The sequence below is a fragment of the Artibeus jamaicensis genome, unplaced genomic scaffold (genome assembly GCF_021234435.1).
Source record: "Artibeus jamaicensis isolate MK-2021 breed Jamaican fruit bat unplaced genomic scaffold, CSHL_Jam_final contig_233, whole genome shotgun sequence".
NCBI classification, from domain to species: domain Eukaryota; kingdom Metazoa; phylum Chordata; class Mammalia; order Chiroptera; family Phyllostomidae; genus Artibeus; species Artibeus jamaicensis.
In genome coordinates, this window is record NW_026521486.1 from 42,250,762 (window position 1) to 42,827,477 (window position 576,716).

At 38.2% G+C, this 576,716-nt stretch overlaps 1 protein-coding gene across 2 annotated transcripts; it reads left to right on the plus strand.

Moving 5' to 3' along the window:
* The first annotated feature begins 45,544 nt into the window (after positions 1–45,544).
* Positions 45,545–373,668, plus strand: PDZRN4 (PDZ domain containing ring finger 4). Of its 2 annotated transcripts, XM_053661858.1 has the most exons (10): positions 45,545–46,174; positions 48,442–48,528; positions 50,150–50,248; positions 318,680–318,936; positions 322,018–322,120; positions 354,691–354,789; positions 357,104–357,166; positions 364,299–364,400; positions 368,369–368,485; positions 371,965–373,668. In XM_053661858.1, the coding sequence occupies exons 1-10, from the start codon at positions 45,545–45,547 to the stop codon at positions 373,489–373,491; spliced, it is 3,084 nt and encodes a 1,027-aa protein (XP_053517833.1). In that variant the 3' UTR covers positions 373,492–373,668. The 2 variants fall into 2 exon arrangements, with proteins under 2 accessions (XP_053517833.1, XP_036990917.1); XM_037135022.2 differs by lacking the exons at positions 45,545–46,174; positions 48,442–48,528; positions 50,150–50,248 and adding an exon at positions 255,174–255,298.
* The last annotated feature ends 203,048 nt before the right edge of the window (positions 373,669–576,716 follow it).

The following is a 576,716-nucleotide window of genomic DNA, read 5'->3' on the forward strand; positions in this document are numbered from 1 at the left end:
GATGCAGACCTAAAATGATTTCTAAGTAAAATAGAGTTTGACCTGGCTAATCCAAGAGAAAAATGTGGAGACTAGACAGAGGGAAGAAAGGAGATGGGAGACAGAATGGTAATATTTACTTCCATTCAATATACATCCTCTCTTACAAGCCTTTATTTCTTATAGATAAGTTTATTTATCCAGTGGTGAACACTATACTGTTGTCTATTCTTATGCCTTTCTTCCGGGAACTGTCTTTTCTGAATCCATATGTTTCTGTTGGGACTGTCAATTATGATGTTCCACCCAATCCAGAGATATGGGTAAGACTATTTAACCAGCAGTTCAGTAGTCCCCAGGATATAGTGATTATTATTGGTGCAGGCAAGTAACTTGGCCAATCAGAGTCTTTCTAAAAATATAATAGAGAAGATTTTAGTTCCCTATGAACTATGAGACATAAAAATACAAGTTGGAGGCTGCCAGAATTCCTCTTTTTGTCCACATAGAAAGAGGCTGGCTAAGATTTAAGCTCACAAAATAAACTCTGTAACATTGTTCAAGTCCCTTGTTCTAATTCTGCTTAGACTTGTCATTTACATGAGTAAGTATCTTTTCTTTTCTTTGTCTTAGACTTGTCATTTACATGAGTAAGTATCTTTTCTTTTCTTTGTTTTATTCCAAATGTGGTTAATTCTTGTTGAGTTTGTTGCAGTGCAAAATATTTGATTAATTTAACCTTTATTTGAACTTTTCTCAACTAGTTCCTCAAATACCTACATTTACAGTTGAAATATTTAGAGAGGTTAAATAAATTATCCCAATTTACATCTAGAAAATGTCATAGCTGAATTAAGATCCACATAATCTGATCAGGGTTTACTTGAACATAATGCCAATGCTATTAAAAGGCTGGACCTCGTGGGCCTGGCATTCAAGAGGATTCCACTCTTTTCCCTTTTTCTTTGATTTTCACTTTCATTCAGTCTATTGTTTATTTTAATTAATTTTTTAAATTTATTTTCACTCTAAGGTATCTTTCATAGAAGTCTATGTGGTTCGGTTTGTCCCATCAGCAGGAAAAATTCATCTTCAGCAAATATGAGAACAATGTTACATATATAAGTTGATTAATTTAATTTTTGTACTGACAAAGAATAAGTAAAATTCTTATTCTTATGACATGATTGATTTATATGTCTGACATCATGCAGTTTTTGTAGACTGGTCACATTTCTGGAATTTTTTTCTAAGATATTCTGGGGAGATGTTGAAATTGTTAGGCACCAAAAGATTTTCATGTGCCAAACATGCCTCTTTCTTCTGTCACTAAAATCAACTTTTTGTTCTCTATTCGACCTATGAGCTCTCCATTCCAATGCCATGGTCACTAAGTCTTTGCATACATAAAACGAAACTTTATTTTCCTAGTCCTCTCTTGTTCTTCCTCCTTGGTCCTACTTTTCTATTCATTGCTACCAGACTTACGTGGAATTTAATTTTCTGCCTGCTTACTTACTCGACCATATATGAAAAAATTATACTCATCAGGGCTTTCTACTCTGCTTAGCATGAATATGCAAAATTATGACATGATTCATAATAAGCTATGCCAGGAAGCCTTAAAAAGCTATGCCAGGAAGACAGACATGTTAATAAAATTCTATAGAGAAGCCATTCGTTTTATAATATGGTTACATAAAACTTACAGAGGGAGCCCAGATAGAGGAGCAAATAACACAGACAAGGGCGGCAAAGGCATAGCTGGAGAGGGAGCAGTAAGTCAGATGGAGGCACGCCAGACAGACGAAGCAACAGGGATGAAGTCATGAGTCATAAAGGAACTTAATTTAGGGCACAAAGACATTTTTAGAATGTCTGCCCTGATTATAAAAAAGACTTTATCAGCATCACCATGCCTTGAAACTTTTCATCTGTAGTAGTTGGTTCCCCTGTGGCCGTATTTGTATCCTATGTCTGTAACTAAACTCTCCTGATTATGGTTCATTAGACCAGAGTGCTTTCTGATCCAGTTTGAATGAATCAGCATTTCTTCCATAGAAGTTGGCATAAAAGAGAGATATAAAAAGAGATGTCAAGCTATTGTAGCTATAGCTTATGAGTTTCTCTAGTGCACTTGGTTCATGGGAAGAAGAGGCAGAGAAGGCTGTGAAACCGAGAAGAGAACAATGGGTAAGACTGGAATGGACAGTCCTGATTCATTCATATATATATATATATATATATATATATATATATATATACATATATATGAATACACACACATACATATCAAAATGCATTACAGCATTGAAGACCCAGTCCAGCAGAGTCCACCTGTTGTGACTGACAATGAGAATCAATGCACAGGTGACAACAACCCTGTGTGGAAAAAGGGAACAGGCACGACTACTCTCCTAAGGGGAGAGTGCCTATGGTGCCTTGGCCACTCCCTCAAGAGGGGAGCACCCCGACCCTTGCCTAGACAGGCTTTTATTGCTTTCCTGGGGTCTTACATCAGAGAAAGATTTATTATCTATCACATAGAATATTATTGTCTACATTCTAGGTACAATCAAGGAAATAAAAATAACATGCAAAGGGGAATGACGATGAGCTGATTAGCTCTGTCCTTGGGAGATCTCATACAGGCTTTGGAAGTTACCTTGAAGACAGACAATACACATTTGTTGTTTTAGACCAGGGTGATGGATTTCTAGCAAGAGCAAGCCATAACAGTCTGTAAGCATTTTCTAGGCCTGATTCCCACAGGAAAACTCGGTTTGAAGGTCTTGCTCCTGCCCATCACTTCGCTTCTGTAGGTTTTCCATACAGAGCTGAGTCACATTTGCCAGGCCAAGACAAACCGGTCCCCTACATTACAGAATTAGGATATGGAGGGCATTGTGAATCTCTACGGAGCAAAAAGGGTAAGAAAATAAAATACTGGCCCTGTTCTTATGAAACCAGTAGTCTATGAGAAAAATAGACGATAAACAAAAATATTATATAATGATTAAGGTTACAAAACAATGAATCAGGCATTATATTTAAAAATGTCTGGGCCCTGGCTGGTGTAGTTCAGTGGATTGAGTACCAGCCTGTGAACAAAAGGGTCACCAGTTCAATTCCCAGCTGGGGCATATGCCTGAGTTGCAGGCCACTTCACCCGTAGGGGATGTGGGAGAGGTAACCAACCACTCATTGATATTTCTCTCCCTCTCTTTCTCCCTCCCTTACCTTCTCTAAAAATAAAAATTAAAAAAAATCTTTTAAAGAATGTCTGGGAGAGTAATTTAGATTGGGGGTTTGAAGAAGAAAGTGCCATAAAACTAAGGAAGTAATATAAAGCTAAGATCTTGATGACTAGAAAAACTAGTAAAAATATGCAGAGAATCTTTCTGAGCTTAGAGTATAGGTCAGAGAAAATTTAGCATGTCAATTTACAGAAAAAATACCAGAGTTGTTGCAGCTTAGTGAGTGAAGTGGAGAATAGTAAGAGGTAAGGTGGAGAAGAAACTGGGGTTTGGTAAGGTAGGACCTTTACGCCAGGTTAAGGATTTGAGATTTTATTTTAAATCATAGACCATTAAATTATAATAAGTAGGCCAGCGATATGCTCTGTTTAGAAATAACTTTAACTTGCAAAATAGATTTTTATAAATAAAGAAGAAACAAGGAAACCAGGTCACAGATAGCCTAAAATAGCTCCAATTAGAGAGGATGAAAACTCTTACCACCATGCCAGTAATAATATAGATGTAAGAAATGGGACATTTGGAGACAAAGGCTTGCTAATAGATTAGACATAGAAGGTGAAATAAAAGGAAAAAGCAAGAATAATTCCTAGGTTTTTGGCTTAAGCAATTAAGTAGAGGAAGATGCAATTTTCTGAGATGGGTATGATTGTGAGCAAAACAAGTTTGGGGTTGAGTGGGATGAATCAATAATTCTGTTCTGACTATTCAGAATTTGAGATGCCTCTTGAACATCCAGGTAGATAAGTTAAGTGGGCAGTTATATAGATATTTCAGTCTACAATCCAGGAGAGCAGTCTGGACTAAAGATATAAATTCGGTGTTAATCATCACATACGTAGTATTTAAAGTCTTGAGTTGGAATATATACCCAGATAAAAAAGCACAAATAGAAGAAATATCTCCAGCCCATTAGAGGTTAGGATGAAGAGAAAAGTTAGCAAAGAAAATGAGAAAGAACACCAATGTGGTAGAAGGAAAATGCTGGAGTGTGGTATTTCAGACGCCAAGAGAAGTAGTAATATCAAGAATGAGAGAGTATTTAACTAAATTAAATAATTTGGGAAGTTGGGTAACAGGAGGACACAAGTTTAACCACTGGGTGTGGAAATGTGGAGGACTCATATATTGACAATGTCAGTATTAGGGTAGAGACAGAGATAGACAGAGATAGAGAGATAGAGACCCTCCTAAAGCTAGTTGAAGAGAAAACAGAAAATGAGTTAGTGGAGGAATTAAATTGGAACAAATCTTCCAAGACTGTCATAAAGGAGACCAGAAATAGGCTAGAAAGAGGAGCTGAAAGAGTAAGTGCTTACAGCATGGGGGTGTACTGATGAGAATGAACCAGCTGAACAGTAACAACAGTGAAACCGATGATGCAGGAGTACGAAGAGAGAGTTGTAGGAGTGAGGTTCTTGAGACACTGTCAGGGAGTGGGACAGGGAATAAGTGAAGAAATGACCACTGATTAAGTGGGAGCACATTGTTCATTTAGCAGCAGCAGCAGCAGCACAGGGTGCTGGTTTCAACACCAAATAAGTGGTGGACTCAGGGATAAAAAAGGAATGCCAGTTTATGCCCAATTCTATAGTCTCCTTGAGGGCATTACCTAAGAGTAAGAAAAAGGTGGAGTGTTGAAGCTTGAGGAAAGGGACGTAGTTTGAAATAATTGTTTTAAAGAGTTGGAGAGCAAACATTCTACAACAGTGTGTAGGACTCTTGACTAAAGTTGGGTCCTCACTTTAGAGATTTGTGGTCATGAATATAAGGTGAGTCCAGTTGGTTCCATTGTGTTCTTCCCCCAGCAAAATTTATTTGCTTAAGTATTGGTAGGGGAAGAGCTGACATTTACCAGGTTTAGAAAAAGAATTGAAGGAAGGAGAGAGATGCATGATAGTTAAGGTTCTGGCGAGAAAGCGATTTTAATTATTGGCCATTAAAGTTAAGCTGTATAACCATAGCAATGAGAATTAGAGTGTTACAGCTGATATTTTTAAAAAACAGTAAAGAGCTCTGGCTGGCGTAGCTCAATGGATTCAGCACAGGGGAATGAACCAAAGAATCTCCAGTTGAATTTTTAGTCAGGGTGCATGGTTGAGTTGTGGGCCAGGCCCCCAGCAGGGGGCACGCAAGAGGCAACAACATGTTGATGTTTCTCTCCCTCTTTTTCTCCTTCCTTTCCATGAACTCTGAAAATAAATAAATAAAATTATTTTTTAAAAAGCAGTAAAGAAATAAACATCTCAATGAGGGCAAAGGAGTCCTGGAGTACAACTAGAATAAGTAAGCTAAGTGGGTGGAAGGTAGTGGTTAGAGTCTCAGGATTAAAGTAGATATTGACAGCGTTTCAGTTTTTAATGGTTATAAATGTCAAAGTAAGACTATGGGTGTTGGTGAGGTGAGGTGAATGAGAAAATATACATAAGGACAAAGAGTGAACAAGCTATGGTATCAGAAAGCTCATGTAAGCAGTTGCTGAGTAAGCAAGACTGTGCCCAAGGAAATCTGGTGAAGAAAAAAGGGAGCAACTACTAAAGTCTTCATGAATGAAAGGGGTGTGGCCCAGGGACTGGCAGATCAAACTCAGGAGGGTGGCAGCTGATAAAGTCTGTTGGCATAAACTTCAAAGAGCTTGGTATATTTGAATGAGAAGGACAGAGACAGCTTGGTGAACGAGAGAGACACATACTTTCCCTTTTTCTGAAGCCCTGGGGTATATGGAAGGAAAACAAACAAAAATACTCTCTAGTCCTGAGCTTTGCTAGAAGTGCAGCATCAGCAGGAGATGGCTAGATTTTATTTATGACAAGAAAGTGAAAGTTCAGAAAATAAATTATTGAAAAGGAGATTTGGCTGCTAATCTACTTTATATTACAAAGGGTCCAACAGAAGAAATTCAGAAGGTGGAGATCAGTGACAGATTGGGTCATATTGGCCTTTGTGGCATTACTTGGGAATCCATTTAAGGGACATATTTTCAGTTAAAGACTAGCCCACATACACATACATACCTGAAAGCAGTTTTGCCAAACAACACTTCCTTATTTGGCATGTGTGAGGCAGTCTGGCCAGTTGTAATTATTTATATACAAAGAAAAGGCCATTTTGAACATACTTCATCACTTTTGCCAGTGATTAAACACCTGTAAACTACCCAGTGTTTGAAAAAACTGGATTGACTTCTGCTTTTCCTTCAGGTGTCAGAAGTTTTCCTGTCCTCTCCTAAGTAGCCTGCTGTTAAGAGCCTCTTCTATCCTTTTTACTTTTCTTTGTGATGTGGATGACCTGATTATTCTGATGATCTCTCTAGTTGATATTGACCACCTCCTCCCCAACATGTGAACTTTAGGAGGGCAGGGGCCTGTCTGTTTTGTCTGTCTTTTCACCATCAGCAGAGTGCTTAGTGCACAGCATACTCTAGTGAATGGATGAATTATTGAGGATGCCAATTTTAGATGTTCTAGACTAGAAAGCATGAAGATCATGGATCATAGAAATGTACACTTGAAACTTCTATAATCTTATGAATTGATGTCACCTTAATAAATTTAATAAAAAGGAAATGTAAAAAAAGACAAGTCCCATAAGTTTTATAGATTGATACACAGAGAGAGACTGTCCAGAAGGTACCCAGCCATGTAATATGAAAAATAGAGGCATCTATTAAAGAAGATACAAGATGCAAGAAACATTGTACAGAGGACGATGACACCTCAGCCTGCTTCAAAGTAGGCACCTGGGGACTTCACACAGTTCTCCCAGTCACCATCAGCTGCCCTGTCCCTTTTTCATGAATTTCAGTGGCAGTCTGAAATCTCTTCCCTTTCAAAGGTGATTTTAGTTTGGGGAAAAGCCAGAACTCACAGCATGCCTAATCTAGGCTGTTGGGTGGCTGAGTCACCTGGGTGATTTGATGTTTCAACAAAAAGCTCTGCATGAGACGTGATGCATAAGCAGGTGTGTTGTGATGAAGCTGCCAATCACTACTTGCCCATAGCTGTGGCCTTCTAAATCTCTGAATACTTTCCATATATTCAAGTCTAACACAAAATTTGTTGTAGATTTATTGTTCTACTCGCTCAGTCATTTTGAATGCAATTGCCACACAGTACACATGCTCACTCAATGGCTTCTACAGCCCCCACTGACTACCTTGTACAGTGATGTCATCATTTTTGCTGCATGCTCATTCCAGTCCACTCTCCTTGGCTGCCAAGTTACATTGATGTTGTGCAAACCATTCTCATTATATTAACAATGGCTGGACTTTTTCCAGACAGACCTTGTAGAAGGTCTCTAGCACTAAGTTTAGACTTCAACTAGGCTCATTAAATGAATATCTTCTAAAAGTTGCCTAAGAAGATTTTCTTTATCCTTTTGCTTAATCTCTATATCAAACAGTGAAATGGAGAACAAAACTCAGCTAGGTATTCTCCATTTGTCTCTCCAGATTTTCTCTCTTCCCCTTTTCACTCTGTTCTGTGACCCTTTGTTGATGTTGATTGCATAGCCCCCAGGCTTCCACTGCATCTGGTCCATAAAGGCACAAACTGAGAGACCCAGAAGTGGGAGGAGTGGGTGTTTATATGTTTAACCCTATCTCTCATGAATACGAGTTGTATTGGCTGTGTTTCTCCCTGGGGAGCTTGCTCAGGTTTCTGTGGCTGCTCCTTCCTTTTGCTCCTTGCGGCCTACGTGTGATAACAGTCCTCTCCCCATTCCCAGCACAACCCCTGGTTTCAGTCTCTAAACTTTGCCCACGTCTTTCTAAATAGTTTCTTCATTAAACTTTCAGCAATCACCTCACCTGAGAGCACCATTGGTTTCCTGCCTGGACCCTTATTAAAACAGAAATGTTTATTTTTATTTAAAATATTACACTATAATCCTATGTGCCTCTGGGTTTGAAAGTCATGCCAATGGCATTTCGGAACAAGTCCACAGATGCCTGTGAAATACATTCTCCCCTTTCCACCTCCAAACTCACAGAATTAAGAGGGTGTTTTGTATCTTCAGGTAAACATCCCATTATCTCCACACCAGTGTTATTCCTTCAAAAGAGAAACACTTGTCAACCACCTACTATGTGCCAGGATATGTTAGGCACAAAATCAAATAAGTCACAATGCCTGCTGTCAAGGAACTTTTCTGTGGAACTCCTAAACTATGCTTGGTATTCAAGCAAAATAAAGTTTGAGGGCAGCATAAGGAAGTATAAAACTGCCCGATGCAAAAGCCCAGGAAAGAACAATTAAATATATCAATATTAAAATATCTCAATTGGATAATTAGAAGATATTTAGTGTTTTGACAGATATAAAGTAAAAATCCTAGTCCTTGCAAATAACTTAGCTGTTATTTGACATAGAATTTTAAAATTCAAGAAGAATATATGTACATATATTTTTATTCAATAAACTAAAGAGTAAAACACAGATAGACTTATGTAGCAGAAAGCAATTACTTATATAATCTGAGATCATTATTTTGGGGGATTAGGTAACTGTTTTCAGTATCACATTCAAATATGAAATACCTATGCTTCAAATTTAAGATCTGTTGCACACAGATTTTTTACTAGGGCTCATTAAGTTTACCTGTGTTGTGGTACACATCATTTTGACATAAAATAATTCATTATAATAAACTTTTTCATCCTGCTGGTCCAGTGATTTTTAACCTTTTTCATCTCAGGGCATAAAAACTCATTTCTACAATTCTGTGGCACACCAAAATAAATACATTTTTTGCCAATCTGAAATGAATTTAGATTCATTCATACCATACAGCTATTGTTGTGTTGGCTATTGTCATTTTTTAAAAATTTGACAGCCTAAGGGAAAAGAGGTCAGTGCCCCTGACTAAATAGGCAGGTATGTCATATTTTAAAAATTATTGTGGCACATGGGTTGAAAATTGCTGTGCTAATCATAGGGATATGGAGTATGGTTCTTGAACAGGGTTTTCATACATCAGAGTATTTTTGGAAGTTCCCAAAATGAACCTTATATCCAAGCCTTGGCAACTAGTTTACTTTTATCATGAGAGGAAAAGTAGTTTGAGAATTTACTGTTCTTTAACACATGCTAAAAGCTTTCCCCAAGTTCCTTTTTTTGGTAAAGTAGTCCTTTGCTATTTGTTCATAAATCATTAAATATACATAAATAAAAGGGTAAAATCAAAAAGGTACCCACATCATGAAAACTAGGTAATATTTAATATCATAATAAAGAAAAGCCCTTAAAACATCACATTGAAATAAGTGATATTAGATTTATTAAGTTTATGTTAAAATATCACAAACCCCTTACTTTCCTCATTTTTTCCCTGGAAGTTAAAAATGTGGCAGCTGAAATAGAATAAGAAGCTTGAAACTGATTGCATCTCATAGTGGCTAAAACATTTGGCCCATGTTGTGGGTGCATCGTGTCCCCCAAAACATATGTTGAAGCCTTAACACCAGGTGCCTGTGAATGTGACCTTATTTATATATCCAGGGTTTTCTCAGTTGTAATTAAGTAGGATGAGGTCAACCTGGATTCAGTTGAGCCCTAAATCCAGTAACTAGTTACTTTATAAGAAAAGAGAAATTTGGTCACACACACCCCACCATAGGGAAGGGTCTTGTGCTGATGATGGAGGGAGAGAAAGGAGCGATGCAGTTACAACCTGAGGACTGAGGATCGCTCCCACGACAGGCAAGGGCCATGCTGTCCTGGGACCTCAGAGAGACCTGGCCCTGCTGACCCTTTTATATTGGACTTGGCCTCCTGAACTGTGAGAGAATAAATTTCTGTTCTTTTAAGCCACCCACTTGTGGTACTTTGCTATGGCAGCTCTCCTGCATGGCCAGATCTTCTTCACCAAGCATAAAAATGGCCAAATGCATACATTAATTTAAAACAAGAAAGCAAAATATATGTATCCTCTATAATATATGTAATATTGTGGGAAAAGCATAAATGCAACATGAGATCATGCGTGGAAGATGCCAGAGGAGCTACACTGAGGAATTCTGAGAGTTCCAGGACAGAACATTTATTTTCATTCAGCAGTGATTTATAGCCAGCTCTACAATTATAAGAAACATACAATGCATCTTAAAATTTTATTGTTTAAAAATGTGAAAAAGAGAAGAACGTCTTATAGTATTTATTATATTCTAGGCCCAGTAACAGACATTTATTTTTTCAGTATGAAATCTAATCCTTGTAATGACTCTGAGAGAGAAACGATAGCACCTTCCTTTTCCAAATAAGGAAATGATAAAGAAGCTGCTGGAGTTATGTGAGTTATAAGTGAGTTGCCTAAGATTACACAGTAACAAGCAGGAGAGCTAAAACTTGACCCTACATCTCAGGGCAGAACCAAGTTTTTATGGGTCCTAAAGGTTATACAACATTCAGGAGTAGGCATCATTGAAGCAAAAGAGAAAAAAGTTATGAATACAAAACACTGGGCTTGTGAGAGCGAGGGGCCCAGAAGCCTAAGCTTCACCAGGTCAGCTCTTACCTGGCTGTGTCTGACTCGGGGCATTTCCTGCCAGGCATTGGACAAGTAGTACAAGCTGGTTATAGAAAACTTATAAATAAAATTAACTGTTTTTAAAGCACTCCAAATTTGGCCACCCGAAGTCCTTTACTATTAACTACAAATATTTCTATATTCACAGATCTTATATATATATATACATATATATATGCTTTTTTTAATATTAAATTTTATTTAGTTACTTTTCAAGTATACATATTTTTTATCTATTTCTCTTCCACTGCTAGGATTATACCCCAAGAATCCTAAAACATCAATTTCAAAGAACCTATGCACCACAATGTTCATAGCAGCACAATTTACAATAGCCAAGAGTTGGAAGCAACCTAGGTGCCCATCAGTAAATGAATGGATCAAAAAATTGTGGTACATATACACAATGGAATTCTATGCAGCAGAGAGAAAGAAGGAGCTACTACCTTTTGCAACAACATGGATGGATCTGGAAAGCATTATGCTGAGTGAAATAGGCCAGGCATTGAAGGACAAATACCATATATATATATATATATATATATATATATGCTTTTTATAGCCAGCTATTTTTCTGCTTAATATATTTTTGACATTTAAAATGTAAGCCAGATCACAACATGCTTCTGTTCATAACCATCTAATGACTTCCATATTATTTGTATCAGTTTCATTTGCATGTAAGTTCTTAATTAAAAACAAAATACTGCTAGGAAGCTTATAACTGGTAACAGGGACCCCTCGTCACACCATCATCCAGTCTCACACCCTAAATGCAGCTCTTATAAGTTCCTTAGCTATCTGTCCTTGCATTTCCTCTGAAGTTTAATATATATATATATATATATATATATATATATATATATATATATATACAGGTGACAACTGCGTACTCCGTTTAAGGTATCTATTTAAGATATCTATTAACCTTTTCATGGAAAACATATGAAATTAATATTGTTATGTTCCCTTTCCCAATTGTATCTCCTTCCATTTTCCTAACTTTTTTGGTTAACTCCACATTCAGAATTTACCTCATTAGGGTAACATGTTAATGTTATTCATTGTGGAGCCAAGAGATACATCTTTTCTTTTTTATGCAACATTACCTTTTCCTTTGGGGTTAATAACAGGTTTTGTTTGTCTGTTATTTATTATTTCCTCATTGACCAATCTTCAAAATTTCTCAAACAGAACTCTACAACTTTCTACATGCAACACCTGTTAAATATTCTTTCAATCCCAGTTTTGTTGTTGTTGTTGTTTTAAATAAAGATATTTCTTCTGGAGTCCCAAATATACTGCTGTCCCCTAGGCCTGAAACACAGCTCTCGCTCTGAGATCTCCCTGGGTTTCTCTCAAATGCTGATTCTACCATTTGATCTCAACACCTAACACCCAGTAGTTCTCTTTGCGCACCCCCTCATCCAGGTGGGATGCATCCTACAGGAGCTTCCAAAGACTGTACAGATACATGGGAGGCAAATTATTTGAGAACAAATTCTTCGAGAAGACATGTCTGGAAATGTCTTCATCACACCTCCATATGTATGTGTAGAATTCTAGCCAAGAAATATTTTTTCTTCAGATTTTAAAGGCATCATTATATGGTCTTTAAGCTTCCAGTGTTGGTGAATTGTCCAATGCCATGCTGATTTCCAATCTTACCTTAGCGACCAGTTTTTATTCCCTCTCTGGAAGCTTTTGGGGCCACTGCATTTCCCCTCATTTCCTGAAATCCCTGACGGTACCTCCGGTGTCACTGTTTCTCATTCACTGCACTTTTGGTCATCTTTTCAGACTCATGTTGGTCTATTCTAGAAAAATTTTAAATATTACTTCATTCACACACATCTCACTTCTCTGTTTTCTCTTTCTGGAAATCATTTTTTATTTTATTAAAGCTGTAAAATCTCCTGATCTGATATGTGATTGTATTATCCTTTCTGTCCCATTTTTTGTTCTTTCTGAGTGATTTTCTCTGCTGTATTTTCTAACACTTTATCGATGTCTTACATATGTTCTCATATTTTAACAAGGCTCTTGCTCGTGTCTGTACATCTTCTTCCTCCTCTCATGTCACCTTTTTAGGCATCATACTATTGTTACAGGTAGCAAAATATTCTCTAATTTTTTTGAGGATATTATTTACGGTGGGTATTTTTCTGCTCCCTGCACTGTTTCTATGTCTTCTAATATTCTCTTTTTCTGCTTGTTTTATCCTCTGTATTTCTTATGAAAATCTCTTCAAAATAGTGTGGAAATGTTTGTCTATCCATTCCAAATATTTAAGCCGAGGGCACTAAAAAGCTAATGGAAAGTTCTGTGTGTGTGGGTAAAACTTAAAAACTGGTAGGTTTCTCAGAGAGTGGTTGGGTGGTGACCAGGCTATTTCAACGGGAAACCACTGTATGTTGAGGATGTAAGGGGGGAAGCAGGTGTAGCAGTGTGTATGCTCAACTGTGCTTGTCTTAAAACCTTGCCCATATTTGTTGACTTCTACTCAATTTTCCTGTTTCAGTACAAGACCCGAGCTTCCCAATTAAGTACAGTGAATGGATTTCAGATTGACCATAGTTATTGATTTTTTAAGCCCTTGAAATGGCCAGATGGAGCCTGGGTGGAGCCATGGTGGTACAATCACATTTCCCTTTAGACTCAACAGCTTTGGTTTACACCAGTTGCCCCTAATTAAATAGTACACCCTTTTACTCTTAAATGTGTTCTGAGTTGGATGATAAATTATATGGTCATCCATCTGTCATCTGTAACAGCAGCAAGCAGCCTTGCTCGGGAACTCTTAAGGGCCCCCTTTAGTCCCTTCAGCAAGCAGGCATGACGAGCAAATTCAGCACCAGCTGATTTGCTGGGTTGCATCTCATTTCCTTGATGTGTGTTTCAGCAGCCAGCTGCAGAGTGTCCCAGCAACCATCATAGATGACAGCCTCATGGAGCTGATGAAGGAGTGTGAGTTCTGTTGACCAAAGAGGCTCCTGGCAGGGATTGGGGAACCGGGGTGCCAGGCAGAGATTCCTAGCAGACACAGTTCCAGGAGGTAGTCAGGCTTTTTATGTTCACTTAATGGTTACTTTATTTGTAGTTTATGTACTTGTATGCATGTACAATATTTATGCACTCTGACTTTGAAGTCCTTTTCGAACTAACTGCAGGGAGATTTTTCTAGCAATGCATATATCTTCTACAAATTGGAGATTCATCATTTTGTTTCAATAATTTGCATAAAAAGGTAAATTAGAAATCAACTTTATCAAAATATTAGAAATAACATCACACTTGGAAATGAAAGAAAAAGAAACCATATTATTATTATTTTTAAGAGTATATTTTATTTTTTAAATATTTTATTATTTGTGCTATTACAGTTATCGCAATTTTTTTCACCTTCCTCCCTCCACCCAGCCCACAGGCAATCCCCACAGAGTTATCCACGTCCATGGGTCACGCACATATGTTCTTTGGCTAATCCCTTCCCCTGCTTTCAGTCAATCCCCTGCTCCCTCCCCTCTTACAGCTGTCAGTCTGTTCCTTGTTTCTATGCCTCCAGTTCTCTTTTTTCCATTAGTTTATTTTGTTTGTTAGATTCCACTTATAAGTGAGGTCATATGGTATTTATTCTTTACTGACTGGCTTATTTCACTTATCCATAGTGTCTGCAAAAGGTAAAAATGACTTCTTTTTTTACTGTTGTGTAGTATTCTACTGTGTAAGTGTGCCCCCACTTTTTTATCAGCTCATCTACTGGTGGGTGTTTAGGCTGTTTCCAGATCTTGGCTATTGTAAATAGCATTGTTATGAAAATAGGGCATATATATATTTTTTGTTGGTGTTTTGGAATTCTTAGCATATGTTTCCAGAACTGAAATTACTGGTTCAAAAGAGAGTTCCATGTTTAATTTTTTGAGGAAATTCCATACTGCTTTCACAGTGGCTGCACCAGTCTGCATTCCCTCCTACAGTGCACTAGGGCTCCCTTTTCTCCACAACCTCATCAGCACATGATTTTTGTTGACATATTGATAGTAGTCATTCTGGAAAGTGTGAGATAATAACTCATTGTAGTTTTAGTTTGCATCTCTCTGATGATTAGCGATGTTCAGCATTTTTTCATAGTGTATGGGTCATCTGTATGTCCTCTTTGGAGAATTGTCTATTCAGTTCCTTTGCCCATTTTTTTAAATTGGATTATTTGTCTTCCTGGAATTGAGTTGTATTAGTTCTTCATATATTTTGAAGATTAAACCTTAATCAGATGTATCACTGATGAAAATGTTTCCTCATACAGTGGCTTTCCTTCTCATCTTGCTGATGGTTTCTTCAGCTGTGAAGAAGCTTTGTAATTTGATACAGTCCCATTTGTTTATCTTCTCCTCTCTTTCTAATGCTCTAGGAGATATATGAACAAAAATATTGCTACATGAGATATCTGAGATTTTACTGCCTGTGTTTTCTTCCAGGATTTTTATGGTTTGTCTTACATTTAACTCTTTTACCATTTTGAGTTTATTTTTATGTATGGTATAAGTTGGTGGTCTAGTTTCCTTTTTTGTTCTTTTTTTTTTTTTTTGCTTGTTCCAGTCCTGTTTTCCCCATGCCATTTATTGAAGAGGCTGTCTTTTTAAAGATTTCATTTACTTATTTTTAGAGAGAAGTGAAGGGAGGAGAATGAGAGGGAGAGAGACACTGACTGGTTACCTCTTGCTCGTGCCCCAGCCAGGACTGAACCCACACCCAGTCACGTGCTGTGACTGGGAATCCAACTGGCGACCCTTCACTTTGCAGAGGTTGCCCAACCGGTTGAGCCACAGCGGCCAGAGTGGAAGGTGTATTATTTAATTATCATTTCAACTTCTAATTTTTGAATAGTTGCCAAATTATGGTTTTATTCTAGCAGAAAAAAGTCATCTCTTCTGATAATGGCAGATTATGTCATTTGAATCAGCCAATTAAGGAGGTTGAAAAAATATTTTTTAACTTTAAAATATTTTGAAAATTTGTTTTAAAAGCCTCAAAGAATACTCTAATGAATTAACCTTTCCCCAATACTACATTTTAATCAGGAATGTCATAGGGCCATTTTAATAAAAATTGATACAAAAAAGAATAATAATATTCAGAATGGCAACATTTTTATATTGCAAACTAAGATACTTTCTGTAAAATTTTTATATAAAGTTAATATTTAATATTTCCCTAAGACTTATAATTAATAAATATAAATAAACATGTTGAATGTTTCATCAGAATTATGTATAGATACTTTCCAACTACCCTATAGGCCTCATATATATGTTTATTTTATATTTGTAGTATGACATATTAAAAAATATAAGAAACACTTCCTGAAGTTGCTGTGGTTCAATTTTTCTATATAACAAACCCCAACTTTCCCTTTATTTTTATCCCTACATTTTACACTGCTTCCTATAATCTCCATTTATGGACCTTTGCATGGTTCTGGGTGTTTGCAAATCAGTTTGCTTGTCATCAGCCTTTGTATCAACTTTCTTCTCTCTGGCAATAATTTCATCCTCTTTTAGTTCTAAAATATCTTGATATCTTTATATCAGCATTTCACCATAGCATTTTCTCTGTACTATATGTTTGTACATTTTATTACTTTATTCTAATTTTAGTAGTGCCTTTTGTGGGAAAGAACAAATGTGAAAACATATTCATTTGTGTGATGCTAGGTTTTATAGCCAAGACCCACTTTTAAGTGTCTAACTTTATATATAAAAAATACGGTAGCACTTGAGAGCACTGTCAGGAACTATATAGCTTATTTGCCATTCTAGCTCTTTTATTCACTGGGTGATTCTAGGAAAGTTGTTTTCTATTTCTATATCTGTCTCCTCATCTGTAAGTAGTAGTTCTCATATCTTAAAGATGTCATGATAATTAAATATCATAATGCTTATAACATACCCAGCACAGTGTTTGATAGCATAATAGGTACCTACTAAGTGCAGGAATGCTAGTAGACTTGCACAGCTTCAGTATTATGTCTTACACCAGATTAATTGTTATTTGCCTTATGTTATTTTAGGTACTTTGTATTAAAATGTTTAGTCACCTGGTTAATGCATCTGGCAACTTAAAAACACAAAACTAACTTTGTGATCAAAATCTCAAATAGCCTATAGAATTATTTTTTTGTTAAGCAAAATGCTGCTTTCTTTCCATCCATAAGCTTGAAGGTCCATGAAAGAAAATATGGAAAGATAACAAAATAATATATGAAAAATAATATGAGCAAAAAACGTAAGGGCATCTTGGCTGGTGTAGCTCAGTGTATTGAGTGCAGGCCTGGGAACCAAAGTCTCACTGGTTTAATCCCCAGTTAGGGCACATTAAATGGGAATTCTCAGGGTTGCAAGCTAGGTCCCCAGGAGGGGGCATGTGAGAGGCAAACACACATTAATGTTTCTCTCCCTTTCTTTCTCCTAACTGCCTCTCTTTCTAAAAATAAATAAATAAAATCTTTTAAAAAAACTTGAGTGTAACCATGAGAGAGTATACCAAATAATTGGTAGGTGATTCTCAAATTTTAATATGCCTTTGTTCCTCTTACAGTATGCTTATAAAAATAATATATTTTCCCAGAACTAATGCCAATAGACAATGACTCAGTAGTTCTGTATGAAGACCCAGGAATGCATGTATTTAAGAGCCTTATTTGGAAAACAGGTGGCTAATGAACTGTATTTTGAGATACACCCATCTTTCAATGATAAGACATGAAAATTGAGCACAAAATTCCCTAGCCTTTTATTCTGTGAAGATGCAGGGGTGTCCAACCTTTCAGTGTCTCTGAGCCACACTGCAAGAAGAAGAGTTGTCTTCAGTTGTCTTGGGCCGCACATCAAATATATTGCAACATGTAATCACAAAAATATCTCATCATGTTTTTAAGTAAAGTTATGATTTTGTGTTGGGCCGCATGCACAGCCATCCTGGGCTCCATGCAGCCCACAGGCTGCAGTTTCAACACCCCTGTTTGTATTCCCAGTTGTGAATGAGAGACCAGAGCCCCCAGAATAAATACTGAAAGATAAAGATCTGTAAAACAAGCCCATAGTAGCCCAAGATAAATTTAACACAATTGTCTATAACAACTCTTTAAATTAACATCACAACCTCATAAAATCATTGGGAAAATCTGAAGTCATTAAAAAGAAACACCTTAAGAGCTAATAAAACAAAACCCTTACATAGGCTATTTACAAGAGACTCATTTCAGATAGAAAGACACATACAGACTGAAAGTAAAGGGATAGAAAGAGATTTTATGAAAATGAAATTTTTTAAAAAGCTGGGGTAATAATGTTTATACCAGGCAGGCAAAATAGACTTTAAAACAAAGGCTATAACAAAAGACAAAGAAAGACCCAGCAATTGCACTTCTGGGAATTTATCTGAAGAAACCCAAAACACTGAATCAAACAGACATACATGAGGTTTGTCCATTAGGTATCCAGCCACATAATATGAAAAATAGAGACGTTTATTGAAGAAGATACAAGATACAAAAAAACATTGTACATAGAATAATGGCTCCTCAGTCCCGTTCAAAGCAGGCACCTCGGGACCTCACACAGTTCTCCCAATTGCCATCAGCTGCCCTGTTGTATTTTCTTGAATCTCATCGATGGTCTGAAATCTCTTTCCTTTCAAAGGTGATTTTAGTTTTGGAAAAAGCCAGAAGTCACAGGGCACCAAATCTGGGCTGAGTCACCTGGGTGATGTGATATTTTTCCAAAAAACTCTGCATAAGACATAATTATGAGCAGATGTGTTTTTGTTTTGGAGTTGCCAGTCACCAGTTGCCCATAGTTGTGGCCTTCTGAATCATCTGAATAGTTTCTGCAGAGGAATGTTTAAGCTTAAAGCAAAATTTGATACAGATTCGTTGCTCTACTTGCTCAGTCATTCTGGATGCAATGGCTACACAGTGTACATGCTCACTCAATGGCATCTACTGCCCCCACTGACTAGTACAGTGAAGTCATCACTGTTCGCTCATGCACATTCCAGTCCACTGTCCTTGGCCGCCAGGTTACATTAAAACATTCCTATTATGTTAACAATGATTAGACTTTTTTTCAGACAGACCTCATATATCCATATGTTTATTTCAGAATTATTTACAACAGCCAAGATATGAAAGCAACGTGTTTATCAATAGATAATTAGATAAATATGTCAAGCATACGTGCAATGGAATATGACTCAGCCATTGAAAAGAATGAAATACTGTCATCTTCAACAACATGGATGGACTCAGAGGGTATTGTGACGAGTGAAATAAATAAGACAAAGAAAGACAAATTCCAGATGATTTTACTTACACGTAGCATCTAAAAAAACAACATAAAAGAAACAAGCAGAACAGACTCAAAGATACAGAGAACATTTTGAAGACTTGGATGAGAGGGTTTGGGGGAATGGGTGAAAAAAAGTGAAGGGATTAAGAAGTGCCAATTGGTGAGGATGTAAAGTATAGTGTAGGGAGAATAGTCAATAATATTTAACTATTAACTATGTATGAAACCAAGTAGGTACTAGAAATATTGGGGGGAACACTTTGTAAATTATATGATTACCTAGCCACTATGCTGTACATCTGAAAATACAAAATACTATTACGTGTAAACCATAATTGAAAAATTAGAGGCAATAAAAATTTTTTTAAATGTTAAGTAAAATGGCACTTTCTACTTTCAGTTTGTGCCAGTAACTAATCTAAAAGCCTATATGAGTTCATCTTCACACTGACCCTAAAAATATAGGTGTTTTTAATAGTCTACAGTTGGGGAAACTGAGGCACAGGAAAGGTATGTCATTAGCTCGAGGACACACAGCTAGTAAGTGGCAAATGCAGGCACTCTGTCTCCAGAGAGATGGCCATGATTGTTATAGTTAGCTTCCTGAAAAGAAAAAGATAAATTAACACAAATTTTAATATTTATTTTTGGCAATTATGTGGTTTCATGGATTTTACTGAAACTAAAGCTTTGTTTAATTTAAAATACATTTATTTTGTCTTGTTTCCAATGTCTTTTGCAATATTTCAAGTTAGCATTTCAGAGTGTGTGATGAAAACCAAAAAGTGAGTACATAGAACCCAGGTTTGCAGGGGTAATGAGGACTGTTTGGCTGCTTATATATGTATTATATACAGAAAAAATGTATGATAACCTAAGGACTTTTAAGATTGATAAAATGCTCTGTTCTGACAAATTGGTTAGCCTCCCCTTGTACTACTTAACGGTATGAAAGAAGACCAGAATCTGTACTGTTAATCTATGTGATGCTGAACAGCCAGTTTACAGTACTCAGGATGAGCACTCAACTTTTTCATTGGAGAAAAAATAATTATTTTTGAAGCTGTTTTTCTCCAGTATGATATACCAAAAGTCACCAAATCAATAATCTTTGCAAAGGTCATTTTTGTTTTTGAAATAATGTGATTGCTATCTGCTTCCAGAATGTTTAAATAACAAGCAAACTCTCTCTTTTCTTTTTCCACTATACAACTTTTCCAAAGATAGATGATGCTTTTTAATTCAACGGATCTGCACATTCTGGCCTTTGTTTTCTCTTCTCATACAGTCCAATAATTAACTAATTGTTGATCCAGTATTATGTCCTATCTCACTCAAACTGCCTTGATCATCATTAACTTCTTACTTACTACTCTTAGTGCCGAAGATGAAAAATTTCCCTGCATCTTTCAAAGTCGATCATTGTATTTTACATATGACTTTGCACTTGGTTCTTCGTTTATGCTTCTAAATCCAGTTGCTCAAGTTTGTGTATGTTAATAATTTCAATTATCATGTGAGTGCTAATTGCAACAAAATGATGACTACATAAACATTTTTTATTGTTTTAAACTTTTGTGCCCTAAACAATTAGGGCACACTGTTGCCTTTTTATGTTCTTACTTAGCTACTAAGCTTTTCTGTGCTCATTTAGGAAGTCAGCTTTAGAGACTAGAAGGACTACTGAAATGCTTTCTCTTCCTACATTTTCTTCAAATTTATCTCCTATGCAATGTTATTTGCTGATAGTTTCTATTCACTTAATTCTCTTTATCCTTAGATATCCTATGGCATTTTATTTTTAGCAATCAAGCTTTTGCTTTTAGGAAAAAAATGCTCATTTTCTTTACCCAATTATATTGTAAATACATAAAGAGTGGAGATTCTATCCTCTACTATTATATCCTCAGTGCCCTTCACTGGGCACTGGGTAGGTATTCATTAAATACTCATTGAAAACTTTTAAATCATATTGGTGGGCCTTTCTCCATGCTTTGGATTCAACTCCAACATTATTTAATACCCATTTTTTAAAAAATACAAACTAAGACTTTTTAATCTGGTTACTGGCCTTTAATTATGCTAACAGCCACTATTAAGTTGCATTGCTGATCCAAAGAAAATACTGACTGTTGGTTATTTTCTGACTTGTGATTGATGAAACGTTATTGAGTAACATTAGGTCATATTCTTTGTCAGAATGCGCCTTGGTATTTGGCAGCTACACCATCAATTAGTGATACTGCTGATAACCTCTATTTTATATAGCAAGTAATTTGGTTTTCCATATGAGCTGGGAGAAGGAGAGAAAGAAATGACAGTTGCTCCTTGCCACAAGTCATCTGTAGTAACAATAATAGATTTAACCAATACTCTTTAAAGCTTTTATGAAAATCTCTGAAAATCTTTATATTGTTTAAGAGACATATGTAGGCATGCACACATGGCCACCTTATTAGGATTTCTGGTCTACCCATTATATATTAATTTATTTTTGTTGTCCAGTTTTAATCTAGCTATTTGATGCCTCACTCCTGACCTAAATGTTTGGATCAGAGTCAAAGAGTCCACACCTCCATATCTAGGCTCCAGGGTCCTTCACAATGTCAAGCTCCAAAGTTGGCTCACTTAGCTTAGTTTTCCTCTTTTCTGAAGTGCATTTCATTGAAGCAAACTCAGATCTCAGTGCTTCTACTCTACATTCTGAAAAATGGAGAAAAGCATGTATTTAATATCTACTATGTGTGAAGCAATATGGTGGGAATTTCTCATGAATATATATGTGAGACATAAGTAAACACTGAATAATTTAGACCAAAATAATGCATAGTTTGTAGATGCCATTAAGTTTTTAATATTCAATCTTTTGTTCTCTTCCAAGTGTAATTTCCAACTACTGCTGTACTGTTAACACAGATACAATTTTCCTTCTATACAATTCTGAAATAATAATTGACATTGATATTCTAGAGCACATATTAAATAATAACTGTTATTATTTAATAACTGTGCACTACTGCCAGGGTCATACTCTGTAATTTTCACTAATATTACACTGGTATAGAATTACTTAAAAAGTCTAAGAGGGAAAACTACTTTTCAGTGTTCCAAGTAACTTGTAATTTACAGTCAATCAAAAAGAAAAGTCACCCAGTTCAGAATTAGGTTATCAAAATTATCTGCATTAATGGCATAAGGTCAGTTTCCCTTTTTTCCCTAAAAAAAGAATTTTAGAGATTTTTCACTTATCCAATGTCTCTTTCATATTTACCAAGACTATCAGTTGATATGGGGAAATATAAATTTAATATGAATTTCTAAAGAGTAGAAAAGAATGCATTCCAAGCTCCACAAACAATTAACATATATAAAAGTAAGCCAAAACAGAAAGGATTTTGTGTTTTGTTTTGTTTATTTTTAAAATATTTTTATTGTTGTTCAAGTAAGTTGTCTCTGTCTGCCCCCACCCACTCCCCCCTCCTAGCCATCTCCACCTTCCATCTTTGATCCTACCCACCTTTGGCTTTGTCCATGTCTCCTTTATACATTTTCCTTGACCATCCTTCCCCCTCCCCACCCCCCTTCCCCCACCCACCTCTCCTCTGGTTACTGTCAGTTTGCTCTTAATTTCAGTGTCTCTGGTTCTATTTTGCTTGCTTGTTTGTTTTGTTGATTAGGTTCCACTTATAGGTGAGGTCATATGGTATTTGTCTTTCACCGCCTGGCTTATTTCACTTAGCATAAGAAGAACTTTGAGTAAGTAGTAAACTCCAAAAGTTTTTCTCTAAGGAATCATTATTTTCAAAATGATTAAACTGATAAGAAAATAAATGATTAGTGCCTTAAAGTCAGATTTACAAAATCTAAGATGCTGCTATAATTGATCTAATGCTTTCTACATACAAGTTAACATATGAAGGGAGATTCCCAGAAACTGAAATTATCTTCTGGATGGACAGGCCTCTTGTAATACAGGCTTCACCCACTAGGTGAGTGTTCTAAGTGCCAGCTGACATTATGGTGAGAGGCTTCATTCAGCTTCAGCGAATTTTTTTTGAAGACTCTCTTCAATGCATTTGCCCATTTCATGGTGGGTGATCTACCAAAGCACCTGCCCACACTATGCTGAGTACAGCAATTTTTGACCAAAAACAGAATGACCCCCATGCCCCACCCTCTTTATTCACTTGACCTTGCCCCAAATGATTTTTTGGTTTCCCCAAATGAAGTCTTCAAAGAGAAATGTTTTGCTCATGTGAAAGAGGTAAAACAAAAAGGGTAGAAGCACTAAAAGGCATTAAAAGTGATGAGTTCAAAAACCATTTTCAACAGTGGAAAAAAGTCTCAATAAGTGTATCACATCAAATGGAGAGTACTTTAAAGTGACTGAAGTTTAAACATGTAAAAATAAGTACACAATTTTTATAAGTAAATGCTGGGTTTTGGGGGGTTCCCCCCTTGTATTTTAAAGATAAAGTTAGGCATTATTCCCACTAATTTTTGTGTTTTAATGCACAGTATCAAATTAATAAATATTCTAAAACACACCAACTATATTAAAACACACACCTGTCAGTAGCTGCCTCTGGCCATGGCTATAGATCCATGTGTATTTTTATTGGTAATCTAGGCATACATCCAAAGCATTTTGAGGTATATTTAGGCATAATATAAATACAGTTTACAAAGAGTAATGAGGATAAAATGCAATGGAAATAATGCCATTTTATGAATTTGGTGGGGGGAGTGCAGTTTTCTGAATTACATCTGTGTTCAAATTATTGATTATAGTTGTTCTAATAGTTAGTTGTGAGTGACAGTGAAAATCACAGCCCAGCAGTAAATTTAAGAATGACGTGGACACTTTTTTCTGCATTTACTTCCAAGTGAATCCCTTATATAAGTACACTCATCTCTTGCTTAACAGTTTTAATTTATTTCTAAAAATTTTTCTGCTAGGTGAAAAAGATATTAAATGAAAAAAGATTTACATTAAACCTAATAGGAAAAAAATATCAGCCACATCATCCCTTCCAAGATACTCAGTTTTTCAATATGTCAGATGTATTATCTCATACCTGTTCCAGCCTCAACCCTCTTCAAGAGATTATGACATACTATCTCATACTTCTGGCTGTCATCAATAAAGCAGCAAATAACAAGTGCTGGCAAGGATGTGGAAAAAGGGGACCCTTTTGCACTGTTGGTGGGAATGCAGACTGGTGCAGCCACTGCGAAAGCAGTATGGAGATATCTATCTCAAAAAAATTAAAAATGAACCTGCCTTTTGACCTTGAGATCCAACTTCTGGGAATATATCTGAAGAAACCAAAAACACCAGTTTGAAAAAACATAAGCATCCCTATGTTCATTGCAACATTATTTACAGTCGCCAAGATATGGTCTAGGCATCCATCAATAGGTGAGTGGATAAAACAAGTATGGGGCATTTACACAATGGAATAGTACTCAGCCAACAAGAGAAAAGTTTTCCCCTTTGCTACAGTATGGATGAACCTGGAGAACATTATGCTGTGTGAAATAAGCCAGTAAGAGAAAGCCAAATACATATGATTTAACTCATACATGGACTCTAATGACCAAACTGAACTAACAAGCAAAATGAAGACAGACTCAGAGAGAGTGCAAAAATGCACCAAGTGCACTATTTATATTTCTAAGCTAAATGGCTGGCAAAAATACTGTGATCAAATTGCACAAATGTTTGTAAAGTATCAGTGTGTTATATAAGGATTTGAACATAGAAATACCCTTCCAACAGGGACAATGGGGTGTGTGGTTGTCCTCATGTAATTTATGCTCTAGAATATTTTCTGTAAAAGCCCTATAGATAGTAAATATTTTAAAGCCTGGGTGCCAGACAGTCTCTGTTGCCAGTGTAGTGTGAAATCATCATAAACAATACATAAGCAAATGAGCTGTGCTTTCTTCCAATAAAAATGTACTTATAAACTTGGTGGCAAGTCAGATTTGGCCATAGGCCACAACTTCATAACCTTCCTCTAGAGAACCAGAATTTCAGCTCTGTTATGACCTTCACATTAGCTTGGGTTATTCTAGTGACTCTTGCTCTTTTAACATCAATAGGTGCAGAACTGAAAGAACACAGAAGTTTATTCAACCTCATCTGCTACATACATGCTGTAGATTAACTCTTGAGTGTGAAACTATCCTGCTTAATGTTATTTTTGAATTTCAGAAATCATGCTATTGTAGGTGTGATTCAAGAATTGTTTGCATACCGAGAAGTCTGTAGGGAGAATATTGAAAGCTTTACTTCACTAAGAACCAGATAAGTTTAGGTCCATAAAGGAGTATCTTTTATTTTAAATGTTAACAGAGAATACCTATAATGTTTTTTAATTGAGGAAGTATATAGGAAGGAAAAGGTGACATGCAGAATTTTGAAATTGTGCATATATGACTTATTTAGAGATGTTTGTGAAGTTAATTTAAAACATAATAAAAAATGAAATTTTAAAATAGAGAAACTGACCATGAGAGAAATTTTAAAATAGAGAAATTTTAAAATAGAGTAAACTGACCATAAGTATGATCAGTTACAATATGCAAAAAAAGACACAAAACTTAGATCACAAGGATAGAGAAAAAGGTTAGTGCTAGATTTGGGGAACAAAGCAAAGGAACACATTTCCGAATAGATGATAGTATTTTGTTTTTATTATCATCAGTTATAGAAATTTAAGCGCAATTTAATGCCAACACAGAAAGAGTGTGCGGTTGACAAATGCACATTAAAATAATCTATTTGAGAAAAAGGACATAGTGAAATGCCCCCTTAGAAGGTTCTCTGTTCTACATCCATTTTGGATAGACAGGGTCACTAGATCAGGTTCTAAATTCAAGCGGAACTCGGTGAACTGTAATATACACAGAACAACTAAATTTGGGAGATGTAAGTAAGAGTCAGTGGCCAAAGGGCTACACAGTTCGGGAGATGCTGAGTCAACCAAGAAACAGACTATACTACGAAAACCTTTCTAGTGGATTATTTTTCTGAACGCTAAGGAATTTAGAGTAGGTTTACCCCCAACGGCATAAAAAAATATACTTTAACAGGACTATTTAACTGTTTTTTTCTTGGATAATTTTTTGTGGCTTAACTCAACAAATGTTTATTCCTTCCTCATGTAAAGATGCATACTGATGTGTGCTCCCAGGGGTGACTCAAGGATCCAGGTGGTTTGCATTTGGGGACCCTTCTCTTCATCCTGTGGCCTCCACAGTCATCACCAGTGGCCTGGAATCTGGTATTTGCCACGTCTCTTTAGGAACCCGGGTTAGAGGCTCACGCAGTGCTCCTGACTCCAGCTCTCACACATCTCTCATCTCCCATACATCCTTCCTCATGCTCAGCAGAGCCCTCTGCAGAGGGACCACTTAGTTTGGCACCAGGAGCACCAGAAAGAGTCTGAGTTATGACTGTAGACCACACAGGACGCAGCATTAGGTGAGGGACTGAACACAGGAGGGGAAGTGTTGTTTGACAGTCTATATAAGGAGAAGTCAGACTTTTCACCCCCCAAGAGAAGAGAGGTATTTTCTCTGGAAAGATAGCTAAGGTCTCTGTTCCAGATTCAGCAACAAAACGCATGGATGTGGATGTCACCTGGAGATGAGTTGCCAGGTAGAAAACAAGAGGGAAATGAAAGTCTGCTTACTGAAGAGTGAGATATCCCGGCCCCCCCTTCTCCTGATCTTTTCTTCATTTGCTCTCCGTCTTCAGATAGTGAATCTCAGGGCCACATGTCTTCTCAAGTTTAAGTTTTTAAATGGCATTTGTGCTTTCTCTCTTCACTCTCATGGTTTTTAAGAAGTGGTTTGTCAAGAGAACACAGGTGAAAACATCCTTACCTCACTGTTGGGGACTGCTCGGGGTGGTTTTGGAGATTGGAGCCCCATGAGAGCAAGCTCTGGAAGGGGCTGCAGGCAGCGGGCATAACTCGATTCTAACACCCAGAGTCCCGTGGGAATCAGGCCTGAAACGTACTCTTTTGTCTTCTTTTTTCTCTTTCTCATTTTTTTATTTAATTATTTTTCAAGTACAGTTTTCTGTCTTTTATTCCCATCCCAACCCACCCCCCACCCGTGTTCCTCACCTCCCTCCCATTTCCACCCCCCTTAGCTATTGTCCATGTGTCCTTTATACTAGTTCCTCTAAATCCCTCCCCTTTTTCCTCTGAAATTTCCTCCCTTCTTCCCTCTGGTCACTGTCCCCCTGTTCTCTATTTCGGTGTCTTTGTTTTTATTTTGCTTGCTTATTTGTTTTGTTGTTTAGCTTCCTGTTAAAGGTGAGATCATATGGTATTTGTCTTTCAACACCTGGCTTATTTCACTCAGCATAATGCTTTCCAGTTCCATCCATGCTGTTGCAAAGGGTAGGAGCTCTTTCTTTCTGCTGCTGAATTCCGTTGTGCATATGTACCATAATTTTTTGATCCATTCATTTACTGACGGGCACCTAGGTTGCTTCTACCTCTTGGCTATTGTAAATTGTGCTGCTATGAACATTGGGGTGCATAGGTTCTTTTGGATTGGTGTTTCAGGGTTCTCAGCATATAATCCTAGTAGTGGAATTGCTGGGTCAAAAGGCATACTCATTTTTAGTTTTCTTAGAAAATTCCATACTGTTTTCCATAGTGGTTGTACCAGTCTGCAATCCTACCAACAGTGAACTAGGGTCCCCTTTTCCCCACAACCTCTCCAACACTTGTTGTTTGTTGCTTTGTTTATGGTGGCCATTCTGACTGGTGTAAAGTGGTATCTCATTGTGCTTTTAATTTGCATCTCTCTGATAGCTAGTGATACTGAGCATCTTTTCATGTATCTCTGGATCCTCTGTATGTTCTCCTTGGAGAAGTGTCTGTTCAAGTCCTTTGCTCACTTTTTAATTGGGCTGCTTGTCTTAGAATGGAGTTGTGTAAGTTCTTTGTATATTTTGAAGATTAAACCTTTGTCTGAGGTATCATTGGCAAATATGTTTTCCCATACAGTCGGTTGTCTTTTTATTTTAATACTGTTTTCTTTAGCCATGCAGAAGCTTTTTATTTTGATGAGATCCCATTTGTTTATTCTCTCCTTTATATTTCTTGCTCTAGGGGACATATCAGTAAAATCATTGCTGTGTGAAATATCTGAGATTTCCCTGCCATTGTTCTCCTCTAGGACTTTAATGGTGTCACAGCTTGGATAATTTTTTATAATTCATGTAGACATCAAAAACACTAAAAAAATAGTTTTAGAAAGTACATATCTACAATTTACTAGTAAAATTAGATCTTTGGATACTTAGATGCCAAAGTTCATTAGAGAACAGCCTGCTTTGGCATACAGATGAGAATAAAATTTTTCAGAAAAACAAGAGTTAACTTTCCCTTAGCAATTTTCTGAATATTATCAAATAAAATAGAATTGCTTATAGCTAGCAAAGGGATGTTGATTTGAAATTAAGTAATATGTACATGTATTTTGTTATGATTCATATTTTATTGAACACTATTTTTATTTTCAGATTATGCATAATAATTTAATATAAGCTATTTCCTCGCAACCTTCCTATGAGTGCTGTTAACATTATCAGCAGCTGTTCTAGAGACATGTGTCTATCAGAGTTCCTCCTGGTTGTAAGAGGCGATTCAGTAAGTGTGCAGAGAACAAGGTGTTGATAGTAGTGGCTATCAGATTAATGGAAGACAGTTAAAATTAGAGGTTAAAAAAGACATTATTGGAGGTTCTGTGAAAGATGAGAGACTATGGAAAAGATAGAATTCCATCCTCCTTCTCTGCTCCATCCCACTCTGCTTCACTGTCTTCTACCTTCTGTTCCCAGTTGTCTACATCACTGAGTGTGTGAATGGTAGGAATGATGTCAAATAAGGGGAGGCACCAGAGCTGAAGAATAATGTACAGAACAAGAGGAAGCATCAATTTTGTAAGATACACTGATGACCTAAATTCTGCTTACACATCTCTGTTATTTGAAAGTAGATGGGAAACCAATTTCCCTATTCAACCTTTGCTTATGAATTTCCTTCTATCATTCAACAAATATTCGTGGAGAGTTTACCATGTGCCAGATACTGTTTTTGACATAAGGGTTACAAGAGTGAACAAAACTGGACAAAAATCTCTACCTACACGTGGGCTTCTATAGAGTGTGTTGAATAAGGAAATTGGACATCTTATGAAACAAAAGATTTCTTAAAGGTCAAGATTGTTATAGGTCAGAAAACAAAATTTCGTTAAGTGGAAAACTATGCTTCCTAATAAAGTAGAATTTCTACACAAAGAGTCTAAGAGTGATTGGTAAAAATATTACAGCTATCTTATTTCTGAATTAAGCCCAGTGATCCAACTTAATGTTCTGGTTGAAATATTCTATCTTTTCGGGTTGACTTAACTTTTCTCCATAACACTGATGTTAGCGAGAGGCCTGGATGTTTCTAGTCTTTCATGCCTGAAGTAGAGGTTTGTTTTTTTAAAAATATTATGGTAGGGTAAAGGGGTTTTAATAGTCCCGTTTTCATTTATATTAAAACAAGTTTGGAAAAAAAATAGAGTCCATGGGTAACATAGTGTATAATAAAAAGTACAACTAATTTTTGTATAATTTCAACCTTGAGAAGATATTTAAGAAGAAAAAAGTCAAAAATTCTGATGCCAGGCTTTTCAAAACTAAGAAGGATAAAAACTGGTTTAAATGTGGGGGCAGGAGGATTAATCCTAAAATTACTTGATGCAGATTCAAATTCTAGCCTTCAACTTTGAACAGTTCATTTCAAGGTCTGAGACTCAGGTTTTTCTTCTGTGCAACAGTGATAATAATACCCATCTTCCTCCCAGAGTTGATGTTAAACGTAATAATGGGTGTGAATGTGTTTTATACAGACCAAAGTCCTGTATAAATTAGAAGAATCACGTTTTTAATCTCTATAATACTGTTGAGAATAATGTGGTGACATCAATTTTAATGTATTCATTTTAACAGTCAGATATTAAATGTATTTGTTCCTTACGCTTATTCACTTATCTACTTTTTATTTCCAATGTGCCTCCTGTTCAGAGAGAAGAAAAAAGTAGTAATAGAAAAATGAGATCAACATAATGTTTGATTTTAAGACATATTTATTGATTTTAACTCCCTTTTCTATTTGGCTTTTAATAAGACTTGTAGTAGCATTTTCTCTGACTTGTAGGAAGATATCTTCTGTCTCTAGGTCATGTGGTAACAATGATACTCTTCCCAGGCCTTAAGGATGCTTGGCGTAGCTTTGGTGTAAGCCGATTTTATTCTAGTGTAATGATATTTAAACTTTATTTCAAAATCCTAGTTCCAAGAATCAAAGCAAATGATCTGGAAATCTTCCAATATGCTATTTTCTCCTCATTTTTTCCTTTGTGCTTATAGCTAGCTTCCTCTTTATACTTCATGCTTCATGTTTCCATCCTGTTAATTGTGTTAGATGAACAAAAAGGGACTTTTTTAATTCCTGAAGATATAATTTCGGAATTAATATAACTAAATAGCTTTCTTGGATCATAGGAAAATCAACCATTTATTACAGAAAGCCACTAAACAAAAAAATCCTAATGTAGCTGAAAAGTCCCCTGTGGACACTCGAAGAATATTTAACAACCTACAACTTAAACAATTTGGCCATTCTCCTGAAGTTTCACCTTAGTAATATTTACTTTAGTGCTTAATTATAATGGTGGTTCCAATATTCAGTTACTCAAAACATTGTTTTTGTTAGCAGTTTAATGTCTTGTAAAAGTAAGATTGATTAAATTAGTTGCAGAACGTCATTAGGTTTTACTTTGTTGTCTATTTCCTGTGTCTTTTTTTAAGAAAACAGTGATAAGCTTTTATATGTCTGGAATGTGTTGTTAACTCAACAAAATTGTGAGGTAGAAATGTCAGCCTTGCAGGAAGCCCTAACTTTCCTAATGAAACTCAGCCCCATCCTACGGTGTCCGCACTGTTTTGGTCAGAAAATCCAATCAGGCCAACCTTCTGAGTTTGAATCCTGGCTCCAAGCCAACTGATTGAGTCATCTTGTCCATCTGTAAGGTGGGATTAAAAGTAAAGCCTTCTCTTTGCTGTTGCCATAAGGATGAAATGATTTAGTAAGTGCAAAGCACTTAGGAAAAGCCTGACACAGCGTGTTGTTATCATAGTAAGTGCTAGGGCTTTCAAACTCAGGCAACAAGAACCTGCTCTGCATGGCTCACTAGCTGCCCTTCCCCAACCCCAGAAGCAGGTATTCTCCACTTTCCCGAGTTTCCCTCTATTTTATCCTGCCAGAGTTTTGTCAGGCGATGACTAACACGACGGAATTTCCCAGGGATGAAAATCACTGAGGATAAACCAACTTGGGGAGAAGGAAGCCTGAAGAGATCAAGAAACACAGGTTCAAATCAAAGGTTGCCATTTACGAGGTCTATGATTTAAGGTCAACTACTGAACCTCTTTCACCTATAGTGCCTTCATTTGAAAAATTAAGATATCAGTGGAATTGTTAATACCTATCGGGAATATTGTGAACTCCGTCAATGAAGCTGAACCACTCCGAGGCACCTAACACATTTATTACAGGGATCAGAACCTGTGTAATTATGGATCCGGTTAGACAGTCTCAGTGTGTAGTTGCTGTTTCTGAAGTGGTGCCTGATGTCGGCAAGGGACAGCAGCAAGGAAGGGGAGGTGGATGTGAGGTGGGGGGAGCAAGGACTAACTGGAGCCTGTGGAGACAAGTTGGAGTTTATGAGGACACTGTCTCAGACACTCACTGGCCCCAGATTAGGAGAAGCTGCAGAAGGATCAGTTGATCTGTGCAGGCAAGGTGAACTAGTAGATCCAAGTAGATCCAGAACACGAGCGTGAGCCGCACAGTCTCTGACCCTATGACCAAACTTCCCAGCATAAACACAGCGTTGCATGACTTCTGCCTTCCAAGGCTTGCACATATTATATTCCATGCCTATCCTAATCCAAATTAGGCAGGAAAGGGAATTATCAAAACATCAATCCAATTTAGCTAAATCGACCCACAGCAAAGCCACACAGAGGTGTAATGATGTGAAAGCCGTATACACTCCATCTTAGACACACATGAAATACAGCTCCTTTCTGTTCTGTAACAGAGCTCTCCCTGCTCCTGGGCCTGGACCCCACAGTGCTGAAGGAAGAAAGGATATAAGCTTAACCATGAAAAGGAGCTTCCTTTGATTTAAACTATCTTATTGGGATAAAATAAATCTTTTAGGTAAATGCTCAGTGGTGAAGAGTTTCTTCACCAACCCGTTCCCACACAAGACTTGTCCCCTCCACCTCTTCTGGCTAAAATGTGCCTCCATATGGTATTGAGTTTATAAGACCATGAGAAGATAGAGTAAGGTGTAGGCCTCAGATCCTTAGCTATCCATAACATTCTTCTGGTACCTGCTACTGAAGTCTGAATCTGTGGCATTGAAGCCTAATTTAAGGCCTGAGAGGGTGACAAGATCATTCTGGTTTTCCTGGGGCTGTCACAGTTTTAAAAATGAAAGTGTCCTGTTCTGGGGCCACCTCAGTCTCAGGCGAACCTAATTGATTGGTCACCCTGGGGCCTGATATTCCTCCCATTTCTAACTTTGACCTTGTTCAGCACTTTTCAGTGCTAACAAATATGAGAAACTGAAATCATATGGATTATCCAGATGGGCCTTGTATGGCTATTGGCAAGAATAAGTTCCCCTGAGGCTGTTAGACTGTAGGACTTCATTTTTTGTTGGCTATTGGACAGAATCTATCCTCAGATCCTTGCCTCATGAGTCTCCCCAATGTAGCAGTTTGCTTTATCAAAGCCAGAGAGAGAGGAGTCTGTTGGTAAAGCAGAAGTTATTATCTTAGGTAACCTAATCATGTAAATGACAACCCATCACTCTTAACACATTCTGTTGCTTTAAAGCAATTGGTGAAGCCAGCCAAGACTCAGGGAGGGGCATGAATAGCCACCCCTTCGATGTCTTCTTTTTCCTACATCATCACATCCTCCATCTCTAATGGATCACACTAATCAACCTGTAAACATGCTCTGACCTATATAATTTTGAAGCAAATCCTATGAATCCCCTATCCTTCCAATTACCACCCAATTTATCATTTAAAATTTTATCATTAGCACATTTACATCTTGTTGAAGAAATTTTAGCTTACTCCAATATAATGAATGTTTATCTAAGACTTTTATTTTTTATTTTTTATGTGTAGCGTACCTATTTTTCACCTTTAGAGCACTGTCACACTTAACACATTGTATTGGGTTGGCCAAAAAGTTCAATTGTTGTTTTTTTTGTAAGATGGCTCTAGTAGCACTTAGTTTTCTTTAACTTAATTCAAAACAATTTTGTTAGATTGTATGGTGACAGCTGTCATATTAGCATGCATTTAACAAAGCTTTGAATGAATGAAAAGCTACTGATGAATTTTTGTAGCCATTTTAATATTGAAGATGGAAGAAAATATAAAATATTTTGGCATATCATGCTTTCTTATTTCAAGAAAGGTAAAAACACAACTGAGCGCAAAAAAAGATATCTGCAGTGTATTGAGAAGGTGTTGTAACTGATTTAATGTGTCAAAAGCGGTATGAGAAGTTTTGTGCTGGAGATTTCTTGCTGGTCGATGCTCTGAGTTCAGATAAACCACTTGAAGTTGATAGTGATCAAATCAAGACATTCATTGAGAACAATCAATGTTATACCATGTGTAAGATAGCCAACATACTCAAAATATCCAAACCAATAAAGTTATTGGTGAAAGCGAAAAGTGTATCTTGTATTTTAAACAAAAAACTAAATGGATTTTTGGCCCCCCAATATATCCTATGAGATAGCAGTCATGATATATTTCCATATTATTATCAAATTAACCCATAACGATTTAAGAACAAAAGATGATCCTTTCACATTGTGCTATAGTATAACCTTTGCCATAAATCATGTAGATTGATAGATTCTTTTTTTATTCTGTGGCCTTAATAAATCTATGAATAAAAATTAACATTTTAAACTGATTTTTATATCCTCAAAGATTTATGCAGAGCAGGAAATGTGAAATCCAGTCAACCTCATGAAGGAAAATGCAGACACATGATAGACAGATAGACCTTCACACACCCCCACACGGGTATCCAGACATCTGTAGTCTCTCCATCATAAATTAGCCTTTGCTAATTTATTAGACAAAGAGTGTTCTCTTTTGCTTCTGTATTTAGCATGTATTTAACTTAATGAAATTAACCTTTTGTTTATTTATTTTTTTAAAAAGATTTTATCTATTTATTTGTAGAGAGAGAGGAAGGGAAGAGTAAGAGGGGGAGTGAAATATCAACTTGTGGTTGCCTGTAGTGCACCCCCTACTGGGGACATAGACTACAACCCAGGCATGTGCCCCGACTGGGAATTCAACCAGCTATGCTTTGGTTCACAGGCTCTCTCACTCAATCCATTGAGCTTCACCGGCTAAGGCTGTTTGTTTATTTCTTAGTTATGTGTGTTTCTTTCCTGTAAATGCTTTTTGCTCATATATCTGTTAGGTTTTTAATGTTTTGCTTAGAGATATAACTTGCATGTTTATTGCTTACTTTTGCTTTTATTTTATTGTTAATATCAAGAAGTTTTGAAGGTAACATAGCCAAACCCACTGATATTTTCTTCAGATTGATTTTCAAAAATTGTAATATTTAATTTTAAATTTTAATTTTTAATACATATGGGACTTATCTGCACAAATGGAGACTGATCAAAACTGAAATAGATTTTGTTTCCAACTATGTAGGTAATTTTCCTAATGTCATTTACTAAATCATCTACTTCCTTCTGAATTTCTGTGCTGAATGCTGACACTAGATAGGTTAAGAAGTCTTGGGTCTTGGTTAACTCCTGTAGTGTTTGTGTGGAAGCCAGTTCTCTACCCTGCTAATCCTACCCCTTTTATTCTCTACCCAAAGCCCTCCAGGTTCTGCCCTGTATCTTGGAAGCTTATGGTATCTCCACATACCAAATGGATGTTCTGTGTGTCCATGGTAATTTCACCATACTACCCCATAGTAGAAAAATTAACTGAGAAATATACTTTTTATAATCTTTGTTCACCAATATAAGTATGCACACAAAGTTTATTCTACCCTTTACTATTTAGGACCTCTCTCTGACATTGAAAAAATAAGACTCACAAACAGTTGTAGAAACCATCTCATTTCAGCAAATGTTTTAGCAGGCTTAGTAGAAGTCAAAGTTAGGTAGAGAGTCAATTTGTTTTTCTTGCTTTTAAGTGTAGATTAAATGAATACATTTAATATTTAAATGTCCCCATAATGTGAACCTACTAAAAGTAGGTATAATAAATGCAGTCATCTTCAGGAAATATGCTTTGTTGATAAGCAAGTTTGCGAATTGAATTAAAACTACTATGACATAATTAAAAGAGAAATTTTAAATGGCTGTTCATGAAGTAATACCTGATTGTAGTTTTTCCTTTATTTCCCTTCCCTTCATTTATTCTCTCTCACTCTCTATTTCTTCTTCTTTTCTTTTTCTCTTTTGTTTTTTTAGGCATTAAAAACAGAGAATTGAATGAATTATAATCCTCAGTTCATGATGCACCATCATCATTAGTCTGTGCAATTTATTTTCTTGCTTTGTTTTTTCATGTTAATGCTCATTTCCCACTGCCATTCCCTTTCTTTTATAGTCACCTACTCTAATGCATTTAATATGTGTCCTTGGATATGTATGTATCCTTGAAAAATGTGGATTTTTGCCTTATGAATATATCTGTTTTTAATTTACAAAAATGGAATTCTGCTGCAGATTTCCTTATGGTTATTTTTAACTCAATGTTGTGACTTTCAATGCAGCTGTTTGCTGTGTGTGTATGTCGATCTTTGCTTTTGACCACTGCATAGCTTATAGGCTATTTCTACTCTATGTTTTCATTTCTTTTCCTAGAGATGCATAGCTCAGTTTCCCATAATTCCCTGGGCCCCAGACAAAGCTTCGGCAAACCTCCAGAATCAACCTGTGGAAGAGACTCCCAGGAGAGGTTTGCTGGGTCATAGGGGTACACATTCTTGACGTCACTAAGTGCTGCCAGATTGTTCTCCAGATTTGTTGGCTTATATTTCTTAAGTATTTTGGCAAGATTCACATTTAGTGGAAAATCTGGTGTTGTGCCAACATTTGGGGGCAGGTTGAATTTTGTAACTCTGTGCAAAGTCAAAAAAAGAAATCTAATGTTTATAGTACTTCTATATGCAACTCTCTTTTGGAATATTTAACTGAAAAAAAACATTTTAGAGAAATGGCACATGTAATATTTAGTTTTATTCATATTTATTAATATAGGTGATATATTAGAGAAATAATTTTAATCAAATTATATTTCATACCATTTGAAAAGGGATGATATATTATATAACATGACTTATAGGGTAAGCAAACATTTTATTATTATTGCATACATTTTACATTTTAAAATGTCCTAACATAAATTAGGTTCGCCCAGAGAAAATAACAAGAGCAGCCATTTATTAAATACCACTTATGTGTCAAAGATATGAGCACCATTTTATTGTTTTTCACACAATCACTGTGTAATAGTCATTCTTTAGCTCACTTTATAGGTAATGGAATTAATATTCAGGAAGTTTAATTCATTTCCCACAAGGTTGCACAGGCACTGTATAAAGGAGCAAGGGTTTAATTCCAGGACTACATTAATCACAATGTCTACATCTTCACTGTGGACTTCAAAAAGAGATGGCAGGGTAGGCAACATAAGGACAACTTGGCTTAGTGGTTAGGAACAGTCTCTGAACTCTGTTCTTAATGTCCAAGTATGAACCCCAGTATTGCCACTTTAGAACTCAAACGCTTTAAGCCAGTCACTCAAACTCTTTGTGCTTCAGTTTCCTGGTCTGGAAAAAATAGATGATGACAATAATAGTACCTGCCTCCCACAGTTATTTTTGTAAGTAATTAAAATATATTTTGTAATTTTTATTATTGTTTATTCTATTACAGTTGACCCAGTTTTTCCCCCTTTGCCTTCCTCCACCCACAGTCAATCCCCACACCATTGTTCATGTCCATGGGTCATTCACAAATGTTCTTCGACTTGTCCCTTCCCCTTTTTTCTTTCCGCCAGTTCTCCCTCCCCCCTCCTCTCTGGTATCTGTCAGTATCTTCCATGTTTCCATGTCTCTGGTTCTATTTTGCTTGCCAGTTTATTTTGGTCATTAGATTCCCTTTATAAGTGAGATCATTATGGTATTTGTCTTTCACCAACTGGCTTACTTCACTGAGTGTAATAATCTTCTAGTTCCAACCATGCTGTTGCAAAAGGTAAGAATTCCTTCTTTCTTTCTGCTGTGTAGTATTCCATTGTGTAAATATACCATGATTTTTTAATCTACTCATCTACTTTTAAAGTTTAGGGTAGTTTCTGAAACATAGTGAGAAGTTAGTTAATTATTATTACCTATTCTTTTTCCAGAGGAGACGGATTGCTCTTTCATTCCAATATTTGTTTCTATCAGAACCCTGTTCATCAAGGGGAAGCTGATCTCATCCCCAGCTCCACGTGTGGGGTCTGTTCAGTCTGAATCAATCAGCATAACTCCATGACCCTAATTAACAATTCTAGAATGCTCTATGTGCAACTTTGACCAGTGAGACTCAAAGAAATTTGGGGGTAGGGACTGGCCCTTTGCTTGCTTTTCTTAGAACCTTCTGCCTGACCACTTGACATGTATGAGGAAGCACAGAACACTGGAAGTTAGTAGCACCCATCCTAAGTCATTAGGGGAATCAAACTCGGGAAGAGCCAGGGTCATAAAGAGACTGAACCTGACTCATTGAGGGCACTCTGGAGCCAATGGAGGAACCAGAGCCTACTCTAGCTCTAGACTCCAACCTACTGTTTAGGCATGAGTTGAATTTTTGGTGCAGAGAGTAACTGAGTCAAAGCTGTATTCGTGTGTCTCTCTGAACAGACCATGAATAAATGTCCCTTTTCCTCGCTCTGGGATTTTTAATGAATAGGAGAATTAATTACTTCATTTTTCAGAGGAAAATCAGGTTAAGTTGGAGTGGTAAATACTCAAAAAGTTTTCCTAGGAAAGTTTGAAAATATGAGAAAAATTCTTAGAAATAGAATTATACAGGAAGGCATTGTGAAAAACCCTGAAAATAGGGTTAAAAAGATAAGCAAGTATGATTTGAAAAAATTGAAAGAGAAAATAAAGAGTCAGAAAGAGCTGGGGGAAGACAGTTAACCCGAAGGGATTGTAATTTGAATGGTGATTTGGACCTGATGGGACTGAGCAGTGTGGAGCTAGGAGGTGGGCAAGAAGGACATGAATGGAACTAATCAGCCCCTCTATTACAATCAGAAGTTTGGTGTGCAGTTGTGGGATGACTCTGCAAGTGAATACTGTAATCATAACCTTGACTATGAACCAAAATTGCACATAATTTAAGCTGTCATGTTTATTTAACATTAGATAAACATTTACCAAATACTGCTCTGTGCATACAAAGTTTTGTTAAAAAAAAGAGTTCTTCATAAAAAGGTACAATTTAAGCATAGGACATATCAAATAAAGGTAAATGATATAACAAAACTGGTGAACAAGATTTGCAACATAAATGAAAGATTGTTTTAGTGGTTTCAGTAATCTAGATGGAAGAATTCAGAAGGAGGAAAGTGGTTTCCCTAACTCATGTTCAAAGTTACATGGAATGGCACACTCCTCTCTCATGTAACAAGGCATGCATGTCTATTTAATGGATGTGGTGAGACATATACAAAGCAAACACTCTTATTTCTTCTCTTTTCAAAACAAGAGAGTGATGACTGATAGTCTATCTCTTAGGATCCTCTTACAAAGAATAATGCAATGCTCTTCTTTACTCAACTTTCAAAGATAGACAATCCTAAACAGAATTTAACAGGATGATAACTTTAAAAATCACTATTCTAACTAAATATGTGAAGGACTCATGTATCAATTACTAAAAGACAAATATTACTCTAGATAAGTGTGAAGAGTAAATTACATGAAGGAATAACTATGGTCAATAAACATTAAACAAACTTAATGGTAAATGAAGAAGTACAATGAAAGTAATATAATGAGTGTTGGGGATTTTTTGGAGGGCAGGCATCCAGTGTCATGGCACACGTATACTCATACACTGCTTTCTATGTGTAGTTTGATAAAATATGTCTGGGGTGCAATAATGAGGACAAATACCTATATAATACTAACTGTGCTTCAAGGTCCTATATTATGGTTATTAACTTAATTACACAATAAGCCAATGAGGTAGGTAGAATTATTATTCTCATTTTACAAATAAGAAATTACGTCAGGAGAAGGTTAACTGAATTGGTCAGGACTATTTAGCCAGTTGGTGGCAACAGTGAGATTTGCTTTACATTAATAAACATAGAATACCCTGAGTTTGGGAGCTTAGAGTTCTAACTTGTCTTACATATTGTGCTAAAATATATGATCATTTTGTCTATGATCATAAGTGGTCACTAAAGTTTTCTAAACCAAAGATATTTTATTTTATTCTTTAAACACTTCAAAATTTTTTTTCTGGAGGTGAGAGGAGAAAGATGCCAATTATTTTATTTTACAAATGGGACTCTCCTGAGATTCAGTCATTGGTGACCAAAGCCACGGTGTGGTGGAACAAGTAACGGCAGAAACATCTATTCCCTTCTTAGACCTCATAGTAGTAAACAGAGGTTTCATCTAGAATTTCCAATTCCTCTTGTCTTTAAAATGTTTATTATTGTCTAATAAATCACTAACAAGTAATATTAACTATTTATAGGTTTACTTTGGGTTGTGAAAAGTGAGCAGCCTGTCTTCAGAAACCCACAGGAGTGTTACTGATGGTAAATCCGATTAGTGGCACTTTTTCTAGTTTTGTCTTCAGACCCTGGTTACAACATTAGTTTTAGGCTCTGCTCTCAACACTACTGCTAATAGCAGAAACCAAAAATATGATATTTGGCAAAATACTCTATTGGTTTTCACTAAGCAACACATTCACTTAATGAACTTACCATATCTCAAAATTTTATGAAAATTGCTGGAATTTTGGAGAAAAATCTAAAAGATATTAAGTCACAGAAAATCTTCATTGAAGAAACAAACATAAAATAAAGTTTCAAGCAAAACATATAGTGATTTATTAAACCAGGATTTAATGAACTGAGACCATTGATTTTTTTCTTATAGAAAGCTCCCAGCTATTTGAGACCAGTTGTGTGAGACAAAATCATCTAAAAATATAACCACATCGGTGTTACACAGAACAATGAATAACATCAACATTTTCACTGACATCGATTACTCAAAGACCTCTAATAAATATGACCGCAGAAGTTCCCTCCTTAGAGAAAGGGGGAAAGTGGAAGCTTCTACACAATGGAATCAAATAGACACAGTGCTAACTTCCATTCACATATCACGTTTTATAGCGCATTTTATCAATAAAATGACTCCATGGTAGATGTGAAAAAACAAAAGCTATTAAAGCCATTACAGTGTGCTGCAGAGTGAGAGTTCGTTAATGAGGCAGGCGTTGGTTTCTTCCCAGATTTTGCCAGTTTCTGTCTGTCTGAACGTGGACATCTGTGGGAGTAACAGTACCTCCCACAGATGGTCGCTGGGAGACGGGGTGCTGCGGCGCCTGCAGAGCGTGCCGCTGTGCCTGTCACCCAGTAAATAGTTACTATGTATCGGTTCTCACAGCCGTTTCTGGTACCTTCCCTCTTTCTCAGTGACTGTGACGCATAAAGATATAGCACAAAATCAAGGTTAATTAAATACAGGAAATTAATTTTCTTGTATAAACTGTTTCTCACATTTCTTAAATAGGATAATAATATTACCCTAAGTAATATCTCAGTGGCTTTAGGAATCAGTCCATAATTGAATTGAAAGTTGCCACAATTTGTAATTTAAAATCTCAGTTTAAGCCCTGGCTGGCGGAGCTCAGTGGATTGAGCGCAGGCCTGTGAACCAGAAGATCAGGTTTGATTCCCAGTCAGGGCACATGCCTTGGTTACAGGCCAGTTCCGAGCAGGGGACGCAGGAAAGGCAACCATACGTTGGTATTTCTCTCCCACTCTCCTTCTGTTCTAAAGATAAATAAATAAAATCTTTTAACAAACGATCTCAGTTTAACTTGCTTTCCTTCAAATTCTCTCTGCTCTACCTGATAATTCATCCTCACAGAGACTGCACAATTACTGTCATTCACTGTGTTTTGCTGTACATAACAGTTTTGTTGGATTCATTTTATTTCTCTTAAAAATGGCATTCTGCACTGTCATGATGCCCCTTGAAAATTGTCACTTTACCAATGACACCTTAAAAGCAAAGAAAGAGAAGATGACTTCTAATGTACTACCAGCACAGACAAGAATCACAATGGCTGGCATTGCTCTGTGGTCTCTGGGTTTGACCAATTCTGTATTTTTTTAGAGTAAAATGCTTATCCTAAAGTGTGTCTTCACTGACATAATATGTTATTAGCCTATCAATTTTGGATTTTAAAAAGTTCTCAATTAACCTTTTTATTATCTTAGGCTTTATGAACACATTTTTATGCTACTATGTGCAATTCTGATTATGATGCAAAAATATAAAGAACAAAAATAAATGTTAATGTCAATTAAATAAATAAATATATTCCACAGCAACTATTTTGACTTCAAGTAGCTGGATATTGTTAACTCATCTACCAGGATAATCTTATATAGATAGTTACAACTTAAATTCAGGGCACTTTGGAGAAATGCATATGATTATAAACTGTAATAGTAATTCAGGATACATGACCAAGGAATCAGGGAAAAGAAAATATAAATGATGAAATTTTAAGTTCTTAAAATGGAAGATTTAAAAATTCCTGCTTTGTTTAATGTACCAAATTAGGTTATCCAAACATACATGAACTAAAGAAGTAATTAATTTAAATGTTCCTTTGAAAATTTTTTTAAGCTTCCTGACTTTATGATTCTCAATCAGATGCATGAGATGACATAAAAAATATCACAAATAAGTTGATTTAAGGTATTATCTATTCATGGGGTGGAAAAAATGATCTCTATCTCCTTTTCACCTCTCCATTCATCATTTCTGAGTCTTGGAATATAGTATTTCAGTTTTAGGTCTTTTAGCATTTCACTTAACAATCAGTAACTCTCAGATTCCCTATTTATCCTTGGAGTGGGGATGACTCAGAGCTGAGTTGGAACCTTGCCTCTTCTCACTGAAAACACTCACAGGCACACCCCACTTTCATTACTGCTCTAGAAATTGGCCCCAAGAATATAGCAAGCTAATTATTTATACGTTTTCATGAATGTATGACCCCTGAAAGTGGATTGGAGCAAAAACTAGTTCCTACACTGAAAATACCTAACCAAACACTGATTACTTTAACATATTTGGAGTTCAGCCATGGTCCTTGGTTTGGAGATGAAAGAAGTATATTTATCATCTTCCCATTGTATCTCAGGTTCAGTATAAATGGAAGATTATGAGAAAGGCGGTAGGCCTGGTCTTGGCCATGAACAGCAGGCCAGCTAGAAGCTGGCCCCACTGGACAAGAAGAAAGACAGTGTCTCGCCTTTCAGCTCTTTCCCCAAAGTGGCCTTTGAGCTTGCAATTTCCACTAACCAGGAATTCTTAGTAGATAATTATGATCAGTGAAGACATAAGGATGTGCCCAAGCTAATGACGCAAGAGGATAATTTTTCTCATTTGCCAAAAGGTATTAAAGTGTTACTGGATTTGTTTTACTGAAATATTTGTGTGTATTTTAAACTTATTTCAAGTACTTTCTTTGTTTACCTAGTTACTTCAATGTAATTGGGCTCCAGATTCCTAACTCAGCCAAGCTTTTCTGAAACATTACAATTGTCCTAATATATAGAATAATCTATTATAGTCTAGGAAATGAAATCAGACTACTTAGCTCAACTGATGTCACAGATTTATTATGCTGTGATGTCTTCATATGGGAAGAGCCCATGAGCTTCACTGAGGTATGTCCATTTCCTTAGTGTTCAGCTCTGACAATGTTTTTGTCCTGGTACTTAACTCTCTTGGAAGTACTCACATGTGTATTTTCTCATGCAAACTTGCATTTTGCATTTAGCAAAAGATTTTCCTAAGCTTCCTTCTGGCCTACTTCATTACTTGGCTTCACTTCACATGTTCTCATTTTTGAATTTGTTATTCTCTGTGGACATCCATCTTCTCTTCAACAGTCAAAATGTTGTACATCCTGGAATTACTCATACCATAACCTGCTCATGACCCTACTTCTGCTACAGGAATTGCACGGGTGGACCAAACTCATCATATAACCATTGCTGTATTTTTTTTTCCTTTTCAAGTAACTTCAAGTCTCATTTTCCTAATATCTCAATTGAACATTTTCAGATATCATGTCTTCTCTCTCTTTAAAAAGAAAAAGTTCTCACTGCCATTGTGTTTATTGTGTTTATGGTCAAACCCTAGCTCTAAAGTCACAGCTATCATAGGTTTTTCTATGTATAACAACAACAAAAAAGATGAAATAGAACCCTCTGGCCCAGATAATTTGAATAAATTCTATAACCTTTTTTATATGCTCTAGATAATTTACAAGAATATATACATGCTGTTAGTGTTAAATGATTTCTTACTGATTTGGAAATGTATTATTTGTTTCCTTGGGAAAAGGCCAAAGGAAAGGGGGAAGTTTAGAGCATTACGACAAATGCTATTTTGTCACATATCTATAGGAATACAACATGGAATATAGCATCTTATTTTGAAACAACTTTAAAAGCACATCAAAAATCTGGCAAGCCCCTCCTGAATCCCCACCACTATTGAACTGCTCTGATAAAACCTCATCTTTCAAACAGAAAGAAGGCTCCCTCTGAAGGTTCTTGTTAGCCTCTATTATTAGCCATTGCTAATTCTTCCCTCGGCTCCACGGATAAAGACTGGATCCTTGTTCATGTGTTTCAAACATAGCTTCTAGTCCTATACGAGAGTACACAGCTCTCTGGGAGCAACCCTTAGCTGTCAGTGAGGAATCATCAATGATTAATTTAGGGAGCCCATCCTAAGCATGTGGAAGTAGCTTCAGGATAAAGCAGGAAGTGGTGTGTGTCCAGGTGTTAGTGTTGCTTGGCATTCCCAGGTTTCAGAAGATGGTGGAGGAAGCTGGCTGGGGAAGGAGGGTTTGTAGGCACCCCTTGCTGCATATTTTCAGTAAGGCCTGACACGCTACACAGTTGGAAGGCTCAAATTGAGGGGGAAAGCAGTTGGGGCCTAAACTGTATATTCAGAGTAAATAGATGGAAGCAACTATTAAGATTTTATTTGTTGTTTCACTGATTTTTTAAAAATAATCCCTCCCTTTAATTCTCCTTTCCAGGTGCCCAAATGATTGCATTCCCTTCCCAATGGTAAATGCCTGTGGAAGTAGAAGATTGGGTGGTGGGGTGACTGAACCTGGAGTCAGACTGCTCAGTAACAGAATCCCAGCCTCCTCCCACGGTAGGAGGCCTTGAACGGCGGTTCAACTTCGCCCTAACAGAGACGTTTCCTAGGGCGAGCGAGCACCTGGCCTTTTCCCCATCGTTGCTGTCAGTCATCATCCCTGCTCGCTGTGCTCACCTGATTTTTGGACCGCAATTTAAGAAGGTCGGTTCTGTAGATAGCTCATAATGGTTTTCCTAAGGTGGCAGACACATTGAGCTGGTGATTTTGTAATTGGCTGATTTGAAAGAACAAGGGTGCGTCCAATTAAAACACATTTATTGAAGAGCGACTTGATGCGGAGCGGTGAGGATTCAATGGAAAACCTCCTGGACAAAGATTCTGCTTTCCTGGAGTTTATGTTCAGGTGGGATTAAAAGTTACTTCTCAACATCTGCGCTGAGCAGATGGGTAACGGGACCCAGCTCAGCACGAAGACTGCTTGAAGTTCACTTAAGCAGCACGGTTTTCTTAAGGGTTTTTGTAAACTGGCCTCAGTTCCCCGAGGACAAAATTTGAAAGAATATAAATTGCACAGCAGCGAATCGGGGGAGGCGTCACTTGAGGTGGCGTCTATTAGAGTCAATACGGCGGAACCAAGGGACTTAGCTGGAGCCTGAAAACTTCCAGCCAAACTCAGACTGCAACCCCCCACCCTTCACCTCCGCCCCTTGCAGCAGTCAGGGCCGCCAAAGGAGCGCTGTCCAAGGGGTATTCCTGGGAGACCAGGGGGATCGGAGAAAGTGGACTCCGCCTTCTCTTCTCCGTTCTCATCCCGGCCATGGGCTTTGCCCTGGAGCGCTTCGCCGAAGCCGTGGACCCGGATTTCGAGTGCAAGCTGTGCGGCCAGGTGCTGGAGGAGCCCCTTTGCACGCCTTGCGGGCACGTCTTCTGCGCCGGCTGCCTGCTGCCCTGGGCAGCGCGGTGGCGCCTGTGCCCGCTGCAGTGCCAGCCCTTGGCGCCCGGCGAGCTGTACCGGGTGCTGCCTCTGCGCAGCCTCATCCACAAGCTGCGCATCCGGTGTGACTACTGCGCCCGCGGTTGCGGCCGTTCGATCCCGCTGCACGAGCTGGAGGCTCACGTCGAACGCTGCGATTTCGGCCCTTCCCGCAGCGGCCTCTGGGGCTACGTTGTGGGGCCGGGCGGCCGCGGTGGCAAGGACGTGCCAGCGCGGGGGGGCTGCGGCACTGCGCCCAGGGCCGCCCGGGACGGGAGCGCGCGCGGGGGGCTGCCGAGCGGCCGCTGCGGGAGCGGGCGGGGGCCGGGGCCTCGAGTACTCGCCTGGAGGCGGCGCGAGAAGGCGCTGCAGGGCGAGGTGCCGCTCACTGCCCGCAGGTACCAGGAGAAGTTCACCCAGTACATGGCTCACGTCCGCAACTTCGCCAGGGACCTGAACGGTGGCCACGGCCGGGTAAGCGCAGAGGGGTAGGGCACTAGGGAAACGGTCCACTGGGGTGGAAAGAGGAACGGTTCTATCTGTACTTTAGGATTCCGGTGGACGGTGATAGTCCCTTCCTTGTCATGCAGGAGAAAGCACCCACCCGTCCTGATCTTTCTGTGCTATCATTCATCTTTCGAATGTTTTGGGAATGCGGTTAACAAGGATTCCTTCCTCTCCGCTTATATTAGGATCATCCAGAGTTAACCAGTTCCTATTCCAACTTTTCCACGAAGAAGGATGAATTAAGGAAACGCAGTTTCTCACTCAGAAACTTGCTGCCCGTCTTTCGATCTCCTACCTATGTTTTGTACTTGGCCCATACCTGAAGGCAGAAAAAGATAAGCCAGGAAGCCGGGACCTCTGCGACCTTGCCTCCCCTCTTCCCTGCACCAGCATCCCGGCGGCCTGGTCAGAGGCAAGCCTTTGGCTCTGAATGACTTAGTTTCCCCTGTGAGACAGCCCATGTCAGCCACCTTCTTTTACTCAGTACAGGGATTATCGGAGATGTGGGGAACTAAAGTTAAAAGATTAAGAGATGAGATTCTTTTTTTGGCTGCAGAGTTATTTTCATAGTCCTTACCTGCCCTCGCGTTTCATTATTGGTGAAGTGTGCGTGTGTGACTTGGGGAACCAAGTCTGGCAGCAGCCACAGCCATCTGCGGTCAGGGGACCCCCGGCGCAGAGGCTGTTTCCCTTCTTTGTCGAAGCTGCTGGCCCCGAACAGTGAACAGTGCTTGTGGTCTGCCCACTTTCAGACCGAATAAACAAGCCTCTTTGCAGCACCCCTCGTGAAGAGGCTTGTTTATAATACTGTTACTTCTCTTCTGGAGGACTTCTGCACAGTGTTTGACATTGTTGGTCGCTGCCATGGTGAGCAGGGATTTAGCAGAACTTGCACTCCATTCAAGGAGCTGTTTTCATTCTTCAGCGTCCTGGGGAGGAGCAACCCAGAACCATTCCCATTTGAGACTGCTGCCAGCTCAGGCATGGGATTAAGATGCTTCTGGCCTTGAAAAGTGAAATGTGAGGGGCTAAAATGTTCCTACTGATACACGGAAGCATACTGCTCGTTAAAAGCCTGGATGCTATGATTCTCTCTCCATCCCTCTTTTATCCAGGTAAACTTATAAAATGAGAAGAGCCAAGAGAGAAGCACAGAAATAACGCTCTGTAGTGCCAGTTCAGGTTTCCAGTTCTTAGGGAAGCAATGGCTGATGGAAAAGAGCCACGGCTAGAATTATATGAGAGAAGTCATTCAACAAGTCAAGCTATTGTTCTGAGAAGTGAGGAAAAACTGCCCGCCCGTGATTTGCAGACTTAATGATTGGAAAGCTTCTCTGTGCTCCTCAGAAATGTTTTCACACGACCAGTAGGGGCCGCTGTGTGCACTGCTGGGGAAAAGCTCCTGGGAAAAAGGTGGTGATGATGGTAGCGGTGGTAATGATGCTCCTGAGATTTTTATCATTCAGAAGTAATTACCAAATATATAATAACCTAGGATAGCCAATAATATCCATAGTGTGAAACAAAACCCGTCTGTTCTGGCACTATTCATCTTGTTTTAAAATTGGGTCTTTACTAATAAACAGGTTGTAGGTAAATGCCTAGGTGTTTAACTCCGATTTGGCCGTTGGAAGAGAAATACTACTTTACCTGGCAAAAATCCTGTTTTTAAAAAATCCTTCAAGAGTTATGCAAAACCAGATAAGAATATTTACAATTAGGATGACTGTAACTGGTCAGATCCTGCATTACAATAGTAACCCAAATAGTCCAGTTGAATGGAATTTATAAATAGTTCATTATTTCTTAAGGCTTTCTGTAGTGAAATTGTTACATAAAATAATTCTCAGATTCTTTCACAATTTATTTTACTCCTCTGTAATAAGGGGAAAGAATAAGAATAGCTACAGAGCTAAACCAGAAATCTGTTTTAAATTACAGTGAAGTCAGAATTAGATGATGAACACATTAGTATAAAAGTTGCATGTGTAAAAATGTAATACCATTCAGTAGAAAACAGTTATTTTTCTCACATGCATGGTGGTTCCCTTCAAATACATAACTTTCAAAGTTAGGTTAGGAAGAAAGTAACCTTCTCTCAAATTCAACCATTCTTAATTTTAAGGATTTCCTCTTTTCAAATGTTGACTTATTTGCAGGAAAAAAACATTACTCTAGCATTTATTTTCTAAACTATCTTTACTTAATTTGTTATTTTATTCCCTCTCTTCCAGGATGGAGAATATAAGCCATTCACCATTGTATTAGAGAGAGAAAATGACACTCTGGGATTTAATATTATAGGAGGTCGACCCAATCAGGTAACCCACCTGTTAATGCATAGCTCACTCTTTGCTTATAAAATAATAGAAAACTTACCTTTCATTTGTAGATTTTGAGTAAGAAAAACCTATTTCACAATAATGTGTATGGGCAATTTCTATTTACTGATATAGGGCAATTGTGTTGCCTGCTGTACCTCCTATTTATTATGTTAGATTGGTCAGTTTTCAGATACTTACACAGGCCAGGCTGTATATAATATATGTTGAATGAATAAAGGAAGAGTTAAAATAAGTTTTGAAATAAAGAGCTTTTGTTTTCACAAGTACCTAGGAAATGCCATGTTGAAGGACAAGAGTAAATCTGAAATATTTTTGGCTCCCCAAATCAAATCTTTTATTTAATCAAATGAATAATACTTTCTACATTGAAGCCAATTGTTTTCAAAATGCATGGGTTATAAATTACACTGTACAATGTAGTTGCAAAGTTCTGTTATATCCTTTAAATGCTGCATCAACTTAATCTTCACCATAACTAGAAAAAAGTGGTGAAGTCTTTTTAAAAAATTGTGTTCTTTCATTTTCCCAGTAAACTGCCATGAAATTTTTGCATCCTGTATTGCAGATGTTGTCTTGGAGTGGCTGGCCATATGCTCTGTTTAGGTCAGGATGGCAATGACATATTTCCTCTGTGTTTGCTATTTCAAAAACCTAGCAACTAATGACTGCTTGGCTTCTGTTTCTAGAACAGCCTCCACTTATTAGGGGAAATATGGATGTCTTTTTCATCATATCATTTTTGTCTCATTTTTCCCTAAGGAATAGTGTTATAAATGCCTGTTAGGTGTTTGACATTTAGATGACATTGGCCATTTTTTAGAGCCTCTTAAAATGCATGTTAAGGAAGGCTAATTAAGGAGAAATAATTTTATTTAAATTGCTATGAGCTACAATGACATTTAAAATTACACAACATATTATTATAGGATACTGAGCATTTTTTCTGAATAAGTTTTTTAATGTAATTGATTTCCTGAGACTGGCTAAAATGTCTACTTGTACCATATTGGCTATGCATTTGAGGTTTAACTAATCATCGGGCTCATTACACCTGGAAATGTGCAAAGATTAGCTCTGGTAGGTTCTCTTGCGATTTAGAGTTGATCTTTTGGAGTCTCACACTTGAGCAAGCTCCCAGTCTTCCCTGTGACGGGGAACAGAGCTCTGTTTCCAAATCTGTCACATCATGAGGCTAGGTTACATTTTCAAAACTATGACCACATCTCAAACCAATTATATAGTGAGGCTGGATATCCTTTTTGTTTTCTTTAACTTATAACCCTTTTTCATTGCACCTCTTTAGAAGTGAGACATTTTGTAAAGCATACATGCCCTTCCCCCATAGCTTCTTATGTATATGCAGAAACATAAATAGGTGATCTGGTCAGAGATGCTGCACTTGTTCTTTAAAGCTGCCATCTTGATTAATGACTGGTATTAAGTTAAAATTCAATGTCAAATCCTCAAGTGAAAAAGATGGTTTCATGTTAAAGAGGACTGACTGTGTGACATTTACTAAATTGTCCTTGATCCAACGTAAAATTTTGTTTACATCTTTCTTCCTGCTAATGGTTATGTTTCTTAACAAAATAACCAGGAAGAAATATCAACAGAAGGAATTTATGTTTCAAAAATTTTGGAAAATGGACCTGCAGACAGAGCAGATGGCCTGGAGATTCATGACAAAATCGTTGAGGTAAGACAATACTAAACCACAAAGATGACTCATGGAAGAAACATTTGGACATTTAAATTTCTAAACTTATTGATTTATCTGGGTGTGGAACTTATTAGCATGCATATCTAGCTAGAGTATAAGTATGTATCTCACCTATATCAATGATTAGATATTTGAATAAGATAATAATAATTCATCCAAAGTTTCTAAGTATATGAATGAATATCTCTGTTTTAATAATTGCCTTTCTTCATTAACTGTGAAGGTAGTTGTGTGATAATGAAGGGGTTAATATTTATAACATTTCAAAAAAATAATAAATCTCTTCTGAAGGACATTTTTGATAAGGAAACATTACTATTTTTAAACTTGATATTGGAGTTTGAAGCTATTCAGAACATTTCTTTTACTATTTTTTAGTTTAATATGGTTGTCTTCCTCATGTCTTTTTTACATGACTTAAAGGAAGCAGCTCTTTTTCTTCCTGTTGTAAAAACCTGGTGAGAACTCTTCATTTTTCTGTAGGGTGCATTGTAGCTGTATTGTTGTATTGGGGTTGGCAAAGTTAATACTTTCAAGTTGGTGAAATTTGGGCTATCACAATAGAATTTGGAGTCACTGCCATTCACATCAGTGTTTTAAAATTTTAACTGGCTGAGATAGTGTTATTTAGTGCTACCGTAAGTGATTAGGGTATTTGTGTCAGTGGAGTTATCTCCAATGTATTAGAAAGTTGTAAGGTGTGTTTGACGCCACTGTACTTTTGGGAAAATGCTATTCATTCTAGATTACATAATCAGTAGTGTTATCTTTCTGAATGTTTCTTTAAACTGTCTTGATGTTTTTTCTTTATTAAACTCTGAACAAAGTTTTAGATTTTCACTCATTATTTGTTTATTTTTAAAAAGTTGAATGTTGAATCATTTGACCTAGGATTGGGGTAAACAGTATAGAAGAGAGAATAATTTTTTGTTTTGGAAGAAGAGGACTTATAACATGTATAAATTAGCTGAATAGGCACTTTGAGGAAGAGAAAAGAGAAAAAATTGGCTGAAATGCTGTGTTTTTTATCTGCAGAAGCCTCTTGTGGCACAATTCTCCCCTTCCAGTTGTGTAGCCAAGAATAGACAGGCCTGCTTTCACAGGCTCTGTCCAGGTTCTCTGCACAGTTTGCCCGAAGGCACATTTATATCACAGTCTAAAGTTAGAATTTTTCTATTTCTACTTGTCTTTGTGCAGTATAACTAAAAGGGCCACATAGCAAACAAGCTGTCTTTTTTTTCTGCCTTTTCTCTAAAGCCTTTTGGTTTTTCCATTTAACTGCATTTAAATTTCCATTTCACTGCCTTTGATACTATTAGAAGGGCTGTTGGAACTGAATACAATTAGTACACACACACACACACACACAGCAGAAACACATACTAGGGATTTAGAAAATAATTTATTTAGCTAGGTAACAATGTTATATATGCTTTATTAATGTTGCATTAAAAAGAGGAGGGATAATTTGTCTTTTATACTGTGATATACTACTTTTGTTAAAAATTTATTGGTTTTATTCATGTAAGGAGGTAATGTTATAAAGAATATGGTTGATAAATGAAGTGCATCCAAATATCTATCTAATGCTATTACTAATATATGTCCAAATAAGCTTATTCAAATCATATAAGATAATGATCAAGAATAACAACCATAAAAACCTAAATTATGATTTATGACTAGCTGTTATACTAGTATTATTTCACCTTGATGTGCATATATTAGCAGATAAATGAGAGCTTGAAATTTGCTTCATTGGTAGAACTTATCAATGTATATTTTCTGCCAGGGCACACTGGTAATATGCATATTTTTGTTAGGGTTCTATAATAGATTCATGTGACCACATTTGCAATTAGGAAATAAGTTAGATGATATGTATATTTCTGAAATGTTGTCTGTTAAATAGCATGAAATATTTTGGAAGGAAGGTTATTAGAATTAAATCTTACATATTTAGTCATTCAGTGATGCCATTAGCTTTTTTTTTTAAGAATTTTTATTTATTTATTTTCAGAGAGAGGAGAAGGGAGGGAGAAAGAAAGGGAGAGAAACATTGATGTGTGAGGGAAACATCAATCCATTGTGCCTCTCACATGGCCCCAACTGGGCACCTGGCTCGCAACCCAGGCATGTGCTCTGATGGGGACTTGAACCAGTGACCTTTTGGTTTACAGGCCAGTAGCCGCACTCAATCCACTGAGCCACACCAGCCAGGGCACAGTCAGCTTTTAAAAATAGATATTTGTGTGACGTTATTTGATTCATGTATTTAAACAAGTAGCGTATGGGTGTAAAAGATCTATATATACCAATTAAAGTTAGAAATATTTAATGCTTGCCAGTTATTGTAGCTCATCTGCTGCTGGGGTGCCCGTTAACTTTACACATTTTATAGTAATAGGAGGCTTATAAGAAATGTATTAATTAACTTAAAATACACAGAAGAAGAAAGAGCTTTAAAATAATTTTCCCATTTTTTTATACTCAATGATTTGTTTACTGAACTCCATTGCATTTAAAACCATGCTGATTTAAACCTGGTGCAACAAATGAATTTGTTAGCAGTATAAAGTGCACCAGTAGTTCATACATTATAAAAGGACTCATAGACCTACGTGCTACAGTCTGACACATTACCAAGTGCTTTGAATTCAGCGATATATGACTGAAATAAAGAAACTGTTAGGCAGCTTATTTTTTTATTACAATCAAGATGTGCTAAAATTTTGGCAAGTGAATTGCTCACAGCACACATTACCACAGGGTCTGATCAAATAAAATATTTTCTTAAATCATTCAGTTGAAGGAGAAAATAGATATGCTATTAAAGATTTGGTTCTATTCATTAAAGAGATTTTACTAATCCTCCTAAAAACACTAGATGTAATTTTGCCAAAGTTTAACAGGAGCCAGCAGCTCCCCAGTGGTATTGGAAACATGTTGCTTCCCACTGAAACTGATCAAATAAATGCAAGACTTATGACAGGAAAAGTCATAGTCATGAGGTATTCTATGTCGTATTTCTCACGTAATACAAGGCAAATTCAGTCTTGGAGTCAGTTCCATTAGAAACCATGTTTATCCCTTTCCGGGTATTTAAACAGCTGCATTCATTAACATAGCTATGTGTGTACGTTCAGGGAAGACATCAGTGGTGATATGTAAGTTATGCCATCAGGTGCTTAAGTACCACTGGAGACTGAACAGGCAGAAGATATTTTTCAAGGCTTTTTGAGACATCTCAGAAGTTTACATAGAGCAGGCATTCACCCGAGTATACATCCAAATAAAAGCTGGTTTTTTTACCCCTTCCAGACTCAAAAGAACCATAGAAGATGCTCAATACTATCAGAGGCCTAGGCACAGTTCTCTAAGAGGTGGATGCCACTACTCTGGTTACCATCATGTTAGACGCCTGAGGGCAGGGAGTTGAGAATCAAGGTTCAGTGCTGCAGTCAGCAACTCTTCCTCTGTTATCATCTCTGTGATGCTGATAGCAGACCCTGCAATCAGGACCCCAGAGTGGGAAAGTGAGGAGGAGAGTGGATAGTCATTTACGGGCCTTGGTTCACACATTCTTCTCCTTACCCTTCCCCCAGGTCCCCGCCAAGACTGTGTGGCAGGCGAGTCCCCACTTCTCTCAGTCTCTGGAGACCAGGGAGTGAGGGTGGGGTCTGTGCAGTTTATGAGAAGAATAGTTTGGGGCAGAAAGCAGACTTTTTATTAGTATATATATTAAAATCCCTTCTGCTTATTTAGTTTGAAATCATGGTGAAATGTAGGACACAAGGCCTTTTCATTTATTTTAGAAATAGATCCCACATTGAACAATGTCAGGGCAGCACTTTCTAGAAAGTGCTGAGTTAGTCAGTGCCAGGAAGGACTTTACAAATGTAATGTCTCAACAAGAATTTCTTAACTATTTCAGACTGCTACACTTTTTTTTTCTGGAACCTTCTACCTTCCACCTTTTATGCCATTACTCTCTGCACTGCTATAGTAAGAATCTTTGCTGGTTATCACATTTATTTGCCTAAGGCTCTGCACAGTTCCATCACAGCTGTTTTAATGCCGGAAATTTAAATGCAGATCGGAGCTGAACATTCAGGAACGCTGTTGAAGCAGATATACAATGTGCTGTGTCTTTATGTGCCCGATGGCACAGTGGCCCTTATTGCCTCACAGAGCAGCCCTACTCATTTGTGTATGTGTGAAAAGCACTTATAAGTTTTGTAGATCACTTGTAAGGCTGGTGGGCCATTTGTTTTTTGACAAATTGCTATTAATTCAAACGCATCACTGAACTCTTCAAAAATTACTTTACATTTTAAAAGTGTATTTTAAGTGTTTAAAAGCATTGACTGATTGAAAGAATTAAGAAAGAACTAAAAGCAATGGTGTTAATGCAAGTAAAGAATCACATTGTAATGAGGTGTGTAGTCATGGTTAAATGTTACTTTCATTGAATGTAGTTTTAACATCATGATATAGGTATCATTATATAAATGCATATTTAATGTCCTTTGAAAATGACTGTGGTGGAGTAGGAGAAGCATGAATACTGAAATTGAGGAAATCTGGCTGGAATTCATCTCCTGACTCTTGAAACTGTGTAGCCTCAGTTTCTGTGCCCCAGCTGTGCCTCGGTTTCTATGGCGTTCATGGTTACTGTGTACACAAAGTGCCTGCACAGGGCAGGCTCTCGGACCCACCACTGGGAGCCTGCTGTGTCTCCTTCAGCTGATGCAAGTAGCTTGTTCTCCAGGTGCGCCGAGACCATAGAGGGCTGGGTATTTTCCTACCTTGGAGAATCCAGGTCACTCTCTCCCAGCTTTCAGTGATTCCCATTTCCAGACACCACGGTTTGGATGAGCAACTATAGGAAGCTTTAAGTTGTTCAATTTTCACATATTCATATGTACAGTCGGATGCAAAAAGGGATATGGGAGAAAACTTTATAATTATATACTCGTGGTGTAATTTTGTTACTCAACAAGTTTTTACTAGTTTCCTGGAGGTGCCAGATGGCATACTGTGTGCTAGGAAGGAGCACTAGGACCCATTGTGCACCCTCATGTGCCTCATCCAGAAGACGTCCGGTTTTTGCCTGCACAAGGCAAAGCAGGCTATTGTATGAAGCTGCTTCTTCAGTTGCTTCAAACATGAGTGGGCATCACCATGTTGCCTTAGTGAAGTGACACCACAGGTTTCATCCAGTTTTCCTGTTCTCCAAGTAGTAGTTCAACTCTTTTTGAGAAATCATGACAGTGGTTAATTTGTAAAACAGAATCTGTGGGTATAAGACAGCATCATAGTTTCCAAAAGGGGCACAGACTTTGAACTTGGGTCTTGGCCTTGAGTATGTAGCGAGTTATCTTGCCAAGTTTTCTCAATTTCTCTTATTTTCAGGGTTTTTCGTTTGTTTGTTTTGTCTGTAACTACATGGGCAACAATAGCTCATTCCTGGATTATCTAACTTGATAAACATAGTGTTCTGCCAGTCCACTGAGTGTCCATTGTTCATAAATACAGTTTTATTTTAGCTTACAAGAGAGGCTGGAAAGGTGTTCACACCATTGAGTTTTATTGTGTTAAGCACTGTTTTATCTACTTTAAATTTATGGGAGATGAACTTAAGTTTGGGGGGCATTTTTCTTGAGTGCTAACTAAGCTTCTGAGAAAGGCAACAGGGCCACACATCTGATTGTGCAGTTCACAGTCTGCACGTGGTGTTCCTGTCAGGGCTCTGACTGTAGTTCCTGCTCTCCACACTGTTCCGTGCTACAGAACCACATCGGAGTACTGATAACTTTATTTTATTTATGCCACATTTTGCTTAGGTAGAGTTGACATACAGCATTATATTAGTTTCAGGTATACAACATAATGATTTGGTGTTTGTATATATTTTGAAATTATGAAATCACCACAGTAAGTCTATTTTTATAGAATTTATTTTCCCATGATTAGAAGTTTTAAGATCTACTCTTAGCAACTTTCAAATACACAATACAGTGTTACTAACTATAGTCACCATGCTGTACATCATACTCACAATTTTTTATGCTGGAAGTTTGCACCCTTTGACCCCCTTCTCTTATTTCTCCCACATGAACAACTCTGCCTCTGCCAACCACCTATGTGTTCTCTGTATCTAGGAGCTTGTTTTTATTGTTTATTTGTTTTATGTTGTTTGATTCCCCATGTAAGTGAGAAATACAGTATTTTCTTTCTTGTCAGACTTGTTTCATTTAACATAATGCCCTCAAAGTCCATTCATGTTGTTCCATATGCCAAAATTTCATTCTATTTTTGTGGCTGAATAATATTGCATTGTGTACATATAAGACATTTTTTTTGTTTGGTTATCTGTCGATGCACATTTGGGTTATTTCCATGTCTTGGCTATTATAAATAATGCAGCAGTGAACAGAAGGGTGCATATATCTTTTTGAGTTAGTATTTTTGTTTTCTTTGGATAAATAATGAGAAGTGGAATTGATAGATAGTATGATAGTTCTATTTTTAATTTTTAGAGGAACCTCCATATGGTTTTCCATAGTGATGGTACCAGTTCATATTCTCACCAAGAATTCACGGGTGTTCCCTTCTCTCCACATCCTCTCCAGCATTTGTTATCTCTTGACTTTTTTGATAATTGCCATTCTAACAGGTATGAAAAGATATCTCACTGTGGTTTTGATTTGCATTTCCCTGATAGTGATTTTGAGCTTTTCACCTGTTTGCCATCTTTTTTGGAAAAAAATATATTCAGATCCTCTGCCCATTTCTTAATTGTATAGTCAGCTTTTTTTGCTATTGAGTTGTATGATTTCTTTCTATTTTGAGTGTTAGCTGCTAATCAGATATATGGCTTGAAAATGTTTTCTACCTATAAATTTTGTTGATGGTTTCCTTTCTGTGCAGAAGCTTTTGGTCTAATGTGGTCCTGCTTGTACTGTGTTACTTTGGGATAAAATGTTCTGCACATAGCTATTAAGTCCATCTGGACTAATTTGTTGGTTAAGGTTAATGTTTCCTTACTGATTTTCTGTCTGGATGATCTATCCATTCATGCAAGTGGAATACTAAGTCCCCTATCATTATTTTATTGCTACCTATTTCTCCTTTTATGTCTGTGAATATTTGCTTTATATATTTAGGTGCACTTATGTTGGATGCAGAGATATTTACAAATGTTATATCCTCTTGTAATATCCACTTGTTATATCCACTTTATGTTCTTTGAGTAGAGAATTTAGTGTTTTTACTTTCAAAGTAATTAATGATAAGTATGCATGTACCTATTATCATTTTTTAAAAATTGTTTTCTGTCTGTTTTGTAATTTGCTTCTTCTACTCTCTTCCATTGTGGTTTGATGACTTTATTTAATGCTATGTTTAGATTCCTTTCTCATTATCTTTTGTGTATCTACTATAGATTTTGCCTTGTGTTACCATGAGGCTTATATACAACATACCAAATTTAAATTGTTGTTTTAAATTTATAACAATTTAAGTCTGAACATATTCTAAAGCTCTACATTTTTACTCTCCCCCACACCATGATTTGTTTTTGATGTCACATTTTACATCTTATGTTTTTATTCCTTAACTAATTATTGTAGGTACAATTATTTGTACTACATTTGCCTTTAGACCTTCATACTAGCTTTATAAGTGATTATCCTTTACTATATATTTATCTTACCAGTGAGATTTATACTTTTATACATTTCCTTATTACTTTTATCTGTTTCCTTATTACTTTTCCACTCAAAGAAGCCCCTCAAACATTTCTTGTATGGCTGATATAGTGGCAATGAACTCTTGTCTGCAAAACTCTATTTCTCCAATTCTGAGTGATCATTTTGCCAGGTGGAGTATTCCTGGTTGGAAGGTTTTTTTTTTCCTTTCAACATATTGGATACACCATGCCACTCCCTATGGGCTGCAAAGTTCTTGCTAAAAAATCCACCCATGGTCTTATTGAGATCCCCTAATCTATAAAGAGTTGTTTTTCTCTGTTTGCTTTTGAAAGTCTCTCCTTGTCTTTAACTTTAAAAAATATATATTTTATTGATTATGCCATTACAATTGTCCCATTCCCCCCTTTCATTCCCCTCCACCCTGCACACCTCCTCCCCCCACATTCCCCCTTTAGTTCATGTCCATGTGTCATAAGTTTTTTAGTTTCTACATTTCCCACACTGCTCTTGCCCTTCCCCTGTCTATTTTCTCCCCACTGTCTATGCTACTTATTCTCTATACCTTTTCCCCCTCTTTCCTCCTCCTACTCCCCTTTTGCTAACCCTCCATGTGATCTCCATTTCTGTGGTTCTGTTCCTGTTCTAGTTGTTTGCTTAGTTTGCTTTTGTTTTAGGTGTGGTTGTTAATAACTGTGAGTTTGCTATCCTTTCACTGTTCATATTTTTTATCTTCTTTTTCTTAGATAAGTCCCTTTAACATTTCATATAATAAGGGCTTGATGATGATGAACTCTTTGAATTTGATCTTTTCTGAGAAGCACTTTATCTGCCCTTCCATTCTAAATGAAAGCTTTGCTGGATAGAGCAATCTTGGATGTAGGTCCTTGTCTTTCATGACTTGGGATTCTTCTTTCCACCCCCCTCTTGCCTGTAAACTCTATTTTGAGAAATTAGCTGACAGTCTTATGGGAACTCCTTTATAAGTGACTGTCCCCCTATCTCTTGCTGCTTCTAGAATTCTCTCCTTCATTTTCATCTTGGCTAAAGTAATGATGATGTGCCTTGGTGTGTTCCTCCTTGGGTTCACCTTCTTTGGGACTCTCTGAGTGTCCTGGACTTCCTGAAAGGAAGTATTTCCTTTGCCAGATTGGGGAAGTTCTCTTTTATTATTTGTTCAAATAAGTTTTCCACTTGTTGCTCTTCCTCTTCCCCTTCTGATACCCCTATAATTTGGATATTGGAATGTTTCAAGATGTCCTGGAGGTTCCTAAGCCCCTCCTCATTTTTTTGAATTCCTGTTTCTTCATTCTTTTTTCTTTCTTTCTTTCTTTCTTTCTTTCTTTCTTTCTTTCTTTCTTTCTCTCTCTCTCTCTCTTTCTTTCTTTCTTTCTTTCTTTCTTTCTTTCTTTCTTTCTTTCTTTCTTTCTTTCTTTCTTTCTTTCTCTCTTTCCCTCTCTCTTTCTTTCTTTCTCTTTCTTTCTTTCTTTCTTTCTTTCTTTCTTTCTTTCTTTCTCTCTCTCTCTTTCTTTCTTTCTCTCTCTCTCTTTCTCTCTCTCTCTTTCTCCCTTCCTTCCTTCCTTCCTTCCTTCCTTCCTTCCTTCCTTCCTTTCTTCCTTCCTTCCTTTCTTTCTTTCTTCCTTCCTTCCTTCCTTCCTTCCTTCCTTCCTTCCTTCCTTCCTTCCTTTCTTTCTTTCTTTCTTTCTTTCTTCCTTTCTTCCTTTCTTTCTTCCTTCCTTCCTTCCTTCCTTCCTTCCTTCCTTCCTTCCTTTCTTCCTTCCTTCCTTCCTTTCTTTCTTCCTTCCTTCCTTCCTTCCTTCCTTCCTTCCTTCCTTCCTTCCTTCCTTCCTTTCTTTCTTTCTTTCTTTCTTTCTTTCTTTCTTTCTTTCTTTCTTTCTTTCTTTCTTTCTTTCCACTCCATTGATTTGAGTCCCAGTTGTTTTTTTTTTTCCCATCACTATTGGATCCCTGTGCATTTTCTTTCATTTCACTTAGTGTAGCCTTTATTTTTTCATCTAATTCGCAACCAAAATCAACCAGATCTGTGAGCATCCTGATCACCAGTGTTTTGAACTGTGCATCTGATAGGTTAGCTATCTCTTGGTGACTTAAAAGTATTGGCTCTGGGGCTTTGATTTGTTCTTCTGTTTGAGCCATAATTTTTTGGTATGATTGCACCTGGTACGTATGAGGGGCAAAGCCTCAGGTGTTCATCAGGACAGGGCACCCAAGTAACTGGGTTGTGATGCTGTATGTGGGGGCAGGGTCAGAGAGGGAGTAATGGCACTTGCTCTACTCTCTCTCAGATTTTGGTCCCCTCTGCCACTGTCCACAAACAAATTGGGCCCTCCTAGTGCTGGTTCCAGTTTGGGTGGGCTTGTGTACATTCTAGGACCCTGTGGGTCTCTCCAACAAACTCTCCTGTGAGGCTTGGAGTCTTTCCTGGCACTTCAACCCCTGCAAGTTTTTTCAATTGGTGCTTTTAGTCTTTATTTCCCAGCTCTGGGGTCCTGGGTTGCATGGTGTGTCTCGCTGCCCATTTTTGCTTGGTTTATCCACACACAAATGTGTGTCCACAGTCAGCCAACCACCTTGCCTCACTGGGTCTGCTCCTTTCCTCCCCATACCCAGGTCTACCAACCACACTTTTTCCTGCCTCAGTCCCTCTCTGCGGGCCGACAAATCTTCCCCTCTTACTGGTCTGGATGAATGGTTCATTGTTGTTGGACTTTGGTACAGTTCAATTTTCTGTCTGTTCTGGTTGTGTTTTTGTTTCTAAATCTTTGTTGTCCTTAAATTTGGTTGTGTGAAGAGGCACAGTATTTCCACCTACACCTTCATTTTAGCTGGAAGTCTTTAACTTTTGACATTGTGATTATAATTTGTCTTGGCGTTGGTCTCTTTGGTGCCATCTTTTTTGAAATTTTCTGGGATTCATGGATCTGGATGTTTATTTCCTTCCATAGGTTAGGAAAAAATTCACCATTGTTTCTTCAAATAGACTTCCCGCTATTTTCTCTTTTCCTTTTGGGACTTTTATAATGCAAATCTTAGTTTGCATGATATTTTCCCATAAGTCCCCTAATATCGTCACTTATTTTTCTTTTTTTTTTTTTTTTTGCTATTGTGATTTGCTGAGTTCTTCTGCCATATCTGTGAGTTAACTAGTCCTTTCCTGTGTTTCATGTAATCTGCTCTTGAAACCCCTGGAGTATTTTTTCAGTTCAGTTTATTATATTCTTCAGCTTTGCCAATTTGTTTGTTGTGATTTCTGTTTGTTGTCTTCTCATATTTTCTCTTTGTTGAAGTTTTCACTGTGGGCATCCATTCTTCTCCCAAGTTTGGTGAACATCCTTATGATCATTACTTTGAACTCTATCAAGTAAATTACTTATCTCCAATTTTTTAATTCAAATTTTTAAAATTGATTTTGAAGAGAGAGGAAGGAAGAGAGAGACAGAGAGAGAGAAATAGTAACTTGTTATTCCATTTATTTGTACATTCATTGGCTGATTTTTGAATGTGTCCTGACCAGGGATTGAAACCACAATCTTGCTCTAAGCATCTGAGCTACATAGCCAGGATATGTCTCTATTTCACTGTGGTTTTTTTAAAAGAATATTATCTTGCCTTTTTTGGTAACACAGTTATTTATTTATTTATTTGCTTGTTTGTTTAACTTTCTGTGTTTGTTTGTATGCTCTAGATGAAATGGCCCCTTTGCCAGTCTTGAAGGGTTGGCTTTAGTGTATGAGACGAAATTTGTCCTTCAGCCCTGCCCAAGCTCTTGGTTGTCTCTGAAACATTTGTGACTGTCCAAGCAGCCTATTTTATTTTTAATAAAGGGTGTGCCAAGACCTTCGAGTATCCCAAAGGCTGGGGTGGAATCTCAGTATCTCAGTCAGTGCCTAGGTTCAGGCTGATGGGAAGCCAGATCCTCAGGTAGCAGCATTTAAGGTATGCAAACATGTGCAGTCCTGTGGGACAGCATGTGTAAGTCCCACTGACCACCAGAGCCAGGCAATGGAGAGGTTTTCCCTGGTAGCAGTTGTGAACTCCCGGTGAGTGTCTAAATTCCCTTTTGGGAGACACTGCGGAGCTACAGTGGGGCAGAGGGAGAGCACAGAGAATGAATCTCTGGCCTGTGTTCCCTGAGAGCACTTCCTCCCCTTCTATTTCTAAAATTTAATCTTTATTGTATTTTTTTCATTACCATCTGTCCCCTTATCCCCCCACCCCCCAGCAATCAACAAACTGTTGTCCATGTCCATGAGTCATTTTTCCTTTCTGCTCAATTCTTCCACCCACCAACCTCCCCATCCTTAGCTGCCACACTGCTTAGCATCTACGAGTCTTCCCCATTTTGCTTGTTAGTTCAGTTTGTTCATTAGATTCTACAATTAGTGTAGAATTATATGGTATTTGTCTTTCTCTGACTAGTTTATTTCCCATAGCATGATGTTCCCCAGGTCCATCCACCCTGTCACAAAGGGTAAAGTTTTCTTCCTTTTTACAGCTGAGCAGTATTCTGTTGTGTAAGTGTCCCATGGTTGTTTTACCTGCACATCTACTGGTGGACACTCGGGCTCCCTTAGCCTCTAGAGGTATCCCAAACCTGAAGCCTGCCCCAAAGACTGAACCTTCAGGACCAGCAAGCGGTGCCTCTTTCAGAGAAAGGCTGGGGTCTGTTTCAGGTGGCCCTCTGTGTCGTAGTGCCCTGAAGATGGCAGCCTGCCTGCAACTGTCACTCCAATTGTTATAATCCCATGGGACTCAGGCACACAAGTCCTCTGGCCACCAGGAACAGCAGCCACCAAAACTAAGGCACCACATGTAAAAACTGGGGCACCAACACATGTGTGCTCCAGTCTGAGAGATGCTGTGCTCTGGAGCACTCAGAGAGAGAGCCAGAAGATGGTGCCTACCCTCCAACATCTCAGGAAATGTTTACCATCAGCCCTTAGATGTGTATTTATGGGAATTAGAAGCCTTTCCCTCAAGCAGTAGCTAGAATCATAAGCTAATAGGCCTCCGTCTCAGGAAGACTGAACTCCTGGGTATGTTGCCTCTTCTCTGCCCCGGGCATGATGGCTGTTTAGAATCTCTTTCTCCATGGATTACAGTTTTTTGGAACCTGGAGCAGAAGCCCCTCAGTCCATTGAAACCAGGCAATGGAGAGGAGTCCTTTGGCAGTAGCCAAAAAAGTCAGGACACCAGGCAAGGGAATAAGCTCCTTTCTGGAAGATACCGGAGAGCTGGAGTGAGGCCAAGGGAGAGTGCTAAGATTGTGTCCCAAGGCCCCTGTTCCCTGACAGCCTTTTCGGAGGCACCTAGAAGTGTTTGGAACCAGATGGCTCCTGGCCTCCCTGAGGCTGAAACTCCTGGACAAGCAGCCAGGCTTCTGTCTCAGAAAAACTACAGTGTGTTTCAGTTTGCTCTCTAGGCAGTACCCTGAGGGTGGTTGTCCACTAAGAACTATTTCTTGGATTACTGCAGTCCCGGGGGACCTGGGAACACAAGCCTGCCTGGCCTCCAGAGCCGAGCAACAAGGGGCGTATCCTGCATAGCAGCTCCAAAAATCGAGTCACCAGATGTAAAATCCGGGCACCAGATGTGTGTAAACATTCCCCTCCAGAAGATACTGGTGCTTTGGAGTGAGGCGGAGGAAGAATGCAAAGATGTCCCTCTGGGGGAAAAGAAGAAAGAAAAAGTGTTTTAAAAGAATAAAGGAAAAGAAAAGGAAAAAGAGAAAGATGGGGTTCAGCGGCTTCTGCAGGCAGAGAGAGAGAGAGTGCAGAGGACGGCACCCACTTGCTGAAGCATAAAGATGGCACCGCCAGAAATGAAACAGGCCCCGCCTACCCACTCTAGTGAGGCAGAGAAAGAGCAGGAGGATGGCACCATCAGCCTCCTCCCCTGGATGGAGGCCCTGCCACTCAGGCCAACACTTTCAAATTAGCAAGTGTGTCTCTTTCTTTCACTTAAAGTCTGGGCACGTTTCATAGGGCTGCTTCTGTGTGAGGACCTGGGTGGGCAAGTCTGCACCTGGGGCCTTTAGGAGCCATTTCTCAGTTTGCAGAGCCCTTTCCGGTTCATGAGTGTGATCCATGTCAATCTTCAAAGCCAGACGTTGTAGGGGCTGGTCTCTCAGGAAGCTGCCGAAGGTAAAGAACAAACCCTTCACAGCTCAGGGAGAAGGTCTGGGATTTGAGTTTTTGATGGTGAGTCCCTGTGCCAGGGATGGGGTTTTTGGCCAAAAATGTTTTCTTGGCTTTTCCTATCCATTTCTCTGTGCTTCCCCTTTTGTCCTTTTGTTTTCCTGAAGGGGTCACTCCACCATTTTTAGTATTTGGGTTTTTTTTTTTTCAGAGGAAACTATTTCATATTAAGTGTAGATTTGGTTTGTCTGTAATAGGAGATAAGTTTAGGATTTTTCTACGTTGTCATCTTGAAGTAGACTCTCCCTATTAACATTGTTGAGATTTATTTTAAAATGAGCTCCAGGGCTGATGTTCAGGAAAATTTCAAAATAGGCGGTGTCTCATCTTACTATCTCTTGTCCTGTTTTTTTGCTTCAATCATCATAGCCATGTGGCATCTTCTTTCTCATTTTCTTATTTCTCTGCAGCATTTGTTTTTAGGAAAGGATGTCTTTAAGGCCACGTACAGAAAGACATTTGAATGATAAGTTTGCTGCACTCCGGGTTCTCTGAACTTCAGCCGGAGACAGTGCCCTGACGATTCCCAAGCTTTTGTCATGTTCCCCTCCAACAGCACAGTTGCTTCTGGAGCACTTTGCCTTCACCCCGTCTCAGGCATTTGCAACCGGACTTGCCTCTTACTGTCACGGTTGTCTGTTATTTATTTATTTATCTCTCTATTTATTTATTTATTTTGCTCAAGATCCTTCACTAACATTACGTTGTCAACAGGATAACCTTCAAAGCCTTTGCTGTTCTTTTTTTTTTTTTTCCAATTTTCCCTTTCAAACTCTGGCCTGTGGTAACATGAAACTCCTCCCCTTCCTTATCTTCATGCCCCTCTGCCTTTGTTCCTTCTCGTCTCTTTACCTTGTGCTCTGACCCTACTCTCACGCCCACACCTGTTCTCGAACTGGCAAGTTTCTGAGTATCCTCAAAAATCCTCCACTCCCTGATGCCCGTCAGATCCACCACGGGGAATTATTCTCTCACCTGTGTTGCCAGTAGATTTTTATACCTCTCACTTTCACTGTATTTTTCATATGCTGTGCTGTGTATTTATTCTATGATGTTCTTCTTCCCCCACAAATGTATAGGTTTGTTAAACAAGGTTTAGAATTACATTGAACTTAATAGCTCCAGCACCCTTCCTGCTCTTAGACATTGTGTCTGGCAAACTACAGGCGTTCTGTTAATTTTCTCTGATGGAGTAAGTGAATGCATAGACCTTGAGCTCAGAATTTTAGGTATTATGGTGTAAATGAAAGAGTTTTTGAGGCGCCAAGGGGGCAGTCCTTGAAGCCCATCCCTGTTACATCCTATTTCTTCACTTTGCACCTTTATCACAAGGATAAACTTACTGTTTTCATTTTCAAAATCTGTACAGTCTCGTGATAATAGGTTGAAGCAATTGTACATCTCTACACTGTTTCTTCTAGCCTGTAAATAAGAAATCATATCTATGATACAATGTTTCAAATTATGTTTATGCAAATTCTCCAATTGGATCTGAAGACGTGTGTGTTCGCCTTCACCCTGATACATATATTTTTTTTGCTATTGAACTTGAACACTTGTAAAGCTGACTGAAATCACATGCTGGCCTGCACAGCAGATTTGTAGAAAAATGGCACTGAACCGAACATGGAATTGAACGAGAGCATGATCAACCACAGAGGAGCGGAAGAGATAAAAGATGTTTTCACTGGTTCCAAGTTTTGTAAGTGGTTTGGTGAAGAGACAGAGTTAGAAGCCTCCTAGGGCAGCAAGGAGTGGTCGGGGAAACTCTTTGAAGTTCTCATGATGAGAGCTGCTTGGAATAATTAACAATAGCCCCAGCTGAGGGACTTTCTGAGAAGTTTAAGGAAAAAACTCATGAAGCTTGTTGCTTGAAGTTCTTTATGGCAAGTTTAAGAAAGTTGTCCTTTGGTAGAATACATGCTATTATATTTCTAATAGGTTATAATGGGATACTACATACAGGAATAGAAACTTCTGTATTATTTTCTAAAATGTTGTTCTTTTTACTTCCTGTGAAAGTATCACAAAGCTGGAAAGGGCAGCTGAGATGTGGGTGGATTTGGTGCCTGATCATTATAACCCTGTGGATTATTGTGGTCACATTGCAGTCCAGTGGCTCTATGGACAGTGCCTTTCAGTTTCCCTCTTTTTCACAGTTAATAGTGTTCTTGAGAAGAAGCTTATCACCCTGACCAGTGTGACTCAGCTGGTTGACCATCATCCCACAAAGCTAAAGGTCACCAGGCTGATTACAGGTCAGGGCCCAGGCCTGGGCTGCAGACCGGTCCCCAGTGGGGGTGGGGTGTGCAAGAGGCAACTCATCGTTGATGTTTCTTTCCCTCTCTCCTTCACTTCCCCTGTCTCTAAAAATGAATAAATAAAATCTTTCTTAAAAAAAAGGAACTTATCACTCCTTTTATAATCAGCATCTCAGGTGATTCAATAACATCTTCAAATTAAAAAATGCCCCAAAGAATACACATCAATAAAACCATTATATGGTTTAACAATTTCATATTGCTATAAATGTATAGAATAAGTTTTCAACTCATAAGATTAAATAAGTAATTGACTGTGCTGTTTACTTTATACAGAAATAGTTTTTTATAATATAATTAGTATAAAACCCAGCACTGAATAGCTAAAAAAACATATTACATTAAAATAAAGTTTAATATATTTTATGTAAAATTAGGTAATCTGATATTTTACCCACAAAGCACATTTAAGTAAAGGAAAAATGAATTTAATTTATGTTTCTATGAATCTGGCTTATTTTTGTTTCTTATATAAGTAACACCACACACTATTTGTCTTTCTCTGGATTATTTCATTTAGTAGTATAATACTCTTAAGGTTCACCCGTGTTGTCCCAAGTGACAGGATTTTCTTTTTCACAGCTAGTTAATATTCCATTGTATATATGTACCACATCTTCCTATCCAATCATTTATTGATGGACACTTAGATCGTTTCCATATTTTGGCTATAGGAATAGTGATGCAGTGAACACGGGAGTTCAGATATCCCATCAATTTCCTGTTTTTCATTTCTTTGGATACATACCCAGCAGTGGGTTGCTGGATCACATGGTAGTTTGGTTTTTAATTTTTTGAGGAACATCCATATTGTTTTCCACGGTGGCTGTACCCATTTACAGTCCCACGAAGAGTGCACAAGGGTCTCCTTTTCTCCACATCCTCGCCAACATTTTTTCTCTCTTATTTTTTTTGGTACCAGTCACTCTAATAGGTATAAGATGATATCTCATCATGGTTTGGAGTTGCATTTCCCTGATGACTAACGATGTTGAGAGTCCTTGCATCTATGCCCTCAACTATCACCTGATACTACCTATTGTTGTTGAGTTATTAAAAATAGACAATGCATGAGCAGTTAGAGTCAGATTTAGATGAAGTTCTGGAAGGCATTTTATGTTTGGATAAGGAGTTAGGTTTTTATAGTATAGGCAATGAGGGATCAGGCATCATTTCTGAGCAGGGGAATGACATGGGCAATGCAATGATTAAAAAAAATAATCAAAAGCAAGATGTATAAATAGGTCAAAAAAATGAAGGAACTTGAGATAGGGAGATTAGCAGCTGAGCACCACAGCTGTCCACATGCACAGTAAGAAGGGCCTGTGACAAACACAATAGAAAACTGCCAGAAGGCAGTGACACCTCTGTTACTTCATCCATCACACGTGTCCCGAATATTTCCCCTTGTCTTCTCTTTCAAAATATACTCACCTTAAATCAAGAGCAGTGCTTGCTGCTTATGTTTAAGTTAATTGTTACAGAAGAGTCACAAATCCTAAGTGTCTAGTGCAATGAATGATCATAAAGTCACCCACGTAGCCAACCTTCAGATCAAGAACAGATCATTACAAGCACCCAGGAGTCTCCCATGTTCTTCTATCCATCAGTTACTTCCGTCAAGTTTTACCTATATTTAAATTTTTGTTTAAATAGAATTCACGTAGTAAGTTTTCTTTAGAATATGGCTTCTTTTATTTAACATTTTATTGGTAAAAATTTACTAATGTCAGTGCATCTGACTGTAGTTTGTCCATTCTTATAGCTGTGTGACTATATGACTATATCACATTGTAGTTGTTAATTTTACCCTAAGTGCCACGACTGAGTCACATTTGTAAACAGTAGTGCTCTGAAAATTCCGGTCCGCATCGTTTGGTGAATACATGCAGGCATTCCTGGCTCTCTGTCTTTCTGTGTCTCTTTCTCTCTGTCTCTCTCTTACCCATAGCAGTACATTCGTGTGTTGTAGAGTCAGAAGATGTGTGCATTTGTGCATGTTCAGCTTCAGTGATGACTGCCAAACAGCTTTGTTAAATAGTGATAGCAGTTTACATCCTCACCAGCAGTGTCAGAGTTTCAATTGCTCCACATACTTGCAAAGACCTGGTAGCATCTGTTTTTGAAAATTTAAGTCTAGTCAAGTGGTGTATGCACGATTCCATGATGTCCAGTGAAGTTCAACAAGTTATGTGTTTACTGGCTGTTTCAATACCCCTTTGGGAAGTATCTGTTTATGCCGTGGTGAACACAGCAATCCTACAGTCCCTTTTCTGCACTGCCTGACACACAGTGGCACTCAGTGGTTGGACAAATGAATATCTACAAAGTTATAAAAATAAGGCAAAAATAACATTGCTCTTAAAACTGTGCTTTTACTATAAAATAATATTGAGTGTCAACTGTAATTTAAAAATAAAATTAAACAACTTTATATGTGAGATATGCAATAAATATGTAATAAATGGATGAAGAAAGCTTTCTTAAGTTTCTTTTAAACCTATTATCTATCACAAACTGATTACACTCTTCCTGTCTTACTCAGTGTTTTTCTCTAGAAGAAGCAATGTTGTATTTCTTTTGATGTTAGCACACTTGATCATCTTGGCATACAATTTTTAATGATACTGTTTTTGTAGGGCTAGTCTTATGCTGTGTATGTATCCCTTCCCAATTCTTTGTTACAGCATCAAAAAGATTAATATGATCCCCAAACAAATACTTTTGGCCTAGATATACTGTTACAAACCCTTTCACCTTACTGAATGTGTGGGCGTCATTTCTTCAGAAGCATAATTCTTCCCAACAGATAAGAATGATCAAAGAAAAATTCTCCTATTTTGTCTTACCTGAGCTTTTACTTAGAAGAGATTTCTTTTTGTATGCCAGAACTTTATAATGCATATCTCCTTTTAGAAAGGCATAATTCTTCTTTGGTCCACATCAGAAACCCAGTAATGTCAGATCCTACTGGTTCAGAATTAGGTCACTGAAGCATACTAAGGCAGCTCTAAGATAAAAGTAAGTTCCCAGGCATACACATGTTGAGATAGTGCCTTAGAGCTAAAAGAATTGCTTGGCTGATGATTGTTACATAAGCAAATGATTGAAAAATGATTTCCAAATAAAAGTAAAAATAAATGCTGAATACTCTAGCAATGTTTTACATAATTAAATATTTTATAATGTAGAAGCATGTGTTATTGAATAAATTATTGAACTGTAATTTGTATACATGTGTCAGATACAAAGAAAACTCATAAAATGTATTTCAACATATATATAAATTATGTACCAAATGGCTATTTACTTTCATCATAATAATGTGAACAATGATTATTTTAAAGGCCAATAATAGGTCTAATATTTATGGCCTCCTTATTGGGTAAACCCTATGCTAAAAGCTATATAAAATATAGTGGTGCAACTAAAGGATACCGTGAATAATAACTTAAACTCGATAAGGTTCAGTTTGATCATAATAACTTATTTATGCCCAAGGAGGAAATGTGGGTTGGTTTATTTGGAGCAGCAATAACCATGGACAGACATATAATGGAGACCTATGGAGGTGATGATGCCAGCTCTTTAAGCCAGGAAGTAAAGTCCAAGTTAATTATAGTATCAGCCCAATTTACTGCTTACAAAAAAATCAAGGAAACACAGTGATCATTATGTCTTTCTTGTAGCATTTAGAGTTTGTAATAACTTTATTGTTAAGAGATTACAAAATATTGTGGAGCAAGTTTAGACAGGTTTGTTCTTTTAAAAAATATTATTAAATGTATTGGGGTTACATTGGTTAGTAAAATCATATGGGTTTCAAGTGTACGATTCTATAATTCATCATCTGTATATTGTACTGTGTGTTCACCTCTCAAAGTCAAATCTCCACCACCATTTAGCCCCCATTTACACTCTTTTACCTGCCCCCACCCCTTTTTTCTCTGGTAATCACCATACTGTTGTTTGTGTTTATACGTTTTTTGTTTCATTTTGCTTAATTCCTTCACCTGTTTTACCCAGTCCCAGGCTGTCAGTCTGTTCTCTGTATCTATGAGTCTGTTTCTACATTGTTTGTGCATTTTTTTCTTTAGATTCCTCCTACAGGTGAAACCATATTGTATTGCCTTTCTCTGACTGCCTGATTTAGCATAATGCCCTCTAGATCCAATCATGTTTTAGCAAAGGTGAGGGTTCTTTCTTTTTACCACTGAGTAATGTTCCATTGAGTGAATATACCACAGCTTTTTATCCACTCGGCTACCGGTGGGAAGTTGGGTTGCTTTTAATTCTTGGCTGTTGTAAATAGCTCTGCAATGAACATAAGGTGGATATATACTTTTCTCTCAGTGTTTCAGGTTTCTTCAGCTATATTCCCAGAAGTGGGATTTCTGGGTCGGTCATAAGGCAGTTTCATGTTTAGCTCTTTGAGGAAACTCCATACTGTTTTCCACAGTGACTGCACCAGTCTGCATTCCCACCAACAGTGTATGAGGATTCCCTTTTCTCCACATCCTCAACAACACTTGTTGTTTGTTGATTTGTCTATGATGGCCATTCTGAGAGGAGTGAGGTGATAACTCGTGGTTTTAATTTGCATTTCTCTGATCATTAGTGACACTGAACATCCTTTCATGTCTACTGGCCATCTGTATGTCCTTTTGGAGAAGTCTCTATTCAAGTCTTTTGCCCATTTTTTAATTGGATTGTTTGGGGTTTTTGGTGTTGAGTTCTTTATAAATTTTGGATATTAACTATTATCAGTTGTATCATTGGCAAATACATTCTCCCATTATTACTGGCATAAAAGCAGACAAAGATCAATGGAGCACAATAGAGAGCCCAGAAATAAACCCACACCTTTATGGTAAACTAATATTTGACAAATGAGGCAAGGACATACGATGAGGTAAAGCTGGTCTATTCAGTAAATGGTATTGGGAAAACTGGGCAGATAAATGCAAAGAAATAAATCTAGACCGCTTCTTTACACCACACACAAGAATAAACTCAAAATGAATTAAAGACATAAAAGTCCTAGAGAAAATATAGGCAGTAATATCTCAGACATTTCTTGTAGCATTATTTTATCTGATTGTATCTCCTCAAGCAAAGAAAACAAAAGAAAAATAAACAAATGGGACTACATCAAACTAAAAAGTTTTACACAGCAAAGGAAACCATCCACAAAATGAAAAGATAGCTTCATTCTTAGTTCTGAATGTTCTACCTTTTGCCAATTTTAAGCTCTATGAAAATTATTCTGGAGTCCACTATCTTCTATTCCAATTGTCTCCTCCAGGGTCCAGTTGTTAAATCCAAGGGTTTATAGTATACTAGAAATGTCTAACCTGCTAAAAACAGAGAGCTTTAAGTGCAAGGTACAATAAGTAGTTGGCTATTTGGTTGAAGGGAAAATTTTCAATCCAATTCCAGGTATAACTTGAAGAGAGTCTTCTGCTTTGAGAATATGATCTCCAAAGTTTAATATTCCTGACGGTTTTCCATATGATATTTTTAGCTAAAGAATTCTCCACCCCAATCTATGTAGTCTTGTGACTTTTTGCTAAGAGGTTAGCACTGCAGGTGTCAGTAATATTTGTTGGCATCATGTTAGGAATTTAGCATGTAATCTTTGTCACTTATTTAACCAGTAACAGCTGACCAAACTTCACCTTTTTGAATGATCACAACCTGTGTTTGCTTATCATCTTTTACCATCTTCATATTCATTTTCGATATGGATGTGGCTTTGTAATATAAACAACTTAGAAGGATATATAAAATTTTTTGTTTAATAAAAGCCTGGATCTCATAGCTGTAGGAAACATGCTCTACAAGCCTTTTTACTCTGAAAAAAAAATCTGTAGCAAGAGGCCATTTTTAAGGAAAGAAAGTGAAGATGGTTAATTTTTACAAATATTTTGTTCTTGTTATTTGTGGGTTTTAACATTAAAAAAAAAGATTTTCCAGACAGTTTTCATGTACAGGGTAATGAATTTTTCTACCTTCATTTTCTCATGCTCTGGGAGTTTAGAGTGTGCAGGGGGACTTTCTCGAGGTTAGGAAGGCATGTAAATCCAGTGCTTTCTACGTGTACAAGTGTCCACACCTACATGCATGTGTGCATGCATTTCCTCTCCCTTTGCCAAATCAGAAAGTGATGTATCAGCACTTCGATTTAAATGAGGATAGTTTTTTTTAATCCTTATTTTGGAAAGAGCTCTTGGGAAACGAATGTGTAGTTAAATTAGCAAACCATGGGAAGTGGTTTATTTTAGGTGAAAATGAGCTTAAAAATCAACAGTTACTTTGTTAGCTTTCTAAGAAAAAAGTTTTAGGTGTTGTGTGAGGAAATAATGGGAATGAGGTGAGAGTGGCTCTTATTTGGGGGATTGAGGATGTCGTCTTTGAGGAGTGATATTTATAACTTGAAACATGTGTTAGTCAAAGATTTTGGGACAGAATGTTATAAACAGACAGATGATGATGTGCAAAAGCTCTGAGGTGGGAAAAATCAGAGTATTTCCAGAACTGAAAGAAGGCTGGTAGAAGAAATGTGTGCAGAGGGGTCGAGCATTTCGAAGGAGCTCATTCATGCAACATCCCACAGGCAGACTGACATGCACTCCGGTTGCCCTGGGCAACCTTGTTGGTCTGGCAAAATGATTAATAATGGCCCTACTGCTATCACAAGTGCTCCAATTTGATGTTAAATTACATGATCACCCAATTTACAAATTGGGTTTTTTTAATCCTAAGAAAAAATAGGAACCCATTAAAATATTTAAACAGTGAAGTGAGGTCAAATTAGCATTTTAAGAAAACTACTGTGGCTGAAAAGCTGTGGGTAGACTTGAGGAATCGGGATGAATGTAGGGAGACCATTTTGTCATCAGACAGTTGTTCAGATTCCAGATGGCAGGCTGGATCTGGGGCTCAGCAGTGGGGACAAAGAAAATTCATGAACTCAACTTGTATTTCAGGAGTAGACTTAGGATGGCCATAAACAACAGACATCTCTATTGGTCTAACCAAATAGCACTGCCTTTTTTCATTTCAGTAAAAATTCATGGAGGCATGCGACACCAACATTAAAATTACATATTAAGTAACTTTCTGTTTACATATGAGATGTTCTGTCTTATCAGCATCCTGTCTCCTGACAACCTGTAGCAAGCTTTTGGGGATTTTTTTAAACATCCCCCGACCCCCCACCCACACCTACTATTTTCTCTCCCTCTCCCCCCTCCCCCAAAAAATCAATAAAAAAATAATAAAATAAGAAACATGTATTTTCTAATAAGAAACTGCAAAAAAAAAACACATTTTTTTATTGTTGTTCAAGTACAGTTTTCTGCCTCCCCCCCCTCCCCACCTCTTGTAGCAAGCTTTTGGAAAGCATTGCTGTCGATAGTTGATCTAGGAAAGCAGCATACAGCATTGATTTGGAGTCTGGTTCGGGTGGAATTTCAGCTTTGCCACCAGCGGTTACAGTGTGGGGCAGTCGCTGGCCTTCTTTGGGTCCCCATCTCTAAAATGAGCACGGTAACAGTGCTCCCTCATAAGGCTGTTATCCAGATTAAATGACTTTGTGTTTGTAAAAAGCTTGAATAAGTTCCTGGTACATAGTAAATTTTGTTAAATAATTAAACATAGGTTACTGTGTGATTTATAGTTTGATAAGAGGGTTAGTGGGATAATTATTGGTCTAAATAACTTATATGACATTGATTATGAATATTATCTATTAGTAACTGATTAGTCCCTTAAATATAAACCATAAATAGTCATCACGACTTGAACTTAATTAGAATTTTAGCTGGAAACAATAGGGAAAGAAATGGTTACATTTTTAAAAGAAAAAATGTTTATAGGCTTAATAATGTTGTAGAATAAATTTCATCAGGTTATTTAGAACATAGTTTTCTACTTCAACCTAAAATTAGATCTATATTTAGAGAATATTAGAGAAAGCCATTATACATGATTTTTTTTTACAAATTCTTTAATGGTAGAGATTAGAAATCAGGGCTTAGAAAAATTAAGTGACTTGCCTGCTTGAGAGAAAAAGAATGTCTGGAGAGCTTTAAATGTTTAAGGGAGAATTTTATAGTTAATAAAGTCTAATCTTCTCACTTTCTAGATAGTTCTCAGTACTTTAAAAAGCCATGAGATGTATTTGTGAAATGGCAGGTGTATGTGCTTCTCCAAGATGAAAAAACAGCCTTAAAACGCAGCCTTGAAATGGCAGGTGTATGTGCTTCTCCAAGATGAAAAAACAGTCAGCTGGTTGAAAACACAGCTGACTGTGATATGGAGAATGATGGCCCTGCTCCCCTGACCAAAATATTTCCCTTCACACTTACTACCTGGTTCGAATTTCCACCAGTTGCAATGCATTTCAAGTCTTGAGGACTTCTTACTGGTAAGGAATCCCTTAGTAAAATGAAACTGCATATTGGGCTGTCCCAGTCTAAGATTGTATTATCTAAGGACTTGGAGAAGTTTCTAAAATTATGGTATAGAAATTACTATGTAAGATTCCTGAGGAACTTGTGAAAAATGCAGATTCCAGACCAACCCCAAACCTACCACCTAAATAACCTCTGAACTACAGACTCCTCAAGTATTTCACTCTTCTATGTTTAGCTATCTTAAGATGCCCTAGATCTGTGTCATAAACTCAAGTTGAACATCTGTATCCTAAAGTTTGAGAACCACTCAGGCCCGTGGTTAATTCATGAAAATTAGTGAAAGGATATCTCTGAGGGTACAAAGGACAAACATTGCCTGCTTGATTGTGCTGTTTGCATATTTTCTGAATATCACATTGATTGCCACCAGTGGTATATAGAAAGTCTGTAATAAACAAAAACTACACAGTCTTATTTCTACCCTTAGAATAGTAAAACAAGTTATATTGCCAGTTTTATTTGCATGCTGGCTTCTAGTCTGAGGGCCATCAGGCTGATAGTCACTGGAGTCTCAACAGATTGTTACAATGATAATACAAATATGGTAGGGAAGTTTTGACAGCTACTTAATATATTCATTTGAAGTAGAACTTGCATGTGTTTCACTATAGGCAAAGGCTGTCTAGAGTGATCCTTATGCTCTAGATTTTATTTTGTCCAATGTTCTCCCACAGTGCTTTGTCTACAGCTTGTCTCCTTGGACCAAGTTTCATAACATTCTAAGCCTCTGTATTTTTTGTGTTACTAAATTTAGCACCATGCTCTGCTACATTTCATGTTGTTTTAAGGTTTTAATTTGATAATTTATACGAAAGCATTTTGTAATTGTAAAGTACTGTAGAAATGTAAATTCCCATTTCTGGTTTGGGACCTGAAAATCCCTGATACCCCTGTGGTCCTGTCTCATTCATTCCTCTAGTTTTTCTGTCTCAGCGCTGTGGGCTCAATTATACTAGTCAACAAACATATCAAGATAATGCTGACCTCATAAAATGAGTCTGGAAGTGTTCCCTCTTCTTCTGTTCCTTGGAAGAGTTTGAAAAGGGTTGGTATTAACTCTTCTTTGAATGTTCAGTAGAATTCATCAGTGAAACCGTCTGGTGCTGGACTTTTGTTTGTCGGGAGGGTTTTGATTACTGATCTAATCTCCTTGCCAGTAATCAGTCTGTTCAGACTTTCCATTTCTTCATGATTCAGTCTCGGTAGATTTTATGTTTCTAAGAATGTATCCATTTCTTCTAGATTGTCAATTTTGTCGGTGTAACAAATTTCATTATTTTAAATGAAATTCCATTTCTGGTGTTAATTGGTAAGACCCATTTCTATGGGCAAACACAGATTAATTAGGTATGAATAATAATTATTAAGCATCTAGCATACTGCAAAGCATTATTCGGGATATTACATGAGAAATTAAAATTTGGTTCCTGATGCTGTTATAGATTTTTTAAAGAGAAAATGAGAAGAAATACAAACAACCATAATACAAGATACTATTTAATCAATGCCATTGATAGGATAGAAAGTGCTGGTGATGGGGCTGGTTTTTGCAGGAAAAAGTAGAAGATGCAACTTAAAGGACTCATGGACGATTCCGACTAGACCACGAAAGATGGATTTTATAAGCTTGTTCTCAGAAAGAGGTTTGCATGAGTGCATGGTAGAAATCATCTTCTAAGTGCTTTATAGCTGCAAAATTCTGAGATTTGAAACTGGAAAAAACCTTGAGTATATTTTTATGTATTATATTTTATTGTTAAAAACACATGAATTCCACTAGATCTGGAAACTTGCGTAGTCAGGTCATTAAATTTTTGTCCTACCTTTCTTTGGATTTTTCTATTGGGAATAATTGAGTCATTATTCTGGGCCTGTTGGTCTCGTCTGTTTAATATATAATTCATCTCAGAGCACAGAACCAGATATTTGTCATCCATTTTATTTTGTTTGTTTTTTTAATATGAAATCATCAAGTATTAATTCTTTTAAAAAATCAATGAGTGTGTGAGCTGCCTTCATCATATTCATGCTAAATGTTTGCCCAGTAGAGCCCTATTTATACAGAAATTCATGTTTGTTTGTCTCATGATGAAATCAACTCCCCAACACCGTAACCTTCCCCTGATAAATGGGCTGATTTCGGTGTCTTCGCTGTGTGATGAATGATCCTTTCCGTCTCTTGTCTCATACACATGGGCAGGACCCATAGTCTCAAAGCTGGTTTAAGCAGCAGATGACGCAAAGGTGTTACTCAAAGCTGGCACTGCGCCCAACTTACAGTTTAGACTCAAGTAGCTCCTGCAGTAGAGGTCGTTCACCCAATCAGAGCAATCCGACTAATCACCTCTGTCTTTCTTTAAAGTGCACACAGAATTCACAAAGCCTCTCAGGCAGGGCTGGCGTCATGGGCATGCACCTGTGCCGCCACACCTGGAAGGGCCTCGCGGTTGTTTTAATACTTAATAATTTTGGAACAAGGAGCCCTACATCGTTATCTAAGGCTTTTATCCCTTACTATGGTGGCATCTCAAAGCAGGATGACAGTACCAAACAATGTGTCATCTTTTAACATGAGAAGAAGAATAGCAGATTTCAGGGGATCCAATCAGTTGGAACACCAAATTTTCCCTAGTACGTTTTAATGAAAAGAAAGCACTTAACATTTGAAAGATACAGCTTCTCTGAAAAGCGGTTCAGCTAGTACTGCAGACAGCCTGAAGGGATTATTCTCTGTGTAAACAGTCCATTTGCTCAGCTCTACCTCAGTGTCCCCTCTTTAGTAGTTTTGTTTGCTTCTCTGTAATGATGAGCAGACACTGTCTATCTGAGGTATTCTTAGTGTGGCTGCCAATAACAGACAATGTCACATATTGAGCCCATCTCCCAGTTTGCAGGTTTCCTCTCTGTGCCACCAGGACCTTTCTAAATCCCATCCACAACCTCTGTGAGGAAATAATGGAGACACCACCTTGTTCACATAAACTTCCCACAGAGCACTGCTTTCCCAGTCCAGATGGAAAAGGACTTGGACAAATCAAATAGCAAAGAGCCAAAACACCTTGAAAATTAACTCATTCCCCAAATAAAAATTTTAGATAGGGGCAATTTTTTTAAAGAGTTGCTGCCATATTTTTCTACCATACGGTTTAGTTCTCTGGCATAATAAACTGTTGAAAGGATTAAGTCAATTGTAGAAGAAGCAATCTTACTTTTGTCTGAATTGTAGGGATAATTAAAGTAGAAGCCTATTTTCCATTTGCATGTTGTATGAATCTGTGGGATTCTCCTAGCTCATTGCTTCATTTGACTTGCACTTCAACAGACACCTTTCCCCTTGGCCAGGGGAGGGCAGGATACATTAGATGAGACACTTAAAGGGAAATATGTCCTAAGAGAATTAAAAAATGTCAAAGGCTGCAGAACAGGTGTACTGTTTCAGATCAGATCTGATCACTGTTAAAGGTGAAAAGTTCACTCTGTAGTATAAATCTGCATTCAGGTGCATTTGTTTAAGAATATTTTAAAGCACTAGGAAACTGTTTACAATGTAATGATCTAATAATAGGCTTGGAAGAACTGACCCACTCTCTGCACAGAGTGTTGTGTTCTTTCAGTAATGGTAGCTGGAAGCAGAAAGTGACTGGTGAAACAGGACTCTCAATTCATCTGTATCTACTAAAATGAAAGAATGTAAAGCAAATTTACAGTTGCCATTAACTATAGCTAATTTCCAGCAAACACAGGTTAGAGTATATTCAAATACTTCCCATCCACTGCTCTTTACACATTTTAATTTAATTCTATCCCTTTACGACAAGTTCAAATATTTGGCTAAAAGTGAATAAACCTTAAATTAACTGCAGAAATAGGTCTAATATCTTAAGCAGGTGTCTAGGAATAATAACATTATTCTGATGAGCGAAATAAATGCTGCTTCGCTCAGCATACGTTTGCAGGGGCTGCTTTGTCTACAGAGATACAGCCCCTGTCTTGCAGGAGTCAAGGACATCAGAGAATTACAGCCCTGAGTCCTAAATGCTCAGTGGGAAGCTCAAAGAGGATATAAGCCCACCCCATTTCTAGCTGGAGAAGGTGGAAAGAAACCAGGAAAACAACTAGCAAAAGTTCCTGGAGGATGTGACCTCTGACCTCCATTTCATTGAGTGAGGTAGGAGCTCAGTAAGGTTGGAGGTGGGGAGTGGCCCACCTTCTCCTTCTCAGTAAGGAGAAGAGAACTGGATAGTCTCAAAGCTCAGATCGTATATATAGGTTGGAAAACTAGGTTTACCATTGTTCTTATGGAAAAGGATACAAAAATTAATAATAGAAATGATACAAGAATAAACTGTGTTTCACCTACTCACAACTGTAAACCTACTTTTGCCCTGCCCTGTATTTCAAATACTATCTTTTTGTGTATATTTTACTATTAAGGCAGTGATCAAGGAGAAGGTATGACCCCATGATATGCTCTAGAAGTTGGAACTTGGCTTTCTTGGCAGTAGGAGTAAGCATAACCTCTTTGCTAATCAGCAATAACTTTGTCAATGTCCTTGATAATCTGAATTTTCAGTGACACAAATGCTTAAAAGAAATTGGATTATATGTTAGGTGAGGTGTTAAATATGCTCACTGACAAACCTGAACTTGCCTTCAGGGACAAAGTTTTCTGTTAGATAAGACTTCATGCTTCATGAGTGTACTATTTGAAAAGTACCCTTGACATGATATTAAGAAATTAGCTGTCAGTTATTTCCTGTTTATGTAGAAAAGAGGATATTTTTCTTTAAGGAATATTTTACAATTGTGTCATGATTTCCAAAAATTTTATTAGGCATTCCATATATTTTAGCATATTTTTAGGAACTGTAGCTTTCTACTAATGAAACCAGAAAAATCAGCATTCAGGCAGCCTGTCACTACCAGAACCAGTAAGTGGAAACAAGGTTTGAATTTTTCTGGGCACTTTAGTCAGACCTTTCGCTATTTGATAAGATGCTCGCTATTTGATAAGATGGCTGGCATGTACCCTCAAAAACCGTCATTCCATTTTATCCCGAGCTGGTGTTTTATAAGGAGAAAAAAGAGTAAATAACGGGTTTGGGGAAAAAGTTAATGGGATAAGAGTTGAGTTCTAGAGGTGACTTTCCTGGTATTTCTTTATCTGCTGATCAACAATTCTTTATCTGTGTCAAGGAGCCCCCTCCCTGGAGCACAATTGCTCCACTCAGGTACCATCTCCAGCTTCTACTCCATCCATACCATCTCCATTGCTTGCAGACCCCATGGGGCACAAGGTTGAATTGCTTGCTGACCTTCTGAAGTCTTATAGGTCATGCATTCCAGTTCCTGAAATCACAGCTTTCCACAGGCATTAATCACTTAAGCCCATCAACTAAGGCGAAAATCTCTAACTCTTGACTTTCCCTAATACTGCTACAGTATATAACCTACAACATTGGAAAATTTTCAGAAGCTTTCCTATATCAATTTGACCTAGAGGCCTTGTCTGACTCTGATGTGAAACGGAGGATAAACCAGTGTGACTGCTTTGCATAAAGGGGACAAATGCAGAGTAGAATCCCAGAGGACAGGACTAGCTGGGAGGGGTGTGCTGCATGGAGGAGTATGCTAAAGAAGATCTTAGAATCCAAGCTCCAGAGTGTGCAAGGATGTTAATATTTTCTTCCTTTGTGAAATCTATATTACTTTTCTAGGGCTGCCATAGCAAAGTACTACTGACTGGGTGGCTGAAGCAGCAGAAATGTATTTTCTTACAGTTCTGGAAGCTAGAAGTCCAATATCAAGGTGTTGGCAGAGTTGGATTTTTTTGAGGGTCTTTCTTCTTGGTCTTTAAGTGACCGTCGTCATTTTGTGTCTTCACATGGTTTTTCTTCTGTGTCTATTTGTGTTTTTATCTCCTCTTCTTAGGACACCAGTCACGTGGAAGAAGGGCTCACCCTAATAACCTCATTTAACCTCAGTTATCTCTTTAAAGAGCCTACCTCCAGCACATTCACATTCTGACTTACTGTGGCCCAGGGCTCCATATGGATTTGAGGGGGACACAATTTAGCCCATTGTAGAATTCTTAATACATCTGAGCTATCATAGGACTTGGTAAGCTTTTTTGAAAAATAAATGTTCAAGAGAATAAATAAATAGCCAGAGAGAACCTGATGCCAAAAACTGTCTTGGATTGCATGTAAAACTAGTCTATGGAAGGAAATAGATGGTTCTTCGGCATACAATGTTATAGTCCCCAGAGGTAAGAGAATGGAATGCAGAGCAAGGAATGGGGTATACCAAGCAGTTCAGGGGAAAAAGGGACACTGGGGAGCAGAATGTGAAATTTTCTTCAAAATGTTGTGTGTTGTATGCTGTTATATATACATTACAAAATGAAGACCTTTCTGTGGCCAGTTCACTAACTTCATGGCTTTGCTCAGCTATTAGGTCCTTGCTGCGCCCTTGCCTGCCTGCCTCTTTAAATGCACCCCAGACACCCCCTGCCTCTCCCTATCTACTGTTTCTCCCCACAGCATAGCATCTTCTAACGCACTGCATAATGTACTTACCTACTTAGTTTCCATCTATTCCCTCCTAAATCAAAAGTGCTTTGAGGGTTTTTGGGTTTTGTTTTTGTTTTTGCTTGGTTTTGGTTTTTGTTGTTGTTGTTGTTGTTGTCGTTGTGTGTGTGTGTGTGTGTGTGTGTGTGTGTGTGTGTGTGTGTTGTCCACTGCTAAGAACTCCAGAGCCTGGAACTGGGACTGAGACTGATACCTAGTGACTGTACAATAAATTTAGTTGAAGTAACAATGAATTGTGGGGGCACATGGCTTTTAGTAGATTCCCAAAAGGGCCCATGACCTTCAACAAAACAAAGATAAAGAAACTCTGGCTTAAAGTTTTAACTCATAAAGTAAAGCATAGACCCTCCTGATTTGAAATGTTGCTTTAATGTATAAAACTGTGCAGGTCATAAAAAATTTGTCTGTGGCTTAAATATTGGCTGTGAGATTCCAGTTTGAACCTATAGCTTAAGATATTACTCTTGCTAGACATATTAGTGTTTTAATAATGTTGAGGTTGGAAAAGCTTTTAATATCCAAAGAAAATACCAAATCAGTAGTGGCTGAATTCCATGCCATGCACTGTGACTACAGAGAACAGAGCCCTGCCCTCCCTCACCCCTGTTCTCCCAGCCCTCACTCCCTTGTGGTGGAATCATCTCCTGCCTTTCAGATCACAGCGTTTACTCTCTGCATGCCTGTCTGTAGCATTCTTTCTCCTTCCCATGTCAGTCAAACCAGCCTTCTCTGACCATTTTGTATTTGCTATTTTACTGTTTTATACACAAGTAGTTTGCCTGTTTGTATCATGCAGGTATACTATATCCCAATCATAGGCACATTTCGCTTTTTAAAAATCAAGTTTACTGGAGTGACATGAGTTAATAAAATCATATAGGTTCAAGTTTACAATTCTATGATACATCATCTGTGTATTGTGTTGAGAGTTTACAACCCAAAGTCAAATCTCCTTCCATCACCATATATTTTACCCCCCCCTTACCCTTTGCTGTCCTCCCAACCCCCTGCCCTCTGGTATCCACCTGTGTTTGTGTCTATGTTTGTTTGCTTTTCCTGTTTGTTTCTTTGTTGCTTCAGTGTTATGACCCACATGTGAGTGAAATCATATGGTTATTTTCTCTGTCTTACTTTATTTAGCATGATATTCTCAAGATCCATCCATGCTGCCACCAATGGCAATAAAGCATCTTAGTTAGATAACCTTTCTCATCCAGATTTGTGGACTCAAAACCAGTAGACAATCCATACATTTAGAATGATAGCTATTAGTTACACTGTCGTATTGTCTTTCACAAATGGTAAATAAAATAAGCAAAATGATGGATTGAAAAGGCATTAGTGAGAAATTTTGAATATGATATAATTCTGATTTAGCTTGAGCTTTGTTCTGTTTATCTCAGACCAAAGAACTAGGACCCTTAGTGATTTTGAATAACCCCATTACTTCTCCTCGTTTTGTCAGGGCCAATATAGTTTTCACAAGTAACCTATTCAATTGCAAACCCAGATGTCAGAGTCATCAGGGTCTGTAGTATGAACATGGATGTGATACAAATGATGCGGGCTGTTTATGAACTAAATTCTACTTCTCTTCTATGTGAAATGTGATCATGAGAAACAAACTGGCCAAGAATACAGATTGAAGGGAAAAGCAAAAATCACATCTTAAATAAACAATAATGGTCTTAAGCAAACAAAAGCTACACACACATACATATCTACAACATATATGTATATCATATCACATATACATCACAAGGTTGATTCTGTGTATGATTATACACTAAAATATAATAACTTTCAGAGAAGATATTTACTAGTACTACTTAGGTAACCAATTAATCTATGAAAGAAAAGGTCTTTAATACTATCAGTGATATAAATAAAATGATATGAGAAAAGACAGTCATTTAGATAGAACTGATGTGGAGCCAGAAAGACTGAATTCTATACCTACTTATTACCAATAGTTACAATCAACCATCTTCAGAATCTGCCAGAGTCCAGCGAAGATGTTTTCAAGTGTTTCTCTGATCAGATGAACAGTGGCAGCCATTCATCAGCACATCACCATTTATGTCATCGTAATTATCTTAAATCACAGAAAGGAAATTCATTAGGGTTTCTTGAGGCTGAAGGTTAACTTTAATTAAGTTTGGGGTATAAGTCAGAATTACCAACTACAGAATAATTTTTGTACTATGCTGAGAATTTGTGAGTATTGAAGAAAGTTCACAACAGCATTATTATTATATGAATAGCCTATTTAACTTGGATATAATAGGTAAAAAACAAAAAAACCTCAGAAAACCTGAAACAAAAACCCGGCTCCAGTCTTGAATTTTGAAAGACCTTTTCCCAGAAAAGAGAGTGTGCAGCTGGTCAGAGTGTTAGTTGGGGTAAAAAAAATCCCGGGAGAATTTTGTCATCTTCCTAAATAAAAAGACCACCTTGTTCAGGATACTCAAGGGGCCATGACTCTCTGATTTTTGTGAATTAGACAACTGTAATGCCATTGGCAAGAGTAAACGTGAGTTTTGATAAAGAGAAAACAACGTCTGGGTTGAGCATCCTTCGAGTACCTCAAGGTAACAGTGTTTCTTTACACTTTACAGAACTACTTCTGTTAAAGTCAACACATGCAATGAAGTACGGTGCCTTTTTAATGTCTTCACTTTTGTGTGTGTGAAAAATGGGTTCTTTTCATCAGATAATGTAAGAATTTAAAAATTCATCAGATAATAAATATACTTTAAAAATTAGACAGAAGGAGCATTGTGCTGCATGCAGTATGAGCCTGGATGGGATTTACCACTCCAGTTCTTGAAGCACTGTAAACAGTTTGGTTTGATAGTCTTCTTCTAACCAATAAAATACTCCCCCTCCCGAACTGGAAGTCACCCCACTACCTCAGTCAAGTCCTGCATCAGGCAGTGCTTTGTAACCCCCGTGCCACGACTCATCCACCGTTTATCCTGATGAAACTGTCGGATGAACTGTGTGCCTGATCAACCCACCGAAGCACTGCGCAGCGTGAGAACCTGAAGGTTATCGCTGTGACGGGCACTTGGAAATTTGTTCAGTGGAATAATGAGCAGTTCATTATGACAAAGAAAACATGAAGCACCAAAGAAGATTTTTCAAAAGTTCATAACCAAAATTGTCAGATTCAACATCAGAAAGAGAATTCCTGGTGTGTTATTCTTTCTATTACTTCTGTTTTCTTATTTCAAAGGAAGTATTTTTTTTTTGCCTTGCTCCTTCTTTTATTTTCAAGTTAAAAAACTTTAAATTACAGTTGATGTAAATTATTATATTAGTTTCAGGTGCATGACATAATTATTAGACATTTATATAATTTATGGGGTGATCACCCTGATAAATCTCGTACCCACCCCCATACACAGTTGTTACAATATTATTGACTATATTCCTCATGCTGTACTTTAACATCCCTGTGACTGTTTTGTAACTGTCTATTTGTACTTCTTAATCCCTTCAGCTCTTTCCTCCAGCTCCCCAACTGAGATGCTTTTTTAAGTGTGAGGAGCCTGTTAAGATTGTACACTATATTAAGATCAAAAGAACTACCCTCTATTCTCTCAGACTGTGTCCTCTTCCATGACTTATATGCTAGCTGCTATATTAAAGCACAGGAATAGATGCAGCTCTGGTGTCTAGTTTCACATTATTCTTTAAAAGAAACCCAGGACCACAAGCATATATTGGAATTTCCATTTTTAACCCTTTTTCCGCTGGACGTCAGAAGCCTTGGAAACTGTCAGAGCTTGAGACCTGAGAGCCTTCCCATGGCATTAATGACCTTTCTCTTACCCAGGGTCTTAGTCAAGGTCAGTGACACTCTCTGCACTTCCCACTAGGAGGATAGCCTCTTTCTTTAGGCTGGAAGCTCAGGCATGATCCAACTTGACCTCTTTTTTAAAAATATGTATGTGTGTATATATGTATACATTTGAATTTATTAGGGTGACATCGGTTCATAAAACCAGTTTCAAGTGTACACCACCTGCACACTCCACCATGTGCACCCATCACCCAATGTCTCTTTCCATCCCCATTTCCCCACCTTTGCCCACCTCCACTTACCTCACCACCCTTTCCCCCTGGCTATCACCACACAGTTGTCTGTGTCTGTGTGTACTCTATATACTTTTTATTGTTGTTGTTGTCGTTGTTGTTTAATCCCTTCACTGTTTTTTATTCAGTCCCTCAACCCTTTCCCTCTGATGGCTGTCAGTCTGTTCCATGCATCTTCCATTTGTTTCTATTTTGTCACTTAGCCTATTTTGTTTATTAGATTATACACATAAGTGGGATCAAATGACATTTCTCGCTCTATGACTGGTCTATTTCAGTTAGCATTATAATCTCCAGATGCATTAATGCTGTCACAAAAGTTAAGATTTCCTTATTTTTTATGACCGAGTAGTATACTATCATGTAAATGTACTACAGCTTTTTTATCCACTTATCTACTAATGGATACCTGGGTTGCTTCCATATCTTGGCTACTGTGACTACTGGTGCTATGGACATTGGAATGCATGTATTCTTTCAAATTAGCGTTTTGGGTTCCTTTAGGTATATTCCCAGAAGTGCAATCCCTTGTTCAAAAGGCAGTTCAATTGTAGTCCCAGCAACAGTGCACCAGGGTTCCCTTTTTTTCACATCCCTGTCAGAACTTGTTGTTTGTTTTTATTGATGATAACCATTATTACTGGTGTGAGGTGATATTTCATTGTGCTTAAAATTTGCATCTCTCTGATGATTAGTTACATTGGGCATCTTTTCATATGTGTACTGGCCATCTGTATGTTCTCTTTGGAGAAGTGTCTATTCAGGTCCTCTGCCCATTTTTTAATTGGATGGTTTGTCTCCTTGGTTTTGAGTTGTAAATGTTCTTTATGTACTTTGGAAGTTAACACCTTATCAGATGTGTCATTGGCAAATATGTTCTGCCATTTAGTGTGTTCTCTTTTGTTTTGTTAATGGTTTCTTTTGCTGTGCAAAAGGCTTTTGGTTTGGCGTAGTCCTGTGTGTTTAATTTTCGTTTGTTTCCTTGCTGACACAGATTATTGGGAAAAAATATCACTATAGGAAATGTCTGAGATTTTACTGCCTATGTCTTCTTCTAGGATTTTTGTGGCTTTGCAACTTACATTTAAGTCTCTAATATAGTTTGAGTTTATTATGCTTGTGTATGGTGTAAGTTGGTGGTCTGGTTTCATTTTTTCATATGTATCTGTCCAATTTTCCCAACACCATTTATTGAAGTGACTATCTTTACCCCATTCATTATATGTTCTTACCTCCTTTGTCAAATATTAATTGACCATAGAAGCATGGGTTTATTTCTGGACTCTATTTTGTTCCATTGATCTATATGCCTATTCTTATACCAATACCATGCTATTTTAATTACAATGGCTTTGCAATGTAATTTGATATCAGGCAACGTGATTCCTCCAACTTTGTTCTTCTTTCTCAAGATTGCTGAGACTATTCAGGGTCTTTTGTGGTTCCATAAAATTTTGTGAAATATTTGTTCTAGATCTGTGAGATATGACATTGGTATTTTAATAGGAATTATCTTGACACTAGTTCACTCTGCATAGTATGGACCAACAACATTTTTTAAGGTATAATAACTTTGGTTCCACATAAAGTTGGTGCTCTTTGTGATTTTTCCCAAGTCTACAAGTGGTTCTTGGCGGAAATCATTTTGTTTTTATTGCTATGTCAGGGGTTCCCTGCAACTCAACACTGATTTACGTTTAAAATGATCCCTGTTCCCCTAGAGGCCCCAAATCACAGACCTGACAGTATTTTTGAACATAGTAGACACTTTTCCTAAAAGAGCACTGTGTCAGCTCAGTGAGGAGGCCCCTGCTTTAAGCTGACCAGGTGAAGTATGTATGCTCATCCAGTTCTGGGTAAGGGATAGTAGGTCCCATGTACAAGTAGGGTGCTTTTGGTCATGTAAGCCCGAGGACTCTTATGTATCCACATAAATGTTTTCAGTTGCAGACTTTTTAACCCTGCCTGCCTTTTGAAACCCTTTCTCATCACTGGATTGTGTCCAGGCAATAAAATTGAAATCCTACAGTGTGTTCTAAAAGAATTATTTGTAATTTCTGGGTTACTGCTTTCCTAGATTATTTTTACTCCTGCTTCCCTCCATTGCCATGTAGCCAAAAACTGAGTTTCTCATTCGATGGTCAGTTATAAATGTAGGCTGTTATGAATAAGGATGGCATATTATAATAATAGAGTGAAATAAATAATGTCCTATTTGGCTATTCTTAGAAATTGTAGATTCCAAGTAAATATGTATTTCATTTATATTAGTAGACTTGGAAACTATATCCTTTTCAAAGTGGTGGGTTATTTAAGTAGTGCTTTTGATTACTTTAGACATTTTTTAGAAAAATAGATTTTTGTCTTTCATTTTTAACTCTTCTACCTGGTTTTATTTGTAATAGTCACATCCATATAGTTCTTTTATTTTTAACACACGGCTAATTTTTTTTTTTACCCAGGAAACAGGAAAATCTGTATTTCAACCACATTAAAAAGTAACAATATACTCTTTGTTTTGTCTTCGAGTTGTCTAATTCTTCCAGGATAAGATTAATTTAAAGTAATTTCTATCACATCCCCTGTGGTTAATGGAATAGTGCATGTTGTGTGTCTGTGCATGTGTTTTCAAAAAGAAGTATCAAGGAGATATAGACCAGAAATCCACTTATGAGCTCACATTGCTTCCATTAGTTGCACATTCATCTTAAATGAGAAACACGGGTGAGGGCTAAGCAGATAGAGTTTGGAGCTGACTTGGACTTGGTAAGCCCTTGAGAAACTACACTGCTTTATTATCATGAATGGGTGTTGTAAATTTCTCAGTTGTTTTTTTCACAGTTTTTATCAAGGAAAAATATATGGATGTTAAAATTGTCTTTGTCATCATTTTAAAAAACCCATTTGTTGGCATTCGCATTGTCTAACTTCCCAATGATATTAATCATTGCAGAAAGGATTGGACTTGCTGTTATAAATCTAAATACAATAGCAAAAACAAAACAAAACTGCAAGATATAATAACTAACTTGCTGATCTATTTAATTTGGCTCCTCTGATGATCCTACCCATAACTTTGCTACATGATTATCAGCAGTTCTCACACTTGCTGAGTTGTGATTTCTGTGTTTTTTAGTTGCGGTTGCTAGATTAACTCTTGAACTGTGATTAGTTCTATACCAAACATTAATGATTCCGTAAAAGCAAATGGAAAAGTCTTAATATGGAAGTTATTCTGAAAAAGACAGCATAATTGTATAGAAACATTTTCAAAATACTTTAGTACCTTTTATAACTAAGTTAAGGTTTTTTAATGTAAAAACTCATGATGTATTATTTAAAGATGTATTTACATTTTCTTTATTTATTAGCATAAGCATAAACATTTGCACTGTTTCTAAGAGGTGGCTGTTTTTAGAAAACAAGAAGTTACGGAATGCTATCTGTAGCAGCAAAGCCATGTAGATTACAAATCTATCGGGTAACTGCATGTTAAGAAACATATTAAAATTTACATTTTTAAGTTCTGATGAAGTACTGTCTTCATATACTACTGATAAATATTTACTTTTATACTAAAGCAGGTACAAATTGATGCCTATGTAGTCTCACCTCCCCTATTGCATAAGATGGTAAACAGAGTACATTATTGTACACTTCTTAATTCACTATGCCCTAAATGTACAGGGTGAAAAACACCCCTATTCTGTTTTCCTATATACTATTCCTGAATGTGTAAGGAGGGGGGGGGGTTTCATCATTTGTGTTACCCAGGCCTAGAAGTTAACAACACATTGTACAGTTTACTTAGCTTCTAGGCAAAGCTGCTTCTATCCTTGCATGTTTGACACATGAGGAGATGAATAGCAAAGAAATATATTTTCAGATCTATCAGAGAACCCTTCTAGGATTGGCCTGGATTAAGGACCCACATTGGCCTTATGAAGAATGTTTATTTCAGTGAATTTACTGCTCTTTGATTAATAGAATCCTCAAGAAGCCAAATAAGTAAAGAAGTTTCTTGACAATATATCTTGCCTTTTTTTCTTTTAAAATTTCCAAATTATAGGCCATCTATATTTTATGTAATTAAACAAATATTTTATTTTAATTTATAATTTATATTAGTATATAATATACTAATATTATATACTAATTATATACTATTGATTAGTATAATTAATTAGTATACTATAACTAATAATTAATTAGTATACTATTAATTAATATGCTTTTATTCTTAGGATGACTAATCCTGACACTATATTTTACAAAGTTATTTTGGCAAGTAGTGAGACCTGTGATTTCCTTTACTTTCAAAAGATGTATAATTTTGCTGAATTCATATAGTTGGAATGATCATGTACAGGCTGAATATGAGCAGCCAGAATTAGGACAGAACCTCAAAAACTATGGGCACAAAAACCATCCTAGAAAAGCTGACATATACCATTGACAGCTTTAAAACAGAAAACTCCAGGTCCTAGTAGTATGGGTGGGTATCATTTTGAAGAGGGACTTTCAGAATTGCAATGTAGATGACATTAAATTTCCATTTTATCTAACAAATGCATGCATCTTACAGGAAAGAATTTGTTCAGTGGAGGTTTCTGGGTGTCTGGGAGGGGTCAGTCAGACGTAACTGCGCAAGAAGTCTCTGAGGTTCACCTTTACATGCATCCGTGTCTTGTATGAGATGGTAATGACATTCACAGAAACCAGAATGGACAATGTTTTCTTTTCTAGGTTGCTCTTTAGTTGCTATATAAATGTGTTCTTCAAAAGTTGATTGGATCACAGCTGTATTTTCTAGCTCATTGAATATCCTGAAATTGGAGATGGTTATTTAACCCTATGACAGATGGAGACAGCCTGTCTCAGCCTTCAAAAATGAAATGTGAATGAGCACGAGAGAGTAAATATGAGACTAATTGAAGTGGACTGAGAGACTGCGGAAAGATGCATTCCGGGCACCCCCCAGACCCCAGCTTTGAAGCCAGCCACCAGTCTGTGTAAACGACTCTGCTAACCGACACTGGAAGGGGTTAGAAGGTTACCTAAACACACAGTCCTTTATAAGTCTATTAGAAACACCTTTCAGGGCATTAGCATTCCTGAATATGTCTGGACTGTCTTATCAATTAGAAAGTATAACTAAGGATTACTGGCTTTAAGATGGTCACTTTAATGTTATATTGTTCTGCTATAAACTTTTAGTGCAGTAGAATCAAATATTAATTCGGTGATGTAGCAACAAAGGTGACATTTCAAACCCTACCACCCTCTCACTTGACTGATTAATATGTCATTTTATTCCTTTTGCAACAATATTTACATTCTAAAAAAATAAAGAAAAGGCAAAATAATGAAATAAAGTTAAAAACAATGTGGCTTTAAAGTCCAGCTTTATAAATGACAGCATTTCATAAAAATATTAAACCAGTGAAGAAGAAAAACAATTATGTTAACCAGGGCCACAAATTCAAAATATGTGGAAGGGCCAGGAAAATTCTGCATGGGAAGTAGTTTCATTTGTACTCACTGTGACGTATGAATGGTGAGGACTGTATAAAATTGAACACACATGTTACTTTACCAGCATATGGGCCCAGAAGTTCTAGGCTTTGTTTTTTTTAAAAAAAAAAGGTAGAAATCTAAATTTGCATGTAAAATATATTGTTTCTAAGTGTTGGTTCAAGAATTGTTTAAATTTTCTATGGGCCAAACCACAGAAACTGTGCAATTTCAAGGGCCACTGGGCCCACCAGTTTGTAACCTCTGATGAGATGTATAAATATGAACAAAATTAAAGCTTTGTGGATAGTATAAAGTGCAAACATATTTGTTTAATCGTGTAGAAAATAACCAGGCATCAGAGGTGCAGAATTTCATTTTCAATTGTATAATGTTCACTTTCTCATTACTCAATTTTTAAAAGTCAAATGAAAGCTATGTTACATATATTCAGCTATGGAATCTAATAACTTAGCCATTTCAAGAGTCAATACTAATGCTATAGAAAAAAATCTCTGAATTAATTTGAAATATTTCTTCACAATCCAGTTATCCCACATTTATTTAGTATTCAGATTAAACAACATTGAAGAAGTTCCTGAAATTTATTCCTAACCAAAGTAGTTTGCAACCCAGGGATGAGAAGAACTAGCTTTAATACAGCACAGATAAAAGCAGATGTACAAATGTCATGAGAAAGAGAAATACTCATCTCCTTTGTGCCTTCATACTACAAAGAAAGGAAAGATTGATTCTTTGCAGAGATCAAAGATCAAGGAAAGCATCCTGAAGGAAGTGGCATTTCAGATGTGTCTGAGAGAGTGAGACATTGCAGAATTGGGGAGGAGGATCCAAATTCCTGAACTGAGCAATGGTAAATGGCCATAAGGCTGGAGCACAGGAGGGACCGGAGTGGAGGTGGGGCGGGAGGTAAACTTGGGACAATATTACAGAGAGGAGAGCCTTGGCTAATCTAATGGCATGGTTTGGGATTTTACTCTATAGAAATGATCAATCTAAGGATTTTTAATAGGTATGGTGTCTGTTTTAGAGGCTAGTGCTGGTGCATTGTAAAACATGGGTTAGAGATAAAGGAAAAAGGAACAAAAAGAGAAAGATCAGTCAGGAGGTTATTTCAATAGTGTAGACAACTGAAAATGAGGATTGAGGTGGTATGGGAGTAGAATGATTTTCAAGATGCTGGATTTGAGTGCCATAATCCATGACAGTACATGGATTGTGCTTTCTTTCTTGCTAATACTGTGAGTGAAATAATTTGACCCAGGTCTCAGTCTATTTTTCCTTCTCACGCTATCAGCTCAACATTCTCTTTGAACTTCAGCATAACCAATAGAATAAAAAGGAAATGATAAAACAATGGGTATTTGGATTTTTGTACATAGTTGAAAACTATTTCTATTTTCAGCTTATGGGCATAGTTTCTTTTATAAATGAGATTTATTGAATGGAAGAACAGAAAAGACAGATGTTTTTTTCTGTTTTTATTAAGTTCTGTGAAGGTGAAGGACTGATAACATTTCAAATGAATGTTTTATAAGTTAAAATAAGTGATAACATAGATTACAGAAACAAAGATAAGAAGGGTGAGAATTCCTGAAACTAATGTGTATTCTTCAAAAAATGAAATATGACCATGAATATGCACTTGGGTGATTATCATCTTCTGCTTATCACACCCTCTTGGTGGTGGTGGCCCCTCGTAGGCATTTCTCAGAAAAAAATAAAAATCAACCCCTTTCAAATGAATAGAGTGTAGGATCCAGAGACAAATGGCAAAAGGAAAGAATTACTCATAATACTTCAAAAAGAAATTTATTCCCTATTTTTTCTCTACGAAATGTAAATATAAAACATTTGGTAAAATGAAGGTCATGAAAGACATATTTACAGCAAATATCTTTAAGGATCATATTCTCATTTGGCCATGTTAATTGTTATAGATGTTCTAGTAAATGTACCAACTAAATTGTTCCATAATTTTATTACTATTACTAGCATGTGTTGCTTTGAGACGTGTGGTAAAATAATTTAATTTAATGCTTCAGGGAGCACAACGGTGATGTGCCCTGTCTCCCAATTGTAAATAGTGTAATGACATCGGGAAATTAGATGCTTTCCTTATCTACTGTGTTCAGCTCATGTACCAAAAATTAACCAAGCCCCTTCTAGGTAAAAAGTGCCACATGCTACTGGGTTATGAAGGTGACAGAAACACTGAATGAGCTCTTTTCAAAAATTTTTTTATGCATTGAAAAATCATGTTAGCTTCTCTTAACAACTTATCTGACAATTTACTGGGAAGTAGGTGTACTGGTGAAATTAGAATAATGAAAAGGAAGAGTTATGTAACTATTTGTAAGACTATTAGAGGCATTTTAAAGGAAACAAATCTTAAAAATAAGCAAAAGCCATAAAAGGATTGAACTTACAAGTTTCCAGAGGAAAGATATCTGATAGTGTTTTAACCCTCGATACATCGAGTGTAGGAATGATTTTCCTCTTCTACAGAATTCTAATGTGTACATTTGGGGAAAGACACCCATTGCACACTGGGCAAGACAGACCAGTCGTGGAAGTAGGTGGCAGTTCATATTGCTGAAAATGTGGCAAATTGTCTTACTCATTTCCCATTCTGTCCCTGCTTGCTGCTTTGAAAATCTGTCATTCTGTTACTCTTATAGTTGAATTCAAAGTAATTGTAAGCATCTCCTAAATTTCTAGCTAATGGTCGACAGAAAGATTTCTGTGGGTGATCATATCTAAATATTTGTTCTCATTATTCTCGTCAACTACGTAATCAAGACGGGATTCTCAGATGTGCATTCACGGATCACGCAAGGCACTTTCTTAGACTACAGGGTATGTAATAACAGTAGTTCGTCAGCACCATCCTGAAAATTAAAAGCTAAACACTCTTCCTCTGGCCAGTGCGGCTCGGTTGGTTGGCCCATTCCCCCATAAACTGAAAGGTTGCGGGTTTGATTCCTGGTCAGGGCACATACCTAAGTCTCAGGTTTGGTCCCCACTCCGGGTGCAAGAGGCAATCGATTGATGTTTCTCTCTCATGTCAGTGTTTTTCTCCCTCCCTGTCTCTCGCTCTAAAATCAATAAGCATGTCCTTGGGCGAGGATAAAAAAGTCTTTAGTAGATTTATTACTTTGAAAATTTCTTTGCACATGATTTCTTACATTCAGTGGGGTTCCAGGAATCCTCAAAATTCTTACTATTTTTTTAAAGTTCTGCGCTGCATCTCTAATATCTCTTATACTTCTTCTTTTTTTTTTTTTTTGCTTCAGTTAGAAAATCTGTTAGATAAAACCTCTGCTGGAAAACATTAATTTCCACAAAATATCCTTGAGGTTGGAGAGCGGCTGTCACTTGCTCTCGCGGTCTCTACTGCTGCGGAGCAATGCACTTGGCTAGGCCGCAGTGCCCATCCCCCCAGTGCCCAGCCCTGCGCACTCAGTGTTGACCTTGTCTAGGGACCAATAGGTTCCGCAGAGAGTCTGTGTGTTAATGCATTCCTGGCTCCTCATTTCCCCCTAACTGCGGTGCTTGTTCTAAATGCTTTTGTCATGTCTGATTCTAAATACCATTCTGTTCAGTATTTTCTCCTATTGTTCAGGCTTCTGTTACATTACTTTTGACTCACATATATTTGAGTCAAAAACACTTTGAATAGCAAGGGAAGAAGAGTTTCTCCTGTATCCTTCCATCCCTTTGCTTTACCTATAGAATGATTTTGCTGCCTCCCACGGAGTACGCATGGAGTGGAACGCATGATGATGTGGGGAGACACTGTCAAAGTCAGACTTTTATAGGAAACGCTTTCAATTTTAACCATTCGAACAGATATGACTTCTTAGATGTTTTTGTAATTATTAACATCTGGGTCAACTTGGTTTATGGTTCTGGTACTACAGTGAATAACTACAAATTTAAAAATTAATAAGTTCAGTCTTTGGTAAATGAAGGAAAAATGTAAGTCTTGAAATATTTTAAGTTTATTACATCTTGTAAGTTGTACCAAATAATTACAAAGCAATGAGATGAAAAGTTAAAAATATGAGTTAATTTAAAGTCTTCTGACTTAGTCCACAATTAAAGCTGAATAGATTTATTGAAGGTATTTACAATTGCACTCAATATTATTTTTCAGGCTTCAGTTTGGAAGGATCTTCTTAATAGGGTTTTAGAATTAGTAAGTTTTAGTTTATGTGTGGGGTAGTGTTGCCTTATATTTAATTCACAGCGGTACAATAGAATATATTCCTATTTATTATATATGATATGCAGGATTTCACTGGTAGAGAATATATCTTTACAGCTTAAAAAATGAAAAGCATCTATTTTTATTTTGTAATCTTAGCTGAAATATTCACTCAAACATCACCACTACCTTCTCATATTCCCTATTTCACCTTTTTATAATTTCTGTCTCCTTTTAGATGATCTCAGCCATACCCACGGCTGGAGAAGCCTTTATGGCTCCTAACATTTTATATATGTTCTAATCTCTAACCCATATCCCATCCACTTCCCCAGTATCTCCAATTGGACATCTAATAGACATCAGACTGCTCATGACTCAAAACAAACTTCAGATGTCTAACTCTGGCCCCCCAGCCATCTCGGTAAATGGTAATTTTGTTCTTCTGGTTACTGAGGTCAAACCCAGGAGTCCCCTGTGTCTCATTTTCATGCATCCTACATGAAATTCTGTCTCACCACCCCTATGAAGCCACGATCTCTCTCCTCTGGAGCATTGCAGTAGCCTTGAACTGGTCTCTCCTTCCTCTTCTGCCCCACTCTGTTGTATTGTCTACACTGCAGCCAGAGTGGTCCACCCGGGGTCGGGGGGCCATGATGCTCCTCTGCTCAAAGTGAGTCCTGTATCACTCAGTAAAATCCAAGCTTCTTTCATGGCCATAGCTCTATCTGGCCCGCTTTCTGACATCATCTCCCACCCCTCTCCCCATCCCTTACTCTGCCCTTCCCCAAGCAGTGCCCTTCCTGTTCCTTCACCTAACCAAGCCACCTCTCATCTCAGAGCTGTGTGGGTGTCTCCCTGGAAGTCCTGTCCCTTGACGTACCCTTGACATGATTCTCACTTCAGTTGGTCTCTGATCAATGTCCCCGTATCAGAGAAGTTTTCCTGGGTCATCCCATACAAAACAGCATCCCTGCTTCACACCTCAGGTACCTTCCAGCTTCATCACAGCACTTTACTGTATTTCAAAGCATCCTCACCACCATACTAGTTATAAACATATCAGTGTATCACACCTCCCCACATTAAAGGAGAAGGTTTCTGAGCACAGGGACTTGGCCTGTTTTGTTTGCTGCTGTCTCCAGGACCCAGCTACTGATACTTCCTATTGGGCATTTAATACAAGTTTGTTGAATAAATAAAGGGAAAAATCATTATTTTGTCAACAAACATTTTGACTATATGCCGGGTACTATTTCAATTGTTGGGAACTTGAGTAGGAATAAAACATGGGCGCTGCTTTCAAGTGGGAAACATAGACATGCAAAAAATTACTTATAATGGGATGTGACCACTGATATAGTGGAAGCCTTGTAAGAAGTCTGTGCACCCTGAAATATTTATGCATGACATGATATCTAGGATTGGTTTCAAAATGGTATGGAGGGGAAGGGTGTGATTAATATATGGGACAAGGTGTTCACAGTCATTAAAGCTGGGTGATAGGCACAGAGGGATTAATATATTCTCTATACTTCTAAAAATTTTGACATTCTCCATAACAAAACATTTGTTTTAAATCCTAGAGTAATATAGTGGATGAAACAGTCATTTCTCCTATGCAGACAGGGAATCTTTATAGAGGAAATAACATTTAGGCTGGCTCCTATAATAGCCAAGGCAAGGACTCAATAATTAAAGTGATGAGTCAAGAGGGAGCTGCACCCCCCCTGCCACCATCTGTCCTACAAACGAAAAGAAGAATGCAAGGACTTGATGTTTTTAAGGTGTGGCTCAAGTCACACACAATAATGTGGTAATTTAGAGGGATAACTTGGGGGATAAGAGTTAAGGACCTTGTTTGCAATATGAAGAGATATGGAATTATTCTACAGGGAGTCAAATGCTAGCTGAGGTTTTAATACTTCAAAACTCAGGGTGATGTCTCGAATAGCATGCATGTGGACCAGCGATTGATAGGCAGGACACATTTTACCAACCGAAGAGATTGCTCTAATAGAATATCTTCTAGGCAATTTGCTTTGAGGGTTATTTGTTGGTTTCATCGCAACGCTTTATAGAAGCTCTATCTGCAGAGGAATTTTTAAAAATAATAACTGTTTTGTCATACTGTACATGTCAAAGTTTTTAAAGATTATACAATTGACAGTCTATTTCAAAATGCACTGTAGATTAAAGAGCTGTGATTACATAATAGTTAAGTTTTTGCAAAAAGATTATGCTGCGTGGGTACATGTGGATTAAAGTACATCTAATTCTGATGTTCTTGAGGAAATCCTTTATACTCTTCATGATATGGGTTCTTTCATTTTTCAAAGGACGTTTTCATCTCAGATGTTTGGGGAATGTTGTCTTGCTACACTTTATGACATCATGACTCTGTCTAAGCTTTTCAGTTTGCTTGTGTGTGCTTGTCTGAAAGGGCAGATCGGGGAACAAGATGCGGGCATTCTGATGAAGTCAGCTTCCAGAGGTTAGAATCACAACTGATTTCACTCTGGCACTTGACTCTGTTCTCATTTCCTTTATCTGCTAATACATCTCATTCAGTGGGGGTTGGAAGGCAGCAAGTTTCACTTCATCCCTATTAGTCTTCATTCTCTAGGACCTTGGCATAATTGGTCCTATTATACCATCGAATGTGAAATATAAGGAAGATAGTGATGTCTAAAGTGATTGAGAAGCTAAAAGCATTGCTTTGCATAGAGAGCTTACACAATTTTCCCCTTTTCCCCTGAAACATAGGTAAATAATTCTATATTGAGTCTTTAGCTAGAATATTATGTTCATTTTGTTTTTAGTTCTCCAGGAATTAATGTGTCCTTTGTTTCTTTCTATTTTTTTAATTAAACAAACATATTAAAATCTAAAATACCCAATGTTCTATGCAAAGTTCTATGAGGAATATAATGCTGGTGAAACCCTACCCTCAAAGAATTCAAAATTTACTAAACAGATAATAGGTACCAAAAAATTATGGTCCCAGGTAGAATATGATTAAGTAAGAATGTTTTTGGAGGACATAGGAGTGATGTATCACGTCTGGCTGAGAGCTCTAGAAAGATGTTAATTGTATTGCCTAATCCCAGTGTGGTATGTGGACTGGCAGAATCAGCATTCTGTGAGAACTCTTTAAATGTGCAAATTCTCCAGGCCCAGCTACACACACTGAATCAAGCACAAGTTTTGGAAGTATAGCCTTGCAATAGGTGTAGTACATTTTTATGCAAGCTGATTTTTATGCATGCTACTGCACATCACTGACCATTACAGTTACTCAATAACAGTAGATGGTTGATTTTGGGGAGAGGGAGTGGGGATTCCTTTGAAATGTTTCACGTAATGAGCTCAAGTCCCTACTGTGTGTGCGGTAAATTCATTGAGCATACCGTTTGCTGCACTGCTGTCTTGGGCTTGGCATTGTTTATGACCAATTTGGGGAACGTGACGAATCTCTAACATGTTGATTGTTAGGTGTCTCTTGGCATGGTAGTCTTGGGTAGATGATAGAAAGTAAATTGATATAAATGTTTTACAAGGCAGTCCACGTATTTTCTATCCTTTTTAAAAATTACATATTTAAAAACGGTTTAAACATTTTTTAAAGGAAACCAAATAGCCTTTGTGTTTAGGGTAGCCTATTTAAAATACTGATATCAAAAAAAATGTTTTTGAATATCTAGTCTCAAACTAAGACCTTATAAGATTCAGGTGTATATTAAAATGATTAGGACATTTGTACAGGCATTTCCACTATTGAAAACACTGGCGTTCGTCTGTGTCCTTGGAGGTTTGTAGATGTGAAACTTACCAGCTTGTTGTTTTAGGCAGTCTGGGTGAAGCAGGAAATGACCCGGGGGCAGCAGGCTGCTGTGAATTGAAATGATGCGGGTTCTTGCAGGTTTACTTCACCAACTCGTTAAGATGTTTCAAATGATGTTGGCCAGAGGGCCTGCATGTATTGGGTTTTGTTTTCTGTCTTGCTTCAGTAAATAATAATTGGTGAAAATTAGGGATATGCTCCAGGAGGCATTTTGCCAAGTACTTTTAGAGTCAGATAAGACAAAGCCCAAAGTGCTGGATATAATTTACAAGCCTAAATCATATATCAGTGAGATTTTCTATGAGAGAATCGAACATTTCTTGGTTAACTTCAGTCTCATTATGCATATGCATGATAGTTTTATAAATTGCACATGATATGCTGAAAATAGGGCCTTAATGCAATGACAAGAAAAGTAATATTAAATTATTTGGAAGGAGAAAGTTTATTTAATATTCAATAGCAAAATCAAGTAAGTTGGTGTGTAATATATAGTAATAGCTGAGATTTTTACCCTCCTTCTCAGGAAATCCAGTGTGAAATTGTGATTTCAGAATAGCAGTAATTAATCATTATGGTAGACTGTCAGAAAAGAGTTCAGGTCACTTATGTTAATGATTGCAGTATGAAGTTTTTAACATTTACTGAGCCCCAACATATTTCATGTATAACAATTAACCAGAACTGCAAACATCTGGAAAGCAGTCTTCTTGAATTCTTAGAAGTTGTATAAATTAATATATACATTATAAAATATTAAAATTATAAAATGATAATTTCAAAAGTATATTTTAATAAAATATTTTTAAATTTTTTATCTTAATTGTTGTTCAAGTACAGTTTCTGTCTCTTACTCCCATCCCAGTCCACCCACCCAGCCCTCCCTTCTCCCTCCCATTTCCATCCCCCTGTAGTTGCTGTCCATGTGTCTTTTATACTTGTTCCTATAAACCCTTCCCCTTTTCCCCTGAAATTCCCTCACCTCTCTCTTCTGGACACTGTCAGCCTGTTCTCTATTTCAGTGTCTCGGTTATATTTTGCTTGTTTGTTTGTTTTGTTGTTTAGGTTCCTGTTAAAGGTGAGATCGTATGATATTTGTCTTTTACCACGTGGCTTATTTTGCTTAGCATGTTTTCCAGTTCCACCCATGCTGTTGCAAAGGGTAGAAGCGTCTTCCTACTTTCTCCTGCATAGTATTCTATTGTGTAAAAGTACCATAGTTTTTTGATCCATTCATTTACTGATGGGCACCTAGGTTAATAAAATATTTTTCATTAAAAATATATGTCATTGGAAGATACCTTAATGTAAATAATTGCATTATGAAACTACATTTTTAAATTGAATTTAAACACAGATAATTGACTTAGCATAAGGTGATTTTCCCCCGGAGCAGTTTATGTAATGTTGCTAATAACTGCAACATGGATCGAATAGCAATCTTTGCCTGGTAATAACCAGAAAGCATTTAGATACTATAGTTGTATAAACCACATATTGCACTTAGGCATGTTAGTGGGCATGTCTGATTCCCCTATATTTATTTTCAAATGCTTTAAGTAAGAATTTTTTATTATTAACAAACAAAAGTGACCATATAATCCAGGTTATACATGCATGCATGCATACACACACAAAATCATTTCCAAAAAAGGATAATTATGTAGTAAGACTCAATGCCTGGACATGCAGTTAAAAGTGGAAAAAATGCTGGGAAATATGTTCTACACAAGTACACCTATATTGTTAGTACAGTGAATACTAGACACATTGCATGAGGAAGTACTTTGTTACCCATCAGGAAAAATTTCTACATTGAGGGTGAATTATAACAATTGTATATAACATGTCAAAAGAAGTTGTTTTGGGGAAAATAAACTTGCAATTGTGACCTTTCACACCCACTGAATGCCCCTGGCAGTATAGCAGTATAGTACTATAAAACCTGCGGTCTGGCTTGTTACTGAATTGTGGGGATTTGGATGAAGCAGGGAGCGGAATGAATAGCCTTGAGGCTGGAGAGAAGTCAGTGGAAGGGTGATGGGAACAATCATCGTGCCCCGAACACATCATCCCCTTGCTAAACCAGGTTGCTCTTACCCTTAATTATTTAAGAAGCATAGCAATGCACCATCCAAGTGTTTTTTGAAGATGACTTAACTGAAGTAAGTAGTACGTAGCCTTCCTGTGCTCTTAAGACTTCTCACTTTTTGACATGTATGGTATTCTGCACTAAACTAAGAATAGCACAAAATAGTAAGGAAGTAAAGAGGAAGCAGAGATGTAGTATCTGGATTTGATAACTGAACCCTTGTCTTTGTTTATAGAAAAGGTGTGTTTGGGTGTGCATGTGTGTGTTTAAGCATTCTGGGGAATTAATCCAATTTCCCCACAATTTACTGGTTATTTCACCATTATCTTATTTTCTTTTCATATCAATGTATGAAAAGTCCTCACTCAGGACTCCCTCTTCATTTACCTGAGCTACTCAGACATGTCTTGTGTGGTCAGATTATAATCTAGATCAACAAATCCTTAAACAAAATTGTCAAATTTAGGAAACAAAGTAATTATAAACATGTTATACTTAAAATAAGCATTGCAGTACAACTACTTTGGAAACCTTGGGCAATGTCTTATAAAATTATACTTACTTTTTACTATATGACCAGTAATTCCACCCTGTTATTTTCTAGAAAGAAATTAAAGCAAAAATACATGTGTTCTTTTCATGATAGCAAAAGTCTTGAAGTAAATACAATGCCCATCAACAGATAAATAGTTAAGCAAATCTGGGTATGTCCAAACAATGAAATACTACTCGGCAATAAAAAAGTGAGTCACTGATATAGGCAAATCATAAACACTATCCTGAGTGAAAGAAGGCAGATATAGAAGTTTCATTTATATAGAACCCTTAAGCAAAACGATCAATAAAAACAGAAGGCAGGTCAGTGATTGTTGGGGGCTGGGGAAAGGGCCGGAAGGATTTACTACAAAGAAGCATGAAGGGACTGTTGGAGATGCTGGACATGTTTCAGACCTTGGTTGTGGAGGTGGTCACAGGGGTGTATATATTTGACAGACTCACAAAACTGTATACTCAACAGTGGTGTATTTATTTTATGTACATTTTACCTCAAAAAAATTTTTTGAAAGAAAAAATGGAATGAGTATGTAAGAACAAATTAGTATTTGGTTCAAGTTATGTTATAATATAAAATTGTAGGAAATATCCCTAGGAGAATGAGACCTTAATTTGTTTTTAATTAAAAGCATATTGAATTGAAATAAAAATTGTGGGCACCAGCATTTTCTTCTACACTGCCAGAAAGATCAGATGCAACAAGAGTTTACTATTTAGCACAGTGCAGACATAGTACCAAGTACTCTACAAGTCTGATATTATTTACACCTTTCCTAGCTTCCATGAGATAAATTGTGAAAAGATGGTAAAAAACAAAGCTTATGGAGATTAAGTGCTCAAAGGTCACATGACTAGTGAGTGACAGGACCAGGATTTAAGTTAGACTGACTGAAAACTATACACCCTTAGGAGCTATACTCAACTAGACCTTTATGAACCCCAGTTTCTCACATGAGCACATAATATACACATGATGCGCTATAGACATGTACACTTGAAACCTATATAATTTTATTTACCAATGTCACCCCAATAAATTTGATTCAAAAAAGAGAAAAAATATTAATAAAATATTTCGAATGAGGAAAAAAGGATTTATTTCTAGCACATTTTAAGGCCCTGTTATCCCACAGACAAATTTTGATAATCTTTTATAAATAATACAGGGGGCAAAAATAGGTTTACAGTTTTGAGTATGTGAAACACAGAGTTTATTCTTGTATTATTATTTATTGATTGTGTTATTTTTCATGGAAATAACTGTAAACCTACTTTTGCCCCCTCCCTGTATGAAGGGAAATATTTAAAATGGCTTTTTGATTTAAACAATTCGTAAGAGGGGCAGTAAAAAAGAATACTTGAATACCTTTTTTTTTTACTCTGAGACTGTGTCTTCACTTGAATATTTAGCACATAGATATGGAATACCTAAAATGTGCTATGAGAACCCAGAGTAACATATTGATCTCCCTACACACACGTGCTTACTTGTTTTGTATTTCCTACCTTCCTGAAGTAAGGCAGATGAGAGCTAAATCTCCTAGGGCTTTATAGGCCACACTAAGTCATTATACTTTTCTCCCAGGAGCATATTTAGATCTGCAACTGAAAACCATCACTTTGGCTACATTTGGAGAATAGGTTGGTCAGGGGTGGTGGAGGAAGTGAATGTAAGTAGACTGTTGAAGAGGCATAAGCCAGGTGAGGAATCCTGATAGCCTAGGCTGGGTCAAAGGTGGTGGAGAGAAGTGGGTAGATGCAAAAAAAAAATTCAGAAGGCAAAAAACAATGGAATCCAGTGTTAGAATAGGAGAGGAAAAGGAGAGGAATTAGTCAGAAATGAGTTTATGGTTTATTTAACTGGACGAATGCTCATGCCATTACCTGAAATAGACAGAGGACAGATCTGGTAGAAGAATTTAGAAGATTGTTATAAAAGTGTTAAGTCAAAGCAGCTTTGAGACCCACAAGAGAATAGTCAAGTAGATAGTTGGTATGGAATTCTGGAGACACTAGGCCCAGCAATATAAATGTGTAAGCCAACTGCACAGAGAAGGTAACTGGAGCATTGCTTGTGAATGACCTTAAAGGGAATAAACCTTGTATTCCCTGAAATAGACCCTACAGTAGACTTATAATGAGAAGAGAGTTCCTAGTAAATATTTAATGACCAGATGAAAGAGAAAGAAACTTTGGAGACAAAGAAAATAGGACCAGAGAGAAAGAAGTTAAAACAGGGAAGTATGGTATCATGGGACTTAGTAAGTGATTTGCCAGGAGATTGATTTTTTTCTATTGTATTTCATTTGCTGTTTTTTTTTTAATGGATTTCACTCTTGCTCCAATTGGAGGAAGCATTCTCAAGTGGAAAGCAATTGTGGCTCATTTGTTTACTCATTTTATTTGTCTTCCTGTGACTTGGACCCAGCTTGTAAAGAGGCTGTCTATAGCTTAAAAACTTTCTAGATTTATAAATTTAACAGTCATATTATTCAGCATATATGATGTACCCATACATAGCAACGTGTTTTAGGTACATTGGGTTATTTAATCATTTTAACAAGCTATGGGCCTTTTATAGAGAATGACAGAACTTGAATGGCTTGCACGTGACCACACAGCAGGTGACAAAACCTAGATTCGAGCATGATGAACAGTGACTGGAAACTGAGGGTTACTCCGTAAACACGTGTCTTAATGTGAAGCTGGTGGAGACGATACTAGGCAGTTGGCATCTTCTGAAACTCAAGTTGCTATGTATTGTAGAGTAAATCTTACTTGCTACTTTGCTACCCCTACTGCTATGCACTGGAAAACGTTTATATCCTGCTGACCTTTCAGCCTTTGCTCCCTATAGTCTCAATGTTTTTATTCTGATAAATGGAGAAAAAGAGAGGGAAAAAAAGAAAAAATCATATATATTAGTAATGAAATGTCTTTTTTTGCATGTGATTCAGAGTGGGAGTCATTGGTTATGTAGGTCTTCTTTGTATAGATTAGCTATGAGGACTCTTTCATACCCAAGTAAAGGAAAAAAGCAGGGATTTTTATAATAAATACTACTTTAAACCACAAACTGTTTGATAAAAATAGAAATACTACTCTTTAAGTACCAAAAACATGAAACTGTATTTAATTCACCCATTCCATAACATTTTTGGAATACATATTATTGGCTTAGACAATATTCTTTTTTATCATTTTTTTAAGATTTCATTTATTTTTAGAGAGGGAAACATCAATGTGTGGTTGCCTCTCACACACCCCCAACCAGGGATCTGACCCACAACCCAGGCATGGGCCCTGACTGGAAATTGAACCTGTAACCCTTTGGTTCACAACCTGGCACTCAATCCACTGAGCCACACCAGTGAGGGCTGCTTAGACACTCTTCTAATGTCTGGGAATGCAGGAAGGACCAAACCAAGTTCCTGTGTTTATGGAGCTCATATTCTAGTAGGAGAAATGGATAATAAATAAATAAACCAAGAAGTATATAATCAGGCAGGCTGTGATATAAGCTGTCATGAAAAAGGAGGGTAAGGAAGAAAGAGAATGATGGGGGTGGTGACCAGTTGATGTTATCAGATGTTGACAATGCTGGCATTGAAGACTACAGACATTGGTTCATTTTTTGGCTCCCATGTTGGTAAAGACATTAACAGGCACACACAGAGAAAGCATACTTATTCACTGCAGGTTGAAGCATCAGTGTTTTAATTTTTCAATTACAGTTTATATCCAGTATTCTGATATACAGCAAAGTGGTCGGAAAATTATGTGCTTTACAAAGTTTTTAAAACCATTGCATATGTTTAGAAATTAAGCTACATTTAAATACAAACATTAAAGAGACCGGAGGCAAATACCAAAATAATAATGATGGCTATCACTAGCTGATTTGTATTTTAATTTTTATGCTGTAAGCACTTAAAATAGTTCTACAATGAATAATATTATAGGAAAAATAATATTTAAGTACTTCTCTATTCAACCTATTAAAGTGAAAAGACAGTACAGGAAGAGAAAAAAGGAGAAAATAAAAGGAGAATAGAAGCAAAAACACACTCAGTCAAAAATAGATATAAAGAAATATCTTTGCATTCAGAAAAAGATGCAGGAAGGAGAGACATGTCTATACATCTGCTCACACAATATGTCCATATTATAGTCCTTAAAAACAGCCACTGAAGATTATAATCTGCATTTTAATAGAACAAGCATATGGAGAAATGCCGGTACTAGAAAATTGTTATGTCTGTTAGATGGAATTAGACTGAGGTTTGGATCTGCTCTTTATAGTGGAACTAAACCAGTAAGTAAAACCTGGGCCAGTCTCCTTCTTTGGTTCTCGGATGGTCTGTTTGTAAAGTCCAAATGTATATATGAACACAGAGTTCAAGAGACAGCAGAGACAAGTCTAAAAATTATTTGTGTGAAGAAATAAAAATAAAAATTGTAAAAAAGAGGATTTATTGGCCGGACTGATTATATCTTGTAATTATTTTGCAAACAAATTTAAGTCTAGTAAGCTACTTTTTTTTAACTAATCAGCTTAGTCTTAGCTATCTTTCTTGATATCTTTATCAATACCTATTTCACTTACTAGGATTATAAATTCTATTACTATTTATTTTGCAAGTAAATCTACAGAAATTGAAGTGTCAGTTATATAAGCCTTTTTCATCTATATTTCTGATAAGGTTCAGAAATAACTGACCTTGAAGAAATAGTTTAAACTTGTATTAGGTTATTTTCCACTTTATTTTAGTATACAGCTTGTACACCGTTTTCTTCAGAATATCTGAGAAAAATCTTTAAAATTGTTTTCAAATTTATTGATGAAAGTGAATCAAATGAATTTTCTATCAAAAATTACTGAATGCAATTAAATATGCATTTAAAAGTAAGATCTTTTGGACAGCCTTTTTTCCTATCATTTGGCCAACTCTTTGGAAAGCTTTTTAGAAAGATTTACTCATCTTATTCTGTTTTGACTTAAATGAGTAGGAATGATAGTACCCCATACACTTTACTTTCTAGCAGAACTTTGGTATAATTTCCAGGACGACAGCGGAGATGGGGGTGTGTGTGTCCATTTTGGTACAATTTCTATGACAAATTTAGTCTGGATTCTCTTTTAAACAAAGGCTGTAAGAAGTGTCATATCCTGGGTGGTCTCTGATTAAACAAGCTGGTGCCTTTGAGTAGAAGCATCACAGTTTATTTTATTTTCAAAATAAGATAAACTCAAGCCTTAAGGAAACTCAGCTTGCAGCAGACCCAAGCTATGATTCCAACTGTGCATGAATTCAAGTAAAATTATGTTTCCATTTTTTACATAATTATGTAGCCAGTGTTATCTGATGTAATTATTGGTAATAAACACATTTCTTTACACTAAACAATTGCTATATAATATATTATCAGCAAACAGTGTATTAGTGCCATCAAAATTTAATTGAGGGCTTATTATAGCCACTATGAGGCTAGGTTGTTACATTAAACAGGAAGTACAGTGAATCTTACACAAATTTGTGTACAGCTGGTGTCAGAACTTGGTTCTTCAATAATCTGCATTTCCTTTGTTTCACTCACAGTGAATCTTTAGTATTTTTTACACTTTTCCATCAGACATATTTCTAATGACAGACAATATAAGGAGCTCCAAACTCCAGGATTCTGCTGATTTGCTAAAAATAACTCCCTGCAATCAAGATATTTTTATAATCTTGGGGATTTTTTTCTTAAACTCCTGGATACAAGTCTTCTTTTTCATTACAAAAAACAACATATTTCTATTAACTGAGTAAAACTAATGACCCAGAAAGATTAATTATCCTTATTTTGTTGCTGCATGAATTCACTGGGGCATGTCCTGGTTTGAGAGGTAAAGAACTCTCTCCCTCAAACTCAATAGGGACATACAAAAATGTCTGGAGGGTCTGGAACTCTCTAGAATTTCTCAGGCTAATTAATATAGATTTTTATCACAAACTAATTTAATTTTTTTTAATGTATTGAGTATGCTTGTGAAGAAAGTAAATTCCAGTGCTTAGTGAGGAACAGTTACAGCTTTCTTTAGAAAACAGCTAAGGGCAAATGGACAAATCCCATTCCCCATGGATTGTTGAAAATCTAATAGCTTCTGATAAATGAATTATGCTATATCAGAAGTCACTGGCTTAGTCAGGATTTAAAAATTACAAGAATCAGATCCCTTTCTTCTGCAAAAGCAGTCAAAGTAGTTATATTTTCTTTTTATTGTTTTGTAATCTTCTGAATTTTAGCAAACTTAACAGTTTATAATGAAGTGTATTGTGGAAAATGAGAAACATACTCTTTTACTAGCAGATGCAGGACAAAGAACATGGGAATGAGAACGGTGAGCAAGGCTGGTAGGGCGGAGTGTTAAAGAAGGGGCAGACTTTGGGGCGGAAGATGGACCTAGCGCCTCCTCATTGAAATCCGGACCTTCATCCTGTGCTGACAGCCATCTTCCCCCATCTCCATCCTCTCATTGCCTCATCCCAGATTCCATGGGCACTACTTTGAGTCTCCCAGATGCTTGATCCACTCCCCTAAATTAGTGTCTGCTCCTACATCAGGACCCTGGAACTCCTTTTCTACTTTCCAGTGGCACTGACGATACAGTGCTATAAATTGTAACAACCAGGACAGTTTTGCCTGCTGAAGGATTATCACCACACTGTGTTGAATGGTATAGTCTTGAGCTAAGCAGTCACCCATACGTGCCCAAAACAACTTGCAGCTCTTAGTCTGGTAATGTGCCAGGATACATTTGGTTCCTCTTAAGAAGATTCTGTTGAGTGTCTGTATGATATGCAGTGCCTTTGGGTTGGGTATGAGAAATAAGTAAGACAAGATTTATGATCTTTAGGGATTTTTAAGTTAGTGAGAGAAATGGCTAAAACACACAAACAATTTCAATACATTATGACATGTACCATTCCTACAGTAATATTTAAGCAATAACATTACCATGTCTAAGAAGCACTGGCTAGGATGCATGGAAATAAAGTGTGGAGTAGTGGTTACCAAGGGGTGGAGAAAAGATGTTGATCAAAGGGTGCAAACTCCCAGCTATAAAATGAATAAGTTTTGGGAATTTAATGCATAGCATGGTGACTATAATTAACGATACTATATTCCATACTTGGAAGTTGTTTGAAAAAGAATAGATCTTACATGTTACTACCACACACACAAAACACGGTAATTAACGTGAGGGTGGAGGTGTTAACTAACCTAATATGGCAGCTATTACACAGTATATACATGTATCAAATCACCACATTGTGCCCTTTAAACTTACATATGTTATATGTCAGTGATCTCTCAATAAAGCTAGAAAACAGATAAGAAGTGCTGTCTGGAAGAGACTGAAGATGCAGCTTCCCCTGAGGAAGGGACATTTGAGATGGTCTTGAAAGTCATGTCACCTTCTGAAAGGATGAAATTGCTGCTGGTTCATAACCAGCCTGGAGGAAAACCACAGGAGTAATCATGGGCAGAAGACACACTGGGGGAAATTCGTTTATAGACTAAATACTATTTGTTTAGATCTAAAACAAAGTGAATTTGGAAAAATATGAGCAGTGATAGCAGAGATTACCTTTCACACCAACTCCAATCAGTTGATAGTAGCTGCTCAAATCGTTTTGCCGAAGATTATCAGGCTTCTTTCAGACACAGTGGCAGGAAGGTCCCGATAATTATCGATTCCTGCCTTGGGTTTTCTAATTTGGAGGAATGGCATTCATTTTGTGGGTGATCAATCCCTGGCTTAGAGTGAAATTACCTACCTTAGACAAAGCCTTTCTGACATACGCTAGTTTATTTAGTAATTATACCTCATTTTAGATTGATTCTAGGTGAAACTGGTTAGATGAATGTAGATCACTCAAGTAAGGTAAAAGGTCTGTATTTTAAGAATTAAATTGAAGGCAAAGATTAAAGATTAATAAATAAATCAATTGAGTTGCTATTTGAGCCTAATGTTTGCATTGGGGATAAAAAGCACAATTTCATATTAACATTCTTAGCCACATAGTATATACTATAATATTTAGTTAAAATATACATAGTATTAGAAGATGAGTTCATGCTCCCAATGATAAACTATGAAGGACTGTAGTCATTTTCATTTATTGGGTAAAGGAATCATGAAAATGACTAATTTATTCACTTTAATAATTCTTCAAAATTATTACTAGATTCTATAGTGACTCCCAAGGGTAAAAAAAAAGTCTGTGTGTGAGTTTGTGTGTGTGTCTTTACACACATTTGCATATCAAGTGAATTATTCAACCATACTGATTTTAAAGATGAAGGGATTAAGAACTACATATTAGGTTTTATAAAAACATATTAATATAGCATCTTTAGAGTATTATATGTAATATTTATTTAAAGAAAATTGAAATAGAATTCATCAATTAGGTGCTAATAAAATGATGAAAATAGCAATCATATTAATTTTGTGCCTAGATTAAACTTAAAAAGAATGATTAGTTTCTATTATGCAATAAAAATATTTACAAATTTAATCTCATATTTTAAAATACAGAAAAAAGAGTCTTTCTTTCCCTCTGTATTGGTAATACTGGTATTGGTAATTAACATTTATGTTGGTATCATCAATTTATAAACATGCTTTTACATGTGTGATCAAGGACTGCTTCTAACAACACATCAAGCTTTGGCCAAAGAAACTAATTGCTTCTATAATCCCATACCTTTGACCCAGGCTCTTAATCCTTTTAAGTCTCAGAACTATTTGAAAATATAGAAATATAGTTAAGCATTTGTTCATACTTACAGATATCCTTATTTAGGGGAAGGAAAAGATTCGAATCTATCATTTTCTGGCACTATCACTAAACAAGGATGTTGGTATAATGAATGCATTATTTTTGTATGATAACTAAATAATGAATAATGAAAGGATTTTATCAGCAGGACTAATAATGATATCTAATGGTAAAGATCAGTGACGCTAGCCTTGTGAAAGTACACCCCAAACTGATCATATACAGTTTACAAGAAGACTGTCATCACTGATTTTAAAATCATCATGAATTAAGCATCATAACAATAGTAATTAAGACCAGTCTTTTATTAGCTATTAGTTATAATTCTTGGTAACTTGCTTATCACCACTAAAATATATTCTTTTTCCATTTTCTTGTTATCTACATAGTGGTTTGTAGTGGTTCAAAAAATCCATTAGAGGGCAATATAATATTACTTTGAAGCCGAGAAAAAGTGCCTGTGGAAGGAGGCAGGATTCTGCCTCTGTGAGAGTGTTGGAAATAGGCTTCTTAATAACAAAGTACATTATGTAATGTTGGTCTTCTTTCATTAGTGCTTTATTTTTCTGAACTACAAGTCCTCTTGTAAAGCTGAATTTTAAGCTTTAAAAAAATTACAGTTATAAAAGAAAATAAACTACTCTATTCTTGCATTCATTATTTTAATTTGGTAGATATAAGTAGATAGCACAATATATGTCTTCAAGTTCTATTTTAAAAGATTGTTTGATACAATATAATGTCAATACTCCTTAAAATGAATAAATAACTCATTTGAAATTTTAAAAATTTAGGGAATATATATGAAGAAATTATGGACTTTTTTTAAAAGTTGATTATTTATATTAAAAGATCTATTTTACATATATGATTTATAAATAAAGGCAAAATGTACTCAATCATCAACCCAATTTATATTCGTAGATGAGATTTCATCTTATATAACTGCAGTTTATATAATTGAATATATCCTTAACTTCTGCTTAATTTAAATGTAATTTCACATCAATATGATTTTACTTTAAGAAATGGTTCTATGGGACACCAGAGCACTGTGGGGACCTATTTCAAATCCTATCTTCAATGCCATGGATTAGATTAAACACTGTGTTATATCAAAAAATAAAAATAAAAAAAGAACATTTAAGGAAACACTAAGAGTTAAAGAACTATACTAGGACTCCAGTTTTCTTTTAAAACTAGAATGGGTCCAGTCTGGATTCCTCTTAGCATGGGGACAGCTGCTGGCAGGGTCAAGGATGAGACTCTGAGTGGCGCAGGCAGCCAGACTGCTGAGGGTCTGAGCTCCGGAGAAGGAGGGTGGCAATTAACTGCTCAGTTAGGTTACTCTGTTTGGGACTTGGCCTAGACCAATGCCTCTCCAGCTTTTGGCCATATCCTTGTACCCCTTGTACTATTGTGCTCTTCATGGATTCACCTTTCTAACTTAAATCAGTGTATTGTAAAGGGCACCATTACCATACATTGAAATCCAAAATGGTGCCCCATAAATACAAGGGAACAATAAAAACAAATAAAGGGAACATATTTTCAATGAAATTAAACAATAAAAAACTATAATGGATCTACTGCCTATAAAAATGCATAGAAATAAATTATTCAATTCAAAACCCTTTATTATCACTTCATAATAAAGGGGTTTGTTTGCTTTGGCCCACCATTGCTTAGTTTATGATTTAAGATGAGCTTTTGAAATCAGTAAGATAATTCCTTATTTTATTCCTTTGTGTTGATATCAACTGGAACTTAGAATTTCATTTCACCTGTGCACCTCACTGGACATTGTAAGCCAGGTCACAATTTACATTTTTAATTATGGACATTGGTTCTTTAAGCAGTGGGAGGCAGGGTATGAAGCAGGAAGCTAGGTCTCAGGTTACTCTTTGTCTCAGGTGAGATACACACCTCAGAAAAAGATATTTCAGAGGCTGGGAAATTACACAGTCTTTCTCTCTACCCCTACTCCTATCCACTCTGCAAACAGTAGTTCTTTGCCCAAGGTGGAAAGGCCCCTGAAAGGGAAGGCACTGTGGCTAACCTATTACTCCTTTGTTCTCTGCCTAGTCCATGACCCAATAAATGACAAAGGTCTACATACCACCAATATCTTGCCATGTGTGAATCAGCCACAGTTAATGCTATCAGTCTAGATCCAAGGGAAGTTTACTCCAGCCTCCTCATCAATTTCACAGGACAATTATTCATCTTTGTACAATCAAAAATATTTTGTTGGCATACTTGCTTCAAATTGGGGGAACACTGAGCCAGAAAATGTAGAGAATATTAGAAATTTATGAGTCAGAAAAGAATGAAAGTACAGCTACCAGCTGGTCCCTGTAGCGTTTCTGCTTTCTAGATCCAATTCACTCTTAAGCTTAGACTGAACTGATCTTTTCACAGTGGTACTTGGGTAAATATACGGAAATTGGCTTGTTTGTTTATCTGTTGGAAAAGAAAAGTTTCTCGTTTGAAAGTAGTAAAATGCTTTGGGGGAATGTATCCAAATCTTGTATCATTCATAAATGATGTTTTCTTTTCATTATAATTCATCAGTTAGGAATTTAAGAATGGTTTTTAATATAATACCATAAAGCAGAGTGCTCTTTCCAATGTATTCTCAAATTTTGTATTACATAGTATGAGAATTCTATTAGTCTGTCTCTCCATCTGTCCATCCGCAGTTATACAACCAGCCCACCATCTCAGTGCCTCGAAGCATTGTCTGCTCGTGGAACTTCTCAGCTCAGGTGCCAAACAAGCTATTAATTAAAAATAATTCAGTGCTGGTCTATGAACTCTGAGAAGCAAAACTGTCTAGCCTTTGGTTGTCATCTTATGTGGATAACGGAAAAACTGCTTATGACTTTCAGCATATAATGAAGCAGAAATTTAGCTGTAGTCGGATTTGATAAGGATGGCAAATACTTGGCACGCATAATTCATTTGCACCCCGCTGTGCTTATGGCAAGCATTGCTAATTGATCATTCCTACTGAACCTGATCAGAATCCATCTCTAGACAGCCATTACCAACCAATTGGAACGGGCATGTTACTGGAAACCTTGATGCCACTGTTGTATTTGGAGAATGAAAAAGGAAAAGGAAAAGGTAGGGATATGGGACAGAAGGAAGAGAAGACAATACTAAGGTTTCACAGTAAATCAGAAGTTAGAAGCACATTTCCTATGTGCTGCTGATAATCAGAGTTCAACCAAAGGGAAGGGAAAGGGGTTGGTATGAAAGTTACTCTGATAATCACCACAGAAAAAGAATCTTAAACAAAGCAGCCAGTCACCAAGGCTATATCGTTGCTACCATGGTGACCTGGGGGACAGCCAAAGCCCTCTCCTCTGGACTATTCCAACTTTATTAAATTCAGCAAACATTTTAAGTGATATTATGTATAATACACATAGATTCCTATTATTCTAGGTTCTATGATAGGTACGAAAGAGGAATTTTTACAAATTTAACCCACAGCATGTGCTAGGCACCACACCAGGTCATTAACATGTATATTTTTTTAAATCCTCAAATATCCCAGGCCCTACATTAGTGTTGTGTTAACTTGACAGATGGGGGGGGGGGACTTAGGGGAAATTAAGGCAGTTTCCAGGCGTGGCCCAAACTCACACAAAACTCAGTGTTTTTTTTACATTGTGTTGCCTCACATGGCTAATAAGATAGTTGCACTTGTTTTTATGCAGCAGTGAAGAAAAAGTAGGTTTACACTTGTGAGTATGAGAAACAGAGTTTATTCTTGTATTATTATCTATTGATTACCGTATTATTATCATTATACAAACAGCTGTGAACTGACTTTTTCTCACTCATACATCTCTGGATTCGCTGAAACAACCAGGGAAGCAAAAGAGCAGGGGTAATTTTTCTCCTGTTCATATGGACAAAACATAGAGTCTGCAAAGGACAAAGAGTTTTTAAAAAATATAGGAGACTAAATGGTAATGAAAAAATACAATAAAGATTAAATAAAAATAAAATTAAAAATATTAAATACCTATTCTTGACTACTTAGTTTGGTCTCACTACTTGTAGTCTTGAATTACTTTCAGGTATGAAAAGCTTTGACTGTTTTTTCTTCAAAAATAGTTACCTATTAAACTTTATTGTAAACAGAGTTTTAGATGCTTAAACAGAGCCAATGCATTTGACAACATTGTAATTGCCACTTAAACACATCATTCTTTTCCAACATAGTGTGAAGAGTTTGACTCAAGACAAATAAAATCTCCATATTTTTAGCAATGTCAATATTATTTTAATGAAGCCACTCTACAAAAATACCAGAGACTGTGGTATTTTTTTAAAATTTAAATTAAACTGGCAAAATGAATATAAGAAGAGCATGATAAATGAATCATCGAAGGGTAAAAACATGGAAAACTGCATGATTGAAACTAAGGCATTCCACTTTGCACCCTGCCTTATAAGTTATCAAATGGATAAATATCATTCTGTATGGGAAGCCTCTGTCATTAATTTTTCACTTAAAATGAATTGTCTGCTTCCCCCAGCTGCTTGCCTTGAGCTTGAAGAGTGAAAACAAGGATATTTGGTTTAGCCTAGAGCAACATAAAAAGAAATGGAATAAAATCTCCTCCAGATCTCTGTCTAGCTAGTGGCCTGCGGCAAACCGAGTTGGGGTTATGATGGTTCTAAAGCTAGGACCAGTATTACTCCTGCCCATGAAAATGGAAAGCAACTATAAAAGTGATTGACATGTCCTATAAAGGAGACTTTCACTGTCAATCATCTACATATGATTCATTAATCATTCTATAAGCATTTGACAGCTGACTGACAGTAACAAATTCTCCCCAGAGAATGCTGTATAGAAACTTAAGAGCAGGTTATTAATGTTGATATTATTTAGGTCAGATGTTATGCATCATACAGGAAGCAGATAGCTTCTTGCCCCCCAGCATAATTGATTCCAGCAGAAATTTTACCCCAATGAGCATTACACAGCCTCTGATGCATTCCTAATTACGGAGGGCTAATTGATTTTATGAAAACCTTCTAACAAAAGAAGAAAAAAGAAAGAAGATAGAAAACACCTCTAAATTAAACAGATGATTCAAAATAGACATTTTCTAAGAAAATGTCTTTTCAATTTATTTCAGCAATTGGAGAGTCTTACTGTCATGAAACAGACATCCTACCTGGCACGGGTCAGTTCCTCTGGGCTGGGGCCCATTGTGCCAGGGCCTGGGCCTCCCCTGTTAAGCAGCCAGCCGTTCTCTGCGTCACACTGTTTTCTCCAGAGGAGTCCAAATAAAGATGCACAGTCAAACTTTACACAGAGCACAACACAGGGAGATAAAAGATGTAATAATAAAGAATTGTTTTTGCATGGGCCCACAGGGAGAAGTTTTCAGTCAACGTTAGGTTCTGAACTCTGGTAAGCACCCTGCTATACAGGGACACAAACACACGTGCAAACACATGTGTCACATTGCTGTAATCTCTCAAAAGTGAAGTACCCTATACCCTCTTTTCTCCCCTTTCTCTCTGCTTTGTTTGTAATAACGTCTCATGAACAGCATTGTAGAGTGGAAAGAGTTGGGTATCATACAGACCTAGATTGAGTTCAGGTTTCAAGGTTTGCTAATTCCATAGCTATGGTTGAGTCAGTTATTTATCTTTAAAGTAGTGATAATTATTTCCCCACTCCCAAGGTTCTTATAAATTACATTAGCTCATAGATGTAAGAGTGCCTTCTGCTAGTAACGTGAATCCAGGTTTATTTGTGGATTGTGTAGTAACTATTGTTTTTGTGTACTTGTATGTGTTTAGAATTAGATTTTCAATGATAGAACCTGGCTATAATTTCAGTGGTTTATAGAAATTTAGACTCTATAAGTTTTATGGCTGGAAGACATTGAAGAGAATCTAATTATTTTTTTTTATTTAATTATTTTTTAACTACAGTATTCTGTATTTTACTCCCATCCCAGCCCACCCCCCGTGCTCCCCACCTCCCTCCCATTTCCACCCCTCTTAGTTGTTGTCCATGTGTCCTTTATACTAGTTCCTGTAAATCTTTCCCCTTTTTCCCCTGAAATTCTCTCCCCTCTCCCCTCAAGGAAAACTAAGTCACAAAACACTGAAATGGCTTGCCTAAAGAAAGATTTACTTATTTATATTCAATTTCTAAAAGAATTTTGTTCTAAAAATTTCAACTCTCTCAAAATTACTGATTATTTTCAATGAAGATACAAGGTTAGAATCTTATTTGATTTTATCTTGCCATCACCACAGTTTAAGAATTCATCATTCTAAACTGATTAACCTCATAATAAATGTATTCACTTCTGTAGTAATTCTTTCTTGATGTTTTATATCCTGATAGGATAGAATAGAGATTCATCCAATTGGAAATAGTGATAACAGATTTTATATGAAAATCTCATTCATTCTTTTACATTATTCAGGCAGTCAGAAATCTCACAATACTTGTTGCATGGGTACCGTAATGAGAGGATAAGAACTCACTATCTGCAGTGGGGAAGTAATGTTTTGAATGAGAAGGGCTCTTTCCTAAAGTGTGTTTTTTTATCTATCTTTAAATTGAGTGACAACAACTTTGTGTTTAAGAATAAAATAATACAGTAAAATTGATCATTAAAAGGTGAAAATCTTGTTCATTATTACAGGTTGAAATTACTATTATAATTTGAGAAACCTTAAATACCAAGTCTTTATAGCATCACATGTGGTTTTTTAAGACTACAGTAATTCTTTTTGGCTTCCAAAATTTGCTTTAATATCATTTTCCTCTTGTGTTTTATATTATTTATACCTCTAGGTATAAGGCATATCCTCATCTCCTCAAATTAAGATAATGCTGCCATTTGTTCTTGAGTGGCTATGGTTAGAGATTTTTCAGAAGAGACTCATTTAATCAGTTTACCCCACCACCTCCTCCCATCAACAAGCAGAAATTAGAGACAAGATACATTGAATACCTTCCAAGTCCATTGTTTTATGAATAGCTAATTCTCATTATACTTAGCCCATCTCCTATAGGTAAACAAATGGCTTTATTAAATCGCAGCTGCAGATAGCATATTTAAGTATCCATGACATTGTTTTAAAGATATCTTTTACATAAATGTGTTTTTTAATCACTCTTTTTTTTGTTCTCTATAATTGTTTTCTTCCCAAACTCAATTCTTTTTTTTTCAGTCTATTTCGTTTTAAACCTTTTGTATCTTGCCAATTAAAATGCTAGCCTCTTGGCTCTAACTTCCTTTCCCTTGTCTCCAGCAAGCATCTGTTTTTCCACATTCTTGTATATTTAACTCAAAATGCCAATCAGTGATGATTGATCACATTTTCAGACAACAGCCCAGACCCCGATTCTGCACTGCACATGCATTTGCCATTTTGATTAATGAACATGAATCAGGGGTGACAATTCACATTCGCAAGTGGATGGAAAGAATTATTAGAAATGCAGCGTGTTAGTAAGCTAAAGCTTTCCTTCATTCTGTTACAATTGCACCGAAAACAAATACATGCCTCTCAGAGAACCTTGTGGTTATCATTAGGGAATATCTGAAATAGGAAAATAAAACACGTGCTGCCTAGGCCTGTTTTTATTATTTGATCTCAAAAAAGCTCTCTATATTTCAATATGGTATAAGCACCAAGTGATCTTGAAACATTATTTCTGTGTCCGGATAAGCCTCTATTATATAGAAATTCTCAAAAATGTGACTTCTTTATCTACCCAATAATGAGTTCATAATTCTTTTGGTGTGAAAGAGAATGGTAAGCAGACACTTAAACTTGCTTTCTCAAATAAACAATAAAAATCACATTTCAAATAAACATTTGAAATAAAAAAATCACATTTCAAATAAACATTTGAAATAAAAAAATCACATTTCAAAAATCACATTTCAAATAAAATCACAATCTCAAATAAACAATAAAAATTTTAAAGTTTTATTCATGGAATTATTTACTTCTTTTCTCCTCTGCCAACATTGAATTTAGAAACACATTTATAGTAAATAACTATTTTAAAGTCAAGGCATTGTATATGGCAAAAAAATCTAAAATTATCTGGTGAAAATACTATGAAAATTTTTGTTTCCTTTGACCATGAAAATTTCTAACCTAATTGGAACTTTCCAGTATGGAGTTTCATAAAATATTCCTAAGTGGCATCCATGTAAAATGTGATTCACAGGCCATATGTATCGATTCTAATAGTGACCTGCTCAACATATTAATTTTAAAGCATCATAACTATAATGGCCCATTCATTGTATTAAATGAGCATTAAATCTTTACAACTACTTAAAACTATTTTCAAGGGTCACAAATCCAATTGCCCCACATATATATATACACCTACACCAGCAGTTATTCCATCTCCTGAGAAGGCAAAACACTGGAATGTTCAGTAAGTGTAACTCAATCTTCTGGTAACAACTGGATATGCTTCTAAAGCATGAGTATCAATACCACCAGAACAAGTTTTACAAACTTCGTCACCATTTGGAAAGTTCTAAAAACATTGGCCATACTTGGTTTAAGTTTCTATCCTTATTTTGTCATACCGTAGTCACTTAGGAAATCCTTTCTTTTCATTCTCCTTTGTGGCAGAATTGTCCCTTGAAGGCGTCTGGAATGAACGTGGGAAGAGTCGGTTAAATTATCCCACATGTGAGACAATAGCAAACTTGGTGTTGCTGAGTTCGTCTTAATGTTCAGAAGTTACATTAAAGTCTTCCTACTAAAAACTTGGGAGGAAATTAACCTCTGCAACAAATGCGAACTACAGAATTCGGGAGCTCCTGAAAGCCCCCTTTCTTGGTATCTTGCTTGAACTTTTCTGGGACTTATTTACTAATCTTTTCAGGTTAAATTTAATCACTAATAGGCATAGAAAGTGCTTAATGTTTATTTGAATTAATTTTATTCATGCAAAAATATATATTTAACAGGCAATGTGTTAAATAATGCAGACCAAGATAAAAAAACTTGGTTTCTTTAGGGTGGGGCCAAAGTAGGTTTACAATTGTTTGTATGGGAAATAATAGAATAACTAATAAATAATAACACCAGGATAAGCTGTGTTTTGTGTACTTGCAACTGTAAACCTACTTTGCCCCCCCCCCCCGTATAATAATGGAAGTATGCATGAGACAGTTTTATCAAGAGGAAGAATGGTCGATTGGTGGCAGGGGGAGGTGTCATGAAAGCCATTATTAACTAAACACCGAAAATACAGTTCCCTTGACATATAAAGAAGGAAAGAGTATTATGAAAAAAGGAAAGAAAAGAAAGTCAGAACAGAGAAGAATAAAATAGTGTGAAGTAGTAGAAAACTACAATGGCTTTAACTGCAGATTAAACATAGAGCCTAAATCAGAGACAGAGGAAATGAAAAGGGAAATTAGTAAGGAACTTCATAGATTAGACATTATTCTAAAAGTGATGCAGAAGTGAATAAATATATTCTACTGAAGAAAAAGTATGTATAACCAGAAGGAGTAATTTTGGGGAATTTTTGAGTACCTAAAAATAATGGAAGGAATTTTTGAATACCTAAAAATAATGGAAGGAATCACGTTTTTAATTGATAAAATATTTTTTAGTTCCATCAGCAAAAACTATGGTTGATTTTAAGACCTGTCATATTGTACTGGAAAACCACCAAATGCATGCAATTTATCATTAAATTTACCCTCACTGCAACAGATGCCAAAGAACTAGTTCAGCAATTATGCCTTAATGTCATCCCATTATCATTTATCATTTTTCTCAATGCATCAAGCCCTAAAGTATAAATCCACAAAGGCAAGCTTGGTCAGCAGCCTTAGAAATATGGCGTTCACTGTGCTTTCTCTTCCTTTTGTCATAAAAGGGGTCTTGCCTTTTTATATGTAGGACATGGCATTTAAAGTTAAGTTCATATAACATTTTAAGTGAGTACATTTTTTTTTCCATTTTGAACTGGGATGACTATATCACCAGTAAGTGGTAGAATAAATTATAACCACGTCAAAAGTAGGTCATCTTAATGAGTGTGGGTAAAGCTGGTATTTTCCTTTAGGAAGTACCAGTTTTGTTTTTTTCATAGAACTGTAATATATTTTTAAATAACTGCTCTGCATATTGTGTAGTTAAAATTATTGACTTTATAATTTCTTTAATGCCAAACATTATTTAAACTAGTCAACCCTTTAAAAATTAAATTGGCGTGGGATCGAGGTACAGGTTAAATTGAAATATGTTGATTTGATATCTATAAATGGAAAACCTTTAAAGTGCCAAGGTTGTTTGTGTTGGCTAATACTTTCAAGCTGAAACTGGAAAGACAAAAAGATAGACCTGAGTTAGTAAATGATCTGAATTGGAGAATACTTTGGAAGCAAATATGGTGCCGTGCCCTCCCAGCGCAGTAGAGGTGACCCTTTAACTGCCACCTCAAGTCTGTATGACATTGCCAGGATCTCTGCCTATTGGCTACCCATAGCATGGAAACTTTCCTTTTTACTACAGTAGGTCCCTAGACTGACAGGGAATTGTCATAGATGAAAATATTCTGAATTCAGCCAACTATTTGCAAATCACTGAGTTCTTATGGACAGGAAAAGTTGGCTGCTCTACACTTAAGTAAACTCACAACCAGAGGTGAATGGGTCAGTGTCATCTTGGAGAGCTGAAGTATCCATGTAACTTGGAAGATTTGTAGGTTAGTGCTTTAATCTAAGAGGCTCAACATTTGATTGTATGCCTAAGCCTGAGGACCTTGACTGATCTAGAATCAAAGTGACATTACAGGCAACTCTGCGAGAGTGGATGTGCTTAATGACGTTTATACCAAAGAATTGTGTAGCTTATTTACTCATTTTATTCAAGTCTCCTCTAAATTTTAGAAGTCTCTCCATATTTTAAATAGGCGATGTCTGATCACCTTGTACAAATTTGCATTCTCCGCCATCATAAGTCTCTACCTGCTCTATTTTCTTTATAGTACTTATTATCACTTGTATGTTGTATATTTATCAGTTTACTGGAAATATATCTCCACTACAATGTATGTCCCAACATCTTTTAATTTTCAATGTCAAAAGTTCCACCATTCAGCTTTCCCCCATTAAATGGTCTGTTCGCCAATAGCATGACCTTTGCAGTAGATTGAACAAGAAACTCAGAAAAGCTCATGAAATGACATGGTAGAGAGGCAGGAAGTAGATTCCCTCTGACACACAGCCTTACCTGTTAAGTGGTAGGGTCTGTTCCTGATGTTTTGCGCTATTTTATTTATCTCTACTAAAATTGTATGAGGGTATGTTGTAGATATAAAAAGAGAATCTATGAGATTGTTTATTATATATGTTTATAAATATCAAATAGGTGAAGGAGATGGAATTCAAATTCAGCTCTGACTGTCCACAGGACTAAGAGAGAGCGTGTTACTATCTGAAGTTTGCAACAAGGGCCACAGGGATATGTGTAAAAGAGCTTTTGTTGTAAGAAAAATGAGCTTTATTGAGCCTAAGGAAATCATTTAGAGTAAAGGTAAGGCATTATGTGAAGAAAAAGGTGATTCGGAGGGATGTGAGAAAAGTGAAGACTGTGAGTGAGAGAACTTGGGAGTCTCTGGGTTGGGTGCAGGAGCCAGGTTGGGGAAGCTCCAGATTTGTATAGTCCCATGCTGGTGGATGTGGTTGACTAGCAGCAGTTGCATAGTTACTAAGGGAAAGGGTGAATGGTGTAATAAACCTGGAGTATTTTCAAAGGGGACGATTATCAGCCCCAAACAGGTAAAAAGTAGTTCTTGGAGGGAAAAAACAAAAACCGAAAAAAAACCCACCAACATCAGATGTTACAATGGTTTGTGGCCCTCTGAAGGACCATGGTATGTAAACATATGAAACAGTACATCTGTGGTATTATGGTTTCATAGGGAAAGTGGTGGGGGTGGGGGTGGGGGTGATGATGAAAAAGGGAGAGAAATAAACCTAATACAACAGAGTAAGAGAGTACATGCCATAAGAGAAAACAGTTTATACAGAGTAGGCTATTCTCTAGTGTTTTAAGAACTCTCCTTAGTATATTATAGTGGCTTTAGAAGTATATTCTGTCCTCAGATAGACCAGGGTATTATTTTATGTTTAATATGTGCCATTGACTCTTCTAACTGTTTTCCATGTATTGATTAAAACCTTGCAATAAATTTCTGAGAGGTTATTTGAATAAAATTTGCCCAAGGTCACACAGCTCTCAGTGTTAGGGTCAACATCACTATGAGCTTGATTTTATTGATTGGGAAAATTGGGATAACACAGTAGTAATGACTGTTTTGTAGGTTGCTGTGAGAATTACATGGGAAAATATATGTAAAACGGGTATCGCAGTGCCGGGGCAGAGGTGTTGGTTACTTACTGATACTATACACTTGAGGTTCCTACTCTACATTTGTATGTATGACCAGACTCAGCAGCATTTGCTATTCTCAGAGATCCCTTTCTACTTTAGTTAATACTAAGAATGCATCAGTATTGTTGTGATACAGGCACTATACTCATGTAAGGTGCAGACAATGGGGAAAACAGGGTGTGAGCCTCTGGGGATTGCTGTATTGTACTCCCAGATTTTCTCTCTATATAAACCGACCCTTATATTAAAAAATTAACTTCTATCAACAAATTGAGTATTTTCTCTTAACTTGCAATATTTAAAAATTCAACTTCATAAATCCAGCTGAACAATGGAAATGTCAGAAAATCCCAATTATGAGACAGAGAGAGCATAGGAATTCCAGCGGTTCCACAGCTACGCCAGCAGATGGCAGAGTGCCCAAGCATCAGAATGCAAGCCTAAAACCCTGTTTTTCCACCACATGAAGCCTTTTCCTTTTTCAGAGAGTTTTGGTTAATTAACAATACCAAAAATATATAATTCTCTTGCCTCTAGATATAGGGCCAGTACTGAAAATAAAGTAGGCCTGAGTATAGGGTGGATACCTTAGCTCAGAGGCACAGTGCGGGTAAATTCCCCACTGCAGGGAGGAGGCAGCTTTGATTCTGTGCATTGTGAGCTCAGGTGCTTATTCACAGTCCAGGTATGGTGTCCACAAACAGATGGCCAGCCTTCTTGTCCTAGCTGCTTCTCCACCTCCTGCTCACTGTGGCGATTGCTCACCTGGTCCAGGTGGGTGCATCGTCGACTTGGTGGACTAGAGTAGCTGGACTAATCAGTGCTCCCCAGCTGTGTGGACGCTAATCTAGACTCACTGCTGGAATGGAAATGCAACCTCCAGCTGAAATAAGGTTGGGAAATGGCTCTTGTTGCAGTGACTGAGGATAGTCCGCTGCTCTTTGGTGCGTAGGAAACGCGGTGTTTGATAGAGGAAATCGATTTCTCTTTGGTAGATTAGCAGCCACAGAGAGAATTCACACACAGAGGTTTGTGTGGATAAAGATGATTTTTTTTCCTTATGTCCAGGAGAGAGGAAGATAATTTATGTGACCAAGTGAAAGGTAATGTAGAATAAAAGGGATATTAGTTAGACATTTTCGTCCTCAGCAAAGAATTTAAAGCTAATGGCCTCCATCTGATCCCAAAGCCAATTATGCTAATAGCACTCTTAGACGTAAAAGCTGTGGCCATAAGTCAGCACAGGCCGTTGGCACCTAATATGTTTGCCTGGACACTTGGGTGATTCTTTTCCTCCTGTTCCCCAGATGTACTCAAAGTCACGCTCATTTTTACCCTTTGATATATGCATCACCTGTGAGGTAAAAGGATGGATAGACTGCAGGCTCCTTATAAAGCCGTGACTGGGTATGTCCTCCAAGCTGAGTCTTATGGTACATTCAAAAGTTATGGAAGAAAAAAGAGATACAATGTACGGTGAAAAGTTGTCATCTTTCTATCCAGCATGATGTTTTTCACCAATTTCCAATTTCTTTTTTGCAGAAGGTTAATTGTAGAGATGGGTTAGTGTACAGGCACTAGTTAATCTCAGTCATCTGTTGAATAAAAAGGTTTATTGACTTTATAAAAGGTTAGTTTGTGTGCCAATTACACTGAAAGAGCACAACTCAACAGAGTGCAATGGAAAGCATATTTTTCCTCCCATTGTCCCTGAAACTCTGCTAGACAGGACTGTTATTTCCATGAAATGTCAAAGCAGTCCCATAGCTTCAGCGACTTGTAATTACTAAAAAGGTCTCATAATAATCAAAACTCCCCACTTCACTCAAAGTTAAACCTTCTCCAGTGGTTCCCTTAAAACTCCTCTTACTCATCTAGAAGTAAGGGGACAATGGGAAAATGCTGCTCTCACCAAAGAATTCCTATCCCAAACTGTCCATTTCTTGACTCCTCTAATTTCTAAGTGTCTTCAAAGGACAGATTGAGTTAAGGATCTCAGTGCATGTTTGCTTTTGGGTATCATTTTCTCGAGTCCTGCCCGGTGAGCTAGCATTCACACAGGTCATTGGGGTCATGGCTCTGAACTCAGCCTTTGCACCTGCAGCCAACTGTGGAGGGAGAACAGGACCCATTTAAATATTCTGTCATATTGGTAACCCTGGAGGATTTGTGAGATGTTAAAAATAAGACAGTATAGGACTTCCGCCAAGATGGAGAAGTAGGTGGAGGTTCCACCTCACCTCTGTGCACAACCAAATCTAAGAACAACTATTTTTAACAGCAGTCACAACCAAGCCACACGGAAAATCGACAATACGGAGTCCAAAGGACAACTAGAAACTCGGCTGGACCGGTACGAGGAGTGAGGCCAGCAGCGGAGCAGGTTAGCAAGAAAAAATTCCCGGGGCGGTGCGCGCAGGCAACCGAGGGCGCTGATCGCCAGAGAGCTGGCTGCCGGAGCGCACAGGGAAGAGGCGCGGTGGGTCGGTCGGTCGCGCGCATTTACGTGCAGAGAAACCAGTGAGAAGGGAAACCCGCGAGGTGCAGCAGGCTCACAAAATTAGGATCGGATAAGCAAGCCCGAGGCGTTTGAGTGACTGGATGCACTGGGCTAGCAGAGAGGAACGCCATCGCTCCCTCTCTGACCCCGCCCCCACACACAGCGTCACAAACCAGCGACCTGGGTCGCCCCATCCTGGTAAACAACTAAGGCTTCGCTCCGCTCACTTAACAGCACGAATAGACCAAAAAATGGCTCTAGGACAACTTAGAGCCCCAGAACCAATAGACCTAAGTGATGAAGAAATAGCCAGTCTTTCAGATGCACAGTTCAAAACACTGGTTATAAAGATCCTTACAGAACTGGTGGATTTTAGTCACAAATTAGAGAAACATATGGAAGCTAAATTAATTGAAATGAATGCTGATACAAAAGATACCAATAGTAATGGAAAGAAAATTGGGATTCAAATCAAGGGAGAGGACCAGACGGAAGAAAAAAAATGTTCAAACAGAAAGGAATGAAGAAATAAGAATTCAGAAAAATGAGGAGAAGCTTAGGAACCTCCAGGACATCTTTAAACGTTCCAACATCCGAATTATAGGGGTACCAGAAGGGGGAAAGGCACAACCACCAGTTGAAAAATTATTTGAACAAATAATAAAGGAGAATTTCCCCAAGATGGCAAAGGAAATAGACTTCCGAGAAATCCAGGAAGCTCAGAGAGTCCCAAAGAAGTTGGACCCAAGAAGGAACACACCAAGGCACATCATCATTACATTAGCCAAGATTAAAATGAAGCAGAGAATCCTAGAAGCAGCAAGAGCTAAGGGGACAGTCACCTACAAAGGAGTTCCCATCAGACTGTCAGCTGATTTCTCAAAAGAGACCTTACAGGCAAGAAGGGGCTGGACAGAGGTATTCCAAGTCATGAAAACCAAAGATCTACAACCAAGATTGCTCTACCCAGCAAAACTTTCATTTAGAATGGAAGGACAGATAAAGTGCTTCTCAGATAAGACCAAATTCAAGGAGTTCATCATCACCAAGCCCTTACTATATGAAATGTTAAAGGGACTTACCTAAGAAAAAGAAGATAAAAAAGATGAACAGTGAAAGGACAGCAAACTCACAGTTATTAAGAACCACACCTAAAACAAAAGCAAACTAAGAGGATAGCTAGATCAGGAGCAGAACCATAGAAATGAAGATCTCATGGAGGGTTAGCAACAGGGGGAGTGGGAGGAGGGGAAGGGGGAGAGAAGGTACAGAAAATAAGTAGTATAGACAGTAGATAGAAAATAGATAGGGGGGAGGGTAAGAATAGTAGGGGAAATACAGAATCTAAAGAATTTGAGACACATGTTCATGAACTAAAGGGGGAAATGGTGGGGGAGGGGTATGCAGGGTGGAGGGGAAGGGAGGGGGGAATAGAGCAAATGTAATGGCATAATCAATAAAAAAAAAAGGAAAAAAAAATAAGACAGTATAATAGGAAAATAACAATGCACTAAGATTCCTGTTCAGCGAATCTCCAAGGGCTGTGGGAAATCAGTCACATGTGGGGCTTGGGTACATGTTTTTCAAGAGTTTGAGCCAATAAAGTTTGAGAACCACTTCTCTTGCCACACTTTGAGCAAATCAAGCATTCTTGATGTGAGCCATCTCATTTTTTAAGAAAGTTGAACTACAGGGACTTTTAAGAGGGCTCTCTTCAGCTCCAAATTATTTAAGAATAACAAAATCAAACAAAAAAAGGAAATATAATTTTCAGAATATTATGTCTAATTATCTTAGCTTTGATTGTATTCATGCAAAGCAGGCCATTATTAAAATCTCCAAAGCTGAAACACCTTGGCACAATTTAGGAACCAAAATGAAAAGCAGCAGATCTTCACTGGATAAAAAATTATGGCTGTGGTGATTAAAGATAAGGGTGAATTCCCAGTGATAGGTAGGAATGACTAGTGTTGAATCCATTAGTTTCTATTTGGGTTTCTCTAGAGAAAGCTAGTGTGTGTGTGTGTGTGTGTGTGTGTGTGTGTGTGTGTGTGTGTGTGTGTGTGTGTAAGACTCCGTGTCCTCAGCTGAAACTATTAACTGACCCTGTGTTCGGTTTGTGGGAAATGTAAATTTTTAAAACTGAAAATGTGGAAATAAAACATAGTACCATTTATATATGAACACCTGCTTTTGATGGCAGAAAAGGTGATTTATTCAAATAAAGTAATAGAGTTTAAGATAATTGAAATAGTATAATATTTATGATAGAATAAAAGCAACTATAATGATTAATACTACTGAATATACTGATTCATTTAAAGGCCCCCTGTAAAGCACATACAAAGATTTCTTTAAAATTCAGACTTCTTTCTCCATCACTCTGAAGGACTATCCTATTTAGTAGAAAACAACATAAATTCTGACAGATTATAAGATACATTCTAAATAAAGATGTTGATAGCTTAGAAGGTCCCATTTCTCCTTTACAGGTAATTTTTGTCTGGTGGACTCTCACTGCAAACTTCAGCTGTCATAGGAGAATTGCCCCGCCTAACTCCACCCTCTTATGGATGGTCTCTTAAATAAAAATTCTCAGCTTATCCCTGACCTGGTCTGCATGAAAACCTGGGCACAAATTATAAGATCTGTGAGGGGGTTTATGTGGAGCGGTTAATCCCATTTCATTAAATAAAGGCAGGCTCTGTTTCAATAAAGTTCCTGAGTCTCACACTGCTCCCAGAGGCCCAGGCGTCTGACTGACGTGTGCATGGTGTGTCCACAACAGGCAGGCAGAGTAAATGGCTGGGTGTTCACGAGAAGCCTTTGTCCTGGGCACTGCTGTTTGCAGTGAGAGAGCACTATGAGAGCACGGACTTTTGCCACAGCAGTTTAGGTGTCCCTTGTGGTAAATGAGTCAGATGACATGATGAGACTGCCCCTCACACACCTGTGCACAAGCCAACAGCCATTTACATTTTCAATTGTGTGACATATTATTTCATATTGCTAATTTAATATTTTACCTTCTTTTAGTAGTCTCTATGTTATCTAGGTTTGGAAGTAATGTCTCTTTTTACAGATAAATAAATTCTCACTTAGACATAAAAACATATTGAAGGTAGCTTTGGTGGTCTTCTCACTCCGCTGTAGCTAGCCTCTGCAGGGGACCCCAGGCAACAATGCCTTTCGAAGTTTTTTTTTAATTTTTCTATTGTTGTTCAAGTACAGTTGTCTCCATTGTGATATGCAGAAATAGGTCATTGCATTCAAACCTTACTTAATCGTTTAATTAAATATAAACATTATTTGAATCACTCAATCATTGTATACACACATATGTATACATAAAATAAAATAGCACTTTTAAATTTCAAAAGGCCACTAGGAATAATAGGAGGACAGTGGCTCTGCTAGAGGCATAAGCTGGAGCAGAGCATTTGATTTATAAGCTCGGATTTCTAATTGGTAATTAAACTGATGAGAGTGAAGATCTTTTTTAGCTCAAAACTGTACCAATTCTTGATGTCTAAAAGACACTTGCCCTTATTAAAAGTATCAGTTACCCCAAATTAACTCTTAGGTATTAGATTTAAACTATTTTTTGGTACATGGAATAAAAAAAGGGAAATGACTACACTTATTTGCAGAGATCCAAACAGCACTTGGCTATGCAGCCTACCTAAGGAGAAAATAACTTGAAAAACTGAAAACTGCGAACGAAGTCTGAGTTAATGGAGAATCTCCATCCCTCTCAAAAGACCTTCTTCCCAGATTGTTTCAGCAAGAGGCACTTCAGCCTCTGAGGCAAGAAAAGAGAAAGAAACCATAAAATAATAGCCAACTCTGACAGGACCTCTCCTTCATTAATTAGACTTCCTGTTATTTACTTAAAACCTACATTTCCTACAGAAGCCTTCCTGTTTAAGACCACCCCGGTGAATTTGGGTAGAAAATTATCTCTCGGGGCTTTGGTCAAAGTTTCTCCCTTAAGTAGCATTGACATTTCTGCAAATCCCCTACACATATTATGAGAGAAAGAAGTGGCTTTTTATTTGAAATGCTAGTTGTGACTTAGGATTATTGGTGAAGCCCCTTTGTTTGGGCTTTATTGAAGCATGTCAACAGCTGTCAGCAATAATACTTGCTCCGCCTGCTGCCAGGTGATGTATTGATATGTGTACAACAATATGTTATAAATTGAAATAAAATATGCATTTTTTCATAATTTATCAGCATTATGATGGCACAAAAAAGGCAGTCTTATGAATAATACAGAGCTGTGCAGCGGGCATTATGTACTGTAGGTAATAAACGCAGCCTCTCCCCCAGACTGCCAGGAGAGCCGTAAAGCAGAATGCATTAGTTCAGCCCTCTGATAATAAATCATTTAGTGTGTCAGTGGGCTCTGGCTCACTTTTACTCCTGAGGTCTGAGAGAATCGTGTGCCATACGGCCCTGGCCGGTTTCTGAAGTGTTTAGCCAGGCTCTGATTCTCCTGGGGAATATTTTGAGTGAGCACTATGGTTAGATAACAAGTGGCAATATTTCTCAGGTATCGATATTGTGATGCCTCCTGTTGTTTTATAGCCTGGAGTGGCTGATTTTGTCCTAATTGGAACTGTAGTTCTTCTTTGTGTCTCTATTTGCAAGATGGTGCAGTGTTTCTTTCAAAAATAAAAGTTCTATAACACTGTGTAAACTGCTCTAAGCAATATCACCCCGCCCCTTAGTTATCTTTGTGTGGGTGAGAAATCAATAAGACCTCACTATTCTTATTTATCCTCTTAAAAATACAGATATCCTATAGGAACCTTTTTCTGGGAGCTCTAATAGCCACCACTTCACCGTTACTTCATGTGTTTTGCAAGATGACAACCCAGCCTAGTTGATAGCAAACCTGAACTGATCATATACAATTTAAAAAACTGTGTCTACATAAACTTTGTCAGCATCTCTGAGGCCTCTGTGTATATTAATTCCTCCTAGAATAACAGCAGGGGTAATGGTTGGTACATATATATAAAAAAGACCCAATTTAAAACCATTCTTTTGGCTGAAAATATATACCTTTTTTTCAAATATGTTATAATTTTCCTTTATGGTAACAAAGATCTGAAAGATGTTATAAAAAACACTAGGTGGCTATTGACAGCTGTTCTGAAGGAGTTGAGACATATTTCATTTTGCCATGATTTTCTTATGTTACAATGGTGCAAACTAATTCTGAGAAGTACTTTAGCCTTTTTAATGCATAACATTGCTTACCAAGCCTCTGTTGTCCTGACCTATGTATCCAGACATGAAGTTCGTGCTGATCTCTGAACAGTTAAGAAAACAGTGATTTGATGCATCCACAGAGAATACCATTCACTTGAGTGTAATAGTATGGTTTGTAACTTTTACATAGTCAAACTAATTAGAGTCATACAACTATAATAATAGTGTATTTTAATCCCCAGGTATCAAATCAGTGTGGGAAGGGTCATGCTTTTCATACAAAAGATGCGGAACTAGTCCTGAAGAATATTTGGATTGAAACAGGTAGGAAATAATAGTGTAGGCCCACCACTCCTTCATGTCCCTGAAATATAAATGCAGGGACCATTAGCAACAGCACACCAGCTGGGCAGCAAAAAGATGGCCAATTTCTAAGGAAACCAGAATTTATGTAATGCAGGGCCTTTTAAAACACATCAACTTGACTTCATTTGGAAGAAAATATGTAACTGGTACAGCTCGCAAGGCACGGCATGGCTCTGTCACATTTCAAATGGCTGGTATGGCCTCTGTTCTGCACCAGCGGGTCCTCAAAGCTGGTTCTCACAGAAGAGATTGCTGCAGTCCAATACAGGGATTAGAAAAGCGTGCAGCACTGGGGTGACAGCAGTTTTGAAGACAGATGCCTTCTCTCTTCTCCAGATTGGAGATAGTGATGAAAAAAGCTGTGCAAAGTCCTTTTCCATCAACTTACCTCTTCCTTTTGCTTTGTGAGTGTATCCTAGAGAAGAAAGTGGAATTCTGACTGCATAATGAAAGCTGGATTTCCAGGGATTTTTATAAAAGAGTTGAAAATTTTCACACCAAACAAGGCATACCTTCCGATACTTAGCTTAAGAGTATCTGCTTAGTTGTAGAAAGCCACCGTGGTGCATAGGAAATGCTGGTGATGGGCCTTTTCTTTGGTTGCATGTATAGCTAGAGATTTATTTGATGTTTGAGATCCATTGTGCTTTGGAATAGAATCCCGTTAGCATCCTTACCATAAGCTCAGATGAAAGATGATTTAAGTGCTGTTCTTGGCTAACATGCATTGCTTTTACTTATGGAAGACTTTTTTAATAAAAGAATTTCAAAGCAAAATATCAAATATGCTTTAGTAGGGAACTTTGTGTATCACTGAGTGAAGGCTTTTCTTAAAGTGCTTTTATCCAAAGACACATTTTGTTTAGAAAATAAAATTCTGAAGCTGGTTGCTCTGTGTCATGACTCTTTAAAATGAAAGTGAATACGTCACTGATTTACCACATTTTCTATAAAATTCCTCTTGTCGTTTTATTTAGGGAAATGTAAAAGAAACAAAGTCTCTTCCCATTTATATGAAAAAAATCTCTTTAAAAAAGCAAACGTGTTTATACAAATATGTTCTATAGCATACATACATTCTGACATATGTAGTAACAATCTAACTTGGGGGAAAGATCTAGAAAAATATAAAATCCAGTTTGACATTACTTAATGTACTTCAATGAAATAATAATGTGAAGTAGATTATGATTAAAATTGTGAGGGATAATTTCATATATGTACCCTAATCCCAGGAGAATAGATATTTAAAACCTTTCAAAGAAAAAAAAATATGTCATTCTTCACAGTCTTAACAGGAATTCATTACTTTTCCTGGGTTTAGCAAGGGTACCTCCTCTCTTACATTCAAACTTTTTTATGTTCATTTCTAAAAATATATAATTTTCTGACTTTAAATAATGATTCCCTTATTTATTTTTCATTTTTATGTTTATATCTCTCTAAATTGGACAAAGCATGAATTTCAATAAGAGAATAAAAGCTTTTTTAGATAAATGAGATATATTTTGTTTGTTTTGAAGTTTCTTTTCTTCTTTTTTTAACAGCTAAAATTAAACTTGGACAATGGAAATTCTTTATAGAATTTACAAAATATTTCCATATATCCAAATATTGATATCCATTGGCTTATAAATGTTTTCATATAGTTCTAATATAAAGAAAGACATTAATTTTTTTTATTTGGTTACTAGAAACATTACAAAAGTATCTAGAAATAAACCTAACCAAGGAGGTAAAAGACCTATAGTCAGAAAACTACACAACACTGAAGAAAGAAATTAAGGAAGACACTAACAAATGGAAGTATGTACCATGCTCCTGGATTGGAAGAATTAACATCATCAAAATAGCCATACTACCCAAAGCAATTTACAGATTCAATGTAATCCCTATTAAAGCACCAATGACACATTTCACAGATATAGAACAAACATTTCATAAATTTATATGAAACCATAAACAACCCCAAATAGCTGCAGCAATCTTGAGAAAAAGAACAAAGCAGGAGGGATCACAATACCTGATATCAAACTGTGTTACAAGGCCACTGTAATCAAAACAGCCTGGTACTGGCATAAAAACAGGCACATAGACCAATGGAACAGAACAGACAGCCCAGAAATAAACCCAAGTCTCTACAGTCAATTAATATTTGACAAAGGGGGAAGAAGCATAACATGGAGTAAAAACAGCCTCTTCCACAAATGGTATTGGGAGATCTGGACAGCTACATGCAAAAAAATGAAACTCGAGCACCAACTTACACCATACACCAAAATAAATTCAAGGTGGATAAGAGACTTAAATATAAATTGTAACACCATAAAAGTCTTAGAGGAACACATTGGCAGGAAAATCTCAGATATTCCATGCAGCAACATCTTCACTAAAATGTCCCCTAAAGCAACTGACATAAAGGAAAAATAAACAAATGGGGGCCTCGTCAAATTAAAAAACTTCTGCATGGCTAAATGAAAAGAGAACCAACTATTTGGGAAAACATATTTGGCAAAGATACCTCGGACAAAGGTTTGATCTCCAATATATATATATATGGAACTCACACAACTCTACTCCAGGAAGACAAAAAAAAAAAAACCAATTAAAAATAGGCAAAAGACTTGAACAGACACTTCTCCAAGGAGGACATATGGAGGGCCCAAAAACATTTGAAAAGATGCTCAGCATCACTAGCCACCAGAGAGATGCAAATTAAAACCACAATGAGACACCACCTCACACCAGTCAGAATGGCCGTCATAAACAAATCAACAAACAAGTGTTGGAGAGGATGTGGAGAAAAGGGAACCCAGTGCACTGTTGGTGGGAATGCAGACTGGTGCAGCCACTGTGGAAAACAGTATGGAATTTCCTCAGAAAACTGAAAATGGAACTGCCTTTTGACCCAGCAATTCCACTGCTGGAATTGTACCCTGAGAGCCCTGAAACACCAATTCAGAAGAACCTATGCACCCCAATGTTCATAGCAGCACAATTTACAACAGCCAAGTGCTAGAAGCAACCTAAATGTCCATCAGTAAATGAGTGGATCAAGAAACTATGGTACATTTACACAGTGGAATTCTATGCAGCAGAAAGAAGAAGCTTGTACCCTTTGGGACAGCATGGATGAAATTGGAGAGCATTATGCTAAGTGAAATAAGCCAGGTGGTGAGGGACAAATACCATATGATCTCACCTTCAACTGGAACATAATCAACAAAAGAAAAAAGCAAGCAAAATATAACCAGAGACATTGACATTAAGAACAATCTAACAATAGCCAGAGGGGAGCGGGGAGAGGACAGTGGGGAGAAGGGTTTTCAGGAACTACTATAAAGGACACATTGCCAAAACCAAGGGGGAGGGTGGAAGCAAGGGAGGGAGGTGGGTTTGGCTGGGATAGGGGAAGGAGTAGGGGGGAGAAAATGTAGACAACTGTAATTAAACAGCAATAAAGTAATTTTTTAAAAAGAAAGAAACATTACAGACATTAAAACTGTTAATATTTTCTGATATTAGTGATCAGCAATACTGTAATTTATTCTAATAAAAATACTTTTAAAGTATAAGCTCTAAGTAAAAGAAACCAAGAAAGCCATACCTTGCCTTATCTTTGCTTTGATGAAGGACTTTGTGAACATGGCAGCATTTCTTGGATGTAGGTGGAACTGTTTAACCCTCAATTTTCTCATTCATCTGCTATGTAAACTTGTATGTATTACTTAAATTCTCTGAATCTCAATCTAATCATCTGTAAATTAAAAATAATAGTCTCAGAGTTTCTGTAAGATTTGAAAGTGCTCAATAAATATTTTTCTTTATTTATCACATAATTTAAAATATAATTTATCCTGATTCTGAAAAGCCAAAAGTAAACTCTAAATGCAGCAAGTGCTCAATATACTGTAGTTATGTAATGTGCATGGGTATTGAAAGCAGAATTACATGAATCTCGGTTTGTATGAACAAGGGTTGTGAGAGAAATACAAAGATAGACAACTTTGAGTACATCATGAGGAATATCTATGGCAGGGCAGTAATACTGCAGTTACTTCTTCTTCATGGATTCCCCCTCCCCCTTATGTGAAACCTGGTACGTTAGATGCAGCCTCACTAAGTGTATCATCACAGAAACCTTGAGCCCTAACATGAGAGAAAGCTGGGATCAGATCAGGACAGGCAGAAATCTGCTGGCATTGGGGAAACAGGGAAGTGGCTCTGCATCCACCTAGGTGGTGTTTCACAGTCTTCAGCATTTGTAAATTAATTAATCAGCAGACAGAAAAGCAGACATTAAAGCATGAGTATCGAGGGTCAGAGAAAAAAGTGGGTCAGGCATAACGGTTCTTAGACAAGGAAGAGATGTTGTTCATAGTTGCAACTATGCAGTGATGAATTTCAGTAACAAAGAGACAGAGGAAAAGGGCAGAACAACAGATTTCAGGAACTAGCTCTGAAGAACTATTCATTTCCACAATGATGCTCAAGAATTCTCACCCAAGGGCAAAAAGCAGTTCCAGAGTTTGACCTTCCTAGGGATCATGTGCGCAAAAAGTGAGTTTCGTGTTGCAGGAGATCACGTGTGTGCAGGGGGACAGACCAGGAGAACAGCAGAGGTACTGGGGTCAGGGAAAGAGGCAATAAATAGCCTAGTGAAAGGTGTTCACTTACAACATTTTACTGCTTTTCTGAACCTGTCATTTGGGATTTTTCCCTCATTTTATTGTGACATTTCAGGATGCTTTCTGATGATGTTTACTTCCTTCTGCTACTACTTTGGTAGAATTAGTGCTTCAAAACCCACATGGCCCAGAAATTTATTTTTAAGTATACATGCTAGGACCTTTGATATCATTGGAAGCATGAGACTAAGTTTCAGTTTTTAAAGTGACTTTGTAAGTATGATGTCAAGCTGTTACCTTTACCCTTAATGAATCTGGAGGAGAATGTGGCACATTGAGCACATTTTAACAGGGTTCAGTGACCACTGAAAATATATCCTAGAGAGGTGTACATCAGACGACTTTGAGTAATATATTAGGCCCTATATTTGATAAGAGCAGCTCAGAGTTATCGTTTTAAAAAAAACCTCCTCCAGATCTCTGTGACTGAATCCAGTGAATGTTTATTCCTTGCTCATGAAAAGTCCATTGTGAATGCTCCTGGTCAGGCAGCTTTGCTGGGTGGCTCCTTTTGGAGGTAGGCTCGGGACTCTGGACTTGCTGCGTTCTGTGGCTCCATGGCCCTCTTGGAGTCCTATCCTTCCAGAGGCTTAGTCGGGGCAGAGTGAAGGTGAGTGGAGATGGGGGAGCCAGTGGGAAATGAAGTTTCCTCAGACTGTTTTATGGCCAGCCCTGGAAAAACCATTCAGAACTTTCACCCACATTCCATCCACCAGCAGTTAGTCATGAGGTCCCGCCTCGTTGTAAAATGTCCTGTTGCTGTCGAGAAAAATCACTGGTTGGGGTACAGGTACTAGTGTAAAGTACTGGCAAACCTTAAACTTTATCAGGTTTAACCACCTCCACGCAAGGGACCAGGCTGTGGTTTTTCCCCTTTCCCATCTCCTGCATTTTCTCCCCTTCTGTCTGTTTTTGCTCTCAGGGAGTCAAAAGGTATCACCCACAATGCCTATGAAGCCAGTGGCCACACCCACTCTTCTCTGCAACTATTTAGAGTAAAGGCCTTGGCATGGTGCCAGCACTGGGGGGATCTCCTTAAAAATTTTAACTGCTCCCTTCCACTTTTGAAAAGTAAACTCACCATTAATGCATATCCCAAGTATATAGTAGTGGCAGAAATAACTCATCCTGGCAAAAGGAAATCACCCTGGAAATTACCAGAGGATGTGACATGGATTATTTAGTGTAATGGCTGAAGGTGTTTTCAGTAAAATGCGGTCTGTGCTGTGTTCCCTGATCCCATTTGTCCTCTTAAAATTAATTTCTGTAGTGTTTCACAGTTACCTGTTTAATTATTCATTCTGGATGTCATGAAGAATGATACAATACTGCAAACTAAAGCCAATAAAACAAGTTTCTAATGCTAAGTATTGAAGCTAGAAAATATGACTGTTACAAATAAGCAAGGACCTGTCTCCCTTTTCATAATTATTCAACAAAAGACAGGTCATGCAATAAACAACAGTATTGCCTGGATTAATTTGAAGATGGTTGTATAAATATGCTCAGAGTTTCATTTTTTTCCCACTACCATTTGTTTGTATCACAATAGTATGCATTTCCTGGACAAAATATGCACCTTAATCTTTCATGCCATTGAAACGTCCACTTCTCTCTGCAGTGGAGTGTTATGGAGGGACCTGGGCTTTTGGAGTCAGACAAACCTGCGTACGAGTTCTGGCTTTATCACACTTGATGTGCAGGGAATTTGCCATCTCTCAAGCTGTTTCCCATTTATAAAATATACTTTGCAAAGTTGTGTGTATTGAACTGTATAATATTAGACAAAACCTAAATTTAACATACTGAATTGACCTTCTGTTAAACTGATTAATTTCTTATAATTTTATATGAATTACAAATAACAAGATTGATTTCAAAGGATAAAAATTTAATAATAGTGTGATAATTGTTATGACTTTAAGAAGATTATTAAATTCTATAAAAGAATTAATGCACTTTAACTATTGAACATTGAAAACTGTTATATTAAAATTATGAATACCAGATGGGGTGATTTTGAAATTAAATCTCTTTATTAACTTAAATAGTGTCTCTTTTCAAATATGAGCTCAAGGAAGCATATACACTTTGCCAGAGGAAATAGTCAGAAATTAAGGCAGGTCTCTTAGAGGAAAGAGACAGAGAAACACAGATCAACTCAGGAAGTTGAATATTCTTAACATAAGTTCTAAAATGAAAGAAATGAAAAATGGAAGAAAGGGCATAATCAAAGAAATCATAGAAGAAAATTTTCTACAATCATATGGAGACACAAATTCTTTTCAAAGAGCCTAAATTCCTCCAGAAAGGCAAGAATAGCCACCAAAAAGAATTATAAGAATAAGAATTATAGTAGCATCTGATTTTTCGTTAGTAATACTGCAAAGACAATGGACCAATCCCTTCAAATTTTGAGGGGTAGTGACTTTCAAATTAGAATTTCATACCCAAATTCCTTAAGCTGTGAGGTCAAAATAAAGGTAATTGCAAAAATGCAAGAACTCACAAAGTTTACTTTTTATTCACCATTTTGAGGAAGGTACTTCAAGGTGTGCTCCAGCAAAACAGTCATGAAAACCAAGAAGGTGGGAAATCTGGGATATAAGAAACCTTGGAACCAATCTATTGATTTCAAATACCAAAGAAATCCCATATTATAATCCATAAATCAAAAATAGTCCTACATTCATACAGAAAGCATAGAACACAGAAGTGGAGAGTATAAATGGATTCAATATGAAAATAAAAAAAGTGAAAAGCTAGAAGCTATTATCTGTGAAGATGTTTTATTTTCTCAACACAAGAAGGCTTAAGAAAGCCAGAAAAAAGCAAAAGAATAAGTAAACAGAACTGTACTACCTATGTACCACTCAAAAACAAAACCTAAAACTCCATAAGAAAAATGGCCCAAAATACATGTACAATAAAACTAAATATAGTATGCTTTTGAGTGGGTGATATAAGGAAAAAATTGATCATAATAGTTGAGTGTTTGAATCTTAAATAGCAGGCAGATAATAACATTGGACTAAAATAAAAAAGAAAGAGAAATAAGAAGGAGAAAATGAAATCCTAAATCCAGGAGATGACATATCCCAGTGGCCTGCCTCTGGCCCCGCCTTACCCTCCACCCCAGCAAAGTCCGTAGTGATGCCTTTGACTGTTCTTGTGACTTTTCACCCACCAATGTACAAGCTAAATCCTCTTCTCTGAAGCCTATTTTAAACTGGTTCTCAACCCTTAAAATTTGGGGCAGACAGAAAGATCATTCTAGCTGCCCTAAAAGTGCTAGGATATTGAAAAAATATGGTCTGTTAAAATATAGACTGTTTACCTAGTGGTCATTGGTGGGACATATGAACTATTCCTCTTTGGTGGAGAGGAGAGAATCCTTCCTTTCTCTCATTCTCAAGCTAACCTCAGTGGAAAACTCTGTAACTTGTGCCCTAAGCCATGTCTGTGGGATACCCAGATAGTCATTTAGTAGGAATAAAATAATACAAAAGGTTTTGACAAAATTTGCTATCAGTTAGGTTAAAAAGAAAAGTGTAGTATTTAATTATAGACAACATTTAAGAGACACAGGAATCAAGTATGGGGAGCAAACTCCAAAAATCCTTGAAGCAATTTACAGCAGCCTGGAGAATCGCCCACTCTAGATTTAATGCCATAATGAGATGGTGACATTTTTGCAGTCTCCTAAAGTGGGTTGTCAGTTTTTCAACATCTTTTCCAGACTCTGTTCCTGGTCTGCCTTACAAAGTGGAGAAGCCAATGCATAATTTCTAGTTCAAATATATTTTTAACTTTAATGATCACTTTTAAGTTGTAGAAATGAAGGAAAATAAAAGGTCCAATACCCCCAACCCCAGAGAAAAATGCAATTAACAGGTATGAGTTCAAAAAAGATTTATAAAAATGAATTTGAAGATTGTGCCAGTGACAGTTTAGAGCTTGAGGATTTCATTTGTGTCTTTATAAACTTTCCTATTTGCACAGTGTCCATTCTTTCCTTGTTTTCTTAGCTAAGAATATGCTGGTTGAATAATCCCAAGTTAATAAATGTGAAGATTTAATAATGTCATAGCTGCATCGCCACTCAAGTTTATTTATGTTTTAATTTGGTATTTGCATAGTCTTCATATCCCATGGTACTAGTACACATTTCTAAGCTTAATTTTATCCATTGCCATATGATTTTTTTTAATGAGGATATGCTTTTTGTTATAGATTCCCTCACAAATTACTTGATGAAAATGTGAGTGACAATATGGTTAAATGGCATTAAAATGAGCCAAACTATTGAATTAGGCTTATACAGTGTCTCCTAGAAAAAAACATAAATGTGTCAGGTTACAATGAACATTTGAATTTCTGTTATTTATTGCTTAAAGAGATAAAATTTGGGGAAAAATATTTTTTCTTTGAGAAGGCAATCTATACCTCTCTGTCCTTTGAACCGGTTTCATGGAACCCAGTTCTCTGAGGAACAGTTCCTCATTTCTGTTGAACCCTAAGTCCTCCAGTTTGCTGGTGATCATGCACCCCTCCCCCACCCCGTGGCCCAGTCCTATTGTTCTGCTGCAGGGTTTTTGGGGGGTTTTTTGGCAACTTCTAAATAGCACCCTCTCCAAGACTAGTGCCAGGTGCTCTGTGCATCCTTCAGTAAAAGCAAGCAGGAGTGACCTTGGGTTCTTGGAGGAATCTTCATTTTATATAACATTCTAAGACAAATGGCTCTTGAAAAAGTAAATTAAGTAGCGAGTTATCTTCTCTAGCTGCTTTAACCGTAAATAGCATTAATCAAAAACATTCTCTGAAATGTTCTTGTACTTGGTTTTACAGTAAAAGTTGAGAGAGAGAGAGAGAGAGAGAGAGAGAGAGATGAAAATTTTCAGCAGTTAAAAAGCCTTAATCTAGACATTCATTTTTCAAGCTTCCTCTTGAACTTCAGATTTTCCTCCTCCTTTGTAATCAAATCATCAAGATTTGTTCAATCTCAGAATACCCCTATTAGACACAAATTTAACTTCTGAAGTTATTATAATTATTGATTCTAACTTCAGATCCTAATTGATTCTAGATATTTTCTTTCCCAGAATTTATTTCTTTTATAACTCTCAGATATTTTAGGCTTAGATGGTATCCTTACAGTCTTAACAGTGAATTATGCTTCATTATTCAGTGCAGACTGGTTCTTAGGGAGTATAACTTCCAGAGTATACATTCAGGTAGTAAAATTATTTAATTTAATCTTTTGGGAAACAACTGTAAATAATCCTTCTGTGCTTTTACATTTTCAAATTGAAGTTGTTTTCAAAGCATATTTCACAGCATATTTGAGTTTCATGATAACAGACTCAGCAAATTCAGCCACAAAAGCCATTTAAGTATATTTATATATTGAGATCTTGTGCAATTTATATTTTCATCTCTATAAAGCAAGAATAATATTTTATAGATAATGATATTTTATGAGCAAAAGTATTTTTCAAAAATAGGTTTATGTCACCATACCCTATTAAAAATAGACTTAATGCATATATTTTATTTAATTTTTAATCTAACTTGCCCTCTAAATAACCTCTGCCAGTATTAAAGGTAAGGCATATTTAACTTCTATGTTTATTTATTTGTATCATATTTTATACATTATATTATTTTATGTAAACATTACTAATATATTCTAAAAAGAAAAATATTAACAATAATAGCAATGCACATTACTTTTGCATTGTTCTTTTAACTACTGTTTTAACATAGATTTTCTTTTATCTTCTTAAAATCTTTTGAAATAAGTAGATTTATAATCATGTATAAATTCATGTTTCATTTTAAGAAACTAAGATACTATAGCAATAAATGATATGCTAACATCACAAAACCTGATAAACTCAGTACTAGAATTTTCTAAATCAGTTTAATAATGTTTCAAGTACAGATAGTCAATAGAGAGGATTAAAATAACTAACACTTTTATTTAGAGACAAATGTGTTATAGTTTTATGTGAAACAGTTCGATAAACTCTCTGGCACACCCAGAAATGCCCCCAATTAAAATCGAACATATACTAGAAATATTTCATAATATGTAGGTTTTATTTTTTCCCTTGTGATCATTATCTCTTCTTTGAGAAATGGCCTCTAATAAAGATATTCATTTGCCCCAGGATATGTGTATACATTAAGGAAATAAAAACCTCAAGAGCTCCCCCTTCCCTATTAAATCTGTAAGATATTTGTCAAATACCCTGGCGGACTTTCACGTACTGGTCAGCCATACACAGAGATCATTATGAAAACTTCCTGTTGTTTTGCTGCATAACTTTGTGATCCTTCAGAGTGATTATATTTTCTAAGACTTCCTTGTGCTTTACTGAAAGCTTCAGGGAAAATAAATACATCTTCCTAGACCCAGAACTTGAAGTGACAGTGGACTCAAGAGATCAAGGTTATGGAAACACAAGGTCAGTCTTGTGGCTTCTGTTTTATCTGCAGCAGGAAAGCTGCCAAGGTGAAAAGAGCTGTTATTTTTAAAATATTGAATTATCTGGATGAGGAATTTCTTATCGGGATAGATGATTTTTGTTTCCAATTCTAAATATTGACCTTATTTTTGATATTATCTCTGTCCTTTGACAGTTATTAGCTTAGAGATGATTGCTGGATTACTGGGAAATATCTCCCACAGTCACACTCCCAGGAGGTTTCTGGGGATGTGTAGCAGCTGTTTTCAAAGGGGTTAAAAAAAAGAGGTTGAAAAGATGAGGAAGGAAACAGGGACAGACTTTATACCCGTTAGAATACTGTCTTGCCTTCCAGGTGCCCACTTTCAGGATGTGTGTGTGTGTGTGTGCGCGCGCGTGTGTGTGTTGAAATATATTTAGCTTTCTCAAATCTTTGGTATTTGTGGGGCACCCTTTGTCTTCTGTACAACAGGGGAATATCAGTATTTGTGCCATGATGAGGACTGCTTCTTTGTTTTAGATATTATAAAAGAAAAATCTGATCATATTCAGGCTCCACAATCTTCATATAATTCTTAAACAAAAGTGAAATGACATCATTGGGGCTCTGCCTCATCAGGTACATAATCAGGAAGTTTTAAATATCTCCATTAATTCAAGGGCTTTTTGCAGTCACTCATTCTACAGACCATAACCCGGATAAAAGATAATGCTGAATATCATAGCTGTGCTGTAAATGATGGCTACCAAGTTTTTTCTTCTTTTTTGCTGCAACAAAGAGAAAACAAGGTGAAATAGTTGTTAACAGAATTTAGGTATCAATAGTCTTAATATCAAAATGTGGATGGAAAGAGGCTGAGATTTGTTTTGAAGTCTCACAAATCAAGGTTTCAAATAAAACCTTGATAATTATTAGCCATGTTATATATATTGGGCAAGTTATTTAACCTCCACAAAACTCACATGGCTCATCTTTAAAAGGGGCCGTTTTCAAATTTGTTGATATCGTGATTTGAACTAATGGATGAATATACATGCATAAACCTTAATTCAGGATATTTTCACTGACCTCAAAATAATATTTCTTTGAAGTTTCTTATATAATCTTAAATATCCACGTGTATTTTGTGTTCCTTATATTACTATATATTGTAATATTAAAATAATATCTTCACACTCAACCACATTTTAAAGTAAAATTGTTTACTTCAAAAGATACTCAGTACTCATTGTGTGGCTTCTTATATCTTTTGCTCACCAAGGTACATCCAAGGGAAAGGGTGTGCACCCCAGTCTTCAAAGCACAACATTAGAGGGTATTCTGAGGATGATTTGTGTATAGAGATTTTTTAACAGAGGTAAGGATACTGTTGAGAGCTATGTAACCTCTGCATAACTCCTATGGACACCTAAATTTTCCAGTAGTAGTGAGTTTTTATGTGGTCCGTTTTATAATCTGAAAAGAATTCAATTTGTTTCACTCCTGCTAACTTTTGCAAAACCATGAATTATAGAAAAAGTTACTCTACAAAGTTAAAATTTTTGTGTGTATTCAGTGAGGTATTGTGGCCTTGCAGGACTATTTTCTGACTACAATATTATTATAACTCTTAGTTTATCAGTGGCTCATTTTACCCTCCTGCCCCATCCATCATGGATGCCATCCTGACCTCGAGTGTAGTGGGCCTGAGTGAACCTTCCTGTGTATCCTAATGGGAAAGTCAGATGTTCAGAATTTTAGTCCTGGCCTAATTTAATTAGGAGCCTTGGCTTATTTATGTGGATCAGTACACTATGTATACAATTTTGTTGGTGGAAAATTTCAAAGCTACAAGTTCATGACACTGGCCTAGCACAGCTAGTCAAAGAGCCATGAAACACATGACCTGAGGCATTATCCACAGCGGCCCAGAGCTCAGGGCAGGAGAAAGGTGTCTTCGGGGAGACCCGGGTGGCAGTCACAATTACTGCTCCAAGTCTTCTATTTTCATAATGTTGTCCATGGCCAGTAAATCAATAAAACCACCGGTCAGACCATACCCTCGGCGGAATATGATGCGGCATAATTACAAAGGAGATTTTTAGGGAAAACTCCCTTGAGCCCTTTGTGCCAAGTGCCTGAGAGGGCTTCCCTGCTGGCCCGTGACCTGATCCTAGTCAGGCATGATCTCATGCCTCTGGGCTTCCTAGAGTTCTCTTTATCCATGAACTATGTTTCAAAATTCTTACATCTTTATATAAGACCAAAGGCTGTGTAATCCAGTTACTTAAAAAAATGCTGCTTGTAAATAAAAATAGTGAATCTTCTGGAAAGCTCACACTTAGGTTTCAACAAGATGCAATCTAGTTGATCTCTGGATATATTATGCTTTATTTAAATGTTAGTCTAACCATGCCTAGTTTGCCTATATCTTGCTTTCTTGAAAACCATTTGAATACCCGAAGATGACTGCAGAACTGCAGCACGTGTGTAGGGCAGCGCACATCCTCGGAAGGCAGGTTCTGTTCGAGGGTGTGCTTTTGCTTTTCCAGATCATCCCTCATAGGATCAGAGTCCTGGGTGAGGTAGGTGGCAGCTTCTTCATTGTCACTCTGTGCAGCAGTAATGGGAGGATGGGTGAGGCAATGCTGTCACAAACATGAAAGTGTCTGACCTCATGTTCTCTCATCAGCTTTTAGAATTTATTTGGGCTTCATTTTACTACCTACCATCTATGAATAAGATATAAACTCTCTGCTCAAAATTCTTATGCTCCATATAAGGACATATAAAGACATTGTTAAGAGAGTAGAGATATATGCAGTAGTTTTCCCTTGAAAGATTGGGACATACTTCACATGCAAAAAAAATGAACAGTTTTATTTTAAGAAGTTGCTGAGTAGAGGAAACAGGGAAAGGATGTCAGTGGCATAGTCCTGAGACATGAAAGAGTGTGCTCTTTCCACATGTTTGAGTGTCTGGTGTTTCAAATACATGATATTCTGTCATCTTTCACCAGTGTTGCATAAGAATTGCCTCAAGAGAAGTTGAGTGACTTACGCGAAGTCATTCAGATAATGTGTCATACTAATTTCAATTAATTCATTCTTTTCTTTACTCAAAAATATGTATGGATATTAAAATAATAAAAATAAACTTTGATTAAATGTTTACTTTAAAGCAGTGTTTCTCAAACTTTTTTTTGTATGATCACTCCACGTAAGGATGCTTTTTAGACTTTTTTTTTACCTAATAGTCCTCTCCCCAGGAAATGTTAATACCTTAGACATCTCGTGTAGCTCTCTCTCTTACACAGCAGCTCTTTGGAGGGCCACGATCATTGTAATAATAGCTAATTTTTTTCACCCTCTTTCCAAGGACCAAGTTTTGCCCCCTGAGTGATAGCCACCCCATTGAAAAAGCATGCCTAAGAGATACTCTGCTAAATTCTAATGATGTAACAATGAATAGCATATGGCCCTTTTCCTTAGTCACTGCAATGAGTAATTACTAGATGAGAGGTACAAGCAAACTGGGAATTTCAGGAGAAAGTAGCACGTGCAACAACATAAGAATGGACGAGGTGCAATGTTAGTGCAAAGAGGCTGTCTCTGACGTGGCTATGCACAGTTAGGGCTTATGAACTCCCTTCATCATCAGGCTTGCTGTGCAAAGATGTGACTAGCAGGTGGAAAGGAAGGCAAAGAACATTGGAGAGAGACAAGGCCCACCTACTGAAAGGCAAAGGGGTTGAAACAACATGGCCAGTTTGGGGGTTTGCAAAAAAATACTTAAAAGAAGAGGAGAGTGCTGGAGAAGTGTCAGGACCATGTCCAAAACTGGGACACTAAACTCTGTGGTATAGAAGAGGCATGATTAGTTTTGTATCTTCGAAAGTTCACTCGGATGCTGCACTTTCTGTTTAAGGTGGCTGAGAACAGCCAATAAGTTTCTCTCTGCTCTCTCCTGCTAACATCCTTCTGAAATCCATCATTTGGAAATCTGGAAGGATGCTATCAGTAAACCAGAAAGGGGCGAACACTTTGGAAGACTTGGGAAGATGAATTAGAGCACTTGAACAGTGTCTGGCATACAATAAGCACTAATGTTAGCAATTATTTAATGGGTACAGTTAAGAGGCTAAAAGGTTAAGCAAGACCTGAGGAGATTCTTACCTGAGGCAGGAATATTGAGAAGGGGGGCAATTTTTTAAAGTTGTTTTTTCATATTGTACTATAGCAGCTTCACACAGTCCAGAACTCATCTATATTGTCCTTCATACCACATTTCTTCCATGCCAGCCTTTCCATAATGTCTCAGAAATCCACTCTTCGTTACCTATGAAAATATCTGGTTGACATAAGCACAAAGTATTGACAGGTTATAGTGTGTCAAACATTGGGATAATTGTTTTACAGACAATTGTCCATACAGCATTTCTATGAGGTTATTGCTGGTACCATGCTCACTTTCCATAAGGAAATAAACCCTAAGACTTAGACAAGACTAAGACAATTTTCTCAAGTACCTACAGTTACTAAGCAGTTAAATTTGAGATCATGACTTCATACCCCAGCACTTAAACATCTGCTATTCTGCTTCATATATCATTTTTTTCTGATAACATTCTTGTCTTAGTCTGTTCCAGCTGTAGTAGTAAAATACCATAGACAGGGAAGCTTATAAACAACTGAAATTTATTTCCCACAGTTCTGGAGACTAGGAAGTCCAAGGTCAAGGCCCCAGCAGATCTGGTGTCTGGTGAGAGACCACCTCCGGGATGACCCATCTTTTGCTGTAACCTCATGTGGCAAAAGGGGGTCAGGAGCTCTCTCTCAGGCCTCATTTATAAGGACATGAATCCCATTCATAAGGGCTCTGTCCTCATGGCCTCATCGCCTCTGAAAGGCCCCACCTCCTAATACCATTAGCCTGGGAGCTGGGATTTCAACACAGGAATTTTAAGGGGACACAACCATTCAGAATAGAAGAATCCATATGACAGTTCTTTTAAAAAAATCTTTCTAATTGAATATTGACAATATTTCTAAATTCTTTTAAATTATTCACATCATTATTTCAGTTTACCTTTCACTAAGCTAGAATCAAAGAATACTCCTGGCCCATGTGTAGAGTATGTGTTTAGAATGAATTGAAAAGTTAAGGCGTTAATATCTCCTGTCTCTATGCACCAGACCCTGTGCCAGGCCTTTCTTCTCCCTTCAGTCTCGTCCTCATTTGAGGTAGCACTGGGGCATCAAACATGAGACGAGGAACCTCAGAGATAGGATTTCCAATGCTCTCTGCTTGTATAGTGCAGTATTCCAATGGGCAAAAGAAAAATGCTTGCCTTTAGCACTCACAGTTCAAAAGAATGCATCATTTGTAAGTTGATAAATAAAGGAAATCTCAGGAAGCCACAGCAAACACGAATTCCCGAGACAATCTTAAATTCCAAACTAAAATCTAAAAATGAGTCCCGATGCGGACACCAGCCCGCAGTGTCCACATCATTATGGATGGAATGAGACATACACATGGACTACCGAGTCCGGTGGAGGAAAAGGGACAGCATGGCTTTTCTCTCAAGGGGAGCAAAAGCCAGGGCCCTTGCTGTGACCAGCCTTTATTGGGTTTCTTGGCACATTACAAGATGGTCCTCATTTACTATACAGGGGTTGCTGTAGGTGGTTACCTTTTACAGAAAACAAAGGAGCCAATGCTGCTAATCACATCACAGAAGAGGGATATTTGCAAATGAAAAGGCAAAAGTGGTTGAACTGGTTACACTCATCCTTAGAAGGTTTAGCAAGGATTTTAGGAAGTTACTTTGCAGTAAATATTTGCTGCAGATCTGGGTGAGGGAGTTTTTAGCAAAAAACTAAAGCGGCCTAAGCACATTACAGGCCTGATTCCCCACAGGAGAATCTATCCATGGGTGTGGGTCCTTTGCATCTTTGAGTGGGGGCTGGGCCCACGCCACGCAGAACGTCTCCTACAGAGTCCCATGTTGTCAACTCATATAACTTTATAAATGGGAGAAAGCATATGTTTGTGCAATGTCAAATAGCAATTAATCCAGTAATATAGTTATATGTGATTTAAGCCTTTCACATGGATGTTTATGATCTAAAAACGGCATATGGTTATATTTTCATCTTTAAGTGACAAGTATTCCAGAAATTATCTTCAAAAAGAGTTCACCTAGTGAAAGTAGATTCACATTCTCTTCCTTTTTACACTTGACACAATATTCTGCAAATAGAGAACATGATTCATTATCTTCTCCCTAAAAATCTTGTTATACAAAATCTGATATATCACACCCATAGGTATGTTTATAATTAAGTATTCCAGAGTATTTTATGATCCCATGTCAATTTGTTTTTAAAAAGTTTGTATTTCTATTTAAAACTATACCTAAAAATAAAATCCAGATACATTAAAGGTATACATTAAAATGCAACATCTCCCTTAAATGCAATACTGGAAGAAAATAAAGGATATGCTATTTTGATGTTCTATATTATTTGAGTAGAGAAGGCCTCCTTAAGCACCAATAGTCTAACACTAAAATGAAAAAAGTAACTATAAGCAAAATTAAAGTTAAAAATATGACTGAAAACATTATTTGGTTAGTATTCCTAATATGGTTAATGTCCCTAATATAGTTAATGCCCCTAATATGCAAAGAGCTGATACAAATAAATAAGGGAAAGTTAAACAATCCTATAGAAAAATGAACCAAGACTAGGATTGGGTAATAATGAATAATGGTAAACATGTTTTTTTTTAAATATATATCTCATACTAATATTCTAATAAATGTCAATTATCAGTTATCAGCATGAAAAAATGAGAAAACTGACCATATCCAACAATATGTGTGTGTGTGTGTGTGTGTATGCTTGAAGACTTATTAAAATTTGAATTTCATAAATGTTTGCCTATGGGTTAAAAATAATACAGCGATGGACTTTACATGTTAGCAATAGCTAGAATTTTTAAAGAGCACATCATGCTCAGCCTCATCCTCCTTGTCCTCACCTTGTGACTGGCCACATGAGAGGGCTCTCTATTCAGGCACTCTTCGCCCTCCCAGGTTTGCAAAGAGGATTTAGCCTGGATCATAGTTCCATTTGCAACCACTGTCCTCCGGACGTAAGTACCTTACAAGTGCATTGATGGCTCCATTATCGCAGCTTGACCATGCCATGCTTTCTACATTTGCTAAGTAATCAGTGTCAATTTTTGCTCTTGAAGACGAAGGGCAAAATATTTAAGATAAAAAAGAAAGCTTTATGAAAAGGCAAAGTCTACCTCTTCCTACACTATTCTATTTCTGAATCATTACCATGTTTTCATGTTTTATTCATGAGACAAATTCTTACAAATATTCTATCACTTTCTTTAGTGACTTTACCTTGGAAACCATTTATATTTGGGGCAAGTGGTTCTAACAAACATAAAAGTGTATTTTGCATGTTCACGAAACTTGTGTAGGATTATGGGAAATACACAGTTCTAACACCAAATCTCATGAGCATACAACTATTCTACTACCAACTTCCTCTGATCTGGAATGTAAATTAAGTCCCCTGCTAATAATATATTTCCTTCAGCACACATAACAACTATTAAAAAATGTTTTTTGTACATCTGCAAAGTTTCTTATTGCACTGAATCATCAAAAATAGATGAAAGCAATGAATGGTATGAATATCTTTGTTAACAATTAGAACCCTATATGATTTTGCTCAAAAACTAACACTCGACTGTCACATCATTGCATAGCTTAATTTGATTTTCATAAATCTTTTAAAAATCACATCAGCCAAAAACTATGTATTCTGAGCCTGCTGTAATATGCTATAGGCAGAGAGATTTATTTTAAAAAGAGGAAGGCAACACTTATTGTTATGTGGGAAAGTTTCATCTTCATCTATGGAAAGTAGTTAGCAATACACAAGCCATTATAATAGTTCACAAGGGGTGGCACTGTTGGGTGGTGGAATTTTCAGGATATAAGGATATCTTTTGGTTTCAGCAAGTTCAAGTGGCCTGAATATCTGTAATTTAAAAGGTGCACAAGGTGATTTTGATACGTCTCTTGGGTTGAGAACTACTTCATTCAAGCCTGGGAAAACTGAAATATTAGGTATCATTGTGAAGGAACTAAAATGATATATTAAGCCTTTAGAACTTCAGCAACTTGACTTCCCAATTTACTGACTAGTCTTTAGAACATAAGTTATCCTAAAAAAATGTCAAAATTCAATGATCCTCAGGAAGTATATACACCAATATTTGGATTTAATAATATGAATTAATCATTTCTTGATTTGTTTTATTTATTATATATGGTATTAGTGACCTATAAAAACAAATAAATATGTATCAGGCATAAGAGTATACTCATTTGAGAAAGACTCAAAAGGTATGGAGTGGACTTTAAAATATAATATATTAGAAAATGATTATGTTCATTACAAAGGAAAGTTAATACAATTCCTTTTAAACATAGTACACACTAAATAGAAGATTAGCATATTGTATTTAAAGATGACATTCATCACCACTGATTTGGCATCGTGCTTTTTTATAGATACCAGCCAGTTGGGGATGCTCCTGATGCAGTACCCAGATTTCCCTCAGTCAGCAGTAGGTCCTTTTTCCTACCATGTTCATGCACAAAAAAACTGAAATAGTACTACCTTATACACGTTTTTACAGTGCATTCAGTTTTGTTCAGTTTCTCCATGAACATGACGTTTTACTTGTTCTTTTTAAGCCTTTTGAGTATTTTCACATCTGTGCACAGTCTTTCCTTTATGATAAATACTTTTATGGAAACACACACACACACATTTTACATTTCTCTGTAGTCAAAAAGCACTTCTAGAAGTATTCCATTGAATGTAGAGTTTGGCAAAGGTTGGCTTTATTCTTCTAACAAATTTAGGTCTTGTAACATCTTTATCTGCCTGCCTGTACCTACTCTACCCATAAGGTTAGGTAAGTAGACTCCTTTTCTTCTTCCTCTCTGTTCTGTTCCTGGACAGTTTCCTACACTACTGGCCCCTATGTCCATTCTTGCCAAATCACATTGCTTTCCTCAGTGTTAGGCCCAGAAATTCCGACTGTCTGCTGAGCATCTCCAACTGGCTGACCCATAGGCTAAATAAACTCAGGCTATTAAAAATGAAACTGACTGCTTGTTTCCAGACTTTTCTTTCTTCTACTACTACTCATCCATGTGGATCAGACCCCTATTCATACTCACCCCCAAATCAGAAATATAAAAACTATCCTATTGATTAAAAATCTAAAATTTTTAAATGTCTTGTATCTCCCATCTCATATTCAATATTAACTTCTAAACTTCTTTGAACTTTATTCTTTTCTCACCATTCCCACTGTGATACTGCATTAGTTCCCCCATCAGCAGCCTCTATTATAAAAGACTCAAAATTCTCCTTTCTATCTCCAATTTCCCACCATAAGGACCCCACTATTGCCAGAGCCATCATTATAAAATGCAAACATGCTTTTGTGATTCTCTTGCTTACATTCCTTGTTGCTTTAGGCAGTGTTCAAACTCATGAGTTGGTTTTACTCATAGTTCCTTCCTTTCTGTAGCGAAGTCTTACTATTGGCAGAACCTATGGGGCTTCCCGGCCCTGCCTGTGCCATTGCTCATTCTGTTCCCTATGCTGAGAGGCGCCTTCTTTTTTACTCCCCTATTTATCCTTATTTATTAGAAAAAAATTCCTTTGAGGCTACTTATGACTTCTTGTTCCAAAAATTACTGTCTATTCTCTAAAATCTAAAGGCCTCACAATCAGGAAAATTATAATACAGATTAAAATATAGCATTAGCCCTACAATTTAAGGATGCAGAATAGCTGTGGTAACATAGTCAAGAAATAATTCTTTCTTGAGCAGTCACAGGCTTCACCAAATAAGAGACATTTTAAATGAGTCTTGAATGTTGACTGGTAATATCCTACATAGAAAGAAGGAAGAAGGCATTCCACGTATGAGGAAAGATTTAGACATCACAAAGAATGTGGAACATTTAGGGAAGCCTGGAAAGTTTGTGTAGCTGAAAAGCTCTGCTTTGTAAAGTTTTATATGTGGGTTAATTGGCCTTTGTCTGATTTTATTGTATTTTAAGATTATTTTTGTTTATGTTATCCCCATTCAGATTCTCTGAATATTGAGATATCCAGACCCTTCACTGTGTCTTTTTTACATTTTATCTAAATTTCCTGTGGTACTACTCCAGCCTGAGTCTTCAAAAAGAAATGAAGTGCTTCTTGGGAAATTTTTAAAGTTTAGATATTTATTAAAAATAATTGAACAGTGACTTTAAGTGATTAAGAATAGCAGCTCATGCAGACAGAGGTTATGTGGGAGGAACTATGACTCTCAGTGATCTCGCTTGCTTGGTATGAAGTGGTGTGCACCAAACCAACGCTGCAGTCCTGAGCATCCAGGGGAATTCACCTGCATGCAACTTTATACTCCTTTCTAAATTCTTCTCTGTTATATTATCCACATTTTCAATCTAAAAGCATATGAAGCCAAACCTACAGGAAACAAGTGAGCATGTATTTTATTGTGAAGTGACATTCTCTGAACTCTATGTGTCCTTCTTTTCGTGCATGCCAACTCATAACAATGAAACCCTCTTCTGCCGACCAGGATGTGACATTCAGTTTAGTTTATTCTTACTACTGCCATGGTCATGAGAGTGAAAAAGCCAAATGACATTTGATTTTTTCCACTCTTGTTTATTACATTTGATCCACACCACTGGCATTTGACCTTTGAATTAAATGAAGATGTATATGAAAGGTGTGAGAGCAAATGAATACTATAATCCCTTTGTTTGAAGTAAAATATACATACTGAAATACAGACAAAAGTCTGTATTGTTTGTTATCATTATCATTTGATTTCTCATCTTGGTCAATAAAGAACCATAATTCTTGTGCTTTTCTTTAATAAGTTGTAAATGAGATTTTGATGTGAATAAGCTAGTAACACTGGGAAAATTAGGGATCATCTGATGAAAGGATTTATAACAGCATTATGCAAGAGTTATAAAATGCAGTAATTATTCTGGAACCATGTAAACTACTATTTAGGAAGATTGTCCTTATACTAATTCATTATACTCATTTATGGTGCATTGCAAGTTATTTTTCTTTTGCTGTTGTTCATGTTTTTCGGGTTGGGAAGGTAGAAAAGTCCTGCTCAGGACTTAAATTTGCAACCCAACATAAATCAAAGCTCCATTCTCCAGGCTGAAAGCTCCTGCCCCCACCTTCACTCCCAGTGACCCTGTGAACGTAATCTTTTCAGAGTGAACCTTGAGCCTGGCCTAGACAGCATGTGACTTATGAAGTGAGGTAGGGTGAGGTGTCCAGGGAGAGAGGCAAATCCTTCAGAAATGAGTCTCAAAATAACGTATTTTTTTCTTGGAACCCTAAAAGGTAGAAAATGTAACCCATTCTCCTTCTTTTCATTGGAGAGCTGTTTACTCAGATTGGAACGCTTTCTCTTTCTTCCACTCTTCATGCCTAGTGATCAGAGCCCACTATTACACTGTTTCTGTTTTTCATTTGTTGAACCCTTTGGTTTAAAGGACAAGTCAATATAAATACATAATCTTGGGTAAGAGTGAGGTGCATATTAAAATCAAGAATAAGGAGCAAGGAGTAAAGAATCTGCCTTTTTCTTCTGAACTGTTCAAATGGTGCTTTGAATGTATACATAGTTGTCACTGTAAGGAAATAATCTAGAAAACATCTCTCATAAGAAGTTTGAGGCATCTATGATTGCTAGAGGAAAAAGTAAAAAATAAAAACTATAGTCCAAGACAGTGAATTCCCTCCCAGAGTAGCTGATACCTAAATAGTATTTATTTTAACTTATGACAGTGATACAAATGTCCATTTGAAGAGTATTCCAACTACGTGGCCTCAGTGAAAGTGACTGAGTCACAAGATCACCTGCGTTTGTATGGCTTATGAGATCTCTAATATGCTGCCTTTAATTAGTACTTTTAAACAATTTAACGCAGTTGGTTTCTATAAGAGATTGAAGTCTTATTCCACAAGGCATTTAGGCATTCAGGTTTGGTAGTGTCATTTTAAACTCAAACACCTTGGTCATTCATTAAGATTTATTCATTGTCTAACCTTTGCCCAAAACAATGGGCTCTAACTGACCTTCCTTAGGGCCTTTTGTTGAATGCGCTGTCTGACCCGAGCATCTAGGGGCCAAAGCAGAAACGGTAACCATCTTACCATGGTGAAAAGCTTTAAATCATCCAACACCCAATATCATGTATTCAAATTTGGGGGGCTGGAGGATAGAACAGGGGAAGGGGAGCTCTCCTTTTGAGAAGCAAAAGCAAAGCAGAAAAAAAGAAACAAAAACTTCTGAGGGTTTATACACGTTTTACCTAGTTGGCCAATAACATATTGCCCTAGGATTTTCAGTGTGACACTTTTGTATAGCTATAAACAGGGTCTCAGAGAGGGCTTCACCATTTTCCAAATTCACACATGGGTAGAACTAAACACATTGACATCAGAAATACTGACTCACTAACAGAGTGAATTTCAACCATGTTTTCTGTCTTCAGCCACTGGTAGATATGAATCTGGGAAAAGATAGAAATAGATGAGTGCAAGGTGTTTTTGCAGGTTTGTGGGTTGAAAAATTCTGCAGGTCATTTTGATATTCCCCAATTGAGGCAGCTACCGTATAGCCCTTCACCCTTCTATTTGCCCTGTGCCTTAAAAACAGCAAGTCATTTATTTGTTAATGTATAGTTTGTGAAATTGCTTATTTAATAAATACGTATTGAATATCACATTACAAAACAATCTAAAAAGTTAATACAGCTGCAAGAAAGCTGTTGTGTTGTTTCTATGGCTTATTATTACCTGGCTTTGGGTACCACGAGCAGTTTTGAAAGCGCAATCAAAATGAGCTGCAGTTTAGATATTTTCCCTATAGGCATTTGTGTAATTACCTGCATATGCTTCCATTTTCAACCTTTTAACTATGACTACTCCATCCAAAATGATTTTCCTATTACAATAAACATTAAATTTCAAAATTAAGTCAACATTTAATAACCATCTTTATGATTAGGAAGGATGCAAGTTTATTATAGAAACAAGGAAATAAAAATTGCCCATGATACCAGCACCCAAAGAGAAATAAAAATTAACATTTTGACATCCTCATTGTGCTGCTGCAGGTGCTGGGTTCCAAGGGAGGGGCAATCCAGGGGGCCACATAACTCCACGGCGTTGTCTCAGTCTTTCATTTAGCATCCTCACCAGCCGAGATTTGTGTCCAGCTTTACTTTCTGTAGTTAGTATAATAAAAACAGCAGAGGTATTGGTTATGTTTTCTCAGACTGCACACCTAGATTCTGGTGATTTCTTCCATCACCTCCCCTCTGGCTTCCCCTTGAGAATTACAATTATAATCAGAAAAGCAAAGCAAAACAAAAACCAGAAACGGAAAACAGGAAACCTCTGATTGGGCAGTCTCATTCTGACTCCATCACTCAGAAAAGAAGGATGCTGTGTAGATTATTACCACTCTGAGGTAATATCATATGTCAGAGACGTCAATATTCACTATTTAATAATTTGTCAAGTAATTTGTGAGGGTTAAGAATGAAAAATGCATGTAAAGTTTTTTGCACAGCGTTTCTTGAAAGATATGAAGCAACTTCTTCATGCCAGAACCTGGTTAATGCCCTATCGTTTATGTTACATAATTAACGTCTCAAAACAACTATGACATAGAACAAGCATATACATTTTTACATGTAATTGAATGCCCTGGGGGTCTTCATGTTCTGTGAGTGCAAATGAGATTACAGACATATTTATGCCTGAATTTAGACACTCCTTCCAGCACCCCCACTCACAGAGATTCTCAACCTCCCTTCAAAATCTTCCTGGTTGTTCCAAGAGTCTGCAGAGGGATGTTAGAAGGTTAATTCACATTCCACTGCTCCAGTTGCCTTTTATTCTTTCTGGAAACCTACAGACCCCTGCAGTGGGGGCTATACTAATGAATACTCTGGATGCCCACACTGCCTGGAGGATGGCTTGCAGAGAGAAAAGAACAAGAGAACAAAGAGAGAATGAGGGCCGTGAGGACCCGTGATCTACTCTCCCTCTGTGATGAGCTGTGTCACTCAGGGCCCCGTCCGTGGTGTTGGTGGCCAGTCTCACAGCCTCACATGCATACAGGACCTCATCATTCAGGGCGAACCACGTGCTCAAGAGCCTCTCAACACCAGCCGCTGCCCCTCCTCAGTGCCCACATCTGCTGCCTCTCCACAACACCTCGATACAAATTTCATTCCCCTTCCTCCCAAAGAAAAAGCCCACAAGCATTCTTACCCTCCCACGAATAATTAGCCTACCAATTCCAGGTAAAGTGCAAATTCTTGGGGGGGGGTTGTTTTGTTTTTTATCTCTTGAGATAGGACACGTTGGTTACTTCAGAGGAGGAAACTGAGGCTGAAAATAATTATTAAATATCTGTAAAGGTGAAAACAACGTACTCATCTTACCTGCAACCCTATGGATCATTTGCAGAAGTGCATAGTCTGTCCCCTGCTTTTTAACCTTATGTTGCCCTACCCTTTCCTACAAAAACTGCCGCTCTGTCTATGATGCTAGGCACAGGCTGGCCAGAGCTGTTGTTCCCAGCAGCTGGCAGCTGTGCAGCCTACCCTTACTGTGCATCTGCATGTCCTACAGCATTTATTCTGCCTCTGGGGCCTGCGGCCACCCTGCTCTCTCACCTGCTGTGCAGCTGCCATCTGAGTGCCGCTGCTGGCCATCTTCAACACAGTGCCACCTGGAGCCGAAGTACAGAAAACACAATTTCAGCCATGCCCATGTACCTGGTAGTCAATGGAGCTCTCGCCATACCATTTCACACCTCCCGGGGCTCCAAGGGGATTCTGAGGATCCCCAGCCCGGTGTGCATGCTACCAGTTTCCTTAAATGTGTCCCTAGAACAGAATCAGGTACAGTGTTGATACCATATTGTCATTTCATCTCCCGTGGTATATGCTGACTAAATAGGTCTTATATTTTCATTCCCTCTTTCCATAAATATTCAGATTTCTTGCTTCTGAGGACTCAGTATGGTTATCAGTTTTATGTCTAAAATATTCAGAAAAGCTTTTATTTGTTATCCATGCTATTGTGGCAATGGAGGGTATCAAGCAAAAAGGCCACTCACACTGCCTTGAGCTGTCTCCTTATCATGCCTGCTCTGCGTGCAGTGACCAATCACTGGGCACCTGATCAGAAGGGAATGATGCTTATTTCCAGCTGACCTCAGGCTGCCCTGCATTCAGAGACAAGCGATGTCAACAGAGAGATAGTTGACTCAGTACAGTTTTTAGAGACGGAAAGTGTGAAAATTGCATTGAGTTAAGTGGGAAGTGACAGCACAAACGAGAAATCCCATCTTTCCTTTAGAATGACAATCTGTGAATTAAAATTCATTAGACTAGCTGAGTGAAGTTCATTAGAATGAGTAGTCTTATAACTATAGAAGTGTTTAGAGATCGTACCACAAAATAACAATTTTTATCTCTAGGTGATTCAATTATATATATTTGTTTTCTTCTTGTTGCTTGTATTTTCTAGCCTTTCTTATATATATATATAATATATAATATACCTTGTATACCTTTATACCTTCTAAAATATACACTTATATATCTTCTAATATATATATCTTCTATAATAAAAGATAATTATATATGAAAATGTTTGCAAGTTAAATAGTCATACCCTCAAAGCATTTATGTGTAAAAATTTTTCTTCACTTTGCAGCATGAGTTTCTAAAATTTTTCTCGTATACTAGAAAATACAATATGAAAACAACAAAACAACCCCCATGCACCTTTTCAAAGTACAGCGCCTGCTGTGTACGTCACAAATGCTGGACTACACAGATAAGCAGCACATTTTCCCCAGCATCTGAGTTACCCATCTTCTCTCTTACTGGACCATGTCAGGCATCAGAGAACCAGGTGCCCGGACCACATTGCCTTAACAGCTCAGAAACACTTCTACTGAGTTTTGATTTTGTGCTGTTTTCTCTGCTTCTGACCTGAGAATCATTTTCACATTATCTCCACATTCAATTTTATACTATAATTTAAAATATCGTCCAGATTCATTGTTCTTCACACACAGACCTACACAGAATTTCCTTTTGTGACATTGTTCCCAGGGAACAGTTTATATCTACAGAGAGAGTTTGTGTACTATGGCAGGATTAAAACTAGGTAATCCAAACTCCCCCACCTCAGTTCCTAGAAATGAAAGTCAAGTTTGCTCTTCACTTAGGACTCTCATACATATGTCTAACTAGTAGCATCAACTCCTTTGCTCTCTTCACCTGTTTGCTAGTGGTTTTTTGTGGATGGAATATAATATCTTAATTACTATATTTAAAATAAATAAACCATCTCATATTTTCTTAGAAGATAAATACATGACATGATAGTGACCACATGTAGAAATATAACACATTAACCTTTAATTTTCTTGGATAGAGATGGTGGTCATCACAGAATATTTAAGCATTATTATTATGTTAAAATTCAAATAATTACACTGGGATTTTTGGTTGAAAACTTACAATTGTATCTTTATGTGGTTGGGTATGCTTATAAACTAATGGAACTGCCTCTTCATCTTACACCAGTATCTGAATTTATATATTTAAAATGGGTTGTTCATAACACCCCTCAGGGACCAGCCCACCACTGCTGCCATTTGCCAAAGATTTCTGTAACCAGACTTTGAAGATTGCCTATTGGGCAGTTTAAATACTATAGATGTACTCCAAAATATATCTGCTGAAACTCATTTTATACGGTAAATGAATTTATGAAATGTCATATAAAATTCATTTTGGAAAGCTTGACTCCACCAAAGTCTTTAGAAACATCCTTATTGAAAGCAATCCCAACTCTGATCATTTTCTTTTTCCTTTTTTTATAAATATTGGGGGGGGAGGTTATTCTTTATATCTTGAAAAGAGTTATCTACTGCACTGCGAGGATAATGAGAGACATGGCAGAGGGCAAATGAGGCCAATCCTTAAAGAAATATGTTTCCCCATTCCACTCTGACTGGAGATGAGGGTGACTAGATTAGTAGCCACATTACTTTGCTTTGGGACTTTCTGGATCTTATCTAAATATTCCATTTCTTTTGAGCCCAGCAGGAGAACACACTCTACTCTACACTGTGGTTTGCATCTCTGTTACAGCCTCAAACTGACAGGATGCCTATGTTGGGACAATCTTCTAGGGATAGAGTATGCCTTAAGGAAACACCAAAATAAAATAATTCCTCATTGTTACTGGAATGAAAGATCAAAGTTGATTTTGAAAATATAAATATTTTAGCTTAGTATCATATGAAAACATTGACCTCATTCAGGAAATTTACATAAGACCTTTAGTTCAGTTTGATAAAGGCATCTAAAAAATCATATGATAAAGGAACAATAAAATTGAATAAAATGTAAGGTAATGAAGCTATTGAAATTGAATACTCCTAAGGTAAACAGAAGATGAAAAAGTAATATTTTTTGCTAGATGAATAGATAGGTATTCTTATTGTACTGTTCAGGCAAAATAAAAGAAAGAAATAAACATAACCAAGCTATGGAATAAAAAGATTAAGATAAATTTTCATACAAATTGAAATGATAATATACCCTATTTTTTTACTTTTAAAAGTATATGTTATTGATTACACTATTATAGCTGTCCCATTTTGTTCTCCCTTTTATTCTTCTCCACCCTGTACCTTCCTCCCACCAGCCTTCCCCCCCTTAGTTCATGCCCATGGAGAAGCCAAAGAACTTATATGTTCTTTGGCAAGTTCTTTGGCTTTTCCATTTGCTATATATTCTTAGTGTCCCCCTGTCTATTTTGTACCTATCATTTATGCTTCTTATTCCCTGTACCTTTCCCCCATTCTCCCCCAACCCCCTCCCTGCTGATAACCCTCCATGTGATCTCCATTTCCATGATTCTGTTCCTGTTCTAGTTATTTGCTTAGTTCGTTTTTGTTTTTGTGTTTTAGGTTCAGTTGTTGATAGTTGTGAGTTTGTAGTCATTGTACTGTTCATATTTTTGATCATCATCTTTTTCTTAGATAAGTCCCTTTAACAAAATGATAGTATACTTTAAATCAGTCACAAAATCATTTGTTTTTCAAAAAGTGTATCATTAATGCAATAACAAATGCCATAGTTCACACATTTACATTTCTCTCTTCTTGAAATGAGTTATAAAATATCTACTAAACATTATGCATATTTTTATGGTGGTACACATTAGTTTTATTTTGTTAGTATTTTATACTGATACACATTACTTTCATTTTATTAATAAATCTGGCTATAAAAATTTCTCATAAAAATTTGATTTATGTTAATTTTCTAAAAATTTAAAGACAATACACTAAATGGCAAGTTAACCCAAGTTAGAATATTATAACATATAATTAATCTCAAACAGAAAGCATGGTATAAAAACATGATCCATAAATTTAGCTTTGTGGGTCTTAAAAATACTTCTTAGTTTTATTTCTTTTAAATTCTGGGTATTAAGCTATTATAGACATTCATATTCTTGTAACTGAACTTCCCTGAATTGTATTTATAAGCATATACTTTCAGTAATACAGGAAAAAAATTTTTTTCACAGGTAATGTTTTTCATGTGTCACATTACACCATAACATAGAAAGATTGTTTGAATAAAAGCATTCTCTAAATACAAGTGATTTAATTTTTCCTTTTTGTATTACTCTGCATGGGATTTTGCAAGCACCACAAGGCTTTAAATAATTATTTAATCATGATAATATCTAAATCTCACTTTACATATATATTTTATAAAAAATATCTGTGCAAATTTGTACGTGAAACAGTTTCTGAAAATTTGGCCCTATTTTGATTGAAGTCAGGAGAGAGATTACTGTTTTATCAATAGTTGTGTAGCTTGTCCAGTGTTGAAACAATTGGACATTCTAGTGCTTTCTGTGAAATGTAATGAAAGAGCAGAAATTTTAAAAATTATATCAAGAACACATTTCACTGAGAAACATTCCATCCATTAACCACATTTTTCATTTGTGATTTTGGAAAGATACTATTATTTTTTCATTGCAGACACAGATTACTGTAATCTAGATGCCAATTTTCACAGATGCATCCATCAAGAATAACTGGGTTTAGGGCCCTGGCTGGTGTAGCTCAGTGGATTGAGCGCAGGCCTGCGAACCAGACAATCGTGGTTTGATTCCCAGTCAGGGCACATAACCAGGGTTGCAGGCTGGTTCCCTGCAGGCCAGTTCCCAGCAGGGGACGCATGAAAGGCAACCATACATTGATGTTTCTCTCCCTCTCTCCTTCCCTTCCCAAGATAAATAAATAAAATTTTAAAAAAAAGAATAACTGGTTTTAGAGGAACCATTTGGTAAATACTCCTATACATCCAAGTAGTTACCTTCAGGTCTGTGCTTCTCAATATAGTAGCTTCTAACCACTGATGGCTATTAGACTAATTAAAATAGTGCAAGTGCTGAGATTTATGGGATTTCTAAGATACCTAATTCCTTTTTATATTGATTACATGTTGATATAAGAATGTTTTGAACAGACACTTCTCCAAGGAGGACATACAGAAGATCCAGAGACACATGAAAAGATGCTCAATATTGCTAGCTATCAGAGAGATGCAAATTAAAACCACAATGAGATACCACTTTACACCAGTCAGAATGGCCATCATAAACAAAGCAACAAACAACAAATGTTGGAGAGGTTGTGGGGAAAAGGGGACCCTAGTTCACTGTTGGTGGGATTGCAGACTGGTACAACCATTATGGAAAACAGTATGGAATTTTCTCAGAAAACTAAAAATGGATCTGCCTTTTGACCCAGCAATTCCACTGCTGGGATTATATCCTAAGAACCCTAAAACACCAATTGCAAAGAACCTATGCACCCCAGTGTTCACAGCAGCACAATTTACAATAGCCAAGAGGTGGAAGCAACCTTGGTGCCCATCAGTAAATGAATGGATAAAAAAATTATGCTACATATACACAGATGGAATCCTATGCAGCAGAAAGAAAGAAGGAGCTCCTACCCTTTGCAACAGCTTGGATGGAACTGGAAAGCATTATGCTGAGTGAAATAAGCCAGGCATTGAAAGACAAATACCATATGATCTCACCTTTAACAGGAAGCTAAACAACAAAACAAACAAGCTAGCAAAATATAACCAAAGACACTGAAATAGAGAACAGGGGGACAGTGACCAGAGGGGAGAGGGGAGAGAATTTCAGGGGAAAAAGGGGAAGGATTTATAGGAACTAGTATAAAGGACACATGGACAACAACTAAGGGGGGTGGAAATGGGAGGGAGGTGGGAAGCACGGGGGGTGGCTGGGATGGGAGTAAAAGACAGAATACTGTATTTGAAAAATAATTAAATTTAAAAATAATGAAAAAAAGAATGTTTTGGATTAAATAAAATATATTATTAGAGTTAGTTCCACTTCATCTTTACTTTTTATAAGGTAGAAACTAGAAAATTTACCATTTGAAATGATGTATGTGGCTGTCATCCGTGCTCATGTGATTTGTATTGGACAGTGCCGATCTAGATGCCTCTAGTGTATCTATTTTATAAGCTAATATAGGAGAGCAAATATCTTTTCTTCAAGTGAGGACCAGCTATGGAGGTATTTAAATGCACTGCTTTATTAATATTTGTGAAATGATATTTAAAGCATTAGGGCATGATCATTATTTGTATTTCTCTGCTATGTAGCAATATTAGAAATAAATATTCCAGTGCTTGGGGTTTTATTTATATGCCATATTATTATGTGATGATTCACTGGCCCTTGAATTCATACTTAAGAATATTAGAAAACCTTATGTTAGAAATTTCTCATTGAAATGAACATTTCTCTGAAAGCCATTTGCGCGTTTAGCATAATGTAGCTTGGAGATTTTTCTAAAAATAGAACGAACCAAAATTAGTTTGTATGCATCAATGATTACAATATCTTCATGCATACTATTTTAACTAAATTCTCAGAAACAGTATAATCATTGATATTACAAACTTTTAACAATGAGTCTCTGGAGAAATAAGCTGAGATGGGTTCTACCATGGAGGAGGAGACCAGGACTCCGTAGTTCATAAGATCTCTCATCATCAGGGAGAAAGTTGACTGCTTTGGTAAGCCAGACAGGATGGAGGCCCATGCTAGAGAAATAGCTCAGTTCACCTGGTGAACAGCACTCGAGACCCCCAAGTGAGGGTTTCTGCCAAAGACTATTTGCAAGAGAGTCTAACTATAGATCTGCCTCATTCGATTGTTAATTTTGGAGTTTAGATATTGTGAATACAAAAAGTAAAAGTCATCCCCAAAAAAGACATTTTAGCAAATGTTTTTTATTCATAATATGGGGGCTAGAATACCGTAAGAAATAAGCAGGTTTTAAGTGTATGTGTCTTAGAGAAACTAAATATAATAAATGTCAAAGAAGTTGCACAGACTTTCTAGCATAATTCCATTTGGAATGCCTTTGACTTTTTAGTTTCATGGGTGGGTGTTCTACAGTAGTAACTTTCAAAGTTTTTGGACTATGACCAGCAGTCATGCATTTACATCGCAACATACGCACAGTTTACCTAACCATATTCACCATTATTCCAGCTGATGGATTTTGATATTTTCTGTCTAGTCTATTCAATTTCATTTTCTGGTTACGCTCTGCTAAATTGACCTCGCTACCACAGCTCGCAACCATTAATTTAAAATACTTCTCAATTTGAACAAAAAAAACCCCTGTTCTATGTAGATGTCAGGTAATAGGAGTCACAAGTTCAGGCTTGAAGATTGAACAGCAAAGGATTAAAAAGCAGTAGAGAGTTTGGGATCAGTATACCCCATCCACTGCAAGGGCAAAGGGCTGAGAAGGCTTTGAGATGAAACACCTGTGACCAGGGTCAAGTGTAATTCCGATGCAGTTATCTTCTACCCAGTGTATTTTTTTCTGTGAAACCGAACAGCCCTAACTAGACACACCAGAGCAGGTACTATCCCTCCCTCTTTAGAGTCAGAAAATGAGGGTGGAAAGAATTTGTCACAAATGCAGACTATATTTGAAAAAAAATTTAAAGACAATAATATATCACTTGCTAAAATGAATGACCTTCTATAATATACAACTTAGGATATCCAGGTACTAATAAAATACACGGACAAATTAAATTTTAATTAAATTCTGATTATAAGGAGGAAAATGAAAACAAACAAGATTGAATGATGTATTTTTGGTCCTGACTGTCTGAACTGAATTATTTCTCTCCCTATCTTTTTAATCAGTTTCTCTCCAAGGGAACATGGTCATTTATAATTTCTATTTCTCTTGAAGGTACAACCCACATTAATTTAATGTTCCCTGCTCTCCTTCTATGAAGGAGAAGACCATTTTTCTTTCTAATTTTAGTACATGTTTTACTTTGCTAAATTGGGGTGTGAGGTACATCATTGCCATTGCATTGTCCAGGCCGTTCGTAAATTTCCGTCTTTTCCGAGCATCAGAATTTGTAAATTTCCTTCCCTCAGCTTGTAGCGATTGGAAGAAAGCTGCCTAAGTCCACCGTCAGGCTCATTGCTTACGGGACTTTTCTTTTGTAATTAATCCATGGTGCTAAATAAAACACAGGCCTTTCTCTGCACTTGTTGGCTAAACCTTTTCCCTCTGTACCTGAACCGTAGCATGTTTTTTGAAATTTAGAGGGCAACCTTGAACACCATTAGAGTATGCAACTTGATTTCTTCTGCTTTAATTTTGGTGAAATGGTTGTAGCTGTGAACATCAATCAAATTGCAAAGCATGTTCAGTTTGAATGAAACCTTTGAGTAGCCTTTATCTGACAAGGAGTATACAGTCCGGGTCAGTTCTGAGCAAGTCCCCCGAACGGATGGGTAAGGCCAGGGGCTTATGGTTGAAATGGCCACTCTCTCTGTTAGCCCCCTGTTGGTAGAGAGCTCAAAATCACTTCAGTAACTATAACCTCTCCAGTGGTATCATCTTTAAAAGTGATAATAATATGGTATGTAAATAGGATATAAAATAATGTTATACTGTTCTATGTTGGTATATATGTGTATGTGAATATAAATGTGAATATTATATGCCTATATATATATGAGATCCCTTACACATATATATACACACATATATACATATATATTGCAGTTATTCATTCAGATATATTTAAGTTTACTCAAATAATGAAAATGCATTTATTTTCTGTCTGTGCTGAGGCATGTTTCCATGATATTACAAAACTATACTAAATGAGACAAATACGAAAAAAATGGTTAAGTCTAACTAGAAAGCCAAGCTGTACTTAATCTACCTTAGAGGACAGGAAGAAGATTTATCCAACTTTATTAACTATGCATTTAAAAAAGACAGTGGAAAATATAAAAGCAAATTCTAATTTCCAATTATAAAGATGGTTGTTTTTAACCTTTTGTCCAAGCCATTGGTATTGTACAAAATGCAAAAAATTTGTGTGTTCTTTGGCATTTGATGGTGGTGTACTCATTGGAATATGTTCAGAAAAAAATACATATTTTAATATATACAACTTATATAGCTACAGATTTGGGAAGTTTCTTATAAAACAGTTCAACTTTGTTTAAAAGATTATTTGTCAAAATTCTTCCTATATGTGCATGAATCTTCTTTAAGAAGATGTGTTTAAGGTGTTTCTAAGAGCCCACCAGCACAGAGAATGGTGTCGCTGGCATTGATAAGACTTACAATATCCACCGAGCAGTGTTCTTTCCAGGACAGGAGAAAATGTATCTGGAGACTGGAAGCAGGCACATCTGATGAGCCTTATGAGACCCAGCACGACAGGAGACCATCCTGAGGAGCATTCAGGCAGAGCCAGGTGGATTTCATTTTGTGGCTGGAAGTGAAGCTTTTCTGATTTGTTACCTTATTTAGCCAGAAGGTGACAACTTGAAGACTACAGTACGCCAGGCAGCAGCTTTTACACAGAGGTCACTGATGGATTTTGAATCTTGAGCAAATCAGGACACAGTAAAACAGAATGGGAACCAACGTGATGAACTTGAGATGATTGTCTTCCTTTTAGATACTTGCTCCTCAACTCCATTTCAGCTTTAAAGTTTTTCCTCTACTGCAAATTCTTGATAACATCATCTGCTAGTTATTTGGTTGTACAAGTTGATATTCATTCATTTGGAGGTCATTGACAATGGGAACCTCCTTTGAATCAATCCTAGTCACTTATATTTTGAAACTTATTCTCCCAAGTAGCTGGGATTATATTTAATAGAGGAATGTGTTCCCATTGTGTTCTTCCATGGCTAAAGCCAACTTTATTTTTTTTAAGATTGTATTTATTTATTTTTAGAGGGAGGGAAAGGGAGAGAGAGAGACAGGGAGAGAAACCTCGATGTTAGAGAGAAACATTGATCAGTTGCCTCTCGTATGTGTCCCAGCCAGGAACCAAACCTACAACCCAAGTATATACCCTGCCCAGGAATCGAACCTTTGACCTTTCACTTTGCAGGATGATGCCCAACCAACTGAGGCACACTTATCAGGTCTCTAAGCCAACTCTAATATCCTACTTATTGTATGTGAATACTTGATATATGCTAATATATCACAGAAACACATTTTTCTACATTAAGTTTTTTACAAAGTTGATCAAAAAGCATACAGTTGTCAGAGACGGTTTTTACAAATCCTGTGGTTAGTAGTGTAATTTCCTTCTGCTGAGATAATTATGTCACTTCTAATCAATTTCCTAATCATGTTTTTAAAAGTCAGCACATTGCTCAGAGCAATACATATTTCTGTTGTCACTTTTGGGTGACTGTGTAGTAATGTAGTATTGAAGTGCATTTTTCTTTAATACAGTCCTAGAATAACGCTAAAATAATGACTACTAAGAACAATCAGAATTAGATTTTAATTGCTGATTAAATAACTTTTCTAATTTCTTTAAGTAAGAGCTGTTTCATCTAGCATTGCTTATATAAATTCAACCCCATTAAACAGATGGAAAAACAATTCCAATGAAATCACCAGGTAAGAAGAGTACTTTTGTGGATTAAATTATCTCTCAAGTCAAACACTGTTTTTATTCCAGGGGCTCAGACCTGACTTCTAAAGATGAACCCATAATTCTCCCATATAATCTTTTATTCCTGATACTCTTGATAACAACTGGCTAAGGCTGAACTTTGATTATAGCAAGTTTAGATTTTTGTCATAAAGAGATCTAATGTCCTTTTTCAGGTTTCCTCAGGAGATAAGCTAGACCATGAAAAAAGCTATTGTTATGGGATTTTCAGTAATAATGATTAATTTAGAATTATTATATATTGTTTAAAGAACTATTTTCATTTTCTGCATCTAAGCTAGCCTAATGAGTGTTACTCAGGATGACAAAGTACAAAGAATTATCTGATAAAATCTGGATAAGTTGAACCATTGATAACACAGTGTTGCAGAACTCAAAAGTTACCATTGATCAGAGGTTCCCATTACAAGGGAAGAAAAGTTATCTTGATATTCCCTGTTGCTAAAATACCATTCTGGGTTTTAGTCTTTTCAGTTCTTAATCCTCACCACCTGGATGTGACCAAAGTCTTGAGTAATCAGCTTCACCTCTCTGTACCTCAGTCACCTCATCTGTAAGGTATAGATATGCAAATTAGGTTAAATCATATAAAATTGCAGTCTGTAGGTCAAAAACAGTTTCAAAGTAGTAAAAAAAATTCTATAGTTTTCCTTAATAATACCTATTTCATAAGATTGATGAGAAAATTAAAAGAGCTAATGTATGTAAGCTCTTAGCACAATACAAATATGCTAGAGTAAGATTCTGTAAATTTAAGGTGTTGCTCTCATTACTAGAATTTAAAAAGCCAAGAACTATATGGTCAATAGGTGAGTGAAAAAATGTGTTCAAAATAATACCACCCAGTAGCCCAAAATAATTTATAATAAATTCAATTATTTGCTTATATTTGTTATAATCAAAGTATTTGCATTTTTGGAAAGAAATTGTTTTTGCAGAGTGTGTACCCAGATGACCTGGTGTGCATTCAGTGGGAGAATCTTGAAGAAATCACTCCCCAAATATTTTTGCTACTGCATTTAAGCCATATCACAAAAAGGTTTTCAGTATCCAGCTTTAAATTATAGTACATTGTGCAATTTTAATGTAGGTATTTTCTTTATTACCATTGAGACAAAAAACAAGTGAGAGAGAGAATTACTGAGTTGAATTCAAACCCAAAATACCTAAAAACTGAAGAGGCTCACCCTGACCAGTGTGGACCAGTTGGTTGGATGTTTCCCACAAAATGAGAAGTTGCCAGTTTGATTCTTGGTCAGGGTACATACATGCCTGGGTTGCAGATTTGGCCCTGGTTGGGGCACATGCTGAAGGTAGCCAATTGGTGTTTCTCTCCTCTTTCTCCCTCCCTTCCCCTCTGTCTGAAAATAATTAAATAAAATCTTTAAAATTTTTTTAAAAAATGAGTAGGCTTTAGGAAAGACCAAATAACATTGCAAATTTCAAATTACTCCCACTAATTTGTAAAATACATGTAATCAATGAACCAATCAGAATGAGAATAGGGTATATTTAGACTCTGAGAACTTGAATTTGATGGTTGTGAAAAGCAGGGAAACAGCAGGTATGTTTGGACCATATTCAATTTATTTGTTTATAAAGATTTTTTTTCATAATTTTAGAATGTTAAATATTCTTAATTATTTCCTATACTTTATTAGTATTATATGACCATTTACAGAAGAGCATTCCTAAGTACAAATATATAAATAAATCACATAAACTCAGAAACAATTACACCTTCCCAATGTTTGTGGACTTGACAAGCTAAAACTATTGGATCTGAGAAATAGGAGTAAAGAGCTTGAAAGAGAAGCCAAAATGGAATTCAAGCAACTGTGAAGGGATTGGCGTATATATTTCTTAGATACAAAAGGAGGAAAAAAGAGATCTCTGGGTGTATAAGTAAGCTTGTAAATCTGGTTATAAGGAACTTGCCATCTTGGTGACTTCAATTTTTACAGTAGAATATTAAGTGGGACCATTAGTGAAGAGTGAGTAGGAGTTGGGATAAGAAAGGAGAGAGGATAGTATATGAAATAGCCATCTCAAATATTGGAAACTGAGCATAATTGGAAAACATGGAAAACTGCTGAGTACTTTTAAGAGCCCAGTTAAGATGTATGGTTATGAAGTTAAACTAAAAACAGTATGCCTGGTCGAATATATATATTTTTTCTCTAGCTACATTCAACTATGCAGGAAGCAGCATTAAGAGAACAGATGGCTATGTTCATCTGGAATTTGAGTTTTGCAAGGAACGTACAATGGAAGAGGAGAGAAACAATGTAGTAGTGGTCATAATTATAATGATAGACTTTCTTGCTTGTAAGTTGCAGATGTGGAAACAGGAAGAAGATGAAGGAAGATGAAAACTCAGTGGGTCCAGTGTCCTGTGGACCATAATGTTATAATTGGAATGCTGTTTGAATAAGAAAGGAGAATAGGAGAGTGTGATCCCAGGGTGGAATGTTTGCATCTTAGATCTGTCTGTAGGTGGTGCGGATTCTGAAGACAATGAAGTCTTTGCTGTGATCAGGAGAAAGGGTGCTTGATCATCTGAGATAAGAAGCTTAACAACTTGAGGGGTTACTAAATTGGAAAAATCATCTAATTAATAATGACATGACATTATCAAGACTGACTAGAGTTTGTATGACAAGGAGGACAGGGTCCAGAGCCAAAATCATTTGTGAATTGAGGGAAGTGACCAAGAAATGAGTAACAATAGCTCCAAAGAGGTAGGAATGGCAGAATGTCAGGTTTTACAAAAGGAAGATAAAGAAGTCATCTGGAAGTGGAAATGGAGGGTGGGGAACCAAGAAGGACAATGAAATAGTAGTAGTAGTAGTAGTAGTAGTAGTAGTAGTAACAGCAGTTGTTATTATTGAAATAGCGATTGAGAAGTTACTGTGAGCCAAGCTCCTGTTGCAAATGCTTTATGTTGATTCACCCATTTAATCATTACAGTCACCCTTTGAGAAGTAAGAGGTACTAACAATATCCCTGTTTTAGTAAACAGAGGCAACAAAAATTTGGGTAACTCTGACAAAGTCACATAACTTGGCCAGAGTTTGAATCCTGACTACTGGGCTTTAAAGCCTGTATCTCTAAACCATTTCATGACTGCTTTAGTCTCTACCTAGAAATTAAGAGAATCAATACTTCTGTAAAAGAATGTATTCATTGGGTTTCAGGTTGTGTGAGGACCTTTTGGGATCCGTGGGCTAAGTCTCTGAGAGAGGAAAGTGTGGGGCTCAGGGACTCATGCCACAGGCAGGCACAGAGAGACAGAGCAGATCTTGGTGAACCCTTCTTTTTCAGCAGCCACAGGCTCTATCCTGTTACAGGAAAATAATGCAACCAGACACTGAGGGATTCTGGAGTACGAGATTTATTAACGTGCACAGGCCCAGAGGAGTCAATATCCAAATTCTGAGCCCAGAACAAAGGATTCTCGGGGTTTATATAGTCTACAGGGTCTTCCTGTCTATGTGGCAAAGTGGGATACAGAAGCGGAATGTGGAAGTTAGTTCTAGCTATAGGGCTCCCTATACCTACGTGGCAGAAGCAGGGTACAAAGGCCAAATGCGGAAATTAGTTCTGACTGCGGGTGTGCTAGCCCTAGGCCTTGTGAATATCCTGCCGTTTGCTTTTCCCAGACAGACTTATTGCTCTCCCAGGGCGCTTGGGGTTTGGGTGAACAAAGGTTTTCCAAAGCTTCCCGCATCAATCCAGCACAGCAGCTTCTCACTGCCCCTCACTGCTGCCACCCCACCATGAACCCAGGTAGGACCCCATCTGGCCATCTGCTTTGTCAGAGGAGCAGACTGCTTGTTCTGTGACTGGGTAGAGAGCCTTGTGCTCAGTGGCCTGACAGCAAATCCTGCCCCTTGGTTCTCAGACTGTGGCTTATTGTTTACATGCTGGATCCTGGGTTCCAGGCTCCAACTCCGTCTGTTGTACAGTCTTCAGCCAGTCCAGATCTTAGACCCTATCTTACTCTGCCTTCACTCCATTCCTCCACGGGAAATCCCCAGTATGGCTAGCAATTCAACAAAAGGGGTGGGGGGAATATATATATGTATATATATATTTATATTTTTATATTTATCTATATATAAATATATATATATCTTGTTATATACATACATATATATAAAAAACCTTGTTATTCTTTATGCCTAAAGCATTCCACCAGAAAAATCTCTGCAGCTCACATTGACTAGAATGTACACTGTTTCCAAGTCCTATTAAAGAGCACATGTCTGTGAAGAAATACATGAAGGAAAGGACATCATGATTTGTGTAGTTGATCATATTTTGCTTTGCTTTTATCTGAGTATCAGGTTTCCCAGAGAATCTGTATTGGGTCAACCAGGGTGTGCTTTTCATCCCTAGTTATCTTTGTGTGAGGCACCAACAGACTGAGCATTTGGACAATTAACCATTCCATAACCCCTGTATGAAGTGAAATTTGCCTCTTTCTACTTCCACCGGCTTTCACATTGCATTGCTGACAGGAACCCCTATTACTAGCAGAGTATCTACCACTCTTTCGGTAGTTTTTTGTTATTGTTTTTACTTATACACACCTCTTGGGCAAACGCCATCCTTTTCCTTGAAGACCCCATTAAACCTTTGCCTCTTAATTAGCATTTGAATCTCTGTGAGTCTTTACCTAGCATCTCACCCACCTCAGTCTTCAGAATGGAATCTTTCACAAGCCCTCTTACTACTTACTGTCTTTGTATTATCCTCACATGTTTTTGATATTTTTTGTTTGTTTGTTTGTTTGTTTGGCTTTGTTCACTCTTGAATACCAAGAGTCTGTCTTTGGTAGCACACTAAAGGTAAGGAAGCTTTAGAAAATAGTCAGCGAAAGCTGAAAAAAAAAGAAGAAAGAAATAGAGGAAGAAAGAACTGAGCCAAATTGATGACTGTTGTCCTAAATGCAGATGGCACTGATTAGTCTGCTGAGATCCTTCCCTGAAATAAGCTCAGCACCGTCACCTTCTTATCTCCGGATCAGCCTTCCTGCCAGCAGTGATGGCTGGAACAATGCAGATGCGCTCCAGTGGAGGCTTCTCTCAGAACCCAGCCCTTATCATGCCTTTGACTGGCAAAGACTGTCACTCATGCTGTCACTCACTGTGGGTGCACAATGGATCACTCCTGCCTTGCACGTCATAGATAACTGGCCTACCGGGGGCTGGATTTAATTCCTTGGTTAAAGAAGAGGAGAAGAGATAAATCATTGATTATAGAATATCTGATTTTCCTTTAATTCACTAGTCACTGAGACTGTAACCTTGTGTTCTAGATCAGTTAAATTTGTCAGCATTCCAAATAGAAACTGCCATTGAATAAGATTGCTTTCAAACTTCCATATACTTAAAAGTCGGTATGTGTGACTCTTTGACACAGATATAGACTCTTTCACAGAGACATAGACTCTGTGTCTATGTGACAACCTTCACTTTGAAAAACAGCAAAGTGATTTTGATGTGCTTTGGAATTTTTAGCATCATATTTTAAAATAAAATGAGCATTAATGATCTGGAAAGAGCATTCTTGAAAAATAATTGGTTAGGTAAAAATGAAGATATTAAATATAATGGTATTTGCAAAGACACTGAAATAGAGAACAAGTGGGCAGCGACCAGAGGGGAGAGGGAAGGGAATTTAAGGGGAAAAAGGGGGAGGGATTTTGAGGAACAAGTATGAAAGACACAGGGATGAGGACTGGGGGGGGATGGGAGGGAGGAGGGAGACCGGGCGGGGGGGTGGGGTGGGATGGGAGAAATAGATTTAAAAAAATGTACTTGAAAAGTAACTAAATAAAATTTAATTAAAAATAAATAAATAAATATAATGGTATTTGGTGTGAAAGTGTACTCTTCATACAGTATCTGAAAGGGTGACAGCAGAAGATTCATTTGCACATCTAAAGTAGCTTTGTATGTTGACAATGAAAGTGTTCCAGCCAGACCGTCACTATACTCAGTGTCTGTTCACTGCCATGCTATGTTATGTGTGTCACAAACATTGTGCTCTTTATATTAAAATAATCTGATGAAAGGAGCAATAATTCTTAGCTAAGTTAATTATTGAGTTTTGAAAACTAATTAATGATGTTTGACTTGATTTGTTTGGCTGTTGAAGGAGGGTATTGAAGATTTTAAGATATGCAAACATGCAGTGTACAACAAAATGTATTTATAATGTTTGCCCAGGATATGAGTTATTTCACTGGGTTATAACACTGAGAAAAAAGAGACTAATATTGTTTTATGAATCTTTTTGTTTCTTTCAATGGTGGGAAAATAGCCATAATGTTCAGAAAAACACATGGAGTCGGTATGTCCACTATGTCGGAGACTTATGAATTGTCCCGGAGCAGCAAGCTAGGGGTGTGACTCGATACCCTAACTGAACCCCTGTGCTAGCTTTACCCAAGGAATCTCATTTCTGATATATGTTTATATTATTACTCTTCTGTTTATTTTTAGGTAATATTAACTAAAAAAGGGTAGTGCATGGCTTATTAAAATGTTAACTAAAATAAAAAGAGTCTTTCAGAAATAGCACTTTGCCCTATAAAACAACTACTTTTAGAATAAGGCATATAAAAAATTATTCCTTTAGGGAGAATCATAGCTTTAAGAATTATAATCTTCATGCAAGCTAAGGAGGTATTCCTCCTCATTTAACAATTCTCATTCTTTGCCTATGTAAATATATAATAGACTGCCCTTATCATTTAACAAATATGGCCAGTAATATGCCAAATTATATAAAGTATCCCTAGAATAACGTATGTGTCTGCTAAGTGCTGGTTCATCTTGGCATGTGAAAAACAGAGAAGAAAGAGGCAGGAAGCAGAGTTGATAGATTGAAGCTTTGGAAAAGGAGCAATGACAGTGCTCCTTTACGGTCACTGTTCTTGTACTGACCGTAATATAACATGGCCAGTTCAGGGATTGAGTCAGATATTACGCCCACCCTCTCAACCCAATCAGGGGCCAGCTTTGGGGAAAGACTAGCATGGCACTCCTTTCCAGCAGACAAGGAAGTCTTCTCTGTACAGGAAGTATCAGCTAAAAGGGGAAGATTAACATGATGGTCATGTTACTAATGTGTTCTGAACATTATTTATTTTTATATATGCATACCAGACTCTGGGAGAATTTGAGAATTTGTAAGTTTCTGTTTATTCTTTCAAGTTTCTCAACCTGTACCAAAGTAGGAGTTGTTTAGATCAGAGCCATGTCCCTCAAAAAAGAATGGCAATATCACCCTAGTACCAAATACAGGGTGTGGCAAAAGTAAGTTTACAGTTGTAAGTATGCAAAACACAGTTTATTCTTGTATTATTATTTATTAATTATTGTATTATTTTCCATATGAACAACTGTAAACCTATGTTTGCCTCACCCTGTAGTATGAGGCCTCCAACTTTGCCCTCCATAATCAGTGACTTGTGGATTTAACAATGGCACATAGCATTCAGAACTCCAAGAGTGGACAGGCTAGAGGAGAAATGAAGACTTTGATTTTATATAGAAAATGGATTCTTGAGAAGAAGCTCAGAGGAGTTTCAGAGCCTGTTCAGGTATCATGCAATAATTATCATCATCTCAGTTCTTATAGTTTCTGCTGTTCTTTGTTTGAGCCATGCCTTTGTTCTCATGAAGACTTACCAGATGACCTTAACCCCAGGGTTCAGTTTCCCTGGTCCCCTGCCAGGAAGAGAATGAAGTCGTTTCTTGGAATCCAACAGGGTTAAACCACCTTTGACCCAGTCCTTTCCTGGAACAGACCACACCAAGACTACAAAGGATGCTGGGCTACCAACCTAGATGACTTCCTAAAGGCCTCTACATTCATTCTCTTCCTATGCTCTGTCCTTGTAGTTCCCTGCTAATATGTAAAATTAGAAAATAAACCAAGGGTAGTTGTTATAACCTTATTTTGTTAAAGAATATATCATGTCTAGATATGTGGTTATAATAGCTAATTCAGTTATTTAGAAAAGATTGATTGATACTTATTCTGAATTTTTGTTTTAACAATTTATTTTAATAGTAAAATAAAACCTAGTGGTCCAGCAAATTAGTTATTTTATTCATTCATCTAATATTTATTTAGTCCCAACTATTTCCATTCTCATGAACCTCAAAATTAGTGAGACCCACAGTAATGTATGAAGATTAACATTATGAACTTATTTTAACAGAATGCAAATGTTCTTATGAAACTCTTGTGGCCTTAACTTTCCATTTTGAATAGATTTCAAAGGATTCTTTATAAAGTATATGCAGTAAAAACGCCGCGGTTTTGGTTATCCTGCTTGTGTCGGCATACCCCAGCTCTGGGAGAAGGGGAAAGCATCCATGTCCATGGTTAGATAGCAGCTGTGTTACCAGGTCGGACCCATTCCAGCACCCAAGACCAATCACACGTTCATTGGCAATGGAAATTCGGCACTCTCGCTAGCACTCTGCCTATTCTTGTTGGTTACAGGAGGAACTGTGTAGTTATCACTCACTGCATATCTTAGCAACTTAAAACAACACACACATTACCTCTCACATTTCCGAGGGCTGTGAATCTGGGGGTGGCTTAGCTGGGTGATTCTGGTTCGGTGTCTCTCACAACATTGCGGTCAAGACATAGGCCAAGGCCTCAGTCATGAGGGCTTGACTGGAGCCAGAGAGCCTACTTTCTGTCTCACTCCTACGGCTCTTAGTAGCAGGCTGAAGTTCTTGTTGGCTGTTGGTTGGAGGCCTTAATTCCTTGCCACCTGGGCCTCTGCTTAGGGCTACTCACCACATGCAGGCTGGCTTGTATCAGAGTAAATGACCCAAGAGAGAGTGGACGAACCACTAAGGACTACGATGTTTTTATAAACTCACCACGGAGGTGATATACTATCATTTCTGCCGTATTCTATCATTAACACAGACAACCCTGTTTCTGTGCGGGACAAGATTACGCAGGAGCACAGATACACAAGGCAGAGATCACTGGGGGCCTATACTGGAGGCAAACGTCGAAGTCTTCTGATCCAATTTCCAGCTGTTTTCTAGGGAAGTCTGACCCAATTAGTCCTTTGATTCTAAGGACTGATTCTCAAAAGACAATGAAAAGGTACACAGTTGGAAAAGCGTGCTCAATATTATAGTGTAATTTTATACTTTGAAGTGATAAAACACTGTTTCTTGAATATGGGCTACAGAAAATTCAACCTAACGATAGTTTCTTTGCTTGAGGGGATGCATAAGTACATGAATATCAGTGATTCTTTAAGAGAAAATCAACTCACAATCTTGGTGTGTGGGGGGGGGGGTTTATTTTTGCTTCCAGGAGTATGCTACGTGTAATACTGAAACTGATTTAAAACAAAAGTAGAACCTTGTGGTAAAACTATAGACTAATTATTAGACCTTTGTTAAATCTTGATGAGGTCAGGCTACATGTTTCATACTTCTTTGATTAACAGGTTTAAGAAAAAAATTAGATAAAATGTTTGTGTCACCCCATTTAAAGATTCAAGGATTTCTATAAGACTTACGGTATACAGACCTAAAAATGAATAAAAAATTTTTGGTATGCAACTTAATTATTTCAGTCCTAAAACACCACAACAAATATTGTAAAATAGTGTGTTTCCACTCATTATTAACACAGGAATTTTACATTTCATTGCTTCATCCTAAAGCAGCTTCCCCGAGTTAGAATCTGTACCAGAGATCAAGGAAGCTGATCATATCATCCTGTGGTAGTAGAACAGCAGGCAGAGTTCAATGAGGTTTTTTATCTTAAATCATATTTTCAACTTGACCTCATTAAATTCCCTTCCTTCTGTTTGTCATTGTTAGACTTACTATTTTTCAGATTTCCTCTCATTCTCTTTTACCATTTTAAAAGAGTCCTTTAGAAATATCTCGGGTGGGGAGAGTTCATTATTTCTGACTGGGACTATATATTGAAGGCTCTGCTGCACTAATTTCATCATGCCTCATGACCTTCATTTACAAAAACTCAGGTAGACTTCCTTTTCCTAGTGGCTGATTATGTTTTAGAAAATCATTAAGTGTCAAAAGCTATTTTCCATGCTTATTTATGTTTATTTTCAAATTTATTTTTCAACTGTCTTTTGGAGGGAAGGTACTACAGTCCAACAAATGATAAAAATATCCACTTTTCTGCCGGGACTTTGTTTTGCAGAGCGGAGAGTAGGAAATGAGGAAAGTGTTTTTCTCTGTCATGGGACCTAAATTTCTATTGCAAAGAAGCTGATCTGTTTTTGAATATAATGCCTGTTCCTGTGAATTTTTTAAATATACTTTATTAATTATGCCATTACAGTTGTTCTATTTCCTCCCTTCATTCCCTTCCACCCTGCATACCCACTCCCCCACCATTCCCCCCCTTTAGTTTATGACCATGTGTCTCAAGTTCTTTAGATTCTATATTTCCCATACTATTCTTGCCCTCCCCCTATCTATTTTCTACCTACCCTCTATGCTACTTATTTTCTGTACCTTCTCCCCCCTTCTCCTCCTCTCACTCCCCTGTTGCTAACCCTCCATGTGATCTTCATTTCTATGGTTCACTCCTGATCTAGCTGTCCTCTTGGTTTGCTTTTGTTTTAGGTGTGGTTGTTAATAACTGTGAGTTTGCTGTCCTTTCACTGTTCATCTTTTTTATCTTCTTTTTCTTAGGTAAGTCCCTTTAACATTTCATATAATAAGGGCTTGGTGATGATGAACTCCTTGAATTTGATCTTATCTGAGAAGCACTTTATCTGTCCTTCCATTCTAAATGAAAGCTTTGCTGGATAGAGCAATCTTGGTTGTAGGTCTTTGGATTTCATGACTTGGAATACCTCTTTCCAGCCCCTTCTTGCATGTAAGGTCTCTTTTGAGAAATCTGCTGACAGACGGTCTGATGGGAACTCCTTTGTAGGTGACTGTCCCCTTATCTCTTGCTGCTTCTAGAATTCTCTCCTTCATTTTAATCTTGGCTAATGTAAGTATGATGTGCCTTGGTGTGTTCCTTCTTGGGTCCAACTTCTTTGGGACTCTGAGCTTCCTGGATTTCCTGGAAGTCTATTGCTTTTGCTGGATTGGGGAAGTTCTCCTTTATTATTTGTTCAAATAAGTTTTCCACTCGTGGCTGTTCCTCTTCCCCTTCTGGTACCCCTATAATTCTGATGTTGGAACGTTTAAAGATGTCCTGGAGATTCCTAAGCTTCTCCTCATTTTTTTGAATTCTTGTTTCTTCATCCTTTTCTGTTTGGTCATTTTTTTCCTCTTTCTGGTCCACTCCTTTGATTTGAGTCCCAGTTTCCTTTCCATTACTATTGGTTTCCTGTGCATTTCCATTCATTTCAATTAGTTTAGCCTTCATATGTTCCTCTAATTTATGACTAAAATCAACCAGTTCTGTGAGCATCCTGATCACCAGTGTTTTGAACTGTGCATCTGAAAGTTTGGCTATTTCTTCATCACTTAGATTTATCGGCTCAGGGGCTCTGAGTTGTTCTTGAGCCATGTTTTGGTCTGTTTGTGCCTGTTATGTAAAAGGAGAGGCACCTTAGGTGTTCACCAGGGTGGGGCCACCCAGGTTGCTGGTTTGTGATGCTGTATGTGGGGGCGGGGTCAGAGAGGGACAATGGCTGTTCCCTCTGCTGCTTCCTGCAGCTGGGGCCTATGCCGTCCATCTCACTACCAGCTCCTTCACCAGTTTATCTGCACACAAATGTGTGACTGCGATCAGCCCTCAGTGAGTCCACCACCTTGCGCCCTCAGTGGGTCTGCCCGCTGCTTCTCCACACTTGGGATCCACCCACAACTGCTGGCACACCTGAATTGTACACCCTGGTTGGTCCAGTGGATCTTTCCTGCCTGACCCCACTCTGCTGCTGGCTCTGCCCCTCTTACCGGTTTGGCTGAAGGGTTCCTTGTTGTCAGACTTCCGTATAGTTCAATTTTCTGTGGTTTGGCTGTGTTTTTGTTGCTAAAACTTTGTTGTTTTTAAACTTGGTTGTGCGAGAAGGTGCCGTGCTTCTACCTATGCCTCCATCTTGGCGGAAGTCCCTGTGAATTTTTATAGTAGCTAATCTATTTCTTAACTACATATTGTGTACACAGTATAGATATAAATATATACAGTACTTTAATATTTTGCATACATATCAATATGGGTACAACTTTGATTCAAATATAAAGTAAGCTGTTCTGCATCAAGTACTGCTTTCCAAGCACCCTTGTATAAGGAGGGGCTGACTGAAATGTCATCAGAGCAGCCAGCATTATTGGACACAACCACTGGAAAGACTAAAACAACTCATAGTGAATTTAAAAAGAGAAGGGCAGTTAAACTGGAGATCCCCCAAATCAAGTGGAGACAGTTTGGGCTCCGCAGCATCACCACTGGAATAAATGTTATCCTGCTCTGCTTTTATGAAAGGCTGTTACATTTTTACCAACTTTAATCTGTTTCATTTTTGTGTTTAAAGGATGGGAGTTGCATTAAAATAAAATTCCATTTTGCTTATTATCTCCCCAGCTGTCTGTACACATCATGGGGCTGGCCAGAGAATATTCTCATTATGTGTGTCGAGCGGTTACTGAGTGATTGATGCTGCATTAATGCATGGCACAGACGCATTCCTTTTGTTACTGAATATTAGACAAATTAGTCCTTGCAAATTCATGACCCACCCTCCCCCTCCTAGCTGGTATGTCTTCCTCCCCTCTCTCTCTGTTCCCTACCTGCCCCCTTGCCTTCTGCTGGGCACCTGATTTGAAGAGAATTCAAATTGCTCATAACCTTCAGTGAAAATAAACTGAGGCATTAGGAAGGGGAGTTTGACAAAGAAGAGGCAGAAACAGACACCGGTCTTTCTAGTCCAACAATATACAATGACACCTCGATGCAGTGATGACAAATGAACGCTTTTTTGTCACAGTCCCAAATTAGTTTGCCCTCCCCCACTTTATGCGAGGACCCATTTATCTTCTCATTGCTTTAAATTTACTTTTGTCAGGATAGGGGAAGATGAGTCATAAATTTTTTCTTATTTAGTCAGCTTCTTTATCCATGAAGCAAAATAGGGTGATAGATTTACCTGGGTTTATTCTGCCCAAAGTGTTTGTATTGGAATTCTCCTGAAATGTTTTAAAAGGCAATTTAGATAGTAAAACTGGAAAGTGGATTTCTGAGCATGACCACTGGCCTCCAACTGAATTATGAATCATATTTATGTGTTTGGGTGTGGAAAGGTATGCCAGTGATTACCAAATGTTTAGTGCTAAAAAAATATGTGTCTATACATGTGTATTACTGGAAAAAAATATTCTGTGTGAATTCTAACCATTTTCACATTGAATCTTGAAAATGGCAAATTTCCAGTGGTACAGATGAGGAAACTGAAGCACAGAAGGTTAGGTAACTTGCCTAATGTTTAAAGTAGATATTGAATCTGTGTCCTGAAAAAATGTTGTGTGGACTATATTTGGTTTCTTAATGAAAATGAATTAAAATTTATTTTATTTAGCTATCCTAAGAATTACTTTAAGCAGTTTCTTTAATGTTTTGGATGTTAGTTTCTAATACAGTAAATACCGATCTATAAATATTGTTATATTTATTTGATGAATATTGATATAATCCAGCTAACCAAAATCTAGACAGGGTCCTGAATAATTTTAAGTATATAAATGAAATTGTGCGGTAATGACTGCAATCTAATTATGGAGCATGTGTCCCCCTAAAAGAAGCCCTACCCTAATGGCAGCCACTCCCTATTTCCTTCCAACACCCTCCTACTAACCTGTTTTCAGTCTCTATTGATCTGCTTATTCTGGACATTTCATATAATTGGAATCATAAAATACATACAATGTGTGGTTGTCTGGTGTGGTTTTCTTCACTTGGCACAATACTTTCAAGGTTCATCCATTTTCTTGCGTATGTTAGTACTTCGTTTTTTAAATTGCTGCATAAAATTCCACTGTATGAATAAATCACGTTTAGTTTATTCATTTATCAGTGCATGAACATTTAGGTTGTTCCTGCCATTTGGCTATTATGTATTATGCTACAGTGAATATTTGTGTGCAAGTTTTTGTGTGTCTATATGATTTCATTCTGCTTGGGTATATATACCTAGGAGTTGAATTTCTGGGTTGTAGGTTAAACAAGTCTGTATTTAACCTTTGGAGCAACTGTTAGGCTGCTTCCCATAGCAGCTACGTGACTTTACATTCTAACCAGCAATGTATAAGGGTTCTAACTTCTCCACATTTCTGCCAGCACTTATGATTGTGTGTCTTTTTTGATATAGTGACCTTAGGGGGTGTGAAGTGGTATCTCACTGTAGTTTTGATTCACATTTCCCTAATGACTAATGATGCTGAGCATTTTTTCATATGCTTTATGGCCATTTGTATATGTTCTTTGGGGAAATGTTTATTCAGATCCTTAGCTATTTTAAAGTTAGGTTATTTGTATTTCATTATTGTGATATAAAAGTTCTTTTCATATTTTGGGTTTCTTTTATCAGATATATGCTTTGCAATTATTTTCTCTCATTCTGTGGATTATCTTTCATTTTCTTAATGGTAGGTAGTATTGGAAGCACAGTTTTTAATTTTGCTGTAGCCCAATTATATTTTGCTGCTTGTGTTTAAGTGCCATATTTAAAAACTATTGCCTAGCTCAAGGTCATGAAGATATACTCCTGTATTTTCTTCAGCTCTTATATATGTTTATTGTTAAATTTAATCTGAAACACCCTAAAAAGTACACCTTGTGATTTAGGCCTAATTCTTTTGGGTTTTGCCAATTATATAAGTCAATTCAAAGAATATTTGTGAGTGACTGTTACATTTTCAAGAGATGTAGTCCAGATGCTTTCCAAGATTCTGATAAGTTCTGCACTAAAGGAATTTTGCCTAATAAAGACTAACAAACATTACACAAATAACTAAAATGTAAGGTAAAATATGACCAGGACTAGCTGAAAGGAACTGAGTACATATCTTGGGAATTCAGGGAAGAAAGATTACCTGTGGTTGTGGAGAGTGATATTCATGCTTGATGTGAATTGTGAAATAAAAATCAAAGTAAAGTTTTGGCAGATTCCCCCTGCTTTAACAAGATCAGGAACATCACTGATTAATCCCACTTGCCTTGCAGTTTCCAGAGTAGACAGCATTGCTGACCTTGACCGTTCTGTGTCAAGGAGCAGCAGTTTTCAGAGTGCCTCTGGCAGAGCACTGGGAGTCCCTGAGACCCTTACAGGTGGTCTGCTAGGTCATGACAGTTTTCCTAATAACATTCAGACATCATCTTCCTTTTTCATTGTATTGACATTGTGCTGATTACGCAGAAGCAGTGGTGGCCAAAACTGCCTTAACCTGCGTCAAGGCGGTGGCACCACACTGTGCTGGTCGTCACTGCGTTCTCAATGCCACCGACTTGCAGGAAAAGTAAAACAAACAAATGAAGTAAAAGGCCAGTTTCACTTAAGAATATCCTTGACGAAATAGTTAAAAGTATTAGTTTTATTAGACTTTGACTTCTGGTGATGTCGTCTAGTAGTCTTTGTGATGCAATGGGAAATCCACATAAAGCTCTCTGCGGCGCTCTTAGGTTACCAGGTGGCGCTCGTGATTTACTGATGTAGTTACTGTTACTTCCTGACAGAATGGATAACTGAAGCAATTCGAGAGTGCAGTGTTGATAAATCTGTAATTGCTCTGACTTTGGTGCCTAAACGAGATGGCGCAGGGTGTAACAATGGTTCATAGTTAATCTTGATAAATGCCTGTAGGCAAACTTGACAAAGGGTCCTTAAAGTGCTCAAAATAGATTAAATAAAAAAGATATTCCTAAGGGTTCAAAATAACCTTAGTAATTATAAAATATAATGAATTTAATGCATTTAATTAGAAAAAAAGATACTATATAATGACACAAATAATAGGACTCTAGAACAAATAAAAATATGAGTACATTTCAGTTTAAATTGTGTATTAAATGCCTGGTTTCTTTCTTAATGAGCATTCCCCAAAAGGAAGTTCACACAAAACATAGTTTCCTCCAAAGCATGTAGAAAACAGGAATAAGTTTCTGAAATATAGTCATAGTAACTTAGAACTTTATATGTCTTTTGAATCTATACCCTAGTCGTGTTAGATTTGTTGTTATTATATCTACTTTTTGAGTGTCATTATAACTACATTGTGAATAGTATTATATTTACTTTGTGTGTAAATGTGGGAACTGAGGAATTGAAACCAATTCCACACTGGGTCTGAATTTGTCTGACCTGGAAGCACATGTTCTGTCAGAGTAGAAACAGCAGGGCCACCATCAGCTCCTTTGTCTGCCACGCGCTTGGGAGGGGCCTGTGCATCACAGCCTTACTTCCCTGGGGAGTATCAGAACTGCATTCTGGTTCCAGGCAGGATTCCATATATGACAGAAGTGTGATGTAAAGCAGGTGAGTGGATGCATTTCTTCTAGAGTTTTGGGTCGTGGACAAACGTGGTTATCAGAAGCACGTTAAACTTTTAATAACAACAACAAAATCAGTTGAATATATGGTCTGGGCTCCGGGGAGAAATCTAGGATGGAGATGGAGATTTGAGTCACTACCTTACAGGTGGTACTCACTCAAAGACGTGACATTATACCAGAAATTATGGAGGGAGATTGTTATCAATGTTATCATAACAAAAGAGATGAGGAGTACTGTTTGTTAGGTAGCAGCAGGCCTTGTAAGTAGAACAGCTTTTCCTGTAAAGCCACTGTGATTGAGTGTGTGCAGGGGAGGGGCTGGGTCTACAAACAGGTGGAAAAGTATGAGGAGAATAAGGCCAAGGTCATTAGTTTGGAGAACATCCAGTTTTTGTCTTATTTTTCCAGCTCTATTGACATAAAACATTGTGTAAGCTAAAGGTGTACACCACAATTTGATACATTTATAAAATTAACTGATTCTGGGTATCTAATTTACAGCAAGAGATCATCAAATACTAAACAGGTGGATTGAAGTAGAGGAAGTCTTTTAAAAATTTTCAAAGAAGTAGGGGTAACGAAAGAAAGCTGGGAAACAAATGATATGGAAGCTAAAGAGGAGACTCACATAGAAAAGGGAAGGGGCCATGATGTCTAATAACACTCAGCGGTCGAGTGAAGTCCTGAAAAAGATGCACTGGAGTGAGCAAATGAAACCTACCTGGTGAACTCTGTATTAGCAGATTAAATGGAACAGTGGTGCTGGCTTGTGCGGGTTTGAGGGCACAAAGACAAGGAGCACAAGCTCACTTTTATTTATTTATTTTTTTGTTCTTTAAGGTTTGTTTTAGACTGTAATATGAGATTAGTTTGACATATTACATAAAATAATTAGCAAGTTAAGGTTTATTTCTCCCATCCGAGCCTCCCCCGCCCCTTGCTCCCCACCTCCCTCCCATTTCTACTCCCCTTAGTTCTCGTCCCTGTGTCCTTCCTATTTGTTCCTCCAAATCCCTCCCCCTTTTTCCCCTTAACTTCCCTTCCCTCTCCCCTCTGGTCGCTGTCCCCTTGTTCTCTATTTCAGTGTCTTTGTTTTTTTTTTTTCTGCTTACTTGTTTGTTTTGTTGTTTAGCTTCTTGTTAAAGGTGAGATCATATGGTATTTGTCTTTCAACACCTGGCCTATTTCACTCACGCTCACTTTTAAAAGGCATTGCATGAAAGGAGAGAGCGAGGGCCAGTGTCACCCTGCAAAAGGACAGACTGTCAGGAAAGTGCTTTTGTTGATTTAGACAGGACAGACGCCAGACATCAGAAGCTAACGGTCAGAGCCTGTGGCAAGGGAGTGGTGGCTGATTTATTTGGGTGACTGGCAGCTCCTATTCTGCTCAAGATAAGAGACCTTGGGTCCTTTTTATTTATCATGGCATTTCTGACCCTGATAAACTTATTGTTGTCAATTCTTCTACTTTATATGTTATAGAAATTTTGTTACATGGTTCAAAGAAAAGCAAAAAAAATATGAGAACAAAATATTCTAGAAGCTTCATTATGATCATTCTTTTTTATAAACCATTTTTTATTGTTTTTCTATTACAGTTGTCCCAATTTCCCCTCTTTGTTCTCCTCCACCCATTCCACCACCCACCCTGTTTCCACAGTCTTTGATTAACAGGAAGTCAGCTAACTTATTAACCCAAATTTTTCTATACTTTTCTCTTTATATGAATGAGAAAGTATATGAAAGTGAGTGACTAAGAATTCAATTTAAAACCTACTTCAAAGGCTCAACAGGCAATCAGTGAGCGTTTGTGATGTGCTCCCCCTCCCAGGTGATGACATGCACTAGAGATGATGCAAAGAGTTATATATAGCACACGGTCTTTATTGTCAGGGAGGTTGAAATCCATGGGTATACAACTATACACCTGAAAAGAATTGCTAGCAGTGTGACGGTATAAATGATAAACACCACAACTGAATGATACAAATTAAATGCAATAGGAACATAGAACAGATAGCTAACACTGAGTTGGAGTGTTCAGAGGTAACTGCTGGGACAAGATGGGCTCAAGCCAATTCTTAGATTGGGTACATGTGGAATTAAAGAGAGGGAAAGGCCTTTGAGCTGGAATGGAAGTAGTACTTTCTCATGAATTAAGGACTACTAGTTGGTGATACACCAGGTGCTTTATATATGAATAAGCATAATTAATTAAGTGATTACTGAAGGTGAGGGTGAATACGATTTGTTTCAGGTAAATGAATGTACCACAGATTAGTGGGTAAATAGTTTGGTTAGGATATTAGTTAGCCAGTGTTTTCCCTGGCATCTGAGTTTTCTGCCCATCATTGGGGAATTCTCCCCATATGAGCATTGTTAGAAGGCAGACCTGACTTCTTGCTGTAGAAGGTAAACTGTTCAGAAACTTGTTTCCCAAGCCCCTTGCAACCAAAAATAGGGCAGCTTCCCAGCTCCCTTACAACACACAGGTTTGGCCAAGTAGATGACTTGCCTGGGACTTGGAATCAGGAACTAGTTACCTTTGCAGTAAGGCATCCATTCAGACTATGGGGACACTATATCTATTCACTACAGTAGCACTAGCAGTTCACCTAGCGTCGACAGGAGCAGTGTTGGTGACAGGAGGTGGCAAGCTGTGGTACCCAGTGGTCAGTGGTGAAGGCAGCAGTGTCCTCATCTGAATAGTTGAGTGGCGTGATCTGGGGACAGCTGGCTGGCCTCTCTTCTTTCAGGTCTGTTTTCTAAGCCAGGGTCTTGTGCTTCCCCAACCATTCTGCGAGCAACCCAATAATGCTTCCAAAAATTCCTTTTCTGCTTTAGCTGGTTAGAGTTCTTTTTGTTGCTTGAAACTAAAAATTGTGAAAAGTACAAGAGTTTAGGGTCAGATTATGAGAGCTTTTATTGTCAACTTAAGGAGTTTGAACTTTATAGGAATTATCCCAATATTAAAGAGTTGTGAGGAGTAGGATGACATTAGCTAAGTGATGCTTATTAACCCAATATGTTTAAGTGGTGATTAACATCAGTGTTGTGTAGGATGAATAATGTGAGAAAGAGACTATAGCTAGAAAGATAATATAAGAGAGAAGTGTCATATTAACAAGGGAGTTGGTTTGCAGCAGAAGAGGTTAGATGGGTTGAGTTTGAGTAGATGCAACAAACATCTAATTAGGCAATAACAATATGGGGCTGGACACAGATTAGAAAAGTGAGAGTCAAAACTTTAATAATAGTAAGTGATCTGTGTAAGAGGGATATTGTTCTAAGCAAAGGATTGTTATTTTGTTGAAGAATAATAGAGCATCAGTCTTTTATGTAATATGCCCTGATGTGCCTGAGGGCTAACACAATGGACCCCACACAGGGACCAGTGGTTCATTTTGACAGCGATTCTGTTTTCAGCCTCATTTCACTTGCAGTGTGTATTTGGAGGAAGTAGACCAGCCTTGCTTCACTTGCAATAAGCGTCTCTGGGAAGGAGGTAAATATCCACTGAGAAACAACCAGAGACTACTAAGTAAGCCCCTCCCCCTCCAGTCTCCTACCGCCATTCCAAATACATTTTACCTAGGAGTCTCTTATTTAGAAAATGGGGGGGGGGGACCACATAAACAAATATAGGTTGCACTTATTTTATGGGCTTATAGAATGAAAGGGAATTCATAGAAGAAGGAAAATAATCACCCAAGGAGTATCAGGATTACCAGACCTCCTGAATGCTGAACTCCACCCCCTTGTCGTGATACCCAGAGGCCCCCTTAGAGTGAGGCAGGGCATCATAAATGGCATGAGACACCAGGCTCAGATCCAGTGGTTTCTTTATTTTATGTCTAAAATTATTGCATTACTGAATAAGAGCTTTAACCCCTTTCGATCAGAATATTTGGGTGGTACTTGCTCATAAAAGACACTCTTCCATAGCACTCTGTAAAGAAGTCCAACTATGAAGAGTTCAAGATGTACTCCCTTGTTACTCTAATGCAGTAAATTGAAAACAAGATACATTTCATGTTAGCAGAGGCAAAGCAGAGAGTTGTGGGAAAAGCACCATACCACTCAATCAAAAGTCTTGTTTTGCCACTGTTTGCTTTGAAGATTTTCCTGTCCTCTCTCTGCCTCAGTTTCCTTATCTCATAAATGAAAAGATCGCCAAGGATTCTTGGGGAAAAGATTGAGAAACTGAAGCTATGGTTCAGGAAAATAAAATTGGCTACCAGAGGGAATGAACAGACGATGCTGCAAGACGGAATTGCAGCCTTCAGAGCAGAAGTTGAGAACAGTTGCTACTCTTCTAAAAGGTCATTGCTCCTATTCCCGCAATTGCAATGGTTGGCGATGGCACCCAGACCCTGTTGTCTTGGTATAGTGTGGGCGCTACCCTTTTCCAGTGGTTATCTGTTTACCCTTTTAATATAATTAGGCAGATCAGATTGGTATTTAGTCTTGTTCTGACAACAGCAAATTAGGCTTAACTCTTTAATTACAATGAGAAGGAAATCACCTTTTTGATATCCCTCAATTAGCTCAAGCAGCTGTTAAGTTATAATTAAAATTTCACATGGATCATTTGAGTTCTTGGAATGTTTCCATTTAATAACAAAACATTTGCATATATGCATTCAGTTTTCAACAACCTTTTCAAATGTGTGCATGGTAAACCAAGAATACCGATACAGTATTACACAAAGTCTTTGTAGTCTTGTAGGCAGACAGCTGGGTCCCACAAAATGAAAACTGAACATGGAAGAAGGTGATCAAATAGTATGAGTGCCTCCAGGTTTTCTGGAGCTTGTTCAGAGCATTAAACTTTTGCTTTATTCACGGTTAACCAAACAGGGGGTGGGGAAGCTGTCCCAGAGAGAGAGTGGTTAGTTGGTGCTCAGTGAATGAAAAGCCACATTGCATGCATCCTGTCATGCAATACAGCAGTAACCCCAGCCTTTACAGGTGGATTCTTGACTCCGTAGATTTCCAAAAAATAAAAGGGAGGGGGAAAATTGCATGTGAAAATTCAGATGTCCTCTTTCTTTTGTGTTTATTTTATTCAGAGAATTCAATGAAATAAAATACTATCTTTGAGTTGCTTTGGCCTGTGTCTGTCTAATGTAGGTATGGATTCAAATATGTAACACCAAAATGGAAAATAAAATGTGTATTAAGCACACTTAAAATTTAGGTATTAAAGGTCTTTGAAACACTCTATATTGACTAAATTAAACTGAATGCAAGTGAACATCATAGGAATGGTATTAAGGTTATGTTTGGAAATTTCCAATTATGACTACTGAGAGGTAGAAAACTGATTAAAACAAAAGACCTTAAGACTTAAAACAAAAGACTGCTTTTCTCCCTTTTCTTAGATATAATTTGTACCTTATATTTTAACACTAATAAGATAAAATAATAAAAAATATTGTAGGTTAATTAATAACTATATCAGGATGTGATAGCTTCTAGAATCTATACTGTAGGCCCTATGCTCTTTTTGAGAAGCCAGGGTTCTATTCAGGCTTATTCATTGGATGGCTATTCGTTGAACATCGTATTCTGTGTAGGCTAAGAACCTAATTGAGTCTTCCCAACTATCAATCCATAATGTATATTATTGAATTTCAACAACCAAGATAATTGTATCCGTGGGAACTGAAGAACACATGTAAGAGAAAAGAGATGGAAGAGCCATGTCTGATACCATAATTACACCAGTGTGCACACGTTTGGGGGCCATCGGGTATTATCAGCACAATGTCTGTCTACATTTACTAATTTTATTATGACCTTTTAGTACTGATTTAATCTAGCAGACAGTTGGCTCTGACACCTTCACTGAGACAATTTTATCTTTGAAAAACTAAAGGGAAGAATGAGTAACAGGTGGCATTCTATTCAGAAAAATGCTCCAAACTGATAACTCATTATTCTTTTGTTGGGAAATCTCATTGTTGAATGATTTTAAGATTCATTTCAAATAATTAGGTTTACCAATCTGCAAATCCACAGGTTACCTTAGGGATTCAGGGTTAGATCTAAATTCTCAAGCTGTTTTCATGTCAGGATTCTTTGGAAAATGTTTCTTTAAGGGGTCTTTTTATTTTATGCAGATGAAAAATGGAGCCCTAAAAGGATACATTACGCTATTCTGACTTCCAAATCTAGAAAGATTTACATTAACTTTTCACATATATTCTCTCCCTGCCTCCCTTAAACACATACACACCTTCTACCTGAAGTCTATGCTAGAATACTACTGAGATGTTCAGAGTAGTTGCTGTACATAACACATATAAGAGAAAACTGAGTAAATAGTGCTTGAAGGTAATAGAGCCAGAACTTAAGAGTATGTATGTCTTATTCTAAAACCCATTCTCTTGACCAGTATGATGTTATATTCATTGATTCATTAATTTTACAACTTAGTATCTACTTAGTCTCAGACTTTTCTAGAAGCTAGGAATACAGAGGTGAGCACAATGGACATGATTCTTATCCTTTCGATATGGACAATGTGTAAGTAGTTCTTGTCTTATAAATTGATGGTATGTAGATGAGTGATTTCTGCACAAAGACTTGAGCCCTAAGCATATGCTGAGCTTGGTACCTAATGATGCTGGTGAGGCCTGCGGCAGTCCTGGGAACTTGATGAATTCGGTGAGGTGGTGTGCCGAGTCCAGGCTCTGGTGGGCAGGTTAGCCTTGGCTGACTGTTTGGGTAGTAGCTACAGCTATGCAGCCACAGGATATTTCAGGATCCAGCCGTGAGACACAAGATCAGTTTTCTGAGTGGTGCTTCCCTCAGTTTTCTAGCAGTTGGCAACCCTTCTAGCCCCCCATCCCTCTAAGGGAGAAATACCCCCTCCATTTCCTTGTAAGTGAGGATCAGGCTCATGAAACCCAAGAGGAAAGTTTTAGTGTCTTTCACTCTCACCTACAAACAGTGGAATAGCCCTACACTGGCTCGTGCTGTAGGGCAGTCAGTGGGGAAGAAGGCGAGATGTGAAGCACAGGGGACAAGGAGCATGACTGAAAAAGTTACATTCTGAACAGTGAGAATATCCTGATTTGTGGTAATGCCTCAAAAGGGCCCAATGTTTCTTTGTAGGTTTGATATTTCTCACAAGGATCAAAATCCACAAAGCCACAAAATCATAGCTCTTTGCATACTATTTGTATACCAGCAGCCACGGCCATGTAATTATCCATGCTGAATAGATGAATTATATTCAGCATTGCCAGAACTCACATACAATTTCTTGGCAAAGCAAAAGAGTATTATGATTAAACTCAGTGCTCCAATGTTTAACAAATAGTTTTTCAGTTATTCTTCTTATTAATAACAGCATTGTTAGGCTGCCTAATATTGGGATAAGGTGCCCAACACTGTCCTGGGCAATTCCCATACACTTAATCCTCACACCTACTCAGGAAATGGAAGCCGAGAAGGGCTGATGGTCTTGCTCCAAGTTGCCCAGCTAAGTAAGTGGCAGAGACGAGGCAGATTTGGGTCTGTCTGATTTTAAAGTTGCCTACCTTGAGCTGATCTGAGTCTCAACAGGGCTGTCCTGCCCCAGCTGCTATAGGTCACCCATAGGTGGAACCTGCTTGTATTTAAGGACTTTTGATGTGTTTTATGCTTCACTTTGACCCTAATCACATCCATGGGTTAACCTATTTGATGTAGGTATTTTCATCCTCCAGTTGCTTGAGAGATTTTCATAATTTAAAGTTGTGAGCACATGTCAAAGCTAGGTTATAATTTTGTCTTTTAGGAATAGACACAGTAGAGAACCGTTTTTCCCCACTCTGGGCACCATTACTTAATATTTTTGAAATAACTAAGTCCTTAATTATTTAATTTATTTAAATTATTTAATAATTAAGGTTCTGAGATTGATTTGTCTAAGTTTAGATTAATGAGTTAACTGATGGTAATTTAATGATACTACTTAAGACTTCTATTCCCATGATTGTTAGTATTTATATTTTATTCCTAACTGGGTGATTTATCACCAGTCCTTTAACATCTCTGTGTTTTACATTTCTCCTACAGAACAATGTTCCTGCTGCTTTCTTCAAAGGCATTTTCAATCACCAAATCTCTAAAATGTTTTTTTTAACTTTTTGAAGAAAGAGCCTGGTTAATTGCATTATGGTAGAGAATAGTCTACAGAAGTCTGTTAAGTAGTTGCTTTTTGGTTAGAAATGGGACACTTCTATATTCAAATTCCTGTACTAATATATTTACTAATTTGCTTCTCTCCAGATAACTTTGTAGTTCTCTCTTCTAAAAGACAATGTGATACAAGCAGATTGGCATTAATAAACTAAACCTTTATCAGGTTGGAACTATTTCAAGTTAACACTAACACTTAAAATACAAGGAATGCAGGACTGTGCTTTGCATGATATTTCTCCTAGTTTTATGTGACAATTTTTCTTAATCATTTCTTAGAGGCAGCTGTGAGTTTTGCTCTTCAGAGGAGTACTTGATGATGATTTCTGTAGAGGGTCATTCACACATGCCTGCGCACTGGTACTTTCCAGTTCCGCTGCTTTTTAGCATTCATTGTAAGCATCATTCATGATAGTAATTGCAATACAATATTTGGTTAATACCTATTGTTTTGTGAGTATTTTTTACTCACTACAGAGATGATTAACTCTATGAACATAGAAACTATGTCTTGTACATTTTTATATTCCCCCACAATATGTACCATCAAGCTGAGCATACTACAGTATAATCAATACTTACAGGATTGGATAAATTTATGTCAGAAACATTGTTGATTTATTTTGCTCAAAGCAAAGTATTCATAAATAATCTTTATTCTCATGGTGATGTGTATTTCATAGAGGTGCTAAATCTTACATTTAAAATGCTTTTTTGGGGGCAACATTTAGATACAGGTCTCCATTCTTCATGGTGCATTAGCTATCATGACCTTATAAAAGGACCTACAATATGGTCCCCACTCTCAGAGACTCAGTTTCAGCACATTGGGGGTAAGTCACAGGCATCATTACCTTTAAAAGCACCACAGGTGATACTGAGGTGCAGCCAAAGTTGATAATCCCTAGTTTAGGATGACCACAACCAATTCCACAGAAATTGTCACAGGACATTGCATACAGAGTTAGTTATATGGCTTACTTGGTTTAAAAAATTTAATGAATCATTGACTTGCTTTTTATATTTTTAAAAAAAATTGACTAAAGTCACAATTGTCACATTAGTAGACTACTTGAAAGAAACTTGATTAAAAATTTTTAATCAAGAGTAATTATATAGTACACATTATAGATCATCAAAGACAGGGAGAACACACAGAAGTTGGCATCTGAACTGTGTAATGTCCACTGTCAATTATCTGCCTTATGTGGTACAATGTGTCTACCAAACTCAAGGGATAGAAAACTTAAAAAAAACCCTATGCATTGTCCCAAAGAATTATTTACATACATAAATATATATATATAATTTATATCTACACATATGTATATGTATAATATATACAAACACACATTTATTTATATTAAGGACTTTCAAGTATCTGATACAAGTTTTCTTTGACTCTGATGTGTAGGGTATCTTATTTGGTGTGAATACTTTTCTTTTCCAGTTACATGAGAAATTTGCATGCTAGTTTTCAGTTTGCATGCTCCTGCGCCCTTTGTAATTTTGTCTTTTAAGACGACTCACTCAGTAGAGACAAAAGTGCACAACAAAAGTATATAAATAATCAACTAATTATAGAATTAACTCAGTAACCTGTTTCTGAAATTTAAATGTTATTTCATTTAATTTTAATGGGAATTCATTGGAAATGCTAATGAAATGTATTTGCAAGGTTTGCCACCTTCTCAAATAATGTGGCAAAAGAGCAAAGTTCCTGCACAAACAACACTTTTCATTTTTACTGAAAACATGCAGGAGAGGAGGCTTGTCCGTGAACTGGTATTGAGCTTGCTTGTGATGAGTTATGGATGTTTTAGCAATAAAATTTGGCTTTCTGGAACAAATGGATGTTCAAACCTGATTTTATTAGTGTGGTTGAACATTGTGGAACTAAAACAAGGAAATTCCTGCATATTGGCACAATTTGAGGCCATATGGATCATAAACTTTTCTATTTATACTTCACTGATGGACATAAAGGGCATTATCACAACAGGAAAAATGGGAAGCAAAGAATACACAACTTCAGTCTAGAAACTGTACATCTTGTTAGTGAATGTCAGATGAAGGTGAAGCTTTAAAATAGCAGGCCCCTTGATGTAGTGCCTCTAATGCACAAAGGACAAGATGTGCAGGGTGCGTCATTAGTGCGACAGGGTGGAAAGGGGCGACCGGTTTCTCCTGTGACTCTGGGAAGAGGATGAATCTGGCACAGCTCTGATGTCAGAACCTCCATCACCTTTCTCACAGAGGATGTAGATTTTAATTGTACTCGGGGCTGACTCGTGTCGCACCAGCTCCTACGTGACACTGAGATAGATGAAGCCATTTGTTGGCCTTATCAGAGCCAGCTGTGTGCTTGGCTGTGGCTACAGTAGGCATTTTATCTCATGCATAATCCTCTCATTGAGAGGGGATCACAAGCGTCTGAACCATATGGCAAATAATTTTATTATGATCAAAAAAGGACTCTTGAAGCTAGTTAAACAGAAGAGTCCTTGAAATTCAATCAGAAGTTTTATTTCCATGTCACACCATTATCCTAAGTTAATTGTTAGTACTGCCGCAGTCAAATAGCACCAAGACTCCCCAACCAGGGAAAAATGAGAATACATTTAAAATTACTTTATTTTGCCTGCATTTTGTGGAGAGCATGTGTAGATCTTCTTAATTTTGGAGAATTTACATGGGTCCCTATTACAAAAAAAAAGAATCTGGATTTCTAAGAGGGAAGCCAGCTTCCAATTTAAACAAATGCAAATAAAAACCTGTCCAAACACAAGAAACCCCAGCCCAAATGAGACAAGTTTGAATTTATGTCCTCAATGTTGTTTTCCTAAAAAGCCACATAAGACAGAGACTAATTTTTTTTCTTTATGGGAAGTAAAGTCTCAAAAGAAAGAAAGAAAATCTATTCTTTCACAGGGTAGCCTAATGATCCCGTAAATTTAGCATATAACTTCAAAGGGAAGAAGCGAGCTTGTCTTTTCCACATGGTGGGGTTTCCTGCACATTGTCAAGGAGATGCATGGGTCTCATAGCAAAGGCATGTAATCCACTGCCCTGTGTCCAGGGAAGTGATGGGGAGCAGCTGTTATAGGACAAGATGGGTTCTGGTTAGAAGGGATTGTGCGGCACTGTGGCGAGCGGCTTAGTGGCTGCATTAAACCAGAATTGCTTCTAGCTATCATGTTCCTCGTTAATTGTGACTTTTATTAATCACAAAGGATGTTTCCAAACTCCAGTTCAAACGTTACAGGGTCATAAAACAGCAACTTGCCTAATCTTACCTTGTGTATGATGTGTATATTCTGTTCTTTTATTATGATATTTTCTTTCCAGAGGAGAGTGTATAAGGTTTGGGCCTTGGGGCACCTGTTAGTGATGTAAAGGCATTATCAGCAACTTCCACACCACAGTCGGAGAGCATAAAGCATCACAGGGTCCAAATGGCAGCAGCTGCCTTATCTGGAGACTAGTCTTTTATTTGGTATTTTATTGACAAATAATAAAGCTAGTAATTGGACTGGGAGAGGAATATAGCCACCTAATTTACAGGAACCTTAATTTCCTACCACTAAATGCCTGAAGCAGCTTTTTGTTCTTATCACTCCCTCATGACTAAATCTGGCTGAACTGTTAGAATAGTTTAAATGTATATTTTTCTCTTTATTATTTAAGAACATGTTTGGGAAAATATATACTTATTGTGAAATATGACAGTGATTCCTTAAAAACAAAAGAGGACCATGTGATGCTGATTATAACGCCAGGATACATGTGTTCAGGAAGCTCACCTAAGTCCCTGTCCCTAGTTAAGGGATGTGGAGCAGAGCAGAATGCACTGCAGAAAGGGCCAGCAGAAAAGCAAGCCTGCTGGTAACTGTCAGATGCAGGCGCCCCGCATCAGCGAGGTGCCAACGATGTACATCTTTCTGCCTTCCAACTTCTTCATCAACTTAGCTGTTTAAAAGAGAGGAGGAAAGAAAAAAAGAACATGATTACCTTGGTCGCTTAGCCTACTTGCCTGCTGTTGAAGTAGATGTTATTAGCTCCACATGGCATTTCTGCATGGCCTTTTCAGTCCCTGTCGAGACACAAGGAGGAGCATGGAGACTCGATCGCTCTGTGACAAAGAAAAGGCATTCAGGGCCTTTGGTTTCACCCTGGTGAGATTTGTTAGTAGGAACAGCCAGTGGATTGCCCAGCTAAATGAAATGTATGATCTTGTCTGGGATAATCCTGATGCTTTTGCAACGTGTTGGTGTTATCCCATCAGAAACCGTTTCCACACTGTTGAATGATCACTATCCACTCTATGATTTCTGAGAGCTCTTTGCTAAGTGGCAGAACCTGTCTTCGATGCCCCACTGAACTTCACTAGCAATGAAGGTTGTAGATAAATAATGGAGGCAGAGGGGGTGACAGGGCCTGAGCACTTGGGGCTTGACAGATTACCCCGTGATGGATGGCAATTAGATATGCGTCAGTGTCACTGCATTTATCCAACTAGTACGAGCTCATAAGTCTTTGAAGGTAGATTTATTAAGAGCTTCACTCATGTCTTAAAATTTAGGATTGGGTTTTGAGCTTCTCTAACAGCTTTCTAAATCACCTACCTTTTACTTTTTTAAGTGTGGAATAAAAAAATGTTCACTAAATGGGTTAAGTGTGTGGCTATATATTTTGTTTGTGTTCAAGGCAGTTGCTGATGACAGGTCACCTTGTCACCAGCTGGCCAACAGACCAAATGGACCTTTGGGAAGAGAGAGCACAGGATGTAGTACAGGAATCATAGTGCTAATCAATGGCCAATAATAGACATCCTAATGAAGAGAGGTTATTTCCATTAGAAATCTTGCACACATGCATTCAAAGTAGGCATTGGCTTATCTTTTCAGCAAAAGAGATGCCAGTGGGAAGGGAAATATAAATCCTGAATATTAGGAAGCATTTTTAAGTAGGATCCTGTTTCTAAATAATACAAATGAAGTTTTTCTAGCTCCCTAGGGTGAGTTACATAAATTAGCAATGAACCAGGTGCCTGGGCCCTAAAATCAGAGCGCAGTTAAACCTCATCGGAATTTTACAGCGTATTACTTCTTGACTCTGTTTCACATGTCTTTTGCTTGAAAACTTAGGTTTGTGTTTCTCTTCTCTTAGAGCTCAGTGATATAAGAAATAATAGAGTGTACTGGGAATGGCTAATAACAGGAAAATTGCTATTTCTAAATGTGAGTGAAGCCCACACTGATTTACTGTTATGGACCCACAGTTCCCAGCAAACCATTTTTCAAGGTTATCCTAGATCATGTTAAATCAGATCATCAAGAACTTACTGTCCACATAAGCACATACATCATTTCTGCTATTACAATATATCTTAATTGCATTTTCCACTTAAATAGATATTTCTAAAATAATCTACATGATTGTAGTAATCTCAACCCCTCTGGCCAGAGTGCACCTCACCCTAGAGGAATTCAATTCTTAATTTGATAAGACCACCTTGAATAAATTCATCATTGTAACACAAATTATTTTGTGCCCTCTGAATATTTACTTTTTTTTGGCATAAACAAGTGTATTGTGTGCCAGACAACAAATGTTACAATAAGAGGAGGAACCCAAAATTCTGGAGATTATCAAAAATTTTTCCTTTCCACTTTTGAACCCACATTAGTTTCTCCAGGGGTCTGAAGAAACAAACATGCTTGTCACCGAGGGACACCTTTTACATTCTTCAGATAAGGACTCGGCCCACTTTGGGGTCAAATTATTCTAGTAGCAAAGCTGATCAGAGCAAACAAGGTTTTCGAGGATTCACTCACTCTTGTAAAAGCTGATTATAATTGATGAACGACCAGCTTGCTAGACCCTGACAGGCTGGTTGCCTGGCCTTTGCTCTTTGCCAGTTCAAGCCTTACAAGTGTGAAATAGCCAATTACTGGAATACCTATTGAAAGTAATAGGCCAATGAGCAAATTGCTACTGTGGGACACCGTTGGCAGGATAGATGGAAGGAGGCCAAGATAAAGTTCTGCTCAGAGCAGCTGCTCCCACCACGGATTGCTAACACTATTGGATGGTCAAGAGATGAGAGCCAGGTATTTTCCCATTCAAACTGCCGGTGTCCTGCCTTGTATTGACTTAAAGTTTATGATGCATGATACCATCTTGTTACCCAGGTCCTAATTTTCAGAAATAAATCCTCCTTTTAAAAGGTAGTTAAATAGGTAATAAGGATAGTCACGGCCATAGATTTTGTGCAAAAGCATTAAATACAATTTTTGCAGGGAATGAAAAGTCATATAGTGTGCAGAGTGTTAATACTTGCCAGCCATTTGCTATTGACAGAACAATTTATCTTGATAAAGGACAGTGAAAAATTCCAATCTATTCACTGACATCACATTATCAGCAGTAATATATGACTGCATCTAAATATAAAGTTGAAATCGGATACAGTTGAGAAGTTCCTGGTAATTTTCCTGTAAATATATTGTGTATTGGACAATGAACAAGTGACACATTTACCGTGTAATTAGATAACCTATTTTTATGTGAAATTTTAAGTTTTGCTGTGTTTAATGGAATATGCCATAATGTTTCCTTTTGGAGGTAACCTGTTTCCTTAGTGAGACTTTAGCAATAAAAGGGGTGTTATTGAGTTTGACAAAGAAAGGATAGAGGAAGAAAGGTAAATTGTGAAAACTCGCACAAGACAGCAATTCCTCTGAGCATTTACTATCATAAGAAAATTACCTTAAATTTTAAATTATGTTGTAATTATTATAAGCATATATATACACATATACACACGTATATATCTTTTGTGATGTTAGGAAATTATGAGTTGTTTTGGAAGCGAATGTTCTTTGTAAAGGTTCTAGTAAAGTCTGAATTATCTGAAATGTGCCCAAATGGGTCAGAACACAGTGAGTTCAAGGTGAGGTGACATGGAGCATGAATGGTGTTAGGAAAGGTGATTCCGACCTGTGGGACCTGCAGGGGTTCCATAACCCCTAGGTCTGGGGACATGCAAGTGCAGCTCAGTGAGACTACAAGAGGCAGAAGTGCAGACTTGCACAAATCTCCTCTGTGGTCCTGTGAACAACTCTTTGCCCCTACCTCCTGAGTGCATGTGCTTGTATGAGTCTCAGGCAAGGAAGAATCAAATCCCCCAATTGCTTAAGATCTGAAGCTTGAATTTATTGGTAAAAATGTTGTGTTTGCTACCAGACCTGTGTAAACACCCACTGTGTCTCATCAGTGCATTTTCCTTCTTTCTATTTTTTTTTGTGTGAACACTTTCACAGAAGAAATGAGAATTTGCTGTTATTGACATAAACTGACTTGGGAATAATATGTGTTTCATTTCGGATGATAACTATGGAGAAACAGAAATTTACTATTTTCAAAATATCTCCTGCCTATTTTCAAGAGGGTCTGAGGAACTCACAAACTAAATTCAATCATAATATGAAATCTCTTATTTAGTTATTAAAAGCAAATAAAAACAAAAAGAAAAATCCCAGAGCACATCCAGGAGGCAGAAGGAATGATTGCTGCCAGACCCTTGAGAGAAATGTTTTACCATAATCGGCACCGAGTTTCCCAATCCAGTTTTGAGCTTGCTAGGACAACAGAGGAAATTTGTATGCGTGACAGTGTAGGGAAAATGCAAGGTGTCTCCTATTTCTAGTATTATCTTAGAATAATCTAATATTCACTGTAAGCACTTACGTTACAGCCTTAACTAATAAGCAAGACAGTCAGTTTCCTTTTTTCCCCTCTCTCATCTTTAAAAAATCAAAACAGCCAAAAACACAGCCCTGCTTTCAAAATCCAAGGTGAAGAGGGAACTGAAGAATCAGATCTGTCCTCACTGTTCGACTGCCTTTACTCCTGTCTGCCACCAAGTGTCGCTGTGGAGAACAGGACCTGCACAGTTTTTTGCTGTCTCTCTATCCACAGCTGTGATTATGTTCCTGTTGATCTGGATCCCTGTGCAGGACAAAATGGTTTCCCAGGGGTAGTCAGTCTCACCTCACCCGTATTTCAATCATTTTCTGAGTTTCTACTTCTATTTCAACCACTTCCCCATGCGCAGCAATAGCACTGCCAAGAGGCTTCAGACCCAGGCTATGTCAGAGGGCTAGAACATCAGACCTTTCTCACTGAGTTGTGTGAGGATGAGTATTTGATAAGGGTTAATGAATCACACACACACACAGGTAGAACAGAGGCTGTTAGCTGTTATTATTTTTATTATTCAAATAACTCAATGAGATAACACCTTGAAGTTGAGAGCACAGGCCCAACCCAGCCTTGTCCCTTTCCTTGCCTGTCAGTTTTCCCTAGGAGGCCTTTGACATCTTTCTTGTCTGCAGTTGGTATTATCTCTATCCGTTGAAAAGATTGTAACAATATTAGTCCTTGCAAAGGAAGTTGAGCTCTTCACCTACTCTCCAGGTGCTCTGTACCTTTCATCTCCTCCTTCGTCACTAGCAGTAGAGGTGAGGGTGGGGGTGATGGACTGCCCTTGTCAAGAACATAAAGCCCCCACTGTACTTTTTACTGGGTGTCTTACTGGGACACAGATGCCCACTGGTTTTACATTACATAACTGAGATTTAAATGCAGAACTGATCTCTAATGTAACTTTCCATTTTTTAATTTAAAGAAAACCAGCCAACTATTTTCAAGAGTAAATTGATCTTGCTAAAAAGTACTGCCCAAATTGTATGCACTTGTAAATGAGAACATTTTTTGTAGATATATTATTTTCTTGTAGTTAAACTTAATTATTAATTTGTTATATAACAATGGCACTAAGTGACCTTGTGACTCTGTTTTTGTTATGGTCTATGAAGTAAACCTTGTAGGGAAGGGAAATGACCTTTCTGAATACTATAAGTAGTACCTCATTTTACCTTCACAACCATCAAGAGAAGTAGTACTGTCCTGGTATTTCAGGTGAGAATCCGTATTAAAGAGTTTGTGGTCTGTACCCAGAAATCACATGGCTGGAGTAGCTTGTACAATAGAAAGCAGAATTCAAACATAGGTTGCTGTATAATTTTAATAAGTTGTTTCATATGCAATGAATTTGCTGAATTTTTAGAATAATCAATAAATTTATAGATTCTCCTGGATTTTTCACTCATTTAAACATGTTGTCTACAAATAATTTTTGTTTCTCCATTTCAGTTTCTTTACTTCATATGTATTTTTACTGCACTGGCTAAGGCTTCTATTGGAATGTTGATACATTACAGTTACAAAAAGTATGATGAACATCCCTGTATTATTCTTGATTAAAAAAAAAACTTTCTGCTTTCAACATTTTATTCTAACTTCTGGCCAAGATAGAGGCGAATGTAGATACAATTTGGTGCCTCACACAAACAAAAGAAGCACAACAACAAATTTAAGAACAAAAATAACCAGAACTGCCAGAAAATCTGACTGAATGGAAGTCCAACAAGCAAGGATTTAAAGAAGAAACATTCATTCAGACTGGGTCTGGACCACCAGGGCAGGCAAGGCAGCAGCTGGCAGAGAGAGTGGTCCCACATTTGCATGTGGATAAACCGGGAGGAACGACTAGGAAGTGAGACAGATTGCACAACCCAGGGTTCCAGTGCAGGGAAATAAAGCCTCAAAACCTTTGGTGGTAAAAATCTGTAGGTGTTACAGCAGCATGAGAAACTCCCAGCTTCACAGGAGAGTTCATTGGAGAAACCCACAGGGTTCTAAAATGTACAAACCCACCCACCTGAGAATCAGCACCAAAAGGGCCCAATTTGCTCGTTGGTATCAGGGGAAATGATTGAAAACTGACAGAGAACAGAGCAAGTAGCACTGTTCTCTCTCTGACCCTTCCCTCACAGACAGCACCACAACCCAGTGATGTGGGTTTCCCCATCCTGGCCAATACCTAAGGCTTTGCCTCTTACAATGTAACAGCTGTGACTAGACAAAAAAATATGGCCCAAATGAAAGAACAGATCAGAACTCAAAAATAAAACTAAGTGATGAAGAGATAGCCAACTTATCAGATTCAGAGTTCAAAATGCTGGTAATCAGGATGCTCACAGAAATAGTTAAGTATAGTTGCAAAATGGAGGGAAAAGTGAAGGCTATGCAAATTGAAATGAAGAGAAATATACAGGAAACCAATAGTGAAGAGAAGGAAACTAGAGCTCAAATCAATAGTTTGGATCAGAAGGAAGAGAGAAAACAGATCAGAAGGAAGGAAGAAACATTCAATCAGAATTGAATGAAGAAACAATTTTAAAAAATGAGGAGATGCTTAGGAACCCCTGGGACAGTGTTAAACATTCCAACATCCTAATCATAGGGGTGCCAGAAGGAGAAGAAGAAGAGCAAGAAATGGAAAGCTTATTTGAAAAAATAATGGAGAACTTCCTCAATCTGGTGAAGGAGATACACTTCCAGGAAGTCCAAGAATCTTAGAGAGTCCCAAAGAAGTTGGACCCAAAGAAGCACTCACCAAGGCACATCATACTTACATTACCCAAGAATAAAAATGAGCAGAGGATCTTAAAAGCAGCAAGAGAGAAGGAGACAGTTACCTACAAAGGAGTTCCCATAAGACTCTCAGCTGATTTCTCAAAAGAAACCTTAAAGGCAAGAAGGAGTTGGAAAGAAGTATTCCAAGTCATGAAAGTCAAGGATCTCCATCCAAGAGTACTCTATCCAGCAAAGCTATCATTTAGAATGGAAGGGCAGATAAAGTGCTTCCCAGATAAGGTCAACTTAAAGGAGTTAATCATCACCAAGCCCTTATTATATGAAATGTTAAAGGGACTTATCTAAGAAAAAGAATAAGATCAAAACTATGGACAGTAAGCCCTGGCTGGTGTAGCTCAGTGGATTCAGCACGGGCCTGCGAACCAAAAGATCGCGGTTCGATTCCCTGTCAGAGCACATGCCTGGGTTGCAGTCCAGTTCCCAGCAGGGGATGCACCAGAAGCAACCATACATTGATGTTTCTTTCCTTCTCTCCTTCCTTTCCCTTCTAAAGATAAATAAATAAAATAAAATAAACTATAAACAGTAAAATGAAAACAAACTCACAACTATCAACAACTGAATCTTAAAAAATAAAAAACAAAAACAAACCAAGCAAACAACTAGAACAGGAACAGAACCACAGAAATGGAGATCATGTGGAGGGTAATCAGTGGGGAGGGGGAGAAAAGATAATGGGAGAAAAGGTACAAGAAATACAAAGCATAAATGGTAGGTACAAAACAGACAGGGAGAGGGTTAAGAATAGTATAGGAAATGTAGAACTTACATGGATGACCCATGGACATGAACTAAGAGGTGAGGACTGTGGATAGAAGGGAATGCAAGGAGGAAGAGTATTAAAAGGGGGAATGGGACAACTGTAAGAGCATAATCAATAAAATATATTTTTAAAAATCATTTTAATTCTAAGAATCACATGTGCTACATATTTTTGCATGTGAAGAACTTACATTTGTTCTTTTCAAAAGATTTTTAATATAAATAAATAAATAAATGTTCATATTCATTTAAAAGATTTGTATTATTCACTGAAATTAGCTCATACATGTAGTTTTACAATATTAACTTGCTAATAGGGCATTTTGTGTAAGAAAGAATTCTAATGTTAAACCAAGTTTGCATAACTAAGATAAACACTACTTGTTTGTAATCTATAATTTTCTATATATTTACAGGCTTGCTTTGGTATCAGGTTATTCTGGACTATTTTTCTACTTTCTGTATTAACTTGTTAGTTATGGAGATTATCAAGTTTGGTAAAAGTGCTCCTGTAAAACTGGGGTTGATTTTTGAATAGGTTTTTACCCACTACTCATTCAATTTTTTCATGTTTATAATCTTAGTTTTCTATTATGCTGTTAAGCCAATATCAGTTTAATATTTTTTATTTCATCAAGAATATGTCCACTATTTACAATGTTTATACTGGTCTGGTATTAAAAAAAAATACCTACTTTTTAAATTATACGTAGAAATATCCCCATTTTTCTTTCTACTATTCTATTTTTTCCTTTTTTCCAGTCCAATATTGCCTACAGTTTGTCTACTTTTCTCATCTTTTACATTATCACCATTGTCTTTTATATTATTCTTATTGAATACTTCTAATCTTTCTTTTTCCCATTTCAATAATTTCTACTGTACCTCTATTTTATCTCCTTAATTCATATGTTAAACACATCACTTTCTTTTTTACTACTCTTCATGTATGATCTTCAGACTATACCTTTCCTTTTATATACTCTACATTAGCTGCATCCTATAAGTATCAATATAGAGAATTGTCATTCCTATGACATGTATTTGTTTCATAATTGTCTTTATTACAAGTTTTTAGAAGTATGTTTTTTCTGTGTCATGTTTGTGGATTGTGCCTTTGCCTCTTCCATTGCACTGCATTTTTTAGAAAAACATAGTCTTCTATATATATTGATATTTCTGCAATCATTTAATATACCTATAATTACTTGCATTTTATTGTTTTGAAAGAATGTTTCTATAATTTGAGGGTACAGGTTTTTCCCTCACTTATATACATGTGAGCATAAATATGTGCATATGTGTATTTACTGTACATTTACATTCACATGTACATTCACACACAGTTATACATACACTCATATGCACAGATGGTAAATCAAACTTGTTCATTGTGAAACTCTTCTTTGTAATATGTACACTGCTTGTTTGTTCTCAGTTTCTTAGGACTGTATGATAAAATCTTACAGTATGATTGTGAATTGATGAATTCTTTCTTGTAATTGTCTTAAATGTTTCCTATATGCCCTGTGAAGAGATGTGGTTAAGTGCATAGTGGTCAATATGGTTACCTTTTACTCTTGTACTGTTCTTTTCATTTATGAGTACAATTTCTCTTTGTTTATAACCTTTTACTTCAAAGTTCATTTTGTTCACAATCAATATGGGTGTTATAACTTCTCTTTCAGTTTTTTTAAACTTATATTCCTTTATCCTTTCCTTTTTCGTCAAATGTATCATTAAGTCTTTAAGTGTGTATCTTTTAAACAACGTGTAGCTAGATTTGTATTTATTAGTCCTTTTTATTTTAAAAAACTTTTAAAATTACAGTTGGCTTTCAATATTATTTTACATTAGTTTCGGGTGGACAGCATAGTGGTTAGACATTTATATAACTTACAAAGAGATCGCCCTGATTAGTCTGGTACCTACCTGGCCCTGTACACAGTTATTACAATAGTATTGACTATATTTCCTAGGATATACTTTACATCCCCATGACTGTCTTGTAACTACCAGTTTGTACTTCCAAATTCCTTCACCTTTGTCACCTATCTCCCCAAACCCCTCTCATCTGGCAACAATCAGTTTGTGCTCTGTGTCTATGGTCTGTTTATTTTGTTCTTTGGATTTTAGATATGAGTGATATCATATTCTATTTGTCTTCCTTTGTCTGACTTCACTTAGCATAATACCCTCTGGGTCTATCCATGTCACAAATGATAAGATATTATTTTGGGGGCCAAGTAATATTTTATTGTATATATGTACCATGTCTTCTAAGTGACCATTGATATTTATTTTAAATCAAACTTCAGAATCCCTGTCTTTGCTTACTTACACCATTTTAAGGGTTTGCAGGAACAAGTATAAAGGACACATGGACAAAAACAATGGAGGCTGGAAACAGGAGGGAGGTGGGGAGGGCTGGGGGGTGGGGTGGAACGGGAGTAAAAGGAAGAAAACTGTACTTGAACAACAATTAAATTGAAAAAATTGAACAGTAAAAAAAATTACGTATACATTAAACTACATGTCCAAAGAACTACTCTCAATGCTTTAAACATACTAACTCCTTGAATTAGCAATCCTATGAGCTAGATAATATTTTTATCCTGCTTTTAAAAATGAGGCAATTAAGACACAGAGAAGTTAAGCAACTTGATTGTGATCACACAGGCTCCCAGACCCCATGCTCATATCCACTATGCACTTAAAGGAATGGGGCGAGCAACGGGGAACCAGGGGAAAAAATTGCAAATCCAGGAAATACAACCTCCTGTAGTTTGCTGGAATGGAAGTTTCTTTTATCCATGTCTTTCATTTGTCAAATATTCATTAAAAGCCCACATTCTCACCACAATTGATTCTTCTTAAGGATCTACCCTGCAAAGTAGGCTGAGCCTTCACATGGAGGAGGATGGGGCAACTCTAAATTACATGGCAGAGTTCATGTAGGGAGTGGTCGGCAGTTTCTCTGCTTCCCAGAGGGGTGCTTTTTCCATTACACTATTTGTCAGCACTGTGGAAGTCTGGGTCAAAAGAGGGGGGAATTTAGGTATAAAACACTGTTCATTTTTTATACAGGTGGTATTTTTTTATAACTACTCTTTAATTTATATCTTAATTTATAGCTTTATTGTCATGAGCATGTTAAGAAAAGACTAACATGAAATATTTTTTAAGTTCTCAGTTTGTTTACTAGTAAATGCTTTTATACTGTTATAGTTTATCTTGTTTTTTGTTAGTTGTCATTTCATAAACAAAAAAGATGATTCAGCCCTGGTTGGTGTAGCTCAGTGGATTGAGTGTGGGCCTGTGAACCAAAGGATCATGGTTTGATTCCCAGTCAGGGCACATGTCTGGGTTGCAGACCAGTTCCCAGCAGGGGACACAGGAGAGGCAACTGTACATTGATATTTCTCTCCCTTTCTCCTTCCCTTCCCCTCTAAAGATAAATAAATAAAATCTTTAAAAAAACATGATTCATAACCTTTCTCTCATTGGAATTTTCCCCCAGAAAGAAAGTAAATGAACACAATATAAGTCAATTCCTTTTCAGTGTTGTGATTTTATAATGCTTTGAGTATGATTCACCACATTTCAACTACAGCTGTTCAGTCCCCTGATTCTGCCCTCAGTCCTCAGATGTGTGAGGCCAACGACACAGGATCTTCTGTGCCCTTCTGCTCTTTATGCACCAAATGAGGACTTTTGGCACTTAATTTGGAAATTAGAGAACACTGTTTCTTCGGTTTTTGCCATGTGCATGCTCCAGAAATTTGCCTCCCTTCTGCCAAAGAAATAACTTCAGCAAAGCTGTTCTGTGGGAACAGCTCTGAGGGAAAAGGTAGGGCAAAAAAAGGATCTGAGAAACAGTGTGATATGCTGAGCATTTTAAAGTAGTTAGCTGGTAGAAATAAGCTCTTGTATATTTTCATGGTTAAAGCGCCAACTTAAAATATTTATGACTGTTCAAAATGCATTCCTAAGAGGCAAGTCATATTGAGTTCTTATGGCTAGCAAGGATACATATTCCAGAGAACAGTGAAGTCCAAAATTATTTGGATAAATCCCTTCTCAAAATCAGTTCAGATAATCCCTGCTCTGTAAAGCTTTTTTCTCCTCACGTGGATTAATCACTCTTTTATAAGTGTTTGCTATTACTTTCTACATGTTTATTTCATAGTGCTTATTGCATTGTGTTACTCCTCATGGATTTTAATTTTACCTTGAATATATCAGGATCCTTTGAGCTGATTTCAGCTAGCACAACTCATAGAACACTAATACATACACCAAGATATTACTTGATAAATCTGAAGCATATGGGTAATACATGGAAAAGCCTTTTCATGGAATGAAGTACTCACTTTCTCGTCATAAAAGTGTCTTGTGGGTGGGGGTCTCTTAATAAACAAAGCATTTCATGGGATGGAAGAATCATAATGTCAAGTTGTTAATATCAGTTTCAGAGTGGGAACTGTTTTAAGGGGTATAGATAGCACCTATTTGATGCCAGGCAAGATTTTCAACACTGATCCTACAGCTTAAAAAATATAAAAGGCATTCTAGTGGGGGGAAACAGCCCATGAACTAAATAACTTCTTATAGCAGAAAATGAGAAATGCTATGAAGAAAAACAAAACAAGCTAAGAGAATAGAGAGTTTTGGACAGGGGTTGTATATTGAAAAAGAGAGGTGGGCTGAACAAGGAGATGACATTTAAGCCAAAGAATGAAGGAGACGAGGGACCAGCCATGCAGATGTCTGAGGTAAGGACCTTCCATGCAGAGAAAACAGCCAGTACAAACAACACAGTCATAGCCTCGGCCTATTTGAAAGCTAAGGTGCTAGAACAGAGTGAACAGAGAAAATGAAAAGAAAGTGAGGTCACAGACGTACCCAGGACCAAATTGTGATGGGCTTTGTAGGCCATTGTCAAGACTTCATCTCAACCAGAGTTAAAGCCACTGGAGGTTTCATGTGATCCTGTTGTATAACTGCTTTTCCTTTTGTGTCTCTGGTTGCTCACTTGATAATGGGGTCTAGGAAAGCAAAGGTAGAAGTGGGAGAACATGTGAGAAACTATTGTAATAACACAGGTGAGAAATTACCAAGGGGCAGTGAGTGGAGGTGGTGAGAAAGGTTCAGTTGCTGGATGTGTTTCTGAGACAGAGCCAGGAGGATTTCAGACAGATTGGATGTTGTACTAGAGAGGAAAAACCTTGAGGATACCTATGAAGTTTTTTACCTGAGCTGCTGAACACACAGAGTGAACTTCCATAGGAGGCAGTGTCCAAATTTTGGCATCTCTGAACCACACTGGGAGAAGAGGTGTCTTGGGCCACACATTAAATACACAAACACTAACAAAAACTGATGAGCAAAAAAAAAAAGGGTTTTACTAAACTTACTATTTTGATTGGGCCGCATTCATAGCCATCCTGGGCCGCATGCAGCCCATAGGCCACTGGTTGGACAAAAGGATAGTGTATTATTTCTTCTTCACATACACTAATAATACTTTTCTCTCTGTCTGTGTGGATGAAATCAGGAACACTGATCACTGACTGACCAATTTTTGCATGGCTTGTCAGGGACACTGATTATTCTTGCCATGAACTTGGCTATGGTGGTTGAGGTAGTTTCACATTTGTGGCCATATATGGATGTGGTTGGATTGTGAAATCTCTGGAGATATTTAAAAGTATATGAAAAAATAGAGGAGGAAAAATAAATGTTTGTTCATACTAAGAAGTTTGACTGCTTTTAAAATTCTCAGGTCTAAATGCAGTATCTTGGAAGGATCCACGATTTAACATAAAGAACATTATAAATGAGAAAATTAATACACTCCTATCTGAAGCAACATCTGATTACAGCCAGTGAATCCAAAAGAATGTTCATGAGACTAAAAACACACCTTGTTTTATTATAGAAATCTTTCAATGGCTTTCTTTAGGCTTTTAAATGAAATCAAATAAAGCCCTAATTTGGGACAAAAGATGGCATTTAAATGTAAATAAGTACACCTGTACCTCTACAACAATCCAGAATTTATAAAAGAAAGGGAATTTAGAAAGTATCTAGTTTCACCTCTTAATTTTCCATCTGAGACCCCAGACAGAGCATCCAGGTGACTTGGCCAAGCTCCTGTGGCTGATTAACGGCTACCGGAGGTTGAAACTCAAATCTACTTGTTCCTGGCCCAATGGTCTACATTACCTTGTTTATGTTTTGACTTTAGTCCTTTTTTTTAACTTGCAAAGAATTTAGGGTGCAATGTTCTCAAATCTCCAAACAATGCGGATATAATTTTAGAAATAAAGTGATATGAACCTTAAGTGAGATACTTAACTATCTCCACAATGTCACATGGGTCCAGTGTCCATACACTATGCCCGGGTTATGGACCATGACCTGTAAATTCTCAACATCAAGTCTTCCTTTGCCACTGCCCTTGGTACTGGCCCCCCAGAAGTGAGACACGGCAGACATCACATGGAGGTCTGAGCAGACATCTCCAATTCTGGGCTTTTCTGGATTTAGTTACTTTCTGCAAAATGCTGAGTGTAGTCATCACATTTGTCATTACACTCAAAGATAAATCCAGTCTCCAACTCGTGGGATTTCAACAGCATCCTATGTTTGATAATGTTGAAAATGACTGGTTATTCTTCAAGTAAGATAAATAAATGACTAAAAGCCAATAATTCAACAGTTGATATATCAGCTGTGATGAAAGGATGTAAATCTTAGTTAGATGCATGAGATTAAAACCCTTTTTATAGTTGAGGATAGTGATATTTTTAACAACATTAATTTACAGTGGACAAACTGGGTTTTTAACACTGATAATCCAGCCATTTATTAAACTTTAAGAGCAGTATAATTAAGTATTACTGCCTAGAAGAGTTTCTATGGTATTATTTATAGCTGTGATGAGTGTAAAAAACTTTACTTTTTATGTTCAAATGTTAATTCTTGCCTCATTAAATGCAGACTGGAATAAATACATTGATGATTTTCCTATACCATTTTATTTCCCAAGTTGTTTGGGCTGCTTGTTTGTTGTTGTTTTATTTTGGTTTATCCCCTACTAATAATCCACATGACTTTCCAAGGGGAGAGAAGGAGCCAGAGGTTATTTTCTGAAAGAATTGGCAGCTACATTTTCTAAGCAAAACAGAATTTATACCTAGTAGCCTGGTGCTGGTGAAGAACTTCTGAGAGGAAAAAGAAAAGGAAAAGCTCTCTCGATATTTCCAAGCTGGAGCTCAGATCATACATGTTCTTTAATTGGGCTCAGTAACATGTCATTATTCCATTGGTGTTTGACATAATCTATGTCCTAGTAAGTTCTTTGATAAGAATAATGGAACAGTGGCCTGCGGGAGATAAAAATTTATAATTCCTGTGAAACAAGCAATTTCAGAAGTGAGCAAAACCAAACAACTAGTGCAAACAGCTTAGTAATAGTGTTTATTGTCATTTATTTTTAAATCAAAAAAGAAGATGCCATGAGCAGTCTTATTTTTTCTCATTCTGGGCATAAGTCACAGATGCAGGGAGAAAATAAAATTTCATCATAAACAATAAAACAAACTTTGCAAGTTCTACATCATAGCTAATGTTATGGCCTCTCCCACTGTTAACCTATAGCTGGACATGCTGTTTCAAATGCCCCAGGACTACTGCAACTTCCACCCCTTCAGAGAATCCAAAGGCTGGTTTCTTATTAAAATTCTATACCTACATACTTCACATTTCTTATGCCTCTACCTGTTATGCCACCCTCACTGTTGTAGAAAGTTATTTGGATAATGTCTAGAAGCAAAGCAACCCCCTTCTGAAAAAGGTTGGGGATGGAGGCACTCAGTCAGTACCTGACAGGTGTAAATTTTTTAATGTGCGAGCAGTATATGAAAATACAAATCACCACAGAGAGTCAGCCTAAAGCAGACTGAGAAGCTGTCATAAGCAATTTTCAAAAAGCATGAGTTATTTGGTTCCTTTCCAGAGGGAACAACTTCACAGGCATAAATTTGTGAATGGTACTTGACAATCTTAACAAGTTTGCTCCGTCCAAGTTTAAGGGATGGCCAACATTTGCAATGGATCCACCTGGATTTCTGAGACCAAAGGAGAATCAGCATGACAGCTAGGAAGAGCTTAAGCCATCTTCCTTACTGAAGCACATGTCACAAAATAGATTAAAGAACCTCACAATTTGGGACATTTTGAAACTCTTTATTTGCCAGTGGGTTATCTGTAGACCCTCCTCATACACATCAATTTACCAAGTATCATAATATTAAGGGATACAGTAGTGTTTGAGATAGACACCTCCCCCAATCACTAGTTTATATGCTTTAACATTGTACGATTTTTTTCTTTTTGGCTCTTGGTTCATTGAAAAATCTTTACTAACTAAATAACCTTCTCCCTGGTGTGAGAAGGCTGACTTTAGCAAAGGAGTGCATGATTGGCAAGTCGGTCCTAATTGAATGAGTGTCAAGGTCAAAAACCAACGAGTGATGAAGATGAGGAAGCCCTGGAGTGATGTTTGTTTCAAATCATATTATATCTTTTTTTTAGTAGCACAGGGGTTTAGGGAGAATATGTAAATTGGAAAAGCAAGAAAGTTACAGTATAGCTTGATGCTATAGGTGCTGTAGATGCTAAAATAGAGAAACTTTATTTTGTAGTTCTTAATAAAATTAGGCCACATGAAATGTACGGACACCAGAATTCTTCAGAATTCAACACTTGGGGATGAATAAATCACGAATGTGTCCTGAAGGATTTGCTTTGATGGAGGAGTAAAATAAAGGCTTTGGTTCTTGTAAATCAAGATCTGCCTGTGGCTTCTGCTGATATTCCCCTAGGACAGTGGTTCTCACACTACTTTGATCACAGCCCAGAGAAAGGAGAGGTTATTCCTTGGGACTCAGTATACACATACACACAAGTTAAACAAATATGTTCAAAAGAGACCTACTCGTATCTTCCATGACCCACTTTGATTATCCTATCCTATCCTATCTTACTGTTTTAATATTTGATTTAAAAGGCTCATCACATAACACTAACTTGATGATACAATTTATCGATGATTCACAAAAAAACTATCTGAACTATTGAGCTAGAAGCTTCCTTATTCACAGAATATGCCATGCATGTTTTTCTCATTGGACCTGCATTCACACTATTATTTTTTTCAGAATGCCCTCTTTTTACCTAAATCCCAATTATCCTAAAAGTTACCTAAAGAGAACTAACACCTACTGAATGCCATTAGAAATAGTTGTAAGACTAATGGTACAGGGAACATTGGAAACTTACCCTTCACCAGCCTTTTCTTTCAGGAAGTTTCCAAATGGAACTACTTGTATACTGCAAAACAACATTATTGCAGGTAGCCCAGATCATGGGGGAAAAGTCCTTTATATAAACTTAGTGTTAGCCTAGAGACAGGAATCACAGCCATAAGCTAGTGGTCACTGCATTCTACTATCATAGGCTATATGTGTTTATTCAAACTTCGTTCATTCAGAAAGATTTATTGGGTGCCTGCAATGTCCCAGGCATTATGTGTTTACTGTGATAATACCCTGAGAGCAGTCTCACCAGCACCTGTTACATAACAAGAAAAATTGTTATGAAAAAATAACTTTCTTTTTTCAACATTATAATTGACCTGAGGCTAAATTATTTGTAAGAAACTATAATATTATTTAAAAGGCTCACTTTGATTTTATGGCTGTTAGTAAGGGCTGTGTAACCCAACTAGTTGTAACAAGTGCCTATTTAGAAAACAGCTGTAGGACTCATACTCCTAATTTTTTCAAAGTGAGTTTTCAGAGGGCTTATGGACTCGGGAACGAGTTTGGAACTCATGTGGAAATGGTAGCTTTCCTGGTTATGTATTACTGTATAACAGAATGTGTGTCTTATAATCAAAATCATAACTATTCTAGATATTCATCGCTGCATAAAAAGTTCTCCAAACTCTGTGACTTAATAAAACAACCATTCTAAAATATCTTATGATTTCGTGGGCCAAGAATTCAGGCAAGAGAGAGAAGGGGGTGTACCCAAATCAGAAGCCACAGTCTGTTTATACCCTACTTAGGATGTGGTGTAGCATCACTTTTGCCATATTTTATTTATTAGAAGCAAATCAGTATATCCAGCCCACACTCAGAAAGAGGTAAACTGCACTGCTCCTTTTGAAGGGAAAAGTATCAAAAGTGTTTTGTAACCAACACACTCCAATTTCTGGCTATAAATGTATTCACATCACTCCCACATGTAAAATGCACTTACCTCTCCAGAGGCCCCCCAAAGTCTCACCTGTGGGAGACAGCATCAGCTCCGAGTCCAGAATCTCATTGTCTAAAATTGGGTGTAGTGATGGAGGAGTTTCCTATGCTAGAGATCCAAGCACAAACCTCCTTGAGTACAGTTCCTCTTGATATGTAGACCTATAAAACCAAAGAGGCAAACTCTCTGCTTTGCACACACCCAAGCTACAATGGTATCACAGGTATAAGATAACTGACATACAATTTCCTGCTCCCAAAAATGAGGAAAATGAGAGAAAACATAGAAGAGTCACTAGTCCATCACAGTTCTGAGGTTCACTGATTAAGCCTCAAGGTCTAGGAGTGATTCTCAAAAACTCAGCTCCATTTTCAGGCTCTCAGTCATCCTTCATTTTTTAGGAAAGTTAGCACTCGTTTGCAGCTATATAAGCAGAACCTGGGAGGTCCAAAACTCCATGTTTCATTTCGTGCTATCTCTGTCCCTTGAAGTCCAAGCTGATGATGTGTCCACATATGTAATTTTTTTAAAACTTTGTGAGTCTTCTGTGAATCTCACTAGTGTCTACTCTATTGGACAAAAGCTGCATTCAAAAATGTCTTTGAGGTAAGCCTTTCTCTGCTTTGGGATTCAGCAGTGGATACTAAGGAACAATGCCCTTAGTCTTTCTGGAAGACTTATTGTTTAATTGGAAGATTAAGCACACGTCTAATCTTTTTGGAGACCTTTTGTTTTGCTCAATAGTACCCTGTTGCACCCCCTTGTATCTTTCTGATATCCTAACAGAAGGTCTCACAGGTGTACCCTTTGCTTCATCTTTGGACCAGGTTTTCTTGGCAGTGCCCTGGATTTCATCTTTTCTCAGAAGCCATTTCTTAAGTTTAGCATATGTGCCATGTGGAAATGGGTCTTAAGTTCATCTTTATTCTCTTGCATTTTACTGTAAGCAGCAAGAAGAAACCAGAAAGCAGCTTCAATACTTTGCTTGGAAATGCCATTAACTAGATCACCCAGTTTATTAGGCAGGTAACTGAGTTGCTAAACTGGCCTGCCACCCCATATCCAGAATCCCCTTTCCTCCAATTTCCAATAACATTTACTGAAATTTCCCACAAATCCCCCCCCTGCAGCCCCATCAACGACCGTGAGACAGCTTCTTCCAGGCCCTTTTGGCTCTTACTAACACTCTCCTAAAAGCCCACTACCCGGTCTCCTGGTTTCAGTGCTACCCTCTCATTTGAGTTTTGTTTTGTTTGGGGTTTTTTGTTTGCTTGTTTTTTTCTTTTTATGGCAGCACTCCACTTCCAAGTACCAAAATCTATGTAGTTTTCTATTATTGTGTAACAAATCACCCCTTATGAGATTATTACTGTCACAGAGTTGTCTGGGGCTGTGGTCTTGTTGGAAAGCTATTCTGGGGAAGATCTACTTCCCATCTCACATTTGTAAGGGAGCTAAATAGCTCATTATGTCCATGGCATTTTTTTCCATTTGCCTTTTTATGTGTTATCCTTAAGTAGAGGATCTAGGCCATATTTTCAGAAAATTACAAAACAAATGAAGTAAGTGCACAGTGAGAAAGTCAGGTAGTGAAGAGCGAATTTTATGATCAGTCTTACTATCTGTTATATTTTATGATGAAACATACTAAGTAGATCTCATTACACTATAACACAAATAAAAACTTCCCAAGTACAGATTTTATGGTCATCACTTTTTATTCTCTTGCTCATGTGATAGTTTTAAAATGGCCTATGTAGCTTGGTGGGTATATACATTTAACTAGTAAGCAATAAATGCTTGTTTTAAAGTACTTTTTTTACAAGTTCTACCTTCAAATCTCACTCATATTTAATTTTGTTAATGGAAAGACATTGTGCTAAAATAGCCCTGGCTGGTGTGGCTCAGTAGATTGAGTGCTGGCCTGTGAACCAAAGGGTTGCTGGTTCGATTCCCAGTCAGGGCACGTGCCTGGGTTGCAGGCCAGGTCCCCTGAGTATGGGGGCATGTGAGTGGCAACCACACATTGGTGTTTCTCTCCCTCTTTTTCTCCCTCCCTTCCCCTCTATGTAAAAATAAAATAAATAAAATAATTTTTTAAAAGAAAGCCATTGCACTAAAATACAACGCTAAGAAAATACTAGAATTACTTTATTACCTTCCTTTTTCCTTCACCTTAGATAGAGTTATGATTTGTAAGGGCGCGTTTAGCTTCCTTCCCTACTATATCTCCATCCTATTTTTCAGTTCAAAAGCACACACAACAAAGGATTCTCCCTTTGTTCCATGCTTGTAAATGACTGGCAAAACGAGTATATATTTGAGAGTAATTTCTACTATTATAACAAGCTGGAATCAAAATGGCCAATCGGTAATAAGCCAACCCTTATTAACTTGCACTAGATTATTTTAATTTGGCAGATAAAATAACCAGTTTTCTACTGTTAATTAGAGTTTGGTCTAATAGGATTGACAAACCAAGCTGAGAGAAAAATGTTGTATTTAATTGCTTTTAACATTCAGTATTTCTTTTTTCCAATAGATTTCAATTTTGAGAAAGTTCCAAAGAAATATGAAGAACCCACAATTTGTTTTCCAGGTTACTCTTACTTCTAAAAGTCAGAACAACTCTAGCCAATGGACACTTTTTAAGTTGTATTATTACATTGTGTATCAGTCTCTATGCCTTTATAAAACTTATACTATTATTAGAAAGCAACAATTTATTTTCTAATCCACTTATATTCCTTTTTTACTTCTCTATTCCAAGAATATAAGTTATCTTGTAGTAAAAGATACACAAAGTTGCTACTTATAAAGAAGAGAGGTAATATGGTTATAACAAAAATACAGGCTTTACAGCCACTAGTAAACAAATTAAAATCCTAACTCAGCTGCCTCCTGGCTGGGTGATATTGGGCAAGTTATTAAGCCTTGTCTGCACCTCTGAGATGATGTGGAGAGTAGAGGTTTAAATACAAAATGTTTTTAAAAAAATACCTGATATATAAGATGTGGTCTGCAAATTTTGGTTGTTATTACTATCACTACTCTGAACTCAACAGGACACTAAATTTTAAAATGCACCCACATTGGCAGACCTCTTCTTCCCGTCCAGGTTCCTGAGACCACAAGTCAGGCTGCATGGAGAAAAAGGGGGATAAGCAGTCATGAGACTAGGGTTTTAAACTAGGTTAGGTTTCTGTTTTTAATAACAGAAAGCAGGACTGGAGAACGATGGGATCTGCAGAAGGTGTTATTAAAGGATGGGACAGTGGGACACCGGGGGTGTGATGTCAGTGACTGAAGAGTAATAACTATTTCAACTTTGCATAGGAAACGAATGAGGCAAAAAAAGCTTTGTTGTTTCTTTTCTAAGAAAAATCACAGGTCACCACTTAAAGAAATGAACAGATCAGATCTTAACCAGAAGATGCATAATAATGTCTGTGGCCATTCTGATTTGGAGTAAGAATTATGGTAACTTGCAAATGTCATGAGCTGTAACTTCTGTGTAACTTCCACTGAGTAAACATTTTGTGTTTTTCTCAAATATCGAATGTTATAGTGTTTTAGTTTATATCGAAATTGAAGCATAGTCAACTTCCCAGGGATTAAAAATTCAGAGATATAGATTTTTCTTCTCATTTCTTTCAAACATGGCATAAATAAATTATAATCAAGAAGTATTTATTGCAGAAATTACAAAAGTGCCTGACACCGTAGGTGCTCACTAAGTATGTTTTGGTTGTATGAAAATTGACAATTACTTTGAGGGTCTCCCCTTAGTATACCAATTCAAATTAAATCAGAGTCAAAGAAACCATTCATCTCCACAAATGTATCCATAAAACATTCTCAGCTGTGAAATAAGCACTCGCAAAGACAATATATTTCAGTACTTTTACTTATTTGCATTATTTTTAAGTATATAAGTCATCAGGTCTTAGGCTTAAATATAAAGTGTTTTTTATATGTACTAGAATGTGCAGTTCAGGAATACTGGTATTTTATTTGATCCATTAAAATTGATCGGTTGTTCTTATTACACAAATAACACATGTAGATTGTCAAAAGGAAAAATAACACAAGTAGAGAAAAGGAGAAAGAAAAAATTATCTATATCCACTCAAAGAAAATCACCATTGCCATGTTCTATGCATATATAAATACATAGGCTTACATAAAAGTGATGAAAGAAATTAAAATCCGAATGGTAAACTGTGTCCCTTTATTCTGTTTCTTAATCCCTCCACTTATTTTTCCAGCTTGCTATAATTGTCTTTCTTTCTTTCAGAGCTACACACTTAACTTTTTTTAAGTTACTATGGGCTGCATTTAAAGTTATTCCAGCCCATAATATTATGTGATATTGATGTCAAGAGGAGAAGGGAAAAACAGTGATTCCCTCTTATGTTCCTTTGTGCATTGTTCCATGGACCCATAGGTTTTAAGGTAAAGCTCAAATGCTCCCATTTGGCTAGATGCTACCACTCCCTCCACCCCGTAATGAAGACTCCATAGATCCTGCAAAGGTCACAGTGAAAGGCAAAGGTGGCATGGAAGGGGAGAATTTCCTGGCACTCGGGACAGCTTCATAAGGAAACAGATGTTCTCTTTTAAATTTGAGCTACTGTGCGGCTTTTCTAAAGAGATATCTGAGCAGCCTCCAGTTATGAAGCAGTTATCAAATCACTCAGGTTCTGGTTGCAACACTGAGAGCAATACACAAATGCATTCTCTTTGTTTCTATATCTACTGAATCTGCAATTCTCTCGCAGCTTTCCTCCCTGCTGCACATTTCACTTAAATCTGACAGAAACCATGGATGAATTTTGTAATAGACACTGTTGGTCCTTAAGTCCCAGAAAGGCATTTTGGAGCAGCTAGTATCAGCAAAAATTTTAGTGGGTAGTCAGGGAATGATATAGGAAACACCTAATTGGCCTCCACGTGAAAGAGTCGACTAGTACTCTTCTGATGGGTCTTCAAATTCATCTAAATTGGGATAATTTGTATTAAGTGACTTGCAACATATTCGAAGTACTGTCAAGGGTGCATCTGGGGCAGAGGCAGACTTGAAAAATTAGAACTTCATGGGATTTCTGTTGTTGTTTGTGTGAAAATACACTGCATATGTTCTGTTTTGTTCTGGGACTGCCACATAGCCCTAAGACGTTTCCAGCTTTCAGCTGGAGGGAGAAAGAGGAGGGGAGCGAATAGATTTAACCAGGGGAGGGTAATTCCATAAAACTGCTCCAGTGCATTGCTTACCATTTCTTGCAGTAAAATCTAAAGTAACCTTCACTGAAAAATAATTTCATTAACATCTCTTCTATAAAAGTGCCTCTAGGAACAGATGTTGCTTTGCAAGAAGCATGAAACTTTCTTTTTAAAAAAATGTCCAGGAGGCTAAAATAGTTCTAGAGAAGTATAGCCTACTTGGCCAAAATGAGGCCTCCTCGATTTACCTGCATTTCTATCCTCTGTATTTTTGAGATAGATCTGAACCTGACTGTAATTAGGCTATATTATGGTACCCCTGAGATTCCAGGTTGTATAACAGAATTGGCTTTTACATTATTTAGGATCTAAGCACTTAAAAATTTTTCATAATGACTTAAATGTGTACACTTGAAAGAGGTTGCTAAACGTAATGTGCTCTGTGTGTAGCTAAAACCTGCTCGCTGGCAATCCAAATGTTCTATGTAAATGATAAAAGTTTGTCCTTACAATTTCTGTGAGATTTCTGAGCTTGTTAGATATGTTTAATATACCCATGAAGCAACAAATTCTCACCAACCTGACACTTTTCAGGCCTATATTTCAAAGAAATAAATATACCATTTCCCTCATTCAGGAAACATTTCATGAATGTCTACTGAGAACTAACGGAGGGTATGTGTAATTGAAAATTTCTGGTAGCTCGTTGTAATAACATCAGTTTCTCTAACATCGCCAATAAACATGTTTCCATTGTTTCTTTAGCTTGCCCTGATAATGTGCTGTGTGATAAATTCCATAGTTTTATTATGAATGTGTAACTTATAAAATTCCCTTGCCACATGCATTCACTATCTATTAGTCATCTAGTCAGAAACCTCAGAATCTAGCTCAGTTTCTTTTTTCCAGTGCATCAGAAAGCTGTTCTGGGGAAGAAAATTTGTGTTAAGAGATTTGTAATACATTCAGGGGCACCATCAAGGGTGTATTTTGCGCAGAAGGCAGACTTTAGAAATTAGGACCTCACCGATTATTTTTTTTCTTGCTCAACCTTTTCATGAAATAGATGGTTACCTTCACAGGGTTTCTTGAATCCCACCCCTCTTTGCCATCCCCTCCTTATGGGTTATTCAGTCCAATTCCTTCACTATTGCCAGAATTTCTCCTTTCCAGGATAACCCCCACGCTATTTTCCTTGCTGCCAAATACACTATCTACAAGATGAAGCCCAATGTCCACAGAATATCACATAAATACTTTGCCATCGCGTTCTGATCTTCATCTTAAATCTAATCTTCTACAGTTCTCCCCAAACTACATTCTGGCCATAAGCAAGTTTACGCTCTTCATTTTGCAAACCTTAAGTTTCTCAGGGCCCTTGCACATTCTGTGCCCTCTGTATATAAGACTCTTACTCCTTTCTCCCTCAGATAAAAAAGTCTATCCATCCCTTGAGGTCAGCATACAGATCTTGCACCTGTGTGTGGACCTCTCCCTTACTACAGTCTTGACTTCTTTCCCAACCACGAGACAGGAAATGTTTGAATTTGTTGAGTCTTTCAAAAATTAAAATCACCAGATTTCAGTTATTATGATCAGAAATGAAATGAGTATGATCTCTTTTTTTAAATTTTATTTATTTATCTTTACAGGGGAAGGGAAAGAGAGAGGGAGAGAAATATCAGTGTATGATTGCCTCTTGTGCAACACCTGCTGTGAACTGGCCTGCAACCCAGGCATGTGCCCTGACTGGGAATCAAACTACGATCCTTTGGTTCTTAGGCCAGTGCTCAATCCACTGAGTTACACCAGCCAGGGCTGAGTATGATCTCTTTTGTATAAGAAAGTTACTAAAGGAAAAGTCTTTGAGGTCAGGGTCAGTATCTTATGTATTATCTTCTCCCAACACAGAACTTTGTACAGCGTTTTGTGTATAACAGAAACTAAAATGAAGAGAGTAGTTATGACTATGTCATGGGATTTAGGGAACTTATTATCTTCTACACCAACTTCAACTTATTGTTGAGTGACTCTTATCACTTAATAATTCATGTCAAAATTGTTCCTCTATCAAGAAGTCTAAAAAGGAAAGCCATAGGAAATTTTTTAAATTTAAAATTGATGGCATGGTCTTCTTTCTTTTGCTCATTCATTTGAATCAAGACCAGCTTGGTAGTGACAGGTGGCATACAGCCATCTCACCGTGTGATGAGAGCTCCAGACACTGGCCCACTAAACACTGAGCAACGGCTGCTAGTGAACTTCAGGGTGAATGTTTGGAATAATATCTGCTTTGTATTTTATTTTGTGGTTGGCTTTTTGCCACTATTGTTTTTATTTTTTATCACCTCATTGTATCATGATTCATTTGTAAAGAATAGTTGTAAGCTGAAAAGGCCATGTGTAGTAATAGAATTATATCAATGGCTTTTGAGTCATCTTCTCCCCCAAATAACCAACAGCGTATTTCCAACATAAGGAACATGAAGGATAGGGGAGGAATATTTTGGTTATTTTGAAGAAGTGTCCCAGATGACTCACATGCATCCCTTGTTCCAACATTAAAAACCACTGAAAAAGATACAGTCCATATTTTATAATATCAATAATTTCAGATTCAAAAAGTTCCTGGAAGTCCTCTGCTATAGTAAGTAAATAAATGTACTAGAAATATAAAGCCAGTTATAGTGGGAGGGAGATAACAGGGTGTAGGGAATAAATACATTGACAGACTTCACTGAAAATTTTGCCTTAAACTTTCAATCAGAACAGTAATGAGGTTGTTCTTCTGATAGCAACTGAGAAAAATTCTTTACCAAAGTCCCTGAAATAGAAGGTAAATAAAGTTTAGTCCACACTGGCATATAAAAAATTTGTAACCAGGTATGGTGATGGATGTTAACTAGTCATTATGGTGATCATTTTGCAATACAAGGTGGGGCAAAAGTAGGTTTACAGTTGTGAGTATGGGAAACAATACAATAAATAATAATGCAAGAATAAACTGTTTCCCTGGCTGGTGTAGCTCAGTGGATTGAGCACAGGCCTGCGAACCAAAGGATCACAGTTGGATTCCCAGTCAGGTCATATTCCTGGGTTGCAGACGGGTTCCCTGCAGGCCAGTTCCCAGCAGGGGATGCACGAAAGGCAACCACACATTGATGTTTCTCTCCCTCTCTCCTTCCCCTCTAAAGATAAATAAATAAATAAAATCTTTAAAAAAAAAGAAGAAGAAACTGTTTCCCATACTCACAACTATAAACCTACTTTTGGCCCACCCTGTGTATACAAATATTGAATCATTATGTTGTATACCTGAGACTAACCTAATGTTATATGTCAATGATATCTCAATTTTTTAAATATTAGCATGTAATTCATTCACTCAAAAATTTTATTCATTACTTTTTACGTTGCAGGTACAGTGGCAGTCACTAAAAATGCAACTGCAAACTAAACATAGGCCCCAGAAATGGATAAGTAGAAAGGTCATTTGCAGTAAGCCATACACGTTAAGAAGGGAGTAATCACGGTGTGAGAGATGTGAGTAGCGTGGCATCTGTGGGAGTGTATGAGAAAGATTCCAAAGCCCTCACTTGGGAGCTCAGAGACAAGTTCCCAGAAGACGTCATTTGAAGGAATTACATAAGGTGGCTAGTCCAATCATGATCAACCCTGGCTGCCCGCCCATATCACTTGAGGAGCTTTAAAATGAGTCAGGTGCCTGCAGCCCTCCCCTGAAGCACTGGTTCTGTAAGTCTCAGACATTACTAATTTTTTTCAATATTCTGGTTATCATCTGTTTTTAAAGTTTCCCAAGCTCTGAGTAGATGATTGCTATAGGTAATTGCTAGGTATATGGGGCTTGTTGTAAGTTAGAAAGAGAAAAGCAAACACCATCTCATTTCACTTATATGTGGAATCTATAAATAAGTAAGTAAGTAAATACATAAATAAATAAGTAAAACAGAAACAAACTCATTGCCCTAGTGGGTGTAGTTCAGTTGGTTGGAGAGTCATTCATAAATTGAAAGGTTGCAGTTTCAATTCCGAGTCAGGGCATATGCCTGGGTTGTGGATTCAGTCCTCAGTCAGGGTATATATAGGAGGCAACCAATCATTGTTTCTCTCCCTCTCTCCTCCCTTTTTTCAAAGAAAGAAAGAAGGAAGGAAGGAAGGAAGGAAGGAAGGAAGGAAGGAAGGAAGGAAGGAAGGAAGAAAGAAGAAAAGAAAGAAAAGAAAGAAGGAAGGAAGGAAGAAAGAAAAAAGAAAGAAAGAAAGAAGAAAAAAAAAAAAAAAAGAAAGAGAGAAAGAAAGAAAGAAAGAAAGGAAAAGAAAGAAAAGAAAAAAGAAAGAGAGGAAAGAAAGAAGGATGAGGGAGGGAGGGAGGGAGGGAGGAAGGAAGGGCTACAGAGAACATTGGGAGTGGGGTCAGGGGATAAGTAAAAGAGGGAAAGGCACTAAGATGTACAAATTGCCAATTATAGAAACAGTCACAAGGGTGTGAAGTGCAGCATATGGAATATAGTCAACAGTATTTTAATGACTGTGTACGGTGTCATAGGAATGCTAGAATTACCAGGATGATCACTCTGTAAGTATATAAATGTCCAATCACTATGCTATATATCCGAAACTTATATAATATCGTATGTCAACAGCAATTGAACATTTTTTTAAAAAAAGCTTCCCAATCCAAGTTAATGATTGCTATAGATCAGTGTTAGGTATATCGGGCTCATTGTACTATTCTCTTTACTTTTGTAATGCTTGAAATATTTCAAAATTTAAAAAATGTAGAAGAAAAGGGAAAAAGAAAACCTATGCATGTCGCACTGGGGCTCACTGAAGAAGACTGAGAGGGTATTAAAGGCAGGACAATCTAGGCACCTTGTAGGTACAAATACCAATACATACTCACAGAATAAGGTAACTTCGTGTTTTAAATAAACTTAATTTCTACGCAGAACTTCCTTTTTTGCATGCTGGAAATTTAATATCAGTCTATTAAGGACCCTTTTCTACTTTCTCAAGGTTTGGTAGCATCAATTGAGTGAATGATGCCATCAGTTTTTTGTTTGTTTGTTTTGTTTTATTTTGTTTTTTGATATATAGAAAACAGCAATTGGTTTGGAGAAATGATAAGAACAAGGATAATAAATTAAATGAATTTGAATTCAATGAGTTCCATATTGAACATGTTAAGTTTGGTGTGTTTTTTGGTCACCCTAATAGATATGTCCAGTGGGCCACTGGACGTATAGGTCTGGAGGCCAGGGTGAAAATCTACAGAGATAGAATTTGTCTGATATCAGCATGTACAAAGTCAAATTTAATTTTGTATGCTTCAGAGTAATTTAAATCTGGACTAGCAAGAAACTTGCTTAAGTCATGGTTTATTAAAGCTTCTATGTTATTTTAAATCTTTACCCTATACTACAGTGATCCTAATGGTCATGTTTGGTCAAACCTAATTAGTCCAAAATGATTGGAACTGTGTCATAATTACTTGCTTGAGTTTTGTGATACGTCTCCTCTACACAAGAAAAAAAATGTTGAATGATATATATATTCTTAAAATCTAAGATGAATTAAAATTAATTTTATTTTAGGCCCTTCCCCTTAAGATAATAGAATATCACAAAACTCAGATTGGGCATCTCTGGCATAAAATAGTCACTGGAGAATTTGAATAGAAACATGAAGGTGAGTTGCTATTACATATGAAGAATGCAATCTTTTGCATTCATTCCTGTAAGATTTCTTCTATAAAGCATTGAATGGCTGCAAAATTCAATCCAACTTATGTTCCCTTAGAGTCATGATACATTCTGCAGGAAGACTAAAATGAAAGTATTAGATAAGCCTAATAAAGTATTCCTGTAAGAATACTTACTAAGGGTACTAAAGCTCTTAAATAATAAAATGTCTTTAAGAACAATGTTATATTTATCAAGAAAAAAACTGAGTAAATGAAACTGTTGAAAATTTTTTAAAAATCAAAGCTTACTTGTGGGCAAGAGAGTGGCCCCCTTCAACCTGGCCAAGCCCTATGACGTCCTCGATTTGTTGTTTTGTTATGAAATTGTTGTTTACACTCACCCAGGACTGCTGATCTTAAGCACACCAGCGTATAAACCTTATATTGCCAATCTGCTGAGTGTAAAGTGAAAAGTCAGGAAGAGACCTGTCAACTGGAAAAATCACCATTAAAAATATTTTAGAAAGACCATTTTACTTTGAAAATGTTATTGTATTTTATGCATGTATGTGGCAACGCCTCCCCGCAAAAGAGAAGAAAGAAAATTGCAGCCCAACTCTAAAGTGTGAGTGTTGCAACGACAAGAGTTGTCCAACCTTTAGGTGTCCAAGAAGTGCCTGATTGTGAGCATTGTTCCTCCTAATGAGTTGCGTGTTGTGATGCAGAACTTATATTCCCTGTGGACTCTGTGTCTCAGAACTATTAATTTATCTTTTGTGAACTAACTCTGTCTTTGTTAATGGTACAGGGTTCAGCCATTGGCAAAGTCTTCATCCACTTGCAGAAAATACTGAGCTAAAATATCTCAGTGTCGTTTTAGATTAGTTTGGGTAACAGAGTGGACTCACCCAGCAAGAAAACCCTTCTTTCCTTTGTAAGAAAGCTTCTAAGTTCTGTGATTTAACATGAGCCTGTAGTAAGCAGAGAGTTATATGATGCTGAATTCTGAGCAAAGGGTTCTTTGTGGGAAGGTCTGTCAAACAGCCTAGTTACCATGGCAACCCTGGCTAGATTACCCATCTGGGAAAATACTTGTAGGACCTAACACTCTATCATCTGTCATTCAATAATTTCATGTTCATAATAACTAGGAAATCAATGGCTCTCCTCTGAGACAGTTTGTGGAAAGGGCAGGCTTGCTATTGGCAGCTCAGAGCTTACATTTGCATCTTTTTGTTGTGGTTCTTGTGCCAGGTTAGGAGTGTGAGAAAGAACTTGTTTGTTTGGGCTGGCATAAAGATTAAAGGCAGGTTCGGTTTTGCAATCTAATTACAACTGTAGTGTTTACATGTGCAGAGGAGAAAGAACCAAATGGCATATTAATAAAGCATTTCCTAGACTGTTAGGAAGCAAGGTTCACCTAATATTAACATTTCCCATTTTTAAATGCTGCAAGAAGAGATGAGTCCAAGCTGTCACGTGACTGGCATGAACAAATTTGGTAATGTAAAAGGCATTTTTCTTATCTTAGCTTTCTAATTAAACTCCTTATCACCGTAGAGGCTGTGTTACCTGGATGTTATGTGCAGAATATAAAGTGATCATAGAAAAGTAATTAAAATTCTTAAACATGCAGCCTGTTGACTTTACATACAATTAGTTTTTAGAGTATGAGCCTTGATAATAAGGCGAGTTAGCTAAGGAGAAAAATATACACTTAATAATTACCTTGACAGTATTTATCAACCCTGAAAAAAAGCCAGGAATAATTTCAGTAAACAGATATTGTAAATAAGGAAGCATGATAAACTGAGACCACCAAGTGAATAGAAGAGAAAAATTAAGCATTTGTATTCTATATAGAAAAGGATATTTCACCTTTATGGAAACATTTTCAAGGTACTGATTCACTCATTATGAAAGACTCATTGTTTTTAATTTAGAAGTGGCTTGAAACAGAATGATAAAGATGTTTGTAAATGGTTTTTCTTCTAGCACAGCAGGGTTTTATTTTAAGCAGCTCCCAATGAAGTACTATCACAGAAAGAAGCTGTGTTTCTATAAGTTTACAGATTTCAAGTTTTGTCAAAGTGTAGAAACTGATTAAAACATTCTCTTTTTTCAACATAAGAGATGAAGTTTTGTAAGGAGAAAATGGTCTTTTATCTAAAGGAGTAGTTCTCTGAAGAGCCGTGCTGAACATGAGCATGGAACGTGGACAGGTTATAGGCCCCTCTTCATCTACAACCTGATGTTTACTGAAAACGTCTGAAGTCAGGATTTTATATATTTTTTCCAATAAACAATATGCTATTCTTTTTGAATTTTCAAACCTCTGGTTGAGCAAATTTACTGTTTGTATCTCCCTTTTTCCTCTTTCTTCCTCCTGAACTTCCTTTTCTCCTTCCTTCACCCCCAGGCCCGTGTGTGTGTATGTATGTGTGTGTGTGTGTCTCCATCTTTTCGTTTATCGTTCTTCTTATTACTTTGGGGGCTGAAAGATATTTATTTCTATCATTAATGCTTGCTTGAATGAGAAAATGAAAAATTCTGGTAGCTTTTATTTTTAAAACTTCTGCAAATGTTCCAGACTACTTGGGTACATAATCCAAGTGGTATCAAAGGCAAAATTATTTCTATTATGGAATGAATTTTAGCTCCAAGTAGTTTCACTTTTAAAAGACACTGTTGATTATTTCTCAATGTAACAGCTAAGAAATAAAAAAATTAAAAAAAAAAGAAATATAACAAAAGTTGAAAATGACAAAAGGAAATGTTGTCACCTATCGCCTTCACATAGAGGGAATTACTGTACTCTCATTTTTTAATTTAATTTTAATTTTTAAAATATTTTCATGAGAGAGAGAAAAAGAGAGGAAAAAACACATTGATCTGTTGTTCCACTTATATATGAATTTATCAGTTGTTTCTTGTATGTGCCCTGACCAGGGATGGAACCCACAACCGTGGTATATGGGGGATGGTACTCTAACCCACTGAACTACCCAGCCAGAGCTACCATACTTCTGTCTTATGAAACCAATTTTAAATACCCATTTTTAATGTTAAAATCTATACTGTTTTATTATTCCTTTATTTATTTGTTTAATACATATATTTATTGAGTTTATCAGCTCCCCAGGCACTCAATTGAGTGCAGGACTTACAAAAAGACAAGACTTATCTTTAAGTACTTTTAGTCCATTGGGAAAAGAGATAAGTAAACAGAGGGATTCAGTGGGAGGTTTTCCCTGACAATATTTCTTGGCATTTCATTTATTTACTACCTTATAACTGAGGATTCAGAAATCCAACATGTGAAAAGTTTCTCTGTATTTTCAATACAATTCAGATTTTAAAAGGATATTTTTCAATATTCTCAATGAAACTCAGAAACAACTAGCATTAGGGTATGTATTAATTTGGTAGAGTTGTCTTAACAAAATGCCAAAACCTGAGTGATTTAAAGCAATAGAAATTTGCCGCCTCACAGTTTTGGAGCCCAGAAGTCCCAAGTCATGGTATCTGCTGGTCATGTTCTCTCTGAAGCCACCAGAAAAGGAGCCTACCTTGCCTCTTCTCGATCTTAGGGCCCCAAGTTACCCCTAGCTTTTAGCAGCATTAACTCCACTCTCTATCTCTGCCTTAACAAGGCATTCTCCCTGGGTCTTCACATGCCCATCTTCTTATGAAGATACTAGTCATGTGGGATTAGGAGCCCACCGCACTCCAGTAGGACCTGATCTTAACTAATGACATTTGCAATGACCCTATTTCCAAACAAGGTCATATTCCAAGGTACTGAAAGTAGGACTTCGGCATAGTTTTTTTTGCAGGGCCAGGGCACAGTTACACCCTTAACAGAGTATAAACTTCCATTCCAACTTCTTACCTTTCTGCAAAAATTAAACACTGAAAACATAGGAACAATGGCATATATGTTTAGTCCCAGAAAGATTGCTAACACTTTTTTTCATGTTTTTGTTGGCCATGCTCATGTGAAGCCTTTGTTACTTTGTGTTAAAATGATAAACATAAAGATTTCCTAAAACCCCACTATATTCTCATATGCTGAAACATAAACACACACATACTTGGGAAGATAAAAAGGGTTATTCTGAAACTTTTGCACGATAAGTCAAATTTAGTCTTTAAATACATACTACTGTTTGGAATTCTTTATCATAGGCAGTTCTATAATTAACATATCTACAGTTACACCATTTTACTATCAAGCTTTCTGATACTGTCTTGGCCTCACCTGAAGTGAAATGTTAAGATATTATGTCATATTCATGGTTTAAGCGATGCAGCCTTTTCTTTAGTATTTAGAAAGTATGTTATGTTTGGTACCCTAGCTGGGAAGAATAATGCTACAGTGAGATATAAAGGGAGATGTTTAATTAGGAATCTGTTGTGGCTTAATGGCCTTGACTGTTGAATCTGTCTTGGCCTTAATTTCCTCATCTTTAAAAATGAAAGGGCTGTTTCCAAGATTAAATGACATAACATGAGAAAGTGCCTCTTTTACCTCTGGTCACATAGGAGCTACCTGGGAAAGGGTTAGTCAGATCTGATTACCGACTTGCAGTAAGAGGAGCCTGGCTTTCACAACCTAGGACGTAGAATATGAGAACTCACAAAACCAGTGTTCCCAGCAGATGTAAGTACAGCTCTTCTGTTTGCAGTTCTTGTTCTTTCCAGCCCCACTTCCTTCAACTTCCCATTTCAGGCTGGAGAAGTGAAGAGGGATTATGAAGATGGCAGTCTCCAAGTACCACTTTACAGATAATGCCACCTCCCCTGAGCTTCTCTATTTTTAGTGGTAAACTTGTACCTGTGGGTGAGAAATAACATTGATCAGACCGACTTTTCTCACTAGATGAATGACAAAGAAATCAATTGACACAGGATTTCTTGTTTATCTGGCATTCATCACCAAAAGCACAGACATTTGATCTTGGGTCGGAATTTTTAGCATGTTAAAGAACTTGGAGGACAAGCAAATGCTGGCTTATTTCATCCTACCGGGTTATTGCTTCACTGAGTGCTTCTTAATTGAAGCAAGATGATATTTCAAATAAAAGGCAACAAAATACATTTCATTTAGTCCTAGTTAATTCTTTACAAGGCCCTATAGGTAAACAAAATAAAGCAGCCATGTCCTTCTCTTTCACTGTCTTCTATTAATTTTAGTTCTTAATGCGATCAGCAGCTTTTTTTCCCCAGGTGGTTATAGCTAAGGAGAACTCTGCTTATTAAAAGAAGATGATAAAGATATTGAGAAGAAAGGATAAAAAAAAGGAGGCCAAGAGCCTAGGATCTCGGGCTAGTCTGCTGTCTGCTGTACATGTCTATATAATCTTATACAAGACAATTTATCTATCTGGGGCTAGGCATAAAGAGATTTTACTAGATCAACTTTAATATTTTAAGGGCTACGGCTCCCTGATTGAAAAATCTCACAGTTATTACAGATTTCTTCCCACCACATCTGGAGATATATATGTATATATATACATACATTTTTATATGTAATATAAAAAATGCCCTTGAACCACAGGTATAGGTATACCTGGCCTCCATCGCCAAGGTCACTTCCTGGCCCAATTGACTGCTTCTCCTCCAGTCAGTGTGTTCACTCTATTTCTTTTGGAAAGATGGCATGAAAGAGAAAAATGTGGTGAAAAAAAATGAACAAAAGGTATGAGCCAGCAGTGATTTTAGGAGCTGGGACCTGCCACATGACATTTTATTTAAATAAAATTAGTCAGAAACTTGGCTACACTTGAAAGATGAATTTTGGATAATCGTGTGGCAAGTTAAAAACTGGGAGTCCATTTACTTAGAAGAAGGGATACCTGGTATTAGGTGAAAACTAGCAGACCCTACTATAGAGACATAGAGATACATAGATACACATTGAGTAAACATCAAAGAAAATGTCAATATTTACCCCAGGAAAAACATGATTTTGTAAACAAAAGAAAATGTAGTCAGAATATAACACATAAGTCAACAGTGAATTGTATATACATAGTTATGATGATATAATAACTGAATAATAATTTAAATAAAATTTGTGATGAAATAATTAATATCAAAAATTTAGAAGAAAAGTAAAGAACTAAATCCTCATCATCTGTTATAGAATTACAGTACTTAATCTCTACAACTATAAAATCTAGAAGTAAGGGTAAAGAAGATAAGCATTAATGAAATTTTCACAAGAATAATTAAAACTATGATAACTACTATGGTAGAAAAATAACAGAATGCTACAAACACATCTAGCAGACAGATAATTTCATGTTGAGTCTCAAGAAGAGTATTCCAGAAGATGTGATACTGCAGGATGAGCAGCATTCAGGGTACAAAGAAAAGTGTTCTTCATACAGAAGGACTGGCACAGCTGAAGTTTCTAGGGAGCAGATAACAGGGCAGAACTCACGAAAAACTGAATGAAGGAGGCTAATGACGGGAGGAATTACAGGGAGAACTGATGCTGGGAAAGCACAGATATAATCATGCTGGGCCTCACAAAAAATATTATGGATATTTAGCCTTAAGCTGCCAGGAATTTACTAAAGATTTAAAGTAAGGGTGTGGTGTGATCCAGTTTACATTTTAAAATACACCTCTTGTGTAGATGAACTGCAGAAAGCTTGTAGGAAGTGTTGAAGAGGAGCAGGATATACGTAATAGGTCCAGCTTTGTGCAGTGCAGATCAAAGATAATGGTGATTTCACCCTGGTTTTATGTAGTAAAAAAATGTAGACATGTAAGTGGAACTGCAAGAATTAGAAGCAAAAGCCAATAGCACTTTCTTTGTCTTTTTAACATATAACTTTGTCAGTTACTAATTTGGAACTCTACTTTTTCCTCCTAAAGTTTAGCAGTACACACTGCCCAGATGTAAATAAAAGCTGAATCAATAAGAACCTTAGCTTGCATGTAGGAAAATATTGATACCATCAAATTTGTAAAAACTAACAGTCTTTGTTATAAGGCGTCCAACATTTTTGGTGAAATTTTGACATTGGGAAAGTATTGTAACAAAATATAGAATTGTCTTTCTTCTGTACTTAAAGGAAGAAATTGGTGATCTTATAGTAGATAAAACATAATTATTTGAAAATGAGAAATTGTGGCCAGAAGGCATGCTTTACCATACAACCTTAATACTGAGTTGCAGTATGTCATTCAGTTTTACAAAAGGTAAGTTTTCAAGGAAGAATGTGCTGAACATGTCACATTTTACTATCTGCTTATTCAGATAATCACGATCTTGGCACTTGAAATAGGATTATTCTAAGTTTGGTCTATTTTCAAGCTTGCAAGTATAATAGGTGTATACTTTATTTTCATTTTACTTATTTTTTTTTATTTTTTGCATTTTTTACTGTTTTTCAAGGACATTTGTCTCCATTTTCATACCACCACGTTCCCCCGCCCCACCTACCCCCTCCTCCAACCCCGCATCCTACCCCACCTTTGGCTTCATTCATAGGCCCTTTATACATGTTCCTTGATGGCCATTTATTTTATTTTTTGAATTATATTTTATTGACTATGCTATTACAGTTGTCCCAATTTTTCTTCCTTTGCCCCTCCACCCAGCACCTCCCACTCCCTCAGGCAATCACCACAACAATGTCTATGTCCATATCCATGGGCTGATGAGTATAAGTTCTTTAGCTACTGCATTTCCCATACTGCACTTAACATCCACACAGTTGTTCTATAACTATCTATTTGTACTTCGTAATCCCCTCACCTCTTCACCCATTCCCCTGCACCCCTCCTATCTGGCAACCATCAAAACCCTCTCCATATCCATAATTTTTTCTCTGTTCTTCTTGTTTGCTTAGTTTGCTTTTAGATTCAATCATTGATATATATGTATTTATTGCCATTTTATCTTTCATAGTTTTGATCTTGTTTTTCTTAAGTAAGTCCCTTTAACGTTTCACATAATAATGGTTTGGTGATGATGAGCTCTAGTTTTTTCTTGTGTTGGAAGCTTTATATCTGACCTTCAATTTTAACTGATATTTTTGCTGGGCAGTGCAGTCATAGCTGTAGGTAGGTCCCCGCTTTTCATGCCTTTGAATATTTCTTGCCAACCCTTTCTAGCCTGCAAACTTTCTTTGGAGAAATCCACTGACAGTCTTACTGGGGGCTCCCGTGTAAGTAAATAACTGCTTTTTTCTTGCTGCTATTAAGATTCTCTTTATTTTTAACCTTTGCCATTTTAGTTATGATGTGTCTTGGAGTGAGCTTCTTTGCATCCATCTTGTTTGAGACTCTGCTTCCAGGACTTGTATATCTGTTTCCTTCACCAAATTAGGGAAGTTTTCTTTCATTATTTTTTCAAATAGATTTCAAATTTATTGCTCTTTCTCTTCTCCTTCTGGCACCCCTATGAAGCTAATATTGGACTGCTTGAAGTCCCAGAGGCCCCTTACACTAATATCATTTGGGGGGATTCTCTTTTCTTCTTGTTGCTCTGATTGGTTGTTTTTGCCTCCTTATATTCCAAATCATTGATTCAGTTCTCAGCTTCATCCACTCTACTGTTGTATCCCTGTAAATTGTTCTTTATTTCAATTAGTGTATCCTTCATTTCTGACTCGATCTTTTTTACACCGGTGAGGTCCTCACTAAGTCCCTTGAGCATCCTTATAAACAGTGTTTTGAACTCTGCATCTGGTAGATTGCTTATCTCTATTTTTTTTAGTTCTTTTTCTACATTTTTTATTTGTTCCTTCATTTGGACCATGTTTCTTTGAATCCTCATTTTGGCAGTCTTTCTGCGTTTGTTTCTATGTATTAGGTGGAGATGCTATGATGCCCTATCATGGTAGTGTGGCTAAGGTAGTAGGTGTGCTGTAGGGTCTAATGGCACAGCCTCCCCTATCACCCACACTGGGTACTTGAGGTGCATCCTTTGTGTGGGCTGAGCACACCTTCCTCTTGTAGTTGAGCCTTGATCATGGTTGGCTGGTCAATGGGAGGGATCTACTAAGGCCAGTCAGCTACAAGGACTGGCTGTGACTACTGACCATCAACCTCCACCCTCCTTGGAAGTTCAGCTGTTCAGAGTCAGGGTGGTGATTGTCTCACATAGCTGTCCACTGAGTACGCAGGATCCAGGGTTTCCAAGGTGGTGCAGGCCAGGGTTAGCTCCCACCAGTGTTCTGCCCCAGGCTACCCTGCCTGAGTTATAAAGCAATATGAGATGGCTGCTACTTGTACTGGGCTTGGAGGCAAAGCTAAGCTATAAATATAGTCTGGCTGCTTCTAGTACTGGGCTTGGGGCCACTTAGCTAGGAGTATTGGGGCTGAGAGCTTATGAGGCCAGCTATTGCTTGTTTGATAGGATTTAGGAAGTTGTGAAGCATGAACCAAGACCAGCCATTCATATGGAAAAGTCATCAGCAGCTCAGATGGGCTATGAGTTGGGTGGGATAAAGTCCCAGGGGATATCCAGAGTGGGTCAAACAATGTTAGCCAGGTTGATGCACTCTTAGATGTGATACCCACCTGTCAGCTCTGTGGATCTGTGGGGGGAGAGTTCAGAAAAGGGACAATGGCCTCTGTCTGCCTTTCTGTCTGATAGAAAGCTGTTCCCCAGCTCGTTCCTTAGTGCCAGACAGTTCAGTTCCTCCCTCCTTGCCACTGGTGACTTTCAAGCTGCTACCCCAGTACTGGAGCTCAGAGGAAGTGAGTCTGAGTAAGTCCATGTGTGGGTTCTTTAAGAGAAACTGCTTGGGACTTCAAAAATTTCTTCCATCAACTCAATCACTGCTGGTTTTTACAACCAGAACTTACAGAGACTTATCTTTCTGGCACCGGAATCCTGGGCTGGGGGCTTGGTATGGGACTGGGACTCCTCATTTCCAAGATATCCTTCCTCAATTTTTATTGGTCACATATAAATGTGGGACCAGAGTGTTCTGAATCTCTGCCCCTCTTACAAGTCTGGATGGATGTGGTTTCTTTAATACATAGTTGTCAGATTTCCATTCAACTCAATTTCTGACAGTTCTGAAATTGGCTGTTCTATAGAAAATGGTTGTTCCATACTTCAGTTGTAATTTTGATGAGGGTATTTAAGGAGGCGAACCATGTTTACCTATGCTGCCATCTTGACTGGAAGTCAGGAATTTTTATTTAAATTTTAAATAAATTGAGATTAACTAAATCACATAAGCTCACACAGTTCCTAGATGCAAAGCCATGTTTCAGTTTTCTTCTATGATTTTACAACTGTGTGAGTGATGGAGACCCATGTATTTTCCTCTGAGATTGATAAGCATTTTTTAAACTAATGCATTAAAATTTGAGAATTTACACATAGTATAAATTGAAAAAAGAGATTAAAATGTGAGCAAATGTACAAAATGTATTTTCATAGTTGTTTCTATTTTTTCCACGTACTTATATATCTACTACAGTTTAAAGTCTGGTAACTAAGTCTTTATTTTATAGATTTTTTCCTTCCATTGTAAATAAAATAATCTTCTTCTTCTTTCTGAATACCAAGAATGGCAAAGAGGGACTTCCTTTCTGATAAAAATCATGTAGCCTTTCATTTTTCTCAACATGTATTCTTATATACAGCTAGAAATTTGGACTGATTTAGCCACATGAGATGGCTACAGGCCTGGAATAAATTTTTGTTTCTTCCCTGGGTAGATGTTCTCATTTTATGCAAGTTGATCTGAAAGCGTGTGTCAGATTAGATCTGTTCTTTTGGACTGCAGCAGGGTGCTCTAGCTGTCTGAATAGGTGTGAACTTTTCCCAAAACACTTACCCTTACTTAAAAGCATCATGTGTCTTCATGTTTAAACTTTATGATAAAAGCATCTGTCTTGTTCTATTTCAACTGCTATAATAGGATATCACAAACTGGTTGGTTTTAAACAACAGAAATTTATTTCTTACTGTTCTGGAGACTGGGAAATCCAAGATCAAGGTGCTGGCAGATCCATTGTCTGGTGAGAGTCTGCTGTCTGGTTCATAGGCAGCCATCTTCTCACAGTGTCTTCACATGGCTTAAGGGAGTGAGGGAGCCTTTTAAATGGACACAAATCCCATTCATAAGAGTTTTGACCTTATAGATTAATCACCTCTCAAAGTCCCCATCACCAGCTTCCAACACATTGAGTTTAGGTTTCAACACATGTGTTGAGGGTGGGGGAAAGGATACAAACAGTTAGTCTATAGCAGCATTAAAAGAGTATATTCTTAAGAAACTAAAATTTGACTTCTTGTGTGAAGTTAAATTTTGCTATGTAAGAACTCATGTTTTGTTTTTTTAATAAAACATGTACAGATGTAACCTCTGATTAACACTTCCAGAAATAGAATATTAAGATGAATTCTATAGCCTGACCAATGATCATTTCTGAATATTCATACTTGAAAAGTAAATTGTCATAATCCCTTAATTCTAAAGAAGTTCATTTTTAAATATTTCCATATTATTTGAAAAGTAAAAAAAAAGGGCTTACAATTTATACATGCCTGTAATGTTGCAGTATTTTTCTTTCTCCCTGCCCCACACACCAAAAGCTGATACTAAATTGATGGTTGTTTTATAGGCAATGCCATCTTTGGCCAGAGGAATCATGGTATGTGCCATTGTCAACACAAACTAATTAGCATCACCTACTTTCGGGGTGAACGATTAGGAAAACCATTGACAAGGCTAATAGTTTAAGAGATTTATGTATATTGTACTTCCTTATTTAGCCACTATTTCAGTTTCACACAATCTCATTCAATCATCCATATAGTACCTAATGAGTGTCTGTTGTGTGCCAGACAGTATTCAAGAGGCCAGAAGGGCAGTGATGGTACTTGTCCTCCCAGATGTCGCCATCCAGCAGGCAAGTTGGAGGCAAAGTCAGAATGCCTATAATAGCAGTAATTACATGGTGATATGGAGGTACAGAAAAGGAGGCACTGGTTCTGCTTCAGAAAGGAAGAGGAAGCTCATAGAAGGGGTAGAATCTTCATTCTCAGATGGGTTATTAGCATTCAAGTAAAGAAATAATATTACTACAAGTGCACAGGATAAAGGTGCATGAGAATGTTCAAGAATAGCGAGACTAGGCAGTGTGCACCAAGGGAGTAGAGGAAGTTGAAAGTTGAAGTAATAATGCACATTGTGTGAGTCTCAGGATTTATTGACACCTTCTGCTTTTCCATACATGCATACATACAATGACAACTCAGCACAGCATGTTAAGTACCTTGATAGTCCTGTGCCACAAACAACCCCTATTCATTAATTTTCTAATTCATCCTTAGAACAGATAATAAGTTTTTAATCTTATATATGCATCATATAACTTGTGTAATTACAGATTTGTATATTTTTTATTTTAAAAAACTGAACATTGAATGACAAAGTAAAATTTATGCAGTTCTAACAGGGTTGTTTTTTCTTGCTTCTATGAGCATTCTTCTGCAGCAGATTATCATTTATTTTTATTTATAACTGACATTGACAAACAGCAAAAGTAGATGATGTTTGCATGTATTCACTTTTTCAAAATAGCAACATGCTTTAAAATCTAAATTGAAAAACATAGAAACATTGCTTTCATTCTATGGAACATTAATTGAAAGTAGGCTGTCAGCCTAAATGAATCATTGGTATCATTTCTACTGGCACATTATCTGGAAATAGTAACTGGAAGAAAGATACTATGAAATACATTTCGAACTAACAAAGGCATTGCAGCTTGCATCAAAACAAGGAAGTAATCATAGTGACTACATAGAGATACCAACTTTAAAAACGGCCCTTAAGGAATTTCATTCCTAGTTTAAAAAATAAAAAATCCCTGACTTGTTAAAAATTGTGATTGTTCTTCATTCAAGTCCAAAAGCAAGCTGCATCTCTATAAATAGTCATGACTTTGTCCTATTTTAAATGGTTAAACCAGAGATTGTGTGAGATTCACTACATTTTGCCTGTGGCTACTTTTCTACCATAAAATTTCAGAGTTGGCTGTTATGTAAAACTAAGCAATTTTCACTGCAGTCCTCCTTGGAGGACAGCTCTGATATATGAAGGAAGCATTGATCTATTGCCATTTCCCTGAGTGGATATAGCAGCAGCCAAAGGCAAAGGGGTTGGCTGGAGAATAAGTTGGGTGACCAGCATAGGGTGTAGGTGTCTGTGGTGAGGTGACTGCTGCCTTAGATCAGCATCCAGCTGATGACCCATACTCTGAGAACCAGTCAAATGTGACAAATCTCCCCTAGAAATTTGATGGGATGTCCTGCTTGGCTTCCTGTAGCCAGAAGAAAAGCAGATTTCAGATTAAGGCTATGTCAATCCATTTTGAGATAGAGCAGCATTTTCAATGCTAAATTGCATTTTTTTCCATAGGAAATGAGACTAAAAGAGAAAGGCTTTGTTAAACAGACTTTAGCAATAATCCTGTATTAGGAGCCTTCCTTTTCTGCTTGTCTGGAATGCCTGCTTCATTCTGGTGTTCTGGTTTTATGCTTTTTTTAAAAGTATGATGGCTTTTGCAAGAGTTGCCGTAAAGCTGTGGTTGGACAGCAAAGTACTCCCTGCCAACAGAGTGATCCCGTGTGCTGTAATCCTGCTAAGTACCTGTACAATAGTGTAACAGCTGGTGCAGGCTGCAATCAGTGTGTTAGTGTGCTATGCTGGGACTTGGGACCCAAATAGACAATGAGCCGGGTCAGCTTAGAACAGACCTAAGCACCCCTCAGACAGCTGGCTCAGTAACTGTACACTAGCCAATCTTGGGAGAGAGACTCATGGAAAAACATTAATTTTCTTTTCTAGCAGACGGTAAGGTAACAGAAGCCAGGTTGATTGTGCTGCCTTGGGATTTTTACCTAATGATCTTCTGGAAAGCAGGTGCATTGGCAGGGATTTTAAGCTCCTGAAAACCCAACTAGTATTACAGAGTAAACCTTTGCTGCCGTGGGGGTTTTATAGGAGTGGGGTGCATTAGTGTTAGATCATTACAAAGCATTTTGCTGACTACTGCAGAATTAACGACAGTTTTATGACTGGTGGGTAATGACTGTCAAGAAATGAGTTTATATCTGTTCAAATTGTCATTTTAAATCAAACTAGCCAGCTGTTAGATGCACCCACCGCATGAGGAATTCTTCTTGGTAATAGTTGGTGCTTCTCTTATATCCATCATATTATTAGATCATTACTTGGAACCTCAATTGTTTTGCATATGTTTGATGTAAGTTCTATCATGAGAAAAGCAAAGCAAGTTGTCACTTCTAAGAGGCAGTTTCCATGTCCCTGTAGAAACTTAGATTTGTACAGCATTGAAGTACTTGAAATTACTGCTATTTGTTGAATACCTGATTTTTTTAGGTAATATTATTCTTTTTAATGTAACTTCAAGAAACTGTACCCTTACTTCCTACATCATTGAATGCAAGGACATCTGATGGGAGCTCTTGCAACTCTTCTCCCTCCCCACCCGGCTGAATTGCCCATGCCTTTACTTGAAGAGCACCTCATCTTTGAAGCTGTATTTCTGTGGATTCTCAATCCCTTGACTCTTGTCTTTGTTCTCTGGCCCTTGCTCTTCTGATTCCTTTACCTAGGGATATACAGAAGTCCAGTTGCTGATCCCTTTTATTTAAATTTTTTTTTTAATTCCCAACTCATTACCTAAGTATCAACTGCAGTGTATATATTGATGATCTTCACATTCATGTCATTGTCTTTGTCTTTGTCCTCACTAATCAAAATCCCAGCTCCATAAAGGACATCTTTATTCTAGGAAGTACCCAGATGGCGTCGTACCCAACTCCAATCTGTTTACAGAGTAGCTCTTCCTTTCGACTTCCTTATTTCTATTAATAACATGGCCTTCATTTTCATTTTTTAAAGACTTTTTAAATTTATTTATTTAGGGGAAGGAAGGAGAAAGAGAGGGAGAGAAACATCAATGTGTGGGTACCTCTCATGCGCCCCCTACTGGGGACCTGGCCTGCAACCCAGACATGTGCCCTGACTGGGAATCGAACCAGTGACCCTTTGGTTTACAGGTCAGCACTCAATCCTCTGAGCCACACCAGCCAGGGCTGACATGACCTTTAACCCACACACCCAATATTACAAATGTGTTCTTTTTGTTGTTGTTGTTATTCCACAATTTATTTTTTTAAAGCATTATGCTGAGTGAAATAGGCCAGGTGTTGAAAGACAAATGTGTTCTTTACTTTGTTGATTTCTTTCTATCCTTTGCCATGAACTTGGCAAATAGCTTGTTCCTATCTCTGTAGCATTTCTCACTTATTCTGTATACCCATCCTTTCTATTTTCCATTTCAAGACTACTCACACACTATGGTAAAAGACTTATTTTTTATTACTAATGCTGTTGTTAGATTCCTACTTGTTTTTTCCAGTTGAAGAGTTGAGAAACTGAGATAATGACCTGTATTCTGGCACTCCCTTACACAGAAATCTTCAGTAGCTCTTTATTACCCACCTCAGAAATAGCAAACACAGACCCTCAAGGCTCTTCCCCTAATAGTCGAGTTCATCTCTCCTGAGGGGGTTCTGCACTTCACCCTGCACAGTAAATTACTTGCCATGCCCTTAATATTCTCATGCTTTCTCAAGTATTCATCATCTTTTCACTATTTCTTCCACCAACAATTTTTCTTCAAATCCTCCATCACTGTCTACTAAATCTATCCTACTGTATGTATATTTTCCAGAGAAATAGTCCAGATCACCAACGGTGAAATACATATATGTGTATCATATATTTATAAGTAAATGACATATAAAATAAATTTCTTAATCAGCTAATACCCCACAGTGATTAGTGTACTATATCTCTACTGATAATTCTGTTTTAATGATTTATTTATTTAATTATTTAAGATTAGCAGAGTACCCATGTGTATCAATAAATACTTGTTGAATGAGCAAATGAATTTAACTGATTGTTTTTAATTAGAATCTCTTGGCTCATTACCTTGGTATCTCTTAGACATGACAGAATTATCAATTTTGCTTTTATTTGTAGTTTTATTCTCTCTGACTTGTACTTTATATGCTACACCTATGGAAATAATTAAGTAAGTTCATCATTAAAGCAAAGAAAAAAGAGTCAAGACAAACATAACTTATTTTCATATTACTAATTAATATTAAAATACAGCATTATGTGCCTGCCATTACATGACAGAAATTATTAAATATATTCTCAGTCCAGTGAACTGTGTCCCTAGCAGATTTTCTGGCACTTCAAGTAACTTTTTTTGGTTATCAATATTATAATAAATTTCCAGCAATAAAATATGTTAGAAATCACTGCCAGTGCCCAAATGTTTAAATTTACACATAGGCATAAATATATACATGCACAAAATATGCATCTCATTCTCTCCATGTGTGTGCACGTGCATGCAATGAAAATTTCTTTCACCAGTATGGTATTTACCTGAGACATTTACAAGATGCTTAGCCCAGCTCCTGTCTTCCGGCATCTTCTTTCCTTTTATGTATGCTTATTCTGGTTTTCCTGAATCATTACATTCTGATTTTCTTTGTTCAACAACTCCTCTTTGTTGGTTAAAAAGTGGCAACATATGCTTAACTCTGATTTTTTGTTGTTATTTTGCACTCCTCAGCATTAATTAAAGTTAGATAAAATTTTGAGATTCATTCTACTAGGACAATTTTCCCAAAGTTTTACTGAGTCTATGTAATCTGGTGCTTCTGACCTTTTGTGTGTAATATTGTATTTCACAGACATACTACCATGAAAATTTTGACCAACTTCTAACACCAGGTTCATACTCCCGAGTCTCTCCCTAAATTATAAATTTTCATTTTAGTGTACATTGGACTCCCACACCCCACCCAGTGCCTAAATAGTTGATATTAACAAATGTAGCTGTTAAAATTTTGAACAAGTTAGTAATTATAACTTTTCCAAATCATTCCCAAAGTGGTAAGGCTCTTGGGAGCTGCAGAAGAGAAAGATGGTCTTCTTTGTGAAGAACAGTATTTCATGTGAGCCTATCAACCATGCCATGAGGCAGAAGCTATTAACTGCATTTCACAAATGAGAAACTGAGTCTCACAAAGTCAATCCTGGTTTTGTAGTTCAAACTGTAGAGCTAGGATTTAAAACCACGACTTTCTGATTTTGCAGCCCATGTTGTTCCATTACCCTTTCTGTGCTGAGAAGTTCCTCATGCTCTGGAAATTTCTGTTCTCTAAACTACATTAAAAACCATTCCATCCTATGTCTGGTTTCCTTCAGGCCCACTCTCCTTTATTTAAAAATATTTATCACTTGATTTGGAATCATCTTAACCTACTTACGCTGTTTGTTTGCTACAGAGTTGCTGTCTTAATCCAATTAAGATGCAAAACTCTTCTGAGCATCAGTCTTTCCAAAGTGGGCAAGGTTTGTCTCCAAGGGATCATTAACTCTATAGGATCACACCATGCATGTACTTAGTCTGCTTCTGTGAAACTGTCCTTATGTTGAATCTATTCTCCCTTCTTTCCAAAAACATACTGCTTATCTTTATGGTTAAACAAATGATCTGATGAAAATCTGAATGGTATAGGGCAATTTGACTATTTTTGTACTGCTATTTCCGAATACTCATTCAACTGTGGTAGGTCATGTTGCTATATTTCTTTATGCAAAATTGCTGAAGTAGTCCCTAGAAGCCGTTATGACCTCTTAGTGAGTCACAATGAGTTGAGCTTTTTTGTGCTAACTTATTTAAGTACATGAACTCAGAAGTGTTGTCTTTGAGTATTAGTCATGCTAAGCTGTGTGGGGGTGACAAATAGCATTCACGTCCTGAGTGGTTTGATGAAGTAAAGGTGCATTTGTCCTTCATACAGAGTTGGACGCAGGTCTGGAAGCTCATCCGAATGACTTTCTCCCAGTACTGAGTCAGAGAGATGGGCTCTTTTCACCACGTGACTTCACTACATTGGTGTTTTGTGTTTGCAGGTGTATGGTGGATACATTTGCTCCTTCGCCACTGGATGAAATCACTGGACTGCTGGGTGTACTTCTGCCTACCTAAGAAACAGTCTTATACATAACTAGATTAAAAGCACCAACAATTTTAAGAATTACAACCTAAAACCACAATTTTCAAGGTATACTCTCCATTACCACTTCTTTGAAACCATATGCTTTGTAACCCTATGCACCTTATCACTACCTACAGCTCCTTATGAAGAAGATTGCAAATGATAAGCAATTAATTTCCATACAGGTTGGATTTGGTGTCCAGAAATACTAAAAATCAAAGAAGAATCATATCTTTTAAAAGAGGATACAGATTTCTACACTCCTTGACCAATTATGGTACATTATGGAAAATCTTCTTATTAACATAGAATTCAATAAGCAGTCACTTAATTCCCTTTGCCTGGTACTAATACCTGGAAATTGGGCCACTCACTGTCCCATTAGGAGATGGTGGGCTCTTCATGCTTAACCATATACCTGATCTCAGGTGCTAAAACCCAGCCTTGCTACCAGTCTGACTCTGCTCATCAGTAAATTTTAAAATCATTAAAAAAGAATTTGCTTATCACTACAGCCCACAGGTAGGACATATTTGGTAAATTGCAAAAGAAGACAATGACTTTGATTCAAGCTCAGCTCTACCATGGACTCTTTATTCAAGGAATACAGGACTAAGGACACTGTGCTATATTTTGCCTTATTCCCTAAATGGATAAGGCAGAGTCTTACAGTTCAGTCCATCTGGATTTGAATCTCAGCTTTGCCACTTAGCAGCTGTGTGACTTTGATCAAATCACATAGTATGCTTTTTTTGAAATTTATTTTATTTTATTTTATTTTATTTTATATTAATTATTGTTTAAGTACAGTTGTCTCCATTTTCCCACCCTCCTGCTTTCAATCTTTCCCCCTTTGGCTTTTCCCATGGGTCCTTTATATATGGTCCTTGATGACCCTTTCCCTTCTTTCCCCCATTCCCCCCTCCCCCATCCCCTCTCGTTACTGTCAGTTTGTTCTTTATTTCAATGTTTCTGGTTCTATTTTGCTTGCTTGTTTGTTTTGTTGATTAGGTTCCACTCATAGGTGAGATCATATGGCACTTGTCTTTTACATCCCAGCCTGCTTCACTTAGCATAAAACTCTCCAGTTCCATCCATGCTGTCATGAAGGGTAGGAGCTCCTTCTTTCTTTCTGCTGCATAGTATTCCATTGTGTAAATGTACCACAGTTTTTTGTTACACTCAGTTACTGATGGGCACCTAGGTTGCTTCTAGCACCTGGCAATTATAAATTGCACTGCCATGAACTGGGGTGCATAGGTTCTTTTGAATTAGTATTTCAGGATTCTTAGGATATAATGCCAGCAGTGGAATTTCTGGGTCAAAAGGCAGTTCCTTTTTAATTTTTTTCTTTTTAGTTTCTTTTTAGTTTAGTTTAATTTTTAGTTTCTCAAGGAAATTCCCAAACAGCCACAGCAACTTTGAGAAAGAAGAACAAAGTAGGAGGGATCACCAGCCTGGTATCAAACTATATTACAAGGCCACAGTAATCAAAACAGTCTGATACTGGCATAAGGACAGACACACAGAACAATGGAACAGAATAGAGAACTCAGAAATAAACCTAAGTTTCTATGGTCAATTAATATTCAACAAAGAAGGCAAAAGCATAAAATGGAGTAGAAATAGCTTCTTCAACAAATGGTGTTAGGAGATCTGGACAGCGACATGCAAAATAATATTAGTATTATAGTATTCTGAGCATCAGTTTTTTTATGTGAAAAAAACCCCACATGTATCTCATAAAACTTTTGTGAGACTCAAAGCTGTTGATATGATAGGTGCCTTGTAAATTCTAGCTCCTTCTGTAAATTAATGACAAAGACCCCGTGGTCTTCATAATCATGCAAGTAACCAGATTAGAAATTATGATTATTGGAGGCATTCAAGACAGTGTCAGGTTTAACACCTTCCATCTAGATTTGGAGGAGGAGAAGGTATACACATATCTGAATTTTCTGTGGGTTGTTTGAAAATGCATATCCCAAGGACTCAGAAGCCTATATTAGAGCTTTTGTGTGGGTGTAATTTGAAAAGCTTCACCAATGAGTCAGATGCACACCCCTAATTTAGAGCCGTGCTCTAGAGGCCTGCACAGAGTATACCAAATAGGAGGTACTCAGGAAACATCATGGAATTAAGAGAGGTTGTGTCTTGATCCAGTTCCTTCCTCCCATAACCATAGTAGCTCTTTTCTGCTCCTTTCTGGCCTCAGTCACTCTGACATCAACCATCATTTATCACAGAAGAATCCAGCCTTTCCTAGAGGAAAATTGATGCTTCAAAGTGTATATCCAGGTATTTGCAAAAATGCAGATAGGACAATAATATAGCTGCTTTTTTGGTATGTCTTCATAATAATAGAATTTAGACCTTTCAACAAGATGATAGTGTAAGCCATAATAATATTAGCCAATATTCACTGAGCACCTACGTTGAGCAGGCTCCAGATAAAGCTCATGTTCACAAAATCCCTTTGTGGTAGGTATTATGAATATCTTTATTTCACAGTGAGGAAATTGAGGCATCTAAAGGGTATGTAACTTGTTCACACTCACACAGAAAGTTTTTTGGACTGAGGTTCAGAGACATTTCCAGATGTCTTCAAAGTCTAAAAAGAACTCCAGTGCTCATTCCGATGATAATGGTGTCCCAGGCAGGAGTTTGTATGCAATCAGATATTCTGTATCATCAGTTTCATAGAAATTGATATTGTATTAACAGATTGATTAGTGATTCTAATGTTTTAAACAGCCATTTAAGGCTTTTTTATGATAAAACAAAAGCTGCAATGGGATGGGGTAGGTCTGAAGATGCCAGGACCCCAATAGATAAGTAATTTCTTAGGGTCCTGAGGTGGAAAAGACTTTTTTGAAACTCTCCTAATGTAGCTCATGTCTTTTCTTGCTATCCTCTTTCCTGCCTTATTTTTCTTTATTGACATTTGCTTGATTCTGTATATGTACATATATAAGCAGGCAGGGGGAAAAAACAGGGTCTAGAATATCAAGAAGGATGACCCAGTTACTGTCCATCACATCACCCTGTGTGAATTCCCTACATAACCACTATTATTGCCTGGACAGTTTATGTAATGATTATCTGTGTGTTTATTTATTTATTCCTCTCGCTATATGAAATCTGAGGCTTTTGTATAACTTAAATATCATTATAATGACTATGTAGTGTGCAGAGTCCAAGGATGAGAGAGGAAAGTTCATGTTTAATAGTGCCATACAGAAAAGTAGAGTCTAGAATCTGTGAAGGTCATTGAAAGAGAGAAAGATACCAAAAAAGACATACAGGGAGGTGTTAGTAGAGATGTGATCTATGTATCTAGAGCACAAATATTTTGTTGTGTGTTCTCTTTTGTGTATGTATTAGGGAAGAGAAAGAAAGAGAGAGGGTGGGGGCCAGGGAACTGGAGGTAAGAAGGGCTTATCAGTGTGTGTTTGTAAACAGAGTGATGCAAGAACCCAACAGTTGGCTCCCTTATACTATCATAAACTCCAAATGCTCGTGAGTGAATGGAGGACACAGCTGAGAAGAGACAGAGCCTGAACCTAGAAGAATTGTCTGGGAAGGAAGAAAGGAGAGATTGGGCAGTTTATATTGGCAGTGCTTGGTCACTATGTGTGGGGAGAAGAAAGAGACAAGACATTCTCAGACCTTAGACGAGATCACTGGGGGCAGTCAGGCCATTCTTGAATGCGATGCACGTGTACAGCAGCAGTTTCAGGGGAAGAGGATATGACTTAAGTTTTGATAAGTTGGATGTAATGTGCTGTGGATTTTGCTGAGAGCCCATATGTTAATGTCCTAGTCAGTTAATAAGTGGCCCTGAAGGTTAAGAGAGAAAATAAACCCTGGCTGGTATGGCTCAGTTGATTGAAGCATCATCCTGTAGACTGAAAAGCCACGAGTTGATCCCTGGTCAAACATGTACAAGAGACTGATCAATGTTTCTCTCTCTCCCTCCCTCTCTCTCTAGAAGCAATAAAAAATGTCATTGGGTGAAGGTAAGAAAAAAAGGGAGAGAGAGAGAAAATAAGTCTGGGGATTTAAACCTGGGAGTCCTCAGCAAATCTGCACTTCACTTTCTCAAGACCCCCAAATTTAGTCATCTGAAGTAACTGTTAATTCTTTCATATAGTGATATGACTGCCCTACTAGCAATATATTCCCTACCATAATAAATATTAAGAAGAAAAATATTCTATAGTTATTGGTACATATTCAGTGCAACAATACTCCATCACCAGTGGAGTGAAGTAAGGTTATGAAATTGCTTAGATTTATTCAATCTATTTTATGCAGCCAAGCTTGAGGACACAACTTGGAACCTGGGAGTTAATTTTAGACTACATTCTGGTCCTTGGGGAAATTCGTACATCTCAATGTGCTATAAGCATTTCCAGAATGCATCTTCTAGCAATCTAGAAAATAAAATACTGGTTAAGCAGTGGATCCAGACTGCTTGGGTTTGAGTCTTAGTTTACCCATTTCCTACTAATGTTACCCATTAACTGTCCCTGTCAAGAGAAAATAGTAATAGTACCCACCTCAAAGCACTGACATGTGGATCAAATGAAATTAATAGCGTACAGTACTGGAACAATGACTGGTATTTTAAAAATGCTAAATAAATATTAGCTGTTATTTTGAAAAATGTTTAAGAATTATCACTATGCTTTACTCATAGTAACGTTCAGTAAATACTAGTTAGATGAAAGTATTTAGTGAGCATTTACAAGACCATTTGTAGACTTAAAAAAATGATGATGGTAGTCTTCTGAGGAACCCAACATACTCCCTAAGAAGCATGACATCACCAAAACTTGGTACCTGTGAAAGTACATGGCCGATTGATGAAACCAAGAAAGCCAGTATTATACTGGACTGTAACAATAGTCATTAAAATTTCTCAAAAAAAGATCATTGGGCTACCTATTTTATAATTGTGTAAAACTTGCTTCACTGTCATTGGTTTCTTACAGACTTATGTTGACGTTGCTTACACATTATGCATTAAATGAAATAAATAGAATCTCAGAGTTATTACTTTGAATGTAATACATTACATTCTTTACACAAAAGAAATGTATTGTGCATGTGTCACATTTGCACAATGATTGCTTCCTCTGCTACTATTTTTATACAGAAGACTGGGAAACAAACAGCCTTTTAGAAGCTGTTGAATGATCAATATAACTATACAAAAGCAACTAAAGTGGGCATATACAATTTCAATGGAGTAAATGCTAAATAATATAGTAGATATTTATTATCACAGCAAAATTAGAAACAGATTACCCGAAACTCTAAAATGGAGATCACTATTATTATTATTATACTACCCATAATCATGTGATTATGATTATTAGTGGCCTGAATGTATCGGGTGCATTCTATGTGCCAGGTATACTTGATACATGTTATCACAACTTTTCTCTTCCAATAATTGTTTGGTAGATGCTATTATTTTCCTTGCTTTAGAGATCAGAAACCAAGAAACAGAGAAGATGGAAAACAATAACTTGCCCGACATCATATAGATAGAAATTAGGGAAACTGAGACTTGACCCAGGGCAGACTGACTCTAGACCTCATGCTGAACCGCCACACCAATATGGACAAAGTACTTTACAGTTTATGCATCCTTTCTCATGCACTTTCTCTCATTCCATCCTCACGCTCTGTCTGCAAGGTAAATGTTATTACAGAGAGTGTGAGTTGCACAAAGCCGCGCAGGTAATAATGACAAGGCTTGGATTGGAGTCCTAGCCTTCTTCTTTGCAACCCCACTCCCTTTCTTTCCATTAGACTCCAGTCTAATAACTTGACAATTCTTAGGCGATAATAAGTTGGTAAAGCAAGCAGAGATTATAGATGCAAAATGAAGATGATCATCTAGTGAGTACAATGTGCAAAGGATGCTGGGTGACACATTATCTGCTGAGCTATATCCAAGCAGATGGATGACACATGGGCAGTGTCAGCGGAGGAATGAATTTTTGTAAATTCATGACACTAGTACATATTGCACAGGTTACAGTCAAAACACAAAAGCCCTAGGTCTCCTGGCACTGGGATTTTCAACCTCTAATGATTTCTTCATTAATAAATAAGGAATAATATCTAGCATATTTACTTCAGACAGCATTGTGAAAACCAAATGATATGGTACATAATCCCCAACACGTGGCATTCATATGCCACCAGTCATGATAAATGCCCAATGTACGTTTGTGGAATAAATAAGTAGTTATGTGACTGATATGTGGAGCAGAGTATAAATTTAAATGTGTGTAAAGTATATACATCTAAATACACAAATAACTGATAAAATGTATGTGACCAATCATACCTCATTTATTTGTGTATTTGTCACAGAAATATTTATTTCAAGGACTTTCAAATTTATGTTTATAGAATCAAACCAAATTAAATATAACGTATCTTTATGGTTCTTCAATCCTTTGACTTAATATTCTCAAAGCAGCCCTATTGGGGAAAATATGTCATGTGGTAATTAGGTATAGGCACACAAACACAAATTTATATCACTTTGCCAGAATCAGGTCTGCTTACATTCCAGGCACATTCATTTTTTCAGTATGCCTTCATTGTGAAAGACGCCATGCTAGGAGTTTCCAGAAGTCAAAGATCAATTGACCAACTCATTCCATTTTGCCCAGGACTTAGGTTACTGCTGCCCTTACACATCTTAGTGTTCAATAAGGGGGAAAGCATGTATATGGAAATAATAGAAAGTAGAGGTGCAGTGTGTCTTGAGGTGGGTGCAGATAAAATGCAGTGTGAATTCAGAAGCTGAAGAAATCATTACTTCCACTTCATGAGGCCAGGGAGGAGAAAGTATTTAAACTGGACTACAAAGTGTCATAGGTTGATTTGTGGAGTTTCTGAAGAATAAGCAGAATGAGATAAAATCTGGAGCAAAGTTAGGAAGATGGGAATCTACATACAACAGTTCAGTTTGGCTGGAGCCTGGAAGAACGGTGTACACTCCAGTGACTGATTTGCTTGGCTCTTGGTGTGTCCCTGGGATATGGAACTTTGAGTGCTAAGCTGAAAAGGTACCAGGAGGAGTTGGTTATTTCTAGTGCACACTCTGGTGCAGTGCCTAGTGACTGGTTATGGAGGGCATTAGCTCATCGAAGGTATTTATCTGTGACCTATAAAAACATTTCAGTACTTTAATAAATAAACTTTACATTTTTAACTACAACTCACTCACTTCCCTCATTGTAGGCTAGATCTATCTTTTAAAGCGACCCTGTCTCCAATTTCAGCACCCCCAAGTGCTATCCTCCATGTCTTTAGTCATCAGGATCAGGTAAAGGCATATTTATGTAGCTCTAGCTCCCTCTACAAGAGAGTTAGCTCAGCAAATTAGCTATCAAATTCAACCATGGCATTTGTCATTGGAGAACTGAGTTCAAGTCTCTTTACTCAGTTTGATGTTGGGCAAGTCACTGTCTCTCTGAGGCTCAATTCTTTTGAATATAAGATTAAAAACTTAAGAAAATGTTAGGCAGCTAAGTGTCTATTTGGTGTGCCCAAATACCCTCTAACATGAATGCAGGATTGAGAATAGGACTGAAGTTTGTAAGCAAGGTTGGTAATAGACCAAATTGGAAGGTCATATGACTGAGGCAAGAACACAGGGGAGGTAGTAGGGTGGAGTTACCTACTGAACTCCACACCAGCAGAGGGAAAAGAACATCGGAGTCATTGGAAAGGCCATAGAGAAGAAGATCACCTACAGTTTATGGCAGCTGTTATAGACTCAGGAGGTTGGCCATTCAAAGAAGTAATATTTGGATTTACCATCCATCTCAGAGTAGGAACTGCAGCTATGTACTGCCCTGACCTCCAGGGATGGGCCATAAGCACAGCCTCTTTGTAAATTAGTTTTTAAAATGCCTTTTTGTAAATGTAGCAAAAATATAGAAAGCATATAAAACAAAAGTCAATTATATGAATTACAAGGTAACCGCCTAGTTGAAATGCTACCCAAATCAGGGGTCAGAATCTTGTTAGCCATACTGGAACTTTCTGGTGCCCCCTCCTAATCATGGCCATCTCACCTTCCCTAAAGAGTAGGGTCATCATTTGGTCATTATTTTCTTACTTTTTAGGCCATCATTTTCTTACTTTTATGTATAGTGTTACTACCCAAATGATGTGCATATCTAAAATACATAATTTAACTCCTGTTTTCAAATGTCGCTTAAGTCTCTTACTCTATCGATTCCCTCCTGATCATACCTATCTCTAGTCCCTGTCCCTCTTCTCTCTCTCACTCACTCCTTTCCTTCTCCCTCTCTCTCTTCCTCTTCTTCTACAGCCCTTTCTCCCTCTCCCTCTCTTTCTCTATGCTTTCTCTTAGAAGCTGGAATGTGTATTTCTTTGTTTAGCTGCCCACCATCTGCATTTGGCTGATTGAATCTTCATGGTATAGTTTAATATTCTCCCCTGTCCTCTGTAATCTCTGTAATCTGCTCACTTTGGAAGGGCTCCTTGGAAAATAGTGCCATTTTCTCCTATCAGGTGGTCCATAATGTCCAGTTATCCCCCATGTACTCGTGTATGTGTGTGGTGTTAGCAACCATTAATTCTCGGTAGCGAGACCCGTTAATTAACTTAGGATTGCTGGCATGGGCATGTTCTATCATTCCTGGCTGGAATTATTCAATAAAGAGAAAATTTCTCATCTACTCTTTAGTTACCCACTGGTACAATTTATGTAAGAAAAGCAAGATAAATTCCTTTTTTTTTTTTTTTCATTTGTCTCTCACTTAGATGTCAGTCTGGATTTTGGCAAATGGGCTTATTTTGAATGCCATGCATTTTAAGGGAGTAAACCAACACAAAGGCAATTAAACTAAATAACTGTATCTTGAAATACATATCCAACATGTTTTCACACTTTGGTGAATTTTCTTCCAAGGATATTTGTAAAGGTAGTCATCTATTCTCTGCTTATTTTTTAATCCATATTATCCCAATTATTATTACCTCTGAAGATAGGTAATATATAATTTATTTGTATTTTTAAAATATTATTCAGAGTAACTTCTTTTTTCTATGTACTTCAGAATTTATATTCTAATACAAGATTTTGCTCTTTAGTTATTTAAAAAAACAACTAACCCTCATGTTCTAACGAAATTTAGAGAATGTCGGAATTATGGTTCACCCTTTTTCAAATCACCCTTCAATTCTGTGAGATGCAATTGTAGCAGAAGATAGAATCTTCCTAGGATGTATGGGCCAAGGGCAGCATTTGGTAAACAATTAGAGAAGCTGTTCTTGTTTTCTAAAATAGAAACAAAAGAACAGGGGGACTAACAATGAATAAAGAAAGAATTGCCCTGGCTGTTGTGACTCAGTGGACTGAGCGCCGGCCTGTGAACCAAATGGTCACTAGTTCCATTCCCAGTCAGGGCACATGCCTGGGTTGCAGGCTGGGTCCCCAGGTGGGGGCATGTGAGAGGCAGCTGATTGATGTGTTTTACACATCAGTGTTTCTCTCCCACTCCTTCTCCCTCCCTTCCCCTCTCTCTAAAAGTAAATAAATAAAATATTTTTTAAAAATAGCCAGAGAAATTCCTGAAAGAACAACTTCAATTTGAAATTGCTGACTTTGATTTCCATTCTTTACTTTCTGATGACTAAGCAAACATGTTTTAAAGTTACAATTGTTTAATTTTCCTATGAAAGCTAACTACAAAATGTTATAATAAGAAAGTTCCAATCAACAATGGTAACTTTAATAATTGTTTCCTATTTAGCTTTCAAAACTTGCCACATAAAAAAGTTTCATCAATGGAGGAAGCAAAGTTTCCGTGATAGGTGACTGAACCATCCTTGCCTTACTGCATTCTAATTCCTTGGTCTGACTTTTTAATGTTCAGACTCTAGAATCATTGATTCTTTTACAGCCCAGCAATACAGAATTCCTCAGGCAAATAGGCAGTGCTTACTTTCAGGTTATGAACTCTGGCATAAGAACATTTCATGGGGAGTAGTGCAGAGACTCAGAGAAAATTAAAAGTTTAGGAAGCGTATCTATTTTACAACTGATCCCAAAGGAATTGCTTCTGTTTGTGGGCCACCCTCAATTTTCATAAAGACATCCTCAAATACTTCCTTGAAATCATCTTTCCATAAAGGAGTCAAAGTAATTCATATCTACTGCAAGTGGCTTCTAGCCTGCAGGAGGTCCTGGTGAACTTCATTCACAGGCAGTATTCCCAATTAGGATGCCACTTCCAGGGAGGTCTCTCGGCCTGGCTGTCATCCAGGCCGGTAGGTGAAATGAGGCCCAGAAAATTGGATTATTACATCCCAGGGGAAAGGACTGATAAGCAGCCGATGATTGCTCATCTCCTAGCTCCTTGCTGGTGTTGAGGTGTTGCTAGTCACAAAGCCAATTTGTTAACAATTAGCACTCATTAGAATCATTTCCTGTTATCAACTCTAAACAATTGACAAAGCACTTTCAGAAAATCAGACCCCCAAAAGTAGCTATACGTAAGTGTTGAGCAATTAAAAATCTTCCAGATCCAATGTACCTAATTCCTAACCAGAGTCATCAGTTTCCAAGTAATTATTTTTGCTTTGGAACCCACCTGCTATCCTGTCCAGTTTAAGGATGTGCTGGAACAAGGACATACTTCTTAATTAGCAGAGGTTGTGGATAAGTCAGTAGAGGAACAAAAGGGATTTTCTTTCATTATCTGCAGATAGCTGTTTGTAGTATATCTTTAAGGGACAAAAACGGCCAGCTTGCTATACAATGTGCGTATCTGTGAGAGTGTGAAATTAAATGCATTAGTTCTGTTATATAAATATCCAAGCCCAGTTTTTAAGTCTGTGCCCACCTTTGCACATTGCAAACACTAAATATAGAATCATAAATGGAGTCATTGCGCATTACATTAGAATTTAAATATTGCCAATGTCAGCTTTCTGCAATGTTATATGACTTTAATAAAATTAGCATAAATACTATATGCAATTGAAATTTTTCTCAGAAAAGGCATTGTATTTATCTAATTTTTCAATATAGATCTGCATGCATTACAGTGCTACAAATTTATATTCAATAGCACTTATTATCTAATTAAAATATGTATTATCTCTACAAGTATCATCCACTAATACCTGCTTCGGTGTTCTTTATTTAGACTAAGAAAATATGCCTTATTTTGTCTCTAAAAAGTAGTGGTCTTTACATATGAACTACTCTGTTATTTTTTTAAGATCAGAATTAAAGCTCTGAATGGTAACCCCTATCTGTTGTTTGTTTACCACATCAGTCCCAAAATTTTCACTTGTCTCTGTTTATTTTATAAATATAAATAATTGCTCCTATTCATCTTCCCCTAGACTTAATAATGCTGAAAATATTTCTTCTAATTGTTGCAAAACATGGCGATGTGAACTAAATATATTTCTGGCTTTTATATTCCTTATCCCCTAATTAAAAGCTTATATCAATGGAAAAATTAAGTGTATGTTCATTTTTTACAATGCCCTGTGCTCACCCTCTCTATCCTTAATAAACAGAGATGGTATTGACACAAGTGAATTTTGTTTAACCACACTACATTTGCTTCTTAATTAGTGAATATTCATCTGTCATCAGCAGCAGCTATGACACCCCTCCCTGCTAACATGTTCTGTCATAAATAATCAATGAGGCACTATTAATATTCATGAGCTGGAATCTGTGTAGTCATGTGCACTGATGCAGAGACAGGGGGAGTGTTGCCATGAACTGACTGGAAACTCTGTGTGTGTATCCGTGAGTGCAAGATACTTAGGGAAAGCGAAGAAGAGCATGCTGCTACGCACCACCCTGGCGTGTGCTTCCAGCTAACAGCGGTTTGTCTGTTTCTGGACCGAAGTGACTGATGAAAAACAGTAGTCAAGTCTGGAGGGTGATTCCCTTTCAGTTCACTTGCCTTTCAGTTCTGGGGAAATTAGAAGATTTGCTCTCTCTATCTGCTTCTTAGAATGGGCTGCAATTTGTGCACTTTTCAGAAAAGAGAGGAACACTACAAACTGCTGTATGAAGTTTCCCAGGTGAGTGCAGGGTCTCTGATACCAGCAAGTAAACAGCCAGGCTTTGTGTTTGTCTGAAAGATGGGAAATGAATTGTGGCTAGCTTTATTTTTTTTTCTTTCAGTGGATTTCAGAATTGAGGGCAGACTTGCTGGTTGTGGGCTTTTTATTTGGGTTTTGGGTGGCAGTTTTCAGCTTCCTTGCCACTCCCCCTTCAGATGACTTCCTGTGGGATTCTTTTTAACATTTTTTTGTGTCTACTGCCAAGATGTCAGTCAAGTAAAAGGAGTAACACTGAGATCCATTTCTGTCATATTTTGAGATACCTCTTTCATTTTGGAATGGTGTTTACATTTGAAAATCAACTGTATTATTGCCTGCATCAATATTGGGACTTAATAGGTCTGTGATCTCAGTTATTTTGAATAGACAGGAAAAGTTTCTTGTCAAATGTTGCTAGCCAGAGGAATTATTTGATTAATTGGGATTTTTTGCTTTGGTTTAAGAGGAAGACCTGGTATATTTGTATTATATGAGAGGAAAAAATATGATTATGTCTTTGCTTAAAAAGAAGATAAAGAAATGTTCTTATAACTTGTTCTTGAATCTTTTTTATAATTGTTTTGCCTGTTTAGTACTAGAAATTAATTTCAAGAGCTTCTTAGTATTTCTATATGTGTCCTAGAAAAAAGTATATAAATCCAGCTGTCTATTTATCTGAGGGATTTTCAGAATAAAAATAAGAAAACTCTATCCCTAGCCTTCCAATGTTTTAATAGAATTGTATTAATTTACCATTTTATTTAGGCAGGTTTTCTCTGGGGGTGTGTTCTCAAGTCCACATTTCTTTCTTGTTTGTCAAAGTTTATATCTCCATTCTTCAGTGTGTCTCGATGTGACACACTCTACTTTCGTGTCTGGACAATATTGTTGACAAAAGACAGTGTTTGGGATGTTGGTGGTCTGTGGGCACAGCAGCAGCCAAGTGCCCACTGCCTACTGGTTCCCTCAGATTTCCCCCTAACTCGATTCATTTCACAGTGGGCTAATTACAAAGTGGATTTGCTACACATGAAACAGCCTCCTCAGTTGCAATGTTAATGCACATTTTCATGGTAATGTGATCAGAGGCTCATTAGCCAGTTTCCAAAATGATCCTCTGCATTAATTAAATATAAAAATGACTCCTTTATCACCATAGAGAGGAAAAAGAAGATTAACGTTGTTAATCACACCAGGAGCCATACCTTTTGTTTCATTTCTTACTGCAAACTTGCAAGGATAGGCTAAAAGAATGTTCATTTCATAGGTAAGCTCTCACCCACTTCGACTCATGAAAACAGTCTCTAGGTGGAACACTTTCCTCTAGTTTGCTTTCTTGGAGTTTCAGTTCCAGTATTGTTTTTCTTTGGGTGGTAGAGGAGCAGGGGAGTGGATTAATCTATCTATTTTTTCCTCGAATTGCTAAATTGATGTAAAAGTATAATATGAAAGAAGTGGAAGGCGGCACCCCTCCCTCTCAGTTTTGCCCAGGTTAAGCTGTTTGTATTCTACTAAAAAATGAAGCCAGGATTATTGCATCCAGAAAGGACCACTGTATTTGTTAAGGAGCAGGAGCCTTTGTTGTGGATTTTTTAAATGCTTGCCTTTGAGTTTTGGTTTTAAGTGCTTCCTAAATCTTGAGGAAATAGATAAGCCACACTCATTATTGCCTCCACCTGTACTCCTCCATATATTTGTTTTCTCTACTCCTAAGTTGCAGTACTTATGATCTTTAATAAAGCGATTGAAAAATGAAGTATTGGCATCCATTTAACTGGCTTTTATTACATAAGTTAAAACCCCAGCTTAAAGGTCTTGCATGTCTTTTCCAAGGGGAGCCCTGCTACAGTTTGTCCCCAGCTTTCCGCTCTATTTTTTTGAGTTAATGGAATAGATAAGATATCAAAGGGAACCAGTGATAGGCTCATATAATACACTGGAGCCCCGTGTGGTGCTGCAAACTAGTTTCTATTTTTATTTGGAGGCAAAGCAGCTCTGAGCACACATAAAAGTGAGCGTGTTCTTAACCAGGTGTTCACAAGGGCACTGAGCTGCCCCCATTAGAGAGGATACTATTTACAAAAGTGACTTAAGATTGGAAGCCTGAGTATTTCTAGCCGGTACATTACAATGAATTGGCTCACACAAACATTAACACCTGATTGTCTGAATCATATATGCTGATAGACTTGTAATTCTCAGATCACCTGCCCTTTGGTTTCTTTTGTTATTATCTCTTAAAAGCTAAGGCAAATTAAAGTTTATCAGGGGATATGATAATTTAAGGTTAGCAGTGAATACTAAATGCATAACCAAGAGTAAAACATTTTATTTCTGTATAACAGAATCATGATATTGAACTTTTAACATGTTCTTTCTAGATTTAGCCATCTGATAATATGGGACAGTTTCACGTTTACAACTGCAGTAAACAAAAGCAAATGTGCTCACTTTGGAGTATGGTGGAACAATCAGAATGATGTGCTTAGGTGTGAAATGAGGTCGCTTATATTTTGTTGCTATTTTTTGCTCCCAGAGAGGAGCTAAGACTTTCAATTGGCAGAAGAGAGGGAATGTCGCCCCAAGAAAATTATTTTCAGCTGGAGTTGAGCCAATCAGGCTCCAGTATAAACACAGATGCGAGAATCTCGGGCTTGGGTAGATCCAGCAACCTTCACACCAAGCAGTTTTCTTGCATCTTTATGCACCTGCTAACTTTTATATGTACCGTGAACACAATTGTTATCTGAAGTGATTTATTTTATTCAAAGCAGTAATTTATTAACCCCTTAAAAATTAATAAATGAGTAATTTGAACAATGCCTTTCTGTGGACACAAACTGAATTGCCTGTTGTGTATTAATCCCATTAAATACCCAACTAGACTAAGAGCTACCATTGATTGCCAAGCATTTTTACCTAATAAAATTTATTTCTGTGAGATTGTATGGTAATTCCTAAATCTGTTGACTTCTTACCTGGATTTTTTTATACACGAATCAAAGTTAAGTTTTTGATTGATTAAATAATGGGAATTATCAATGGGGTATTCCCTGGTGTCTAATAATCTATTCAAAATGTGGGCAAATATTTAAAAGTTAATACAGTTAGCATAAAACTGTTTAAAATGCCATTAAAATCCTACAGTGTGAAATGCTGGATTCTTCTCTGACTCACCAAATTAGAGAAGAAAAAAGAGAAACAGCCTTCAGTCTCAGGAAAGCCAGAAGTGGAACAGGCTAGCTCTCCAGGCAACGTCCCTGATGTGACCGCTGACCTCTTCTAAGTGGAGACCATAGCGCGACACCGTTGATTTACTCATCTGACTGCTTTGGCACAGCTCCAAGGTGTCCCCACAGCCTGCCCCCATGAATCAGTAACACGGAATGAAGCAGAACCTGCACTTGAAAGGAGCAACAGTCATGGCACTGACAGCATCAGGCAGTGAACACATACTGTACTGTAGGCACTGTGCTACGCACTTCTTCCCTAACATCACCTTATTTAATCTTCATGAAAACCCAATAAGGAGTTTCAGGATAGCATCTCATAATTTCAAAATATGCTAAAGGCTCCTTTATTGTACAAGTTTCTTGACTCTCGTATAATCTCCCTTCTCTAGTTATTGTCCCGTATCCCTCAGAATTTATCTTGTCACTTACTACATGAACCCAATTCATAACATCTTTTTTCTCCAAATGTCATTCTTTCCTCACAATGCTTAGCAGAATTGAAGGTCTCATCATCCTTCTTGGTATCAACTAAACACAAAAACACTGAAGGGGACACTTCTGTCCTCTTCATCTACGGAGTGACCTCTACTTATTGTACTTCTGCACAATTTCTCTTATTAACTCTCTCTGATATGGTAAACACTTTCCCACTTAGAACCAACCAATGTGCCGATCTACCCTGATTGCTGTAACTGTAATAATATTTCTTGAAGGTACCCAATGGCTCCTAATTCCCATAAAATGAAGCACAGCCATTCCAGTATATTCAAAGCTCTCCTGAGCTTCTTAGGTTCCTTTCCAGCTTTCTTCTTCACCAGTTTTCTCCTAATGTAGTTTCTAATCCCTGAAGACCAGTCTTTTTACTTTTCTCTTTAAGTTGGCTTTCCACCTTGGACCATTATTTCTTTTTCTTCAGCCTCGGTAGAACGTTGTCTGTGTACCAGAGAAAAAGAGAAGAGGCTATAAGTAGACTGGAGAACTTGGAGGTCACTGGTCCACCAGATCTGGGAAGGTTAGGTCAACCAAAAGAATTAGACACATGAGAAATAAGTTCATGGGACATAAGAAAGAAAAGAAAGATAAAGAACAGATCTTCTGTGACCTCATTTTCAAGTTCCATTACATCCCTGGGATAAATCCCTATTTATCTGAATTTGCTTGAATGATGTGTCTGTTTATTACAATTAGAAAAACAAATCAGGACACATTACAATATCTTGCTCTTGTCAATCACCTAGCAGGTGCCTTAAACTCCAGGAATGCACTTGAGTTCAATAAACTTTCAGTCAACTCCAATTGCCCACTATGTGCCAAGTTCTGGTCTTCGCCAAGGGCACTGAGAAGACAAATGAGACAGTCCTTGCTTGAGAAAAATGGACAGTCTGGTATCAAAAAAGAGAATTTTCATGTAATGTGATAAGTAAAGCACTGAATCAACAGAAATATTCACAGACATCCAGAATAGATGGTGCAAAGGTGTTCAACATGGTATGGGCTTGGGGAGCAGTGGAGGAAAACGAAACATGGAAGGGCAGGGAAGTCCCTGGAAGTGGCAGACCGGTGACAGGTATGAGTGGACATGGTGTATAGGAACTACGAGGGGTAAGTGTGTCTAAAACCTAATGTGGGGGGCAGGCAGTGGACAAGACCTGTCTCTGGGGTCTCTCCTATGTTCTGGCTGTTGGTTTCTTTGTTTTTACTTGTTTGTTCTGTTCTATTTCAAAAGAGGGAGTGAGGGTGATCCCTCTGATAATAGTTAAGAGCATGGACTTGGTTGTGGTGCACGTTGGGGCTGATTGGGCTTGAGTTGGGGACAGTGTACTACAGCAAGACCACAACAAGAGAGACTACTCTGGAGGCTGTTACAAATGGTAAGTCAGTAATAGAAAGGATGTTAAAGAAAAGGCAGAGTTGAGACCCGTGAGGAGGTCAGATCCACAGGTTTCTGGCTTGTGTGATGGGAGGCACAGCTAATTTACAGAGAGAAGAAACAAGAGAAGGGAAATGAGTGCTGGGGAGGGAAGAGCAGGCTGTTGAGTTCACCACTTACGGGCTAGAGGAGCAAATGTCCAGCAGACAGTGATTGTTCAGAACAAAAACATGGCGTACATATGTTTGTTGGATGAGATCATCCAGAAAGATGTAAAAAGTAAGGAGAAAAACTAAAAAGTGAGAGACTTATGAGCCAAGGATACAATTTTGAGAAATAAGCAAAGGAGAAAGGAAAAAAGGCAAAAATGTGAAATTGTCAGAGTGAGAAGAATGAGCTGCGGGAGAAGCCAAGAGAGGGAGTTTTTTAAAAGGAGAGGCCAACGTGGTCAAACACATTAGAGAGTACAATAAGTTCAGAACGCAGCGTCTTTGGACTTGAAAAAATGCATGTGGCCAGCCAGGTCCCTCTTCATCTGCTGAGAGTGATGTCAGTGAGAAACTTCAAGTATCAGTCTCTTCAGGGACTGTCTTAGCTTTCTTAGAGAGCGCCCTCCCCCAAGGTTACTCCCCTCCCAGGAAGCTCATGTCCAATGACAGATTGATGCATGTGTGTAAAGGCTTGGCCACCTTTGTGTGAATGGGGACATTCTGAAAGGCTATTCCAGCTCTAGAGCTTTCTGCAGCTGTTGGAGGGCCTGCATCATAGTTTGGTTCTCCTGCTCATTGCCGCTTCCTTCTTCTCCTTTCTACAAAGAGAACACTCCTTAGCAAACCCTGCACACTGAACTCCAGCTCAGAGGTCAGCATCCTGGAGAACCTAACCTTGGCAGAGGTCAATGGTAATGATGGCAGAGCACTTTATAATATGGATATGTGGACAAAATCCAGAAAGTGGTGGACTCAAAAGAAGGGTCCACTGTACTTTCAGTTTTTCTGAAATGGGACAAACGATCAAAAGTGGATTCACTGCTTACATCGTAGTACTGTTTTACTTAGCACTTTTTTCAGAATGCAAAATTATTTAAAATGTGAATTTAAAAAATGAAAGTCATCTCTACTTTTACTTTAAAAAGTAAGATAAATTCATTTCACATCTTAAGTCATGGTAGTAAGATGGTGATAATGTAGTGATTGAAGAATAAAATGTACATTTAGCGAGAATCTCCCTTGTCTACGGCATTTGAAGAGCACTATTCATATACACAAGGCCTCTTGTAAAAATAAATATTTTAATGATTGCAGTTAATTTATAGGTTTAATAAGCAAATGCCTTTCTTCACTAGAAGGATCAGAATATCACATATTTTATTAGAATGTATACATTTAACTTCTTCATACTTCGCCATTTACTGAATTGATCTAGACCCAAGAGAAGGCCAACTCCCTCCAATTGCGTATCTTTCTAATGAGCTGAAATTCTGTAGGGGAATATTTTCACTAGTACCTTGTATATGAGGGGACACACGGCTGACAACTAAGCTGACGTGTATGCTGATAAATTTGACTCTTCAATTCACCTAAATTTGCAGGTTAAGTAGGATAATCTGATTAGAAAATTCTTTAATTTCAATTTTTGGTGAAAATATTTCTACAACATCGTATTTACATAATTACTTAACATACGCACATTTGCTATTCATTTCCAATCACATTAGACAGTAACAAATGAGCCTCACAACTTTAGCAAACAGCGATTTCTGAAATTTACCAGAGAGACTATTTCTGAAGATTAATTGATAAGTGAAAAATGCCATCACAACAGCCAATTATGGGTCTAGTACATGCATTTTGTATCAGTAGGTTTTCACATATGGAATTTTCACATCATTTAATAGATATTCAATCAATCGTATTACATGGTTAAGAAAGGCACAAAAATTAAATCACTAGGCCCCAGGATTGTGGTTCTGTGAAGGATCCCTGTCCTGTAAACAGTTATACTCCACAGGGAAAAGATGAGCAAGGAACTTTTTCAATCATTTAGCTTTTTACAGATACTACATTCCCCCATTATCCATCCTAGGGCACACAGCATCAGAATTTTAGATGTTATTCTTAATAAATGTCATCTTGTTTTGACACGTGGGGATTTAGGTACCACTGGGTGGTAATTTTGCCTTCAGATTTAGAATTCTAGATAACTCAAGTTCAGCTGTGTTTTTCAGCTCTAATTGTAACATTTCCAAGATCATCAGTACAACCTGTCCCTTCTCCATCTCCCTTCCAGGTGGATTCATTTCTCCTTTCTTAATCCTATCACTCTCAGTGTCGAATAACAGCTTTGAAAGGGTTACTCTGACGAGTTCGTTGTTCCCCATCAACAAAAAGCTGAAAAGGTAGCAGCCCTATATTCTCCTGTGTTTCCACACACCACATCTAATTGCTAATTTTGTGCCGTTCTGTAACAAGCTGTAAATCTTGCTTTATGGTTGTTTGGGTCCTGGCGAACTATTCTCCCCCTCATTCCCTCCCTGTTTCTGCTTTATGTAGCTTTTTAGAAATACTGTAGACATTTTTTAGAGACTTGCTCTCATCTCAGTGGAAATTGGGTCTTTCTGAACTAACTGCTCATTCCCAACCTTCTTACGGGTCTGTGTCAGATACATTTATTTATTTGTTTTTAGAGCCTCTTTCAAGGGTATGCGAACAAAGAGAATTTCTAAAATACTTAGTATGGTGTAAAAACTGATGAATCCACAGATGAATGACCACTATTGTCATCACTGATGATATTTTTTTCTTATAATTGGATCATAGCAAATTCAGATATTAATATCTTTTAAAATAAAGGGGAGTTTGGAAAAGAGTATTTCTCATTAAATAACAACTAATTGTTTTGTACCTGCTTTGTGCTCAGTAATGTGCTAGATAGCAACAGAGGATACAAAAGACGCCTATGCTAAAAAAAACTCTTCAGGATGGTGTGTTATCATGGAACAATTAAAGGACAAATGTGGAAATGTGTGACCCTAACACAGCAAACATGACAGAGAAAGGACAGTTCTATATGGATAAGGATAGTCGAAGGACCTTGTGGAATAGCCTAACAGTAGTTCTTATTTGGAATGGCCTATGTTAGGAGCCAAGGTCCATTTTTTAATTCAGCATGATTATTGTATATCCATGAAGTTGAAGGTAATATGCTTGCTCTCCTGGATGTATTGTGAAAGAAAAGTCATAAAAAGGTGACTAATGGGATATCTCTGGGGGGAAATGGAAAAAAACCCCAACCAAACCAAAACAGGATATGGGATGAAGATACTTGAGTGTCTTAATCTCTACACTAAAATGAGTGGGTTTGGTGCCATAATCACTACAGAGTACTACACACCCTGAGGATGCAATCAAACAGAGCCTCTGAAGTCCATTTAAATAATAGGACATGTGTAAATATTGTTTGCCTGGTACTTTATTTAGAAGAGCACAGCCATGCTGATATGAACCACAAAGGACAGATCTTGCCATTTACACTTTAAGTATGCTCTATATTTCCTTAGTGACTCATATTTATAATACTTGAAATTGGTTTTGCCTGTGCAACTGTGAACCTCAGTTAAGACAACATGAAAAATGGTGAAAATGTTTTCCTCAGTTGACACATAGGATATTACTATTGGATGAGTGCATACTAAATACCAGTGACAATGTGGTGTGTAGGAGAGGCTCTGTGTGTGGAAGAAAGAACAGGGGCTTTGGAATCAAGCAGCAGCACCATTTATTTTCTCTATGACTCTAAGTTAGTTATTTAACTGCATTTAGCCTTTGTGTAATTGATTTAAATCCCTCTTGAAGTGTTTTGTTGAAAGTTAAATGAGATAATATTAGTAACAGGCATAATGCATTACAGAAATGCCATAAATGGTAACTTTTGAGATTATGACCTCATTTCAGTGTAATAAGTGACACTGTGACACAGGTTATATTGTCCCAGTTTACAGATGAGAAAACTGAAGCATAAAATAATCAAGAGGCAAATTCATGTTGTCAGCAAGTAGAACACTTGGAATTCAAATCAGGATCTGGCTAATGCCAAAGTCCATGTTTTTCATTTTTTACTTTTATAATATTATAAATATCAAATAGTCATCTCCCTTTGAGCTCTCTATCTTTACATGCTTTAATGTCCATAAATACTGAGTACCTAGTGCATTGTAGGTATGCAGTAAATATCTGATAAATAAAAAAGGAAAGAAAAATGTTAGGAAAAATGGAAGGTAGGGAGGAAAGAAAGAAGAGTGGAGGTAGTACATGCTATTTAAATTTCTCCTTGGGAAAGCAGGTCCTTTACATTACTTCTTTTTTTTAAATCCTCACCCGAACACATGCTTATCAATTTTAGAGAGAGGGGAAGGGAAGAAAAGGAGAGAAACATCAATGTGAGAGAGAAACATTGATCAATTTTTTCTCATATGCGTATCCCAATCAGAGACTAAACCCATATACTAGGTATGTACCTTGACCTGGAATTGAACCTGCAGCCTAAGTGTGTGCCCTAACCAGGAATAGAACCTGCAACCTTTCTGTTATGGAACCAGAACACCATTCCAACCAACTGAGCCATACCAGCTGGGGCTCTACTACTTCTTTCTTCATCTATCGTAACTGCTTAAACCTATTTATCTTATGTATGAGAGTCCATCAACATGAAAGTGACTTGTCACTCCCACTTTTGAGAGCTTAAAAGCCTTTCTTCATATTTCCACGAATCCATGTCTGACAGGAAAGGTCCTTCACAATTTGCCATCTTTCCTTATGCTCTCCCAATAAACCAAAGTTTAGACAAACCAAACTCTTAAGTTTTCAGTGTTAATTTTTCCTGTCTTTTTCTTTCAACGCAATGTCCCTCTCTCAGGTGCGCTTTTCCCACCCTGATATGTGTAGACACTGCGGGTCCTCATGACTCAGTTCAAGGTTTACCATCAGGAAAGTCCCTTCCATGCCCGACAGAGTCACTCACTCACCCCAATGCTTTTACACAATGGTGCTTCACAAGCTGAAATATAGTCAGATGTTTCTGTGTTTGCATTTAGCCTTTTCCTCGTCTTTATAGTCCTACCATGCCACATAGTGCCTGGTGCAGACGGGTCAACTCGATACAGATCAAGTCAAGAATAGGAGCAAGGATGTAGTTATGCCTGCACTCATAAAAGAAAGTTTATTTTAGCATTCTCTCTATTACCCAGTGTCTTGTCTTTAAAAACAAGGTGATTCAGGAAACTGAATATTCTATGTTTTCTTGATTTGGAAGATGCCATTTATTTTAAAGCTGGTCATCAAATTTAAGAACGGCTGGGTTGACAAGTTACCACCATTAACATGCATGTTGATTGCAAGCTACATCCCAATTTCAAAACAAGAAAATATTGGAAAAAGCTTACATCTTAGAAGTGTGAAAAAATGCCATTGCTTTTCTCACAAAATTAAATTAAACATTTTTAAAGTTGTTTAAAAAAACCATCTCTATTGGATCTTCCTTTTCCCTGCTGAGCTCCTGTTCCCTGACCTTGTCTCATCACCTGAGGACTGTACTACCCAGAGGGACCCACCATATCAGATGCTTATCTCAAAATCTCCAGTCATGATACATAGTAATAGATTTTTCATTACTCAACTATCAAACTGGCCAATAAACCTAGCTGAGGGGGCGGCCCCCTAAAATGTCCCCATTGTTCTTCAGCTCACTAAGTCGTAGCCCTCCTCTAAGCCTGGGTCAGGTGTCACCTTTCCCAGGAAATCTTTCCAGAGTATCTCAACCTGAGTAGGCCCCCCTTCCTCCTTCCAAGGTACCCAGTGCTTTCCTCTGTGATAACATGTACCAGATGGTATTGTTTCTCAGTTCCTCCTTTACTTGCCTGTGATTTCAACTGGTCTCTGAATCCCTGCAGGGCAAAGACCCTGTCTTCAATCTTACCCAGTCCTTGTGTAGCTGTTTCTTGAGTAAACACTAAATGAATGATGCGTGAAGGGCAACCTGATGGGAGCAACCTAAAAGCAGAATAAGATGGGATTTATCTCTGTCCTCGAGGTGTCCGCTGTCCAGCAGGCTTCAGTGAATGACTTGTTCACAAACAACTCCAGTGCATGAGATGATGCTAGTTCTACCAGAGAGAGAGATGGGGGAGGGGGAGAGGAACAAAGTTTTATGAGATGTCATAGTGATGCTGATTCGCTGTAGTGCAGACAAAAATCAAAATGAAGTATTTAAAGTGGAATATATTGTATATGCATTGTATAAAGCAAAATAATACTCTGTGTGTGATTATATGAATTGCTTATTGATTTAGTAACTATTAAGTTTCTTCATTTGCTGCTTTCTATACAGTAAAATTGAATTAGCTCCTTGTATAAAAATATCTTTTTGTTTTAGATGATTTATATCCATCATTGAAATAGTAAAGGATAGCTGAATTATTAAACTATTCATTTTATATATGTTCCTCCTTCCAAAAACAACTTTCAGATGATTGTGAAATACCCTGGTGAACACCCAAATTTTCCCTCATAAAGATGCTGCCTTGGGTTTTATAATTATTTTGGCATTAAAATGAAAATTCTCCAACTGCAAATATCCCAATGAAGATCATATAAAGTTAAGAGTAGCCTAAGAAAATCATGAAAATTATTTTTAAAACTTTAAGTTCTAACTAAAACCTAGTTTAATTCAAAATTATACAAAACATTTATTCTTCTAGTAACTCAAAATTATATTTATTGTTACTCATTATTACTTGGAAAATCTAGAATAGTCTTTGAGCCATGAAGAATATAATATGAGTAAAAATAATCGCTGTAATATACCCAATATTAGTGAAGCTTCTTCAGGAAACTGCTTAGCTGGCTCACAGATGATAACTTGAGATAGAAAACTCAAAGAGAGTAGAGGTTAAATTTTTTTAAATTAAAAATAAGTTCCTTTTAAACCAGAATTGATTCATCATTGCTATGAAAATTAGTTCTGAATTGTACCCTAAATGCCCGACATACTTCATGATGCACTGGAGTCCCATCCAGGTTCTCGGTTAGTCTGACGAGGGAGGTGGGGCAAGGCGATATCTTTACTGTGTTGCTATGGTGGACATTTTCAGAACTTTATGTAAGGGTGGTATCTCTACCTGAGGGTAATTGCTCATCTCTCAAGAATATATAAAAATAGAGAAACATTTAAAAAACTTTTCAGAATTGTACCCAGTTATATTTAATGTAGTCAGTAGAATTGAGAGAAAGACAAGGGCAATATTGTATTCACTATAGTCATATTTCACCGGATGTCTCCCGAATTGGCACAGACTAGCTGGCTTAATTTAGTCTTTTCATCCCTACCTTCTGAAATATCACCAGTAAATACCAGTAACCTCAACAAACACGTAAAAGTTACAGATTCATGGGTATAATGTTCATATGCCCAGTAGGCTATTCACAGATGTATTCAACTGGAGTCCGTGACTGTCAATTCTTTTTCAGGCTTGTAAGTTCCATTTGGGTACTATCTTTAAAAGTTGTTAAAAGCCAGATGATCTCACCTTTAACAGGAAGCTAAACAACAAAACAAACAAGCAAGCAAAATAAAAACAAAGACACTGAAATGGAGAACGTGGGCAGGGGGGGACTGCAACCAGAGGGGAGAGGGGAGGGAATGTTAGGGGATAAAGGGGAGGGATTTAGAGGAGCTAGTATAAAGGACACATGGACAACAGCTAAGGGGGGTGGAAATGGGAGGAGATGGGGAGCACGGGGGCGTGGGCTGGGAAGGGAGTAAAAGGCAGAAAACTGTACTCGAAAAATAATTAAATAAAAAAAATTTTTAAAACTTGTTAAAAGCTACACTAAATATAACTTACAAACATGTGGCTTTACAAATCATTTATTCTATCATTCCAGTCTCTTGAAAGCAACACAACTAGGTCTAGATTTCAGGAAAATGGAACTGTGGCTTCAAAACTGATTAAAAAACAACAGCAATAAAAAGTATTTAAAGCAAATAATATACACAAATAGCCTCCCCAGCAATTTCTACATGAGCTCCCATTTCTGAAATGATCTTGATGGATTATCTCTTTCTGGCTGCATAATCGACACTTTGTCAGTTACTGTGACTGATGAACATGACCTTCTGACGTCATGGAGCACACCCAGTGACAATGTTAATGTGCTAATGACCACTTCCCAGTGCTTTCCTCTTCTTCCTCCCAAGGTAAATACCTAGCTGTCACCTTCTACAACAACCAGAAAATCATCTTAAAATTGGTCCCTCACTTTGAAGTTTGCTTGGATAGCTTTGAAGTATGCACAGCTTTCCAGCTGGTATTACCTGTGTTTCACAGATCACAGAAAAGCCTGAGGGGGGGGGGAAGCATATTAATTTGAGATGTGGAATCTTCTATTGATATTTTCAAAGTAGGCTGTGTTTCATTTTTAATATTCTGTAATAAATTATTGCTTTCAGAAGGTGCATCAGAGACAAATGGCTAACAGGACCTTAGGGGAATATTTACTTAAATTTTATTAATAATATCATACTACTCATAGGTGGGAACCAATAGGTGGTCATACAATACCAAATGTTGCGTTGAATTCCTCAAAAAGCAAACTGCAGGCTTAGCAAATGGTACCTTAGCCCCTGAATGCGTTAAGACACTTTGCTTAGTTGCTGAAGTGCACAGGGATATAGGGGCCCAACAGAATCAAACTACTTAAGCTCTTAAATGTAATATGTTTTCAATGTTTTTGACTGTTATATAAAACCACCTTTTTGTCTGTGTTAGTCCTACAAAAGTAATAGTAAGTTATTTACCAGGCATGAACCTAAATTTCCATTGTTATTTTATTTAGCCCATTCAAATTTTCGTAATGTTCTGCAAAGAAAGATGAATGGTGCCCTCTCTCCCATCTCTCTCCCTCTCTCCCCCCCCAACTCCCCCTTTCTCTACACACACACACACACACACACACACACACACACACAGACTCTCAGGTTATGTGGCCCTGGAAACAGGCTCTGAGACAGGGATTTGCACGTGAGATGCTGGGGGAGTTGACTCAGGAACAACAGAGGGGAGGGGGAGTGGAGGCAGTAGGATCGGGCATAGGACAAAGTAGGACTGGGATGCAGCCACGACAGAGACCTCAGCTGATGACAGAGAACACTGGAAGCTGGGACGGCCCTTCAGAATGGCTCCCAGGAAAGGCAAAACAGCCAAATCTCCAGACCCCTTCATTGTCTAATCTTTGGATATGGTAGCCCATGAGGAGAGAATGTCGCTTCTACACAAGAACTCCGTTTGGCTGAGCACGGTTCCCAGAGTGGGGCAGAACCCTTGGGCTGCCGTACCCAGGGCACCCAGGGGCCAGGGTTTGAGTGCCTCTGTCCTGAAGGGGGGATCTCAGGGCTCAGCAACATCCCAATTCACCTTATAAGGTGTGGGCATAATTTCTAGGCTGTAATAAAGTCCCCCCGCAAAGGAATTTTAATCACTTATAAGACAAAGTTAAGGTTAAAGCATTCTTCTCCTCTCTCTCCACTTTCTTGCTAGATTAAATCATTTTCTGGAATTAAGAGTGTCACTGAAGCATATTATAAGAATGTGATTTTGAAAGTCTGACCTGTGGAAATGTGATAAATTGCATCTGGAGATTGATTTTGCTGAGTGTAATACCAAATCATATAGACACATACTTTCACTGACTAAATACTGCCCAGGCCATATTGTTGAACTCTGCACTGCCACGGTCACCTCATCAGGATGTTTTCTGTCCTGTGACTAGTGACTTCAAATGTACGCATCCATCTTCTTGTCCCATTACACATTGTGTGACTGATGTTCTGCACCCATTAAAATTGATGGAAAAGAACAAAGAGCAGAAAAATGTGCCCTGCAATTGATTACTTCTCTGAAAGAGCAAATGAGAATTTTCTAGTACCAACAAGAGATTTAGAGTGGTAGGTTTACCCCATTTATTAAGTGCTTTAATTAGCTAGGTTTACCATACAATCTCCTACTTATAAGAGCACATTACTCAGTGTGCTCTAAAATTCAACCTCCCTCTGAAATGTTTGATCTTTTAAAGATGAATTTAATAGCTGCAACACTGTTTATAGTCAGTAGTTATTTTGGCGAATTCTCAGTACTAGAACCAATTAGATCAATGCCTTCCTGTCAGATTTTTTTTTCCTTATGATGAGCTATCATAATGGCTCATTTATGTTCTTTGATAGCTGATAATTAAATGAACCATCATTGTAAACTGAAGCCACAACTACAGTGATTTTCGAAGGCCCAAATCTTACTATGTTTTTCTTGGATGCGTTGAATATTATCTTTGTGTTCAACAAATTGCAGAACAGCAAGCTATTTCTGCACTGCTCACAAAACATTTGTTTAATTACAGGATTTAATGGGTTGAGGGGGAAATCCTGCCCACTGGCCATTACGAGGCTTTGGCCTCCGCACTTCATTTCTCCTCATATGCCTGTGTTTCATTAGAGGAACAGTGTGGACTTATTTCTTAAGAAACAGAAAAGATTCACATATTTTCCAAAACTGAAATTTATAAATAAAGTGTTTGACCAAATACTGCGAAAGAAATTATTTTGAAATTCCCTTAAGAAAATCTGACTGCCCAGGGGTCTGTGGGGTGATTTGCTTAGTGAAAACATTCTTCCATATTGACCTCGGTCACAAGGATGGTGGGAGCTATTCTGGGACCTTGACCACAGGAGTAAATCTGTGAACAGCTGTCAGATTGGCTGTGGCCTGCCCGGTCTCCATTTTCAGCAATATTAATGTTCATGGCTATGCAAGCGCTTGGACCAACTGTGGCTCAAACAGAACTATCAGACCACAGTCAGGCTTTTCGCTTATGTAAATATATGATCTCAACTAGCAATATCAACAGAAATTTTTGTTGATGGAAGTATGCAGTATCCGTGTCATTGAATAGAATCACCACTAGCTGCCTTTGTGTATTGATTGGTTAAAATGTGACTGGAGGTTCCAAGGAACTGAATTTCTGATTTCATTAATTTTAGTCAAATGTCAGTAGCCACATGTGGCCAGTGGCTTCTGAACTGGACAGTGCAGGTCTAGAAATTCTTAAGAAGTCATATCCACTGCTACAGATTTTAAGTTCTTAAAATTTTGAAGTTTCCATTTCAAGTCTTTGTATATCCTACTATTTTTAAAAAGTCTTCATGGATTTTTTGGGGGATTGGCATTTTGCTTAAATATGTAATGCTTCTTTAAAAACTGACAGATGATGAGTTCAAAATGCATAAAAATATGAATAACATGGAATAACCTACACAGAGGAGTCTTAGAAATGAGAACACTAAAAGTACCCCCTTACATAACAGTTTAGTAAATATTCCTGGCACTGAAATTTCACAGAAAAAAATACAGTCTCACTATTTTATAAGTTGCAGATCTTGAAAGCCTGAAATCTGATCTTTGGACTTTGGCAGTGGGAGCAACGAATGGATTCATTTTAATCCACATACAACAGAATTGCACTTCTACCTAAAAAACATTGTCATCAACTAGAGCATTCTGAGAAAATCAATTCCCATTTAAACTGTAAAAGTAAAAATAAATAAAAAAATAAAACGACAATATTAATAACAATATAATTAGGGAAGCAGTTTGTACTGTACCTTCTTTCACATTCTTCCCAATCAGAGGATTCTGCCCATAAATCATGCACATTAAATCTAAGTTACAAAGTGCTATTTCCTCAAAGCCTATACTAGTCTATTTTGGCCCTAGTAACACTTTCTTTTATGGGAGTGTTATTTTATATATATATTTCATATTTACCCCAAGATGTGTACAATTCAGACTCCTCATTCAATAGTAAACCTATTTCCTTTGAATAAAAATTCACTCTTTTTCCCTGGTAAGGGGATCGATCACAAGTCATTCATTTGCTTCAAATACTGATTTGCTAGCCCTCCTCTTACTTGGCTCATCCCTCGTCCTGTTCTCCCCACCACCATATATCTAAGTTGTCCAATTCTGGAATTTCTCCTCTGCTATATTCACCTTCCCCCCTTCTTTCCTTTACTGCCAACCTTCTGGACTTCTTGAACATACATTTTCTCTCTACTGCTAGCCTATCTTCTTGCTTTTGATCTCGTAAGCATTAAGCCATCTTCCAACCAACATTCTTTTTCAGGCTCTTTTGCTCCAAACTCTAGCGACAGATTTTCCACTCACTAGGCCCAAGACAGAGTCCAGTTGCATGAGTTATTCTAGCTCAGAGGTCGACGCTGAATCCTGAAAGCCTCCACAGTCATGTCAACCGGAACCAATTTTTCTCTTCCCTATGTTAGTTAACTGTATTTATTTTCAGAATAACTCCAAAATGTATAAAGGAATTAATGGTAATTTATTAGTGATTGCAAACCATTTTCAATGCCCTACCACATGCTGAAGTTTCCCATCGATTTGGTGACCTAAGTGGGGCAGGCGGGATTGCTTTCCCATTTGTAGAGAAGGAAACTGGCAGTTGAGAGAAGTGAGAGGATAATACAAGATTGTACAGCCAAGTGACCCACTTTCTAATTAATGAGATCAATGTTTAAATAAAAATAATAATACCCCAGTGTCTAAATAGTATCTGGCATACTATAAGTGTTTTAAAAAACGCATGTTGGTTGCAAGAGTGAATGAGTGCATGCATTAAGTATAGCAAACTGTGAAAGGCCTCTGAATGTCCTGCCTGGTGTGTTGACTGGATTAGACCCATTCTTTGAGTAGTCACGGGATCCTGTGAGCAGGAGGCAGTGCAGGTACATCTGAGGGGACCAACAAAGTTACATGGAAGCGAGGAGATACAAGCTTCATACAGAGTGGCAGGGGGACCTAAGACAAAAAAAGGAGAGTAAGAAAAGGTTTTTAAAGAAAAGGTAAGAATTATAAGTTCTTGACTTATAATTCTTAAGTTGAATGTGAGGGCCAAAAGAGAAAACAAAGCAGAACATCCAGCCATGGTGTGTGGCCACAGCAGCGCCCGTCCCAGAGGGGGTGAGCCCGAGAGTAGAAGCCGTCCTCCTTGAGTGCAGATGAGCCTCGGTCTGTGCTTTGGCACCGTAGTCAACTCGACTCTGTCTCAGATTCTTCACTGGATCCTTGTCTAATCATTCACATGTGAACACTGTTGTTTTCCGCTGTCTCTTTATTTTTTTTGGTTCCCATGGCACCTGGGCAGATGTAGACTGTCCAAGAAGTGTGGAAATTGATTAATTTGAATATATTATAAACATGATGGCATTGAATTATGGTGCATCCTTCATGAAAGTTGAACATAGGTGCAAGTTATACAACTGAAAATACTATTTTTCAAGTGAAGAATTGACCTAAAAAATACTGACTTCATTTTTCTCAAATGTATTTTTCTATTGATGCTTTTTAAAGTAGAACCGTGGTACGAGGAACAGCACAAACACTTTCCCGTAGAGAAAAAGTTGCTTGAAATTTAAAGACAATGTTTTTCAAATTTTCTAGGGAATACTAAAATCAACATTTAAACTTCCTCAAGTTTTATAACAAAAAAAACTTTCAAGTCATGAAGAATAACCTCCTTCCCCCCTGCATTTTAGTTACAATAAAATGAAACAGCTGGATTATTGTTCCCAGTTTAGTCATGTGGTTGCAACTACAATACAGATTCTAAGGAACCAAGACCTTTTCAACCAATGCTTGTTTACATTGTACCAATTTCAGAAACATTTCTTTTAAATTAAGTTAGGATAATTTAATTTGCAAGTTTAAAGCGCAATTCTTTTAAATAATTGAAAAAAAGATTAGTAACTTTCGGTAATATCAGTAGTAAAACTGATGATGACCAATTACAGTCACCATAGGTTTTAAGTGCCCTGTTGGTACAAGGCGGCTTGTGTATAGTAGCACTCCAGAGGGGAATTAGAACACAGACCAGAGGTTTAACATTTTTAGGAAAAGTCCTTATAATGAGGCAAAATGCAACTGACAACCAAGAAAAGGAGCAAGAATTGTAACTAATGGAGCTACAAAAAATAAAATCTCAGAAGAACATACAATTGAATTTGCTCCTGGAAAGTGGAACAACCAGATGGAGTTGCTACATTCTGATAAAGAAAGTGAAAGTGAAGGGTCTCTGGAGTAGGCTGGTCTTGGGGAAGGTGGGAAGAATGAGTGACCAAAAAGTAAGACAGGAGCAGACTGTGGCAGATTTTGTGGCCTTGCTGAGGAGAGTGAGTTTCCTTTTATATGCAAGTGGAAACCCTGTTTTTTTTTTCTTTTTGAAAAAGATGTGTGGCAAGACCAGATGTGTGCTTAGCTAAAATGGAAGAAAGTTATTATTTGCAAGGTAGGTGTGATTTTCACAATTATTTTTAGAAGTAGAAACTTTAGTTTATTCAAATGAAATAAGGAGTTTCTGTATATAAGTTAGAGCTTGCCTGGCTGAGTCTGGGGCCTTTCAGAGGGTAGACTGAGAACTGTGAGCCCCAAGGTGTCACCTGCCACTCCTAGGGTAGACTGGAGAGGGAGGTAAGTGAGAGAGACAGAGGGTCACTGGCAGATCAAAAGAGATGGAAATAGGGACCATCGGACTGGCTTAGAAAGTGTAGCTGGGAAGGGAGCCAGGCCGGAGCATCTTGACTGGGTGACTGGTCCCAATGGGAGGAGTTATGGAGAAAAAGGAGGCAGAGAAGTCTCTGATGTGTGAGATTCGACCCCTTGGGAATAGGGCAGTGGCGCTAAGGAGATACAGGAGGCAAAAGGACAGGCCTCAGGAATAGGTATAGTACCTGAGTTCAAAAGGTTTGTAGGGCAGTGGGTGTCAAAAACACAAACATTGACAGCTTCACTCAGCCACTTGAATGTGAAGCTATCTGATTGCCCAAAGTCATGTTGGCACAAACCAGGTTTAAGTGAGGTGACTTGTTTGTATTTATCACTTTCCTCTCCTTAGTATATCCTGAAACTCTGTTACACTGATTTCTTTACACCAACATTTCAAAACAACTGGAGAATGTAATGAAAGGAGAGTCTTGACACCTGGTGTATGATACAGACTGATGTAACGAGTTCTGAAATGTGTTTTCATGGGCAAGTTAACAATGTGCAGCTTAGAGAGTAGTTGAGACTCCATATGCCTCTTTTGGCCAACACAGTAATGCAGCTTGCAAAAATACAAATGAACATTCAGAAATTGGAAGCATGCCTTTGTCTAAAACCTGGGCCTCATTTAAGCCTTCTTTATACACTGAAACCTTTCAATTAGCCATTACCAGACTTAATATAGAAGCATTTAGCTGGTACTGGATTCTTCATGTCTATGGCTGAATCAGATTCCATGGCTAAATAGATATAATATTTTTAATAGCCTTTATGAATAGTCTTATGCACCCCAAGATTCTTTTATTTCAGAAAGCTGTTATCAACAACAGGGCTCTAAATTCTGAATGCCTACTAGACACTAGAAGTCATTTTGCCTTGCAATGAGCATCAATTAAATGCACTTCATGTGCCACCATGCACGGAACAGATTGATACCATAGGCCGTGTAGTCCTGTCTTACCTACATTCAGGAGTATAGAAAAAGAATGCCCATTAAATTAACATTAGCCTAAGAAAAATGAAAACTTTCTGGAACAATTACAGTGTTACTGTTTTGACTGAAGGGGAAAAAATGACCTTTGTTCTAAGAGATATGACTTGAACAATGCTATTCTGCATGAAATTGAGAAATTGCCAACCTGCCAACGTTCCCAACCTGAGAAATAATGTGCATGAGATCTTAGTTCTGCTTCATTAGGCTCTCGTGAATGAGTGGTAAATTTTCCCTATTTATACATTTTCTGTCAGGAGATCATAAATGTAGCCCGCCTAGCATGTGTTTTTACTGGTGTCTTTTTATTTATATATTGGCTGCAGCTTTGACAAAGAGTTTATTCCTGGAATGAATAAATATCCTCCTTTTCAAATATTTGGTATTAGGAATAGGTAAAAGTATTCACTTGCTACTTTTTATAATGTTGCATGTTAACCATGCATTTTTTAAAGGTTGCAATTTTTCAATTTGAATGAAAATAAGCTTGTATTTAACTGGTTTCAAACTTTCTAATGCCTTCATTTGAGCACACTGGAAATAAAGCTTAATAGAGAAGCATTTCCTAAATGGAACTTTTTCCTATTCAGTTTGAACAAAGCAAGTGTGGAGAAAGCGAATTGTTCACAGATTCAGTGGGAATTTATTTTGAGAAAAAAAATGTAAAGCGAGCTGTGTGTACTAGTGTTCTGAGTGCATACCTGAATACATTGTTGAAATATTCAACGTGTATTAGAAATGTATTATATTTTTGCAAGTAACATGTTACTAATGATTGTGTAAAAGTATTTCATGTTCACAAACTTGTGTGTGTGTCCAGAGAGAGAGGGACGGAAGAAAAGAAAGAAAGAAGGGAGGGAGGGAGGAAGGGAGGGAGGGAGGTAGAGAGAAAGGAAAGGAAGGAAGGACTTTCCTCTAACTGCTCTGTTACTTTCTTGCTTTCTGCTCTGCTTTCTCGAGTAGGAAAGCAAAGAATAGAGTTATGTCTTGCTTTAAAATGCGCATATCACCCTAGATGAACAGGTTCCTGGAGATGTGTCTGTCATGACTAGTCACCTTCATGTTGCTGGACTAAGCAACAACAAAGTGGATTGCAAGGGTTCATTAGAGTTACAAATGGTCCAGTTTGATTTCCTCCTCTACAGGGAGTCTCTACTTCTGTGCTTTACCTTCTCAGACACAGATGTGTAGCATTTTCTTCTATACTGGATGATGTTCCACAGTTTACCGTGTAATGAAGAGAGCACTTTCCCTGGGCCTTGGCTTTTGGTGAGACCCCAGTTTATTTGATTGGGTCTGCAGGGAGACATGTTAGCTAACATGTTAGAATGATAGGCACAAAAGCAACAGCAAAAGCCGCCACTGAGCCACGTGGGCAGGAGGCTTCCTGACAACCTCATCTCCCCATGTAATTCTGGAGTGGTAGCTTACCTCTCCAAGCCTTTAATATAGATATGGATTATCCAGCTCTTACCCACGCAAAAATATTGGGGAATGAGATTGAAACGGCCTTTCCCTATTTCCTTACCTTTAAAAATTCTATCTTACTTTCAAGACCCAATTTAAATGTCACCTGCTTTATGAGGTCTTCTCACAGCCCTAAATAGAATAAATGAATTCTCCTCTAAAAATCTATAATATTGTCTGGGCCTCTCTTATTGAACTTTTGGCGGGTGCTTTGTATTTTCATTGAGTGCATGTCTTTCTTTGTCCTCTAGAACAGGGCCTGTCTCTTTCCTATTTGCTTTACTTGCCACCTCACCCCAAACCCCATGACAGGGTACTTTGCACATAGTAAGTGTTCAGTAACATGTCATTCATGTTCACATTCAATATCAATATTGATATTGTGCTCCTAAGGGTCAGACTTTGATAACAGTTCTGATTACATTCTGTCTTCTTTTTTTTACAGTGAAAAAAATTCTGTCTAGAAATAGCTGGCTAAACTCAATTTAGATAAGCGTGATTTTGTTGGCAACATCCAAAGCATCATAGTTGGGAGCTGGTCAAACAAGCCTCTTCTTCTCTCCATCAGGTCTAATCACTGTTGACCTTGGCCATATCAATGTCACACAACTTCTTCACAACCTATATGATCTGATGTTCATTGGTCTTGACATACATCATTTTTTAATTCCCCAGAGTTGCTTGATATAGGGCTTTTAATAAAATAGATATTCATTGTTTGTGGAACTAAACCGTTAAGTCAGGAATACCTATAAAACTCACATAGAGTCTTTTGACTGCTGAGCATGCATTTCTTATGTATATTTCTCATAGAAAGTTAATGTACCAGGAAGACTTCATTAAGTTTTCATTATGCTTTAACTCTAAAAAGGTATTGACATGGTTTAGAAGTCATTGGTCATTAGTCACAAGATGCTGCTAATCTCTCTACCTGAATAAAACAAATGAAGCTGTCCAGGTAAAAATTGGCCTTCACTTAGTCATTCCTTCAGAAGAATTTCTAGACTATATTTAAGGATATGCACACAATATCCCCTGCCTGGATTCTAAGATCTTTTCTAGGTAACCTACAAGAAAAAGGCAGAAATATTGATTTTTAAGCTTTTTTAAATTAAGCAAAAAATAAGTGAATGGGTGGGGTGTTCCTTTGCAATACAGAGAATATGTCACCAAAAAATTAATGCACACAATTATTTATCAGTAATTTTGTCAATTCTTTAATAAAATCATCTTATAAAATACAAAAACAAGGATTACAATAATCCAATGGTAATATTAACATTTGTCTGAGTGTAAAAGAACTTGGGGGTCTGTCCACTGTCAGACCCTGGGCACATCCTGGTTTTCTCAAGGCCAAGGTGGGGTCATGTACCCTGAAACCCCTTCTAGCATCAATAGCACAGCCCATGATTCATTGCCACCCCACTGCCAAATACATTTTTTAAAGAATAGCTAATAAAATTCCCTTGTTCAAAAATATTTAGAGGTTCCCGGTTGTCTACAAAATTACAAAACCAGGTATATATGGTTAGGAAACGTTACAAAGACTTCTCTTAAGCCACATTGCCCGTTCTATAGTCTCTGCTGGAAACATTTTTTCTACCTCAATAATGCTTTCCCAGCCTGGAATCCTTTCCTGAGTTCCTCACCTATATTCTCTCAAAGTCCGCATACTCCTAGTTTATAATGATGTTCTTCACATTCTTACTTATATGAGAGTTATTCAGATTTTGGGAATTTATCCTTATCTTATAACCTCCTTGGAAGAAGGAACACTGTCTTAGATTCTGTATCTCCCACAATACCTAGCACAATGCTGTGTTCATTGTGGACATAAACCACACAGTCTTTAAATAAGCCGTTGAGAGTCCACAGTAGGTTGGAGGGCACAGCACCCACACCGCAATCATGGAATTAGAATTTTATGTGCTGCTCCCCAAATTTGTATCCAACATGTGACTCCCTTGATAAATCAGAGAGTAGGGTACACTGTGATACATTTACACTCATTTGGCATTAAAAATAAATTTTTGTTTTAATCCCTGTCAAGTTGATCATCAGAAAGCACCTAGACTTAGACATAGTCTCTAGTAAGTTGGAGGACAAAATACTTTCCCTTCAGTAGTTAAAGATCCTGTGTCAGTCACACAGAGGCTTCAATCTGGCATAATGTAGGGGGGGTTGGGGAGCTTGGCTAGCCCAGAGGGGGATAGGGGGATGGGGGATAGGGGATGACCAGGGCTTCCTGGCTTCCTCAGTGAATCTGTTGTGAAGGTTGGACTTGCATATCCAGGGACACCATTGGAATAAAGTTCAGTTACTTCCAGAAATGGCTGCTTTGTCTTCCACACTCCATAATACAAGCCACATTCAACTAGAACAGTCAAGCAGTTCTATACCCACATAATCTTAAATGAACACAGGAGCAAAATGCATTCACCAGATAATAGAACTGGCTCTCTTCAGAAATCCAGTTGAATGCTAAGAAAATTAACCCACTTCTTGGCTTCTACTGCACTAGTTTCCAGAAAAAAAAGTAGATGGTTCTCATATGTTGGTCGATTCTATAGAATAGAAGAGCTCAAGTGCAAGAGAACAGAATGGCCACCTGTGCCTACTCCCCATTTCCATTATGAAGGCATTCACTGGAATCACTCACTCATTCAACAGTGCCTGGGATGCATCAGTCCAGATATGGTCCCAGATAGTTAGAAAGTCACAAACACAATTAGTATGCATTCTGAAACTGTAGTTGTCATGGGTTTTTTTCCTAGTGCTTATTTTAGAATATATTTTTTACTTTTTCTGTTCTGAATTAAAGATATTTTGCCATGGAGTTTATGTATGAGAATTCATAAGTAAAAACAGCCAAATATTAACTTACACATTTTTCTCTTTAATTCACTCATCTGGTGAATTCACTTATCGCTCTTGAAGTAAAGACAGAAGGTGATAATGAAAATATTATGTGATAACTGGAGCTTGTTTAGAACCATTTAGGTTAAATTCCATTATTCTGTAAGTGAAAGAATCTGATGGTGTCTCTTTTACTTACTCTTGTCCACTAACATAGTGAGTGAGTGTGAATGGACAATTGTCATAGCCTCAATTATACTTCTTCCTCTTTAAAGGCATAGGAGTACCCTCTAAACATCTGCTTCCATGGTCTGTACTCTGTGTTGTGGAGGGAGGAGGGACCTTATACTGACTCAGTGTAGAACAGGCAGTTACGTTTAAATTATGACATCCAAGCACATCCTTAAACAACCACAGCCATTTTACTTGTAACTCACTAAACATTGGATAACTAAAGCTCTTTTCCTTTTTTTACTGAAATCTTTTTTTCTAAGCCCAGAAACTTAAAAAAACATGCATGTTTCTGAAAAAAAATTACTTGAAGAAAAGCTATGGAGAGATATTATGTTAACAGAGTTAGAAATGGAAAGTTTCTGTATTGAAAAAGATAGCAGATATGCCCATTTGCCTACGGCTATAGCCACAGCATGGTAGCATCATTTATAGACTGGTTTTGAGTGTGGCAGCTGCTCTTCTTTAACGTCGACCCTGTTCTTCCCTTTTCTTTACCCCAGTGCCCTCATCTTGCTTTATATCTGGACTGTTATGGCACTAACTGGCCTCTCTCCCTGCTTCCAGTTTGTTTGCGCGAGGGGGGTGAAGAAGAGAGGAAAGTGAGAACTGTTTACTTACGGCCGTTTCAATTTCCTGACAACTGTTCGTTTATGGAATCTCACCCAGTGATACTTAAATATAGCTGAAGTCATACTGCCTCAGTGTTTTCAGAAAATATATGCGTGACAGTTTTTACCGTTCTTCTTAAAATAGCCTTGGTTTCAATGCCATTATCAGTTCATTATCTGTGTATTGTTTGTTTCATTGTCCAGCACAACTGTCTGATAAAACCCTTAATTATTAAGTATCTGATAATACCATCCAAACAGCTTTAATTACAGCACATTCTGTGCCTTGTTTTATTACATTTCATGCCAGAATGAACCTGGCCAGGATCTTTAATAAGGCCATATTAAATCCAGGCTAGAGGTTAAAACTCGAGAGGCAGCCTCGATTCTCTGCCTATTGTGCAGAGAATCTCATCAGAAAAGCCCCAAACTTCATTAAAGACTGCTGGATGTGGGCCCTCCTATATTGCGGTTTACTTTAAGGGACATCACTCAGGGGCAATTATTGGTGTGCTCCTCATGATTCCTGTTATATTAAGGCAATTTCTACACCTAGGTTGGGCATTAATGCCGCCATTATCTCCAACACAAATCCCCTGACAGTTAGAAAAGCAGGAGAAATTACAGATGGATTAATCTCTAGTGCCCGTCCGAAAAGAAAACCTCCCCCCAGAGGACGGAGAAGGCTATGTTGAACTCAGTTAAGCTGTGTTAGATGTAATGAAAAAGAGCCCCCCGTGCCGGCCTCTGTCGGAGACGTTAGATGACCTTTTCTCCACTTGTCAATATGCCTTTTGGGTTTTCCTTCCCTCCACTCCGACTAGGCTTCTCTGAGTCCTATGGCACCTTTAAAGAATCACGTTTCTGCTTCAAAAAGAAAGAAAGAGAGAAAAAACAACTAAGCTTATCCATGGGGGAAGGCTGGGCAAAGTAATTCATTTGGTACCAAAAGAAGAGAAAAAAAACCTGGCGTTTTCACAAATCCTTTCGATTTCCAGTGTGTTTTTCCAGGTGTGTTTGTGGGTCTCACACCACAAACCATGCTGAGAAAAGCAGATCAGAGAATGAGGACAAAGAATCTCTCCAGGCACAAAGGAGTGGGAAGACAAGAGGCTGCAGAGATTTGGCAGGTCATTCCCAGTGCACCCTGCTTCTCCTGATAAGGATACCTCCGACAGCGCTGATGCTGCTGGTGACGCACCCCTGTGCTTGCTGGGAGTCGCTGGGGTTTGGGAAAGGAATGATAAGGAACACAATGAATAACTAACAAAGCTCCTTTGATGAATGCAGTCATTTGCATTACAGCGCAAAATAGCTTTGCTCCTGTTGGGAGCACAGCATACCCAACCACAAACATGGTATCCTTCAATGACACATAAGGGCAAGGGGAGCTAGGGTGGGAGTTTGGTGGGTGGGAAGTTTTAATTCATTACACTATCACTGTGCAGAACACAGTGACGCAGAAAACAATATTTGTGATGTTATTGGCCTCAAAAAATGAACGAGATTTTCTCTTGGTTTTGAGGGAAAACGTGTCATAATAACCATACATTCTTTCAAGAGTCAGGTTAGTTGAAATTAGAAGCCAAAATGTCTTTTATGTAAAGGTGTTAAGGGATGATTCACAGTTGAACTGTTTGCCACAGTGCTACAGAAATGCTACTTCACCCGACTATACGCATAGAATAGTATGCTGATTCTATTCAATAGGACAAAAATGGAAGGTTTTGGATGTATGAAGTCAAATGTGAGGGATTTCCTGGGTTCCAGTTTCTCAGAGGAAGCAATTGGATCTATTGTCACTATGACATGGTTTAGCCATTTGCCCAACACACAGCCACGATTTCCGGGTCGAACGTATCCACTCTCATCTTACCATGAACCAGAAATACAAAACTGTGACCCAGAGCCAGCCCCGACTATAGCTTCACCACCAGTTTTGATCTACTGCTGGTGATAACAGGTGACTCCCAACTCCTTTTGGCAAAAGCCCTGGGGCACTTGGCGCTTTCTGGCCAAATAAAATCTTATATAAATTGAGAAACCACTTCTTTCACCAATCATTCCTAGTGCATCATATGTTCCCCTATTTTGTTGCTAAACTAGCTGCTATTCTTACTGGAAGGTTCTCTGGCCCTTTAAATTACTTACATAGTGGATATCTTCTGTAACTATTGATATTCTAACATTCACTCAGCAAACATATTGAACATCTATGGGATAGACATTACACTTCATTGACAGAAAAATAAAAACAGCACTCCTCCTTAATGGAGAAGGAAAACGCGTGTTTGCAGTCTAATCTGAATGGTGCTGTGGTTGAAGTGCGCCCAAAGTGCACTGAGGCACAGGAGGCACAATTTCAGAGACTATGCAGCTGATCCCTAGAAATGTGGGAACTACAAACGAGTCAATGAACATGTAGAAAGGCCTCCCAACTACTTCTCTGTCAGTCTGATAGTCGAGTGACTGGATCACAGAAAATATTTGGAAAAATCTTCCATGAACTGATGTGGGCCTTAGAAGGAAACTCTCTCTCACCCATAGAAATGAAGGACTGTTTTCCCTTTCAGAATCTCCAGAATAGTGTTACCGCTCTGATAGGAAGCCCAAAACATTGAGTTATAAACATGAACTAACTACATCAAAGCTGATATTTTTGACTGAACTTTAAAAGGGAAGCCACCAGAAAGACTAAAATGTCAATTTCCTTCCTTCCACTAAAAGTGTACCTTCTTTGTCTACTCCCATTTATCCACGGCAATGATGAATTCTTAAATAATAGCCATGCTTTCCTGTGTAAAATTTTTCTTCTTCTTCCTTTTGAGTTGTAGGAACTATGATTAAAAAATTCTAAACTTTCTGGGTCTTTCCCCACAAACCTAACATACACTTATTAGAATGCAGCCTTTGCATAAATATGTAGCATACAAAGTAAATGTGTACCATAATAATCTCTGCTCCTCATCTACAGTCACTAATTAGAAATAATCAGAATCAGTTCTATCGCAAAACAACCTAGTAAACCTCTTTTTGTTCCCTTTTGTTTCTTGCCTTTGATTTTTGTTATGCAAATCATCAGAACTTATGCCTAGTCATTACCATACTATCCTCACTTACTTTGTAATAATGATGATAAGTAAGGTCAAAATTACTTTGACAAAGAACCTCTGCAGGAGAGAAAAAAAGTAGCTTGTTATTGAATACTTTCTTCTATTGGCTGGGAGGCCTTCCTCCATGTGGTTCAGGGCCTCAGGCTCCTTCTGTCTTGTGGTCTTGTGTCTGTCATCCACCCACTGTCGCTTTGAAAACTCTGCTTCTGGCCAGCAGAAAGGGAAAAGGAGGAGAGTAGAAAAACCCACCCACTTCTTAAAAGTCCTGACCAGAAATGATACTGACCACTTCTGTTCTTACTCTGTTGACCAGAACAAGTCATGCGGCCATGCTGGGCGGTGGGGAAGTCAGAAACGTAGTCGCTGGCTCCGCAGCACCCACAGCCACAACCCCACACTGGGACAGCATGACTTCATGGCAGATAGCTATGCATATCTGCCACAGATAACAAACAACCTGGAAGTTTGAAAACGAGAGAAAATGTACAAATACGTAAGACTACACATAGATAAAATCATCTAGCTGTACCCATATGCAAGTTACCTACTTACCAACACTTCTGATTTAACAATGCGCTCTAGGTATTGTTTCCACGCATGGTGGTGGCTCGAAATGACCCCTTTCCCAACAAGAAAGTTGCATGTGCAGAGAGCCAAGGAGACAAGGAAACTGTCTTAAGTGGCAAAGCGCACCCATATGGTAGCCTGCGTTAAACAACTCAGATGTTATTAAAATGTCCACATGGCCAAAGGATAAGAGTAATTTTTAAAATCAATGCCATGTTCTTCTCACTTTTGCTGAAGTCATTTCAATATGTTTTATTGGTTTATTGGTCTGTGTATTATTTACTATTCATTGTTATATCTAACAAGCGATGTCAAACAGACATGTGAAACTCAGTCAATTTCTAGAGTACATTATGTTTGATGCCATATATGAGTTTAGTTTTAAAAGGTTTGTTCTTTACTTTGGCAGAGAGGGGAGCTTATCTATTGGTTTCTCTTTTGAATTATTGCCCCACAGATAGTAGGTATTAAGTAAATATTTAGTGAATTTAAATAGGCCTTTTGGTGATGTCAGTAATGGTGACCATGATGATTTTCATTCAGAAATTTGGACATGGTTGCAAGGATTACTGAATGCAGGTTGAAATTATTTTAGCTCTTACAATGATATAATCATGTATTATCATGATATAATCATTATTATGAGTATTGAGTGTTATAGAGTGAGAATTATAAACATAAGTCATTGATTAAAAATATTCCAGAAATATACTTCATTTAAAATAAAATGTTCTGCTTTTATAAAAATTTCTTTATAAAAGTTAATTTACTCTTTTAAAGGAGAAAACTCCCCTCTAACAATCAACCCCTTTTCCCGCCAATCCACTGAGCTACACTAGCCAGGGCTTAATTTACTCTTTTAAGAATACATTTTAGTACCTAAGTTCCCTTTAAGCATAATTAATTGTATTTCTAATAAATGTCAATTTAATTGATAGACAACAAATGATAATAAGAAGTCGATTTAAGTAATAAAAAGTACATATATCTAATAACTATTATTCCGTAATATTTATTAAAATACCTGATTCTATTTGAGATATTTTATTTATTTTTTTAAGATTTCAATTAGTTTATTTATATTATTTTTTTCTATTTGAGATATTTTATATCACATAGCACTATTTATTTTATCAATTGTGACGAAAATTATCGATACACTTTCATGGATCTATAATTCTGCTAAAGCACTTTTTACTTCCTCAAAAATTACAAAGAGTAATTCACTTTCTGTGAAAGACTTTTGAGAAGTGTTCTAGCTACCATTCACCTACCTAAGAATTACTGAGTTTTTACCTAGTACCAGGTGTCACTCTCAGAGTTTGAAGCGCATTAACTCATTTGGTCTTCTCGATAGACAACGGTAGTAACAGTCATGAAACTGAGGCATAGAACAGTTCAGTAACCTGCCCATAGTCATCCCACTGCTCACTAGTGCAGTAGGACTTGAACCCAGGAAGTCAAAGACCAGAGACCTTGCTCTGAGCCACGATAAAGCTGCCTCTCTTCTAAGAACCAAGATGTTGCTTTTTAAGGTAACTTACATAATAGTTTTTGTAATATATTCAAGTAACCATGATATTACTGAGCAACCAATATTGAATGGAATGCATATGTAGTTTATTATTACGTATAAAAGACAGAAATGAGAGTACCCATTATTTTTCCTGACTTGAAAAAATCTTTTTTGATCATAGAAGACTCAGTACAATTAATGCATGAGGAAAGGGAAAAGAAGCTGAGTGTTATTTTTATCAGCTTTATGAGCTAGCTAATATTGTCATGTTTTTCAAAGTAAAGCATCCAAGAAAAAACAAAATATATTCAATTGAACCATATGAAACTGCCATTGTTAAGGTCGAAAATAGTCACATATTGGCAGTTTCATATAATTCAAGTGATTGTACAACATAGACCACAAGTATTTACTAAAGAGTGCATCGTAAATCATAATAGGGAACATGCAAGTAATTCCAAGAACTAATACACGGTCCTGGTCCTAAGGGCTTTTAGGAACCAGACATACATACCCATAAATGTAGATGATGTCCCTCTGGAGCTCCTACAGAGCGAAATTGTGTCCAGGTGCCAGGCTCAGAGAGCTTTCCCTGTCAAACCAACAGAGATACAAGGGCAGGGATGAGTTTCAGGTGTTCAGAAAGGACACTGCAACCTCTCTGTACCTGCCATGACTATTTGTGTTCTCCGGCCTTATTTTACTAACTTCTGCCCACAGGCCTTGAGGAAACTGTATGTATTGAGTCTTTTAGGCTTGTACTTCTGCTAATGTCTGCAGTTATACACTTATCTTCTCCAGGTCCAACACTGGTGACCTTCCCCAAACTGCCCAACCACTGCCCCCTCCTCTAGGGTCTGAACTCTATCTCTGTCTCGAGTAGGCAGTGGCACTGTTCCCCAAACCCATGCTGATACCCTGACAAGGAACCTACTAAGTGGGAAAGTTATAGTGTTATGTAATGGCCTTTGAAAGTGACCAAAACAGTTAGCATGGTAACTTTAAGGATAGAGAGTCTTTGAGAATCAGACTTTTTAGAGACAGCTTCACCAGCATTGATGAGCCTTGAATGGCAATGAACTGATAGAATGGGGATGAATGGAGAAGTAAGAGGATATTCAGGGTGTGGGAACAGCAGAGTGAAAAGAACAACTCAGAGGAGCGTGTGGCCTGCGGAGTGGATAAGGAGTTACCCAGCGGGGCTGAAGATTTCATGCAGTTGGAGATAAAAGAGAAAAATGGACGACAATAGTTTGTGTCAAGTTTTCAGTGTCAGGCTGGGAGGGCCTTGATTCACAACCAGAGTTGCCACTGCTACAGAGTACTTCCTGTGTGCTTTGGTACTTAACACCTGACATCTTTCACTTTAGCAAATAAAAGAATGTAATTATCCGTTATAGAGAAAAGCAGAGATCCAAAGAGGATAAGTGTCTTATCAAAGGCTAGTTTTTAAATCTTTTTACTTAGTTGCTTTGAAAGCATTTACTATGTAACAGGCCCAGATCTAAGTTCTTAACAAAAATTCAGTCATTTGAATTACTCGAAAACCCAGTGAGGCCGATACTATGATTATTATCATTATTCTCATCTGGTGTTAGAGCTAATTGAGGAACCCACCCACTACCTAATTTGCTTGAAGTCTCACAGTTTGTAAATGCTGCAATCAGCATCCAAATACAGGAAGCCTGGATGCAAGCTTTGTGTTCTCATATAAGCCAATGAGTCTGGCTTATATTTGTAAAGTGGGAGGGGGGTGGTGTCCACAGGGGGACAGCAGGACACTAAAGGTCTCATGTAGTATAATTAACATAACCAAAGTGAAATGTAAGTATTATTAAATACTTCTATTTAGAAGTCAGGTGGAAGATTATTTCTATAATTATAAACTGAAGTGATCGAGGCCTGGTGAGAATTGAAAGAAAAATGTGAGAAGTATCTTGAATGAAGAATAAAGCAGATGGAGAAATTAATTAGATTTAGAAAAAGGTAAGTGTGAAAGAGTGAAATGAAATGTGATTCTGAGTATGTACACCCAACTGGCTAAAATTATAATACAACCTTAAATAGGAAAATAATTGCAAGAATCTTTTTGAGACAGATTTTGTGCCCAGACTATAAAATGCAAACGAAATATCCAGTTAAATACTAGAGATGGATCCCCGAAGTTCCTGCCTTAAACTGAAAGTACTTGTATTGTATTCAATAGTGTGTTTCTATTTCCATTTCTCCTAACTAGAAGTGCCTTCTAAGCCCTCATCCTTGGACCTGGTAATATAGTAGATGCTCAATAAATGTGATTAACTGAATAAAATTACTCAGCTAATAAGGATAGCTGTGGTCTTGAGCCTCTGAAGAAAATAGTAGAGAAATGAAAATCAGATACTAGTTTTCTCTTTCTTTCTTCTGGAGACTCTGGCCTCATGTCTGCTTTTTCTTAATAGAATTTAAAACTTGCAACTTAGGATAGCGTAGAGTAAAACAAATCACTGAGTGTTTAAAAATACTATTTTAGAATGTTCTTAATAGGTTAGTAGTTGGAATCAATATACGTCTATTACCTTCTTGTCTTTAATTGTGTGTATCTGGAGTACTTGACAATGAGGCTGTAAGCGGTGTGGGGGAGCAAATTCTTTGCTGTTCTAAATGGTATTGTTGGAAACTTGTGAGAACGCTCATTTACTGAAAATGATTTTTGCTTCTTGATGATGAGTAGTAATGAATGTTGACCCTGTAATCTTCCGAATCCAAACCACCGTGAAAAGCAGATTGATGGCAGTTCAAATTTTATTTTATTAATTTTATATGTAATGTCATGAAAAGATTCTTCTTCTGTGCTTGTACTGATTGAGATAGGTTTAAAACCTAGCATTCCTGCACAGTGTCTTAAACAGAATACACTTATACGGCCTTTTCTGCTATTCCCTTTGCTCTCTTCTCCATTGTTTTTTTTTTTTTCTGTTGGCCTCCAGGGGTGTATACTATCTGTATGATTCATTTGATACATGATACTTGGTATTTTAAAGCTATTCTTTCAGGCGCAGGGAATTTCAGCTCCTTAAGAATAGTATATTTCAAGCTTCTAAGGACTCTCTTCAGCACCTGCAACCCCCCCCATACACATCACACCCTTGCACCCAAGGACCATGTCCAAATGCCATTGACAGCTTTTTGAGATTCCCAAAGTGCCTTGAAAATAGTCTTTTAGTATCCCCTATAGTTCTGATATTTTCCTATGACTATTAAGATTGAGAAAGCACTGTACGTGAAGAAAGAAACAAGATATTAAGATGGAAATTACCTGTAGCAATGTGAATATAAAACAAAGTCAGTCTTTTCAGGAATTGCTCCAAAACAATTTCTATACCTAATTTGCTTTTCTTTACTAGGTTGACTTTAAATTTGTAATAGCTGTTGTTCTCCGCAAAATTAACTGAAACTGTTCATTTTCATAGTATATACGTATTGCTAAAGAACCAGCATAGAAATGGGAGATAGAATCACAATTAGAAATTAAAATTAGACGGTCTGCAACTCATTTTTACTCTACGTTGTTAGAGGAGACCCTAAATGACCTGGTGTTTAAGTGCCATCCATGATAAAAACTGAATTAAGCGGTCCCTCAAACCTGCAACGGATAACCCTTCTCCTTGACTACTGTGGTTCCCATTTGGTCCTTTTCTAGTGTTTGCTTTCCCCAGGCAGAGAGACCTACACGGCCTCCACTTCAGGCTGCTCCTCTCCCAAGAGCACACTGAGACCTTGGATCTACTCTGAGAGCTTTGTTTGTTTTATTTATTAAAAAGCTCCTCTTGTCCAGGTGTTTTACCCTTGCAGGAAGGAGGCACCTTGCTGGCAGCTCCGCCAGCAAAGGAACATTGACAAGCCTGAGCGCCTAATGTCCTCACACTACCTGTTAACGATTGTGGTGCCCACGCCTGCCTGGCGGCTGCGATCTCTAATTAAGCATCTGTGGAGGCTGGAAAGCAGGGCTCTTAATTGGGCAGCCGAAGATCAAGGCAGGTTGCAATTTCTGCCAAGACGTGTATCTATTAGGCCAGGCTTCATTTTCTAGTCCTCACACTTGCATTTGTGTTTTGTGATTCTGCCGTCCCCCCACATTGCAAGACAAGGAGGTTATTTGGCGAACGTCGGAATATATGAAAGTCATTTTGCACGAGGAACTTTTAGCTCCATAAATAACCTGCTACTGAACCAGGATCCGTGACGAATTTAGCCCTAATTGCACCTTATTCTCACCCTTCCTCCACACCTCCCATTAAGATATATAGTCTAGGACACATACAGGAGATCTGTTTGCAGCTATCTTTTACATAGAACTGATTGTTTAATTGCAGATTAAAGATTAATGCAAGTATAATGATTCCATGAGGACACTTCAGACAAAAGCATCCTGCATCAGGCTGCCTGCCTCCATTTTTCAATTTGACCATAAATTTGGCTGGGAATTAAATAGTAAGTAGCCGTGATTGCAACTCTGGTCTCTGAAGGCACTCACGGGAATGAAAATAAATGAACAGGCTCTCACACAAAGCATGTTTCATTATGGTCATTAGTAGGCAGAGTCTCCGCAGTATTGAAGGTGAAATTGTCTAGAAAGGATGTTGGCACATGTCTGTTAAGAATAGCTGAAAAAGATGGTGAAAAGTACAGAAGTGGTCTTGGTCAGAGAAAGATTTCAGCCTACTTTGGGAATCATAATTCCTTTTGTTTAGTACGAGTGTTTAAAAAGGACTGGGTGTCAACAATGGGTTACTTATGCCAAGGAACCAGATAAATGTAAGCTTATCTTGTATAAGTTCATAATTAGTATGATATAGAGTATAAAGTATAAATATAAGTATGAATATAAATATAAGTGATGGTTATTTGGCAAATATATCCACTCTGCATAAAACAGCCAAATAAAAATGTTAGAGATAAATGTGACATCATGCAAAGCCCACGAGGGCCTTTGCTGTATATGTGGTAATGATTTTGATTAGGAAATGCTTATCTTTGCATTTCTCTGTTTTTCAAGTAAGAGAGAGTTTTTCCCTGAGCCTTTTGCTTATGACGTGTTGTCCGTCTAAATTTATGGCATCACTTTATTCTCTTACTTGTCAGTGAGCAACTTAACCTACATGACTATTAAAAGAGGACAAATCAGGCCGCTCTGTTTTTTCTTTTTTTTTCACATTTTTATTGTTGTTCAAGTACAGTTGTCTCCATTTTCCCCACCACTGCCTCCCCACCCCAGCCATCCCCACTTTTTCTGTTTGACCACTAGTTTTTTGCCCCTAAATGACATTTTATCCCATAGGCACTTTGAATGATACTACACGATTAAATGTGTTCATTTTACAATCTCTAAAATATACTAGCGTACTTAGTTATGTGATTATTTGGGAAGCTGGTTTTTACTCTTTACCAAAGAACAGAGATCATTCCTATTCTGATATATTAATATAGTTTAAAACATGTCTACCTGTTGGTAATTTACATAAACTCAAGACATAAACTGAAGTCCAATAAAACACAGACTTCTCCTCATGTTCTCCATAGTCTTAGAGAAGTCCTGTTACATAAAGGAATTAAACTGTGGTAACAACAATGACCCAATGATAATTGGGTCAAAAAGCTAAAATATATAATCACAATGGGTTTGGTCACTTAAATAAGAAACACACACACACCATATTGCTACTATTCATGATATCTAGGGGGCTCTCTTGGGAAGAATTAACAGAGCTATGCTAAAGCTTGATCAAGTTTTTGTTAAAACCATATTGCCTTATAAACACACATTAATGCCAAGGCATAACCACTTGTAGTGATGTTCTAGTTCAGAATTCTAGAAGAAAATAATAGTGTTTTTAGTTTCCAATGAGTTAAGAAAATAAGGGCTAAAGCAATCCCTGCCCTGCCTCCCTTCTCAAAATAAAGCAAGTAGTTGTGAAAAAAAGTTTTTGTTTCTGCTATGAAGGCCATTCAAATAGTCAACATCACAATTTACATTACAATTTTAGAGTAGCAAATAATGACGTATACAAATGACATATTAACAAGATTCATTTGGGGACATTGGAAGGTAAAAAAAAAAAATGTGATCAAAGCCTAACATGGATGTGGGTATATATATTTTTAATTGTATTTTTTCCATTTGTCCTCCTTATACCCTCATCCACCTCCAACCCCTCTCCCCTGCCTGCAGCTACCACACTGTTGTCCAAGTCCATGAGTCCTTTTTCTGTTTTGCTTGATCCTACCACCTCCAACCCCCCCCCCCCACCAAACACAAAAGGTAAGACTGACTTCCTCTTGAGATTGGGCCAGTATTGATTTGTCAGGAATCCAAAGTAGATGACACAGTAGTTTTCTACAGTCCAATAGATCAGTGAATGTAGTTATGATGGTATTATGATAATATATATATCCATTTTTACTTGGTGCCATTATTACTTCAAAAATCTTCTATGGCTGAGAGAATGATTGAGTAACTTCTCATGTGCATGGGATTATTTTATGAAAAAGGTTAACCAGCTGCTCACCATTTTCACTGATGAGTGAGCAAGAAGAAATAGTTTAAATTGAAGCAGCAGGTCTCTCAGTTACATGGGAACGATGATCATTGACATTATTATCTGCGAACTTCCTTACACATGAGTTCCTGCTGTGCCCAGGGAAAAGCGCTTCCTCTCTAAAAAGGTGTTTGGATGTGAGAAAGGCTCAACCAAAGAGATTTCAGGACACCCGGTTATGTAGGTTTCTTTATGGACATAGACATGTCCCTTTGTTGAATGATTCAATAGCAATTTTACATTAAAGAATATGAGAGTCCAGAAAGTAGAAGAAATATGGAAATAATAAACATATGCACATATTAAAAGCACATTTTCTATCCTTAAAATGACTCACTGGATGTACCTCACTGTTTTATCAATTCTGAGTAACTTTTCTGTTAAATGTGAATCAGCGTCACTGGCCCATAACTTTCTAAAACTAGATCAAATGACTCCTATAATTTCAATGAAGCGAGACAGTTCATCTCTCGTGACCATGTAATTCTTTGCAAATTTTAAGTTTGCATGTTTCATGCTTATTATACATTGGTGCAGAATTTTGTTCTCTAAATTAAATATTATGACTAGAAATTCAAGGCCATGATTTTGGATATGTCAACAATTCCTTCTGTCAGTCACAATAGCCATCTCTTGTACCAGCCACCTGTTGAGAGAGCAGCTGGCCTATTTATTGCCTCAGTGGCCTTGGTGTCCTTCTGGGATAAGGCTAGTTTATCAATTCTATTCTAGTGCTGATCCTGTTCACAAGACATAAGGCTGACATTAGCCTACTGCTAACTTACCAGATGGTTGGGGTTTTTTAGATAGTCAAGTTCAATTGGAATTGAGATTTGGAATTCTTAGACAAAATTCAGTCCTTCCCCTTAGTTTTACATCTACTTATTATACTGAGGACATAAATTTTCAGTGAAGTAACAGATCTTGCTGAGATTTTGATCTTTCGAGACACACATAGGTTGAATGTCAAAACATAACATGTGGTGAAGATACAAGGTCATTAATAAGTGTCCCAGGTGTCCATGGAGAGGTTTCCTACTGTGCATGTTTTCTCTGCACAACGTAGCTTTAATGAAGCTAATAAACAAAAACAGTTATTACTATTTAATTATTTCCCAGTGTCTTAAGCTACCGAATAGAAAATTTATATGAACATTTTAATTATTGCTAGTTAATTATTTCCCAATGTCTTAGCTACCAAGTAGAAAATTTATATAAACATTTTATAATTTCTTAACTCATCTCCTGGAAGATCTTTTTTCTAGATAATGAACTTAGAACAAGATAAAGGAGGAAAGATAGAAAGAGACATTCCACTCAATTCAAATGGAAACTTTAGGTGGACAACTCAGATATTTTATAGAATGGGAGACAAATAAAATTTCAATGGGAGATAGAATAAAGAAGATTATAAAACATGACTATGTAATTATTTTGTTTGATAGACTGAGAAGCCTCATGATGTCAGGTAAATAAAAGAACCAAAATGAAACCTTAAATTACAGAAACCAGATTTTATATCTATTTGTTTCACTAGTATCTATTACATTTTCTCACTAGATTAGCTATTTACTACCAGGGGCATGTGGATAATAAGAATCAGTTTACCAGACCCGGGCTGGTGTAGCTCAGTGGATTGAGCGTGCGCCTGCGAACCAGGTAGTCGCGGTTCGATTCCCAGTCAGGGCACATGCCTAGGTTGCTGGCCGGTCCCCTGCAGGCCAGTTCCCAGCAGGGGATGCATGAAGGCAACCATACATTGATGTTTCTCTCCCTCTCTCCTTCCCTTCCCCTCTAAAGATAAACAAATAAAAAATCTTTAAAAAAATAAAAAATAAAAAAATAATAATAAAAAAATAATCAGTTTACCAGGTTAAGAGGGAAGAAATAATTATAATAATACTTTATATTTATAGAGGATATTTTTTATGCTTTTTGGCTGCAAGTGACAAAATACCCCAAAGGTTGATTAAATACAGTTCGCTTTCATTTTGATCACATCAAACATTTCAGGACTAATTGTTCCCAGCCTGGATCAGTGGGTCAATGACATCTCAGTGTTAGGTGAGTGTCCCTGTCTCTCTCTTAGCCTTCTCTTCATTGTCATAAATCACTACCATAGCTGCAAGCATCACTTCCTCACATGGCCACACCTAAGGTGGGAAGACAGACAAGGTGCCATCTCTCTCTTTTACCAAAATGAAAACCCAAAAATATCTTATTAGATTCCCCCAGAAATAGTTTGGACCAGTGTAGGATTATATACCTATCTCTTAGCTGTTTGGGAAGCTGGAAAAGGAATATTTTACTTCTATCATGGGAGTTAGAGTTCTGCAAAAAGGAAGAAGAGAAAGGCTCTGGGTGGGCAACCAATGTATCTGTCACCAGGTAAGAATCAGAGTTAAACAACAATCATTAAGTGCCTATAGCACCACAATCCAAAACTTTCACATAAGCTGAGTTTTTATTTCTCATAGCAATCCTATGAGACTGGTAGTATTTTCCATTTTACAGATCGAGAAACTGAGGATCAGCGAGATTAGAGCATTATCAGATTAACAAAGTAGGAGAGGTGAGATTTAAGTCCCTCTTATAAGGCCAAGGCCAGGGTATTTTGTACTTCAATGCAGCTAAGTCTCAGAGCAGAAAATTCTCATGATAGGCAGGGAAGAAAAAAATCTAATGGGATCAAAATATGATAGTAAGCGTAATACGCAGTGAGAGGGGAACAGGGACAAGTAAGTTGGCCTTCTGACAAGGGGGCTGCTTAGAGGGGTGGGGGAAGGGGAGCCCTCTACCAGAGATTAGCCTGGGGTCAACTCTGTGTAAGAGTCTTAAGGACTTTCCAAAATTATACTATTATTTCTATTTATATAAGCAGAAAAGTAATGAACTTTTTCAGGAAGTTCATCCTGGTATTAAATATGATGCAGAGATAACACCTGAGAAGCAGTTATGAGAATTTTTCAGGCAACATAATTTATGTAGTATTTGAAGAATAGCTTGTATTTCAGCTGAGCCTTTATATATTCTGAACATTTTCTATTCTATCCTCTTTGTCCAAGGGTAGATCTTAGGCAATGCTCCATAACCGGGGATTAGGATTTCTTTTTATTTTTCAATTTCCTTTTTTTAAGGTAATCCAAAAAGTCTCAATCTGTTTTCATTCTCTCGATAAGCTTATACAAGACTTCAAAGAGAAGCATCTCAAAAGGAATGAAAAATAGTACTTGTCTCTTTTGAGATTTTTTAATACTCATGGTGCTTGAGGATTCCTAGAAGCATACTAAACACCTCTTTTTTTAAGCAGTTGGGGAGGAAAAGAAAGAGGGTGGCTGGAACTCCCCCACCCCCTGTCTAGAGAGCTTCAGAGCAGTCTGTAGAAGTGATGTATGACATGCTGTTCTTTTGTAAAAGCACCAAGAATATTAAAATACTCCCATTATCTGTGCTTAGCCTCAAGCTTCCTTTAATGATCCTCTCAGATCTTGTAAGAACGCAGACTAAATAGACTGTATGAGTTCAAATGGTAACAACACGGTGACAATGAATGGTTCTTGTCAGGATCCCTGAAGTATGGCACATAACTGTGAATCTGTTTACTCTCTCTTAAAGGTTCTTGGGCTGCTTCTTCAGGTATCTAACCTTTGCTCTGATATGGCTTCTCAAAAAAATAAATAAATAGCCAAATAAGTTGAAATTTTTTGTGGCTTCATTTAGAGTCTAGTAATGTATACATTATATTTATATGAATTAGAGCCCCCTTCATTTTCACCAGCATTTTTGTGCTTATTTTTTATCTCTATTAAATGGTGTTCTGCATCTCACTCCAAAAAAAGTTCTCTAAGTACCTAAATACATTTTTAAAAATACCTTAAGAGTTTATGTGTAAAATATGCTCCTCCTGTTAAACCTGTTAAAAAAGCTCAACAACTTATTTTTAAAAGAAATAAAGCTCTGCATTATCTAGAGAACTTGTAAGTGTCCTGTATCAAAATTGAAGCAGTATTATTCATTATACCTACAATAATATGAAATTGAGAAAAGAAATTTGAAAATACTCAAATAATCCTAAGCAATCAAAGCAAATCCATGTAAATTTTTAATTTAAATCCATCTTAATCACAATCACAGGATTGAAGAGGTCATTTCTGGGATGAGTTCTTCTCCCTACAACCAAACAGTGCCTTCTCTTGTTTTAGTACAATAATCTAGTTTTGGTTCAAATCCTGAGTTAGGATTTGAACTAGTTACGAACTAGTTACGTGACTTGAGATAAGTCACTTCAAACAACTGCATCTGTCTCTTACCCACCCGAAAGTGTAATAGGAGGGTTATTCCACTATAAAGAGCCTTTATACCAATAACATGCTGAAGGCATGTAACAAAAATATTTCCCACTTGATCACTAACAAGTGCTAAATAAGTGTGAAATGCAAACTGTTAAAATTATTATTGCTGGTATTTTCATCTTACCTACAATACCCGGGAACAAACCAAAGAAAGAGTCTTGCAAAGATCTATTGGGTAGATCTCTGTTACCCAGGTTTGCTACAAAGTAACCATGCAACGTTGGGTACTTAACCCTTATGATTGTTTCCCTCACTCTCAAGTGAAGTCATGATCCAAATATTTTTTATGGGCACATTGGCATTTTACTCTGAAGTTGTCACAGGACAACAAACACCAGAGAAAAGCATGCAGGAGGTCAAGTATGCCTACATGCTAGTCCGTCCAATGGCTTCTTGTGTTCTTTCAGATTGTAACCTCCCTCTGGCCACCCAAGACTGATTCCTACCATACTTCCCAAGGCTGACTCCCTAAATCATTCTTCTCACGCCTTGAAACTTGCCTCTTCCCTTCAGTCCCAACCTCTCCCTGGAAAGATGTACTTGCTCTGAACACAGGTTTTGTAAACTCTCAATCTTGACACTGGGTGAGCTGATTAATTCGTCCATAGAAAAATGTAGTGAATGTTAATATAGTACTATTCCCAGGCAAGATATGGGTCACTGGGGGTGTTATTAAATTTGAGGAGAGGGGGCAAAGGGGAAAAGGGAGAGGGAGGAGCTTCGGGCTCTGTGGCAGAGGAGGCCATGGAGGGAACCGGACAAAGCCTCTCTCTGGGCGGGTGGCACTCACATCATCCTGTACTTGGTGCAAACCCAACCAGACAGCCTGTATCCCTTACGGTTCTGGAAATAACTAGGTCCTAGAGACTGGCCATCCCTGAGGGTTAATTCCGCACGGAAATGACACATCAGGAAATGCCCAGCATGCCAGGATTCACTGGAAGTATGGCTATTCCTTCTGTCACCTGTTTCCTGTGTCACTTACTATTTTTGTTTGTTCTGAAATAGGATTAGAGGCAGGGAAGTTTAACAGTTTCTAGATCTACCTTTACTATCCTGTAATCTCAAAACAAAATTTAGCCAGGAATATATTTAAAGACATGCTATTGAATTATTTCAAAAATTTAATGCTAGTGAGACAAACTAAGACAAAATACTGTTAAGAAGAGAGAATAGAAAAGTGACAATAACTTTTTAATTTTGAAAGATCACAGCCAATAGTATTCGGTTTTATGCTAGACAGAATAACAGATTGTCCTGGACCTATGTTAAAATAGAGTTCTATTAAAAAACAAACCATTATTTCACCTCTTTGTTGCCAAAAGTTTTCTTTTACCGCTTGCATAGAAGCTGTAAAAGACATTTAAATATTGAGGAGAGGTTAGAATAGGCCCCTATTCTATTAAATCCACTGTTTGAAATACTTCTTGAATTTAGTGGGGAATAGACAAACCAGGAAACAGTATAACTTGATGGATAAAAGTCTTAGATTTGGGGTCAACTCTACTGGGGTTCAAATCGCATTGCTTATGTCTTTATTATGCAACATAAACAGAAATGTGTAACCTTTTTTTTTTCTTAGCTGAAAAATAGGTGCAGGAATGATGTCCAACGTAAGAGTTATTGCAGACATTCAATTACATGAGATTACATCAATTACTGACATACCGCATTTGACACAGAGAAAGAACTCACTGTTTTTGTGTACGGGCCACCTGGAGGTTGCAAAAGAAATGGCAATAGCATCACAATAACTGGGGGGATATGGGCGGTGTCAGAGAAGGAGGAGGCAGAATGATTAAGGTAAGAGAGTGGAGACTGAAAAGAGGGGAAAGAAATCAAAGAAAGAAAGTGGGGGAAGCTCTCTCAGAAAGATGACTGAGGGTCAAAGCCCAGCCTCACAGTGGCCCAGTAGGTGTCCAGTTACTGGGAGTTTATCACCCCTCTCCGGTCCCTTTCCTCCCCTGCTGTCCTGAATGCACAGGACACTTCCCTGTCTGAGCCTTTGCAATGGCTCTTCCTCTCCTGGAGTTTCTCCAAATAGTCACATGAGCAGTCCCTTATCTCTTATAATCAGATCTTTGCTCAAATGTTCAGCACCTTCTCAGAGAGACCTACACTGACAACAAAAAGAAAACTTGTAACACCCCTCCCCCACGCTCAAATGCCCTCTATTTTCTTCATAGTACTTAACAAATAGGTAAAATTGTTATATTTATTGTCTGTTTGCCTCACTAAAATGTAAAGCCTCTGAGGTCAGGGATTTCGTCTGACTACTTGTTCACAGATTTTACCTCAGTGCCTAAAACTGCCGGGCACGTGGCTGCGGTTCAGTAATCTCTCTCTCTCTCTCTCTCTCTCTCTCTCTATTCATGAATGAAAATTGAAAGAAAAAAATATGAAACCAATCTCAGACTCAGGAAAATTATTTTCTAATTTTGTACCTTAATTAAGTAGTCCCAGTGCTTTGACAGGAGTAGAACATTACACACTAGGACGGTCTTAGTGTCTAATCACATTCTATAATCCTTAGCTTTGAGTTTTAACAACATTATTTGCCTTTATTCTACTGCAACCAACTCTAAATAAGTCTAGAACTTGAAATAGTGTAAGCAGGGAACCTCAACTTTATGTATTAAAACCTTTATGCATATTGTGAACTCTACAAATATGCTGGTCTCCAAAAATCAGCTAATTATGCAAAAATATATATTTACATGTTCAGTTATTTACCAAAAAATTCTTTAATGCATAAGGCTTATCTCTAGATATGCAGTAGGAATATCTCAACCGCTGATATCTAGCAATTAAAATTAAAGTGGGAGCAACCAGTGTAGGTGAAGCCCAGGTTTTGTCACACTTGGTCACACTTGATCACACTCATCTGTGTCAGGCTCACTGACCCTAATGAGGGAAGACGGAAAATGCCTGTTAGCTAAGAGGTGAGTGTTTTCTCAAATTGGAGCTCTAGCGTTGAGAAAGTAGTTGCTTGTTGGGTAAACAGAATAATTGACTTTTAGAGCCTTTTAGAAAATACATATGTATGCATTCTTCTTAAATCTAGAGAGAAGTGCATTGTATATGAATGAATGAATAAGATATGAGTCCACTATGTTACTTTTCATCAGCATCCAAAATAACAGTGTGCAGTCATGTCAAAAGCTCCAAATAGTTAAGTACTATTTCCAGAACGAATGTTACAAGGGACTGTTGTTAATCTGGTGATACGTCACACCCATTTAGTGCTCTGAAGGTACAGTCTGTCATCCCTTCCACACTCCTCCATCCCACACCCTAAATCCTGTTCCAAGGCAGCAACGCTACGAAGTGTTCAGACAATCGGCATACAGTGCAATATTTCTAGAAAGAGCATATGGAATTCCAAACAATTTTAAATTCACATTTATAATGTTTAGGCTATTATTTATTAGGCTGCACACGACAGCCATGTATAGGCTTTACCTCTTGAGAGGGATATGGAAACCTTAAGTAAGTTTGGAGGAAACGAGAAGTTGAATAAAAAATACAAAATAAGGCCTACAAGGAAAAAATTAATGGAACAATATTTGTTAGAATAACCAAGGAACAAGTCATCTGGAACTCCATGTATCCTAGCCTCCTCAGTCCTACGGCCATCACTGACAAAGTATGATTTCAGCACTTCAATGAGAGCTCAAAGGGTCTGACCTAGAGCAGCAGGTGGACAAGTGACAGCTTCTGGGTTTCTCCCTCGGCATAACTGCATAGTGGGAAGAGCCTGACAATGGCACTTAACTTCTCCTGACCAGCAAAAAAATAAATAAAAATAAACTAGAGCCCTGTGAAGTAGTATTGGTTGCTGTTTTATTTGGATAAATTCAGGTCAGTTTTCCCTTGAAATATTACAATACAGAATTACAGTAATTTAAAAATAATCCATAAAATAGAAATTAGTTTTGTTTCTTCAACTTCTATGTTATTCATTGGTCCAATTATTTTATAATAAACCCAGGTCTCTGTTAGAACACTACTCTTCAACCTTAATGAAGTAAAATATCACTAAAATGAAGTCTATGACTTGTTTTGTAGCTAAAAGTTTGCAACTCTTAACTCACAGGAATGTAATGTACAACGTACAGCACAGGGAATATAGTCAGTGATATCATAATAACGTTATATGATGGCAGATGGTTACTAGACTTATTGTGGTGATCCTATAATAAGATATGTAAATGTTGAATCACTGTGTTGTATATCTGAAACTAATATAGTAGTGTATGTCAGCTATAATTAATTTTTAAAATCAAACATTTAAAAAATGCAGCATAAAACAGTGGTTCTGAATAGGTGTGACCTCATACTCTAGGAGATATTTGGCCATGTCCAGAAACATTTTTGGTTGTCACCAATGGTGGTTGGGTGTGTGCGTGTATTTTATAGAGGAAGCTACTGGCATCCAAATGGGTAGAGGGCAGAGAAGCAGCTAAACATTCTCAAAGCCCATGGCAGTCTTCCACAACGAAGAATGATCCCACCAAAAATGCCAATACTGCTGACGTTGAGAAAGCCTAGCCTAAAGGATATCATGGTATTCAGCATTTCAGTCACTCGGGAAATCATTTCTACCAGCCACTCCCTGTGTGCATCCCGTATTACAGTAATTGTGGGAAGAACAGAGCAGGAGATGGAGAACTTACCTTCGTGTCTGGAAGCTCAGCAATTTACACACAGCGTCCAGTTTAAGTAATGAGAGCAAGTTAACTCACCACTCTCTAAACTAAATTTATGTTATTTCATTTCTTTTGAAAGACTAAGACCTTATACATTTTGGATATTTTACTGAGGTTTTTAGTTCTCCCTCTTCAGTACAGAACTCTTATTTTGTGAAGCTGACATTTGATAAGTCTAGGGCATTTGTAAAAATTTTATGGTGACACCAATTACCCATAATCTTTAGCTTTATAAAAAGGTACCAAACTGAATATTTCATGAGGGCCAAGTTTAGCCCATAGTTATGAGACCTGGTTTTTAGTTAACTGAAATATATTTATGAGAACTTGAAAAGCAATAATAAATTGTGTCTTCTTGTTATTTTTGCTTTTTTGATAAGCATTTTTTCTGAGAACATAATATTTGGATTTAAATTAACAACCATTTCCTATTTTCTGTATAGTGATTAATTAAATAATCCAGGTAACAGGTTGGAGAGTATGTTGTGGCGGGATATCAAGAATGCTGAGAGCTTGTCAAGGCTTTTAATCCTAGCTTTACCACTTGTGTGACCTTTGTAAAAATCAATTAAACCAAAGTTTACCTCTTATTTAAGATATGGATAATACTTTAATATCCTGTGAGCAGTGAGATAAATGTTGATGAAGCAATTAATGTATAAATTGCTAAACAGATTGCACGACATTTAACTCTCCTTATCTGTAATGACTTCACATGTATTTGAAATTTGTTATGAAACAAGGTTTCCAGAGCTGAGTCAAGTTTCCAGGTCTACACTGGAACCAATGGTCTAGAATTGGGGATCCCAGTCCCCTGACCATGAATTCAATGCACCTTTTGCATATAACATTTTACTTTTTCAAATCTGTACAACTCCAAAGATATCACTACTGTGCTTTCTCAACATTTCTAAACAGGGTATAATTATCACTCACTGATAAACACTGAATAGGGAACCCTTTTGAATGCCACACACATAACAAAATATTATAAATAATTTCCATATGTTTGTTAAATTTCTATTCTATTTAACATATTGGTTACCTTTATTGTGTTTTCTCATAACTTCATCATAACAGCTTTTAGAGGTCCACATTATTGTCCCCTATGCATAGAGGAGGATGTCAAAATTTTAAAAAAAAATGAAAGTGACCATCAGTCAACTGCTACAGGGCAGAGTTAGGAATCCAACTTAGGACTAAACAGTCACACACTTTTTTCTTTACTCTGCCTTTGTGCATTATAATGGTGCATTAATATCTTTTCCTGTACTATTTAAGTAACCCAGACTTTCCAAATAGCACTTTCTCTGTGTGCACAATTCTTTCTTGTCTAGAAGGATGTCGTGTACAGTAGTGAAATTAAGTAAGAGCTAAGTGTGGCTCAGGCATGTCTCTCTCTCTCTGTCACTCTCTCTCTCTTGCTCTCACTCTTTCCACTTTTTTTCCCAAATGTTCCTTTCTCATGATAAGAAGTTTTCCAGAAAAGTGAAGAAAATTACTAGTGAGGAACATGGTTAAAATAAAGAATAAGTGTAAATATGGCATCTCATAACGCAAGGAAGACATTAAATCCCCATTGTAGAATCGTCTCATGAGTTCACCTGAGTCTGGAAACTGTCCTGTCTTAGGAATTGTCCCACTTCTAAGATCTTCTTCTTTGAACTTGTGCTATGCAAATCTCCTTATACATTTCAAGAAATTGCCGCTACCTATTGGTAGGATCTAGCCTCTCAAAATCCACCTTCCCATCCCCAGCAGTGCCTACCCTCAAGTCTGACGTATTAAAATAATCTTCTGAGGGTTCCAACAGAACAGGGCAGAGTAGGCTTCTGTACTGTGAGCAGCACAGGTATTTCAGGGAGAGCAGGGACGCGTATCTACCGCTTCACTTACCTGAGTATCCAGGGGGTAACTGTTAAGTCATCCACACACATGTTCACACACTCACACACACACACTCACATGCCCTCACACATGCACACTCACATGCTCTGGCAGGCAGGCACATATACACACTCCTGTGTACACATATACATACATGCTCTCACACATACACACTCATACATGTGTGTACATGCATATATAGACATGATCACTCACACAGACACACTCATACACTACACATGCCCATGTTATCCCAATATTGTGACTCCTCAGAGAAAGTTGTCTACATTGTTATTTTGGTTCAGTCAGTAAGTGGAAAGTTCTGTGCAATTTGGCACAAGTAGGGTAACCATGAATGCTGCCTCTCACTGGGCAGGTACACGTTTTCCCTTCCCCTCTCCTTTCCCTGGTCATTTCAGTGGGGCACTGGGAGAGCCCGTGTCAGGAGTTGTTAACTATGCGCAGTTCCAGAAAGAAAAGACTATTGCAATTTTTAAACAATTGTCCTTAATACTTCTGTTTTCATTGGAAATGCATGTTATATTATAAACTGATTAAGCCCCAAAGACATCATCATGTATTTGATAAGAGCTACTTTTGGTCATGTGCTATTAATGGTGACCTTCAGGAAACTTGCAAATTATTACCATCATATTTTATTCTGTTCTTTGTCTCATTCCTAGAACTTTACTAATGCTTAATACATATTGAATAAAAATATTTTTAGTTGATATAATTTTAATAACCTAATTCATATCTGTTTTTTCATACATATTCATATGAAGACCACATAACCCCCAGAAAAGTAGAACTTAATCTATGAATTGATTAGCGTATCAAGCAATTGTGTCAGATGCATATAAAAATGTGTTCCCCATGATCTTAAAAGATTTTTTTAAGCTAGAGATTTATTTATTCAACAACTTGTAACTCCTACACATTACTGTACAAATCTTTAAAATGTAAAATGCTAATGGCAAACTGATATTTAATTAAATTTCTCATATTAAAATATCTTTACAATATAGCAAATACCCATTCTCTAAGACTAATATATTATCATCTTCACATGCAAAACTCTTAGAATTTAAATCTTTCTTGCAATAAGAAAAGTATCTCAGATCATGTGAAAAGCATACAACAACCTCCCAAAATAGAGTTCTTCTCTCAAAAATTAAAGACAGGCTCCTAAGAATTAAATGTGCTATGCTTAGGATGAACTCTTCAAGAACAGAAAGGGGTGTGTGTATGTGTGTATTTGGCACACAGAGTGAAAGCTATATCATAAGAAAGAGAGTGTTTAAACTTGGCTGTGTGATTTGAGCATTTGCCAGGATGCAGGTGGTAGAAATCTCTGAGTCTCACTCTGCCATTTAAAAGGAAACAAACGGAAGGAACCATTGAGAGCAGAATCTCACCACCCTAGCATTCACATTAAGATAGAGTTACCTGAAGTTCTCTGCAAGATTCTTACGGTGCGCCAAACATCAGACTGCATTTAGCATTCTGCTAGTCACTCCTTTCGGATTATTCTTTACACCTTTGAAATGTCTAAGTCACTCTGGGACAGCTATTTGTAAGCTGCCACTGTGAGATGACATTTAAAATGAATGAAAGATATAGAAAACGTCCTCTCTAAATAACCAAAATGAAACGGCTCAAAAGCTGGTGTGGAAATGCTTAATTTTTTGTCCCATTTTTCTGTGCATATGGCATTCCGGAAATTACAAATTCTGTTTTACAGAGCTGCAATATTTATTACCAAAGGAAAATAGATTATTAATTACAGCCAAAGGCTGCTGTGATTAAATATACAATTAATTAGCTATGCTAAGCTCATCCATCCCAGAGCTCCTAATATTTTCAGCCCAATGATTCTTCTAGTAGTTTTAATTAAAAATTGTTTTTAAAAAGCCACAAGTTAGCTGCATGTGCACTTAAAGTGAAGTTATCTCTTCAGTGTTTCACTGATTTCCGTATGCCATGTAATTAATCTTTAGTGATTAAATGTACATAAAATCATTGAAGAGGCAGGGTAATCTGTGCAGACATGGAACAATGCAGAGCTTTTACTGGGTCTTGGCAAGATGGTTTTATCTGCTGAAAACTATTTCAAAAGCACACAGATGGTAATTGTTTAAAGGAACTAAATTTATAAACATTCGCCCCTCTCTTCCATCCTTTCAAACAAAATGAAGTACAATTAATAGTATTCATATAGAAAAGTGTGGCGAATTTAATTAAGAATATGATGACTCCATCTGTGGGGTCACACTAGCTCTGTTGCTCTGTCTTATTTGCTTCCTGACAGAGACACAGAGGCATGTAAAGCAGTTTGAGATAGAGTCCCGGAATACGGGCGTCTACTCTTACATACCCTCACTTAGGTAAATCCGGAGCCTTGAGTGGGCTCCAGCTCTCCACATAGTCCACCTGCTGTTTAGGCGGAGTTGTTTTTGTTTGAACCCCTCGTTGTGTGTCCACTAAAGTAAAAGCATGAGAGAAGCCTGGTGGTCTTTTCCCCTTAGGAACTTCCATCTCCTCCCAACAGCAACACTATTAGGCTAATTTGGGGGGAGGCTGGGCCTGGACCTGGGAATTTGAAGGTAAAATTTCAATAACAGATTGATAGGTCCTTTGAGTCGCCTCCTCCTCTGAGCTTTGCCTGATTCGCTTACAGAAAAATAAAGGGGTGTGTGTGGTGGGGGGTTTCTTTACCAAAGTTTTGAGTAACTTGAGGGGTTGTACTAAAAAAAAGAGCTTATTGATACTTATGCCTTATTTTTAAAAATATAGTTTAGAACTGCCAAGGTTGTTGGGTAGCATCTTGTCTAACTTATTCATCTTACAGGAACATTTTTTTTGGTTTTCAACTGAATATTCTTGTCCTTGGTGCACAAGTTAAGACACTTATTCAAAGTCATAAATACCCACAATTGATTCACTATTTAATTGTAATTTTACAAAAAATTTAATAAAAGACAATAGAAGAATGAATTTCCAGCCAATTTCATTTTTAGAGTTTCTATGCTGAAATGCATGTTGATGTTTAAAAAACAAATTAATAAGAATTTGTAGAAAAATCTTGTTTTCTCTTTCATGTAGCGGTTGTGTGATCTTAAACAAGTTGCTAAGCTGTTAAGATGTAACTTCTTTATCTGTAGGATGAGTATGATAATAATTTCTGCATCTCTAATAGCAGATAGTACTGGGTAGAGCATGTGGCACCCACCTAGTACTAGGTGGAGCATGTGGCACTCAACAAATTTTATTACTATCTTTACTATGCATTTCATGCACTTAGAGACAAGTCAATGGAATTACTGGGGCAGATTTCAACTGTCTTGGATAAAATAGTATCAGTAGGTGTTTTGAATGCATTAACTTTATCTTTTCAGTTAGATAGCAATCTATATTTTTATAAATATAGAAAAAATTTTTTCAAACCCCATGAATTCAAGGAAGTTGGAAGCATGGTGTTAGGAAGGTTAGGGGCACGAATTCAGGTGGTTTTAATTGCAGGTGTAAAAGCTTGGGAGTAACTCAGGGCTTGGCCTTTCTACCCCAGTTTTATGTCATCCACTGAGCTCAGCAAGGGTCAGAATGGACTCAAATGGCAGAATCAATTGTTAAAATGATTTAACCCTCCATGTCTCCTAGGGCATGACAACTGTTCTGTCCTTTCAAACTGGCATGGAAGAGCTTTCCTCTTCAAAGCACTAGGCTAGAGATACTAGTATTGAAAGAGAGAGTTCGATATTATGCAAGTTCTATTTTCTTGTGTTAATTCTTATCTTCTAAAACTACATATTCACTTAGGTAAAATGCCTTTCTAAGTTTGTATACCACACAAAGCTGCAAATGACTCAGGTAAAAGACCATAGAAAATATAAAAGTGTCTGCATGTGTCTGTGTGTGTGTGTGAGACAGAGAAACAGAGAGAGAGGGGAGAGAAAAAGAGGGAGAGAGTGTGTGCGTGTTTTTATGGTGAGACAGATGCTCCTTGGTTAGGTGGGTGCAGACCAGAAAGACAGAGGGTCTGAATATTGAGAGAAGTAACAGTTTTTGATTTCTAAAATCACCACTGAAAATATAGCTCTACAGGGGCTGGGCAACATATACTTAGAATGCCTTTACGTCTTTATACTTTATACTTAAACTGCAACTGCTACAGCATGTATTTCTGCACAGTATGTATTGAGTTCATTGAAACGGGACTGAGGTTAGGCTGTTGTAGACAACATGCCGATCTGACAGACCCCACTGGGCTACATGCGAGTGAAGGCATCAGGACACCACTGACACCTCTCTCCACCCTCTTCCAGCTGCTCCAGCCTGCTGTCTCTGCCTCAGTCCAGGCCCTGATCATTTTTCCCCTAGAAACTTCCTAAACGGTTTTTCTGCTTCCATTCAAGTACTTCTCACCACAGCCTTCAGAGTTATCTTCCCAAAACAGAAATGAAGTCATGTTCTTTTTCAGATGAAAGGTGTTATTTGAAACAAATATTTTACCGTGGCCCACTGAGCGTCGGAACTGCTATCAAAGGCTCCTTTCCAGCCTCTCCTCCCAACACTTGGCCGGATCCCTCCATCCTCTGTCACACTGATCTCTCCCTGGTTCTCAGGAGACTTGCTCTTTTAAGACTCTACTTGGGATTCCTTTCCTTTCTCCCATCTCTACAATTTATGAAACTCTTCATCTTTTTAGACCTATCTGAAATGTCATATCCTGGATTCAAATAGCAATATTCCTAGGCAATGCTCCCTTTATGCTTCCACAGAACTCTATTAGTACCTTTATTTCAGCTGTTTACAAGTTTGCTTACAACTGTAGATGTATATGTTGTTTTCTCACAGGAGCACCCAAACAGTGGCCTGCGGGCCCAGTGAGGCTCAGGATGGCTATGAATGCAGCTCAACACGAAATCGCAAATTTACTTAAAACATTATGAGATTTTTTTGGTTGTAATGTTGCATTTAACGTGTGGCCCAAAACAACTCTTTTTCCAGTGTAGTACAGAAATGCTGAAAGGTCGCACCCCCCCAGGGCCTAGAGGGTCTTGAGAGCAGGCACCTTTCGTTGCCCAACCTACTTCACTTTCTGATCCTCACCCTCCCCCATTCAAACGGGAATAAAATCCTCACCTCACACGATTGTTCCTGAGTGTGATTGAGGTGATATAAGTCAAGACTTTGCTCTGCTTTTGGCATTTTGTGGGAGCTCACTCAGCACTGACTGGTGTTGCCATTGTCACTACCAGCCCTGTAAGAACAGGTATTAACTTGTACCCCCAGAGAATTGTCTAATTTCTGTCTCCAAGAGTTCCTCAGGAAAGGCGAGGAGGGAAGGAAGCACCCATGGATGAAACCATCACAGAACTCTGTTGGCTGCCTTAGTTGCGCTATTTACGTGATACAACCCACTACTCTGTGGACGGGTGTGATCATCTTTCCCAATGAAGAAACTGAGGCTTAGAGGGTTCAAATCACTTACTTACAGTCACACAGCTAATACTGAGAACTGTATTGAGACCCCAGTTATAGATGATTCCAATATTAGTGTTCTTTTATATTAAAATATTGAATGATGGTGGGGGAGACTTACAAGCCAAGCACCTGATGCCTTTGCTTGCCACTCAAATCATGTATACAGTTTTTTTTTTAAAGGAACCGAATAATGTTCAGTTCCTTTTTTTTTTAAGATTTTATTTATTTATCTTTAGAGGGGAAGGGAAGGAGAGAGGGAGAGAAACATCAATGTACGGTTGCCTTTCATGCGTCCCCTGCTGGGAACTGGCCTTCAGGGAACTGGCCTGCAACCCCAGTATGTGCCCTGACTGGGAATCGAACCACGATTGTCTGGTTCACAGGCCTGCGCTCAATCCACTGTGCTACACCAGCCAGGGCTGTATACAGTTTTTTTAAGTAAAAGGAATAATACAGGTGACTGGGTCACCGAACAGAGCAGTGAAAGGAACACGGTCGGTGTGTAAACACCGGTGACTATAACGAAAAGTCCAGTTGCATTTGTTTTAATGTGGATCTTGATAAAGAAACATAAGAAATTTATTTAATATTTATCATCAAGTATGTGACACACATTTGGAGGTCGTGAAACTGCACCACTGAACAAAACAGTTTCCTATCACTTAATTTCTTTTGCACAGAAGTGTTTAAATAGTGAAGCATGAGATCACTTACAGACAGGGCACAGCCAGCCGCTGGTGAAGAGGTCCTCCACATCCGGGATGTTGTTAGGACAGATGCCCTGCTACAAATAATTCACTCTCTCACAGTCTCTTATTAGTAACTATGTAGAACACTTTTATTCTTTCCAGGAACAGATGGTTATTTTAGCACTTCTTTGGCACTATGGTCGTGTGACTGGGATTCTAGGTTATGTTCTTGATATTCATACAGGCTTTTGTAACAAAAATGGGACCATGAGATCTTGTCCAGGGGCTAAGAGCACATTTCCTTTCATTCAGTGGATGTGAATAGCTCTGTCCAAGTCCTCAGTTACTAATGCTGTTTACAGTAATTTTTTAAAGAATATCTGGGCTGCTTAATTACAATGAAGTTTCTTTCCAGTGAAACAACTTGCATTTATTCTAACAGCGTTTGCTCTATATGTGCCTTATATCTTTACACCCTTAGGCTTGGTGCAGAAAATTTTGTCACACTGAGAATTTATCATTAAGTTTAACATACTTAGACCTGATATGTCAAAACTCAGTGGATAAGCTTATTAATAATCAGTTACATCAGCTTAGTATTATCTTAGGGAGTAAAAGGTCAGTAAGTAGTTGTTATCCTACCATTTCATCAGTGGGTTCTCCAAAGACTTCAAGTCATTATTCACTGCTTATAGAGTCACTTGAGATATAAAAAGTCTTTTTATAGTAATGAAAGGACTCCCACAATTAGCCAGAAGGCAGCCATCTATCTTTTTAAATAGCTCAGCTTGGAGGAGAACAGGATACCAGGTGATATTCAGAAGATGAATTGTTATGACAATGATAAAGTTGGTGATACCAATCTCTGTGTTTTTTGCTGTAGGGATGGGCTCCCACACATGCAAAAAAAAAAGACATCAGTGCAGAGTAGAAATTTGTTTCTCTAGAGGCATGCAAACACAGAAACACATTTTGAGGAAGCTCCATATCTGTCAATTCCTTATGATTATTAACTCACATGAGTACAACACAAATCTGTTCTTAATTAATAACCAACATAGCAATAATTTGAAACATTTTATTTTGACAATTGCAGACTTATCAAAAGTTGTGGAAATACTACAAAGAATTCTCAAATACCATTTATTTAGATTCCACAAGCTTTTATTCGTTCTCATTCTCTCATTTACTCTCTCTCTCTCTCTCTCTTTCATCATAAAGGTTAACATCACCAGTAATGGGCAAATCTACAGTACTAGTTTTCACTTAGGACACAACACCACTTGTCAGCATTCCTGCCAAAAAACATAACCTGAACCTAATCAAGAGGAAACACTAGAGAGAGGCCAGCTGAGAGATGCTCTACAAAATAACTGTACACATCAAATATCTGAACACTTTCAACTTGCTGTATGGTCTCAATAAAAGTTATATTTTAGAAGTATGTGACTTAAAATGTGTGACTCCCTTAAAAATGTGTGACTTTTGCTAAATTCTAGAAACTGGAAATTATATTTTTGATGCAACTACTTTTTATAGTAACGTTACTTTGTAAAGATGGCAAACCTTCATATTTTTGTTGTTGTTTACATCAAACGAGTTTCATGACTAGTTGTATCAGGCAGGATCCCAGAAGGAAATGGAAGGTACCCTCAGGGCGGTTAAAGACAGTTGAATGACAGAACAACTTAGGTGTGAGCAGAGTTAAGAGGAAGAACATAGGGCATAGCAACAGAAAGAGACATCCTTGCTACCCATAGTCCAAAAAGGGACAGATGAGAGAGGGGTGTGAAAAGATAATAGGGGAAAAAAGCAATCGTGAAAGATGCATCCCCAAGATTTCCTATAACCAAAATTATAAATTCATGCAAGAGCAGTTTTGATAAATTTACAAATAATGGGTCTATAACACCTTAATAAGGAAAGATGGAGATAAGCCTTACTTGCTTTTAGGAATTCTACACCATCAAAGTGTCCTGTGAAAGGGATGAAGAAGCAGCTTACTGTCCTACTGTGGTGACCTCAGCATCCCCATCAATTAACTAAATGGTACAATAAGCTGTCTAAATATCTCATTGGGTTACTGGGAGTCTTCAGTTCATTACAGTTATATATATAAGCACTTTTAATGTATTCATTTCTTTAAGTTGCAAATCTGTATTATGTCATACATGGTTAATAAGAGCAAATCCCACAAGGTCACAAGTTACAGGTTAGGGAACAATCTTTATTGACAAAACAGGAGTCAGCAACAGTCGTGGTGGGGGCCTGACACTGTCGCACGTGCCCTGGGTCTGCACTCCTGGGGAGGGAGCTCCTTCTGCTGCTGTTGCTCTCTCATCTTACGGAAACGCTGTCTGTAAGGAAACAGATTAGCGGAGGTTCAGGCTGTCTGGGTGAGCAGTCAGTCATTGCTGTTGGTCTGGGGAAGCTAGCCACCCTGCAGCTGGAGAATCTGGAGTCCAAGGGAAGCTACAACACCCTCCACAATACACATACACACACACCAGGGAAGTGAAGCTCCTGGTCCCTCCCTGTCCAGACAAGCCAGAAGGAGCCCCAGGATCACTTCTGAATAAGTATGCTTGTTATATCACGTGGGATATTTACCATATTTCTTCCGCACATTCAGTAATAGCACTGTAAAAACAGAGCATTGGACTACACTGACCTTTGGCTTAATTCAATCTAACATTCTCTGCGATTTCTTATGTTCTTACTTTCTAAAGTTGTGTGATGATCACTAACCCACCAGTGATAGTTTATTGGCTGAAAACATTTTCAAAGATCAAAATTAATTTTAGTCAATATCTAATTAGGAGTTCTTCATAGAGTTCTGCACAATTCCTATTCTGTGAAGTATTTTTTACTCGAAATATTTTTTACACACTGCTGTGCTCAATCTATATAGAAGATGTTCACATAGAATCAAACATATCAATATTTAGGAAAATATGCTGAAATTCCTTAAAATTGATTGTTGTATATGACAAGTGCTTTAATAAATACAGGGTTCAGATAGTTTTTTATTCCCTTTATACCAAACATTTTAATAGTGATTTAAATGGTTTTCTCCTTCTATAAAATATTACTATGCCATGTTTTGACAACATCTCCCTACTTATCAAATATTGTAGGAAATTTGATCAGCATTCATGAGGGACTTCAATCAAAATTAATTCCACACTTATGTGTAAGGGTGGCTGAGCTTGTAAATTGTCATGCCCAAGCAGAATAACTATACTCAGCTCTGAGAACGTAATGTAAAACATGCTGACTGTAGCCAATAACACTGTATGACATCACTGAAAATTGCTAAGAGAGTAGAAGTGCCTTCCCAAAAAGGTAAATACATGAGGGATGAAAGTGTTAATTAACTAAATGGTGGGATTTCTGTCACAATATATACATATATCATATCACCATGAGTCACAGACTTTAAAAACTATACCTCAATAAAGCTAAAAATGAATGAATGAATGTATAAACTTTATAATCATTAAAAAACAATATTCATGTGCTTTCTACTTATTTGAAACTTGACACTGGGCTATACCAATGGTGCCTAATCCTTGGTGTCCTCTATTTCTGTTGAATGTTCTTACAGGTATTCTCCCACAAAAGGCATAGATGCGTAGGAGCCCATTGTTTTTCATTAGAGGCACAAAGACTTGGAAATCCTCATCATTCCCAAACAGCTGACTCTAGAAATGACAGCTCACTAGGGTGACTTGGTTATCAATGCACTTATTTGCACTTCAAAGGGAAGAGAAAACCTGTTTGTTTTCTGATACTCAAGAAAATTTTGCATGTCCTGCTTTTGGAGAATAATCCAAGTAGAACAGCTCGTATTCAAGCTGAGGCCACCAGTCACTCTGGGGAGGTTGTTGACAAGTGGCCCAGATTTTGCAATTTATCCAAAAGGGTGGATTGTTCATTAAACAGAAGCTTCATCAAACATTGCTGTGATATGCTTTACATAAGAAAAGCTATATTCTTTGCTTAACATTCAGAACTTGCTTATGGATTAATTAGTCCATCTGCCACAACAAATGTATTCACCCTTCTTTTGCATTGATTGCTGAAAATGCCCACTTTTCTCCTATCCACTTATCTGTATCAATATAAAGGAAAACAGTAACTTTTTAGAGGACACTTATTTTTTCATACCTGCAAAAATGTGTATATTTTTTCAGCCTACCTGAGTTGATAAGTGCAAGGGTGAAAGGAAGACCTTCACAGAAAATGGTTTCCCACGATTGGTTTCTTTTTTTTAATTCACCAACCATCTATTTGTCAGTTTATGACAAGTATTTTAATAAATGTAGTCTTAATCGTGTCTTATAACTGCTCCAAAATTGACATGACTCATACTATTTTTATTACATATATTTTTATTTAGATACTACTGGCATATAATATTAGTTTCAGGTGTACAGTGGAGTGACTCACCATTTGCCTACCTTACGGCGTGGTGATAGCACTGTCTTTCCACTCAGTTTCAATCCCACTTATACTTTTGTATGAGAACAACCACATGCCTCTATTTATCCCGGAGTCTCTATCATTGGTATCCTCCTTCTCTCGTTTATGCTGTTGCCGATTCTGACAACTTCTTTATGCATAACACCCCTGGTTTCTTATTTATCTCAGGTCAGGTGGCTTCGTCACCATCTCAGAGTCTAGTCGTCCCACTAGGGACTGCCAGTCTCTTATCAGGCATCCATCACCTGAGTCTTCTCAGTTATATTCTCTTGTTTGGTAGCATTAGAACCAAATCAGCTTTGGCCACAGTTAGCAAAATGCCAGATGTTATAGTAATAGAGGGTATATCTCATATACTCCTCATGTTGATTATGACACTCTAATGTCTCACCCATTCTGTTTAACAGCCACTTTAGAAAAAGTCTTTCTCTATGCCGTGCTTAAATCACATTCCCAAACTTCATTAAACACTTCTACATATAAACCTCAAACTCAAGCCCCATAATACATGGGTATTTCTTTTTAACCTTCTAACTGCCTTTCCCCTCTTCTCATCAATTTTGCTCCCAACCCTCTTCATCTAGCTTTTTCTTCTAAAAGTTAACTTCCCTTGGACTCTTCTAGCAAAAGAGTTTTCATCCTTTTACTAGACACCTAGGAGAGTTTGTATCTACACCCTTAACTACCTGTATTAAATGATATACCTTTAATAGATGCCTTCTCCATCTCCTGTCTCATTTCACAAAGCACATAAAAGTTATAGGTCATCCATACAAAACCATGTTTAAGATTGAGACAAGGGAACAGGGCGGGAGTAAGGAAGAGGGAAGACACAAAGGAAGGAGGGAGCAAGAAAATAGGATGGAAAAGAAATATATGGCACCACGAAATATCCAATACCTTGCTGTAGGTTTAGGATCTCACCATTTAAGGAAAAAATGAAGTTTTGCTATTAGTTTACTTGTTAATTTACTACACAATTTGCCTGCAGAATTAAAACTTCAGATATTCTTCCAATGTTATTTTTCTCCCTAGCTGTAACTGATGAGAACCAAGTAAGGCCACTGCCAGCTGTTCTTTCAGTTGTAAAAGGCATAATTTGTAAAATGGTAACCTTTTGATAGGCTTAACAGTATGTTGATGAGCTTCAAGTGAAATGAAAGAAAAAAAGAGTCTGCTGTATTATCAGTGCTTACATTTTCTAAGGAATCATGTGCGGGGGTAGAGCCTTTAAAGGTCACAGACTTCTTTACTTTGAGAAATATCAAATAGCTTATGAAAATAGAGGTCAGCCACATGATAACTGGAAGAAAAGAGCATTCCCCAATGGAAAAAAATAAGATATTTGAGATTACATGGACTGTCCCTTTTTAAGATGGTATTTGATTGTCCTTAAAGATAAATAAAATTTGCATATAAATGCCACCATTGTAAATGAGTGAATGTACAGGTCTTAGAACCAATAGCTGTTGATCTCGCAGTATGAACGCTAATGTGGTCTGCACGTATTGTACTAGCCAATACAATAAGAACTAATGATCTCACAGCCTAAAACACTTCAGTAATTTTTATGTTTCTGCGGAAATTTTATGCATTTCTGGATTTTGCAAAAATAATCCTACTTAGCTCATAGGAACATAAAATAAAGACCATTATCCATAAGGAACTCACTTTTTAAAAATTATTCTTGCTTTAAAGATCACTAAAACAAATAAGAAATAAAGGAATACCAAGACAAGGTTAGCATGTAGGCAAGGTACCAAGCCACCTTCAGGAAGAAATGGAATAATGGCCTTTGTCTGTTCACTACTTAATGGAATATAATTCATGCATTAGTGGGATTTCATGTGTGACTGGAAGAAACTCTGGCCATGATTTATGTTTCCCGTCACCCTCAGATATTGCTTGAAGTTTTTTTTAAAGGATACCGTCTTCTTTGATTTTGCCACTGTTAGGGATCACTCTCAATGCAAAGCTTACAGGAAAAGATAGCCTATTGGCATAGTTTCAGTAGTTTTTAAGTAGCTGATGAAATGGCCAAGAGTTCTCTTCAGATAGGGAAGGGTATGATACTTTGCCTGAGTCGATATTCCCTAAATAGGAGGGACATTGTGAAGTGGGAAACCTGGGGACAAAAAGACAATTTTTCTGTCCCACTGACAAAGCAATCTTCCCTACCACTAGATCAGCTTCCACAACTCTGGAGCTTATAAATACTGATCACTGCACAAAACACAGAGAACGACAACACGAAACAGGTGACACCAGCTTTTAGGTTGTACTTTTCCATCTGAAACTTCTCTTGTCATCAGCTGCCTGCATGTCCTCAGCCCGGAATGCTTGTCACTGACAATAACTCAAGGAATGGATGACTGTGTCCTGTGTTTACATGCTCCCGTATGTCCAGAGTCACCAAGACATCCCAAGGTTGTGCCAGTGAAAGTTTGGTGATCAATTTCAAGCTTAGTCCATGGAGAAAAGAACCAGAGAGTGAATGTACACAGATTGGTGAGCGTGGGCACACTGGCAGGTACCCATGCAGATCTCCAGCTGAATTTTCTTACTTACTAGTGATCCAAAAACTGTACTGGGATACATTTTGCTGGTGAAGAAACTTAATTGCTCTATTTTTGAAGGCACATTAACTCTTTCAGGGCCCATTGAGTAAATTAGCTCCTCTACGTCATTAAGCCTGTCTCTACATGACCTGACAATTTCTACCTGGCACTGTATCATTTACCCCAAAACGCTCCACACTCACTCCGAGCACACATATTCTTTGTCTATTCAGGGAGAGAGAATGTGTTCATTCGATTGACAGCAATTGCTCTATGATCACCACTCAGCGACTCCCTTTGCTTCTTTCCAGGGACCTCTAAGGATTTCCTGGTGCATAGCTGTGAACAGAGCCCCACCAAGAGGCGGGTGTCTCAGTCATCTAGAAATGGTTAAATTTCAGTTTTGAGTACAGTATTGTTCTCCCAAGTATCTTTTACTGTATGCAAAAGCCAACAATATTGATTCATTTGGAGTGAGAATTATAAAGCTATTTCAGGATTCCATACCCCTTCGTTAAAATATAACTTCCACTAAGAGTCAGTGTTATCAGGACCCATTTTAAGGAGATAAGTTGACAACTATTTGAGGGCAGCCTGTACTGTCCATCAAGCGTGTGTTCAGAAAAGTGTGTGATGTTTGGGGTGCCGCAAAGGCTGGGAACATCACTGGCCCTTAATAAGCAGGTGTGAGCGAGTCTCACACAGAAAAAGTAATTTTTCTCTCCCAAATGCCAATAGTTGGTCCTGCTGAGAAGCAGTGATGCAGGACAAAGGCAAACGTCACCTCTTTCTCTGCTATGTCCAGGGCTGCCTGGGAGTGTCATCAATTGGTATAAATTAAAACAGGTAAGGATAGATCCAAAGGGACACAGTACTCTCACTCAGAGGTGTTTCAGCACAGAGTCCCTTTCATGTGTGGATCGTGTAAACCAGCTGTCCTGTTAAAATGCTGGTTCTGATTCAGGAGGCCAGGGATAGGGCCAGGTTCTCTGCATTTCTAACAAACTCTTAGGTGATACTTCCGTTGCGGGCCTACAAACCACACAATAAATAGAAAGGATTTAGGATAAGATGCATGTGATCTTGGATAATACATGATCTTTGATAAAAAAATGATGAATATGAAATAAATTTGACAATATCCCAATAAAAATAGGCTCTAGGCCAGGAAGACTTTGATTAAATATTGAAAATCCCACCAAGAGATTGATAAATCATTAAAAATAAAAGTATATACTTAACATTCCTACCTATCCGAAGATTCAGTGAGCATTTTCTGATGGTGTACTTTCAAAGACACCAGCAGTAATTGTTCTCCTTATCTCCTTTGCTTCCTCCTGTTGGTGAAGAGTTCAAGGAATGCCAATGTCCAATTAAATAGTCCTTTACGAAATTCCTATCAGGGCTGGTTTAAACATTCCCTTCTCACCTTTTATTAATCTATCATGACAGCCTCTCTGTTCTTTCCTCCGAGATGAGCAATGTCCTTTTATCTTCACAGGTCAATGGGAAGGATCTCTCAAAGGCCACCCATGAAGAGGCAGTGGAGGCTTTTCGAAATGCCAAGGAGCCCATCGTGGTTCAGGTGCTAAGGCGAACGCCTCTCAGTAAGCCAATCTATGGAACGGCCCCAGAAGTGCAGCTCATGAATGCCAGCACGCAGACGGACATTACCTTTGAACACATCATGGCCCTGGCCAAACTGAGACCACCCACACCTCCTGTGCCAGATATCTGTCCATTTCTGCTCTCAGACAGGTATTTTTTTTCTGTCTCTTATCCCAAAACCCTATTGGTTCTCATTCATCATTTAGAGTAGGTGTTGGAAAGAATCAGTCACACTAGCAAGCTGACAGTTTTGGAGACAGGTGCTCAGCTCTGTTTGGAAAATATCTTCACTGTGTCTACATCCAGTTAGTTCTCAGCTGTCCCTGTTCGCTACCTTCCCTGACCTACACAGTTGCTTCACCTCAGGAACCAGACTTGCTGAGGTGTGATGAAAAATTCTGGCTCTGATTAGTTCATCTTTGTACTCTCAGTCATCAAAAGCCTCACGCTACTCAAGAGCACCGGTCAGGGAAATAGCTTTTCTCACCAAAGCTGCCAAAAAACCTTATTAAGACTGACACAAAAGCGACATGTTGGCACTGCACTCTCCGCTGTGGGTTGCCTTGCTTTCTCTCTTCTGCTTTTTTGCTTCTTTAAAGGAGAAGCTAGGAAATTAATTTAATTAAAGTGCAAAAACAATTACCCAATATATTGAGATGTAAATAAAAGGTTCTGGCTGTCAGAAAATCAGTACAGAACAACGAAATAAGGAACCATTAAAGGAATATTTCTGCACAGTTTTGACCTAATGTAAAGGCGGTTTAAGATATTTTATTCAAATGGTCCTACTCGTATAGTCTTGGAAGTATGTTTTGCCCCATACACTCTGTTCTGTGACTTCTTAAACAAATACTCAAACATCATTGAGAATTTGCTTTATAAGATCAATAGTCTCTTTAGACTATATTTTCATGGGCTGCTAATGCACTCTCCACGTTGTAGAACTCGGATTTGATCACACCATTTCTCTGCTCTTTAGTGGCTCTGGTAAGTCTATTTCAGTGGGTCACATGTGTCCATTAGTTCACCTGGGATCATGAAAAAGCAGTAACAGTTCATCACCCAAACCCCACCTCGGGCCAATTAAATAAGAATTTTGTAGAATGAAATCCAGGCATCAGAATTTTTCAAAAGTCTCCTGAGGAAATTCTAATATATAGCTACATTTTGGATATTACTCCTCCAAACCCCAAATTTCAGGAGGGTGGAGGCACTGTTTGACTTGACTTTATGGGTCCATCTATTACTTATAAAATAGCTCCTTCTGTCAGGCACTGGAGTAAATCAGGTGCTGGGCAAAAAATGGAATAAAAATAAAGTCCCTGTTTCCTAGAGCTCATATTCTAGAGGGTAAGATAAACAACACACAAGCACACAAGTACTTAATATTCATTAGCATAGCCTGACACAGAGTAGCCATTCAGTCAATACTTCCTTGAATGAAAAATAATAGCTTGCATTTATTAGCTCACTTAGCATATTTTAGGTAATATTCCAAGTGTTTTACATTTATTAACTCAGTCCTCACAATAACGTTTGGAAGAAGTTCATTGTATTATTACCATATTCATGTCACCAACGTTAAGTGACTTGGCCAAGGTCACATAGCAAAGAAGCGACACGGCCAGGCCTCTGAGCCAAAGAGGTCGAAGTGCCCACTCTTGTGCCCACTAGGCCGTGCTGCCCTCCCTAAGCCCTGCAGACCTCAACATACAGGCCACCTCCTCTAGCAAACTTCCTAGGGCTGCAGTAGGTCCATCCCCACCATGTGCTATCACGGCTTCTGTGTTTTCCCCTTAATTATCACACTATTTAAAAATTTCCACTCTGCTGCTTTACCCAATTCATAGGGAAAGAATTGGATTTTGTGTGCCAACATATTTCCAGCACTTGGCGTAGAGCCTGGGATCTGGGAGACATGCAATGTTTATTGAATGAATAAGGTGTTCCTCCCAGCAGAGCTCCCTTCTTACAAACAGAAGGACAAGGGAAATTCATCAGATACCCCAAACAGTAAGCTCTGACATTTTACCAGCCCAAATGGGCTTTGCAGAGCCAGTCCAGATTTGAGCAAGTGGGGTTTCCCTGTTAGACCAGCAAGCAAGGTGATGCATGTACTACTTTTATTCCTTGGGCCCATGTTGCTGAACCTTGTAGGGGGCAGATGGTAGTGAGAAGAGGCGTGTAGAATATTCACACTGACTGTGAAGGCACCAGGATGGTTCTCTCCCTTATTTCAACTATTGATGAGAAAACTAATTTATGCTACTAACTCCAGTTTTTCAGTAATGTCCCCACTGTCAGGGCTTAAAGTTCTCACCTGCATTGAACTTGGCTCATCGCACTTAGGCTTTTTCATTGACTTTTAGAGATAGAGATGACCTTGTGCCCTCTGCTGTTGAACGATGCTTAGCCTTTATATGATGTAGTATATCTTATCTATCATAGCATATGATTTGAAAGCACTTCTATCAATTATTGAGAACATTTTCCCAAAGTTAAAGGGTACATAAAAGTCATGTACAGGCCCTGGTCTCCCTGACTTCCTTTACTTAATCAGCTCTGTTTCTACCCAGAAATTTTCTAAAGAGACTATGAAACCCTGCGGCTTATATAAGCCTCATATATAAAGCTTTCTAGAGAGTTATCACCATGAATGCTATTTAATATTTGTACAAGAGCCCTTTTTCTGAAAGAAAACGTGGGTTGTGACAGAGAATGAGGAGGGAGGTCTTAAGCAATGGTGGCAATGTGAGTATGTTTCACAATCTGAAAAATATATGCTTTGAAAACTGATGTCAAAAAACAGTCTGGGGCTGTGTATTATGAAATTGGTAGCACTTTTTTACAAAATGCCCCCTTTGGGCACTGTGATCTCAAATGCCACACACCCATACATGGAGCGGGTCCCATTTGCTGAAACAATAATGGGGCCAGAGAGTATCAACAAGGCACTGTGGCCTGTCAAAGAGCTCACAGCAGCCTTCACAGAATGCAGCTCTGACCATAGGTCCTTATGTCAGAATTCTTTCAGAAAATTGAACTGATAGACTTCATAAAGGTTGAGAAAGAAAAGCAATTACTTATTCTGAGCTGTATTTCTTTTCAAGGCTAGACCAATACAGGTCTTACTGCAAAGCAGAGAAAATGAAAGTGAAATTCTAAAATCAGTTTTAATCTTGAAAACAACCCTCCTGATCCATTCCTATCATATTGCTACATTCCCCATAGCTGCCATTCTCTTCATCCGATGGAGCATGAATTTTATGAGGACAATGAGTATCTTTCCAGCTTGCCTGCTGATGCAGACAGAACAGAGGACTTTGAATATGAGGTAAGATTATTTTCACACCACTTCACATTTCTTCATGAAGTTATGGTTGAGAAGTTTTGCATAAAAAAGAAAAATTAATTTATTACTATAAGAAATGTTTTGTCAAGTGTCTATCTAGGGTAAGGCCTTTAAAATATTTTTAGTTTTGGCTATTTGACTCTAGTATTTTAAGTGTATGTGGAAACATCTTTCTAATACAAGCTTGAAAACAATTTGCTAACATTTCCTGCTGATCTGTATAAATGATATTACAGCAGCTACATTTTTTCTTCTTTCCTTAATATAAGAGTATTTCCAAGTAGAGTTTGGAGAAGGAATTGTACTTAAAACTAAGATAGTGCTTACTATTTTGATTCACAGTATAGTATTTTAATTTTAATTAATAAACTCAATTTTATTATATGTCACATTCCCCTTCATAAATTAAATATTCTTATTTTGTGTACTCAAAAGAACAGTATCACTGACTCTCTAGAGAGATGCCTTCAAGCCCTTTGTGGTTGAACCATGTTCAGTCTTCCCAAGGTATATGTTTGAGTATCTGTACAGTGATATGAAATAGTTCTGAAAGCCCATCTGTTAATTATTTAAGAGTTCCCACAAAAGTTAAAGGATTTATTCTAATATTTCCTCTGCTTCTGCAGTCTGTAACTCTAGGAAAGGCTTCAGACTACTCTGACATTTGAAAATACAATGGATTAAGGAGGTAAAGAAGCTTTGGTAAACAGGCAGAGAACCCACGATTATCTGCCCTTTCAGTGCTTTAGATGATGTCATACAAGTTCAGCAAAATGTTCTTTTCCATTTTACAACTAGGAAATCCTGAAATCTCTTCCCTTAGGAGGATCTAAAATCAAATAAGGCCACTTCGGTGAAGCTCACCTAAAGCAAACAGGCGTTTATTTGCAGTCTTCCCCCTGCAAAAGTCATTTCTGGGGATTATAGAAATCAGAATGCTTTTCAGCCAGAACTTGGAAGTATGTTCAATGATACTCAGCATCTGGATAGACAATTTTTTCATTGTTATTGTTCATAGTAATTTTTATCACCCTCTGATAAGTTAATTGAAAAGTTGGATTGTATAAATCCACTCAAGTCCTGGTATGGACTGGAATATCCATTAAAATTTGTCTACTCATACTAAGTAAATTATAGAACTGTGTTACTTGTCCCAATAATTCAAGATTAAACAATATTTTTCTTTCAGTTAATAGTTTGGGTTTGGGTTCAGTTAATACTCTCAGCTTTTCAGTTAGCTTGTGCCTTAAGGTTTTACTAAAATAAACCTGTGTGCTAGGGGAGGGCTTGAGAGAGAGACTTGCTTAGGTCAAGCATATATGAACAGGAAAAAAAATCCTTTCAATTAATTAGCATATAATTGAATATCACATCACAGACAGAATCCTTTTCATTTCCAGAGGGCCACCGTAACTGAGCCACAGCCTCTTTTTGACTGACAGCCACCAGCATCAGTGGGAGGACAGTGGTCATGCCCAAACAAGTCCTCTGTAGCCTGTAATCTCAACTAATCACAGCCTTTTAGTTGTTAATTTGCTGTCAGCTCTGATTCTCTTGCCAAAGTCACCTTTCTGACTGATTGAAATAAAGAATGTTCCTGTGAAATTTAAATGAGAAAGAAGTTATTTTGACAGGCTTCAATCATGAGAGAGGATGCATTTGAGAATAGCATGCATGGTTCATGGTGGGGGTGGAGTCGTGGGAGAATACCCCAAGATAGTTTTACCAAGAGTAGGGGAGAGGAATGATTCCATCCAGTACTTCCCAGTCTGTTACAGTTACGTGGCAGAAGTGCACAACCCACCCCTCGTGGCTGCATCAGATTGGACTGCGAAAGCCAGTCAGTCCACTGCTATCACCAGAGCTGATGGTGGCCACTACACTAAATGGAGAATACATAGAAATGCTAATCCTGTCTTTATTATGCACTATTGCACTTAGAAAGACCTGCGTTTCTGTGACAGCTAAGATAACGCCAGCTCCTCCAGGAGTTCTGGGGATGCCATGGATGACCATCATTGGGAAGGGCCAGTTTTGGGGCACTTACAGAATATTACAAGAAACTGAGGCCTAAGGCCAAAGAGGGGACTTTATCTCAAAAAGAGATGCAAATTCTTCCTCAACCTAAGCATGAGCATATTTTAGCAGGCAGTTGGGAGAGTAGAAAGAAGACTCCTTTCCATCTGCTTTCATGCATCTGTACTGTGAATATTTAGTGAGCACTTAAAGATGCAGGTTCTTATCTAAGTTTGGCATTGATGAAGCCCCTGCCCTAGTTCAGCTTAACCTTTAGGGGAGAGTGTTGGACAATAAACAAATAAATAACAACATAGTACATTAAATGGTGACAAGGGCTAGTGAAGAACAGCAAGCATGGCTAACAAAGGCAGAAATGCATGGTGTTGGGACGGGGAGTTGCTCTCTTGTTCAGGTGGTCAGAGAAGGCCTCTGTGTGAGTTCTAAAGGAATTAAGAGAGCTGGCCATATGGATATATCTGAGGGAGATGCTTTCCAGACAGAGGGAAGGGGAGCACAAAGGACCTGAAGCAGGAGCGTGCCTGGTAGGCGGGGAAGTCAGAGTGAGTAGGGCCACACCTTGAGGAGCCCTTGGCTTTTACATGAGATCCAAGCTTGGTGGAGAAGAAAGACTAGGGCCATGGTGTGAAGCCCTAGCAAGATCCCTCTGGCTGCTGGAATGAGATTGACCGTGAGGAAGCAAAGGCTGCAGCAGAGCAGTTAGGTACAGGGGAGACATGGGTTGGACCTGGATGGCTGTGGAGTAAGTGCCAGGATGTCTGAAGAAGACCACACACCCTGGCCCTCAAGGTCTGCCTTAATGTCTTTGTTTCCATTACTCGCCTGAGATTTTTAATATACCTTATGCTTTGGTGTTTGTTTTTCCTTCTTACTTTAAAAGCAAAACATCATAGGCCACAGTGAAACACAGCTTCTGATATCCACTGAGGCTAGTGTAGTCCATCTACTCATTAAAAGACAGAAAGCATACAGACCTGCAGTTCTGAACTTGCTCAGATGCAAACTATGCAACTATGTAGGTCCTTTTTAAAAGGCCTGCTCACTATTATTTCAGTGAACCAAAGCTGATGTATCTTGTAAATATATATTTAGGGACTTTTAGGACATGGATTACGGACCCAATAGACAGAAACGGATCTGCCTATCTTGTAAATACATAGTTAGGGACTTTTTAACATGCACGTTATTGCACCGATAGACTGTAACAACTCCCTCTGGGGCCATGGTGGACAGCAAATGCCTCTTTGGAGATGTTATTATAGTCAATGTGTCAATGTTATGATGACTGTGCTATGTTAGGGATCTCTGTAAAATTTTAATGACACTCATTTCTCTCCATAGCCTATCACCACTTTACCTAAGAAATTTATTTGATAGGGTTTAAAATTTTCCCACTGTGCTTCAGAAAAGTCTCAAAGAACCAGCCTGAAATTAAAAGACTCACAGCTTGAAACTTGTTCTCTTTAAAAAATGATGCCATTTGTTCTCTAATTAAAAATGATAAATGATTTTAATTTTATTTTGAGAGAAAAATTAAAATATTTTAAAATTTAACCCATGCACTTTTCTTAAGAGTCAGGATGTTCCACACCATCAAAATACCACTGAGGATTAAGTGTCTTCTCTTCTTTATTTTCAACTTGATTCATTTTTTTTCTAGAGCCAGCTAAAGGTTGAAATAAATCATAGATAGCCCTTAGCAAGTCAGAGGCAGATCTCAAATCCAACCTCTATCAGAAATAAAGGGAAAGGCTTCAAAAAATATAGCACTCTTTGGCCCAACTCCTAATGAAGATATGTTTGCAATTGCCTGGGTGCAAGATGTTAAATTTTTTGCAGTATTTGCCATTAACTCTCAAGTCAGTGCTGATAGAGGAGAGTCAGAGAACTAATCAGGGCAACATTGTGATAGTGCGAAACATCACATGAACCAAGGCAAGCAAATAATTTAAGCCTGTAGATTTTCATCACTTTAAAATGCTACTTGAAATCATTTTTACTGCTCTCCTGAAAACCAAGTTGAAGAAAACATATTCAACAGCCTAAATTAAGTATACTTAGAGTTCCCCTCATGTGTGCATTGTCATCAAAATGAAAAAGGATTTAGCAGATTGCTTGAAGAGGTATTAAAGGTGGAAAAAAGAGAGGACAAGTGTATGTCAGAGTTCAGAGAACATGTTAACTGAAAACCAAACATGGGCCAGTGTCTACAAATAAGAAAGAGTATTTAGCATGTTAATTAGCTTCTTCTTGGCTATCTTATGCAAAGCATAAGTAAACCCTTGTGCTATGCTGAGAAGTGTCCTTTTGCAAAAAAACGTGCAGAATATTTGTGACAATTTACGTTATGTCATCTCTCTCCTACATAGTGAGGGAAAAGAAAATTAAGAACCAAAGAGGTGTTCATTCAAAAAAAACAAGAAGATAAGCATTGATGGGATTTCAGTAATATCTCCTTGAGCAGCTTCATGATAGGTGAAGCCAAGTCTGCCTGGCTTGCAGGTGTAGAGTTTCTTGGCTCCTTTGTAGGCTGTGAGGGCAGAGGCCATATCTGCCTTCTTCATCACTGCATCACACCAGCTGTTTGACAGTGGTGCTCAGTATTTGCTGAATGAATAAGTGCAGAATTCCCTTGCTGTCTGCTTGGACCAACCTCTGGAGAGTGTACTACCTTTCCTTCTTTGAGTACAAGGGAATTGGAAAAGAACTGGGACCACCGTGCAGCTATACCAGCTTTCTTTTTATAACAGGTGTTTGTTCTTCAGGACACAGGTTCTAATTCTAGTCCCCTATTTCTTATATTTAAACATTTTGAAGGAAAGGGCCAAAATGATGGGGTAAGGAGGCAAGGGGAGAGATAACTAAGGAACTGGAATTTAAATGGTCTCCATGAAAATTCACCTTCGTGGTTATCATTTAATAAAACCATAGAATCTTATATATCGCATGAATTTGACATGTTCTCTAATCCACCCTGGACCCTTTTGTAATCTTTTCATCAAGCGGTCACTCAGCAATTTTGTGAACCACTACAGTGGGCAAGCAACTGAGCACCTTCCCTGGTAGCCGATTCGGACTGAAAACCTCTGGGTGTTCAGAGAAGGAAATGTGTCAGTGAGTTTGAAAATTAGTGGTGGAAGAAGTATATTTGGAAGAAGTATATGAAACATAACTCATGAAAAGCCTATATATATATATATAGCTCTATGTAATATATATATATATATATATATATATATATATATTCTCCCTACATTGTGATGGATACCAGAGGAAGACAAATTAGTGTGGCAAGTATGAAACTGTAGAACTCAGCATTTTTTAATCCACTGAACGCTTTATATTTCACTGGTCTCTTTTCTTCCACTTACTAGTCACATTTAGAATTATTAATGAAATATCTAAAACAATTTTATACCACTTACTACTGGGGCAATAAAATCATCCATTTAAACAATCACCTTCATGAGTTTCATTCTGTTGGAAAATTTATGGAATTGAAAACTGATCTAGATGAAGTGTGAAAATATTTTTATTACTTGAACATTTAAGCGAAGATGGTATCCACAGTCAGTTTGGAGTTGGTTCATTGAAATGTCGATTAGTGACAAGAGCATTTTCTTTATTATGTCAGGTTAAAATCTTAATCATGGAGACCAAACCAGTCAGTTGTTATATATGCGGGCTTGTATTTTCAGACACTCCTCCTTCATAATATGCTCCTCCTTCATAACCACCGCCTCCTCCCTTGTCTAGATCATTGTGCTATTTCTGGGTCTCCTTGGGCCAGTCACTCCCTGGTCTCCGCAGTCCATCCTGTTCACCAATGGCAGCTCAGTCCTCCTCAAGTGCGCTGCTCATTGTACCTTTGCCCGTTCACCATCCTGTATGGCTCTATTCCTTGAAGTAACTCTAAAACCCCCTGCCTGGTGTTGACGATCCTTTGTACTCTGCCGCCACCCCACTTTCCCAGGCGTTCTGGGGTCAAACCCCACAGCGCAGCGATGCGCAGAAGAAGCCACGTGCTTTTCCCTCTCTGTGCCCTTTCTTACTGGCGTCTCCACTCCTCGGACGCCTTTCTCAAATTTTTTTCTCACCACTGAACTCTCATATCGCATACTATAAATATATATTTTGTCCTCATGCCCTGGGTTACAATTTATGTGCTTTCTCTTCTAGTTTGTTTTTCTAATTATCCATCACCGGGAGAGCCTGTCACAGGCCCTGGCTTGCAGGCAGTGGGCACTCAGCAGCATTTGCAGGATGAGTGAATAGACTATTGATCATTGCTGCTGCTGTTCTTACAGTGTCCTGAGAACAAGTACAAAGAGCTAAATGAGGGGAAAGGAAAAGAGAGCTGATGTGGAATAGAAACTTAAATAAAATGTAGAAGTCTTTTTTTTCCCTTAAAATAATTCAGTTAAGAGCTTAGAAATTAAAGTAAATGGATCGTAGCATACTCTCAGGCCAGATCATAAAAGAAGAAAATTTGCTTGTTGTTGTTGTTGTTGTTGCCTTTCTAACGTGGAAGATGTGCACGGAAAACCCAAAGAAACAGACTTGCTAATCGACATAGGAGAAAAATGATGGGGGTTTGGTTCGTGTTAGGATAACCATGCCTCCTGGTTTGCCCTAACCATGCCCTTGCATGACTGACGTTCTGGGTTAATTAGAAACAGCATCTTCTTCCACTTTCAAAAGTGTCCTAGTCCCACATTACATTATATGGTTGTCTTAGTTTTTATACCTGTTGAACCTTAATTGAGGCCGAGGTTTTGGAATCACATTTCACATAATCCTAATATTCCAAGCAGAGAAGACTCACAATCTGTCATTTTGAACACTCCTGTTTATTAAGTTGAATGGTTTCCCTAAGTTTTGATTTTCTATTTTTTTTAACAGAAAAGGTCCTCCTTAGGGAGTGACTGGAAGGAAAATGCCACAGAGTTGGAAATAGTCATCAAAGTTATTGTAACTACTTTAGATTTCTTACTGAAAGAAATGAGATTAGTATTAGTGTTAATGTGGCCATGTAATTTCATAAAACAAATATGAGGCAAATTTATTTTTCGCCTCAGTGATTATGACAACACTAAACCTTATTTCCTAAGAAAACAATGAAAAGCAAATTTAACTTTCTAAATAGGTTATTAAACAATGTAACCATGAGCTCATTTATTTTACTGGGACTCTAGCTATAAAAAGAAGATTCCTTACACTAAATATACGAATTTTATCAAGATGCTGACATTTAATTTTTGTTTAAAGATGCTCCTGATGCATTACTGATGATGATTGCCTTGCATTACTGAAGAGGGTTGGGGAAGGCTGTGTTTAAGGCGAACATTTGCATTTCAAATAATTTTTCCCAATAACTTCTATTCTGCTTTGATAAACTATTTTCATAGGGGCAAAGAGAGGAGAGTTCTCTTTTTAGATAAAAAGTAAATAAGGATTTTCAGTGTCCCTACCAAAGGCAATATAATTTAGTGGCAGGAATCCAAACAGCGTCTGGTTCCAGTTCTAACTCTGTCTCATGAAGGGAGGGACCATTTGCTTCTTAAATCACAGAATCCTCACATGTGAGCTTTGTAGAATATCAGTGTTCATTTGGGATGACTTGTCCTCATCCAGTTTTCCCATGATACTAAGTTAAACGAAGTGACACAAATGCATAGACAAATTCTTTAAAATTTTACATATATTTTAACATTTCAAACACATCAACCACATTTTATAGGTTTTTATGAGAAGTGCACATACACTCCTATGGCCACTGTCTAGTGGTCATATTGGTCACTGTCTAGTACCATACCGTACCAGTTGGTACAGGTGGTACACCTCTTCATATTGTCTGACGTTAGCTTTTGTGTTTAGAACAAGTTAACTCTTATAAATTCACCCATTAGAAATGCCTCTAGCTTTGTCCGTATTTCTCGAGACTGCTTTTAACCTTTGAAGTCTGTTATGGTTCCACACAATTTTGGGATAGTTTCCCATTTCTGTGAAAAATGCCACTGGAATTTTGAAAGGGATTACACTAAGTCTAGCTGTGGCTTTGTATAATGTGGACATTGTAACAGCATTAATTCTCCTGATCTATGAACACAGGATATCTTTCCATTTATTTCTCTTTTTCAAATATCTTTTCATCAAAGTCTTATCGTTTTTAGTGTACAGATATTTTACATCCTCGGTTAAATTTACTTCTAAGTATTTTACTGTTTTTGATGCTATTGTGAGTGGGGTGATTTTCTTTCTTTTTTAGCTATTTTATTCTTAGTGTTTAGAAACTCAACTGCTTACCACATGTTGATTTTGTATTCTGCAATTCTATTGAATTTATTAATTCACACAGTTTTTCATGAGATCTTTAGGATTTTCTACATATAAGATCATATTATATGCATAGACAATTTTCTTCCTCTCTGATTGGGATGCCTTTTATTCCTTCTTTTTGCCTAATTGCTCTGGCAGCAGGAGTAGTGGGAGTCACCCTCGTCTTGTTCTTCATCTCAGAGGAAAAGCTTTCAACCTTTCACCACTGTGTATGTTAGATGTGGGCTTCTCATGTTTGGCCAGTATAATATTGAGGTACATTCCACCTATACCCAATTAGTTAAGAGTTTTTGTCATGAAAGAATGTTGAATTTGGTCTAATGCTTTTTGGTCTAATGCATCTATTGAGATGATCATATGATTTTTATCTTTCATTCTAGTAATGTGGTACATCACATTTATTGATTTGCATATGTTGAATCATTCATGCATTTCGAGGATAAATCCTACTAGATCACTCTGTAAGATTCTTGTAATGTGCTGTTGAATTCAGTTTACCTATATTTTCTTGAGAATTTTTGCACCTATATTCATTAGGGATATTGGCCTGTATTTTTCTTGTTTTGTAGTGTCTTTATCCAGTTTGGGTACCAGGGTAATACTGGCCTTGTAAAATGGGTTTGGAAATGTTCCCTTCTCTTTAAATTTTTGGAAGAATTGATGAGGATTGGAATTATTTCTTCTTTAAAGGTTTCATAGACTCACCAGTAGAACCATCTGGTCCTGGGCTTTTCTTTGTTGGGAGATTTTTATTGCTGTCTCAATCTCCTGCTCACTTTACTGCTCATGTTGTTTATGTCTTCATGATTAAGTCTCGGTAGTTTGTACGATTCCAGAAATTTATTCTTCTAAGTCATCTAGTTTGTTGTTGTATATTTACTTATGGCAGTCTCTTGTGGTCCTTTGTATTTAGTGGTCTCAATTATAATGTTTTCTCTTTCATTCCTGATTTTATTTGAATCTTGTCTTTTTTTTTCTTAGTCTGGTAAAGGTATGTCAATTTTGTATATCTTCAAAAAGTCAGCATTTACCTTCATCAACCATTTCTGTTGTTTCTCTGGTCTCTATTTCATTTATTTCTATTATATTCTTTTTTATAACTTCGGGGGTATTCTGTTATTCTTTTTCTAGTTCCTTGAAATATAAAATCAGCTTGTGTATTTTAGATCTTTCTTTCTACTTAACATAGGCTTTTGTCATCCTAACTTCCCTCTTAGGCCTACTTTTGTTTCATTGCATAGATTTTGGCACATTGTGTTTCATTCGTTTCAAGCATTGCTGTGATTCCCCTTTTGATTTCTTCTTTGGCCATTGGCTGTTGAGCAGTGCATGTTGATTTCCGTACAACTGTGAATTTTCCAGCTTTTCTATTGTTATTGATTTTTATATGTGTGCCATTGTGGTCAGAAAGATGCATAATAAAATGTCAATCTTCATGGAGGCATAGGTGGGAACACTTTGTGTCCTCATACAACCAAATCTAAAAATAATAAAGTTTTAACAACAATAAACACAACAAAACTACACGGAAAATTGAGTATGGAGTCCAAAAATAATGAACTGCTCAGCTAAACCAGTGAGAGGGGCGAAGTCAGCAGCTAAGCGGGTCAAGCAAAAAAGATTCCCTGACCCAGGCGGTGCACAGGCAGCCCAGGGTGCGGATCCCAGGTGCAGGCTAGCTACAGGTGGAACCCAGGGAAGAGGTGAGGCTGGCTGTCTGCAGTCAGTTGCGCATTTGCACACAGATAAACCAGTGAAGAGGCAAGCGTTGAGACAGACTGCACAGGCCCAGCCAGTGCAGGGCACCAGGCTCGCACATTTGGGCTCGGGTAAGCAGGCGGGGGCGAGCAGTGAGGCGGACTGGGCGAGCAGAGAGGATCGCCATTGCTCCCTCTCTGACCCCACCCCACATACAGGTCACAAACCAGTGACCTGGGTGGCCCCACCCTCGTGAACACCTAAGGCGCCTCTCCTCATATATAACAGGCACAGACAGATCAAAACATGGCTCAAGAACAACTCAGAGCCCCTGAGCCGATAAATCTAAGTGATGAAGAAATAGCCAAACTTTCAGATGCACAGTTCAAAACACTGGTGATCAGGATGCTCACAGAAATGGTTGATTTTAGTCACAAATTAGAGGAACATATGAAGGCTAAACTAATTGAAATGAAGGGAAATGCACAGGAAACCAACAGTAATGGAAAGGGAACTGAAATTCAAATCAAGGGAGCAGAGAAGAAGGAAGGAAAAAATGACCAAACAGAAAAATATGAAGAAACAAGAATTCAGAAAAATGAGGAGAGTCTTAGGAACCTCCAGGACATCTTTAAACACTCCAACATCTGAATTATAGGGGTACCAGAAGAAGGAAAGGAACAGCCACCAGTGGAAAACTTATTTGAACAAATAATAAAGGAAAATTTCCCCAATCTGGCAAAGGAAATAGACTTCCAGGAAATCCAGGAAGCTCAGAGAGTCCCAAAGAAATTGGACTCAAGAAGGAACACACCAAGGCACATCATAATTATATTAGCCAAGATTAAAATGAAGGAGAGAATCCTAGAAGCAGCAAGAGATAAGGGGACAGTCACCTACAAAGGAGTTCCCATCAGACTGTCAGCAGATTTCTCAAAAGAGACCTTACAGGCAAGAAGGGGCTGGAAAGAAGTATTCCAAGTCATGAAATCCAAAGACCTACATCCAAGATTGCTCTATCCAGCAAAGGTTTCATTTAGAATGGAAGGACAGATAAAGTGCTTCTCGGATAAGGTCAAATTCAAGGAGTTCATCATCACCAAGTTCTTATTATATGAAATGTTAAAGGGACTTACCTAAGAAAAAGAAGATAAAAAAGATGAACAGTGAAAGGACAGCAAACTCACAGTTATTAACAACCACACCTAAAACAAAAGCAAACTAAGAGGACAGCTAGATCAGGAGAAAACTATAGAAATGAAGATCACATGGAGGGTTAGCAACATGGGAGTGGGAGAAGGAGAAGGGGGGAGAAGGTACAGAAAATAAGTAGCATAGACAGTAGATAGAAGAGAGATAGGGGGAGGGCAAGAATAGTATGGGAAATGTAGAAGCTAAAGAACTTGAGACACATGGACATAAACTAAAGGTGGGGAATGGTAGGGGAGGGATGTGCAGTGTGGAGGGCATTGAAGGGGGGAATAAAACAACTGTAATGGCATAATCAATAAAATATATAGTTTTTAAAAAGTTTAAATAAGCATTAGGTCTTGATTTCTGATCTTCGTATCCTCTTCCACTTGCCTTATTATATTATTATTATTTGTTCTCTCTTTGGGCTAACCCATAAGTCTCCAAGCTTTTGCAGTGTAGAGGACCTTATATTGTGCATCTTTGTCATTCAAGCACCAAGTATATAGTAGAATGATTGAAGCAATGACTAAATCCTAAATATACTTGCAGGTTAGCAAGTCTGAAGTTTAAATTTTTAAGGGAGTTTAGAACTGAAGCTCTTCAGATGTTCTCACTTTTCATACAGTTGTTTTATTCTTCAAATTAAATATTAATTCTTCAAATTAAAATTTTAAAAATTCTTTAAATTAAATATCCTTCAAATTTAAAATGTGATAATAATTTTTCTAGCTTAAATTGGAAATGGTTATTTATTGCTCTACTAAACATGACTAAAAATACCACACATACACACAGGCACACAAGCCACAAAACCTCTGACTCTGCCTCTTCATTGGCCAGTAGGCCATTTGGAATGTAGTGATGAAGGAAGGAAGTGTTTTGATTCATTTTAAACCGACAGAAAAATATCAGTGATCATTATGTTTGCAGATGAAGCACTGGACAGTGGTTTTTAGAAATACAGCAAGAAATAATCTATACCTGTATTCATCATGTAAAGGAGAGACTGGGAAAATGTGAAGCTAAATGGCAAAAAAATTGGTACCACTTTTATTAGACTGAGATATGACCCTTTCTTATTTGCATCATCAGATTTTAAATGAGCAGATTTTCTCTGTTAGGACAGGATATTTCAGGCAATATGGGTTTAGATTTGATGCTGACCAGGTCATGGAAGCTATTGTTTGGGAACCCAAGCCTAACCGTGATGTGGAGTTCTATAGCAGAATTATTCAGCAGCCAAAGTTAAAATTTGACCAGTCTCACAAGTACTCTTTTCCCTGTGCTTTCATTTCATTATTCTTACCCTTTTGTAGATATTCTCTTTTCACATTTCTGTTTGTTTTTCAGTAGCAAAGTGTTGAAAGCTAAATCTTAACTTTTTTCTTTATTCTGTAAAATACATTGAATCCATTTATTCTTGCATTTTCCTCAGAAGACCAAGTTTTAAAGCCACAGATTCTTCCCAGGGGGAAATAAAAAATTTTATAAGAAGCAATAACAAAAAAAAAAGAAAAGAATTTGCTACAGAAACCTTTTTTAATGTAGTTTTTAAAGGAGAATCATAAGAGCTCTTTTTTCAAATATAAAAGGAATTTTAGTAATCAATGGTTAAGAGATATTAGAAGCAGATCTTTAAAATAAAAAATGAATTAAAAAACAATTGAGTACTGTTTAGATAGCAGAGAATTAAAATTCATAGAACTTTGACATGGTACAATTGAACCAGAAGAAGGTTATAGAGGCATATACAATTTATTTGACAAAGAAAAGAGAAGTATATGAAAGTTAAAAATTTATCTCTCACAGGAAGTTAATAAGTAGCAGGTACTCCATAAGATTTTTTTCTCTTAAAAATATTTTATGATTATAAAAGTAATAGATATTCATTCCTTTATTTCCCTATGAAAATTCCCCTTTGGCATATAATGAGTATGTGTTATTTTTTAGAGTGTATAATTATCAAGAGTATCTAATATTCCATCTTTATCTTATAAACACACTAAAAAGAGTGATTACCTGTAGTTTATCTTATGAGAAAAGTCTGGAACTTCTAAATAACCATGGAAGGATAGTGTTTTTCCAAGAGGATGTTTGTGAGTAACTACAGGATCCAGGAACAGCTGTTGAGCCTTTTTATAGCCAGGAAGCTCATAATCCTTAAAGAATTTCTCCTTTTATTGACTTATACATGAATACCTGCCAAGTAAACACAGTGGTAAATCCTTTTAAACAAAAGTTTTAAATATGCTTTAAGAACATATGAGGAATCTAGTCGGGAAATTCTGAAAAAAACTGTGATTCCCTGAGTGAAAACAGTGCTGTTTCTAGTTAGGAAAGATCTACCTACTTCCTGTCTGATATGCACAGAAAGTAATAAAATCTCTCCCTCCTAAATGAAAGTTGATAAGACTCCAAAATTTTGTTTCTCTACTTAATAGAACCCAGGTGACTGTCAAAGTTTCCATTGCTTACTCTCTTCTGTGTTCATTTGAAGGTCTATATGAAGGTCTATATGAAGGTCATTTTTCAAATGATGTGTTTTGAGATTTATCCACCCTACATATTTTTAGTGATGCAGTTGCATGCAATAAAACCCTATGTTGGATGGGTAAATAGGTCCACAGACCAAGTATAATTCATATAAGTAGCAGTACATGTGAATATTCTCAGAAAAGGAAAAGGATGAACACTATTTCCATTTCTGAGTCAGAGTGACCATTCCAGATTCAGGCTCCATTCTTTTTGTCTGTCACAACAGTGAAGGTCATATGTTCTCTCAGGGGTTTTTCTCAGGTGTAGAAACATTATTTTAGAGTCATTCCCTGTCATTTTTCTTAATGATCTTGAACACATGCATAACTGTATAGTAGCTATAAAACAAAGTGTAGATGTCTGTACCATAATGCAGGGTGAGCTGATGGCTATCATCAGATCAATTACCTGACAGAGAGTCTAGATTTTGTGATACCCAAACAATTTTGCTTATTTTTCAACTGTATAAAATAAATTGCTTTCATTAAGTCTTTATTTATTGTCCCCTATAAATAACCTACCAATTAATTTGCAAGAAACCCTTCAAAATTTTTGTTCCTAACAAATAAAGGGCCTATTGCAACACTCTGATCAAAAGAAAAAATTATGTTTAAGTATATTTGGAATCAGTTCAAGTCAAACTCCATTGTTCAGTACCCAGGTGACCTCTCTGAGCCTTGGGTTCATCTTCTGTGCAAAGAAAATATCATTAACAATAAATATTCCTTAATATCAAATAAGATAATGTATGAGAACATGTAATATAATGGCTGGAATATATATGTAATGTTATATGTGTGTTTGTATGTTATATATAATATGTTATATTCTGCATATGTATATAACATTTAACCATAATAATTCTTAATTTTATCACCTTGAGTTGAGAATACTCAAGGAGAAAGAATAAAACAAACCTTCAGGAGAGAAATTTTGCCTTATGGGTGGTAGGGTCTCAGTGCAAGTATCTGAAACATCAGTTGTGAGTGGCACACAGGAAAGATAATGTGAGTGTCACAGCAGGTCCAAATACATGTGTCCTTTATTTTTAAAAAAGGCCCAGAATGAAGCCTATTTGGATCTCTGACTTCCATCTACTTATTCTTCCTTTTCTTAAACATCTTAAAAGAATAGTTAGGCTCTCTGTCACTTTTTAAAAATCTCACTTTATTTCTCAGTCCATTAAAATGTGATTTGAGGATGAAAATTAATAACTGAATGACTGAATCCAGGTATACCTTGTACTTGCTTATCCTTTTGGCAGCATTTGGTGCCGTTGGCCATCTGCATCTTCCTGAAATGCTCCTCTTCCTTTACCTCCATAAGAGCCCCCTGCCTCACCTTCCAATCCTATGACAGCTCTGCCCAGGTGTAACTCAGTTTACTATCTCTAAGTTTAGGGTTACTACAACCTTATCTAGTAGAGCTATGGGGAGGGGTAAGCAAGCTGACCAGTGGCTCTTGGTGTTCTGATCTGGCAGGGAGAATGGAGCTGGAGAAACGTACAGTGTAGATTGCACCTCCACCCGCTATGTGTCTGGAGCTCCAAGCTCGGAGCCTTGCTGGTTCTGTTGCTTTCCAGTCAACCCCTTGGTTCTCGTTCTCTCTTGTTCAACCCTCAGGCTCTAATGTGATCCCTTCTGCTTTTCATCTTCCTGAGATTTCCCATAGTTTCCAATCCATCAAGGCTTCCTTTTCTTATTTTAAAGCATCATTGTGAATTTTTTTAAAGCAATTTTCTTATACACTCCAGGGTTTGGAACAGAAGAGGAGAAGACAGTCTGTGATAGCATCAGGGTATGTTAGTTTCTCCCATGACTTTCAGTTCCTTTCTTCCAACTTTGCATGTCTCTCATTAGGTATGTGTGCAGTATGTGTCTTTAAAGTGATTTTTTTTATTTTAAACATAAGAAGTATCCGGTTTTTTTAGACTAGAGTAAAGGTAAACCTAGTAGTAGCAGTGTGGTGGTGGCAGCAGTAGTAGCAGTAGTGGAAAATTCGGTACAGGGATAGATCTGAAGCAAAATTGAAGAGTGATAATTGTTGGAATGTGGAGGATTAAGGAAAGACTTGGCACAACATTAGATCATCTTATTAACCATAAATTCCTGATAATTAAAGAAATTTTGTCAATATTTACTAAATTACTTAAATATGTTATTGCTTTTGAAGTTTCCTATATACTCTATGTCACAAACTTGTCTCCTTCCTCAGTTTTACAACTTTATGCACACTCTATTTATTAATTTAAAATTGCCCCCTAATAACTTAGTGGGAATGTAGACTGGAGCAGCCAGTCTGGAAAACAGTATGGAGTTTCCTCAAAAAGTTAAAAATACACCTACCATATGACTCAGCAGTCCCATTTATGGGTATATATCCAAAGTAAATGAAATCACTACCTCAAAGAGATATCTGTACCCCATGTTCATTGCAGCATTATTCACAATAGCCAAGACATGGAAACAACCTAAGTGTCCACTGACAGATGAATGGATGAAGAAAATGTGATATCTACATCCTATAGAATATTATTCAAATAGAAAATAGAAGAAAATCTTGCCATTTGCAGCAGTGTGAATGGACTGAGGCCATTATGCTTAGTAAAATAAGCTGGACAGACAGAGAAAGACAAGTACTACAGGTCCTCATTTATGTGTGGAATCTTTAAAAAAAGAAAAACTAACTCAAAAAAGTAGACAGCAGAATGGCAGCTTCCAGGGAGTGGGTGGTGGGAGACGCAGGGAGACGTCGGTTAAGGGCACAGCCTTCCAGTTACTGTGTGAGTTTCGGAAACCCAGTTAACCATACCGTATGATACCCTTGAAAGTTAAGAAAAAGTGTAATTAGGTGAGGGAACAGAGATATTAGGTAAGTGTAGAGTGATAGTCATTTCACAATATATACACAAACCAAATCATCACGTTTTATACCTTCAAATTTTCTGTATGTCAGTAACACTTCAATAAAAGCTTGGAAAAAATAAGAAAAGAAAATTGCAGTCTAAGGTCTCAAACCTTCTGCATGCAAACACAGAGCATGGTATTCCATAATAAATAATTAAACATGCAGGCTTTTTACATTTTATTTTTCATATTACATTAAATTTTCTCTCAGACACAAAGATTTTGAAATGACTTCCACTTCTAGTATGATGTATGTTTTACTTGCAGCTATGAGCACTCAGATAGTCAGAAAAAATATTTTTGAGCAATAGGATATTTCAGATTCTATGCTGAGCACTGGTAGGCCAAAAATAAAGGAGGTACTATCTTCCATCAAGGAGATCACAGTCTAAATGTAGAAACAGGAAGACATATAATCACATTACTGTGAGACATACACAATAATAAAATACATGAGTGGCACAGAGGAACAAACCAGTGACTAAGTCTTTGGGGAATGGTCAGAGAGGAAATGTCACCTAAGAAGAATGTGGAGCAAGCAGACATTTAGGGCAAAAGCAAGTGCAAGCTTGTAAAGGCATCAGGCACAGCAGGTTCAAGGAACTACAAATAGTTCAGTCTACCTGGGCAGTAAGTTTGAGATGTGAAGAAAGATACGGGGTGAAGCTGGTCAAGTATGAAGGGGCCAGATAAGGAAATACTATTTATGTCATAAAGTGAAACTTAAGCTTTATACTACAGGAAATAGAAAGAAAATTCCATGTTAAAAGGGGCATGATGGAGTCAGATTGGTATTCCAGACAGACCCATTTTGCAAGAGTGTAAACAAATTTTGAGGAACAAAACCCCCCAAAAGACAAAGTAGAGGTCATTTTTTATTTGTCCAGGTGTGAAGTGAAAAGGGTATGAACTGAGATGGTGGGAATAGTATAGATTTGAATGAATGAATGAATGAATGAACAAATGAATGAATTGGCATTTTTTTAAATAAGCAAAAACGGTTCAGGTAGACTGTTACTTTTCCCCTGCATGACAAGTGCTTATGAGCCCTATTTTCTTTACAGTCAACTACAACCAAAGTCATGCTGGCAAGCTTGACACTAGCACGATTTGTCCTCTTTGATGAATGTTCCAGGGAGACAAGACAGTCACCTGTCAAAACTGATAAGTGAGACGACAGCAGGGAATGCTGTTGTATTTGTAATGTCACCGCTGACAGCAATTGCAGCCTGTTTACCTCTAGACTGGTCTGCCTCACTCCAAGACCTCTTTTTCACCCAAATAGCCCCAAAACGCATGGAGGCCATGCCTACTTATATGAGACATTCATTCCTGAAAAGTCTGCGAGTGCAGAGGAGGATAAGGAGGTTACTTTCATTAAGCTGTTTTCACAACTGAAGAGTTTCCATAGCTTTAAGTGGAAAAGCATGAACTTGACCAACTCTCTGTAGGCATTTAGCAAAATAGGTAGTAAATTCTGTGAAATAGAAAGACCTAAGGGATTACTGTGAAGCATACTTCCAAAGTCCTAAAATGTTCATTACCTCATACATGGAAGGTATCTGAGGAATTAAGACTTTTTTATTAAAAGAACTTTATTCTGAACAATAGAGTGGCTGATATTTTTAAATTAAATGCACAGGAATGTATTTAAACTTTATCCACCTTTGCAAAGGAAAGAAATGGAAGTCTCAGAGGACCACCCAGCACTAATGAGAAGTCCATAGTGCTTCTGCATGATACATTTTTTTCTGCCTTCCTTCCTTCCTTCCTTCCTTCCTTCCTTCCTTCCTTCCTTCCTTCCTTCCTTCCTTCTTTCCTTCCTTCCTTCCTTCCTTTCTTTCTTTCTTTTTTTCTTTCTTCCTTCCTTCCTTCCTTCCTTCCTTCCTTCCTTCCTTCCGTTCTTTCTTTCTTTCTTTCTTTCTTTCTTTCTTTCTTTCTTTCTTTCTTTCTTTCTTTCTTTCTTTTTCTTTGCAAATAGGATTGTGATTTTTGATGTGCATGAACACACTGCTCACAAACTCTAGGAAAGGAAGAGCCGAACTCTAGGAGCAGCGGCCAGACTGGTCTGCCCACAGTGTGGTCATTAACAAAACTTCCTTTCACAGTGGAAAGTGGAAGATTCTTAAAATGAACATTTTCTTTAAATGAAAGGTTTGCAACAGTTAGGAAAACCCTAATTAAGGCAGGCATCGGCTGCTTCTCGCTGCTAGACCACCCTGTCACAAAACCATATTCTGAAGACTAAACTAAGCTTTTTTCCCTAGAAAGTGAAGAATGAGTATTTGAGATGACAATGGCCTTTACCTTTCAATACCCAGCAGTGAATGGCAAGATTTTCTCTGTCACACATACATTTTCAACAATTGTTATAACGCTGGGAGGTTCTAAATGTCCTGCCTTTCCTCTGCTGCAGATGTTTGCCCAACTGACAGTTAAAATCAGTTTTTCATTGTGAGATTTTTTTAAGTCCTTCCTCTAACAACACATTTACATTCTCCTGCTGAGATCATTCCAAGACCTAATATCCTCCACCATTAGAAAACATTTTATAGGATTCAAATTGGCTTTTCCTCTGTTGCATTTCAGCCAGTTTTTCCTCTCCATTGCCCATTATAGAAGTAATTTGCAGAATTTCTGCCTTTTAGTCAGGACCATTCACAGAGAGCAGCTACCTGGGGTGCTGGATACCAGTGGCATGGCCTGGCTGGAAAGGACAGCCTTTGGGAGCTGGTGTATGTTCCAGAGGGGTGTGTTTGTACGGGTGTGCTTCTGGGTTTTCATGTGTACATAAATCACTCTGTCTCTGTATCACATGTTTCTGTCCCCTTTACAAATCCATAGACAAACATGCTTTCACGGGCCCTTCCTTCACACACACACTTGCCCTAGATTAGTTATTGAGTCAAAATTGGGTACACCTAATGGTATTAGAAGACTAGTAGAAGAGCATAGCAGTGCTATGATGTCATGTGCCTTCTTTTGTTCCTAAAAATGGTATCCCTTCTATCTAGTGCCAGACACACTTAAAGGTTGTTTTATAGGGAGTTCTGTTGGGTGTTTGCATTCATTCATGCCATATTTATTTTTATATCATATAAGGTAATATGGACAGAAAAGAAATATACAAATCACTACCCTCAGTATTAATTCACATTAAGTGCACAGATGACAGTTACTCTGTTTCCTTAGAAGATGCCTATGTTTAGATAAAACACGGATGGTAAAAAAAAAGCACAGTGTTTTCCTGGCTGTATTCTTTCCAACAGTTTTTAAATTTTCACACATCACCTCTCCATGTCCTCCCAGAAGCTTCTGGAAATTCATAGGGTATGTTTCAACTAAACTCTCAAAACTTTTTTTCTGCTACCCCATAAAATTGGACACTTTCCTTCCTTCTGGCTTCAAATGCGGCAGTTGTACTTTCTGCCAGTCCTGAAGCTCCGACGCCCAGTCCCCTGTTGCCGTGTCTGACTGGCCCAGATGGAATGTACACGGTACATGACATGTTCCCAGAGCCACCCCAGGAGGAAAGATGACCTTGGCCTGTCTTTATGCTTTTAGTGTTATAAAGAGCCAAAATATGTCTTTTATTTTTCTTTCTTCTCTAGTGTACCTATAGGACAATAGCATAAGATTATAATGCAGGTCTAAAAAGAGTCTGATTACTACAGTGCTTCAAGGTCAACTTTTCTTCAAATAGAGATGGATAAATACCTGTCTACTGAACATCCAGTTCTAGGGGGTAAAAAATATCACCCTGATGTTCTAGCCCTATGCGTGCGTCTCCCTAATCCTGCTCTTTATCTTCTCCGATAGCAGTAACCTCTCTCCTGAATTTGATTTTTGCCAGTACCTTGATTATCTTTATAATTTTGTCACATAAATGTGTGTCTCGAAACAATGTTTCTAGACATACAGCCATAGGAAATGTGTTCTTCTGAAACCTGTACTTTTTACTCAAAATTGTGACCCTATTGATCCAAGTTAGCATGCATAGCTACAATTCACTTATATTCACAGCTATGAATGTTTATGAAAATAGCACAGTTGATAGGTGGGTACATGTAGGGTAGAAATGGATGCTATTATTCAACAAGTAGGCACTGAGTCCTTACATCTTGCAGGGTCCTACAAAACTGAATGTATTGCCACTGCTCTGAAAGTTCACAGGTCGAATTTCAATTGGGACAGTGAGGTGCCACACATTTTTGTGCATGACAGAATGGAAATGACTCCTATTCCAGTTTGGCTAGGTCATTGGATCTTTGAGCAGAAGAGCAGGAGATGTTGGGAAAAATGTTCTTTGGGATCCAAGTACGGAGGACCTGAAAAGTCAGTTATAGAAGCTTGCACTTAATTCAATAATCAGTAGTAACCATTTAGTGCCTTTCAGCATGGAACAACATGTTCAAAGATTAATTTTATAAAGATTAATCAATAAGTAACACTGCAGATGGATTCAAGGAGGTAGAACATGTAGAAAGAGAAAATGAGGGCCAAACTAGAGAAACAACAGAAAGAATAGAAACAACAAGGAAAAAAGAATAATTTTGTAGGCAATGACCAAATATTTGCAAAAAGCCAAAGTTGCAGAATACCAGCTAATCCTGAAGACTGAAACCAGATTGATTAGCACAATGGTGATGTTATTAGCCAGGCTGGGAAGATGACCAGGTTTGTGGAGAACCCTTAGGTCCAACCTGTTCATCAACACGTGGAGATTTGGCCCCAGAACAGGCACAGAGAACTTCAGGTGCTGGTGTTCCACAGCTGTAAAGATCGGCTGCACTTTGGTCTTACAAATAACTGAGATTTAGCATGTATAGCTCCTTTAGATAAAGATAAAATAATGTTTTTAAACTCTGAAACATTTTGAAATTGCAGACTCCCAAGTATTGAGAATTCATTGATTGCATATTGTTCTTCATTTATTGCCTAAGACCTCAACACCACTACCCTACATTTTCCAAAGACCTTGTTCTATTAACTACTTTCCTCTGTTGCTCGTGGGTTAGGTGAGACATGCCGCTACAGTCATTCGAGCTTCTTTCTCACACACAGTGGTTCTTTGATACTGTGTTTATTTTCTTCTCACTCCACTGAATTAATCAAATTACATTCTTTTGTTGCTTTTTAATCAGTGTTTTCCAGGTAAAAGGATGATCAGGTAGAAGGGAAAGAATAGAGACCTGAAGCTTCATGATATGCATAATATTAATTATTACTTTTTTTCAGTGAGTAATATTTATATTTTACATTTTTATTATTTTTAAAATACTTTTAAATTTTATTGTTGTTCAAGTTCAGTTTTCTGCCTCCTCCCCTTACCTTTCCCCAACACCCCAGGCATCCCCACCTCCCTCCCCTGGATTCCACCCACCCTTGGTTTTGTCCATGTGTCCTTTATAGTTGTTCCTAAAAACCCTTCACCCTTTTGTTCCCATTATCCACTTCCACCTCCCCTCTGGTTACTGTCAACTTGTTCTTAATTTCGATGTCTCTGGTTATATTTTGCTTACTTGTTTGTTCTGTTGATTAGGTTCTGCTTAAAGATGAGATCATATGGTATTTGTCTTTCACCACCTGGCTTATTTCACTTAGCATAGTGCTCTCCAGTTCCATCCATGCTGTGGCAAAGGGTAGGAGCTCCTTTTTCTTTCTGTTGTGTACACTTATTTTTCTGATTTTAAATAAGGAGTGTTTGGAAATACAAGGATATATTTAAAAAGAAATGAATCATCATTGTAACAGCAACTGGAGCAAACTTACTCTGCCCAATTTTTTTTTTATTATGAGACTGGAAAAATGGGGGGTGTAGGAGCAAACAATATATGTTATATAAGCTTGTGTGCTGCTTTATTATTTAGTGTTTACCATGATCATTTTCATGTTATCAAATTCTTCACAGTCATAAAATTCCATTGTTTAAGTATTTCCTTATTTATTCAGGAACTCTGGTATTGTGGACCCTGAGGACATTTATGATATTTTGCTATTATACATGATAAGGGAATGAGCAGATGCTGATATGTGTCAGGTAAATTTTCATGATTCTACCTGGTTTTGTATGTAGTTTTTAAACCAAATTGCAGAAAACATAATACAATGATTGAAATTAATTTTCAAGTGTCCACATGATCAGACTGATCTTCTTAACAATTAACAGAGAAACATGCCTACTCTTCAAAGGCCCCAGGAAACAGCAGTTCAAAATGCCATTGAGCAAACAGCCATAAAATAATTTTAATAAATAAATAAATTTTTTAAATCTGATTATTTATTTTATTTAATTATCTATCTAATGTCATAAAATGCTACTCAAGTATCTTTAAAATGACCCAAGCTAGCATCATGATTATGCAAACATACAGCTGCATACCCATGCACAAGTCCCTGGGAAAATTAAACCATCTAGAACAAAAATTAGTACCTATGTGAGAGTACATATATTCTTATGAAAATTTACAAGCTCACAGAAGTTTATACCATCAACTATTGCATTTTTAAAACAATAATAAAATAGTATTGGTGGTAAATATCACAGTTTACTGTTAATTATGGATCCTCTGGGTACAAACAGGCGCTATGACCAAATTTAGAAAATATGTGGACATGCAACTGTGCCTTTAAGTCACGTTATATGCATTTTGAGGGAGTGGCTCTAGTATTTAAGAATGTACATAGCTCCCTGAAATGAACTTTCTCCTTCCTCAGAATAGGTCTATTTAAAAAGCATATGTTGCTTCTTGATTAAAAAAACTCATCAGACAGTGTTTTGAAGAAAAGGTAGAAAAGTTGAGTAAAACACAAAGCTTTTTTCCATATTTTATAACCTTTTGCTATATTTTGTAATAGTTCTATTTTTCATGTTTAGTTTCCTTGGTTAGATCAGAAATATCTTCGAGGTAATGTGAACACAGTTACTTATATGAGAGTGCTACTTTTCCAAACAAGAACAAGAATAGGAAAACAAATAATTTGGGAACAATTATTATGACATTTATGGGACCTTGACTGGTTTAAAAGTCTTGTAATTTTTTTCCCGTTTTGATGACCATGGAAAAAGCTCTTAGCCACCACTCTGAAATAGCTTAGGAAAAAAAAACTTGCAATAATAGCCCTGTACCTCATTAGAAAAGCCTGCATTTCCTGCTCCAGTAACCAGCTGATGAAATAAAGTTCATCTTGTCAACAGGTTTATTTATTTCCCCTTCTTCTTCTGCTTTGTTAATCTTCCCTTTATGTTTCCCTAATAACACATGCTGGTAAAGTTCCTGAATGGTTTTCAGATAAAGGGAAGTTCTGAGGAGGACTGGCAAATTTCTGTTGTGTCAACATGGACTGGGGCGTCTCCCAGTCTGGAATTCAATGTATAATATCTGAAATAGATAAATGGAGACCCTCCTTTCTCATTCATCAGATCAGGAGATATTCAGGTCTGCTAATTGGTTTTAATGCATGTTATTAGAGTTTTATTGCCAGGAAAAATAAAAATGCTGTGCATTTCATGTATCATAATAGACTGGCATTAAAAAATAACTACGAGAGCCAGTTCCAAAAAAGAAGAGATAGAACAGGAAAAATCTCAAATCCGTGCTATCAAATTAATTCTTTGGGCACTTTGGGATTGTGGCCTATGGCAAAATGTAGAATCTACCAAATGTGGATTAATGCATGAATTCAGAATTAATCGCCTTGTATTTACAAAGAAGTTTTTTTTTTTAATTTTATACTGTGGTGTTAATCTGGAGATGTGGAACACCAGCATCTTTTAAAAATTAATCTTGTGGATCAAGATTCTTACTGACCATCAGATACTAGAATATGGTGCCATATTTTTGGATGATCATAGTAAGGCAGGCAGTATTATGGCTTTTTGTAGTAAGAAAAAAATTTTAATTCATTATTTGATTATAGTTCAACCAATGTATTACACATCAGGTATAAAATATAATAATATAAAAAACTTTTTCCTTTGATCCACTTCCAGGAACACAGATTTATTCTATATAATGTTTTACAATGTAGTTTCTGAATAATTTTTACAACTAATCTGACCCACAGTGAAGAAAACAGTGGATTTACACTATGTTTCACAAAAAAATTCCATTGCATGTTAACGTACTGACCCAACACGAAGCATAATAAATGGAATGTTATCCGATAAATTTAGATTAATATCCCCATTCAATTTTTAAAAAGCTCTGTTTGTTAACATGTCCCACAGTCTTTTCCTTTATTAAAGTTTAGCCCAAGTTTACAGTAAAAATCTCTCCTAAACTCTGTCCTTTGGAGCAGTCTTTGAGTCCTATAAAACCTAAATATACTCCTTCACTGCAGCTTTTTTTCTTGTTTCTGCCTTTTTTGCCACTGTGTCCCTACCCATATACCCTACATCCGTCTCAGCTTCTTTACCAAGTATTTAACAGGGCTTCCAGTATTCCCAAGTGTTGGCTGCCAATGACGTTGTTTCCCATTAGATAAAGTACTGATAACTGTTACCACCATAGCTTGTCACCCAAAGTTCGTATTTATAACCTAGTTTATTAAATTCCCTTCAACGTACACTGGAGGACCACTTTGTGAATGGTTACAGTTTGCTGTTATTGCTCTGCCATGCTGACCCCACCCCCCGGAGGAGCTATGGATCCTTACGGCTGGGTAACAGATATTTGGCCTTTTTCAAGTGAACTCCTGCCTCTTCAAAACAACAAGGGTCTTTGTTTGTTTGTTTGTTCACTTTAAAACAGCATCCAAAAGCAGATGGTATTGTCTTTATCGAAAACACAGCAGCTCGAAAGCATGGCCCCAAGTGTCAGCAGAAGTGCAGTCACTGAATCAGGAACAACCAAGGCACAAAAGGACAGCCTGTCTTTTTTGACTCTTTACTTTGCAGAGAGCACAGAGCTAATCTCAAAGAAATGCTGTTAACACTTTCTTTGGAACAAGCTATTTTCAGTAATTCAAAGCAAAGACAGTTACAAAAGCCAGGGCCTGAGATACAATGGACAGCAGGACCGGGTGAAAAGCAGTGCTATCAAAATGACGATAGATGTTTGAGCCTCTCAGAGAATGGCCCGTACTTCCATGTAAAAGTTTGGTGTACTCTTTCTTCTTTTTAAGTGTGTTGTAGACAAGAAGGGTTGAAAGAATAGGAAGAAAATTGTCAATTCAAGCCCTTCTCGCCTACAGTCCTGTGCTCATCACCCTGAGTCAGTTTACATTACAGCAAACGTTAGTTTCTCAACCTTGTCCTTGTCTCCACACATCTTACCTACATAACAGGCTTCTATCAGCTTCCCACATTCCAATCAGTGATTTTGCCACCTCCAATGTGCTCTTTTTTTGTACCCTTCAGGCGCTCCATGCTACATGAGAATTAACGAATCATACAGGATCCAATAAGATCACTATGCTTCTGCTGAAACCATCTTTTCAAACCGCAAGTCAGAGTGTATTTTCTCAATCACTCCTCTCTTCTTCTTGCAGAGTCCAAGTTACTTAATATGTTGCAGCACTCCATTGATGGCATGACCCCTGTTTACCTTTGCAGTTCTATTTTTCGCCACGCCACCTCATCTACCCAAATCTTAAACCCTTAGCTTCATACTCGTTAAGTACAAAGCTCCTCTAACATGACAAACTCTTTCCTATCTCTGTGTCTTTGTGTGAAAACTATTCTCTGCATGGAAATTTAGTTTTGATGAACACCAAGGTCAATTTCATCATCTCTTTCAAGGTGTTTTTTTTTAGGTTTTTCCAGCAACCCCAACCTAGAGCCGATCACCTTCTCTATTGGATTTTCGCCTAGCCTAACCTAGGTTGCTTTATTAATGCTTTTTCGGGTGTGTGTATAGCAATGAAAATGATCTAATAAGGAAAGAAAAACTGATAACACAAGAGAAAGAGAAGGAATCATTCCATGAGAAAAACTCTGAAAAAATTAAAAAAGGAATAATAGAGAATGAGGGGAGGAGGCACTGGCTTTTGGTAGAATTGGATGTCTTTCTTTCATTATAATGAAAGTACAAACTGTAAGATGGTTACAGATGAATTTAGACTAATGTTCTGAGTGGAGGGAAGATGAAGTAGTTTCAATTTCATCACTTCTTTTTTTCCATGAGGCATGGAACAGGATGATTGGCTACAAGTGAAGAGAGAGAAGGCACTGGAGCAGAGGAAAGAGGTGTGGAATACCAGAATGGGAGAGCAGAAAGTTGAAGTGGTAATGATATGCCAATGTCCAGTGAACTCTGAAGTGAGGTCATCAGCTGAGAGTGGTGGACAGGGTCTGTTGGAAATTTGAGAAAAGAAGTACACCTGACAGGGGAAATACAGTGTGATTGTCAGGCAGCACTGATGGCCCATTTGAGAACTGAGAACTGTGGTAGCAGATTTACAGTGAGAGCAGTCAGTGTGACTGCTGTGGTTGTGCATTTTCTTCCAGGACCACACAGCTGCTCAGGTAGGAATATAGGAAGTGTATAATTGGGCTTAACCATGATTGACCTTTGGCTCGGTGCTACAGTGGAGTCAGAAAACAACGAGGGAGTTGTGGATCTGTACAACAGATTGTTATGACTAACTATGGATTCCATGCTGGGCAAGGAGAGAAGAGAGGGCATGACAGAATTATTGATAGTAAGAAGTGGAAGGGTCATTACGTTCAAGGTCTAGTGCAAGGGCAAAGAGTGGGAATGCAAGAGTATCCGAGCTGATCAAAGAGTGGAGTGCTTAAAGCAGATGTTTTATAAGTAAAGCAACTATGGAAATGACATTTTATCAATAGTCTGTTTTGCACATTGTTTATGGCATGTTGAGCTATTTTGATGGAACACCCACCCACCCAAGAGCTAACAAATAAATCACAAAATCCAGCCTCAAATGACTGGATATTTAGCAGTGCCATTTGTAAGCTAACAAATGATCATTTTAATGGTCGTTCAAAACTTAGCAGCAGTTAAATATTTTTAAAAACCTGAATTTCTGGATTCTTACAAAGGTAAACTACATGATCCTAACACCTAAAAGCAACTGCAGTTTTCTCAAAAGCTACATAACCAAAAGAGAAAAGACCTTTATCTGATATAAATAGAAGCGTTTCCCTGGTTTCCTCCCATGCTTTTGTTCTTTGGCTTAGACAGGGCAGGGCTGGGCAAAAGCTCTTGGAGGGACAGGTCTCCGGGCCATGGGCCTGATTCTCTGGTTGGCGCAGCAGAAGTAACAATAGAAATCTGATGCATCGTCTCGCACACTCACCTGGATTTAAGTTTCTGTTCCTGGCCCACCATTCACAATACCGATTATTGATTACTGCCATCATGAATCTATTTCCTCCACCAATTATAAAGTATAAACAAAATCACTCTTTCATCTTTGCTAAGGTAAAAAAATCCATTCAAAATGGGTAATTTATGACTTCCTAAGGCAATTCAGAGCCCACAGTGAGAAGCAGACAACCTAGGTCATAAACAAATGTGACGGCTTTATTTCCCAAAGAATCCAGAAGGTCTGTAAGAATAGGAAATTGGGGATTAAACACTGCCCACATTTCATAACCATGTCACTGAAAAAGAAGCCATCGAATCAGGGGTTGGGGTTCAGGATGTTCGTGCAAAGACGTCGGCCACATTCCTTTTGCTTTCACTCTAATGTCTCTGTGAAAAGTGACCGAATTATTAGCTGCAGCAACTTGTTATGTGGGTTTAGAGTTGGGGCGTATGGCCTGAAATGCTGTAATAGCAATTTGGGTATTCCAGAAGTTTTATTATTTATTTCTTACTAAGTGTTACATGTGGTTTTCATTATCCAGAAGAGAATGACATTGAAGCAATATTTTCACAATAGAGTATCTAGGCTTCTCTTACTTGTGGGGGTGAAAATTTCCATATTTTCTGCTTAATTAATTTTTAAATAAATGTGTTGTGGAAACATCTAAGCATAGTGTTTCTCTACTTACTAACCAACAACACAAAATGGAAGGCAATAATGTACGACTAATATTAAACTTACATATGTTGTCTGAGAAATAAAAAACAGCAAAATGAATGAAATAAAACAGAAAATATGGACACACAGACCCCTCTCTCCCACGATTGTTAATTAATATCAGTGACCATCCTGTCAAATCCTGTCTCCTCTTCAAACTTGAGTAGTTACTGACAGCCATGGACTTTTCTCACTCAGGGGAAAAGCCTTTAGGGTCTAGACCTCAGAGTTCTTCAGAGTTTGGAAACAATTTGCTTAAAAAATCATGGCAGGCTTCGAGCCCCAAGAGAGAGTCCTTTCTAGAAAGCAAAATGTACTTTCTTCTCTTTTCTTTTCCTTGATTTTCCCCAGGCCCAATCGTAAAAAACTAAATATATATAAATTTTCCAGCACTGCAGTGTAACCGATTTATGTAAAATTCTCACTCTTGTCATTCTAAGATTAGAAGAATGATTCACAGCAAGCTTTACTAATGAACTTTAATCTTATACTCTTCCCTCCATCTCCATATAATCAATTCCTCACAGGATTAGATACCATGATTTGATTTTTTTAAAGGGACTTTATACATATTCCCAGAACATAGCATCCTAAAGCACATTGAAGCCAAAATGAGTGTAGTTTCATCAGATCTATGAAGCGATTCTTCCACCCGAGTCACGAATGACTTATGGGCGGTGAGCAGTGCCATCCGCGCCGGCTCAGCTTTGATTTGTATAGCCCGTGAATCGTCTCCGTGCACGAAATGTACAGAAGGTAGCATTTCACTTTTATGTTTTTCATCAAACGGCTTCCGAGTGACAGAGGGAGAGGTATGAAAGTTGTTAGGGAAAACATTCTCTATTACCAGGAGGTTGTTTCTTCAGAAGTCAGAGGCTGAGGTGCAGCGTGAAGGGAATGCTAAATTAAACCTGTGCCGGAGAATTCCTTTCGGATAATGAGGCTTTACAAAGCCACCTCTGCCTCGTACAAACAAAATGGTCTACAGGTAGCTGCTTATAAGCTATTTTGTCACAGAATTAAAGTAACTTTGATTCTAAAATGTATGCTTCTGGGCACCACTGCGAAATGTGTAATGTCAGAGGCAGTCTCAGACGAGGACAGACACAGGCGCACACTCGGGGCTGGCGTGGGGCCTGGGTTGTGGCCTCGGGGAACCTCCCTGAAACCTCCTTCACAGCCGGGTAATCATGCTGCCAGAAAGTTTGTCTTTTGAATTAAAGTTGCGTATTTTCGGTCTTTATTAGTATGCACCAGTGTCCCACATTTTAAGTAATTTTAGCAATGATCCCTCTAAGAAATATGTATTTGTCAGTTACCTTTGCATCTCAAGGGTTCCTTTCAAGAGAATAGAAGACCATGCCAAAAGCCAGATTTGTTTTAGGAGACAGGTAAGGTGGCAAACCTGAACTGCCTCTGGTTACCTACATAGGCAGCCCTCCAGAACTTCAGGAAGCTGAAAGGAAGTATGAGGGTGTTGAGCATCTTTAAAAGGGAGACATTGAAAGTAATGATGCCGTAGGTAAATTTGAGGCCTGTTCCACGGGTTGGCTTAGGTCCAATACAATGACAATATTGAAAAGTTATCTTGACCTCAGGATCTTAATCTCCTTTCCCCCATGATTCATGGGTAAACGCTTTTATGTGTGGTATTGAAGTCTTACAGGAAGATTCTGCCCTTTTTATGTTCCCATATCAGCTCCATTTAATTGCAAAATATTGTGATATGCATCTTCTGTACAAACACCAGGCCTGGGCACACCGCTGGAAAAGTAGAGAAAACATTCACGAAAAGCATGCTCCTTTCTGGAAACGCCTTCCCACAGGGAAGGGAGATCCCCCTGTGCCCTGGGAAGGACACTGAAAAGTCAGTGGGCTCAGCACTGGCTGCCGCTCTTCATTTGCCTGAATTTAAAGGTCCCAGGCCCAGCTCTTTATGGAGTGTTTAGGTTTCCTTGTAGGCCTCTTAGGAATCACAAACTTCTTTACTCCTTAACTGTGTACTTCATTGCTGTAATTGAAGCTCTTCTGTTGCTGTAATTCCTTCTTAATGTTACAGTTTTAGCCAGGCGTTCTTTCCCTCTGGAGGCATTAATTATTACTAGTTTTGAAAATATCCTAGCTTGGTATTACTTTCTGCTTCTGGTGCCCGATCATGTCACTTTTTCCTATTTTATATTTAGGTGAAAAGATTTTCCATCTTTTTAAAAAATTTTTTAGCATACTCTGTGCCCTTTTTAACCACTGTAATGAAATTTAGAGTGTCTTTGCCCACCAGTTAGAAAGTCATCATTCTTCACAGTTTCATGTATTTCACCAATTTGCGGTACATGCCTCAAGATAGAAGATTTAAATTTTATTTGATTTCATATTAGCTGTGAAATTATCGGTCACTGGAGGTTGTCATAGTCTACCCATGCTAATGATTTACCTATGGTTTTTAGTATGTCATTAAAACAAATGGTTATTATTCAAAGACAAAGACTTTGCTGAAATGTCATATTGAAAGGGAGGACACGTCTTCAAATGTAGCAGAGTATCCTGGTAGTTGTCTTCTTGTTTAAAGTAAACTTTTCTTTGTTTAGTCCTGGTAATTATTTGAGATTATAAATAGTTAAGGGGATACTTTATTATTATCGACCTTCAAAATCTTTTTATTCACACACACACACACACACACACACACACACACACACACACACACACTACCTCCAATTAAAGAGGAAAAACTACTTAATTATTTACAAAAAGTTACAAGCATTAGGAAATATTTTGAAATAGGAACAATCGCCCTTCAACGAGCATTTGCTGAGTGTCCACCCTCAGCAAATCCCTGATCTAGACCCTGGAGAAAGAGCATTAAGCAAGACAGACAAGTTTGTAATTCCCACAGAGCCTGGGTTCTGGAAACTTGGTCCAGACTTCACTTTCAATTTAATTTTACTTTGTCCTTTCTCATCTGATTATTTACTAAATGGCCTTATATTCTCCATTCAGTAGGAACCAGTTCTCCATGATGAGGGTACCAATTTGTGTTTTAGTCCTTAGAATTTTGCAATTTATCCTAAAGTCATCTGCTTCTGAGAGTAGTACTTGTATAATTCTATTTCATTATATAAAACTGAAATACACTGAAATTTATTATTATTTTACTGAATGCCATTCAGGAAATAGATTCAACATACATTACCTAAGGACTGACATTTCAAGCCCCTTAGCCATGTGTTTCAATAAACGTATTTCCTTGTTCATTTGCTGCTACATTTTGAATCATTGCCTCTGCCCACATGATTGCTGATGTCTCTCCCTTCAGCCTGGATGAACCATTTTTATCCCAAGGACAAGAACTTCCTCCAAATAATAGAAAACCTTGACCTATGCCACACAAAATACTTGCTAACTATCATGTTGTATAGAACTCAAAAGAAGAATTAATGTAGAATCCAACTGAGTCTGTTTTTATTTGAACTATGTTTTGTTTTATAAAAATATAAAAAGCACAGTGATTCTCAATATTTTTATAAACATTTGCAAATATTTTATTGATTCCATCTTTTTGCTGTATGCATACTTTGTTTATACTTCATTGTGTGAGTTCAAAGAAGTTTTAAGTTTATGATTTAATGTGAAAAATTGCACATTTTCAACTTTACAGCACAATTTAAAACACTGGCTTGAATATGTAAAAAAACATTGGAGGTAAACTTTGGTGATTTAGATAACAACTTTATTTCAAATATTGGGCAATAATTGTGGACATGTCCCATGGTAGCCCAGAGTGCCAGAGAGTTCTCCATTTTGCTGTGGGAATTCTCTCTGAGATAAATGTCATTGTGTGTGTGTTTTTCTCAGGAGGTTGAGTTGTGCCGTGTTAGCAGTCAAGAGAAGCTGGGTCTGACCGTCTGTTACCGAACAGATGATGAAGAAGACACTGGCATTTATGTCAGCGAGGTAAGAAATGCCATGGAGGGCAGGTGAGAGGAGGGAGACTATGAGGAATGGAGTAAAACAACTGCACAATGAGAAAAATCCTTGGGAGGCTTGAATGTGAAGAATTGGCCATGTTCCAATACTTGTCACTTTCAATTAGGAAAGTAAATTATGTTGCCCACGTAACGAAATTATTATCAGCTTGTTTAATGTGGATGCTTTCACCACAAAATCCCAGTAAGGAGAAAAAGCAAAAATAGTGACATTGTCTAAATTTGAATAAATTCCCATAAGTATGCAGGAGGTGGGGCAAAGTTTCTGATCAGCAAACATTTGTCCTTCCATTCTACCATGTCTTCTATTGGTTCTGTTAACAATAGCAGTGGCTAATTGTTCTAAATCTGATATTCACAACAGTCACATATTTCACTCTGCTGACGGGACTAATAAATTTAAGTATTCAAGGAATGCATCATCTATTAGTTTGTTTTCATTCAACCCCATCATTACTTTTGAAAAAAAATGAGGTGCTTAAATGTGAAACACCCTCTGTGTTAATTACTTTGAAAAATGGGAAGCAAAATTTATTATTATAGGTGATTATTTAAAACTCCCAAAAAAATCTTTTTATCAGAAAGGGTAAGGTATATTTTTAATTATATATACTTAAGATTAAAAATTATATAACTTTGTAAACACATGTATGTATATATGTATATGTACATGCATATTTACCTAACTCCTCTATATATGCATATAAATATTTATATGCTTATATAAATATAAATATGCAGGATTTAGACAAACCAGATACTAATTGCTGTTCAATGCTCTTTCAAGTTTTCTTGGCCACGTTCTTGAAAACATTACCTGACTTACTGAGCTTTGGCTTCCTCACTTAGAAACTTAGTACGACAATGCTTATCTCATTGTTTTTGTAGCGGTGTTTATAATACATACGTAAAAGGTAATGTAATTAGCGCACTTAGAAAACTATACAGCTCTACAAATGTAAACATTACTCTATCACTTTACCAAAGAATTTACTGGCTGGTTCTTGTAATGAGAAAATCTACAGAAAATGTCTGGTTTATATACCTCTTTTAAATGTACAACTATGATAATCCCTGCAATTATGGTGAGGAAGTAGAAAGAAACACCTGCAGAATTATCTTTTGTAATATGTGCAGAAGTACAAATGTAGAAGTTTAATATTAGTTTGATTACAGTTCTAAAGACAAAGTGTGAGATGTGAAAGGCTTCTGAATAGGATGCAATTGATTAGTCATCCCTCACTTCCTTCTAGTAAGTCTCTATTTACTATCTAAATATGTCAGCTTTAGAACTTTACTTTTCAGGGATAGTAAAGAAGCCACAGGAACGGAACATATGCACTTGGAAAGAATGTTTTCCTTATACCTCTTATATATAATTACAGTGTCTTTTGTTCTTGATTGATCACTTAAGACTCATTGATTAGGTGGCACCAACCTAATAAACCAATTAATAACTGACATCTGGATAGGATGGATTAACTTCGTGTAACACGGGAAATACTTTGCTTGAAAAAGAAAAGCTTTGGTGAAATAAACTCAAATAAATAGTCAGAAGCCATCATGTGAAATGTGATAGATGGAATTACCCCTAGGGAACTCTAAGTCACCACTCAAGTTTAGCCCATTACAATGTTAGTAAACTCTTAATAGAACCTTAAATATCTATTTACTCCAAAAATATTTAGTTAATGTACTTACCCTATATATAAAGAAGTGTCTAGAAATAATCTATGTGGGTAGGATTTTTTAAAATTAAGCAACATAGATTAGAAATCTCTTTATAAATTAATGTGCCCATTTGAAAGAAATCCCTTTAATAAATACAGACTTACAGTATAGCTATCAGCTTTTCGAAGACAGCTATGGCAGGATTTAAAAATCACCGTAGTAGAAACTAAATTTCCTTGGTCCAGCGAATCCTAGGTATTAATATCAGCTGAAGACTGTGTCTGACAGTTGGGGTACAGAAATGAGCGAGTGGATACAAAAAAGAAGAAAGGATAAAGGAAGCAAAGCAGAAAGAAGGAGAGGGAGGAAAGAAAAAAATGGTCTTCAAATCATGTTGTTCTCTAGTCCTCTTTAATGGTATTTTTCCTCATTCTAAAAGTTACATTTTTGGAGTCCATGACTTTTTCAACAGAGAAAAATTTGACATGCATTCTATAAATCAATAAAGAATCCTGAGCCAGGTTTTTAGAAATATTTTTGAAACCATATGTTTTAAGTTTGGAGACGGATATCGCAGATGCAGTTGGAGATGTGTGTCCTCTCTGTTGCAGGTGGATCCAAACAGCATCGCTGCCAAAGACGGCCGAATTCGAGAGGGGGATCGTATTTTGCAAGTAGGTGGTGTAGTTATTTCCTTTAGTTTCCTGCTACGTGTCCAACGGTTTTAATTTTATTTGTTGCTTATAAAAGGTTAGAGAAAAGAACCTGTCTTTGTTTTGGATAGTAACATCTACAAAATAAAAAAGATATTATGTGGATTTTTTTCTAGTAAAAATAGTGCCATTTATTCAGAATTATCAGCTAATAGTTACTGATTAAGACATCATCTCTAAACTCAGATAACTTGACTCCAACTTCCAGCTCCACACTTACTTGGGCACATTACTTAGCCTCTCATTGTAAACCTGTTTCCTCATCTAAAAAATTGTAATGCTAGCCCTGGCCAGGTGGCTCAGTTGGTTGGGCGTCGTCCCGTACATTAAAGGCTGTAGATTCGATTTCCTGGTCAGGGCATGTACATAGGTTGTGAGTCGATCCCCAAGTAGGACGAGTATGGGAGGTAACAAATCAATTATTTCTCTCTGTCTCTCTTCCTTCTTGTGTCTCTAAAATCCATAAATATATCCTCAGGTAAGGATTCAAACATATATAATAATAAACATTGTAGCAAAGGTTAAATGTAATTATGCATGTGGTATTCTTAGCACAGTGCACAGTAAGTAATAAACATTAATTGCTATTATTACCAGCAGCATCAGCAGCAGTCATTGCTGCCTTTTCCAGAATTAATCAGGTGACAAATCCCAATGTTCCATTACTATGTGAAAGTCTAGAAGTCTGAAGACAGCCATGTCTTCAGACTATATACTGATGAGTTGTTCTGGAGGAAATAGGCTTTCTTCTCCATGTGGAAATGTGAAAACATAGAGACAGACTGAATTTCACCTGAAGGAGAGATGGTAAGCACGTCATAGAGGGGGTTGCAGAACTGGAAAAATGCAGGGCCAAATCAGTACCAACTTTGAAAGCCAAAGTTTCTATTTTAAACTTGCCTTGACCTGCTCTGTCCCTTCTGAATCCTTTCCCATGGAGAATGGTTACAGAGAGACACACAGCTCCCCAGCTTCTGTGTCCAGATTAACCCAAAACAAGAACACAGGCCCTTGAGGGTTGAGTTACACTGCAGATCCAACTGCAGAACAGGAAGGAGGACCCGCAGACAAACTAAGGGCAGTATCAACTGTTAAAACGTTCTGCAAAACTTTCAGTCATTATGACAGATCGATAGCCCCATTCCTTCTTACTAGATATGGAGCCCTGAAGAACATTTCTTTGAATTCAGTACACTTGAATTCAATACACTACCTAGAACAGGGCTTCAGAAACAGACAAGACACCTTCCCAGCATCTGGGGACAGCCCCGTACAATTAGGAAGATGGCTGCATACACAGATAATTACAAATGCGATTGGCATTGTCATGATAAAGGTGTATCCACGCCACACTGGGTACGTACTGTGGGGTTATCCTGCCCAGCCTTCTGCTTGTCGCCTTTCCTGCCTTCAGAGGGACACCCGCTGAACCACACCACTTCTGCATACATTTCCTTCCTCTCGCTAGATGCCATGGAATTCCTGTTTCATCAGAGACCCTTTACTAAGACTCCAATTTTAAAATAATAAAAATATGGATTAGTGACCATTCATGGTCCCTCTTGTTTTCAGGAAACTTCCAGAATATATATCATTTCTTCTTCAGTGAACTCCCTAAGTGGGGGCCCATAGTTAACAAGCTGGGCTGCGTCTGGCATTGGACATATTAAAGGAAGGAGAGTGACTCAGGAAGCCAAGACTTAGTCTTGTTACTCCAATATCCCCAGTGTCTTTCTCATGAACATGTGAATGAATGAATGAATGAATGAATGAATGAATGAATGAAACAAAGGTGTTCTGTGGGGAGAGTGATAGGAGAGATGAATAAAATCTGCAGTAAAGCTTTATTTGTGCTGCCTCAACAAGAAATAAGGGTACCATTTTAATGTATGATCTGGATAACAAAAGCTTTAAAAATATTTTAAATTTTTTGTTTGGAAATAATTTTAAATGTATTGTTCACTTTGTTAACATCTTCAACTAAGTACACTAAAAAGAATGTAACTTTTTTTTACACGCGGGTCCATGTTACGCCCAGCAATCATTACACAACATTAGAATAAATAGAGTAAAATGCTCAGTGACTAAAAGGTCTGGAAGTTTTTGTGCCCTGTATAACATGACCCTTGGTGGCTACATTTTGTGATATGCCAGGTGTATATTTTGTCATTGTTCTCTTACTGTTTCCAGCTGTCACCTCCTCTCACCACCCCCATGCCGCACCCCGTACCTTCTGCTCCCGCACTGGCTCCCTCCCTAGTTTTTACCTAACCGCTTTTCCATGGCCAGAGTCATGGACATAGCTTTTAAAATGACCTCTATTAGTTCTGTGGCTAGAGTTGGATAAAAATAAATACATGTGTTTCTGCACATGCATGTTGCATGCTTTGACACTTTATTCTTGGCTATATTGTGGGCAGGAAATGTGTTTAGATAAAATATTTGCTGGATAATATGGCATTTCTTAATGGAGTTGGTTCCCTGAAGAAACAACAGCAGAATTGATAAAGTGCTGTTGTCTGTCTGATCACTTTATATTCAGTGGCAAATATGTCCCACTTAATGAATAAATACATGTCACATTAAAAAGCCTAGAATTCAATTCTGTCTGCACACACAGGAGAAACAAAGGGTCTGGAGGGTGATAGTGAAATTATATTAAATAAAACTGTGACAAAATTGTACCCATAGACAAATAGCCCCCATATGGCTGAGGAGGAGATTATGGGATACCCTGTAATGAAGAATTAATGACTCCTTTCCCAGGGAGATGACAGTGAGAGAAAGGCAGGATTTACTTCTTATCCTTCAAGTTTCCTGGGGCTTTTATTTAAATGAATCTCTTTAGAGCCATTGTGATTTTAATTTCCTGTTCTTGAGGACCTCAGTAGAGTACTTCCAGGGTCTTGCCCTCATTGGGTAGCTAAATTTTTCCAAATGAATAGCGTGGCCCTGTTTAATGCTCTCACCCAATGACACCAAACACACTGAGCTCGGCATGGGAGACGGATATAGGGTAGGGATCAGGCAGTAGAGACACCATGACCCAACTTGATGAGAACATATTCTAGCTATCACGTATGTGTTTTTTCTCTGCATGGGCTTGACAGTTCTATCTGCTGTGCTGTTACCACAAATGTGTGGTATGAGATGTCTCCTCAGGAATTAATATGGAGAAGTCCTCTCACAAAATTGCAGCACCAAATAAAGACATTTCTGAACCAGACAGGAAGGATTAAATAGCACCTATGATCAGCTTTCCAAAGGAGAGAGTGCTGTGTTTTCATTTACTCCTTGAGATAGTAACCATTTAATATTCTGTGTAAGCAGCCTAATTTCATGTTGGCCAAAACAAGTCTATTGTATTCCTAAGGAATAAAAAAAACTCCCTGCAAAAACTCCCTCCTAACAAGCTCTCTTTCTCTTTTTCTACACATGAACATGTCCTCCGCATTTGGTTCTGCTCTTCTTATCTTCTTCCTTTTATAAGCTGTTTTACCTGATTTCTGGGATTTTTTTGCATCTCTACATTTTTATACTTCATTCACCTTCTTTCTCTACACCCTAAAATATAAATACATTGAAATGAATTGTTTCTCTTCTGCCTAACATTATTGTGTTTTCAAATAATAAATTTCATATAAATAGCAGGACACCTACAATTTTAGTTGCCCACTTGCCTTGATATACTAGTATGGGACAACTAAAAATTGGTATATTCAAACAAAAAAACAAGCTAAATTAAACCATTTCTAGGATTTTAGCATTTTACACACACACACACACACACACACACACACGCACACGCATATACAGGAAATTGGGCCCAAAGTGAAATTTTAACTGATTTATCTTTGTAATTGCCACAGATCTCTTCTGGGCCAAGGCAATATCTACCTTGAAACTGATATTGTACACAGCCACCCACGGAAAATGAGACAGACATATTATCTAGCAAAGCTTTTCCTCATTTATAACAGAAGTTACGAGTTGCCTTCTCCTGGTTCCCTTCCCCTCTCTTTTTTATTTTTATTTTTTATGTATTGATTTGGGGGCAAGAGAGAGAAACATTGATTTGTTGTTCCACTTATTTATGCATTCATTAGTTGACTCTAGCAGATGCCCTGACCAGGGGTCATAACCTTGGCTTATTGGGAGGATGCTCTAACCAACAGATCTATCTGTACAGGGCCTCCCTCTCTCCTTTCGGAAAGGAAAGTATTTCATTAAGTTGCACTGATACCGCCCAACTCCTTGTCTCCCACCCTTGTTTCTGGGTGCTGCCCCTTTTGTGTACCAGTGTCCCAGGCACAGCCAGCCACTTTCCCACATTCAGTCCCATACCTACAAGTTGTCATTAAGGAGCAAGAGCAAAGGAAGGGGGGCAGCTCTATTTAATTCCATCCCTCATATCTTTTCATTCCTTGAGAAGCATTTCTGCTAAAACCCATGGCTGCATTTCCTGCCTCCGAATCAGTTCGAGTATCAGACTAAAGTCCTGAGGACAAGATCTACCAGACTTTGGCTGAAATATGCTTTGTTTTGAAAAAGAAACAATAAATCACTCTTTCATGCCATATATCAGTGACAAATTTATTTCACTCCACATATGATTCTGGATGTAAAAGTATTTCTAAAATATATGATCTGCTTGCCACCTCACCCAGAAAAACAAGGACTACTGCCAGGGCTGGGGACCATAGCTGTAGGTCATTATGACTTTTTAGAGGAGAGAGTTGAATACCAGCAGTGAAATAACTTAAAAGGAAACATAAACATATTGTTTCTTGATGGCTCTCTTTGAGTTAAAAGTATATATGAGAAAGCTTTTAAAACAGAACCATGTTTACTATGATAGATTTAATTGTTATGCATGAATTTTAATAGATTTGCTTTATTTAGAAGGAAATAGTTTTTCCTTTACTGAAGATTAAAATATAAATAATAACAGTAATAACAACAGCAGCATCAACAGTAAAGTGTGCCAGCCTTGAGCACTTTATACCAGGCACTTATTTAAACTCTTTATATGTGTTAACTCATTTAATCCTTATAACAATCCTGTTAAAAAGACACTGTGACCTGCACTTTAATACAGGGAACATCATAAAAGCATTAAGCTAACATAAATGGAGTGTATTTAGATTAATGGTAAGTTATATGAAGAATATGGCAGTATATATATACACAAATGGAGACGAGGGGGAGAAAGCAGTGAGAATTTTATTTTGAGTGGGGAAGAGGAAGATAAGCTGTGTGAGATCATCCAGCTCAACCCCCTTAGGGTCAAAAGGTGCCTGTAGTGGAGGGGAGGTGATTAGGTCCATGAATGACAGACAAATAGATGCACTGCAGATACACTACTGAGAATTAGTATAAAATAGACATAATCCTAAAGTTCAAAAAAAGTAAAAATTTTCAGACTGCACTTAGTTAGGGGTGGGAGAGGAGAAATGGATCCATCACCATCAATTTATCTTTATTTGAGGAAAAAAGTCCTTGGATTCAGCACAAAAATACCTTTTTAGATATATATTCATGAAAAAAAACAGCACACGCTTCACAGTCATTAGTCTCCATATTGGAATCATAGCTTCTATATTCTAATTTGATCAATTTTATTTGTGAATTACAACCAAGAAAGAAAGAAAGAAGAAATCAAATTTGAAACTTATAAAAGCAGAATTTCCCACATATACAAATGAAAAATTAAGGTGATATTCTTTTGGTTAAAGTAAGAAAATACAAAATGTGATTTTGCTTCCCCTTTTGCCTGTTATTGCCTGCTTTATTTGTATTAAGTATATATGATAAGAGTCTAAGCATATGGATCATTTATTGCAGCTCCAAGTTGAGATGTCCTGGGCTTGCTTTCAATATTTATGTCTGTCAGCATGTATCAGCCACCATCCCAGAGACCCATAACAAGAAAACCTCAGTAGTCTACTTCTTGTTTTTAAGCAGAAATCTTTAGTGAAATATGTTAGATTAATTACTGAAAAAATGGTCAGTACAACACATTTTAATTTATTGACATAATTAATACTTATTTTAGATAGAATTACTTGACCTCCTCAACTGAAATTTCTCTTTCTATATTTTGATTATATGTTGTAGATGAAATATCTCATTGTTATGGATTTGAATCAATGAAATAAAATAAATTTAAAACACCCAAAGGAAAAAATGGGTTAACTAAGAGCTAAATACATTTAAAGATGAAAATGTAGTTTAAAATACAAACTTTAGAAACCTTATGTGCTCTGTAAGAAATCAGAAAAAGAAAAAAAGGATACATTTTAAATGCCAGTGGAATCTTTTCTTTTTAATCAAAAGTTTACTCAAGCTTGATTTCTTTCACTAAGCATCCTTATGAAAAGCTAATGTTACTCTATGTTAATTTTTTAAAAATTGAAGTACAGTTAAGAGATGAGACCTAAGATACTGCCTTAGTTTTATTATTTAGGATAAGAATAAATTTTATACAACTGAAGTATTGATGAGGATGTGACTGACGAAGTATTCCCTCTTTCGATTAGTTAAGCACTGAAAGATATTCTGAAAATGATTTGGGACAACTGAGTCAGACCCACACACAGATAGGAAATGATTCAATGAAAATGCGATCAGCAGTGGCCTGGGAGGGTTGCCTGGTGAGAGATGATACCACAGCTCTCTAATTGGCTCGCAGCGAGCATGCAGAATGACGAATTTCAGTTGTGGTATTGCCACACTGCTTCCCCCAGCACTATTATCTCAGAGTGACACTTCCATTACTCTGAGCAGAGAAAGATGAACGTCACCTGTCAGGGGCTGGTTAATTGTGTTGCTAGATGTATGTTGCCAGGGCGCGGGTTGGACATTTATGAACATAACTGCTTCCTCTGATGTCCGCCATCCTTCAGGGATCGATATGGCGCTTATAGTAAGCGCGTAATTGAGTGAAGGCACTTACCACTGAGGGGCTGAAGATGAGCCCATTGTGTGAGCTTCATTGTCCATACATTTACCATAAATGGGCTGATATTTGCCATTTGTTGTGTTCAGCATTGTGGAAATGGAAACTAATGTGCCATTTTCATTTGTTTTCTAGATAAATGGCGAGGATGTCCAGAATCGAGAAGAAGCCGTGGCATTGCTCTCCAGCGATGAGTGCAAGAGAATCGTGCTGCTTGTTGCGAGGCCAGAGATGCAGGTCAGAACAGAGACCGGAAATTCTCCAAACCGAATTTCTGGCTGCTCTCTGCTATTCTATACCAAATCAGGACCAGGGTATTTGCAAAACCAAGGATACAAAATATAATTGACCATCTTTTCTAACTTACCAATCTACTAAAAATAATTCTAACTTAAAACTCCCTTGTATTGCTCCACCGAATGACAGTTAAACATCTTTTTAAAAAAGAAAAACATAAAATTGAATCACTATTTTCCCCTTCCACTCACCAATTATTTAAATGAATTCATAAATGAAAAAATGGTTGACTCCACTTGATTTTTCATTCTATGTGGATCCTTGCTGTAAGTTTCCATCTAAAAATACTTAATTGGCATATTAAGGTATCTTAAAAGAATCTCTAATGAGAGAAACATTAGCATATCTAACTATCAACTTAAATCTTTTTAGGATAACTTTATTAAATAAAATGCCTTTCATAGCATGATGTGGTTCCATGTATAGTAAATGAATTTTTTTTCCAAATTTAGTGTGAGAATAACATCTGTCTGGCTCAAAACAAACTGATAGCTTCTAAAGGGATTTTTTTTATATCTTCACAGAGGGAGATATCATGAAAGTAAAGGAGAGGTAATGGTGGACAAAATGTACTATCAGTCCTTCCTTTTATATCCTTTTATACCCACCACAATGCAGAAAGGACATTACACTGTCACCATTCTATCCATCTGTCAGTAGTCAGAGTGAACTTGGTTATATCACCATTTGTCTCCTAGGTTATTGATCTGATATTTTTCAGACTCAGTAACTACATGCTTGCTATAAATTACATTGAGTAAGTATATTTCAGTGTCAGACCGAATCCTGACTTGAATATAGTGGTTGAAAAAGATCACCCCTTCCGCATATATTTCCTTTATGCCCTTGACCATTCTAAATGCTTCCCATAAAGCTTGCCATAGCCCAGGGCAGAGTAAAGCTGCACACCTGCGGTCTTAGGGGTGGGGAAGGGAGCCCACACCACCGTCTGGACTGCCTGTTTGGGGGTGAATTTTTAAAATGCATATGGAATTATAGTAATTATCTGGAAATGTCACAAACCAGGTTATCTCACTAATCCTGTTTTTCTTGAAAAAGAACAGAATGATGAGGCCAAACACATATTAATGAAAATCATGGTAAATTAAAGAGAACCCAAGAGTCATCTCTGTTGTAGAAAAGGTATCTCAATGTTATAATGTAGTTTCCCTGCCCTTTCCAGGTAGCTGCCAGAAAACCTCATTAACTTAGAATTAAAGCACTTCCTTCCCACATAGCTATAGTGGGCTTTGGAAAGAACAGGAATTAGTGATGTAAGACCAGCTCTTGTCAGTCTTAGAACACAGATGCTGGGTAGACCCAGTGGCATTTTCACGTATCTGACTACACTCCTGACCCAAAGGAATGAGGGTTGAAGGATGAATTTTCAAATAAGATTTCCTTTCCACAGTTGATAAAGAATGGTCACCTGACTCTGCGGGATACTGTTCTGTCTGTCGAAATCAGAATCTGCATGAGTCCCATGCTCCAGAAGCCCCTTGGCTTTCACACACAGGAATGAAGCTAATTGCCTTCAGAAAAAATCAGATATTTAGAAAAATAAAGAAAGAAAATGCATTTTAACACCATACTTTAGAAATGTAACTTAAGCAGTACATGCTAGCAAGTGACATTTTAAAAAAGACCAAAAAAAAAACCCCTTGTCTTTATATCACCCATATTTTTCATCAATTTTAATATATCTTACTACTACATTTTTTGCCTGTATATTTGATTCAGGGAGAATGTGGAAGTTCTTTGAGTGCTTTTTTGAGCCACTTTTGTTAATGTTTCGAATATTCTCTACATCCTTGGAAATGATCTATAGAGTTGCTAGGGGCAATATTGTGCAACTGTGCAATATTTTTAAATAACTCATTTCTCTCATTCCCTGTCAACTTTCATTTTCTGCCCATTTTCTTCCTCAGAAACCATTAACGATATTGCTATTCTCTCCTCTTCCCCTTGGGACATAGGGACAGAGAGGGCTCTCAATGAGAACTTGTAATCACTACTTTTGAGACAGCACAGGTTGTTTCTTTCTCTGAAATGCCGGTGTGTGATCCACTCCTGCAGACAGGTCCCCCTGCATTATAATGACAGTCCTCCCTCTCCTGCAGCTCAGCTCAAGGGGTATCTCTGTCTCTGCCACAGCACTAGACTCAGGCTCCCATGAACACACATCTAGGTGGAAAGGGACGGGGAAAGGAAGTGAGAAGAACCTCCTCTCACAGTGCTGTGCATACCTCCAGCTCGGAGGAAAGGCTAATCAGAACACTGGCTACAGAGGGCGACTCAGGGATGTGCGGGGTGAGTTAGTAAGAAAAGAGTTATAGGGAACCAGGCATTTCAACCCCATGGTCTCCTTACCTTTCCTACATCTCCATTTAAATTTCAGAAGACTTTGTTCCATCATTTTCTGCGTCAGTGTCAGCAAATATTTTGTTTTGACCTGTTTTAAGAAATACTCCTTGGTGTGCCTATAAAAAGTAAACACTTTTAGTTCTAAGCTATTTCTTTTGGAGTCTAGCATTTGCAGCTTCATGAATCTTAAAAGGGATTAAAGGAAGTAAAATTTGGACAATTATAAATTGGACTGCATTTTTAATTTTTAGTCAGCTTCATTTTCACAGTTCATCTGCATATCAAAGTCAGTGGGGTGGAACTTGATCAAGTTATTAAGGCTACATTAAGACAAATGAGATAAATAAATATGTTCAGGCTTTTGGCCCCAGTAAAATTTGAGGTAATTTTAGTTCTAGATAGCCTTTAATAAATATCAAGAAACCTATGACTGCCTGCATGTTAATGAATATGATACACATACCAGAATGTCTCTTCTGGTACAGTTTAATGTCTTTCTGTTAGATTTGTTTTTAAGTTTTAGATTCACTTCTCTTTAAAAGGTGATTTTGCCCATTTGTTTAACGATGAAAGCACCTCAAACTATTGTCAGTTTGGGCTCACTAGAAAGCTGCTGTGTCTCTATAACACAGAAAAAGCAGAAATCTGACAATAATTCCATTAATTTAGTAAGTGCCGAGAGCTAATTTACATAACCCAGCTCCCAAATCCACTTGGAGAAAAATTATCTGTGTTGGCTGTCAACACTCATCATATGAGCAAGGTAACTGCCAGTTCTCCACTTCACTCTGCACTGAGAAGCCAACGGAATGCATTCGGTTTCATTTGTGGGAGACTCCCCAAGGATACTTGCCTTCAGCACCCACAAACACAACCTGCAGCTCCACGCCACTCCCACACCCTTAAACACAGCATTTGGAATTGAGCCTGGAAAACGAATCAAAATAAACATGACAGGGCATCACTTTTTTTAAATGTGGTGTTGAGAATAACTTCGAATTTTTTTTCAGATAGCATAAATGATGCCTGTATTTGTGGCAAGCTGCCATCTTGCTAACTTGAAAGCCATCCACTGAGAAATCAAAAAGCAGGGTGATGGCAGAGTCCGTGTGTGGGGATGGCACTTTGTGTGCAGTCACACTGGGGGTCGTTGTTAAGGAAAAAAGCCCTGTCTTCTCATAGCGCCTTGTGTACCACTGCATTTCATTAACATGGGGACTCTCGGAGGGAGGGAGTGTGACAGCTGTGGATTACAGAGTACACCTTTCATACACTGTGAAAGGCGGTAATGCTCCGTGCCGTGAGATCTACTGGGTTATGAGAAAAAATCTGTAGCTCTGTTTCAGGAAAGGATAAAAGGCATAAGAGTCCAACTTTTTTTTAACGCCTTTTCTTCCTTCTGAGAGGTGAACTAACAGAGGCTGGTATTCTAAAGAGAATCATTATGATAAAAGGAACTGGTCAGCTGTCGCCATTTAAGTCTCCCCTGTTTCAGCACAGGTCCCCACTAACCTAAACTAATGCACTAATGTATTCTTTTGCAGCTGGATGAAGGCTGGCTGGAAGATGAAAGGAATGAATTCTTAGAGGAGTTAAACTTGGAGATGTTGGAAGAACAACATAATGAAGCAATGCAGCACACCGCCAATGAGGTGGAGCAGGTAGGGCCCACAATTTGAACTACATCGTTTGAAATGTTGCTGGTTCTCTTTTTTAATGCATAACCATAAATGGAGTAAAAAGAAAAAAAACAAAATCAAAGAATTTAATCAAACATCTCTGTAATGGTAATTTTTTAGAGCAAATGATAATCTCAAATGAAGCAGAGGGAGTCAATACAATTTTACTCTATTAAGAATATTTCTAGTTTGAGAAGCTTAGGGACCATTGTTGATGGAGCACAGTTATATTCAAATGCTGACCCAGATACTGCTCAACCTAGTTCAGAAATTTGATAGTAAAAATGCACGTTGCCTCTTAGCATGCCAGCTGGAGACAAATATAACTCATAACGGAGCCTCTCCCCTAAACAGTCATTTTATGTTTTGGAATCAATGTATGTATTTGAATATTTAGGAAACTAAGGGAAGTTGGTGACATGATGTAAGCCAGTAATCTTATTTATGTGTTTCATATCATGATTACAACTTTGTACTAAAAATAGGAGCAGTTCTGCTAGATATTATTGAAGATGTCTTGCCATAAGATCGCATATTTTTCCAACAAAAAACTCTGAGCACCCAAAGTGTTCCCGGCACCACACTTGATCCTGAGAATACAAAGAAAAATGAGCAAAGTTCTGCCCTTAATTAATGCATAACCAGTAAAAGCTCACACTGTGCTTTGCAGCAAACCAGGTCTTTTCATTTTTGTTGTTGTTTTCCTACTGGATACAAATCAGATCAATATATCATAGATTTTGTTTATATAAGATTCATGAGATTCATCTGCCAGATATAATTCTATTAACACTTCTGCTGTCAGTTTACTAATTTGTTTAATTATCACCCTATTCTCAACATTAATTCTTAACACATCCCAAAAGATCATTTTTTTAAATCCTGACAGTTAGGCTTAGAAACAAAGAACACAAACATCCCGTTACTTTACCAAGCTGAATGATGAAATATATTGACATGCTAGCATCCCATAACAGAGATGTGTGTGTGTATCCACACACGTCCGTATATGAAATAAATCATTGGATTGTAAACTACAGGGTCCATGTAGCCATGTATGCTATACACTCTATACTGATCATGGATGCTCATTAGCCACATTACAAACAGTAGTTCAAGCTCAAAAGCAATGCTGCTGCTGTATGATGGCTTTTCGATAGAGGACAGATTGAAATCTTTATGTATGACTGCAACACTGGCCACAGATAAAGATATTTTGTGGTGGCAGCTTCTGGTTACAAGCAAGAAAGACCTTGCTCCAGGCTTTTTCTCTCTTAGATACAAAATGTGACCTGATGCAGAACTGACAAGAGGATGTTGGAATAAAGAAAGAAGGGGGAACTCCTGTCCAGGTGAAGCTGTGCAGTGTCAGATGCTGCCTCCTCATGAGATGATACAAATGCTAGGTCTTTGGGGGTAATGCTAAATGTCCCTGAGGTTAGATTTTTTATGGCATAAAAATTTTTCTTCGCCATGAGACTAAAATAATGATGAGAAGTATAGAAACCTTTAAAAGTCCTTTGCCCTTATAAACAGTATCACTACATTAGAAATGTCTCAGTAGAAGCATTGCCTGCCACCATAATAATTCTGTAGGGAAATGATAAATGATAGAGTCGCATTACCTTAGAAACTGGAAACGCCAGGTTTGAGATAGAAAACTTTTACTTTCACATTTGTTCATAAACCAGTGATGAAAGGAAGGGAAACTGAATTCCAAATGCATATCCATATTTAAGAATGAAAATATACAACCATGTGGACATTTCACTTCCCACAGCACCCTTGGTCCCAGGGCTGCTCAGACACATGGTGTAGCATCTCCCATGGCGTGATTTGTCTGCATCCCTTACACTGCATGTGGGAAAAACAAAAACTAGGTTTCTAGTGGGGGTTTTCAGCTTCTTAGTGGATGTAGAAAGATATAAATGTAAATAACGTGGCACAGAGACTCCAATATGCAGTATCAGTAATATCCTCTGGGCTTTATGGCATGTGGGCAGATACCAGCCCATTTAATATTATAAGTTCATAGGGACGTAATAAGCTTTCCATTGTTAGTTACAATTATACTTAATTATAACATTTATTTTATCCATAAGACACCTAAAATCAACCTTAGTATGTTTTTAACAAATGAAGAAAAGTACTTTAGGGAAAGATGGAGAATCCTAGAGTAACATGATACGTGGCCACATCCTCCCCTCTCCATTTGTTACACTTTGTTCTGTCATTACTTCTGTGGAAGAAAGGAATTATCTGGAGAGACCCTTTCAGACCTGTCCTAGAATACCTCTTATCACCCATTCTGTCCTTCTTTAACATGAACAGGCTTAATTATGTAAATATGCCTGCTAGAGAAAAAAACTGAGACATAAGGAAAATATAGTCTAGAAACTACCAGGTAGAAAACTATAAAGGGGGTAAGGGGGGAAAAAGGACCTTCCCCTATTCACAGAGAAAGAACTAAATATGCATCTTCGTAGGGCAGTGACAGTTCATTGTTCTGCATGAAAGCCAAAAATTACCAGGAAAGTCTACATACATATAAATAAAATATATTTGACATATACATATATGTCAAAATATATTTTTGATACTCTGCCTATGTCTGGCAATCAGTGTGGCTCAGACTTCCATGGGAACTGTTAACTTATTATCAGTACACTAAAACCTTTCAAGGAAATTACTGCTTTAGAGAGAAAATATTTTCAGTACCCCCAAATGAGCCCTAAGACACTCCGCTTGCTTTTGAGCCACATGATTTTGAGCCACATGAAGATGCACTGAGGTCAGAGCATGCGTGTATGGGAATATGGCATCCTGGACGCTGGAGGTGGCCCTGGCCCTCTCTACCCCTCTCTGTCACTAATGAGCTAAATTCACCTGAGATTAAGATTCCTCACCTATAGATGGAAGGTCCCAGGCTCCAATATGCCCCTATTCCTGAAATGTTGTGATGTTTGTCTAACCATTATCAGTGTATTACTAGATCAATAAAATTTTCCCTAAAATTAAAGTTCAGGGAAAAAAATAATAACAACCTGATGCGGTTTCTGAGCTCCAGGACTTCATGTTGCTCAAAACCATAGACATCCTGTCATACTTGTTCTCTTGTTTGTTATCACCTCAGAAACTCATAAAGTCACCTCCTTTACACACGTTCATGCACAAGTTTCCCAAGTAAGAGAAGGCCTTAAGACAAGGATCACTTATTAAACTGTGTCCTGTTATATTTACCCTCAAGTGAATAACACAGCCACATTCAAGCAACTTTCGTTTTCTTTAATTCATTGTAAAAAGCTGCCTGGAGCTAGTTGCCTTTTTTTCTAAAATTATTGTGGATACTAAGACGACAGCAGCTTTCTAGGACCTGCATGCTTGCCAAGAAGCATTGTTTTTTCCAGTGAGTGTTTTCAACAATTGGTGTTTTCTTTGTTCCCTCGACATTATTTTCTTAGCCAAAAAAGCAAGAAGAAGAAGAAGGCACAACAGACACAGCCACATCCTCGTCTAACAACCACGAGAAGGACAGCGGGGTGGGACGCACAGACGAAAGCCTGCGGAACGATGAGAGCTCAGAGCAAGAGAACGCAGCTGAGGATCCCAACAGCGCATGCTTGAAGAGCAAGAGAGAGCTGGGGCAGAGCCAAGACACTCTGGGGAGTGTTGAACTTCAGTGCAATGAGAGCTTTGTGTCAGGTGAGTACATTGATTCCGACTGCCCTGGCAACCAAGATGAGGAGTGTGAACGATTCCAGCAGCTCTTGGAGCTCAAATGCAAGATTCGAAATCATGGAGAGTGTGACCTGTATTACTCAAGCAGCACAATAGAATGCAACCAAGGGGAACAAGAAGGAGTGGAGCATGAACTACAGCTGCTGAATGAAGAGCTAAGAAACATTGAACTTGAGTGTCAGAATATCATGCAGGCTCACAGGCTGCATAAGGTAACAGAGCAGTATGGAGACATCTGGGCATTGCACGATGGAGGATTCCGAAATTATAACACCAGCATTGATACGCAAAGGGGAAAATTAGATGACATCATTGAACACCCAGAAAGGTCAGATAAGGACAGTTCTAGTGCTTACAACACAGCCGAAAGCTGCAGAAGCACCCCACTCACTGTGGACCGCTCCCCTGACAGCTCCCTTCCAAGAATGATCAACCTCACCAACAAGAAAAATCTGAGAAGCACAATTGCAGACCATCAGTCCTCTTCTGGACAGAGCAGTAAAGAGTCGACCTCCACCAAAGCCAAAAACACTGAGCAAGGTTGTGACGTTGAAGGCAAGGAGAAGATTTTAGAAAGCAACAAGCTTTCTGATCAAGAGAAGACAAGCAGCGAACACATCCCTTACCTCTCTCCTTACCACAGCTCCTCATATAGGTATGCAAACATCCCAGCACATGCCCGGCATTATCAAAGCTACATGCAGTTAATTCAACAGAAGTCTGCCGTGGAATACGCTCAGAGTCAGCTGAGTTTGGTGAGCATGTGCAAGGAGTCCCAGAAGTGTTCAGAGCCCAAGATGGAATGGAAGGTGAAAATTAGGAGCGATGGGACCCGCTACATCACAAAGAGACCAGTGCGAGACCGGATTCTGAAGGAACGTGCCTTAAAGATCAAGGAGGAGCGGAGTGGCATGACGACAGACGATGACACCATGAGTGAGATGAAAATGGGGCGCTACTGGAGCAAAGAGGAGAGAAAGCAACACCTGGTTCGGGCCAAAGAGCAGCGTCGGCGCCGGGAGTTCATGATGCGGAGCCGGTTAGAGTGTCTCAAGGAGAGTCCTCAGAGCGGCAGCGAGGGCAAGAAGGAGATCAACATCATAGAACTGAGTCACAAAAAGATGATGAAGAAAAGAAACAAGAAAATTTTGGACAACTGGATGACAATCCAAGAACTGATGACCCACGGGGCCAAGTCTCCTGATGGCACACGAGTTCATAATGCCTTTTTGTCAGTCACCACTGTATGACCGAGTGAATGGAACGCAACTGATTTTAAGAGGGTGCTACCAGTTTGGGTAGAGTATGATTGCCTCGTTCAATGTGGCGTTTTTATATATATTTTCTGACTCTTTATAGTTTAAATTTTTTGTAAGCAAAAATACCTGGTAATTTTTAATTTGTTTTTCATATACTGGTACCTTCTTTTTGACTGAGGACTTTCTTTAACTTGTGATATATTCATATTACTCATTTATATATAAAAACAAACAAAAGGAAAGAAAACAAAAAAAACTTGAACAAAAGTTCTGAGGAGCCAATTAATTTCCTATTTTAATGTATCTATTGTAAGTTAAGATCTGGATTTATTTCTCTAATTTACTTATTTTCTACTTTAATAACAAATCAATGCCAAAACCTTTCTATGCTTGCTTCTTGGCATAATGTGTATTAAATCAAGTGTGTTAATAAATTATGTACCACATCTTGTCTTATACATAAAGCCACCTCTTTTTAACATCCCATTGTACATTTAACACATGAATGGCCATTGTCTTTGTCTCAGTCAAGTGTAGGTGGACAATCTTCCTGTGATATGTAGTGACATTGGTCATGTAGCTAAATAATTGTGATAATTGTGACAATAAAAGATAAATAAATTATTGATTATCCTTAAGAAAATTTATCAAGGAGTGTTTTATTTTCATTGTCCACTGTGGTTACCAGATATAAATTAGTTATATATGTATACTATTTAGAAGACTTCTAATTGTGGATAATAGAATGTGTACATTTTCTATCACTTTTTTTCAATAAAATTATCTTGAAATATTTCCCATAGGTCATGGTGTCACATATTCTTACCAGGGTTAAATTAAGTAACATATGTAGAGCATCTCACAGATGCTAACTAAAATTCTGTAAACATTCTGTAAAATTCTCCATGGTTCTCCTGGGTGTAAGGAAAGGCCAAGAAAAATGTAGGGCATGATGTGGAGACAAGGATCAGTGAAATGTCTAAGGTTGTTTATAATGACCCTGTAGGTATTAGTCAATGCCAGCTGCCAAAACTAAATACCATAGACTGTATGGTTGAAACAAATGTCCACCTTCTCATGGTTTTCTCACATGGTAGAGAGGAAGCTCTCTGGTGTCTCTCCTTGTAAGGGCACTGATGCCATCCTGAGGGCCCCACCCTCGTGACTTCATCTCAGCCTAATTACCACCCAAAGGCTCCACCTCCAGCAACTATCACACTGGGGTTAGGGCTTCAACATAGGAATTTGGGAGGACACAATTTCATCCACAACACTATGTGAATTTATTTATTTAATCATTTGGGAATAAATTTTTGGGAACCACCTTTTTAATCATTTTCCACATAGTCAACTATAAATGCCTTTTCATGTAGGTTTATTAAAAAGTGAGATTGTTAGATTACCAGGTAATTTTTCAAACCCAGTTTTTCATCATAAAATATATAAACCATGTCATGTCAATCACCGTGCCTCCAGAGTGAAAGCCAGGTCAACCCTGTGCATGCAAACATGAGTTCAATCAAATTTTTATTAAACCTAAGAGGTTGTTTTAACTTAATGGAGATATAGTGTCTGAATATTTTTGAAGCTACTTTCCTATTTAAAAACCTACCATGGCTCCTTATTAGATCTTCCATCTGATTCTGATGCCTCAGCCTTATATTCAAGGCTCTCTATTGACTTGCCCACCTTGCCAATTTCCCCTCTCTGTAGATCTGCTCTGAGTTATTCCTGGCTTGACAACAACCTGCCCATTCTCACTGAAGTTATCACATGCTGTTCGTCTCTCTGGGACCTCTGTGCCAAACCCTACACCTCCCTTAGAGCATGACTGTACTTTCTCTTCAGAGCCTGTTTTGATGACACCAGCTTTTCTCAGCATTTTGGCATTTACTCTGACAATGTTGCACTATTGTTTTACCTAGAAATTTTATTTTTTGTATTTAAATCACATACTCAGAACTTATTGTTTCCCTGCATAGATTTTAAGTTCAGGGACGTCGGCCCTTGTGCCTTCCTCTGTCTTTTAAACCTCTGGTAGAATGACTAATAATAATAAATACTAGTTGAGTTAAATTATGTTATTAATTTGTCTGTCTACACATATTGGTCCTTTTGTTATTGTTTTCTTTATTCTTTTATATTCTAAGTACTTGCCTTTTGAAGGGTCATTGCATAGATGGAAAGAAGTGAATCTTATTTACATATAATGAAAAGCTGGACTCAAAAATTTTAAGATAATGATAGTAACATAAGGCAACTGGAAATTTGATCACCTCTAACTTCAGTCTTTGTTAACCCAATTAATAAGGTTGCTTTGATGGTTCTGAGAGTTAACTTTTAGCCAAATGGTTATCAGTAAGAATACTTGTCCTTCTTAAGAGCTCAGTTTTTTCCTGATCTGATGCCTAAGGTTGTTGTGTATCCTCTCAACACAATTGGGTTTAAATATGTATTAAATTCATATTACTCCCATAGATAAATATGATTTGGAACAAACATGTAAATTTTTTCTGAAGAAACATGTACACATCTCACAGAATGCTGTGTTTCCAAAGTTACCAGTTTAATTTTATTTTTATTAATCCAAGTGTGCTTGCCAATTATTTAAAAATGTAATGGTGGTTTTCATGTCTGTGTTTATATAGTTCTACCACTTGAGAAATGTCATTTTCAAAAATCAGTGAAATCTGAAAGTGTTACACTTTATCTTTCTACATAACATATCTTTGTGCTAAACATGTTTTTAGTAAATAAATAATAAATCTGTTGCTCAGCAAAGAAAAACGATTGTTTTACATGTGGGATATTTTACCTCAGTTCAGAAGAAATATGTAGAGATAAAGAGGGAAAATTACTTGGGCTTGCCTTTGCAATTCCATACCTTTTATTGCTTTGTATATTCAAGATGTGACAGAAGTAGGTATTAGGATCCATATGTGAATGACCTAAGGAAGCTGAAAATAATGTATGTTCAGAGGCCATTCCTTCACTGTACGCCGTGAAGGAGGCTGACGTGGCCATCTCAATTTGTGTGGTCTGTACCTTTACAAACACCCAATGGGGGCAGAGAGGGCCTTCTCTGACATGGCCTTTCCATAGCTACATGTGAATTTAACCCATGTCTTCAAGTGTCTAAGTCTCCCACATCAACACACCCTTTTTAACCCTCCAATGAGCTTCTGCTTCAAATTCCTTGTTTGGTGATGGTGCCACTGTTCACCTGTTCTTTCATCCTTATCACCTGAGTCTTCTCAAAATTGTCTATTACCTGGCCAGTCACAAACCAGGGTTAATTTATCTTCTAAATGTGTCTGATTATCTTATTAAAGTTAAACCACCTTTTGGCCAGACTGGCACCATCTCACGCCAACTTGCTCCAACAGTCTGGACCAGCCTTCCCGAGCACCCTTCCCAGTCTGTCTGCACGTGGCGGCCGCCCTCAGCCTGCATCTCCTCACTGTGATAAAGGTGCCTTTGGTCGGGTGCCTTGTCCTAAGACATGGGGTAAAAATCCGATTGCCTGAGACTATGATTGTCCAAGGACTTCCAGAATTTAAAGTCAGCTTTTTCCCGTCTGATTCACATTTCTTCCAGGAGACACTTCCAACTCAGACCTCAAGAAGACTGTGTCTTGGGTAGATAAATAATTTGATGCTCCTTCAAACTAATGTTCTTTAAATTTTAATTAAAATTTAATTAATGTTAATATTCAATTAATACTCTTAATTATTAATTTTTATATTTCTAGTAAAAACATGAATAATTGATTAAGCTAATAAGTAGTAAATAATTTCTTAATTTTTAATAAGTAAAGTTGAACACTGCCATGGATTTGCTGACCAATTTTAGTTCTTTAAACTGAAAAAAAAAAAAAAAACCAGAAAAAAATGTGTTCTCAGCCAATTATTTCTCACTTGTTTGAAGTTTCTTTTCTCCCTTTAGTTTTCTAGCATTATTTTCCAAAATGTAGGAATGTATGTCTTTGGAGTTATATTAAAAGGCTTAAAATTTAGATAAAACAAATTATTCTGTCTTGTAAAGGTGCATGATATGGTCTTAGAATTTCAGTGACTAGTGGCTACAGGAAGCTACTGACAAATAATTGACCAAGGTAGTTAATCTATTGAGAAGCAAATTGAATCTCTCTCTCTCTCATTCTCTCTCATTCTCTCTCTCTCATTCAACTCAAGTTGCTACCCTTTTCAGCCAAGCAAGACCACTTTACCCTAGAGCACTTCTACAAGAAGTCTTGTAGAACAGAGTAAATGGGCACCATTAAGCCTCTGCTTTAGTCAGACAGGACTCCCTGTAGCTTTTCAAATACGTCATTCTCCTTTCCAGTACCACTCTCTGCATGTTAGATTAAGCCCTTTCTCTTTGACCATCCTCTGTCAATGTTTATTTCATGTCTTCCCATCTCCAGGAGATTTTCCCTAACTCCTGCTAACAGCTGCTCTAATTTCTGCACTCTCAAGTAGGTGATATATTGTCTTAACACTCACTTGACTTTCCACCCAATAGTGTCTAATTTTTGTTTCATAATGTGTCTGTCATAAGTATAGTGTGCTGCACAGTTAGTCACCATTGCTACATATGTCCGTCTGGCATTTCTTCTGTGTTCCTAAACAGCAGCTGCTCAGGATTTGGGGTGCTGTGTATTTCTTATATATCCCAGTCAACAGTGTTGTATTACAATAAGCATTGCTCCTTGGTTCATGGGCAATCCATAAACTAGGGTCCTGCTTGTTCTTTAGTATTTTACTAGTAAATAACATGTTTGAAACTTATTAATAAGATGTGTTAAACTTATTAATATTCACTACTCATTTACTTCCTTCATCCTTGCCACTTCCTATGTTGGTTTTCTTGGACAAGTTACTTAAGCTGCTGCTGCTCAGTACGGTGCAGACGATTGTAGCTTTTTTTCATAGGTTGGGGATTACATGGGTTAATACACATAAAGAAGATAGATGAGCACTGGCATGCAATGGGCACTCAGTAGATAGCAGTCATTATTTTTGTTTGCACATGAGCAGACTATGACTAATATATTTTTATTGATCTGCCACAAATTCCATAGCTACTAAGCAGTAGGTTCTATCTTCAAACTTGTGATGGTCCCCCCAACCAAAAAAAAAAAAGCTTTTTTTTCTTCTTTCCATTACTTGCAGTCTCCACATTAAGAATGAATATGAGAGTTAAGAGCAGCTTGCTCACTTAAGCTTTGTCAGTTCTGCTTCAAACAGACATCCAGGCACTGACACCATTTTCCATGTGTCATCAGATGTGCTGACTTTCTTCCTTTGGTGGCACTACTGTAACGGCCAACCTCTTTATTTTTTAACCGAATGATGGGGAATTATGGTGGTAAATTTTGTTGTTGATCAGTCAGTAAGCTTATGGTCGTTTCTAGAGTCACCTAGTACATCATTACATTCTGCCTCACAGCTATTATCTCCCCTTGCCACTGTGCTACCTGCCAGTCCATAATCAAGAATGTGACGTTGTTGTGAAGGAAGCCCTTGGAAATCCATTTGTGGAGCTGTTTTAATAGGATGCACAGTCAAAGCTAGTTATTCAGTCCTTAAATTTAATAAACTAAGACATTTATTCCACTTAGCATTTCTGGTGGTATTAAGAATAGATTAGATAGAATGCAACTTTCCAATGTATCTTGGAACATTTGTGAGGTGCTCTAGGAAGCAAAGCCTACTCAAATGTTTCAAGAAACCAACCCTACTCTAGATTTCTATTTATATCCCTTTAATTTAGCCTTAGTTTTTCAAACAGAAAGCTATTCAGAAATTTAATCATACAGAGGACAGACAAAAAGATACAAAACAGTCAAGAGAAGAAAATGTTTAAGAACCTACTGTATTCATTGTGTTAAATGCTTTACATGGGTCATTAATAAACTTCTTGTCTTGGGAAGATGAAATATGAGCACGTGAAGAGAAATCTAAGTGGGTAAATCAGTCAGTGCAGAGTGACTGGGCCAGTGAGGAGCACAGGAGGATTAAGAGGAGTGAGGGCAACCTGTGGGCTATCATCTTTGGGAAGCCTTCCCAAAGGCTGAGCAGCCTCACAGCCTGGATTAATAGTTTACCAATAGGACAGGTTCTCATCAATTCTGTGATCTTGAGCAAGTTGCATTCCTCCTTTGAGCTTCCATTTTTCTCATCCATGAAATGAGAATATGGGAATAAATGATCCTCATCACCCATTTTGTTTCTAATATTCTAAAGATTGCCAATAAATAATGAACATTTAATTCCAAATATCCTCTCTTGTAGCCATACCACAATTTGTTATAGGTAGATAAATTCATCCTCTACTAGTAAAGCAAATAAGGACATTTTCCAAAGGAAAAATAGGATCATGGTCTGTTGGTGTGAAAAAATGCCTAGCCCCTCCTTCCATTATTCACCTATGTTGTCAGAGTTCCAAGGCATGCAAGGTAGTAGCGCAGACCTGAATGTGAGACTTCCCATTGTTCCTGATGGTTACCACACTCGGAGAGACGACACACGCCTTCTCCACTCTCAGAAAATCATGGAGCTGTGCCCTAGAAGAGAGACCTGGGTCCTCTGACACTCGCATAGTTACAGAGAAGATGGGAAAAGAAGGGGTTGTCCTCCGCTTGGATACTCTTTGCTGTGCACTCAAGACTACCAGCTTGCTGGGCTACTTCTGGAAGAGCTTGTGTGGTCAGCCAGCAGACACACTGGCAAGTTTCTTCATATAACATGTGACTGGCATGTTAGTTACAAGAAGGATGGGAGGAGCCAGGAGTTAGGCAGGAGCTAGGTCATGAAGTGTTTCATATGCAGAGAAGGAGAGGATTAAAGTAATCAAACTCATGTTTTTGAAAATCTGTATATTAGTAATTTAGACCTAATATTAGGTAGGGAAATACTTGGATGAAGGGTGGCCAATTAAAAGGTTGTTCCAATGATACAGAAAAGAAAAGAGCTTGAATAATGAACCAGTGAGTGTGAAGAGAGGATTTGACAGATGTTAGGAACTAGGGCTGCAGATTTAGGGAAAAAAATCATAAACACATATACACAGTACACCAGTTAAATTTGAATTTCTAAAAAATGAATATTTTTATAATGTGAATACATATTGGGGACATTTATACTAAAATTAATTATTGTTTGAAATTTTTATTTGACTAGGCATCCTGCATTTTATCTGACAGTCCTATTGGAGAAGTAGAATAGCCATGTCTCAAGGAATGACTGGATGTACAACGGGAGATTAACAGACGCAGGGAGAACTTGAGGATGTTGTTCAGGTTTCTAGTTGGGTAACCGAGTTAATGATAATATCACTCAGCAGAACAAGATTAGCATGAGAATCCTGCGCATCGTGATCCTGTGTCATACCAGCTTCTCCAGAGGCACCTTCCAGTCTAGACGATGGGTTTTAGAAACATTCCCAGAGGCATGTAAGAAAGCACCCTTCAACCAAACAGATAAACATATCTTCAGCAAATCATATTTAAACTATAAGTAGCCCCATGCATGTTCAGGTCAGGTTTTGCAATCTAATTATTTATGGGGAAATGTGGGATTTTTTTCTAGAAATTTATGAATACCTAGAATTTTAGCTAAAGGATTTTTAGAATTTTAGCTGAAGGATTATGAACTTGATTTATATCAGTAATGGCAAAACTGAATGACCCATTTTTACTTAATTATTCCATATTAAGTCTATAAATGGTTTTTTGTTTGTCCTCCTTTTTAAAGGAAAAAGCATTCTACTGTATTTATGAACCATAATTGTGTTACTTTATCACCCATTTCTGTATATTTTCATTGACTCTAATCTCTAACTATTGCAATCAATGCCTTAATTAATAAGCTGAGAAATGTATACCATTTCATGCATGAGTAAGTATATCTCAGATAATTTTCTGAAAATGGAGTTGCAAGGTCAAAGGGTATGTATACTTGTGATTCTGAGGGTTACTATTATAAATATTACCCTCCACAGATGGCACAATCTGAACTCCTATGAGCCCAGTCTGAAAGGGCCTATTCTCTCTACTTCCTCACTGTGACATTTTAGGCTTATTTGCCTCCTGGTGTATCTTTGTTCCCCTACTCAAAAGATCCCCCATACTGTCCATCCGAAGCTCTCATTTCAACTGGACTCATCAATGGAAGCAGTTACAGGGCAATGGGATGGGGGACAGGACAGGAGGAAGGAAAGCCATGGCATTTCCCCCTTCCAGGGGACGATCCAGGTTTTGTGGGGCCTGTGGCTTAAACATTCAGAAGTTCTAATTTAAAGAAAATAAGTTATGAATTCAAAATTAGTCACAAAAGGAAAGCACAGAAATATATCCCAATACACATATATATTACACACACACACACACACACACACACATTCTCAAGTCATCTTCTCTTTAGACTGAGCCCCAAAATGTCCAGGGCTATTCTGTTACCAGCTGACATGAGGGGAAATATGAAAGGAAGAAAGCTGAGTGAAACCAAGCAGCAGTGACTGACTAATCACAGTCACAATATCTTAACAAATTGTACAAAAATAGGATTGCCATGTGAACACATGACCAAGCCCCTCCCAGGGCTTTAGAGAGCAAATGTGGGGCAGGTCGTTGAGGCTCACCCTCCATTGACTCCACCCTCCCTCTGCCTCTGGACGCTCCCTCTCTGCCTCAGGCAGCATCTGCGACAGAAGCTGGATCTTCACGGTTCCAGCTCCCACCAGACAGGTGAACCACAGTTCCAGAATCCAAGTGCCTGTGGAGAGCAGAGCCAATAAAATGACACTGGTCCGATCCAGATAGCATAAAGTGTATAAAACAAAGTGGAGTCTCTCATGTTAACCAAGATGGCTGTCAGTCAGCCACAACACTTTGGTTCAAGGGGGAAACTACCTAAGTCAGAACAGACACATCTTGTAAGGAGACACACCTGGCAAGGAGACACATCTAAGATAAATGCACATGTGATCAGAAAAGCTATGTCTGCAGAGCAGGACAGGCTCCTGGGGAAATTCACCACTTGCCATCAGGGATGCCAAGATATTTACCCAAAGTCCCAGAAGGGGAGTACACCACTTGCAAGGTATACTGAGGCAGGTTCCAGACCACTGTGGAGACAGCCAAGCTCTACACACCACAGTGCTGCTCCGTGTCATGCTGATCTCCTTGGCAACCACTGCTGAAGGCTCCGCTCTGCCAGACTGAGGACTTAGTCTCCCCTGCTGCCCACCTGGCTCTGAAGATCTTTTCTTGCAAGATGTTGACAACTCCCTTGCCCACTGTGCTGTCTCCCAGACCTACAGACTGAGACTCTGGAATTCTGGTTCATTATTCCCCATTGATTGCTCTCTGTGCGTATGTTCTATTTCTCTTAGATTGTTAAGAGTGTGAGCAGGATATTAATGAATGTTGATATTCTAAGGTTCAGTGAACCTGCATTTAATAAAATCCAAATGGATAGCATAGTTCCTGTGTGTGACTCTTGTCTATCCCTTGGTGCCTGGCTGCTCAGCCGGCAGCTGCACAGCTGACCTGTAGGAAAGACTGTACCACGAACATACCCTCTTGACATTTGGCATAGTCGGCACCAATGAATGTGAGAGTGGCTAGCAAAATAGATCTATAATGAGGCTGAAAGAAAGGAAGCTGAACTGTTAAAACACCTTTCCAAGTATAACTAGATAAGGTGGCAGGTTGAATTAGCATACACTAAAATATTATATAAGGCAGCTACCAAACTTTTGTGAAAATGTAAACCCTGGGATGGAAACTTAAAAAAAGGTCTGACTCTTATAAGAGACCAAAAACTCTCCTGCCAGTGGAAGATCCCTGGTGCAAGTTTGAGACTGAAGTGCAAGTTTGTAAGAAATTGCCCATACAAACTATTGAGGATATATGGATAGACCTCACTGTTCCAAGGAATTTGGAACCACTCATGAATAGAGCCGATGAAAAAGAAGCGCCGGCACTGACTCTGGAGACATTGCCCCCAGTAGATGCCGATAGGCACAAAGGCAAGAATTTAGTGCACATAATGGTACAGAGAAGTCAGGCAGCTGGCAATATTAAGGTTACTTTTGATGATGACCTTGGACCTACCAATGCTCACCCAGAGGATTTAGCAGAATATGACAGTGCATGCCTGGGATGACTTATATGTTGTCAGTCCAGTAGTTTTAGGAAAGCAAATAACAGAGTATAGCCATGGACAAGGAAGGCCACATACACAGAGGAAGGCAGAGACTGCACCAGGCAGGAACTGCAGAATATGAGAATATATTTTCAGCAAAAGGACATCACTCCCCCTTGTTCTATATACTGTATGCTGCCTTGATCGAACCAATGCCTTTTTATTGGTCCTGCTCTCCAAGGTGTCCCTGGCCCACAAACACCAGTAAGACTTATCCTGGCTTCCCACTATTTCTAATTTCTGGATGGTCTCATTCTCAGCTTTTTTCTATCCCTTGATGGATTCCCTTTATTATACTCCATCCATCTAATTTAAAGCAGTTCTCTTCTCCTGCTTTTACTCCAACCAGTTCTGTTCTTGGTACTAGATATGGTCCCAGTAAACAAACCCCCAAATAAGATCAGAACAGAGATCCTCTCCTGTTTTTATGCAAACACACTCCTTATCTTGAACTGGAAAAGAGGCCTTAGTCATGTGGGCCTGCAATATATTACCTGCAGGTACTTAAGATTAAATTCCTGTTTGTTGTAGACCGCTCTGCCTGATTTTAGGAATTGTATCTCTACCCCTTGTAGCTAAGGGTGAGAGACGACCTCTGGAATGCCAGCTGCAGGAGACAAAGCCTGTCTCTGGTAGCAAATGCTGCCTCAGTTCCTCCCCCTGCCCCCAGAGCTTGGTCGGAAGTCAATGACGGGTAAGACCCCTCACAGCAGAGGCAACCTAAGCCAGACTCGATCACCTGGGAGGCCTTCATGGAAGGACTGAGGGGGCTGCAACAAAGAGCAATAGACTCTTGCCACCCCCCCACCCCCCCACCCCCCACCCCCCCCACCCCCCGGCTTTGACATAGCTCAAGTCCCCGTGTACTCTGGGAGAAGCGCTTCCTGACTCTAATCCCCTTAAGCCTGAATACCTGTTGGGGAGAGGTGCAGCTCCTGGCCTTGCTAGAGCATGTCCTGGGGGAAAATCTGGCACCACAAAGACTTGCTAATTAACCTGTGAAATTTGCTCTGCTAAGAGTGCTTTCATTCATATGATAAGGGTCTGAGAGGAAATGAGTATGTCTCCCAAAGTTTCTGCAACTCTCTTCCTGACAGACACTCACTCACACTGAAACCCTCAGACCTCTTTGTAATGTTATCTACTGTTTGATCCTTGCCGCCCTGTATTCCTATGTATTACAACCCAATAAAAGGCTATGGAAAAAGACGCTCAGGGCCTTTTTCTCCTTAGAGAAACTGGCCGCTTCTGGCCTCTTTCTCCCCAGAGAAACTGGCCACAGCCCACGCCTCCAACCCCAAACAGATCTCATCTTGTCTCGGCCATATTTATTCATTCACACGTGGCCGTGGCACCGAGGGGACCTCTCAAAAGTAGTCGCCTCCACACCTGTTGAAATCATTATTTACAGGAACCAAATAGTTGCTAGATTGCTATACTTTCCCAATAAGAAAGTATGATGATTACAAACAACGTGGGGTAAGGTAATTACTTTTGACAGTGCTAGGACATTCATAAGGAAAAACATTAGGAAAAAAAGGCCTGTTTTTAATAGAGACAGCCATGACCATCAGCAATAAGCACCGGCAATCTTACAGTGTGTCCACAACATGTCGGACAAACTAAGCTACAGAATGCCCATAGCATCATGTTTCCCTTCTAAGTAGTGTTTTATTATTTAATAATAATTTCTATTTTAAACCTTTGGATCAAACTAAAACATATGTAGAAAACTGTATAAATTATCACAAAATGGACATGCCTGAAAAAGAGCATCCAAATTATGAAATAGAACAGGAACAGCACCCTGGAAATATTACTCCTACCACCTTCCCAACTGTAAACAATGTCAGGGCTTCTAAAACTACAGATTAATTTTGCCTACATTTGAAGTTTGAATTAATGAGTTCCTGTAGTATATATTCATTGGGTCTGGATTCTTTTGTTCCACATGTTGGTTGCGAGATACATCCAACTGCTCCCTATTTTCCCTATTCCCAGCCTCTGGCAGCCACTATTCTAGCCACTATTCCACTGTTTCTATGAGTACAGTTTTTTGAAATTTCATGGACAAATGAGATCATATCATATTTGTCTTTCTCTGGATGACTTATGTCACTTAGCATAAGGTCCTCAAGATTCATCTATGCTGTCACAAATGGCAGGATTTCTGGTTTTTTATGGCTGAAATATATTCCATTTTGTGTGTGCGTTTATGTGTGTGTGACATTCTCTGTATCCACTCATTTGTCAGTAGATACTTAGGTTGTTTCCATGTCTTTGCTATTATAAAAAAAACTGCAGTGAACATAGGGGTAAAGGTATCTTTTCAATAAACTGATTTTATTTTCTTTGAATCATACCCAAAAGTGGGGTTTCTGCATTCTGTAGTCGTTCTATTTTTAATCATTGAGTCCACCCCAAAGGGAGTGTTCGGAAAGTTCTTTTCTTCTTTTTTCTAAGTCTTCTTGTAACTGTTTTATCTTGTCTCGGACAATGCCTGATTTGTTGGCATAGAAGCAGCAGTGTTCCTGTAAAGCCAAACAGATACCTCCCTGTTCTGCAGTAAGTAAATCTAGACCTCGTCTGTTTTGAAGGACAACTTCTGCTAGGGAGTCTACTTGGTCTTGGATGTCACTAATGGTACTGGACAGAGCCTGGACATCATCAATTAGTTGTTTAGAGAGCTTTGTGTATGAATGGACTGCGACTCCCAATCCTGCAGTCCCTGTGGCAACTGCTCCAGAGACGCCTAATCCAACTAATAGGGGTATGAATGTTAATGCTCTTTTTTGTCGCCCTGCAATATGGTCTAAGCTGGGAGATCTTTAAGTAAGGGGGCAGAAGAGAGAGGAGGCCAGTCAAGGTTATTGTAAGAAGCTGCCTCTTTTTCGAGTTCGGCCTCTTCTGCTGGGTTTAATTGGTCGACATGGTTATTTGAGGAATTACGGGAAGGGTTAGGGGGTTTTTTAATCTCTTCCTCTATGTTAATAGAAATTGAGGGGCAAATTGGGGGGGCCCTCGAAGGGGGCCGAGATTGATTTTTTGAAATTTCTTGTCCCTCTTTACAGAGATTTTGGGCTGAAGGGGCCCTCGAGGGGGACCAGGATTGATTTTTTAGAACTTCTTGTCCCTCTTTACAGAGGCTCTGGACATCCGGAGAATGCCCATGAGTGACTAAGATTTCTTTAATAAGATTAAAATAACTGAAGGCAGGGACGGTCTGGGGGCCAGAGACTCGATAATAGTCATTAAGGCAATCTCCCACCCGGTTCCAACACTGCGGGTCAATCGTCCCCTCTTGGGGGAACCAGGGGCACATTTTGAATATAAAGTCAAAAAATAAAACTAAATCCTTTTTCTTAACTCGAGTTCCTTGCACCTTGAGAGTTTGCTTTAATTGACTTATAAAAATATCATTTTGTAAAGCCCTGGCTGGTGTAGCTCAGTGGATTGAGTGCAGGTCTGCGAACCAGACAATCGCGGTTCAATTCCCAGTCAGGGCACATGCCTGGGTTGCAAGCCAGTTCCCTGCAGGCCAGTTCCCAGCAGGGGATGCACTAGAGGCAACCATACATTGATGTTTCTCTCCCTCTCTCCTTCCCCTCTAAAGATAAATAAATAAATAAATATTTAAAAATATATATATATCATATTGTGAACATGCTTGTCCCATGATTGGGCCTTACCTGGCCGAGTTCGCCATGGAGGGGAGGGGCTCCTGAATCTGTCTCGAGGTGGAGTAGTCACGATCTGTGCGGGGAAGTCACTGGCGGGACAGCACTTTGTTCCGGCAGCTATTGGGCCCCCAGGTTGGGCGCCACTTGCTCCGGCCCATGGAGCAATCAACTGGAGCTCGACCACCTATCTAGAACAAATGGGTTGGGGGGACAAGAGGCGCGAAGAATGGCAGCAAGACAAAAGATTCTGATCAAGCTGCAAACTTTATTTTTCCGAACTGAGTATGTATATATAGGGGAGGAGGGAGAGATTAGGTTGCTTGCTATTGGCTAGCTTGAGACAAAGAAGGGCCTGCTTATTGGTTACTTGGTGCAACTGGTACTCGTGGACACCTCATGTGCCTGTAGCTAATTGGCTTGTGGAGCGCATGCACACCTCATATGCCTATAGTCAATTGGCTTGTGGAGCTCACAGGTTCCTGTAATCAACGCAATGTTTTTAGCTAGAAGCCAGGTGTAAGGTTCCCAACACAATTTCTTGGTCTTTCTCTTCTTCTGGCACCCTTATGATTCGCATATTGTGATGTTTAAAGTTGTCCCAGAGGTTCCTAAGCCTCTCCTCATTTTTTTTTTGAGTTCTTATTTTTTCATTCTGTTTTGGTTGGATGTTTATTTCTTTTCTTCTTCTTGTTCCAAATTGTTGATTTGAGTCCCTGTTTCCTTCCCATCACTGTTGGTTCCCCGTACGTTTTCCTTTATTTCACTTTGGGTAGCCCTCCTATGTTCCTTAATTTTTTTTCCTTTCCATCACTGTTGGTTCCTTGTGCATTTTCTTTATTTCACTTTGGGTAGCCCTCCTTTGTTCCTTAATTTTGTGACCAAGCTCAATCAGTTCTGTGATCATTCTGGTTACCAGTGTTTTGAACTCTGCATCAGATAGGCTGGCTATCTCCTCATTGCTTAGCTCTTTTTCTGAAGCTTTAATCTGTTCTCTCATTTGGACCATATTTCTTTGTTTCAGCACACCTGTTATGTTGTGGGGGGTGGGGCCTTAGGTATTTACCCAAGTAAGGCAACCCTTTTTGCTTTTATTGTGGTGCAGTCTGTGGGGGAGGGGTCAGAAAGGGAACAATGTGGCTTGCTTCCTTGGCTCTATCCCCACCTCCATTGAACTCTCTCATATGAGACTGGGAGTTTCTCCCACCATGGCAACTCACGCAGTAGTTTATAGCTCAGTTTGACTGCCACCCTGCCTTGGGTCCTCTCAGCCAGCCCCATCTTGCCTGAGCAGTCTACCATCTTGCCTCTCCACCTGCCCAACTGCCCATCTCCATCTGTCCTACCAGTCTGGGTAAATGTTGCTTTAATTCCTTGGTTGTCGGAGTTCTATGAAGTTTCATTTTTCTGGCACTTCCCGTTGTTAATTGTTTTTAGATTGGTTGTTATCCTCCTTTTGGCTGTGTGAGGAAGAGAAGGGTTTCTACCTACACCTCCATGTTGGCCAGAACTCTCATTGTGGTTTTGATTTGCAAGTTCTTAGTGATTAGTAACATTGACCACCTTTTCATGTACTTGTTGGCCATTTCTTTTTTTAAAAAAGTCTATTCAGCTTTGCAAAATTTTAAATTGGATAATTTGGGATTTTTGTTTTTTGGCTTGTTTTATTTTTACTATTAATCGGTAGTAGTTCTTTTTATAGGTCACTTCCTTGTATCGTGAAAGTCCACACCCCTAACCACGGCTGATTGGTTTAGACGATGGGCATGTAACTCAAGGGTATCCAAGCTTGATGGTAGCCATCTGCCTAAGTAGTGACCTGGAACATTAGCCTTGTCTAAACAAGAATACTAATCAAGCAGATCAACCAAATTTGCTAGGAACTTGAACTAGGACTTTGGGGAGATAATCAGTTAGTTACTTAGCTGATGATGAAGCCAAATGAGAGAAGAAAAAAGTATCTCCATTATGGTGAAAATGTGAGTAGGAACATCATGCATTCTTAAGACAGAGAAGTCTTGTGAGTGGCTATCTAGTTTCTGTCTCCATCAAGTGTCACTCTGGCAGTTCATGCTTTTTAAATAAAGTTTCTTCTTGTTTACATAAGGACTGGCTGTGTGATTAAAATTCCTATATCCCTTATCTGCCTGTGTATGTTCATGATAGGCCACCATTATTATAGTCACAGGAAGTTTCCATTCACTGCAACCAGAAGCACTCACTTAAAACAATGTCCCTATAAGCTTCTTTCTATTTATATGTATGATTATATTTTTATAAAATCATATCATATTATACAAACTGTTTATGTCCTGGTTATTTGATTTAACAATATATTTTAATAGATATTTATAAGAATAAATGTATATATATATATAGCATTTTCATGTTTAGGATATACATTATATGGATGAACCGTAACTTATTTAATAATCACCCTTTTTTCCTTTTTCATAATTAGCTGGTGGTATAAATAATGATTCAATATACACATTTGTTCATACATCTCTGTATACTACGTTGATTATTTTCTTTGGATAAATAACCAGGAGTAGCTTGCTTGATTAAAGTATATGATCATTTATAAGACTTTTAAATCATATTCTTAAAACTCCCTCCAGGGAGTTATTAATAATTGCATTCTCAAAAACAATGCATGATATTGTCCAGTCACATGAAAACACAACATTTGCCTTAAGATCTCACTGTCTCTGACGTGAATTCCCAGTTGTAGTGACGACATACCACAGGGGAGGCCTAGTATTGAGGAAGCAACGTGAATATCAATGGGTCTATTGAACATGAACATACTAAGCGGCTGGTCAAATTTTCAGTAATTAGATAGATGAAAACTTGCTGGAGACACTGCTTTCTATGCGCATTTTAGGAAAAATAGTTTGTACTTCCTGGAGGGATAACCAGAGATTCATTCATAAGTGGGTTTTTCTTTCCTATACAGTTTGAAAGTTCTCACAAATGTTTACTTTCCTTCCAAGATATATTTTTAACAAAATGGGGCATTGTTAACTTAAGGATATTTCAATTGTGTGAATATATATATATATATATATATATATATATGGAAAAGTACATATTTATATAAATAGTATGTGTGTATGAAGACTGTATATTTTATAGTTCTAAGAGGCAGTGTAATGTGGTAGAAAAAATGCCGAATCGATAATCAAAATACTAGACCCAGATCTCTATGAACTTTGAACTTGAGCAAATTCCTTAACCTTTAAGGGTCAATATAATGAAAAAAACTAAGCAATAAGATACTTGCTAGCTTGTAAGTTGTAAGAAATGAATTGGCAATGCATATTAGAAGGTGACTAGAGCTACGAATTCCTTGAGAGGACTCAAAAAGTTGCAACCATTTAATTTGTGATCTGTGAAAATTATGACTTAAGAAGTTATCATTTTAGGCGACCACGACTTAGGATGTTGTCGTTCTAGGTGACCTGACAAAAGTTATATGTGATCGCTGACAATGAGCATGAAGACGGAAGTTCAAATCGGTGGTTCCACAGTGGCTTTGGCATTACCCAGCTGTGGCTGAAAACCCATGTCTTCTCAGTGGGAATCAAGCCAAAAGGGCTGCATGAATCCTTGAACCTACTGTTTGAATTTAGTCCAAAGACTAAATTTAAAGCATGTGAATAGAAGCATGTAAATAGAAGATCCATTCGTCTTCTTTCTAAATAAGGAGCCATATACTGGGCATTAAATTTTTATGCTAGAAGACAAAAAGGTTGACACCATATTTATGATGGCTGGAACTTCTTTGGCAGTACGTGTAGAAAAAAATTGATTAGGAAGTTGAGCAGTCAACAAGCTCATGAAATTCACCAAAGATCAAAACAGCCCCTTTTGGCACTTTAAAGGCTTTTCTCTTATTTTCTGAGGATTTTTAACCTTGCTGCCAATCTCAACTATGCATAAATATTTTGTGGCTTTGAAATCATTATCTTAATGGCATATGGATGCTATATAATGAACAATATGAAGTGTATAAATATTCATATCAGTCAAGATGCTGTCACACCTTTGACAGGAAGGATGTCCAAAATTAAAATATAAAAGGATATTTCCATTTCCCTTCCTTTTTTGTCTTCGACTTTGTATTTAAATGAATAGTGAGCATAAAGAAATGGACCCTGAAATTCATATCAAGGTTCAGGTGTAAAAAATTAAAACCAAAGACCAGTTCAACCCCAACAGTTTAATTTACTTCTCTTAAGATCTTTAATACCAAACTTATCAGTTCTCTCTGGAAGGCATTAACTTGTTAAATGAGTCTTAATTATACATAAGCAGATGGAGATTTGAATTAAAATTACCTTACACTCGAGTGGCTTCAGTTCATTATAACATATCTTCCTCTTAATCATTTAGGCAGTCTCATCATCTTTCATATAGAAAGTTATTAAAATATTCCAATTTCCATATTTCTTCAGATACAGCCACTATTAAATGGCAAGTAATACACATTAGTAGGTGACTTATACCATCCAAGAATTGGTGAATTATTCATGCCAGGAACAATTTTTGTGCTTTTCTGTCATCTGTAGCATTTTCTTTTAAATACTTTATATTTACTTGATACGTGGAACCTCACCTCATTCAATTTTAAGTACCAATTTTAATTCCATTTTATTTCCACAGGAATGGTGAAAAAAGACACCATCAACTTTTTTTCCGTACTTTGCTTCTCCCCCAGGGGGGTGGGGAGTAGAGGTATAGGAGCATGTTTCTTGAAAACTGTCATAAAATGATCAAGACTAAGTACTTGTTAATTATATCAGCCCTCAATAAGGCCTCTGCATTCTAATTCAATGTACCCATGGGGAAAAAGACAAGGCTTAAAATTAGCTCCCATATTGCTAAATTTTAAAGACATACCCAGTAGTCATTTTACCCCTGGAAATTAATATTTCTAGACTTACTTAACAGCCAAACCTAAGATTTATTTTTTTTCCTCAAGTTGCTAAGAATATTGAAGCAAGTGTCCACCCAGATATTGTTCTAAGGCTAATAGTAACTCCCATGTACGGCTAACTTAGGCCAAGTAGTAGCATTTCATTATTCCTGAAAGTAAGAAATTTACAGCTATTCCCATAGGAACCCTCTGGAGAAAAAAATTTCAAAGCTCAACACTGTCATGCCTCCCTTCAGAAGTAGGATTCCCCTTAGGCTCTTACTTTACCCAAGTAGTCAATCAGTATCCAATCATGTTCTGTCCCACAGGCGTCCCTGGGTTTACAGACAGCAGTGACAGTGGCAGCAGAATCAAACCAGACAGCTGACAAGAGTGGAGATCCTGAGTCCTGGCTGAGTCATCAAGACAAAAGTTGTTCAGTCAGTCTCGTCAAGCATTGCCATATTTTCTTTATAAAACCAAGCAGAATGTTATTCTTTACATTTGACAAAACTCAATATTCAGCACAATGCTTTCTGCACCGCTTAGCCTATGCGAGGGAAGACAAATGAGGAGTCTTAAATCCACATGTAATTTGAAAAGCAGAGTGAAAAAAAGAGGAGCCAGTCTGAGTTACAAACAGAAAATCAGGAACACTGTACAAAAGAAAAGTGATTCTGAGAAATTACTTTTTTAATGGGGGAAAAACCTTTCTCCAATAAACAGGCAAGAGTTATGTTAATTTTTAATTGAACCATATGAGCAGTTGGACATCATAGCTTACTAATGCATGCTTATAGAGAAATGCAAGGTAAAAAGTACAAACACATTTATACTTTGAAAGCAAATATTGAGCACATATGATGTAATCAAAACACAATGGATGTAATTAAGTCCATTCGGCTTTGTCTTCCAGAACCAGCACCCTCTTACAAACACGCACACACACACACATTCCTTTTGCCAGTCCTCATGGACATTCAGTCCTTTTCTAAACATGCCTGTTTTTTTCTATTTGTATTTGTTTATTTCACCTACCCTCTTATACTACTGAATTCCTACAAAAGCAAATATATTAATGCAGCATGCTCTCAAAAGCAATTTAAATTGATCTATAATTTTCAGAGGCTTTGACAATTGCCCAGCCAGGACAGCTCCCTGCCAACAGTGGTAGATTTAAACGTCGTCACTTGTCCACCAAAACCCAAACACTGGGCATCCCCCAGCCAGCTCAGGCTCTAGACTCCAACTAATTAAGTTTTCTGCTTGCTGCCATTGAAAGCTTCAGTCAGGTATAATTAAAACTGAACCAATGACAGCAGTGGCATTTGTCAGAATCATCCAGTGGTTCAAATACCAGTTCTGACAGAAATGTCAAACTGATAGCACTCCCAACTTCCCATGCATGCAAGGGAAAAGCAGGGAGGGCTTTTACAACCAATGCTGGGCTGATAACCTTTTTCAATCCCACAACACCAAATGCTTCCATGAAATTTCATTACCCTGGAAGGGAATTCGGCTCACAGATGCTCCCTTCTCACAGAGTAAAGCTCTATCTAATTCGATAGTGTTTACTACTCTTAGGTCTTTCAGGGAAGTTTGAAATAAACAGAGAACACAACAGATAGTCAGACAGTCATACAGAAAGAAATATTCTAGTTTCAGGAACATCAATGTCCTAAGTGAAGATTTCCTCAGAATTAACACTAGTGTTACCAAATTTCTAGATACATTGTTAAATGTTCAAAGCTTTGTGCTTTGTTTCTGTGACAAAAGATCACCCAAAACTAGTGAAGGTACGACACTTCAAAGGGGAGAAGCCACCAAACCCGGGCACTGACTCACTGACTAATGTTATGATCCATTATCTAACATCCTTTCTGGTAGGTCTCGGCACATGTTTTGTGGGTTTATGAATAGATGAATGAATCAGTGAATGAATATCACACACATTCTCAAGAATAAAATTTCTATATCACAACATAAAAGTTGTCATAGGGAAAAGGTAATTTGTGCTTATTCATTTTTTTAGAGGTGAGAAGGACAAGAGATGGAAAGGAGTGATTTTTTTCCTCCTCTTTCTACACAAGCACATGGTACTGGAGATTGGATAAAGCAGAAATGTAAACACTTTCATTAGTGTTATGGGAAAGAAAAAGATTCTATGTGCACAAGCTTAACAATAGCAAATACGAAATGGTTAAGTCAAAACACTTGAGCTATTGCATCTTAAAGAAAGATTTAGTATTATCCACAGGGAATGTCATGACTATGTATTTTTGTCCACATGGTGATATACCTCAAGTTATATACCTTAGTTTATACCTCAAGAAAAAGTGTTGTGTCCTAAGAAAAAAGTTTTTAAATGCCCACCTTTGTATGTGCATGTTAAATTATCAAAGTGGGAAACAGATTAGAGAAAGCTATAATGTCAGATAAAGAGAAATGAGAAATAAAAATAATAGAAAAAAAGGAATTCATTCAGAACAGAGCTCAGTAAGCCCTTCATGAGTAGCATGTGAGATCCTAGGTCACGCATGAAACAGGAGACAACTAAACCACCCTTCATAGGATAAATATAGGCAGTGTGGGAAGGAGACAGAAAGGCTCTGGAAAGAGCAAAGGAAGGGGACTAAGGGTCAGAGCCACACAGTAAGACAGAAACCTCCAACAAGAAGTGGCCAGTGAGGAAATCAAGGGGCTGATGCACTTCGGAAAACAAGGATCTCAAAAGTTTTAAATTTTTGCTTTTCTGAGCCTTAAACTCTTCTATCAACCCAATCAATGATTAGTGAGGTCTACCACTCACACTGACTAGGGGAGATCAATGCAGAAGCCACAACTAGTTTTACTGGTAGCAGTGAGAAGAGAACACTCTTAGAAGGGGAAAAGTGAATTAAGATCAAGAGTTCAATCAAAGCAGAATCCCAGACCCAGAAATGAGCGTGAGAATGTAATCCCCTGGGGATTTAGGGAACTAAGAGAGCTGGATTGATTTCCAAAGAACAAAAAGAGTATTGAGTCAGTTACATACAAAAAAAAAGGGCTGGGTAATTGCAGTGAGTAGTTTAATTAATTAATTGAGTCATCTCTTAATTATGTTATATGTATTTTAATAAAGTATTTTAATTGCCTCACACACAGAATTATTATATATAAATGTTTTCCAAAATATTCTGCAAGAAAGACTAGTCCTTTAGGATATCATATATCTCTTAAAAACAAATCAAACAAACAAAAACATTTTGGGAAGGGCAATTCAATTCCTTTGTCAAACTTGTTAACAGATGCTGAAATGACTAAAATAATTTGACAGTTTCTATGAAAGCCTTAAGCATCCTAATCTCCAAAAGAGGGGCTATATTCACCAATGTTATTTGAGCATATTTGACTGTAGGCTCCTATTAAAAGACTCTTCAGTTTTCTTTAAGAAACACTAGCCACCCAGTGTTCATTGGATTAACTCATGAAAAAGAGGTTAGCCCATTTGGGACCATGGATGCCTTTGAGTACACCTCTAAAGCATTAGTCTCTCCCCAAAAATGCACCCTATTCATGTACAAGAAAAATAGATATGACTTTGCAACAGGAGTACAGAGTAAGAGATCTAAAAATTCAAATGACTTTTAGAATTCAGAGGATGTTCATTGTATAAGTATGCCACAATTTACTTGGACATTCTACTTTAATGAACACTTGAATTGTTTCCAGTTTTTTTTATTAAGAATAATGTTGCTATGAACAGACATGTACACATATTTAGGTGCATAAATGTGCATATTTCTATTAGAAATATAAAGTACAGATTACTGTTATAGAGTATGCATATGTTCAACTTTAGTACATACTGCCTAATAATTTCTCAAAAATCTTGAAACTATATAATTAGATCCATACATGATTCAAATTGTACTTTAAGGTGGAATGACACTTCTATATTACTTTTGTTGTTGTTGTTTTAAAATATACTTTATTGATTATGCTATTACAATGTCCCATTTTTCTACCTACCATTTTATAATACTTATTCTCTGTACATTTTTCCCATTCTCCATTCCTCTTCCCCACTGACAACCTTCCATGTGATCTCCATTTCTATGATTCGGTTCCTGTTCTAGTCATTTGCTTAGTTTGTTTTTATTTTTGTTCTCATCTTAGGTTCATTTGTTGATAGTTGTGAGTTTCTTGTCCTCTTACTGTTCATATGTTGATCATCTTCTTTTTCTTAGGTAAGTCTCTTTAACATTTCATGTAATAAGGGTTGGGTAATGATGAACTCCTTTAACTTGACCTTATCTGGGAAGCACTTTACCTGCCCTTCCATTCTAAATGATAGCTTTGCTGAATAGAGCAATCTTGGATGAAGGTCCTTGCCTTTCATGACTTTGAATACATCCTTTCAGCCTCTTCTCGCCTATAAGGTTTCTTTTGAGAAATCAGCTGATAGGCTTATGGGAACTTCTTTGTAGATAACTGTCTCCTTTCCTCTTGATGCTTTTAAGATTCTCTCTTTATCTTTAATCTTGGGTAATGTAATGATGATGTGCCTTGGTGTGTGCTTCTGTGAGTCTGACTTCTTTGGGACTCTCTGAGCTTCCTGGACTTCCTGGAAGTCTATTTCCTTTGCTAGACTGGAGAAGTTCTTCACTATATTTTTCAATAAATTTTCAATTTCTTGGTCTTTCTCTTCTCCTTCTGGCAGCCCTATGATTCAGATGTTGGAATGTTTAAGGTTGTCCTAGATGTTCCTAAGCCTCTCCTCATTTTTTTGATTCTTTGTTTCTTCATTCTGTTCTGATTGACTGTTTACTTTTTCTTTCTGCTCCAAACCATCAATCTGAGTCCCAGTTTCCTTTCTGTCACTATTGGTTCCCTGCACATTTTCCTTTATTTCACTCTTCACAGCCTTCACATTTTCCTCTATTTTGTGACCGTACTCAACCAATTCTGTGAGCATCCCAATTACCAGTGTTTTGAACTGTACCTCTGATAGGTTGGCTATCTTTTCATTCACTTAGTTGTATTTTTTTCTGGAGCTTTGATCTGTTTTTTTATTTGAGCCATATTTTTTTTGTCTTGGTGTGCCTGTTATGTGGTAAGAGGTGGAGCCTTGAGTATTTTTCAGGGCGGGACAACCCACGTTGCTGCGTTGGAGTCCTGTACATGTTGGGGAGAAGTCTGAGAGGGAACAGCACTTCTGCTCCACTCTCTGACAGCTTTCAATCACTTCCCCCACTACACACAAGCAAATTGGGCCCTTCTGGTGCTGATTCCCAAGTGGGTGGGTTTGTGTATGTTCTAGGACCCTGTGTGTCTCTCTAATGGGCTCTCCTGCGAGTCTGGGAATCTCTCCCACTGCCACCTCAACCCTCACAGGTGTTTTCAGTCAGAGGTTTGAGGCTTTATTTCCCTGCACTGGGGCCCTGGGTTGTGCAGTCTGTCTCGTTCCCTAGTTGTTCCTCCTGGTTTATCTGCATGCAAATGTGGAACCACCCTCTCCACCAGCCGCTGCCTTGCCATGAGTCCTCCCTGCCCGGCTGCCCATCTCCACCCCTCCTACCAGCCTGGCTGAATGTTTCTTCTTTAACTCCTCGGTTGTTGGACTTCCATACAGTTTGATTTTCTGTCAGTTCTGGTTGTTTTTTGTTTTTAAATATTTTGTTGGTTTTTTTTTATTGGTTCTGTGAGGAGTCACAGTGTACCTATCTATGCCTCCATCTTGGCTGGAAGTCCTCCTATGTTACTCTTTATCTCTAATATTTCTCTTACCTTAAAGTTCACTTTGTTTGATATTATTATGATAAAAATAGCTTTCTTTGGTTAGTATATGCAAAGTTACCTTATTCCACTTGTTTGCTTTCAATCTTTACATAATTTACATTAGACAGCATATAGCTAGATCTTGTTGTTTTATCCAATTTGTTAAATCCAGTATTATCTTTGCTTTTTAATAGAAATATTCAGCCCTATTATTTCAAATATAACTGGTGGCATATCTTGTATCTACCATATTATTACTTATTTTCTGTTTGTCCCACTTATTTTATGTCTCATTTTCTCTCTTCTTGTCTCCATTGGAATACTTTATTTATTGTTGTTATTTTATTATATAACAACATGTTATTATATGTTATTATGTTATCTCCTATGTTATTATATTTACTATTTTATTTCATATTAATATAGAGGTTAAAATATGCATTGTCAACTTATTAAAGTTATTATAACTAACACTTCCCAAACCATGGAAGGAACTTAGAACATTTAACTTCATTTAACCACCTTTATGTTGCAATTTATATGTATTATTACATATTTTTAATATGAAATGACATTGTTTTTATTGTCTTAATAAATCATTATTTATACATACTTATCTATGTATTTACTCTTTTTATTATTCTTCATTCTATTTTAGCCACTCTTTCCCATTTGGGATAATTTTCCTTTCATCTGAATAAACCCTTTTTGTGTTTTCTTTAGTTCGTATATACTGATGAAGAATTCTCTCATTACTTTTTAATATTTTTTCATTTGCCTGTTTTTAACAGGTTAATTGAGATATAAGTGACAAAGAAAGCTGAATATATTCAGTTTATAGTGTGTGATTTGGTAAGTTTTGACATGTGTATATACCCATAAATAATACCACAATCATAAAAGTGAATATATCCATAATCCCTCTTGTATTATCTCCTTCCTGCTCTAAGTGCCCTCCTATCTCAATCAATCCCTGGTGTGTTCTCAGACACATTAGCTTGAATTTTCTAAAGCTTTATATACATGGAATAATGCAAGTATATTCTTTTTGTCTGGCCTTTTTCATTCAGCACAATTATTTTAAGATCATCTATTTTATGTTTCAATAGTCCATTAGTTTGAATTACTAAGTAGTATTACATTGTATGGATATATACCAAAGTGTCTACCCATTCACTGTTAATGGACACTTGTGTTGCTTCCAGCTTGAGGCTAATACAAATAAAACTACTATGAGAATCTGTGTACAAGTATTTGCATGTGTCATATTTTATATTTTTAGGTAAATAGCTAGGAATGAAATGGTGTATTCACATAGTAGGTGTAGGTTAACTTTCTGAGAAACTGTCAAACTTTTCCAAAGATGTTATGCCATTTTACACTCCCGCCATTACTGCATGAGTGTTACAATCACTCCATCTCCTTGTCAACACTTGGTATGGTCAGCTGGTTTAATTTTAGCCATTAGAACATGTTTTTAGTGAGATATAATTGTGATTTTAATGGTCATTCCTCTAGTGATTAAGAAGGTTAAGCTTTTTCATGTTCTTATTTGAGGTTTGTACACATTCTTTAGTGAAGAATCTATCCAAATATTTTTCCCATTTTTTATTGGGTTATTTGTTTTCTTATTAATTTTTGCCTGTTCTCCTCCCTGCCCTATGGGTTAGAAAGTCAAGTATTAAGCTGAGGTAATCTCAATGCTCACTTCATTTGTTTCTCACCTCTCAGGGATACAATTTTGTGACCTAATGTTCAATGTCCGCAAAACTTTTGTTCTATTGATTTTGTCCAATTTCTTATTGTTGTTCCAGATATGAAGATAAGTCTGGTCTCTCTTATCTAATACTGACTGGAAGAAGAAGTCTATAACTGCTTTGCCCTAATGAATGCCTTTTATTCTTTTTTCCGTTTTCTTTTTTGGGGAATGTAAAAACTATCAGCACTTTGAACATAGCATTCATTGTGTTCTGGCTTGCATCATTTCTGTTAACAATCTTTCTCCTTTATTGTTGCCACTTAAAGGGTATTATGAGATATTATAACATTTTTCTCTGGCTTCTTTTAACATTTTTTTTTAGTCTTTGGTTTCAGCAATATTATTATGGTATGTTCTGTGTAGTTCTCTTCGTATTTATTCTGCTTTGGAACCAGGACACTTCTTAAATTTGTTACCTAATGTTTTTCTTTCATTTGAACTATTTGTTGACATTAATCTTTCAAATATTTCTTGTCTACCATTTTTTTTCATTCAGGCTCCCTCTCCATCTCTCCCTCTTCCCCCACCCTTCTCTTTCCCTCCTCCCTCCTTCTTTCCTCACTTTCTCTCTCTCTCTCTTTCTCTCTCTTTCTTCTATGATTCCAATTACACATATGTTAGACTCTTTCTTGGCATCTCATTTGCATCTAATGCTCTTTCATGGTCTTTCCAATCTATCGCCTCTCTTAGCTTTAGTCAAGATCTTTTTTTCGGACCCTTATTTCACTTGAATGATTTTCTCTCCAACTTGCACTGAAGTCTAATTTGCACTGAAGTCTTAATTTGGAGTTTTTACTTGTCAGTTGATTTTCCATTTGAGTTTGGGGAAGTTGTATGTCTGCTATCTTCTGTAATTCTTCATTTTATCATATAATTTCTGAAACTTTCATTAGTTTCACTGCTTCAATACCTGTATTTCCTACTGACATGCTTTTATTTTTTTCTCTTGGTTTCTGGCCAGTTTGTGCCATTTTTTTGCCTGTTATTTTTTTATTCTGGGTAACACAGTTTTGTGTATGTGATAAACTACAAAAACGATTGAGGGTCTAGATAATGTCATATTCTCCAGAGAACATTTACTTCAGCCTCTTGAAAAAAGTTAGTTTGGAGGAAGATTACCTTAATATAATCATAAACTAAGTTGATTCAAAGCTATGATTTTCACTCTTTATTACCATTCTATGCTTGCTCATTATGAATTTAAATGAATTAGTTAAAATATATTTTATATGTTCTTAAAATCTAAGAAGGGGACAGGGTTCAGATTCTGGGTCTCTAATAAAAAAGACAATTGCCCACCTAGCATATTATCTAAAAATGTGAAGTCTAGGAAAGTGTGTACAAGGTCTGTTCAGAATGTATCCATTCATGTAATAGGAAAAATAGGGACATTTACTGAAGAAGATACAAGATACAAGTCCCCTTCATAGTAGGCACCTTGGGAGCTCAAACAGTTCTCCAAGCCTCTCTTCCATCCACTGTTCAAAACACTCTGAAAAATCCTTTGTTGGAATCGCCATCAGCTGCCCCATCATATTTTCCTAAATCTCATCAACAGTCTGAAATTTCTTCCATTTCAAAGGTGATTTTAGTTTTGGTAAAAGCTGGGAGTAACCGGGTGCCAAATCTAGTTCACTGGTAGCAGTTTGAATCAAGTCATTAGCAACTGCAGCATGATGTTCCTTCTGCTCTGGTAGCAGAAGCTGCAGAACAAATTTTGCCATGAAATATTTCATGCCAAGATCCTGTGTCAAAATCTCAGACACAGTGGCTTTTGAAATCCCCAGATCAGCTTCTAGTTCTTGCACTGACAGCCACAAATCTGTGTTGATTGCAGCCCATACATGTTCAACATTCTCAGGTGTTCTGCTTCTTGCAGGCCTTTCAGAATGTGGATCACTTTCAACAGATTCTTGGCCATTTTTGAAGCATTTGTGCCACATTTTATTTGTACTGCACTTATTGCATCATCCCCAAAAGCCTTTGAATCATCTGAATAATATCCATAGAGGAATGTTAAAGCTTAACATAAAATTTGTTGTAGATCCATTGCCCTATTTGCTCAGTCATTTGGAATGTGAGGGCCACACAGTGCAATGCTTGCAATGCTCATCTACTGACTAGTACAGTGAAGTCCTCATTGTTCATGCATGCACACTCCAGTTCACTCTACTTGGTTGCCAGGTTACATTGATGTCCCACAAACCATTCTCAAGGTTGTATTAACAATGCCTAGACATTTTCCAGACAGACCTTGTACTCTACCAAGTCTCAAACATAGGTCTAGTTACATGTATAAAAAAATATTTGATCTGTTCAGAAATAACTTAAGAATAATGATCTTGATAACTTGGCATATTCATCAAAAATATGATTCCAGATTTTATGGTAGAAGAATAATAGAAGAAATCCTTGTCATTTTTATTTTTCTAACTGTGAGATTCAAGTAATACAGTTAAAACAGAAAAAAATACACATTGATTCTGGAGCATAAATATAGATTAATAATAGGATCTAGAGCCATAAATACTAAACTTTCTCTAAAAAAGGAATATATACAATCCACATTTACATCCAACATTATACGTATCACTTCAGAGAGCCTAGGGCCCAAGTGGGGCTCATCAGTGAACCCAGCATTAAGAATTTCAGCTCTAAAACAAAGAAAATTTGTTTTTTTATCTTAAAAAATGAACAAAAAGATACAACATTGTAGTTTCAAGAAATGTTTTCTTAGTCAACACTTCTCAATTACATGTGTCACGGAACCCGTATTCTATATTTTCCCTTTTAGTTTATCATAGAATTGACAGTTGAGAGTCACTAATCATAGAGGATGAAAAATTCATTTAACCTTTGGATTTTAAAGCGTACTAACATAACAATAGTAAACATCTATTCTGCAAGCACAGATAGGAACACCTATCTTTCAGCAAATACTTTCAGAGAAGAATGGGAGGGTTGGAGCAAACGCCCTGGAGCACAGCAGCCAACAATAAGTGTAAGGCTGTTTCCTTGTCACAGATAGTCCTTGTTAGTTCCATGTTGTAATTTCAAACATTTAAATTAGATGTACGCACTTAGAAACTGGGAAATTTCACGTAAATTCTTTTTCTGTCTCTTCAGAAGCTACAGCTATCTCATGTATACTTCTTTGTTGCAACAATCAATCAGGGCTGAACAGCCACTACCCCTTTTCCCAGTTCCCTGAAATCCCCACGAGTGCCTACTTCATGGTTTCACTCTTCTAATACGTGGCTGGCTTTAGGAGGCATTGGCACTTTTGACCCATGATGGTCAACCCCTGAGTAAATGAGTGTTGACCCGGTATCACAGGACACTCTCTGCCGAGCAAGTCTGCTTTTCCCATTTCCTTCCAGCCTCTAAAATTACACCCAGCTCCTTCATGGGAACTTCCAAATGCATCTCAGTCTCCCCGAATTCATCTCCACTCAATTTTTTCCAGATAACTTCCAGCTGACCTCCCACCAGGCTCTTGCAAAGAACAAAGCTTCCTAAAAGAATGGGGGAAATAGTGCCATTTGCAACAATATGGATGGATCTTGAGAAAAAATATGCTATGCAAAATAAATCCGACAGAGAAGTTACAAATCATATGTCTCCACTCATACATGAGATATAAAACTGAAAGCAACCAATGAACCAACAAAAATTCATAGACACAGAAAACAGGACAGTGGTTACCAGGGGAGTGAGGGGGCAGTAAAGGGTAAAGGATGTCAAATATATAATAATGGAGAAAGGTATGACTTCTTGGGTGTTGGGCACACAATGCAAAATATACAGTTGATGCTCCATTGAAATGTACGCTTGAAATCTATATAATTAATTCTATTAACCAGCATCATCCCAATAAATTTAACTAAAAAAAAAAAATGGAGGACTTTACCTGGAATGCTAACCTTACAGTTAACAATTTCCATAAAAGTTACAGTTAACTTTTTTCTCTTTCCCTGTTTTGTTTTTGTTGTTAAATTTTGACCTTTATTAGAAGGGTTAATATACTTCATTGGGATACTTAGTGCTGAAAGCCATGTCTGAAAGGACTATATTTCTCAGTGAAAATGTCTTAGAGATCATGGTTAGTATCTGTAGCAGAGCTGGGTCAAAATTAACATATTACAAGAGCTGATGTCAGCCTGGGTGGCAAACTTTCCACAAGAAAGGTCAGGCCGAAAGGTCACACTCATCAGCTCATAGCACAGAGAATTGCAGAATCCTAAAAGATGACTTCTTCTTTTTCTAAATAACAGTCACTGATTTCCTCTTGCTATGGACACAACCCCCTCGGGCTCAGACACAGGACTCACACACGCCACTCCCCCCGCAATTTCTTTTCTGTCTGTTTCTGTGATTTGATTTCCTTGAGTCGGTACCTAATTTAGTTAAATATATGTTACATTGGGCTACTTTGTGTGTGTGTGTTTGCTTGCTCTGATGGAAATGATTATTTAAATCATTATCAAGTCACTAGCCCAGACCTCAGTGATGATGGCAGTTAGTAACACAGAGTTCTAGTCTGCAATACATCCCATGTGATCTGTGCCTACAGCGTGATCTCTGCCTGTGTCTGTGGCATGAAACTTCTTTACCACCTCACCCCCTTATGTAAATACCACAGAATTGCTTCCCTATTTCAGCCACCAAAGTGAAGACTGTGGTCCCACGATCCACATCTTCGCCCACAGCCCATGGGTGGGATTGCCAGAGTGTCTTGGGCCACAGGTTGCTGTAGAGAAAGATGCTTAGTGGATCCCGTACTCAACTACAAAGCTGAGCCTGGCTTGGGCACTCAGTCAGCATGATGTCAAAATGACAGGTTATTTTCTGTTACCTGTCAGCTGCTATATTAACCCTGAGGCTGGTGAATGAACTTGATCACTAACAAGGCTGTTGAACTAATCCTTCCAGGTGAGAGTTCAGCATCTCTGAGAGACAAGCTGTGTCCTCAGAGAACAAAAGAAGAGAAGTTAAAGCACTTGGCCGAGGGCCTGGGCCTTTTTTTCCTTTCTTTACTGGCTCCAGCCTCACCACCAGAGAGCACATTGCTTCCTCAGTTAGAAGAGTAAAAGGTACAGCAACTAGGCAACACTTCAATCTTCTGGAATCTCAGAGTTTTGCAGACCTTCATGTCACCAGACAAGCATTTGCTTAAGCTACCCAAAGAAAGACATTTGATTTTGGAAAAGGCTTTCTTTCTCAGTGAGGTCCCACCCTTTGTCCCAAACCACCACCAACAACAACTTACATTGTCCTGTGTCTCTAAATCACTATCCTCTCTCTCTCTCTCTCTCCTTCCCTTTCTTCCTCCTTCTTTACAAAACATGCTGTCTTTCAATTAACATAGTGATGACCTATTGTTACCCGTTACCATGCTAATCCTGAGCTGGTGTGAAATTACTTTATAATAAACACTATGGAGTTCTGACTTTCAATTAATTTTGCACATGCTGCGCTAAATCAGATTAGCTCTACCCCCAGCACCACCACATTTGACCACAGACGTAATTCTTTCCTTATAATGAAATGGAGGATTAATTTATATGAAGTATATCTGTACACATTTGCAACTAAATGTAAAGATAGACTTTGTGTTCTATTTGCAGGATGCACAGGGCTGGGTCTAATGCAGACTCTCTGAGATGATTAATTTTTTGTGTTCACTGGGGTGGGGAAAGATATTGCCAGTTGTTGTTGTTTCTGTGTTAAATTCTAACTAAATGCCTCCAGGAAGAATAAGCAAAGAAATGCTCACATATGCCACAATGCCGAGAGAGTGGCGACTCCCCCTGTAAATCTTGCAATGCCGCATTAGGAGAAGCTGAAGGAAAATGTAAACACTCTGAAATGGAAACAATAATCATTAATACTAAATTGATTGGTGTTCTGCCTGGCTGTGCACGCCAGCATTCATCCTGAATGAATGGGGGGAGGGTAGCTTTTTAAATGACCATTAAAATGAGGGGATTTGATGACAATTTCAAGGAAATGATGGCTTGTGCCTTTTTAAAACTAATATAGCCCCTGCACTAAATTATATTTTGGTGAAATAATTATTTTCCTCTCGGAAACTCATTATTAGAATGGAGTGATGGAAGACGAATGTAGGCACACACTAAGTGAACAAATTTGTGTTAAAAAAATTAATCATACTACCCCGATGCTGGGCTATATTTTTTCTTGTGTCAGTCTCCAGTGTATTTCATTCAGTTCTTTTATTACTACAAAATATTGATAGAAAAATTTCCCCAACACATATTTTCCTTTTGACACCAAATGAGAAAAACTGCCAGAAGAACTAAAGGTATGGCACATATTAAAGATAAATGTGTACTTAGCAAATCCTTTAAACCAATCTTTTGTTAACCACAGAAGAAATAAAATCTTGGGTAGTGTTGCAATAATGAAAATACTTACCACTGACTTATTTTTAGACGGACTAAGCAAATTATGCTTGGCAAACACTGGAAATGTATTCATTCATCTAACAGGTATTTATCTGAGGCCCGCTCTGTGCCAACCACTGCTCTAAGTATAACTGGTAAGACCAGGAACAGACTCCCCTGCCCTCGTGAAGATTCCCACCTAGGGAGATGCAGGCTGGAAAGAGCAGAACCCGTCGCCAGCATCGCGGGCACTGGGAACTCTTCCTCTGCGCACGCCCCTGTGCTGATTGCTTTCCTGTTATATATTTCAGTCCTCATGTCTAATACTTTCCCTCTAGGTTATTATTATACATATTTCATATGAATAACTAAATCTTAGAAGTTAAGTAATTTTCCCTAGTCCCACAAAGTGGCAGAGCTGGAATTCAAAACTGCGCTATACTGCCTCTGACATTCGCTGTCTCAAAAGCATGCGACCTCACCTTGTATTTGTCCGAATTTTATTTTTCACACTATGATGGGTAAAAATGGGGCAGAAGGCACAATCTCTCACCTAAGGAGACTTCTAGTCCATTGGGAGAAAATTGCACATTTATGAGATAACTATTCTCAGAATTTCTTCGTGGCAGAAAAATTTATAGTTCCTGGACCTGAAGCATGCATTTTGTTGCGGGAATGAGGTAGAATTATTTGCTGACGTTTATCTCTGTTTGAATAGCACATTTAACTTCTAAAGCTTTATTCATTGTAGAATGCATTATTAATTTCGTAGACGCCTTAGAGAAAAACTGAAATAATTTGGCATTAAATATGGCCATTATATGCCACACAATGTGTCCTGATTTGAGTTCCCTGGAATTGTGAAACGCTCGACTCTTGGAGTTGAAGATGTGCAGCAGCATAACAATGATTTGTTCATTCAAGGTTTAAATGACTTCACCTTGAAACTGTATGGACCTCGCACATTTTATTTTTATTGTCTATTTCCTATTATTGTTGATATTTCATATTATTTTATATTAGCTTTGGGTGTGCAGCATAATGGCTAGACAATTATATAATTTACCAAGTGACCCCCCCCTTGTAACGCAGGTGCCCACCTGGGCCCACACACAGTTGTTACAATGGTATTGACCACATTCCTTGTGCTGTGCTTGACACCCCTGTGACTATTTTGTGAGTTAGTAAAGTGGAGGACAATAGAGGTAGTTGGACCTCGCACATTTTAAAAGAGATTTTCTGGATTACTCTAGTGATCTATTTTATGGTATTATTAAATTTTGTTATCTGCATTTACTAGATATTTTATCTAAGTTTTCTAATGTAATATCATAAATGCAATCAAAATACATCTTTATAATTCACTTAATCTTGACAATTTCAGTTACTTCTAATGTCTAATAGTTTCCCCCCTATTTTCATTCTTTGTTTTTACTTGGTTGGATTCACTAGTATCTTATCTCTCTTATTGTTCTCCTGTTTATCTTCTTTAAGATTCTCAAAAAAACCATTGTATTCAAACGGCCAATTCTCACATTTGTTTTTCAGTGCTAGTGCTTTGTATTTATTAACTGATTTTTGCTTTAGGTATATTTTTCTTTTTATAATTTCTTGGGTTGAATGGTAATTTGTCATTTTTCCTCTTTAAATACTGTAAACTCTCCTCCTTGATTGTATCTCATGATTATTTTCCTAAAGATTCTGTACTTTAAGCAGTTTCAAGCTCCACTCTTCCCTAAAACATTTTAGGATAATGTTTTCCAAAGAATTCTGATTTTTCTCAGTATATTTATACTTTCAGTATTAATTTTTAGTTTTAATAGAAAGCAGTTCAGAATGTTGTCTAATAGTTAGTCAAGAAGGTACTTGAAATAAAATGCATTTGCAGTTGGTACAATGTAAAGTTTAGTGAATATCAATTTGAACAGTTTAGTTCTCATTAAGATTATCTATGCCCTAGTTCTGTGTTTTATCTGAAAGCAACTGAGAAAATTGTCTAAGATCTTTTCATGCTTCTAAATCATACTCCTGTTCATTCTTTTTCTTCCAGTTGCAGTGGTTTTTGATTTTAAATTTCAATACTATGTTAATCAAGACATAAATACTCATGGTAGTTGTCTTCAGTAGAAAACTGACCCTCAGATCTCATTTAATAAACCAATGTACTGGGATATTTAATGAGATATTGTATGTAATAGAAAAATATTTGAGACAACCTGAAAGTTCACCAATAATGGATTAGTTAAATTTATATATATATATATATATATATGTATTTATAAAACCAAATATGCATACTCACATTTAAGGAAAGCCTATATGTACAAATACACACCAATATTAAAGATCTATTTCTACATAAATAAAGTGAGGTGCAGAATAATGTGTAAAGTATGTTATCATAAGTTATCAGGTCCATGAAAAATAGGGTACCAGAGTAGTGAGAACTCCAATTCTGGAATCAGTTTGTTTGAATGAATCCTGGCTCCAACTCTTACTAGCTGGGTAACTTTAGCAAGCTACCTAATATCTCCGTAGCTTCACTTGTAAAATGCAAACAGGAATTAAGTACCTATCTCCTAAAGTTTGGGGAAGGATTAAATGAATTGGTTCAAGAAAAGTGCCTAAAATATGGCCTGGCCCTGTGTGCTAAATAAGTTCTACAGATATACATATAATAAATTATATATCTATGTAATTTATACTAAATATAATTTATTATATATCTACATGTACACATAGTATATATGTATACTATGTATAAATGTATACTGATACAGACACCGGCCCGCAGTGTCCGCGTCATTATAGATGAAATGAGTCACTCACACAGACTACTGAGTTCCGTGGAGGAAAAGGGACAGCATGGCTTTTCTCTCAAGGGGAGCAAAAGCCACGGCCCTTGCCATGACTGGCCTTTGTTGGGTTTCTCTGCACATTACCTGATGGTCCTTATTTACTATGCACAGGTTGCTTTAGGTGGTTACCTTTTACAGCAAACAAAGGAGCCAATGCCGCTAATCACATCACAGAAGAGGGATATTTACAAATGAAAAGGGAAAAGTGGTTGGACTGGTTACACTGTCCTTGGAAGGTGTAGCATGGATTTTAGGAAGTTACTTTGCAGTAAATGGTTGCCACTGGGCCCCTGCCACACAGAATGGTCTCCTACAGTATACTATATGTACACACGTTTCAGAACAGACACACTGGGGCCCATACTCCAGAGGATGGTATACTAATACCGTCCGGACCACCTACTGGGCCCAATCGGCCACCACCAATTGGAAGGAGATCTCTCAATGCCAGAGATTTGTGAAAAGAAAAAAAAAAAAAAAAAGGAAATGTTTATTTAATGCTATACAGACTTAAAGTAGTAACCTAACCTCTTCATTAAAATATCAAAGTCCTTTAGGATATCCACCTATACACACACACACACACACACACACACAGCAGCTCCCTTCTCCCCCTGCCCTAATTTGGGGTACCGTAACTCAGGAAAAGAGCATACATCTGTGTTTCAGGCCACTGGCACCGTCAGCTGTGTCACCGTCCTGGCAGTATCTCCAATTAATCCAAAGTCATGTGGCACCTTCTCACAGTCCACTGGCAAGAGTTTGTTATACCCATTTTTCCAGGCTAAGTCTCTCCTGCTTCCCAGGCCATGCAGCCAAAGGGAGCACCCCAAAACTGCATGGGGCTCTTCTACCAAAGCTGCAGGGGACTGCACTCCACCAAAAACACGTGGCTTTCTTCACCTGGCTGCAAGGGTCCCCACTCTGGCAAAGCCACGTGGTTCTCCTTCACCTGGCCAAGAGAGGGTCCTCACTCTGCCAAAACCGCATGGCTCTCTCCTCAATGACTGCCATGTTTGGGTTTAAATCCCTGTGCAAATCTTCTTCTGTACCCATTTCTGACTTCTCCCACAATCAGTTACACCTGCCAGTATTCCTGTATTGTTGCAAGTTTATTGGGCTGCCATTGTGAGTCTGAGCAGGTATCGCCCCATGTCCTGGAGCCAATCTTCTCCAAGCTCCCACACAGGCACTGTAACTTGGCGGAACTGCCTCTCAGTTACATCTTGGAGGGGGAAGTGACTTCCACCCACCTGGCTCCAAGCCTGGCCACAGCCATTTAACATATCCAAGTGACCTGCCAAAGGCTATAGATATGTTAAATGACCATGCCATGGATTAGCTGCAAGGTTGTGGCTGTACAAAACAGCCCTGCATGTTCCTGCTCCATGTGTCCCTTCCTCCACCTCACACCTGTGCTGGGGGAAGGGGTGAGGACATCTTATATGTCTCTCCAATACTTCCTACACACCTTGAGTTCTGGACCCCATTCCAAATCCCTTTTTGGGCCCTCCCTCTTGGCTGCACCCTGTATCACACATAGTATACATATATATGTATACGTGCACATAGTATATATATATTGGCTCCAGTGGATTGAGAGTAAAAGTGCCTCTTATCCTTACCCCTCCTTATACTTGTCCCTTTCCAAGGTGATTTTACAGCTCTTCCCGTCAAGAGGTGAAACTATCTCCTCACCCCTTGAATCTGGCCTGGCTTTAAATACAGTATGTGTCAGAGATGTCAGTGTGTCAGTTCAGAACCCAGGCCTGCCACCAGGGCTTTTGTGCTTCTGCTCTTTGTCTCAGACCCCTGCCATTGCCACCATGAGAAGACGCCGGCGTCAACCTGCTGAATGAGAGTCTACCTTAGAGATTCTAGTTTTCCTACCTGTTTCAGCCAAAGCCATCATAGGTCAGCCATGGCCCAACCAACACCCTTAACCAGAGACACATGACCTCAGATGAGATTGCAAAAGTTCTCAGCTGCCTCATAAAACTATAAATACTATTTTAAGTGACTGGGTTTGGGGTAGTTTGTTGTGTGTCAGTAGCGAGCTAATATGTAAGGATACATGAGAACTGGCAGAGAAGATTATTTTGGGGTGTGAATTTTGGTTGGTATGTGTCAGGATGGCCTCAGAAATATTATTTCACTATAGAAGTTTCTAGATAACTACTTTTTTTTTATGATGTGCAGGTATCACCAATTTTTATGTATCATTTTATAAAAGAATGAATGAACCATGCACTCTCTAATGTTTAATAGGATCTAAACTAGATAGCTGGTATGGTTCTGAACCAAGGTTATAGTCCAGGCTCTGTGTAGACTTTTAAGATGATCTTGTGGTGATAAAGGTGTATTCATGAGGGAAGAGCTTCTCATGGCTTCAATTCCCACCACAACCATACAGAAGATTCATGAATGATACGGTGATGAGGCACAGATTAAGAGTTTGTATCACTCCTTGGATGTGCTACCATAATGATAGTACAATTTCATATATGATTACAAATAAAGGAAGAAGAAAGAACACATAAGTTCTGATTGTTTTAATTTATTGATCTGATACAGTTTTGTATATTGCCTGAAACTTTTTATTTTGATGTATTAAACAAAGTTCATCTATAATATTTATTTTTCAACAGTTGAGTGATTGCTACACAGCAGAGTAAGATGAGCACTCTGAAGTATTCAGAGTATAAAATATGATCTTTATTTTCAAGGAACAATGATAGAAAAATGAATCAAACGGATAACCATAAAAAACAATGTCATATTTAAAGTTTCTTTTATTCAATTTTCTTAACTATTTGTCATTTTTAATCTATAGTTTTCTGTTCTTTTGTCTGCTTTATCGAGGTACAATTGATAAATAAAATTGTAATGTATTAAAAGTGCACAATGTGATGGTTTGATGTATGTAGATATTATGAGAGGATTCCACAGTCCAGTAACTGACACCTAATTTATCTCCTCAGTTTTCTTCTCTTTTTGGTAAGAACACTTAAATTAAGTTCTACTCTCTTAGCAAATTTCAATTATACAATACAATGTTATCAACCACAGTCACCGTGTTAGATATTAAATTCTCAGACATTGTGCATTCGGTCCTCAGGCCTCATTCATCTCCTAACTGCAAGTTTGTAACTGTTTACCAACTTCTCCCCATTTCCCCACCCACTATCCTTGGCAACCATTCTACTCTGTTTTACACATTCAACTCATTTTTATAAATCCTATAACTTGTAGGAATAAATGCTAGTTAACTAAAAACTAATGAATAATAAAAAAGAAATTACAGAGTATCTATGAGTTGGCATTAAGCTTTATGTAACATTTAAAAACCAAAAGCAGTATGGCTGTTGCTGATAAATATTGACTGAGCTTCTTCTAAATGTAATGAATAATATTTCAAAAGTATGAGACATGATTCCTCCTGTTAATGAGATTAACAACCTAACATTATTATGGGGAAAAATGGCCTTTTTAGAATTTTTTATATGCCAGATGAATAGTGCCAAAAATAACAGCTATAAAAGTTAAGAAAAAAAGAACATTCGCTCAGTTTGGAGGAGAAGGGAAAGGTGAGTGTACAAAAGTGAGGTGGGATCAGACAGGCAAAGTGATGATGGTAGGGGATTGCAGGCTGAAGGGACAACGTGGACCAAAGACACCTGCTTGATACCTGAAACCCCATACTTGTCCGGGACTGACATGATACATACTAGGTGGTCAATAAATACTCATTGAATGGAAGAAAGGATGAGTCAATGGACACTGTAGATTACACATGAAAAACTCAAGGTCCAATGTATGGCTGTGTCACATCAAGAAATTAGTAAACTATATTTATGACAGTGTTTCTCTATTTCCTTTTTACTCAAACTCACGCACGGACCAGCAGCAACAGCATCACCTGGGAGCTGAGAGATCCAGAAATTCAGGCCCCATCCTGGACCTGACTCAGAATCTTCACTATAACCAGATCCCTAGGTGATTTGTCTGTACACCTAAGCTGGAGAGGCACTATTTTGCACTGCATTCTGGGAAAATAATAAGATGAAGAAGATCGAAGGTTTGTGAGGGAGAGAAATGGAGAATAAATGTGGAGACGTGGGAGAGATGCCACTTGAGGAAGGCCATGAATCCGAAGCTGAGGCATTTGTCTGATAAACCAGGGTTTCCAGAGTACAGTGTCATGGCCACAAGAGATAGGCTAGGCAATCAATCCACTAGGATGTGGGAAAAAAATCGAGAATGCATTAATATTTATTTTCATCTAAAAATAAGAAAGAAATTTGACTTTACTACTATTTAATACTGCACCCTCACCTGGTCAGCTTGTCAAGTTGCAATTCGGATATGCAGCAGGGAACACAGTACTGTGTCCACACGCTGGGTATTGGACGACAGGCAGTCTCTACTTAAGAAAATGTTTGGATTAATTGTGTGGTTTAACTAACATAACCTTCACCACGTGGCTTGAAGCGATCCCTGAGCACTAGTGTGCACAGGTATGTGTGTGCACACACGCCTGTGCACACGGCACATCGAACGGAGGGCGGAAATCGCAGCACAAGTGAACAAGGAAAGAGCAGAGCTGATTCCTCCCTTAACATCTGATAAAAGCTCTCAGCCACATTACAGGGGGAACAATGACAATCTCACCAAATCTGACAAGAAGACAGCCAACAAATGAAAACTGATTGCTTTTCCAGAGAGACTTATGTCATGAAGTCAGCATGTCAAAAATGGATGTCTGAAAATATCTCCATGGACTGTATTTTTGTTGACCATAATAATGTAAATATGTCTCCTATAAAAATTTGCAGACCTGCCTGGTGTAGCTCAGTTGGTTGGAGCATCAATTTGTAACCAAAGGGTTGCAGATTCCTTTCCCAATCAAGGCACATGCCTAGGTAGTGGGTTTGTTCCCTGGTCCAGGTGCATATGATCCCTTGTCTGGGCACAAACAGGAAGCAACCAACTGATGCTTCCCTCTCACATAAATGTCTCTCTCTTTCTACCCCTCTCCCTTCCCCTCTCTCTAAAAGCCATGAAAAAATTTCCTCTGGTTAGGATTAAAAAAAACTTGTATATTTTCATATTTAAAAGTCTTGAAAACAAATTTTAATGTTAAAAATAATTTCAAATTCAATTACATTGACTTTAAACCAGAGTAAAAATTCACCATCTTCTGTTTAGTTTGCAAAAACAACTGGTTGACTTAGGGAAGATGAAAATTTACACGTGGCTTTAAGCAAAATTGTTGGCTTAACTGTTGGTTAAGATTGGATAATGCTTATTGTGCTCAAGTGTAGTCTATTTTGAACTTTGGTTTAGATGTGCATATCCTTGTGAAGTATCTTTCTCAAATATGACATAATAGCAATTACTTAAATAAACTGAATTTAGAAATGATTGTTATAAATCAGCCTAAGGTTTTTTAAATAATGAAATATAGTCAACCAAATTATTCATTTTATATATATTATGAGGACTAAGGAGTCTTATGTTACTAATAAATTTTAAATTAATGTGTTTAAATATTAACTTTCTCAACATAAAATTAATTTTTACCTTTGTGTATATTTTATAATGTTTGATATCACCTGTTACAATGTGTCACCATATTTCATCAAATATAAGTTGCCCTCAATTAAAATAGGTTACGTAATTATATGTTCCACTAAGAGAGATGAGAACACTGTAATTAGAATTGTAAGCTGGCATTAATTGTAAGAAGCATCCAGATTTTAGAGATATTAAAATCTGACATGGGGGGTGAAGTGCCTCTAGAGTATGTATGATTAAGTGTGGCAGCTAATAAGAACAACAAAACAAAAACTATGGTGGTCCTAAAACAATAAAGGTCTGAACACAGATGTGCAGTAAATGTGCAGTACAGGCACACCCCACCCCTTCATCTTGAAGGTACCAATCTTTCTACTGTTTTGCGGCTTCCACCCATGCTTCCTTGTGCTTTTTGTCCATGGAGGCCTCCTTTTTTCCATTCTGGATTAATTTCTTCTCAACCACCAGGCATCAGTTTACATTCGTCAATGATGACTACTTTGACTCACAATCTAAGTTAGCTCATCCTTTCTGTTACCTCCCACATTCTTTTCCTTCCTGGTTCTCATCACAGTTGGCCATTACACTTCTGTGTGTGTGTGTGTGTGTGTGTGTGTGTGTGTGTGTGTGTGTGTGTTTGTTCTCTGTATGTTCGTACCCGTACCCCTCGTTCCCCCTAGACGACAGGAGCTGTGCAGATTTGCTTCACTCTCGTGCATTTGTCATCCATGACGGTGCCTGGCGGGAAGCACCTGCACGATGAGCAGTTGCTGGAGCCTCACAGTTAATGGTATTGAGCCCTGACTCTGTGCCAAACACTCGTCTAAGATTTACATTCTCATTTATGCTCAAACTCTACTAGGTAGTTATTATTAGCTTTATTTTACAGATGAAGAAACCAATGAAAAGAGATGAAGGTACAATTCAAGTTCTGTGCATTCTCCAAATATTTTTTGGACATTTATCGAACACCTCCTATTTCAAGCACTTGGACTACATCAGTGAACAAAACAAACAAAAATCCCTGCCCTCAGGAACCTTACCATCGTGCGGACAGTAAATGATGGACAGTGAATGACAAGCCAGGACTTGGAGGCAGCAGTGATTCTGGAGCTGGGGGGCAGGCATCTTATGCTCACTCCACATTCCCTGCTCTGCCCCCTCCTTCTGAACAAATATAGTGGAGAGACTACAACAGCCATTTCATTTTGAAAACCGCACTTACCTAACTTCAGATTATTCATTCATTCTACTTTCAATTGTTTGTTCTTAAGTTTCTCCTAATTTCTCAAAGAAAAATGAAATGTGAAACTCATTACAATTTCCCACAGAACCTATTCCTCTTTATGTCCCCAGATCCTTGCATCTGCTAAGCACATGGTGCCACCAAAATACACATGCATTGAATGAGAGAGTGAGTGAGTAGCAATAAATCGTTCTCTCCTATGCGCATTACCACCTGGTCGTTAGTGTGAAAGCCCCTCTTATTTTTTGGCTTGATTTTTAGGCAATAGACTCAATACTCAGCTCACTAAGACCGTGTCTTATCAAACACATGAATATTTAGAGTGGTAATCAGTGCAGTTTTCACCCCTGCAGGGAAGACAAGAGCATTATGGAAGGTCTCAGGAGAGGACAGAGGCATTAATCTCCAGCTGTATTTGACAACAGAAACCAGGTGATGGGGAGTGGGAGGAAGGGGAAAATCAGAAAGGAGAGAGTGAGAGAGAAAAGAAGGTGATACAGGGAACAGAGGCACCGTATATATGGCACTGCATAATGATCTTTTTACAAAGAAATAATTGGTTACAGAATATGTACTTTACAGCCTTCCTTTCCTTGGTCTTTTCTCACTACTAGATATAATTATTTACATTTCGTTTCTTATCAAACTGTTACCGAACGAGAGGTCCGAGGGATGGGCAATACAATATTTGGCCCACCTAGGGATGCCAAATATTGTTACACAACAGGGGCCCCTCCCAAAAACAAAATACTAATATCTACTGGGCTCTTCTGTCCGCCGCCAATTGGAATGACATCTCTTAAAGCCAGAGATTTGTGAAAAGGAAACAAAATGTTTATTTAATGCAATTCAGGCCTAATGCCTCTACTAAAATATCAAAGTCCTTTAGGTTGTACACCTACATCCACATAGCGCTCCCTTCTCCCACTCTCCCAACTCCGGGTACCGTAAATCAGGAAAAGAGCACAGGTCTGTGTTGCAGGTCGCTGGCACCATCAACTGTGTCACTGTGCAGGATCTCGAGTTAATCCAAAGTACTGTGGTACCCTCTCATGGTCCACTGGCAAGAGTCCTTTGTACCCAGTTCCAATCAAAGTCTCTCCTGCTTTTCAGGCCCCGCGGCCAAAGGGGGCACCCCAAAGCCGCGTGGGCCTCTTCTACCAAAGCTGCAGGAGTCCGCACTCCACCAAAAGCATGCGGCTGTCTTCTTCACCTGGCTGCAGGGATCTCCATTCTGGCAAAACTGCGTGGTTTTTCCCTTTCACCTGGGAAAGAGGGGCTCCGCATCCTGCCAAAACCACGTGGCTCCCTCTTTCACCTCACCAAGAGGGGGTCCTCACTCTGCTGAAACCGCGTGGCTCTCCCTCTTCTGGCCAAGCGGGGACCCTTCATGTCCTGGAGCCAGTCTTTTCCAAGCTCTCACACAGGTCCTCTCACCCAGGAGCGCAGTCCCTCGTTTCCATCCTGAGTCCAAGCCTTTCTCACTCAGGAGTGCAGACCTTAGTTACATCCTCCTGAGTCCCAGTCCACTACCTTCTCCTTGGCTCCAAACTTGGCCACTCCTATTTAACATATCTATGAAACCAGTTAAAGGTTATAGATATGTTAAATAACCATTCCAGAGGTTAGCTGCAAAACTGTTGCTATGCAAAATAGCTCTTAATGGCCTGGCTCCATTTGTTTCTTCCCCCTGGGGGGAGGTGTGAGGACATCTTATATGTCTCTCCAATATTCCTATACACTTTGAATTCTGGACACTATTCCAAATCTTTTTTTGGGGGGCCCCCCTGGCTGCACCCTGTATCAAATCCAAGGTTCAATTTTTATGTGTAATAAAGCATTACCACTTCAATAAATATTTAATATTTATTGTAAAGGATTCAAAAGGTATAAACCACTCACTTGCTTGATACAATGTTTTTTCATAATATTAAGAAAAAATTATTAACTAAAATAAGCTTCACATCTTAACTACATTCCCATCACACTCAATATGTATGACCATCCCTATATTCTAAAAAAAATGTCCTGGCAAATTTGTCAGTTTGAAATGTAGAGGAAGAGGGAGGTGAGAAAAGGTGACCTTGCATACCAGGAATGCCTTCAAGCCACATCATTTCCTCACTGTCTACCCAGGAGCTCAGCCTCCAGGGGCGCACTATAGACAGTTTCACCAAATCAGATCTTTCCCTCTTATCTCTCCCCTGATGTTCTCTCAATAGTGTCTACTGTGAAATGGCTAATATGCTATCAAATCCTAAAAGAGAATAGCTTTGTACACTGATAAAAAAAAATACTTCTTTTTTTTATTGAGGTTACAATGATCCCTCACCTATCATGGGAGTTACATTCCAGAGACCCCCGCGATAGGTGAAAATTCGTCAAATAGCAGCATTACATTTATTTTATTATTTACATATATTTTAAGGCTTTGTAAACCCTTCCCACACTCCTATAAACCTTTCCCCCTCTCTTATTAACCTTTCCCACACTCTTATAAACACTTCATATGCTCTTAAACACTTTCTACACTCTTAAACCTACATAATTTTAACAACATATAAAATTCTATATGGGTACTCACCAATGAAGTACACAGTACTCCCTGATTTTAAATATGGCTTATTTGGTATAAAGCACACATATAATAACATATGGGTGACTGTAGGTTAAAAGTAAGGTTGTGGAATACTGTTTGTATTTGCATAATTCTAGAGCAGAGTTTTGGAACACTATTCTAGTGAACCCCTGCACCCTAGTTACATGCATACTATTTTTAAAGTATGTTTTATTGATTATGCTATTACAGTTTTCCCAATTTTCTCCCTTTATCCCCCCTCCACCCTGCACCCCCCAACCCTCCAGCATCCCCCGCTTAGTTCATGTCCATGGGTTGTACATAGAAGTTCTTTGAGTTCTGTTTCCTATACTATTTGTTACCTCTCCCTGTCTGTTTAATGCCTACCAATTATGCTTCTTCTTCCCTGGACCTTTTCCCCCATTCTTTCCTTCCCCCTCCCCATTGAAAACCCTCCATGTGATGTCCATTTCTCTGATTCTGTTCCTGTTCTAGTTGTTTGCTAAGTTTTTGTTGTTTTTCTTTCCTTTTATTTTTTTTAGGTTCATTCGTTGATAGTTGTGAATTTGTTGTCATTTTACTGTTCATATTTTTGCTCTTCCTTTTGTTAGATAATTTCCCTTAACATTTTGTGTAATAAGGGTTGGGTAATGATGAACTCCTTTAACTTGACCTTATGTGGGAAGCACTTTACCTGCCCTTCCATTCTAAATGATAGCTTTGCTGGATAGAGTATTCTTGGATATATGTCCTTGCCTTTCATGACTTCAAATACTTCTTTCCAGGCCCTTCTTGCCTATAAGGTCTCTTTTGAGAAATCAGCTGATAGGCTTATGAGCACTCCTTGGTAGGTAACTCTTTCCTTACCTCTTGCTGCTTTTAAGATTCTCTCTTTGTCTTTAATCTTGGGTAACTTATTGATGATGTGCTTTGGTGTGTTCCTCCTTGGTTCCCACTTCTTTGGGACTCTCTGAGCTTCCTGGACTTCCTGGAATTCAATTTTCTTTTCCAGATTGGGGAAGTTTTCCTTCATTATTTTGTCAAATAAGCTTTTCATTGCTGTTGTTCTTCTCCTTCTGGCACCCCTGTAATTCAGCTATTAGAACATTTCAGAATGTCCCAGAGGTTTGTAAGACTCTTCACTTTTTTGAATTCTTGTTTCTTCATTCTGTTCTGGTCAGGTGTTTATTTCTTCCATTTGTTCCAAGTCATTGATTTGAGTCCTGGTTTCCTTCCTGTCACTGTTGGTTCCTTGAAGATTTTGCTTTATTTCATTATGGGTATCTTTCATTTGTTCTTTCATTTTTAGACCAAGCTCAATCAGTTCTGTGAGCATTTGGATTACCAGGGCTTTAAATTCTCCATTAAATAGGTTGGCTATATCCTCCTCACTTAGCTTCTCTTTCTGAGGTTTTGCTCTGTTCTTTCATTTTGGCCCCATTTCTTTGTTCGGGGCCCCTGTTAAGTTGTAAGTGGACAGGGTTTTAGGTATTCACCCAGGCAGGACAACCCTCTTTGCTGTGTTGTGGTGCTGCCTGTGGGGGAATGACCAGAGACGGAACAGTGCAGCTCACCTACTCCTCTCTGGCACACACTTTTCAATGAACTCTCGTGTGAGACTGGGAGTTTCTCTCACCGTGGAAACCACCGCCACCTCTGGGTCTCAGTTTCCCCTAAAGTCAGCCCCACCTGTGCAGCCTCCCACCTCACTGCATCCCCACCCCCACAGTCCCCACCCCCACAGTCCACCGCCTCCTGGCAGTTTCTCTCCATCCACCGCCTTACCAGTCTCATTGTTCTGCTTGACTTTCTTTAATTCTGTGGTTGTCGGAGTTCCATGCAGTTTGATTTTCTGGCACTTCTGGTTGTTCATTGACTTTAGATTGGTTATTATCCTCCTTTTGGTTGTGCGAGGAAGTGAAGGGTTTCTATCTACACCTCCATCTTGGCCAGACCCCTCCACATGCATATTCAGGTCATGCCTTCTTCCACCCTCGGACACTGAAAGAGAATTGTAGCACCATATTCCAACCGGAACTATAAATCTCAGAAACTATTTTGTTTCTGAGAAACTCTCTCTTTCATGTGAAAGAGAGTGAAACTCTCTCTTTCATGTGGCACTTCATCCCCCCTGCAGGGACCAGTGGGGATCAGGGAGAGAGGATTGGAGATTGTGGGATTTTGCCTCATGGCAACATCAATGACTTAGCACCTCTGGGAACCCATAAGGGTCATTGCTCTCCAGACTCTCCCTCAACTACAGAAAACACACCAAACACAAATAGCCAGGGCAATCCAGGATTTTCCATGTTCTCATCCTTTCTAAGATGTCACTGCAGAACATACACAGCTTTGATAAAATGACAGGTAAATGCATGTGACAATCTTCCTCAAAGGGAGGTCAAGTCCTTTTTCCTGAACAAGAGGCATTCAAATAATAGGCAGAAAGTGCAGCCTTAAATATTTCAGACAACGCCTGTAACCTTCACAGAGACTTTTATTCCAGCTGTGTTCACATTTATTATAATGACCCTGGAGAACAGCACTGACTCATTTTAGATGATGACAACATAACTATTCATTTATACTTAATGAGTTTATTCCACCAGGTATATGATGAACTCTAAACAAATAGTGTCATTGAATCACATGTCAATAAATTTGAGTACTAAACTGATTCCACCTAGCAAAGGTAAGAATAAACTAGGAGGAAAGAGAGCTGTGTCTAATTAATGAAAATGCCCTTTGTATTTTGTAATGGTTAAAACATTAACTTGAAAATGACTTTCCCTGCAATAATTTACAGACAAGCACTGTTTAATGGGAAAACAATTCAAATTTATGTGCAATTGAACTACAATTATTTGATTAACTTTATTAAATTCTTGTTGATTCTACAGTCTGGATGAAGTGTATCATTTTTTATAAGTTTCACATATTGCAGTTTTAATTTTTAAACCTCGGGTTTCAATTGATCCTGAAGATGTCTGTAGGAGCCTGCTTTTGTGCCCACTGGACAGAAAACTGTGATGGCTGAGATTTATCATTTGTCTCTTTCCATATTAATAATCTTATTTTCATATTCAAGAAGCACTTGAATAAATTTAGTAGCAGAATTCACACGATTCTTTTCTGCTTTATGTGTAATTGAAACTCTGAGAAACACTTGACTGAAAGAAATTTTTTTCAAAATTAATGAAATCCATATCTATATGCTTAGGTTTAACTAGGTAGTACTGTCGAATATTGTCTGCTGAATTTTCATGTAGCATGAAAGGCTGCATCAATAAGAGAGAGAGAGAGAGAGAGAAAGAGAGAGAGAGAGAGGAGAAATCCCAAATCAATAATCTGAACTTGCACATTAAGACACTAGAAAAAGAGAGCAAATTAAACCCAACACCAGCAGGAGGAAGGAAATAAAATAGATAAGAGGAAAAAATTAAAACTAAAAACAGAAAAATAGAAAAACTAATATAACCAAAAATGTGGTTCTTTGAAAAGAGCAATAAAATGTATTAACTTCTACCTAGAAAAAGAAAAAGAGAACACATAAATTAGCAGTATCAGGATTTAAAGAAGATACTCTATACAAATACTACAGTACAAAAAGATAATCAGAGAATATTATGGATAACTCTATGCCAATAAGAACAACTTAGATAAAATGGATGAACCTCTTGTGCTCCGGCCCGTGGAGCAATCAACTGGGGCTCGATCACCTACCTAGAACAAATGAGTTGGGGGGACAAGAGGCGCGAAGAATGGCAGCAAGACAAAAGATTCTGATCAAGCTGCAAACTTTATTTTTCCGAACTGGGTATATATATAGGGGGAGGGAGGGAGAGATTAGGTTGCTTGCTATTGGCTAGCTTGAGACAAAGAAGGGCCCGCTTATTGATTACTTGGGTGCAACTGGTACTCGTGGACACCTCATGTGCCTGTAGCCGATTGGCTTGTGGAGCGCATGCACACCTCATGTACCTGTAGCCGATTGGCTTTGTGGAGCACACAGGTTCCTGTAATCAATGCAATGTTTTTAGCTAGAAGCCAGGTGTAAGGTTCCCAACACTCTTGAAAGAAACAAGCACTCAAAACTCACGCCAGCGCCATGGCCTGCGTGGCTCAGTTGGTTGGGCATTGTCCCATGAAGCAAAAGGTTGCCAGTTCAATTCCTGGTCAGGGCACAGGCCTGGGTTGCGAGCGGCTCCCCTGGGTGGGGTGCATGTAAGAGGCAACCATCAATGTTTCTTTCTCACATCAATGTTTCTCTCCCTCTTTTTCTCTCTTTCTTCCCCTCTCTCTAAAAAAAGTAGATAAATAAATAAAACCTTGGGGGGGAAAAAACCTCACTTAGGAAGAAATAGGCCACCTGAATAGTGGTAAATCTATTAAAGCAACTAATTTTGCAGTTAGAAGCCTTCCAACAACAACAAAAAAACTCCACACCCAGATGATTTTACTAGAAAGTTTTAGTGAACAATTAAAGAAGAATCAATACAAATTTTATATAACCTTTCCCAGAAAATAGAAGACAAGGGAAAACTAGCCAACTAATCTTATGAGGCCAGCACTACCTTAAAAACAAAAGCACTGTAAGAATACTACCAATCAATATTCCTCCTGAAAATAGGCTGATATCTTTAAAAAACTGGTATCAACATTTTATCAACCAATATGTAAAAAGGATGATACATTACAACAGAGTGTGCTTTATGCTAGAAACACAAGCCTGGTTCAACATTCAAAAATCAATGTAATTCAGGATATGAACAGTTGAAAGGAGATAAGCCGCATGATCATCTAAACATATACAATAAAAACATTTGACCAAAACTCACTTCTAGAGAAAGAAAAATACTCTCAGCAAACCCTGAGTAATAGGAAGCTTCCTTGTCCTAATAAAGACAGTGTCTACATAAACCTAACTCTAATTTCCATGCCCTGGTAAAAGCCTGAACGCTTTTCCTCAGAGCAGGGCCAGGCGAGGAGGCCCCACCTCTCCTCCACACCATGTTGGAAGTGATAGCTAGTGTCATAAGGCAACAGAAAATAAATAAATAAAAAGAGCACATAAGAGAAAGAAAAAGATAAAACCTTCTCAATTGCAGATGGCGTAACTGTCTTTGTAGAAAATTACAAAGAATCTACAAAAAGTCTCCTAAAATCTAAGGCTACAGGATACAAGGTCAATACTTCAAACACCGATGATATTTCTCTTTACTAGTATATAATATGAACAATCAAAAATCAAAGCATACTCTCTAAAATGCTAATTAATCAATCCATCACTATGAGTAGAACCACCCTGCCTTCAATCCTTGATTATCATTATCTCCCTATATGACTTATCTTTTTCTGATATTCTCTATTATTGCCTTCTCACTTCCAATTAATTACCAATTTGCTGGATTTTCTCATGTAATATCTTTCCTATTTACCATCTCTTTCTTGTTTCTTATGTCACCATATTTCCCCCTTTCGCCAATCACTATATCTTGCTAGCGAGTTTGCTTGTTCTAAAGCAAGCCCTTTGTCTTTTTTGTAATATTGCCTTTAAATATTGTCTACTCCCCGATCAGAAATCTTCAGTAGTCTACCATTTTCTATCATATCTGTCCCCAATGTCTCAAAATTTTTGACTACCCTTCATGCCCCTCTATCTTTATGGCTTAAAAATCTCTTTTCACTCTAAATTTATACTAATCAAAATCATTCCTATCATTTATTTTTATTACATTCTAGGCACTATACTAAATTATCTCTTATTATTTCTATTTAATCCTGACCAATCCTATGATGTAATGTGTCCCCACTGAACAAATAACAGAAAAATGAGGTCCAGAGGAGTAATTAAGTTCCCTAGGACCAGACATCAAGTAAATGGCTAAAATGGAATTCAAAGCCAGTCTCTCTGACTCCAGGTCGTATACTCATAATTTCTAAATTCTTTATAGTCCTTCAATTTCACTGTATTTGATCTTCTACTATGTGTCTCTTCAAATCCTTTCTTCTCCTTAAAGATTCCCTTCTTACCAGCTGATTCTTGCCAAATTCCTCAAAAAGAGTTCCTGACTATCCCACACCATCATTTAACTGCCCTCAAGAGATGTTTTAAATGTATATTTTCTTGCCATAAACCATACATTGTTTCATAATTACTCTCCCAGATATTTTACTAGTGTATGTTGTATTTTCTCCCACCTCACAATTGCAGTCATTCATTCACAGGAGAAAGTAACACAGACTTAATGAGCACCTATTATGTGCCTAGCAATGAGCAGGGTAAGTCACTGCTTCAAGAAGCTTACAGCAAATGGAATTATGTCTTTTACCTTTTATTCCCCGTTCCCCAGTCACCCCCTAGAACCTAGTATGCTTTCAAGACAGAGGAGTGGGTGCATTGGGTCGCAAATACACAACAATGGAGAGCCAGAAAGGGCTGTCGGAGCCCTGGGACATTTTATGTTGAAAAACTGCTAATGATGCCATCAGGCCCAGTGTCCTTCAGGGGAGAAAATGAGCTCTTCAGGCAAACATGTAGAAGCTGCGAGCCGTTTGTAATCAGAAAGTGAAGTACGAAACCAGGGAAGCTTGCCAAGCTCAAGGACTCAGTGGCTTTAATGAAGGGAAGGTATTACCAGTGGAAATCAAACTTGCCTACCAGCTGGATTATCTCATCTTCACAATGAGCTTTGCTGGCTGATAACCACAGGATCCTGAGAAATTAAGCAGACTCACAAATTACCTGCATAACATTCTGGCTAGATGTTAGAAAGTTGAATTAATTGCCTGAAAATAAATAAATGGGGTAGGGCCAGGAATTGCCTCATTAGTATTCAGCAACACTACTGCCTAAGGAAGAAAAGGAGAGAAGGCAAAACAAAGGGAAGCAGGGAGGGGGAGAACTGGGAAGAATAATGAGGAAAATTGTTATTTTACAAGTGCATTATGGGCACCCTTTTTTTTTTCAAATTAGTTACAGAATTTCCTAGTCTAGTTTAGTTCACAACGCCTGGTTAGACTCCACCCATGCTTTGAAATGAAGCAGACACTCTGAAAGCCTAACAATTAATACATGTACAAAATACAGATCGATGAAGCACATGGACACTTTCCCTTTATTTCCCAAATGACAGCAGCATTCAGGTGTTTTCTTTGGCAAGAAAGAGGAAAATGGAGAAACCAGTGCCCGACAGGTGCACGACTCAAACATTTTCATCAGTAGCTTGATTCCAGCAAACACTACAGCTAAAGCTGCCTGAATCCTCCAGGTATGATTACACTTTCTCTATAACATAGTCAATTTCTTTGATTGATAATTCTGCTTGGTCTTAAAAACCACACTGCAAAGCCGTGTCTTGTGATACGTGCACCACAAGTTCTTCTAAAACCTACTGTTAGTGCATCTTTAGAGGACGCTGTTCCCGGGCAGCCTGTTGGGAAAAAAAGCCACGCAAAGTTCTTGGAGGGGAGGTTAAGGCCACCTTGGTGGCCAGACGCTGAGACTGGTGAGTAGTTCCTCCCCTTAAGAGTCAGCTCACCCTAACTTAACAACTATTTCTTCCTGGAAAACCTGCGGAAACTTTTGTTTGATCTTTGCATTACAATCACTTGCTGAAGTCCGTTTTGTTTTTTCAGAATCACTGACATCCTTTCAACTTTTCGAAGCCCTTCTGCACTGATTTTTTCTAAACCTTTCAGATATACCCTGGAGCCTAAAGGTAAAAAACTCCGTCAATTCCGCTTCATTCATTTGTGAGCTGCTTTCCTTTGCTGTCAGGAGCGGTATCTCTTTTTATGATGTGCGTGCTTTCAGTAACTCCTAACTGAAATGCTTTTCTTCATTCTGAGTGCTGAGAATACGCCTGTCCAGGAAACTTAGACATGCATTTCTCTTTGCATTTCAAGGAAGACTTCGTCTAATTATCCTCCCTGCAGCTCCTAGACCATAAATCACCTGAAGATTATGTAAAAATAAATTTCCCATTATTTGTATGTTCCCTCTAAGTACCTTTGTCTTTCAAACATCAAATCATCTCTTATTCGGCTCACACTTTTGTTCTACACTCCCAAAATACAGCTATATGCTAGCGGTCAACTTAAAAAACAAAATTCTCTCTTATCTATGGTTTATCTTGGGTGAGGATGTCTGCTTTACTGTCTTTATACTCAGCAACATAAAAGTGAATGTCTCTTTTTATCATGTATAGCAAAAATATTTTTAACCTCACTTCAAAAACAAAGGCAGTTTTGAAGTGAGGAATCAATCATCACCAAGGATAAGCTGAGACTCTATATTGGGCACTGGCCTATACACTCTGAGATCCATAATACAAAAAGGAACTAGAAATTCAACTTGTGTCATGGGTGTTTTCTTCTTTTGCTTGTTTCAAAGAAGTTGGACCCAAATGGTTATGCCTAAAATTCATAAGTTGCTACATATTTTTCAACTAGCAATATTTTCTGACTCTTAAAGATTCCTATGGACAGAAAAGGGGCCCCATGCTAAATGTGACAAGCTCAGGGGAGGCCTGCATGGTGGCCTTACAAACTGAGACAGACCATCCTAGAGTAACCACCCAGGACACTTCCTGTGTGGTTAGGAAATTAACACTTCCTGACTAAAAGTGAGTCGTGGCAAGTATTCATGCTAGGCCAGTGTATTCCTTGACAAAAGTCAGTCTTTACTTTAAGTGAGGCTGTCTGTTGTCTTTTTGCATCTCCAATAACATACCGCTGGGGATGTCAGGGATCCCCTTCTTTCCAGAACCCCCTGAGCACAATCTCCCACTGGAGCAGAGACCACAGAAACCTCGTGTTATTTTGCTCCCCACGTACCATCTCTGTGTGCTGTAAATGTTCATTGTTAACTGTTCCCACCAATGGGAAAAAAGGATGTGTCTGTTTTACTCTTTATCCAATCTCAGAGGTTTCCTCCTTTGCTTTCTCCCACCTCTCTAATCTAACACTGTGGATTTCATGTAACTCCCCCTTATGTCTTTTCCTTTGATTGCAATGTATAATAAAATAAACTGCAAACTGCCATTCTCCAGAGCATTTTCTCAGTCCATTGAGATTTTGCTTCCTGGCAATTGTCATCAGTTTGGCTCAAATAAACTCACAAAAATTCTCTGCAGGTTTGAATGTTTCTTACATTGACATTCTCATTTTATGGAGAGTTTCTCAGTCCCAGGAGATGACTTAAGTTTTCATGTTAACCCTTGTTTTTCATATTATTTTGGGCTTGCTGGATTTATTTATCAGTTAGAATGCTTTGGGCTGTAAATATAAGAAAATCCATGCTGAGCCAACTTAAACTTAAAGAGCATATATTAACTAAAGAAACTGAAAAAGTCCAGGGTCAGAGTTATAGTTAGGCTTGTTTTGAGCAGAGCTGTACATTATTTGCTCTGACTTTTCTTCATCTCTGTTTTCTGTGTGAGCTTTAGCCTCAGAATGGAAGAGAGCATCTTCTCCCACCTGATGTCAGGGGTTGGCCAACATTGCCCACGGACCAGATCCAGCCTGCCATGGGTTTTTATTAAGAAGTTCTATTGGAACATAGTCACTCTCGTTCATTTATAACTGCTTTCACCTATGACAGAAAAATCAAATAGTTGCAACAGAGACCACATGGGTCACAAAGCCTAAAATATTTACTGTCTGCCCATTTGCAAAAAAAATATTTGCCTTTCTACTCTCTCTGTGGCTCTTTCTTGAGAGCTAAGAAACTTCTTTCCCATAACTGTTGGTAAACTTTGTCATTTGATTAGGTCACATGGTCACGACTAAACCAATTCTGTAGCCAAAATAATGCCAAACTCTGGTTGGCTTAAGCCCTCCATGGCCAGAGCATGGGATTACTTAGGGATTAATCACATCAATGGCATGTTAATGGTCTGCATGGGAGAGGTCCATAGTAGTAGATATGGTTGCTTATACCATCAGGACCAAGTAAGGAGAAAATTCACATGGTGTTAAGGGTTGAATGGTGTTACCCCCAAATGTGGATGCTGACATTCTAACCCTAGAGTGTGCTTATATTTGGAGATACGGTCCTCACAGAGGTAATCAAGTTAAAATGAGGTCATTAAGGTGAACCCTAATCCACCGTGGCAGAGTTCTCATTAAACAGAAGAAGCTGGAGACAGACTCACAGAGAGACAAAGGGAGAATGCCATGTGAAGATGAAGACTAGGACTGAGGTGATGCTTCTAGAAGCTAAGAATGCCAAACATTGACAACAAACCACCAGAAGCCCGGCGAGAAGCATGCAGCAGACTTGCTCTCATGGACCTCAGAAGGAACCAACTCTGCTGACACCCTGAGCTTGTACTTCCAGCCTATGAGACCATAAATGACTATTGTTTCCACCCCTCAGTTCATGGTACTTTGTTACAGCAGCTCCAGGAAATGAATACTCATGGGAAAACAGTACTGTCTACCACCATGTCATAAATTTCCCTCTCTGGAAAGTGATCTGAAAGACAAGCAAGAAAAACTTATCTCTTGAATCTATATGTGAATGCCTTTCATGGTTACCACAGCCTAATAATACCATAATAGCAAAGAGGAGTTTTCAGGAGGAAAAGAATGCAGCTTGGGACAGACCAACACCCAGATAGACAAATGAAGAGCATACCTTTGGAATAAAACCAAGTGGCCCGAAAAGGCTCCCTGTGCACAGTGGATCTCTCCAGTTGCCTTCTCCTTAACTCTTGGGCATGGTCTGATTTTTTTAAACTATCATTTATTACACTGTCAAAATCCACCAAACAGAGATTGGTGTGAGTTTAAAGCTCTCTTTAAAAAAAATAGATATCCTAGCCCTGGCTGGTGTAGCTCAGTGGATGAAGCACAGGTCTGCGAACCAGAGAATCGCAGTTCAATTCCCAGTCAGGGCACATGCCTGGGTTGCAGGCTGGTTCCCTGCAGGCCAGTTCCCAGCAGGGGACGCATGAAAGGCAACCATACATTGATGTTTCTCTCCTTCTCTCCTTCCCCTCTAAAGATAAATAAATAAAATCTTTAAAAAAAATAGATATCCTAAACGGGTTGCTATCCATGACTACTAACACTGTTGACACTGAAAAAGAGGATTTGAGGTTTGGGAATGAGGAGCAGCTAAATCCAATAAGAAAACCAAATGCTCCTTCTGTGTCACAGACTCGAGTAAGAAGAGTGGAAAGCACCAAGCCATTGATTCTGTAACCCTGAAATTTACTCATTTGATTGTTCATTCAATAATTACTTATGGCACTTAGATAGCCACATTAAATGCAAAGAATACAAGAATAAACAAAACAGGCATGAAGTTTGTGTTCACAGAGCTTAGAGTTTAACGAGCAAGAAAAGTACAGAAAATTATACTGTGACAAGTACTAGTATAGAGGGTGTTTAGGATTTTAGGGGTACACATAAGAGGCACATAATTTGATTTAGAATGAGTCAGGGGCAGCTTTCCTGGAATAAGCATTGGCTAGGCTGAGACTTGACAAATAATTAGGAAATAGTCAAATGCCAAAAGAACAGAATGGGGGAGCATAGGGGAGGTCATAGATAGTGGTAAAAGCCATCTTAGAAATTATGGGTTTTATCTGGAAGAAAATGGGGAGCCACAGGAAGGAACATAATCAGATATGCAATTTAGAAAGATGATTAGTGCCCTGGCTGGTGTAGCTCAGTGGATTGAGCACGGGCCTGCGAACCAGACAATCGCGGTTCGATTCCCAGTCAGGGCACATACCGGGGTTGCAGGCCGGTTCCCTGCAGGCCAGTTCCCAGCAGGGGACGCATGAAAGGCAACTGTACATTGATGTTTCTCTCCCTCTCTCCTTCCCTTCCCCTCTAAAGATAAATAAATTAAAATCTTAAAAAAAAAAAAAAGAAAGATGATTAGCTACTCAGAGAGGTAAGGACACCCCACTCGGGTTGGTTTCACTTTAACCAGGACTTATTTCTGAGCCAGGTAAAAGGTATGCCTTCTGCACGGAGCCTTACTCCTTAGTTAAATTGGGTTAAAATTGCCCACTGAAAATGACTCAAAACTTCACTCACCTGAAATAGTCAAGTAAGCAGTCATTTTAAGCCACAAAGTAACCATAGTAATGTGGGGAAGTATTGAAAAGGAGTTTTCTCCAGGAATGCAAATACCAAGGCATAACCCCTAGGGGAAATAATTTAACCTTGTGAGTGATGATCATTTTTAAAAAATACAGCTATTTAAGACACGATTTCAGAAATAACACTACATATACAAAGTGTAGGTACAAACTAGCATGATGTTGTCTAGATTCAGTGAGGTATTAGTTACAGTAGTAGCTCCCAGCGAATCTCACCCCTCACACGTAGTCTCCTCCCCGTGAATTTGAGAGAATATGGCAAATACATCGTTTCCCAAGTTCTGGGTCTAACAGCCTCGGTGCCTGCAATCGTGGAAGCCTTGAGCCACTTCATTAAGATGTCCAGTGCTCTGCTGAAGAAACCGTGGTGGGTAGACCATGTGGAGAGACCACCTGGAAAGAAAGTCCTGTGATTACAGGAAGCCAGAGTCCCTGCTGTTCCAGCATCCTAGCTAAGTCTAACTCCAAATGATCCACACCTGAACACAGCCGGCCACAGGAATGACCCCTGGAAGAGCCACCCACTGAGCCCAGTACAGATTGCAGAAGCGCCACAGACAAAACGGTTGTCGTTTAAAGCCACAGCATTTTGTTATACAGCACTGTGTAACAGAAGCACTTACCTTCATCCTTTTAAAGGGAGATTAATATTGTTACTTAGTCCAATTTTTGTGTCAGAGGAGAAATCAGAGACACAGAGATTTAGTGACTTGTTCTGAGTTTCACAGCACTTTCCTCTGTAACATGTAGCCTCTAACAAAACCTTAATCTCAATGTTCTAGTGTAAAAGGTGAGGAGAGGGAAAGAAGGGGGTGGGAAAATGGAAAAGGCCTAGAGTAAGAGGAACAATCCTCAATCTAACAAGCCAACAACACGGGACACAAAGTCCAGCATCTGGCCTTGGGGATAATGGAGTGCTCTTTTAGAGTATTGCAGTGTAGTGTGTGTGTGTGCGTGTGTACACATAGAACCAAGGAAACTGGGAAATCTTCAGTGGAACACGTGACTATTAAGGACTGGAAGTCTAACTGCATGTCACTCTCATCTCATTTCACACTGTGTGTTTCTGAGAAAATATTCCTCAAGTCTTACAGGAGCTGATCAGTTTACAGAACCTATAGGCATCAACAGGTACCCAGGTGACTCCCAACCAGGTTGCACACACACACAAAAAATTTGTCATGATTCTCGAGTGTATTAGTTCTCCCGGGTGATGCTTTACTCGAGATGCTTAACAGAAAGGTCTCTCGGGTTCTTTCACACTGGCCCACATCTCGAGCCTTCCAAGGCATTTTTTAAATGTTATCCTATTCTCAAAAGACTCTAGATGGAAACACTCTAATAAAGCAGACCTAATTTTTCAATCTCACCTTTTGTAACTGGGTACGAATGAGCTATTCTTCATGTTCCCGTAGCTTGACAGGAACAAGAAAGTGTAGCAAATCATTAATTCTCTAATTTGCCCACATAACATAAAACCAGCTGGCTTTTAATATTTAATTAAATTAGTGGGCTCCCCGACTGAGTTCTAATATTGCAATTTCAATTTTCAGCACAAAGCTAATACAAAACCGTAGAAGCCCCGAGTGATGTGGAAAAGGAAAATGTGACCTCGGTGGGACAGTGTGAAGACGTCTACACATGAAAAGAATCCCACTTCACTTTTTTTTTCCTTGAAGAATATAAGATGTCCAAAGTGAACATCCTGACGAAAAAATATTGCTTTCTCTTTTAAGAAGTTTCATCACGTGGTAAAAAAAAAATATGTGCCTGTTTGGAGACAGTTTCCTTTTTTACTAATTAATTTCTTTGCCCCCTCATTCATTTCTCATGCATGTTGCATGCTAAGTGTTGTGCTGGGAGTTCAAGTGCAAAGATAAAACACGTGCTCAGTACCCCCAGAGGAGCTCATTTCTATTTCTCACGGGGGACCTTGCAGCCAAGTGCATGTGTCAGATCTTGAACAAACTTAACCTTCCAGCTTCAGGCCACTGTCCATAAAATGACTAGATTAACTACACAGCTCACGTGATTCCTGTGAGGATCAAATGAGATCCCGTCTCGTGAAAGCTCTTTGTACACTGTAGAGCAGCTATATGTGATGAGTCAATACCATGAGGCATTTTGTATAGGTTTTTTGTTGCTGTTTGTGTGTAGTTGTATTTATGAGAGTCAATAGGGAAAGGATTCTTCTGTGATTATTTTTCTAACAGGTCACTTCTCAGTCACACACAGTGAAATGTACTGAAGTCTGGCCTGCAGAAATTCAGCCTTGGCCCCTTATCTGCAGTTCTCTTTCTAAAGTATTTTCTGCCTTGAATAGCAGATTCAACATGCAGGGCCAGGTTTTTTTTTAATTGGATTGGATTATGCTAAATTTAGGCTAAAGGTTTTCCTTAGCTTTTTGTGGTGATTTTATTCCTGTTATGTTCTATTATAGCTGTTGATTCTTTTGTTTCTCTTTTGTTATTGTTGTTTCTATTATACTAAATTGGGCTGGTTTTCTTGCTTGTTAGGACTGTTATGAGGCTGGCTGTGCAAGTGATCAGGGAAGATGCCTGACCACTGTTCAGTGAGGGGACGGAAAGGCAGCTGGAGGATTTCAAGCTACAGCACGTCTCGCCCCACTACTGTGCAGTGAGCCAGGACCAGCATTCAGAGTCAAGGCCAATATACATACAGTATATTGAAGGTGAACCATGAGTCATAGTTTGCACTTTTAGAGCCTTAAGCACATTATTTCACACAGTACCCAAACCTCTACTTTTTTCCTGCCTTTTTTGTTTGGCTGATGATAGACATCCTAGAGTCCTTCCACTCTAGGAATCAATGAATTCCTCTACCCCTCTTACCTCCTGGGTGAACTTCCAATTTTACCTCAAAAAGCACTTGGCTTCTATTCTTTCCTTTTCATTCTATGAGTACCTCAGGCTTGACCTTCATACATCACAACTGCACTATTTCAACAATCTACAGACCTGCCTACCTACAGTGTAATGCCTGTAGGGTAATGTACAACTCCTTAGAATGAAATCTGGCTCTTATTAAATCCCCAACCTGTCTTTCTCACTTATTTTCTACCAAGTACAATGCCCCACTCCAGGTACTAATTGTGAGGCTGCTTCACAGGAGCCTCTGTGCACAGGTGTCAATTGCCTGGAATGTCGATTTCATTCCATTCACTGGAATTTCACTCATTGCTTCTAGCAACTCCCACTTATTCCTCAAAGATAAGTTTAAATGCTATTTCTCTACAGTTTTCCAGAGCCCTCCAAGGCAAAGGCAATTGTTCCTGACTCTTTGCTCCTGTGTCCACACACAATTTTTAAAATATATGCATCAGGCTTTTCAATTAAAATGGTGAAGTATAGGGGAGTAAGAATATTCTTTTGAAAATCCATCCCCAATTTCCAGAAAAAAGGCCTATAACTTAGCTCAGGTGGACGTGTGACAAGTACTTAAATTGAATTGCTAAATTGTTTGTCTTTTTAAATAACAGCAGATAGCCACAGTCATGACCTGAATCCACTATTTCTGAATCATGTAATATTATGATTCATTACTTAAGAGGAAATCATTAGTTATTTCTCTGACTATAAACATAGTATTAACTCACTGTAAAGATTTGGAAAATACAGAAAAATTCAAAGCAGAACATTAAAATCACATGATACATCTGCTATCAGATAGTTAACATTACTAAGTTGATAAATTCTCTTTCAATATACTTATGATTGTATGCTAACTGTATGCTAATTTTGTAATACCACCTTTACCATCATTTAAGATAGCAAATTTGCTCTCCTTGAAATGATGATGCATGTGTCACTATCAGTCCTCAATTTATTTCAGCTCCACAGGTCTTGAAATCAATGCAAATCCTGAGCTTCTACCTATTAAGAGAAAATGGATTGCAGATGCTATCCTGAAGGGAAGCTGGTTTCTATACACATTATTTTATATAAATCTCAAATTTTATTATATAAATAATTTTTAACTCATCTTTTTCCCACTTCATATCATACCATTAACCTTTCCCCATGCTATCAAGTATTCTTCCCAACATGACTTTTAATATTGCATGTGAGGGGCTGAGTTGTAACCCCCATGCCACCAACTATAGTAAAGCCCTAGCGCCCAGTACCTCAGAATGTGACTGTATTTGGAGGCAGGGCCTTTAAAGGGCAATTAAGTTAAAATGAGGCCAACAGAGTTAGCTCTGATCCAATGTGACTGGTGCCTTTAGAAGAAGAGGAAGGTTGAGCACACAAAAGGACACCAGGGTTGCACATGTACCTCTGTACATGTTTGCTGACTGTACCCTTCTGCTGACCACGTGAAGAGCCAGCAGAAGGGTAGCCATCTGCAACCCAAGGAGAGAAGCTACAGAAGAAACCAAACCTGCTGACCCTTGAGCTTGGACTTCTAGCCTTCAAATCCATGAGAAATAAATTTCTGTTGTTTAGGTCACCCAGTCTGTGATGTTATTTATGGCAGCCCTAACAAACAGATATACTGTACAATATTTAATTATATTGCTTCTTATAATTTATTTAACTATTCTCCTACAGTAGGATGCCAATTTCTCTTTAATAAATGCTGCTGTTGTGATGGACATCTTTTTAAAGAAATCCTTACCAAATTAACTGACTTTTCCTTAGAAAAGCTTTAAAATATTTTACAATACAAACATAGCATAAATTTATTTAGAAAATAAAGCAAAAATATAAAAAGTAGCATGATGCTATTATTCAAATACAAACATGGTTATTTATTGTGTTGTCTTCTACTCCTTTTTTTCTCCCTCACTTGGATGCTTTAAAATATGGTTGCAATATTTGCCCTGGCTGGGAGGCTCAGCTGGTTAGAGCATCAGCCTGATATGCCAAGGTTACAGGTTTGATCCCCAGTCAAGACACATACAAGAACCAACCAATGAATGCTTAAATAAGTGGAACAAGAAACTGATTTCTCTGTCTCTCTCTCTTTCCTTCCCTCCACTATCTAAAAGTCAATTAAAAAACTATGGCTGTAATAATATTTATAATTTTTAGTTTCACTTTTTAAATTTAACATTGGCATTATTCCATAGTTTCATAGTTTTAATAAGTATTTCAATGGCTCTGTAATGGCCAGGTTCATTAAGAAAAGAAATTGTTAGCTTTCCCTGACTACTTTTTTCCTTTTATCTGGTATTTCAACTTTACAATAGAGTACAAACTAAGCTGCCAGGAAGGAAGGAAGGAAAGAGGGAGGGAAGGAAGAAGGGAAGGAAAGTTAGAGTAAAAAAAGAAAGAAAAGACAAGGCAATACAGTGGCTTAACCTAGATGGAAGTTTATTTCTCTATAACAGTAAAGTCTATAGGCATGCAGAAATACAACATTGGTAGTACAGCTCGGTCTTCCTCAACGTGGCTTCTACTTGTGTGGCTAGGTTATTACTGTAGCCCACGCGACCTCCCAGACAGCAAAAAGGTGGGGGGGAAAACCAGGAACCTGTCCTCCCAAGCCATTTAATGGCAAAACCCAGGAGTGGTATGTATCATTTCTACCACGTACCATTGGCCTTAACCTAGCCTTATGGCCACATCAGCAACAATGGAGGCTGGACACTACACTTCCTGAAAAATTAAAAATATGCTGAAACAAATGACACTTATTAAATACTCATTTTGTGTTCAGGACTTTCAACAGTTACTTTATTTAATATTCTCTTACTAGGCATTATCATCAGCCTGGTGCTGGGGGGTCACTGATACTGCAGATAAATTAAATAACCTTCCCAAGGTCACAGCCCCTCTGTCATCCTGACAGAACCTAAATCTATGCCTGTGTGACTCCAATACTGCTACTCTTCTTGCTACATTATTATTGTGCTTGTTACTTGTGTTGGGGTTCTTGGGTTCCTTAAGACAGAAATTAAGAGGAAACAGCAGGAAAAAACTTCCAGTTAGATTTCATTAAGCTTATACTCAAGTACAAGCGAGGCAGCACAGAGGAAAGGAAGGTCTTTCTGGACTTCATTCAGGGCTGGTTGATTTTACAAGCTGGGAATGAAGTGGGCTTGTGTGAAAAGACACGCTTTCAGGAAAAGGCAACCTTGCTGAATCATCCACTTTTGGTCAGGTGACTTTCTTTTCCGGCTGTGTTGCCTGGTAACTGTGTTTGGGCCTGCGCTGTGGGGCAAGATGCCAGTCTGCTTAGCAGCACCACCCTCGGAAGATGGACTAATGGCCAGCCCTTCATCAAGTGCACATGTAGGGTTTCAACATCTGCAAGGAAGCAGGCAGTCAGAAGGGAGATCAAATCAACTGCCTCTGTGTTTGTGAGTAGGGAGTAGAGGAGTGATGACATTTTTTCATTCCTTCTGGTCTTCAACTTGGCTTCCTGGCCATCTGGTATTTTCCCTTCCTGGGCCTAAGTCCCTATGTTGTCTCATTCCCTTATTAACCTAAACATTAAAACTTAAAAAAACATATACAGGGTTTCCTTCTAAAACTTATTTTTTAAATAATTCTTATTGAAATTAATAGTCTCTGCTATGCCTCAAAATATGAGTTTAGTAGAAAATATTGTTAGATGGTTTTAGAATAAGTTCAGTCTATAGATTTCCAGGTCTACCTAAAGGGAATTACCAGTATTTGAAATTCTTTGATTTTTTTCCCATATAAATTATGAATTCTACCCTTTCTTCATATCATGAGAAAATAAATAGAAACACGGCAAAATGTACTTGCTTTTCAGGAAAACTAGGGAGGGACTGGGCTGCTCTGCTTTCTGATGGGCAGATGGAATGGGAATACTAGCACCCAGATTCACCTGCACATACAGAAGTGATGTCTTCACTTTTGACACTCAATTTTGAAAGACACAAGATGCAGTCCAAAGGGAAGAACATCTTCATGCCACAGTGGAGTTTCCCAAAAAGGCATGGGGTTTTCCAACTAGAAGATATGAAAGAGACCAGAGAAGGAAGCATAAGAATTATTCTCCTTTTGGAAGGCATAAGTCATAAACAAACCCTTTCCTTATATAGTTCAAGAGTATGATCAAATTGGATTAGGTTACAACTTCTTCCTCCCACATAATGTGCTCTTTTCTTTGAGAGCTGCCATAGATTAAGAAAATAACTTCATACACTTCCTATACAGGAGGTTTAATCTTGGGGGGAAAAGTGTTAAAAGAACAGATACTCAAAAAAAGGATGGTAGTTGTTCTCCAATCACCTCTCCAGAACTACAGTAGGAAGAGGAGTCTGGAGATCAAGTCTCTGGGTGCAATCCCTCAAGACTCACCTTCCTCCTCCCACCCCACCACTCAAGGCAAGCAGGGAACTTCCTTCACATTAGAAAAAAGAAAGAAACATTCATCCAGACCAGTAGGAGGGGCAGAGATGGGCAGCCAGAGCAGATAGAACTCATGGCAAGGCATTGGTGGTGAAGCGGGGGGGGGGGGCCCACATTTACATGCTGATAAACCAGAAGGAACAACTGGACAATAAGACAGACCATGCAACCCAGGTTCCCATTGTTGGAAAATAAAGCCTCAAAACCTCTGACTGAAAAAACCTGTGAGGGTTGAAACAGCAAGAGAAACCCCTAGCCTCACAGGAGAGTCTATTGGAGAGATCCACAGGGTCCTAGAACATTCACAAACCCACCCAACCAGAAATAAGCACCGGAAGGGCCCAATTGCTTGTGGGTAGGGAAAGAAGTGACTGAAAACCAACCAAGTGCTGATCAAGTGGCATTATTCCCTCTTGGACCCCTCCCCCACACACAGCATCACAACACAGCGATGAGGGTTGCCCTACCCTGGTGAATATCTAAGGCTTCTCCCCTTATTAAATAGCAGGCACACTGAGGCAAAAAAAATGGCCCAAATGAAAGAACAGATCAAAGCTCCAGAAAAAAAATACAACTAAGTGAATGAAGAAATAGCCAACCTATCAGAGGCACAGTTCAAAACACTGGTACTCAGGAAGCTCACAGAATTGGTCGAGTATGGTTGCAAAATAGAGGAAAAAATGAAGGCTATGCAAAGTGAAATAATAGAAAATGTACAGGGAACCAATAGTGACAGGAAGGAAACTGGGACTCAAATCAACAGTTTGGAGCAGAAGGAAGAAATAAACATGCAACCACAACATAACAAGAAATCAAAAAAATGAGGAGAGGCTTAGGAACCTCTAGGACAACTTTAAATGTTCCAACATCTGAATCATAGGAGTAACAGAAAGAGAAGAGGAAGATCAAGAAATTGAGGCCCTGGCTGGTGTAGCTCAGTGGATTGAGCGCAGGCCTGGGAACCAAACAACCATGGTTCGATTCCCAGTCAGGGCACATGCCTGGGTTGCAGGCCAGTTCCCAGCAGGGGACTCACAAGAGGCAACCATAGGTTGATATTTCTCCTTCTCTCCTTCCCTTCCCCTCTAAAAATAAATAAATAAAATTTACTTTAAAAAAGAAATTGAAAACTTATTTGAACAAATAATGAAGGAGAACTTCCCCAATCTGACTAAGGAAATAGACTTCCAGGAAGTCCAGGAAACTCAAAGAATCCCAGAGAAGTTATACCCAAGGAAGCACACAGCAAGGCACATCATAATTACATTACCCAAGATTAAAGATAAAGAAAACCTTAAAAATAGCAAGAGAAAAGGAGACAGTCACCTACAAAGGAGGTCCCATAAGACTGTCAGCTTATTTCTCAAAAGGAAATTTACAGGCAAGAAGGGGCTGGAAAAAAGTATTGAAAATCATGAAAGGAAAGGACCTTCATCCAAGATTGCTCTATCCAGCAAAGCTTTCAGTTAGAAGAGAAGGGCAGATAAAGTGCTTCCCAGATAAGGTCAAGTTAAAGGAGTTCATCATCACCAAGCCATTATTATACGACATGTTAAAGGGACTTATCTAAGAAAAAGAAGATTAAAAATGTACAGTAAAATGACAGCAAACTCACAAATATTAACAATAGAACCTAAAAACAAACTAAGCAAACAACAAGAACAGGAACAGAATCACAGAAATGGAGATCATATGAAGGATTATCAGTGGGGGGAGTGGGCAGGGGAGAGAGGAGGAAAAGCTACAAGGAATAAGAAGCATAAATGGTAGGTAGAAAATAGACAGTGGGAGGTTAAGGATAGTATAGGAAATACAAACGCCAAGGGACTTATATGTAGCGCCCATGGACATGAACTAAGGGGTGGTGGGGAATGCGGGTGGGAAGGGGTATGCAGGGCAGAGGGGAACAAAGAAGAAGAACTGGGACAACTATAGTAGCATAATCAATAAAATATATTTTGAAAAAAGAAAAGAAAAAAGGGCCTTTCCACACCAGGCTGCATATGCATATGGTAACCTCTGCAGAAATTAGTGGGCACACGAACAAAATGTTGCAGACTTACAATTCTGGTTGCCTCTCGGGAAGAGTGGCAACATTTAATGGAATAGAATGCACAATCACTCAGTAACATAAGCATTTTCTTGGTAATATTTAACATTAGCTTCTAAAAGGCTTCTGCTGATTATGTTTTATTACCTGGTTTGTTAAGCATCTATTATAAAGTGCTGTTAATTTACAATGAATTAGCTTTCCTTCCACAGAACTGTCACCTGAACATACTTAACTGGCTCTTCAGCACCACAAATGTGTCATTATTTATTTTATTAAGATGTTTTTGTTGCCTTTTAGACATTACAAAGTGCTTTTTCATTAGTTTTACTTGAAAAAAAGTTAAATCGTTGTAACATACAGAGTTCTTGGCTATGTGTTGTTTACTCACAAAATTCTAGTTTTTAACAGTTTCTTGGCCTTCTGATACTTCTTAGAATTCTATACATGATCTGCAGATTGAACACCATAATAAGAATCTTAGTAAAGCCATGAAATTTTTCCCAGATAAGCAAACATCAAACAGAAACCATTGCATAAAGCCTCAGGGCTCTTGCAGATGCCCGGAAAACTATTCTGTGGGCATCCCAGTTAAGAAACTATGAGTTAAAGATTTTTGAAAATTCTTGCTAAATTACGTGAAACAGTGAATTTTCTGATACAGTACACTTGACTTGTTCAGGTATTTATGCAGGAAAGAAGCCCAAGACCAAAGGCTACCACCACAATGGCAGAGAAGACAAAGGAATTTTCTTCTAGACTTTACTGGTTACAAAAAATAATGTAATGCTCCATTCCCTTAATCTCTCCATATCGATCAAGGATACTCAGTCCTATTTTCCCAAATGAATTTTACATTAAAAAAATTACTTCAGTCATTTAACTAAAAAAACATGTCCTGGTCTAAAATTATTGAGGCTGGACATCGTGCTGAGTGCCTTCTATGCATTATTGCATTCAACTCTTACAACAAGCATATGAAAAAGCTTCTTTTTTACTCTCCATCTTATAAGAAAGTTAAGAGAAGCCTAGTAACTTGGCTGAGGTCACGACGTGGCTGGGACCCAATGTTTTAGCTCATCTGGCATCCAGGCAAGAACCACAAGAAACAGGTGTCCGTCATCTGAAGTCCTGTGAAGGAGGAACAGTTTTGATTTCAAAGCAGCAAATGACCTAAATCAGTTTGCACCTGCTCTTGATTTTCTGCAAATTTATTTATAATGAATTGTGAAAGAAGAGGAGCTAGTCCTAAATTCAGGAAAATTTAAAGTCTTAAATCAAGCATGTAACATGCAGTCCCATTTGTCCAGGAGGGAAAAAAAGGCAACAGGCAGAGCAGTAAATCTTTTCCATAGGAAAATTATCACAAGGCTACATGGAGCCTTCCAAGCTTCACTTTCCCCTTTGAGTGGAAACTGCAAATCACCAGGTTTTCGTATGGCATAAGCAGCGAGTCCATTAATCTCTTTTGCTCTTCATTTGCTTCGGATCTGATTTGACTGTGTGATAATGCATTGCTCTGATCGCCCTGTGCCCTCCTTGATATGGAGTCTCCAGAGAAAGCTACAGACAGAGAAGACTGGTGGTTCAATTCTAACGGGGTCTCAGGATGAGGAATAACAATGTTTGGAAGCATCTTCAACATAATTGTGGTACCCAAGAGAACTTTCAAGATCTAAGCCAGCAATAAAATACTTGTAGAAATGAATAGTAAAGCAGAGACTGAAAATGAATTATTATAACCACTCCAATTCAGCGTAAAGTTTTGCTCCTAAGGATATAATACTCAGATACCTGCCAAGCTTATAAATATGCACTACAGTTATTAATCAATTTAAAATTCAAGGTTTAAGTTTCTATATGAAAGGCTAAGATCCAAAACAGTTGTATTACTTCAAGTCTCACTAAAAATTGATGTTGGTTGGGCTTATTTCAACGTCTATCCTTTGTTCCATCTCTATTCTACTCCAGGCCACAGGTCAGTAAACTTTTTCTTTAGAGGTCATATTGTCAATATTGTAAGCTTTGCAGGTGATTCTGTAGCAACTACTCAGCACTCTGGTTATAGCATGAAAGCAGCCACAGGCAACAAACAGCAAAGGATGGGCATGTGTTCTATCTAATAAGACAAAACAGACGGCTGGCTGGATTTGGCCAGCAGATGGTAATTTACCAACCCCTGTTTACACTGCAGATTCCATCTCTGCCATTTATTAATTATAGGCTTTGATTTAGTTGTACAGTCTCTCTCAACTTCATTTTCTTCCCCTAATGAAACACACTCTTTTCCCAACAGTAGAAACAACTTTTCTCAGATAACTTTATAGAAAGTGGGTTTCACAGAGTATAGTTTGGGGAATACCACTCACTAGGTTTATAAAATCATATGTAAAAGTGTGTGCATATGTGTATAATTTATTTAATACCTAGTATGTGTTAGGCACCATATTAAATACTGTACATACGCTGTCGAATTGCACAGCTCCCAAGCAGCAGAACTGCAATCAGTTGCTTATAGAAGCCTCACTCGTGCCGCTATGCTATGCTGTCTTTCCACTGTTTTGTTTTATTTACTTTAGTTCATTTTATTATTTTATTTTATTTTTGGAAAGAAGACTTAAGATCCTCTCTCTTAACCAGTTTGTAAGTGTACAATTAATTATTGTTGACTACAGGCACAATGTGATACTGCACATTAGGGTGCGCTTATCTTTCTTAACTGAAACTTTACGCCTATTAAGTACTAACTCCCCATTCTCCCTTCTCCCAGCCCACGTAAGTCACCCTTCCACTCTTACCTTCTACGAAACTGACTCCTGTCAAAACCTTCTGTAAGTGGAATCATGTGATATTTGTCTTTCTGTGACCAGATTATGTCATTTAGCATATTGTCTCTTGCTAGCGATCTTCTTGAAGAGTCATGAGGGTCACATAAAACACAAGTCATTTTGTGTGGGGGCAGCTGTCTGCCCAGATCCAAACATTTATTGGGCTGTGTTTTACTAGTGGGTGAAGGAACCGTACTAAAGTTTAAGATCAGAGTTCCCTCCTGTTCCATTTCTGCTCTTTATTTTTACTGTTAGCACCAGTGGCTGGTAAGAAGTATCTGGTCTGTTTACCCTTTCAGAGGAAAGTAAAGGCCATCTCCCCCCTTAGCTTTCAAAGGCAGCCTGGTACAGGTTGCACTCAGCCCTTGTTTGCGTGGGTTTCACATCTGTGAACTCAACCAACCATAGCTCAAGAATTATTTTTTCAAGAAAGTTACAATGTTGTTGACATGTACTATGTAATTAGGCCTACAATGGCTGTGTCTGTACTGAACATGTACAGACTACAGTCTCTTGTGATTATTCCCTAAACAATACAGCACAACAACTATTTACAGAGCATTTATATTGCATTAGATATTATAAGTAACCTAGAGTTACTAAATTATACAAGAGAATGAGCATAGGTTATATGCAAATACTACCTCATTTTATATATGAAAGTTGAGCATCCACACATTTTGGTATCCACTGGGGAATCTGGAACCAACCCCCAGAGATACTGAGGTATGCCTGTATTTACCAAACACAGGCTGGGCAGTGCAGGACCACTCGTCTCCAGGCATCACTGCTACCACACAACCAGGTGGGGTTCTGTAGCCTGCTGCCAATGAACTCCAGGGGCAGGGGTTTGGTGAAAAATGAAAGAGGTCGTTTATTTAAAAGATACACAATTTTGGCCAAGCGTATTTTCTTTAAAACACCCAAAAGCAAATAACCCCTCCACTCCTTGCCATCTCAGTTTCTTGATGCTTCTGGAATCCCTTCTCCCATTAAAAAAAAAAATACCAGCCTTTGGAAAATATAGGTGGCTTAACTGGTTCCAAGTCACAGTTCCACTTCAGGTGTCTTTTGGAGTCTGTGCACACAGACATCCTTCCCAAAGTGCACTGCCCTGCCCTTTTCCTCCCACTCCTGCCCACCACTTCTCGTACTTGCAGAGAGGCGGGGGAGCTTCTCAGACCATGTGGTCTGCAGGCTTGCCACCCTAGAAACCGTCTTGCCCCTGGCCCCTAACCAGGCTTATAAGGGGAAGGGAAAAGCACATGCTCGCATGTGTGCCCTCCGTTTTTAAAGTCCCAGCACAAAAGTCTCATGCGATGGGGAAGTATCCAAATTCCCAGCCAATTATGACCCAATGTCCACCACGCACCTCAGCCTACACTGTGTCTCTTGCCCCTCCTCCCACCACCACGATCCAGAAGGGGGTAGGAGGGGTTTCTGGCTATGCTGGGGTACTGCATATCTGCTCCGGTAGGGTGTTACCTTTTAATCCCCTCGCAGACTCTTTGCAAGCTGCCTCTGCCTGCGTCACACCCTGCTGCTGCTCTGTTGCCCTTGCAGCACACACTGAAGTACTTGCTAGCTTATTTACTGTTGCCTTGGGGAGTGGAATCACTCTGCAGCTCCAGTTTCAATTTCAGGCTGCCTGCAGCACTTCCCAACCCCTGTCAGGGGTCCTTCCCTTCTCCCAGGTTCCTCTCAGATCAGGGATCTCCTACCTCACAGTGACCCGGCAAGACCCCCTGTTACATTAAGGCCAATTTGTACATTGATGTTATCTTGCTCCTTTTACTCTTGGCCTAATAGATGAACTTTAAACTCACTTTTCCTTGCAATGAAATAAGATTCATCCTTAAGTCTGGGATGCATAATAAGCATAGACAAAAGGAGAGGGAAGTAGAAAACTCAAGTACGGCTTTAGAATTTAATTATATTTTACAATATCAATTTTATCAAAGCTCTGCATGAAAGGGCATTGGAAGTTTTCCGAGATTAATAAAAACAATAATTTCTTTTTTCTTTCCTTTTCTTTTATGTTGACCATGAGCTTTGTGTATGAACGCCCTTGTCAGGGAATGCCAAGGAAGAAGAGAGAAGAGGACTACTAGGCTAAAAGTTCATGTAGGATTTTTATATTTAAAACAATCTACACACACACACGAACCTTCACCTACGCCCTTCATTAAACAATCCTCATGGGTTCTGGTTCCTCCATTTTTTTCATATTCCTCAGTCATTGGCTTCCATCCTCATATTCCAGGAAAACATCTACCATTAAGTTTACCAATGGTCTCTCTCCAAATCCAATGGGCACTTTTAGTTCTTAATCCACTTAATCTTTCCAGATGATTCTTCCTTTCTTTTTAGAAACCATCTCCTACCTTTGACTTCCTGGGAACACTTTCCCTGCTTCTCCATTTCATGAGGCAAACTCAGATGTCTACAGAAGCCAAGCCCATGGCATACATGATGAAGCAGTCTCTTACGTTTATTCTTCCCCCAAAGAATTTGTACAGATACATTTGTATACATATCAAACATCTTTGTATATATACAAAGATACATTTGTATATATATCAAACATCTAAGAATATTCTTATCTCCCACAACTGACATGGTCTTGCCCATTATTCTTGCAACTTGTGGCCCAGGTATCCTCTCTTATTTTCCCACTTGTAATAGGAACACGGACACAAGAAATGTTTCACTTTCCTCTTACCTCTATTAGAAGAAAAACAGCTGTCACCTAGATGATAAGTAGCCCCAGACGCTCAGTGCCAGAACATGAGTCATGGCAGAGACAGCCCTAAACCAGACCCAAATACCTCACCACAACAGGAAGCTTCCATCCAGCTCCAGCTTTTGGTCCCCAAGTCTCCTGATTTGCATTAAGTGTTAGAAAACCAGATTTTATGTCAATTTCTGAATTTTAAAATATTGGCAACACTGCAGGCGACATTCAGTACCTCTGTGTGTAAAGTTCGGGGTGCTGGTTTGCCATTTTTGGGGTCAGGGTCAGACTGTTCTTGCACAGACGCCTTCTCCACCAGGGCATCTTCTGGCTCTTCCTCGAAGCACATTCTCATTGCAAACGCTTCCCCTGAGAAAGTCCCTCTCCTCTGCCACATCTTCACCCTATAACGTTTTGTTGTAACCTTATTCTCACACATTGCATTCCTGCTTGTATAATAGTCATTTATAAAGTTGTCTTGTCTGCCTCATATGCTAGTAAGTACATTATAGGTAGGGGTTGATTCTTATTCGTATGTGTGTTCTCCATACCAAGGTGAGCCATTGCTTTGTGCGTGAATATTTTGTCATAAATATATCTTGATTCATTAAGATTTAGATTCTGAATGTCTGTAACAAAAATATTTATTAATGGCTTCTATGTCAAATGGTCCTGGGATTATGGAGCTATCGACGCAGGTACCGATGCAGGTTCCTTCCTCAAATCCTTACAGCCCATGTAGAGCCAGAAGCACCTTTGCCCCTCAGGGAAGTAGTCTTGCTAAAGGCAGAAGTACTTTGTGAAGAAATAAAAATGGGCCCCAAGGCTACATCAGTTTGAGAAATTGTGGGTTAAACAATACTTAGCAGATTTCTTTATTGCTGCCCTTCATAGTGTTTACTGTGCTGAAATGCACTATGACTAAAATGTTCTGTGAGGATCATTATTAAACTCGCAAAGGACTAGGACACAATTTGACTAGGACACAGTTTGGCTTAACAGACTAATCGCTGGGAGTGTCAGGTATTCTATGACCTGTGCTCCATCCATAATGTTAGTGTTTCCTACTAAACAAACCCCCCTCCATCAAGAACCATGCTGCTCTTTGTTTCCCAAACATGTGCCTTGGAGCTGCCACCGGCATCTGCCACCAGCGTGCACGGCCACGCCGAATGTGTGCCTACCTACTTCAGCACATCTTCTCTCAAAATTGCCATGGCCTGACATATCATCCAGTCACCACTAAACTGAGTTATCTACCCTTCAAAACCCACTTAAACACATAATTTTATAAGAGCTCATTAAACAACCCACTCTCACCTTTGTTTCCCTCTCTTTCCTCTAAGCACAGCTTTACTAATTGTCTTTATCAAGACTTTGATACGCAGGATAGCTTATGCTTTGATTTTTCTTGTCTGTATCTCCTCGCTCCCCTTTAGATTACTATCTTCTTAGGAGCTCTGTGTTGTTACTCGCTGCCTTCTCCATGGAAGAAATTCAATCAGCGATTTTCATGACATAAAATAAAGCAAAATACAGTAATCGCCCTTATCTGGGGGGGGATACATTCTAAGACCCCCGGTGGGAACCTGAAACCACAGATAGTACCAAGCCTTATAGACTGTGTCTACTCCTGTACATACACACTTTAATTTATGAATTAGGCACAGTAACAGATTAACACCAATAACTAATAATGAAGTAGAGCAATTACAACAACATCCTGTAATGAAAGTTATGTCAATGTGATCTCTCTCTCTCTCCCTCTCTTTCTCTCTCAAAATGTCTGAGTATCATACTCACCCTTCTGATGATGATGATACGAGAGGATATGATGCCTACATGATGAGGCGAAGTGAGTCGAATGATATTGATGTAGGCATTAGGATATTGTCAGGCTACTGTAAGTGTTCCTTGAACACAAGCCCTGAGACATTGTGACAGTAGATCTGATAACCAAGGTGGCCACAAGCGACTAATGAGAAGGGAGCATCCGCAGCATGGAGAAGCTGGACCAAGGGATGAGTCACATCCCTGGTGGGTCAGATCAAGATCTGAGAGATTTTATCATGCTACTCAGAGTGGCACAGAATGTGACACTCAATGTGGTTTGACTGTAAAATAATTTGGTCACTTGAAATGCTTGTGATTAAAGGTCCTGAGAAGTAAAGGGTAGGAAGCAACTGCAGGTATAACTAAAGTTTTGTTACCGTAGAATTTCCCCACAATCATGTGCATAAGAGAGCTTTACTCTCCTATAGAAACAGTGGAGACATGGAATTAAGACTTTCCTAATAACAAAGAGAGGAAAGAACCTTCTAGATTGGGGGGGGGAGTGCTGCTTAAATAGCAGAAAGCCCCTCTCAGGAAGAAAGTACAGGTCCAGACACCTTAATCAGAACGTCAGTAGTTTCATCAAAGGCTAGGAGACAGGGTGGGGTCCCACAGTGAACTCTTGCTACAGTGCAGTCTGCTTCTTGGGGGGCGTTTAGTACATGTTATCTTAAATGGAGTCAAAGCTGAACGAGTACCTTCTGGGATTTTGAAAAGGCTAGCCAAAGAAAGTTTGAATGAGCTCTCACACAATTTCCCCTCTACTTGCAAGAGGTGGAGGTCTCTGCAAACACAGACACCTGGGAGCTATGACTGAGGAAGAGTAATAGTAAAGTGTGGATCATCAAGACCCCGTAGAAAGGAAACAGCCAGGCAGGGCTCCCCCGGTCAGAGATGGGAGAAGGCTCCGGGAAAGCTGGTACCCTGGGACCAAACCTAAGACCATCTGCAGCCAGATGTTTGAAGCGAAACCCTAACTGTGTTTCTCATAGCTGTTATATCCTGAGGAAAGAAAGTTATAATAGAATGCAACACTTTATTCCCCAATAAATCAAATTTGACAGAACCTAGAAATTTATTTTGCTTACAGTTTGATTTCCTGGTCTGTTAATTTCTCAGAAAGAAAAAAGGAATTTGAAAGTGAGAAATATTTACTTATGTGGGAATAAATATGCATGAAAATGCTAAACAAAGTACAAAACCAGTATTTATGCCTATTTGCATGAATTTGAAAGCAATATGAATCAAGAAAGCTCTAACATTATCATTCTGACTATAATGGCACAGAGAACAAAGTAATACATACATTTAAAATTTATTCTATGTGTGAAGAGATGCACATTAGGTGAATGAATTTCTTTATGAAATAATTGACTATTTTTTTCTTATAAACCTAATAAAAACATTTTGAGATCATCGAAATTAAGAGCTCAAGCTAGTGCATAACAAAGTGAAACATTGTAATCTGTGTATGTAAATGAGGTAACAGCAACACATTCAACATCTGTTAAACTCACAGTATATAATATTCATTTCATGAGGTTTGAAATACAAGCATGAGTATTATGAAGGGGAACGTACTTGCCTGAGAGAACCATACGTGACATTTTTCATTTCATGTTTACACTCAGCCGTAAGTGTAAATAAGCAAGTATTTTAATATCTCTACCCAACAAAAAAAATCTGTATTATATATTACCCTAGTTTTAGTGTTGATGCACATGGTTTATATATGTAGGTTAATTTTGAAGAAGAAAATGATGGAGAGCCTGGAGATGGTCAAAGTTATACCTAGAGAGATGAGAAATTATCACCTTGGCCATCTTCCCTGTAGAATAGAAGTCCAACTGGAAATGCATCCGTTTTTATATCTACAGAAAACACGCCACTGCCTAGTAAAGAGTTACGTGTTATACAGCACAGATTATCTCTAATTAACAAAAAGAAAGACATTGCCTTTCAAAGTCTCAGAGTGTTGTCTTGTGATTTTCTCACAAACGATCCTTATTTAATTGTCCCATTTAAGGATTATTTATCTTGTTTTCACCCCTTTAATTGCTTTCTTCTAGTGCCTTATAAATTGAAACCACCATTAGCAACATCACTAATTTCCCCTAAAGATCATCTGAGCTTTCAAGCTGGAACATTGCACACAGTTTTATTTTTCATAAAATTGAAATGGTTTTAGATGGCTAATTTTTATCATCTTTAATTCTAGCCTCAAAGGTAGCCAATTTTTTTTACAAATAAGTCCTTGCCTGAATTGAAAAATTTAACTGTAATATTTCAAAGGGAAAATAATGCTGAAATGGTGTTGGTTATAATAATTAAATCCTTTGTTCAAACAAAAATAGACTCTTTAGCCAAAGGCCACTAAACTTCATGAGGTATATAACAAATCATCTTTCAATTTATTGAACACAGATTTTTTTCCCTTCCTTGTGTTTAGTATTTGCTATTTAGATACATAAACAGAGAACTGGATTCTGAATAAATTAAGCATGGCGATAATTTGTGGCAGCTCTGATAAATCATATATACATGCACTGTGATTACATGAAATGAGAGGCCCATCACACATAAGGCTGAAAAATTGCTCCCAAGTCCAGAAAGGGTTTACTCTGCAGACCAGCTCTCTCTTCTTTCCCACTCAGGCAAAAACATTAGCTATTTAATTAAAAAACCTTTATCTAATATTTCAAATGCATTTTAAAATATGACCAGTGCTAGGTGATGTTCAATTATTAGAATTAGACACAAGATAACAAATGTTATCCAAAAGATAGAATTGAGAACTAAAGGCGCATTACACGTTTCAGTAACAGAGGAGACTTCTCTGGCTAAAGCAGAGAGAAAAGAATATGATGTCAGTGTAAAGGGTGATAAAACTGGAAACAGAAAACTGTGGCCCCTTTGTAGAGGTGGAGGGATAACGCATTTAACCAACAGATAGTGGGGAGCTGCCTTTGTCAGCCAGGCTTCTGTAACACAGAACCGTAGGCTGGCTGGCTTATAAACAATGGGAATTTATTGTTCAGGGTTTGTGAGATCTACAAGTCTGAGATCAGGGTGCCAGCATGGTGGGATTCTGGTGAGGACCCTCTTTCTCCAAGTTCTTGTTGTATCCTCGCACAGCAGAGAGCAGAGAGAAGCAGCACGCTCTCTCACCACTCTTACATGGGCACGAATCCCGCATGAGGGCTTCACCCTCCTGCCTCCGTCTAATCCTGATGACCTCCGCAGGGCTCCATTTCCTAACGGCATCACATTGGGGTGAGGGAGGATTTCAACACGTGAAATTGCCAGGAGGGCACAAATATTTAGTCCATAGCCAGACACTGTGGATTTTGCTCAGGGACTTGTGTGATGTGGGCAGCACTTTCTAAAGAGTGACCTGGCAGCCGTTGGCCAGAGAGACCGCACAGAGAAGGGTCTGGATGTAGCGGCACGCCTGAATGGTAACTGCAGTGGTTCACGAGTAAAGTGAGAAGCTGCTAAACACAGCTATTGGCAGTAGTCACGGCTAGGGAAGAATATTTTGAGAGATACTGTGGAAGAAACACAAACAGGGCTTTCTATCGAAAATATATGAATGCTTTTCAGGGGTGTTCAACCTTTTGGCATCGCTGGGCCACACTGGAAGAAGAGTTATCCTGGGCCACACATTAAATACACTGTGACACATAATCACACACAAAAAAATCTCATCATGTTTTAAGTAAATTTGTGGTTTCGTGTTGGGCTGCATTCCCAGCTCTCCTGGGCTGCATGCGGCCTGTAGGACGCAGATTGAATGACCCTGCTTAGGGTGTTCTAGAATTAACAACTGGGGAGGTGGACTTAGGGACAAGAAAGGCTATTTCTGCATGTTAGCTAGGATCCTTTAAATTGTGCTACAATTACCATTTTTGAATTTCATGTGCTTAAAACACTAAAGTTGTTGCTGTTGCTGGTGGTGGTGGTTGTATTTCCCACTCACACTGCACACCCATGGTGGTCGGTTGAGCGTCTGCTCCTCATCTCAGCCTCACTCAGGGACACGCAGTACTGCTGATAACTACCAGAGAAAAGAGAAAGGGGAAACACTCGTTGTCCCTTAAAGCTTCCACATGGAAGGGAAATGGGAAACTTCCTGTCGTGTTTCTTTCATTTAAAGGGAAGCATAGGGCTCTGCCCGACTTCAAGAGGGTGGGTATGGGAGATTAGCAGTATAATATACCACTTTATCTTTTCACAATAGACCTGGGCATTTCATGTGTCAGAACACTTCTTTTCTGTTTAGACTCTATTCCACAAACATGAAAAGCAAAGTGATTTCTTTCTTCTCTTAGATGATGAATATGGGCCAATGTAAAAGGAAAAAGAAACGTAATTAAATAATTATAGTTGGTTTTATCAATACGCAATTTCTAGCATATTTGGTTTGCCCCTTAATAGGGCTTCCTATGAATTAGTTTCTTATGGCTACTACAAACAAATTTCCACAGGCTTGGTGGCTTAAACCAACATTTATTCTCTTACAGCTCTGGAGGTCAGACATTCAAAGTCAGTTGTACTGGGTCAGCAGAGCTACCATCCCCTGGAAGGCTCTGAGGGAGGACAGGTTACTTACCTCTAGCAGCTTTTGTTGGCTACCATCAGTCCTTGGATCTTGGCTGCAACAGTCCAGGCTCCACCTCCATGGTCACAGTGCCTTCTCCTCTCCTGTGTGAATTCACCCTCTGCCTCCCTGTTATAAGGATTTTTATGATTACCCTGGACACTCATATCATCCAGAATCATTTCAATATTTCAAGATTCTTAATTTTATCTGCAAAATCTCTTTCACCAGATGAGGTAATACTCACGGGTCCCAGGGATGAGCACCTGGCTATATTTGGGGGCCATTAGTTGGCCTATAATTTGGCGCATTTATTCTTGTAACCCCCATTGTGTTTAGATAAGCACACAGAAGAAAATCAACAAAAGCATAAGCCTGTATCAAAAAGAACACCAGGCATGGGAAAGTCTACAGAAATATTCTAACTCGGGGAAGGGAAATGTAATTTGTGTAGGGCTTAAGGAAAAATGGTCAACATTGGGAATATCCAGCCAAGGATAGTTCCTGGAAGAGGGAGGATTGCTCCTGTGGGTTAGCAGACAGTATTTGCTCTCAGCGTGGCCTTTACCCAGATGAGTGGGAACAAACAGTCAGGGGTAAAGACCAGTGCGCAAGATCAACGTGCAGATAAAGAACAACTGTAGGTAAAGAGACTAGGGGCAAGGACATGATGAAAACTATCATATTTTCTATGTTTTTTACAAACATAGCACAGACAAAAAATTATCTGTATTTGTTCATAGACCTCCAATTATAGAAGGGTCATTGTCTGGAAAATGGAGGGACCCAGCTTACTCTCCAGTAGGTTTCTGTGAATTTTTGCTCTCTTAACTTTTTGTCATATTTTCCTAAGGAGAAGAAAGAAACCCAGAAAAGCCAGACATTTATACATATACATTTATGCATTAGAAAGAGCTTTCTCAGCAAGAAAATAATAGATCTAGAAAAACTAAGAGTAAAGGAAAGAGTGAGGGCAGGTTAAAGAAAAAATGAGAGAAATGGGAAAAGATGATTTTAAATAATTTTCCCTGTGAAGAATTTTTATTTACTCCTCTTCTAAAGACTTCAGAAAATACATAGATTTCCAAGACTCAATGTGAATTCTCTAAAGAGAAATTTCCCACTAATTGTCTCTTTTTATATACTAAAATCTGTGAAATAATATGTTCCAAATTCCAGCAACTCTTCTCTTGAGTATTTTTATGTGATATGCTGGAGGTTACATTCTTCCTCATTGGACAAGTGTTTTTCAGTTGCAATCTTATCTTTTTTTGCACAGAGAAACTGGATGGCATTTGCATATAAAACCATTTGGAGCACATCACCGTATCTCAATGACCACCTTGGAACAGCCAAGCAAAGACCTTAACAATCACTTAGCGAGTGCCCATAATTAGAGCTAAAAAGAAATGAATTAAAAGATCAAATGATAAATTTGTCCGCGTAAAGAGACAAACTATAAGATTTCATTTGTTCTTGGAAATTCTAATTGTCTGGAGTTCAAAGGATACTAGGGACTATTATATTCTAATCACACCCTAAACAATCTCTTTCATTCTCTCTAAATCATCACACGAAATATTGTTTGTGGGTTAAAGATGATCAGATGCCGTCCAGCTTCAGAGGTAAGTCCACTCTGGGGAGTAACTGGATCACTGGGATCTTCAACTATAAGTGATAACATCTATTATCCTTTTGGGTTTTTCTAGAGATTTGTTTCCATCCTTTGATAATTGCTGTCTTGTTTGGAGTTCACAAAATATCCCCCAGAGTAAAGAGTAGCCATTGCATCCCATTTCATAAAAAAACAGTGCTCAGAAACGTGACGTCATTTTTGCTTGTTGCAGAGCAAGTTCTAGAACCCAAGTGTCCTTCTGTCATCCCTACATTGCCTCATAACTAACTCTCTAAAAAACTGGCATTGTCTTTTTCAATGGCCAATAGTGCATACTTACAGAATCTCAAGGGCATATATCAATTTCACAATCCTTACAACCGTTTCGAAAAATTGAGTTGATAATTGGTCTCTGAATGTAAAGGCAGTGGTGGTCAGAAGTAAACTCTGGGTTGGCAAGCTGCTGAAATCCAGTCTCATATTTTATGTTGAAGACCCTTTTATGTGCTATCTGGTCTGATTTTCCATACAACTCAAGTGAGTGTTCTTAACACGCAGATTTTGAATCCAAACAAAACCCAACAAAAAGGCTAAAATATCTGAGCCTTTTTCAGGGCCAGTTATGGTAGCCTGTCCACATGCCACAGAAACCTTTGACAGATTATTCTGAATTTATTAAATAGTTTAAAGAAAATGATAATTTAAAAATGTATATTTAAGAAAAATCAGGGACTTCCGCCAAGATGGAGGTTTAGGTGGATGTGCCGTGCCTCCTCACACAACCAAGTTTAGGGACAACTAAATATTAGCATCAGAAAACACAACCAGAACATGGAAAACTGAACTTTTCGGAAGTCCGCTAACAACAAATTCTTCAGCCCGACCGGTAAGGGGCGAAACCGGCGTCGGGTGAGGAGTTACAAAGGAGGGCTCGGTCAGACCCGGGCGCGGAATCCAGACTCGCGAATCCAGTCGCACGGGTTCCAAACCCAGGATTGGACCTAGTGAGCGACCGAGCAACCCACCGGGTGAGCGACTACAGAGGAGACAGTGGGGAGGCGGTGCAGCGAGTTGACTGTGGTTGCCTAATTGCGCGCAAGTGAGGGAGTGAGTGGTTGGACCGGCGGCGGCGGCGGCGGCAGACGGCGCCAGACGGCGCCGCCATTTCCCCGCTCTGACCACGCCCCCACATACAGCGTCACAACCCAGCGACCTGGGACTCCAAGGCGCCGCTTCTCCCACTTAAAGGGCCAGAACAGACCAAAAATGTCGCAGGGAGAACTCAAAGCCCCAGAGATAAATCTAAGTGACGAAGAAATAGCAAAACTCTCAGACGCACAGTTTAAAACACTGGTCATCAGCTTCCTCACAGATCTGGTGGATTATAGCCACAAATTAGAGAAACATATGAAGGCTAAATTAAGGGAAATGAATGGAATTCCACAGGAAACCCATAGAGATGAAAAGGAAACTGGGACTCAAATCAATGGAGTGGACCAGAAGAAACCAAATAATGTCCAAACAGAAAAGAGTCAAGGAGCAAGAATTCAAAGAAATGAGGAGAGTCTTAGGAACCTCCAGGACATCTTTAAACGCTCCAATATCCGAATTATAGGGGTACCAGAAGGGGGAAAGACACAACCACCAGTGGAAAAACTATTTGAACAAATAATAAAAGAAAATTTCCCCAATCTGGCAAAGGAAATAGACTTCCAAGAAATCCAAGAAGCCCAGAGAGTACCAAAAAAGTTGGACTCAAGAAGAAACACACCAAGGCATATCATAATTACATTAGCCAAAATTAAAATGAAGGAAAGTATCCTGGAAGCAGCAAGAGCTAAGGGGACAATCACCTACAAAGGAGTCCCCATCAGGCTGTCAGCAGATTTCTCAAAAGAGACCTTACAGGCAAGAAGGGGCTGGAAAGAAATATTCCAAGTCATGAAATCTAAAGACCTACAACCAAGATTGCTCTACCCAGCAAAACTTTCATTTAGAACGGAAGGACAGATAAGGTGCTTCTCAGATAAGACCAAATTCAAGGAGTTCATCATCACCAAGCCCTTATTATATGAAATTTTAAAGGGACTTATCTAAGAAAAAGAAGTTAAAGAAACATGAACAGTGAAAGGACAACAAACTCAGTTATTAACAACCACACCTAAAACGAAAGCAAACTAAAAGGACAGCTAGATCAGGAGTGGAAACATAGAAATGAAGATCTCAAGGAGGGTTAGCAACAGGGGAGTGGGAGGAGGAGATGGGGGGAGAAGGTACAGAAAACAAGTAGCATAGACAGTAGATAGAAAATAGATGGGGGGGGCAAGAATAGTATGGGAAATATAGAACCTAAAGGACTTGAGACACATGGACATAAACTAAAGGGGGGTAATGGTGGGGTTGGGGGGGCAGGGTGGAGGGGAATGAAGGGGGGAATAGAACAACAGTAACAGCATAATCAATTCAAAAAAATAAATAAATTTAAAAAAATAAAAAGAAAAAAGAAAAATCATTATTTAGTAATACCATGCATTCTTAGCTTTATGATGTAGTCCCAAGAACATTTTGGGGACTCATTTTTCACATTAAAGCCTTGAATTTTCCCAATTAAATGGTGGATATGGAAATAACTCTATGGGCAAACATCAAATAACTGGGAGAGGGTGGCTGCTTTAACATGAGGTGGACATTCGCGGTCACATATTGCCTCCCGTTTACCCACACAAACACCACACACGCAATCCCTGCCCCATTCCCGACCCTATTTTCTGTGCAGTATATTTTTTGCATCAATTATTATATACTAATGGGCTATGGAATATCCTTTCCAGATTTCTGTAGGTATTTTATAAAAATCAATAGATTCAATTATATAAAAAAATTAAGTCCTTGTCTATTGCTCTTTATTTTGATTATAATTAGTTAAGACTTAACAATTTGCATACTTTGGTTTGCATCTAAGCTACATGTGAGATCTGATTCTCATTGGTGACCCTCTGTATGTTACCGATGCATTATAGGTAGCCTAGGTTGTAAATTTCTGAGGTCATGTCTTACACATTCCATTTATAACATGCTAATAAGCATTTGTTATCTTCAGATGTTACAGTTGGAGAAAGGAAGTTTTATCCATTTAGTCATTCACTCCGCAAAATATTCATTGCTTTTCTACTAAATACCAGGTACTGTTTTAGGCACTGATGATAGATCAGTGGGGGGGGTGGGGGAGGGAAATACCCCTGTTATGATGAAACATTTATTCTAATTGGAGAATACAAGCAAATAATAAATATATTAAATACATAATATGTAAGATAGTACTGCATAGTAAAGAAGAAATTAAAGAACAGAAAGAGCTGGGGAGTTCCCAGGGTAAATAAACTGTTACATATTTAAATAAGTTGATGAACTTGCTGAGATGATCTCACTTCTGAATAGAACCAAGGAAGATAAGGAACAAACTTTCTCATCTTGGGAAATTTGCAGGCAGAGGAAACAGAGCAAATGCTCTGAGGCAAAAAGTGGGTAGTGTCCAAAGGCTAACCCAGAGGCAGTATGCCTGGGGTAAAGTGAGCAGAGGGGAGGGTAACAGGAAGTAAGGGCAGAGATATAATGGTGGAAATTATAGTGGGTCTTGTAAGCTACTCTGAGGACTTTGGTTCTTACTCAGAGTAAAATACAAACACATGGTGTGACTTACATTCATTTGAAATTTGACGTAAGATTGATGATGCTCCAAGCAGCCAGCTGTTTTCTACATGGTGATCCAGGCTGTCTCTATTTGTGGCTTTATTATTTCAAACTCAGGTGACATATTTACTCACAATCAGAAAGTGAATTGGATGATCCACAGGGGACTTTTGCTTCTGCTCACACTCTGTGGCCAAGAAATAGTCAGAGCCCAAGGAAATATAGTCCTCCCAGGAAAAAAGGAAAACCAATTTCACTGAGCAGTAGTAATGTCTACTATTATTGGCAAATGCAGAGCCAGCAAAGATGGATAAGGGAATATTGCCATTATCCTGGAAAGGAGATGGCAATTGCTTGAACAGTGTTGGTAGCAGGAGTCAGGTTCTGTATATATTTTGAATGTAGGAACAATAGAACATGCTGATGGATTGAGTAGAGGATTTGAGACAGGAGATGAATTGGAAAGATGGAGTTGCCATTTACTGATTAGAGAAGACATCAGATATAACACCTTCAAGGGGGAATGGCAAGAGTTTTGATTTGAAACACAAAATTTTTCATGGGACATCCAAGTAGGAATGTTGGACAGATTGTTGGGTGCATGTGTCTGGAGTTCAGGAAGGAAATAAATTTAGGAATCCTCAATATAGTCATAATATTAACAGTCATGTAACTAAAAAAAAGATGCCTGCAGAGAGGGTGTAGATAGAGAAAACTTCCAAGGACAGAAGTCTGGGGCTCTCTGATGTTTATGACTATGGCAAATGAGTAAGACAAACAAAAGAGCTTAAGAAGGAGCAGCTAGGTAGGAATTAGGAGAAAAGTCAGCAAAGTGTAGTGTTCCAGAAACTACATGTCAAAGGCATTACAAGGAGAGAGTTATTCACACTGTGAAATCCTGCTAATGGAGCAAAGTTAGATTAGGACTCATAATTGATCATTGGACTTAGCAACATGGAAGTCATTGCTAACCTGGACAGAAGCCATTTAGTAGAATGGTGAACACCAAAAAGCCAGCTGAAGTTCTTCAGGAGAGAAAAAAAATGGGTTGGTAGTTGGAGTGGGAGAAATTCGGCTGGTGGGAATAATGCAGCAGGGTGAGAAGAGAGGACCACACAGGAGCGGCAAGGGAAACTCCCCACAGTGATGTCTCGAGTGGATTAGAAGGAACAGGACCGGTGCATTGGTAAATGGGTTCTTCTCGGAGAAGAGTGTAGTCGTTTCCTCTGTTGAAGTGGAAAGAAGTCAGAGTGTCTGAGCACAGGGGCAGGTGTAAGGTGTGCTGGTGGGACATAGGGGAGATCCCCCTGAATGCTTCTATTTTCTCAGGGAATTAGGAATCAAAGTCATCGACTAGAATTAGAACATAGGACGTTTGAGGAGAGAAGTGATGTACACTTGCCATCTGTAGTGTAGATGAGTGGATGGACTGAGACATAGAATATGACTTCCAGGCAGCTCGGAGGGACCACTTAAGGTCGTGAACTTCAAGTTAGACCAGTCAACATGTTTGTGTGTTTTCTCAAGCCAAGATCAGCTGAGCAGGTGCAGGTGTGAAATGGAGAAAGTTGAGCTTTAAAAAGTCTCGTCATCATTGCCTGCAACCATTGCCATCACTATTCATGATTAAATGTCTCTTTTCCCACAGATGCTCTTGGGGTTGGTGAATCACTGCAGATGCCACTTCCACATTTCAGTCTATGTTCACTTGTTCTCATTCCTTCGCTTCTAAACCCATTATCTACAGCTGGCTCCTCCTTAGCACCTACCTCCTCTATCAAAGACATACTTGATCTCTGAAAGACATACCTCCAATTTCCCCAAGTGCAAGCTCAGAAGCCCCTGGGCCAGCTTCCCATTTATCTGCCTCTCCTACTCTCTTCATGCTGAACCCTCTCTGCAGCCACCAGTCTGGATCACACCCTGATTCTGGGAGTTCCGAATATGGACTGGAACCAAGAGTCCTACCACAGAGATAGTCCTCTGATAAAATAAGAATGATCAGAATTCCATCAAGGGGAGAAGCCAGACGTCTCAGGATGCCATCTTACCTCATCTGCCTCTCTGCTTCACCCACAAGCCAATTCAGAGCCAGTTTGGGCTATGAGTGACATGGAGTGACAGAATGCATCAGAGTCTGTGCTCCTCACCTCGGATTGGACCAGTTCCTTCACAGTCCAGATGGTTAGCCCTGCTGTGAAGACCTAGGCGCCATGTTGATTTTACCATCCCTAGTATCTTGCTGCTGGGGGAATTTGAGAAACTGTTGTCTAAACAAATAGAAGGTCAGCTTATTTAGCTAAAAGAGAGAGAGGAGTGTCTCTCTACAGAAACATTTGGGCAGATTTCAATTTAAGCAAAAGGCATTTCATTCATTTCATTTTAATGGTCTCTGTTGAATAAGCATGAAAAATGGTTTTCATTAGTCCTTCTTCCACATTATACCTGACAAGCAGGAGGAAAACATGAATTTTTCCCCCGTACTTAACAAATATTCTGTAGTGATATGGAGCCGCAGGAGAGATGCAAAAGGAATAGTAATGTTGCAAAATAAAAAGGCTTAGGCCAAAACAGATCATTTATTCCTGGAAAGGAGCAAGAATATGCTAGCACATGATAAAAAATAAGCCAACACAATTTCTAATACTGGAGATTATGATTAAAGACAATTTATAATCGGTCTGAAAGTGAGGTGGGGAGAAATGCTTCATTTTTATTATTCATTTCAACCTTATTTATTTTCTCATGCCCCATTCATTCAGCAGGGGACCCCCAACAGTCTCTCCATAAGTGAAACTTTCTGCCTCATACCCTGGCTAATGTTTGCTCCTACACAAATAGCTTATTTCACAATCTACTCTTTTTTTTTTTTGCTGTGTCTAGGATTTTAACACTAATGTTATTTCCCTTTCTTTTTAATGCTCTGAGATTAATTGTACTTGTGCAATATCTAGCTTTGAAATGTAAATGCCTTTGACATTTTATTTTAATTCCAATTTGGGTGGTAATTTAAGGGTTTAATTAACAATGAAGATGAATCAACCTGTAAAATGAACACATAAACAGGGAGCAGCAATTTACAAAAGTGAAAAGACAATTTTTCTAATGCATTCTCTGTAGATTCTTATTCACGTGAAAGAGGAGTGTGTGCTTCTGTACTCCGTCACACAATTAAGAATAAAAAGACTCAGCTCAAAATATTGCCTATTCAAATAACATTTTAGCTTAATTAGTGCTTGTGAATACCAGTAATAAAAAAAATTGTGAAAAGAACAGCTATTTTGAAGAAAGAGTGAGTAAAGCAAATGAAGTCAAAAGGACATAATAGACTATATATATTGGAATTTACTTCTTAGTTAAAACTATTACATTAGCCCTTCTTCAATAGCTGCACTGGAACATGGAGGCCACCTGGCCGTAGCCACATAGGCCTGGATGCCACCAGGGGCTGAGTACACCAGATTGCTAAAGTTTGCATAAGAACTGACTAGTGAACATAGCCCATGACCCTGAACTCCTTATACATGATTGCTCATGATTTTTGCTCTATAAAAACTCCTTGTTTATTAACCTTTGAGGGGTTCCGGGTTCTCCAGCACACACTGCCAGTTCTTCATGGTGCAGAGCCATCCAATGAGCGCCTCTTCCTCCACCGCGCCCCGGTGTCGGCGAAATTGGCCATCTGCAGCACTGAGTGGACAAACTCTTGGCTCGTTTATGCAAACAAGCAGTTAAAGTCTACAAGGAATGCCTCCTTTAAGTGAGCGTAAGCAAAAACAAGTAACTTGGTAAACGTAACAGAGAATTTGTATAGAACACTAAGTGAGAACCCAGGAATGTGCTAAATACTTCTCTTGCTCATGTATCCCCGTACAACTCTATGAGACAGATCCTCTTATTAATACTAGTTTACAGATAAAGACTCTGCTGTTGCTCAGAGAACAACATCCCACAGCTAGTAAGTGCCACGGGCAGGATTTAAACTCACGTCAGTTTGACTCCAGACTTATTTTATACAGAGACCATTTCTTAAAATGTATTTTTTCTTTATAAAAAATCCTCTCAAAATGTATAGGATAGTATTAAGTCTGATGACAAAATTGCAAACCCATTAAATGTCAGGTATATATTGGCACAATTTATGCACAATTTGAAAAGAATTTCCCCTGAAGTTGCAATATCGCTGCTCAACTTCCTTGTACCACTTAAATTGTACCTTTTAGAAATTCACAGGAAAGTGGCAGAGGTGGCTGCCAGCCTGCTTCAGATACTGCCATTTTCTTACCAAAACAGCTGGAGTACCCACTCTGGAACTGAGTCATATTAAGTGCATGAAGGAAATGACCTTATCTCTCCATGAAGACACACGCGTGTTCTAACTCTCTGGGGGTGCAATGGCAGAGTGCGTTCCTTCAGACTGTTCCGGTAAAGGGGAACTAACGTAATATTTTCATCTAAAACAGGTAAAATTGCATTTTCTTTGTGTAAATTGACACATCCACAAAGGACTCAGCCTTTTCCCATAAGAAAGCAGGAAACGAAGAGGAATTTTTAAAACAATGTGGACCATAAATGGAAAAACATAGTAGTTGGTAAGTTATAAAGAATTCATAAGCTCTTGTATTACTATGAACACTTGACAGTTTATACATGGCTTTCAAACAAAGTTCATTTATTTCGATAATGACCCCTGAGTTGGGTGGGGCAGAGAGGAGTGTGACTGTTTAACAGAAGAGACAGAGGCTCAAGAAGGTCAAGTCTCTCTCATCCAATGTTACATGGATTTTAAGTGATAATATTGGGCTCCAACTCATTTTTTTTTACTCTGTCAAGATTAAATATTTTAAAATGTTCATTATCTGGAGGCTTTTATAGGCAATTATAAGCAGAATGCTCTCCTTTTTTCCCTGAAGGTTAACACTTCTCACTGCATAACTACCCATATGCAATAACATTTCATAGTGTGAAGTTCCAACGATAGGACATCGTCATCACCTTCATCCCCAGGATCACTAAAAATATCAATTAGAGCATATAATGGGTTCTCTGTGTCAGACACTTTCAAATATTAACTTTATTAGTCATCACAAAACCCTAATGAGATAGGTATCATTCCCTTCCCTCCAGAAAAGGCTCGGAGAAGAACTCATTATGCTAACAATGCTATTAAATAACTGTATCCGTCAGGCTACTCTGGAGTTAAAAACAAAACATAAAGACACACAATGAACCTTTTGTGAGTGTTAACTGCATAGGTTCATTTTGTGCTCGTTGGCTGCAGGTCTGGCGTGGCTCTGCTCCCCGCCCTACATGGTCTGTCAAAGCAGCCCTGGCTGGCACACGTGGTCTCACAGCAGAGGCAGAGCAGGGCTGAGCGCTAGTTCCCTACAATCTGATCAATACAATGAGGAAGAGGAAGGTAAGGCGTCCAATAGCTTGGCGGCCATTAAAAACCAATACAAAGGGGGCATCGGAGAGGGATGAGCCAGAATCCATTCATCAGACAGTGTTGAAGGATCAGAAGAAGGTGAGGCTCAAAGATTACTGGAAGGAAAGGAACCCACCAGCGAGGATGAAGCCGAACCTTCTGGAAAGAGAAAAGCAGAAGTTGATAATAAAGCAAATAAAAAGCATTAAGAAGTATGGGATAAGTGATGAAGAGGAAAAAGATTATAATTGAAGTGCAAAATTGTGAAAACATGTTATAGATTTTATTGTACAGTATGTTTCATGAATATGATGTACATATGAGTTGTTTTGATAGAAATGACAAATACCATATGATCTCACCTTTAAGTGGAACTCAATCAACAAAACAAACAAGCAAGCAAAATATAACCAGAGACACTGAAATTAAGAACAAACTGACAGTAACCAGAGGACAGATGGGAGGGGATAATGGGGGGAAAAGGGGAAGGGTTTTCAGGAACACCTATAAAGGACCCATGGACAAAGCCAAAGGGGGGAGGATCAAGGGTAGGAAGGGGGATGGCTGGGGTGGGAGGAGTTGTGGGGGGAAAGTGGAGACAACTGTACTTGAACAACAATAAAAAGTTAAAAAAAAAGAAATGAATTCCTCTACTTTGTGTGATTTTAATTGTAATAATTTTTTTTAACTCACACTCTTGATGAAGTCAGTCTGAGAACTCCTGGCAAAAAAATAAAAAACAGACTGACACAGAGGTATTGCTTGCTGTGCATTTCCAATCTCTGCCTTTCCTCCATCTCTCAGTGATAGCAGAAGAGGAGAGAGGATTACAGTGTTTTACCAACCAGCAAAATAAGCATCTACCATTCTCTCATTATCTCCTAGGTTCCAGGCTCTGCAACATCATATAAGCTTTGCCTGAAGTAATGAATAGTTGAGAGTCAAATATAATTCTTGGCAAAACAACTTAACAATACTTGCACACTGAAAATGATCAGTTGTAGAGAACAGAAATGGGCCCAGGGCAACCTTTGCCAGAAGAGAATATTGTGCTAAATGTACAGTGAAGCTCTCTTTTTTTTTTATGTGAAGAAACTGGGGCTCAGAGGGATAAGAGAACTTGTTCAGAATCACACAGTAAGTAGGTCAGAATCTGGCCTGTCTGGATGCAGGGTGGTGTTCTTCATCACCATGCTAGTTTCGTCAAACATGATTCATGCATAGAATAACTGTATGCCTCTGTCTTCCATGAATAGTCCTTGTTCACATCCATGCCTGATACGGTGTTTAAGATTGCCCACTTTGACTCTCAAAAGCCACTTGATTTAAACAATAATTAAGGCACTCTCCATGGACCGCTGTGTCAGAACTGCCTAGGACGCCTGTCAAAAGTGCAGATGCCTGTCTGCATCTCTCTGCAGAGCTGGATGCCATCTGAGGGCTAGGCTAAGAATTCACTGACAGGCATTTTGAAATTGTTCTGTGGAATCGCCAGGTGGGTGTCAAGCCCTCTTAAGTTGATCAATCATTTGTCTGTGCTATTCAGCCTTCCCCAGAGGCCAAACCTGGTCCCGAGAAGGTATCAGTACCCCCACCAGATAGGAAGGATACTCCCGGAGAAGTAATTTCTCTGAAGCCTTGGAGATTCTGAGTGATCTCACACTGCCCCTCAGTACCCCCACCAGGACAAACCTCCTCCAGAGGCTCCCCTTTACCTCTTACCTCCTCGCACTCCCCGAAGGTAATCATCTCTAACAAGTCATGACTTTGGCCTAACAATCACCACGCTAATGCCAACAACTTAGGAGTGAAAGAAGGCGCTATGGGTCTCAACTGGGGTTACTCACCTGCTAAAATGGTAACCTGGCAATCTACATTCTGGGCACATCCCCTCTGCAACAGCCCCAGCAAGCAAATGTCCCATCTTTGCTTATTAAAAGACAGCAACAGGGATTCCCCCTCCTGAAGAAAGTTTTCTTTCATTGCTAGGAAGTTCTTGCCACACTGTATCAATACCCTCCCCAAATACAATTTCTTTCTATGGGCCCGATCATGCTAAGGACAGAGTTGTCTCTTTCCTCCTCTGAGTAGCACCAGATCATCTTTTAATAACGCCTCTTCACACTGTGACCGTGTTTCTCACTGGGGCCTCGTCTGCACCCACACCTTACCCTTCATGCTGGGGGCATTGTCATTGATTGCTTTTGGAGGGAGAGAAGAGCATGTCGATTGGGTTGTTTTCCATTCTCATTTTGTCATGGAGTCGTTTTCAATTTCATATTAAAATGGGCCCACCATTCCCACTCTGCAAAATCACTCAGGACGCTTCCTTTCCCGTGGAGTACCTTTAACATCTCTCCCGGTGTCACTCTGAAATGTGATGAGTTAGCCCTTACAATCCCATCAGCTGTAAATCCAGAGCCTCAACAGGAAGCATTACTGCCAAGCAGGGCACCTCTCCACCATCTGGGTAACTCAGGGAGGCCACCAAACCTCTTGGTTTTTTGAGTCCGCAGTTCTAAAAACATGAGTGTTCTATGAATTGACATGTGAGGCAGGACCAGTTCAAGCGGAGCTTGTCTTTGCCTTTACTCTTCCCAGCTGAAATGTCTTCCTTTTCTCTCCACAGGTCCAAATCTCATTTCTCCTTCAGGCCCACAACTGAGGGGCCTTCCTTTATTCCCCAGTCCACACAAATCTCTGCCTCTCCAACTGTAGGGTCCATGCCATAAACCTTGCTGTCTTAGGTTAATCTTGCTTCTCACGCTAATCTCAGGATGGAGTTTCTCTTGCCTTCCTCTGGCCCCAGAGCTGTGCCAGTGCTCAGGTGTGCCACACAGGGAGTAGCTACTTGACTAAGGCATTGGGTGGGGAAGGCCAGGTGTGAGGGCACAGGCAGGGTGTCTCCCTGCCTCCAGCCTGCTCTTCACAAAACCTCGAGAGCCTCGAGTCACAGATTCCATATGTGAGCTCACTGGGTAGTGATGACCTCAGTTTCCATGGCAGGGGAACTACAGACACATGGTATCCCAGGGGAAGCTTCCCTACCAGTCTCTGCCAGATGCCAGTCTGTGTGGGATGCCTGAGAGAGAGAGAGAGAGGCGATTGACCAGATCTTGTACATTCAGTGTAACTTGTCCTCTGTCCCCTGGGAGTGCAGCACAGCAGGAAGGCCTATGTTGGGAATCTGCACAGGAGGCGCTGGTACACACACCACCTCACCTGGCTGCCACATGATTCTTTTGGGCTTGGGCATCACACCTGAGACCTACCCTAGCTATACACCAGTGGAACACCCCTCAGAGACCCACAGTGCCCTTGCTCGCCTCTGAGGACAAATGCTATGTCACTCCTGGGCAAGCATTCAGGAAGTTTCTCATCTCTTATAGACTATAGGGTACTTCCACTCAGACCCATTACTGTTTGGCTTCTTAGCAAAATTCAAGTACATTTTTGTTGGCAAGTGACAAGTGGAGATATCTGAGGAAGAATTATTGAGTGCCACGCATCAACCTCTCTTCCAAACCCAGCCACCTTCACCGAGCTGTCACGTAGACATCCACATGGGTCCCCTCAGATGTACCCCAGACTGAGCCCCTAAGTCCTGGGGGAAAGGGTGGGCTCCATTCATGAGAAGAACAAAAGAGCCAAGGGGAGTGATGAAGTGATTCTGAGACTGGAGGGCTGAGGAAACGGTATCCCAGAAGGTTGGGTTGATGTAGCCTAGACTTGGGACCCAGAATCTGACTCTGAACTCTGAACTCTGTTTTGGCCTTTTTCTGATCGAGATAAAAGTACTAGAGACTATGGTTCAGCATGGTTGAAAAAAGCAGTACGAAAAAATCCTGAGAGGACTTGTCAAGATGAGAGAGTCTCTGAAACCCATTTATACAAACTTATGTTTTTCTGAAATGTAGAAGGTATTTCCTTAAAGCCTCAGAAGTGAAAGGCTGTAAGAAATCTTCCCCCTGTTGTGAGAGAGATGGAGAGGATCCTAATGGCAATTATTTCTAGGTTCTCTTTTCTCTGGGAACTGGGAAGATGCTCTGGTGTCTCACTGTGGCCCTACACCCCACAGAATTGCTTTTGCACCTGACACCCATTCTCTAGTGACTCATAGACGGGATGGGTTAAGGCTGTGTTTTGGATGCTAAGCAGATTAGAAGGCTTCCAGCAAGAACATGGGAGAGACACGAGAGAAGAGATGTCCCAGCAGGACAGTGTACAGCCCAAGTGACCCATCAGGTCTGTTTTATTTCCAGCGGCAATGGCTCTCAGCTTTCCTTCTACACCTGGTCACTACCACGTGCACTACCCAACTTGTGGAGAAACCCAGGTGGCCTGGCATGTGGGAACAGGCTGCCTGGTCAGTGCTGCAGGGCCTGTGGGGATGTTCCTTTGGCCACCACAGCAAAGGAGGAACCACAGAGGCTTGCTGGCTGTGGTACCCTGCAGAGAGGACAAACATTTAACAGCCTAAGACAGCTAATGTCTCTTCCCGCAGAGACCGCCCCCCCTGCCCAGCACCAGAGGGCAGAACTTTAGTGTCCATCTCCGATACTTTCGGTGGCCAAGGCTGATCATGGCTGCTGCCAGAGTCGGATGGGTCGACACTTCCTGAACAGGAGGCAAACGGACTCAGACTCACCTGGGGATCTTAGGAAAATTCAAGATTCCCAGCACCCACACCAGTCCTATGAATACATTTTTAGGGCGGGGTCTGGACCGGTACACTTTCAAAAGCTTCCTGTATCTGCCAGTTTATAGGAAATACAAGGAACAGAGGGACGTGTGAAATGACACCATGGGATGCAATCAGCAAATTCTATGACAAAATTAAAAGACAAAAAATGTGATTTTTTCCACAAATAAATCACAAGGAAGAACTTTTTGTCAAGGTGGAGGATACGGTAAAGGCCCCACTCACCTCCCCCCAGTACTACATCAAAATTACAATGGAACTACAGGGCAACCCCCCTTGAGAACAGCTTGAAGAGCAGCTAAGCAGAAGTCCTGTAAAATGAAGGATGTTCTGAGAGCTACTCAGAGGAAGCCATACTGATGCTGGTAGGAAATGCAGAAGGCATAGGCCCCGCACCCACAGTGTGGTAGTTCAGAAACAGGGCCGGGGGACTATCTGGGCTGCGGAGATATTCTCTTGTCTGTGTTCTCTAGGATTTTTATGGTGTTGTGATATATATTCAGTTCTTCTAGCCACCCTTGAGTTTATTTTTATGTATGGTATAAGTTAGTGATCAAGTTTCATTTTTTTGCATGTAGCTGTCCAGATGTCCCAAAGCCATTTGTTAAAGGAACTGTTTTTACTCTATTTTATGCTTCTTCCCCCTTCATCGAATATTAATTTACCATAGAGATGTGGGTTTATTTCTGGGCTCTTTGTTCTGTTCCATTGGTCTATGTATCTGTTCCTATGCCAGTACCAGGCTGTTTTGATTACAGTGGCCTTATAATACAGTCTAATATCAGGTATGGTGATCCCTCCTACTTTGTTCTTCTTTCTCAAAATTACTGTGACTGTTTGGAGTCATTTATGTTTCCATATAAATTTTTGAAATGTTTGTTCTATATCAGGGAAATAAGTCATTGGTACTTTAATGGGTATTGCATTGAATCTATAAGTCACTTTTGGTAGTATGGTCATCTTGATGATGTTAATTTTTTCCAATCCATGAGCATGGTACATGCTTCCATTTGTTTGTGTCTTCCTTAATTTCTTTCTTCAGTGTTGTGTAGTTTTCTGAATAAAAGTCTTTTACCTCCTCGGTTAGGTTTATTCCTAGGTACTTTATTTTTCTTGTTGCTATATCAAATGGCATTTTTTCCTGATCACTGTTTCTGATATTTCACTGTTAGACCCAGAATTTTCAGACCCTCTCCAATCCTTCATCTTACAAATCAATCAGCTCTGTTCCTGAGCTCATCTTCTTATACAAATACCTTGTCAAATACAGGACAAGCAATAGTGACCCATTTGTGCTGCAAACATCTGTTCTCCCACTTCTTCACCTAAAGCTGCATGTTAGTTAATTAAATACATTATGTGTTTTCCAAGGGACTATGGGCAGCTGTTTGGCTAAATGTTCTACCGAATTCCATGGCTTCTCTGCCTGCACCAACAGTTCCTTTTCTACCCTCTAACCAGCCACCAAAGAAAAATTTTATATACAAACACACACACACACACACATATAACAGGAAGTCCACTTCCAGGACAATTTTTAAAATTTTTATTTTATATCATTCTGAACAGTTTAATGGTAAGTATATCCCAAAATCTCCATGGATTACATGAACAAAACATATTCAAGATTATTTCCCTACTTCTGTTAATGTAATCGTGGCCCTGCTCCACATGCCCTTCAGGGACTCGAGTGGAGGAGCAGCCTTTATCTGGGACGTCGTGGGTCTCACAGCAGTGGAAAGAGAGCATGTGTGGCTGACCTTGAAATGGATCTTAAAGCTCTGTCACTTCTGTTCACATTCCCCCGACCTACATGGGTGATGGGACTTGGGTATCCCCCATAGTGAGAGCCCATAGCGAAGAACCTAGAAGAAGCAAATATTCTGGAATAATAAATAATACAAAGTTATGAACTAGGAGAGTCTGTCTGACTCTAAAGCCTGTATGCTTAGCCGCTACATTATACCACCACCTTCCAAAATGGCTTGGCTTCATTTCACTGTTACATTAGTGGCAAAAGTTCCCAAAATGCTTTGTGAGCCAGAGCAAGTACAATCACGCTGTAATTGCTAAAGTTTTCCGTGTGACACAGAGGCAGTAACTATCCAAGCTACTAGTCACAGCTATACTCTTCTCAAACTAGCTTGAGACGAAATTCATTTTGAACAAAAAGATTGAAGGGAAGAGGTTTGCTCACAATAATATAAGATGTATTTTACACTATTTTAGAGCCTCAAAAAGTTAAGTCATAAAAATTATGTTCTTAAATGATGTTTTTCATCTTCAGAGATTACTTATAATTACTTATCATTAACTATGATTTAGAGCAGTTAGAGAAATAAACACTTTATCCCTCTTATTTTGTAAGTTGGAAAATGAAACCAGATCCATCATTCATTCTAGCACAATAGAGCAGGAGTTTAAAGCAATTATACAGGCAACTCAAAAAAACACTATATGCTTGTATTTCTTTGAATATATAGTATATATTGAGTATACTATATTTATATATTAATATTTTATTTAATATATCCTTATTAATATACTTGTATATATACATACATCTATTCTTTGGAAAATATATCTTTACTTTTTTTCTCTCTTTATTTAACCAGGATAAATTCAGCCTGAAGATTCTGACTCTCAAAATTGTCTTTGAAAAGGAAGAAGTATGGACTGCATGTTTTTATTGAAGCCACAGTGCCTCAAATTTCTCCCCCTATTTTCAATATACTAGGGCATATAATATAATGTGGTACTCAACAGAGGCAACAGGTACCTGAGAGCTGAACTCACAATCAGAGTTAACTAAGTAGGCAGCAGGTTCAGTTAATGGTTGTCATCAGAACCAAGGTTATGCAAGGATAAATGTCACATTCAGACATCGGAGACTGCATATCTCCAATGTTTTGGAGAGATACTCATTTGACCATGTTTTTAAGCCCGTGAGCAAAAAACTGGAAAGGAAGTTGTTGTTTGGCATGGTGGGAGAACTGATGTCCTAGAAACCCAATCAACCTCTTTGACCGTATAAAATCACTGGCTCTGCCCTTACCAGTGTGGCTTAGTTGGTGAGGCATCGTCCTGCAAACCAGGTCTCTGGTTTGATTCCCATTCAGGGCACATGCCTGGGTTGCAGATTTAGTGACCAGTTCTGGCACGTACAAAGGGCAACCAATTGATGTTTCTCTCCCTCTCTTCTCCCTCCTTTCCCCTCTCTCTAAAAATAAATAAAATAAAACCTCTGGTTCATTGGTTCTGTTTTGATATCCTGATTTCCAGTCTGCAGTTTCTGTGGACTTCTCCCATTTCTCTGCCTCCTTCCTTGAGCTGATCCTCCCTCCTCCGAGAAAAACAGCTTGGTCTCCGGGGCAATTATGCAGACATTTTTATTTACTAACCTCTAATAATCTCTTCATCCTTATCTAAAATAATTTCAAAACCTTAATTAACTAATTGCTAATATAGTTTTACAAATGGGTAATACATATTTAGAATTTGATATGCCTGACAGGCTATTTAACCCCCCTTAGATCATAGACTGCAATAACCTATAAGTCAGAATGAACAAGAGATATGTGAAAACAACTAGAAGTTTAAAGACTATTCATTGGAAAATATCTTCTCCCTCTTAAAAGTCACCCCTTACAGTCATTTTAAGTGGTCTAACCTTGGGCCATATGGTCAATTAGCTAAATTCAGGGGACCATGTTATATATTTTTCCTAGATTAGCAATTCACAATGTGAAATTTTGGCTTCTACATAAGCACATCATAAAGCTAAGTAGAAATCTGAGGTAATTATCTAGAAATTTAAAACACTAGCTTTCTCAGACATATTCTGACTAAAATATTAAAAGCATTATCATAACAAGTAACTGAAAATTTTAATCGACACTAAGTTCACTATGTTGAAACATTAAACACATTGGCCCCACAAATTCTGGGCCTTGTGATTTCCAAATATGTCCCAAATACTATTTCTGTATCCTTTCCACAGTATCCTTGTTGCTTAAAATTACTTCTTCTGCTCTCTCAAAAGGGAAATGCCCTTTTCTGACCATCACCTCTCATCATCACTTCTCCCCTTCATTCCCAAATCCTGGGACCTTACCTTTTCTTTAAATCCATCATACACCCCAATATCTGCCTTGGATCCTATGACCATTTCCTTCTAGTTTAATTTCAATAGCAGTTCAAGTGGCCTCCCTCCTTATATTAAAACTGCGGTGTCATGTGGGTCTGGACTAGACTCTCTGTGGCATTACATTGTGGCAGCATGAAGACAACACATCATTCTGTGCAGGAGCCTAAAGAACATATGCATCACAGGGCATGAGACAAGGCTCACACAACAGGGGGATGCGCTGGTTCACAATTAGGTTCACAATTACTAGACCCTCTCCTGCCATTTATTGTCAAAGCGTCTCCTTCTACTGGATCTACCATGCACTTCTTTATCCACAGCTTGAGTTCATTCTCAAACCAATCATTATAGCATAGTTGTTATTGAATTTCATCATTTAAGAGTATGTATACTAAAGACATGTAAGTGTGGGAAGAAAGAAAATTGTTTTATGAGTACCTGAATGCCTTGGAGAGATATATTTTTTAATATATTTTATTAATTATGCCATTACAGTTGTTCTATTCCCCCCTTCATTCCCCTCCACCCTGCACACCCCTCCCCCACCATTCCCCCCTTTAGTTTATGACCATGTGTCTCAAGTTCTTTAGATTCTATATTTCCCCTACTATTCTTACCCTCCCCCCATCTATTTTCTACCTACCATCTATGCTACTTATTCTCTGTACCTTCTCCCCCCTTCTCCTTCTCCCACTCCCCTGTTGCTAACCCTCCATGTCATCTTCATTTCTATGGTTCTGCTCCTGATTTAGCTGTCCTCTTAGTTTGCTTTTGTTTTAGGTGTGGTTGTTAATAACTGTGAGTTTGCTGTCCTTTCACTGTTCATCTTTTTTATCTTCTTTTTCTTAAGTAAGTCCCTTTAACATTTCATATAATAAGAACTTGGTGATGATGAACTCCTTGAATTTGACCTTATCTGAGAAGCACTTTATCTGTCCTTCCATTCTAAATGAAAGTTTTGCTGGATAGAGCAATCTTGGGTGTAGGTCTTTGGATTTCATGACTTGGAATACTTCTTTCCAGCCCCTTCTTGCCTGTAAGGTCTCTTTTGAGAAATCATCTGACGGTCTGATGGGCAGTCCTTTGTAGGTGACTGTCCCCTTAGCTCTTGCTGCTTCTAGGATTCTCTCCTTCATTTTAATATTGGCTAATATAATGATGATGTGCCTTGGTGTGTTCCTTCTTGGGTCCAACTTCTTTGGGACTCTCTGAGCTTCCTGGATTTCCTGGAAGTCTATTTCCTTTGCCAGATTGGGGAAGTTCTCTTTTATTATTTGTTCAAATAAGTTTTCCACTGGTGGCTGTTCCTCTTCCCTTTCTGGTACCCCTATAATTCGGATGTTGGAATGTTTAAAGATGTCCTGAAGGTGCCTAAGACTTTCCTAATTTTTTTGAATTCTTGTTTCTTCATCCTTTTCTGTTTGGGCATTTTTTTCCTCCTTCTGGTCCAGTCCTTTGATTTGAGTCCCAGTTTCCTTTCCATTAATAAAGAATAATAAATTAATAATCTGTATTAGTCAGAAAAGCAGAAGAAACAGAACCAATAATATATATGCATATGTATATACATACATATAAGTACATAAATACAAATATACACATCTAAATACATCATGCATACAAGTATACAGAATTATTTCATATATGTATTTATATGTATGAATGACATTTACTATAAGGTGTTGACTTGACAACGATGGAAGCTAAGAAGTCCTAAGATCTGCAGTTGGCAAGATGGAGACCAGCAGAGTCAATGTATTAGTCTGAGTTCAAAGGCCAAAAAAGACTAATGTTCCACCTCAAAAAGGGAGACCAGTGGAATTTCCTCTTATTTAGCATTTTTATTCTACTCAGATCTTCAACTGATTACATGAGGCCCACCCACATTAGGGAGAGTAATCTGCTTTACTCCATCTACTAATTTAAATGTTAATCTCAACTGTACTTGAAAATCAATTTAAAAAATTAAAAAAGAAAAATAATTTAAATGTTTATCTCATTCAGAAACACTCTCACAGATACACCCAAAATTATATTTGGCCATTCCATGGCCCAATCAATTCGACACATAAAATTAACTGTTAGCTAGCCACCTTATACTCCCCCTACCACAATCAGCACACTGCTCTCCATGTCCCAAATGGTAATGAGAAAAATACAATAAAAGATATTTTTAATTTTCACCAATAACTTTATTGATTTGGATATTTTGAATATTTCAGCTATCTCCCTATATCCCACATGGTATAATGTTAATTCTTGTCTGTTAATATCCTCTTTTGATTACTATCAGTTTCAACTATTCTACCTGACTTTGATGGAGAATCATCCAGTGAGAAATCTCCAGCATAAAACTTCACGAACCTGTTTTGACACATTTGATCAGTCACAGCACCTTCTCCATACACTGCACAAATCTTCTTTTGTGTTTCAGTTGTGTTCTTACCTTTCTTGAAATAATAAAGAATAACATGCCAAAATGTTGTGTATCTTCTCCCATCTTCAATATTAAAATGGCTACACAAAAATTCACCATTTTTGATAAATTTTTTTTAACACGCTGACATGACAGCTGTCACAATACAATCTAACAAAATTGTTTCTAATGAAATTTTAGACAACTGAGTGCTACTAGAGCCACCTTATGAGGAAAAAAAATTTTTGGCCAAGCACAAAAAAAAAGGAAAGAGAAGAAAATGACCCTCCTCCCAAATTAACTGTCAGAAGATTGTTTCAGCATTTATTTAAAAATTCGAGAATGCCAAATATTTTTGAATTAAATGTATGGAAATTATAGATGATATAGTATGTGTGTACCTTATGTGAAAAGTGGATAAAGGATCTTTTGAATACGGTTAGATTCCTGTCCCTCCAAAAGGACTGTCTGTGTTCTACATTAAACATATTAAAGAATAAATGAATATGCTTTAAGCTAAAATAAAATATTTGCATACTTTAATTTTTTAGTATTCCTCACATTAACAGATTTTTTTCAATTAACTCACTCAGTGGTTGTTCTAAATCACACTAGTTAAGAGTAATTCTGCATAAGACCATAAAATTGATAAGTACAGTGAAGGAAATGAGACACGTGAATGTCAGAACTGTTTATGAAGACAGCACAATTTTGCCTAAAGGCATCTTTTTTTCCTGTGCATCCTACATACATGTCAATTCTTGCTATTTGGTGTTTTAAAGGTCACTCAGAACCTGAAAATATCTACCATGGCCATTTCCAGCCTTGGGTAATGTCAATCACCAGATCACTCCTCTCTTACTATTGACTGCTGAGCATTGTTAGAAAAAGTCATACAATGATGCCAGCTGGCATTACAACCAGTCCATGTTATCTAACATCTGCCGGCCTATCAACACCGCTGGGCAATCATTTATCTCTCGTTGTCTCTAACTTCCTGCAATTTTTTTCATACATCTTCTCTGCTTTCCCCACTCATATCATGTCCCCAAATCGGTGTGTATCTCCTTCACTCTCCATGAACAGAAGTTTTGCCTCCTACTTGAGAAAATAAAATCCATGTCATAAGAATCGCCTCCACTTCTCTCCATTCAAGCACAATATATAACACCCCTTCTTCACTTTCCTCTTCCCTTAGAGTTTTCTTTTCTATCTCCCTTGGCAATCTCAATCAATTGTGCAAAATAACAGCACACGGGTCTCATTTCTGCATTTCCCCCATTTGACCAGAGTGTCCCCAACTAGATATTCCGCTTATGCTTTACACTCAACACCTTTAAATTCTTTAAGGTTCTTCCCAATTCCATAAAATGTTGTGGGTTTATAAAGTTGTCTGGATAGTTGTCTTTATTCTCCAATTCATTTATTCAGGTCAAGATAGGTAAAAGTTCCCCCCCCCCACTACCTGTGCCACTAAGATTTAATAATCCTTTTATTGTGCAGAGTCTAATAATGCACCAAATTTTCCCTCCAGGAATTAGTCTCATAATGCATTCATTTTGGCCATTTCAATTATGAGCTTATTTCTAGTCTAAAGTGAATTGAATTTATCTGTGACTCCAAATGAGAAGCGAAATGGAAGATCTTTGCCAGTAGATTTCTTAAACGATAACCTATCTCCTGAGATATTCTCCCTTCAATCAAACAGGATCTAAGTCCAACTGGCACAGGTTCCCAGAAGGCTATACCTGCCAGCTGTCACCAAGTGCTTCCAGGTGGGCATCTCCACTCATCGATAGTGCTGTCTGTTGCAGGAATTGGAATCCAACGACATTGAAGGCAATTCACCTTTCTTTCAGGAGTGGAAAGACAAAGTGCCAAATGCAGCAGGTTGCATATTTTTGCTCATGAAATACAAATTTGTCAAAATCATTTTTCTTTAAACACTTTCATAGAAATTTTTGGCAGGCCTATATACTAACGATTTCCTTAATAATTCGGTACTCTGCTCTTCCATTTTATCCCCACATTCTTTGCATTGCTCAGATAGTGTCATTCTTTTGTTATGAATCACATAACCTAACCGGACCATTTTCCAAGGAAGGGGGAACCTCTGCTACATTTAAAAATGCTCTGTGACTTTCCTTGGATAGCCTGGCTGAAATTAGCCATAATATGTTGGATAGACCATGAAGCAATTTTTAGTAAATTGCCTGTTGAATTATGCAGACCCAGAACAATTGAAGAAAAAATTATAAAATGAAGGGAAAGTGGAAAGAAAGTTTTCAAAGTTAAGAAATCTTGTCAGATTTACTTTACTAAGAGTGATTTTTAGACTTTAAAATATTGAAATATCATTTATATTCCTGATTTTCTTTGGATATTTACATTTTTTCCTCAAATGAACATTTAAATTTTTATCTCACTCCTTAATGGCAGGGGCAATTTTACTGCCAAGATGATAAAATAATAGACAAAAAGAGGAGATGTGCTTCAAGAGAAACAGAAATTACCTCCCATTATAACAGACAAGGAGTGCAGGTGCTCGGGCTCAGAAGTCGAACTGAGCAACGTTAGTGGCCATATTAAAATTCATATCACATCACAAGTTCGTTTCTACCGAAAACTGCTCAGCTTGGCTTGGTCTGATACGTTATCAGTCACATTTTAAGTAACACACCTCTTACCTTTAGGAAGGGGATAATGTGTCCTACTGAGCCATCAGACTCATTTTCTGTTTTGTTTAACCCTTCAAACCTCCGTTGCCAGAAAGCCCAGGTGAATCCATTCTGTTTCCTAAGCAGGGGCTGGCCATCCACCTTTTCTAGTATGCAAAGTTTTTCTGTGCTTTTCTTGTCAAAAGGTGAGCTATTCAAATTTCACAGCCGGCACAATTTTCTTTCTCCTTTTTTCTCTTTGCCCTCAAGATATTCTCAGAGGGTTTTTACTCAATGCCATGTGATACTGAAGTTTTACAGGAGCAGTATGGGAATCGCATGAGAGCTACAGTTAAAACCTAATGAACATTATGTTTATGAAGAATGTAGCTCTGATTTTTAAAAGCACTTTGGTAAATTATACAAATTAAATATTCATTACTTTGTACTTCATTAGTTCACATTTGGCACACTTTTTCTCATTATAATGGCCTGGAGTAAAAGCTTTTTAGTTTTTTTTAATACGCTTTATTCTGTTATTTTTCAGAAGCTCTTTATTTAAAATATGAGGGCAAAGCTGTATTTTTTTCCATGGGATCTGTAATATTCAAAGTTTTCTTTTTAAAAGTACTATATATTTTATTTCCCACAAAGAAAGTGAACATGTGTTTGGAGTTCTTATTTTAATAGTCGGCATAAAAATATGTAAACTTTTAACTCCGATTTCCACTCAAAGTTTATTTATTACTTTTATTATTATTAAAAAACATTCTAATTCATTGGGGAGAAACCTCATTATTAAGTTAAAAGTATTGAAGACTTACGATATTTATTTTCCATGCTAAGATAACTTTATACTGATTGAATAGTCACTGGGTTCTTGAAGTCAAAAATTCTTTAAGTAGTAAGGTTGTTTGTCTGAGATAAGTAACAGACAGACAAGCTTCCTTGGCACATGGAAATTAAAACAGAAAAAAAGAATTATAATTGGTGCTACTGTTTTCCACTTCTAAGTACCCTAGTCAGCTTAAATGTATTCCTCTCTCAATGCATTCAGCAAATGTGTGTATATAGAAAATACTGAAAATAAGTAACTCCTAAGAGTCTTTGAATTGAATGCCTGTTGCAGGCAGCCATACAATTACAGATGAACAACTAGACATAGGTAACTTAAACATGTGCTTGAATCAAATTCAGTGTCTTCAGATGTAAAGATCTTCATATTTTTTTCGTTTAAGATTTCCACAAATGGCAATTAATGATGGGTATTTATATCTGAGAGAAAAGTGAATTCTGAGAACATATTTTAAAAGATTACAGATAAAATTGTCTGTCTGAACTGAAACAAAATGGCATTTAAATTTAGGGAGCATTGGACTAGAAAACAGAAGACTAGAATGTGAGTTCTGGATACATCATGAATCTTATGCTCTTTATGAAACCCCTTTTTTTAAGTTCAGGAAGCTCAGAGAGTCCCAAAGAAATTGGATCCAAGGAGGAACACACCAAGGCACATCATAATTACATTACCCGAGATTAAAGATGAGAGAATCTTAAAAGCAGCAAGAGAAAAAAAGAGAGTTACCCACCAAGGAGTTCCTATAACACTATCAGCTGATTTCTCAAAAGAAACTTTACAAGCAGGAAGGGGCTGGAAAGAAGTATTCAGTAATGAAAAGGACCTATATCCAAGGTTACCCTATCCAGCCAAGGGATCATTTAGAATGGAAGGAGAGATAAAGCACTTCCCAGATAAGGTAAAGCCAAAGGACTTTCATCATCACCAAGTCTTTACTATATAAAATGGTAAAGGGACTCATCTAAGAAAAAGAAGAAAATCAAAACTATGAACAGTAAAATGACAACAAGCTCACAGCTATCAACAACTAAACCTGAAAAAACAAAAACTAAGTAAACAACTAGAACAGGACCAGAATCACAGAAATGGAGATCACATGGAGGGCTATCATTAAGAGAGGGGAATGGGGGAGAATGGGGAAAAAGGTACAGGGAATAAGAAGCATAATTGGTAGGTACAAAATCGACAGGGGGAGGTTAAGAACAGGATAGGAAATGGAGAAGTCAAAAAACTTATATGCATGACCCATGGACATGAACTAAGCAGGTAGGGAATGCTGGTGGGAGGAGAGTGCAGGGCAGAGGATAAAAGGGGAAAAATGGGACAACTGTATAGCATAATCAATAAAATACACTTAATAAAAATTAGTGATCTGATGTGGTAAACAGGAATAACAAAACTTGCCTTGCCCACTTCTCTGGGTCATGGTGAATATACACTGAGATTATGAAACATTGAAAAAATTAAACATAACACATTCCATAGGTTAATAATGTTAAAATAACTAACTTATGAGCTCTATAATTTCCATACACTAAAGATGAACAACAAAACATCGACTCTATTTTATTTTTTTAAAGATTTTATTTATTTATCTTTAGAGGGGCGGGGGGGAGGAGAGAGGGAGAGAAACATCAATGTATGGTTGCCTTTTGTGCACCCCCTGCTGGGAACTGGCCTGCAGGGAACCAGCCTGCAACCCAGGCATGTGCCCTGACTGGGAATTGAACCACGATCCTGTGGTTCGCAGGCCCACGCTCAATCCACTGTGCTGCACCAGCCAGGGCCACTGACTCTATTTTAAAGCACGCAAAGTGAAGAGAGAATTGTGGTCCAGGCAGATAACGCGATGCTATCGCCTCTTGAGCACTAACATCACATGCTATCAGCAAGCTTCAGCAGGATGGTCATTACACCTTTTAGGTGACAGCTTATTCATTATTCTTTTTGCTTCTAGAATTTATTTTAGCTGACTTTTCTTCCTTAGGGAATTTAAAGAGAATAATAGGGTCATAAGAATAAGCTTTCAGCAGGAACTTGGAAGAAAAGACAATGGGAGGCTTTGTAGGTATTAAATCTTCCTATTTCAAAACTGAAAGAATCCAGAGAATGTCATGAAGTGAGGAAAGGAGCAATGTGATAACTCAAGAAGCTTAGAGAACAAAGCAGAAAATAGAATACAGACTAGAAAAAAAGGTGTTGGCAAAGTGTTTTGTTTTTGCATGATAAATTGGAAAAGAAGGTCTTGAAAGCAGCTGAGAAATAAGAAAGGTAAAAGTGAAAACTACTGCAGAAAACTGTTAAGATGTGGTTGGGATGGCAGTATTTTGCATGTATCAAAGAAACATCTGAATTTGTCAGCCAGAGTCATTTGAAAAGAGATCAGTAATTGGAAGGAGTCAAAGATAATGGAAATTGCAAGTTAAAGAAATGAGACAGGTTGGGAGTTTCCTATAGGATAAGAGTGACAGACTAGGGTAAATATTAGGACCAGTGCAGAGTTAAGAAATAATGCCTATTCCTGTTCTCTAGATCTGTGTTCATTTCTGACATTAAAACTTACTTAAAATTCACTTTACTCAAAGATCTTCTTCAGAAAAACCACAGAACCATAATAGCAAAATATTTCGAGTAGTTCATTGAGCCGAATACTCCTTGAATCTTTTCCACAACATTCCAGCCAACGGGATGCCTGGCTTACATGTAAGCCATCCCTCCAGGGATGTGATGGTCCCTATTTCCTGAGTAACACATGCCACATTTGGTGAACTTTGCATGTTAGAAAAGCCTTCCTTATATTAAACCGGCATCAGTCCCCGGTAACTTCTTCCCATTAGGCCTGTTCTACCCATTTAGCGTCACACAGCCTGATGTCTTCCTGGCCTGTTCAGTTCTGCATTCCTTACTTTCTCATGCTAAGGTATCAGACAATTATTTACACAAACATTATATAGCATGTGATTATGATCATATCTCCCCTTTTACTGTTACAGTGGTAACAGGGTCCTGCCGCCACCACCACCAAGCTCCATCTCTGGACTTTACCACAGGGTCAAGGTTCTGTGACAAACCCATATCTCCTTAATTTTCTAGGAGGAAGGCAACTTATATTTGATGAACCCTGTTATGTGCCAAGAATATGGCATAGAATATGTCATTCAGTCTTCTCATGAGCCTTACAAAATAGGTACTGAGTTATTGATCCCTTTAAATAGTCAGAACTTTTATTCATTTATACGTAAGATTGACTATATCACTACTTTCCCAGGTACTGATTTTCTATGTGTATTCTTGAATTCCCTAATACCACTTTGGCCAAAAATCTGTTTAGAGAGACACATTTTTTATTTTCACCAATAACTTTATTGAATTGGATATTTTGAGTATGTTGGCTATCGCCTGTGTGGTATAATGTTGATTTTTCTCAATTGATGTCTTCATTTCATCACTATCAATTTCAACTAGTCTACCTGACCATGGAGCATCATCCAATGAGAAATCTCCAGCATAAAACACCTCTTTTGACACATTTGATCAGTCACAGCACCTTCTCCATACACTGCACAAATCTATCTTTGTGTTGCAGTTGTATTTTTACCTTTCTTGAAATAATAAAGCATAATATGCCAAAATGTTGCTTATTTTCTTCCATCATCAATATTAAAATGGCCACAAGGAAATTCACCAATTTTTATTGTTTTTTTTTAAATGCACACCAATGTGACAGTTGTCACAATAGGATCTAACAAAACTGTTTTGAACAAAGTTTAAGACAACTAAGTGCTACTAGAGCCATCTTATGGAAAAGAAACAAACATTTTGGCCAACCCAATTCATATTTTCTTTTAGTGTTTATATATTTTATTATTTTTAATATTTGCTATTTTAGAAGTGTTTTCCACTTTTTTCTTGAGTGAGGCAAGACAAAATGGATGGTATTTTAAATTGTCATTTCAAAGATGGGCTGCTGAAGCTCGAAGGGGTTGAATAGCACGACCAAGAGGTGATCAGACTGTGGATAATGGGTTCTCAGTAACTCAACTCTTGAGAACCTGGTTTATAAAGCCAAAGCCTCATTTACTACTTCTGATGGAAGATCTGTGTGGAAGGATAACGATGCCCATTGCTGCACAAAGCACACAAGCACCAAGTCACAGATCAAGTCCCAGCCCAGAAGACTACTTAGTTAGAGACACTGAGACAAAGAGTCTGTGATGCCAAAGCGATAGTCACACAAACACACAATAGCTTACCTGTTAACCTTCTTTGTCTATAGGTATTTCAAGCTTGAGGTTTACAAAAAATGCTCATTAAAGTTATAGTAGTGGGCCTCTTAGACATTTGGAAGCTAGACCGTTCAAGTTTTATTTCTCAAATTTTTTTCTCAATTTTTCAACTAGTCACCTACATTTTTAGGTCCTGCTCCCAGGACCATACTGCAATAACATGACCTCCTCCTCATGTTATAATTTCAAATGGACTTTAAATATGTGCTTTTTAAATCAATAATATATTGCTAATATTTTAAAATACCAGAAAGATACACCATATTTTTGGTTTCATGGGACACTTTATGACCTCATTTCTAAACAATTTGGATTTGCTTTGTTTGAGATGTGGGGGGCTGGCCACATCCTATGAGGAAAATGGGTGATAACTATATGATGGGAAAAGATCTGGGGCCAAGGGAACAAGAGGCTAAGGACATGTTCAAAGAAACCAGGTCAGGGGAATTAAACAGGCCACAGTCCTAAGGCTACAGAACTGGAGTGGAGAAGTGGCTGATCTAAGAACCCCTAAGATTATATGGGCCATAACTGAGGTACTCGAAGGACACTGATTTCTCTCACCGAAGTATACATTTGTAACCCTACTATAGAATCCTCAGGTATTCAGGGAAATTTTCTTCAAATGTCACTTCTTAGTGTTGGGATTGGTGAGTTTAAGGGAGATGCAAACTTGGGTTTCCTTAGAAAGAACGAAAATCATGAAAATGCATAAGCAACTAACAGTATTCACCTCAGAAACTGAACCGCAGGGACAACTGAGAAAAAAATGCAATGTTTCCCCCAATGGCATCTATAAGTATTATTTTGAATTTAAAGTTTGATAGTCTTCATTGAATTTTTCAATTTATTATCATAATAAGCCAAGCTCCCAAATGGATATGTTATCTCTATGTAAACTCAAGAATATATACTTTTGGAAAGAGAGATAAGCATGGCAATTTGTTATGCTTAAATTGATAAAACAGTATAACCAATAGAAAATACACTTCTTTTCTTGCTTCATAATTGTGCGAATAAATAATAAATGAGCATAAAATGGAATTTATAGTTATTTAAATTTTATTATAAAACTTTTTTACATTCAGGCATCTTTCATATTTGAGAATGAGGTTCTTTAACCTCTCAAAAAATCAATAAAAATTCACATTTCTAAACTATAATTCACTGAAATTGATTTGAAATTTTTTTAAAGTTTTCTGCTATTTGACTTCAAAAATATATAACAATGGGATTTTAAGATGGTAGAAGGGTTAGTTATTGGAAGCTATACTGACCTTTTCCCAGGACCAAACTGAAATTACAACTAAATTAAAGAAAAATCATCTTGAATAACTAACTGACCAATAGCTAGAGAGAAGCCTTATAACCAGGTCAGATGGAAGAAATCCCATCACAACAATGAGAATGGTAGGGAGTTTGGAGGAGGCAAAAGAGGGCTGGTGGGCTCCCATGGGCAGCAGCTGAAATTCTGGAGGGATATTTCAGCAAATATTTCAAGTGGATTTAAATGATATCTTCAGAGCATTTCACCCCAAAGCACCAGAATATACATATTTTTCAAGTGCACATGGAAAGTTTTCTAGGACAGACCACATGTTGGGGTACAAAATAAGTCTCAATAAATTTAAGAAGAGTGAAATCATATCAAGCATCTTCTCTGACCAGAGGAGCATAGCATCTTTCACAATGCTATGAAACTAGAAATCCACCAAAAGAACACTAAAAAAACACACAAAGACATGGAAGCTAAATAACATATTATTAAACAACGAATGAGTCAACAATGAGATCAAAGAAGAAATAAAAAGAAACCTTGAAACAAATGAAAATGAGGACACAACAATCTAAAATCTGTGGGACACAGGGAAAGCAATCCTAAGAGGGAAATTCATAGCATTACAGGCCTCTCTCTCTCTCTCTCAAAAATAAAAAAAGAACAGAAGAAAAAGTTCAAATAAGCAATCTAACTTTACACTTAAAGGAACTTGAAAAAGAACAATGAACAAAGCCCAAAATGAATAGAAGGAAGGAAATAATAAATATCAGAGCAGAAATAAATGAAATAAGAGTCTAAAAAAATACAAAAGATCGATGAATTCAAGAACTGAGTCTTTGAAAAGATAAATAAGATTGACAAACATTTAACCAGACCCACCAACAAAAATACATAATAACATACTAGCTTATGTTATTGTTAACCTGTAGAAATTGGAAAATTAAAATTTTAAGTAGGCTCAGTTTATTTGCATTCCAAAAGGTAGTCAGTGCTTTTAACATTTGTTTTTCTTAGTGCTATGATACAAATACATGTTATTAAGAATATTAAAGTCTTGGAGTTAAAATTATGAGATGAATACAGATTTCTAAGGCTACAAACTCTAATATGCAAATAACATCAATTTAATTTTCTATTATTGCACTAACTTTCAATTTTGAACCTCCATTCTACCTGACAAGAGCAACTTAACCTTTGTCAATTCAGAGTAAAAAAATAAGAGTTATTTAGAGTTTCTCTGAATTACAAATTTGCACTTTATCTGAGTCAACTTTTATTTCCTTTGCAGAAAACAAACTTGCATTTTTCCCTTGTACACAGCCCCTGTGGTTGTGTAAAAGTTCTGAGAAGGTTCACACGGTGAGTCTTACGTACACGCACACCACCACTTCCTCTCACTGTCCTTGTGCTGGGGTGGTCTCCAGATTTTGGAATCCGGAGGACATCCAATTTCTCATCCAGTCTCCAATCATAATTGCAGGCAAACTTGCCACATTATTCTCTCAAGAAATGCAGTGGGTCACAAGAAATATTCAGCTGCTCTCTAAACCCCTATGGGCCCAAAGGAAACACACTGAGCAATCTCTTTCTCTGACCAGATACAAGGAGGGTTAGTATTGTACCATGGCTTAGATTAGGTCCCTCGCTGACTCCCTACAATGGGTGAGTAATGGACCCTTGATCTTCTTCCACTGAGACTGGTCAGGAGTGTGCTCACAGCAGCCCAAGCTAGAGTAGCATGAGGGCTGAAAAGTACCAGCCCTGGGGGTATCATGTTCTCTTCCTCAAAAACTGTAAATTACTTCATTGTATACTCAAAATTGCCTTGGCACAAATCCCGGTGAGTGGTTAATTTTCTCCTTCCTAGGAAAACACTAAGCACCTTCTTAGATATTCACTGGCATCTAAGTTTCCTTTTGCTCAAGATTTGTCCTACCTGTGTCCCTCCCTGTGGAATTTTTACCTTCTTCAGGGTATGGAATGACAACATCATACACATCTCTCAAAGTCAAGCTTATGAGAAAAATAATGTTAGCCATAAATCCTCCAGGGCCATGGATTTTGAGATAAAAACAGAAAGGCATTGTAATTATTTTACACTATAACTGTATATTGAATCATTACATTGTATGCTTTAAATATATAAAATTACATTAGTCATCATCCCCAGTAAATGGGGGGGGGGGGGAGAAAAGATGCTGAGACTCAAAAATTCTCTGTTAAACTTCTGTCTGTGCCATGAATTTCAAAAACCATTAGATGATTCAAGAATTTATTAGATCATTTAAAAATACTCTGGAGTTTAAAAGACTATAATTGATAGAATTAAACATTTAAATGTAACCAGTTTTGTTTCCAGATAAACTCTTAGGTTGGTAACCAGCAACTGTATATATAATTTCCTCTGAATTATAATTTCAACTTAAATACGACATTTAATATGTCATTTAAATATGACATTGATTAGAGATAGTGTGCTCTTGACTGAAAAAATATTGTGTTTTTGAACTCTTTCTTAGCATAAGCTCTTTGCCGGTTTTAGAAGAAACATTTTTGTGCTAGTAACTATAAAACTTAGTTTTACAACACAGCTTGAAAAATGCTCTCTGGAATCCAACTTTTAGACAATATCCTGGCAGTTTTCAGTTTCTCACGTGAATTTAACTTGCACCCTCAGTCAGCAGCGCATCATTTCCAGTGGTTTTGTGTCCCCTAGGTTTTCACTTCTTTAGACAGTGGGCTTCATGGTATTTCAGCCAAATTAACCTCCACAGAAGGGAATTGGGCCTAGTTTTTCCTATTCATTAAGACTGGGAATTAAGATTTCTGTCCCACAATATAAAAATGACTTTTCTGGGCACCTTCTAGGATATTGTTCTTAGTCATTCCTTAATAAATTAGTAATAACTCCAGATTTACGTTTCCTAGTGCTCTTCACACAAATACTCTTTTTCCTGAAAAAGAAATACAATTTTGATATATGTCTAAAGAGAGATTAAATGACTATACACTATAGACACTTTCTAGGTGAAAAATCACTGCTGATGGGACTATCAAATAGTATGATCACTAGAGTAAACAATTCAGCAGCAACTTGAAAATTGAAAATGACTTTAACACCCAGGCAACTTGTGTCTAGGTAAATACCTTAAAAAGACTTAAATATATGCATAACAGACACTTTTAAGGATGACGCTGCAGCATTATACCAATGGAAAAATCTAATATATGCGGAATGATTTTCAATAGAAGAGTGAATAAATGAAATATTAACAGCATAAAGCAGCTAGAAATGAAATTAATTGATATCTGTCAACATTAGTGCATCTCAGAAACCGGACGTTGAGTGGAAAAAGCAAGTTTCAGTGTTGGTTGATACATGAAACATGATGCAGATTGCATGCATTTAGACATACATGGAGCTAGCAAGAACATGTTATTCATGTGTGTGCATGTTTACAGGTATAAAAAATAAAATTAGATACACGACAAACTTTTCCTCTAAGATGTAAAATATTCTTAGTCTCTTTCTAGCCAATATGTTTCAAGGGTCTAGAACTCTGACAGATAGTAGAGGCTCACTACTCACTGAAAATGTGTTCATGGTAGTGAGTGACCAGGAGTTGGTCTGGTCAGGAAATTAAACAGGAGTGAGAAACAAGAGCATCAATGTTCTCCATAAAGTAATGTTTATCTTATTTAGAGAGAGAGAAGAAGAGAAAGACTTGGAAGTAGGAAAATGAGTAATGAGTTCATCGCTCCATAGATGTCTTTCACAGCTGCCCCTACACCATTTTTTTAATTCTTAGCTTTAAAAATAAACTCGGTCTCACAAAATGCAACCCATATTTTTTAGATGCTATGTGCCTTTAAATGAATAAAGAATTTTAACTCTAAGCCCTTGCCACTAGTTCAAGTTCTGTGTATGTTGTAGACCGCTCTGCCTGGTTCTAGGAATTGTATCTCAATCCCTTGTAGCTAACTAAGCGCAAAGGATGACCTTTGGAATACAAGCCAAAGGGGACAAAGCTTGGCTCTGGTAGCAAACGCTGCCTCAGTTTCCTCTCCCTGCCCCCAAAGCTTGGTAGGAATTCAGTGACGGGTAAGACCCCTCACAGAGGGGGGCAACCTAAGCCAGACTGGATCACTTGGGAGGCCTTCATGGAAGGACTCAGGGGGCTGCAACAAAGAGGGAGCAATGGACTCTCACCCTCTGGCTTTGACATAGCCCAAGTCCCCATGTTTTCTGGAAGAAGTGCTTCCTGGCTCTAATCCCCTTAAGCCTGAATACCTGTTGGGGAGGGGTGCAGCTCCTTGCCTTGCTAGAGCGTGCCCTGGGGAAAAATCTGGCATCACAAAGACTTGCTGATAAACCTGTGAAATCTGCTCTGCTAAGAGTGCTTTCATTCATATGTTAAGAGTTTGAGCAAGAAACCCTAAAACTCTGTTTCTGACAGACTGACTCAGAGTAAGCCCTCAGATTTCTTTGAAATGTTATCTACTGTTTGATCCTTGCCACCCTGTATTCCTGTGTATTAGAACCCAATAAAAGTCCTGAAGGAGGGGGCTCGAGGTCTTTTTCTCCTCGGAGAAACTGGCTGCTGCTGGCCTTTGTCCCCTGTGAAACTGGCCACTGCTCCCTTCTCCCCCCCAAGCAGATCACATCATGTCTCGGTCATATTCACTCTCATCTGTGGCCCACGGGGGGACTTGTGAGGAAAGTTGCCCCCACACGTGTATTTATTTTTTAGTTCTAGTTCTAGTTCTTTCATGTGTATGCATTTTTTCTTCTTTAAATTGTGAACAATCCCTATATAACTTCTCAATCTTTTATTCATCGTGTTTCGCCTAGTACCCTGACTCAAAGCAATCAAAATACGTGTTTGGCTTCCAGCCGCAGTTCCACATGTAACCAGTTGTTTAACTTTCAGCAAGTTGCTCAGTCAATGTGGGACTTCCTTTCCTCATTTACAAATTGGAAACATTGCCAATGATCTCCCTTAAAGCCCCTCTCATATCTAAGATTTAAGAACTTTATAAGGCATACTTCCTTTTAGTTCTAAAAATTGATATTGATTTTTCCATTAAATTTCCATCACCCCGTTTTAGACCTTTACTGTACCATTAAGCACACTCTCTCCCCGACAAGGACTGCACCAAGTACGGGAAAACATGATAAACATTTGTTGAATGGTTTAAGGTGAATACGTTCTCAGATACTAATTTAAAAATTTGAAAGAATAAAATCTAGTGTCTGTTTTGAGTATTGGTAAATGATGTGTTAATTCAAGCCACAAAGTTATAAGAGGTGTTCATTGGATTGTTCATGTACAGCAAGTCAGAGTTCAGCTATATAGTGCTTTGCCTTAATGTTGCAATATATTGATATTGATGTGCATAGCACCTTACTCTTCCCTGATGCCTTTGAGCCATCATAGATGAAATGGTTTGTAATCCATGAATCTCTGCTGTCTCCAACGTGATTTTGAAGCCAGCGCAAGGTGGGCCTGCTCCTGTGTGACTTTTAAGTTCCATTTCAGCAGCCCTACTTGAAAATCCAGTTACTATGGTGATACGTACCACTGCAAAGCATCCCCTTCTCAACAACTGAAGTGATACCCTATTCAGTGAAAGCAGTATCTATGGCTTAATGGTTCAGCAAAAGGCTGACAGATCTATGGTCTCATTTCTGACTGAGAGGTTTTTAATAAGTCGTTTGAGCTCCTGGAATCTGAGAAGACTGAGCAGGCTCTGTCTAAATTTAGCAGGGTCCATTTTAAAGGACATTTCCTGGGCAGATCAAATACTGTATAAATTGGAAAATGCTGAATTGGCATGCCAATATATGCTTCTTTTTTGAGGCAATGAAAAGAGAAACAAACAAATTACCCTTTCGGTCTTTCAAAAGAAAAGAAAACTACATACGGAGGCAGACGCCTCTCCCCGAGTGGGTGTCTCTTGTCAAGAGTCCTGACTGTCCTGGCGCTGACGCAGCTGGACTCCCACTGGCCTCTTACAGGCACGGTTCTCTCTCCCTCCCTCCCTCCCTCCAACGAGGAGGGCAGTGGGAGGAGGGCAAGTGCCCTCTCACTGCAGAGCAGCCATCTTCTGGGCCCTCTGAGTGGCATCTCCGAGTACATTTTTCTTAAATACGTATCATTTCGCATAAGGATTAGATTCCGTAACAGCAGGTGTCATAGGTTGTGGTTGACTTAATTGCATTAATACCGTCTTTGTCTTATTTATATGGCAAAATACATCTTCAGTTCTAGCTAACGTTGTAAACTGCCTCTGTCTGCCTCGAAGGGCAGAAACTGCCTCCTTCCTCAGGTACATGCAGCACCCTGCCCGTGGCTGACTAATGGGACAAGCAAATGGTGTTTAGCAGTGTTTGGGGGAATAAGATATGTGGATAAGACATAAATAAATTCAACCCAAAAGTCTTCTGACATGGGAAACATTCTCAGATACGTTCCATCTATTTATCACTGGTTTTTCAGGAGAAATTTTTCTAAAGCCGAGGTAAAACTACTGGTCAGACCTTCCCATGAAGGTACCAAGTAAGAAGCAAGAGCTGTGTTCCTAACGTGAACCAGTAGAAATTATGGTTACAATCATGGACTGCAAATTAACAGGGGCGAGGTCTGTAGATAAGAACCTTCAGTGACATAGCATTAACATCTGAAACTAGTATCTGCTCTGCGGTAACGACACGGCTGGGCCCGACTCCTGGGCTGCAGGCGACTCTCTAGCGTGCAGTGTTGGCGGCTAGGCCTGAATCAGCAACCGCTTTTACCATCCAGGGATGTGTCTACCTCAGAGCCTGGCTTTCATTGTAATCTCTATTTATAATTACCAACCCAAATGCTATGAACCAAAAAAAGAACACTCTTAATTCTATGGCACTATTTTTGTACTTTGATAAAAGATTTAGTTCTTCATTTCATGTTCCTCTCACCCCAAGGCTGACTACACAGCCTCAGTCAGCCATGAGTACCTACGTATTCAACTAAAACCCTTCTTAGTTACTAAACTGTGAATAACTCCGGGTCGACAGGCTGAGAAACTCCTTACCTAAACTCAGCACCTGTTTCCTTAGCCCACCTAGAAATACTAACAGTTGCTTGGAATCCACCTTGAAAAAAATCTTTCTGAACATTAAATTCATGAATTGTATAGTTTTCAGTCAAATCATTTTCTAAAGCCTATTAGACACTGGTTTGTAAAGCATCCAGTTGATTTGGTGTTTCCCCTTAGCTTCCCAAGAAACACACCAATCTAATTTTCTTTCTGTTTTTGCTTGGCTGTCTCTTCTGTGGTTCCTCTTCCTCCAGTTTCATAAACGTAAGTGCCATTAGATTTACCGTGGGGGAGCTCAGCCGCCCACCCTTTTGCTCCCTGCCCGTTCAACAACTTCCTACCTTTCCAACTATAGTGCTACAGACATGACTCCTCGAACGTGCATTTATAGTCTTCTAACTTCACACCCGCCATCTACCAATCTCTATTAAAATTACATACCTCAACACCATGTATCAGTTTCTCTCTTCTTGGACCCAGATAATCTCCTTTTAACATTGTTTTACATGATCAATACTTTTTCTAGGCACTACAGCCCCAAATCTCAGGGTCATCGTGAATTTTTTCCCTTCCTTGACCCCACGTCAACTAAGTTCCATCTACAGGCTATGTGCACAGTCCCCTGTTTCTTTTTCTCTGGTCGTTCCTGGCCCTGCTGTCTTAGCTCAAATTCTCATTACTTTCCATGTCCACTATGACTAGAACCGTCGAACTGCTCACTGGATTCCTTGCTCCAATTAGCTAAGCCAACACCACCCAAAGTGACTCAGATACAAATATATAACATTATAAAAAGAGATGAATTTTTATGGCTTTCCTACTGTGGTAAATTTGCGCACACAAACTTATGTGTGTGTATGTGTGGGTGTGTGTGGGTGTTTGTGTACAGCTCTAGTTACATCATCGAATTGTTTACTTTTCATGTTATTTGACCTAACTGGAACTCTCATACACTGATCATGGAAATGTAAAATGGTACAATCTTTTTATGCAACTGTTTGTCAGTTTTTCATAAAGTCAACCGAACCCTTAATCATTTGTCTAAGCTATTCTGATCCTGGATATTTGCCCAAGAGAAATGATTTAAGTTGTTTTGATAATCATTCCAATGCTAATCATTCCAATGCATTATTCACCAGTTTTTAAACCAGTATTTTTCCACATTTAACAATAATGCACAACTGTGCTTTTGTGATGTATCACTGTTTCTCGAATCAAGCATTTTAAAGTTCTTGGGGAAAAACAGAACTTCTCAAAGAATGGTATCATTGAATAAAACAGGTCACATCCTCTCAAATTACATTAAAGAAACAGGGAGGAGTATGGTGCCAACTTCATTATCTCTCCCCAAAGAAATTGAACTTGTCTTCCATTTTATTAGAAAATTTGATATGTGTGAGTTTACTCACCAGCTCATTGATGTGACCAATTGCATTTACAGTAGACAAAACTAATGAGCACAGGGAAGAGGTGACAGTTGGGAAGTAGCAAACAGGACTTCTTAGTCATTAAACCTGTATAGACTGTGTCAAGCTCCCTTCTGTGAATACCTCAGAGCACTTTACAACCATCATCTATTAAATCTGGCTGACATTGATGCTAGGCAAGAAGAATAACTGCATCACCACCTGCTGTTTGGAATTTGAAAAAAAATTCCCCTGCCAGTTAAAATGGAAGAATGAGCTTAGAGCAGAGCACAGGACAGAGCATTTATTGTTCCAAGACTGAAGGCTCCGCAACTCAGATGTCTAACGGTGGCTCAATTAGGCAACTTCAATTAGGCCAATTACATGGGAGATAGGGAAAGGTGGTTACTTACCCAAATTCTCAGTTTTTTCATTTAGCATATAACACCATGTCTTTCCTTGTATCCCCAAATGTGTGGTACATGGTAGGCACTCATTTTCTGTTACTGTTGCATTTTTAACAGTTATAGTGAGCCATCATGACAGATCACAAAATTCACTCATTTAAAATATACAGAATTCTTTTTAGTACATTTACATATGACATAGCTGTCATTGAATTCCAGATTTGGAACATTTCTATCATTACCAGGAGTTCTATCATATCTGTAGTCAATTCCTATTCCCTCCCCTCAATGTGCCCTCTGTCCTCACAGTTTTGCATTTTTCAGAAATACCATACAAATTGAATAATGTAATATTTAGTATTTTGTGTCTGGATTTTTTCACTTGGTATGTTTTAGCATGTTCTATCTATGTTTTGTATGTACTAGTTTTTTGCATGCTCTAGATAGCACTTAATTATATGAACATACCAAATTTTGTTTCTCTCTTCACCAGGTGATGACACTGTATTATTTTTATTTTTTGTCTATTATGAATGTAGTTTCTATAAACATTTGCATTTCAAGTCTCATGGACATATGTTTTTATTTCTCCAGGATAAGATATCCAGGAATGAAATTACTAAATCAAATGATAATTAACACTTTAGGAAAACGCAAAACTGTTTTCCAAAGCACCTGCACCATGTTGCATCCCCACAAGTAATGCACGAGGGATCTGGTTTCTATACATTTTCTCCAACACTTAGTATTTTGAATCTTTTTGACTATCATCACTTTAGTGAGTGTGAAGTTATCGCTCCTTGTGTATGTGTTTTATGGATAGCTTTATGGAGGTATAGTTAAGATACAATAAATTGAACATGTTTAAAGCGTATCATTTGTTAAGTTTTGACATAGGTATATAACCATGAAATAATCACTGCAGTCAAGATAATGAAGATATTCATTACAGACAGAAGGTCCATTTTGCACCTGGGTAACTCCTCCCTCCTGCAATGAAATCCCCACTCATCTGCTCTCTGTTATTGCTAATTAGTTGCATTTTCTAGAATTTTATTGAAAAAATTATACAATGCTGTCTCCAAAACCATCAGTAAAGCCAACTACTTACACATCTCTTGAAAGTGTTTTGTCTATTCTTTTCCAGTGAAATGAATAAAGGACTAAGTCCGATGTGTGTTTGACATAATGCCACAACAGAGACAGAAACAACCAGAAGTCATAGAAGAAAATAAGAACTCAGTGGAACAGATAACCGAAGCCAAACTGATCATGTGAATATGTTTTTTCTGCCTCTAGCAATTTTCAATAATCTTAAGAAAAGCCCAGAAATTTCTGTAGACAAAAGGCTAAGAAGATCTAGTGGAAATATGAGCCGCAAATATATCTTTCTACTAGGCAACACCTCCTTACTTTCCCCAAAAAGAAGCATTTACTTCTACTAGCAGCATGAAAGGCAATCACAATCATTAATTTCTCCATGGTTCTACTTCTCAGCAGTCCTAATGTACGTTATTTTTATTCTTCCTCATTTTCAGATGCTGCCTCCTGCTAACTAACCTCTCATCAGAGACATTTATACCTAGCAGATGGTGGTACGTTCCTTTCCTTCTTTGTGTTCACACTCCCTACACTGTGTACCACATAAACAGTGAGCACAATAAACATTTCAGCTGTTTTAAGTTGTTCTAAAATATATGACAGAGTTAGCTCAATTTAGGAAAGGCAGCACAGATGTACTGGTGCAACAAAAGAAATATCAAAGTAAAAATACCGATTAACAGGGCTAAATTTAGCAGCCCACCTTATGTCTTGTTTTCTTCATATCCCTACATTGTCAGATTAGTAGAAAACCCAAGAATGTTGGAAATATGGTATGGTTGTTAACCATGCTGGCTGTCATGAGACTGAGCCTTGGTTAGCCTCAACGACTCCTCCAAAAAACATTAAATGACACATTTTAAGGAAATAAATTAAGTACTTTAATAGAGTACTTAACGTACCAGAATGAGTAACTCTGGGTATGAAGTTACTGTACATAACTTTTCTTAGGGAAAGCTTTATGAGAAAGGTGACATTTGAATTGCATCAGAAAGGAAGAGTGAAAGTTGTCAAACAAAAAAGGAGAGCAGCATTCTAGGAAGAGAAAATACTGTTTTCAAAGATTCAAAAACATGAAAGAACTAAGTGTGTTTTGCATACCATGAAAAGACCTGGCTCGCAACCCAGGCATGTGCCCTGACTGGGAATCAAACCAGCAACTCTGTGTTTCACATGCCCACGTGTGCTCAATCCACTGAGCCACACCAGCCAGGGCCACACTGGATATTTTTCCTTGTTAAATATAAAACAATAGTCATTTCAAAGTAGGAGTTCACAAACAGCCAGATAATGAAACTTGATCAAATTTTCTCAAGTGGCAAGGTTTTACAAATTAATTGAGGGTGTAAGAACAACTCTCAAACACAACAAGAATAGTAAACTGTTTGGGTTTTTTCAGAATTAAATATTTGCTTAATTCCATCTTCCCCACTGTGCCTTCTCCCCCAATCCATCTGTGTGAATTTCATTACCCAAAATAAAATGAGCAGCTGAGGAAAAGAGAAAGAGAAGGAAAAGTGTCATGGAAGATAATAAATGCAAGTACTGATTATTGGGCTACCATGCAAAATAATATTAAATTGTAAATCCCCATAGCATGAACTTAAAGAGATTTGCATGATACCAAGAAGTCATTTATTATTAGTTTTTCTGCACCTATAGATAAATGAAGCCAAGAAAACTTCCGTTTTCCCAGCTGCAAATTTTCTATGGTGTAATATTAAGCTATTGAGTTGAAGAGTGTTGTCCGCTTCAACTACCAGTGTTGAATATCATATGAGTAATCAGCATGAAATAGTATTTTTAGGCTCCTCATTGTAATCAGCATGTCATTGTTACAATATTATGATACCCAAATAAAGTAGAGTCTCCTCATTCTTAATTTCTGAATAAGTGTTTAAGGACTAAATTATAATAATTTCCAAACCCATGAAGGACAGCCTTGCAAGATTGCATCTTTCTCCTAAAAATGATAAGAAATTCACTAATGAGTCCATTAGACAGAGCCCATTAAAGGTGACAGGACAAAGATCCTGGAGATCTCATCAAGCAGAGACAATATGCAAGATTAATTCAGTGTCCACACAGCGTCCCTGGGTGCAGATGGAAAATGAGGCTTGAGTGACAACTTTATTTAGCAAGTCAAAGAAAATTGACTGCTGAAAATTTTATGAAATGGTGCAACTCACGTGCAAAAATGAGCATGGTTTCATTAGGAGATTTTGATGTGATACTGTGAAAAATGTAACTCTCATTAGATACCAGTTAATAAAAGGCATGAAATGTAAATTAGCTGTAAGCTTGATCTGCATGAAGCTGACTTTGTATGTTTGCAATAGTAACCTTATCGTTATATGTTTATTAATAGGGACCTCATTTATGGTCCTGTCTCCTTTTATATTCCATTCATTTGAAATCATCATGGTTCCTATTAGGCTTCATTTAAAACTGTCATTGATTGTTTAGACAATCATCCTTAGAAATTTACTTGCAACTGCAATTCTTAGAGCTCAAAGGTTTTGCTTCACACAAGAACAATTTTTTATATTAAGAAAATAAGTCTCATATACACACACATATAAAGAAAGGGTTATAAATACTTGGATAACTCATAAGACCAAATTTTAAATTTTTACAGGGGTAGTGGAAATATTCCCAAATTAAAAAGCATGAAACTATAACCTAAAATACAATGGAAATAATAATGCACATGTATAATTTTTATAATGAAGATATAAACGTTATTATACTATGAATCTTTTTATTATATTTTATCATAAAAGAAAGTAAATTTTTGAAGAATATAGAAACAAAGCCTAACTTTATTAAAGCCCTTCTACTGTAATCAAGACAACAAATCTGAATGTTCGCAGAATCATAACATAAAATTGCTAAATTTTTCACATTTTTAATGTCTTACCAATATATAAATTCAAAAGATATCTGTGTATATTTAAGAATGTTTTGACAAAATAATTAGCCTTCTATAACCATTTCTAAACTGTCAATATGTTAACCAAAATAGCATTATTTAAAAAAAAAAGATACGGCCAGAAAATTCCGTATATGCTGATATCTCTTATTTTTTAAAAGGATAGACTCAGTGTTTTGTTCATTTGGGGGTATTTCAAGTTCTTTGACCAGGGGCAACTCGTGCATGTGATATAAGATGTGCCAGGACATAAGCCCCTTGAAACATAGGCCTGGGCATCAAGTGAGATCACTTTCACAGGAGCACCTCTGACCCGACCCCCACCCCCACTCTTAAACCAGCAGGAAGCTGACATCAGGCCAGGTGTCCGATGAATGTTCTACTGTCTGGGTGTGTTTGAGTGTTTCCTGTGATATCATTCTTTACTGGTTACTCTGGCCCCTATGTTTTCTGTAAGTAGATAGTAAACTGAAGGTAAATATGTCTGGCAGTAACCCTTTCTAAGGAATACTGTGTACTTCACATTACATTGCATCAGGAGGCCCACGGTGTTCGGTCTTTGCACTAACAGTGCCGCAACTTGGATCACTGGGTCAAGTTGGTGACACTTGGGTCTTCCTATTATCAGGGTAAGTTGTTTTCCTTTGTGATTAGTCAGCCATCTCTAGGGTGATGCTTTGACATCAGATAAAAGGTTTTGTCTTGTGATTGAGCCTCAGTGATGCCTGCTTGAATCAAATATTTCATTAGGGGTTAAAAATATTTTTTAAATGGTGTCATTTCTTTTATATTGGAGTTGGCATTCTGCTGTACAGTTCTTGGGAAAAACCACAATGGGAGCATTTGTTTAAACTGAACTGCAGTCCTAGCAAACATAGGGAAAATGCTGAATTCTTTCCTCTTAATTACCAACTTCCAAAGTAAGGACATGATTTAATAGCACTTGCCAATGATGATAAATGGGGGTTTAGTCTCCTGTTTTATTGTTGTTGTTAGCATCAATATAGCTCATTAATTTTTATATACTCAATGACTTTCAGTTAATTGCCTTATTTATGATGATCAAATTTAGTCACCTGGAATCCGTTCAAATTGGTTCCTATATCCTTTTAATATGATCTCTGTGATTACTTTCTTACTTCCCAGCACAAAATATTCTAAAACTGGAAACAGCTACTTTCCCAAGAATGTTTTAGTATGAAAGGTGTTTAGAAGCCACAGTTTGGACACCAGGAGTCTCACTGTTCCTGGAGTATCGGAGACTCTCAGGTTTCACAGTGGTCGGAGCTAGGAAATATTTTTTAACATCATGTGTTCATATTGAAATTCCCCTTTCACATTTAACGTTTCAGAGTTTTTACTTCTTTTTTTCTTCTATATTTATACCTCTTTTCTCTTACACTTACAATTTTGTTTCCTGCTAACCTTAATATTTTATTCTTGCCCTACCCTGCAACATTAACAAAACTTGTTTCAAAACAGTTGTACCAATATTATTAATACTAACAATAAAACTACTAACTGACATTTTACATACCAGTAAAAATACGTGGAGTTCTAAAATCCTTGGAAATAATTATTTTCTCTCTGTGGCTGTCTCCAGTTTGGCCTAGAGCTGTATTCTTTTATGTGGGTTCATGCCAACTTTGAAGGCTTGCTTTAGCTGTGGCTGTGTAGTGCTCCACTGGGGACTCAAGCCGTTGTTTGCTCAGCCAGTGCTGTGAATGTATATTTGTGTTGTTTCTCACCTTTTGTTATTACCAACCATTTGCCTTTAACTCTCAAATACCACAACACACCCAGGATACTATTACCTCTATTTTAACATTATGAAACTAAGGTTCAAAGAAATTGAGTAATTTGCCCAAGTTGATATAGCCCCAGATGTCCCCATCATCACGTTCACTGATCGGTTTCTGTGCTCCACTGTTTCCAGGAGTCTTTGTGAAAACAACAAACAAACAAAAGAAAAGGAAAACAGGCCAGTCTCCATGTGCAGGGTTAGATCCCAATGAACATGTGATGAGAGCCCAGGCTGGTGCAGTGTTATCTGGTACCTACAGCCCCAACTAGCTGAACATCTGCTCATACCTCACCATCTCCTAATATAAGATAACCCACTACACTCCCACACATTGGCTTAACCAAAAGGCCACATCTCACTGCCTCAGAAATGAGGTGCAGTGCACAAATCCTTTGTGAGGACAGATCATGGTCATATTTGCTTTGGTATAAGTGCACAGAGTTACACTGAAATAATTTTATTGAAAATTTCCCTTTATTCAGCCCTGTGAGACCCACCCATAAAAATATATGAAAAGACAGTATGTTACTAATCACTTGTTACTGAAACCCTAATGCATAAACTGCTTCCCATGCCAGCAATCAGCCAGGACTTTGACATGTCCTTGTAGCAGCAAAGGCCTGCCACACTGGATGGATGCCTTGGGCAGATCCCTTCCCCTGATGAGCTGGGGCACAGGAGCAGGGGCAGTGATCTGACTCTCCCTCCACGTATAGAAAGAAATAGAAGCTCCTCTTAGTTTCAATTTACATTTAATTTTCATCAAGCTCACTTTCTCCCAGAAGTATGTATATTATAAAGTTTCACCTCTGGGGCCCATGATGGCAATTCATCTCTTTCCCCACATCTACAGCTAGAATTGGCAGTATTCTCCTTGTTCCATGAGCCTCTTTTAAATGACATGCAGGAGAAGAAAGACACTGTAGTTAAATATATAAAAATAAATTTTCTTGGCTTACTGGGCTAGCAAACAAATATCTATGAGTAATGCCCCTATATTGCCAGCTAGCAGGGCACTTAATAAAACCCAAACAACTGTCACACACAGGTTATAAGGTCATTTCTCACATATAAGATAAACTAGAAATCTATCCAAAGGATAGAATCAGGGAGAACGTTATGAAGTTTGCTGGAAAATAAAAAATGAGTTTCACATGTTATTTCATTTCCCAAGGGCACTTTGATAAGCATACGCACATATTGTCGATGCACACCAGGACCCCAGTGCATGTGCTGACACAGAAACAAGCAAGTTCAAAGCCATAAATGTCATTTAATAACAAATTAAATATTTGCCACTGGTGACAGGAAAACAAATAAGTAAAATAAAGCTGTATTTTTTTTGGCTGCCAGCCACATGGAGAAAGACAGAAATGTAAAATATGAAGACACCGTCCTTCAGGAAGGTAATGATAAGGGTTCTATTTATAACCTTTCTATTTAAGATAGTCACAAAGGCTTGTCCCTGTCAATGTTCCTTGAACAAATGAATGAATGAAAATAAATGTTGTAGGAAAGTGATTTGCTGTGGGTTGTGAAGACACGAGAATTCACGGATGTGGTTTCAGAACTGTTTAAGCAACAACAACCAGATATCAAAATGAAATCTAACACTAAAGAAACCATTAGTTTTTAACATTTTCCAATACTGTGCACAACTGAACAACAGAAGAATATTAGCCTAGAGCTGGTTAAACTTCAATGTGCCTCAACATTCACCTTGGGTGTTTGCCTAAAATGTAGATTCCGATTCAGGCTCTGGAATCCATATCTAAATGTCTCAGGTGATTCTGAGACGAAGTGTTCCAAAGACAGTGTTTTTCTTTATTTTTTTTAATCATTGACACTATTACAAATGCTCTCACTTCCTGTCCCTGCTTTGCCCACCTCCATCCGGCCCTCCCCCTCCCTTTCCTCTGGCCGTCACCACACTGTTGTCTGTGTTCATGGGTCATGCATGTATGATCTTTGGCTAATCCTGCCACCTTCTTTCATCCAGCCCCTCCTCCCCTCTGACAGCTGTCAGTCTGTTCCATGTATCCACACCTCTGTTTCTAGTTTGTTCATTACTTTATTTTGTCCATCAGATCCCACATGTAGGTGAGATCATAGGGCATTTGCCTTTCTCTGACTGCCTTATTTCACTTAGCATAATAACCTCCAGGTCCATCCATGCTGTTGCAAACAAAAGGTAAGGGTTCCTTCTTTTTTACAGCCACATAGTATTCCATCCTGTAAATGTATCACAGCTTTTTTTATTTACTTATCTACTGATGGGCACCTGGGCTATTTCCAGGTCTTGGCTGTTGTAAGTAATGCTGCTGTGAACATGAGGGTGCACATATTTTTTCAAAATGGTGTTTCAGGATTCTTAGGATGTACTCCCAGAAGTGGGATCACTGGGTCAAAAGACAGTTGCATTTTTAATTTGTTGAGGAAACACCACACTGTTTTCCATAGTGGCTGCACCAGTCTGCGTTCCCAGCAACAGCGCACTAGCGTTCCCTTTTTCCACACCTTCACTGGGACTTGTATGTTGTTGATTTATTGATGGTAGCTCTTCTGGTAGGTGCGAGGTGGTATTTTATTGTGGTTTTAATTTGTATCTCTCCAGTGGTTAGTGATGTTGAGCATTTTTTCATATGTCTATGGGCCATCTATTCTTCCTCTTTGGAGAAGTATCTGTTCAGGTCCTTTGCCCATTTTTTAATTGCTCTGTTTGTCTTTCTGGTATTGAGTTGTATACATTATTTATATATTTTGGAAATTAGTTCCTTATCAGATGTTTTATTGGCAAATATGTTCTCCTTTCCAATGGGTTCCCTTTTCATTTTGTCGATGGTTTCATTTGCAGAACCTTTTTAGCCTGATACAGTCCCATTTGTTTGTTTGTTTGTTTCCCTTGCCTGAAGAGGTATACTGGAAAAAATGTTGCTATGACAGATGCCTGAGATTTTACTGTCTATGTTTTCTTCTAGCATTTTTGTGGTTTCACAACTTACATGTAAGTCTTTTATCCATTTTGAATTTATTCTGGTGTGTGTTGTAAGCTGGTGGTCTAGTTTCCTTTTGTTTTTTATGTACCCGTCTGACTTTCCCAGCACTATTTATTGAAGACGCTGTCTTTACTCCACTGCATGCTTTTGCCTCCTTTGTCAAATATTACTTGACCATAAGGCAGGGGTTTAGTTCTGGGGTCTCAGTTCTGGGCTCTCAGTTCCAGTGATCTATGGGCCTCTTTCTACTTTGAGAAATGTTGTCCTATCCCAAGTGGCAGGTCTGAAGAAGGGTTTGGGTCTCTTCCTCCCTCTCTGGGTTTTCCTTGTTAGCAGTTTGGGGGATTTTTGCTTGTTTGTTTGTTTTAGTAAGTCTGAACAACACCTCACTGTCCCAATATCACAGTTGAATTCAGCCTTCCTATAAGAAAATACTATTTCATAGGCTCAGAATTTGTATTTGGAATATATTTTAAATTAGAATCATTCCCACAAAGCTACCTTTTAAGTAGAGTCGATTGTGTGGTAACTAAGTGAAATTTTTGTAGGGTAGGAAAGTCAGAGACAGTGAGAAGTAGAAAGATGCATTAAGCCTTTTCTTTAGATAAAAACACTCCAAAGAGGCTGGAAAAACTTCATGCTTACGTTAAAATTATAAAGAAAATAAAATGTAAAAAGTATTTTTCTTTGTATTAAAAAACTAGTTAAAAATTAAAATACATATTAGGGTTATCAGATAAAATACAGATCATTAGCTAATTGCAAATTTCAAATGAAGAACTAATAGTTTTCTAGTAGAAATATAAAATTCGCCTGGGCATTCTGTATTTTTCTTTGTGAAATCTGGTAACTCTAACACCTGCCATGTGAAAGTTGTGTCAGGAATACTGTTCTGAGTGCCATGGAGGTGAAAGGTGTGGATTAGGCATCTTTGGGTAGGTCATTGACATAATTAAGGTCTAAGTTCCACTTGAAGGAAACCTTGCAAGATATTCCCTGTGACCTGGGAACGACCATTTATATCAAACCTCTGAGAAATTTCCCCAAAGGCTATTTTGCTTGATCAATATGACAGTTCTCTGCCAGCAAGATCATTTTACTACCCCACTGACCTTTTTAATGAAACACTGCAGAGAGCGGTCCAGGGCACATAACCACATTCATTTTCTAAATGTTTATAATTATCTAATAACAACGTTGTAGATATCATCTTTCTCCTCTTTCCCGTAGAAAACTCACACGAACCTTCCTGCTTTAAACATTCTTGAGTTCTGAGTGTTTTGGGTGTGTCTCTGGTTTTCTCAAAGCATTCTATTTATTTTTTTACAGCAAGAATTAGTCACAGGGATGTAAAGTACAGCTTAGAGAATACAGTCAATAATACCGTAATAATTGTGTGTGGTGCCAGGTGGGTAGTTGAAATATCAGGGGGAACACTTTGTAAAGTATATAACTGTCTAACTGCTATGCTGTATAAATGAAACTAATACAAAATAATGTTGAATGTAAACTGTAATTGAAAATTTAAAATAAAAATTTTCAATTCAGCACTACTGATATTTTGGCCCAGGTAATTCTTTGTTGTGGGGGGGGCTGTCCTATGTATTGTGAGGTGTTTGGTCTCTACCAAAATCACCCTAGTTGAGAATCACTGCTTTACATGGCCAAGTTGTAATTCATGAATTCATTGCCACTTGTTTCTTTCTGTCTCTTTTTTTCTTTTTCTTCCCTCTCCCCACCCCCTTCTCTGTCTCTCCTCCATCATATTTTCCTGAATCTCAGCAATGGTCTGAAATCTCTTCCCTTTCAAAGGTGATTTTACTGTGGGGAAAAGCCAAAAGTCACAGGGTGTTAAATCTGGACTGTTGGGGGCTGAATCACCTGGATGATTTGATGTTTCTCAAAAAAACTCCACATGAGACGTGATGCATAAGCCGGCACATTGTTGTGATGAAGCTTTATGAATGTTCTGTGTATACTTTAAAGAATATGAAATCTCCATATTTTGTAAACACTGTTCTATGTCTGTCACATTTTCTAATAATTTTATTCAGATATTGACTGTCTTTGGTAATTTTGCATCTGATTGTTCTACCACTTAATGAGAGAACATATCCACATAGTTAGTATTTTCCTTGTTTTTTATTCCTGTTATCACTCCAGTGCACCATCTGAAATTATTTTTCTTCTGCCTATAAAACACTTTATGTTACTTTCCTTAGTGTATATCTACTGTCAAATAATTACTGTTATTTGTCAAAGAAATGTCTATTTTGCCTTCTTTCTTGGAGGTTTTTCTTTTTTACTTCCTTTTTTGTTTGTTTGTTTGTTTGGTTGGTTGGTTGGTTGGTTGGCTGGCTTATTGGTTCTGGTTTGGGGGGCATTGCGTGTAGAATTCTTTCAGCCCTTGTAGACATCATTATTTTCTACTTTCAATTGTCACTACTGAATGAACAAATATTCATAAATGTTGCTCCACTAAAGGCAATCTGTTGTTTTGATTTGTGTTGCCTATCTACTTTTAGGATTTTTGTATGTCAGTTTACAGCAAACTGACATCATCTTTTCAAATATTGCTTCTGTCTGACTGCTCCTCCCGTCCTACTAGGTCTCTGATCGCACATACATCAGACCTTCTCACTCTCCTCTCTGTGTCCCTCATTCTTTTCTTCGGTATTTTCAATCTTATTTCTCATTGCTTTATTGTTGATATCCTTTTGACTTCTCTTCCTGTTCAATAAATCTCAGTTATAGGTAAGGTACTATTAATTTTTATTATTATACTTTATAGTGTTAGAATTGGCATTTAATTTTTTTCCCTTGGTTTTAAATCCTCTGACAAAATACTCACTTGTGTATTTTCTCAACTATAAACATATGTACTTTCAAAAGTCCATGTGTTGGGGAAGCCTGCGTTAGGCTCTCTCCATTGTTTGTTATTTCTACTGTTTCGTTCACGTTGTACAGTCACCTTGGGTGTCTGGTCTTTCACATTGTGTGGCATACATTATTATTTGCTACGTTGTTTGTAAGATTATCTTAACACTAGAAATGCTGTTACCTTTCTTCTAGAGAATCTATGTTGCTTCCGTCCATTATTTAGGGGTCCGGGCAATCTAGGACCACCGTCTGTTACTTCAAAAATAAAAAGGATTTTCAGGATCCAATCTTTTCCAGGGCTGTTTCTTCCAGCCTGTCTTTACTTCTAGAATATAACCCCGATGGGGTATGAGCCCCAAACCAGGGATTTCCACCAGGGCCCTGTTCTTCTCTTCCAGCCGTGAATACAGATTCCTATTTCTTTTCAAGGCCATCAAGAGCATCTGCCAGGCTCTTGGCCCCTTAATTCCTTTCTCCAGAACCAACAAGTCACACTCTTCCATGGAAAACAGCTTGAAGCAGGGAACTCCCTCACTCTTTCCAGGGCCTAGCCTTCGTTAACTCTACTCTCTTGACAACTCTCTGATGTCTTCACTGATAACACTGTTGTCCTTTGGAGCTTCAGAGCCCAGCAAGATTTCCTCCGTGGCTGTTGGCAGAAAGCATCAGTGACGGGAGAGGCTGAGGCTGCAGCAGACTTCTCCAATTTTTCTTAACCCTGTTATCGACATGTTTTCTCCTTGTCTTCAGTCAAAAAATATCCTAAATTATTTTACAACTCCATGTACAGAACTAGAAGCCAACTGTCTATAGTTTGTCTTTTTAATTCCTTTTGTTATAACAATTTAGCTTTAATACTGACTAATAAAACACCAAGAAGTTGAACTACTAATCCCATTTCTTGGAGTGAAAAGCTATTGTTTATAATATATATTGTAGCATTACTTACAGGGCAGGAAACTCTATTGAGATGTGAATGTGAGCTTAATTTTCAGAACACTTAAAATGCATGCACAACTTTTTATTGTAAGTTTTAGGCTGTTCTTTGGGCAAAGTTCTAGGGGGCTTAACAAACTCATCATTCTTTTTATTTCAGAAGCTGCCCAAGTTCACCCCCACAGTGTCCTTGGGTTGAGACGTCCGAATTTATAAAAGGAGGAAATAAAATTGTGCGGTAGAAGAGGAAGAGAATGGAAGCTAGAACCACTAGGAGAGCAAATTAACACCAGAGAAAAGCGCAGGCGGGTTTGGGTTTGGGCTTTTTGTGATAGAAATCTGTGTCTATGATTAAGCACAGTGCTCCAGAAGGAGCAGAAACCTGGGCGCAATCAGGAGGAAGGTGGCTGCCTGTCAGAGCTGCCACCAATCAGCGGGGCTTCTGTGAAGCAGCCACGACTGCAAGACAGTGAGGACCAGCCCTCCGCACTGGATTGTGACAAAAACTAACAGGAACAAAACCGAGCTGAGGATAAGAAGCGTTGGCCCTGTGTGTCTGGTAAAACCAGTGAAAGGGAGAGAAGCTGTTTCAAAAGTGACTGAGACTGGGACTCTCATTAACCTTCACAGGTGGAAGCCCTGGCCATATTTCATCTGATTTTAACAAATCAAGAAACGTGACCTTTCTTGTACTGGTGTGTCATCAAGTAATTCATTTAGGTTAGATTCATAATAGCAAAATATAGAAAACAACCTAAATGTCAGACAGCAGGGCAAAGAGCACTCAGGGTGTAGCAACTCTATACAGTTCGACGTGGTTATTAAAACTGTAACTACTCAGATGACTTAGCAACACAGGAAATGTTCATGCACCCTTTAAAATGCAAATAGAAAGAAAGTTTGTACCTATATGATAGCAGTTGTTCAGAAATTGGGTACAAATAAAAATGAAGTCTTTAATAGAAGAGAAAAAGTTGATACTTTGACTGATACACTTTGGGTTAATGCTCTCCTTTGCAATTTCTATTTTTTTCTTATCCCAAAGTTAAGTGATTTTTATTTTTTAGTGATACATCATTGATTTGTGTGCACAGATTTAGCATTATTCTCTTATTTGGTTTGTTATTAATTATTAATTTACTTAACAAATGTTTATTTAGCACTTACAAAGGTACCAAACACTAAGCTAGGTGATATTATTGCAGTGATGAATAACACTGAGCAAATCTCACATGAACCAGATGATGGGGAGGGGGAGGTATAAATAAAACAAAAGCACAAACAGGTATTTCAACCCATAACTCTTGTTATTCAAATTATTTCTTGCTGTGAATGAGTGGTATATAACACTTTTCAGTAATTTCAGAACTAATACTCAAGCTGAGAGGAGGTAAAATAGAGTAAGAGAACGTGAGCCATTCACTGGTTAGAGTCTCTGTGGTGTGCACCATGTCTTCTCTGATGAGGTGTTCATCACAGTGCAACCTCCATGCCCATACTCTCTCAGACAATTTTAATTTCTTCCCTCTATAAATTGGTCCTTGAAGGAGAGGTTAATTAATATGGGAACTAATGTATCGGGACTTGTAAAGGCAGTACACAGGGAAGTCACAAGGATTAGTGCAAAACTCTCAGACAAGTAGTGGTAGGGGGCTCTAAGCACCCTGAGCCTTGAAGGAGTGAGGGAAAGAGCCATTCTCAGAACCTGGAACCAGTGTCAGGTAGAAGGCCAATGGAAAGGGCTGTACAGGGCTGTAGGGCCTGAGACACAGCCAACTTGCAGCAACCCCAAAGGGAGGAAGTTATAGTCACCCCTTCTTCTGTCCTCTCATTGATCTCCCAGTGATGTTCCCCAGTGGCCAAACCCAGACAGAACAGAGAAGACAAGAGAGGACCAGGAAGCGTGCCACACTGGCCAGCCTCCCACGGTAGAGAGCAGTGGGAAGAAGGGTAGAGAGTGGAATATATCCAGCATGGCTGATAAGCTGACCCAGGTTGACTCCTGGGCTTGGCTGTTTAATAGAAAACCTAAGGCAAGTGGTCCAGCGGTCCTGACACCAAGGTTTAGATGGAAGCACTCTGGGTGCACCTATTGCTGGCCACACCCAACCCAAGGTCTAACTAGTCCTGAGGTGTTCCTGTTTCAGGGGCAAGAGATCAGACGAGAGACAGTTGGTGCCACCTCTACCTTTTCTATCCTCTGGACACCCTAGATTGGTTTCTCTTCTATGAACTGAGTCTACTCAATTGGCCCCCATGAGAGGTTAGGGAAAATTAGGATAAGGTAATTCCCTTAACCTATCTTCCCAACAAAGGGCTCACTGGAGCACTCAAAAGTTTTTTTTACTTGTAAAGTTCAGGTCATAAATTTTTAGTTTTCAATATCTTCTCAATAGCCTTCTGTCAAATAATTGTGGATATATTTCTCTTCCTTCTTTCTCTACAAACATTCTGAAATGTTTTTGCTAGTTCATATCAGGGTACAAAGTAGCCCATTCTGTTTTGAATGTGAAATGAAAGGACCTCATCGGACCATTTTAAGAACTGATCTAATTTTCATGCACTGCAGACGAGTACTCAGCAGTAACACAATCATCGTACTGCTTTTGGAAAAGAGTGAGAATAACATGGCAACTGCCACTGTCTTGAAAAAACTCTCCCCACAACTAGATGAAGGATTTGATTCCTTGACAAGGGCTTTAACAATTAGACACTTGGGCTGCTCTTCCCCTGAATGCAATTTGCAAAATATTCACAAAGCCACAATCAAAGCAGAAGTCCCATCTTACAATGGGCAAAGATTTATTAAATAGGATGTAGAAAGCACTACCACAAAAAGTGACAAATTTGATCTTTTAAGATAATTTTTATTATCAAAAGACATCATTAAAAGAGTAGAAAACAGATGAAAGACTAGGGGAAAAACTGTGATACAAGGAGCTGACAAAGAATTTGTATCCAGAATATAAAAAGAACTTCATACACCAGTAAGGAGGAGAATAAGCATAATTGGTAGACACAAAATAGACAGGGGGATTCAAGTATAGGAAATGGAGAAGCTGAGGAACTTATATGTATGACCCATGCACATGAACTAAGAGGGAGGGGAATGCTGGTGGGGGGGGGGTGCAGGATGGAGGGAGATAAAAGGGAGAAAAAAATGGGACAACTGTAATAGTATAATCAACAAAATACTCTTTAAAAATAAAGTATAGGTAAAAAACAAATAAAATCTCACCTAGAAAAAAAAAGAAAGAAAAATGTTCAAACTGGGTACCAGACAAACATACTTTGCACACATATACACAGACATGCAGAGAAGTGTTCAATAAACACATGAAAAGAAGCTAAACTACAGTACTCGTACACTGCTGGTGGGCATGCACACTGGAACAGTCCCTTTGGAAAATTATCTGCAGCACTTATGAAAACTAGCCATGTGCCTGTCCTAGGACCGCATTTCTGCACCAAAGTGCATAGTCAAGAGAAACTAGTGCATAGATTCACCAAAAGACATTCTCAGGAAGATTCATAGTAGTTTATTCTAAGCACCATAATTCCAAACTGGACACAACCCAAATGCCCAACAAGAGAATGGATAAATAAGTTTGATATATTCATATAATGTAATACTACTCAGAAGTAAAACAAAATAAACTGTTACACCCACAAAAAAACATGGGTAAATCTCATAGATATTATATTGATTGAAAGACACAAAACACAAAAGAGCACACAGCATAGGCTTCATTCAGGATTCATTCCATGAGGTAAAAAAGAGGCAAAACTAATCAATGGTGACAGTGGTCCAGACAGTGGTTACCTCTGGCGTTGGGAGTATTGCTGGGCAGAATTCTGTGCAAGGGAACCTTCTGGGATGCGGGAAACACTCTCTGTCTTCATCAGGTTGATCGTGATGGGTGTATACATATGTAAAACTTCACTGAGCTATATACTTATAATCAGTGCACTTTCTGCTCATTACCACACGTGTGGTTTGCTTCAGTTTTTAAAAGTAAAACACAACCAGGACCCACTCCCTAAATTTCCTCAATCAGGGTAACCTCGTGTGAGTTTAGCAAAATTAAAGTGAATGCACTTTGTGGTCCCCTTGGGTGAAACTCTAACATGACAGACCACCACAAATTCCAAGGGTAATTGAGTTGACTCAATCCTCTCTCATAATGAAATTCTGCAAGTTTGGATTTAGCTGAGAGCACAGAGACTCCAAAGGAGCTGTTAAGAAGGATTGTTGAACAAGCTGTTACATTCTTCCTCAACATAGTTTGTAATGAAGTAGGTATCTGAATATCTATTTTTAAATAAAATAATTATTTAAATACACCAGGTAGGCAGGTCAGTGGAGATGCATTATTGTCAAATAAACTGAATGAAGGACTCTACTACTGGGAAAAGATGAGAAAAAATTTTGAAGGTGCTTTGTGCTCATTTGCAACCAAATTCAATAGTTTTCATGCAGAAACCCAGGGGAGTTTTTATTGAATTCAGTCCTTGAATTGTTTCTAGCTAACGGGTTCACTTCTATTTACAGCATTATTTTCTATTAAAGGACAAGTCAGGAAAGTCAAAGAATTTAGAGCCACTATTTCACTTAAATAATCAACACTTCCTAGGCTGCCCCTATTGTTCTCTTATAAAAGGATGGAAAGCAAACTGACGGCTTTTTATCAGCCAAGGTGAAGCTTTGCAGGCACGCGGATTTATATAGTATATGTAGACGGTAAGTATACAAATGTAATCAGCCATGAGAGGAAGCCAGTTAATGGTCCTGTAATGGAAAGGACTGGAATCAGTGGTCGTCTTCCGGTGAAAGATGCTGAGAATGAGGCTTGGCTGCACAGTCAGCCTGTCTCCATGACAGTGGGTCTCTCTGGGAGACATTTTGACTTTTTAATGCAGCCAAAATATGACTTAACAGTTACCTTCTAAATTCTGAAATGATTTTAAGTGAAGTGAGCAACTCTGAAGGTAAACTACCTCTACTCACTCACCGATCTAAGGCAACAGTCAAGTAATAATTTTTTTTAAAAATCAAAATCTGAAAAGGATTCATTTATTCCAAGATTCATCACCTTGGTACTAAAACCTGAAGGCTTTGAAAAATCTCACCCTGATCACTGACTTTGAGGGGGTGATCTGGGTCTTCATACTGAAGCTTTACTTTTTATTTTTAAGGGAATTATAGCATTATAAACTGCAATCTAACCATGGGTTTAAGTGACCTTTCAGAAGTAATATTCAAAAGCCCCAAGAGGACCCATGTCAGGACTTTAAATCCTGTGTTTAAAATGTGTGATGGGTTTGATATTAGTTAGCTGTCAAAATGCCAGAACTAAAACTCAGATCTGATCATTTCCAGACTGATACTGTCTCTGCTACGAACAACAACCCTTCCCACAAAGATCTCCACCATTATCTTGACATTTCTTCCATGTTATGATTCAAAGAAGTATCTGGGACAAAAAAAAGTATTAAAATATTGCCCATTATCATACCTGATCACCCGTAGGAGAGCAAACCATCCTTGAGACACCTCTAAAGAGCAGATGCCTGACCTCAGATAGCTTTGGGAGTAGCTGCGATTGGGAAGCTGCACAAGCGGCCAGGTAGCTCCAACGTCTCAGGAAGGTGGTGTATTCAGATCTTTGTGTGTTTTGAGAATCTAAAAAGGGATGTCACCAGACCCTCATGAAAGAGACTAGAATACGGAAAACACCTGGGTTCCGAGAAATCCTAACCTGTGCCCTAGAGCCAGTGTGTGACCATGGTCCTGAAGGTTCTATGTACATGAACAGAGAACATCTGTAAATGGTCCCTGAGTCACATGGTTATCACAGAAGACCCAGCTTGACACTGCTATATCCTCATTTTGTTATGACTAATGCCAGGCTATCATTAAATTACTATTCATTACTACTACTCTACTACTACTACTACTACTACTTCTAAAGTGCCCTTTGGCAGTTCAGAATCACTACCACCTTCTTCTAAGACCTCAGGGGAGGGGCCAGGAACTACATTTCCCATAACTCTTCTCTATATCACTCCAGGTAAACATCTGCTAATAGGAGACACTTATATGGGATTTAAAAAATGAGAAAAAAACACTGTTTTCCAGAGGCAACTGCAAGCAGCACACTTGATCTTCTATACGCAGCTTCTAGGAAAGCTTTTAAAAACCACACTCTTCAACGTTTTAGGCTGATAATCTTGCTGGAGGCTCACTTGACCTTTGCTCCCACAGCCTTTACGAACATTGCTTAAAACATTACTTTCCTCACTAGAATGCTTTCTATTGGAAATACACTGGTTGGCTTACGTTTGCCTGACTGACCCTTTATATCTCAAAATTCTGAGAGGAACTACCATAACATCGTGAGATGCTGCTGTTACTATTTTTCTCTACAAATAATTATACAACTGAATTGCATTCTTCATGGTAGTTATGTTCTATACAGTCACTACCAACGCTGAATTTGTGAATGCTCTACTGCTTCTCCCAGGAGAATCACAGGGTTAGGTCCCTGTGAGCCTCTGGTCACAACATTTCCATTAACCAATCAATATGTTACCTTGTCTTCTGTGTGATTCTCTTTAGAGACAACTTATTCAATATATAGTTGCCTAATTAACATTGAACGGCCAATACCAGTATATCTCATGTCTGAATGAAATTAAACTAACACATGTATTCTCTTCAGGAGACACATTGCGGCCTTCTTGCCCTTAAGAACCCCAAAGAGCATTCAGCACATGCATGGGAGCTACTTTAAACAGCAAAAATCAATGACAAAATTAAAAGGAAAAAAATGTCACTTAATAGACCATGAAAGGACATTTGTTTGCAATATGAAAGCTGAAACAGGAAGACAAGCATCACCTTGTTTGATCTCAGCTGGGAACATGTGCTTAGAATGAATCAAGTTTTTTGCAGCCCTATGCCTGTCTAAAATAACTGGAAAAGCACATTGGGTATAGATTTGGGGGGTCACAAATAAATTTTAGCAAGTGGGCAAATTTGCAAATATGGACTCCGCAAATAATAAAGATCAACAATATTTGAGTAATTAAAATGTCTTTCCATACAGACACAACTGGGGACTTAAGTAGGACCAGAATCTTTGCCTGCTGCCTCCAAACTTGTTGTCTGCCCTTTGCTACTTGGTTATGCACATCTGCATCCTCTCTTCTCTTTTTACTGCATCCATTCATTACTCAAATTACTCTGGAAATTTTTTTTAAAAGAAGCCATTCAAGACATACTGGCTGGGCAAGCACATGGAAAGCAATCAGCATTGCCTGAGTTTCTGTACACTTTTTCACTGTTCAGTCAATAAATCAACAAGGAAATAGCAAAGGAGTAGAAATGAGAGTCCATCCTCATAACCTATTTTTTTGGCCCATACTTTCTTTTTAACCCTCACCCAAGGACATGATTATTAATTTTTAGAGAGAGAAAGAGAAATATCAATATGATATTGATAAGAGAGAAACATCAATCAGTTGCCTTCTGTATACGCCTTGACTAGGATTGAACATACAACATAGGTATGTGCCCTGACAGAGAATCAGACTGACAAACCTTTGGTGTACAGTACAACACTCCCACCAGCTGAGCCACCTGGCCAGGACTGGCCAATATGTTTATAAGTACTGCATTTTGCCATGTATAATGCACACTTTTTTGCCCAAACTTTTGGGGGAAGAATAAGGATGCACATTATACGTGGGTAGTACCTGAAATATCTTGTATCTATTCTTGTGTTTTGTAATTATTTGTTACATAAAATTTTTTGTACCATAACATGTTCAAAAATAAGTGCTAAAACTCCTTTATAATACCAAAAACCCCTACAAGTATCTAAATATAAATAAATAAATAAATAAATAAATAAATAAATAAATAATTGAATTAAAAAAATTAAAACAAAAGATTTTTTTCCTAAAAGTTTGAGCCAATAACATGGGTGTACACCATACATGGGAGCTCACCACCCATGGCAAAATACAGTATGTTGTTTATTCTAATCTATCAGTGAAAGGTGTACAGGTAGAACCAGTTTTCACAGCAAACAGAGAAAGCAGACCAGGAATTTCTGTAAGCCCACCCCAAGATAATTCTAATGTGTATGGTGCCCTTCACATCACACATAAAGAACCCATACATTACACATGATAGTACTTGTAGTTCCACAATGCCAAAACCCCTTTTCTTAACATTTTTCTCCTCCCCCTTCCTACAATCAAAATAAAACTTCAGTGGTTTTCATCAACTGGTAATATGGTGGCTAACAACATATTTCATTGTTTAATATCTAAATTCTTTAGAATTTCAGGGAGCTATTTTTCATGCTTTGGGTCAATTGTGCATGTAAAGTATTTTAAAACAGATTGCATCCCTGCTCTCTAATACCTGGCTACTAAAGAAGACACTATCTATCCAGGTAAAAGCACTTAAAACCTGTGAAATGCAGTGGGATGCATCTTTGCAGAACCAAAAGAAAACCTGTATTTATAGCATCTGATTTATTTGGTTGATAAACAGTATGTGCTGTGGTTTATAATTTTTAAGGCATGTGAACTAGAACACATTAGATATTACAGAAAGAGTGGATTGAAGATTTACAAGTCTTCATATCAGGCCTTATTGACCTTCTCAATAAGAAAGGCTGTTGGTCATAACAGCACTGAAAAACGCAGCCCTCGGGAGTCAATTTAATGTAGAATAAACTCTCTAACAACCAGCAAGATGGCCATATCAGCTGCTCCATCCGCAGATTATGCTACTGTTGTAAAAAGGGCTTTTTTAATAAAAAATGCATAGGATTTATTTTTGAAAACATATGTTCCCCCTATGAAACCAGCAGTTTCTCCCACATAAGCACCTTTGCATTATAAGAAGAATATTGGCTGAGACAACAATATGAAAAGATGGGTGGGGGGAGGCACACAGGGAAACAATCTTCCCACCCCAATAAAAACAATGCTGGCAGCAATTTGCTTTGCGTCCTTTTAAAAATTAATCACAAGTCACAAAACAAAGACGTACCTGTGTGCCTTTTGTTCTGGTTAAACACAGCCGTCTCATCCCCAATGCAAACAATATTAGCCTATGTACAACCCGATATAATCAATAAATGGACTTAGCAATTGGTGATGCTTCATGTTAACACCCTCACACTGAAGCTGATCTGTTAAGAACTAGATGTCTCACTCAATTACCAGAGTCATATGTCAAGGAAATCCCAAAACAGTCAATCTAAATATATCTCAAACAGAGTCCACGAAGGTAGAAGAAAAATCTAGCACAGATTTCCTGAAAAAGCATTCACCTCTTTACCACTACAACTGAAAATTAAAATTGTGTTACAACTTCATTGGTCTTTGACTGTGTTTTGAATTATTTTGTTTTTCTTTCCATAGGATTCCTTAAGCAATTAGCTGAAATCACTCAGAAGGAAAAAAGAAGCATGATATGTCCCTACAGGACAAGTCGAGGTTTAAAAAAATTGTTTAATGTTTTTATTTATGAAACCTGATCCTGTGTAGGAGTTGAGTGAGATGGAATCTATTAACAACAGTAAAGCATTAAGATGCAAAGGGAAGAAAGAAAACCTGAAATGTTATATAGTGGTATCTGTTACCTGGCAGACAATCAGTTTGGTTGAGTCTTCTTATTGTGTCAATTGTTTTTATGATCAAAACAAAATTTAGCATGCCATACCTTTCCTTCAAGGTCTTTCTATTATTTGAAAATCTCTGCATATATACCTCAGTCTTAGAGTTTATGCCATTGGAGAATACCATCTATTTGGGTCTCTGACGTCCTACTACTGTATTGTGAGGTCTTTGATATTGTGATCATTTATTAGTAATCTTTGCATTTTCAAAATGTAGTATAGTACCTAGCACATGTTAATCATTCAATAAATGTGGTTTGGATTGAATTAACTGTACATGTGCATGTCCTTTAAGTACTAATGATGTTTTGTAGTCGAATTCACCAATGCTCATCAGAGAGTTTCTAGAGGTTTAAGTATCCTTCTGAAAGTGACCAATAAGCCAAAATTTATCAACACTCATTCATTCAACATATTTTTATGGAGCAACTACTGTTTGAAGTCACTCAGATTGGTCAGGTAGAGGATAAAAAGAATGTTAAGATGTTGTCCTTGCCTTCAATAAAACTTTGTGCAGCATGGTGATATAAATTATAAAATCTAATAAGGTAAAGAATACAGAAGACTTAAGAGTCACACAGTAATGCATGAACAATTGCCAGGAATCACCAAGGAGCACAGCCAAATGAGACATTCTTTTAAACTGATGACTGATTTTTCAGGAAAAGGCAAATACCGAGTGGGATTTGAGGTACATTAGAAAGGGAAAATTTGCTGTACTTGGTAAAGAAAGCCCAGGAAAAAGCCTAGTCATTCCAAGAGGTTTTATGTCCTTTCTCCAACTTCCCTTCCCTCTACATGCCTATTTCTGATCAGAACTGAAATGGAGCAGTGGCAGAGAAAGGATTTTAAAGCAATGATATGTATGAAGTCTGTCTGTAAAAAGTCCAGCCATTGATAATATAATGAGCACAGTTTGCACAACATAGATGTAACCTGGCAGCCAAAAAGAGTGGACTGAAATGCACATGTATGAACAATGACAGCTTCACTGTACTAGTCAGTAGGGGTGGTAGATGCTGTTGAGTGAGCTTGCGTACTGAGTGGCTATCAAATTCACACTGACTGAGTAAAGCAACAAATCTGTGTCAAATTTTGCATTAAGCTTGAACATTCCTCCATGAAAACTATCTGGATGATTCAGAAGAATGCAGCTATGGGCAACTGGTGATTGGCAGCTTCATCACAATAATGTGCCCACTCGTGCATCACTCAGTTTTGGGGAAATATCAAATCACCCAGGGGACTCAACCCCCTACAGCCCATATATGGTGTGCTGTGACCTCTGGCTTTTCCCAAAACTAAAATCACCTTTGAAAGGGAAGATATTTCAGAGCATCAGTGAGATTCAGGAAAATTCAACAGGGAGCTGATAGCAATTGGGAGAACTGTGTGGGGTCCCAAGGTGCCTACTTTGAAGGGAACTGAGGTTTTGTTGTCCTATGTACAATGTTTCTTGTATCTTGTGTCTTCTTCAATAAATGTATCTATTTTTAAAAGATTTATTTAGTTATTTATTTTTAGACTGAGGTGAAGGGAGGGAGAAAGAGAGAGAAACATCAATGCGTGGTTGCCTCCTGCATGCCTCCAACCGGGGACCTGGCCTGTAACCCAGACATGTGCCCTGACTGGGAATTAACCAGTGACCCTTTGGTCCACAGGCCAGCGGTCAATCCACTGAGCCATACCAGCCAGGGCCTAGCTTTCACATTCCATGGCTGGACACCTTCTGGACAGACCTCGTGTGTTCGAGGGATGTGAGTAAAGCGTATGCAGTGGCTGTGCTGGCTGCGGAGCCTCTCCATCGAGCACAGCCCGGGTGGAACCTGCCTCGGTGGCACTGCCTGCACCGCGCTCCTCGGGGTGGGAAAGGACTCTGTGCTCAGCAGGGCAGGGCTTCCCTGTGCTTCCCTTCTGTGCTCTGGGAATAGAGCACAGAAGGGATGATCAAGTAATTGCAGTACTGCAGCTCCCTGAGGGGTCTTCTAAGTCCACTTTTCTAACAGGAATTCCGGTCATGATTAAGCTTCCAGAAAGGCAACTACGGTGAAGTGTGACTTTTTAAAAAGATGAAATGTATTCTAAAAAAATGTTTTAGTTTGGAAAAATGCCCCCTGTATATTCCTAACACTTGATGTTCTACAATAATACACAGGAATTTTTCTGTCCCCAGTTCAAGTGCCTTAATTTCTCTCTGTCTGTCTGTCTGTCTGTCTGTCTCTCTCCACCCCCCCACCCCACATACACATATGCACAGATACATTTCCCAGAAGAGTTCTCCAAGGACCTTCAACAAATTATCACGAGTCCTTGATGAAACAGTAATAGAAAAAAAAGAGGAAAGGCAAAGGCAATTGATTATTTTAATGATCGAAATCTCCAAAATATTTTAATTTTTGTATATATACTTATGCACTAATTGATATTTAAATAGATATTTAAAAAGTTTTTAACTTGGGTATCATCCAAGATGATCCAGAGAAACCAGTCGATTTTCACGATGCAGGTTTCTAGGTACTGTCTAGGGATAGCCTGACTCTGATCTAACCTGATTATACGAAAATGGATTTGAGGCCAAGTAATCTTAAAATAGCACTTCTCAGTTTTTCCCCTTGAAGTAGCCCTAATGACAGACCAGTCACCCATTCCCAAAGCAACCTGAGAGCATGAATTGCTTTAAAGTCCCTGTGTTACATTAAAATTACTTGCCTTTTGACCCAGCAATTTTGCTGCTGGGATTATATCCTAAGAACCCTGAAACACCAATTCAAAAGAACCTATGCATCCCAATGTTCATAGCAGCATTATTAACAATAGCCAACTACTGGAAACAGCCTAAGTGCCCATCAGTAAATGAGTGGATCAAAAAACTGTGGTTCATCTACACAGTGGAATACTATGGAGTAGAAAGAAAGAAGTCCTACCTCGTGACAGCATGGGTGGAACTGGAGAGTATTGTGCTAAGTGAAGTGAGCCAAGCGGTGAAAGACAAATACCATGTGATCTCACCTAAAAGTGGAACCTAATCAACAAAACAAACAAGAGAGCAAAATAGAACCAAAGACATGGAAATAAGAACAGACAGTGATCAGATTGGGAGGGGGAGGGGGTAATGGGGAAAGAAGGGGAAGCGGCAAGTCAGGGAACATGAATAGAGGACTCTTGGGCACAGACAACAGACATGGTCAACAGAGTGGGGATTGGCTGCGGGAGGCTGGGGGCGTGGCAGGGGAGAGCAAAGTGGGACAATTGTTACTGAACAACAACAATGAAAAAAGAAAACACTTAAGAAAAATAATAAAAATAAATAAAGTTCTTCAATTATCTTAATATAAAATCAATTTTCCCCCCAAACACTTGGAGAAATATAATGCTCCTAAAAGTACTCGTTTCTTGACAGTATTGGGAATAGAGCACAGAAGGGATGATCAAGTAATTGTCAGGAATTTTCCTGACGTGTCCAGACCTTGTTACTTTGTGTGGGACGATAAGCCCTCCACTTCTATAAGAGCTCCTTTGTGAGTAACTGCACATCCTGAATGAATGAGTTCAGTTTCTCTCCTTGGAGAATGTCATCAGCATAATGTTGTAATGGGGTGTTGAGCTGAATGTCCCCTCCAATGGAGAAAACTCCCATAGCTATCACTTGGGGAATGAGGGAAGTGGAGCAGAGCCATTGAAAACTGCTTTGCATATCTGAAGAACCTGGCCGTTTTAATAATGTGAAAACCTGTGCCTACACAGAGCCAGAGAGGTGGGCATGACTCTAACCTGTGATGGGAAGTAGCTGGAGGGACTTCCTGTGCCTGCAACGGAGGCTTGGAAGCTAGGAGGTGGCTTCTGCATCCCCGAGCCACGCTTGCCTGGACTAGCAATGGCAGTCGAGAAAGGCCGAAGAAACCAGACTACTGGCAGCTGCAGTCCAGTGTCGGAGGAGTCGGAAATGGGGTTACAGAGGAAGATCTGTGCTGGGATTAAAACCCAGGCACAGTAGCCATGCTGGGGCTTTCCCGTGTGGTTTGGGAGTAGAAAGGGGGCTCTCTCAACCAAGCAGCTTAGAAAGCAGGAAAGCAAAATGTAGCAGCCGCCCAGAGCTCTCTCTTGGCCACCCAGTTAGAACAAATGCAGGATTCCCCAACCCACCGTAAGGACAGGGTTTTGGATTAAGAATGGGAGCCTAGCTGAGCTATGGACTTGTTTTCTTTTCCTGAGGTATGGTACCCCTGACTAGCCTGGTTTGGCAAGGGGAGGCGGGACTTTGTGTGTGTGTTTGTAGGCGTTTTAAAGGGACTCTGGGATTTAAGTGACATTCCGCGACACTCTAAACCTGTGTAATTTTTGAATAAATAATTCCTTTCCTGTTCACCAAATTCTGGCATTGAGAGACACAGTTCTTAACACAGTGGTGTGTATAAAGAACCTAGAGTAACAGGAGACCCCCAGAGCTGGCAGGCAGGGGAGTGGCGGTGCTGTTTCCTCTAACAATGTCACACGTGCATTCCTGCAGAAAATTGCATGTGGTTGAACACTTGCCTGCACAGATTCTGTACACTGCAGGGCTGTTGAGTGGCCCCATAGGTAACCAGTGAATGGTATATTGTTTCCCTTCAAAGGTGAGAGGTTATTCAAATAGACATTAATTAGAATATATTAGCCAAATCTACAATAGCAAAATATTTTCCAGATGCTGATTGGATGGAGTCAGTAATTTCAATAATATTATATCTGGGGGCTTCAACTGGGTACCTTGGCATGAGGGTTGCAGTTATCCTCTGCTCGGTGCCACTCCTTTGTGCCAGGTGTGAGCGTTGGCCAAACTGGGCTATTAATGGAGAAGAGAGTAGGAACAATGACTCCTTCCTTCAGCAGGTCAAAAATGATGGCTCTGAATTTTTGTAGTTCTTGTTTTAACTGATAATGAGCCATATTCATTAACCTAACTGTGTGAGGGACAACCAGGGAATATCTATAAGGCCCATTAGCTAATGGCCAGTGCTAAAGACTTCACTTTAGTTCAGCTTATTATTGTTTTCTTTAAAAATTTTTTTATTGTTATTCTGCTACAGTTGTCCTCATTTTTCCCCTTTGCCCTCCTCTGCCCACCCCACCCCCCACTCCCACAGTCAATCTTCACATCATTGTCCATGTCCAGGGGTCATCCATACATGTTCTTTGACTAGTCCCTTCTACTTCTTGGGCAAGGATGATTTGATTCAATGCATAATAAATAATAATAAACTGAAATAATATTATTCATTGAATCAAATCATGCATGCCCTCTATGAGATACTGCAAGGCACTGGACACTATAACCACAGGGAATTTAGGCAAGATAACAGTTCCTGTGGTTAAGGTGAGGCATACCTGGTTGCCCTTTATTTTATATTTTTTAACAATCCTACAAGAATAGGGATGCCTTGTTTAAAATTAGTGGGATCACTAGGTACATTGCTAATTTGAGTCCTGTTGGTTAAGGTCCCAAAATTTGCCCAGTTGGTGCATCTCAGCAGATTTTAAAGCTAATTTAAAACCTATGTTGTATAGGTGTGAAAGCCCTTCACACCTATTGGTACCCTTTTTATCTGTTTTAGTTTTTGTGTCCTTTCCTTGTATTAAGATGTTTTATTTTGGTCTTGGTGGTTACCAGACATGCTTGGTGGAAGGCATGGATGGGAGTTGCCTCCATCCTGCTCACATTTACAAAGTTCTTCCTTCAGAGACTCCCCAACTCATATCATCAGGGCAAGGTGGCAATCACTGCTTTACTGGGCATAGGGATCTTGGCCTTACAATGAGCTCAAATTAACCTGTCAGCATGTTCATGAGGGAGATAGTGTTCAGGGCCTTTAAAAAGGCTTGGGATGAAGCTTGTGGGGCTGCTTTTCATAAGGATCTGGGCAATGGGTGCATTCTCCTAAAAACTTGAGAATCACAATCTTTGTGTGTGTGTGTGTGCGCGCGCGTGTGTGGCAGAGGCATAGGCAGCAGCAGAAGCAGCAGCATTTTGTAGAGTCCTAATGAGCCACCGCCAGCTTGATTGAGTATGGACCTCAACACTCCACATAGTGACAACTTTTTCTCCCATGAACTGATCACTTAATGATGAACAGAATAGAGCCTCCCCTTGAGCAGCCTACAGAACAAAGGCCAATGTTCACATGAAACACACAACCAACAATTACAGAGTAAGAGTTTTTTTCCCAAGTCCAATGTCAATCACAGCTTATCCTGAAATCAAGACACACTATTTAGTCCAAGACTCATGGAAAGCTCCAGGCCACAACACATGGCCCAGGGCCACTCTAAGAAAGGCCATAATATGGTACTTCTGTCCCCATGAACCAACTACCAAAACTTCCAAGTAAGGTGAGTGAAATCTGTAACACATGCTGGATAGGACTTGGCAAAAGCAGCATAGTGTCAGAGCACATACCAGCCAGCAGGCAACAGCTCAGAGTGCATGCTCCCCAGAAGGTAGCAAAGTCGGTTAGCAGGCCAAAAGCAAGAGAAGTCCCCAGGTGGCAGTGGTCACCACCCAGACCATCCTGTTTACAGCATCAATTATTTTGTGGGTGTCCTTAGGCAGCAGAATCAACCCCCAGAATTGGTTCAGACATTGGGATCGTTGATGTAACACTAGAATCAAGAAGGTATGAAAATGTTTATTATTTACATAATACTGCTTTCTGGGAAGGGCAGGGTAGACAGACACCCAAACTGGTCCCAAATGACTTGAGTAAAGGGAGGGGTGAGTGGCTTTGGTTCTTAGCATGGTAAGAGAACAGGGCTCAAGAAAGTTTCTCGTGCAAGCTGGTTGATACCAAAGGAGTCTACCAGTGCACAGGTTTTCTCACTGGCTTCCCCAGACACATGTGAGGCAAGAGGAGAAGCACAGGGTCTGAAAATTATTAGTGGCAAATCATCAAAAATGGAATCAGACTCTTTATCACAATTAAAAAGCATGATTTAAACTAACTGATTTTAAAATGTTTCTATTTCATTCAGTAATAAACAAAATTTTTTTTCTCCCTTTACCCTGAAACAAGGAATCTCTAAGTTATCTATTCTTTGACTCCCTAAATCTCCAGATTTTTCCCCTAGTGCTAAGAGCAGAGATTCAACTCCATGGGTACCAAAGATAGATGGTTAGGGAAAATCTTAAGGCTTCAGCAAAATGCAATTCAGTGATTTAAAATGCCGGAAATTAATTTATGCTATTCTTATGCTAGAATAGGGAGTAATTAGGAATTACTTTTACATTTTTCCCCAATGAAAAGATGAATGCATTCTTTTCATTTTGAGATGAAAGTTAAAAACTTAAGATTTTTGCAACATAGAATCGGAATCCAAAGGACTACAAAAGCTTCCAGAGACATAAAGCATTTTGTTGTCATTAAGGCAATTACCCTTCTCAAGAAAAAAAAGAAATAACTTTCCAAATTAGATACATCAATAAAGGCAGAAAGTTAGTCTGCAAAGAACACAGGTCGTGTTTTTATGTGGTCACTGACTCTGTGGTTTCCAGCTTAATTGTTTTTGTTTTTGTTTTTGTTTTTTCTTCAGCCAACTTAAAAGATTTCTTCACAATCAATGGGATCAGCAATCTGGTCAATTCAATTTAGTTATTAAGACAGGCAAAAACAATAGATTGACTACAATTTCGATCCAGTTGTAGAGATATTTCAGTCAGAGAGACATGGCAATAAATTTTCTTTGAGAGGAAATCTGGGTGGGAGAAGAAATGGCTGCGTTAGCTAATAAATGTTGCTTTTCAAACCTGCTAATGCTCTCAGATGATTTATCACTGTTTGAAAGCTTTGAGCCATTTTACCAAGGAAAATGCATCATCCCTTGAAGTTGTGTAAAAATTTTTTCAAAGTCACATTTATAAAACCCAATAGCATCTGAAACTGGGAAACTCAAAGTCATCCAGCCAATCAATACCTAATGGCCTGCACCAGCCAGGAAGCCTGAGGAATTTTCCGTCATCTCATTTCAAAGGTGATTTTACGTATGGCGCATCTCCAGATGTTGGCTTCACATGCCCCCCTCAGAAAAAAGGAGGCTTGCTGGTGGTGGGTGTTTGAATGGTGTTCATAGAAGTCTCTCCAGAGGTGGCACCTGGTATGTTCACTCCTATCTGATAAAGGAAAGATGAAGGAGTGCTGGGAGACTAGGGACTTTGGAAGACACTACTTGGGGAGTTTTTGTATCGATGTCTGTGTGGTGTGCAGAGGAAGAGCGGCTCTGATCACCCACAGCCCCCTGGAGCCCAGGCCAGGCCGCGTGGTGTGAGGCAGCCTATTGCATCAGCTGACCCTTGGGAGGGCAAAGAAATGTAAACAAACCCCTCACGTTATGTTTTAAAATCAACAGTAAGGTTTTTAAATGAGACAGTACATATCTGGCAGGCACAGTTTGTATCAGTGGCATCACCAGAGGAAACGTCAAACCCTTAAAGTGAAAGAGTCTCTAATTTTGATCATTCACTGAAAGCTCATTGACTTCTCAGGGTTTACCTTTACCCTTCTTATCCCAGGTATAATTCATCCAAAAATGCACTTGGCTTTCTGAATTTTTATAAAGAGGCCACTGTTCCAGGCTGAAAAAAGAAAAGTCCCCTAGCTAGAGGGGTAGAGGGAGAGGGTGAGAGATGTAAAAATACCTGAAGGAAATCAGCTTCCTACGATTTCCTCTGCCAGTCAAAGCTTAGAAACCCCTTTCTTTTCAGTAATAAATAATTATGGAGCATCTACTATGTGGAGAATTCCAGACTGCACTCCATGGGGGACGCCAGTGAAATAAAAAATGATGATTATATCATGATAAATAACAAATAAATGATAATCATGTCACGGGAGATAGAAAACTGTTGCTCGAGATGGGAATAATGAAGAGTTGGCCATATTGTCAGTTACTCTATTAACTGTAAAGAGTGACTCACGGGTACATGGATTTTTGTTTCTTTGTTTTGATGGATTGGGACCTCACACTGTTATTATTCACTTTGTTGCGAGACTCTTTCAGTTTGGGTCAGTGGAAGCTCCTTTAGGTTGGCTCCTGTGTTGTTGTTTTTCAACAAGCACCACCAACCCTCTTCTTCTTTTAAAAAAACATTGTCTTACTTTGCACCAAAGGACCTTCCAGATTCAATTTTTATTTTCCCTTCATTAGTCCCAGGATTCACCACTCCCCCAAGGATCCCTGGCTCCTGTTATTGGAGGATGGTTTTTAGAAACCAAGATCAGGGAGCTAGATGTCAGCGATTCTTTGTGCTCTTCTAAGAAATGTGTGTGTGTTCAAACCTACCCACATGTATCTGTATTATGTGTTTATCTATCTGTATGGATAATCAAAATCATTCATTCGTACTAATTTCAATCTAACATGACAGAGCTCATTTTAGTATTCCCCTTTTCAAATTTATAACTTCCTTTCTCCAACAAAGATAAACGCAAGCTTCATTATCTACCATCAATTGACCCATTTGTTCAGTTCTAGAATATGCATAAAAGAGCTTCATACTTGCTAGACCACACCCTGGTGACAGGGAATCTACACATTTTTGCTAGACACTGTACCATGCACGCATAGCTCTTTCTGTATTGGCCTCAGAGTACACTGTTTTCCACAGTTACTTTGGTTAGTACTTTTTTGTCTTTCCACTTCAGGGTTCATACATTATTCATTTGCAATGCAGTACTGGTTTTGCTTGTTAATACTTGTATTCCATTTTGAGTTCCCCCCCACAATAATTTGGTTTTATTGTTACTCCTTAGATGTGTGAACTATTACTATGATTCTGAGAGTCAGAGCTGAACAAAAGACACTCTCAAAGTGCCAGCTACCCTCTTCCCACATTCCCTTCTTCCCGCTTCATTTCCTCCCACCCTGCAGGTAACCAGTCTAGTTTCTGGTTTCTCTTTCTGATTTTTCTTTAGCAAGTGAAATAACTGTATGTTCTTACTTGCATATCAACTCACCCTTTTCTTTCAGGAAAAGTAGAAAACTATAGGTACTCTTTTGAGCTTTACTTTTCTTATTTAACAGTATGCTATTCTTGTAAATTTCTGTTGAGGTGTCACACCTGGTTCTATTTTTGGTAAAATTTATTCTTAATATGGGATTTTCTCTGACTCCTAGTTTTCCTGAAAATGTAGCTGATGGGCTTTCTTTTTGTATTTTCCTTGTTCTTCTAGGTGGTTTGTGAGGAAAAAAAAGAAGTGGGAAGTGGGCAGAATAGGAAGGGCATTCTGGATGAGCAGCAAGAGAACCAGTGAAGGGGCACAGGAAGCTCCAAATGGCTGACACACCTGGCTGTGGAAGAGAGTTGGCGTAAGGCCTGGAAAGTGTGCTGAAGACAGTCACGAAGGCTTTGCATGTGCACCAAGGAGGGGTACCTTTTTCTGTAGACATTGGGGAACCCTTTGAAAGAGCCTAAAAGCACAGTACACAGTAGTGTATACAGTCTGACCCCAATTTTATTTTCAGAAAACAAAGCACACAGATGTACCCGCAGAGATAGAGGACTCCAAAGAATGCTGCAAGTGATAATGCCAGTTACCACTGGAAGATGGAAAGGTGAATCATTTCTGTTTTTCTTCATGCTCTTCCACATTTTCCAAATTGTCTGAAAATAATAATGATTACTTTTATAATCAGAAAAAATAGAAGGAGCCTTGTTTCATCAAATGAAAGACTGAGCATGGGAATGGCCCAAGGGAGTGTTTTAGAAAAATTAAACGAGTGGTGGATACAGATGGACAAAAGAGGAAGCAGGGGGCTACTCAGTAGGAATGTGGTTCCAACAACAGACACCGGCCCCTTTCCCGTGTGGCCACCCTGGTTCTATTTTGGAGAGTAAGCAATAGAGGCAATTGTGTGGATGATGACATTTCTCTACATTCCACCCAGCTATTGGCACCAGCATCAACTTCTCCCTCCCTAAGTGCGAAGAGAGAAACTGCTAAATTAAAAAAAAGAAAAATCTAAGAGCCATTAAGATACAGCCCATCTGTTTAGTTCTTTTACATATTTGTGTTTCACAGCTCACATTCTAATCTAAAAGGGACGGGAGAAAGAGCATTCCTTGAGAACTGAGATGGAAGCTTCAATTTATGAAATTCCTCTTCTGGGAGGTCCACAGAAGCTACCATCTTTCTCCACACAATTCTGGGAAATGAGAGAGCAGGAGAGGCTGTCTTTCATGGGATCTGTCCAAAATGGAGGGCACTACACGGGCAGGCCTTTGTTCCCAAATCTGCAGTGCCAGAAGTTCACCCCTTCTGCTATGGACTGCATTGTGTTTCCAAAAGTCTCCTGTTGAAGCCCTAAGTCTTGATGTGATGGTAGTTGGAGATGGAGCCTTTGGGAGGTAATTAGCATTAGATGAGGTCATCAGGGTGGGGCCCTCTTGACGGGATTAGTGCCCTTCCGAGCAGAGACATCAGAGAGCTTCCTCTTTCCTTCCCTCTACCCTGTGAGAACATAGGGAGAAGGCAGCCATATGCCAGGAAGAGGACCTTCCCCAGAACCCAACCATGCTGACACCCTGATTGCAGACTCTCAGCCTCTAGAATTGTGAGACATCGTTTTTTTTGTTGTTTAATCCCCCTGGCCTATACTATTTTGTTACAGCAGCCCAAGCAGACTAAGACAGCTTCCCTCCCTCTGAGTTCCTCCTGGGCCCATTCATTCTCTGTACTATTCCTTTCACTAGGTCAAAGTCTGCCTTATATTCTTAGGTAGATTACAAGTGAGTCTAGATTCTCTGTTATATTAGTATTTTGAAGTCAAGAGCCATGTTCTTAAGTTCTGCCACTTTCTCCATTGGCCAAAAGGTGTTATACATATATTTATCATTCAGTCAATAAATATTTATTAAGTAGCTCCCATATAGCATCCATACTGATAGACCCTCAGGAATACAAAGATGACACATGCACTGTCCCTAAGCTCAAGAAGCTCACAGCAGAGCAGGAAAGCAAACATGCCGAGTACTAACCAGACCTAACAAGTGTAATAAGCACAGTTCTAGCAGCACATATCGTTGCATGGACACTCAAAGGAAGAAACTATTGTCTTACCCGGGAGCACAGATATACTGAGCAGACTTATCAGGAGAGGCAGCAGCTGAGTAGAAACTTAGAAAACATACACCCCACAGATTAGGAGAGAAAAAGGAAGCATCCACTCCAGGAAGGAGGAACAGCATGATGTTGAGTACAGAGGATGCTTGGGGACCACTGGGGTCTGGCTTAGTGCAGTATGGAGGGTGGGGAGGCCTCCAGGAGGGCTATTGGAAACTCGGGAAGATAAGACGAGACAAGTAGGTTGGGGCCAAACAATGAAAGGCCCTCAATTCTTAACTGTAGCCCTAAAAAACTTCTACTTAATATTTTAGGTCTTGGGTTGCTCTTAGGTATTTTTAAGCAGGGAAGTGAGTGATCCAATTTGCAATATGGAAAAGTATGTCCAGAAAAAAAGAGAACATCAGAAGTAGAGACTATATAGTAAAGGAGGATGGTGAGGAGATTGTAGAAGGCCAGGCAAGAGAGAACAAGGGAAGAACAAGGGAAGGAAGAGAAAGAATGCAGAGGAAGCCAGCATGAGGGACCACCTGAGTTTGGAAACCACATTTTGTCATTGAAACAGTTACCACTGTTATGTAATTTTCTCCAACACATTTTGTAGCCCTGAACATGAAAGGGTAACAAACTGACCAACAGACAGGAGATCTACACTGAGTGCAGGATGAGAAAAGCTGCTTAAAGTCAAAGCGTCATTGGAACGGAGGAGACTGGTGAGTGTGTTGTGTGAGTGGTGCCTCAGGGATGCTAACGGGTGCGGGCAGGAAAGAGGACAGGAGACCCTGAAAGAACAGCAAGGACTTGTGGGAAGGGATGCCAAATGAGGATAAAGAGCTGGCTGCAGTGAGGAAAAGGAAGCAGAAAAGGGATTTCAAGGTTGAACATTTCAAATGCCGAGCAGTTTTATATGTGACAAGGCTCAGAGTACAGCCACTTGTGTTGAAACTTATTCATTAATCTGAAAAAGAGATGAAAGTTTTTAGAAGCAATTATTCTAAGGAAGTGAGATAGTGGTCAAAAGGCCATCAAATAGGAATGGGAGTGACCCGGGATAATGGCATGGGCTAGAGAGAAGGGGCGGATGGCAGGCAAGTGCCACAGGCCTCAGGCGTGGTGGGAACATTTGGAGGCATACACATGAAGCTCTGACCGACAAAGAATTCTAATTCAAACAGTGTGTCAGAGAGCCATGAAGGATGCAGGACAATGGTCTGAATGCATCAAAGAATGCCAGGAAAACACAAATTCTTCCTTCTGACCCTAGCAAACCTCTAGCACCAATCCTGGGACACCACTGCCATGCCAAGCCTGGAGAAGCCAAGATTCCAGAGGCCCCCACCACTGGGGTTCATCCGAACACCCAAGGTGTCCTCTGGTGTCAGTGCACCTGCCCCATATTGGACACTATCTCTTGACCCGACTGCAGCGATAAAGACAGGAGCAGAATTAGACTATGAATGCGGACGGGGAAGGCAAGAAATCGCACGGTGGGGAATTCCTTCTCTCGGGGAGTTTTCACCGTCAGTTGCGACCAATAAAGGTAAGAATGATCGCTGGGGAAGGTTACAAACCAGTAAATGAGCAAAAGAATGACCATTGTTACGGACCAGAATCCTCAGATGCAGTTTTAAAAGTTGAATTCCTCAATTTTGTACTCCCTACCCTCCCTAACTCATCTGGAACTTCAGTGTAGACTCTCAGTAGTTTCCTTCCAAGGGCCAGGTGAGAACTGGGAGCAGGCTGAGGAGGCGTTGTCTACAGGCCATTCCGTACGTGCCAGACTGGGGAACATGGTCGGTGGAGCACGGGGCTGCCTGCTGCGGGCTGGGGAGGGCTACCTGACATGTATACAAAAGGCCGAGGGAGTGGGGAGGCCAGAGGACAATTAATTCAATCCCGCCCAGAGTAATGGCTCAAGTAAGTGTTTATGCAGCCCCCGAGTCCCTATAAAGATCCTTAGTGATACTGAGAAAAATCAGCTTTTTAAAATGCCTCAGCTGAAGTTTCAAAATGGAAGTTGTATGGTTCTGCTAAGCTACTCCTCAAACCCACCTTTTGCAAATTAGAAAATAAACTTTCCTTTGAATGATTAACAATACTTCCATTTCTCTTCCATTTTTCTTACTCACAATATTTGATAGAGATCCAATTTACATAGAGCCATATACACAACTCTCCAGGGCACAGCTCCGTGAGGTCTAACACACACACACAGAACCGCTGTCACCGCTGCCCAGTTCTGAGGGGTGGGGGTGGGGGGGGTATTACTGATACTTCCACTGGCTTCAAGGGGAGAAACACAAATTCCTTGCGCTCAGCAATGCCCATTGTCAGGGCTGCCCTCCACCCTCAGTCTAAGGGGACAAGGTAATTTGGGTGTGATTGACACCTGGAACCCAAAAGCCATTTTCATGGAAGTAATCTCTTCAATGTCAAATGACATAAATATCATTCTTTTGTGAAAGAAGGGCCAGCCTCGGTGGCTCTACACTGAGAGGAAAAAAAGAAAAACCTTTTTTATGCTTCAGAGAGTAATTTGTGGTCCTGCTTCTCTGAGTGGCATTTCCCCTGGTTATTCTGTTCCTCAAAATCACTACTAACCCCAACTTGGTTGTTTGCTTCACCTTGTACCCCCAGCAGGACATATGCATGGCTCCGTCAGATGTGAAATCAGAGGGACCAGAGCCTAAAAACAAATCTGTTTTCACAATGCTTTCGTTTGCGCGTGTCTCACCCTAGTGGGATGGTCTGTGGTTTCCATGGTAATGATATCTGGCAACAATGCCGGGCAGGCTTCCAGGAGCCTGGCTTGGAAGCTGTGAGGCTGAAATACGTCTGTCAGAGGTAATGAAGAGTTCTCTGTGTAAACATTTCTGACTGCTCCGCTCAGCCACCTGCAGGGGTTTGGGAAGTAATGAGTATGATGCAGGGGTAAAAATCTGGGGGTGGGAGTGTCAGCCTGAGATGAGCAAGTCACATATCACAAAGTCTATTGCATGTGTCACGAGAGGGCCAGAACTCCCACCCAAATGGATGGCTTATTTATCCAAATAATCATTTGAAAGCTGATGCTGGGTGACCTCTGAAAGCCTTGCAGAAGATTTGCAACAATTCTCAGATTCAGCTTTAAAAGTTGAATTCCTCAGTTTTATACTCCCCACTATCTCTAATAAGTTGCTTTCTTTAATGTTACTATTTCTGTTAGTGCTATAATCACTTCCTATAAGCATCTAAGCCTTCACATTAAGCCTTTAACCCATTTTTTCCAATTGAGTCAACAAATCCTATCAGCTTTTTCTTCACATTTTTTTCTATCGGCCATTTATACCCATTCATTCATTCATTTAAAAATGCTAAGGATGCAACAAAGAATGAAACGCCAAAACAAGAAGGTTCAGTGTCACACTGGAGAGTCAGGCGGGGTAGAGCTTGGAGGGAGGGCAGGGAAGGTTAGGAGGCAAGATGAGCCAAGAGAACCGAGGATGGGGAGGTAGCAGGAGGTGAAGCTGATGGCCCTGTCAGCTCCTTTCTTCTGCCTCTGGTTCTATACAGTGTCACTAAGTACACTGGACACAAAGAGGTCATCTCACCAGTGGAAAAGAAATAATGCAATGGACTGAAGGATTGTGTTTAGCCGTATGTTGAATCCTAACCCCCAAGATGGTGATACTGGGAGGCGGGACCTTTGGGAGATGGTTAGGTCATCAGGGTGGAGCCCTTATGAATGACACTAGTACCCTCATGCAAGAGACCCCTGAGAGCTCTGCGCCTCTCTTTCTACCACCTGACTTTGTACAGCAGCCCAGACCACTAAGGTGAATAGAGTGTGGTGAGAGTCCTTCACCCAAATCTCAGCTTCCATCCAAAAGTCCCACTACCAACACTCTCCAAGGAAGTCTTCTTACCTCCCGCTGACTTGATCTCTCAATTACGGCTCCCCACTCCAATTTCCTGTTAGATCTTTCTCTCCTTTGTCTTTTCTGGGTTCTTTCCTCTTGGCCTCTCCCTCTTCTTAGTGCAGAGCAGTTTTGTTCTCTGTCAGCCCTCCCAAACATGCCTCGTCACCCCCACCACATTTGTTCTCCAGTGAGCGGGGCCCACCCTCCATGGCCGGCCGGCAATTATGTGACAAAGAATATTTTCTTGTCATACAATGAACGGAGTGAATAACTTGAATAAGTGTTAGGAGTGGGAGAGAAAGCCGTTTGAGGAAATACGGTGTGAAAAGTTGCCTCTGCTCTCGAGCCCAGCCTGGTGGCAGGGGGAGATGCTCTGACTGACCTGGCAGGTATTCCCACAGCCGGGGGGAGTGGGAACTCCTCTAATGACTATTTATTTAGTAACAATTCCTTGTAAGCAAATACAACCTAAGTGTCTGACATGATTTTTAAATCCATGTGAAATTGCAAGACTTTTTTTTACTTATGTGGAGAATGTATTTCACATATAATTAAAATTTTGTTAGTGAACTTCAGTCTCTCACTGATTGCCACATTTAAGCCACATGTATATTCACACCCAAATTACACTCTGGCATGAGTATTTGAGTCATCTCCTTACACTGTCAGAATGCCCGTAAATGGTCATCCTATCACTTGAGATCCAGAGCAAACACAGAACTACACAGCCACTCAGTCAATGTTACAAAGAGAATCACCAAAATGAGATGCAAAATTACATGTGTAAAAAAAAAAATCTCCCTTTCTCATGGTTTCACTCTTGGTCCTCCCATCCAGGACACTGTAGAATCAAGTGTGATGAGACACTGAGTATATTTTAAATGTATTCCTTTTATACTTATGTAGTAGAACCTTCACCCGAGGTGCTCAAATATCTGGGGATATCTGGCAAACCAATGGAGTCAAATCTCCCAATAATTTACACAGACTTCTCAGAAAGTTCATCATTAAACAAAGCCTAGGATGAGATTCCTAACCCAGTGAAAAAAAAAGCCATGCTAACTAGAAGGGAGGGGCGATCTTGGCTACGTCCTGCCATGAGTCCCTTGGATGTGTCTGTCACCTTTGGTTTCATATCTAAGTTGTCTAAAGAAAGGGTGGCTGAAGTAAAAGCTCACCAATCAGTATCACTAAATATTCTATATAATGCTGGGGCAGCAGCCCAGGTTCACGAACCCTCTAACCAGGGATGACATAAGGACAAACATTCCTCCCCCATTGACCACGGAACTGCTCTGGCACCTGGAGGAATCTAGTGGGAAACAGTGGTACCCAGCTAGAGGGTGTTGTGTCTGGAAGTCACCTGGGAAGGGAAGTGATTCTGTAGAAGCAGCCATATCACAAAGTGATTTTTATAGAAGTGAGGGTGCCCACTGTGGAGGGAGGGTCCAGGTGGATCCAGCAGTGGTGGCCAAAAGCAATGTAAGATACAGGGGTGTGACTGGCAGACGTGGCCACCCTAATGGAGGAAGACAGTGCAAGGGGAAGACAAATTAAACCCCAAGACACATGGGAACATACAAAACATTCCTTAGGGACTCCCAGGAAAAAAAAACAGGAGGCTTGAACAAGAGGGAGTGAAACACAGAGGTGAGGAAGTGCATCTCATAGTGTCTCCCAAAGGGTAGGCATTCAAACAGTTTCTTTTAGAAGTGTGAGTTTAAATGTTAGCGGAGTAGTTATAGAATAATGAGACACACACTGCTATAAACGTATCCTCTGAATAGTCGTACGGACTGTCTCCAGGCCCTCAAGACAGTTTCTCTCTGCTGGCCCTCGCCCTGTCCCCTATAGCACTGGCTTATCTAACTTTGATCATGGACTCCTAGGATTCAGCTGGGGGTGCCTCTGATGGGAAGTGGGGTAGGAAATTCTGTGGGAGGAGCTTGGGTATAAGTCCAGAAAGGATCTCTCTGAAAAAAATTTTTTTTCTCATCTTAAGACAAAGTCACTGCTGTATGGCAGAACAAAACAACTCGTTCTTCGAGATAATAACCCTTATGTTTGAAGACAGCTGCCACTTCTCTGCTTAGCCTCTTCTCATGAGGCTAAACACCTCAGACACCTGTTCCTCAGATAAGGCGGCCGCAGCCCCTTCATCTTGGCCCTCACTTTCTCTCACTACCTCTCGTTGGTTAATCCACATCTTTTTTGAATATGTGTGTGAGTGAATTAAAATTTGTTGACTTCGACTCTGATTTGTTTTTAAGTTTTTATTGTCTACAGTTAACTTTATATTACTCTTGAGCCTCTTTCCTGATTATGGTGAGAAAAATTAAACTTTCCAGATACATCTACTCCTTCCAATGCAAAATATAGACTGTTCTACTACAGTACACACTTCTAGAACACCAACTCCTCGTACACCATTGGTTACTAGGAGGAGGGTATAGGTACAATGCAGAAGTCACCCTGGTTCCAACACGGTACCTGCTAGGCGAGGGAAATGGAATAAACAGGCCTGCTCACTCATCGTTTGACTCTCTTTCTCCATATCCCCATGAAATAACAGGGAAAACTATTATGTGACAGAATGAATTCACTAGTGACAAAATGAAACCAAGGTAGGATTTTGCCCTCAAACTTAACTCTGGAAGCCCAAGAACTAACCTCTAGCAACAAGTATGTGGTCTACAAAGAGACAAAGTTTGAGGTTAACCTGGACCTTCGGGAGAAAGACAGAGAAAAGAATGGAAAATGAATGGCAGCCCAGACGCTCTGCATTCCCAGAGTCAGGTTGCCCTGCTCGGATGACCCACAGGGACATCTATTGTGCTGACAATGCCCCCAACTGCCCGGACTGCAGTCAGACCTGTTCAGAAGAGAGCCCTTCTGCATGCAGAGCTATACACATCAGTACCTGTACTCACCAGTACAATTCTCTGCTCATTAAAATGAATGAATCATAAAAGCATATCCAACATCCAAGAAAGTCCAGAAGAATAGTAAAACAAAGACCAAGATGAACAAAAGAGCAGCTAATCCTAAAAACAATGGAGGAACCAGACTTTTAAAATACCCAGCTCTTTAGGCTTTTGGCTTGAAGGAGGCTTAGGTGCAACTTTCTTCGGGTCCAGAATCCAGGTTCATCCAACACCAACCACCTCTACCCACCATGCCACTGAAGTTCAACGCCAAGGAGATCAAAGTCAGATACCTGAGGTACACTGGTGGGAAGTCACATCTGCCCTGGCGACCAAGGTCAAAGACCCTGAGCCTGTCTTCAAAAAAGGTTGGTGATGACATCACCAAAGCAACCAGTGACTGGCAGGGTCTGAGGGTTACGGTGAAACTGACAATCAGAACAGACAGGCTCAGATGGAGGTAGTGCCTTCTGCCTCTGCCCCAATCATCAAAACTCTCAAAGAACCACCATAAGACACAAAGAATCAAAAAAACATTAAGCGCAATGGAAATATCACTTTTGATGAGATTGCCAACGTTGCCCGGCAAATGCAGCACCCATCTTCAGCCAGAGAACTCTCTGGAACCATTAGAGAGATCCTGGGGACTGCCCAGTCTGTGGGCTGCAGCGATGATAGCCACCTTTTATAATATCATAGACAACACCATCACTGGGCAGTGGAAGGCCTGGGTAGTTAAGAACTACAAAGGAAAATATTTCAATTAAAAATTATTTGACAACCAAAGAAGGAAGGGAGGACAGAAGGGAGGGAAGAAGGCATAAGAGTATTTATTTCAACATACAGTGAGAATGTCCAGAAACACTAAAAACCGAATCTGCCCACCACAGTCGCCTCCGGGAACTAAGACCAGGGACAGGAGTAGAGAGACAAGGAGATTCTACTTTTCACTTTACCATGTCTCCTATATTTAAATTGTCTACCATTTGGACATATCAATATTCATTCTATTGCAATACTTGATATAAAAATGTGGAGAAGAAAACATTGTACATGAAAAACATACTCTTATTTTTTGGTCATTTAAACAGAACGATAAAATAGGTCACACTGTATTTTTAAAACTTGGATTTACAAATCCTAAGTTTTCAGAATAAAGTCTGGGAAGCTTTGCGGCAGGAGCCCCCAAACAGCTACGGATCCATGGGACCTGTAAACCCCACCAGTAATTGCTGCTTTGGACTTAGGCATGGAAGGCCCTGGCTAAAATCTGCAATGATCTGCAAGAGCAAGATAATCACAATTTAACCCTTTGATAAAGAATTAAGAATTTAGCATAAATTTATCAGATTAGCTAGTGAGCCACAAGGACACCCAAGTTAATTGTAGTTTTGAGTTGGAAACAAATGGGACAATGAAAGGGAAGCGCCCCCCCTAGAGAATGCCCCTGTAGGGACCAAGGAGATGCCAGAGAGCCATTTGACAGCCAAAAAGGAAAGGGGTTAGGAAGACATTACCTAGCCCACAATGTTGCTTTGGGTCAGTCCTGACTGTAAACCTTGACGAAGCTAAAGTCTTACTCGCAGTTTGAATGTCACATTTTAGGTCACTTCACTAAGTATATCATCCCCTGCACTACCCATGCCTCTGAAACAAAGCTTTCGCTAGTCATTCGCAAACACCAGGGCAAAAGTAATCAGTCGATTTAGGCACGATAAAATCCGTCTCAACCAGAGGCACGTGTGTTTTGTAAATATCAAAGCTGACCCAAAAGCACATTTAACAATGAATCTTTTATAGGTAGGAACACGATGAAGGTACTCTGAAAAACTGAAGTAATATTCACACAACATTAGGTAATTGCTATAAATGCCTTGAGGAATAATAATATTTACCAACTTGCTGGTTTGTTAGTTTTAAGTGTGATTGTATAAGGTCATTTGAGTAGAGTTCTTTGTACTTACAGCCTTTGCGTCTTTTTTCATTCTTTTAAAATTCATTTCAGCTATGTAACTAACAGTACCTTGCTGGATACCCACAGCTTGGTCAAACAGAGAGCGACAGCACCACAAGAAAATAGGTGACAAACACAGATCAAAGGCACGATAAATAACATGGGATCACCGGAATGGGAAGACATTAATTAATGGACTGAAATTTGTGTCATTCATATCAGCTCAATGCATCAGAAAAAGGAGGTGTTGGAAAAGTTTGACCTTGAGGCCGCCAAGGCAAAAACTGAACATTGACTCAATGGGCAAGAGAAGAAGAACTAGAAAAGCCTCTTGCTACCAAATGCAAACCAAGAGAAAACTTTCCTTGAGCCATCTGTGAAATGACAATGCGGGGGGGTTGGGGCTGCTGCTCAAAGACCTGTCAACATCCACCCGACTAGTCTTTCCGCACCAAGTTTAGTCCTGTAATGCTACCCTTCCACCACTTCACAGCTGCCTTGGGGGTTCATGGTAACACTGTCTTCTTCGTGCGATACACTTGGGAAATCCTCCATTTGACTTACCTTCGGAACTCGCCTCTAAACCAGATCATCTGGAGGAATTCTTAATGAATAAATGCCCAAGAAAACAGAAAACCTAGCTGTCTGACTCAATCAATGTGGCCAAATTTAAAGAGAGAGCAGCTCTTGTTCCTCTGTCGTTTCTGTTTTCCTTTGATTTTCTTGTTGAAGGCAAATGGGACACTTTTATTCGATCTCTTCCTTATTATAATGAAGGCATAGCTTTGATATTTACCCATGTTTCTCTGACTCCTCTCTTGTATGTTTCCCTGTACAGGGTCTGAGTTTTCGTACCATATTTATTGGATAATTCACCCTCACCAAAGCCAGCATCTCGTGAGCATACAAGAGCTCCACTAATTACAGATCTAAAGCCGTATTAAACTATTCCAAAACACGACAAGTACCACTCTATCAAATAAAATCGGGCGCAGGGCACCCTTGCAGGTCGGCTCATTTGGTGGTAATGCGGATTTTAGTGTGCACTTGTCACCCACTTTAGGTTCTCATTATTGTCCTGTTGTCCTAATTCCGTGATGTATCATCTTCCCGCATTTGTCCAAATCAGTTCAGCAGCAGATACATCAAAGCTTTTCTTGCCCTTGCCCTTCCAAGCTGTTCAAATCATCCATCTGACCATGGAAGAGAGGAGATAATGACTTGCTTGGCAGGAGAAAATGCCTGCACTAACTCCACACTAAACCACTTCTGCATCAATGTGTGCAAATAAGCACACGGTACATGTATGCGCACACATATACATACACACTGAAATCACACGCCTTGGGGCATATTCCAAAAGAAAAGTATCAAAGCTCCAAAATGTCACTCACTTTTTTTCTTTTAGAAAAGAGGAAAAGCCGGTTTCGATTCTCTTCTTTCAAGAAGAGAATATATTCAACATTTCAAAAGCTATCTAAGATCCCCTCTTTATATCCTCACGAGCTGTAGGAGCTGGAAATTAATTGGTGCTTTAGCTGGCAAGTCCTTTGACAGACAATACACCTCGGCATTCAGAAACCTAACACATTTTTCTCTTTGTGGCTCCGCAGAGGACGCACAGTAAACCGGGAGACTGAAGGATGCAGCACCTGCTTCATTCCCTTTCATTCCCTTTTCCAACCCAACCCTACATTTGATACTTCATTTTACCTTTTTTTTCCTTTGGAGCTTTTACTTCTTTTTCAGAAAGTACATTACAAGAAAATAAGAAATATATAAAAACCAAGGGCTACAGCTGTGACAGGGAAACTAAAACGCAGCCGTTTCCACCCCAGCGTCCCAACTGCCATCAGAGAAGCGGCAGCTGACACATGGAGGCATCGCCCCATCGCCAGCGTCTCTGTTGGGACAGGGGCCAATCCGCCCTTCCCACGGCTGCAGGGTGGGCTCTGCAGCCCTTCGAGTATTTGCTGACGTGTTAAAAATGAAACCAGTTCCATCCATGCTGTCACAAAGGGTAGGAAAGCATTATGCTAAGCGAAATAAGCCAGGTGGTGAAAGACAAATACCACGTGATCTCACCTTTAACAGGAACCTAAACAACAAAACAAAATATAACCAAAGACACTGAAATAGAGAACAGGCTGACAGTGTCCAGAGGGGAGGGAGGAGGGAATTTCAGGGGAAAAGGGGAAGAAGGGTTTACAGGAACAAGTATAAAGGACACATGGACAAAAACTAGGGGCAGGGGTAGAAATGGGAGGGAGCGGGGAGGGCTGGGGGGTGGGCTGGGATGGGAGTAAAAAACAGAAAACTGTACTCGAACAACAATTAAAATTAAAAAAATGAAACCAGGGCATTTGTCTCCTTTCGAGTTCTGCAGCGCATCACAACAAACTCCATTGTAAGAAACACGGAAGTAAAGGAGGAGGAGGTTTCCCATGTTTTGTAAAGGATCCAAACGTGCTTCTCAGAACTTTTCTGGGTCACCCATGCCCGGGGCAGAATCTAGGCTGAACTCTGCAAATTAGGACTTTGAACGGGTTTCTCTGGAGGTGAAAGGAGCAGAATGTGGTATACATTCCATTTATTTCAATTTGTAATTTTATTACAAGTAGCATTTTTCCCCACTCTACCTATTCTTTGTTTTTCTTATTATATGTATTTTTCTTTTCTTTAAAGGCTTTTCAGAGTAGTTTTAGGTTGACAAGAAAACAGAAAGGGAGGTCCAGAGGTTTCCCGTATACCCCCCGCCCACCCCAACAGGTGTGTAGCCTCCCCCATCATGAGCATTCTTCACCAGATGGTAGATTTGTTACAACTGATAAAGCTATGGCAACATATCATAGTCATTCAAAGTCCACCATTTACATTATACTTCACTCATGGTATTGTACACGCTACACATGTAGACAAATGTATAATGACATGTGTCCTGCATTATGCTATCATACAGACTTTTCGCTGCCTTGAAAATCCTGTTCTCTGCCTTTTATACCCCCACAGTCTCCACCCTCTCCCCCAGCAACCACTGATCTTTTTACTGTCTGCATAGATTTACTTTTTCCAAGATGTCCTATAATTGGAATCATACGATATGCAGCCTTTGCTCATTGGCTTCTCTGACTTAGTAATTTGCATTTAAGATTCCTCTATGCCTTGTCATGGCATGATAGCTCATTTCTTTTCAGCACTGAGTACTATTTCATTGTCTGAATGTACCACAGTTTACTTATCCATTCACCTCCAAAGAGACATCTTTGCTTCCCAAGTTTTTGCAATTACGAATGAAGCTGCTATACAGATCTGTGGCAGGTTTTCATGTGAGTAATTTTTCAGGTCCTTTGGGTAATTAACAAGAAGAGTGATTGCTGAACAATGTGTTAAAAGTTTTCTCAGAAACCACTAAACCACCTTCCCAAACGGCTGCACTATTTTGTCCTCCCACCAGCAATGTCTGAGAGGGCCCGCTGTTGCATGTCCTCACCAGCACTTGGCATTGTCAATATACCCTATTTCTTTTTTTAATTTTTGATATAATTTATTGATTTTCTCAGCTATGAGCCTAAAGCTTGGACAGTTAACTGATAAGAAGCGATGTCATATACTCTCTTTAAAGTTTCCCTGGGACGTGCCTGTGAGTGCATTGCTGGGTGCACACAAACACGTACATTCCCTCTCACTCTGGTGTGGGAGAGTCTTTTTGATTCTTTATGTTTTCATCAACATCCCTGGGCTCACTGGCCTTGTGTTGCTTCCTTTGTATCCTAATTCTGTCTCCTCTTTCTTGTCCTAAGAATTTCTGTCCTAACATTTCATTAGCCATCACTCAGAGGAGAGAAAACTTGGATGAACCTAGAGGTTTATTTGCTCCCTCGATTTGGTAGTTAGGAGAGAGCTGGTTCAACAGATACAAGTCACCTCAAGAGAAGAGTATGCTGATAGAAGTCCCCAGGTTCCAGATTACTCTTCCAGACAAACCCACTTCCTCGATCAGGAGCCTTGAGGTTTCATCAGGGCATAGAAGGTAACCTGCTCCCCCAGTCCCTCCCATCTGTACAGCATCATAGATGGACCCAAGGGTCTTCTCCAGGGAACACTGGCCATGGTACATGTGGCCCACGCATGTCCAGCATAAACTGTGGGGTAATGAGATTCTGAGGGGTAGTGTACACTGTGTTACTTCTCGGCTTGTTCATTTTTACTGAATAAAACCTACTTTATATCGGTATCCCCAGTGGCCCCTCCTTGGACAATCACTCCAGTCTCTAACTGGTGCCTCCTCACAAGGCACCTCTCAGGGCCCAGAAGAGTGGTTTAGAAACGATATTGCACGAATTTCTCAGGCCAGTCCCAAGACAAACATCTTTACAGCAATAATGTTCACTTCACACAATGACCTTATCTCTGGTTCAAGCAGCTTCTGACAACATTCTTCCCAAGTGTGTCACTGGGACAAATCCCATTCTTATAAAAGTCTGGAGGATTATGAACAGAAAACTGAATGAGTGAGTGGACCAGGTTTTGTCCCCTCGATATTATCTACAGGTTGAAGACGCCTGAGTCTGGCTGCACAGATTTCTGCCCTTGCTGTGCCTGTTCTCCTGACTTATAGCAGGGGCACATGTGAGAGAGGCCAGTGGGAGACAACGTATGCCAGTAACATATCTAATGTTATCTGAGATTGTTGAAGCACATAGTTAGAACACACATCAGTTACTGCATGCTGCCCCTAAGCATATCTATACTTTTTCAAATAATGAGGAAAACAGAACCCACAAAGTCTGGCATTCTCCCTGATATAAAAATCCTCAATTAAAAAAAATGCAGCTAAGGGTATCACATATAGAAATGAAAATGAAGTAAGTCTGTGTTTGAGAAAAGTTTAAATAAAGATATCAGAAACTCACCCAAAATGTTAGGTACTAAAGAGAATTTAAAGAAACAGAGTTTCTTCTTCTTTATATGTCGCAGTGAAATCTGACGGCAGCACATGTTCTACACAATTGAGTCGGAGATCTCAGAGGAGCTCAGACATGTAATTGTGGGAGCAGGGCTGCTCCGGGATGAAGGCGAGACAAGTGAGAACGGAAAACAAAGGGGTTACGACGAGCATACTGAAAAGGAAAAATAATGTCAGATAAATTTCCCCAAGAAACTGGTGATAAAGGAATTGATTTTCGTCTGCTTTTTAATACACTTTGGTTTTTTTTAATTTCCAAATAACATGTTCAGTTCAAAACATAAGATAATATCAAATAGAATTATTTGTCAGTTTATTTCAGAAGAGTTTAGTGTTTTCAAATAATAAGAAACAAAGATTATGTCAGGGCTTAGGGTTGATTTATTAAGAGATTCAAGTTATAGGAACCTAAAAGCGGGGGTGGAGATGGAGAGCATGGTACATTAGTAAGTCTTTGTAAATAGCAAGCAATCCTAATGGGAAAATAATTTAATTAACATAAAAGCACTGAAAAATCTGTGATGCTTATCTGGCTCAGAACCACAAACTCAATTATCATTAGTCATCACATTAGTTAATTTATATTTTAGAAACTTTGGGAAATATTTAATATTTTTTAAGTTAAAGGAAAAGGACAGTGTTCTGTGTACAATCAGAATACATGATCACTAATTGCCTACATTCTGCACAGAGGAATGTGACCGAACTTCAGTATTCACTGGGCTTGAACACAAAGCACCAGGTGAGGCAGAGCAGAGCTCCGGCCCACATTTTTGCTCCTGTATGTTACCACTGAGCTGTAGCCTTGATGCCCGCCAAACTCAGCTGAAGTCTCCAGTAAGGGCTGAAAATGTGTGGGGGTTAAGGAACACTGTTTATTTTGCTTTGAGAAGTGTTTTTGGAAGATAGGCAAAAAAATTCTCCCGTATACACCACTGTTACTTCTCTTCAGCCTCTTTGAAAGCTAGTCTGAAAGCCCACGGGACCTCTGCTGTGCTGTTGGTTTAGAAATCACTGGCCAGATGGCTAGAGCAAATGGGGAAAATGGCAGAGATGAGTGTGAAAAGACAAGTAAAGGAAGTATTTCTAAATTCTTCCATTGAAGAAAAAACAGTATTAGTAGTCACCACCCTAACATAGAGAGAGCATTGCAGGCCAGGGTAAAGACTATGGTCATTTGTCCTGGCTGGGTGTCTCAGCTGGTTGGAGTATCACCCCTTATGCTAAAAGGCTGCAAGGTCAATCCCTGGTCAGGACACATGCCGAGCCTGAGGGTTCCATACCAGATCAGGGCACCTACGGGAGGCAACCAACCGTTGTGTCTCTCTCACGTCGATGCTTCTCTCTCTCCCTCTCTCTCTAAAATCAATAAAACATGTCCTCAGGTGAAGATGATAGAAAGAAGATAGATAGATAGATAGATAGATAGATAGATAGATAGATAGATAGATAGATAGATGTTTTTAAAAAATAAAAATCAAGACTGTGGTCATTCTCCTGAAAGCATCAGGTAACCACTGAAAGGTTTGTGTGATGTGTCTCTCTCACCGATGATTTATTAGGTGTGAAAATAGATACTTGAAAGCATGAAGTCTGTCCACAGATGGGCTCTTGGAATTCTGCCACACTTTGTGCATGGCCGCTGCCCAGCCTGCCATCCCCTCAGGCAGTGTGACATGTGCTGCTTATGCAAGATAACACGCCCACAATAAAGGTTAGCACATACATCAGTGCTCCAGAGATGACACCAGAGGAACAGAGTCCATCTGGAAAATAAGACAAAACGGTGACAATAAACACGAACACACTTCAAAAGCCTGTCTGCATTACCGGCAACATTGAGGAGCAAGTGCGGTGTCCACAGGGATAATTCCGGCCATCCTGACACCTCTTTAAGAACACAACACATACGGGACCTTCCCAACCCTGGCTCCTCTATTTACTTATGGTGCTGAAATGGAGCCTCTTATAAAATTGAGAAGCACTTTTTTTTAAGTGGAGAATCAGGTGAGCAAAATTCGTAAATTATAGGGCTTCCTCTTTTAGACAGGAACTAATTAACATCAGCTCTGTAATGAATTTTCTTATATAATTCATGTGTTTGAATTAGAAGTAGTAGGTACTGTTTTCATTTTAGCCTGGCTAATATATATATCCTTGATCATATTTCCCTTTATATTGACTATAAAAATCATGTTTTCAGGTTTTTAAAAATAAGTAGCTGAAAAGAGTCCTCTTCAAAAACCCCTTTAAGATGTGACACTGAATTTTAAAAATAATGACCAAAACGAAGGTGCCAGCTTGAGCATAGATATCCAAAGACAAAGGCTCTCTTATTGACCAAACCTGAGTCAGGCTCCTCTGACCCCTCTTTTCAACTTGGCCTTGACCTTGGGCTCTGTCCCTGGCCTGCTGAGTCAAGAATCCTGCCAGGTCAGTTTAGTGAAAACCCCCCATTCTCTCTGTCTGATCAAATTCCTCATCCCTCAACCTCAATCTTGTCACCATGACAGCCTGCCTGTCACGTTGGTTTACCCAGAATCCTCCCTTACCCCTGATGTCTCCTCTTAGTAATTTTCCATCCACCGCCCCTGCCTAGCTTCTTGGCTGTGAATGCCCATTTATCTTTGCTGTGTTTGTAGTTGAGCCTGGTCTCTGTCCCACTGCAAAATCCCATTGCACTGGTCCTTCTTGAAGAGTCTTCTGTACCATCTTTAACAAGTGTCATAAATCATTTTTCTTTGACACCAGGATTCTTCAAAATTCATCAGAGAAATCATCAGGGAATGTTCAGAGAGAAAAGTCTTCACCCCATTGCAAACCAGGTATGGTTTCCCAACATGTTCCAGGATCTGGATGAATTTCATTCCAGGCAGTCCCTGGGGTGTGAACTGGTAAAAATGACCATGGGTGTCAGCAGCCCCTGGAGACAGCAACTGGAAAATAAGTGGCAGGAGGCACTGACGTAAACTTTAGACACCGACAGGAGCCAAAGTCAAAGTGGAGTGCAGGTGAGATCAAAGGCAAAGAGAAGGACAATGAAGATGTTTAGCACGGGCTTGCTCTGGCCTCCATAGCAACTGAGCTCACCCATCAGAGAAACAGGCATTGAAACCTTTCTCTAGAAATACTGCCCACGTTCACGCTCTTGAAAACCTCTCGGCTATGGCTCTGGTTCAGCTGACTCCCCAGTCCCAACAGCTGCTAAACTTAGGAAGGTTTGTCTCCTGTTTTTAATCTTCCTTTGCGTTCTGAATCTACCAGTATTTCTTAAAAAATCATTGGTAAAGAAGCATTCATCAATCTATATTTAGCTTAACCCTACTTAACAAAAGGTCACTAAGATAGTTTTTGATAAAGTTAAACCTACACTTCCCATGTGACCCGGGAATCCCATTCCCAGCTATTTGGCCATAGGTTAGTCTCCTATGGCTGCTGTTACAACTTTCCTCATATGTAGGGGTTGAAGACAACCCAGAATTATTCCTGGTCAGTTCTACAGGTTCAGCACAGGGCTCACTAGACAAATTGAGGGGTTTGCAGGGCTATGTTTCTTTCTGGGGTTTCTAGAGAAAAATCTCTGTTCCTGCCCTTTCAAGCTCTGGTGGATGACTTACACTCTTTACCCTCCTAGTACTAGTGGCTCAAGTCCTTCCCAAGCTGCTATCTCTCTGGTTCTATATAATTCCAGGAAAAAATACTCCCCTTTTAATAACTTAGGTGATTAGATGGAGCCCATGTGGAAAATCCAAGGTAGGGTCCCTAATTTCAGGTCAGCTCATTAGCAACATTAATTCCATTGGCAACTTTAATTCCCTGTTGCCATGTTATTCACAGGTTCTAGGACTAGGGGATGGGCATCTTTGGGGCCATTATGTGCTGCCATAATCCAAGAAAAATGAAAATATATTTTCATACAAAGAAATGTATTCAATTGTTCATATCAGCTTTACTTATAATAGCCAATAACTAGGAACACTAAATGCCATTAAGTGGTGAATAGGTAAACAAATTGTTGCCCATTCATACACTAGAATACTACTTGGCAACAAAAAGAAAGAAGCTACCGCTTTGCACGGCAACGTGAATGAATCTCAGATGCATTAGCCTGAGTGAAAGAAACCAGATACATGAGGCTATATATTGCATGATTCTATTTGCAGAAATTTCCAGGTAAAGCAAACTCAAAGTGACAAAAGGCAGACCATAGTTTACCAGGTGGAGGGAGAAGGGACTTACTGAAAAATTACACAAGAGAAATTTTTGGAATATTGAGCATGTTTTATACCACAAATAAAGCTGTGGATACACAATCACATATATTTGTCAAAACCCATCAAATCATAACTTAAAATTGGTGAACTTCATTATATATAAATTAAAACAAAATATATAACTATATAAAATATATAAATTCTATTAAATATATAAATAGAATAGAATTAAAAAGTGATTTTAGAAGCCAATGAGAGGACAATCATAGACTTCCTAGTAAGAGTGAGTAGAGTCATGACCCACGGAAAAAAAACTACAATTCAAAAGATAAATACAAAAGAACAGAACTCTGGAATGTGATTCCCTCTGCAATAAGTTCTAAAACAAAAAATCAAAATAATATCTGACCTTGATTCTCACCTAGAAACATCGCACCTGTAAAATGAGAGAAACCACGGTGAAAAGGGAGTGATATGAGATAAGGAAGAACTGGACAGAGAGGGTAAAAAGCCAATATCCTATCGAAATTAAACTCTACAAAGAAGACACATCCTTCCACATGAACAAATGGCATTCACTCATTTGTGTACTTGGGGACTGTCCCACCCCCCAGGGGACCCCTGAGCTCCACAGGAGGTGGGACCTTGTCTCTGGTGCTCGCCCATCTGCCCTGGCACCCAGCACACAGCCTGGCGTTTGGCAAGGGATCCACAATGCTGGCTGACTTCAAGGATCCATGATTTAAAAGTAGGAAAGGTAAAATGAGTTATTCCACAAAATGGAACAATAGCTACACAGGGAAAAAGAAACCAGCCACTCCGTAGTAAGTCCGTGCTGCTACTTGGTGGTAATTAGAGAAGGAAAACAAAAGCCGTCTCTTGAATGTTTTATAAGCAAATCTCAGAGACCACTTTCATATACACATCGGCACCCTTTGTTTGCAGCCTACTTCAAGCTGACTAACTTTTTACTACAAGGTTCCCCTTCCTTTCCCCTGCTGAGTATGAGAGGTCTCATCTTCACACACCCCCCCTCACCTGCCTGCCCCCACCTCCCCTGATTGTCACAGAGCGATCTTGGACAAGGTTTTATGTTGCACTTGCGTATGAAAAGAAGCCTGCAAGTCTGAGGAGTCAGGGAGTGGGGTGTGGTGCGGGCCTGCCTGCCGGGCTCTGAGCCTCTTTTTCCTCTTTCTTCCCGCCATGCTGCTCTTATACACGGTATCTTGCCTAAGTTATCAGACTACGGTGTTATTTTCCACAAGGGAAGCCATCAAAATAATGCTTTTAAGTTTTTCCCATAGGAAAATGTTTATGATATGATATTAAATTTTTTTAAACACCAAATAAAATTCATAGGAAAATACTGGGAAAAAAGTAACTACATTGTTATTTTTGGCTGGTGGGATTGGGCCATTTTAATTTTTATCTTTTTACTCTTCTAGTGTTTTCTTTTATTATTTGAAAAAAGGATGAAAGAAAATGACAAACAAAACAATATGAGAGTTCCAAATGAGATGTGATCTACAAAGGAATATTTATTCTTTTAATTTTTTTTTCCGTCTAGAACTTTATTTTTTTTAACATTGCATTTTGATTTTTTTATTAATTTTATTTAGTTATTTTTCAAGTACAGTTTTTTGTCTATTTCTCCCATCCCAGCCTCCCCCGCCCCGTGCTCCCCACTTCCCTCCCATTTCCACCCCCCTTAGTTCTCATCCCTGTGTCCTTCCTATTTGTTCCTCCAAATAAAAATAATTTTTTTTAAGTATCAGTCACCAGCTCCGTCTAACTGCTGTGACTCAGTCTGGAAGAGGTGCCCACAGAATGTGGTCAGGACCCCAGATAATATCCCATGATCCCATGGGATTTTCATGGAGAAAAATGTGAATATGTATGTGAAACCTTTTTAAACAGTATTGACAATTATGCATTTGACCTATAAAAGAGAATGAGGAATTATATACATTTACTTGAAATTATTAGTTGGGAGACTTGGAAGGAAAGTAGGGAGGGACATGGAGTTGAACCAGTGGTTTTCACCTGGGGATGATTTTGGCCTCCTAGAAACATTTGGCAACACATATCTTAAAGATACGTTTGGCATCGCAACTAATGGGTGCTCCTGGCACCTAATGGTTGGAGCCCAGGGAAGCTGCCAAACACCCTACAATGTACAGGGCAGCGCCCACAACAAGGAATTACTCAGCCCCAAATGTCAACAATGCCAAGTTTGAAAAACTGAGTTAGACAGATAATATAATGTGTGTATGTTTTATATAGTGGAAAATTCATCTGGGAAATGTATAATTTGCTGGAAATATAAAAATGAATGACCTGACCATGAGATCACTAGCGAGTAATTGAGTAATCCTAGCAACGCTGATTCTATTCCCAATGACCATATCCTAAAGTAGCTTGAAGGACTCAAATTCCTATCCTAACATCAGATTAAAACATGAAAGATTGCTTAGTCCAATGTCATGGATGTTGGCAGGAAATAACATAACCAGATATACAAACACGAACAGAAGAGAAAGAAGATCTATCTGATTTATCACAAATTTGATATACTTCTTGTGATTACAGAGTAGGAGGTGAAGACAGGAAACAGAGCCCATCTTGGTCTAGAGACATTTTCTCGAATATTTATAGTTCCCCGGGAGTAACCTTTTGTTTGGTAGATAGCAAAGTTTGTGCATCTCGCTGAGCCAGTCATTAAACATTAGCCTGAAGATCTGAGTGTTAGCATCAGTGACAGGGTTTCCTAAATATGTCACATTTCCTTTGGCTGTCACAAAGAATTATAGCTTCTGTGACTCACCCTATAATAGCAACTATTTGTGATATTTTAACCTAATGTACAGCCCCAGAGGAGAAACAGCAAAAACAATAAAACATCTGCCAGGGACTTGCTTGAAGGAAGGGATTCTGAGCATTATGAGGATTCCAAATGAAAGAGTAAAGGCTTGGGTGTCAAATACTAAAGGGTCTGCATTCATTAACTTCCCAGTAATTTATGTCTCGATTAGCTCTGCATCCCAAAGGGGGATATTCTAATTCACCTATATGGGATTTATTTGGGAAAATCATAGGCAAAGCCTGAAAACGTAAAGAACCCAATTAAGTTTGTTTTTTTTTTTGTTTTTTTTTTTTTTTACCTTTATGGGCTGGAGTGGGGGAGGGGGACTCCTAAAATCAAATACAAAGGATTCCCTCTAATGAGCGTTTATTCTTCTGTGTGGATTCTTGCCATGGCTTGATTTTTGTTTGGTGGCAGCAAGAGAGGGCAGCAGGGGAATTGGCCATTTTCTTACTTAATGAGAAACCCAGTGTCAAAACTACCATCAGGGTTTCAGCTTTCTTCCTCTCCAGCCTATAGAGTTGAATGTTCACAACAGGCTCAGGAGAAATGAGCACCAGCTTTGGAAAGACCAAATCAGCGAAACAAAATAAACCGTGTCATTTCATGCTAATTCAAAGACTCATTCCAACTGCTGTGTGATGAGGAAGCCAAGAACTGAACTGTAACCCAAACACAAACACATCACACTGCCAGCAAATGGCTAATGCGCCTCCTATTACACTGAGCTTTCAAAATGTTTTAAGCATTGATGAATACATCGTTTTGGAAAAAGTTCAAACATATGCAGCATTAGTTCTACAAATATATCTTTCTTACAGAAATAATCCAACTTGCCTTGGAATATGAATGGGGACATGGGGCCTTTGGGGTAAGGCACAAAGACAGGTACTTCCTTGTAATTTGCTCATCCATAGTATTTTGCTTACTTATGCAGCTTCCATTAGAGCATCTCCTCTGCATTTATCTCCCTTTCAAAGAAAAGGGCAACCACATTAGACTCTTACCCTTTGAGAATGGGAGATAGGTTGAAAATCTCTTTAGGGTGCTCTGCCCCAGCCCACACTTCAGGGATAAAGACACAACTGTGTTCACTTTGCAAACTTATTTTTTGAAGAATAGAAAATGTGATTCCCTTCCCTTATAGAAAGGACAATTGAAGACTGATAATCCCCTTTGTGCCGATTTATAGGAAGTTGCAGCAAGATCCCTAGAGGCCATGGGTCATAGGGAATAGGCATCTGGTACCATTAGCAAAATAAAGCTGCCACTAAAAGTAGAATTAGCTATACAAGGTCTGGCAGAGCAAAATAACTCCTCGCTGAGCTCAAACACTTACCAATGCTAGGGCAGTTTGAAACAATCCAGTTAAAAGCCAGAGCTGCTTTCAAAACTCAGATGAACCCAGGAAATCTTCCTAAAGGGCTCTAATTGGGTACCACCAAATCCAGTGGCAACACCACAGCCAGGGCCCTCTGTTGAACTGAAGAAGCCACCCAGGTTAAGTTAAGGGCTGCCTGTGCAATAGGAAGGGTGAGCATTTCCACCTGACTATGCCCATTATTAACCCGCTTTTACTCTCCACTCTAAGTCTACCCTCCTGAAGACGGATCCTACAAACTGGCTTCCTATCAGGTCCTGACAATATGAGGCAGAGTGAAATAAAAAATGGGAAGAGGTAAAAATGATTTCCTTCCTATCTGTCCGGTTCCTGTCAGGGTCACTCCTAGCTGGGGTGGTGGGCAGCAGAGTCTTGTGGTGCTCCCAGACCAGCCTCCACAGGCTCCCTCACAGAGCAGCAGAAATCTGAACACGACCTCCATGGGCCTTAGGTTCCAAGCTCTTGGTTTCTGATGATTCTACAGCTTTCCTTTATTTCCCCTTAGTTCCGAGGATGGGAGCTGTTTTCTGTTACTCTGTCAGCGTTCCCTTTTCGCTCTTTCAGCCCGTTAACACCTATGTAATGAGTTTACAAGGTATTCTGTTTTCCTGGCCAAATCCCGATTTACACGATAAAGCATGGTGGAGCGTGGGGTGGAGGAACTTGAGTTTATTGACAGGGCCAGGTTAGCCACTCAGTGGAGGATCCATTAGAAGTGAGACTCTAACCCTGTGGCATCCAATACAATGGACTTTGAATATGGCTTATGTGACTGACGGAATTAATTTAAATGGCTTTTAGTGTCCAATTCAACTACTGAAAAATTTTTTAATAACTTGGAACTTGAAAAATTTTTTAATAACTTACTTCCCTGTTTAATAACAGGGAAGTAAGTCTACATTTTTTAACTGTACGTTTATGAAATCTAAACAGAGGTCAATTATCTCTGATGAAAACTTAAGAATTGAGATACACTATAAGTATAAAACACGCTGCATTTTGAGCCTTCCATTTAAAAAAAATAACATCATTAATAATTACTGTGATTATATGTTGAAATAACACTATGTTGAATATATTGAATTAAATTAAATATATTGTTAAAATTAATTTCACCTTTTTAAATATTTTTTCAATATGGCTACTATATGTGGCTTACTTCCTATGTCTCTTGTACAGCTCTGCTCTAGGCTCTTATTTCTTTATACCCTCAAAATCCAGGTTCTTCATCCAAATACATCATGTAGTTGTTGGTCCTTTGCAAACATGTAATAAAAACCATCCCTGGATAATTGAGTAAAAATTAGTTGGTGGCCACGCACAGATTGCAACAGCAAACAGGGGGAAAACGTGCAGCAAGAATAGTAATATAAAAAATCCGGACTTCTGGCCAAGATGGAGGCATAGGCAGAAACACTGTGCCTCCTAACACAACCAAAATTAAGGACAACAAACATTCAGAAACAAAAAAACAACCAGAACTGACAGAAAATTAAACTATAGGGAAGTCCTACAACCATTCATCCGGACACATAAGAGGGGAGGAGTCAAAGGCTGGTGGAGAGGGGTCACTGCAGGAAAAAGTGGTAGCTTGTAAACCTGGGCGTGGGAGCAGCAGCTGGTAAACCCTGGACACAAGGAGGCAACGAGTAGACCCAGTGAAGAGCAGTAGGTGGTTGGCTGACCACAGTCACAAATTTGCGCACAGATAAACCAGGTGAAAACAGGGAGCAACAGGAAGAAGACAGACCACGCAACCCAGGACCTCAGCACCAAAAAATAAAGCCTAAAAGGACTGATTGAAAACACCTGTGGGGGGTTGAGCTGCCGGGAGAGACTCCCAGCCTCACCGGAGAGTTCGTTGGAGAGACCCACAGGGTTGTAGAACGTACAAAAACCCACCACCCAGGAACAAGCACCAGAATGGCCCAATTTGCTTGTAGGAAGCCGCAGAAGGGACTGAAATATGACAGAGAGCAGAGCAAGCGCCATTGTTCCCTCTCTGACCCTGCCCCCACATATAGCCTCACAACCCAGTGACTGGGTTGACCCGCCCTGGTCAACATCTAAGGCTCCACCCCTCATACATAATAGGTGCAACCAGACCCCCCCCCCCAAAATGGCTCAAATGGAAGAACAGATCAAAGCCCAAGAACCAATACTTTTAAGTGACCAAGAAATAGCCAACCTACCAGATGCACAGTTCAAAACACTGGTGATCAGGATGCTCAAAGAACTGGTTGATTTTGGTCACAAATTAGATGAAAAAATGAAGGGTACGCTAACTGAAATGAAGGAAAATGCACAGGGAACCAATAGTGATGGAAAGGAAATTGGGACTCAAATCAATGGAGTGGACCAGAAGAAAAGAATAAAGAAACCACACAGAAAAGAATGAAGAAACAAGAATTCAAAAAAATGAGAAGAGACTTAGGAACCTCCAGGACATCTTTAAATGCTCCAATATCCAAATTATAGGGATACCAGAAGGGGAAGAGGAACAACCACCAGTGGAAAACTTATTGGAACAAATAATGAAGGAGAATTTCCCCAATCTGGCAAAGGAAATAGACTTCCAGGAAATCCAGGAAGCTCAGAGAGTCCCAAAGAAGTTGAACCCAAGAAGGAACACACCAAGGCACATCATCATTATATTAGCCAAGATTAAAATGAAGGAGAGAATCCTAGAAGCAGCAAGAGATAAGGGTCAGTCACCTACAAAGGAATTCCCATCAGACTATCCGCTGATTTCTCAAAAGAGACCTTACAGGCAAGAAGGGGCTGGAAAGAAGTATTCCAAGTCGTGAAAGGCAAGGACCTACATCCAAGATTGCCCTATCCAGCAAAGCTTTCATTTAGAATGGAAGGACAGATAAAGTGCTTCCCAGGTAAAATCAAGTTCAAGGAGTTCATCATCACCAAGCCCTTATTATATGAAATGTTAAAGGGACTTACTTAAGAAAAAGAAGATATAAAACATGAACAGTGAAAAGACAGCAAACTCAGAGTTACTAACAATCACACCTAAAACAAAAGCAAACTAAGCAAACAACTAGAACAGGAACAGAACCACAGAAAAGGAGATCACATGGAGGGTTAGCAACAGGGGAGTGGGAGGAGAAGGGGGGAGAAGGTACAGAAAATAAGTAGCATATATGGTAGGTAGAAAATAGATAGGGGAAGGGCAAGAATAGTATGGGAAATGTAGAAGCTAAAGAACTTATGACACATGGACATGAACTAAAGGGGGCGAATGTAGGGGAAGGGGTGTGCAAGGCAGAGGGGAATGAAGGGGGGAAATGGGACAACTGTAATAGCATAATGAATAAAATATATTTTAAAAAATCTAAAGAACACAGCACTAGCCTGATTTTAACACCAAAGAACTCAACCTCTGTCTACTTCCTAGCTTCTCAGCATGCTATTGTTTGGCCAGATGGCAAGCAAAATCCCAGAAATGCATAAACAGCAAGAGCCAGATAAAAGAATATCCCTCTAAATTCAATCTAACAGTTGCAGATAATTAGCTTATGATGTCTGAGTCATTGACTATGCTTTCAAACTTCACAACAAACTCATTCAAATGATTACAACTCATTTGTTCCAAGTAAAAGTCCACCAGGAAAATGGAGTGAGAATTCTGAATTTGGGGTAGTGGAGCAAGAAATACAGTAAGATAGCATCAGCAATTATACCACACCAGTAAATTGTACATTTCTGCCATTTCTGTGTATTTCTACAAGACAGCCTTCTTATTAATGTTTCTTTTCTGATTATAAGAAAACTGGTTTGCGTACAGAAGTTTTCTATCTTGTACCCAATATGTGTCCATTACAATGATTTAAATTCTGTAAGAACCTGAAGATCAAAAAGGTAAAATATAAATGCTTGTTAAATGTCTACTAGAAGCAAAGCACTGGGTGAGGGGATGTGGGTGTTGAAAAGATGACAATGTCTTCTTGGCAAGGAACTTGCAAACAACTTTGGCTTTGAAGGACCTAATACAATCTTCCAGTTGGTAGATAATTCAACTCCTGCCACTCTGCTCAGGAGAATTCAGATTCTGCTCAAAGTTGCTTAAACAGAGGAAGATAATTTATTACCTTGGAGCCTGTCTACTCACTTTTGTACTGCTTTGATTTTTAACAAGATCTTTATACTAAATTAAAGAAAAACACCTGCACAATTTCTACTCACTGCTCCTTTTTGTGTCTTCTACAAATAACAGCTGTCAAGTAGATTTTGGATAGAGAATACCTAAAAGGTTCACAGAAACAGAAAACCTAGATGAGATCTTGGAAATTCGAGTTTAACCAGGGGGCCCCATAAGCTGCTCAGGAATCTGAAAATCAATTCAGGATTCAAAAGCAAATTTGTGACATCTAATTGTGGATTCAAAGCTTTACAATGAAAATAGGTGGCATATCAGAGAAGTCGTGTTTACAGTGGCATTGCCTGAACCTTTCAATATCCTCAAGAAATCAAAGGCTCTGCCTCCCCTTGTCTAATGGAACCAACAGTGAAAACCAACAGAGCTCCTCATCTGGGTCCAGGTGGGGCAGTGGGCCAGGTGGGGACAGGAACCAGCAAATGTAGAATCCATATTGGAACAAAGATCTTAAACTAACCTTAAAGAAGTGCCCCTTTTATATATTGAGGTTACACATAACAAACATGCCAATACTCTCAATAAGTAAAATCTTCCTGCTGCAGACAGGGAAAACGTTGAGACTGCCCCATGGCCCACACATCCTTCTGGAACTCTCCGTGTAACCAGTGCTGTGCTTGCTAAAATCTCTCCCAGAATTTCCAAAGGAAAGAATAGATAAATTGGCCTGTTCTGCTCCTCTTTTAGCTCGGTTAAATGATAGAGGATATTCAAAGCAATATCCTCTGTATTTTTCATTATTACTATTATCTTGTTTTTGTTCCCCCATGCCTCCTGTCTCCCCAATTAGCATGGATAATTTACAACTGGACATAGTACATTGCATTGAAATCAGCAATATTTAATAGTAATATCCTGATTCTATTGTTACCTCCCGACCTCACACTACCAACTGCACCTGCTAACACTGAAGGGCACAAACGTCCTGATATCATAATTGGCTGCAACTCATTGGTTACACATGAGCAGCCCTATTCTGTTTACTTTTAATCTGAGTTTCAGAAATTGTTCTATTCATCATCATCAATGAGGAATTCACAAGGGCAAATGGAAAGCGATCTGCCCAGCACACTGATGAATAAAAATTTTAAACAATCATCTGGAGAGGTTTCCTGTACCCAAGTAAGCCTTCAAAAGTATGAGCACTTCTAGATAGCTGTCTGAATTTTCCATATCTAATTCAGTTGTTTGGCCCCAACCTTAACTCACATTCCCCTAGTTGGATATGCAAATAATCTACATTCACTGTGAAAAGGACCAATAACAACAAGGTATTGGTCCTTTATTTCCATCCATCTATTTTATAGGCTAAGTAACTGCAGCTGAATGGAGAGAAGGAAGGGAGAAAGGGAGGGAGGGAGGGAGAAAGAAAGGGAGGGAGGAAGAAAATTGGTGGACACTTATAAAGCAGAGAAAGATGGAATGGAAGAATGATGGAAAAGGAAAAGAAAGTGAGTCAACAAGCAAAGGGTAGAGAAAATCATTTGCCGCAGATCTGATACTTGTTTGGTAGGTACTACAACACCTTCAATAGTTTTCCTATGTTTTTGCTCATTTAATCAATAAGCTTTTCTATAAAACTTTTTATGTGTGAATCAGTAATGTGATAAATGAATATAAAAGAAAATGACAGCTACCATGTTGCAGTTAAAAAACTGAAAAGCTAAATGTTAGGGGTTTTGTCCCCATGACGTAGGCTGAAAATGGCCTTCAAAAATATCCAGAACCTAATCCTGGGACCTGCAAATGTTCCCTCATATGCAGGAAAAAGGCCTTTGTAGATGCGATCCAGTTTAGGATCTTCAGGTATGGAGATTATCCTGGATTATCCAGATGGCCCCTAAACACAATCATATGTGTCCTTATAAGTGTGAAGCAGGGAGATTTGATTATAGACAGGAGAGGAGAGGACAGTGTGACCATGGAGGCAGAGCTTTGGAGTGATGGGGCCACAAGACAAGGAATGCCAGTAGCCACCAGAAGCTGGAAGACGCAAGAAATGGATTCTTCCCAAGAGCCTCTAGGAGGAGCACGGCTCTGCCAACACTTTGATTCGAACCCCGTGTAATTGGTTTAAGACTTCTGACCTCCAGAACAGTAAGAGAATGAGAATAAATGTGTGGTGCTTTTATTATCCTCACCCGAGGATATATTGATTGAATTTAGAGAGAGAGATGTTGATGTGAGAGCGAAACATTGACCAGTCACCTCCCATAGGTGCCCCGACTAGGGATCAAACCTGCGACCTTTTGGTGAACAGGATGACACTCCAAATAAATGAGTCACCCAGTGAGGACTAAACATTGTTTTGGTGTTGTAAGCCACCAAATTTGTGGTCATTTGTTACAACAAAAATAGAGAACTAATACCCCCACATTTAAAAAATAAGTATTCAGTAGCTTCAAAAGTAATTTCAAGTTGTCAGTGTCCCTTGACAAAAGTTCCTCTCTAGAGCCCTACACACTCACTTGAAGACCAAAGACTACTCAGCACCTACTGGGAAAAGAGCCGGTACAGACAGCCATCAGCAATGAAAATGATGAAGGAAAAGAGTATATAAATACTGAGGTTATACCGAATACATTTTCAAGGACTGTTACAAGTCAGAAAAGATAAAATACCACCTAAAAATTATGAAATAATGAAACTTCAAAAAAGGATAGAGAAATGAGGGAAGTAAGAAGGAAATATCTATGAATGCGTGAACCAGGAAAGGAAAACATCTGAGGATCATGCACTCAGGATAGATACTGATCAATAATTCTGAAGAAATTTCCAATTTCCTTATGAAATCCTCCCTAAGGCTGAATTGCATTTTCCCTCTTATCTCCACCACGATGCACTGGCACCGGTAAGTCAATGATTGAGAGAGAGCCCAATTAAAACACACGGTGAAAAGTTGTAAGGCTGTGCTTTTCGCCACTGGAGTTTTCAGTAGTGGGAAAGATGCCTGGATTAGACACAAATCATTTTACAGAAAAGAAGGTTTATTTCCTGCCATAAATCCCCATCAGGACAAATTCTCACTGGTGCCAGAACGGTGATGGATGACACTCTCTGAGCTGGCTGTGTGCATTGGATTTGGATGGGCCACCAAAAGTGCAGATGCTTCTCTAAAAGGTACCGGAACAAGCCACATCTCATGGGCCTGCAAAATGATGCTGGCATTCATTTGTGATTAGTCTCTCTTGAGATTGCAGGCACTGTAGCCTGGGGACTTGGCTGCATGTCCAGTGAGGATGGATTTTTTTTTCCTTCACATTTTTTTTGGCATTCCTGGTGCAGGAAAAATCAAGCATGTGTGCATGCAGACATACACAATAAAGCAAAGTGAAAACTATATTACTAACATTCTGAAACTACCAGCATGTACTTACAATAGGCCTACTATGTGCCTATGGTTCTTGCTCAAAAAGAGTTTAAAAGTCACTATCAAATATTAGAAGAAACTCAATTACAAATGGTCAGAATAAAAAATAATCAATTCAGGGCATTTGAGAAATACTCTTCCCAACTGTGCACCTTAATCTGGACTGTAATCTACAGTAAGAATCAGTTGTCAAGGAAACTTCACTTAGACTAAAACAAATCACTATTCTTCGATGAAAGCCTACTATATGCAAAGTACTATTCGAATACATCATTTCTTTTATTTCAACAACAAGAATTTTTATCCTCCCCTAACCCATAAGAAGAGCCAAGATATGGAAAAGCTACATTTCCCAGACTTGCTTAACCAAAAAGCAGCAGAATCAGGATTTAAATCCAAGGCTCAGTATATATATATATATTAATCAATATACTCTAGAATGCAAAATCGTGTGGTAGGTCATTGTTCCTGAAAACAAAATGTGAGTATAGCATGGACTAGAAGAAAAATGAAATAGGAACTAGTGTTTTGGGTTTTTTTCTTCTGAAATAATTGTCATAATCTTTATTCAAGAAGCAAGATCTTTGGAGAAAATTTATCTTTTCATATATATATTATATATATATATATATTATATATATATATATATTTGCTAAATAGGTAAAATTTTTCTTCCTGAGAATACAGAGAAAAAAGTCTAGTTTTATCACTGTGCTTGGAATGTTTACTTTGTTTTAGGATTTGTTGCACCAGAATATATTAAGAACATTCTTTGAACATCTCCAATATGCTAGGAGCGGAAAATTAATTGTTTAGTATTAAGCTCCTTTGCATTTGTATTCATTTTCTATTACTGCTGTAACCAATTTTCACAAACTTAGTAGCTTAAGACAATACAACTTCTTTATCACAGTATCTGTAGGTCGGATGTCCAGGTTGGTTAGGCTGGTTTCTGCTCAGTCAGGGTACCACAGGTCAAAATCAGGGTGTCAACAGAGACTTGTTTCTTTCTAGAGGCGTGAGCAATAAGTCAGTGACCAAACTGATTCAGAATGTTTGCAAAATTCAGCTCCATGCTGCTACAGGAGTAAGGTCCCAATTTCCTTGCTGCTCTGGGCATTGAGAGGAGGGAAGTCCTTCTCAGCTTCCAGAGACTTCCTACAGTCCTTGGCTTTTGACTCTGGTCCTCCATCTTCAAAGATCAAGTTCTTCTCACCCCTTTAAGCACTGTGACATCCCCACTTCTGCACCTCTTCTCTGTTACGTCCTCTTCCACCACATCTCTCTAACTCTTCTACTTTCCTTCCTTCTCTGCTTCCCCCCACCTTTTCTAACATACAAAAAGTTCTGTATAATTAAACTACACAACTCGATGAGTTTGGACATAGTATACACCCATGACCACAATCTATGCCATAAACCTACCCATCCATCACTTCTAAAAATTTCTCCACACCTTACTTTCCTCCTCTGCCTTTCAAGGCTCATGTAATTAGACGGGATCCACCCAATAACCCAGGATAATCTCCCCATTTTAAGATCAGATGATTAGTAACCTTAACTGGATGTGCAAAGTCCCTTCCTAGCAGTACCTAGATTAGCATTTGAATAACCAAAAGGCTCAAATCTTGGGGTAACATATTTAGAACCCTACCATGGCATTTATCAGCTATGATGTTATCAAGTATTCTGCTTTACTGATAAAATAAAATTAATTGTGCTCGACAACCTTATGTGATTTCCACTTTTCCCTATTATATGCTCTCTATCACGGTCTCTGTCAACGTCAGGAAAACTAAAACCTCTTTATGAATATAGGGCTTGAATTTTAAAAGGACGGGAAAGACTCAAAAACAAGTCAGTATTATAAAATAAAAAATTTTTAATCACACAATTTTCTAGAGAAAATGAATCTCAAAAACTAGCTCCTACTTTAATTTCTAGGGTATTTCTTTTTAGAGGTATTAATTATCAAAATAACTCCCTCAATTCTTCATTCTGTGTTCTTATCAAAGCCCATTGAAGTGCTTCTGCTTGGGAAAAATGCCTGCCATATGTAAAATTCCTCATTGTAAACTTATTCATTTATATTTTTCACATAAGAGGCAAGAGGATATATTTTTGCTTGAAGTGCTTAATGTTTGAATAAACCTCTTCTGGTGGTTTCTTCTAATATCACTACAGATAATGGTGAAAAAATTACTCTAGAAAAAATTTTGCTAAGTTCCAATGGGCTTTTAGGGTATCGGTGGTTCCTGCTCATACAGTATAGACCATGTTCATGTTCACTGTTCCTGGAGTAGAATACACCTCTCCTCACCGCCCCCCCCCCTTGATCAACACACAGGTATTCCTAGAGTAATCCCAATTCACTGCTCTAAAAGGACTTTTCCCTTCAGCCACTAATCAGTTTAGCATATAATTAAAACAGCTTTGGAAATCATCAGTCATCTTGCTTAGGGTAAGTAATAATTTATGTCAAGGGAGTTAGAAAGAATGCTGATTTCATTTATTTTTATCTCCTTGGAGGAAGGTGGACTGATAAAACCATGTGCAAGATGGTAAAGCTTTAGACATACTCATAAAGCTAAATTAAAATAGCAATCCTATTGATGATTGCTGAATATTCTTCAATCTCTTTGTTTTAGTGGGGTGGGGGGAAAGAGGTTTTACATAAATATAAAGCCTCTCTCAATACTCAACCATTTGTAGTGATGGTCTAGTTTTTTTGTTTTGTTTTTATCTAAGCAGCATCCTCTTCATTTTTTTACATTAGTGAATAAATAGTATATGTATAGAAGATATTTGAAATTTAGGTACATTTAGATTGGGTAAGTGCTGGTTCACCCACGTATTTTCCTTCAGAAAGAGCACTGCAGCCCCACTTAGAAGAAATGAGCTTTCTCGGTACTTAATCATTCGTGCAAGTGCAAGGTGCAGGCTGAGAGATAGGACACATGTGCTTCAGGAGCCTGGAGACACCAAGGAAAGGGGCATGCTGAGGGTTATTAATTTGCATTGAGTACACTGGGCAAGGAAGATGGGTCTACCTAATTAAACCATCTCACTGAAGTGGATTCAGAATCGGTCTATTTTGGCATTGAAATGAGCTTAACTCTACCTTGATAAGGGTTACCTTGAAATCACTTCTATAATGTTAAAAATATGAAGATATCAATTGTGAAACACTGCTTTTTAAGAGGAACTAAACTAAAATATTTAAATTAAGATTAAATGTGTTCTTTCATTCACTGAAATTGAGTTTAATGAACAAGGAACTATGCTATGAGTCACTCAAAGATGCAGAAAGAGCAAGTGATCGCAAGTCCAGGATTCTCCACTGAAGGTCCTTGGACACTTATCTCCTCTCATCTCTCCTTATTCTTCTCTAAAATGAAAGTGTTTATATCCTAACAGGATGGACATGTTTCAGATGCTTTGGGTATGACAGAAAACTCAATTCGAACTGGCTAAAGCAGAAGAGGAAGCTCATTATTGAGAAGCCTAGACATCATTTTGACACTGAGTTTAGTTTTACCCAAGAACTTGAACAATGTCTTGCACTGTATTAGCTCCATCCTCAGGCACCACATAGTGATCCCTGGCCTGGCTCACACAGTCCTCACTGCTTGCAGTGAGCACTGCAGAGCAGTGCCTTAGCAGAAAGAGCTCCTACCCGCCTTCTTTACTAATATCCAAATATGTCTCCTTGCATCTCATTGCTCTGATATGATCATGTGCTACTCAAAGGATTAATCTCCAGAGCAAAAAGAAGGTGGTGCACATTCATGAAATTGGAGGTCACAATAACTTGCCCTGAAGAGAGTGGGGCAGAGTTGGTTATGTAAAGAAAAACCAGGGTGCTGTTGTGAGAAGAGTGAACTTTTTCAGATTGTTGGCTCTAGTTGGATACCCACTTCAGACCCCTTTTAAAATTCAAACAATCCACAGATGCATAACACATATTATGTGATCAGTATCTTAGCATGAACTTCTTGCATTGTTTAATTACCTTTTTTTCTGTTTAAATGCCAAAACACAGAAAAAGGAGATAAATGTCTCTGCAGGATTCCGGTGATAGCTGTTTCATGTGGTGAATGACAAATTTGATCTTCTCTTTCAACATTTGCAATTACACACACACTGATAGTAAATATGAAAACAAAACTCCATCTCCTTTTCCTCTTTCCAGAAGCTGACTTTAATATCAAGGTCATGAAGCTCTTTGAGGTGTTTGCCTCACATCCGTAGAGTCCAGTCTGCAGCCACTGTCATATATTCAAGTGTCCTGATGATTCAGTAGCTTATTTTTTAAATTTTAATATATTGTATTGATTATGTTATTACAGTTATCCCATTTTTTTCTCCCCTTTCGTCCCCTCCACTTTGTAACCCCCCTCCCACAATCATTCCCCCACCTTAGTTCCTGTCCATGGGTCATATATATATGTTCTTTGGCTTCTCCATTTCCCATACTATTCTTAACCTCCCCCTATCTATTTTGTACCTATCAATTATGGTTCTTATTCCTTGTACCTTTTCTCCCATTGTCCCCTCTCCCCCTACCTGCTGATAACCCTCCATGTGATCTCTATTTCTGTGAATCTGTTCCTGTTTTAGTTGTCTGCTTAGTTTATTTTTGTTTTTGTTTTTTTAGGTTCAGTTGTTGATAGTTGTGAGTTTTACTGTTGTCATTTTACTGTTCAGTGGAAGAGAAAAAAAGTGGTGGCATGGTTTGCTCCTACTGTGGCCTCCCATAGCTCCTCTGCTATACGAGATGAAAGCTAAGTCTTACTGAAAATGCTCTACCCCCTAGAGACGGCTGTGGGGCATTTTCAAGATTACATCCCTTCTAAATGGAAGATCAGGAAGCTCTTCTGCTCGCAGCAAAGACTCAGGGCTCAAGACTCAGAGCATAATGATTTCCAGTTCTATCTGTGCTGTTGCAAAGGGTAGGAGCTCCTCCTTTCTTTCTGCTGTGTAGAATTCCATTGTGTAAATGTACCATCGTTTTTGGATCCATTCATTTACTGATGGGCCTAGGTTGCTTCCAGCTCTTGGCTATTGTAAATTATGTTGCTATGAATACTGGGGTGCATAGGTTCTTTTGGATTGGTGTTTCAGGGTTCTTACGATATAATCCTAGCAGTGGAATTGCTGGGTCAAAAGGCAGGCCCATTTTTAGTTTTCTGAGAAAATTCCGTACTGTTTTCAGTAGTGGTTGTACCAGTCTGCAATCCCACCAACAATGGATTAAGGTCCCCTTGTCCCCACAACCTCTCCAACATTGTTGTTTGTTGCTTTGTTTATGATGGCCATTCTGACCGGGGATCCTAATCCAGGGTCTGCTGTCCATAAAACCTATAAAATAAGATGCAAAAAATAAAAAAGACTCAGAGCAATGTGAGGCTCCAGAAGCACAAAGGCCCAATCTCAGGACTTACCATACATGTTTCCAGAAGTACCAAGGTCACATGACTTTTAATTATCTATTTCACCAATTTTCAGGTGAGCCGGTTTTTCTTCGATATGCTGCTTTTTCTAACTTTCTAATAACAACCTACAAGATGTGAGTCTACATACAAAAATGATTTTTTTTATTTAAACTATTTTGAATTTTATTTGAATTTAGAATATGAAAATACACAGAATTCTACATCCAAATAAAGTTTACTCACTTAAATATTTATCTTAGGAAGCCAAAGTTCATTCTACCTATATGCTACCACACCTCAGAACCTTTCTGGAAATCCTTCTTGGAAATTGTCTCAAGGTCTGGAATACGTTTTTAAAGACATTCACAATGGCAGCAATCAGTTCTTTAGAAATGTAATTGACTTATAGAAACAATTCTCAATATTTTTGGTCTCAGAATACTTTAATACAGGTAAAAATGACTAAAAATCCCCCCAAATTTGTGTGAATTGTTTATCACTATTTACCACATTAGAAATAAAAATGGAAATAAAAAACCATCAGTAATTGTTTTTAAATAATAATAATAAATCCATGAAATGTTAACATAAATAACATTTTATGAAACTAATCACTACATTTTCTCAATCAAAAAATTTGTGGGAAAAGTAGCATTATTTTACATGTTTTGTTAATCATTTTAATGTCTGGCCCAATAGAACACACTGGATTTTTATATCTGTTTCTGCTTCCAGTCTGTTGCAGTGTCTTTTTAATTGGAGTATATAAAGAAAATCTAGACCCTCACACATATGTAGTTAGAAAGGAGAGATTACTGTAAGAATTTTTTTCAAATAATTGTGAAATTCTCCTATGATGCTATACCAAAACTCAACAAGTATTATTTTTTTCAATGGTTAGTTGCAAAGTGAAATCCAAAACTATAACTATACCAATAATTTTCATATTCTGTTACATTAAAATCTATTGGTCTGTCTTACACTTTGAAGGAAATCTTTATCCATACATAATTTTATAACATCATGGATTGGTTATTTGGAAAATATTGATTCACTGAGTTGTGCAGATCTCCCAAATAGCAATACATTTCATTACAAAATAGTATCATGTGCCATAAAACCTCTGGGAAACTCCACTCCTGTGAGAGAATTGGAATTTAAAAGGCAAACAACATCATAATAGTATTATATAAAATAGGTTTGTCTTCATGGACCCCCTGGAAAACTCTCTGAACCCCCAGAGAATCCTCAGACCACACTTTTGGAACAACTGACTTAGAGGATGAGCTTCAAGTCTTTCAGAGTCTAGTGTTCTCAGTCGCGTTCCCCAGTGACACAGTATGAAGCACATGGTTTAGAACCTTAGTAAGTTCAAGTACATAAGCAGCGTTTGTGGAAAAGTAAATTTCAAAGAATTTTTTCTGATATTGTCAGGTGTTTTGATCAACATCAGGTTTGATTCCCTCAAGATAATTCATGACATTGGCCCTAAATCACACCACCAGTCAGAAACTGAGCTGGGCCAAAGTACACAGGATTCAACACTGTCACAAAAATATATTTTCCTCTTCCATCCTCTAGGAGGTGGCCCATTTACTTTAAGCAATATTCAAAAGGACCACATTTAGTTTAAGGAATAATGTGGATATTCTATGGGGTTTACTGAGAAAGTAAGATTTTTTCTTTAGCTCTAATATAAAACTTTTGTCTGTTTTCTCCTTTTAAACTGTGACTTATGATTTCAAAATGTAATAGCTATGAATAACTGAGCTGACCTAGTCCAATAATCTAGAGTAATTATTTAATTATGACTTTCTGATTTTCACATCAATTTTAGTGAAAATCAGAAAGTCATAATTAGGTAACTACGCTGAGGCTGAGCTGAAACCAAATTACAGGTTTCATGACTCATATACAGTGTTTTCTGCAGAGACTAAGAAGATTCTCAAAAGAAAATGCTAAATTTTATCATCAAAAAAAAATTTCTTTTTCTCATTTACCACCCGAACCAAACTGTAAATGTGCAAACATGCATATTCGCTAATTCAGAAATATTTGAGGTGTTTTCCTTCTAAAATTAAGTGTGTCAATTTTAAGTTATATTCTTGTTACCCACTCAGAAGTCAGAGGTGACATTTTACTAGCAAGGGACAAAGAAATATTGGAATAATTTAGTGAAATGCCTACACGTTACAAACTAACCACACTCAGAAAATTATTACATATTTTATCTGCCTTGGTGACATTCTTCCAAATGTAATAAACTAGGCTCAAGGTCCTGAAATAGGCAATAAAAATGATAGTCACAAAAATGACTACAGATAGGTGGAGTGCCATTAATTAAGCTATAATCCCTTTGAAATCAGTCATTACCAGCAGTTTTTTTGCTACGGGCCATTAACACTCTAACTAGCAAGTCATTAATAGTGGCAATAACCAATTCTGATGGGGATTATTGCTCGAATAAACTATATATATAGTAATTTTTAAGCTTTGTAAAAATTTTTACACTTTTATGTTAACCTTTGTAGTAAGTTCGTATGGGCAGAATTGGCTAAGAGTATTACTGACTCATTTATTAAAACACAAATATTTATCTCTCTCCACCACCTATCCCTATATATTTGTTTTATCATATCCTTCATGTTTGAGGATGGTGCTCCTGGCATGCCAATATATTGAGGTTTTGCTATCCTCTTTGCACACAGTATCTGTGATGGCTTGTGGTGGTTTGCAACTGCCCTTGCTCATTGAGAGCCCAGCATTACCACTGACCTCATCTTTTAAAGTCCAAACCCACTTGAAGTCATGTGTCCAAATTCATCTAGGCCACTTTGCTGGGGTTTTTATTGGGGGGGGAGTGGCATGCTTGTGACATTGAATTTCTTTGGTAATGTAGACAACCCCTGTAGTTTGCTCTAGGTACAAAGGACCACTCCCAACACAGAAACAGACTCAGTATAGGGGAGAGGGTGGGTGCAAAGTTTCCTGATGATCTGACCTGTAACAGTAGCCCACAGGTAAACATATTGGCCCTGAGTCCTGCCTGTTTTCCCAGGTCCCTAGGCGCCAGCAGGGATTTGGTGATAGCATTTTCCCTAGTTATGTTATCATCGTAACTTGGATCTGAGGTAGGAGTTGCAGGGAAAAGTATTGGACCTCTCTGATATATCTTTAATATTACAAGTTGAGTTTCAGATCATTTTACAAATCATAAAACAGCAAACTTATACCTCTTAAATAATGAGCCAAATAAGGAAAAATTATGGGGTATAGAAAAGGACTCTGGAAAGAAAGAAAGAACAGGAGTTGGTAGAAGACAACCAACCTTCTCTGAAAGAATTACAAAGTCTACTTGGCTCAGGAATAGTATTGAGGCATAGGAACATTTTATTAAGTATAAGATCAATGTTATCTATAATATTCAAGGGATATTTTCTCCATAAAATTGACAAAATAGATGAGAACAATCCAAGATGAAGGCTGCCAATTTAAAGCTAAAATAAAAAGTAAATTCAACACTAGAAAAAAATTAACAAATGAATTAGAAAATAAATTTGAAAAGTTTCTTAGATGAAAGGATAAAAAGTGGCAAGAGTAATAGGTAAGGCTACATAAAAACTAGAAGCTTTTATACAAAGCCAACTTTCATAAATTGAATTTTTTAAATACGAGGCAAATATTTACCAAAGAAAATCTGACAAAGGACTAACAGCATTAACTTTAAGGAACTGATAATAAACAATTAGAAAATTCTGGCTCCAATAGGTTAGTGGACAGCAAACATTCAGAAAAGTGATAAACAGACAAAGCAATCACTACCTGCATTAGTATTCATACACACAAATTAAGTTAAAACATGTATTTTCACTATCAAATTAGAAGAAATACAAAAACCTGTAATACATGTAGCAAAAATGGCAGTCAGAAACAGTCAAACATATGTCCTGCTGGAGGAATGAAAGGAACCAACCCACTTTACCTTTTCTCAAAAAGCATTGTGGCAATTTAGAAACACAGCAATATAGTTTGAAATCAAAGAATCTAAAACCACTATGAGAATAATCCAGTGCGACCAACACCGGCCCTGCTCAGAGATAGAGCCCATGATCCCTCCCATTGAACTGGAGCTTGCGGCTACTTGACCAATATTGTAGGGGAATTGGCGCTTGTGGTTTCCACGCTACACCATAGAAAGGGTACAATTTCCATCTGGTGCTCTTGCTCCTGCAATGCTCACCCTGGAAACCCTGCCACCGGCTTGTAAGGAAGCCAAGCAGCCACATGGAAAAGCCATGCTCCAGCAGGAGCTTCAGCTGTGTTATTCTCCCCAGTCAACCATCAGCCTCAGCTGCCAGACAAGGTGAAGCCACGCAAAGCAGAGATGAGTTTGCCCTACTGAGGCCTCCCCAAGTTGCAGCTTTATCAGCAAAATAATGTTTTCTTCCAGTCTCTACAACATTAACATTTGTTGGTTTAGAAGTCTCAGTCCCCCAAAATGAATGCTTCCAACAGGGAATACAACAATGGTCCCATTGAAGTAGAGGTTAACAAGGCCAACTAGCCATGCCAGCTTTTCCATGCTAATAAACCAACAAGCAAAAAATGGGGGAGTGGGGATAACCATACTGGCCTGGTGATTGGTATTTGTTAACAAGGGGAAATTGTGTTACTGCTGCACGCTGTGGGTAGGATGGACTATGTCCAGAACTCAGGGGACTCTCTGGGACACCTCTTAGTACTTCCTAAGTCATGTTTAGAATTATGGTTATGAAACGTTTATGAACTTCCAAAGTATCATGCCAAATCTTTTGTTCCAAGGCAAAGACCAAAGAGATGACGTTCAGCCACCAACTTTACATGCACAGCCCGGAACACAAAGAGCCTATACAAAGTGGGGACAACTCAGACCACCAAGTCCTAGACCAGTGATCCCCTCAAATTCAGGAAAAGATTCCTCTGAAGCAGTGAGTTCCCAGAAGTCCAGCTGGCCAGACAGCACGGAAGAAAGGAGAGGAACGAAGTGGGCTGTCACTGGCCACTGTACACATCCACATTTCATTGGTTCTAACTCTGGTGATGCACACATTTTACCCTCCCCAATGAAAATAGCTCAATGTGAGTTATGAGTGTATCTCATATACCATTATGCTCGCATATAAAAACTAGAATATGTTTTCCATCTACTTATGAAAATGCTCAAATATTCTGAATATGGTTTCAAATATTCTAAATATGTTGTTACTAAAGAAGAGAAATTTTTGTTTCTTGTAAGTTACAAGAATAGAAGCTGGATAGATCTTTAAATAGAAATTCTTCCTCCATTTGAAGTCAGGAAAAAAAAAACACCTTGATTCACTGATACTCCTGAGTGTATCATCTCTAAAAATCAATTGTTATATTATCATTTATTAAAAAACAATAATAATGAAGCCTTATCTTATGAGCTGTAGGAGTTTTTGAAAGGTCAGTCACAGGCATAGTTCAATACAAGATCACTTAAAAATTCAGACAGTATCATATTAAAAATCGAAGCTCTTAGACATTTAGCTTTACTTAAAAGTCACCCAATATTAAACTGTATTGCTTCACTTATTTAAATTCCCTACAATAAAGATTTTTGTACATCTTCTCATATATAGTAGTCCCTGATGATTACACCCCAAAGATATTAAATCCCCGTCTGTCAGACTCACCAGAAAATAACCTCAAATGTACACTTGGCCATCTTTGTAATACTGAGTTAGCAATGTGAAGGATTATTTATAGCTAGGATGCTGCATTTTCCACTTTGCAAATGAGCTTTAAATTGGTAGCCCATTTGCTGACTTGAATTGGGTGACTGAATCTTAGGGAAAGTTAGAGCCATCAACCTTGAGTAATTGTCGAATATATTCAGAACTGGGGGCAGGGTGTTCAAGCTGGTTTGAGAACAGCTACAGAAACACAAAGGAAAGTTCACAAAAACCCATAGAAACTAAGGCTTTTGAGTGAAATGCTGAAAGGAAAGAAAATACTTGGCTGAACATATGAATTACCTTCATCTGAGTTTGTCTGAATTGTTTTCATATGCCCTGAAAATTGATATTCATCTTAAGCTACAATCTCCAGTTAAAAAGTAAATAAAATATGTAAATGATATTTTTTTAAATGGAACATGGTACATTTTCAGTCTTCTCTTGCTCCACAGGTTACTTTGTGTACCAGAATGCTCTTAATATTGTTTTTGTTCATTTATCCTTTAAACTTATTTTTTAAAACTATGTACCCCTTACCTATTTATTTACTTGAAAATTAACATTTTCATAATATTTTAGAACATAAAAGAGATCATTTCCAGTGTTAAGAATATTAATATCAATAGATACAGAAGAAGCATTTCACAAAACCCAGCACCCATTTACGATAAAAACTCTTTGCAAAGTGGGATATGGATAACATACCTCAACATCATAAAGACCGTATATGACAAAACATCAGTTAACATCATACTCCACCAGAGGAAACCACAAGCTTTGGACATCCAAAACAGAGGCTATACACTTTCACTGCTCTTATTCAACACAATACTTGAAGTCCTAGCCAGAACAACTAGACAAAAAGAAATAAAGGCCTTCAAATTGGAAAGGAAAAAGAAAAAGCATCCCTATTTTCAGGTGACATGATACTATATAGACACAATCCTAAAGATTCCACTAAAAAAAAAACCCTACTAGAACTAATAAATTATTCAGTAAAGTACAATAGCAGGATTATAAAATAAATATTCAGCCCTGACCCCTGTGGCTCAGTTGGTGCCAGATGAGTACTTGAAATACAAGGGGGGACATTTTGTAAAGTACAGGGGCAGGCAAAGTAGATTTACAGTTGTGAGTATGCTAAACAGAGTTTACCCTTGTATTATCATTTATTAATTATTATATTATTTATTTGTATTACAACTGTACATGTATACAACTATAAACTTACTTTTGTCCACCCCTGTATAAGATTGTCTAACCACTGTACTGTGGTTACTGAACCTAATATAAAATAATTTTGAGTGTAAATTGTAATAGAAAAAATATTTTAAATTAAAAAGTAAAAGAAATATGGGAACAAAAAAGGAGAGAAATATAAGCACTCATCTGTTCATTGCAGCATTATTTATAATAGCAAAGATCTGAAACCAACCCAAGTGTCCATCAATAGATGAGTGGATAAAGAAGTGATGTATATAAACAATGGAATATTAATCATCCCTGAAAAATATGAAATCTTAACATTCACAACAATATAGATGGACCCCCAGGGTATTATGCTAAGTGAAATAAGTCAGACAGAGAAAGACAAATACCACATGGTTTCACATTTGTGTGGAATCTAAATAATAAAATAAATGAACAAGCTACAAACAGACTTGTAGATAGAGAACAGACTGGTTGGTGCCAGAAAGAAGAGTCTTTGAGGGGATGGGTGAAAAGGGTGAAGGAATTAAGAAATACAAATTGGTAGTTACAAAGTAGCCACAAGAATGTAAAGTACAACATGGGGAATACAGTCAATAATATGTAATAACTATGTATGATGCCAGGTGGGTACTTGAAATATCAAGGCGAGGGGGTTACTTTGTAAAGTAGATAAGTATCTAACCACTATGATGTACACCCAAAACTAATATAAAATAATATTGAATATAAACTGTAATTGGAAAATAAAACTTAATAATTAGAAAAAAGTTAAGAGAAAAATTATTAACATTTTTAGATAGAACTGTTATTTCACTCATTTAAGCATAGTCAATGGATTCTAAGTATATGTTTTGCTTTTTTTTCATATTTTAACATCTCTGAAATTGAGATAAAACTTCATTATTGCTCTGGTTAGGTAACAGGCCTGCCTGTCAGTGTCAGTAATTTTGGAGAATATTCTATAGAAAATAGCACTTAAGATATACTATAAGACAAATGTTTTGATGTTTCAGAGGAAAATAAAGGGTGAGGAATACCCTAAATCAACAACTGAACAAAAAACTACATTCAAATACTGAAACTCTGAATGTTAATAAGTTTTAGCAATATCTTAACTAATTACCATGTATGCACACCCATAACTGATGGTAACAATTCAAATAAATCTAAATGATCTCTTTTAATAATGAAAGGGTGAAACTTCTAAGTGATAAAAAGCATCACAGTTTAAGCTACAGAATTTTTTCTGGCTTAGTTATACAAAAGTAGTGCATCTAACACTTGATGCTATCTTAGACTTAATAAAATATGAGACTGTAATGCTTTAATACCCACAGAGATCCATTTTTTAATTACATGGGTAAACTCTCCCTTTTGCTGGGGTAAAATATACATAACACAAAAGTTACCACGTTAGCCATTTTTAAGTGCACGATTCAGCAGAATTACGGGCACTCGCATTGCTGCGTGACCACCACCACCGTCCACCCCCAGAGCTTTTTTATCCTCCCAACCGAAACTTTGTACCCATTAAACAATAACCCCCTCCCCTCCCCCTAAACCCTGGTAACCGCTATCCTACTTTCTGTCTCAGAGACAGCACGGTCTAAATCCACATTAAAATAGTGCATCCATTAAGATAGGAATCAGCTACATATAACTGAAAACCCAAAGAAGTAGCTTTAACAAGTTAAAGGTTTACTTCTTTTTTTTCTTTCTTTTTTATTTTTATTTAGTTATTTTTCAAGTACAGTTTTCTGTTTATTTCTCCCATAAAGGTTTACTTCTTTATCAGAGTAAAGAAGTTTGGAGGAAGACAGCCCTGAATTGGTATGGCTAGGGTGGGGCTCTTTCTAACTTTCCACCTCCCCAGTACCTGCTCTCAATCCTTATGGTAACAAGACAGCTGCTTGAGCTTCAGCCATCACATCCAAGACCCCCAGCCACAAGAAAATGAGAGGCCCTCCCTCTGAAAGGAGACCTCTGGGAAATCTCACATTGTTCTTCCACTTGTATGTCACTGGCCGAAATTTTCACAGATTTCCCTGACTAAAAAGAAATCATATCAAACATTATTAAACCAATTTTTTCACCCATTCCCAAGGCCCCTCATAAAAATAGGCCCTATAATAATCTATTGCCAAAAGCAGAAATGTTCTCTCTGATGGCCGTTTTATTACACCTACGCCTGGTGAAGGCATTGATTTTTTAAAATTCTGATTCTAATTAAATTTCAGTGTTTCAAATCCTTCTCTCGTAACCTTTAAAATCTGAAAGGAGGCGAGATAAAGATTTATCACGCTCTTTTCCAGGAAAAGTCCTCAGCGGCCAGAGAGAAGGTGAGGAGTGGAAAGCTCGTTTTAGCTTTCCCATTTTTGCCGCATTCCTCAATTTACCTGTCCTTCGACTGTGTGTGTCTAATGAGCAACAGCTTTAGTTTTATCATTATGTGGAATACCCAAGGGTAACACCAAATTAGCAAATCTTAAATGGCTTACCGGGAAAACCACAGAGTACTATGGATGGAGTGAGAGAAAAGGGATGGTCCATCAATGCAATGGTGAGCCAGTGGCTTCTCCAAAATGAGAGAAGTTTTTTAACCATCCAGCCGGAAGTTCTCTACTTCCCACCAAAAGCAAAAATTATTTATATAATCTCTGCCACTGATACATGCCAAAAATTAAGATGAGAGACTCATTTCCTACCTGAACGACCCACGGCAGGCATTTTCTCAGAAAGCTCACTGAAGCACAGGTTTTGGCATCTCCATGCTGCGCAGCTTTGCGCGGTAGCAAATGGAGAAATTCAGAAGCAACGCTGATAAACTCCTTATAGTTACAGGGAGTTTTCAACAGATAAATACAGAGTTTCTGAGAATTCTATGTGCAGACATGAGTGAAATTTGCCAGCACAGAAAGACAGGAGGTAACTGGGAGACCACTGAACAGTCCTTAAAACAGAAGAGGAAATTCAAGAACAATTACAACACAGGTTTTTTTCCTTTAAATCAATGTAAGTGTTATACGCCTAATTATTTATCTTAAACGATTTACATTACTTGAAAACAATAACATACCACGATATATATTTTTTACTTTGTTCTGTGTAAATCATTTTATAAAACAATATTTAAAATACGGTAGGTATTTTAAATCCATTTTTCCTCAAGTTACACAAACCTGGAGAGTACAAATTGTTATATAAACAACATTATAGAGAAAACAACAGGCTGTAGACAAACAGGCTACTAATAAACAATACAGAACGGCCTCTTCTACCCTCGTGAAGCCTGTGGGGCCTGCCGGGAACAGGACTTCTACAACGACAAATAAGTCTGGAAGGCTGCAGTCCAAGGCCATTTTTGCTGGCTATCAGCGGGCTCTCCAGGACCAGAGAGATCGCGAAGCTCTTCTTAAAAATTGAAAGTGTTTATGCTCAAGATGAAACTGAATTCTATCTAGGCAAGATATGTGCTTGTGTGTACAAAGCAAAGAACAGCACAGTGACTCCTGGTGGGAAACGGGATTTCCCCATCTGGGGAAAGGTGAGTCCTGTTTATGGGAACAGTGGCATGGCTCGTGCTAAATTCCAAAACAAATAACCTTCCTTCTAAGGCTATTAACACAGAATCTGTGCAATGTCGTACCCCTCAAGGATCTAAATTTACTGAAAAGTAAATAAGTGGCCCCATCAGTGTGGCTCTGTTGGGCATTTGTTCCACAAAGCCAAGGGTTGCCAGTTCCATTCCTGGTTGGACATGCCGGGGTTTCGGGATCTCCCCAGTCAGAGCATGCACAGAAGCCAACTGATGGATGTTTTTCTTCCTCTTTTTCTCCTCCCCTTCCCTCTCTCTAAAATAAATAAATAAAATGTTTTTAATTAAAAAAATACAGAATAGAAAATCCAAACACACACACACGCATATACAGTCATCTGATTGAAGACAAAGGTAAAACTTTTGTGAGGAAAAAATGTCCCTTCCAATAAATGGTGTTGGACCAATGTGATGTTCATACAAAAAAAAAATCTCTTGACTGCCATCCTTATACCATACATCCAAATCAAATCCTGATGGATTGCTGATGAAAACGTGAAGGGAAAGCAGTAAACCTAAAAGACCGCTTTCATGGCCCTGGGGTAGGCAAAGATTTCTGAATGAGAATGCAAAAAGTGCTAGCCATAAAAGAAAAGAATTGATAAACTGAACTCCTTAACAGTGAGGAACATCACTGTTCTTCATGGTGTCTTCATAGGACACCCTAAGAAACACTATAAGGACACTAGAGTCTGCGTAGGGCCATCAGAAAGTGAAGGACAATCCAAAGAAAGGGAGGACATATTCCCAGCACCTATCCAACCAAGGATTCATATCAAGAATATGGAAAGAGCTCCTGCACAGTAGTAACACAAAAACATATACAAAATAGGCAAATGGGTGAAAGTCTTAAACATACTCTTCAAAAAGGAGAATATATGAATAACCAACAAATATCTGGAAATGTACAGGGTAAAGAAAATTAAAACCAACCAGAGCATTATACTACTCCACACTCGAAATGGCTAAAATAAAACAGATAGAAAATACCAAATGCTTAGAAGAATATGAAGTAACCATAACTCTCATGCACTGCTAGCGGGAAAGCAATTTGGTTCAGTCACTCCGGAAATCTAGTTCACCGTATCTATTAAAGACGAACACACACCTGCTCTCTGATACAGCGTTCCCAGTCCTGGATGAATACCCGATAGGAATGTAAAAATATATTTACTTAAAATATTTACTAAAATAGCGATAGCAGTACTATCATCAATAGTCAAAATTCAAAACTACCCAAATGCCCACCGATAGTAGAAGGAACAAATAAGTTCAAGTATATTCAAACAATCAAGTACTATACAGCAACAGAAATGACTCTGCATGCAATAACCTGAATGAGTCTAGTAAGCACAGTGTTGAGTAAAAAAAAAGCCACACATAGAATACTGTATAATTCCATTTATATGTTACAAAGACAGTTAAAATTACTGTATGCAATTAGAAGTCAAGAGAGTAGCTGCCCATGGTGAGGACGGTGACTGTAAAGAGGCCCGCGGGGGACCAGGAGGCTGGCCATGACCTGTTTCCTCATCTGGGTACGGGCTGCACCCGCATGTTCAGTTTGTGAACGCTTACCGATCTGTACACTTCAGTTGCGTACACTTTCTGTGTGTGTATTGCACATTAATAGAGAGTTTTTGAAGAGCAAGTTATGGACTGAGACTGCCTGCATTCACACTTGCTAGCTGTGTTGATTTTGAGCAAATTGCTGAATCTTAGAATTTCACACTGGTATAAGGCACATAAAAGCAGTATCTACTTCACAGAACTGTAGAGAATATTAAAAGTCCACCCTAATGTGATAAACAGGGTCCCCAAAATTCAACTGGGTATGAACGTGTCATGTGGAAAGGTTAATCAAATGGCAGAGCGACCCTGTGCCCCTCCCCACTGGGGGCCCTGGGGCACCAGCTGAGCAATCCAAACCCACCACAACCTGGGCTGTACTTTGTCATCTCTTGATGGCAAATGTTGGCTCTGGTTTGAATATTAATGGAGACAGTTCTAGATTCTATGGACCACCAGGATTTCCAAAACAAAAAGTTAGCTGGTATCATTCATGGAGAAACAGGGTTGGGAGAGTCCAGGGCCCCTGCCTTCCTGCTTTCTAAGCCAGAACATCATCCATTTCCAAACTGAGCATGATGCCCTCTTCCATTTTCCTTCTGTCTTCGAAGAGCAATTTAAAACACCTTTTATTTATTTATTTATTTTTCCATTACCATTTAACCCTGTTATACTCCCCTCCCCCCTGTTAAACCACTCTTGTTGGAAAAAAATAGAGTCTGGGCAGAGGACAGGGGAGAAACATCAGCTCCTTATTATCTGAACTTGCAGTTTGGAGGATGGGAAGTTATTAAACACGTAAGTCATGTGAATAATAAGTACTTAAGAAATGTTGGCTGTTTCTCCTCTTCCCTGTTGACCTGCCTACTTTGCAAGACCACCAAACCACCTCAAGATTTTCCCCAGTTCTTTCCGGTAGTCCTCAGAGTCTCTATGGGATTTTCTGCCAGGCACTTGATCCCATCATCCCCTAAGACACCAGAGTAATAAACAGAAACAAGTGGTGGAGCATCACTGTCCTCAGGAGTCCTCAACATGCTGCGGCCAGGCTGTCTTGCATGCCACAGAAAGAATGCTGTGCTTCCCCTCGTGGATTTGGTACGGGAACCAAATGAACCCTACTCCATGTACCAATGTCCTACAGAGGTTTGGGGGGAGCAACTCTAAAGTCTTGGGGTCTTTGGGGAACTTTTTGTTTTTTTATCTTTTCTTCTTTTTTATATGTACAACCATTCTGTAGCACAAAAAGCCATGGGGACTGGACCATCACACAGTTGGAGGCTCAGCCCCCTCTCTCAGATGTCTAGCCTCTTATTATTGGGCTCAGCCAGACAGTTTCTTTCCTTCCAATAACCACACGCCTGGTGAGCTTGTCACACCAGTAGATTAGACACACCTACTTACATAGTCTAACTCCCAAGAATGCTAGCACTTATACTCAAGGAGAAATTTCTCCCCAAATATTTCATTATGTACCACAGGCTTTATAAAACTCGGAGCTTAAAGAACATTTCATGCAGTTCTAAAGGTGGGGATCTGAACCAGGTAAACCCAATAGAAAAATGGGATGAAGACTCAGGGACCCCGAACAGGACTCAGCAACCTTAGTGCTATGAGCATCATTGTGCCTTTCTACAAGGCCATGTCTCCCTGGTGCGTGCATGGCACAGGGTATATCCAGGGTTCATACAATTCCTAGGGCATCCACTGAAACTCTACCCTTTTTCTCCCACTTAAGAAAACATGTTAGAATGTAAGAAAGTATAAATGATGGTTAGTTATAAATATAAACCTGACCATGAAATAACCTACTAAAACATACAGAAACTTTAGCTCCTCTTTATTTAGAAAACATCACTTGCAACCCACTGTACTGCCAGAGGTTTCAACGACTAAGTGCGGCCCCAGTCCTATGACAGTAAGACTCGCTACCTGATAAGATTCAATTGGTCAAGATTCATTAGCTGGCAAAGGCCAAAGCCTAAATCAAACTAACTTGGGGGGCAAAGGGGAAATTTGCCAAAAGTATATGGGAGAATCTTACTTGGACCCAGGAAGGGCAGGGTAAAGGTAGACCTCAGAGACAAGTTGAATGCCACCTGGACTTTTCTGTCTTTGTCTTTTATACCTGCTCCTTCTCTCCTAGGGACCAGGTTCCTTTGCATTGGGGAGAACGTGGACGCCCGAGCTTCAGTGGCTCTGACAGCCAGAGAGGGCTCTCTTCCCTTGGTTATCACGTGAAAAACCATGGAAGGACAGTGATTGGCAGTGCTTCTGTCAGATGCCTATCCCCAAACCAATCAGCAAGGGCCATAGGGCTGTGGCCCCAGACACGGACACCCTTGCAAACCAAGGCCAATACAGAGAAAAGAAAATTACATCTGTTACAAAGATCCATTTCTGTCTGGATGTGGCTCAGTTTTCATTCTGATTATGGCATTCACTGAATGCAGGGGGTAAAGCTAACAGAGTGAGTCACAAAGGAAGCCAAAATTAGAACCAGAGAAATAAAAACCAATAAGTGGTTTTCTCAGTTAAAAGAGCCAGGCATTAGGCTTAAATCAGAGTTAGACTGAATATCACAGCAGTCTGAAAGTGAGTGAAAGGAAGTTGTTTGTGACAGTCTGATGACTCCCCACGATAAGGTACTGATCCCCATCTTTAATAATAACCAATAATAAGCACACTGCAAAACTCTCTTCTACTTCTTATATCATGGGTAAAATTTTGCAGGCCAAATAAAATGCAATTACTGCTTTAGGCAGAATGGATGAAAACCCATAGCTCCTACACATTAAAAAGATTCAGTGGGTGAAAGACCTAAAGAAGAAAGACATAATAATGTTTTTTATGATTATTACTTCCATTGTTATTATTTTGGCTTGGGTTATTATAATTATTATTATAATTACTTTTTTATTGATACTTCTCTTTACGTTTATCTTGAGACGGAAACAATAACTGCCCAGCTCTCCTTGCAAATGTGCCAAGGGAGTAGTTGGAAGTAATG

Coding starts and splice junctions, on each gene's coding strand:
- PDZRN4 (XM_053661858.1), top strand. CDS start 45,545: ATGGGCTTTGCCCTGGAGCGCTTCGCCGAAGCCGTGGACCCGGATTTC. Junction 354,790..357,103: donor CTGGCATTTATGTCAGCGAG/GTAAGAAATGCC, acceptor TCTCTGTTGCAG/GTGGATCCAAACAGCATCGC. Junction 364,401..368,368: donor TTGCGAGGCCAGAGATGCAG/GTCAGAACAGAG, acceptor ATTCTTTTGCAG/CTGGATGAAGGCTGGCTGGA.